Source organism: Polyodon spathula, chromosome 7 (assembly GCF_017654505.1).
Source record: "Polyodon spathula isolate WHYD16114869_AA chromosome 7, ASM1765450v1, whole genome shotgun sequence".
NCBI lineage: Eukaryota > Metazoa > Chordata > Actinopteri > Acipenseriformes > Polyodontidae > Polyodon > Polyodon spathula.
In genome coordinates, this window is record NC_054540.1 from 34,498,054 (window position 1) to 34,988,053 (window position 490,000).

Here is a 490,000-nt window from a genome sequence, read left to right on the forward strand (position 1 = left end):
TGGCTCTACTAAATATCAATGTGTGGGGATTGAATACTTATGCAAGCAAGATATTTCAGTTTTTTATTTTTCTTAAATATTTCCCAACATAAAACCAATGTCACCTTACAATAATTGATTTTGAGTTTACGTGTTTAAAAATAAAATATTGAACAGAACGAAATTTCAATGTGCCGTTTGTAATTCAGTAATATGAAGGAATTGGTCAGGGGTCTGAATACTTTTGCAAGCCACTGTGTATATATATATATATATATATATATATATATATATATATATATATATATATATATATATATATATATATATATATATATATATATTTATTACTGTGACTATTACAAAACATACCCTATGTAACATCAGCTAAAACACATAACACCATTTCGGTGTTTTTTTTTGTTTGTTTGGTTTTTTTTTGTTTTTGTTTTTTTTAACTATTTTGTCGAAAGTACTCGTTTGTTGGTGCAAACATAAAGAAATGTGAAACCTTGAAAGCATGCAGGGTAATTGCTGTTTACTCCCGTGCTAAATGAAAGAATGGTTCCACATCTTGATTTTGACAAAATAAAACCTTTCAAGTTTGTTTTCAAAACGCCCCAATCATGCATCAAAAAGTCTTCTGTACTTCTTGTGTCTGGAATCAGTGTTGACGTATTTTGTTTGCAATAATAGCAAGTTATACTAATATAAAATAAAAACAAACAAGTAATAATAAAATAAACTGTACCAATATAAGTACTGCAAGTGCTCTGTCTTTTGATGTACGTCTTGGAGCTGAAGGGGTTAATATCACTGCAGCGGAATTGAACATGAGCATAGTAGAGAAATAAAACCCTGAAGCCGAAAATTGAGATGTACAAAGAGTAAAATTCCACACTGTACTCTGCGCTAATTCTTGCCTTTTATAATACACCATTATTTAAATCTTCAGTGTAGCATGGAGGAGCAGACAGTGTGACCTGAACTGAAGCTCAGTCAGAAATGAGCTTATCTAACATTCTGTAGGAAGCCAAACATGCATAAATTGTAACTGCTAAAGAGTGGTGTGTGTATGTGTGTGTGTTTTCTTTGTAATGGCTCTTTTCTGGTGGCAGGTGGTATATAGATTTGTGTCATATCTTACCATTAGTTATACCCAAAGACCCCGTATGAGATCTATCAGTCACACAATTCTAAGTAGCATGAACCTCTGGAGGGGGCTGGGGGGGGGGGTTCAGAGAGCATCTTGGCAAATCCTGTTTTAATTGTCTTCAATGTTGGCAAATTCATAAAATATTCCTTTGGTTGTATTTAATCCATTGTTCCATATATTTGCAGTATATTATATTCCTTTTGTTTTTCCTCTCTTCAAAATAGGCTCATTAACATTTAATGGCCCTGCCTCCATCCAGCTTCAGAAGAGTGATGTCAGTACAGAATCTAATGGTGTGAGTCAGTCCAGCTCTGCCTCTAGCTCCACTCAGAATAAAAGCCACAGCAGTCTAGAATATAACAGACAGCTAGCTAGCCTGAACTGCTCTCTGCGGGACTGGGTCACAAAGCACGTCAATGTCAACCCCTTGTGTGACCTCAGCCCTATATTCAGTGATTACAAGAAGCATTTAGCCTCCATTGAGAAGAAACACGGAGGCAGCTCTGACAGTGGTTCCGAGAGCGACGCCAGCAGCAGACAGTCGGAGTCTTTCTCTCTCCCGACGCTCAGCTCTTCAAATCTTCAGCAGGGTGCAGCAACAGCATTGTTCACATTCAGCACCGACCAAAAGGAGAGCACCACTTCAGAGAAGAGGGCAGGCTCTGCTGCTTCAGCAGCCCCCGCCACCAATGTCACTTTTAGTTTTGGGAAGAAAGTGGACAGCTCTGTCTTGGGATCCCAGCCTACCACTAGCACGGCGGCAACACCTACTTTTTCCTTTTCAAGCCAAGGCACAAGTTCTTTATTTGGAAGCCAAGGAAAGCCTCCAGCCAGTTTCTCTTTTGGTTTGTCAGCACCTCAAACTACTGGTGGAAATGGAAATACCCCAACAGGTACTGATTTTGATTTTATTTAATGCTTGGAATTCTGATAAGCTGTCAGTGTAGTTGTTGTTGTTGTTATTATTATTATTATTATTATTATTATTATTATTATTATTATTATTATTTGTGTTAGAATGATTACTTGTTTGTTACTACATTTTATTCTATTTTGTTGTGTGTTTACTGCTAATTTTTGTGGTTTTTGTAAGAAACAAAGGATTAGCTCTCTGTTTAATTTTTTAACTATTGGTTGTGCTGTTTATAGGTCATTTGTTGAAGGGTCAGCAATAGGTTAATTGAAAAGGTAGATGTATGAATTATTTCACTGAGCTACGATTTGCAGTGTCTCTGAGCCCTTTTCCATCCTGTCGCAGGGTAATACCAGATTATTGAATTTCCCCTGCTTTTTATTTTGACCTGTGCAGATTGTATTTATTTTTTCTTTAGGAGAGAAATTGATCTAATAGCCAACACTGCTATATAGGCTACGCCATCCTACAATGACACAGACTTGATCTCTGTTCCTGGGATTCCAAAGCCTTTCTGCAGATTTTATTTCCATTCCTTTTTTCCCACTTCTGAACCTTCCCCCCTACCCCCTCCTTTTTGTTTATATTCCTCTGTGAGCAATTTGGGCTTTAATGCAGATGAAAGTCTTTTAATTCATGTAATGTATAGGCTACGAAGCAGGAGGAACCTAGGTCTGGTAGTGATGCAAGCAGCAGAGGGACAGCAGCAAAAAGAAATCGGAGAATATTGGAAGACAGGAGTGAAGTGCTGGTTTTCCTATTCTAGTGTAACTTATCAACTCCGGAATACAGAGCTGCAGGGCAGGCGGCTGAAGGAGGGACAGTGATAAATTCAAGAGTATTTTGCACTTGGTTACTTTTACATTAATCCTGGGATCTAACTTACCCTGAATGCTTTGTAAGATTACTCAAATTAGACATATCTTTTAATGTTTAAAAAAAAAAAAAAAAGTGGTGGGCACGAAATAAATAGTTCATGTGGTCATCTGATCTTGCCAGCAGCCAATATAAACCCATGAACAGACCTAACCTGTTTGTATGGTGGTGAGCTGCTAAAGATGCAGCAGACTGATTGTTAGGTTTCAATGCAATTGAAAGTGTAGATGTAGTCAGTGGTGCTGTTTGTAACGCTTTAATATTTATAACCTTTTTAGTGGGTGTCCTTAACATTAAAATATCTCAATGCCCATTCAAGTCCCAGAGCCAAGTTCTATGTACAGTATTTAACCTTTCTGCTGCCAAGCTAAATACATAGTGTATCTCCTGCTATGCCAATTGCAGTTTTGCTACATTCTTTAAATCTTAGTTTTACAACCACAGTGTGTTAAGTTATTGGTTTATAATTTGTTGAAAAGACTTATTTTTGGTAACTAAAATACAGATTTTGAATGGGGCGCTAAAACCTTTATTTCTTCAGGGGTGTGCAATTCGTATCGCCCGATGCCCGGGACAAGATTTGTGTGAATAACAAGAAGTTTTGCCGTTATACTTTTTGTCAGTCGGACAAGTAGTTTATATTTATTTACTTATTTATTGCTCCTATGTTTGTTCTGTTGCTAGAAACACACTGCATGTATTTGTAGAGAGCCACACAAGTTTCTGAGACCTGAATTGTGGATGTCTAGCACCAAAGCACAAACATTTTAAGAAGTGTTTGTCCCACCCCCATCACTTCTGATTGGTTAGCGGTGGAAGAAGATATTTTTTTTCTTCCGGTTTTAGTGTTGCTAAGCTAGATTGCTATTTACGATATTTACATTTTTAGATTTAAATGCTGGATTTGAACCAGAAGCGATATTTATTTATTTATTGGACAAGCAGAAACCATTGATTTTGTGAAACTATTAAAATATCATGGTTGAAAAATAAGTTTATAATGATAGAAATGAAAGGCTTAAATGAGATTCTGTACAGTATTTTTTTAATACAGACTATAAATCTCATGGCAATGTGTATATATTAATTTATGTATAATTTTTCAATGAGAGTAGTGCAGGGACAGAATGCTGCCCTCCATGGTATGAAACCAGCCTGCTGCAGCATTGTTCCAATTAGCCATTATGGGACAAGATGTTGTACCTCTTTTCCACTGTACAACTGATCCGCGCCTGGTCCATATGGTGCGGTTAAGGGGAGCCTCGGTTGTTTTTCTACTGCAGAGCTGAACTGTGTTACTGACGTCACACGCAATGAAGACAGTTGTTATTAATTAACTCAGTTTGCCAAAAGATGGGCTAACAAATAATGTTAAAAAAAGACCAGCGGTACAGCTGTATCTTGTATCGCTATATTTTATAAATATATTTAGGAATTTCTTTATAATCCACAAATCTTACTGATTATTTCGACTTGCTGAAGTTCAATTAGTTATGTTGCAAGGGGGGAAAAAGGTTTTAAAAATTATTTGCCAAAGGTAGTCTGTTTAAGTATAGTAGTTGTTTTTTGTTTGGTGCTAAAAAAAAAAGAAGAAAAAAAAGAAAAACTGCACGACGCAGAGAGATCTGGATTTGTATGTATGGTACAGCTGTATAGTTTTTGTTTGACTATTTTTGTAAAAGTTTTTACAATTGTTTTATTCCATTTTTTCTTTATATTAATAAAATAAAGGTATCGAAATGTGTTTTTGAGTGTGAGTAAAGTGTACAGTACCCGCGGTTTTTATCTCCATTTGCTTCAAATCGTCAAATTTGGCCGTAAATGTTCTCGTTTCTGGCGCACTATTGCAGATCTTCCTAAACACTTCCATGGGTGTCAAGTCATGGACGATTCCTGTCCTGGTGAGATTTCTGTACTGAAATATCGGTAGTCATTGTTGCGTTGCTTTCTTCATTGGTCTTGGGCGGTGTAGTCATGTGAAATAGGGAAGGGTATTTTTGCGCACACTAGAATTAAACCCTTGGATGTTTGACACACAAGTGGTTTCATGTCATCTGGTCATCATGAAAACGTTTGTCTGTCCAGGGAAATGTATGAAAAAGATTGACAAGGAAATAAAGAACACATGGAGATGGGAATCGTTAAAAGAAAGATGATTTTAACCAAAAAGATGATTTTTACTGCAACCGAAAATGGTTGCAGTAAACAGACCAACGTGGCCAGGCTTGGTGTGTGCTGTGCGACAAACCATTGAACTATGTTTCAAAGAGCAAAGTGGTCCTTCAAAAACAAGCAGTATGTACTTATCCTGTAGTTGCGGTAAAAATAACAACAAAGACAATCTTGCATTACGGTGCTGTTGTTGACTTCAGCAATATTTAATAAAAATGTCAGGTAAGAAGAGAAACGAATACGAGGAATATAGAGTGTGAAGACTTCAGGAGCTTTTTTGCTGTTCAAAGTAAAAAAAATCCCAAGGGAGTGTAATTGACATCCAACTGAAAAAAACACATATGAAAATCAATCTTGGATTGTAGTTCATTGTTAGGGCTAGGAGTTTGTCACAGAAAATTGTGACATAAATCACAGAGCAGTCACGGTCAGTGCGTTCAAAATCATGGAGAAAGTGACAGAGGGAGAATAGTCACAGGGTGTCGTCAGGTGTAAGTGGTGCAGTTAATAAAAAAAAAAAGGTCCACGCGGTATTTCTCCCAAAAACAGTCTTTGTATTTTAATAATAAATAACAAAAAGAATCCAGCCCTTTACCAGCAATGGTACTGGGGGGTACATGGCGGGCTTGCAGACCCAAAAATAATAATTAAAAAACAATAGTCCGATGGTCGGTCCCGCGTCCTCCGTGCACGAAGTAGTGCATGCTTCGTTCCAGGGACCGTGGTGCAAGTCGTGGTGTTTGTGCAATGAAGTGCTCTGGGGTGATTGCTGGTTTGATAGCGACAGCTCCAGGGCGCTCAATTCACCTCTGCAACACAGAAAACACATGTAACAAGTAAACATCAAACTACAGGCTCTGACCGTCAGGTTGTGTTTTTTCAACGCAAAAAAGGCGTACTAGGTGTACCTAGCTGCTTCCCCTTTGTACCCATGACCTCCTCCCTGCAATCAACTCGTTGCCATGGTTTCTCCAATGGAGGGCCACCCCGCAGCTGATCGCAATGGAGTCGTTCCGGGTACGTGCAACTACACGCTCCCCCTAATATGGTCACCTTCCGGTTTCCACCTATCATCAAGGCAATCCATCTGATCGGGAGGGAGATGTATAACATCGATCCTCACACTGGGATAAAAAAAATAAAATAAAAATAACTAATAAAAGCATATTGCGGCGTTGGTGCGCACAGGTTCAGCAAAGGACGACGAGACAAGCAAATGAAATGTCAATTTGTTGCTTTTTTTATTTTCTGTGCAACGATGACTACGAACTAACAGTAGCGCTGAACTAAGCAGAGAATAAAGATGTAAACAGAGGAAATTAAGTAGACAGCAAGCGTAACACTGGGCGAGAAATGCACACACGAGGATAACACAAAGAGGGTGTGGGGCTGACGGGACATGTACATTAAATTAAGTGCAACCGTACAACAATTATTGTTCCACTTTTGTTTTAATTTCAGTTAAAAAGAGGAAACTGTTCAATGTATGTCCCACAGCAAATGCTGGCAGTTAGTATTTTTTGTAATTGTTAAATATTCTTCCTAGAACTGGCGGTCAAACTTTAATAGGCTCTGACTGTAGACAACGGCAATTTAATAGTGTTGTTGCATTAGTTTAAATACATTTGTTACTGTGTGTGATAGCACGGTTGTGAAAGGGTTTGTGAATTAAAAGGATATGTGTATTTGTGTACTCTATATATTTTTACTTTGAGATTTACTTACATTTTTTTTTTCATTTGTATGAAGTACTTGTCCGACGGGCAAAGCATAATGGTGAAACTTGTTGGACCTTGCACAAAATCTTGCTGTCCTGGGAATTGCACACCCCTGCTGCATTGTACACACTTCTGTACAATGCAAAAATGCTAAAATAAAATGGGGCGGGGGAAAAAAAAAAAAAAACTTTATCAGAGTACATGGCAGAACGTAAGGAGGTTTTTGAGAGTTATACCAAAAAAAACAAATAAATAGTACAGGACAGGGCGATGAGTGTTTGCACTGCAAATGGTGTTGCATCGAAATTGACTCGTGCAGACCGGATTAAAGAACATTTGGAGAGCAAGCGACACTTAAGACTAAACGAAGGCGGCCAGATTAAAAATCAGCATGCATTGGAATCATCATTCATGCGGTCACAGCAGAAAGATCAAAATTAGCATGATGCAGTAAGTGAATTTGTCCGTGCCCTATGTTTTTCAGGGCAGCCACTAGGCCTTGCTGTCAGTCCTTTGGGGGAGTTTATACAAAACGTCTGTCCAGCTGCAAAATCCTTGCCAAAATCAGTCAACCTCACCGAGAAATATTTGGTGGAAAATAATGTTGATCTGACTGGATCTGTTCTTTGATTTTTGACGAATCGCAAGTTGTTCTCGACCGCCCTACAGTGGTGATTTTGTTTTCATTTTTTATGATTTTGTTGTGGAGAAGCCTGCGCTCATTGTGGCTGATTTTGGAGTTTGTAAGGTCAACAAATAGTAAAACAGTTGCAGTGTGTGTCAGTAAGACTTTAAATGAATATTCACTTACCTGGATGTTGCAGTGAATTCTGACTCTGCTTCTTACTGCGTGAAGTTCACACAGGATGTAAAGCTCAATGAAAAACCTGAATTGATTTGTTTGTCTTGCCCAGCTCACCTACTGCACGTTGCTGTCTCTCATGCAACAAGTGTTCCAAAAATGGCTGATTTTAAAAAAGTTTGTAATTGATGTTGTTGCAGTTTAAGCATTCCAGTAAAACAAAAAACCTCTTCTATGATGTCTGTGAAGAGATTCCGTTTGAATGCAGCCTTCAAATTGCCTTTGTTCTGACCTAGGTGGTTTAGTCTGTATTTGGCTGCACAGTGTTCAGAAGGCATGGGTGTTTTAGATAACTAAGAGTTACCAACAGTGGAAAAGCCGAAAAGCTCAAAACTCAAGCAGCTACGCAAGAAACTAGGCAAAGCCTCCGTACAAACCTTGAATTCCTTATTGAAACACTTAGGCCATTGCACAAAGCACAGAAGAAATTTGAATCCTGTTTTTCAAGAGATGCAACATTCTCTAATATGGAGGTGTATAGCATTCTGGTTAACAGTATCTCTGCAGAACTTTCTCGCAAAAGCACATGTGGGGAGTTTCAAGATCAAAATGTCCATGTTGCCAGTCAGTGAGCAGAAGATACTTGCAAATGCTTTCAGAAGTTTTTACGAAGAGGTGTCAAAGAAGTGGGAAACTGTTGTAACTCAGTATGTCCCCTGAAGCTTTTCACAACGAATCCTCATTCTGAAAAGTAATTGTGCTATTTTGATCCTCATTGCAAAAGTGTGGCCTCAACTGATAAATTTATAGAGTTTGCTCGTATAGTCTCATCCTTTTGTGGCTCCTAACGAAGAAAGTGCTGAACTAGAAAGCAAATTTCATGCGTACATGGCAATGCCTTCCCCAGACAACCGTGTATTGTCTCCTCATGAATTCTGGAAAATACACTGCACTGACTTTCCAACTTTGAGCCGTGCTGCTTCTCACATCCTCAGTATTCCACCTGGCTCAGCTGATGTGGAGAGTATTTTCGAAATTTTCTATATCCTAGATTGCAGGAGAACGAGCATTGGAAAAGACACTTTAAAAAAACAGCTGCGAGCCTACACTACATAGGAGTTCTGGAAATTTCACTAAAGCCCCGTCAAAATCAAGCACCTGGCAGGTAAATGTAGTCTAAAATGCAAAAAATTATTGGGGGATAGAGTTTTTTTTTTTTTTTTTTAAACTCAGAAGTGGCATAGTCTCTTGAGTTATTTTGCAGTTCCAGCAAACCACGTAAGTTTCTGTTTGTCAAAGCATGTACTTTATTTTTTGTCCTTCTGTTTGCCAAAATAAACCCAGATATTTACCCAGCAAAATCATCAGTCATTTTATTGCACTGACTTTCATCTGTTTTTTTGTTGTAATAAACACCTATAAATTCCTGGGGAAAAAGAAAATAAAGACCGAAAGTGAAGGGGCTTAAAGACTTGGTACACAATCAACACAAAATAAATCATGGTGCTACATTAACACAGTATGATACTGTACAGCAGTTGTGTTCTGCACCGTCCCCAACCATTGCTAGTCACATGGTCTCTCTCTCTCTCTACACACACATACCGAGAATTCAAAAGAAACTACAACACATTTATTTTTGAAAAAAAGGATATATAAATGATGGACATTGACAGTGTGTGTTATTTATTTTTATTTTTTTTTTAAATCACTTGATCATTCATCCTTGACCATGACACGCTTGAGTGACAAAGACTGAAGCATATGCATTAAACAACAAGGGAGCAGCGTCTTCGTGCATTCGGCATGTTGAGGGCTGGACTAGGGCAGTGCACCTTCACTTTCCTCCTTCGCCAGATAGTTCTTGCACAACTTTTAGGTGTGTTTCGGGTCATTCTCTTGCTGAAGAATGAAGGACTGCCCAACTAGCCGTAATCCTGATGGAATGGTATGCCTCTGAAGTATGCTATGATAGCCATGCTGGTTGAGCTTGCCATAGACTTGGTAAAGATCATCAACTCTGACACCAGCAAAGCAAACCCAGACCATGACACTGCCTCCTCCATGCTTGACAGTGGGAACCATGCAGAACTCATGCGCTCACCCTCTCTGTGTCTTACAAATACTCGGCGGTTGGACCCAAATGTTTCAAATTTTGACTCATCTGTCCAGAAGACCGACTTCCACTCCTCAAACATCCAGTTTCTGTGTTTTTTGGCTCAGGCAAGTCTCTTTCTCTTATGCTGCACTCTTAACAATGGTTTCTTTGCAGCAATTCTTCCAGTTAGGCCAGCTTCATGCAATCTCTGAACAGTTGATGTTGAAACATCTGTACTTCTAGTAGCATTTAGCTGAGCTTGTGTTTCAGGGGAAGTTAATCGCCGGTTTCGCAGACTTGTGACTCGAATGAACTTGTTCTCTGATTCTGAGGTCACCCTTGGCCTGCCTGACCTTGTTCGGTCCTCATGAGTGTCAGTTTTTTCAAATCATTTATGGTCTTAGCCACAGCAGTTGCAGACACCTGCAAAGTTCTTGCAATTTGTCTTAAGGATTGACCTTCATTTCTTAAAGTAATTACAGACACTTTTTTTTTCTTTGCTTAACTGAGCATATTTTGCCATTTTCTGCTCCCTTACGTTCAGGAATGACAAACTTGTGCCTATGCTACCTATATTTATAGTAATCATGGACCCTCACCTGTTAACAATAATTGGTGACAAAAGGTTAATTAGGTAACATGCTAGTTAAAGAGAACATCTAACAAAGACACTTTTATACTTAGGCCAGTCTTCTAACACCGTGTTATACACATTTCAGACTTTTAAACTTTTTATTTTAGACTTTTAACTTCAGACTGAAATCCCCTTGCTCTGGGTGACCATTTCATTGAAATTGACAAGATTTACATTTTCACTTAAAAATTTAATTTTTGAATGCAATTCACTTATGATTATCAGCTTATATAAGTACATGTATCATATAATGAAATATTAAGTGTTTGTGGACAAGTTTATACAGTTAAAAGCATAGATAATCATGAAAAACCTGGTTTGAAGTAGGTGTACTCAAACTTTTGTGACAGGTACTGTGTGTGTATATATATATATATATAATATTATATATATATATATATATATATATATATATACATACACACACACACACACTATATGTGTGTGTGCGCTCTGGTGATTCAGTTACTTAAAGTAAAACCTGAAGAAACCTACAGTAAAAGTAAACCTTGGCAAAGAGATGTTTCAGTAAATTGCTGGTGTTCTCCTTTTGTTGTTCACTTATTTTAAAATACTTTTGACATTTTGGCTGTCTGTCTTCAACCAAATTTCTGTTGTCATCTTTCTGAAATCCAAAATAGTTCCACATCAAGCATTTTTCTCCAGCATTTGCCATAACTGCTGCAGTAATTTAATTTTCCCAGAGCGTGCCGCTAAGCAGGAATGAGCAAGCTTAGTTCATATTGTTTTAAATGATAAAATCGGTATTGGAAAATCGCGATACTTAAATATTTCTTTATCGTATAATTTTGATATCCTGATACACTGTGGGTATCGATACACCGTGGATCACGAATAGGGTGATGCAAAACGTTAGGCCATAGCTGTAGTAGGCCACTTGTATCTCTTACATTTATTTTTATCCTGCCTTTGGTGTTGTCCTTTTTTTTTAAATGTATTTAAACGTACATTATTGTGCTCGCAAGTACTGCTACAGTTCTGTCTTCAAGGTCTAGACATTGGGATTTTAGCTGGACAAACCTATTCTGATCCAACCAGTATAAATAGAAGTGGATCTTGCTGTATTTGTTCTGTAAAAAGATTGGAGCTGGATGTGCTATAATCACAGATGTCAAGCATTTCATCTGTTTGCATTCAAACTCTGAAGCAAGCTGCTTTGTTCAATTGACTGTCTGGATTGGAAAATGCAACATTCTAAAAAAAAAAATGGCATACAGTATGTGCATAATGCATAGTTTGTCCAGTCTGTGCCAGACTTAAGTACAGAATGTACAGTACATTTTCTTGCAGTAATGGTTGAAAGGGCTGCTATGCATCACCAGTGATTGTGTTAGAAAATCATCTGCTGCTGCACTCTGCACCTTATCTCCAGAAACCATAGCAGATGGAAAGGACTTTCCATCTGCTTTGACTTTGACCTCAAATCCTAATACAGCTGTTGTATATTTTCGATTTGTGGATCTTGGAGATGAATTGCATAAGATGTATTGTATAATTGTCCTATGTCAAGTTTGAATATCTGTATCATGGTGGCCAGTGCTTCTTTTTGCATGTAGATAAGGATAATGAATAGACGTTTACAATTATGCTGTGTCATTGGGGATGTTTGTTTTTGTTAATACACACATTGCAGGATGGAAATTAAGCTTGATTAGCCACAGTGTATAGGGCTCAGGTGTGTCTTTTTAAACTTGGTAAAACCAGGAATGGAACTGCTGTGCAACTGGAGTTAAAAGGCTATTTCATTTCACAGCATCTTTAAACCTTCCTTTTATCTTTTTTTTTTGTATTTAACACCTAGTGATTCTTTCAATAGAATGCAAAATTGTGTATATCTTCACTATTCCAATATATTTTATTTTAACATCTACAGTGTTACAGTTGACCATTAACTAAGATTAATAAAATTGGGCCCTTTTGTGATATGATTTCCTGGTTAGATAATCATATTGCTCTGGCACCCTCATTGCAGGAATTCCTAAGAGAATGTGATTTATAGAGTTCATTGCTGGTTTTCCTCGGCCAGTAGTCATTTTGATATATTGGCTTTGCTTCTAAAGGTTAAAGCTGCACTAGGATAGAAACATATTAAATTCACGCAGAGCATAGTAATTCCTCTATAGGCCAACTGCTTTTAATGCACTCTACAAAAAAGTACTCCTTACAATTTTAAAATAATTAATATGTATAAACCGCCTACTGTTAACTGAATGGCAGTGATTAAACAATGGTCCATCATCTGCTGAATGCCAGTAGGATTCCTGTATCAAGATTCAATTTGGGTCAAGATTGAAAATGTCGTTGCATTTGTAGAAAAGCCTTTTAAAAGCATTGTTTTTATTTAACAAACAGAAGAGCTAAGAATTAAGATGACTCATTTTATGTATTTGCTGTAGCCCTATAATTCTAGCTCTCTGTGTCTGTATAAAGTCTGTTTCAATCCTTTTGTATGGGGTTTTTTTTTTTTGTATTAGAAGAAAGAGGTAATGAAGAAGAGACTGAAGAGCCTCCCAAACCTGTTGTCAATGAAGTGAAGGAGGATGATGCCTTTTATTCTACAAAGTAAGTGTGTGCAATGTTCTGCTGTGTAAGTGGAGATTGTTGTTGGGCTAACCATATTTTATTTTAATTCAGAATTGAAACCAAGATTCCTGAGATGATAGCTGTTCAGCATTTGCCAGGCAAAATATAGCCTGCAGTATAGATTTTTTTTTTTTTTTTTTTTTTTTTTACAAAGAAAGCTGAGAATCACTACCAGATCAATAGTTCTTTTAAATAAAAAGCTGTTTTAGCTGTTGATCATCACTTCTCCAAAGCATTTACTTCAATTTGTAACTAAATGTTGTATGTTGCTACTGCCAAAGGTTGGATGAAATTAAAATAATCTTCTCTAAAGCCAGTCCTTATATTTAAATGTGTTGGTCCTGACACTTGTTTTGTTGTGAACTTCACTGCTGTGGTGAAATTAACATACTATCTGTTGGCGCACCATTCCTGTGTACAGAAAAGACAGAGGTGCTGTAATCTGCAGGTCCTTGACGGTGAAACAACAATTAGGTTTTGTGACGCTCGAGATTCTTTGCAGTCTGGGCTTTTTTCCTTCCCACTTGGGTCCTACATTAGTAAATTGACCCTGGGCAGTTTCAATTAACTATTTTAGGACATGCTTGGAATGAAGACCTGGGCCCTTCTTCCTTGTAGCTGGTTTAACTACTTCAGGCTAATCAGAGGTTAGCCAGATTCGATTAACCTGATAATTTAAGTCAGGCTATCTCCGTTCCTCGACGGCAAATACAGGCTAAAAGTGTCTGGTTAACTCGATTCCCACTTAAGAAATCCACTTGAGTAATTGCGCGTGTTCGGGCTACCTCAAAGGGAGAATCGCAGAGCACCGAAACAATGATCTTCACGAACGATGACATTGAAAGAGAGAGCAACTTTTTTTCAGCCTGACTGAGCATGAGCTTATAATGGAAAGTTTTGAGGAATATAAAAACATTAGCACAACTTAATGCAACACTGCTGCCAAGTCCAGAGAGGAAGCATGGAAAAAAATTGCAGATAAGCAAAATGCATACTTTTTTTTTTTTTTTAATTTGTGGAGCACCGCACATGCGACAATGATGTTGCAGAATCTGTCACAGATCATCTTAGAATAATTGAGGACTGCACGGAATGCAGCGGCGTTGCCGATATTTTCAGCATCGCCAACTGAGGTATAGAAATGCGCCACTAGCAAAAAAGCGCAGCCCTATGCATATACTATAGTCTCTGTTACTGTCAACGCACGGCTGCTCAAATACAAAACATCTGAATGATGCAGAGGATCTTGGCGATCTCTCAATACTCTTTCCCAACGAAAAAGCTAATCTAATTAAAATTGCTTCTTTATCTATGGGATCTCTAAGGAAGGGTGTTGCCATTTTAGAGGGGTGTGTCAACTACTTTCATTGGGTAGAGTTACGAGTTTTTATACACAGATCCGGCTAACTTTAAGTTAGCCTGCGCTGGAGCAGCTTTAAGATTAAGGTTGTGTTGCTATAGTAACTTAGTCAGCTAGACTTTAAGCTTGCTTCGAGGAACAGAAAAAGCCAGACTTCTGTCACTTTTTATCCTGAGAGTTATCCAGTTACGAGGAACAGGGCCCTGGACTCCATGAATCTCGAGGGCCAGAGTTGTGTTGTGCACCTCTGCTTTCTGAGATTTGAAGGGATGGCTCAATACATTTAAAATGGAGAATACTGTTAGCTAGTTTTTATTTAGTTTTACTAAAATGCTGGAGTGTTTTGTTTTTATTTAATAGATGTAAGCTGTTCTACAAGAAAGACAATGAATTTAAAGAGAAGGGTGTGGGCACGCTGCATCTGAAACAAGTAGCTGAACAAAAGACCCAACTGTTGGTGAGAGCGGACACCAATTTAGGTACATTTATGTAACTGCATGCAGTTTTTTTGTTTTAATCCCATCACTAGGCAGCTCATGTCACTTTCTTGGGTGTGCTGCTGGTATTCTCGCGCAGAGATTACGCTTCATTGTTCAAAACAGATTTGCAATGTTTGTTCTAAATATGAATTGTCCTAGAGCACTGATTATGCTTTTGTTTTAATGAAAAGGGCTTGAACAGCAGGGGGGTGGGGTTTGTAACGACTGCCGCCAGCCTGTTTGCGTGTGTGTGTGTATAATATACACCCCAATGCCTTAATTCCTATTTACTAACAAACTATTTGTATCCAGATAGCAGCCATTTAACTTTCAAATGGAGTGTTTTAATATGATTTATAAAAACACTAACATTTTATAGTATTTACAATCCAGTTTTGGAGCAAAAACATGATTTCCTTATTTGGTACATGTGTGTAAGGCACTCCAGACCCCTGATTTTTTTTGATCTATTAAAGGCTGTGTCCTGTAAATACATCCAATGGATCATGACAGTCTAGCTCTTCATGACACTGCAAAGGCTTGAAATGTTGCCTGATCTATGAGTTCATGTTAAATAAAACTTAATATCTAAAATGCCTCCTTCCATTTTTGTTATTTAGGGAACATCTTGCTAAACATTCTGGTGCAGTCTTCAATGCCCTGCACAAGGATGGGAAAGAACAACGTCATGGTAGTGTGTGTCCCCAACCCCCCAGTGGATGAGAAGAGCCCGACCACACCCGTCCCGATGTTAATCCGGGTGAAAACTGCACAGGATGCCGACGAGCTGCACAAAATCATAAAGGAAAAGAAGGCTGCATAGCATTCAGTGTGTGTGAAGAAATGTGGTCACTCGTCTGCTTTGAAAATGTTTTTCATCTGGTGGTCCTTTGTGTGGAGCGCAATAAAATGATTGTTGTACTGTGTTTTTTGTTGCTGTTGAGATCATTTTAAGATATTTCAAAGAAATATATAATGTTCACATCCATCATAATGAATGATAAACATTGTAGGACCTCCTTTTTACACTGCGAGTGTATTTTAGTTTAAATAAAACTGATCATCAAAACTGTGAACTACGAATACACTTTTCTCCTTTGATCTGAACCGTTCCAAGGTGCACATTTTCGTTTGATTTTGATGTCTAAGAGCTAGACGGTCAGCGGATATAGGCCGATAGGATAGTGATGCTTAGTTTTACACCTCTCCATTGACAAGGGGGTTCATGGAGGCCTGTTTTAAAAATTACTTACAAACTGTCTGGTAAGGACTTACCTGGATTGAGTAACATTCCAGCGAGTTTGTGCTGCTACCATTTTAATCTTCAGTAAAAATAGATAGGCAAGGAAGAGTAATAGCTTGGAAGATCCCGAGGCTTGTCCTTGGGAGTGATTTAAGTTAGTTTTATCTTTTTGCAAGTGTTGTGCCAGGAGAATATTGAGGTTTGGCTTAACATTAACATAGTTTACAGGTCAATGTATTGTAATGCGACAACATAAAAGTGCATTTTTGAAACTGACAAAGTTGTCTAAAATGACTTTTGCTGAAGTATGCAGAGCTCGACTTTAAAATAATTTAGGGTATAGTTAAATTTGAGATTTTGTCTCAAGTTTGCAAGTCTATAGATATGTATCTCAGCAAATGCTATCAGGGTTTGACTGTTTTTACAAAACTTGAATTGCTGATTTTCAGAACTGTAAAATAAAAGGCATTTTTTACATTGTATATTTAAACAATGACTACATTACAAGTATTTCTTCAATAGATGAAATGCCTCTTACCTGGCAAAAGGGATTTTGACATTTTCAGTCTACTTGCCAATATATTTTATTTGGATTTACTAGTCCTGAAGAGTTCTGCTGTGCTTGTAGAATGACCATGGTGTAAATGTAACCCTTAAATCGTTTTACTTTTCCACAACTTGTCAATTTTACACGTTGTTGCAGATGTAAGTCAGCGTATTCTTCAACTGTACTGTTAAAATGGATTTGATTGAATCTTAATAAAGTGTCCTTTGTATGCCTTTGTAAAAGTGGCCCACTTGTGTATTCATGCAAAGGTGCCCAAACAACTTTTGTAAAAGTTATTTGGGCGATTGGTAAATAAAACTATTATATTTACATGAAAAGTGACCTTGTGATATTTGATTCTTCCTTAACAAACACTGCACTCCTGAAGTTCTCCGGTAGCTGGTTCCACCACAGAGGCGCTAGAGAAGGAGCAGGCACGACAGGCTGGAGAGCGGAGGTAAGGCATGACAGTCGGCTAGTAGAGGAGGGCAAGAGGGGGTGTAGGGGGAGACGGGATTGGAGGCAAGACGGTGCAGTGGGGCAAGAGAATGGTAGGATCTTGACTGTGAACAGAGGTAATATGTGGAAGGTGCAAAATCGGTAGCATGAAAGTAGTGAGGTTGGGAGAATACTCATAAAATTGTTTCATGTGTACACAATCCTTGCTATTGCTGTTTCTTCAACATGCAAGGACAAGATCAAGATTGCTGTGAGTTGTGACAAGAAAGCTCTTATTTAAGACCAGTTTGAGTCATGTAATGTCACTTGGTGAAGTTTGTTTCTTTTCAGGGTATTTTTATGGCTATTTTATTAGCCAGTGCGCTGATCATTGTTTTGTCTTTATGAATATCCTTTCATTCACTTTTTTACCCAGTTTAATGCAGTGTAAAAGCAGAATGGCTTTATAAACTATATGGTTGTGATGAGTGTCTTATTTGTACAGTAAAGTTCAAAAGTAATTGTGTATCCTTTGATCTTCGATTTAATGGGGTGCAAAGTACAGCTACTTCTTTGCTACTGTTAAGCATAAGTTAATGTATTCCTCTTTTTATCACCCAGTGAAGTTACAAAGTACTGGTATATGTGCTTCCTTCCCTCCTAAGGTACTGCTGTTGGGAATCTATCAAACTTATTTTTACTGGAGAGGTCTATTTCAATAAAATGCTTTATTTACTGTAGAGTAGTTTTAGCAACCAAGCCTTGCTTCCTTTATTTATTTTTATTTATTTATTTATTTATTTTTAAGATATTTGGTCTTGGCTGGATTAAAACTGGAAAATGTCTTGTGGAGAGGAAAAACTACATAGGTACCCGTGAGGAAAAAAAGCCTATTACAGAAGCAGGAGGTGGTCTATTAAAAAAAATCACTTTTGTACAGTGTGTTTACTGGTCTTCAGCTGGTCATACTGTTTTTAGAGACCAAAGGAGTTCTCAACATGGTAAATCACATTTATTATAAATATTAATATGATCAGTTTGGTTAGCACTCCTTGTAAAGCTGGTCCAAGAAAATTTAAAATGCCTGTTGTAAATCTCTAAAGTCATTGCTGTCTGCACTCCAAGATTTATTGTAAACCTGTGCACCCATTCTATATATCTGCTGGATATCTATTAGGAAATAAATGAACAATTAACCAGGGAATATTCGTAATATCCCAACTTCTGCTGGTCTCCAAAAGCAAGTAAGAATAACAATTCTGAGAGTCCTTATTGACACCTGCACAAGTAAAATTCAAGTACTGTATACGGTAGGTATATCCAGATGACAAAACTATTTACAGCAAAAGAAATTCAAGTTATAGTAAAAAGGAGAGACTTGTCTTAAGTAAATGTAAGCCATTAGCAGAATAAAATGCGAAATATCCTTACCAAGTTCTAGTGTTTTCTAGATGTGTTGCAGTACTTGTTAGTGACCACTGGAGGGCAGTCTCCTTGTACACGTTACTAGTAGTTCCTGTTAGTGGAGTGTGTCAGGTAGCCTCGTTGCAGCTGTGGCAACACTTTCTTGTACAGAACAGGTGACCAATCTCCGCGCAACGCTAACAGAATGAGCTGTGTGTATTCAGTGGTTTCGGCCTGGTATGACAGGTTATTACTGCAATGGATTACCATTGAATAGTTCATACTATTGAGATACCATTGCCGTGTGAAATATATGGACAATGTTAGCATCCTAGTTCCATTCTACATGTTCACAATTATCTCTAGAAAATAACCACTGAATTCACGCTACATCTTCAAAAAGAGTAGTATCTTCATCTAGTCAGTTACAGCACAGCCAGCCAGAGTAGTACCACTGAACATTTTCACATAAATCTAGAAACAGTTTGTGCAAATGAGCTGTCCTTCTCATAAGTGAATGTCATACTAAAGGCACCCTGGACATGCTTCCTGTATTACATAAAATCTGCATCCCTGTTTGTCATGAGTAAGACAGCTGGCACACTTCTGTATCTAAGACTGTAAACTACTGATGTTTCAAGTGATGGACTTCAGATTTCTAGCTGGTAATCAGAGAGTGGTGCAGTGGATTGAGTGTGGCCTGTACTGCCTCGCACCCTATTGACAGTGCTGTGTGACAAGGGTTTCAAACATGGTAGAGGGACACTGAGAAACTGATCTTGATTTTTTTTTTTTTTTTTTTTCATGTACACACTTTGGGGCCCATTTCAATTTAGGCTTAGCTTGGAAAAATCAATTTATAAATACATACATTAAACAAAGAATGCTGAGATTTTTTTCTTTTGATTCAATTAAATCATTGACAGGACTTCTAAATAAATGTCCTCAAGCCATTTGTTAGTGTGAATTTCTATTTTGCAATTGAATTTAAATTGGTACCTTAATAAGAGTTTTGTACGATGTGACGAAAACAGAAAATACAATAATGCACTTGAATATGACTTAAAAAATAAAAAAAATCACTCAAGTTTTTTTTTTTTTTCTCTTGATGTGTATTTTCATAAACAAGTACAGAAAAAGGCATACAAGGTAGGAAATCATGAATGGACCTAACATGCACTTTGACTTGTGATTTTTTTTTTTTTTAAATGAATGTAAATGCAATACTCATCCCACTCAGTGCGGGATCCTCCTTTTAAAATTTCCTTTTTATTTTGTTCAAAGCAAGCTTTTGCTAAAAAGCTCCAAGAAAAAAAAAAAAAATCTTTAAAGTGAAAATACTTTAAAAGAGCACAAACGTACTGTAGCAGATTCCACAGAGTGAGCTTTGTTGCGTTCTGCGGACAAAAGTGGAAGGTTGTTCCAGAACACAGAAAACACTTTAACAATGGTCCTTTATGCTGCTTGTTTTTAATTTTCTGTTGACTCAAGTCCTTAGGTTACTACTGTCTGTCTTTCATTATCAATGTCAGTTGTTATTTTGTCCATACTATACTCATACTATAATATCACTGTAACAAAGTACCTTTTTTGGCAACTATTCACTTCCTGTGATCCAGGATTTAAGCCCCACATGTAAAGTTCTCTGAAGCACAGATGTGGTCCAAATAACCGCTGCACAGGAAGTGAACCTGCTGCATAGCGTGGTCCAAACAATAGCGTAGAGTGCTTGTTTTCCTAACACGCTTCACATGTACGATTCACACAATCTACAAAATCGAATTGGAAGGCAGACTATAAAAATGGATATCTGTCCTGGAAAGAATTTTACTTCATATTGGAAAATGTTTTGGCACAGCAGACATGGTTCTGTTTGGCTAGTGCTTGCTTTGGGCTGCATGTCCATTTTATCTGATCCTTCCCTGTACACCAGGCTCATTGAAGACATTGAGAAAGACTTCAGAAAGTTTCTAAGTGTTACTAAATTGAACTATAGCATGTCTACCCACGAAATGACTAAATATAACACTGAGGGTTTTAAAAGTAATGGTTGACTTTATACTCCTAAGTGTCAAAAGAATCTGAAATATAGTCAATTTAGAATGTTCAATTATTTTCCCTCACCGCGACAATCCCACAACAGAGTCAGTGTGCGTCCTGTGATCCCACATTGGACACAGCAGCTGCACAGTGGATGTGAGCTACTGACCCCTGGAGGACAAAGGCCAGTCCTGCAGGTGTCCACTTCACCTCACTGGGCATCTGACCAGTAAAGAAAAAAAGAAAAAAAAAAAACAGTCCCTGCTGGTTTTAATACCCAACTTTTAAACCCTGCCTTTTAATTGTAAATTCAGTTTATACATAACAAGAAACAGGAGTCAAGTCATTCTGGAAGTTTCACTTTTTGTGTCAATTCCCTCTCACAGGACAAGCAAAGGATCTGAATACCTTTACATTACTCTTCACACAGGAGAGGATTAGAACTGGCCTCTCCATCCACCACATCTTACAACCATATGAGGAAATTGAAAAAACAAACATGAGATTTTATTAAAAGCCGAGACAAACAGAAGAATCTGCCAAAGCAGCAGAACCCTTGACGAGCTCGGGGCCAGTCTGGGAACCCTCTAATAACATGGAAGGCATTCCAGCTGGCTCTTCTTTAAATCCTCACAATGTTCTCTATCGCCTATTTATATATATATATATAGATATATTATATATTATTATATTATATATATATATATATATATTAAAAAAGATACTGTTCAAGTAAACACGGTTTGATGTTGTTCGTAAAGCCTTTTAGTTTTGATTTCTGAAGCTGCCTCCTCTAGAAGAAGACCTCTTCCGAGCCCAGAGAGAAAGCACGTCTCGTTTGCACACCAGGCGGGACACGGGACTGAAGAAGGAAGAAAGAGGCACTTTTTGATTGGCTGGTTTGTTTTTTGTTCTTTCTGTTTGTAGTTCTCTTTCTGGACACTAGATGGTAGTGTTGTCTGTCTCTGGGAGGCACTTGGCAGTGAGGTTCCAAGACAGGGCCTTCTCTTTTGCTAGATCATCAGGATCGGTTTCTGTCTCACTTCTAGAATGTCTGAGACAAGACAAGGAAAGAAAAATATTTTAAGAGGGCAGTTTCACATTTTGAAGATTTCACTTGTGTTTTTATATACAACTACAATAAATGTAGCTGAAATATCCTGTTGCACAGAAGGTGTTCCACATGGCCCTATAAAAGAAGTGGCTTGCATATCATCAGATATAAATATCTGACACTTGATACAGAGAATTCAAAAACTGCACACAGCTCTGTATCCAAGGAGAATCAGAATCCAACAGGATTCTCATCATCCACTAGAAACACTTGCTGAAGAGAAGCCACTGCTAAACAGAACAGTCACTACTTTTATAATTAGCTGTATATATTAGCTACCCAATGTTTTGGTATGCTTAACATGCCTTTGTCAAGGGGAAGCGTGTTTGAAAACAAACATTGGAGGTAGTTATAGGCTTCTGATGCCATAGTAACCACACATTTATTTCTCTTTGACTTTAATGTCTTTGTAATGTCATTCATAGCTAATGATATAATGATCTACTGTTCCTTTCTATTTAACCCTACAGGCATCATGGTATCTAGTATATTTATCCATTACTTTTATTTTATTCTTCTATACTGTACATTATCAAATTTAATTTTTTCTAAAACCACAAGCTTGAGGTCAACCATGGTGTGTCTGTTCTTTGTAAAGTGCTGAACTATTGGTTCATTTACTTTTTTATTTCTTATATTTGAGAGGTGGTTCTGTTTTCTTTTATATAATGATGTACCACAGTCAATGAAAAATAAAAAAAAAAACTGAAATGTCTTGGTTAGATAAGTATTCACCCCCCTGAGTCAATATTTGGTAGAACCACCTTTGGCAGCAATTACAGCGGTTTGTCTTTTAAGGCAAGTCTCTACCAGGTTTGCACATCTGTATCGTGCAATATTTTCCCACCCTTCTTTAAAAATTGTTTAAGCTCTGTCAAGTTGGACGGGGATCGTTGGTGGACAGCAATCTTCAAGTCTTGCCACAGATTCTCAATCGGATTCAAGTCCAGGCTTTGACTGGGCCACTCTAGGACATTCACTTTCTTGTTTTTAAGCCACTCCAGTGTCGCTTTGGCTGTGTGCTTGGGGTCACTGTCCTGCTGAAAGGTGAATTTCCATCCCAGCTTTAGGTCTTTTGCAGACTGACGTAGGTTTTCCTCAAGGATTTCCCTGTATTTAGCTCCATCTATTTTGCCCTTTACCCTGACAAGCTTCCCACTCCGTGCCGATGAAAAGCATCCCCATAGCATGATACTGCCACCACCACACTTCACAGTAGGGATGGTGTTAGCTGGGTGATGTGCGTGTTGGGTTTTGAGCCAGACATTATGCTTTGCGTTTAGCCCAAATAGTTAAATTTTTGTTTAAAATAGGACAACAGAATCTTTTGCCACATCTTTTCAGAGTCTCCCACATGCCTTTTTGCAAATTCCAAGCGGGATTTTACATTGGCTTTTTTCAGAAATGGCTTCCTTCTTGCCACTCTTCCATACAGGCCAGATTTGTGGAGTACCTCAGCTATTGTTGACACATGGACAGTTTCTCCTATCTCAGCCATGGAATGCTGAGGTCTTTCAGAGCTGTCATTGGCCTCTTGGTGGCTTCTCTGACCAATGCCCTTCTTATCCGACTGCTCAATTTGGGAGGACGGCCTGCTCTAAACAGATTCTAGGTGGTGCCGTATAACTTCCACTTCTTAATGAACGACTTGACTGTGCTCCAAGGGATATTCAATGCCTTTGAAATTGTTTTACACCCCTCCGCTGATCTGTGCCTTTCCACAACTTCATTCCGGAGTTGTTTTAAAAGCTCCTTTGTCTTCATGGTAGTATCTTTGCTTTGAATGCACTAGCCAACTGTGGGACCTTACAGAGACAGAGGTGTATTTAAACTGAAATCATGTGAACCACTTTTATTGCACACAGATGGACTCCATTTAACTTATTGTGTGAATTCTGAAGGCAATTGGTTGCACCTGAGCTTATTTAGGAGTGTCATAGCAAAGGGGGTGAATACTAACCTAATGAAGACTTTTAATTAGTTGATTTAATTAATCTTAATTGATTTGTTTTTTAGACTCAATAACTGGTTACAACTTTAGCAGCAATAACTGCAACCAAACGCTTCCTGTAGTTATTAATCAGTCTCTCAAAGCGCCGTGGAGGAATTTTGGCCCACTCCTTCATGCAGAAATGCTTCAACTCAGTGACATTTGTGGGTTTTCGAGCATTTCAGGTCCTGCCACAACATCTCAATGCGGTTTAGGTCTGGACTTTGACTAGGCCATTCCAAAACTTTAAATTTATTGTTCTTCAACCATTCTGATGTAGACCTGCTTGTGCGTTTCGGATCATTGTCTTGCTGCATGACCCAGCTGTGCTTCAGCTTCAGCTCACGGACGGATGACCTGACATTTTCCTGTAGAATTCTGATACAAAGCAGAATTCATGGTTCCTTCAATAATGGCAAGTCGTCCAGGTCCTGATACAGCAAAGCATCCCTAAATTATGACACTACCACCACCATGCTTGACCGTTGGTTCTTACTGTGAAATGCAGTGTTTGGTTTTCGCCTGACATAACGGGGCCCATGCTGGCCAAAAAGTTCCACTTTTGACTCATCTGTCGATAGAACATTGTTCCAGAACTCTTGAGAATCATCCAGGTGCTTTTTGGCAAACTTGAGACGAGCATTCATGTTCTTCTTAGTGAGCAGTGGTTTCCGCCTTGCTACTCTGCCATAAATCCCATTTTTGCCCAGTGGCTTTGTGATGGTGGAGTCATGAACGCTGACCTTAGCCAAGGCAAGAGAGGCCTGCAGATCCGTGGATGTTGTTCTAGGGTTCTTTGTGACTTCCGGGATGATTTTACGCCTTGCTCTTGGAGAGATTTTGGCAGGATGGTCACTCCTGGGATGATTCACTAGTGTCCCAAACTTTCTCTATTTGGACAACATGGCTCTGACTGTGGTTTGGTGGAGCCCTAGAGCCTTAGAAATGACTTTGTAACCCTTTCCAGACTGATGGGCATCAACAACTTTTTTCCAGAGGTCTTCACGAATTTCTTTTCATCGTGGCCTGATGTGCCTCTAGAACATGTGTGCTGACAACTTCACTTTGATGGTAAGGGCCAAAGTTAGTCAGATTTATATTGGGCAGGGCTGGCCCAAATCAGGCCTGGTTGTTAAACAAGTATTCAAACATCTGATCCTAATTATTCCTTTAATTGGGTTGAGTTAACTAGGGGGGGCAATAACTTTTTCACAGCTGAAGATTGCATGTTTGATTACCCTGCACACCAAACAAATGAAAGAACAACCAAACTTTGGTGTCATTTTTTTTTTTTCTGACTCCCTCTATATACTACTACAACCCACAAAAAGATCTGACCAAATTCAATGCGAAAAATGTGCAAAAATGCAGAAAATCAGACAGGGGGCAAATAGTTTTTCACAGCACTGTGTGTGTGTGTGTATATATATATATATATATATATATATATATATATATATATATATATATATATATATATATATATATATAAAAGTATTTATATATATATAGATAGATAGATAGTAGATAGATATAGATAGATAGTACTGTGCAAAAGTTTTAGGCAGGTGTGAAAAAATGCTATAAAGTAAGAATGCTTTAAAAAATAGACATGTTAATAGGTTATATTTATCAATTAACTAAATGCAAAGTGAGTGAACAGAAGAAAAATCTACATCAAATCAATATTTGGTGTGATCACTTTGCCTTCAAAACAGCATCAATTCTTCTAGGTACACTTGCACAAAGTCAGGGATTTTGTAGGCATATAGTCAGGTGTATGATTAAACAATTATACCAAACAGGTGCTAATGATCATCAGTTCAATATGTTGGTTGAAACACAATCATTAACTGGAACAGAAACAGCTGTGTAGGAGGAATAAAACTGGGTGAGGAACAGCCAAACTCAGCTAACAAGGTGAGGTTGCTGAAGACAGCTCACTGTCAAAAGTCATACACCATGGCAAGACTGAGCACTGCAACAAGACACAAGGTAGTTATACTGCATCCTCGAGGTCTCTCCCAGACAGAAATTTCAAGGCAGACAGGGGTTCCAGATGTGCTGTCCAAGCTCTTTTGAAGAAGCACAAAGAAACGGGCAATGTTGAGGACCGCAGACGCAGTGGTCGGCCAAGGAAACTATACTAACTAAATATTGATTTAATGTAAATTTTATTTGTTCACTCACTTTGCATTTTGTTAATTGATAAATCTACACTATTAACATGTCTATTTTTGAAACCATTCTTACTTTACAGCATTTTTTCACACCTGCCTAAAACTTTTGCACAGTACTGTGTGTGTGTGTGTGTATGTATATATATATATATATATATATATATATATATATATATATATATATATATATATATATATATATATATATATATATATAATTAGTGCCTTGCAAAAGTATTCAGACCCTGGTACTTCAGAAGCTGGTACATACTTACCCCAAAAGACTTAAAGCTGTTATTGCAGCGAAAGGTGGCTCTACCAAATATTAATGTGTGGGTGTTGAATACTTATGCAAGCAAGATATTTCAGTTTTTTATTTGTCTTAAAAATATTTCCCAACATAAAACCAGTGTCACCTTACAATTATTGATTTTGAGTTTCAGTGTTTTAAAATAAAATATCGAACAGAACTAAATTTCAATGTACCACTTGTAATTCAGTAATATGAGAGAATTGGTCAGGGGTCTGAATACTTTTGCAAGGCACTGTATATATATATACACACACACACACACACACTGCCTATAGAAAGTCTACACCCCCCTTGAACTTTTTTCACTGTTTCATGCATTTAAATGAGGATTATTTCCACTTATCTACACACCATACTCCACACTGTTAAGGGGAAACAAGTTTTTATTGAGAAAAATATGATATATTAAAAAAATATAAAACTGAAAGATCATAACTGGATAAGTCTCCACCCCCCTGTGTTAATACTTGGTGGAAGCACCTTTGGCAGCAATTACAGCTGCGAGTCTGTTGGGGTAGGTCTCAACTTTGCACACCTAGATTTGGCCATATTTGACCATTCTTCTTTCTAAAACTGTTCAAGCTCTGTCAAGTTCCTTGGGGAGTGTTGATGGACAGCAATCTTCAAGTCATGCCACAAATTTTTGATCGGATTTAGGTCGTGGCTCTGACTGGGCAACTCAAGGAAATTTACCTTTTTGTTCCTTAGCCACTCCAGTGTAGCTTTGGTTGTGTGCTTTGGATCGTTGTCATGCTGAAAAGTGAACTTCCGTCCCAGTTTCAGCTTTCTTGCAGAGGGCAGCAGGTTTTCCTCAAGGACTTCTCTGTACTTTGCCCCATTCATTTTCCCTTCTATCCTGACAAGTGCTCCAGTCCTGCCGATGAGAAACATCCCCATAACATGATGCTGACACCACCATGCTTCACAGTAGGGATGGTTTTCTTTGGATGATGCGCTGTGTTGGGTTTGCACCAAACATAATGATTTACATTTAGGCCAAAAAGTTCCATTTTAGTTTCGTCAGACCACAAAACTTTTGGCCACATGTCTACAGAATCTCCTGAGTGTTTTTTTGCATACTTCAAACGGGATTCAAGGTGGGCTTTGAGTAATGTCTTCCTTCTTGCCACCCTACCTACAGGCCAGATTTGTGGAGTGCTTGGGATATTGTTGTCACATGCACACTTTGACCAGTCTTGGCCATAAAAGCCTGTAGCTCTTGTAAAGTTGCCACTGGCCTCTTGGTAGCCTGTCTGATCAGTCTCCTTCTTGCTTGGTCATCCAGGAGGGACGGCCTGATCTAAGCAGGGTCTTGGTGGTGCCATACACCTTCCACTTCTTATTAATCATCTTCACCGTGCTCCAGGGGATATTCAAGGCCTTTGATATTTTTTTATACCCATCCCCTTATCTGTGCCTTTCAACAACTTTGTCCCGGAGTTCTTTTGAAAGTGCCTTGGTGCTCATGGTTGTGTCTTTGCTTTGAAATGCACTACCCAGCAGAGAGAACCTACAGAAACTGCTGAATTTATCCTGAAATCATCTGAATCATTACAGTTTAACACAGGGGGAGGCCACTTAACTTGGTGTGTGATTTTGAAGGTGATTGGTTACACCTGAGCTAATTTAGGATGGCTATTACAAGGGGGGTGGACACTTATCCAACCAAGCTATTTCAGTTCTTATTTTTTATTAATTTTTTTCACTTGGAAGTTGTGGGGCAGGATGTGTAGATAAAAAAAGAAAAAAAAAATGCATTTTAATTCCAGGCTATAAGGCAACAAAAGGTGAAAATTTTGAAAGGGGGTATAGACTTTCTATAGGCTATATATATACTATATATATATATATATATATATATATATATATATATATATATATATATATATATATATATATATATATATATATACACATACACACACACACACACACACACACACAATACAGTGTCTTGCAAAAGTATTCAGACCCTCTCACAGTTTTCACATTTTGTTGCTTTAAAGCTTGCAGTCATGACACTTTGAAATAGGAATTAATATGTGTTATATACACAACCTACTCCACATATTCAAAGCAAAACCTAAAAGAAAGAAGTAAATAGATAATTAATATGAAATAAAAATTGAAAAGGCATGATTGCATAAGTATTCAAACCCTTTGCTGTGGCAAACTTAAATTAATTCAGGTGCACAAAATGGCCTTAACGAGCCACACAATTAGTTGAATGGCCTCTGTCTGTGTGCAATATTAGTGGTTCTCGTGATTTCAGAATAAAGACACCTGTCTCTGTGAGGTTCCTTGGTCAGGTAGTAAATTTCAAACAGAGACTGAACCATGAAGACCAAGGAGCTTTCAAAGCAAATCAGGGATAAAGTCACTGAAAAGCACAGATCAGGAGAAGGGTACAGAACATTTTCGAAGTCTCTGAATATTCCTGTGAGCACAGTTTACTCAATCATCAAGAAATGGAAGGTGCATTGTACCACCCAGACACTCCCTAGATCAGGCCATCCCTCCAAATTGAGCAGCCGGGCAAGGAGGAAACTGGCGAGGGATGCCACTGTGAGGCGAACGACAACTTTGAAAGAGCTATGGAGTTCAATGGCTGAGATGGGAGAAAATATGCATCAGTCAACAATATCCAGAACACTTCACAAAAGTAGCCTGTATGGCAGGATGGCAAAAAGGAAGCCAGTACTAAAAATAAGCCATCTCAAAGCCCGCATGGAGTTTGCAACAATGAGTACAAACAGTGATCCTGCAAAAATGTGGCAAAAGGTATTGTGGTCTGACAAGACCAAATTGGAACTTTTTGGTCTAAATGCCAAGCGTTACATTTGGCGCAGTCCCAACAAAGCATACCTCCCAGTCAACACCATCCCTACAGTCAAGTATAGTGGTGGCAGCATCATGCTATGGGGATGCTTCTCCTCAGCAGGGTCTGGAAAGCTTGTTAGGATTGAAGGAAAAATGGATGGTGAAAATTCACCTTTCACCGGGATAATGATCCAAAGCATAAGGCCAAAGCTACACTGGAGTGGCTTAAGAATAAGAAAGTGAATATCCTTGAGTGGCCCAGTAAAATTCCTGACTTGAATCCTATTGAGAATCTGTGGAAAGACTTGAAAACTGCTGTCCACAAGCGATCCCCAAGCAACTTGAGAGAGCTTGAGCAAATCTGCCAAGAAGAATGGGCACAAATTGTACCAAGCCAGTGCACAACGTTGGTAGAGACTTACCCAAAAAGACTTCTGGCTATAATTGCTGCCAAAGGTGTTTCCACCAAATATTGAGTTGACGGGTCTGAATACTTATGCAATCAACATATTTCAGTTTTTTCACTTTAGTTTTTGTTGACATTTACTGCAAATTATCTTACCCTTAGAAGTCTTCAGTTTGAGCTCTCAAGTTTTGAATAAAATATTAAGTTTAAAAAATGAGTATGCATCATTTTGTAATTTCACAAAATGGGACACCATAGGAAGGGTCTGAATACTTTTGCAATGCACTGTATATACACACATAAGGAATACAGCCATTTTGAAGCACAACTTTCAGTAATGACTGATGTGGGGGTCTCTAAGTGGCAGATAATGACCTAAGGGTGTGGTTGGGCCAAAAGCATTGATTTACATGGGCTTGGGATGAATTCCATTGTAATAGTATTAAAAATGGAGCTGTCAAGTCCCTGAAAACTAACTTTCAACACAGCAAATACTCTGGTATATCTTTGTGTTCACTCTTTTAATTAAAGCAAAGATTATATTGCTTGACTAAAACACAGAAATTAGTGTTTACACTAGCGGGTGTTCACTGGTAGGTAATGACCTGAAATGTTGCATCATGACTGGCTGAGGCAGTGTCCAGTGTTTTATTAGGTTTCTAATGTCAGAGATATATTGTAGGTAAAGAAATGTAAGCTGTAGAGACAGGGAAGCACAGAAGGTGATATTTGTCCTGTGTGTAATGATGTTCAGGAGCAGATTGGACTGCAGACTGCATTTCTTATTGGAACTAAATGGAGACATTTAAAGTGGAGAGATAAGCAAGATACTGTGGGAAGTGAATTACAGAACGGTCTATAATGCACATCTTTATGTGAACATGGCCTAACCATAAACTGAATCTTGTTTTATACATTCCATAGAATATATCTGAGTTCCGACGTCTTAACTCCCTAGTTTAGATTCTGGTGATAGTCTCTAAAAGCCTGTTTATGAAACTAGATGTTTCATACCATTCTGCTATAAAATCTGTCCCCATTGTGAGCTTTACAATCAGATTTATTGGCCCTCTCTACATACAAGGCGACTGAAGCACTGCTCTATCTTAATCTAGCAACCCTTCATTGGGAAAACGCCTGCTTGCTTGCGTAGTTTACTGGAGCTCTCCTCTTCATTATACAATTTAAGATCCAGTAAATGCATTAAACTAGTTGTTCCCTTGCAGGGTATCAACAGTTTCCGGTTGTCACTCATTTCAGTTTGCAGCAGCCAATGACTGGAATGAGTTTCAACTAAACTTCAAATTAAAACGGTTCATATCTGAGGTTGCTTTTATCTGTAGGGTCGAATCATTGCTGACTGACATTTGTGCCTGCTAAGGTGCTAGTTTTATGATTGATGTTTTACGATTAATAATTTTATTGAGTTTGATGTTGTTTGTTGTGGTGGTGTGAGCCTCTTGCCAGGTCGTCATTGTAAGTGAGAATTTGTTCTCAATTGACTCATCTAGATAAATAAAAGTTGATATGAAACGGAGGCTGGGGGATTCCGAGGTCTTCTTACCTGCTGTGATGCGATGCAGCGGCAGCGTGACGTAAGTAAGGTGTGCATAGAGCAGGAAGTACTCCTCCGTCCTGTTGAGCTTCAGCCAGGAGCCCACCAGAGAGCGGCCCGTGCCTGACAGAGAGCGCGACCGCAGGTTAGTGGCGTTGTGAAGAGCTGAGAAAGAATAAGGGAAGCGTCTTAGGATACGTGAGAGGGGAATCTGAAAGGGATCAGAATAAGTGAAGAGGGGCAGCGCACTGAGACACATGAGAGGGGAAGCTGGAAGGGATCAGAGGAAGAAAGGGGGGTAGCGCACTGAGGTACATGCGAGAGGGGAAGCTGGAAGGGATCAGAATAAGTGAAGAGGGGCAGAGCACTGAGGTACACGTGAGAGGGGAAGCTGGAAGGGATCAGAGGAAGAAAGGGGGGCAGCGCACTGAGGTACACGCGAGAGGGGAAGCTGGAAGGGATCAGAGGAAGAAAGGGGGGCAGCGCACTGAGGTACACGCGAGAGGGGAAGCTGGAAGGGATCAGAGGAAGAAAGGGGGGCAGCGCACTGAGGTACACATGAGAGGGGAAGCTGGAAGGAATCAGAGGAAGAAAGGGGGGCAGCGCACTGAGGTACACGCGAGAGGGGAAGCTGGAAGGGAAGGCAGATTAAATAGTCTTCAACGACAGGTGTTAATTGAGACCACTGAGATATCCAGTTTTTTTTTTTTAGTTTTTTTTTATTAATAATTATTATTCAAAACACAAGTAGAAAACAAACTGAATTGTTCAAATGAGTAGGGTAACCAACTCTTCTGTGAAGCTGCAAGCTTCTGTGTCAAAAGCAACTTTAGAAGAAAGATACTATCTGTTAAAAGCTGCTGCTGTGTCTCTGAGGAAATGCAGCACGCTGTTTTTAAATGTTACTTCGACCTTCAAACCAACCTCCAAGACAAATGATGCCCTTATCTGCTACCATAGTCTCCTCCCATGTCACACTGCATACTGATGAATATTTGAATATTCTTTCAATTTTACTTAGATGGAAAAACTGCTACACGTTAGTACTGTGTTACAGTAAGAAAATTAAATCTAGAATGCAACCTATACTGAACCTTAAACACAGAACAGAAAGACTCTCTTCCCTGCAGTTCAATGGGAGGTTAATTTATTTGTCTGTTAATTTAACTACCGACATAACCTGGTGGTTTCAGGGTTAGGAACTGATCCAAAATGGCACATCACTAGATGGCGCTGGCACTTCTTTAAAGGCATGGATTAATCAGACTGTGTTACATGTATCTATGACAGGTAACTCGAACAGAAAAGCAGCTCCTGATCTCAAATGAAAGCACCTTGAACACAGCATTTGATTAATTGTGATGAGAAGAAACACCAAAGAAAGGTAAGCTCCCTGTTCACCTGCTCTTGAATATTTTCCCCAGCGCTAATCTTACTCGTATCCATGCCTGGCACTGACCTCCGCTGTCTTCGTTTTCTCTGAAGAACTCCTCGCTGTCATTGGCAGAGTGGGATTTCTTCATCTCGGCAATCCTGTTGCGGGGAATCTTGCGTCTCAGGGACGGAGAGAAGAAGGACGGACGGTTGTTCCTCTCTGGAGTGGGAGGGGTACTGAAGGAAGTCACCTGGAAGTGAACAGGGAATAATACAAGATCGATACAACTTCTATTTTTTTTTACATGACTTTCTCAATCAAGATACCTCATAAAAATATATAATTCAATCCTTTTACCTGTAAATATGTAACATATAGCACTGCGCTAGTCTGTGAATAGCAGAGATTGAGGGCTGAATTGTGCATTTTCTTTGCAATCAGGGTAGAGAAGAACAGCACACAACAAGACTAGTTAACAAGGGGCTATTCACATATAAGAGGTATTTGGATACTGAAAGTTTTACTGTAACGACGGATGCCACTATATATGCAAACTGATGAATATTCTCCAACTAGTGCTGACGAATGGCCTGACTAAGTTGATTTACAATAAAAAATTTAACTCAAACAAAAGAAAACATCTACAGAATTTAGAAAATAAGAAGCCATGCCTTTTGAAAAGCAACAGTACTGTAGCACTCCAATTTCGATGTAGGTCAACGTAAGCTTTAATGCCAATGTGTAGCCTAACAATCGTGGCTTGGTGGCGCAGCACTGACCCGCTCGTGTACAGGAGAGTCCGAGTCCTCCTCAGTGCCATAGGGAGATGTGTCGCCGGTTGGCACTCGACTCACTGCCATCTCCGCGTGGCCCTTCCCCTGGGGCCCCTTCATGCGTACAAACTCCATGTTGTTGTACTTGTAAAACCCGAAGGACATCCGCTGAGCCATTTTCGCTGCTACGCTAACCTGCGCAGGAAACGTAAAGAACACATGCCCAAGAGTAAGTAGCTTTCATTTTCTTTTTTTCCCCTTACCTTTCCATGCTGTCTGCAACCTCTGGGAGTGGTTCCCATTGCAATTACTCAGATACTGTTAGGTTTTGTGTTTATTTGTCTGCATTAAGATGCTTTTGGAACTTCTCTTCAGTTTTAGTTGCCTGGCAGAGATTTGTAACATGCTATAGGCTAGATATGACTAACTGCCCTTAGTGTAGATGAGCCAGCACCATTTAGAAACCTAACATTTTAAATCCAGTTTCCTTTTGTTTTTTTAGCTGGCAACACACAGCTGGCCCTTACAGATAAAAAGACCCTTTGGCTGATCTAGTCTACATGATATATGTCTATGGCTAACAACTAGAGCAGTGGAGCAGATCCAAAAAAATGCATGTAAGATGTATTGGACCTTTCCTATCTTCCCGGATCACTTGTAATAACTCTCAGTACTTTTTCGGTCAGGTAGCAGCAGGGATTCTCAATAAGCCAGTAGATACACATCGCTCCCCCGAGCTGACTTCTACAGACAGTAGCTGCTCAGGTTGCTAGGATATAGGCTATTTATTCCGTTATTCATTATTTACAGTACCTTTTACTGTAATAATAATAAGACAACTATCAACTATTAAACTATCAACCAACTTAAACATCCCTAAAATCTTTCCAAATATTGTGGCAGCAAGAAATAAAACACTTTTCTTTTTAGTTTTTTTTTTATTATTATTATTAAGTACCACAGATTATGTTACTAAAAGTACCACAGATCTTGAAAACACACCGTTTAAAAAATTGTTTGCAAATGTTTATAACAAACATGATACAAAGTAATGATATTGTTACTAGTCATTTAAAAAAAAAAAAGTGGCAGTATGTGCAGTATATGAATGACAGGCTGCTTCTATTGTGGTGAGCAGGTCAATCTTGATTCCTGTAGTCTTTTGAAAGTCGGTTTTACTTTTAAATAAAACTCTCTTGGCAGACATTTTATTTTGAGGACCTAAATTGAAAATACATGAAGAATTCATTCAGCAACCCAGCAGGAGGTGGGTCTCTCTGAAATGGGAAAAGGAGAGAACAGCAAAACACAGCAGGGAAACTATGAACGATTTAAGGATTTGAAATGCAGCAGGAAACATTTGAAGTTTAAGGCCTCATTTACTACTTACAGCAATAGTTTTTTACAAATTCAAAATGTTTAATTGATGAATCCTGCACCACACAAGAGTAAAGAGGAAAACAAACCAGGTATCTCGTCAACAATATAATACAATAGAATACAATACAAATATATTTTTATATAGCACCCTCTCTTCACACCATGGCATCCCAGAGCGCTGTGCAAAATGAAAAACAACACGAGAGCTCACATGTACAATGCACTCCAGCTAAAACCAATTATATAAAGCACATTTTTTTTAAAGTATGTTTTAAATTTAGACTTAAAAAGAATCCAGTATTTGAACCTGCCTCATGTCAACCGGAATCAAATTCCACAAACAAGGAGCACAACAGCATAAAGCTCCGGCTCCAGCTGATTTATGATGATTTTTAGAACAACTAAAACTTCTGCATTGCCTGATTTCAAGGAACGAATAGGAATATACAGTTAGTAGTTTTTGGAGATTGGATGGCCCTAATCCATCAAAGACCTTAAAAGTCTGTACACAAGAGGTATTGAGAATACTTTATTGTGATTGGTTGATTTAGCATACATGACTCAATGACAGTGTTTTATAGGCATTTGAAAAAAGGCAATTTTGTAAACACAGATTTTCACTTCATCACATTTTATAATTTACACAATAGTTCTATCTGATCAAAAATAATTTTTGTTGGTTTTAAACTTTGAACTTTATTTGACTATTCTACAAAATAAAAGCAGTAAAGAATAAAGAAAGGGCAGTGATAATGTTGAAGGCCGCTTGCATGTTCTTTTTAAAAGTCTGTTTCAGAAAACTTACGAACGAGGGGAAGCCATTCGCCCATCTAAGCTTGTCAGGTTCCTAGCAGTTGATTGATCTCAGAACGGTCAAGTTGGGTCTTAAAGGATCCAAGTATTTCTGCCTCAACAACATGACTAGGTAACCCATTCCATACCCTCACCACTCTGTGTAAAGAAGTGTCTCCTTCACTCCGTCCTAAGTCCATTTTCAACTGTGTCCTCTGGTCCTGGTTTCTGTATTGTGTTTAAAGTAATGGTTTAGGTTAATTGTGCCCCTGTATAAACCACCCCAAGGCTGTGAATTCCAGCCACTCACCCGGTTGTCATAGACCTTCTTGAGAGCTTCGTATCGGATGGACCCCTGGAATATGACCCCCTGGAAGGTATTGTTCTTGTCACTGGCCACCAGCTCCACACAGACCATCTCCCCCTCTCCCACAGTCATGTCCCCAAACACCTGCACAGCACAGACACATTATAATTATGTCTCAAACATCACCAAGGGAAACAGGGCTACTGATGAACTAGAATTTACAGGACAGTGTGTTAAATGTTGACATCATCTATTGTTCAATAAATGCTTCATATCTAATGCGGCTGAACTGATATTAGTTTTTACTGGATCTTATTTTGGAATCGATCTTGTGTTCGATCAAATCAAAGGACAAAATGACTGCTCAAAATTACGCCTAATGTTGCCAAGCAATGTGGAGCTTGATCTAAGGAAAGTAATTCTCCCAATTCAGCTGTTTAATTTAGGTTTAAAGCATCTTGTTATAAAAACAGAGTACTCTATAACGTTCATGCTGTGCTGTGATTATTTCACTCAGAAGAATGGCTGTAAACAAGCCTCTCTTTGCTTATTTGGTCATCCTCATTGGTGGAATAATTCAATATGGAATAGTGTGAAACAGCTATGGACAAAAGTTTTGCATCACCCTATAGAATTAACAAATTTTGCTTCATAAAGTCAAACGAAACCTGCTGAATAATGTTACGTTAACATATTGAATTGCATGCCGCTTTGTAGTTTTCCCCATATACTTAATGAAAAACTGAAAACTCTGACATTTCAAAATCAAACATGAAATACTGTACTACTATTATTTTGCAATATCATTTTGTACTTTCTTTTAATTACATGATATAATAAAAGTTAATTAATCCTTCAAACTTCATTGTCTGCAACATTTTGTGTCTACTGTACATACTCAAAAACATAAAAAACACTGTCTGCATGTCCTGATATTAAATTGTTCCTTTGTAACACAAATCAAGGGTGTGTTCCGTGCTTTACCATGACCCCAAACTTACCTCCTCAAAGCTGTCGATCATGAAGAATATGTTTGGGTAGCTCATTTTGGACTCCTCGCCCTTGCTGTCCATGGGGTTCTTACTAGGCGAAGCGAACACTTGCTGTGAACAAGAGACAGAAAAGATCTGGTTCAGACAGCACCTTAATCCTGAATATGACCTGCCTGCCAGGCAGTCCTGGGTCTCTCTCCAGCAGTTTTGTCATATGTTGTTAATGGCCCTTTATCCCCCAAACTGGGTCAAACACGTCCCTGCTTTACCACCTCCCTTATAAAACGTTTCCCATGGTTATACTTTTTATGCACAGCTTACCCTGGTTTGCCATCTTTATTACTATGCTTGTCCATATCTCACTATTCTTTACAATGCTTATCTACATCTTGCCATGCTTTATTACACTTTGCTTTCACTGTGGAAAACCTCTATATAGGGCCAGGACCCAGAGATGTTTTTTTTAATGGCATATTTTCCTATTAAATGAACAAATAATCACTGGGCACCCAGGATTAACAAAGAGCAGTTTATTTTACAAGGTTTACAGAAATGTTTGTGCTGCAACTTGGTAGGTAATTCATCACATGATGTACATAATCCATATTGTGATCAATGAGATTTGAGCTTTAGTTCCTGGCTAGATGTTGTATACTGTTGATCGGAGCATCATCGCTGCGCTGTGAGCAGGTTGATGTGTGATGTACTGGTTGCTGCTCTATCTCTGCTGTATTGAAATGCAAAGCTCTCTCTGGAATCCCCAGTGAAGACAGGCTCCTCTGATGGTATGACTCTGGATTTTGCTTAAATTGCCCTTTAATGTAACCCTTTGTCAATTTGATTTCGAAGAGGGTCTGATTGTAAATGATCGGCTGATGTCTGTCTTTGTGTTCTCTGTAAGAGGATATCATATCTGAAGTTTCCTTCCTGGAATATCATCACATCGCTCTCTCCAGCAGTGCTAGGAGTCTCAGTGCCATGCCATAAACACTGGCTACCCGTGCATAATGGAGGATTGATTTATTGAAGTATCTAGTAAACTGATATTACTGGTAACTGTATAAGGCCCCCTCACCAAAGCACATTTCCATGGTAAAACATAAACATGCTGAAAAGACTGAAAAAGGTTTAGCATGTCATCTAAATAACACAAGCAACTTAGGACCCTGATTATGAAGGTCATTGTCACACAGGTAAACAAGGCCACATGAGAAATCTTTGACCGCAAGGATAAAGGTCATGAAATAGGCAAATCCAATATGGATAAAATGTTTGTTTGTTTTTACTATTGTGTTCACAAGTGAATATGCTGTGTGTAAGGTGTCTCTTACTGTGTAACAGATGTCATCTCAAGCAGTTTGTGTGAGTGAAGCTGAGCAGTTCTGGCTGCACAAATGTTGAGAAAATTACATTTCTTATACAATAAGACACACCTTACACACAACGTATTCATTTATTATAAACCACACAAATGAAGACTGTACTCAGGAATAGTTTTGAAACAAAGAACATTTTATTAAAAAAAACAAAACATAATTTTTATTTTTTTATTTTTACCCACCCCCATTGGAATTAGGAGTGGTGTTCTACGCCCTGGATGACATCTGCACACAGGGTAAGATGTTCTGGAATTTTGGCAAATACTTCACTGTGATTGGTTGATTTATCATATGTATAAGGACTGGTGAAACAGAGAATGGACTGCCATCAAAAATAGAATCTCTTTGGCATGTGACTTCTGTACGAGATGGCAAAACCTTACCCCATGGCCTCAGTACAGCTATAAAACACATGATCTCTCACCTGTGACTTCTTTTTGTGAATATGGATGTCCCCTCCGTCCGACCTCGTGCACACTGCACAAGTGACAACATAGTCAAGCTGGAAAAGAGAAAAAGCCTCTTTAAATAAGCATAAATTCAACATTGTATTGAGCTACAAATCAAGAATAATGAAGAAATGAGTGCTTAAATATCGGAAAAGAGAAAAGGGCACACATTTCTCAAGATTAGAAACATTAGAAACTGCTTCACACTTCACACTTGGAAAGGCACAGTGATGCTGGCAGACTGAACTGCCTTTTAGATACCAGGTCCACTGCTAGCAGCCTTTCAAAAAGATTTCCTGTTTTATATACCGTTCTTAACCTTCTAATATTTCAATTATCTGTCAAATTATTTAAAAAATATTAATCAAATTAACTTTTTAGTTATAAAGTTTTGTAATGAAACATAAATGACATGTTTTGGTCAGTTTTATTTTGAGATCTGAATCATTACCTGATATCTGAAGCAGTAAATTAAACACGACAAAAGGAAGTGTAGGTTTCTTTGTTGGGGTTTTTTGGGCCAGTATAAATGGCCTGTTTGGGGACATTTAAGTGAAAACTTTAAGCTGGTTGATACAAGGAAATAACTTCTGATTGGATAATCAAGGCTATTTCAGGGATTGAAATAAGCCTTCCATTGCATAGCAATTCAGTCAATTCCTGGTTTGACTACGAGTTTAATAAGATACACCTGAGTTTGTTACCTATACACTGTGGCTAATCAAGCTTGTAGTGAGACCTAAAATAGATTAAATTGATATGCAATAGGAGTGTTATTTCCATCCTTGATGTTTATACTAACAAGGGAGACGGTTTCTCTGAATTACACACAACCAGTCTCAGTGTTTTAACATTTACTGGACCCTCAGTGAGTAGCTAAGCTTCCACCATCAGAGTTCTGCCAGCCCACAATTCTAACTGGGGCTGACATAGTCCCAACTGAAATCCATTTAATCTCAATCTGATACTGATCAAGATGAATACATTTAATTTAACCCATTAAGTACCAAGTACAATTTTCTTTGAAAATAATCAGAACTCCAGCTGTATAATTAGATACATTATAAATGTCAACATGTCTCACCGAAAAAAACAAAAAAAACAACAACAAAAAAACATAATCCTTCATTTTGGCTACAAACTGCTGTATCCTGTTTTAAGGACAGTCAGACTAGTAAAATTTCATGCCGGCTATGAAGTTCAATGCATAGAAAATGTAACTTTATCATCACTGTGGGCAGGAAAACACCAATAAATGCATAATTTTTAGGCATCATAAGGGCTGTATTTGCAGAATTAAGTAATTTTTGTCAGTTAACACAATTAGGAGTAAGTTATCATAACAATATAGTTAAACAGAAAATTGAAACAACAGGTAGATGCCAGTTAAAAAAATGCTCAAATGAAGACCTGAATGGGTTAAATCAATTTTAAGTCAATCTTAGTAGCAGGTGGGCATGTCTTTAGACACAATGTTCCTTCAGCTGCAATCCCTCTCCTACCTTCTGCAGAATGAGGTTCAGGTAGACGCTCTCCTCCCAATCGATGTCTGGGTCTCCCAGTCCAGGGAGCTTTTTGGAATCCCTCCGATAAACCTCAACTTCAACCTGCCAGGAAAACAAGCACAGCTTAATGAATGAGGCTGTGGGACGAGGGGGGATCCAAGGTCTCAGGTTCGCTGGCACAGCTTTATGAACGAGGCTGTGGGGTGAGAGGGGGTCCCGGGTCTCAGGTTCACTTGAGTTTGCTGGTTTGACTTCTTTATCTTCGCCAAGACTGAACACTGGAACATAACTGTTTATGAGGCTATCCTTAGCAAAATCCAGACTTATCTTAATAAACCTCTACTTGGTTACCTATTACCTTTGATCTCAGGCTGTTCTAAGTTTCTCAGTTCCTACAGTTTGTACGGAACTTGTGGGGGTGGGCTTCAGAGAGAACTGAAACCTACTGTCTTGATACTTTTAAAGGAGTTTAAACAAAAAATGTATGTCTAAGTAGCCGAGACATGCTTTGTTTTGGCCGATGCTCATAAAGTGTTTTTTTTTGTAATTTGATTAACTTGTTTGTATTGGTTCTGCTTATATGAATGTGTGTTTGGTTTTTTGTATGATATGATACCTTTCTTTTACCAGGTGTCCCTTGAGAAAAAGAGATTTTAATCTCAATGGGATTTTCCTCGTTGAATAAAGGTGTAATATCCAGCGTAGGCTGTTAAGTGAAGAGGGGCAGGAAACCTGGTACTTTTCAACATCTGTCTTTGAAATGCTATATTTATGTAACTTGACACATTAACGTTAGTCTTGTTAGTCTTAACTTTAACTAAATTAAAGTTATCGTAACATAGTTAATAACAGGTAGAATGCTAGTTAAACACACTCTAAGAGGCTCCTGAGTGGCACATCCGGCAGAAGCACTCCGCGTGATGCCCACTAGAGCCTGGTGGTTGCCGGGTCGAGTCCAGGCTATTTCACTGCTGACCATGGATGGGAGTTCACAGGGAGCAGACCACAACTGGACAAGTGCTGCCCGGGTGGGGAGGGCTTAGCCTGCAGGCCTGCCTGTCAGCCGCCCAGAGCTGTGTGGTCCTCTGACACTACCTCTGAGATGGCTGCATGGTGAAAAGAAAGAGAAGCAGAAGCATTTTGGAGGTCACATGTGTCTGGCTTCATCTCTCCCGAGTCAGCACAGGGGTGCAGCGGTGAACTGGGTTGAAATAATAACAAAAAAAATAAAAATAACTGGGCTTTCAAAATTGGGGAGAAATGAGAAAAAAATAATTGGCAATTCCAAATTAAAAAAAAAATTAAAAAAACGCTCTTAAAAAATTAAAAGGTAGCCTGTCCTCAAATGAGGCGAATGGTACTTTTGCGAATTCTGGTAATGAAAAGAGAAAACCTTTTTAAAACCTTGTTTTGTTTTGAAATTTCAATTTCACCTTTCTTTTTATTGAAGCCCCACGAGACTCACTTTGCTTCTACACTTCTTACATCATGCCCCTGGTTTCAGTTCTGTATCACAATAGCCTGCTGAAGTACATCACAGTAGTGGCTTGCTATATATTGTACAGGTGGCAGAACTGAATTTTAAACATATTACTCAATTCAATTTTGACTTGAGAGTGAGTTAGGGTGTTAATCGCACTCCTTCACTGCCCTACTGGCTGTGTTACTTTGTACATATTTTGAGTGGTTTTATGTATTGCAGCCTGTCATTCATGCCAACATAATTCAACAATAACCCAGACGCTTACTCTGCTTTTTATTGTGTTTTTTTTTATTATGTTTTTTTATTGTGTTTTTTTTTTTTTATTGTGTTTTTACAGCGTTCATGTGATGTTTAGGCCAAAATATGAACTCATAGTACATGGTAACTGGTTAGAAACGGCGTACAGACGATTCAGAACAATTCATCCTGACTACATACTTTCTGTACGCATTAACGCAAGACAAAGAATACACCATTTAAAAAAAAAATAATAATAATCCTAAAATAAAAACTAAATGTTCATGTTAGCACGCAACAGATACATAACTTAATTTAGGCGCTCCGACATGCATCTCTCTTGCTAGTTCTGTTATAGTTTATTTTTGCTTTTCACAAATGGACCGGGTGAAAGAAAGGGGGACCAGTGTACAACATCCAAATCTTGTAGTGACCTTTTAGAATTAGAATTTGCAACCCTTGCATTTATTCTGATCTTAACTGATCAGAAGTAGCAATGTTGAAGTGGTTAATGTCCAGAACACTGCTTCTGGCTGCCATTTGCAACAGCTGCTTCACTTGAGTTATTGTAGGGTAGAACAGCAGGGCAATGAACACAATAACAAAGCCTTCAGTGTAGTCCTGTACTGTACATGAATAATACAACAGGATCTCTCTTCACTGGTAGTTACAACACCTTCCAATCGGCTCAGCTCAGCCTCCTCCCTAGAAGTGTTGCCCTGGGGTCAGGTGTAAATGTAATGAATTACTCACTCCAGACTTTCATTCAAGTGTCTCGACTGCTGGACGTGTGGCTGGAAGGGAACTAATACACAGCAACAGCAATCTCGGCTGCCACTAAGCTGGAGGTCTTGCAGACAGGGAGGGTAAGCAATTTTAACTGGTGTACTCATTAAGCCAGCAGATTTACCGAATGGATCTTCATGGGAGAAGAGCAAAAAACTGTTAAAAAGTCAAAGTTTGAGAAACAAAGTGGAAAATGTTTCAGCCAATACCTTCATCAGTCACAGCACTTTTACAGTACCCCACAAATATTTGAGGGTTTGATGCTGGGTTTTGATGCTTCTTTCATTTGAAGCCAATTTAATTGACTAACAGTGAAGTAATATGTTGCCACTGTGAGAAGCTCATTTTAACAGAATACTGCCAACTGCAATTTTGATCAATTATGTGCTGGAATTGATCAAATTGGAACTGGAATTGAAGAACAGGGTTTGACCCCAACCATCGTTAGAGCTGATTTACCTGATTGTTCAAAGTCCTGGCACCTGGTCATTTCAATAATATACCTGAACAAGTTCTGCAACAAAGGACTGCGTGTCAGGCTACTGTAAGTAGTGAAGGGAGCTGAGTGAATTATATTTTAAATAAAGCTGAAGATAATTGTAGGACACTGCGACTCTCTGACACATCCTTGCTTAGCCGCACATTGCAGAGATGATGTCATCTCCCTGTGAGCCTGCTGCACCCTTATAGCAGGTTTAATGAAAGGCAAAATCTTATTCACTGAGCCTGCCTGGAATACAGAATCTTATTCACTGAGCCTACCTGGAATATTCACCGAGCCTGCCTGGAATACAGATCAGAACCTTGTGAGACAGACGCAATTGAAAGTGCTCATCTCCGAGCGCCGCTGTGCTCCAGTCAATTCAAGAGGCTCAATCACTTTGTGCAGAGCTTCAGAAATGCTGTGATTGTTTGTGTTTTAGAAATCAGGCTGCTGCTGCTGCTGCTGCTGTTCAAGGAAACAAAGTTTAAAAAGAACCATTTTTTTGTTTTATTTTATCATTATTATTAGTAGTAGTAGTAGCATTTAACCTTAAAAACAGTTACTGAACCTGAAACCAAAACTGAAAGCTTTTCATGTATTTCTCCCCATTTCTCTTCTAGCTACCCTCTCAAGGGCAGAAGCCACAGGTGGTAGCATGCTGTTTGCACAAACAAAAGCGTATGCACACTTACTACACAAGCTCCTCCAGAATATCTCAGCTGTGAGGGATGTGCATCCCTGACAGGGGAAATGTTCAACTTTACAAAGGTTTCAGTACATCTGTACAGTCCGATCTTAAGAAAAGTGTGCTAGCTACCCTTTCTGAATACTAGCTTTGACAACCTATAAAACGTATGGCTTCAATTACTGTATGCATTGCATTAAAATACATCCATTTAATGCATCTCATGTATTATTTAACATTAGTGGTGTAGTCCTAAATCTGAAGGTACCGGAACACTATTAAAATACAGATTTTATTAAACAAGAATTATTATACAAATTCACATTTTATTTGCATACTGAACTTCTAGTAACATACATAATAATTTATCTAATTGCTACAAATATTTCCACAAAGTGTCTTTCTCCATCTCGTCAGAATGCTTTATTTTATTTACATGTCTGAGGCTTTGTTTGTGTCTGCAGTCATAGTCAATGCGCTCTTTCTGTCGTCTTCGTCAGTATTTTTATCCCTCTTAAAGAAGACGTTCCTAATGCTGTTTTCATTGTGTCAAGGGGACTACTAACAGTTGTGTAGGAGATGCGAGTCCTGTAACTACATCACTGCTGCCTATAGAAAATAGTACCAGAGCGGCGTTCCAACTCGACTACTGCACTGTTTAACATGTGAACACAGCAGATGGGAGGCTGTGCTGAACACAATCTTTCTATTGCGGCCCAGACATGGTGCCAGGCCAGTTAACATGACATCGTCGTAAATCTCAAACAATGCAGCTAACTTGCAAAATACTGCTACTCATGCAAAATCAATCTCATCATGAGCACATGAGATTTAGCATGCTCTGGGGATGTTTACTGTGTTTATGCTACACATTGTGTGACTACTGAAAAGAGAAACTGCTTCACATGCTTTGATCTACGCTGAATTAACCACCTTAACAATTTGACCCTATTGACATCATCACCTACAGTATTGATCTTTTTCTACATGGCTATAAATGTTCCTTGCCTGATGGCGCAACATGATCACTGATCTCTCTTTTTTGTATTGCCCTGAATTGTGTTTGCTGTCTGTTTCATTTGTTCTTTCTTCAATTACTTAGAACCAATTCTTCAAGTACAAATAGGGATTGCCCTAATGATCATTGCTGAAATTAAAAAAAAAAAAAAACACAATGCAAAGATCCACCTTGGGGATACCAAGACTTTCCTGTTTTTCATTTTATTTCAGATTTATATGGTCTTTATAATCAATCTGAGTGGCCCTTCTACACTGAGAAATCTTTGAGCAGCCCGTTTAGATCAGCTCAACAGAACCCATTGTAAATTAAAAGCCTTTAATTTATTTCCCACCTGAGATTTACATTTCTTTTCTAGCTACTGTAAAATCTTGTACTTTTAAATCATTTTAGTATTTAGTATACTTTTAATAATCATTTTGAACTTTCTAGGACTTACTCTGTATTCAAGATACGCTGGCATTCAAGGTAATGTTATGGTACATTGAATGTTATGGGAATGTGAAGAGAGATAATTGCACAACCAGCTGCCGTCTGTTCTTCCCAGCCACTACAGTGTCCAAGGACGATGCAAGTAAGGGAAAGAGCTAACTGAACAAAAAGGTGAATTCGCGGGCGGAACAGTGAAGCTCGGGTATAGAAAGGGAGACTCCAGCTGCCTGACTTCCCAAGAGGAACAGGTAATATCTATTCTCTTTGACTGGCTTAATATAGTGTTGCTACTGTATCAGAAGTTAAGTAACACAACTTGTGTTGTTGACTACTTATTCCTAATACCTGCCGAGCACATTTTTAAATATACAGTGGCAAGGCCTGAAATCTTACAAATCCCTCTCAAGGGCAGAAGCCACAAGTGGTAGAGTGCTGTCTGTACAGACTCCTGGAGCACTGGAAAAGGGCAAGAACTTGAAATGGCTTCACTTGTGTTCTGGGCAGGTGACCTATCGATATTAGAATTAGGAATGTAAATATCGTCTAATTAAAAATCAGTTTAAACTATTTGATTTCTATCGGTTAACCATTTAACCGTAATTACATAGACACACTAAATACCCTTTAAATAAATACCCTTTCCACATATATTTAGTCTGTCATGCGTTGATATTTGTTTACCAAACATACAGGTAGCTTAGAGCACAAACCCTCTTTAATTGCATCATAACTGTGTCACATTGCTGATAGTATCTCCATCATAGTTAATCTTGATACAGGGGACACTGGTTTCACTTAAAGTAAAACACCATTATGAATCCATTTTAAAAGCAAGTATGTAAAAGACAAGCTTTTCAGGGTGTTTTTTTTTTTTTTTTTTTTTTACTGCTGATCGGGTCCTTGTTGTCGGCACTTCTTTTGCTGCAGTGTCACTTGACTCCCCTTCATTACTCCCGTTTCCAACACTTTTTCTCAGAAAACTATCAATATTTATAAAGCAACTTTTTGAACTCCCTTCACAACAAAAATCACAGTGCATCCCACTGACATGGCAAGCTGGTTGCTAGGTAACCAGTTCAGACAAAGGCAGGTAGGGTGAGGGACTCACTGGGAGTACAACTGATAAAAAGTGGCAATAATAATAATAATAATAATAATAATAATAATAATAATAATAATAATAATACATTAACGTACCTGCTTCTTAAACTAAAATGTTTTTATTTTTATTTTGCAGGTACTCGACACATAACTCTGTTTTGACTGCTCCACCTTTGACTTCCTCCCTTTTCTATTTTATAAAAGGCAGAGGAGTTGAGTTCAGTGGCTGTGCATAAACAGCACATGTTTTGTTGGATATTTACATATAAAACACAAAATTCCAAACACATCTGATCAATTTGTATTATACGTTATCTGTTATGTAAAAACGGTATGCATTTATTTACCAGTTAACTGTTCAACTTATTACAATTAGAATGGGTTTTCACCAAGCATTTATTTATAGCATATACTGCAGAGTTGTGTTAATTGAGCCTGTTTACAACAGGACAGCATGCTGGGGTTTGTCAACCTCCTTCTCATTCTTCTAATAAATTATACTTGGATTGTCTTTCAAAGCAAACCATAACTTAAAGAAATTGCAAGAATCTAAAATCAAAATAGGATCAAACTGAAATCTGAAAACACACAGCACAGCCCTGCACGAGTCTAAATCTAATTTTCATATCTATGGTACGTTTTCTTTAGAGCACAGATGTATAAATAATTTAACCAGGGCATAAGCAATATTAACAGTTTCTTCCACAAGCCAATCCCTCCATGAGATCTCCCTGTTGTTTAATTTCTATTTACACCTGCTGTGGCAAACACATCCGAACATATGATATATTCTATCATAATACAAATAATACATGCAATGCAATCCTGTGATTTTCATATAGTCACTGGACAACAATGAACTATCAATCACAAATTAATGAATGACTCCGAGCCTGAGCAATTACATCACATAGAAACCTTTGTCAACTTCTGGGATCTGGGTTAGAGTAGAAAAAAAATGATGTTTGAAAGACATATTTAATTTGTTTGTGAAGAAAATTTTGATCAGGTCTATGCATACTACAATCAGGCAATTCAGTCAATTCTCAATGTGTTCTCATTTCATTACCGGTTCAACACGGAGGGTTAATAAGCTAAGACAGCATTTCTATTGCTGTTTATTTTTCTGACAAGCAAAAAAAATTAAAAGTGCAATGGTTTAGATTCTGTGGAAGCAACAAATACAGATATATGTGTTATTTCATTGTCTATTCTACCCCCCCTCAGAAGTAGCCTTGTGACATTTACAGTGTGGAGGTAGGATCTAAAGATGTTAGTATTTCAGAACCTGCAGCTGGTGCCCCCTGCTTTAAGAATCAGGTGGCCAAGAGCAGCGTTGCCATGGAAATGAAGCAGGCTCTTCCGATGAGGCCTAGCTTTTAATAAGCCACTTGTGTCTCTGCTGTTTAGTAAACATTACCCAGCAATCATACCAGATTACAACAGCATATACATATCATATACAGAATAATAGATGGGGTTGCTCATGAATCAGCAGCAAGTTGAGCTGTCTTGGTCACTGAAGCTCCTGCCAAACTCGCCCCAACAATCACCCCTCTTTCAAAGTCACTGAGGTCTCCTCTTGCAGCCATGCTAGCCATAATTATAAGCAACCAGGCCTGTCCAGCATTTTTATACATGACCCTAAGCATGCTGGGATGTTACTTGCTTAATTAAGGCATAAGCCACACCTGTGTCAAAGCACTTGCTTTCAATATACTTCAATATACTCATTTATCTAGGTGTTTCAATTTTTTTTTGTCTACTACCTCTATAACGCACGTTTCTCTCTCTCTCTCTCTCATATATATATATATATATATATATATATATATATATATATATATATATATATATATATATATATATATACACACACACAGCTCTGGAAAAAATTGAGACCACTACAAAATTATCAGTTTCTCTGGTTTTACTATTTATAGGTATGTGTTTGGGTAAAATGAACATTTTTGTTTTATTCTATAAACTACTGACAACATTTATCCCAAATTCCAAATACAAATATTATCATTTAGAGCATTTATTTGCAGAAAATGACAACTGGTCAAAATAACAAAAAAGACGCAGTGTTGTCAGACCTCGAATAATGCAAAGAAAATAAGTTCAGATTCATGTTTAAACAACACAATACTAATGTTTTAACTTAGGAAGAGTTCAGAAATCAATATTTGGTGGAATAACCCTGATTTACAAGCACAGCTTTCATGCGTCTTGGCATGCTCTCCACTAGTCTTTCACATTGATGTTGGGTGACATTATGCCACTCCTGGCGCAAAAATTCAAGCAGCTCGGCTTTGTTTGACGGCTAGTGACCATCCATCTTCCTCTTGATCACATTCCAGAGGTTTTCAATGGGGTTCAGGTCTGGAGATTGAGCTGGCCATGACAGGGTCTTGATCTGGTGGTCCTCCATCCACACCTTGATCGACCTGGCTGTGTGGCATGGAGCATTGTCCTGCTGGAAAAACCAATCCTCAGAGTTGGGGAACATTGTCAGAGCAGAAGGAAGCAAGTTTTCTTCCAGGACAACCTTGTACTTGGCTTGGCTGAATCTTGGCTTGATTCATGCCAAAGCTGCCCGATTCCAGCCTTGCTGAAGCACCCCCAGATCATCACCGATCCTCCACCACATTTCACAGTGGGTGCGAGACACTTTGGCTTGTAGGCCTCTCCAGGTCTCCGTCTAACCATTAGATGACCAGGTGTTGGGCAAAGCTGAAAACTGGACTCATCTGGGGGTGCTTCAGCAAGACTGGGATTGGGCAGATTTGTCTTTGTGAAGGAAGCATGAATCAAGCCGCTTAATCCTTTACAGGGTCGCGATGAGCTGGAGCCTAACCTGGCAGACACAGGGCGCAAGGCAGGACTACACCCTGGATGGGATGCCAGTCCATTGCAGGGCACCACCACACACACACACTCACACAGAGAGAAATTTAGAATGACCAATCAACCTGAACAGCATGTCTTTGGACTGTGGGAGGAAACCGGAGCACCCGGAGAAAACCCATGCAGACACGGGGAGAACATGCAAGCTCTACACAGACAGACTCCTAGGCCGGAATCGAACCCTGGCACTGTGAAGCAGCAGCGCTAACCACCACACCACCGTGCCACCCGGCGATTGGTTACACCTGAGGAGGGTGAACACTTATCCAACCAAGCTATTTCAGTTTTTATTTTTAATTAATTTTCTACAAATTTCTAGAATATTTTTTCAGGCTATAAGGCAATAAAAGGTGAAAAGGGATGTAGACTTTCTATAGGCACTGTAAATCTATATATATAGATCTATACACATCTATCTATCTATCTATCTATCTATCTATCTATCTATCTATCTATACACATACACAGTGCTCACTCGCTATAAGGCTCTTGGTTATAATTTGCCTCAGATAAAACGCTCCTACAGCATGTCCCCTAATTCTCTATACTAGTGATTTATGCAATATTTCTACAGTAAATACAGTACCAGTGTTACTCAAACTGTAAAGAACTTCTCAGTCTAACAACAGTTTCTGTCTCTCCCTTTTGATACAGTATTTGAACTGAAGAAAAGCTGTGCTGGCACTTTATAACACAGACATCTTACTCAGCATTCGTTTTATAACTAAATAAATATTAGGCCTATTACGTGGTTATCTTTCCTAATGTATTTACTTTTTTTTGCTGCGATAGCATCTGTGGCATTCTCTGGGAGACGAGATGCTTCATCTTCGCTTCAGCCCCTGTCGGGCAGCAGTACCTGGGTCGAGCCCATTCCCTCTTCCCCTCTCCCAACCCACTCTCCTTCTCATACTTGGTTTGCTTGTCTGTCGCTTCAAACTGAACTCCCGACTGCCGTTTAGCCAGGCTATTTATAGTTTAAAAACTGCTAATTAAAATGATCCATGAGTGGGAATGTTACCTTTTGTTAGTATTTTTTTTTTTTGTAAAAAATATAGCGTTGATTAATTACATGGTGCTTTATGCGCGGTTAATTCATGGAAAGTTAAATTTGTGCTTCACTACATGTGCATTAGAGAGAGAGAGTGCCATCTAGTACACAACTGTGTTTTGCCAGTAATACAAAAAAATAATAATACACTGATACTTAATACCTGTTTATTAATCATTTTCACCCTGCCAATTGAGCGCACATGGTTTTAATTGGTAACTTCCAACCCATAAAATGGTCTTGCTCCCTCGTACGTAACTAAACTGTTGACTCCTTTTAGTAAAATAAGTAAAGCGAACAGTCTTTATCCTAAAAAAATACCCTGAAAAAACATCAAAATTGAACAGCATTTGTCTCAGACTGTAATCTCAAAGATAATTTTGCCATTACCCTACATTTCCTAAACGGAAATATGAGCTGGACACATAAACCCCAGGAAACAGAGAAGGAGGAAGTGGCTTCTATCTGGAAATGTTCAGCTTGTCCCATGCTTTGCTCCCCAGCTGTATCTGCTTCCCAGCTGTGTGTGCATGTCTATTAGAAAATGAAGCCCAAGCACACAGTGTCTCTCTGCGTGTCCTGTACAGACACCATGGTCCATCCCCTCTTCAATACATCCTGTAATTATAATGACAATATCCCGCTGCAGGCTAAACCTGTCACATTTCATTTCCCACAGCTCGGCACTTTCAGCAAAAAATAAATGAAGCTGAAAATATTTCCACTTTAATGAATAGCTTTATTTTGTTTCTATATTTACTATAGACAACCCCCTCCAACAGGTATTAATACTGACGGATTCATTTAGATGGGGTTGTGGCACTTACACAAACTTACTTAAATATATTTGTATCCCTGAATAGACCAGCCTCGTCTCTTCAATTCTATACAAAAGGGTTCAGTGGACTCAAGATATTATCTATTAATGACTTGGAGGAACAGCGGTCTTTAAGATAGGAATTTTGCCTACAAAATGACACAAATTAAATATTTACCATGGAAGTTGTTTCACATTTAATTGTACTACCCTAGGGGTGTATTAGCAGAAATGAATGTGTCTACTGACACATTCTTATTTGTTTCCATGTGTATCAAATTCTATGTAGGCACTGTCTTTAAATAACTTCAGTCTTTGTTATTTTTTTTATCATTATGAGATGGGATACATATTAAAAGATGATACTGTCAAAGACGGAGCTCAAATTAAAACAGATGGTTGCACACAGAAGGACAAATTACCTTAAATTAAGCAAAGCCATACAAGAGGGACTATATAGAATTCACTATACATTGAAAAAACAGAATGTGTCAATATACAAGTGGTTGAATTAGATATGCGTTCTTCTAGACATATGCAAAAAAGTAATATGTCTGGACATGGATAACAATCCCAAACTCATTTGCTATAAGTCACACTCAAACCCAGGCTCCCAGATGTGAAAGGCTAGGGAATTAGCTTGCAGCTCCTTTTTAAAGCAACGCATAGTGACCTTTGCAAGCAAACACATTTCCCATGAATAAATGGCACGTCTTGCTGAATAACAAATTGAACCTTTGCTTAATCCCTAGGGAAGACCAGCCAGGGTATGGAGCCCCTTTATTTCCTCATTAATTTTGACACGGTCTACAGATTCATTTTGAGTAAATATTAAACAGGATATTTGCAGAATACATACTTATATCTCCAGAGACTTTTTAAATGCGAAACATGAATGGCTTTCTGTTACTACTTGGGCTATAGAGGCATACAGAACTATTACAAAATACAAATACAAATCCATATTAGGCTGGTTCCAGTTACATTGCTTGCCACTGGACAGGCGGGTAAAATTGCTTCTCTGTAAGTGGTGGTAAGCCACCAGTCTGAGATAAGCCACCTGTAATTTATTCAATTTATGTTTCTAAACATCATGCTAAAATAATCACTTCACAGGAGGATGGAATACACATAAATAACAATGGTGTATTGTTACAATATGGCTGCTTGCCTGCTGGGTTTAGCATGCTGATCAGAGACTCCGAATGTACCAGCCTAGGGGCAGCTGTACAGGCAGGGAAGGGGCAGGTGGAGGTATAGTGATGCGAACTGGAATACGATAAATGTATTCCCTGTGGGATGTGGGGTAGCACTGGGAAAGTGACGTAGAGCTCTCCTCCTCCAAACGAGGCGTCGGGCATCATTTAAAGTAGTTGTACCTAACAAAATGTATGTATGTATTTATTAATAGGTAATGTGTAATATAACAATACATACATAGCGTTAATGAGGAGCCAGCCATTTGATCCAAATGCACTCCCCCTCTGTAGTTATGATTAGCATGTCTATTAGCCAATCATATTCTTCCATTTCTTCAGCTGCCTTGCATGGAATGCTGAGTAAAGCTGTCTAAAAAAAACAGCCAAGGGTGGCATGCTTCTCCTCCCCTTTTGCCTGTTTTAGCCAATCACTGGATGTGTGCCCCTCCACACTGATGACCTCAATGCTAATACTGACAAGAGTGAAAGGAAAAAAGTGCGGTTAAGAAGAACAATGTGAATGCTAATAAACTGATTAATTTAAATTTAAATTCAAATACTATTTCTATTTTTTTCTTTGAATTGTAATGTACCTGGCTCCGGAATTAAAGTTTGGCTGAATTGCTTCCTTTTTCTTAAATATCGTATTCGCTCGAGTGAAAGTCGACCTCGTGTAAAAGTGGAGCCCCCCATTGTGAGGGTGAGATTCAGGTATCACTTTTTTTTTCATTTATTATTGAAACAGATGATAAGTTTAGTGAAACAGAAAACAAAAAGTTACTCCTGAAATCAAAACTGCTGTTAGAGTGCACTTCAGGCGTTAGTTTTCCTAAATAGAGGTATTAGATATCCTGACGGCATTTGAGAGGCAGATTTGCAAAAATAACAATTGTATAAGCATTTGTTTTTTTGTTTTTTTGTATAGCCTACAATGGTACTATTTTAGTATAAAAGCCCCACCCCCAGTTCCTTCTTAGCCCACATGGAAGTATGTATTTCAATGGAATGTGGGAGGTGGTGTGGTCTGGCTGTACAACTGTGTCTGTGTTTTACGTGACAGCTCTGGAGGTAAACAAACCTGGGATTCATTTTTTATATATAGACAAATCAAACCTCATTTACTCGTGTAAATGACAACACACAGTAAATCCACGCCCAGTTTTGAATGGAAACCTGCATTTCATGTGTAAATGTTAATGAGCGTTTTCATTCTTAACTATAAATATTGCAAGTGAGCAGATCAGTTTTTACAGTGGATTCCAAGATGGCAGAAAGTAGTGGCTGATGGGCGATTAATTGGTTAGCAGTGGTGTAGTTCACCTAAATGATAATGCGGTGGCTTTTTTTAAAATTATTTCTTTTTGCTGTGTCTGGTCTGTCATGTTGTATATTTCTTGTGGGTTTACAGTTCTGTATAAAACCACTTACCCTGAACTGCGTTATGCCCTTGTTATAGTATTAAAGCAGCTGTTTGCGAATACCCTTGCTGTACAAACTACGCTAAAGTTAAACACGAAGAGCAAGTGAGCTGCTTACACGTAACTAAATTAATTCCTGTTCTTTTTTTGATCCCAGCTATGTCATAAGACAACGCGTGTCTGCCCTCCACGTTAGTAAATATAGTTGGTGAACTGGATGTTATGAACCAGCTTGATCGCTCCCAAAACATCACAACAACATCCAACAATCTGTTGATTCTCTCTCAGAACTGACCAAATAAAACTGCAAATTAACATTTTGACTGTGTTTTATATGGTAAATCCAACATAACTTAAAAGAAAAGAGAGAATCTCTGACAGCACAAGCCTCCTCAAATCACTCCTGTCAAATTGAAACTGGCGGCTGAGGTAACCTTCACAGTTGCCAAGTCCGCTTACAATAAGCAGAATTGGGCTTGTTTTTGAGAGTCGCCGGTTGGCTTGCATTAACAACCATACTCTAACATGGGTTTGCTTGTTTTGGGCTTGTTTTGAAAGGCAATGTCGCTTTTTTTCTCGTGAAACTTGGCAACACTGGTAACCTTCTCCATCTGTCTCACAGCAGGCAGTGCCAATTCTGGAAACAAACTAATGCTGCACTTCAGTTCATTTCATCAGTATCCACCACCTCCCTTTCAAGTGCCTACTACCCGAATTTGCCCAAGCGTGGTGTTGAATGCTTCCTCAGCAGCTGTCAGCTGTCTGGACAGGTAGGGTTTCTAAGCCAGGGTAGTATATGCAGCATCACCTGATCCCCTGATCCCCTATATGCTGTATTGGGAAAGATATATATATATATATATATATATATATATATATATATATATATATATATATATATATATATATATATATATATATATATATATATATATATATATATATATATATAAACATCTCTGCTGGTTTTTTGCCATGTTGATCTGCAATACCTGTTGGTCAGTTTCATTTTATAGCTCCAAGTTTATTTTTAATTATTGAGTCATAAGATACATTAGTTGAAACAGTATTCACTACTAATGACATCTGAAAAACAATTTGGGCAAGAGTAGTAAAACACATTATTAACCAGCCAGCCACAAGGTCTTTTGCTTTATTACAGCAGCTTAGATTCACTCGTGTACCATTTCTCTGAGCATGGAAACCACATTTTCACAAAAGTTCACTAGTAATCTACAAAAACAGCACAAGTACTTTACGCATTAGTTAATTTACATATAAACCTGCACCTTTCCCATTCATTTGCATGATGTCGGGTGAAAAGCCTGGTTTACTTGAGTAAAATAAACTGAGCGAATGGAAACCCCAAAAAGCATTTTACACAAGACATTTTTCTGCAATGCATGCCTGCCACAGGGCTCCCCTGGGTACTAAACCCTGCTAGGTACAGACGGGAATTCCAGTAACCACGACCACTTTTGCAGACATTAAAGGTTTGCTGACGTAAGAGGGTTTTTGCTCGTGTATTAGTTGACTCCCCCCCCCCCCCCCCCCAACTTCAGGATTGTGTTTTGGGGTTAGATTTCTTGAAGTATACCTCGAGCAAATACGATAGACATGTTTCATATGTACAGAACAGTATATACCAATTTTGTTGGTCATTGAAGTTTAGCAAATTAAGTCAATAAGATGTGCTTCATTTTTCTATGCCTTTTTCCTGCCTTAGCAACTTTGTTTGGAAAAAAAATTATGCAAAGTTTGTTAGTGACGTGGTCTTGAAATCTAAATGTTATATTCATGTTGTATACAGTGCATTTTTATACATACACTGGCAGTGTGTATCACTTGTTTATTAGAATACACTATGGGCCACTGTTTTCTTTTCTCTGCTGGCTAGTGGAGAAAATGTGTCAGATGAATTCGGGTAAAACGTTAAGAAACTATGAAAAGTGTTGTCAGTCACAATACAATAATAAGAGTCTGCTGCTGCTGGAGGCTTAAGTACAAAACTATGATTAAGGGAGCAGCGATACAGCTCGGGCCAAAAGCTTTGCATCACCCTATAGAATTAACTAATGTTGCCTCATAAAGTCGAATGAAACCTGCTGAATAATGTTATCATACTGAATTACATGCGGCTTTGTAGTTTTCCATATACAGTAGAGTCAATTATCCAATTTTTGATCAACCTTATTGTCTAATCAACCGAACGCACCTGTAATCAGGTAATGAATTATGTGTGGTGTATTATATTCACAGCTTCTGCTGTTAGAACGGCTATGAGATTTAGCTGCCAAAAAAAGGACCAGCAGACCGAGGCAAATGAAAGTTACAGAATTATTCAGACCACCCAAACCTTAGATGGAGCATTGTGTGCTTTAAATTGTTGCAGTTAAGCAAATTAAAACAGTCATTTCATTCTTGATTTTTCTATTTTGTCAGTACGGGCTGGAGATCCTGTCTATGTTATTGAGCAGTTAAGACCTTTTATTTTATTTATTTCAATTACACATTACTACAATGCCTAAACAGCAAGAATCAAAGTATAGAAACATTTTACTGAATTGTTGTAGTTTAATGATTCCTAAAGTTTTGTAATGTGTCAAAGTTGTACTGAATTGTATTATTTGATGATTTTCAAAGTCTGGTACTGATATGTTTAATTATAGTATTTCGTTATCTTAACTGTAGGTGTTAAGGTTTTACTGGGTTGCATTCATTTAATGATTTGTAAAGCTTTATAATTTTATATGCTTAATGCGATAGAATAGGCTACTAGCTATATATCATCAGTAGGTACTTGTGTATGTTAATTTTATTCTATACATTATTAAAGGTACACTAATTGTTATTAATATCTGTTTGATTATCCAAACAAATCGATTATGCAAACTAGTATCGGTCCCAATTAGTTTGGATAATTGACTCTCTACTGTACTTAATTAAATCTAACATGAAATACTGTACTACTAATATGGCTTCTGGTATTTTTACGATGATTTTGTAGTTTATTTGATTGCATGATGTTAAATGAAAAGTTCTACATTATATTATAGGTTTACTTTTTTTTTTTTTTTTTTTTAATTATGTCTCAATCCTAAAATTCTAGATGATATGAAACTTTTGGTCATAGCTGTATGTGGGCAGTGTATGCTGCTAGCGTGTTTTATTGCCTGAGAATGGGGCAGTAAAAGCAGCAGAACTGACCTGTGCAACTAACACTTGTATGATCAAGACAATGCTGACACACAGAGATAAGCCAGCAACTAAGCTTCGAATGGACAGGGGTGCAGAGGCTATAAAACAGCAGCACTTAGAGATGTATTGGAGAAGCATCAAGATCCTCCATGAACACACACCAGTGCTGTGTTCAATGCTTTATCATTGCTTAACTTCTGGTAATAACTAGCAGCCTCATTATTGGTGTCTAATGATAATGATTATGCTGTAAAACTGTGACTTTTAATTATTGGAATCAATAATGGAAACCTGTTAAATTCTGTTTAAATCCTTGCTTGTGCGCTCCTTCACACAAAGAAATACATAATTAATTGAGTTTCCTTACAGTGTCACTTGCTTGGGTTTAATGCCTGTTTGACTGAGCACTGATTGTCCTTGTGCATGTTCTGAAAATGCAGCTGGCATCGTTTCAGTAATGTGTCTGAGGAGGTTTCACTAAAGCAGCGCAGTGCAGAAACCATCACTGGAAACGAGAACTCACACCTCACTGGGTTAGCCTATCTGTCAATCTTCATTAATACTTTATTGATGGGGCATCATTTGATGATGTTACATTTGCAGATTTATATTTTTCTCTCGATCCTCAATACAGTCAAATTGAATTCCTCACCACAATTCCCTGCTAAACCAGAAATTAACTAGTAAGTGTTGTAGGGTAGCTACAGTATATTTGAAAAACAAAACTTGCCCTGATGCACTTTGCAAATGTAATTTTAAAATTCATTGGTCTTATATTAAAATAATTGACCAAAGTGATGCAAATATGAAGTCTGTATTTCAAGTGGTGTCTGAGAAAGGTGCATCACTAGAAACTAAAACACACAGATCAAAAATGTTATTTTAATTGGACAATATGCCCATGAGGGAACTTGACAGAGAGAATTATCAAATATATCCAATTTGAAAACAAAAGTGTGTGGTCTTTACCATCTTCAGATGAAAAAGCTGTAAAAGGTCAAAGATCATGCCACCAGTGTATTTTGCTCTTTTAGATTTTTTACAAATATGGAGCCTGTATCTCAAATGGTTGTCAAGATATGTACGGAGGTTTTAACAAATTTGAACACAAAATGATTTAGGCCTATTTCTATTGGATAGATTCTGACACCGGTTGATAACGGGCATTTATTGATTTCTAATATACATTTAAAATACATTTTAAAAAGCTGCAAAAATGTGTACAGGCATACTTGTCTTTTCCTGTTCTCATGATTTATGATTTTATTTTATTTTATTTTTTTCAGCTATTTGTCAGAATTAACGCAGGTCTCAAAATATGAAAAGAACCGGGAAAAAAAACGTGATCCGAAAGTGGATTTCAGTACTGTTGCAATTTGAACAAGATTGCCAGCTCTGCCATTAGAAGTTGAATCCAAGCATCACCAAAACCTGATGTTTAAGGATTGATTTTTTGCTAACAGCTTCTTTCAAGTTTAATCAGAAAGCCACACATTCCTCCCTTTCCTAAACTTTATTTTCCTGTAGGAAACTCCCGTTTAGAACTGGAGCAGGCACATTCCGGACCAAGTCTTTGCTCCAGTCATTATATACAGTAATTATATCTATTAAACCTGTAATGGAATGGTACTAGTTTAGATCATTACAAAAAGCCCGGTCTGGCCACTTTATTAGTGGGGCGTGTGCTTCAAGTAAGAAGCACTTTGAATGCCTATGAAGGGCCAGGCTAGACGAATCCAGCTGGGATCGGCTGCTGTCCTATATTTCCAGCTAAAAAAAGACCTGGCTCCAACATCACACACCTTCAGACTTCTATTCAGAATGTCCTGCACCCAGTCCTGGGTTTTAGAACTACCCTCAATTAGGTATTATTTAAAATCATAGCACCCATATGAGTAATCAATAAGGCTGCATTTCTTTCACAGTTATCTAGTGAAAATTCCCATTTCTGAAAGAATAGTGGGAATATCCATATTTTTTATCACTTAAAAATAAATACAGCAAATGTTTGCCTTACTGACGCACTACCTGTTACACTGCATTTAGGAACCTGGAAGCCAGCTTAATTTGCTTCCAGTAAATGATTGAACACACACATGCATAGAGTGGCACAATTTCTTTAAAACATCTTCAACGAAAAAGCTGCATTAAAGATCGGAAACATTTCTGCTAAAGATCGATCTTTCCAGAACAAGAAGGGGACATTTTGTGTGTCTGTTGTTGTTTTTATATTTATTTATGTTTTTACTGTGTTTGATTATTCACTGATGGTGAAACAAAATGTCTTTAAAAAGGTGGACATAAACACATCTCAGGTAAGCATTTAAAATATTTAGGAACATTTGTTGTCAATAACGCTAGAAAAATGATTAATTTTGAATGTGACAACTCTTAGATAAATATGTTTATTTGTGAAGTACCTTGAAATACTTATTTTTAGACTATGAAATGCTGTGAAGCAAGCCATTGTTTACTGAGAAAAAAACACAGTACAAATAAATCAGCCAATCACCACTGAACTGTAAATCTTATCCTGTGTGTACTGTTGGTGTCATTCCATGCACAGAAAATGCAAAACATTAAAATATTTAAAAAAGCCAACGACACATCTGTTAAATTGTACTTCCTGAATACAATCTTTGTATATTTGATTTATAAAAAGGTTTTACTTTGTGTTTTATTCTAAGCGCTGTCTATTCACACTGTTTTGCAGTCCTCTTGCCCAAACTGCACTAGATGACACCTGTTATACAATGAATGACACCCTGCACACAATGTATTACATTTCTGGTATATGATCCAGAGCCAGGAGTGTGTGCATTCAGCCCCCTGCTCCTAACAGTAAACCAGCACACTCGGGGGTGACTTACCCATCCTGCGACTGGTGGACTGTTCAAACTCCTGGAAACCTGGGATGCGTTCAATAGGCAGAGTGCTCCAGAGCGTTATGTGGTGCTTCCTATTGAATGACCTGCACGCCGAGAGCGCTTCCTAACAGTAGCGATTTTTAGGATTTTTAGAGGTGGAACGGTCATGGCCTGTGTATGGTGCATGACATAAGGGGGGTGGGGGGGTGGAGGGTGACTGAAATGCAATGTTCTGCAGACTGTTGATTTATGCACCTGTATCGAGTCGCCTACCAGGTATTGAAAAAGCCAGTAGTGAAATACCTTAAAGCGAGGCAAACCTGGAGAGATGGAGGAAGTGCTCCATTTCTGGAAGATGAATGTTTTCATGAGTTCATTTCGAATAAGAACTTATGCATAGCTGGTGCAACCCAACCCAGGAACAGAATTCTACTTTCTATCAGAAGACCAAGAAGGGAATCCTGAAGAGGCGGAACGCCATTCCGGAACATTACGTGTCAATTTAACCCATGGAGTCAAGCTCAGAGATACTTTGTTGGAGGTTCAAAATGGCCGACCTGCACTATCAGGGCCGTGGCTGAAAAAGGGATTTTTTCAAATATGGATTTGTATGACTAACACGTGTGATAAGTAATACTTTTGTTGTCATTTTCCTTTTTTAAAACTGATTATGGTATTTTTTTTTTAAAGTGACGATTGCATTAAAGAAGGAAACATGGACTGTTTATACTACACAGCGATGTATTGCCTGCTATTGTGAAACTGCTCGCTCCTAACAGACCTCTCAATAACTGCTGACATACATTACGCAGCACCACAAGAGATAGCTCTGCTAATTGAACACACCCCTGGTCATTTCAATAAACAAGGGGGGAGTTCTAAAACCCAGGATGCGGTGCAGGGTTAGTGCATTTCAAACCTTTAAGTAATGTTTCTATGAAAAGCCTACCTTTTTGTCCTCTGTATCATCTTCGCTGATGTAGGAGAGCTTTCTCCGCACGTAGAAGAGCATGTCGTCCTGTCGGGGGGCCCATCTCTCCATGAAATAGGTGGAGAACATCCAGGTCCAGAACACTATCCGGTCATCCTTAAAACTCCCTAGAAAACAACAGCAGCAACTCTTACTATACTCACTCGCTTACTAGTGGTCTGAACAGGTTCAGAAAGGTGAAAAGGGCAGATTGGCTTGAAAACACTAATGGAGGTTGCCTGTTCTTCAGTCCTCCTGATTGTTAAGTGGGTTCTAATCAGGGGTTAATTTGTAAATACAAAGGCACCGGATCTTCATTAAGGAATGGGGGATAGCATTTTTTGTTTCTAGACCTAATGCAATGACCTTAAATTTCCAGTAGCTCCCATATATACTTCAAGTTCTCATCTGCTTGCGGATCTGGGTTTCATGCCTGATTTTTGAACGGCAGTCGCGGGCCGACTAATCTGAGGATCAGGAGAGACGGAAATGTTGTTGTTTCGAACGCTAGTTTTTTTACATTTTGCCAATGTTTGTAAAAAACTTGTCATTTTCTTACCCATCGCATTATAAAATATTTAATTTTTTCATTCGATTCATGAAATAGAAAAGCGCCATTTTTTTTTAGTTTACATGTTATGTATATAGAATAATTCTGGCAAAAAATAACCCCTGACCCTAATGCAACCCTTCCAATTCGGCCTTTCAAAGTGCACATTAAGACACACACAAAGGCTAGGCCTGCGTGTCTGTTTTCTATTCCAGTTCCATGGCAATAACCCTTTTGTTCTTGGAATGACCTCCATTTGTAATGAACTGATTATCTCAGAACAATCATAAGTGCCTCTGTCTAATACGAGTGCTTGTCCTGCCTGCCCTAATGCAGGACAAGCATGCCAGCTGCTCACACATTCTCTGCCACATATTATGAAATGAGAGCCGTCAGCATAGGAGTCACTCTGACCTTCATCAACCCACTCCAAGGCTCTCAATAACACGAGAATGTTTCAGCACAACTGCACAAGCCATTCTCTAGATATGTAAACAGGATTGATACTGTGACACTGACATACTGCCCTCCGGAGAATGGGCTGGTTTATAAGGATTAGGTACCTCACACCAATAAGCAGGTCCAAAGTTATGGACAGCCTTAGAAATGAGGAGCAGTGATTTTCCGATGCTTCACTGGAAGCCAATGCACTGACCTTAAAACTGGGGAAGTATGATGACACTGTATACAAGGATAAGCTTGATAACCGGTCTAGAGTAAATCACCACAAGAAGCCCTCAGTCGGTGTGGTTTCTTTATATTTGATCTTATAAATCATTAAGTCACTCTCAGCCTATCAAAAATGGAATCAGAGCATTCCAGTATATCTGTTGAAAGCAATGACACATGACAAGGGGTATAAAGATAGTACAAAATCTGTACTCACAGGGGTGTTAAAAATAATGGCATCACCCACCCCACCCCTCCCAAAGGGAATTACATTTAAGAGGGACTCAAGTACCACAAGGAGGAAACTGACTATTTGGATGACCAGATCCAACCTGGCAGTACATTTTAAACCCTGTTTCATGTACCTCATTGCAAAAATAAGAAAAGTTAGCATAATGTTATTTGTGGGACATGTCTCTTGTAACTTAAAGAATTAATTAAAAAAGGTTTTATAATACGTGAATGTGCACAGCTGACCTGTCTCTTACAGTATAACAGGGTCTTCTCGTGAGTCCACTCATATCAAGAGAGACAGGGTCAACTGTACATATTAATAAATAAACCATGAATTACCACAACATGAATTTGTACTAGATCATGTGCACAACATTTTATAGAAAAGGCTTTGAATAAAATATGAAATTGCAATGCACAGTTACTAATGTAAAAACCCAAAAGCACCCGAGATTCACATGAATCTTCCATACAGTAATGAAAATAAATACAATGCTTCTCAATTAAAGGAAACATTGATCACAGTCCCTTGGAAACACATGCATAGTAATGACAATCTTTATGCATGGTATGTCACGCTTGCTGAACAAGAAGCAATTTTACTGGAAGCTTAAATTAAACAGATGAAACTCGGAACGGTTCCAGTAGCTTTGCTGAAATGTTGGATGGCAGCTTGATGGCTTGTCTTGTTTGAAATACTTCTGCTGTCTATGCTGCCAAAAAAAAGACAAAATTAAAAAGAGAAAATTAGAGCACTTCAGTACTAGCTGACACTGTCAGAATATTGTAATAATTGTACTGTGTTTTAAAGAATATAAAACCAGCAAAAATAACATTCCAGCAAATTATGCACAGGTAAAAGGATTTGAACTAAGAAAACTGAACAAATGTTAATGTTAGAAAAAACATGTCTGTATGCCTTTGTTATTAGAGTGCACATGCACTCTTGAAAGCTAGTCAGACTCAAAAACAGGAGGGCCTCCCCTATCTCTAAATTAATAAAGACTATTGCGTGCTGAAGCTTGTAACCTTGGCAAAAGCAGGCATCTGGGGAAACTAAACACAAAGGCTAGGTACTGCAAGTTAACAAAAAGAAAAAGTAACCCTTTCTAGACAGAGCAATGTTTATTAGTATTTTGATCTGATAAGGAGCATAATGAAATAAACTCTCTCAAGAGAAATAATATGTTTGAATAAAATAGAAACATCATATTTGAACTAACAAATGTTTTTGCCTGTTTGGGGCTTTTGTGTAATAAAAATACTAAACAATAAAAACAATATACGTCTTAATAATGCTGCTGTATTTCCCAATAATAACAAGCCTATAGTTTAATGGATTCACAGTCAAGTTTCTTATTTAGAAAAGAAGTAATCTTGATCTGAAAGTAGACTTTAAAAAAAATTCAAAAACTTTAAGAAAAATTCAAACAGTATATAAGTGTAATGTATTTCTATAACAGAGGAAGTGTTGTGTTTGAATTACAGTGTCTATAGAAAGTCTATAGAGCCTTGAACTTTTTTCACATTTTGTTGTGTCAGTGCCTCAGAGTTTCATGCATTTAAATTAAGATTTTTTTCCACTTATCTACACATCGTACTCCACACTGTTAAGGGGAAAAAATATTTTATTGAGAAAAAAAAAAAAAATAATATATATATATATATATATATATATATATATATATATATATATATATATATATATATAAAAATACAAAACTGAAAGATCATAATTGGATAAGTCTCCAGCCCTCGGAGTTAATACTTGGTGGAAGCACCTTTGGAAGCAATTACAGCTGTGAGTCTGTTCGGATAGGTCTCTTGCACACCTAGATTTGGCAATATTAGACCATTCTTATTTACAAATTGATCAAGGTCTGTCAAGTGTAGTCTGTTGAGATATTTTTTATACTCATCCCTTGATCTGTGCCTTTCATCAACTTTGCTCCAGAGTTCTTTTGAATGCACCTTGATGCTCATGGTTGAGTCTTTGCTTTGCAATGCAGCAGAGGAAACCTACAGGAACTGCTGAATTTAGCCTGAAATCATGTGAATCACTACAATTTAACACAGGTGGAGGCCACTTAACTTGGTGTGTGATTTTGAAGGTGATTGGTTGCACCTGAGCTAATTTTAATGCATTTTAATTCCAGGCTATAAGGCAACAAAAGGTGAAAATGAATTAAAAAAAGGTGATCATAATTGGGTAAGTCTCCACCCCCCCTGAGTTAATACGTGGTGGAAGCACATTTGACAGCAATTACATCTGTGACTCTGTTGGGATAGGTCTCTACCAAATTTGCACACCTAGATTTGGCAATATTTGACCATTCTTCTTTACAAAACTGTTCAAGCTCTGTCAAGTTCCTTGGCGAGCACTGATGGACAGCAATCTTCAAATCATCAACATTTTCGATTGGATTTAGGTTGGGGCTCTCAAGGACATTTAACTTTTTGTTCCTTAGCCACTCCAGTGTAGCTTTGGCTGTGTGCTTTGGGTCGTTGTCATGCTGAATGTTGAACTTCTGTCCCAGTTTCAACTTTTTTGCAGAGGGCAGCAGGTTTTACTCAAGGACTTCTCTGTAGTTTGCTCCATTCATTTTCCCTTCTATTCTGACAAGTGCCCCAGTCCCTGCTGATGAGAAACATCCCCATAATATGATGCTGCCACCATCATGCTTCACAGTAGGGATGGTGTTTTTGGGTGATGCGCTGTGCTGGATTTGCACCAAACATAACGCTCTGCATTTAGGCTAAAAAGTACCACTTTAGTTTCATCAGACCACAATACCTTTTGCCAGATGGCTACAGAATCTCCTGAGTGTTTTTTTTTTTTTTTTTTTTGCTTCAAAATGGGATTCAAGGTGGGCTTTCTTGAGTAATGGCTTCTTTCTTGCCACCCTACCATACAGGCCAGATTTGTGGAGTGCTTGGGATATTGTTGTCACATGCACACTTTGACCAGTCTTGGCCATAAAAGCCTGTAGCTCTTGCAAAGTTGCCATTGGCCTCTTGGTAGCCTCTCTGATCAGTCTTGGTGGTGCAATACACCTTCCACTTCTTAATAATCGTCTTGACCGTGCTCCAAGGGATATTCAAGACCTTTTATATATTTTTTATAACCATGCCCTGATCTGTGCCGTTCAACAACTTTGTCCCAGAGTTCTTTTGAAAGTGTCTTGGTGCTCATGGTTGAGTCTTTGCTTTGAAATGCACTACCAGCACAGGGAACCTACAGGAACTGTTGAATTTATCCTGAAATCATATGAATCACTACAATTTAACACAGGTGGAGGCCACTTAACTTGGTGTGTGATTTTGAGCTAATTTAGGATTGCTATTACAAGGGGGTGGACACTTATCCAACCAAGCTATTTCAGTTTTTATTTTTAATTAATTTTCTGCAAATTTCTAGAATACTTTTTTTACTTGGAAGCTTTGGGGTAGGATGTGTAGATAAATTAAAAAAAAAAAAAACTATTTTAATGCATTTTAATTCCAGGCTATAAGGCAAGAAAAGGTGACAATTTTGAAAGGGGGTGTAGACTTTCTATAGGCACTGTAAGACAATAAAAGCGTAAACTGTATTGAATAACTTTAGTACAAAGTGGACCTACTGAAGGAAAATAACTAAATTTTGTGACCTCTTCTTTACCTTCTTGTAGCAGAGTGGTGCTGGGCATGGAAAGTGTTTTTTGGCAGTCAAAGAGAGACTCAGTGGTCATTAGCAGTTTTGAATCCAAGGATTTTCTACAATGAGCAAAATTATCTACCAAAATACCTTTTGGTACCAGAATATGGGAGTACATGGGGTAATGTCCGTTCTCTTCATTATATTACAGAAATTAATGAAAACTTGGCAGCCGAACCAAGCATTTCATTTAAATTAGAAAAGTTGTCTACAGTATCAGTTCTAATCAGAAAGGTAGTGACTTTAATTGGGATGATGTTTGTGAGCCAAAAATACGGAGGCTTTTGTATTACAAAAGAAAAAGCAACTGTTGCAAATAGTTACAATTAAAACTATAAGGCCACAGTGCTGCATTTATTTAAGTTTTACTGCAGTAATTAACATAGTTATTTATTTACAGGGAAACTGTAGAGTTCAAAAGTGAAAGAATTAAAGGTGTGTCTGAGACACACAGTAGAATTCTGGCAGGGCATTAGACCTTCAAAAGATAAGGCTTAGTCTTTGGCACCTCAAAGCAGGGTATTGGTGTTGGCTCTTAAAAACAGGATTTGCCAACCTTGAATGATGACTAACAAAAGGTGCATTAAAAAAGACAGTAGTATGTACCTTATTATATTAAGAAAATAATGAGAGCTTAGTTATTAAAAATTAGGAAGTAAGCTTTTTTATTATGTGAAAAGATACCGGTCTGAGGCGCCTCTTGAATCAGCCAAAAATGACTTAGTGCTGTGAATTTGGAAAAGCGCTTGCATTAGAGATTCATATTAATAAAAAATAAAAAAAAAATAGCCTTGCAGGTAAACGGGGTGTCTCAAACCTGCTTGCGCAAGGGATTTTTAGAAACAGAGAGGTCAGGCTTAGTCCAAGCACGGTACAGTTAACATGAGACTATTATATTTAACATATTCATTATACCCTGAATTTAAATTAAAATAAATGGACTAGCCACTGTATGCTTAGTGGTTTTATTCAAACGCTTATGATAAACCCCCTACAGTCTTTGTCCAATACATTGTTAAAACACATTTGTATATGAAGTTAAACTGACCCATTAACAACACACTGAAAAGTACACATAACATGCTCCTCTAAGATATAATCAAATAGAACTGGTGTTACATATTAAAAACAACTCTTGTGTGTGTATGTGTGTGTGTGTATATATATATATATATATATATATATATATATATATATATATATATATATATATATATATATATATATATATATATATATATACATATATATATATATATATATATACACACACACACACACACACACAAGATGTTTTTAACAAACGCCTAATTTTTGTGAAAAGGAGGGGTGGGAGATGGTGAACCATGAGCTCAAATTCAATTAATTTTGTAAAGGGAGTAACCGGTATTCTTTAGATATATTGTTCACTTAAAGATAAGAGCTGTCAAAACAGAGCAAAGAATTGATTTAATTGGGTCTTCTGACATTAAATGGAGAAAAAAAAAAAACTTGAGAATAAAAGCCAAGGTAAAACCTCAGTCAAGTACAACTCTTACAAGCTGCGTGGTCCATGCTCTGAAGATCTCTGAAAAAGCTGATTTTCGTATTCAGAAGTCTACCTTTATAGACAGCTTTTGTTTTTATGTTGTATTCTACAACTACACTCCCATATAGTGCAAGGTAAGAAGAATTTTGAATTTATACCTAATTTATACTGATGCATTGCTATAAGGTATAGGATTTAAGTTTTCGCTTTGGATTGTGATATATTGGATGTTTTAGAATTGGGCGTTTTAGCGGTTTGCATATCTAGCCTAAGGGCTGAGTATGTAATAAGCACACCTGTATTATTGTGTTGAAGTATTAATGCTTATAAACCTGCAACTACACTGGAAATCACCCAAACTTCAAATTAAACAAGTCTGTGTGATTTTTCTTGATTATTAAAAGCTATCTGATTACGTTGCAAGCCCAGTACACGAACAATCCCCTACAGGAGTCCACAACATCTCTGTCATCCTTAAACATCTCCCAAGTTTAAGAGAGTGCTCAGAGCAATAAAAGAAGTACATGCAAAATCTGACATGGACCACAAGAAGAGCAAATCAGATTTTTGCTACTCTAAAAGGACAAACTTGCAGAGAAGATATTGTATCTGCTGTCACCAAATGCTTGAAAAAAGAAAACAACATAAACAACATTATTTCTATAGGTACAGATGGGGCTGCGAGCATGAGAGAGGCACACAAAGGGTTAATTTCTCTATTTTTCAAAAAGTATGGAGCACGATATAATAATATTTCACTTAAGAAACAATTAAAATGGCTCTTCTTTGTTGGGTAGTCGACTAGGGTTGACACCTGTCCAAGTTTGACCTGCACAGTCCGGGAATTGGCATCTGTGTCAGGATGGCAGGAATTAACAAGCCCGGACGCACGAATGTCCAGTTTTAAATGAAACGCATAAGAAACACCAATGTTCCTTTAATATTTTCTTTGACATACAGCAGTTGCGTAAAGGATTTCCACTATCTTATTAGAAATGTACTGTTTAGCACTGATCTGTACATTTCTACTTTGCCCCCAGCATCTGAACAATGCTGAGGACAATGAAGACATTCATGTAAACAATCCAATTGAGGTGTTGCAGTGACATGACCTCACCAGGCTACCCCGCCATACTGGCGGTCATAATAACCATGGCGGCTAATGCAAAAATTGTATATTCCGCAGCAAAATGTTATGTATTTTATACTATATATATATATATTATGTATAACCACAGAGCTCACTTCTCACCTCCACTCACAGGAATTAGAAAAATATAATGACAAGTGCCAGATACTTGGAATCTGTGATCCCTACTGTGCACCCCGATGAGTGAGCACACTTTGAAGTTATTTGACCAAGTTTCTTTTTTCCTTTTAAGAAATCTTACTTACATGTTACCAATTAAGAAAATACACATTTTCAATAGTTTGTTTCAAAATACAGTACTCACATGAATTACATACAGTATTTCTATGTTATTTGTATATAAACATTTAACATCTTTCATAAAACAGACTCGCAATTAAAAATGTATGACATATCTGGTACAGAAGAGTATCATAAATTTATATGGGGATAATTAAAAAAAAATCAACTTCAGGGAGTGGCAGCTAAATGGCTAAGAGACTGTACTAAAGGACTATGCTGTGCAAAAATGAGCACAGCATTAACAATGTGTTAAGGCATGTCCATAACGAATTCTGTTCAGTTTTCAAGTAGCCTAAAATGACATGTAGATGAATGCAGTTTTTATTATTGTGTATTTAAATAGGTTATAAACTGATGGTTCCATGATTTCATATTGAAGTTCAGTAAAATAATGAATGTAGCATAACGGTTTGTTAACGGTAATGTCATATTTTATGAAAGTACTGGGAATTACCAACCCGCTTAAGTGTGATCTTCGTTTAAGTGTATAAATATTTCTGGAAAATCGGTTATCATTATTATTATTGTTATTATTATTAAATGTAACACGCTTAACTGCATAACTAATTTTTCAGAAATACAGTGCTCACTCGTTATAACATGCCTCGTTATAGTGCGGAATCGGTTATAACATGGTAGGGTCGTGGCTCCCATTTGCTTCATAATGCCATTACAGTAGCCTTTTTGGAATCATTATAAGGTGGAAAACAAATAGCACGGTCTTGTAACTATGGCTCCCTACTATAGCATTATAAAAGGGTGTGCACCTTATTTATATGAAATATATTTAAATGCACAATAATGAAAACTGCATTCATCTACGTGTCATTTTAGGCTACTGAAAACTGAACAGAAATCGTTAGTTTGACTGCTAGAAATATACAATACCGTGTACACCACAAGATTATTGACTTATACTAAGATCTGGTGGTAGTGTGTTAAACTATTACAGTACACTGCAGTTTTGATAGACCAAGGCTGACTAAGAAATATGTCCGGGTTTGGTCTGTGAAAAAGGTGGCAACCCTACCCCTGCTTGAGGACTTTCAAATGTCAAGTCTGCTTAGAGATTGTTTTCCCCTGTATTTGAGACATGTCAAGTTTACCAGTGTTTCAACAGCGGTTAACTGGAGCTTGATTAAGCGGTGACGCTCGCGGTATGGCTCCAGCTGCTATGCAACGGGAGTCTTGTTGTGTTGCTGGAATAGCTTGTTTTAAAGAACAGAGATTTTATTTTTCGCTTTTTGAAGAAGGGACTTACGAACATCACACTTTTTTTTGCATATCCAGAGAATTGCAAGACTATGATTTCTCCTTCCTGTAATTAAGACACTGAACCCCATGTCTAAATTAATACCATAATATATCAATCTAATTTATAGAGCCTCCTTCATGTGCCAGCAGCCCAGGCCACTTTACAGACACACACTGGAATTAAACTAACACAGCTCTAAACTGCTGGATATTAAAAGGACAAATAAAAAAAACTGTTTCCAGATTTGATTTAAAAATATTGATTGACTCCATTACCAAGAGGCAGTTACTGGTAGATCTTGGAAGTCGGGCTGCTTTGAAAGGTATACGTAACTCAAATAGACAGGGCCAGAACCATAGATAGCTTTATAACTGAGGAGAAACTTTTAAAAAATCAATACAAATGCTTCACTGGTAGCCAATATAGCAACCTTTAAACTCTAGATATGTGTACAAGAATAAGCTGTATTCAGTAAATGTAAAAAGGCTACTTAAAAACAGGACAAAAATTGAGATTTTCAAATATAAAAGAAACAGATTTACACTTCTAACAATGAATACATTGAATGTAATCAATCTCCATTAACCATCTTCCACAATCTATCTATGCGCATATATATATATATATATATATATATATATATATATATATATATATATATATATGACAAATCATTTATTAAAATGAGAAAAAAAATACCTTGATTTAAGTGAGACATCTAAACCCTGCTCAATATTTGTTTTGTAACTATAATTATTTCTTTCTGTACCCTAACCAGACACATTGTGTCAGACTATCCATAGTAGACAGCGAGGAGCTGTGGCTGTCATTGATTGAGACTGACAGGGTTCAGCATTTTAATTGTACATTCAGTTCAATACAGGTTTGGAAATAAGGCTCCAATTGCACAGTGGTTTGACCCAATCCTGGTTTTGCTATGAGTTTAATAATACACACCTCACCTTGTCACCTATACAGCTCCTAGTAAAACCTGGAAATTGTGAAACTGCTATGCAATAGGAGTCTTATTTCCATCCCTGCAATAGATCCAAGACAAGTATGCCAGTGACTTAAAATCCCAGCCACCACTGTCAATACAAAATTAGACCCATCAGTGAGGACATGGTTCTCCTTACTGTATTTCCCCAGAGCTTGATACTCATTATTCTTTGTGCTAAAATTGAATTAACCTTCCAGTGAAATATACTGCAATATTAACAGAAACCTTCTTGTTTGACCTTTCTATGGAGGGTTGCAATCATTCAAAGTAGCTCTTTTTGCAATTTATTTTTATGATTCAATGTTCTGTGTTCAGGGACTTTAAATATGAGTTCAAGAGCTGCTCTTCAGTTCAAGTTGCTTGCCATAGACATGTGTTTCGTCAGCTAGATCAGCTAGTGTCTGTCCTGCACTGCCAGCAAAACCAAATGGAAATGGATGATCTAGCCTGTGTTGCACAGATATACAGCACTAGAACTGAAGTGCAGCTCCTGAACATGGGTGAAAGAACCTTAGCACAGGCTTGTCAAATTAAAAGAATACTCGTAGCATAGCCCTTATAAACTCACTCAGCTGTGGAGAGTAATGCATTGGTCTTGATCTGACTCAAGTGCTTGACTGAAACATCATGAAACTGGCTGCTGTGGATCTGGTACTAAGTGGCATAACATTGTGTTTGTTTGAGAGCAGATGCATTAAATGCTAGAATAGTTGTAGTCCAATCTCTTATAATTACAACACTCATTCTGTTATTGTTATTATCAATGATTATCAATACAGCATAGTTAAGACTCCAATGATTCATGATTGAAACTCCACCAGATTACACTCATTTGACTCCAAAGCTCGAACTGACATGAATTAAACCTCTGTTTCATTGAGTTATGTAAGGCGGTCACCACCATCAAGCAGCAGATTTAAGATAATGGCCAAGTTCCCTGTTTCTGCTAGGAGTGGTCTGTATATGACTTGTTCAGGTAGTGGATAGGGGATCTGGAGGTTGGGTGGTGTCTATAACCATCAGTCTGTGTATACTGAAAAAATATCGCTTAAAATAAGATGGGGCCCCTTCACTATCCCCTTTCATCTGTTCCTATGAAATTGGCAATAAACCAGGTCATATGCTCATCACCCATCAGTACATGTGCTCATCAGTACATGTATACTCTCTTGCCAAAGCTTGATATAATACATGTGTGGAAACCATGTCTTTCAACACTCAGGCATTTCCACTTGACATTTTTACCTTCCATACATAGTTCACACTCTCTCCCTCCATTGGTATCCATTATCATCTCATTTCTCTACATGCTGTCCCTGACTAGGTCAGCCAGGGATCTCCAAGGATAGCCAGCCACTTGGATGTGAACCCCAGCGAATCAGAAAGATGAGACGCAATCTGATTTACTGCAGGAGTCAAAATCATTTTCAATTCTAACATAAAATAACGAATCGGAGGGACTCCTACAGTAATAAGGTAGCTACAGGTCTTTCTGATTCAGTAAGTCAGGCAGGGCAGGTGTTGGATAAAGAAATAAACAGGACACTCAATAACTAAAGAAATCTACTTCTACTCTAAAATGAATCTAGAAAAAAAAACTTCTTTATAGAACACTTTTAAAATCCCATTAAGATCCTGTTATCCTCTAACAGTGCTATCGATGATACATTACAGAGCTACATTACATTAACGTCTTCAGTCTTTCCTGTGAGGGTGACCTAATTAATCCTGTCCAATCAGCTTACAAACTGCCTGGATAATGAGTTTTTCTACATGGTTTGCATTTATCAAATCAGCCCTCCCTGGAAAGCACAGTCTGAAAGTGAGAAACTGAGAGTGAATGGAAGTGTACACAACAGTAGTGTGCTGGGCACTCATTTCAATCCTTCAGCTCTAACAACTAGGACACACTGCCTCCTTCCCCCTAGTCTCTCAGCTCTAACAAGTAGGACACACTCCCTCCCTCCCAGTCCCTCAGCTCTAACAACAAGGCCACACTGCCTCCCTCCCTCCCAGTCCCTCAGCTCTAACAATTAGGTCACACTTTCCTCCCTAAGCTAGAACTACTAGGTCACACTCCATCCCTTCTAGTCCTTCAACTTTAACCACTAGACCACACTGCCTCCCTTCCAGTCCCTCCGCTCTAGCCACTATGCTATACTGCCTCCCAGTCCACAGCTATAAAGAACAAAGCTACCCTGCTATAAAAATTAGACCCCCCCCTTTTAAATTTAATTTAAATGTATTTTAATTAAATATATAAATACAATAATTAATAAGCAAACAAATAAATACCAAAGAGCAATCTGCTCTTAATAATTTTATTTAATTTTAAATAATAAAAAAAAAGTTCTTTTCTGGGTATAACTTTGGACATTGTGCCTGCAGGACAATGCACATGTGACGCACACTTTGTGGGATGGATGTGGAAGAAGTGAAATGAGGTCCTAGCATTCCTCCAGTCCTTTGTGCCTGGCTGCTGATCCACAAAATGTGATCCCATAAAAGAAGTGTGACTGAGCCAGGACAACACACTGCAATTCCCTGTCTGCTTCCTCAGGCGCTGAAAGCAAACACTCTTGCAGGACAGCAGACATGCTTGCACTTATCTGGTTTTCTGTGAAGATGCTCAGGAATATTCAACAGGATCGGGGTCCACAATATCCAAACAGAACACACTGCAACTTGGAACACGTACGCTATGCCACTGACAAATGCTTGGATTATTATTTTCAGTTGTTTTCCTTTTCACTGACTTAACCCCAGTTTTCTACCCAATATATAATGCCCAATGAAGGTCGTATCTCGTTTCCATGAGCACTCAACCCAGGTTGAAAACCCTGCTGCCCCTGATTCTGTGTTTCCATGGTAATTTAGCCGATCCGCACTGGCAGCCAATCCGAGCTGGACGTGAATTTTTTTTGGACCCTTTCCCAAAGCTGGATGGGTGGGAGTACAGCACAGCACTGACCACTCAAGTGACTAGTGGGTGTGTACGTCACAACACTGACCAATCAAGTGACGAGTGGGCGTAAACATTGAATCCAAATGCAAGGTGAGCATGTTTCTTTGTGCTTTAATATTCTCGGATTGTTTCTTTTTTTTGGAATAAAAAGCTCCAAAGAATTGTTAGGACTATTAGAAGAAAAGCAATAGAGCCCATCCTTTCAGTTTTGTATATCAGGTCTGAGCAGAAGTCATGTGGAGGGCCAGTATTAACTGTTTAGACATAGTAAAGTGTAGGTATGCGTTTGGTTCAACTTGACCCGAGATGATTCTGCTTTCGTTACTCGTAGCCACACACTATTTTGATGTGCAGCTAATGTTTTAAACCTGTTTCTTCCAGCCAAATCAATACGTCTCTGCTTTAAACTCATCAGGCAGATCACTGATAATGAATTTGGTAAAAACCTCTTTCTTGCCTAAACCCTTTTCGCAAAAGGCCACGGCTCGTCAGCTTCTTCCTCGGCTTCACTTCAGACACGTGGCATTTAAAAAGGGCTTTGTTGCTTGTCACTTGCAACCATACCAAAAAAAATCCATACTGCTGATGAAGCAGGACTTCACACAGTCAAGTTAACTTTTACCTTGTCTACATGAAATAGTGGAGTTACTTGTATGGATGGATGTCCCATCCAGTTAACCAGTCATCCAGTTGTGATGGACCTTAGCACAATTTCATGAGTATGTGCATCTAGGACATGGTCTGTTATGACAGTAAATCTCAGGGACTGAAATAAGAATCCCATTGTATAACAGTTTCACCCATTCCAGGTTTTACTACAAACTTGATTAGCCAGTGAATAGTTAACTGACACAAAGACAGCCGGAGTGGGGGACGTCAGACCAGAAATAGGAAATAAACGACAGAGAGGTGGAGTTGGGTGGAGCTGAGTGCTTGCTTGCGCTCAGCATTTAATGAATTAACAGAACAGTAAATAAAAAGGTTGTAACAAACAAAAACACAGGACACGGCACATTCACCAAAACAAAAGAGACAAACAAAACAGACTACACAGACAAACATGGTGAGCTTCTATTTTACTTTATGTTATTATTACCTCCATCTCCAATCCCGTTCTCCACTCACCAAACACACAACCCCGAGTGGGTGAAAACAGGCTTTTATGCAGCTGTACCTAGACTCGATTGCTAATCAATCATTCAATTGGAGTCGCGGAACAGCACATGAATTAATAAAGTGCAATTCCCCATGCTCACCAATTATTACTTTTTACTTGCACGTGAAGTGTGCAATCCTCGTGCCTAAATACAAATATACATTTTAAACACTCGTGTTACACAGATCCTTTTATATCCCGTGTACCAATTACTATACACCAACATTAACACACAACACAAAATACACACAGGGGCGGGCACTTTGCCACAGTAACAAGCACAAGTGTTTCTTATTAAACTCACAGTGAAATCCAAGTGCTATGCAGTGGGAGCCTAATCAATCCCTGAATCGGCACAGTAATATTGCAGTTTTCCCATATTTTTCCCCATGGTTAAATTATGTATTTGCCACAATTTACAATGCTTTTTTATATGCTTTACCATACCTCTTTTGGCTTAACAATGCTTACCTAATCTTTGCTTTATCGCAAGGAGGTTTTTATAAGGGTTAACCTACTTATACATGATTTCTAGCTAGTGATTGGTTTTGCAAATTAAGGTTTATGCATTGAACCACTGACTGCTCAGATCATATAGACTGCAATGTATTTGGAAACATGATATTTCATGTGCTCCACTAGACCTACAGAACCTGGGTGAGGGTTGTGGGCAACTATTTAGCAACAAGCAAAAACAAAAAGCTCTCTGTGACTTCAGACAGGGGAAGGGAAGCGCCTGTGAACCCAGACTGACCCTCAATTGATCAACGTTTCCATCACAGACAAGCCACAGACATGTGCTAGCGACCCAAATCTCAGAGACCTTTAACACTGGACAGGGCTCACCTGTTCCATTCAAGCAATGAGCTGGGAGCTATTAAGGTCATATAAGATATATATTTTTCGCCCAGTCGCTGCATCATATTTTTACAAACACTACAACAGTGAAAATTTCACTGACTCCATTGATCAATCCAAAGACCTCCAAAGTGATCAGCACAATATCAGTAACAGCCATAGACGTAAAACCTATTAAAAAAATAAAAAATAAAATACAACCTCCTGTAACTTGAATTTTGAAAGAGCAACCGAACACGCAGGAGAAACACATTTATGGTAGGTGCTGCACACAATAGATGTTCCAAGTGGGAGACATGTTTGGTACTTTATTGTACAATGTCTGCTTCAGAACCGCACAAACAAAATCCAGCATTGTGCTGTTACCCACATGGTCTGACAGTAAACATATTTCACAGCCCGAGATATCCAACATGTGCCTGTGCACATGCTCTATCTGAGGATCAGAGACCACCAGCCTGCACTGCCCGCAAGGGCTTTTCCAGGACTGTAAAAACACTGGAAGGGATTCAAGCAGTTTGAGGGGATTGTGGTTATTGATGCGCTAAGGATAAGGGTACAAAACTTTTGTATTTCCAGCTACTTGTTTTTACAGAAAGACAGATAACTTGCTATGACAGGGTGCCCACCCCTTGTGTATATTAATTTATTTATGTATATATTTTCATTGGTATTATTATTATTATTATGTTTAAATGTGGGCAGAAGGGAGCCGTCCATCATTGTTATTTTAAACCGTTGAAAAAGCTGGTCTCATAAAGTGTAGCTGGGGTTAAATCCCTATCCTGAGAAATCTCATGGGAATGTGGCTGGAGCCTTACGGTAATTATTTTATTAATGGGTAATTAAGGCTCCAGCCACAGAATATAAAAGACCCACTCCAGGCTCACTGGGAAGGAGAGAGTTTAGAGGAGTTGAGAACGAGAGCAAATGCTACCAGTGAGAGATCCAAAAGGTACTCGTTTTTGTAAACGTATAATTATAGTTTGTGTTTGTTTTACTTTGGCCAGGGTGCCCTTTATTATGTGTTTTGTTTAAATCTTAATTTTTTTAAATTAATAAAAGCATTGAGCGCTGTAGCTCCTCCGTTTCACCCCGTTCTACCTGTGTTTTGGTTTTATTTCCCTGGTCTGACATCACCCCTGCAGCCATCTCTGCCACACTTGCCTACAGCACATAATGATAAACAGCCACTGGTCTATAAAGGGATCAAGCATTCGTTTTGCACCAAATCAAGCATACATACACAATGTACTAAATGTTATGCAATGGAATATTTCTAACTTGACGTTCTCCAATTTAAAATGCTGGTTAAAGGAGTGCTAAAGCGTTACCAAAACTTCTGTAAAAAGATCCAGTATGAATAAATTTAGTTAAATCATGAACGCCATTTTCAGAAAGAAACATAAGCTCTCCAGATAAGAATGTGTGTGTGTGTTTTTTTTTTCTTTCTTGCCAATAACCTGTCTGCCCACTTTATTAGGAGGTGTACCTAATATCCAGGAGGGTCAAGGATTATACTGATCATAGCCTTGATACAACATGGCATAGACTCCACAAAGTGTTGGAAGGTGCCTCGAGGGATCTTAATCCAGTCATTCATTAATAATTTCATGCAATTGGTGCAGAGAGGTATGTAGAAGACTGTGCTGACGAATGTGTTGTTCAAATTCATCCCAAACATTGATTACCAGAGTGATGCCAAATCCAATCAGACAGACAGGTCCTATTAAGTGTACATTCAGTAACTTTAGTAGAAACACTGACTCAGTTATCTGTTGTCTGCAGTAAAGGGATGATGACATGAAGGTCACAGCTCTTCAAAGAGAACCAGAGCTGTTTGAAATATAGCTCTGGGTACAGGAAACCCTACTCTAAAGGCAGAGGCTGGTATTGGGTCAGCTCCGGAAATGATGGGCCAAGACATTTGCAGTCAGTAAGGTGGCATTTTAGAATCTGAGGGGAGGTCAACATATAGGCTAGTCAGTGACTTACATCCCCTCACCACTGCAGTGAACACACAGCAAAAGAAGAGGATGTTTGCAATCAGAGTGGCTCAAATCTTAGATGGATAGCATATGATGACTCAGTAATCCAATGAAAGAGAGTAGTAGAAAGTTACTGAGGTAGTTATCCATCTGTACAGTAGTAGGTATATGTACAGCTACATGTCACACTGTCACTTCAGTTATAGTCCTACTGTTTAAGCAATAGTAGCCTGATTAAAGAGCGTTACAATCTGGTAGCTGACGCCGTCAGGGACGTACAAGCCTCCATACAGACAAGTGCTGTTACATGAACACATTATTTGATTATTCGGATAAGGCTCTCCACACGGATCGGGTGCTGACAATCAGGGATAGGTCACTGGTGTTGATCTGGCAAATTTGTGATGATTGCTGAGTTTCTTAAGACTGTGGAGAACATCAATTCACACAAATCCACGCAGCTTTCTTCACTTCTTTCACTTTGAATGGTAAATTAGCCCGATCAACACCAACGACCCTCACCTGTGGAGAGCTTGCGCTGAATAACAGAACAATCGGTTTGCGCAGCACTACAAACTTTTAAACTTTTAACGCTATTCTGTGCTCCCCCTTTAACACTCTGGTCTGGGTGCTATTTGTGTTCCACCTTATAACTGTAGTGAAATATAAATGATTATAGTGCAAATGGCAGAAAACCAGTTTGCGAAGATTGACATTGGCATAAATAGAGTTGCTATGGCAACAACCAACTTGGCCTTAGGCTTATACTTTTGAATGAAAGTATGTGCAAGAAAGTAAGAGAAATGAGAACTATGGTAAACAATTAACCAGTTACCTTGTAAAATAGAGTAGTTTGTGGTTGGTTGCACCCTAACAACTGAATAACTAATTCTACTGCTGACAACTATAACTACAACTAGTCCAACTGTAGTCACATATTAACCAATTAGAGTATAAATACCAGGCATAGAGGCAGATACAGAGGAGAGAGGCTCCTAATACCATCAGATCGATGTCTGAGGCTCTCTCCAAGGGAAGGTATCTTGATCAACTGCCTAATCTCTCTTAATACTAGTAGCACATATTGTAGCTAAACAATAGTGTTCACTGTAGAATGTAAAGTTTGGTATTTGGAACTGATAAATGGTAAACGTTGTTAAGATTTGTAACATGGCCTGGTCTCATCCTCATTGAGTAAGAAAGTAGTTATTTAAATGTTTACCTTAATTTTTAAGCCTTACATAACAAGTATTCTCATGCTCGCGTAATGGCATTCAGATCTCAAAGCCTTATAAAAGGGGGAGCACCACAATTTAAAAAATGTATTTACCGTTTAAGCGTTTCACTTGAAACAGTAAATAATTTGTTGTATAGGGACCAGCATGGCATATCGTATATTTCACATGAACTAAAGATCCTCTAATTAATGACAAACAAACACTTATCCATGTGAATTGCCTATTAAAAAGGTAAAGAAAAAAATATGTAAAAACACTGGGACAGCTCTATAAAGGAGATTCTACATGGTTACAATCCTAACAAACCTCGATAATGAAACCTCTTATTAGGGAATGACAGTTTGGCAGCTCTCCAGCACTGGCAATCGAGAAGCCTAGCCACTGACACAAATCACGTCTGGAGCAGAATGCAAGCACATTAACTGCACTGCAGGAGACTCCTGCAAATTGAAACAACCAAACAATCAGGCACCCGCCTCCAATCACTGTACTGCAGTGACCTGCGACCCGCTCGCTGGGGTTTGACCTAACCCAGCACAGTGGGAGTCCTTTATTACTGCCGCCAAAGGCACTGAGGAGAATGCAGGATGGTCTTTTAATGGTTTGGGGCGTTAGGAGGGAGTTGTACTGTTTAAAATCAAAAGCTGCTTGTTCCATTTTTGACAAGGCTTAAAGTGTCACTCTCTATTATGACCTGCAGATGTGTGGAGATTCCGATTGGACTACAGTACTTTGCGGTGGCTCAGCCAATCAGATTTCATCAAAAGTGATCTTTAACATCCATAACCCATCGATTCACTTTCTACAATTAAAACAATTCTGAGACATCACCATTTGATCTTTTGATTGATTAATTCAACTAATCGAAGAGATGGGGAGTGCGGGTCTAATGTACTGTTGATTCATAAATCCACAGTTAATGCTATAAATCCGAGGAAAACTGGATTAGTTAACAAACCCACAGCGAGTCACGACAAATAAAAAAAAAAAAAGAATGGCCTATTACAATCATTTCAACCCTTAGTTTATTACACATTTCAAACGAGACACTTAGAAAAGGGCTTGCAATTTCAATTCAGCATTCCATATTGTTTGCTAAAAGCAGGGTAATACAAATTATACATTAACAATGTAAACATTATGTTGTCATAATTACAAATTGTGTCAAAGCTTCTTTATTTACAATATAACTTTGAACACAGTTCTGGGCTCCTAACACGTCCTTGGTGGATAGAGGCCGATCGGCAACAAAGGATAAGTTTAAACAGTGAGAACACTGCCTCTTTTAAAAAAACAATACAAAACAAAACTAAATCCTAGCTCATGTTTTGGAGCTCCAACTAAACTTAACAGAATCCCTAACTTTAGCCAGGCGCTAATCTGTGATTTGAGTATATTTAGTTTTAACATGCACCGCATTCAGGTCTACACACAAGTCCTTACCTTCCCGGCTGTAATTCTGGAAAGCACCCAACAACATGCTTCAGTCCTGAATTTTGTTATGACTTGGGGTTTATTCCTTTTTTTCTTTAATTCCAATTCATTTACAATTCCTTTGAAGGAATTTAAATCAATTAAAAGGCAATTGGAATTGGAATTAAAAAAAAAAAAAAAAAAAAAGGAACTGACCCCAACCCGCTCTGCAATCCCAGCTGTTATAAAGAGGCCTACATCTGGGCCTTTAATTAAGTGGACGAGGCAGGGTCCAAACAAGACAAGGTCTGCTGAAAGTAGACTCCCAGTCAACCCGAGACAGGATCCTAACTTCACATACTGTATTAAACAGACTGCTACAGTACAAGCCACAGAGATGAGGAGTCAAGCGCTTTCTCTGTGATCTGAATAGAGAAAAACAAACACAAACTCTACACAGATTCCCCATGAAAGCGCTACTTCGGTCAGCCTGTCTGGCAAGATCTGAAAACAAAATCCAGACATAGAGGAACATTAAAACCATTGTTCAAATGAGGAACAGTTCCGTAAAATAAGAAACAGGTCCCTAAAACAAGGAACAGGTTTGTATTTTACATTTATCCTTAACCTCGTCTCTGGTAAACAAACGTGCACATACTGACACTGATCTGATCCATCTAAAACGTGCGGTATCTCGAGTACATCATTTAATATTACATTTTCTTGTTTCTTTTGAGACGTACTAAAAGAAACATTGAAGACATGGAAAACAATTTCTTGTCAAACCATCTGTCATTGATCTATATAGTATTTCCTAGTTTAGCACTGTTGAGAGTTTTGTAGTTAGGGGTGATATTAGTAGGTTCTCTGGTTTTAAAATAAATCTTGCAAGTGAAAATATATATATCAAAATCAACAGGGTTTAATTAAAGTACTAGACTTCTCGCGAAGAGAAAAAAAAACTGGAAAAACAGAAGCTCTGATTATTATATGGAACTATAATGTCTGGTGGATTAAATGCATACCAAAATAAACTAGATAAAGATGGTGCTGTTGTTTACCAATATAAAAAGACACAGTGGCTGATCTAGCCTGTATTACATACAGAAACTGAAGACCAGCTCTAAAACAAAGCAATAAAAAATAAGAACACACTGTATTTGACCAATTGCAATAAAAACCACACAGAATGAAGGATCAATAAAAAAAAAGAGCCACTACTTAATGTGATTTTTCTTTAACTAGGCAAGAAGAATGTCCTAAATGTAAGTGTTTATGTTTCGTCCTAGTTTTAAAGCAAATCTAAAGAAATCCACATTGAATAGGAGTTGATAGAATGCCAGTAAAATTAAAACACCCATTAGGATTTCGAGCAGATGGAAAGAACAGCAGTGTGTTCTGGAATAAGACCGCACAGACAGAAAGAATTGCAATGTGTTCTGGAATAAGACTGCACAGGTGGAAAGAACAGCAGTGTGTTCTGGAATAAGACCGCACAGACAGAAAGAATTGCAATGTGTTCTGGAATAAGACTGCACAGGTGGAAAGAACAGCAGTGTGTTCTGGAATAAGACAGCACAGATGGAAAGAACGGCACAGTGTGTTCTGGAATAAGACCGCAGGGTTCTACGACTGAACCTACAGTGCATTAACATGCTATTCATCACACCTGCAGACAATATTCACTTCTTATCAGCACAACAAAACAAACAATGCTACCTACCTGCATCCAGTAACGATCTACACTACATCTCAGTGACTATTTAATGAAATTCCTAATTGCAAAATGTACCTTCATTTATTACTGTTCTTATATTAATTGTGTTGGTTTTTTTTAAAAACATATTTTTAAACTGGGTATGTGCTAGCACTGCTAGCATAGTCTTATTATTTATACAGGGATACATGAACTGAGGTTAAACTTGTAGCAACATTATTATTTTTTTTTTTTTTTTTTATTTATTTTTTTTTACAGGTCACAGACAAAAGATGGTTTTGAGTTATTTATTTATTTTTGTAACAAATTTAGTCGTCGACAGTGGTTTTAACCCCAGCTTTCAACCCAATCTGGAATGATCAATCCAGGTTCACAGCTGCCCCCTGGCAACTCCGGGAAACGAAGGCTGAAACACGCTTCCTCCAAAACGCATTCCTGCCAATCCATCACTTTTTGCACTGCGGATCCACAGCAAAGCCACCAGATCTATAGTGCTGGAGGACAACACAGATCTGGATGGCTCCACCGCAGACGCGCAGGCGCCCTATCAACCACAGGGGTCGCTGGTTCACGGTGAACCACGGATTGCCCTGTCGACTTAAGCCCTCCTCGGTCAATTGTGTACCACTTCCTAGGAACCACCAGTTGTGGTTGGCAATGACACAGTCTGGATTTGAACCTGTGATCTCCAGCCTAGAAGGCGTATCCTGAACTCCACACGGAGCACCCTTACTGTATGCGCCACTCGGGAGCCGCTGTTCATTGCTAGTTGGTACTTTTGATAAAGGAAAATAAAGCTTCTAATTTTACATGGATGCATTTTCGAATCAAATTAATTTTGAATCCCCCCCAAGCCTAGTAGTACCGACCTTGATAATGCCCATAGTCCTGCAACACTTCAACTGATTTCTGGCGCGATGCTGTCTTTCTGATGGACACATTTGCATAGCATCCTTTTACTAAGACCGCCGAAAACACAAAGCGTCTGTCATGGAGGGTTTGCTAGGTCACTTCCCACCAGACGCATAATTCCAACCCTTTGAGGGACAGCTGCTCGTTGTGATTTCTGGTGGTTCCTTTAATAGCGTTCCCAAGGTGAATGCATTTCAAGCTCTGCTACCCTTTCTTTCAGAGTGGTTTGAAATCAATACCTGCTGATGGAGCTGCAGCTGCTCTCACACAGTGGGGGGGGGGGGGGGGGGGGGGGGAGCTCACAGCACCAGCTACTACACCTTTCATTAACGCAGCTCCACTCAGCCTACAGAGTGAATTATTAAATAGTCAGTGTAGAATTCATAAATTAAAGTTTGTTAGGTCTTCTCTACATCGTACATCCATGAGTAGAAATTATTGCAATTCCAAACTCTGTTGTAGATTTCAACAAATATATTTTATTAGATGATACACTAGAGCGGCTGGATACACTATTTTCCTTAAGCACAAGTTATAATAGAATCAACAAGACAATACAATGTTTGAATGCAACTGTGCAATCACCATTCAAGAGAGACCATCCTATCTCTTTGAGGGCTCCTTTGGGGCTACACATCTGTGGTGACCTACTCTGAAAGCTAATCATTGCCAGATAGGGTAAATACTGAGTTTCAGAGTACAGAAACACATTCCTAATCATCGGTGACTGTAGACAACAGACGCTTAAAGCATATGTGGGATGCCTGTACATCTTTTAATTATCCTGTTAGGCCGAGACTGTCTATTTGATTATGTTGATATTTTTGGGACTTCCCAGTGCTTCAAATTACTATTTTAAAACTGCCAGCTTCTCTGTGTGTGACATGACTGTAGATGGAAGCTTTGTAATCTGTCAATGACTGGAGCAGACACTCCTTGCCAATCTAACACTCCTGTAGATAGAGAGAGAGAGAGAAACACATTTTCAGACTTGTTAGTTTACCCAGCGAGTCTGAGACAATGGATCTCAAGGATGCCAACTTGCTAATCGGATATCCACAATAAAAAAATAAAAACAATTATGCGACACGCATCCCCCGTTACGGCTGTTAATACAAAATTTGTGGCCTCAGCAACACGAGGCAGGAGCCAGGCCCGTGTAAGGGGCTACTAGAATAAAGACAAAGTGCTTGTGACTTGTAAACAGAATAGGGGTTTCCCCTTGCTACTTGGAGAAGCGCCCTCACTGAGGTGCGGCCGATCGACCTCCAATGCGGGGAAGCGAGGACTTCCAAGGAGAAACTAAGGAAGGATAGGAGGACGAACCAAGGTCTCCCTGGCTTACTGAGTATTCTAGTCAAGACAGGAGAGCTGTCACTTCAAGGCCACATGGAGAGCCTCGTGATCTACACAGGGAGAACAAAAGCGCTGGAAAAGAGGATAAGAAATAAACACATAAAGAGGGCCAGGGGTCTACCCCCCAGCTGTAAGAGCCACCTTTGATAAGTGAGACAAATAACTAGCTTGAAAGTTGGGAGCAGCTTGATCTCTGAAGGGGGAGACTGGCACGGGTGCAAATGAATAGATTAGCTGGAGAATGGAAAACAAAATATAATTTTAAAAAGTTATTTGGCTGGGGGTCCCCTCTAGCCAGCAGGATCCTTCCTCTCGGAGGGCGATTCGACGTAGTCGGTCTCTAAGGTCGGGAAGTGAGTTTCACTTGCCCTCCGAGGGGACCGTTGCAAAGGTGATGCAGCAAAGTGGAGGAAGGGAGGATGGAGGAAACTGAAAAGCAAGATGAGAATTAGGAAGCTGGCTACGGTTTAAATAGGGCAACTGACAGGTAATTAAAGGGTGACTGACAGATATTTTAGCGGGATGACTCAGGGGAGGAGTTCTGGCTCCAGCCCCCCGAAATACACTGAGGTTCTACTAAAAAGTAAATCTCCAAGACCTACAGTAGGTCCACTACGTAAAATGTAAAATCCCTCCAGACTCTGACACTCAATAACCAGCGCTAAAGTACATCTTAATCAGGTTTCAGCATAATCTAATAAACACTTCCCCAGATCTACAAACAAAAGTGTGTATGAGTTGACGTGTATTGAACAGAATGATGTCAGCACATTACAGTACAATACAATAGGGATTGATAAAGCGTCTTCTATGAAATACCTCAAAGCGCTGTACACATAATAAATAAGAAAATAAGTGCTTTGTTAAACAAATAGGTTTTTAATCCAGTTTTAATAATTGGCACCGACGCCAAGTCCCCTATATGTTTTGGCAGAGAATTCCATAAACAGGGACTGCGATACCCGAATGCCTACCCTCCTCCCAGTTTTGAGCTATACCGAGGAAGATAAATAGTGGCTCCTGGTTACAGGAAGTTGTATGTAACTTTATTAAATGCCATGGGTAAACTTGGTATTGCCCTGTGCCACACAACGCTCCCAGGGTGTGCAGTAATTTCATAACTGCTGCACACGAGTCGTGCTTACTTACAGACCTTATGAATTTGCGTTAATCTGTCACTTATAAAGTGCCTAAGTTGAAAAAGATCAGTTAGAAACCTTAAAATAACACCCCTTCAAGCAATTACAATACAATTAATGAGATAAACTGGCCAACTATCAATCCTCAATGGAATATACAACTATTACAGAAAGGCTAGATCACTAAAAATACAATACAAAACAATTTACGAAAAAACACAAAATAATTTTTTTAATGAAAACACTCCACACCACCAAGATGATACCGAATACACTCAGAGAACAAGGAGCTGCTTCTGGTGGATCCAGATCTGTGTTGTCCTTCATTGTGATGTCATAATTGCATTCAATGGTATCATGTTATGACACACGTGCTATATTTTCCACGTACACACAAACCCCAGCTGGCCCTCACTCGCTCAGAAGCATTGAGCATTCTTCATTAAATTAAAAGAAGCTGTTTCTCACAATTAGTTCCAGTTTGACACTGAAGTGAAACTCCCCGTATCTGTTTGCTACATTCTCCAGTTCTGTGTTATTCATGGAGGACGTCTTGAAACGTTAGCCCAGTGAGACTGGTTTTCTTCCCCCATAGAACCACTGCCTAGCCAACTTGCAAGTACAGTGTTAGAGAGAGAAGTTGTAGACAAGTATCAACTTATAGATTTCTGTTCAACTGAGGAAAAAATCCATCCATCCATCCATGATCATTAACCGCTTAATCCTTTAACAGTGTCTCAGTGAGTCGGAGCCTAACCCGAAACACACAGGACGCAAGGCAGGACTACAGCCTGGACGGGACACCAGTCCATTGCAGGGCACCACACACGGCAATTTAGAATGACCAATCAACCAGAACAGCATGTCTTTGGACTGTGGGAGGAGACCGGAGTACCAGTCAAAAACCCACGCAGACATGGGAATAACATGCAAATTCCACATAGCAATTGAGGGAAAAATTTTGGCAGAAAGTCAGCTGTGGGCCAGAAAAAAAAAAAGCCTTTTCACCCTCACTCTCTTCAGAGAAGAAAAAAAACATTTTTCAAAACTGAATTGCTGCTTCCTGTTGCAGCCATGTTGTTTCTTGTTAGTTTTATTGCAATTGGTATTCCTCTCAGAACAAAAATGCCTTTGGGGCCCATAGCTTTTAAACTAAAATCATGTTTTGAAAAAAAAAAAAAATTTAAAGCAAATTTAATGAAGTGGTAACCAAATAGCAACATTTGTGTCTCTTGCAATACTGTCATTAGCAACATTATAACCGCCCTCCCTTATTGTGATGAAGCTCCTTCTGTGGGGATGTTAAAGTACCGTGCCACTCTAACCTTAAAGCAGTAGTTCAAACATGTAAAGCCCAGCTTTCTGGTACCTTGTCACTTCCTGTGTTGATGGTCTATATATATACACACACACACACACACACATATATATATATATATATATAATATATATATGTGTGTGTGTGTGTGTGTGTGTGTATGTATATATATATATATATATATATATATACATAATATGTATATATATATATTATATATATATACACATATGTATATATGTATATATATATTATACATAATGTATGTATATATATATATGTACATCACATACATAATATATTGTGTGGTTGTGGTATAATATCTATATATATATTATATAATTATATATACATATTATATATATTTTGTGACACAACATACATATATGTATGTATATACTATATTATACATACATATCACAGTATATACATACATATATATACACATATACATACATATATATACACATATACAAATACATATATATATATATATATATATATATATATATATATATATATATATATATTACACACACACACACACACACACACACACACACACACACACACACACACCAAATCAAAAGATTTTGAGCACAAAATGTCTCCATCTCTAATTCAGACATCCTGTTGTATGAGTTAACAGTGTGTAAATCTGCCACAGTTAATATTTTTGCAGGTCTTCTTTTCCTTGATCTGCAACAAAATTCTTTCAGTTTTGTGAGTAAATGGCTTCTGGCTGTGTGGGGAGTTTTTTTGCGAGCTCTGCAGTACAGTAACCATTTTTTTTTGAAGATGAAAGCAACCAACAATTTTGTGACCCTGTCCTGTGACATTAACCCTGCAATGTGGATGCTTTGATATCTGCAGGGAAAACACACAAAAAAAAGCTGTAGTGGTTAAACTGAACACTGTTATATGAGGAGGAGGTTAAATGTCAGCAAAACCTGCAAAGAAAATGTACAAAATGAAATTTACTGGTTGCATAAGTATTCAGCCCCTTAAGTCAGTACTTGGTAGAAGCACCTTTTGCAGCAATTACTGCTATGAGTCTTTTTGGATAGGTCTCTACTAGCTTTGCACAGTAGGATGGTGACATTTTTGTCTATTCACAGAAAATTGCTTCTGATAAGTTTGTTGGGGATCATCGATGGACTGCAATCTTCAAGTCTCGCCATAAATTTTCGATTGGATTCAAGTCAGGACTTTGATTTGGCCACAACATTAATTCTCTTCTTGTTCAAACACTCCAGTGTGGCTTTGGCTTTGTGCTTCGGGTCATTGTCCTGCTGAAATGTGAATTTCCTCCCATTCAGAGTCTTGGCTGACTCAAACAGGTTTCCCTCAAGGATTCGCCTGTACTTTGCACCATCCATTCTCCCCTCTATCCTGATAAGCTTCCCAGTCTTTGTTGAAGAGAAGCATCCCTATAACATGATGCTGCCACCACCATGCTTGACAGTTGGGATGGTGTTGACTGGGTGATATGCAGTGTTGGGCTTGCTCCAGACGTAACACTTGGAAAAGCTCCTTTGTCTGCATGGTTGCCTTGTTGGATCATATATGAGTTGCAGCTTGAAAGTCTTTATATACCGGAAGGAAATTATTTACAAGTTAAACCACTTGCTGGTGCACACAGGCTGAAAACATTTCACACATTTTGTGACCTTTCAAACAAATAATTTGCACCCAAGTTGATTTAGGGCTGCAGTGGCAATGGGGTTGAAATCTTATGCAACTGAGAAGAATCAGTTTTTCTCTGTAAATCTTACTTATTTATATTGTAGATGCATTTTTTAACTTTATCAATGTGGAGTTGTTTGTGTAGATTCTACATGTAAAGTCTAATTTGAAAGCATTGAGGAATGTGCTCAGGTGCCAACAAAATGTGGAAACTTTGCAGCGGGGTGAATACGTTTACAAAGCACTGTGTGTGTGTGTGTGTGTGTGTGTGTAGAGTGAGAGAATTATCTAAAATTCCCTGGGGTTGCCTCCCATACAGTAACTCGAAGGGAGAAAAGCATGTCAAGGACTGGGGTACTTCTCTCACCAAGAACATTAAATACGGCAGGAGCAAGTCCCAATCTCGGCCTTCCTTATTGGCAACTTTTTGGAGCATAGATTTCAGGGTCTTATTAAATCTTTCGACCAAACCATCAGTTTGAGGGTGGTATACGGAGGTTTGAATGGGCCGGATTTTCAAAGTAGTGTATAAATCCGTAATGATACGGTTTACAAAGGGAGTCCCCTGATCTATCAAGACTTCCTTTGGGATCCCGACCTTGGTGAATACCTGCATTAATTCTCTGACCATCACTTTGGAAGTCATCTTTCACAGGTGAATGGCTTCGGGGTACCGGTGGCATAGTCCATTATAACCAAGATATATTTGTGTCCCCTGGCCGACTTAGCCAATGGGCCTACTAGGTCCATGGCAATGTGTTCAAAGGGAACATCAGTAATTGGGAGGGGTTTGAGAGGAGCCCGTAGGATGGGTCGGGGGCTGGCTAGTTGACACTCTGGACAAGATTTACAGTACCTTTTCACTGTCTTTTTAATTCCTACCCAATAAAACCTTTGCAATATCCGCTGTAGGGTTTTCTCAATCCCTAAGTGGCCCCCAAATAAGTGGGTGTGAACCAAGTATAAGACCCGACGTTGGTAAGCTCGGGGAACTAGCAACTGTTCGACCAGTTGTTGACTGATTTGAGTACACCAGTAAACCAGATCATTTTTGATTATAAAATGCTCCAAGGGATTTATGATGGCATTGTCTACCGGTGTGCCATTTACGGTCACCACCCATTCTCTAATGTGTGCTGTTCCTGTTCCCACACAAAGCCCTCACTGGAAACCTGTAACTCATTCCCCAACTGGTCTTCCTCCCCTGGGTTCCCTGGCATTAATACTGTTTCCCCTGTTTCTTCCAGTATCGCTTCCCTGCGACACTGGGTTGACACTCCCTTTTGTTCTTGTTTCCCTAGTAACACTCTTACCCCCCTTTCTTTATCCACTCATCTCTGCTGCCGGCTTTTCTTTCTCTTTATACACCCTGCCTCCACAAATAAATCAGGAACAATAAAGGGAAATAACCTTTCAAGATTCTTCCCGGACCCTATTTCGGGCTTTGATTTTGGTGGAGGCATAGCCAATGGCCTCTAAATTTGCACCAGGTCCTGAAACCCTGGCAAGTCCCGAACTAGGATTACTTGGTGGGGTAACTTGGATACCACCCCAACACGCAGGGACGAACTACGGGCCCCATATTCTAATTCTATCACTGCAGTCATGTATACAAGTAATCCCAGTCTTGAACCCGTACTCCAGTGGTCCGTAAACCAGGAATTTTGGCGTAACCAAGGTTAATGCACTGCCTGAATCAGCCAGCGCCTTTGCCTTTTTCCCCATTTACCTTCACCTCAGTCAAATAGGGCGAGACCCCTGTAGGCCTCCCCGGAACTAAAATGCTACCACAGAATTCCCCGCCCAGATTACACTCCATTTTGTCCCCGGTAGGGCAATGCTTGGCTATATGCCCGCTCTGGTTATAATTAAAACACCGGTAATTTGTTAAGTTAGGAACAGATACACCCCTTCCCCAGTCAGACCCCAGTCCCTTCACGGGCCCCTGCCACTCTTCACCCCGCTCCGGCATTGCCGGTTGCTTACCCGTCTTCTGTGTTGGTCGGGGTTTCCAGGTGGAGGGTCCCGGGGTCTTTTGGGGCGGGGTTTGTGGCTGGTGGGACAGCTCCTCTGCTGCCAACTGCCACGCCACCAGATCAATAAACTCATTGATATTGCTGGGATCACCCTGTCCCACCCATTTCCTTAAAGGGACGGGCAAAGCGTGTAGATACTGGTCCATGACCAGTATTTCCACTACTTTGTCTGAACTAGTGACCAGTGGATTCAGCCACCGAGTGGATAGGTGTATTAGATCGAAAATCTGAGAACGTGATGGAACTCAATCTCCTGTTGGGCTGCCGTGGCGGAGACCAATGCTTTGACCAATGTCTCAAGGTCAGCCATGGTACTCCGATTCTGGGTCCTGTCCGATTTTCCAGATCAGCTATAAATCCCACTCTAACTCCATGTGTAAAGTACGCTCTAGTTTTTTCACCTCTAAGTGGCGTGGTGGCAGCCGGACATACAGCCAGGAGACAGACAGCGATTTGATGAGTGGATATTTATTTACAATATTTACAAATCATTAGCAGTTCTGGGTCCTGTGCGGAAAAATAACTAGCTCACTTCTTGAACCCTCTCTGTTCTAGTAGTGACACCAGTTCAGCAACTGTCCAGTCGGACAGCTTTCCTTTCCAAGAGAACAAAGGAAACACAGTTAGGTTTGGGGAAGTGGTCGTCCCCTCCAGGAGAACAAAGGAAACACAGGTAGGTTTGGGGAGTGGTCGCCCCCCTCCAGGAGAACAAAGGAAACACAGTTAGGTTTGGGGAGCGGTCACACCCTCCAGGAGAACAAAGGAAGCACAGACACACAGGACAATTGAAAGACTGTCTCCCTCTTCAGGAAAACAAAAGGAACTACTGCCTGTTCCTCAATAAAACCCATTGTTACAACCATCCAGTGTGTCTGTTTGCAATTATTATTATTTGTTTCCCACACTCAACACGCAGCGATTGTACTCACCCACTGCTTACTAAACTGGATGCACATATACGCTTTACATGCCAATATACTTTTTCAGTCGGAAGTTTACCACTCCCATGTTGCACTCTACTACAGCAATCCTCCCTGTGGTGAATTCACCTCCCTCTTCAGGAAAACTCCTCGGTAACAGCCGTGCAGACAGCCAGGTTTGTTTCCCCACCACAACACCCCTGGCTGTTCTGCCTGCTTCCCTAGATTTGCATTGGCCCCGCCCTTTTCCTGATTGCGGCGTGCAGACTTCTGGGAACCGTAGTTTTTGCGACCCCGCGGCCCCTTTTTTTTTCTTTAATAAAGACCCCGCTCCTTTGTCTCACACCTTCCTAATATTGAGTTGCACCCCCTTCTGCCCTCAGAACAGCCTAAATTCGTCAGGACATGGACTCTACAAGGTGTCGAAAGTGTTCCACAAGGATGCTGGCCCATGTTCACTCCAATGCTTCCCACAGTTGTGTCAAGTTGGCTGGTAGCGGATCTCTACTCCGAATAGCTCGTCCCATCTCATCCCACAGATGGCAATTGGACTGAGATCTGGTGACTGGGCAGGCCAATACAATAAGCTGAATTCACCGTTATGTTCGTGGAACCATTCCTGGGCAATCCTAGCCTTGTGGCATGGGGCATTTTGCTGCTGAAAAAATCCATTAGTAGATGGATACACTGCTGCCATGAAGGCATGCATCTGATTGGCAATGATGTTCAGATATTCTGTGACATTCAAATATTGCTCCAATGCAATGTTGACACACGGCATGATGGATGCATGTACTCATGTGGTTTTCTCCATACCCTAGTCCTCCCATCAGCGTGAAACAGCAGGAACCGGGATTCATCAGACCAGTCAATGTTTTTCAATCCTCCAGTGTTTTCATTCCTTAGCCCACTGCAATCGCAGTTTGTTGTGTTTTGCTGAAAGAATTGAAACTTTTTTAGGTCGTCAGTTGCCATACCCCATTCGTGTCAAGGTACGACGAGTTGTCTTTTATGGGTCTTTTGCCACCAATGTTGTACTGGACTGTCAGTTGACTAATTATAGCCCGTCAGTTGCTCTGCACAATTCGTGTCAGCCTTCTTTGGCCTCTTATCAATTAGCCATTTTCTTCCACTGGCTTGCTGTTGGCTGGATGTCCTTTGGGTGGTGCACCATACTTGATACAATTAAGAAACTGATGAGCGTGAAAAACCCAGCGGCTTTGCAGTTCTTGACACACTCAAACCGGTGCGTCTGGCACCCACTATCATACCCCATTCAAAGGCACTTAAATCTTTTGTCTTGCCCATTTACCCTCTGAATGGCACACCTACACAATCCATGTCTCAAGGCTTAAAAATCCTTCTTTAACCTGTCTCCCCTTCATCTACACTGATTGAAGTGGATTTAACAGGTTACATCAATAACGAATCATAGCTTTCACCTGGATTCACATTGGCAGTCTATTTTATGGAAAGAGCAGGTATTCTTAATGTTTTGTACACTCAGTGTGTATATATATATATATATATATATACACACACACACACACACACACAGTGCCGTGAAAAAGTGTTTGCCTTGTCTATGATTTTCTGCATTTTTGCATATCTTTGACATTAAATGTTATCAGATCTTCAACTCAAAACTAATATTAGATAAAAGGGACCCTGAGTGAAGAAATAACACAAAACTAAATTGTGATAGTTATTTAATTTATTTATTAGATAGTTATGCAACAGACTCAATAACTGGTTACGCCACCTTTAGCAGCAATAACTGCACCCAAACGCTTCCTCTAGTTATTGATCAGTCTCTCACAGCACCATGGAGGAATTTTGACTCACTCCTTCATGCAGAACTGCTTCAAATGAGTGACATTTGTGGGTTCTCGAACATAAACTGCTGGTTTCAGGTCCTGCCATAACATCTCAATGGGGTTTAGGTCTGAACTTTGACTAGGCCATTCCAAAACTTTAAATTTCTTGTTCTTCAACCATTTTGATGCAAACTTGCTTGTGTGTTTTGGATCATTGTCTTGCTGCATGACCCAGCTGCGCTTCAGCTTTGGCTCACAGACGGATGGCCTGATATTCTCCTGTAGAATTCTCCGATACAGAGATGGCAAGTCGTCCAGGTCCTGATGCAGCAAAGCATCCCCAAATCATGACACTACCAGTCAACCATATCAAGAGCTCTGCATAACACTGACCTGTATGGGAGGGTGGCAAGAAAGAAGCCGTTACTCAAAAAGTACCATCTGAAAGCATGTCTGGAGTTTGCCAGAAAGCATGAGAGTGACCCAGCTGCAATGTGGGAAAAGGTTTTGTGGTCAGATGAGACCAAGATAGAGCTTTTTGGCCAAAACTCAAAGCGCTATGTGCCCATGCACTGCCCATGCCTCAAGACACACCATCCCTACAGTGAAGTATGGTGGTGGCAGCATTATGCTGTGGGGATGCTTCTTATCAGCAGGGACTGGGTATCTTGTTACAATTGAATGAAAAATGGATGGAGCAAAATACAGGAAAATACTGCAAGAGAATCTGCTTCAGTCCACTAAAAAACTGAACCTTGGGAGGAAATTCACCTTTCAGCAGGACAATGATCCCAAGCACAAGGCCAAAGCAACACTGGAGTAGCTCAAGAACAAAACGGTGAATGTCCTACAGTGGCCCAGTCAAAGTCCTGATCTCAATCCCATTGAGATCTGTGGCACTATTTGAAAATTGCGGTCCACAAGCGTCGTCCAACCAACCTGAACAACCTGGAGCAAATCTGCCAAGAAGAATGGGCCAGAATCACTCCGACACTGTGGCAAAGCTGGTACATACTTACCCCAAAAGACTTAAAGCTGTTATTGCAGCGAAAGGTGGCTCTACCAAATATTAATGTGTGGGGGGTTGAATACTTATGCAAGCAAGATATTTCAGTATTTTATTTTTCTTAAAAATACTTCCCAAATGAAACCAATGTCACCTTACAGTAACTGATTTTGAGTTTAAGTGTTTTAAAAAAAAAAAATATCGAACAGAATGAAATTTCAATGTACCATTTGTAATTCAGTAATATGAGAGAATTGGTCAGGGGTCTGAATACTTTTGTAAGGCATTGTATAAAGTGTTACAACCAAGTGTCAAATCACAGTATGTGTGAAATGTAATACAAACTGTTATACTGTACTTCAGAGTTTAATGTTTTCATTAAGTGGCAAAGCTACTTAACTTTGAGTTGACTTATCCTGAAGAGAGAAACCATGTGGCTGGGCAGGGATATGAAAGAAAGCTTGTCTATCTCTTACACATGCCTTGCTTAACTCAGCAAACCAGCAAGTCATACAGTAACACTGAAAACAGTACCGTCTTTGTAATACTAACATTAGGGACAGTTTTAAGGTTCTACATAAAACATATGATGCTTAGAATGTATGCCAAAAAAAGCCAATACTCAATATCTTATGTTGTATGCATGTTTTATCCCAATTGAACAAGCGATTCTCTATTATGAAAAAACAACTGTGACAGACATACATTATGTGCAGAACGACATACAGGCATATCAACACTCAACCTGTGCTAAAGAGTGTTCCTACCAGGTTTCATCACAATGGGAGGTTCTCAAGCTAGATCTAAATTCAGTAAGCACTGGTGTGTCAGCTGTCTGTATCCAAGTCAGTGGTTAGAGATAATAGATATGCTAAACCTGTTTTGCTTAGGCAAAGGCCCACATATTTGAAGGTAGAGGGTTATATTCATCGCAAATGGCGGTTATGCACGAATGCCATATAAGAAACTTCTTTTTGAGTGCCTGTGACAGGGTCTTCCTCGTGTCATGCGTGTGGGTAGCCGCTGTTCAAGCAAACAGAAAGACAGACGTGGTGTTGATGTTGAAAACACCGGCACAGGCGCACAGGTTTTGTTAACTAACAAACTGAAATCGAAAGTAAAATAAAGGTGGTCATGTGACGTTATCAGCGATGGTAACGCACAGAGGACTAGTACATCAAGCTGTACAAAAAGTGCAAAATAAAACACAGTATAAACAACTGTAAATCAAAAGGTGCCGTGAAAACGGCAGGCCTTGCAGCAGCCCCGATCACAGCAATCACCATGCTTTTATACTGATGCTCCGCTAATACACGCCCACCCACCTGCGGGAACAACTAATTGCTTTCATCTGCTGCTCCATGCAGACGGGTAATCGTCCCCGGCGGAGCGCCACAGCAGCTAAACAATTAATTAAATCAATATGTTAACACAAAAACATACAACAAACTACAGATTTCCCCATGTGCAAGGCTTACGCTTTGCCACAGTGCCACAATCAGTTTTGCGCTGTGCACAAATATAATGTATGCACAGCACAATTAGGCAGGAGTGGCCGACAATTTGCAAAATCCTGCCATGTTCAAAACTATGCGCCACACAAGAAACCAGTTTTGTGAGGCACAAATAAGAACGATTGTGATAGCAGCATCACTAGTGTTCAAAAAAATAAAGAGGGAAGCTATAATCATGATCGTTCTTTCGGGCCGAAAGAAAACTAGTAACTTTCCCAAGCACACATTCTTGATGCTGAAAAAATAGCTCCCAAAACAGAATCAAGAGTACAGCACGGTATCATAGTACATACCTTCGGTACGTAACATAGATCGAGCCGGCAGATTCTAAACAACTACCTGTATAATGCAGGAACACTTTACTTTAAAAGACAAATACAGCAGTATATCAACGCTAGATCAATCCAGCAACAGTTTGCACCTCCTTAACTTGCATTCACATAGATTTAAATATCAAAGACACTGCTTAGCAGTAGGCTAGGCTACTGATTACTGTATTGGTAAATTTTGTCTGCATTTTGAATGTAAAATTACAAAAAGCTGCTCCTTTCTTATTCCACTGCCCCTTCAGCCCGTTAAGTTTAATCACTGTCCCACAGGTTTGTTAAGCAAGTTAATAAAGCGGTTTGATACCACCGCGGGACCACGGCTAATACTGAGAAACAAAAAATAAATAAAAACCTGATGGTACCGTAACAGAAAACAAGAAAGTCAAAACATGTAAATGAATTAGAGTAGGTAACATGTACTCATACTTGTATGACACCTGTCAATTATGAAGACAGAAGTAGAGAAATCATAAACTCACTTCCCAGCAAACAGCGCAGCATAGGCACATCTGTTTGAATTCCATAGAATCTGTGTTGGCCCTTTAAATATGTACCTTATTAGCCATGCTAATGCCTGTCATAATGATACATGCATGTGCGCAAATTTCATATGCTTAAGCACAAAAACATCTGAATTGAATTTGAATGAAAATGGCTACGTTTTGCGATAAGCGTGACAGGTTTGCAATGCGCAGAATGTTTCCATCAAACTACAATGTCGTGTAATATTAGAGTTCTGTGCATTCACACGTAGCTCTTCTGCATTTTTACTATATTGGTATTGAATGTACAGGTTGTTTTGCGAGGCACAACTGTTTCTTGCCATGTTGGAAAATATCAATTTCTGTGCAAAAGCACTCATTTTTGCGAGGCACAAATTTTGCGAGGGGACTGCGCATCGCTTAGAATATCTGGGCCATAGTCCCTTGATCAAACAAATTGCTGTGTTAATTTAAATATGTTTGCAGTGAGATCGGATTACAGCTGGACATGAAGCAGGTCAGAGCTGTCTTAGAGAATGCAATAATGAAACACATTGCTACAAGCCCACAGCACCTCCCTGGAGATGTCACTTACAGCCCAAATAAACAGCTGATTGCTGCAGTAGACTGGGAGCTGAACCAGCACTGTGCAATTTCCTTCTCAGCACTCGAAACAGACCGACAAGGCCAAGGTATCAGCATTAAAGTATTGTATATAAACCCAAGACAGAAATGCTTTCTGGTTTTCTGTTATTGAACATGTTTAATCAGTCTATTTATGGGAAGTGAGAGCTAGCTAGAAAGTGAAACCGAATTCCCAAACACACCGTCTTTTCTAGCGTCTACCTTTTACCTGCAACTGAATCCATTCTGTCCTACTAAGAGCTGAATTTACTGTTTTAGACCCATTATAAAATGTGCACTGATCAGCTTCCATCTTTACAGTTCAATTGTTTCCAGCGGTAAATAGAGGGTTCGATGAAGGTGGGGGCATTACACAGCTACTTGTCCACAAAATGCTTCTGGAATGATGAATGCATATGATTTATACTTACAGTGCTGCCCCATGGATAGGACTGCAGCTGGGACCACACTTAAGATATTATTTGTGTTTCTCCAAGATTGCAAGTGCTAGTAGAAAAGCATTACGAGGCAAATGGGAGCCGTGACCTACACTGTCTTTAGTTCAGCGGTATAAAGGGCTGTGCAGCTTCCCCTTTCATTTTAAGATCTGTCCGTTACCAAGCTACTGAACCCTGGAGGCCAAGGACCAGCCTGTGAAGTCAGTTTGAAGGTGCAGTGTCTAACCAGTTGGGGTTGCTGAAGCATGATCTGGTGAATTATCCACAGCTGAACCAGTGGGTCCCCCAGCCAAGATCAGCACCACACTGGCATAATTCCCCTGGCATGCCAAGCTTTAACTGGAAGAGTCACTGGGTACGATTATGATTTACCTTTAAACAAAATAGCCCAACAGCAGCAATCTTGAAATACATTAACAAACAACCTCTCCCTCAAATATCCATTTTCTACTAATGCAGAATGAATGCGTGTGATATTTTATCCCCCCTCAAAAATGGTGACAGCAAAGAGCAAACTAGGCTACTACTTTGCATTTCAGATACATGCAGAACATTAAGATGATAGTACAGCAAAAACAACCCAGAAAAACCCAAAGAAGGGTGAGGAACTTCATTATTGTGACATCAATCTTGTGGTCTTGTGGATTTAATCACTGTTGGTAGCTTATTTTCAGCCCTATTGCACCAGAGACTGAATAAGAGAGACACAGCACCCTGTGTGACACAAGTGATACGAAGTTACATGTGACTGCGTTGGCCAAGAGCACAGAACAAGAGCACAATCTTCAGTGCCAAGGAAGGTAGCTAACCAGGCCAGCACACATGGGCTGGGTGGTAAGGAGAGACTACATTATTATTATTATTATTATTATTATTATTATTATTATTATTATTATTATTATTATTATTATTATTATGCACATTCCTTATAATACTAACAATAATTAGACACATTTGTGCTTGTTGAAAGACCAACAGCTGATATCACAGACCCTGATTAGCCCTAATCTTAGATTACTGTTAGGCAACAGGGCAAACATTGCAGATACTTGATAAATCTTATATGGACACTGATAACAGGTCAGTGATTGGGCAACCCCTTCGACATCACTATTTTAAGCAAGGGCCCGAGCCAGTGAATTGCACAGTTGGTCAGACTGCGAGTCATCTGCATAATCTGTGAATTCGGCACAAAGCATATCCTTGCACTATAAGGATTTTCCAGTTTTAGTGCCTGTGAACAGTGCGACAGTGGCACGGATACACCACTGAAGAGTGCTGGTTAACAAACACATGACATTACACTACAATACTGATTCGATCAAAAGGAAATTACAATATGCCATGATCTTCAAAAGACTGTCCTTGGAAACACAGAACACAGAATTTCATGCGTGATTTTAATTCAGAATTACAGTAGCCACGCCTGTATGACCCTGTGGTACTTCTGAAGGTCAATGCTGGTGGCAAAAAATGACCATGTTGATATTTAGTCATATTACAGAATTTATAAATGACTGCCAAAAAGATCTTGTGGTCATAAAAAAAAAACACTCTACAGTACAGAAGTGTGATTCTCGCCTTTCTGTAGAGAGATCTTTTTTACAGTAATATGGTTCAAATTATACTTTGTTTTACAACTACTTCCAAATTAAAGAATATTAGAATATAACTAAATACTGAATGTTACAAAAAATTATTCTGACAGCTGATATCTTTTGAGGACATTCTGCTGAACAAAACATAAGGTAGTATAAATGTAATGGTAAACACCTCAGATTAAAAACAAAGAACTATTCAAAATTCCGTAACAAAACGTAGGCAGTTTCACAGTTTATATGATGTGATGCTGTGTTTAATGACGCTATTTTTTAAATCTTTTTGTACTATACTTGCAAAACTGGCCACGGCAAAAGATGTCAGAGTGTAACATATTGAAATCAATGGCGGGAAAATCTGAATACAGTGAAAAAGCTATCTAAAGGATACTAGCCTTAATGCTGATAAGATCAACTAAATAACCCCCAGGAGCAACTTCACACGATATAACAACCGTTACTGAATGCACTGGACTCTGTTGGGCACAATCAAAATAAATGTGTCTGTCTTCGTAGTAAATTGGCTCTTGTACAAAGCTTTACACTATCACAGAGACTTCGAGCTGTTTTTGGAGCTCTTTGAAAAATGAAAGTCTGTTCTTGAAGCTTGGAGAATAAGACCGGCACTTGTCTACCCTTTCTGAAGTTTCCACTTCAGATATCAGACAACTATCTTCCTGACCTGTCTCCCTCTCTCCAAAACCTGTCAAAAAAGAACTGCACACTCAAAACAGACTGCAACACGCTGGCTAGACCATTAATGGAAAGGGGGGAGGATCATGCATCATATTGTCAGAGAGGACCAATACTGCAACATAGCTAATTGTAGTCCACCTTGACTGATACATAAATGTGATTTATAGCTGGTATGAATACAATCTTCCTACCTCATTTAAGTTTTGTCTTTTGACTAAATAGTTCCACATAAACAATCATTTTATCATAACCAGTTTTCTTCATACATATCATAACCTCTATTTTCTTTTACAGTACTGCCTTGTGACCTTGCCTACAATTAATAAACTAAACGATTATTTCTACTGTGCTACATTTTTTATGGAACAAACCATAGCATGTCAACTAAAGACTGCAGAGCATATTATAATTAGAATCTGGAATGAATGTTGAGGGTCATTTTAGTGCTAAAATCACACCCAGAAGAAACGGTGACGGCCACTATGGAGTCACAAACTGCAACACGATGAGGAAGTACTGAAGACGCCATCATACGACTTTCTCATATAAACTGTACGCCACACACCAACAAGTACTGTGACAGGACACAAGAATGCAGAACATTTACAGCCCCGTTTATCTCACTCTGACCCATCTCTCACTAACACAGTATGTTGGTTTTCTTTGAATAGACAGACCGAGCTAATTTCAAAAGCAAGCAAAAGATTATAAATCAGCAATCCATCCCAGATGCGAGTGGTAAATATGTAAGTTTGCTGTATTTACTACCAATGCATAACAGCAAGATGGGATATTTGTACTTATCCAACAAAAGATGACTGGCATGGTGACTGGAAACACTGGTATGAAACTTTCCATCACAGGGATGACAGTAAGACTCCCAGTCTGACCCAGTCCTGGTTTTACTATAAAAGACACACCTCAGCTTTTTACCTACACACACTGTGGCTATTCAAGCTGTAGTAAAACCTGGTATGGATGCAGTCTTACTGTCCAAACTGACATGCAACAGAGAGAGGTACCTTTTATATATCACAACATTAATTACAGGTCACCTGGAAACTATTTGCATAATGATTTAACCCATGTCTAATTTTGTAAAAGATTCTGATGACACGCTGCAGAAAACCAGCAGTTAAAGGTGCTTAGCAGCAGTTCTACCATTTACAGGAATACAGTATGCATTTTCCTCCACTCAGATTTGGTAACCAGACCTTATCAATCAAGATGCCTCTTTGGGAAATTCCTACAGCAGATGGTAAAGCTGTCCTTTATTCTTCATTAAGGTTATGAGATAGACGTATGCCCGCCATGTACACAATATACACACACAAAGAATCACACACACTCACAACGTTAAAACAAAATAAACAGTATTGTCGGAAATACAAAATTCCGTATTAAGCCAGTTTGTCGAAAAATGGTCTGGTAAGTCTTTGTTGGAGATTAGGCAAACGTCCCTGATTAAACTCCATCGCCTAACATATCACTATGACATCTGTTTGGTCTGAAGGATTATAGCACAAATCCAGTAAGAGGCTAGACTGGTGTGTATCTCAGTCACACAAAACAACGTAGCCTCCACTACAGTGTAACTGCGGAACGCTGTCAAAAAAAGCAACATAAAGAAACTGATATTTGCAACCGTGGGTTTTTTTAAAGCGTGGAGAATTGGGTGGCTTATAAAAACACTGCATTGAATAGAACAGTATTGCACAACCACGCTGTTTTACAAAATCTACATGGCAAGTGATACTACAAATTCTAGGGAAACGATATTAATACTAATAATTAGCGCAGAATAATGCTAGATGCAAACCAGATCTATTATATAGCTTGCACTACTAGAGGTTAAAAGTCCAAGCTTAATTTACCTAATGCACTGAACTCACGTCTGATGCTCAGCCTGTGTTTCTCGTCCAGTATAGCTTTGAGCATCTGATGCAAGGATTGGTCCAAATCTCCATTCTCCTCCTCGGGTTCAGCCCCAGCACTCGTCTTGCTCTTAACGGATGCCATCCCCACACTGAGTTCATGTCAGTCCTCCTTTAAAAGAAAATCCACCCGTCTGCGACTGGGAAAGACTGAAGGAGGGGACGGAAAGGGGGGGGGGGGGTAGGAGATTCCCCCGTTGTACTTTCCGTTTGCTTGACAAACGCCTTTTATTTACTCCCTGTCACTCGCTTAAAACGAGATGGCTGTTCTTGCGAGTGTATTTCCAAGGCGATATAACGTGTAACTGAGGTTCTCACTTCCGTCTACTTTGGTCTGAGATCTGCTGGGGAAAAAAAATCGAGAACAGCCCTCGCACTTCCTGCAACAAAGCACGACACGTTAAATTTAAAGAGACAGCGGGAGGCACCTTTGGAATTTACCTTGATCATACAACCACCTGGAAGTTGGTTACTTATTCCCGGGTTCCTTATTCACGGTATAGCTGACAAAGCAGCATGTTTTTTTTTCCAGTGTGTTTTAATTCACTTACACATCTTGCTCTATTGTTATATTGATACCATTTAAAAGACAACCACTCCCTCTTTCAAGAAAAACTAAAATATTAATACAACATCTGTATCAACATAGCGGTACCCCCTATATTACCCCCTTGTTTTTCCCCATTACCACCCTTAGACGCTTTGCTCACTAAATACGTAGGTATACCTAGATAGGTTTTCGCCTCCTACTTGCAAAAATACTAAAGATTTTAACGAGCAAGCTGTAGTGTAGCCCATTATAACCAATACAGAACGCATGGGCTCTTTTGATGCCCCATTTACCCCACCTTAGACGCCTTGTTCATTAAATATTTTGGTGTCTTATGATAGGCTATTGTGTCCATTTTGCAAAAACACTAAATATCTTAATGAGCAAGCCGTACCCCACGAGCAGCAAAACCCCAACGTGTAGCCCATTATAGTTGCCGATTTCAAGTTACTTATAAAATGGTATAGTTAACTGGAAATCTCCAACTGTCTAAAAGCTGAAAACAACTAAAACGCTCTAATTAAGCTAATGGATAGTTAAATTAAGGGTTCAGTTAAGTAATTGAGAACTCAGCTGGAAAGAAAATCAGCAGACACAGGGGTTCCCCAGGACCAGGATTGGGAAACCCTGCTCTAGTGTATCAGTAACAAACGTGATCTCCTCTCCTCTCGACTTCCTAAATCGGAGTGTGTCAAAAATATAAAAACACAACCACATGACAAAATAAACAAATTAAATAAATAATAAATAAAAATAAATAATACATTAAAATAATTATATAAGTCAACTGCTATCTAGTATTTACAAAATGTTTGCCTGTAATAACCCTGTTTACCTAAACACCTACTTAAAACAGTAAAAACTGTATTTTTATTATGAATTCTTTAATTTTATTTATGTATTTATTTTGCATATTGACATACTTCGGTAACTGTAACTAAATCAGAACACTTCAGACCCCATTTATCAACAATTAAGAGCGAAGGGATTCTTACGCGTTTTTATTGGTTACATTTTGGGATGCTGCCGCTCATGAGGTACGGCTTGCTCACTGAAATATTTAGGGGTAGATGTACTAAAGTGTTGCGCCTGTCGCAATAGTCGCACACCAGTTGCAAACGAGTCGGAAGTCTAGGGTGAAATGTACCAAACGTGCACAATACTGTTACAGACTTTAAGGGATGTTTTGCGGCAGCAGTTTTTTCTTTGCGGTTAAACCTTAGATGAATGTGCAATTATGGGTGTTCCTGCATAAATTTGCAAAAAAGGGCAGACATAATACAAATTCTCAAACATTATTATTATTTATTTCTTAGCAGACGCCCTCACCCAGAGTATTACAAAAAAAAAAAAAAAAAACAAAAAAAAAACACACATATCAAGAATTACAGTACAATTAAGAGCAAGATACAAAATACAATGACTTCAGCACTAATAAAAGCAAATACAAAACACAGTACAATTTGTTACTGGGGCAGTTCAAGCGCAGATAACAGAATTGATAGTAACATCAGGATTAGATATGAGTGCAAGTGAAATACAAAATACTACAGCTTGGGTTAAGTGCAGAATTAAATACAGTAAAATAGGGAGCAGATAAGTGCAAGTTAAAGCATTAAAGGCAGAGTGATATATAGTCCAGAAGGGAAGAGTTGAGTTTTCCAGGTGTTGTCTGAAGAGGTGTGTTTTGAGGAGATGCTGGAAGGTGGTCAGGGATTGGGCAGTCCTGACATCCGTAGGAAGGTCGTTCATCCACTACGAGGTGAGGGTGGAGAAGAAACGGGCTCTAGAGGCAGGAGAGCCTAGAGGAGGTAAAGCCAGTCTTCTAGTTCAGGAGGAGAAAAGAGGTCGGGTGGCGGTGTAGGGAGAGATGAGGGTCTGGGGTTAGTTGGGTGCAGTCTGGTCAAAGTATCGGTTGGCAAATACAAGAGTCTTGAACTGGATGCGAGCAGTGAGCGGGAGCCAGTGGAGTGAACAGAGCAGCAGAGTAGTGTGGAAGAAGCGAGACAGAGAGAACACCAGGCGAGCAATGGAGTTCTGGGTGAGCTGAAGCAGATGGGTGGCAGACACAGGGAGGCCAGCCAGGAGGGAGTTGCAGTAGTCTAGGGGGGAGAGTACCAGGGCCTGGACAAGGAGTTGCGTGGAGTAGTTGGTGAAGAAGGGTCAGATTCTTTGTATGTTGCTCAGGAAGAAATGACAGGTGCGTACTAGAATGGAGATGTGCCTGGTCTAGGAGAGGAAGGGGTCCAAGGGTTACTTTGAGGTTCTTGGCTGAAGAGGGAGAGAGCATGGTAGATTCCAGAGGAGGGGGAATATGAGGAGGGGAAGAAAAGGAGGTCAGATTTAGAGAGGTTGAGTTTGAGGTGATGCGAGTGAATTCAGGAGGAGGAGGTAGTAGACAAACAGGTAAAGATACGGAAGGGGATGGTGGGGTCAGAGGAAGGAGAGGAAGATCTGAGCATAGTCAGTATAGAAATGGTATGAGAAACCATAGGATGCGATGAGGGGGCCCAGGGAGCAGGTGTAGAGAGAGAACAGGAGAAGGCCCAAGGCTGATCCTTGGGGGACTCCTGTTGAGAGAGGGTGAAGTACGGCGGTTGAGCCGCATCAAGTTACCTGGTAGGTGCGGTCAGAGAGGTAGGAATGAGAACCAGGCCAGAGCAGTGCCAGAGATTCCCAGGTCAGAGAGAGGGGATAGGAGCATAGAGTGATCGACAGTGTCAAAGGCAGTAGAGAGATCAAGGAGAATTAGGACACAGGAGAGAGAGGCAGCATGGACAGAGTTTAGCGAGTTAGTGACAGACAGCAGAGCAGTTTCAGTGGAGGAGGCAGAGCGGAAACCAGATTGGTTGAGCAGAGAGTGGCTAGACAGGAAAGCAGAGAGGGTTTAAGAGAGGACGGGTAAGAGGGAGACAGGACGGTAGTTCTGGAGGGAGGTGGGGTCGAGGGTTGTTTTTTTGAGGAGGGGGTGATAGAGACTTGTTTGAAGGCAGAGGGAAAGAGGCCAGAGAGGAGAGAGGTTTCCCGAAGAGATGAAGGGAAGTAGAGCAGGAGCAGCAACTTGAAGTAGGTGAGTGGGGAGGGGGTCCAGGGTGCACATGGTGGGCTTTTGGACCTGGAGGAGTGAGGAGAGGTCTGAGTCTGAGAGGGGAGAGAAGGAGAAGGAGTGTGAGTTAATAGGGGAGACAGAGGGTGTTGGGGTTGGAAAGAGAGGGGGTGGGGGAGGGAAAGGTGTTAAAGAGTTTGCAGATATCAGAGATTTTAGAGGATAAGAAAGAGGCAAAGTTGTCAGAGGAGATAGAGGAGGGAGGAGGAGGGAGGACGGTTGAGGAGGGAGAAGGTAGAGAATAGTTTCCGGGGGGTTTTAGTGGAGGATTGTATAATAGTTTGGAAATAGGAGCATTTAGCAGAAGAGAGAGGAAAGGAGAAGAGGAAGCAATAGAGGTCTAGGGGAGCAGGGAGCTTGGTTCTCCATCCATTTCTTTTCAACAAAGCGTAGTTTGGTTCTTGCTGAGTGGAGCACAATTCTTGCTGAGCGGAGCACAAATATTATAATGGGATCTACTAAAGCTGCCAACAATTGCGACAAGAACTTTTGAAAGCATGTTTTAAACAGGCGCAATTGTTGCTGGCATTTCCCAGTCCACTTTTTCTTGTGCATTGCCAGTTGTGCTCTTTAGTGCATTTTTGAGACAAACACCCAGGTACCTAATTTTCACTAAAGTCCTTGCAACCTGTGAAAACAAATTTCTATGCCATATCTGGTTTCCCCAAATTGTCGGGAAAACATGTGCCACTAACCCCTCCAGTTTATTCTAAGCATCGTATAAGACCATGATTTGTTGTTTGTTAATTGTCTAAGCTACTAAGCAGACCAAGCTAAAAATAATCATTAAAATAAAATAAAAAATAGTTTAGTTTCAATTTAATATTCGCATTATACACCAATCTGTACAGTGCAGCAGCATGATTTATTTTGTGTTACCAGTAGCCTTAAGTAAAAAAGAAAGTGTGCTACGTATTCATTAGATTTTAATACTGTACTGTAAAATGTATAAGCCTACTGTATTTTTACATAATATAATGTGTAGCCTACCAAAACACATTTGTTATTTGTTATTTCAATGTAATAATTTATATTTAAAATACATGAAGAACTGTAAATGTATGTGTGTGTGAATTTATTGTATTGTTTTTAAACCCGACACCTCCTTATGTCAGACAAACATGTCCGGCCTAGCGAGGGGCTACTGTATGATTCTGAAAATATATATATATATATATATATATATATATATATATATATATATATATATATATATATATATATATATATATAAAAAGTATTAAAATAGGTCAAATGGAGACGGAACAGAATACATTGTACAGATTTGTTTACATCTAACATTTAACAAAAACAGTGTTATTTTGGTTCTTGTACCCTTGCATGTATAGACGTTAACCTTCAGGCACCCTCTGCTGCAGCAAACCAAAACTCAACTACCAGTATTTTATTTGAAGAAATGGCGCACAACTCTCGCTAGAGATCCCGCTAAGATGATAATAATAAAATTAGAATATTGCGGCTCTCTTCATTAACAGATTTTGTGAAAATGCAAATTGAGGTATGTTTGCGCTGCAACTGGCCTTTCTTAGTACATCTACCCCTTAGGAAGGCAAGTTTAGACTTCAACCCCCCAACCTTTTCCGGCATTCCCAGATTTGCTGGAGGAGGTCAAATCCTCTTGACAATGTCACGGAATTAATCAAAACCCTTGAGCCTGGCACGGTGTGAAGAATACATAAAATAAATACTGGTGGTCAGGTAGGCTCCTTGTCTAATCTATTGTTGCAAATACCCACTGATTGTGGCTACAGCACAGAGGAGTGGAAAGTGGGAAGTCCATAGTATATTAGAGACATTACAATTGCCCATGGTGTGCCTAAATTAGTGTATTTATGTGAGCAGACTGAGATGGACAAGTAAGGACTTTCCATAACTGTCCGGCAGGGGACTCCACACGATTTGGTTTGGGAGTGATAAATTCCAGGTTTCTCCAAGACACCCCGATTGCTGTTGTGACGAGTGCCAGCAAAAACAGGGCCCAATTCTAAAGAGAGTTTGTACATTTTGTTCCCCTGGAAGATATTGTGCTTATACTGAGGTTAGTCCTGGAGAGCCAGTGGTTAATTTAAATAGAAAGGAAATAATAAGAGCAATCTGCCTTAAGTGTAAACAGCCCACAGACTGAGGACCCATGGAAAGCATGGTATGCCTGCAGTGTAGGGAGCTTAAAGAGAGAGTTGCAGTACATTACAGGTGTTAACCAGAGAGAGATCCCCATACCATTTTTTCTCTAGAAAATTAATTATAGTTGTTATTTCTTTTAACACCTTTCATTGAAACAGCAACACCTATACCCAGTAACAGCCATTTAGACAGTGTATTTTTATTGGTCAAAAGGTCGGGCTGTTGTTTGGTCTTGCAGTATCGCTCGCTAGTGGCAGGTTCTTAAGGAAGTAGGCTGAAGTCTATTTTCTGTGAAGGTGTTAAGTCAAGATATATAATTAACATGAATGGTGGGTCGGTAACTGAAAAATTGGACATAAAAACTTTAGTCAAACTATACCAAAGTGTTCTTTTTCTGACCTCCGATCCTCAACTGAGCTTGTGAGAATCTGAACCCAGCCTCTGTAGTGTAATCTTGATTTGAGACTCTGCCTAAAAAGCCTTTACCTACTGATTGACTTCACCAAACCGCTCTGAATCAATTGCAGCTCAAAGAGGAGGGTATGCATATATTCATTGCCTGAGTTGTAGATGTCTTAAGTATGAGTAGAATTAATACATCCATGATGTAAGGTGGTTTAGTTAGATTAGTATGCCTGACTGAAAGCAGTAACTGGTTTGAATTGCTTCTCGTTCGATTGTTCTTTAAATACATGTTTGATATTTTACAAACACGATAAAACATTGTTAGAAACTTAAGTCGTGAAAAATTGTATTTTTGTGGCAGTAATATTTCTAATTAGGAAGAGTTTGGGGTAAAACATTGTTAAAAACGTTATTATAAAAATATTATCACTATTGTGATTCATTAAATATTGTCTCTCAAAAGGCGACTATTATCCTAAATACAAGTATTGTGTCTGTTTGTCTCTCATAATGTTTAGTGGATTCAGTGGATTCAGTGGATTCATTTCACTCGTGCCCAGTGCTTGAAAATTTACCCAATCGGAGTACTGCTCCCTCCTGAATTTTACCTTCATAAGAATCGAACGTGACGGCCTGTCCAAAGATCCTGTATGGCCTAACGGCCAATGCAGGATCACGGAAGCTCACCTGAAAAAAAGGCATATGCCACTAAAGCACAGCTCACGGGCCTGGATAACACAGGAGGCTTTTTCACAGCCAACCTAGACAGCATGCTACACTCAGTTACCCTTCCCGAGCTGCTAGCTTCAGAGCTACGTCCAGTTTAAGGCACCTTGCTGCAGATCTCAGGTTTCCAGGGGCAAGCCCTGGGCATAAGCCTGGTGGGTTTAGTGGTGGCGCATAGACAGCTCTGGCTGTGCCAAGCAACAGAACTGGATGCGGACAAGTCTGCATTACAGATGCGCCTATCTCCCCTGGTCATACATTTGAACCAGAGGTAGAGATCTTGCAACGCTCTCACAAAGAGTGAAAGGCATCCCGTCAGTTACCATGGTAGCCCTAGCACAGTACTTCAAACGATAGCACGGTACTTCAAAAACACAGCATCCGTCTTGTAGAAGAGAGGGATTCTACTCGAGGTATTTCTTGGTGCCAAAAAAGGCCGACGGCCTTCGGCGGCCCATCATAGACCTGAGACACCTCAACCGGTTCTTGAGGGACAGGAGGTTCCAGATGGTCACACATTGCCACATCCACCAATCTGTCTGGCCGGGTGACTGGTTTACAACAGTGGACCTGAAGGACGCGTATTTTCATGTTCCTATCTGTCCAGCGCACAGGAAAATCTCAGCTTCGCCTTTCAGCGGAGCGTCTTCGAGTTCTCTGTGCTGCCATTCGGCCTCTCCCTAGCTACCCGGACATTTTCAAAGTGCATGGATGCCATCCTAGCTCCCTTGCGGCTGCAAGGGATCAGGGTAATGAATTACTTGGACGACTGGATGATTTGTTCCCAGTCCCAGGAAGGAGCAGTGGCCCACACAAGGAATGTGACAGAGCAACTGTGAGGGCTGGGTCTCACTCTCAACAATGAATGCAAAAAGCCAATAAAGACCGTTGCCGAGTACCCAGGGCTTAACCGAGATCAAAGAACACAGTTGGTCTCCATCAGTACTTGGAAGTAATTTATTGGGAAATAAATAAACAGACACAATAAACAAAATATTTGATGCTAGCATAAGTCTTTATTTTTGCATTTTGAGCAGAAGCTTTGGAAAACATTGGCATCCTGCAACAGGCACTTTAACACAAAGAAAGAAAGATTTGTTTTTACAAGATTTAAAACAAAACTCCCTCCTAACTTTTTAGTTGATGCACAAAAGAATGAGTGATGGGTATAACATGTTTGTACTGTTTAGAATTGTATAGCCCTGAATTATTGTAATATATTTGATTGTTATGTAATAAGTGAAGTACTGTAGATAAACGTTTCAGCTAATTATACCAATGAAAGCATAAGCCAAAAAGTTTGTCGACTGATGAGTGATTTTGTTCTGGATGAAGTATTCACATGAACAGATGTATTTGTCAGTCCAGAAACGAAAAAAGATAAAAATTAATACTTGAAATATATATTTTCTATGTGTGGATGGAATATGCATTGATCTACAGATGAGTTGTCAGATGGAGGTCTATTTTAAACAGTATTAAACATTATGCATGGAGGTGCTGTGCGCAGTAGGGTTGCAGAATGTTGCATTCATGCGTGGAAAGCATTGAGGGGGTCACTACCTAGTGATCTCAGGGCCCTCTTACATATTCTTCCACCAGTGATGATACGTGCAATGGCGGCATGACCTGATTTTTCTGTGGTGGTCTGCAAGAATAAGAAGTTGGTAATTAGCATTTATTTTAAAGGAGTGATATCCTAGGCTTCAAAATCCCTCTGTCTTCTTATAAACCCGAGAAACCTTATTGCTGGTCCCATTTGGTCAGCATTAAAGTAACTGTAAATCCATAAATCTTTTGCACTTCCATTAGCTACATAGATCTAGATGTCATAGATGTATAGTGGGTCAAAGCATGTTACTGGCTGAAAGCTTGTCAGTCAACAGAGGAAGCAGCCAATTGGTTAATGACAAGAAAGAAGCTCGTAAAGAGGTGGAAGCAATTTCACTCTCCAGGTGAAATGACCCAGGAAGTGCAGTACTAGATATAATGTTTTAAAATGAAAATGTTTGTTAGAATGTGTGTTTCTTTTAAAACTACACATTTCAGACCTATATAATGAATGGATGTGCACAGCATAGAGCAGCTTGGTTTTTGAATACATATAACCAGGTCCATAAGGCAATTTGTGTCAGACAGATATGTATACTATGACAAAGTGGGATTTCTTAATCGGATTACAAACTTCCCTAATCAAGAAACCTCCTAAAAATGATATAAGGTATTTTAACCCGGTTCAGTTAATCAAGGTTTTACTGTAATTAGAATTCTAAACTCCACAACAGTACAATCTTTGTAAAACGATATGTGATTTCACTTTGAAAAGGTACTGAGCACCCCTACCAGTTTGATCTGTTCCTGGTTTTACTATGAGTTTAAAAGGATAAACCTGAGCTTGTTACCTGTATACTCTGTGGCTCACAGTAAAACCTGAATAGGTGGAACGATGCCATCCTGCTACTGTGTACTACAGGGGTCTCCAATCCTGGTCCTGGGTAAGCTTATGGCCTAATTAATTCATTTAGAGTACAGTTGGAACAAAAACCAGGAGGGACACCCGCTCTCCAGGACCAAGATTGGAGACCCCTGGTGTACTACATTTCTTCAGGATGAGACACTATCAAGCCTAACAAGCTTTACATAAGAACATAAGATAATTTACGAACGAAAGGAGGCCATTCAGGGAGCTGATTGATCTAAAAACTGTCAAGTTGGGTCTTAAAGGATGAAGTGATTCTGTCCCAACAACATGACTAGGTAACCCTTTCCATACCCTCACCACTACCCTCTGTCCTAAGTCTATCTCCACTTATCTTGCAACAGTGTCCTAATCTGGTTTTGGTTTTTGTACTGTGCAAGTATTGGTTATTGTTGATTATTTCATTATTATTATTATTGTTATTAGATTATTTTAATCATGCTCCCCCCCCCCCCCCCCCCCTTTGAGTGTGGAATACTTACAGTAATGGCATCTCCTGTTTCCACACTAAATTGTTAACATAAAAGAAAGAGAATATGTTAGTAAAAAAACATTTCAACAGAGTAAAGTTGTCTCATTTAACTTAATTATATATATATATTATATATATATATATATATATATATATATATATATATATATATATATATATATATATATATATTAAATGTAACTTACCGCAGTGCTTTTTGACTAAGAGAAGAGAAAACAAAGTTAGCTGGTTACTCTGAAGCAATTTGATAGAAACCCTAACCCTAAAGAGAATTACACCACTGTGCCACCTCGTGCCCTTTGAAATTCCTCTCTAGCTCCAAACTGTTACAAGCATATTACAGTAGTATTGCACAACTGTAACAGGCTGTGTTGTGTGATTCCCTGCCATTATGGATTCTGTCCCCTGCTGTTGATGAGATGAGGTTAAAAGCTCTATAACGACAATGCAGACGAGCCCAGCTCTTTTAATGTGTGATTAAGATGGTTCACACCCAGCCTCGGCGTTATGTTAGCTTCAGTGCACAATGCTTCACCAGTGCAATTTATAACACTCTGGGTAATTGGTATTTATCAGATGATTTTATATAATAAAGTCTTGATTAAAGCTGGCATTACTGTATATACAATATCACATCACACCAAACAAAGAAATGAAAAAGACACTTACCTATTAAACAGCGCAAATGCACGTCTGAGGAAAAAAAGAGTATAGACAATTCAAATAAGCTAAAATTGTATATCTGTATGCTTCAGTACAGTGCCTGGGTCATTTGTGTTAGGGTCCCAACTAACGTGCAGCAAAGTTGGTAGAAAACATTTGGGCTCCTAATACCTGCTACACAGGAAGTATTGATGGCAGGTTAAAGGAAGCTTCAACAGGGTTAAAATAAAGGCTGGAAACAAAATCATCTGAAAAAATAAACGACAGTGAGCAGGCAGGATTAAGGTTATGAGGGGCCTACTGCTAATAGGAGGGAATGGCCGAAGTATAGATTACATATTGCAAAAAAAAATTATGAAGTCAAACATATTTATTTATTTACCTATGTAAAATTAACAAATTTATTCGACTCAAATATAAATCACTTACTACACTTACCACACTCATTTCTTCAAAAAACCTAGCTTTAGCTGCGGCAAAGTCATAAATTATGTAATTGTAATTGAAAGACCTGACGATTTCATTCTCAATGCTCAAGAGGGACAAAGCACTGAGATGCTCTTGAGTCATGGCAGATCACAGAACATTTTTGTAAATTGTAAATATCGTAAAATATTAAACTTTACAAGATCTACAACTTTTGTTCATAGCATTTTCCGGCGATTTAGTTGTTAGAAAATCATGTTGATTTTATTTTTTTATATCATTAAAATAAAAACTATTAAATGGTTTATTACAGTAATCGTTAACTTTTAACATAAAGATTCGAAAATCTTAAAATAGACATAATAAAAACATGGACATTGACCTTGCTTTCCAAAGAATCAATTTATCTGGCCACAGGGTTCCAAAATTATGATTAAAATACAGTTAAATAAACTCTTTAGAATGTAAAATGTCTATACAATAAACTATAAATAAATAGCACTATATACAACGAAGCAAGCAAATGCGATCGCTAAAACAAAGGAAATTAAAAAACACAGGCAAACTCAAGTCTGAAACGGCTTGAAAAACGAATCAATGCTGCAGAGACAGAGTGTTCAACTAGTGAAGGCTGAAGACTAAGTGAGTAGTTTGCTAACTGACCACGAGGCTGCTACAATTCGTGTCGCTAATGTCGTCAATTTGTACAAAGCAATAATGAGACAAAAAAAATTCAGATGGCCGCACTACCGTCGCTCAGCTGTTACTTCAATATGGAATCGAGGGCCTACAAAATGTGGGCCTAAGGCTATAGCCTTATTAGCCTATGGGTTAATCCGGCCCTGACCGCAAGAATGTATGTAATAAGAGGTAAGAATAATCTTTAAAGCCTTTATCACTGCCCCTTTAACTACTTTAAGATTTCTTCCAGTTTTTATGACATTTATTGAGTAGCACCCTCAGTCGTGAGAGTTTACCACAGTATTTTTGCAGTCATCCCCTATGCTTTTCCCATGGTTATCCTATTATTTTACCCCAGTTTATCAAGCTTATTAATATGCTTTACCATTTTTTGCTGGACTTTACAATGCTTAACTATGTTTTATAACACTTTGCTACGGTAAACTTTTATAAGGGCAGACACATGAAAAACTAGATCACCATGCCCTAGATCTACAGTATGACATTCAGCATCCACAGATACCCTCCATTTACTCAAATATGTGGGCACACTCACTAACTTGTGCTGAAGAATGTCATCAGAAAGTTTCATGACAAATGACAAGTGTGCAATACTCACGTTTTGAGCAACGAGCTGAAAAAGATAGGGAGGGGAGAAGGGTGAGTTTAGTGACGTCTTATCTTCATACAAGCTGCACTTGGAGGACAGTATACACAGGTGTTAAACTGCGGGCCAGTTTGGTACTCAGTTTTGCTACATATTGGCAGCAATACCCATTCACTGTATACAAATTAACTTTATTGATCAGTTGCTAGTTTAACAAAACAAACTTGACCATACAGGCCAGAACTGATTTCAGGTAACGACATCTTAATTTTACAAGGTTTAGTGGTATTAAATGCTAGAATATTCATATACTTCATTTTAACGGGGTCACTGCGACCAAATATGTGGGGTTCAAAATTGAACCTATACTTACGACTAGGGTGGCGGGTGCAGTGGCGGTAACGATCTAGGGAAGAGACAAAACATTAGTCAGTGTTATAATTCATGTTTATAAAAGGCAGTGTGGCTGGGAAGTGTGGTGTTGTGTTTACAACTGAGGGATTGTGTAGCTTAGTGGTTGCAGCTGAGGAACTGAAAAGCACTGTGGGTCAGAGATTAGAGAAGAGGAACTGGGTGGTTGTGTAGCTTAGAGGTTAGAGCTGAAGGACGCTGGGTTGTACAGCTCAGAGGTTACAGTTGAGAAACAGGGAAGCAGTGTAACTTAGAGATTATAGATGAGTGACAGAGGTTAGAGCTGAGGTTAGAGTCCATCAATCAACGGTACGAAGGTCACTCTTTGAAATGAGGATTAAAGGATGTGTTGCAGTAAGAATACCTCTGTTAAGAAAGGGGAACAAGACTAAAAGGCTAAAATATGCACAAGAACACAGCAATTGAACTATCGAACAACAGTCAAAGGTGCTTTGGACAAATGAGTCAAAGTTTCAGTTATTCAGAGATAATCGAAGACAGTGAGATGATGAAAAACTTATAAAGAGCCTTGCTTATGGCCAACAATTAAGCAAGGAGGAGATTCAATTCAAGTTTGGGGGTGCATCTCCTCAAGTGGTATTGGAAAACTGATGGTATATTGACTGCAGCAAGGTACAAACACATTTTAATCCACCATGCTATCCCCTGACTTATTGGTCCAAACTTCATCTCACAGCAAGATAATGATGCAAAACAGTTGGAATTATTAAAACTTATTTGCAAAAAAAGGGGAAGCTGGAGTCCTTCAATGCATTGAATGGTCCCCTCAAAGCCCAGATCTCAATTGAGATCACTGAATCATTGAAGCTGTATGGGACTATTTGGACAAAGGAAAATTTAAAAAGAACCCCAACAACTTAGATGTTCTCTGGAAAGTCTTGGCAGAAGCGTGGAACACCTTTATTATTTAATTATTTTAAAGTGTCCCTAGAAGAATGTCAGTGGTTTTGAAGGAAAAGGGTGGACATATTCACTATTGGTGTATGTCAAGGTATATTGTGTATAAATTTGGTTATTTGAATAAGATTTTCTTTTTCATGAAGGTGTACTTGCATTGAACACAAAGTTTTCGTTTCCTCATTCATCAATGTAGAAAAATGCAAAATGCATGAGACATTAGCACAGCAGTGTATATTTTAAAATACAATTACATACTTACGATGATAGCAAGAGTGACCTGGGGAAAAATAATTACAGGTAATTTAAAAACAGTAACTTTCTTTTTTTACTATTATATATAATTTCCCTTGCTTTCACAAAACCTCTATGCTATGTGGTGTCAGGTGGGGTCCTAACATGCTGCACTGGAAGTAGACTCACATGTGAGTGTCTATCATCACAGTTATAATGCTGTGGCACTGTTAAAGTCAAAGTAAGTGCATTTTATAAGAGCTATTCTATAAGCTTCCAGGCATAGAAGGAGGTGCCCAGAACTCAATATTGAGTAATCAAACATTCCATAAACTGCTACCATTCAATAAACCCATAACTTACAACACACACAAAACATGGTAGGTGATACATCCCAATACACCACAATATTTGTTGGAGCACAGAGTCTATTAAAATAAACAACAAGACAAATAAAGTAAAATAATAATAATTACCACCTAGATGTGTTCTACTTACTATAGTAGCAGGTGATGGATTTTTTACCTGGAATATATCAAATACAAAAATACCGTAATTTGATTAAAACCAATACACAAACGTTGTTTTTTTATATGGCACGTTAATGTTATAAAGCCAGCAACTAAGACCTTTACATGTCGCTCTAAAGATAGCACGTTCCCTAGGTTTATTATTATTATTATTATTATTATTATTATTATTATTATTATTATTATTATTAGACAACATTTCTCGATAATTTATTCTGTTGGCGAGGTGGCCCTATTTCACTTGATCTTTGGTAATATGTCCACCTTTTATATCTAAGTAATTCGTAGAAGTGCGCTTCAAATGACAGCAACACGGGGTTTACATTTCTACTATAAAACAGCAAAAACGCTAGATGTTAAATTGGCAAAATCAGTTCTGTGTTTGGATGTAACCCACCTAACACAGAACATACTGTTGCGTACACGGAGTGGGTGGCAGGTTACGTAATAAAATATAGCCAGAAGAGTGCTATCCGCTCCTTGCAAAGAAATAGTTTTTTTGCACAGTGGTGTCGGCGCTGTGCTTTAGTGCAAGAGGTCCTGGGTTCGCGCCTGGCCTTCGCCTGTGTGTGGATTGCCTCGCCCTGTGTGATGCGCCCGCCTTGCGGGAACCGAGATCAATTCCAAGCACTTAAAATAGTATGGTTAGGTCTTCTGATTTTCGGATAAAACACCCCTTTCCCGCAAATAAATACAATAACCAATAATAACAATTAAACACACACCATCGTGAGTGGCAGCACATTCGTACGTTTTTATTGGAGTTTTGTAACACGCGTGCAAGATTTAAAAGTGGAAGCCCTGTCTATATAGAACACCTTTGAGTCCAGGGAGTACCTTCATGTTCACTGAATTTAAAAATTGTCCAAATGTAAAGCTGCATATCAAATACATGATCTATTAATAGTCGACCTATTCGACTATTAACTCAACTGTTTGGTTAAATTAGTAGCCGTTCTACCCCCATTACAAACTACCAACATTCAGAGTTTCTACAGTACGGTGCTACAATTTAATCAGGGAATAGAGAATAGAACAATTCTTACCATGTCTGCATCCAACTTGAAAGGGGAAAGAGAGAAACAATTCAGTAAATGCTATTTCTTACACATTTTATCACTGCTCCCATTTTACTTTTGTTGAAGATATTTTGGCTCTTTGTATTTAACAATTGAGTATGCTGCGTCTTCCTGGTACCTATCAGTTTGTAGGTGTCAGATCAGACCATGTAACATACACAAACGTTATCAGGATGCTGCGGTTTATCTATAGCACAGAAAAGTGAATAACTACACGATTCTCAGCACAATGGAAGGGTGTGGGAGCGGGGGAGGCGCATTTTTGTAAATGTTATATATAGTGAGTAGCTTCAGCATACGCTATATTAATACAAATATAATAGTAACTTATGTTTGTTTGTTTTTTAGTGTAGGTGTGTTGGTCTATGCTTCTATACTTACGCCAGCGCTTTCCTTGTAGACCTTTCTTCTCGCTCCCCGCTAACAAGAGAGAGAGAGAGAGAGAGAGAGAGAGAGAGAGAGAGAGAGAGAGAGAGAGAGAGAGAGAGAGAGAGAGAGAGAGAGATGACCTCTTAAAACTACCTGCAAATTATACAACTTCATCCGCCCATTTCTACACCCCTAAACTCCGAATCTGCTACAGCACACAACACCGCACAACACAACATTCCTTCAGGATAATCTACAGAAAAGCTTGTTCTCCAAAATCATTACGATGCATTTCCAGGTATCATGAAATACATGTTTGCCATCACATATATTTCTTTGAACACCTACAGCGTGTTTGCAGTTCTTTCATTAGATACTAACATTTGAATACGTTTCTAGACGCTTTAATTAAAATCGCACTTAGCTCAAAGATATTATTCAAGATATGGGTGGGCATGATTCCATTGTAAAATGGGTGGAGCCCAAACAGAAATGGGCAGGGTCAGCTGAAGGTGGGTGTGGTCACGTGTGAAATGGGCAGCGCAAAGGAATTCGTGTAAAAAGGTACAATTAGTCACGACGATTTCTTTCGATTTCTTAACCCAATTGAGTTTTGGTCCCACCCACTTTAATTGTAACACACTTTCAACTCAGCCACTTTACCACTCCCATTTCGAATCCTAAACCGAGTACAAAGGCGGAAGCTTCATTTTTGCCCCGATGCAAAGGGCTCCAATAAGAGTCAGGTCTCTGCTTGCATCCAGCTACTCACCCAACTCTCTCTTCTCCCCCTGGCTTTCATCAGCATCATCCGCAAAGCCTGTTAAATCACAACAGAACACACAGCTAATGTGAGCGGTGCAGTTTACAACTCTACTGAGCGCTTGCTGTGCCAGCCTGGGCCACTTCAAAGAGTTTAACTCATGAACATTAGAGTTGATTATACTGCAAGTCATGTTCCCAACACAGCCTATTAATAGCAACTACAATAGAATATGCAATATGGATCTATAAAGCGCCTTCCATGAAACACCTCAAAGCATTGTACAGATAACATACTGAAATGCCTTGTCAAACAAATTGCCACATATGCATGGATGCCCACCCTACCTCACACCATTTTGAGCCAAGCTTTCATAGGAATTGCACTCATAAATCTGCCAAAACGTACCATTACCATACTGGTAACATAAATGACCCCTGGGAAAATATAAACAGCTGCTTTTTATCAACTTCACTTAACAGCTGTAGATATTTTGCATATAAAAAAATAGGTTTTCAATCAAATTTCTACTCATTCTTGTGGCTTTTTTAATCTATAAAACTAAAACTGCAGCTTGCATTTAAAATCAAGCCAAGCCAACTTCCCGTTAACAATTTATGATGCCAAATCCGGATTTGTATTTTTTTTTTTAATGAGCATTTAGGATACGCAATCTCACAGCATGCTTGTGCCTGTCTGTGGGCTTGGCTTGGACACTCACCCATTTCACGCTTCTGTTCTAGATCGTCCACCAGTCCGTCCAGTTCACCCGTTTCCCCCAGGAAATCACTTTCATCTGTGGAAAAGAAAACGCTGAATACATGTACGGTTTAAGTGTTTAAATGTTTAAGTGTTAAACAATTACAAAAAATATGCAGGTGTAATGAATCTCCTCCTAGCAGCTGATCAGATAATAATACTGATCAGCATAAGACCTGTACTTACCTCTCGACTACAGAGCTTGCTCTCTGGTTGAATGGCAAGACATTTGTCTGTTTTGCGGTTCGAGTCCAGCCCTTGCCTTACTATTCAATTTACTGGTCTGAGATGCCAATTCATACACAGGCCAAATATAGGTGTAGTAAGTGCACAGTGTATTGTAGGCCAGTTTATTTCGTATTCAATATTTCTTCACAGTCTTTCCATATACAGTGAAATGCTGTAAACAATCTTTAACCACAAATATATGATGCAGTAGGTGATGGAAGGCTTCTCATGGCTTTTCTGATTGGTTACAATCATTCCCACTATAGCAACGTTTAAATGTTTAAATGTGTTCAATTATAAATTATCATCATTTTTTTATTAGTATTTAAATTTAGTGTGCCAATTGTTTTATCCCCGATTTTCTCCCCAGTTTGAAATGTCCAATCATTTTTTCCCTCAACACAGCAATTCCCCACACAGCTCAGGAGCACTGAAGTTTCAGCGAACAACCGTCCTCAAGAGGACAAAGGGCAGCCCTGCAGATGTCTGCTTGGAGCTCACCGAACGCCTGGCCAGTAGGGTTGCCTCCCTAAACCATGGAAGCACCATGGTCAATGTGACACTCTCTTCATACTCCTCAGTGAGGACATGAACCTGTGTTGTATGACTCACCCTGCACACAACCCGGCTGTGCTTTTAACAGGCGAGCCACTTGGAGAACTAATGCTGAAGTTTAAGTGAAAGCTAAAGAGGAAGTGAAAAAAAATCTAACACCCCTAACATGGGACACATTTAGTTCTGTTACCTTGGGGTCGACAGACAGACAGACAACACAAAGATGTGGGACAGCAAATAATAAATGAAAGGATAATTCCAATTTACTTTATTTGAGAAGAGATTGATGAATTGGTGCCTGATTCCTCCGATTTCCCACATGTGTGTGCAAAAATACAGCCTGAGTCATCATGTTTCTTAAAATTAAAGTTGAACTATACACATAACCAAATATAGCGCAGAAGGATATTTTTCTAACAATGCAGCCCAGTAAACAGCTTGCTCTTTAGTTGAATGTTAAGACATTCCTCTTTGAACAGCAAGGTTATCGGTTCGCTTCCAGCCCTTGCCTTTCCATTAATTTCAATGGGCTGAGATGCCTATTCACTACACAGCCACTCACCGATCTCTCTCTTCTGGGATAGGTAGTTCTCGTCAGTCCAATCCAGTGATTCATCCTTAACGTCTTCACCTTCTGTAAGAATGAAGAGAATAGAATCAGTAATAAAACAAATCAATGTAAATCCTCTCTCAAATGTATCGGCTTTCAATCCACTCAGAAGGCTGTTACTGTTTCTTATACTCGATGCAACATACAGTCATCCCCTACTTCTTTGTGAATGAAGCCGGTAGGTTTTTGTCTTTGCAAAAATACAGTTTCCCTGCTCATTATTTGTTTTTGTTTTTTTAATTTCTTGAAGATCATACATTCTCAATATTAATATTAACATTATTTGGGATTGTAAATCCTGTTATCATAAAATAACATCACATGGTACAGTTTCAATAAACAAAGAGCACAAAGGCTCCCATTGATGCACAGCACAGCCTGATTTTGTTCAAGTCAGAGCAGAAGCAGCAATGTGATGGAGTGTCCGCCTGCCCCCTATAATTTCTTATTATCATTTTGTACTGTTTTCATTATGATTCATTATTTGTCATTGCATTATTGTTTGTTTTGGATCAGCAGGGAGTGGGTTAAATTCCTCTCTGCCAAATACATGTGAGAATGTGACTGGAGCCTTAAGTGGCTAACTGTTAATTATTGATTAATTGGGCTCCAGCCACGTACTAGGAGTAATCCATTACTGGGGTGGAGTGGTTTGATTTTGAGAGTGTTTGAAGACTGGAGTAAATGGTTGAGGTGATAGTTTGGGTGCTTTTTGTTTATCCAAAATTGGTGTTTTGTATGGAAACCTTTGTTTTGTGTTTATACCTTTTGTTTGGCCCTTGTGCCTTTTTATTTTGTGTTTTTGTAAATAAAAGTAGTTTGTTTCACTGCATTTTCAGTTTTCCCTCTGCGGCTATCCTGTCACAAGTATACTTTTTTGTTCTACTCTGGGACCTCCAGGGGAGTCGAAAGACAGATAATGACTATAACTAGATGACACCGAGTGCACATGGAGACAAACTTTTCCCTTGATAGTAGAAAAACCTTGACTCTGTCTTGGATTTTGTCCACTTGGAAGACTGCTTTCAAACACTTGACGTGTCTTGGAATCTGAGTAAATGGAGTCACGCCATTGCCAAGGGGACAGTTTTGAGGATTTACATTATTATCAAATGTAATCCAAATGGTAAAGTATTATAATAAGAGCCAAACTCACCCATCTCTCTCTTCTCATTGGTGTCGCTCAGATCCGATGCATCTCGATTGTCATCTCCTTCTGTAGAAATATAAAATCAGTAGAAAATAAAAAAAAACTATTGCAAACTCCCTGCAAAGTGTTAACATTCGTGACAAGAGAAACTGGCTCTGAAGTGAAAAACAAAGTGATCAACTCCAAAACAAAACAGGCACTTGTGCTACATTTGTAATTCTAATTAGAGATGAGAAAACACTGGACTGCAGCCTTGAAAAAGCTCTTTTGGATCTGGCCTCAGGAGGAAGCGGCAATGAAATGGCAGGGGAGCATTTTTGCAAAGGTCATATACAGTGAGTAACTTCAACTTACGTTATATTAATACAAATATAACAGACATTTATCTTTTTTATTTTTTTATATTGAAATATATGTTTGCCATCACATATGTTTCTTTGAACACCTACAGCGTGTTTGTAGTTCTTTCATTAGATACTAACATTTTAATAAGTTTCTTGAAATCGCACTTAACTCAAAGACATTATTTAAGCTGGGGGTTGGCATGATTCCATTGTAAAATGGGTGGAGCCCAAACAGAAATGGGCAAGGTCAGCTGAAGGTGGGTGTGGTCAAGTGTGAAATGGGCAGCACAAAGGAAGTCGTGTAAAAACGTACAATTAGTCAGGATGATTTTCTCGATTTCTTACCCCAATTCATTTTTGGTCCCACCCCCTTTCATTATAACACACTTTCAACTCAACCACTTTACTCCTCTCATTTCGAATCCTAAACCGAGTACAAAGTCGGAAGCTTAATTTCTGCCCCGCTGCTTGCATCCAGCTACTCACCCAACTCTCTCTTCTCCCCCTGGCTTTCATCAGCATCATCCGCAAAGCCTGTTAAATCACAACAGAACACACAGCTAATGTGAGCGGTGCAGTTTACAACTCTACTGAGCGCTTGCTGTGCCAGCCTGGGCCACTTCAAAGAGTTTAACTCATGAATATTAGAGTTGATTATACTGCAAGTCATGTTCCCAACACAGCCTATTAATAGCAACTACAATAGAATATGCAATATGGATCTATAAAGAGCCTTCCATGAAACACCTCAAAGCATTGTACAGATAACATACTGAAATGCCTTGTCAAACCTGTAGGTTTTTAATCTTGATTTAAAAATTGCCACATATGCATGGATGCCCATCCTACCTCACACCGTTTTGAGTCAATCCTTCATAGGAATTGCACTTAAAAATCTGTCAAAAGCGCAATTTTAAATTCTAAATGTAACATTACCATACTGGTAACATAAATGGCCACTGGAAAAATATAAACAGCTGCCTTTTATCAATGTCACTTAGTAACAGCTGTAGATATTCTGCATATAAAAAAAAAAGGTTTTCAATCAAATTTCTATCAATTCTATTGGATTTTTTAAAATCTATAAAACTAAAACCGCAGCTTGGATTGAAAGTAACTCCAGCTAAGCGAACTTCCCATTAACAATTTAGGATGCCAAATCCAGATTTCTTTTTTTTTTCTTAATGAGCCTTTAGGATAAGCAATCTCACAGCATGCTTGTGCCTGTTTGTGGGCTTGGCTTGGACACTCACCCATTTCACGCTTCTGTTCTAGATCGTCCACCAGTCCGTCCAGTTCACCCGTTTCCCCCAGGAAATCACTTTCATCTGTGGAAAAGAAAACGCTGAATACATGTACGGTTTAAGTGTTTAAATGTTTAAGTGTTAAACAATTACAAAAAATATGCAGGTGTAATGAATCTCCTCCTAGCGGGTGATCAGTTCATAATACTGATCAGCATAAGACCCATAGGGTTACCCCCCTAAACCATGGAAGCGCCATAGCCAATGTAACGCTTCCTTCTTAATCTCCAGCAAAGACAGGCTACTTTGCAAAGCCAAGACACAAACCTGTGCTGTATGACTCTACCAGCACACAACCCCACTGTGCTTTTACCAGGTGAGCCACTTGGAGAACTAATGCTCAAGTTTAAGTGAACGTTAAAGAGGAAGTGAAAAACAATTTCGCTAGTAGAAAAACCTTGCTTCTGTCTTAGATTTTATCCACTTGGAAGACTGCTTTCAAACACTTGACGTGTCTTGGAATCTGAGTAAATGGATCCACGCCATTGCCTAGGGTACCGTTTTGAGCATTTACATTATTATCAAATGTAATCCAAATGGTAAAGCATTATAATAAGAGCCAAACCCACCCATCTCTCTCTTCTCATTGGTGTCGCTCAGATCCAGAGATGCATGTTGATTGTCGTCTCCTTCTGCAAAAATATAAAATCAGTAAAAAATAAAAATCTATTGCAAAGCCCCTACAAAGTGCTAACATTTGTGGCAAGAGAAACTGGCTCTGAAGTGAAAAACAAAGCAAACAACTCCAAAACCAAACATGCACTTGTGCTGCATTTGTAATACTAACTAGAGGTAGGAAAACAATTCTTATTATTTTTATTAAGCCTTTATGCCAACAATCTGTTGACCTTCAATGTTTCAGTATATCTTGCGTATTTATAAGTTTACGAGTCATGTTGCAGTTTTCCCATGGTTACACTATGCATTTTCCTTAGTTTACAATGGTTTGCATGTTTTAGTTTTTTTTTTTATATGCTTTGTTATGCATTCACTATACTTTGTTATGCTTTTTCTATAAGAGACTGGAATCATTAAGACATCCAATAGATGTATTTTTGGTAAAGGACCAGCTCAATCACCTTCTTCGCGTTTCTGCTGCCCCCCTGAGGCCAGATCCAAAAGTGCTTTTCCAAGTTCATCATCCAGAGTGAGCTTCACTTCTGCAAGTGAAAGGATGCAAGAAATTTTAAACCTGCAGTGTTTTACAATCAGACAGCAACTCATACTTTCAATGCCAAGCTGGAGGCAAAGCTTAGAAAGTTGAATAACACCATTTAAAAAAAAAAAGTCGAATAACACCGGTTTTCCAAAATGATAACCAATCAACTGTTTCATAATTCAAGCTTTCTACAGCTCTATTAAGCTGTTTGTAACATTAGAAAAATGATTTATTAACTTAACTTCCAAAAACACAGATGCATTAGAAGTATTTGAAGACTTATGAATAATCTACTCATTTTGGTTCTTGCTTTTTAGTTATGGTGTTCTCAATGCATTGATTGTTGAGTAACCTCAAATTCAATTTTTTTGTATTTTTGTATTATTACTGTGTCATTTTCATGATGTTTGCTGTCATTCTGAGTGGTTCTTATTGCAATTATTCAACATGCTTTGTGCTCTTTTTATATGCTTTCACCTGCTCTTCAATTATAATTGTCTGCCGTAGATAGATGTTTATCAGTGTGACTAATAAAGATTGTCTGGTCTGTCTGCTATGTCTTTGTGAAGTTTGAAACACTGGTACATAGCCAAGACATGCGTTTGTTTTTGGTCTTTGCTACTAAATTGTCTCTTGTAATTTGATTAACTTGTTTGTATTGATTGGGCTTATTTGACTGTATTATGTGCCATCTTGTTGACCAGATCTCCCTTGAACAAGAGATTTTAACTCTTTTTTCTGTAGAAGAACCAGCACCATCTAGTGATCGGACACTCTGGAAACAATTTTCCTTTAGGTTTGCTGGCAATACACTGCTCTACAGCAGATGGTGCTGGTGCTTACTAATATAAAGGCATTTTGGGTGATCTAGCCTACATTACATATGTCTATGGCAGCCAAATACAACTGAAGAACTGCTCCTAAACTCCTTGTCCAAGCACCATAGCACAGACTTATCTAAACATTAAAGCAATAGCAACAGTAGTAAAAACCAGAAGTATTGCAAACATCTTAAAAAGAAAAAAAAAAAAAAAAAAAACTTTGAAAATAAAATCTGCAACTACTTACTGTTTGATGTTTCTTAAGCTGTAGACAGTGACTTACCTGCAGCCTGGCTCACCAGCGCCACCACCAGGAAGGAGGTCAGGAGTAGGAAGGTCTTCATGGTGTTCTTCTCAGTCTCTTGCTGTTGGTGCTTGTGCTCAGTCCAGGTCCCCAGGAAGGCTTTATAGTGCCCTACAGGTAGGCAGGGGGGGCCGAGCCCTATCTCCCAGTTCCAAGAACTGCTTTGCAAAACGACACAAGTCACGCCTCCGACTGATAACAACCCAGGTGTGTTGATTTGCTTCTTACTGAAAGGAACCTCTCTTCAACACAATGGTCATAACTCAGGGACTGTGTGTAAAGTGATCATTTGGCACAGTGCTAATAAGATACTAGATATTGTAATATTAGCTTCTAAAGAATTTTTTTTATGAACAATATTCAAATGTGAGACACAGTTACAGTGTAAGATCTCCTTCATAGTTATTGTATCTCGTTATCAATGCTGAAGGTACATTCATTAAAAAGCATGTTTTTAGAGGGCTCCCGAGTGTTGCACCCAGTAAAAGTGCTCCATGTGGAGTGTAGGATGTGCCCTATAGTCTGGGGATCACGGGTTCGAGTCCAGTCTATGTCACAGCAGACATTGATCAGGAGTTCCTAGGGGGTGGCGCACAATTGGCCTAGCACTGCCCGGGTAGGGAAGGCTTAGGTTGGCAGGGGAATCCATGGCTCACTGCGCATCAGCGACCCCTGTGGCCAATAGGGCACCTGTAAATCTGCAGTGGAGCCGCCAGATCTGTGTCGTCCTCCGGCACTATAGGTCTGGTGGCCTTGCTGTGGATCCGGAGTGCGAAAAATGATGGATTGGCAGGAGCACGTTTCGGAGGACGCGCGCTCCAGCCTCCATTCCCTGAGTCAGCGGGGGGGTTGCAAACGGTGAGCTGAGGATACGTATAATAATTGGACACACTAAATTAGGGGGAAAACCGTGGTAAAACATTGGTGACGACTAAATATATATTTAACAAAAGCATGTTTTTAAACTTGCACTATGTTGTTAAGCTTGTTATTATAATAAATTACTTTTTTGTCAGGGTGGAGGGCAGGATTCACTGTTTCTGTGTCAATCAGTTTTGTTCTGATATATTTCCTTTGCCATCTACTGCTTTGGTAACACACCACTGTGATTGTCTCACGAAGCCCCAGACTTCAAATATGTTAAGACCCAGATAAATCCAGGATAATACTGTGTCATTTAAGAGATGTTTAGTGCTAGTCTTGGTCTATCTAATGTTACCTTTGGTTTGATAGTCTAAGATTAGCACAAATCGAAATCAGACGATAATATGGAAATCAACCATTTTTGTTCAATAATAAATATTAGGACCAAATACTTCCAAAATGCATCCCAAAATGAACAATTGCAAGGTGGAGAGCTGCAGTTGAGCTTTCAGGGACAGTCTAAACTCAATGTAGCAAGTAGATTTCATCAGCACTAATTACATCATTGGGAATCAAATCAGTAAAGTTCAGAAGTACTTCAGTGTGAGTGAAACATCATTGAGTCAGTGTAAAACATGCAAAGAAGCAGACTAAAGTGAGTCACTCATCCAAATTAAAGTAAATTATCTCAGACAAACACTGTCTTTATACTGAAACGCTACTGTTTAATTATAAAAGTTTGCCACACTTAATTTGCAAATGATTTAGCAGTTTTCCCATGCATTTCTCATAGTTTAAAATTATTTGCTATGATATTAATGTACTTTGGGCTTTACAATACTTACCTATGCTTTACCATGCTTTCACTGTGCTTTATTACCCTTTGCTATTTTTTTTTACTATGGGGAACTCTTATAAGGGTTAGTTTAATATGGGAACAAAATGGTTTAACACACCACCACAGGAGTTGCTAGTGTACTTCTAAACCATTTTCTACACTTAATTAAATTCCACAGCCTACCCTGTCTGGCATATTGCATTAGTACATATTTTACAATAGCATTATGACATATTAAGCACAAGTGTGTATTTGCTATCCATTTTGAGTTCTGGGGTGCTGAAGGGATGCTATTTCTGGCCTGATGTCTACTTTGGAAGGTCATAACTAGAGGCAGTCGAAATCTGCGGATAACCGAATTCCTCTGAAATCACGGAATTTCTAGGCTCCCACAGAATTGGCAGTCTTCCACAGATTTGATATATTCTATAGTTACATCATCATTATAATTATCATAAACAGACTGCTAAAGCGGCCCAAAATATATCACTTAGGTGTTCGGTTCTGGTTTTGTTAAATTAACAGATGTTTTGTCTCCTTTAAAAAGTAGGAGTTTATTAAAGATTGGAGTTAAGGCTTTTAAAACATGGCTCAATAAGAAGTCTCATGTGAAGTGATGTGATGTTTTTGTTTGACGGTTTCTCAAGATTTTACTGACAAAAATGCTTGCTGCATTAAATTGGACGTACTTAATACATTCATTGTTTGATATGATTATGTTTACTCGATTTACATTTTTATAAGCCATTATTAATTATTAATACAAATACTAAACACATAAGATGTCCACACTTTAAATGTCCAGAGTTTTTGGCATATTTTCCTGCTTATTTGGACTGACTCGACTCATAACTCAGTAAACAGTTACCCTGTGACACTGGCACTGCGTGTGTAGTCTTTGTTGTTACATAGCCTGGAGAAACTACAGAGAAGATGATACAGTTCCTATAGTGGTTCAGGAGTTCTTGCAAGTAAAATATGGCATTTGTATTGGCGTCATTGTACTTTTTTTACGTTTTCCCCCATCACATTAACATCCATGGTCCCCAATAGATATAATATTGACACATTATTAAACAAAGAGCTGTGTGTGCAGCAAGTATCAAGAAATAACTTTATTACTTTGAAAGATCTCTCACACAAGGTCTCTTTTCAGTGCTCATTTTCATCCATCGCTCGTTCATTCAACCTTGACCTTGACACGCTTGAGTGATGATGACTGAAGCATAGGCACTTAATCACCTAATTAGTGAGACAGTTGATTGGATATGGAGTGATTTCAGCTGTTGAATTGCAAGCTTGAATAAAAGCAATAAAGAAAATCACAGAAAAAAAAACAATATGCCACATCTGTCAAGAGAGCAGCGCCTTCATGCAATCGGCATGTTGTAGGGTGGGCTACGGCAGCGTGCTGTGGCTCGCCGTCTTGGGTGCGAGACGGTATAACCAGACACACTCTGTCAATGACAGGCCACGAACTGGGAGACCAAGAGTCACAACACCTGTCAAGATCGACAGATCATTTTGCAGCATCTTCGTGAGTCAATTGTTAATTATTAATCAGCACAATAAAAAGTCACTGCACCTGCTCTAAAACAGAGTTTGTTGGTTTTCGATCACATCTAGTGAATTTTATCCAAATATAAGTGTTAAGTTTATTTTGATGCTCAAATATAAGTGATCTGTTTCTTTTGATGCTCAGTATGTATTCTCACATTTTCCTATGCTTTTTATAAATTGTAATATATATTTCCCTTTCTCCATTTGTTTTTCTCTCCCTTCTACCTTTAAAATATAATTTACTGTTGCTACTTAAATTTCCATATCCCTTAACTTGCTGTTTAATCAGTTTCTTTGCTGTTTATAAGTATTGCATTTTCTGAATATATGTTCCACTGTTTCTTGTCACCACAATTACTACATTACCCACTCCCAAACCTGTAGAAATGATCATGTAATGCTGTAAGTCCTAACTTTAGTCTGTTAATATTAGTTTATTCCTCTGTTTTTCCCTTTCCCACTATTTTTATATTTCCCTATTTTTGAGTGATTTTTCTAATAAAATCTTCCCTTTCGTCTGTTTTCTCATTGCTCTTGCCATACACCCATTATGTTTGCTTTAGCCATAGCATTTACCTTTGCAGGGCTCAAAAGTATTGTAATGTCTATTTGTTTATTTAGAGTTGCTTTTTTGCTTCAAAATCCACACTTTAATTTCCTAAGATAACCCACATGACTTGGAATCCAAGCTGTCAGCATATTTTTGCCATTTTTATAGCTAGAATGTAATTTCTGGATGATTTCATATATAATATCTATCCTATCTCCTATTTTTGATTCTAAAGTCGGTATCAAGCTTAGAAAATTAAAAAATCACAATATCATTTTCTTTAAATTCCTCTATTTTATCTATGGCCATAAGAATTGCCACCAACTCTGCAGTAACTAGTGATACATGATTTGATAGCCCTCCTCTTTTAAATATTTCAAATATTTGTATATATTAAGCATATCCTGTTTTCCTAGATTGAGTGCCTTTTGATCCATCTGTGCATATCGAACATCTCTTCCTTATTTTTAACACTCCTGTCCTTTATCTTTTCTATTCTATTCCTTTCTTGCTCATTATTGTGGTTCACACTTTACAGCTTTTTGGTTTCTCAAACATCCATTTTGGCATCAGTATTGTATCTCTTATTGTCCATTCTTTTTATTTCCTCAATCTTTTGCCCAATTTGTCATATGGAATGCAAATGTTCCACCAGCTTTCTACCATTTTCCCTTTTTATATTCATGACAATTTGTCCCAATATTACCCCTCACCGAATTTTCCTCACTGAAAGATGGAATCTAATTCCAAAACCTTACATTAAGCACTGTTCTCTTTAATCTCAGTGGCATCTCTCCTGTCAGTACTTGCAAAGTCTCAATTGGTAATGATCTCATTGTTCCTGTACACATTCTTAATGCCTGTGTGAATTGCTCCTAAATTCTTTCTAGCATCTTCTTTCCACCACTTGCAGAATTTAAGCTAGTTTTTAAATAGCATACCTATGGCAGGTGTTTCTACGTGTTTTTTTTTTTTTTTTTTTTTTTTAATCCCCTGTTTATTTCAAATGGACAAACAGGGTTGTGGAACACTGCAGCACTGTCACCTGCCAGCTGCTTGCTAACTATTACCTGATTACGCATCAGCTGATCCTAGTTAAGGTTAAGCTCGTCTTGACCGAGCGGCTTTGCGCCTGGGTAATTCCATTCACATTAGTAAAGCAGAGCATGAATGTAACTCCGGGTTTATTTTCCACCGGTAATATCCTACATTTAAAAAAAAAAAAAAAGAAAAGTGTTTTTATACAGTCGTTTGTTTTTAAATGTTTTACATGGTTCCCATTTGTTAGTGTGTGTATGTTTAATGGTTAAAATGAAAAGGTCGTGGGTGTTCACTTTGTGCGTCCTCGTGGAATTATGTTCAGGTAGGTAGGTAGGAAGGAAGGAAGGAAAGCAAGCGGAAACGAAAGCTCCATAAGATTTTTTTTTTTCTCGATATAAACTTTCAATTCTGGTTTAAATTGTGGCTTCCTAAACTGAAACTAAGACTGCGAAGTACCGATAACTGCATATATCGTGTGCGACTCCAACAGGGTAAAATACAGTACAACTACTACGACTAAATTCACCATGGTGACAACCAGTTTAATACGACTGCAATGTGTTGTGTGTGTGTGTGTGTAATATATATATCAATATAATTATATATATATTTTTTTTCTCCTAGTACAAACCCAGACAATTGCTATTAAGCCAGTGGTTGCATCTCCTAAGTTATTTCTGTACAACCCCACGCAGAGCACCGTTTCCCTGGAAAAGCCGTTTTGTGTGTTTGACACGCTGAGCCCGACCAGTACAATGAAAGTAGACGTGTATGTTGTGGTCAGTTCAGCCGGTAAGTAACTTTCACCAGTAAATGCTATGGCTTTTACAATTTATGCAAAAAGCTCCCTTCATTATACAGCATTTGTTTTGCTTAACCTATTTGCTTCTCTACAGTACTATTTTCTCCATTTTTTTACACAGTTAATCCAATAATAAAGGGCTTGAGTGACACCCTTTTCAAACCTGTGTGTTCCCCACTCTTGTTCACTTATTCACGACTTTTTTTTTTTTTTTTTTTTTTTTTTTTTTTTTTTTTAAAGTCGAACAGTTTTCTTTTTAAAATCGACTTTGTTTTATCAGTTTTTACTGGAAACAAACGTAGCGCTGACGTTTTTCATGGAAGTGACAACCTTACTGTTATTTAAATGTATATACTATATGTGGAAGGTGGAATTGTCTTAATTTACCCAGCAGATAGTGGCATTTCACTGTTTTCCCTCATGAGGATTAGTGTACACCACCAAGACCAGATGGGTTTCCCATACCCTAGTCTTGAACTCTTTTAACTAGGGTTACATTCGGTAGCCCGTGATAAGTTCTAATCAGGATCTGTGAAACTGGCCGTTTCAGGGTCCCCTCCCCCCTTTTTAAATGCCTTCTACAAATCAGATAAACAAAACTCAAGTCTTGGAAGTTTTATATAGTTTCATATACGCTGATGTACAGTCCAGGTCAGAATAACTACTATTTTATGTTCTATAGAGAAGAATAATTAAACCACATCTCCAATCATGGTGTGACATCATCTGATAAAAAGAAATGTCAGGTGGCTGTGCTACATCAATACCAGGGTCTCTCACCTATTACTGGGCTAGTTTATTTGCTATGGATATAATGTTTAGTATTGTGACCTTGGTTGGTTGAGGACAGGAGGGGAAGAAAGCAAGCATGTTGTGATTTAAGAGTTGATTTTATGGACAGGGCAAATTGAATTAATTAGCATTTAATTTGCTCGTTGAGCTACTTGTTCACAGATGTATGTGTGGCTGAGTTACTGATGGCTTATGCACAATGCTTAACTTCTTTGGTTATTCTCATTTTTGAAAAGAACAATTGAATCTAGGGAACAGTTGATAAACATTCCTTAAAACAGTCTTGAGCCCTTTGATTTCGAACCCCATTTTAACATTGGCACTTCAGTTAGGACCTTGATTAGCTCTTGGCTGTTTTTGTGCTTGACATTTTTTTTTTCATGGATGCTGCAAAAAATAAACAAATTAAATACATTAATTAAATACAATAATTCAAGGTTCATGCACCTCCTCCCCTCCAATAAAGATGAAACTGAATATACTTGGAAATGACCTTGATGCACAGAGCCAGTATAACTGAGATCATTCCAAACTGCTTCTAAATCCTGGCTCCTGTATCTTCAATTGCTTGGGATCTGAAACTACAGTACACGTGACTGTTTAGAATCGGAGTGAACACACTTGTTTATATGCATTATCCTTTTATTAGAAAAGGAGATGCTCTTATAGCAAGGACTGTAATTAATACAGTACAAGCTGTAGAACAAGATAGTGACTTTTAAATAACTGTGCTGAAATCCACTAGGGGGCAGCGTAGCATAAGCCAGGTCAGATTCTGTCCAGGACTTTGAACTCGGTCATAAGTCTTTTGATGTTTTTTTTTTTTTTGGTCTGGTGGGATAGAGGGAGAGAGATGACATGAGTATGATGTGGACAAATGTGGTTTAAATAAGGTAGTACATGTGAAGGCAGATCTGATTTTGTATGGTAGTTAAGATGTGGGCTGGCAGGTGCTATATACTGAGTTTGCGAGCCTCTCTCTCCCAGTCCACTGTCTCACCCTCTCTCTATTACTGACTCTAGTTTTGGTATCTAAGCTTTCTTTCCATAAGCTTTTTTAGCTTCCTATTTGGCTGTATTACATTGGGTGGAGCTGTAGTCTGTGTCAACGCTATCTGAACCAACTTTGTGTTCCAGCCTCTTCCTCCTTTACCCCTGGAAAGACCTACAGAGAGACAAAGGTGGGTGAGACAGAGCCTTACCAAGCAGTGTCCTTCAGCATCCCCAACTGCTCCTCCCCTCCCAAATTCACAGACCTGCTGATCCTCAGCATGGTGGAGAAAACCTTGAATGATTACCTGGTGCGAATCGGGAGTCACCCCACCTGCGCTGGAGATCCTGGAGCCACAGTGCTCTGCAATGGCCCCCTTGCCATGGGAACGGCTTACAGGTAACACTGGCGTGCTTCCACAATCCCACAGGAGTGATGCAGGCCATCGCAACCCAATTCAGTTTCTTATTCAAACTGAACTGTTTTTTCTCATACAAAACTGTAATTCTCACCTGTGTGCTCTGGCGCAAACTAACCCCTGCTTATTGTGCATTGTTTCATGAATTAAAGCTGACAGCAACCATTGAGACCTCATGCAACCCTGGCTGGGAGACCACGGCAAACACTGCATTTACTGTTCTTCTGCTGTGAAGTTTTGCCTCCTGCCAGACCAGACAGATTGCCCAGGCTGTCCATGTGTTATAGTTCAAATGGACCTGTGGCCCAATTGTACTCTATAGCATTGTACTCTATTTGAAAAATCTGCATGTCCTTGACAAAAGTGTTAAGATGATAAACTTATTGGTTGGCAGTCTTAATGCAAGAGAAGACTGCCTATTAATAAATGTTCTCATATTGTACCATTCATTTTTCATGTTGAGCTACTTTTTCACAGGGCCTGTGTTCCAAGTCACTGAAAGCTTTATTCAACTGTGTAGACCTTGTTTGCAATGCTTGACTTAAGGACTCTACAATTCTTTGAGTCAGAATTTTGAATCCTAAAGGAAATTTGTGGAAAGTTGTAACTGCTGTAACATTGTTACTGGTGTAATACTAGTTTGATCCCTCTTTTTCCTACTTTCGGTACTATTTGGGAAGAGATTCTTGAAGAGCCAGATGGAAATATCATTCCATTCTCCAGTATTTCAAAAGGAAAATAAAATTATTTATATATATATATATATATATATATATATATATATATATATATATATATATATATATATTTTTTTTCTTGCAGGTTTAAGTTTTTGCTGGTGGATGGGACGACAACCAAAGCAGAGACTGCTTGGTCTGAGCCAATTGTAACCAGAAACGGTAATCATGCTTATTTAAGTACTGTATCTGCCAATTCAATAGTGGGTGCTCAAAGACTATGCATACTAAAGTATATTGCTGTACGTACATAGTGCCTTAATTTAAGGCTTCAAGGCACTAGCCAAATCTTTTCTGCTTAAGAATTGCCCTGGGTTGTGTGAGAGACCTGTCTGTTTTGCATTCTCAGAGAATAAGTGGTTGATGCAATCAAGGTTTCCCTGATACTGTGAAGAGAAATAATAATAAAAAACCTAACAAACCCAGCTGTGGATTAAGGGTATGGGTTTATCAACTTTGTAGTGTCTTAAGAGTTTTTCTTTATATAATATGTAACTGGATGTGTGTAACCTAACCTATTAGTGGTGGCTCTAGGAGTGTAACAGTGAATTGTGTATTGATGAAATGTGATGCTTTTTTTTTTTACTTAATGTATCTTATTGTAATAGCGGTGTGTTTCATGTATACAAGAACAAATGCACAACATGGCTCATTACATTTCAAGTGGTTCTTGAAATGAAGAATGTGTGTTTTTGTAATTGGTATGAATTCATGTTATTTGTCTTAAAGTAGTCCACCATTATGATCATTTGATCTTATGCAACAAAGGAGGCCATCGTGTGTATCGTATGGTGACCTGCATATCGCAATACGTATCGTAACACCTCCTAGTCTACTCAGTAATACAATCCTGAGTTGCCCTGATTTGAAGGTGTTCCTTTCAGCCCAGCACCAAGAGGACCTTGACGACTGGATTGGGAAGAGATCTGGGGCTATGGTGGTGATCACCAGCGTGCTGAGCTCGTTAACCTTTATCCTCATCTGCCTGCTCATCGCCATGGGGGTGTATGAACTTGTGTGAGTCCCTCTTCATGCTTGCATTTCAATGTGGTGTTTTTGAAAACCAAGCAACATCTTCTACCTCATTAGCACACTTGATTTTAAACTTGGACACTGGAAGTCTGCTTTATTCTATCGCCACTACACTGTAGAGTCTTTCTAATATTAGGAGCCAGGGACCAGACCATGGGTATCTGTGTCAATTTTAGAGCGTGTATGTGGATATGTGTTAACTGACTAGGCTTTGCTGTATGTGCACCTACAATATGACAGACAGATAAACCAGGATGCTGAACTTTGTGAGGAGTTGGAAACCAATATAATGTTTCTGATTGAATAGGCTGGACTGAAGCAGCCAATGCTGTGAATTCAGAAGACATTGATGGGAACGTAACTGATGTAAAACTTAAATCGCTAGTCAAAACTGATTTATTACCAGATGTGTTTAATATAAAATATCCAAATCGTGATTATGTTGAAAAGTGCAATAGAGCAGAAAGCTAGGGAAAGTAATAATATAGTTTGAAATGCTTATCAATTTCACTTGAACTTGGGTTCATATGGTATGTAGGGAAAATGTCAAACATTTAAATGACTAGATTAAGTGGTGTGTTTTTTTTTTTTTTTTTTGCATGTGTAGTTGCTAGCCAGTAAGTTTTGTTGACTGCTTCCTCTGTGCTCCTTAGGTATCGTGCGACCGGCTCTCAGGACATGACCACCGGAAGGACCCAGACTTTTGAGAGCTCCCACTTGACGGTGAACCAGCATGTCTCTGTAGGGGATGCTGGGGACAGATACTCCAGCAACACCCAGCCCTAGAGAGGGGACAGGCGCTCCCCTGGAGGAGGTACGTTCAGATGTGTCCTGTATTAATAGCTTGGATTCAGTTCACCAAATTGAAACTCGAGTGAAAGAATCCTTTGATCCCATGCAGCATGTCAGGGGGTGGGACTCTTATTGGAAAGCAGTTTCAACTATTCTAGGTTTGAATGCAAGCTTGTTTAGCCACAGTAAGACACAACCACAGATGTTTCTTCTTCAACTTCTAGTAAAATTACGAATGGACAAATTGCTTTGCAGTGGAAAGTCTTATTGGGTGTGTTTTGTTTATGCGTGTGCTCAGTGTCTGTTTCAAAACTCTCAACAGCAGAATTTACCAAACAAAAGAGATCTGTCAGCAGGTGCTCAAATGTGACAGTAAAGCAGTACGTGGGTGTATGGGAACCAGAAGTTTATTGAACATCTTGTGAATTTACTGTATTGATCGAATATACTGCTGCCCTCGGAGGGAACGTGAGGTTTTATGAACCTGCTATATTTTTTTACTGGCTGTTTGCAGAAGGCCTTCAGATTCTATTTTTTTTTTTTTTTTTTTTTTTACCCAACAGTCCTGATTTTGATCAGCTAGTATGAGAGGTATTTTTTTTTTTTTGCTTTTTTGGATGCTTTTATTATACAAAGTGGGTTCTGATCTTCCCATCCAGATTAAAGGCATGAAAGCTGCAGTGCAATTTTGTTTTTGTATCGGCATGTAAATCTAAAGTATTGCTGACATCATGCTGAAATGCATTTAAAACCTTGAAGAGCTTTGCCAAGAACATGTTTTTAGCACATTTCTTGGCATTGGTGTGGGATCTTACGTTTCTACAGCCCACAACACTATTGCCGGGCGTTTTGCCTAAATAATTGGCACTGGCAACTCCTAACTGTATCTTGTCCACTGTCTGACTAAATTGTTTAGCAGATCTCTGGCTGAGTGTAATCTTCAATACACTATAGACAATTCAATTCTACAGATGCAGAACCAATCTCTAAATTGCTTGTGGCACATTAATAGGCTGGACACAATTGCATGTACAGCAGACATATTTTAACCTATCTGTAGTTTTTGGACAACTTTTGTTTCAGCAACTCAAACCTGATGTTTATGATGACAAATGTCACATGACACAATCAAGGTTCAATTTCACTCTCCCGTTGTGTTTTTTGTGGAATTGCCCAGCTTGTATATCCTGCGATTGTTGCCGCTTGCTTCTGATCTTGTATGAATTTGTCTTTTTGCAGTGCATTGTAGCTGAGACAAATTAACTGCATCATTTTCTTCCTTGAAGATCATCAGTTTTGATTGGTGTCTGGGTACGGGACTTGACAACTGCTGCTGAATCATGACTCCCAGAAATTTGCAGCAGTTTATTTAGAGATCTATTTGAAATATTTGTAAATCCTTTAATGAACTTATCCAAGTAATGGATGACACTATTTGGGGGTGGGTGCAGTAATTTATAAAGCTAATTAGGTTGGAAGATTGATTTTAGCACTGTAACTGGTTAACTGATCTTTCACCACTTTGTATGAATTTAATCAGTATTTTTGTATTACATGCACATGTTTTTGTTCATTCTCAGGATCACCTATTGTATAATGTAAACATTCCCTAATAAAATTTTGAATATTTATTTTTGACTTAATGAAATTCTTGTACTTGGCTGCGATGATCTGGCTGCAACTTAGTTGAAAACAAATCCTCTCCCACACAATTTTTAGAATCTCTTATTTTAGAATACCCTGCGTTTGGCATCTAAATAAGAAACTGGGTGACTTTGAAGGCAAATTCAGCATCTTGGGTTATTAAAATATGCATTTTGTTTGGCAGGGTTGGAATTGTTTTGAAGAGGGGATCATGTGTTTTATTGGTCTTCCTCGCTGATATCAACACTTGCAGAATGTCAGATGTACAGTATTAAGGGATGAAGCGGTGCTCAGTTTTTTGATCACTAGCCACCATAAGCAATCCACTGTGGAACCGGGAAATATGTATCTGTTGGTGTGCATAGTTTCATGTTTTTCAATTCCGTAGAAAGTGTGCTGTGTGGAGCTGTAGGAACCAGTAATAGAAAGCAATGGATACCTCTGTGGGTAATTGAAATGTGTTGCAGGTCTGAACAGCCCCTGTGAGGCTCATAGTTTGTTTGCCACAGTTTCTTCCATCAGGAGTATAAAAAACATTTAACTCTGCTTAGTGGTGTTCCCTGAATAAGACAAGCAGAGAAAGTCGACGCTAGGTGCTATATCATTGACAGAAGGAGAACCCTCTTCTAAAAAATAAATACATAGATTATAAAGCAAAGGGAGAACAGTTCCTGCTTTTTATTTCTTTTCTTACTTATCCTCTTTGTGCTCAGTGGCACAAAGCTGCACATGACTTTGCCAGCTTCCTCTGCCTGGGCTTTCTTTGCTGCTGTACCCTATGTGAGCCCGGCAGTCTTCAGTTTTCATGGTCGGTCTCCATTTTGTTCTGGGCCTGCCTTTGGCTTTTTTTTTTTTCCCCCCTTCTCTTCTGGAGTCCATGTCAGTGCTGTTTTTGCTGGTAAGTTGCTGGTTGCTTTCTATTTAGCTAGTAGCTTATTCCTGGTATGTGTTAGCACCATTTAGAGCAGGGCAGTGCCTGGCCAGCAAAATCACAAAGTGGCAGATCATTGGCTGCTGGCTTGCTGTTCTATAAAGGCAACTCGAACAGGAGAGTGGCCCCTGAACTCTCTTATCAAACTGACAGAAACACTATTTGAGTAATGTCTATCAGAACTATAGACCATTGAAAACTGAAGCTACAGTACTTGCTCTTAAATACAGGTGTGGTGTTGGAACAAGTATCCAAGTGGGTTAAAATTGAGAAGTGAGTGTCTATTCTTTGTATGAAATGTTGCATAAGTCCAGTTATGGTTCTGCTTTTGAAATTCTAATAACTTGTCCTTGGACATAATTTAATAATTTTTCAACTTATATTTATGCAGTCTTGGCTCTGTACAAAAAAAGATTTTTTTTTTTAAATGTCCAATTTTTTCCCCCTCACTGCAACAATTCCCCACCCAGCTCAGGAGAACTAAAGGTTCAGTGTTGTGGAGGAGCCCCAACTTTTCTACATTTATTGTTTTAAATTCGGTAACAAGTCTTGGGGTCACTGGTCAAACGGTTGTGGTGGTCGAGTCAGATCGGTGATGAGTCGAGTCTCCCCCCCGCCCCTCGCACGCTATAGATTTCCAACAACAAGCACCTCATCGGCGGGTTGGCGAGAAGAATGTAAGTGTTTAATTAACAAAATGAATGTGCCATCTGCTGTGCAATCTTTGTTGTAAATTGGCTATTACTTTCTCAATACTGATTACACTCTATGCAAATAGCTTGTACTTTATTAAAGATGCTGCTAGTCCACTTATCACAATAGAATGGCAAGTTGGCATCTTTTTGATAAAGGGTTCATAGTACTGTAGGTACTTCTGTTGCCTGTGTGATTCTGTAGTAGTACTGTACCATGTGCTACTACTGTAGGTTCCTATTTAACTTCAGTCCAAGAACAAGGATGTAATGATCTTAAAAATGAAAAAATATACAGACTGTCCTGTATCTCACCTACAGAGGCCAGTCTCTTTGGGAAAGAGCACCCTCTTAGCAAAGTCACTATTACACAGATACATTTCCACATCCCTTGATCATGTTATGGATGTTGTTGCTGTATATTTGTGGTTCTCAATCCTGGTCCTGGGGACCCACTGTCCTGGTTTTTGTTCCAACTGAGCTCTCAATTACTTATTAATTACTTATTTTTTACTTTTTAAATTGATTAGCTTAAATGTTGGAGAATTCAACTTCCTTATATAATTTTATATTTAACTTAATCTCCAACTCTTTAAAATAAGGAAATAGCTCTGATTAGTTCCATTAACGGTTCAGTTAAGTAATTGAGAGCTCGGTTGGAACAAAAAGCAGCAGGACAGTGGGTCCCCAGGACCAGGGTTAAAAACCATTGCTCTATAGGACATTAAGGGCTGGATTCTCATCACTCTTTACTACAAATCATTACTGGCATTTTCTTTTTTTTCTGAAAGTAAAAAAATAAATGTCCATTTAAAGTTTTAAAATGAGCAAGAGCCAACTTGCTGAATCCTTCAATAGATCCATCATATGGCTGACCTGCTTGTTTTTGGTGTGTTCATTTAATCGGGTGTTTTATTCCTTTCCTAAATCGTGCTAATAGCAAATCGGAGTAAATAGCTTTGATAATCTAACCTGGTCCCAATATTCTGCCTGCTTAATAAACTCAACAAAAATGTAATAGTTTTATTTCATTTAAGAATAGTAATTTATTAATTTTTAAATTTTATTAATATGCCATGGTTTCCATTAGCCCCACTCAACATGCCTTGACTTCTGGGCTGCATGAATAGTGCATGAGTAGACGTGGGAAGGGGGTCAGCACTGCCATGCCTCCAACCAGTTTAGCACTGACAGGATTGAGTAGGTGTGCCTTACTGTTAGCTTATACGCCTCCTACAAGCAAATCATTCATTTAACACTTCCTGCCTGAATACCATGCAATCTTTAGCCACACTTGCACAGTGCTGCACTATTTGTATTTTCCAACATACAAACAAACTTGTAATGTTCCAAAACTACAAGTAACCAAGATCAAACTCTGCTACAATTACTTTGTGTCTTGTGTAGAAATATGTCATGTAAAAGTCAGGTGTTGCTTTCAAAACTTCACATGTGAGATATGCACAGCAACTGAAAGTGACCAACTAGTAAAATGTTTTGAATTGTTTCATAAACCTGAGCTGCTTTGAAAGGTTCCCAAGATCCTTTGTGCTTTAGCTCAGGTGAACAAGACTATCACTCGCTACACCCTGGTGTTGGAGAACAAGGACCAGTAACCAGAAAAAAGGGAAGCCCTACTTCATTTAGCAGAGTGTCCGCGCACATAGCAACTTGTTACAATAGATACTAGCCGTGTATTGGGTTTTAATATACCCACCCTTTTGATTTCCATGTCACAGAGATAGAATTGTCTTGTAAATTGGAGGAGAAAAGACAAAGGTCTAAGATAGATAGTAAATACTATGGTTCTTGGTCGTCACTTGCAGGAGCAATTTCCATGTTCTTTTGACTGTGAAGGATTTGCTTGAAGGAACAGGTCTAAAGCAAGTTTCAGTGCCTGGAAGAACTGAAAGACAAAACTGAGGTAGCTCAATAGCCAGCCTTTGTAGATTCTTCTGTTCCATTCCACATGTCTGTGGCGCAGTCACAACAGAATGAATGGGGAGGCCTGGCTTTCTGAGGTTTTGTTAGAAGTGCTAATCAATGCTTACAGTATGTTGAAGGGTAATTTGATTGTCATGAAGCCTGACATGCATGTTGGTTTCATGGCCTAATGCATTCAATTAAATGGATTTTCTTCCAAGCCATGGAAATGGTATTTATTGGAAGGGACGTGCCCACAGCAGCATACCATGTTAAACGCACAGCAAAACATTGTAAAGTATAAGCAAGTACTATACAAGGGGGGGAAAAAAAATAATATTTAACAAATAATGGTAAACAGGGTAATGCGATACTGTGTGTGTATCACCTGCTATCTTTTATAGTTTATTGTGTCCAATTAATTATTTCTTTTTTTTTCTACTCCGAATTTGGAATGCCCAATCACTTTTCCCCTCAATGCAGTAATTTCCCACACATATCAGGAGACCCGAGGGTTCAGTGGGCGCCTGCCGATCCCACGACCAAGCCAGTTTCCTTTTTCACTCAGGAACTCGAGAGCAGATGTCTTCGAGATACCAACCTCTGAAGGACAAAGGCCAGCCCTGCAGGTGTCCGCCTTTGAGCTCACTGGCCATCTGGCCAGCAGGGTTAGCTGTAGTGTGATGAGGAGAAACAGTCCCTTGCTTTCTTAACCCACGGGAGCACCAGAGCCTGTCGCCAGTGAAGACCAGCCTACTTTGCACAGCCAGGAACCGAACCTGCGCTGCATGACTCACCCTGTGCACCATGTGTCTGAACTTCTACCAGGTGAGCCACTGGGGAACTCCACATGATCTATTACTTATAAATTAGAACACTTCTACGAGTGTCGAAGCCAAATGTAGCTAAACTTTTCCTCTTTTTAAATGTAGACAAATGTTCAGTAAGTTGTCTTTCTAACTGCACTAAAACAATAATAGTTATGACAAACGACTACACTGAAATGTAATTGTGCTTTTATGAATATCTGTAAACATGTGTTTAAGCAAAAGGTTAACATGCAATAGTTGGTGTATTAATGATATGCCCACTGGTTCAAAAAACTATAGAGATGGTGGCTGTAATTTTTGAATTCAGTCATGGTGGGGGATTTTATATTGCTGACATGCTCTTTTTATCTAGAGGGGAGCATATTTCAGGTTAGTTTGACGTGGGGCTGTCACTGCATTTAAGGAATTTGTATCTGCTCAAAGCTTTCTGCTACTACCTGCAGCTGCAGAGGTGTAAATGCAAACCAAGGGGAGAGAAAGAGATAAAGGGGAAATAACAGGCTCTCAACACCAAAAACTAGTCAACAGGGCACTACAGCCAATACAATGGAATTTGATCACAGTGTAGAATTGTCCTCTACTGCTCTCCATCTCTTTGCATCACACGACATTGCATCATGCAGACAGACTGGCACTTGATTGATTCAATGTTTTTTTTTGGATGAAACCTTTGTAGTCCATTAAAGAAAGCTGACCGCAACAGTTTCATGAACGTCAAAATGTCTTTAATACACCAAATCGGATATTAGATAACTTGTAGCTTTGCAACTGAAGCGTCTCTGCCATTCACTTGTATTGAGAAAGGAAAATCTGTTTCAGTTTACTGGTTGATATTGTAGCGAGCATGGGAATCAAGGGCACACACACCAAGGCTTTCAGGTACAATGCAGTTATTAGGCATCTAATTGAAGTTAGTGCCATCCACACGCACCGACAGCCCTTCCCCACCCCGGAACACTACCCCGACTCTCGAGGTGATAACAACAAACAAAAGCAACGCAGGAAGGGTTCAGCATTACAGGATTGGATCACTCATCAATAAATGCACTTTATTATAATCAACAACGAAACAATAAACCACATTTCCCCCCACAAATATTCTCACTCCCAGAGTCCTCTGCTGCTAATTAGCATGTGAAGGAGGCTGACACTGGGCATGGTACCCGATCCGCCAACAGGCCTGTTAAAATATTATCATTTTCTAAGATGAGGTCCAGAAAACATCAAACCCTCCGTAGTTCACTGATTTTTGATAAATGGAAATGACAAAATGTGCTTGGGTATCGGTAGCGGTTTTAGACAAATTGCATGGGGCCCCGAAGCAGCAAGGGACTGCCTGTTCTGGCTCAGTTACTATAAAAAAAAGCTCTATTCACCTCAAGTCTGCACCAGAATGAATGACTTATTAGCCATTTCACAGTTATTTTTATATATAAGCCATAAACAGAAAAGTTTAAAGACGTGCACAAGTTTGTCAGTATGACGTAACCCACAATTTAAGCTAAAAACGGTCAGACATTTAACAATTAACTAATTCTGACACACTACAAAGTTTGCCCATTTACCCATTGGTGCTTAAAACTTGATGGTAATACATGTATAACTATGTGTCTCACGCATGCTCTGTGTTTTGAATGAACCTAGAAACAAATCTAAATACTGTAAGTGCGTTTCTAGCCATTGAAATTATTCAAACTATTTACTTTCTACAATTTAGCAGGACTGTTTGACTGGATGAGGGCAGACACTGACCTCGCACCAGAATTGCAGAAAAAGATTAATCAGGTATAATAGCAGACTTTGCCACTGCGAAAGCACAAAAGTTTAATTTCTTTGAGTGTGTTTTGAGGCCACCGCTGGACAAATCCTATCACTGTTGGGGATCCAGTCATCGGAAAGCCAGAATGAACTAGTTAAACATTCAATAAACAAATTAAATTAGAATGGGAAACAGTTTTAATGTGTTTGCACAATTATAATTAAATGCAGGACCTACTGCAAGCTACACTAGAAATATTATCAGTTTGAAATGATTGTCTTGCCTTATAGTAACATACTTTCAAGAAACAGCATAAGGTTAAAAAATAAATAGACCCAGAGTATTTGCAGATGAGACAATGTAATATCTTTGTAATATATTTTGTGTTTCTTTTTTTCTTTGCAATTCCTATTTAAAATGATTGCAAGTTGTGCTAGAATTCAAAACGAGCTCCACATGCATTAGCTAATCCAATTTCTGTAGTTTGACAGAGTGGTGCTGAACAAAGGGAGTCCTGGAGGACAAACATTACTTTTGTAAAGCTAGCCATAAGAGGCAGCCACTTACCTACTGGAATAATCCCTAATGCAATCTTAGTATGAACCTTGAGGTTATGAAATGTACGGGGTCAGTTTTCTTTTCCTCATTAAAATAAACCACAACATTGTTGTGCAGCTTTTTGATACTCCATATATCTATACGTTTATTTTAAAATATGAGGCTATGCAGTGTGGTAGATGAAACATGAATAAATAAATATACAGAGATTCGTAAGCAGAGTTTTATTAAACACCTTGAGCTACATTCGCAAAGATATTTACTTTTTCATCATTAGCACAGTTATTTTCAGAAAGGCGTAACACATCCAATTAAGTTACCAAACCTGAAATAAACATCGAAGATACTGAATTCAGGGGATTGAAAGAAATGGTAAGTTAATGGGTGATTTTTTTCCCCATTCAGAAATGTGTAGCATAGAGAATCTAACCTCTTGTCATGTATACTGTATTTTTGTAGGCTGGCTGTGAATTAGTAGAAAACTTGTTTATGAATAACATAAGACTTGATATTCTTAAACCCTGCAACAGTTTAGAACAGTTGTATTAATATCAAACTTTACTGTGTTCATAAAAAAAAACAATATGACCCAGTGACCTGTCTATTTGTTCCTTCCTGGATCAGTGTCATTGGAACAGCTGTTTGGGAGTCCAAATGCATAGGGCTGCAGGAAAAACCACCAAATACGGCCTCCCGTGATCTTGGACTGCCTGAATACTTCAAATAATCCAGGGGTGGAAATAAGACTTCAACTGCATAGTAGTTTCACCCATTCTAGGTTTTACTACAAGCTTGATTAGCCACAGTGTATAGGTAACAGATGTGTCTTATTAAACATACTAAAACCAGAAATGGATTAAACTATAATCCTCCATTGATTGAAACAAAAAATCAATTAAAAAAAACAATGCATCTTCTTTCTTACAGACTCCATAATTGATATGCCCACTGTTCTATAGGAGAAATCTGACTGTTTGTAATGCAAATTGTATAGACTTTCAGTGACAAGAAATCAATCACTGTTTAATGGTCTTCTGCAATTAGCAAACCCCATTAGACTCTACAAATCAATTTGCCTGCTTGTAAGAAGCAACCGTGTTGTCGCCATAGTAATCTCGATCGTTCCCATTGAGATATTTTGCAGTGTGGTCGGCAACACGCAACTGCCAGATTACAAGATGGAGAGAGTCCTTCGTATACCAGGGCTGGGCCTGAACCCAGATTGTGTTTGGGTTTGTAATTACTGCAGGGAAATTTTAAGGTGCACCAACAACCAGGCATCATAGCCATGATTAATAATAGTGTCTGTCTCTCTATTCCTTGCATGTGTGAAATACTTTTAAGCAAAGAGGAACAGATTCAGATTTGTTTTTATTTCTTTTTTTTATGTGTGGTGCAGATAGTCAGATTCTGCATATTAAATGTTATTGCCATTGATGGCCAACTGATGGGACACCCCCTGTATTGAAAGTACTTCAATTAATCAAAACAGATTTTGAACAGCAAGTGAGATGGTAGACAAAGATTTCAGCCACTGCAATTGTACTGTTGATAGCAGGGTGTGTTTATCCAGTGGATTAGGGTTTGGGATGGTGACCCCCAGTAAGCTGGTGTTTTTAATAAAGAGTTCAATTCCTGTTGTGTTTTGGGCATGCCCAGTGGTAACTAACGCTAGCAGCGACTAGTCGAGCAGTCTGCTTGTTAAATAGGTAAGAAACAGTAGACCTCAGAAACTGACGGTTGACTAATTGCAGTATACGTGATTGTGAAGCGTACGGTTTCAGACGGACGGAACTGCAGCTGTTTGCAGTCCGTTAGCATATAAATTACATTTGCATTTAAAAAAACAATTTCAGATATCATGCACAAACAGCAAAGCGTAAAAAAAACACTGCGTTCACACGTGACTGATAAATAAGTGGCAACAGGTCAACCTGGTCAACTATTTTTTACCTCAGCTATTTGAATCTGTCACATTAGTAGTTGTTCTGTCCCTAGTTGCAACTACCTTAGTTTAGTCCTTACCTTTGCTGCACTCAACATTTGGCTAAATTGCTTGGATTTCAAAGCACAACTGGGCATCTTATTTTTGTCCTCAGTTTAAGGCTTGTTGGGCATTCTGTCTTCAACATTTCAGTAGGGAGAGTTTTTATATATTAAATAGCTTTAGTTTGTATAACAACCCATTTATAACAAACAAGTAATGTTTATATGTGTACTGCAGTTTTGTTTTGCTGAATGTTTCTATCTTCTGTATTTCTTGGTTGTTTTTGTTCTGTTGTGTGTTTTCTTATCCTCAGATTTAAAATGAGCCACACAGATCAATGGTTATTAATTACAATGAACTCCCTCTCTTATTTTCATCGATCTTGAAAGTGCTGGAAGGGATAAGTTCAATATACCAATTATCTTTTGTTTTGCACAAACTAGAAAGCAATGATCTGTTGGTAAAAAGCAAGAAGAAATGACTGACTTAAGGATGCTATTAAAATTCTAATTGAAGTTCATATTGAGCACATGAAATGAGATTAAGTGTCCAAGTGATGTCCAGGCTGTGAGATACCTTAAACCTATCCAGGGGTAATACTAAACACTGCAGTCAGCGTGTGGGTTATTGTGTGTATTAAAAGGGTTATGTTATATTATCTATCTTATTAATATCTGATTTTATATTTTTATCCTTGTACAATATGTTTGCTATCTATCATTGTCTGCTTAGAGCATTATTTAGTGTTCTTGTAAACTACCCCAGAAGTAAATTCCTGTTTTGACCCTTTTAAAAGCTACTGAATGAACTTGTTACACCACCTAGCACGCAGAGGACATGAGATCCCAAAACCACTGTATAATTCAGCACAATTCTGTCAGTGCCATTGCAGAGGCGCAGGACTGATTGGTACATATTGCAAGCTATGACTGCCTCATTCTAATCTTTCTGGTAATGTGCAATGGGCAAGACCTCAACTCATCTGATTGATTTCAAGTGTGCTAACTTTAATAATTCATAATGCTGATTTTGTAGAATTTATGTTGCAGTCTTAATTTAAGTTTGTACTCCTTGATATTGATGTTTCCTTCAGGGAAACCTGTTAAAACTGGCTCATCTTATAAAAGTACAACAAAACAAAAAGGATTGTCTGAATAATTCGGATTTACCACGTCTCCTCTTTTGAATGTATTTTGAGATGTTTCTTATTAAATAAAGCAGGCTTAAAAAAACACTAGCAGTATTATCACTGCTGTCACCCCCATTGAAGATCTATTGATTGTTTGCTTGTATTATAATTTTCAATTTAGAAGATGAAGAAACTCAAGTACAATGCTAAAGATCAAGGCTGTCAAATAGATTGCTTTTGTTGTTTCAAATCATTATTTCAAAGTATCCAATTTAAGTCTTTTTTTATTTAGTAGTCGCCAATTTTTATTATTTTCTCCCCAATTTAGTCGTGTCCAATTATTTTTAGGCTCAGCTCACCACTACCACCCCTGCGCTGACTCGGGAGGGTTGAAGACGAACACACGCTGTCCTCCGAAGCGTGTGCCGTTAAACGTCCGTTTTATTTATTTTATTTTTTTTTTTACACACTGCAGACTCACCATGCAGCCACCCAGAGCTACAGCGTCGGAGGAAAATGCAGCCCATGGCAGCTTACAGGCAGGCGCCGTCAGATCACAGGGGTCGCTGGTGTGCGGTGAGCCGAGGACACCCTGGCTGACCTAGCCCTCCCTCCCCCTGGGCAGCGCTCAGCCAATTGTGTCCCGCCCCTTGGGAGCTCCCATCCTCGGTCGGCATAGGAATAACCTGGACTCGAACAGGCGACATCCAGGCTATAGGGCGCATCCAGTACACGCGGAGCGCCTTTCATGGATGCGTCACTCAGGAGCCTCAATTTAAGGTTTTAAATGTTTTGAAAAGACTGTCAGGACAATCTGTAGTCTTCAGAATTGCAATCAGAATGCAGCATGTTGATGTTGTGTTTTAAACTTGCAATATGTTTAAGTGGGGAAACTGCTTGAGCTGTATCTGAGTGTACTTGTACTTTACGCACTCAAATGGTCTAGCTGCTGTCGAGCAGAAAATCTACCAGAATTCAGTGCTAGTTTATCTGTAGTGTTGTATTTGAAATATTTGGACATCCTGAATTAATGTTTAAAGAGTCTCAGTGCAACATGCAATGTTGTGATACACTGCCGTTATGAATTGTCCCATCAGTTAGATGAGACAAGGTTAAAAGCTCTAGGACCACGAATGCAGGCAAGCCTGGCTCCTTTGCATCGTGTTAAGATGCTCATTTGCAGTGTGTGGGGTTGCCGTTTCCCAGGCCAAGCAGGGAGAATGGATGAGATGGGAAAGTGTGGAACAATGCAAGAACAGCTGGCAAGACCTATGGACAATGGAGCAGAGCAGGATCAGTTTCCTCATCAGATCAGCATATGATGTTCTCCCATCACCACAGAACCTAAACCTCTGGGTGGGTGAGGATCTCTCGTGTCCTTTGTGTTCATCACCTGCAACATTAAGGCACATTTTGACAGGATGTAAGGTGGGTCTTAGCCAAGGACGTTTTACTCGGCGCCATGACCAGGTGCTGCGATGTTTGGCCTTAGCATTGGAAGACAAGCGTAACCTGACCAATAAGTTGCCACCAGTTCCATCAAAGCATTACACACAAAAGACAACATTCCTCTATCTAGGAGAGCAACCACCAAGAAACTGTGTCAAAACAAAGCCTCGCTCAGGACAACTGGAAGCTGCTAGAGACTGGAAGATGCTGGCAGATGTTGGTCAACGGCTTATTTTTCCACCTGAGATTGCCACCACTAACCTTCGACCAGACATTGTCGTGGTCTGGATCAGCACGCCTTGTTCTTCTGGTAGAGTTAACAATGCCATGGGAAGATGCTGTGGATGATGCATAGGAGAGGAAGAAACTTTGGTTGCTCGACTAGCTGCTGAAGCAGAACAATGAGGATGGAGAGTCCGAGTTTATCCAGTGGAGGTGGGTTGTTGAGGATTTGTGGCACACTCTACAACCCGGTTTCTCATAGATGTCGGGTTCAGTGGCCAAGAGTTGCGTCGCACAGTGAAGAACTTATCTGAAGCAGCAGAAAGGAGCAGCAACTGCTGTGGTTGAGATGGAAAGATTCTGGATGGGGATCTCAAGCACAACAGAAAGAAAGCAACACTGATGTACAGGTAAGTAAGCTGGGCTGAGCTGAGGGGGATGGAGGGCGGGTGATGCTGGGACACCAGAATCACTGTTGAGCCCTCTTGAGGTGTCATGGGCTAGACAACATAACACTGAAGATGGAAGGTGCCCACTTGAAGACCCCAGAGATGTACCCTGCTTGGCTCAATCCAGATGGTTGTCAAGCTGATGCGCTGGGGAGACCGCACTGGGTTGATCCCCGGAGCCAGCATCACAGGTGTGTGTGCTGATGCGCTGGGGAGGCAAAATGAGCTGATCCCTGGAGCCAGCATTACACTTCAACAATCAACACCAGACAGAAGAATATCTACATCATCAGATAGAAAACAACGCAAATGGATGGAGATGCAGATGGATCACATTAGTTTACTGCAAAGCTACGTCTTAGTTGGTGCTTATCTTGGTGAGAGCCGAGTTCAAATCAGCATGAAGTTCAATATTTACTCTCATGTAATGGAAATCACAGTATTTATTGAGATTATTCATAACTTCAAGGTAATGTTGCATTTTACCCACAAATACATTTTACTCTCTGTGTTCAAATTAGAGGGCAAGCTTATCTGGAGCGCTGGTCACAGCTCAAAAATAAATACATTGGTTTGAAGTGGTAAAGTTGTTTCAGCAGAATAAATGCATTGTTTTATTCTATCTGAGTCTAATTAAATGTGAGCTTGCTGGACAAAATCAATGCTGAGTAGGTTAAAGAGAGTCACATGGCCTAATGTTAAATGTCTATTTGATTAGTTCTGTCTAAGTTAACAACATTGAGACTGATTAACGGGTCTTAGAAGGCAAGAGATAATGAAGCCTCATGTCATATCTAGAGACATTTATTCAAAATAAATAAATAAATAAATTCTAGTTAAGATGCCATTTTTGGTAATTAAGTAATGGTCTATGTTTTTAACATTGCTAATTTACCTTGGGAATATAAAAGGAAGTTTATTCAAGAAGATTATTTTTATTTGTGTGGAGATTAATGGAGCCTGTCTGTACCAACCCCCCCCCCCCCAAGGATAATCGGATCATCTACTGATTACCATTATTGATCTAAAATATTAATAAAGGAGATTGCTGCTGTGACCCTGCATGTTTAGTATGTGAATGATGCAGTATTTCCATAATGCGCAATATTAAATTCAATAATTTAATGAAAGTGAGGCTGTCCTGAGGTTCTACACTAGATTTTTTTTTATTTATTTATTTTTTAAATCTGTTCTGAAATAACTGTGTCGGAATGGCCAAACCGCTTGTCCTGTATACTAGGGGCTTTCATGTTCTGTTTTGAGGAGCACAGAAAATAATACAGGACTAACTTGCCACGTTCTTGCTTGCAGGTCTGTGTAGTTTATATTATTTTGGGACCTTTTAACTCTGTGTGGCAAATCAGGTAAGGAAGTAAAAAAAAAAAAAAAAAAAAAAATAAAAAAAAAAAAAATAAAAAAAAAAAATAAGCTTAAATGTCATTTGTAGCTATGTACAGTCACAGACAAAAGTATTTGGGCAGTTAAAAAAATGAGAAAAACACAAAGAAAGTGATTTCTATAATCTCTAATTGCTCTATTGAAAGATATACGTTTCAGCAGCTTTATAGTCCCCTGTTGGTAACTTTAGTTCTTCCCTCTGAGGCCATAGTTTCCCAGTATTCGCCCCCTCTTCAGTATGTGTGTGTGTCATATATATATATATATATATATATATATATATATATATATATATATATATATATATATATATATATATATATATATATACTATATATATATCACCTTTTCCTGTACTGTTGAACCATTCTGCGATTGAGGGTCCTCTGTATGTGATTGCACTGGTGAGAGCCTTCTAACACAGTCACTACATTGGAGTTACAGACTGGAGTCCTGGAAAGATTCCAGTTCCAAGGCTCCATTAGTTTTTTTTTTTTTTTTTCTTTTGTGCTGTTGGTTTTGGAATAAACCTGTAATTATATTGGAGCAGCAGCCTCAATGAAGGTTTAATTTATACTCTGCACTTTTTTCCCACAGCTGTAGACTGGAAAGTCAGTCAATTAATAGATTTAATTTAATGTTTTTTCGGGTCTTCTATATTCAATAAATGGGGATCCTTCTAGCCGTCTCTCGCACTACATGGTGAATATAATAACTGTCTTGATTTTGCACCAAGTGATTATCGTACATGTACGCTTCTAGCCTCCTGCAGATGTTTCAGAATTGCATTTGGCTATAATCGAATACACTCTTGATTTGACAGAAATGTTTTAGATATTGTGGGATTATTACACAATGATGAGGATCCTCTGCATGCACTGATTTTTATTGATGCATCACTGGTTAAGATAAAACTTAAAAGAACTAGTATGGAAGTACCTGGTGTCATGTCGGAGGGAGTGTTTTAAGGATCGAACCCAGATCTCCTGATTCAGACCCACACTCTGCATGCTGTGTTACAAGACGGCGCTATTGCAGAGTGGGCAGACACGACTACAGTCCTCCCTAATTATACTGCAACCCCCCCCATGTGGCAATGCCATCCTCAAATTCCGCTACATATTCATTCTGAACCAGTGTGCACCAATATAAACCAATGCTATTTTCACCACTATTCTCGCTGCTTGCAACAAGCCAAGCAAAGGTACAAAGCAATGCACTGCGGTCTCCCTTACTGTACTTTCTCAGAAGCACGACACAGAACCAGCTACAATACAGAGCACGACTACTTATGTCTTTGATGTGGTGTTATGCTGAATAATTAAATGATACTTGCCAACTTTCAATTTTTTTTTTTTAACAATCCCTGCAAGGGTGAAATACACTTCGAAGGGGATATGGTGCAGGCAGTTACATGTCCATCCGTCTGCGCGACACACTTCACATTTTTCAATTCATCTGGAGAAGCACTTATCTAATTGTCATGAAACGTGTGTGTGAGGGGGGGGGGGGTGTTACTGATTTTGTATTGACCCTCGTTATTCTGTCACCCTCTCTATAGCAGTATAATGAGGGAGTACTAACTTCACTCAGACAGCTATGAGTGTTCGTTATATTAACCCATCCACTTAAGCATCTCTTGGCCCAGGTCCAACCACAGACCTATATCTGTTTCATGTACACGGATTTAATCACGGGGGGGGGGGTCAATTCCTCCAGTAATGCGCTCTTCTCAGGATGCTCCAGTCATATTTACAATGAAGGAAAATAGATGTAAGAAATGCACAAGATGCTCCAGGAATACTTTCTGTTTAAATGTCGTCTAATGAATTGTTACTATAACTACATCTTTCCCTTTCTCTAGCCTTAAAATCCATAAGCACTGTATAAAACACACTGTGGTGGTGTTTTATGTAATAATAAAATGTTGGTAATACGCCTAACTTAAAATATAAATATTTCTAATGTTAATCAATGAAAACCCTAGTCAAACTAACAAAAAAACGAATCTTCATGTTTGCTCAGTAAGGAAAGAGATAAGGAAGCAGGGCTGTTAACTAGTTACAGTAATGAGTAAGGATGTGCATCGTTTTGTGATTCACAATTGACATGTTTCTAACGTGTTTGTTTTAGTTACTCATTGCCAACTTAAAATGTGTTAAAGGAAATTACCTGGAAGATCTGAGTATTTGCACAAACCTAGTAATGAGTTACCTTTGAGTTCTCTAGCTTTAGTAAGGTATGACTTTTTAAAAATGTGATATGTAGAAGTAATCAGATTACTTTTCAGGAACAAAAGTAAGAGAGATTGCATTTTGTTACATAAATTACTTTTGGAAATCATGCAACATCTGCAGTTGGCAGAAGCTCCTGTTTGCAAATAATTTCTTTTTTTTTTTTTCTAGCAAGCTTAAGTACTGGCCAGTGGAACAGATTGTAAAAACCCAATTGCAAAATGTTTTATGCTGTTTGCGTTATCTATTGTGTGTGTTTTATTGTAATATAAAGTAGTAATTAATCAGCAATGGAGTATATTACTTCTATAAGAAAGTAGTTATGTAACAGGTTACTTTTTGGAGCCAGTAGTCTGTTTTTTTTTTTTATTCTGGATGGCTAAACAATACAATGTGCGTTCATACCAACATACAGTAGCATTACCACTGTGGTACCATTCTAGCCTCATACAATTAAAGCTGCCTTGGAGCTACCAGTGGTCCTTTGTACAAAGCAACTATATTGCCACTGCTGATCCTCTACTAGCAAGAGTGTGCCCCAGTACATAGGAACTGGACAGCTTGGGGTCTTTGAGACAGAAGCATGCAGGTTCACTGTATTTCTGTCTCTCTGAGGTTCAGCCCCTTTTGATAAATTAGTCATCGCATGAGAAGGATTTTGTACACAGGAGCATGTGGCTTAAAGGCAAACGTCTGCCTTAAAGCTACAGTGCCTGACAATCAGGTTTGGTTTTTACTAAAAACAGGATTTCTGAGTAACTAATTACTCTGTTCTTCCACAGTTAACCCCTCAATGTTTGCAAACAGACCCAATTGGCTTTCCAGTGTTTTACATCCCCTAAAAATATAGGGCCTTACAAACAGAAAACTACTTTAATGAATAAATATACAGGGCTATACTAGTGAACCTGTTATATAACGGCCACTGCATGTGAACAAGATTTACTTTAGACCCATTTCAATATTCAATCAATCAATCAAACCTTTATTTGGTGTAGTTTCACAAATATATATTTTTAAATAAATACAAGAAATTCAGTAAAACAGTAAAAACAATAAAAGCATGGAATATAAAAGACAATTAATCAAAAGTCTATATGATAAATATGCTAAACTGTACATGTGTCTTCAGCCTAGTTTTAAACATTGCTACAGTAGGAGCTTTCCTAACAGGATCCAGCAATTCATTCCATAGCTTAGGGGCCATCTAGCCGAATGCTCTCCCATCTGTGTTTGTTTTTAAAATGTTTGGAATCGTGAGATAACCAGCATCCTGGGATCTGAGCGGCCACCCTAGAACATATGGGACCAGTAAGTCACTAAGATGTAGCCAAGCCTTGTAAGGCTTTATATGTGAGGAGTAGAACTTTAAAATCAATCCTGTATCGAACTGGGAGCCAGTGTACGGACACCCAAACAAGCGTAATATGGTCATTTTTATTTTATTTTTTTTTGAAGATCCTGGCCGCAGCATTCTGCACAAGCTACAATCAGGACAGAACAGTTTGGAATACCAGAAAGAAGAGCATTGCAAGGTCTAATCTGGAATTTATGAAGGTGTAAATCGGTCTCTCGGCATCATGTACTGAGAGAAAGCATCTGAATTTAGCGATGTTTTTAATGTTCTTAATGTGAGCTTCAAATGGAAAGATCAGAGTCAAAAATGACACCCAGATTTCTGGTCTCTGGCTTTGGCTTAGTGGGATTGCTGTCCACTGTACAGGCATGGGTTTATACTCTCACGTTGCTTTTTAGAACCCAAAACTGTGATCTATTTTATCAGAATTTAGTGTAAAAAAAAAAAAAGTGTTGCCATCCATTTAATATCTATGAGACAGATAGTTAGGGTATTTTGAGATTTGGAATCACCTTGTTTGACAGATAGATACATTTGTGTGTCATCAGCATAGCAATGGAAATAAACACAGTGTCTATAGACAACATTACCCAGGGAAGCATATACAAGCAACACAGAACAGGACCAAGGACAGATTCCTCCACAATGTTGGACATCTTGTAGCTTATTTGGTCAATAGGATTTAAACCAGGATAGGACAGAGCCTGACAGTCCTACCAGGTTTTTAAGGTGGTCAATTAAAATTCGATGCTCACTTGTATCAAAAGCTGCACTTAGATCTAGAAGGATTATGGCAGAATCAAGGCCTGAATCAGAGGATAGTAGAGAATAATTTATTACTTTGACAAGGACCTTTTCAATACTGTGACCGAGATGAAAGCCTGCCTGAAATTTCTCATCGATATTATGAGCTGCAAGGAATGAATTGAATTGATTAGCCACCACTCACTCTAAAATGTTTGATACTTGTTAAAAAGAAAACTTGGATTACTTTTATTAGTTTCTATTCAATTTGAGTAGTAGGTGGACTTGGCGGAGGACAGTGCAGCCTTGTAAGTCTTGACTCTTTCCAGGAAAGGTAAGAAACCTGTTGTTTTGTGTCTTTCCATCTACGTTCTAATTTACAGCATTTGTGTTTGAGTATGCGAGTTGCAGCATTGAACCAGGGAGAATGTTTTTTAAATGTTCATTGACAGTGTTGTAATTTTCTACTAAAGCATTGACTGATCCCGAGTCAGCAAGTGCTGATGAGGAAAAAGCACCAGGTTTTAAGGGACCAAGCTTTAATAAAATGTTCCTGGAGGTTTATTGGACTGGATTGTGAAAATTAAAAAATGACGGGGGAGTGGTCGAAGATTACAGGGTAACAGGAAATGAAGTGTGTGATTGTGAATGTTGGTGGGCCCAGATACGTGGTGAGCAAAGCCCATGTTATCAAATAAATTCAGACAGTAATTTCCAAGTGGATCTCCCTCCACATCAACATAAAATATTCCAAAAGCATAATTCTATCAAGCTTGATAGCAAGAGTTGATAGAAGTTCTAAACCTCTGTCAAAAAAAAAAAAAATAAAGGAATAGGGATGCCGATAAATGACTACAAGCTGAACTGGAGTTTGAACAGTAACTTTACAAGGTAGAATTTAGAATGACGGGTATCCATTTAAACTTTCAAAGTGAAGGCTAAACGCCTTACCAAAAATTATGGCACGACCACTATCCCGACCCAAGGGGCATGCCGCCTTCTGAAAAGAGAAACCACAAGGAGAAGCTTCCACTAAGGGTACTGCATCATCTGGTTTTAGCCAAGTCTCAACTAAGGTAATAGAAATAAGGTTGTTAATTAACAGGGATTTGCTGACTAAGGATCTTGTGTTTAATGCTATCCTAAGGAAGGTGCATACAGGGCTCTTAAAGTTACCTCTGGCTAAAGTTTTAATTTTAATTAAATTCCCAGTACATGAGCCCCTGATAGTCAGAATTTTCACAGTGGGGGACAGATACTAGATTAGTAGGATGCACAGTATGTTGAGTTTGAATATATTACTGGGACCTGTGGGGTAGCATTTCAAGTCAGAGATTGTTAAAATAATTCCCATTATTTTCAATTAATCTGAGTAAACCTCTCCTATTTGGGATATATAGCTCTACTGTAAGTAGCTGTAGATGGGATAATCCTTGGATCCACATCAATTTCCACTGTCCCATCCTTTCCCTTGATCTGTTTTAAAGGTTATACAAAAGGGATTTGGGTGTACTACACTGTTCTCTAGTTATTATACAGCGAATCTTCTTAAATATTTAAATGCTTACTTGAAAAACAGTAAACGCTAAATTGTAGAGTGATCTTTAGCAGAAATATTTCCGGTCTTTGATGCAGCTAGTAGCTAGTGTCTTTTGTTGACGACATTTTAAAGAAATCATGCAGCTCTATGCAGTGTGTGTTCAATCATTTACCGGAAGCAAACTAAACCGGCTGTCTGGTTGCTAAATGCAGTGTAACAAGTAGTGCATCAATTAGGGGAACATTTGCAGTATTTATTTTTAAGTGATTAAAATATGTTATACACTATTCTTTCAGAAATGGGAATTTTCACGGGGAACTACATATTACACGACAATGGGTACATTTTACAGAAATCGTAAAAAAAAAATACAGCCTTACCAACAGCATATTGCAGCAACAAGTACAGGACACAGTAAAGTAATTCTACCCTTGTAGACACTACAGGGTGTTCTGTAAACCTTTAAACCAGAGCACATGGTTACAGTGCTACTCTCTCATAATGTGATCAAGCAACAACCTCTGATTTAGTGCACATTAATAGCTAGTTTCACAGATCCAGATTGGCCCTAATGTCATACTACCCTGCCTAAAATAACATGACAAGGAAAATGAAATTAACAGCTGTTTGAGGCACCTTTAGCAATAATAACCTCTTTTAAACATTTAGGATATTTGTCAATGAACTTTTGGCATGATTCTTTAGTGATTTTTGACCATTCTTCAATGCAAAATTGTTCCAGTTCATTCAAATTCCAAGGACTTCTCTTGTGCACAGCCGCCTTCAACTCTTACCAAAGATTCTCTATGTTGGAAAGTCCAGTTTCAGATGATTGGCCAACATCTTTTGGTATGACATGGAATTCATTTTGCCATGTATGGGAACTAAATATCCTGCCCATTAGAGGATATTACCACCCCCAATGCCATTTTGCAAACTTAAAACGACTGTCCTTATAACGTTTTCCTAAGATTGGCTTTTTCCTTGGTCTGCGACCATTGAGACCTTCACCATACAATACTTGACCTATGTTGAAATGGAACCCCAGTCCCTCTTGCAGCCAGTTCACTTTGAATATCATTGGCAGATTGTTATTAACCTTCCTCACGATTCTTCTACTTGCTCTTGGTGAATGAATCGTCTTTCTTCCAGACCGAGGGAGTGTTGTAGCAGTACCATGAGTCCTGTACTTCTTGATAATAGAAACAATAGTTGAAATTGGGATACTCAAATGCTTGTAAGTCTTCTTGTATCATTCTCTGGCTTTATAACAATAAATACTTTTCTGCCTAAGGTCTTCAAATAGCTCTTTACATTTTCCCATCTTTAGTTGTTGGTAATGACAGCAATCATCTTATGCCAAACCCTTTTATACTTTGTAAGAATGGTCACCTACAATCCAGCAATTTCTAGACTTTTCTAGAATTAGGTTCTGCATTATCATATTGAAATATCTAGCACTTTGTAAACAATACTGTCATAGTTTCAAAGGGTATGAATACTTTGAATTAGCATTTTTTGAGTTTTGCAAAAAATTGCTGAAATAAATAATTATAGACATCTATTTATTGTGATTTTTTTTCCTCATCCACAAAAGCAAAAGATTTTTCCTAAAATTCTTTGAGAAATTTCGATAAATTATAAATTTCCATTGGGGTATGTAAACTTTTGATTACAACTGTATGTGTATGTATATGAAAGAAAAGGTTTATAAAAAGATAAACCTTGTGTACATTTACTTTTCAAGACTTTTTGGGCAAAATCCCTTCTTCAGTAGTTTAAAAAGAAAAGTGAACAGTACAGTTCAACTTGTTGTTGAAGATTTGTAATTATACAAACATTCTGTGGATGGTGTCATGATTGTTAGAATAGAATGTTCATTCCCAGAGGTTCCAAAGTTCCCAGTTGTACAGTTTCTTCACACAAATGTCTATCTTTCTGTATGTAGGGTGGTAAGTGAGGACAATAGGGATTCTATCATCTCTGTTGTATGTTGTTTTTATGTAAAGCATGTTTTCTATTTATATTTGATATGCAGGATTTAGCTTTACTGATGATCTTGTCCGGAAAGCCACAATTTGCAAAAAACACACACATTACTCACTTTTGGCAAAGAAATCTTGATCAGCGCTGTAAATACATCTGAGTCTTAATAGTTGTGAATAGGGAATCGAGTCACGACAAGCCTTAGGGTGTGAGGAGTCATATTGCAGATATGAATGCGAATCGGTTGGTTGTTGTAGACAGAGGTATTACTGTAATGGTGGAATTCAAAACAGTGATGGAAATGTCTAAGAAAGATGCACTATTGTCTGTTTCTGATATGTTCCATGTGAAATCCAGGGCTGGGTGGAAGTTTGTTACGGACTGAATGAACTGTTTTAAATCCTCACTAGAGTTGGTGAAAATTCCAAAGATGTCGTCAATGTACCTAAGATAGAATTTAGGTGTTTCCATTGTATTGCTGTAAAAATGTCTTTTCAACTTATCCCACAAAAAGGCGAGGTCCCATTTTAGTTCCCATGCTAACATCGCTTACTTGAGTGTAAAAAATGATCATCAAAGGAAAAACAATTCAATGTGAGCACAAGTTCAGCCAGTCTCAGAAGGATATCTATTGGAGGTTCTTTCACTATCTGTTCATCAAGAAAGTGCTTTATTGCAATTAACCCTTCATTATTTGGTATAACAGAGTATAGGCTTTTAATGTCCATTGTAAAAAGAATAATATTATCACAAGGGTGCTGTTCTTTGAAATTATCCAGTTTTAGAAAATGTGTAGTCTTAACATAGGAGGGCAGTGATTCAACAAGGGGTTTGAAGATTTTGTCAATAATTCAAAGATTATAGAGAACTAAGGCACATATACATGGAATAGACCACAATGTAATACCTGTACATACATTCTCTCTGAAACAAAGACTAGACGAAAGTAATTTGGCCACGGGCATAAATTGATCTTACTTGTCTGTTTGTGGGCAGCCTGATTATTGCATAGGTTTTTACCTTAAACACTGCCTTCCCGTGACATATACTGTGTAAATAATTAATATAAAATACGCAATGCAATTTTTTGTATAGCATTTTTACACAGATAACCACGAATAAACTAAACTGAGGATAGATTCCGTCTCGCTGCACTGCTCTGTTTTAAAGATCGTCATCTCCAGTACAACTATTCAGAGAAAGTGGATTCGGCTTTACTTGTCTGGTGAATTAAATAGAGAGAATTAAATTCTAAATACTGAAATGTATTATTTTTCTCAATAACAGTCGGCGAAATTCAGTGCTTACCCAGCATATTAACACCCAGCTTCTGCTCACGAATGATAGGACAGCTGTCAGATCTTTCCACTGGACTAGAGGCATTAAATCTTCATCCAACATTCATGAACATTTACCTCTAAAGGAACAGTCTACTGCATTATCTGCAAGAAATGCAACACATTGTATACTGGGGAAACTTAAAGGAATTTAGCAGACCGGTTTGTAGAACACTTAAGAAGCACTCGCATTAACACCACTGCATTTCCAGTAGCCCATCACTTCAACAGTGATGATCTAAAAACATTGCTGAAGACATCACAGTCTGTGTGATCAATCAGTGCTATGGAACAAATATTGCTCAGAACGCAAATTTATCTTCAGACTGGGAACTTTGGAACCTCTCGGAATGAACATTCTATTCTAATAATCATGACACCATCCACAGAATGTTTGTATAATTACAAATCTTGAATAATAACAAGTTTACTGAACTGTGTTTACTTTTCTTTTTAAACAGTCAAAGAAGGGCTTTTGCCCGAAACGTCCTGAAAATAACATTTTTTAATCTTTTTAAAACTTTTGTGTACATTTTTTAAAAACTCTTTCACTTTGCACTGTGTCCTGATTCTCTCTACTCAAATGTGAGCTCATTCTCTACTCGACTGTGTCCTGATTCTCTCTACTCGACTGTGTCCTCATCCTCTACTAGACTGTGAGCTCATTCTCTACTCGACTGTGTGCTCATTCTCTACACGACTGTTTCCTGATTCTCTGTTGTCGACTGTGTGCTCATTCTCTAATTGACTGTGTCCTGATTCTCTCTACTCAAATGTGAGCTCATTCTCTACTCGACTGTGTCCTGATTCTCTCTACTCGACTGTGTCCTCATCCTCTACTAGACTGTGAGCTCATTCTCTACTCGACTGTGTGCTCATTCTCTACACGACTGTTTCCTGATTCTCTGTTGTCGACTGTGTGCTCATTCTCTAATTGACTGTTTCCTGCTTCTCTATACTTGTCTGTGTGCCCATTCTCTCTACTCGACTGTGTGCCCATTCTCTACTCAACTGTGTGCTGCTTCTCTCTACTAGACTGTGTTGATTCTCTCTACTCGATTATATGCTCATGCTGTGACAAAGACTGATGTCCACTAGGAGCTGAACTGAGAGCATCACATTCATTTTGACCTGAGCCAGATTTGAACCCAGGCTTCCAGAGGTAAAAGGCACAGCAGCAACCACGTTCCTAATGGAATAGTGGACATATATCATAGATAATAATTGACGCATTGAAATGTGTTCTTCACAAAATACAGCAGAAAACATGTGTGTGCATATTGTCATACATAATTAGATTCTGCCATTTCTCATCCCAAACCCACTTCAAATGGAAGAGCATTAGTTTATTAGTTTAGCAACATGCAATGAAAGTGCTTCTGGATAGCTAGCTATAGCAGACAACTGGAACCAAAGGGCAGCTACTGAACTCAGAAAAAAAAAACACACTTTGACAAAAACACTATTTGAGTAATTGAAAGAACAACTGCAAATGATTGACACGTCATGAAAAGGTCATGTGAAAGCAAACAAGTCAGTTAGCGGGCCTTGTTGACTTACCACATCGTTTACATTAGGCACCTCAAGCAGTTTTAGCGGCAAGCACAAAAGGCTCCTCCCTTCTTGACGCGTTCTGGTTCACTGAACCGCAAACCTGCGACTACCAGCAGCAGCAGCAGCAGCAGCGGGGTATGCATGCCAGATGGAAGCTCTGGTTTAGCTGATGGAAGTTAAACATATAGACAAGGGAGTAAAAAAAAAAGACGTGTTAACATTTTACAAGGAGCAGCTATAAAATATACAATTTTTCAACGTGAAGAGATAAATTAGTTTTAATGTTGGATGAAATGTGTATTAACTAGACCTATGTTATATAAAATGGGGATCAGGTGGATGAGTTTTTGACTTAAACATTTTTTAAAAAGATTGAGACACCATCCAATCCCACTAAACACTTTCTATCGCTGTTCTGTCTCTTTGCCTATATTGCGATTAAAATAGGCATTCCAGTAAATAAGTAAAACCCCCTTTCTCGGAGCTACGTGCGTCAGCTGTATAAAGTGATATTTGAGATTTGGCAGGAGCGGTCCTAGTAAAATATTTATCTTCTGTGAGAAAACTGGTGTAGGCAATAGAAGAGCAGTAATTTAATTTTCAATAACGATAGCATCCAATAGCATGAGGAACGAAAGCAATAGGCGCTATCCCATAATGCTTTGTTAGGCAGCGGAGCAGAGCAGAGTTGATTTGCCTGCAGCGGGTAGAGCACAAGGTAGGGATCACAGTACAGACCGTGCGGCTACAGAACATATTGGAGTAACGGTGTGCTGACAGGTAAGTCAGTTTATTAATACAGACGCGTATACTGAGTGCGGAAAAAAGAAGCCCATAACTAAATGATTTAATAAATGAAGGAACTACATTGTTGTTTGTGGTTTCTGAACCAACACATTGTATTCACACGTATTATGTTGATTTTTAATGCAACAACCAGTCAATATACAAGCATAACTATGACTGGTTTATTACCTGTCACACGTTCCAGTGCATTCACAATGTGCAAACTCCAACAAGTTTAAAGTCGTCAGCTGCGAATGACTGTCTACATCTAGACGTGAAGCACTGAAAAAGGCAGGCAAAGCGAAAGTTAGTAATCGACTCATTTAATAGATGACTATTTATGAGTAACAATGATAAGGACTTTGAAATTGTTATATATATTATATATATATATATATATATATATATATATATATATATATATATATATATTATATATATATGGTGCTCCCACGTCTTTGTTACATTTGTTTCATTAATGCTGCTGTAATTGCACGTAAAATAGCGTCAGTCACAATTTTATTTAAAAAGACTGATTTAGCATCGTAGTGGTAGTTTTGCACAACTTTGAAGACTGAAATGGCTTTCGAATTTATATATATATATATATATATAAAATTCCTCCCACTTGGACTGTCTTGGTCCCTGGTCAGGATATAACCTTAAAAAGCCAACACTGTAACATAGACATGCTTCTCTGAATCATCTTAATTATATACATTAGAGTGATTGAGTTAAATATCAAACGTATATCAAATAGATGTTCTTTATTATGGCTATGTGACTAATGTGAGTAATATTTATTCTGCGTTGTACGTATACAGTATTGCAATATATTTTCATATGAAATAGCTTCTGTATGCACATAAAAAGGGGCTAAAGTCTATATGCAAGGTGAATGCAATGTAAATTGTTTTGTCAACATTAGAATGTGTTTGCATTGTATAGTCTCGCCTGCTAGATCTCGATATAGTTGTTACCAAATTAACATTACATCGGCATTGCTATGTTTTTTCACCACTAGTGTTTGAGTGCATATAGCACGTGAAGTGCAGTGCTGTTGTTTACTTTTCAATGGACTCAAAAAAATATCGTGACAAAGAGCATTTTGCTTTTGATTCATTTGGTAGGAAAGCAACAACGATCCAACATACAGTACTATAGATCTAAATGGACATGCTGTATTTACCTCATATAATATGAGAAAGTATGGCACATACAAATATACATTGCATACGTAGCACATACTTTGGTGTGACCCGGCCATCCCTCACTGAAGAATTTATAGATGTGACTTGTATTCACTTGGTAATATGATATATAAAAACAGCATCTCCCTTTGCAAACCAGTTTGTAACAGTGGGCAAAACAACAGATTACTGATGTTCGACAAGGAATGTTCAAAAGTACTGGCTCTTCCGGAGAACAAATTTTGCAGGAACTGGAGGGTGGTACCCACTCCTGCTTGAGGGCATTATAAACGCTGAAGTCTGTTCACATGGCGTCTTCTGGTTGACTGCGCTGCATACTATTGATGGTGTTATGGCAGGTGTTTTTTTGTACATTGTAATGTTCCTTGACTGGCCAGGTCTGTGGTACAGGATACAGTAGGACTTGTCTGTTGCTTGTCTAAATACTTTGCACTTGTGTCTGCTAGCGGCTCAATCCATCATGAACGTCTTGTGAACGAAATTGTGCTTTATTTCTTAACTATGGTGGTTTTCTGTAAATTGCAATTCCAGAAAGACTAGACTGTTATCATGTGCATCAGCTCTTAACCATTCTCTATTTCAATTGAAAAATGTGTCTCTGAAGTTATGGGTTTGATATTATGATTGAATGCATACTGCCCGGGTGATTCATCAAGTTTTTGTACAAAATCTCTTCAATGCAAAGGTTTAGAGACAAAGATTCTTGAACGACCTGAAACACACACAGGAATGAAGCTATGTGTGCAAGTCAACTAATCTGGTTCACTGTATCGGTGAGTGTTCTTAATGGTCTACGGTGTTGAGCCCCTGGCACACTGTTAGAGTGGAAGGTTTCTGTGAGTTGGTTCTCTGTGCCATTGTCAGTTGCTTGTAACTATATGTTGTACATGTCTGAAAAACTCTCACATTTGGGAGCCTGTCCTGATGGACACATTGGTCACTGAAGTCACTGTTGAGGGGTGAGCCGGTTGCACTGGCACTCGCTAGTATGCCCTCCATTGTGAGGTCACTGAGATCCTTCACATTATTGTTGCTGAATAGTTGCACACAGCTTATCTAGGTCTAGGGCAGGGGGTCAAACTCAGTTCCTGGAAGGCTGCAGTGTCTTCTGGCTTTTGTTCCACCCAAGCTCTCAATTACTTAGTTGGTCTAATTATTTGATTAATTGGACACATTTGACACTTCTCTGCAGGACTCAATGTTTTATAGGCTGTGTACCATGAATCAAGTGCATTAAATCATCAACTGTAAATGACCTTGAAAAATATTAAATATATCCAAATGAACAAATAATTAGATCAGTTATGTTAATTGAGAACTTAAGTTGGAATGAAAACCAGAAGACCCTGCAGCCCTCAAGGACTGCAGCTTGAGGGCTGATGTGTGGCTCACATTAATTGTTATGCATTTGGGAATTTGCTAATTCTACATACATTCTCAAATTCTTTAGCCTGCAACATGCAAACAATACAATTTCATAAAGTTCATGTCACTCAATGTTTAAAAAGTAAGTGTGTGATACAGGAATGAAAACAACACTTCCATTCCATAGCAGTTTGACCCATACCTGGTTTTACTATGAGTTTAATAAGACACACCTGAGCTTTTTACCTTCAGTATACACTGGGGCTAAATCAAGCTTGTACATTAGTAAAACCTGGAGTGAGTGAAATTGCTATGCAATAAGAGTCTTATTTCCATGCCTGGGCATATGACAAAACATGACGTTGCATCGATAAGTGTTTCATATCAAGTGACCCTAGCATTTCTGCATGTCTAGGTTTAGTAGCTGTTTGTTTGCATTAATGAAAATCTATTTCAGCAATACTCAAAGGGCAGACACTGGTGTTTGTTTTCTGTCCAGTGAATTACAAGGTCCACATGTGTAGTCTCCTGAGAGTGACACAGCTTTAAGTGCTGTTTCTCAGAGGCACAGGATTTTAAAAGGTGTTAAAAACTTTCAACTGTGTTGTATTACCAGGATAAAGAGCCATGCCAGCTGAAACTAGCTGTTGTAGCTGGGAAGGAATGCAGTATTAAGCCATGCCTACAATGGTGTCTTTTTATATATATATATATATCAATGTGAGTCATCTCCAATTTTTTACCCTGGTTTTCTCCCCAATTTAGTGTGCCCAATTATTATCTGTATTCTTGGCTCACCACTCGCAACCCCCCCCCCGCCCCGCCGACTCGGGGAACGGAGGCTGGAGCACACATCCTCTGAAACGTGCTCCTGCCAATCCCTCATTTTTTGCACTGTGGATCCACAGCGAGGCCACCAGACATATAGTGCCGGAGGACAACACAGATCTGTGACCAATAGGGTGCCTGATGCGCAGTGAGCCGTGGATTCCCCTGCCGACCTAAGCCCTCCCTACCCGGGCAGTGCTTGGCCAGTTGTGCACCGTCCCCTAGGATCTCCCGGTCACAGTCAACTGTGACATAGCCTGGACTTGAACCTGAGATCCCCAGGCTATAGGTCACATCCACATGGAGTGCCTTTGCTGGATACGCCACTCGGAAGCCCGGTGTCTTTTTCAAGCTGCGCAATAAATTAGCTTTCCGTGGCCATGTAGGTTGCGGATTATTCCTACTGCCAGGTTAAAATGAAGACTGCACTGAGGTAGGCATCCATTAAGTGTTTTTAATATTTTTCACTTTTTAACAATTGTCTTTTATTGAATGTTGTATACATTAAGTTAAGGTTACGCTTTTGGTATTGTAATAACTTCCTTGCTTATGTTGTGCTATATAAAAGTCTTTAATTATATGTGTTGCCAACAGTTTACTGCAGGCTTGCTGTACTTGTACTGTGTCGGAGACTGGGGATAACTGAGAGATTAATGGAAACTATGTTATGTTTCTGAGAGGAGGATCCGCCTCTAATTGCATATGCAATCCAAACATTCCTATAAAGAGCCCTTTGCCTAGGCCTTCTTGTCATTTCTTTGTTTGGTCCTCCTCCCCTGCCTCCACCTTGCAGCTTGCCTTGTCTAGGGTGCTTCCTGCTGCCCCGCTGACTATAGCTGTCAATAATTAATCAATACATCACAGTTCAGCTAGCTCACGGGGGGGGGGGGGACATGCCTGCCGACAATAGCTGTCATCAAACAGTAATTATTTTTTTTCATTTGCCTTCTCGACAGCAAAGCGCTGTATAGCATAAGCTATATTGAAAGAACTGTCTCGAAACCCCTCTGCTGTTTAGGATTTTTTTTTTGTTAGATACCCTAGACGACCAAAAAAATTTGAATGCAAACTGTGCAAGCGACTGTTGATGCGTCATGGAGGTACAACCAATCCCCGGGGTTACTTGACAAACGTAAGTTCATATTGTCAATATTTTTAGTAGTAATAAAATGTAACTGATAACCTGCTTGGTACGGTGACTGTTAAATTAAGTTATTTTTTCCTAAGTCTGCTGCAATTAGTGCTGCTGCAATGCAAGCTTACTGTATAGATCGCAAGCAGCATTGTGTAAATTAAACAACATGTAGGCTATTTAAATCTTGATTTATATTATAAAAACATGATTACTGTTCTATCTAATGTATTTTTAAACTACATGTTAATGTTGTATTATATTTATATGGATTGCCTGTGAAATAGGATTTTCAATCAAATATAAACCAAGAAGTAGCTATGGTGACGTCACTAGTAAATTATGCAAATAAGTACCATCGATGATTCGAACTTTCCTTCGGTAATTTGTTCCGAACCTTCGAAGATCAGAATGTACCCTTGGTTGCAGCCCTAGTTGAGATCTGCTTTACCAGTAACATGCTTGTTTAGGGGCTTGTGGATTAGTTCTGCCAGACTCTGTAATGGGATCTGGGATAAGAATCCCCAGAGAGCAACTGATGAACAGTGAAAGGACAAACCTCTTTTTGCTGTCTGCTGGAGGCTCCTGATGGCACTGTTAACACTGATGCATTTTTAATGTTTCAGAAGGCCAGCAGCTGTGTGGAAACTGTCTTCTCTTGCTGCACAGGATTGTTGCATTGCTGTGGAGCAATACACATTTATTCTTCGACGCACAGAAGCTTGGCTGTATAATCTGCAAGCCGTGAGTTAATAAAATTCAGGAAATATAACTCTGGCATATATCCTACGCTAGCCTGCGGTGTTAAAGAGAACAGCGGGACAGGAACATTAATAATTTAGAGGACTTTTTGTTTAGTCTTAAAGGGGCAGTAAACATTGGGTTCTTAGAATTCCAATTGCCTGGATTCATCAAAGGGGTAAAGTTGTCGTTAAGGCAAAAGTGGGAGAGGGGTGTTGATTCAGACACGACGGACGGGGGGGAGGTTACAGGCATTATTGCAGGAGGGTATTTTTAACATTAGGTAGATAGATTATGTTTACAATTGGACATGCTTAAAATTAAAAGGCAGAGCACATCACACAGCCGCGCTACAAACTGGTGAAATACAATTCAAAGCTGCTGCAGTATGTCCACTGTTTTGTCACAAAACATTGAACTTTAAAGCTGCAGTCTCTAGTGTAAAAGCACATCATGAAAAACCACATTTTTTTGGTGAGAAAATAAGTTGCTACATTTAAATTTGTTAAAGCGTGAAATTTTCGGTCCACTAAAATAAAGGGCTTTACGTAATCTCTGTGAGTAAGAAATTGCAGTGTGCAACACGAAATAATAAATTAACATCCAAAGTTGCACTATACCATTAACATGTTCAATACAACAAATGGTTAGTCAGTTACAAGCTCTTGCAGTGTCTAGAAAAAAAAAAAATATCCAAAATATGGATTGTAGCATAACAGGAAAGTGTAATCAAACAGACTGCGAAGTCTGTAGCATCTGATCCGAAACCGCTATTATCTCAACCTTACTCATCGGTGATGCAAAAAAACTGCCTGAATCATTCAATGCACAGAGCAACTACGTCTAGAGCCCCTTTCACACGGCATGTACTCGGGTCAGGGCACGGTGTCATGCGGGTTGGCTACGCAATTTTGCAATATGATTGAACCGTCGGCCCAAATGTTGATTACAGCAAATGTTTCTACATCCCTACTGCAATCGGGCTTGTGGTGTCTCCCAAGTAGCAAAAATATGGCTAAACAGAATTAACAAAAACATTCCTTGTGGAAGTGAAACCTTCACGCAGGCTTGGCTTTTTGTTATTTCGTTGGCCGTCGTGCATTTTGTCTTGCTCAGCCCGGGTCAAAGCGTGTCAACACACATCCTGAGGTGGGTATCTGGGGCCTGGTTTAACCTGGGTATGAACCAGGTACGTGGATACACTGTACGTGGAATTGTGACCCGGGTAGCCAAAACACGGGTCCGGACCTGGGTAGAAGTGCCAGTGTGAAAGGGGCTTAGGCAGTTTTTTTCTATTCACGTGAGATGCAATATTCAAACATCGAAAATGAATGGAGAAAATTTGACGTTGAGCTAAAAGTTTGTGTGTTGGGGAAGGAGGGGCCCAGAATCTGGTAAAAACTACTGAGAAGATGTGATACCTTTTATTGGACTAACTAAATAATAATTACATCTAAAAGCAAATAAATACTAAGAATGCCAAAAAACAGACACATTTTTAACAGAACATTTGTTGAAACATGGTTGTTTGCATAGTGGTAAGGTCATATCTCATTATACTGTGCCATGGAGTTGAAGGCTGCATAACAGTAGCACAACAATTTAAACCAGTGTGCTTTGTGAACCCTGTAACAGTGCTTATTCAGGAAATTAATGGACAGGTTATATACAGTACTGTGCAAAAGTTTTAGGCAGGTGTGAAAAAATGCTGTAAAGTAAGAATGCTTTTAAAAATAGACATGTTAATAGTTTATATTTATGAATTAACAAAATGCAAAGTGAGTGAACAGAAGAAAAATCTACCTCAAATCAATATTTGGTGTGACCACCATTTGCCTTCAAAACAGCATCAATTCTTCTAGGTACACTTGCACAAAGTCAGGGATTTTGTAGGCATATAGTCAGGTGTATGATTAAACAATTATACCAAACAGGTGCTAATGATCATCAATTCAATATGTAGGTTGAAACACAATCATTAACTGAAACAGAAACAGCTGTGTAGGAGGAATAAAACTGGGTGAGGAACGGCCAAACTCAGCTAACAAGGTGAGGTTGCTGAAGATAGTTTACTGTCAAAAGTCATACACCATGGCAAGACTGAGCACAGCAACAAGACACAAGGTAGTTATACTGCATCAGCAAGGCTTCTCCCAGGCAGAAATTTCAAGGCAGACTGGGGTTTCCAGATGTGCTGTCCAAGCTCTTTTGAAGAGGCAACGCTGAGGACCGTAGACGCAGTGGTCGGCCAAGGAAACTTACTGCAGCAGATGAAAGACACATCATGCTTACTTCCCTTCGCAATCGGAAGATGTCCAGCAATGCCATCAGCTCAGAATTGGCAGAAAACAGTGGGACCCTGGTACACCCATCTACTGTCCAGAGAAGTCTGGTCAGAAGTGGCCTTCATGTAAGACTTGCGGCCAAAAAGCCATACCTCTGACGTGGAAACAAGGCCAAGCGACTCAACTATGCACGAAAACACAGGAACTGGGGTGCAGAAAAATGGCAGCAGGTGCTCTGGACTGATGAGTCAAAATTTGAAATATTTGGCTGCAGCAGAAGGCAGTTTGTTCGCCGAAGGGTTGGAGAGCGGTACACGAATGAATGTCTGCAGGCAACAGTGAAGCATGGTGGAGGTTCCTTGCAAGTTTGGGGCTGCATTTCTGCAAATGGAGTTGGGGATTTGGTCAGAATTAATGGTCTCCTCAATACTGAGAAGTACAGGCAGATACTTATCCATCATGCAATACCATCAGGGAGCCATCTGATTGGCCCCAAATTTATTCTGCAGCATGACAATGACCCCAAACATACAGCGAAAGTCATTAAGAACTATATTCAGCGTAAAGAAGAACAAGGAGTCCTGGAAGTGATGGTATGGCCCCCACAGAGCCATGATCTCAACATCATCGAGTCTGTCTGGGATTACATGAAGAGAGAGACGCAACTGAGGCTGCCTAAATCCACAGAAGAACTGTGGTTAGTTCTCCAAGATGTTTGGGCCAACCTACCTGCCAAGTTCCTTCAAAAACTGTGTGCACTGTGTTTTGAAGGCAAAGGGTGGTCACACCAAATATTGATTTGATGTAGATTTTTCTTCTGTTCACTCACTTTGCATTTTGTTAATTGATAAGTATAAACTATTAACATGTCTATTTCTGAATACTTTACAGCATTTTTTCACACCTGCCTAAAACTTTTGCACAATACTGTATATTAGGGCAAGATTCTCAAAGCTAATGATTCCAAATCGTCATTGGCACAATGTAATCCAAAAGATGTGCTAATGACAATTTGGAGTAAATAGCTTTGAGAATGAAGCTAGGGGGTTCTAGAAGTTTGTCTTTATTTATATGCAGTTCAGGCATTCCGGTACCTCGCTGTATCATTCTGTAGTCTTTGTACGTTTGAGGTTGTACATTGAATAAACTTCTACTACTTGTTAAGCCTATAGTTGGTCCTGTACATTGTAGGGTGTAGAGAACTAATTGCTTGTGTGCTGAAAGAGGCAGCCATAAAAATCAATACAAATTGTGAATGCAAATTTTGGAATTTGGACCCAGATTAATGTTCTCCTCCTTTTTTTTTTTTTTTTTTTTTTTTTTTTTTTGAACAATTATTTTGATTACTTTTTCAATTTATTCCCAATTTTGGAATGTCTAATTATTATTCAACCTGGCTGACCAATGCAACCCCTGAACTGACTTGTGAGATGAGGACGAGCATTCGTATCCTCCAAAATGAGTGCCATCAACCGTCTGCTTTGTTTCTCTCTGCAAGCCCGCTGTGCAGCCATATCCAGAACTTGAAGCATTGGAGGACCATATGGTTCTGAACTGCATACAGACCTGCCTGCAGGTCCCTGGCCAGCTACAGTGGTCACTGGGGTGTGGAGAGCCAAGGACTCCCGTCAACCTAACTCCTACCCCTCCCGGGCAGTGCTTGGCCAATTGTGCGGCACCCCCTGGAAACTCCTTTCCCATGTTGGTAGTGGCATATCTTGGATTCGAACCAGCGATCTCCATGATATAGGGCACATCCAGCACTCCGGGCGGAGTACCTTTTACTGGTGCGCCACTTGGGAGCCCCTATAGTGTTCTCATTTGATGCACACCACTCCTTTTCCTGATTGTACTGCAGTAGTATTAATTTACATCCCATCTGTCTCTCCCATCAAAAACTATTTTCTGGAAAATGTTGAATACAATTTTATTTAGATGGTACTGCTCTATAGGTTAGGTTATCTTGAAGTTAAATTGTGGCTTGTCAAGCTTTTCCAGGATACCACTCTGATACCCTGTTTAATTAAAGTATTCTGGGGTCTCTAAGTGGCTCCACTAGTAGAGACCCTGCTGTGTGGAGTGTGGCGTCAATAAGACAATATACAGGTTCAAATCCCAGTCGCCTGGAAGCAGTGGGACACTACCCTTTGAGATCCACAGGCTAGGATGCTGGGCTGGGCTTTGTTCATCAGTGTGCCACAAAGCCGGGTGCCAGCTGGTCATGCAGAACTCTTTCCTGCCAACATTCAAAGCTTAGGGTCCCTCAGTGAATACAATTCAGTTGGCTTGATAGTGCTGAGATTGGAGGACACCCCCTGATCTTCAGCCCCCTCAGTTGGTATGCAGGTCACAGCAACAGTGAGGAGACATTCGGAGCCCCCTCCCCTTAAAACAGGACACCAGCTTTCCAATGTAAATAGTATGTGCATTGTTTAATTGCTATCTGTTAAAAAGTCTCAGTGTGCATGTATAAGGGTAAAATAAAGAAATCATTATGCATATTGTATGTTTATTGGGGGTGATTTGATTAATCGTTCCCTGGTTAACTGCTCCTGACAGGTAAGTGAGACCTGCAGTGATTTAGAGGACAAATCTCATACCCCAGGGTAGTGCTTCTAATGTGTGAGCATTATTGTGGGTTGTAAAGAGGATATCTTTTGCCTCTTTTCCACTGTACAACCAAGCCTCGCCAGGTCCATACCGAGCCCTCATGGTGCTGTTAAGGGGAGCCTGGGTTGTTTTTTCACTGCAGAGCCGAGCCGTGCTACTGACGTCGCACGCAACGAAAGACGGTTGTTATTAATTAACCAAAAGATGGGCAAACAAATGGTGTTCCACTATTAATATACCAAAAGCTGTATCTTGTATCGCTATATTTTGTAAATATATTTAGGAATTTCTGTATAATCCACATTTTATTTTATATCAACTTAATTCAATTTGTTCAGTTGAAGGGGAAAAAATAAGTTTTTAAAAATATGACTTGCCAAAGATATCCAGTTTTTAAGGATAGTTGTTTTTTCTGGAGTTTTTTGTTTGGGTGCTTTAAAAAAAAAAAAAAAAAAAAAAAAACAAGCTGTGCGAGCCATAGTTGTATGTATAGTACAGCTGTATTTTGTTTTACTATGTATTTTTTCTTTCTATTAATATAGTAAAGGTAAAGGATGAGAAATTTAGTAGAATTGTGTTTTTGAGTGTGTAAGTTAAGTGTACTGTACACACGGTTTATGTCCATTTTAGAGATGGGACGAATCCAGCGGTTCCAAATTTTCCTTAAACAACACATTTCAGTTGAAAGCTGGTTAAACTTTTAAATCACATAATTAGGTTGCGCTGTGTGTATAATCGCTGACGTGTTTTTCAATTAAGAACAAATTGTTGCATTTTAATCTGTAGACGGGAGTTTCATGTGGCCAATGCAGATCCACATTATAAACACAAAAGCATAACAATAGTGTGTAACGTCTTCAGGTAGGGTTTAAAAAAATTCCTCTTGTTGCAATTCTTAATCTATTGATGTTGAGGTTTAAAAGTTTTAAATTGAGATGAGGCAAAACATACATGATGATAATTGGCCTGCTAAAAGCAGGCAATTCCTTTGAAATAGAAAGAATTCTGCAGAACCTAAAGACATTAATTTAAAAGCATCACCAAGTTCAAATTAAATATCAATTCTGTTTAAACCCTACAACAAAATAGAAAAGACTTGTATTGCCACCAACGCTGTGTTACTGCAGTACTGTACTCGCGTGTTGTTTGCAAGCACTTGGCTGGCAGGGTAAGAAACGACATCATGCTTTATGTAGCGTGGGTGCGAACATTCTCCAGCCCTGCTGTAAGCCCCTGCAGTGAACTGCCTTCCTCATGGCATGCACGTCTACAGCATGACAACACAAGCCAGAACCACTTGGAGCCATTCACTATCACAAATAGGGAAGAGAAATGTAAATCCACCTCTGTATTGAATGTAATATTTATATGTGTTTTCTGTTTTAATTCTCTAGGTGCTTTGCGTTTTAGTAAGAGGGCCATCGTGAGCAGACCTTGCAGGAGAGTTGTGTCAGTATTCTGAGTACAATTTGTGCACTTTATTGTGGGTTTTTATATTTTTGTATTGTCTAACTCCATATTATCTCTAATACATTTCAAATTATTTTCAAATTCATCTCTGCTGTGTTGGACTCCTTTTTTGGTATTTATTCTGTGAGCTGGAATTCCAGCAAGTCCAAGGCTTCACGGAGCATGGACTGGCTTTATTCAATCATGCAAGTCTATACAAGAATGCCAAGAGTATACAGCTCCAGACAGATATTATTGTGGCATGAAAGCTGATGATTTTTCGAGGAATTCCCTTTAACGTGTTTATTTTTTTTTTTTGTCAGTGGCTTTTAAATTAAACCCAAACAAGTTTTGAGATCAGTCGGCTGTTAGGCTAAATGGTCTCCTCTTGGTCGTAAATGAGGCCCTGCACACTGAGAAATTGGTGTTTGTGTGGCTGTGCAAAGTCAACTGGGGATTGTTTAATTGATTGAGATTTATGGATTAAAGTGTGGAAGGTGGCCAAAATATGTTTAAAGGGACATCACGTCATCAAGAATGAAACCCCAAAACAGAAGCCCCACATATAACTCAACCTGATATAAGAAATAGGCTGGAGCTCCCTACAGTTGCATACTTCTAAACATGACCCACCAACCACCTATCTGTGATGATCATGGGAATACCCCCACATATACTGGAGCTAGTTCGTGAAGTCCATTGGGATTCCAAGCCCTCTCACATGCAATATACAGCTGTGGGCACATGTTTTGCATCATCTAGAATTTTAGGATTGAGACCTAATTTTAAAAATAAAAAAAAAAAAAAACTATATTAACACAATTTACATATTTTATTTAACATCATGTAATCAAAGAAACTACAAAATGATATCGCCAAAGTCTACAGGAAGCCATGATAATGATAGTACAGTATTTCATGTTAATTTCAAAATGTCACATTTTTCAGTTTGTGTCAGCTTTTCATTAAGTATATGGACTACAAAGCGGTATGTAATTCAATATGTTAATGTAACATTATTCAGCAGGATTTAAAATTAGTTCATTCTATAGGGTGAAGCAAAACTTTTGGCCATAGATGTGTTATTCCCTGCTGGCACAGACACACACAGTTTCTTCTTAGAATGCATTTGAGAGTGACTCAAGTATAATGAGGAAACTGACAATTTGGAGGACCAAATCTGTCGGTAAATGTTAAACCCGTCAAAAATAAGAAGGTTAGCATCATTTTATTCGTCTGACATATGTCCCTTTTACCTTAAACGGTTCATCAGAATACTTAAGGATACATTTCCCTTAACTATGGCATTGACCCTTAAATGTGTTAAACTGCTTTGTGCGACACCGTTAAACTCCAGTAACAATCAAGGGCAAAACTAAGGGGGCATATAAGGAGTTTTAGTAAACTCTTTATAGTTGCACAAACAACTCATTAAACCTCCAGACTCAGGTATGACTTAAATCTTGCTCAGTTCATTCAGATCAGATTTACCAGGGGTCACGTACCAGGCCATTTCAGTAATACCTGATTGGGAGTGAAGGTTTCATACCCTGGAGGTCACTGCAAAGCTGTTTAATGTCTCCAGAGTTCTTGATCTATGAGAATTATCCTGGCAATACTACACAACAGTAAACTAGCAGATTACTTTTATATCATGTGTGAATCAAAGGGTTCAGTTTAACCAAGAGTTATCTATTTTGATCCTTTTATCAAAACTGTCCACTGCATGCCTGTGACAAAGTGGTTAACAGTGTGCAGGTGCAGGTGATTAGAGAACAGACAGACAATTGTAATCCAGGTGAAAAGGGTTTGGTTATTTTTATTTTTATTTTTATTTTTATTATTTTATTTATCCAGTGCCTGACAGTGAAACAAACAGTAAATAATAATAATACTGGTAAGTAATACAGTGGCATATATAACTTACATTTATAATCCCTGTGCTGGTCCCGAAATAGTCCCGTTATTGTATCCCCATAGTAAACACAAAACACGTACACAAGTCTGTTTAGTGCATGAATCAGTAATTGTGGTACAACACAGTTTACAGTGGTACAAGTGAAGTTCTGTCCCAGGTTTGTGCTGGTCGCTGGTGACAGCTCTGGAACATGCTGGCCCTGTAGCGATTACAAACAACAATAGACAGAACGAAACAAACATGATTATTCACCACACAAATACAGGTCCTTCCAAGTCACTTATTAATAACCACAAACGAAGGAAAAGATACATTGCCTCGCCCCCTTTTTATACCATCACTCATGACCCCTTGGTAAACAATGGCAGCTGCTTTTTACGATCAGCAGCTGCAACATCATTTGCCCTCCGGGTCAATGGGGAAAAGCTCCTGATAATATCACTAAGGTTACTGGGACACCCTGGTTAATATCACTCAAATTTAACAATCAATGCAATGATTTTCACTCCACTTAATATCACTCAGGAAAATAAGGCAGTTATGTTCTAATTATCGTGTTTTTAATTATTTTATTATGTGCTTTGTACTGTACTGTATATTCAACAAACAACACAATGCCAAGAACTGTATTTAAGCTCCACAGTAAAACAGGCATCAACACTTCTGTGTTCTAGTGTTCTTTTGTCAGGTTACTGGTGAACTCCTGCTGAAGTCAACTCCCTGTTTAGGCTCAGTGCTGCTGTAACGGTATTAAAAAGGGTTCAGTAAACTGTGCTAGGGTCCAAGCTCCTTTAATATGAAATATATGATATACAATGTGGTTGGATGTTTTATTAAATTGATGTATTTATTTTGCAATGTGAATTAAAGATTATTATTATTATTTTTTTTTTAAATGCAACTAATTATTCAGAAACAAGTGTGTCCACACAATATTCCAAATTCCCAAAGAGGGCTGATCTGTGTAACAATGCACCTCAATATTCCAGGCTCTCCACAGAGCTGGGGCGGGCTGCATATACCCATTATTCCATTATACAGATCGAGCGCTCCACTGAAATCAGATGCTGACAGTCAGGTGAGAGTCACTGGTGTTGATCAGGCTAATTTACCATTCAGTGTGAAACCAGCGAAGAAACAGCTGCTTGGATTTGTGATGATTGCTGCTTTTTTTAGACTGTGGAGAACAGCAATCCACACAAACCCAAGCAGCTGTTTCTTCGCTTGTTTCACACTGAATGGTAAATGAACCCGATCGGCACCAGTGACCCTCACCTGTGGAGAGCTTCATCTAAATAATCGGTTTGTCTAGCACTAGAGAGAGGTGGGGGGGGAACCCTCAAAATCGAATACTCAATAAAGGAAATGTGTTTGTTTTTATCGTGTCAGACCAGCATAGCATGTCTGTTTTAATATTTACTATTAATTCATTGCTTCTAAACAAACACGCTTCTGCTTACCCTAAGCTGTACCTAGAATCATACAGTATAAGATCATAACAAAAAGGCTGGCCAACCTTTTAGGCTAAAAGAACCACACGATGAACAAAGACTACAGTTTAAACAGACTACAAAACGTTTCCACATTTTTTAGCTCTTAAACAGGTTGCTTGGTGTAATGCATCATTTGTTTTTGCATTTTAACAACCACAGCTTTTTCCTCTGACTTGGCAAGGCACATGTACAGGGACTGAAATTAGTGGTCCAAAGGTAAAACACAGACTTAACTTAGATCAGAAAATCGAAACTTGAATCGCCATCAGGAACATGGTGACTTTTTGTTGTTGTGATTTTGAATCACTATCCTGTATCGTGTCCCTTGTTCAATTTTGCAGTGCTGGTGCAAAACGAACACATCTGCATGTTATTGGATCAAAGGTACAGCATGAACTCAATGTGTTTACTTGGTATTGCCACGAGTACCTGTTTTATGTATGTATGGTATTTAACCCATTCAGTGCCATTGCCCTCATTTCAGGACAGGCTACTTTGTCATTTTATGGAGCGTTTTTAACTGGCATCTACCTGTTTTAAGTTTCTCTATTGTTATGATAACTTGAAAGTGTAATTATTGTAATTTATTATTATTTGATCCAGAAAAATGTACTAAGACCATTAATGAATGACACATATACTGATCCCTATTAGTCTTGTATTATGTATTATGAAGCATATACAAATGCGTGGAATAGATGTGATTCCTTAACATTTGAGTGCAGCGTTGCTGTGAAATACTATGTTAATGGGTGTGGTAGTTAAAGATGGTGTGGGTCTCTCAGGCAGCCTTGGTGCCGATTGGGCACAGTTACTGGCACGGCTCATGAGTGTTCTGTCTCAATCACATACTCGAAGACGAGTCTCACAAGATGAACTTGTTTCCACTCTAAATATGCGCCAGGGACTCCACATCGTAGACCCTTAAGAACACTGTGTGAACCAGATTAGTTGACTTGTACACATAGCTTCATTCCTGTGTGTGTTCCAGGTCGTTCAGGACTCTTTGTATCTAAATCTTTGCAGTGAAGAGATTTTGTACAAAAACCTGATGAATCACCCGGGTAGTCTGTATTCAATCATAACATCAAACCTGTAACTTCAGTCACATTTTTCAATTGAAGTGGAGAATATGGTTAAGGGCTGATGCATATGGAAATCCATACAAACTAAAAGCTTGTTTCTTTGGTGGCTCTGTGACGGTACAGTACATCCGCTTTCTGATGCAAGAATATTTACCCACTGGTGCCCCTCATGCTGATTTTAATGTTCCCTTTTCACCTAAACAGCCTTGCTGTAAACCCACTGAAGTGGGATTCGCCTAGTCATTCTGCCACTGGGTACAATGAGTGCATATTTGGAGGCTGCCCTCACTTTTTGTATGCCACAATATTTTTACATAGTACATAGGGTAGATTTTTAGATTTACCTTTGATGCAGTATTGCACATGTTGGTTTAAAGGCAGTGCATTGCCTGATCATGTTTTTCTATCACGGCATGTACTGTACAGTGTTTCTAATTGTCAGCTCATAGGATGTGGCTGGCAGTCATTACAGTATTGTGTTTCAACCCTGCAGTATTACTGTGACAGGGCATTCAATCATGTATATGTTGGGGGTGGGGGTTTAGTCATTTATACATGTACTGTATCCTACACAGCCAGCGATCCCTCAAGCTTTGTGTGTACATTGTGGCACTCCCTAGCCTCCCTATAGCTCATTTACGTTATTTAATCAGCCTAAGCTTTTGGAGGTTCTCGTGCTTGAGAGAGAGCATGATCTTAATGGAGAGCACGATCCGCTGGTGATTTCAGTGGATCAAATGGAACAGGAAACCCGGCTGGCAGTCCTCCCCGATCATCCTAATCAACAGAAACTGGGAGGAGGGACAGAAAGTTGAAATTCACAAACACAATGATGCAAGTTCCACCTGCTGCAGTATATAAAGATGCCTCCTTTTGAGCTCTGTTCTGTCTCTGCAGGATAGGACGCAACTCTGTTCTAGTTCTCCTAAAACATTTGCTGCATTCCTTCTACAGTCAAACCTGTTTCTAGCATATTGTACATACTGTACAGAGTGATATTACACAGTCTAAGTGACTGAAATTGCAATATAATTATTATTATTATTTTTTTTTTAAAGGTTTCGTCATATACAAAAAAACAAACAAACAAGCAAAAAAAGACCCTAGACAAAAATCCTAACTTCAATATGCTGGTACTGTAAGAGAGACCAGTTTTTTTAATTCATTTTTTTATATATATTATATATATATATATATATATATATATATATATATATATATATATATATATATCATATATTATCTATATATAATATATATATATATATATAATAAAACAAAACAAAACTTCCCCTTTAATTGTGTGTGTGTTGGGCTGGCTAAGTGGTCCTGCTGATAATTTTATATATGAGTCACGGAGAGAGCTCCTAGCTTGTAAGAAGATTTTATTTGGAACTAGGAGCAGGAAGAAAGCTGGCTTGGTGCAAAGGACTGCAAAAAGATTAATGGGTACCATTTCAGCGACTGATTAATTATTGCTGCTTTGCGTGTGTGAGGCAGAGCTTTATGATAGTGTGCTGGCGTGTGGTGAGCTTGTCAAATTAGCTCGCCTGTCACAACCGAAGGCATGAGAATACATGTCTCTTGTAACTGTTTGGTCATTCCGGGAAACAGGTTGATTGAAGTGCCAGTTATAAGATGCCATTTGGCATTTGAAAGAATCAGATGACAGCCACTGTTCAGAAGAGTTTTGTAAAGTGAAGATTTTATAGTAGCAGCATGCTGAGAATGTTGGCCTTGTTGCAAAAGTCTTGCATAGATAATATGAATTAGGCTGTTGGTTTGCTGTAACCAGACTCCGGTTTCTAACGGTGGGTAGTAGGTATGGAAGGGATGTTTTTTCTTCTGCCCAGCACTGTTGGTGTGTTAATGTTCTGTTTGAGATTCATGCTTATGTATTGAAAACTGTGCAGAGAGAAACGGGGGCTACAGGTAATAAAGAGTGCATGAAAAAGGTGAGACTTGGGGTTATGCTATGGTAATTGTGCAACTCGTAATTAATTGCAATTACAATGCAATTGAAATTGTACTGGAACCTTTATATAGTATGTGTCTATATTGATACCTGAGATTTATTGCCTGGTTATTTATAATAAATAGAGTAAACGTGTTCATGCGGGTAGTTGTTTTTGTTACTTTTTTTGTATAATTGTAATTATAATTACTGCAGCATCATTGTAACTAATTGAACAAAATAACATTATAAAGAATTGTGCTGTAATGGTAATTGAACCCAGGTCTGCTTGTCTACAGTTCTGTATCCTTATGCTTGAATCGTTGCTATGCAGAGGTCTTATTGACCATGGGCTTGCTAATGTCGCAGTTCACTGTACTTTGCCCATGCTAATAAGATGCGGTTTTGAAGAAATGCTTTGTTTTTCCAGAGCAAGGAATCGAATCTCACACAAGTAGCTGACAATACAGTTTTAATTTCATACTTTGACAAAGCTGAGAAAAGCGCAGACACGTCCTTGTACTGTGTGTGTCGTTTACTTAATGTCATAGATGGGTAAGCGATGCTGCTACAGTTACTGTAATGAAGAACTTAACCCTATACACTTCATATTAAGTGATTTCTTCCCAGTTTCCCCACAGTATCGGTGGAATTTGCTTGGACTCCCTGTAACCGTGTCTTGGACCCGAGTGCGGAAGCCGAAACTACAGACCCTCCTAAAGAGGGTCTATTGATTGAGAGTCTAGAGCCTCCTTGGATATACTGTGTGACTGAAACAAGCCCCTCGCAGCACTGGGGCAGAGCCTGATGGTTATTGCACTCAGGAATCAGGCTCTTACTGTACCACGTTGACAGCAATGCAGAAACACCTTGGGGCATATTTTCAAAGCGTTTCCTCCATTCTTTTAACTCCTATTTTTTTTTTAAAGGAGAAAAAAAAAACTTGTCAATGTTAGAAAATGAGATACAAAGCCCCTTGAGAGTGCCTAAGAGGACTTGAAATATATAACTTGCTAGTGATATTGCCAGCTCCATTGCCAAAGCTATCATGTAGTATCGAAATAATAGGCAGCAATAATAATTGCAAAAGTAAAGCATTCCTTAGAGACAGATAGTGAAAGGGCCAGAGAGGGCCAGGTGGGGGCAGCACAGAGCAGCAGGTGTATTAAACTCCAAATGAAACCAGGAATGGATCAAACTGCTATGCAATGGAAGTCTTATTCCCATGCCTGTACTGGTGTGCAGTTCTGAGTGTAGTCATCTTTCCTGTGCTTCTATAGAGGGTTGCTGTGCAGAAAGAGCCGAGGCCTTTTAAGGGGATTTCTTTTATAACTTCAGATGATGCTAGCTTTTGCATCCAATTCTGTTTGGCGCCCAGTATTAAATAAACGTTATAGACCCATTATATACAGTTAGTTTCTCCTTTTTTTTCATGTTTTATTATTGCTTCAGTTTAAAAATCTGGTTCAGTTTTAGATTTTTTAAAAATAAATCACACATATTTAACCCTAAAATCTGAATACTTTTGAACGCTGTAACATAGGTAAGAAACCGTGCAATTTGTGTTTCGACTAACGAGAATGCAAGTGCTAGAGTAATGGCATTATGGTGCAAATGGGAGTCATGAATATATCACCTTATGACTAGGGGTGTGCTGATATTCGTACTCAGAGTTGCCTTTAAGAAGGCTTTATCGGCAGCTGTGAAATAAATCCATTACTTGTGGTGTTTTCAAAACAAGAAAGGTTGTCCTTCCCTCACCTTTACAATTGAGTGCCAGTCAATGGCAAATAACTTACGCAATATGGCATTAAAAATGTCAGCGCCCCAGATTAGAGGAATATTTTTATTCTGATTTAAACTTTTAAAACCTTCAATGCTGAAGTCAATGGCCATCGATTGGTACTCAGTTAATGAATGGCTGAATTTAATACGTGCTGACCAAATACTTCAGCGCACCCCTGCTTCTAACCAGCTTTAAAAAACATTGTGACAAGGTTGTTAGCAACAGCCTTAGGTTCTGTTCCATGTAAGTTGGAAATGGTTTATCTTTGCGGTAAACTTTTCTCAATGTGCTTTAGCTGCTGGTGATGCATAAAACAATTAAAAAAACTTTGTCCACAGCTACTGAAAGAGTAGGCCGGAGGCAAATGACTCATCAAATTAGAAGATGTTGCTAGATGCCTTTGTAAAAGCAGTGCCTGACCTTTCAAAGCCTCTTCTGTTGTATTCTGTCATTACTTTTATTGTTTGTGAAGAGGATCATAATTGAATTCTGATGATATATATTTAACAGAATACTTTTCAGTCACTATCAGACAGTGATTACAACAGGTAAGGGCAACAGTTAACCCTAAAGTATCTGAACAGCATTACACCCGCCTAGGCCATCATCTCTCATAACAATGGCTCCGTTTGATCTTATCTTGGGCTATACCAATAGAAAGTTTCCTATTGAACTTTCTGGTAGCACGGTTGCAAAATGTACCGGACATACCCTATTTTCAAGCTTGTACAAATCATGTATAAATATCTACTGTAACTCCAAATGCTACGTTAGTAAGTTTCCATTTATTGATTCCAATATTCAAAAGTTGCTTAAACATTTGTCGTTATAACTATGGCACATAGTTATAACAGAAGTCAGACGCTGATCGGTTACCTGATGTTCTGGGAGATAGCTCGGGTACAGAGATGGTCTGTCACCAGGAGAAGTTTCAGGAAGCTTGTTCTGCTTGCACTCTCAAGTGTGCTTGTCTTATATATCTTGCCTAGCTGAACTCTGCTTCCACTCTGTATTTCCTAACAATACCCAAGCACTATTTATTTCTTGGTATATGTTACAATGCTGTTCCAGACACACATCATACCTCTACACAAGGTCAAATGTACCCCACTTTATCAGTTCCTTGTTCCTGGTTGAGTTGGAAAACATCCTCCCACAACTGGTTACTTTGCAGCTGTGCCGAGCCACAGTGTTCTCAAGTGTGCTTACAATATTTGTTTAACCTTTGTTGACCCCTACAGTACAGTGGGCGCTGCTTTATCGAGAGGCCTCGGGAGATGTAAAAATATACTGAATAAACGGCTGTCCCAAATAAACGAGATACATTTGAGAGGATTTTAGTCACACTTACAATTCAGAATTTACAACTTGCACAAGTGAAATGAAAAGAAAAATAATTAATTTGCATTATGAATACATGTTAAATGCGTCTTTTAAAATACGAGTCGATTTGTTTTTTTTTTTTTTTTTTTTTTTATTCCTAAACAGTAACGTGATTGCTTATTTCCTAATCTGCGACCATGCCTGTTGAATGAACTGTATAAAAAAAGATTTCATTTATAATGGGCAGATAATTGCCACGTATTCCCAAGAAACATTTGTAATCAAGGTTGTTTCTAATTGGAGTCATAAAACATGAGTCAAGAGAGTTCTGTTAGCAGCAGCCCAAGAAATTGAAACTCAACAGCCATGATGACAACCCGCAAATGACAGGCGAGGCAAAAAAACAGTGGTTTACGCAAATCACATAGCGTAGTTCGATACGTAAACCTTGCTCTTGCTCTGAAAAGTGATCTCCATTCACTTAAATGGGAACTCCCAGAGTTCTGTCCTATTTAAGTAGAAATCCTGATTATCGGTGTCCCGATTAAGTGGCGCCGACTGTACTTGCTGAAATAGGACATGCTAATAAATTAGCCTTTATAAAAAAAATCATTGCCTACTCCTTATAAAACAAACAGAACTGTTCATTTTAACTGCTAACAAATATCTGTTAGCAGTTAGAATGAGATCAGATTTGCCAACAGCAGTGTCACGAAAGACTTGTGTGTGTGTATAACAAAATATGACCACTAGCCAAATCATACATATGCAATATAAAACATATGTACTCATTCACACACCCTTATACACACAGTAATCAAGCATCTATAGTGAAAGTATGATAAAGCCTAGGTAAGGTTTGTAAAGCACAGAGAGGTATGGTAAAACATGGCAAACTATGGTAACCATGTGAAAAGCATGGGGAAACTGCAAAATGAATGGGCAAATTTACTGTGGTAAACGTTTACGAATATGAAGCTGGAATTCACCACACCGATGTATTTCTTAATTTTCACCCGGTTGTATCAATAGCTCATACACAGAATAAGTATTGAACAGAAAATAAATCAGGAGTCTCTTCAAGCAGTCTACATTCCCTACAGGCAGCCTGGTCTGTGGGGACCCTACTTTTGAAGCGTGCCGCCTCTCCATGTCACTGCTTATGAATCCCATCTTCAAGCTCTTATAGCTCAAGAACATCTACAGTATAGAGCTTCTGCTCTGTTTTCCACCCCCGTTCTGCATGCTGGGTGTCTGACAAGGTGTACAGCAGACTTTCTGCATATCTGCCTTCTCAATGGGAGCCGACTGTGATTGGACGTGGCATTGTTTGTGTGCCTGCTTGTTTCACTGTCCAGCAGAAGGGCTATGTCTGCCATCAATTGATACCACCGTGTAACAAATTTTTTTTTTTTTTTTTTTTTTTTTTTTGGTTCCTGGGTAGTAAGTGTTATTTCCTAATTGCTTATGCCTCAAAAGTATAGAAAATGGCTATTATTCCCCACAAACTTTGCTTTTGTGACCAGGACAGTGATATTTTGAAATTTACCTAGAAATCCACATTCAAGGCTGCTGTTTTACACTTTATTCTCTCTTCCAATTTAGCCTTTGATAGTTCGTAGCGCTTCACCGTCATTAACAGATTCCTCTTAGAAACATGAATTTGACATGAATTTCCACAAAAGAAGGGCAGCATGTTAACATTCCTTGCCAGTGTGCAGGTTGCATAATGGGGCTGTACCCCCCCCCCCCCTTTCTCGTTGAATAGAAATGCTAATGAAGGTAGCTTCATTGAAGCAGGGTTATCTAAACAGGGCTAGCAAGCTGACTGAACTGATGAGAGAAAGCTTCCTTATTACTGGGAGTGAAAACCACTTGAAATAGTCATCAGCAGTTTAAATCTCCTTGAATCGTATGCCTGTATTATACTGTACACTGGAGGGAAGCTGTCAGTTTAACGGTACTTCACTTGACATTGGCGCACAGACAGGTAATCTAAACAGATCAATATACTGTACTGCTCATCTTCAAGAGATTGAAAACCTCGAGTTAGAACATTTGTCATTGAATTGAAATTTCTTTTTATTTATTTTTATTTTTTTATTCAGTTGAGTGTTTAATAGTTATGGCCCTCTGTATCAGGCAAAAGATTTTGAATAAGCACAAAAAATACATTTCTGAAATGTGAACTAGCTTGCTGAACATGTCATTATTATTATTATTATTACACTAACAAAATTAGTATCAAATATTGAGCAGATGGCAGCAAGCAATAAGACTCCCCCATTTCACCCTGGCACTGTAGCACTGCAGCCGCCCACCGAGCATGTATGTTGCAAGATGAGCATCAGCTTCAACAGCAAGCATTCCCTGACTCAAACAGCGTGCAGAGATTTTTTCTTATTAAATTATTTTACCCCTGATATTCTCCTCAATTTAGAGGGCCCAATTACATTCCTTCATTGCAGTAATCCTCACAATAGCAGAAGAACTGAAGGTTCAGTCGGCATTCACCGATCCCACAACCAAGCCAGTTTCCTTTTTTACATCCAGAAACTCGAGAGCAGATGTCAGCGAGCTACCAGCTTCTGGAGGAAAAAAGGCTGGGCCTGCAGGTGTCTGCTTTTCTGCTGTAGTGCGATGAGTCTGACTATTATTATTATTATTATTATTATTATTATTATTATTATTATTATTATTATTAATACTTAATGAAAAAGAAAAGTCATTGTTAAAGTGAAAAAATAATTAGCTCTTATAATATATTAATAATACATAATATTCAAATTAGTGAGGCGGTAACGACTGGAGTTCTGTTGTTTGTGTCCCTGTTACATGTATCTGTGGCATCGATCCAGCTTCGCTAAGGGGAGTGTTGTAACAATTAGCGCTGCTATTTTAATCAGATTCCTTAGCAAAAGGTAACCCATGTGGTGCCGTAGAGATTTGTCTTTCTCTCCTCACCAATAATATGTTAGATTTTTATCTAATATGGCATTACAAACCTTCCCTGAGCTTCTGATTACAAATGCTGGTCTGTAATTAGTTCAACGCTGGTTAACCTGAAACCCTGATACATCGAGTTACACTGTTAATGAATCCTCCCACAGCAATGTACGCCTTCTCAATTGAATAAGATAAGTCTTCTTCGTCCGTTAATTAAATCTGATCCGAGCTCTTCTGCCCTTGGTCAGGTTTCAGGATGAAGCCTGCAGGATCCAAGAGAGGGATCCCTATCCACACTGACACTGTGAAAATGCAGCCCGGCTGATTCCCTGTTACTGAGTGACTCCCTGGAGTTCACTGGTGGTTTGCAGTTATACAGTTGAAGGCAAAGTGGCACATGTTGGCTTAATAACAGACATCGAGAAGCGAGCAGCGCATTCTGAACGACGTGAAGAGTAGAATGTGCTTTGCTTAAAGCCCAAGTTGTTTAGATTGTGGTTGGATAATCTTTTTACTGTGTAGGGCCCTGTACAGTCTGAATTTTCTTTTTGCAAAGTGTCTTGAGAACGCTTTTAAATAAACTGCTTAAAATATGAATCCATGATTATTGTTATTTTTTCATCAGTAAAAAAAAAATGTAGTTAGAAAAATCAATAAGCAGTCCAATCTGCCAGTTATATTGCCTTGATTTAAGAGTATACTTTAAAACAAGATGAAGGGTCCTCGTTAGCAGCCTGGTCTGCACGGTGTTTAAACTGTTCTGGATGGGTTGGTGACCAGTCCACAGCCTTCAATAGAAACCTGTTTTGAAACAATCGCCATTAATCATGTATTAATCCCGGAAGCACCTGCCAACCAAGCACCTCCTCTCAAACCCCCCACAAAATACTGTTGGGTCTGATGCCTTCTCATTAATCAGTAAACAAGAAAAGCTGCCCTTCTCCAAAACCTTTAGAAGTGAGTACCAGTTAATCCCAATTAACATCTGCACTGAGTGTTTTAAAAGCCGATTGGAAGCGAGTTTTCCTCTCATCTGGGGTGTTGAAATTTGTACTGCTGTACAGAGGCTATAAACTGACAACGAAAATATGTTGCGAAACTAGCAAGGGCAGCTGATTCATCACGTAAACGTGAGTTGCATATCAAAAGCGTTAAAGAAAGATAAGACAAACAATCACTTATATAATAAATAAGTTTTAGTTAGTTTGATCACGATTGGATCTATATTAAACAACCCTGCCAGATTGTTATTGGTTGATACTTAATAATTGTGCAAGCCAGGGAAACTGAGGGGCCACATTGTTTTGTGTTGAGTAGTGAACACGTTTTATTCCATTTAATTAATGACTAACTACTTGAAATGTGTATAAGAGAATCGGCACACCTCTACTCCCAGCATATCGTTTCTACATTGCATTGTGGATCCTGTAAAAACAGTGAATGAAATGTCAGATTTTTAGAAGTCAAGTTCCTAGTCACCTGATGATTACACCCAATTACCCAAAATAAATGTAATAGGTAAGTCTCTATACCCTACTCAAGATTACAAGCCAAAACGGTCTGCTTACATTGGTCATGCTTTTACATAGTGCCAAGAAAAATTGTGAACCCCAATGATAAGTATGGAAATTCCGTAGTTTTACCATGATAGCCTTCTTGATTCTTACATATCTAATAGGGGTTTATATTAACCAATACCATGTCTTTTGAGACAAAATAATGTATGAATTAGACAAACAATGAGTAATTAAGATTCAGGGTATGTGACAAAGTAAGTGAACCCCTAGTTTTATCAGCTCAATTAAGGAGATAATTAGAATCAGGTGTTTAAATAATTAGGTAGCTCTTCAAGGGTGAGTTTGGGAGGTCCCACCCTATATAAAGATCAGAAACTTTGTGAGTTTGGTCTTCACCATAGAGGTGTGTGGAAACATGTCATGCCATGATCAAAAGAAATCTCTGAGGACTTCAGAAAAACAGTTGTTGATGCTCATCAGTCTAGAAAGGATTACAAAACCATTTCTGAGGATTTGGGGCTCTACCAATCCACTGTCGGACAGATATTCTACAATGGAGAAAGTTCAAGACCACAGTCACTCTACCCAGGAGCGATCGTCCTTCCAAAATCTCTCCAAGAACAAACCGGAAAATCATCAAGAAATTCACAAAGAACCCCAGAGTAACATCCAAGGATATGCAGGCCACTCTCGCCTTGGCTAATGTGAGTGTTCATGACTCAACTATCAGAAAAAGACTGAACAAGAATGGTGTTCATGGAATGATAGCCAGGAGGAAACCACTGCTCTCTAAAAAGTACATTGCTGTGTCTGAAGTTCGCCAAAGAGCACATAGATGGTCCACAAGACTTCTGGAACAATGTAGAACTATTTGGCCTCTGCATTCGAACAGAAGATCCTCATCCCAACCATCAAGCATGGTGGTGGGAGTGTGATGGTTTGGGGCTGCTTTGCTGCCTCAGAACCTGGATGGCTTGTTGTCTTTCACACAACCATGAATTCTGCATTGTATCACAAGATTCTAGAGGAGAATGTCAGGCCATCCGTCCATGAGCTGAAGCTGAACCGAAAGTGGGTCATGCAGCAAGATAATGATCCTAAACATACAAGCAGATTTACAAAATAATGGCTGCAGAATAGTAAATGCCGCGTTTTAGAATGGCTTAGTCAAAATCCAGACCTAAAACCCATCGAAATGTTGTGGCAGGACCTGAAGCGAGCTGTCCATGCAAGGAAGCCCTCAAATGTCACAGAGTTGAAGCAGTCCTGTAAGGAATGGGCCAAAATTCCTCAAAACTGATGTGAGAGACTGACCAACAGTTATAGGAAATGCTTAGTTGAAGTCATTGCTGCTCAAGGGGGTGCCACCAGTTACTGAATCTAAAGGTTCACATACTTTTTCACACATGGATATTGAATGTTGAATCATTTGTGGATAAATAAATGTTGAAAAAGTATCATGTTTTTGTGTCATTTGTTTAATCAGGTTATCTTTATCTATTTTATTAGGACTTAGGTTAAGATCTACTAACATTTTAGGTTTGAAATATGTGAAAATCCTAAGGGGTTCACAAACTTTCTCAGCACTGTATGTAGCCCTGTACGCATATTACTGTGTGATTGTTTAAATACAGTACACAATGCATTAGGTATAATGAACACTCTGTGACCTTGCAAAACCATCAGACTGAAACTCAGTAAGGGCTCAATAAACAACCAGGCTCGGGATATGCAAACAGAAAACAGGGGGCTGAATATCGGCTCATCATCCTATTGTTTTGTTCTGCTGTACTGCTGGAAATGAGAGTCAGGATCTACAGCTACTGATTGTGCACTATATACATACAGTGCCATGAAAAAGTATTTGCCCCCTGTCTGATTTTCTGCATTTTTGCATATTTTTGACACTGAATGTTATCAGATCTTCAACCAAAGTCTAATATTAGATAAAAGGGACCCTGAGTGAAGAAATAACACAAACTTTTTATACTTATTTCATGTATTTATTAAAGGAAGTTATGCAACACCCAATGCCCCCGTGTGAAAAAGTAATCGCCCCCTTAGACTCAGTAACTGGTTACGCCACCTTTAGCAGCAATAACTGCAACCAAACACTTCCTGTAGTTATTGATCAGTCTCTCACAGCGCTGTGGAGGAATTTTGGCCCACTCCTTCATGCAGAACTGCTTCAACTCGGTGACATTTGTGGGTTTTCGAGCATAAACTACCAGTTTCAGGTCCTGCCACAACATCTCAATGGGGTTTAGGTCTGGACTTTGACTAGGCCATTCCAAAACTTTAAATTTCTTGTTCTTCAATCATTCTAATGTAGACTTGCTTGTGTGTTTCAGATCATTGTCTTGCTGCATGACCCAGCTGTGCTTTAGCTACACCTCCAAATTTATTGGCTCCCTTGATGAGCAAAAAAGTCTGTATGAAATAAATCAACACAGGTAATGAGCTATATTTTATGCTCAAATATGGGAAAACTATATTTTTTTATACTAATACAATTGCTCAGAGAAAACATTTATTTAACTTTATTACTTTAAGTAATATTTTTTTTTTTCTTCTCAGAGATAGGTGTTAATTATTGGCACTCCTAAAGAGTCTTATAAATAAAATCAAACAAAATTAAATCTGCATTAACATTCTACTTTTAAGTACATCTCAGTCTTAAGGAACTGTATTGTGGCCTTCCATGGTTTCCTGTTAAATATGAGGTAACACGCATGTAAAATCCATTTGTCATCCATCACCATGAGGAAAGACAAAAAACTCACAAATGAAAAGACAAATGGTTGTTGTCCTTCATAAATTAGACAATGGGTACAGAAAAAATAGCTAAAAACCTAAATATACTACTTACCACTATTAAGGCAATAATTAAAAGTTCAAAACCAGTGGAACAGTGGTAAATATGCCTTTTAGAGGACGCAAGTGCATCTTGCCTCCATGCACAGTGACGAAGATGGTTCAGGAAGCAAAGAAGAATCCAAGGGTCACAGTTGTAGAATTACAGAACACCAGCAGTGGGTAAAATATGGTGGTGGATCTTTGTGACAGGGTCTTGCTCGTGTCACGTGTGTGGGTAGCCACTGATTAAGTACACAAAGAGACACAATGGACATGGAGTTGAAACGCTGGCACAGGCACGCAGGATTTATTAACAAAAAATAGAAATGAAAGTAAATAAATGTGGTCATGTGATGTTACCAGCGAAATGCAAAATAAAACGCAGTACAAAACACTACAAATAAAAACGGCTAGAGCTACTCCTCTAATCAGGAGGTCCCGCTGGAATACTCTTCTCTCTATACAGTAGGCTGTTGTTGCCTGAAACTAAACTCCGTTCCTACCCCGCCCCGGTATACACACGACCGCCAGCGGCTGCAGTTTCTTCTTGCATGAATGCTGGAACCCTGACCCTGGTTAACCCATGCAGTAGTCAGCAGTCTCCAGTTCTCTCCAGTGGGATTCCAGACCTCCGTAGCGCCTAGTCTCATGGCGTTGCAGCAGCCCCGAGCCATCTCCCATGGATGTTTTTGAACTGACGAACACGCAAGACCTGCCCACCTGCTGATTGAGGACCAGCACAGCCAATCACTTTCTGCCCTTCCCCTCAACCAAGCCTAGCAGGCAGCAAGTCCCAATCGAGCGCCCATCTGTAAACAATAATTTAATTACACAAATCGACTCCAAAAAGACAAAATAAACCCATTCCCACATACATATGACACCAGCACCAATTACCCATTGTGCAGGGCAATCACCCTGCCACAATCTTTGATGTTATGGGGCTGTTTTGCTTCCACTTGTCCTGGGGCCCTTGTTAAGGTCAATGGCATCATGAACTCTACCAAGTACTAGGACATTTTAGCCAAAAACCTGGTTGCCACTACCAGGAGGATGAAACTTGGCTGCAAGTGGATCTTCCAGTAAGACAATGACCTCAAGCACACATCAAAATCCACAAAGAAATGGTTAATTGACTACAAAATCAATATTTTGCAATGGCCATCTCAGTCTCCGGACTTGAATCCTATTGAAAACTTGTGGTTTGAATTGAAGAGGGCAGTCCATAAGCGCAGACCGAAGGATATGAAGGATCTGGAAAGATTCTGTATGGAGGAATGGGCTTAGAACCCTTCCAATGTGTTCTCCAATCTCATAAAAATTATAGAAAAAGGCTCAATGCCATTATCCTTGCAAGGGGAGGGTGCACAAAGTACTGAAAACAAGGGTGCCACTTAATTTATTTGGAAATAAATTTCTAATTTGAGAAATGTGTAAATTTGGTTGATTCCCTTGAATCATTAATAAAGTCCAATGTATTCCCCATGTTGGATAATTACAATATAGCTCATTACCTGTGTTTATTTTATACAGCCTTTTTTCCCCATGTTTATCAAGAGTGCCAATAATTTTGGAGGCATCTGTGTGTGTGTGTATATACAGTGCCTTGCAAAAGTATTCAGACCCCTGGCCAATTCTGTCATATTACTGAATTGCAAGTGGTACATTGAAATTTCGTTCTGTTCGTTATTTTATTTTAAAACACTGAAACTCAAAATCAGTTATTGTAAGGTGACATTGGTTTTATGTTGGGAAATATTTTCATTCAACTGTGATAAAATGTAGTCTGGATATACTTCAGCAGAAACTATTGTGAGCACCAGAATCTGGATGTACATGAAGGCAGCTGTCCATCTGTCTGTTACGTTAGATTTATAGTGATTTGATCATGGGGAACTACTCTCTCCATATTAATGATGGCTCTAGGATATGCAGTACCTGGCATACTTTTTTTTTTTGGTCTTGCTACATCTTGTAGGCAGGGCTTATCACAAACAATTACAAGAATCAAGCTTTCTACTAATGCCAAAGGGAAGCTGGGGGCTTGATGATTATTTTTTCAGTTGTGATGAAACTTGGTAAGGACATTCTTTATCATGGGTATTGACACCATCTACTAATTCCAGTTCAATTAGCAAGGAGTGTCGATGAATGAGGTGTAAGGTTTTTGGTCCATAGCCCAGGCATTTTTTTGATGTATTTTTTGTTGTATTTATTGTTTCTAGTTTCTATTTGTCAAGTGATTTGAGATAGGATGGCATAAATTGAGCTATATCAACTTAAATAATGTAAAATGAAAATCTCCTAACATTTCAAAAGAAATGTAGTATTAAACTGAACCTGCTTATAGTTTAAATTGACCTTGATTTTCAATTCTTACAGGGTGAAGTGAAAGTGCATCAGAGTAGTTTCTGTGTGCCTCTTACACACTACTCATCACACTGTGTTGTCATCATGAATTTCCTAAGAAGACGCCTCTCGGACAGCAGCTTCGTGGCTAACCTGCCCAACGGCTACATGATGGACCTGCAGCGGCCCGAGAGCCCCACTAGCTCCCCCGTTTCCCCGGCGATGGAGCGCAAGCAGCAGCAGCAGCCGCCGCCGGCCTCAGCTCCACCCACTGGGAGCGGCTTCCTCAGCTCCCTGTCCAATGTGGTGAAGCAGAGCACACCGGGCGCTGCCGGACAGGCGGAGCCACCGGCAAACGCCACGCCCGTCGTACGCAAACCCAAGATCCTGCTGGTCATCGACGACGTGCACACTGACTGGTAAGCCCTCGGTGAGCTTTAAGTGGACAGGTCTGTTTTCATCGTGTAGAACTGGTCATTTGTTTGCTTAAGCGGCATTTCAGTACATGTTTCTTTGTAGGCACGTATTGCTAATTATGTAAGCATATAACGCTAATTATGTAAGCATATAATTTAGTATAATACTGTGTAACTTGCTATCTAGATTTTCTGTAAAGGAACAGCCCTTATAAAAGTTTACCACAGTATTTTTGCCCAGTATTTTTTGCAATTTTATCATGCTTTTCCCATAGATGTCCAATGCATTTACCTTCATTACCCTGGTTTGTCGTGTTTATTAATATATTTTACCATACCTCCCTATCCTTTACCATGTTTACCTATGCTGCACCATGCTTGATTACACTTTGCTGTGTTTTTTTCTGTGGGAAACTTTTGTAAGAGATGAAAGTGTTCATTGCTGTTCATCTTAACTTATGAATGAATGCGTCATGTGTGTAAGGTGGCACAGTGAGTGTATGCACTTCATTGTGACACGGGGATACATTGTTTTTATTCACAACTGTCAGAATCAATATTCTTTTCAAAAATCCTCTCCTTTTGACCTTTAATTTCTGCAATTTATGTTTTTTCGTCCTGTAAATGCATGTTGTTTTTGTTGTGAACCCTGCTCACGACAAGTTTCTTTTTATCTTGAGTCTAGAGCTGCACCAATTTGAAAGTTCAGATCATATATATATATATATATATATATATATATATATATATATATATATATATATATATATATATATATATATATTCACACTTTTACACAGAGAGCTGGAGACATATGATGACATCAACATTATTTTAAAATGTCATACAGAGAACCACCACCAGATGTCACTCTAACCCAAGGCAAATAAGTCACTGTATAGTGAACTGCGTTTCCTGAGTTAACATGACGCCAAAGGGACTGAGCATGACTGGGTGCTTGTTGACTGACATTCTGTTGCACTGAAGAAAATGTAACAAACTGTCCGATAAGAGCAGGCTACCATTGATACCCGTTGTAGTACATTCGATTCTGAGACAGAATCTGATACAATAATCAGAATACTATAGAATGATCTCATAACAGAAACATATATCGAGGCATGACTCGGCAACCCGCTTGCGAATTAAACACTGACAAGTTATCATTAGAAAAAAAGAGTTGTTATTAAGTTGGAAAGGTTGACATTGTTGTCAATTGTTATATTAAAATTACTCTTTATTCTTAGTTGTTTTTATTCTCCCTAGTTGCTGTTCCATTTTTGTCTAATTAGCTTTTGGGCACATTTAAAAACTTGCATTTTCAACATCCATAGCATCTATACAGGCAGTATGAAAGGCTAAAGATTAAATATTTTACACTTGAATTTAGACGACAAAACAGTCGTTATGTTGTGCATGACTGCCACCTGCTGTCAGTTCAGTGTAATGCAGTTAAATTTAGGCCAACACGAGCATAAGGACCAAATGAGACCAGTGTATGCAATGCCACACACACACACACACACACACACACACACACACACACACACACACACATATATATATATATATATATATATATATATATATATATATATATATATATATATATATATATATATATGTATGTGTGTGTGTGTGTGTATTTTTTAATTTTTTTTTTTAGGCAGTACACCACAGGAAGTGATTTAGCTACCAGGAAGTAGCAGATATGGTGCATATTTTCAGTGTTTCTGCTTCCTGGTACCTAGTCACTTCACTCTAGTCATCCAGCTCTAGCGATCAAATACATGTAACACAGGCTAGATCAGCCAAGGTATCTTTACAGGGTTAAGAGCTGGCGTCATCTAGAGCCATTCAACAGTGGAAGTGATTGGGCACCTGGAAGCTTATCCCTTATGAAGCAAAGTGTAATAAAGCACAGTGAAAGCATGATAAAGCATTGTAAAGCACAGCGAGGTATGGTAAAGCATATTCATAAACATGGCAAACCTGGGTAAGCTATGATAAATGCATATTATAACCATGGGAAATCTACAAAATAGCGAGATTTCACTTTTATAAGGGCTAAACTGCTACGTCCTGGCACCTGTGCTGCAAGTCAGTCGGGTTCATTAGTGCTGAACTGCTGCAGTGTGAGTTGAAACACATGAAGGGGTTGGGTACCAGGAAGAAGCTGGGTTGTTTTGGACACAAAATACAATCAGAGCCAAAATATCTGCAACAAGAAAAGGGGGGCCGTGGTAATGTTGCTTACTGCTTCATTATTTCACATACTGTTGAAGTCCATCATGATGACATACTTTTGACAGCAGAGAGCCTGTTCTGTTGAAGACTGTATATTCAGGACCACTGTCTTACACCTAATATAATGTGTGTGTTTTTTTTTTTTTTTTTTTCATAACATGCTTTTGCCATTTACAAAAGGAGGATTCCAGTCAATTTAAAAATAGATTAATGTACACCTTACCACATCCTACAAACATACACAGCCATAGTCTCTCTTTCCTTTTGGAAACTGGCAGACATTTAATTAAAATGCCAGCTCTCACATATTTAGCACCTCTTTGTTGAAAGCTGCTGTGGAAATCGTACCCCAGTCCATTTTTCCTTTTTTTTTAAAATAACAGCAGACATAAAACCCACCACACCAGTCCTCTCCTCTCCCTAATTTGTGGAGAACACTGCAAACCGAAAGAAACAACACATCTAACCCACAGGCAGCAACACCCAAGCTATTTCCAGTCTGATCAAAATGAGCGGCGAGAGGGATTTATGGAGCCTTTGCTGCAAAGCGGTTGGGAAAGTCAGGTCTGGTTGCTATTTTATGAGCTGCTGTTAACCTTTCAGCAGCCTGATGCTTTATTTAACTCAACAGTGTGCTTCATTGTGAGTCTCTAGCTCTGCAGACAATGACCATAACTGTTCCGATGGACATGCTTCGCTGCACCTCATTCCTGCAGTAAAGCCTGCAATGCTTCTGCAAGGGCCTCTTTTATAAGCACTAGATCTGTTATCATTCCTTCAGCTGAAGATCTGTTGGTTCTTGGTTTGTATTCTTGGATTTGGAAGATTTCACTAGAGGCTCGTGGAAGTTGTTGCTGCTATCTGGTACCGAATAGCTTCAGTCCAGGGATCCAGCTCAAGCAATCAGACACAGCCTTTGTAACATGTGCTAGACCAGTCATAGTGTCTTGATCGAAGTAATACCCAGCACCATCGAGTGCTCAAGATATAAAGACCTACGGAGAGCAGCTAGAACGAAGAGCAGCTCCAGAACTCCTCTGTAAATCACCTAAAAACAATACATTTCATGAAGAACCGTGTAGAATGATTGCATGGATCATAAGTGGGTTTTTAGACAGTAAGAAGTGTAGCCCATGAATAACTTGTTAACAATAAGGCGTGTAATGATACACACACATCACAATATAAACGTATGGCAATATGCAGGTTTGATACAGTATTCATCACGAGCCATGTGAGGGTCCTGATGGGCTAATTGTAGGATGCATCATATCATCAAATGGTCATTTTAATGACTATCTTGTTAAATAATTGAATTAGCTTAAGGAGAGTATGTATTTATTCACTATAGACCACACCTATTCTTATTCAAGAACCACTTGGTTATCTACAGTGCGCTATGCTATGCTTTTGGTCTTCACAAGACAAATCATACATACCTCTATTAAGATACAGTATCTCATGTGAAGAAAGTATCGCGATTCATCGATTACTCCCCAACTGATGACGTGTAATTTGAAGATAATTTGCCCTTAATAAAGTTAATAAGGCTTTACAGATCTGTCTTAGTGGTGCTGCAAGTTCTGCATAGCTTGGCTTCACACAGTAAACTGACTTGCATCTCTTCTGATTTATTAATTGGTTGGGACATTGACACACTGTATCCTGTCAACTGCTACATTCAGTGACGGGCTTCCTTTGTGTCATGTTAGCAGTAATTCCAATCCATTAACAGCGTGTCCTTTCCAGTTAATGTCCATTCACTTATCATTTTGTGGAAAGGAACTGAGAGAAAGAAGGAAAGGTGAAGAGAAAACAGGAGGGAAAAAAGTTCAAATAGCTCTCGAAGCTACGCTTGAATCTTCTGTGTATCAGCCAATGAGCATCTTCCTAATGTGACAAAATAGACAATAAGAATAACTTAGGAACTTAAGAGCTTCAGATTGTGAATATTGTGTCAGATATGTCCTGTACAGCTTTGTGTCTCTTTTTTTAAAATCAAAACCTAGTTGGTATGCTCTAAGGTTTCTGAATAACGGTAGCTCAGCTCTCCATGGTAACCAAAAAAAAAAAAGCTATTCTCAAAATATCCCTTGATATCATTCTTTAATATGATTATAATTACAGCAAGATAATAGAATTCCTTCAACTTGCGTATCTCCAAAGAGGCACAGCGTGTGTCCCTAGGTTACATGAAACCTATTTACTGTAATTACTGAGGACCATGAGTTCCTGAGCTTGCATTGCCATCCAATCTCCTTCCTGATACTTACCGGCACACCTCCTAATGCGCTTATAATGTAGCCAACAAAATAATTAGGCTGACTAGATTTCCCAAGCTCACAACAGGGACACTGTTCAAATGTTCTTGCTTCTTATTTAAAATATATTGCTTTTTGCACTATTACTGTTTTCACATTAAACTAATATAAAACAACAACCTCTAACTGCTGCTCAACCACTGCACCTACACTTTCTCTTTCCAACGTCTGGCCAGACGTAACTGCTTGCTCTATGTACTGATATTGTTACCCTTCATTTCTATCACTTTGCATTCTTTTCATTTAGTATAGTCACCTAATAGAAAAATGTTGTTCTGGAACTATATTTTAATACGACTGGAGATTGTTCAACACAAGGAGTGCTGTCTGGCTCTGGTAAACCAGGACTTTTTTTTTAAGGGGGTAATGTCGGAACACCGGGCCATTTGATGGGAAAAGGGGGCCATCCTTAAAAATAGTTGGGATATACTAAAAATAAATTGTAAATATGTCTTACCTATGCATTTCTGTTCACTATATATTTTTCACTGTAGAATGAAATATGTTAAAGCAAATGTTTTCATTTTTTAAATCTGATATCTGCTACTACAATCTGTTTACATCTTTCCTGTTGTTAACCAACCAGCTGATTCCCCCGTTGACTGATGTGCTTTGCAGCCAATAACGTTCTTTGACCCTGAAGACTGGGTAAAATGAAATTGGAAATGGAACAGAATGAAAAGCAACCCGACTTAACTAGTATAGTGGCACATCTCATGTTTTTATATATACTATGTTGTTGTTTGCTGTAACATTTGAGATTTGTGGTGTTATTTCATCACTACAATCAAAGAACTATTAATTCTGGTTCTCATTGTCATTTTTAATTAAACTGTGAGTTTGTTTGATCCCCTGCACACACTGATCCAAGGGAAATCTTCTTAATGTTTCTCCTTTTTGATTTCTGTTGATTTCAAGTGGTTGTTGCTCACATAATCATTTCCTAAACCATATCTGTTGTGCAGTTCCATTCATATACAGAAACAGATGTTATAGTAATCGTGGATTTTCAGTTTGAAATATGATATCTACTACTACAGTACACCAGGTTGAAGAACATTCTCAGTTTGCTTGGTTTCATTTCAGAAAGTCTGTTATGGTTTCACTTCCTAGGTCATTTTACCTTTGCCTTCAGGATCAAAGAATGTTATTGGCTACAAAGCATGTCATTCAATAAAGGAAGCGGCTGTTTGGCTAATGACAGGAAAGAAGGGATTTAAGAGGTGGAAACAGTTTCCCTCTTTAGGTGAAATGTCCAAGGATAAGCAAGAGAGATTTATTGAACCATGTGTACTGCAGGAAGTCAAATAAAATAATAATTAAATGAAACATGTGTTCCTTTTAAAAAACTGCACATTTAATATCTGTGAAGCAAGCTGATGAACTGGGATGTGAGGGATTATGTTAGCTGCAACCACTTTAAGGTTTCATTTACAGTCCATCCCCAACTGGATGAATTTCATATCCATAGATTTCCCTGTGGTATTAGGGACAGCATTCTCACCTTGTCGTCTTTCATTTTGCACCAATGCAGTTTCACAACTATTCTAAAATCAACTGAGTGTGATGGTCCATGGTCAAAAAATAGAATCCATTCTTTCAAAACCAAGGCCAGTTTTGGGCGGATGCTCTAGAGGTGTGCCAAACTCAATTCAAGGCCAATTAAGTACAAGAGCGCTGCCTGAAACAAGTAAGTTAACCTCGAAGCTCTTTTCATGCTAGCACTTCGAGGTTTCATAAGAAACTCCAGCAGTGAACTGAACTAAGCTGCACTTAATGCTAATGTACACAAATGTTATGCTAAAGAGTATCGTGTATCCCACAATCCCAGTCAATCATGACAGAGCCCATGGGGGAGCAGCAAGCCAGGGGGCACATTCTTGAAAGTCTTCTTAAGACAAAACTTAAAGTTCTTTAAAAAATAGTTAAGATCTTCCTAAGATTGTTCTTAAGTTCAATTCTTCAATTTTTCTTACAATCGTCCTACATTTCTTTTTAAGAACTTCTTAAATAGTTTTAAAATTATAAAATCCTGAGTAATATGCAAACTGAATTTAAAATACATGTATTGTGATTTAGCTCAACACACATTACATTTTAATTAATGTATGTATGTATGTATGTATGTATGTATGTGTATGTATTTATTTATACCAATGTACGTATTACTAAAATAAATAAACCATGTGAATCAATCCTCGTTTGCATCAATATTAACGTGAACGCAGACTTCTTCTGTTAGTTTCATCTGAGCAATTTATTTTGATCCTCTTATACATTTGGGCAAATCTAAACAGAAATAAAACAACAATACAATGTTATAATTGTCAGTGACAGGCGTTTTTTTTACTAAATGGGGATGCTGTGATTTGTGTTCTTGTAACTCGACTTAATAGAAATGCAGCTATAAAAAATGTATCATAGCCCAACTCCCAGCAGCAGCACAGAGCTTTGTTTTTTAATTAACCGGAAATCGTGCTTCTATCTAGGGAATCTGCTTGCTGATCTGTCCTCGGCACTACAGCTTCCGAAAACAGAGAGCGCCCCGGAGACTAGATTATAGTGCGTCAGGTAGATCTTAAGTGTAAAAACAGTCCCTAAAGGCTGAAAACCTTTTAAATTCAGATTTATTATTATTATTATTATTTTATTATTATTTTTATTTTTTATTTTTTACAATAAAGGAGACTGATGGTTAAATGTTATTCAAACTTGTTTAGCTGTGTATTTGTATTGTATTTGTTTGACACGAGCGAACTGTGCTGTGTAGGCCTACTTTTCTCAAATAACTGAGTTTTTCTTTATAATAACAATATGTCATCATTTGTCTACGATGTAATTTTATTTAAGACACCTTTTGGAATAAGTGTGATACTCTTTCGGTTCGCCAGTATGAAACCAATTGGTTCATCGAATTTAATGAAGTGCGGCTCTAACGCGTACTTAATTTCAATTGAGTTCGTCATGCCTCTTGAGCATCCCTGAAACTTGCCTTAGTGACTCATCGTAGTCTCCAGTGTATTCTGTTTTTAAACGTCAGTTGCCTTATGCTTCATTCAGCAGTTGTGATATACCCAGTGATATCGGAGGACATTGCAGTGCAAAAGCAAATCGGCATAAACCTATTACTCCCTCGTAAGAAAAGACATTTCTTTACCACTAGAGTTTAGTTGCCAGCATTAATAAAACAAAAACAGCAGTAAAAGCGCTCCACATGGAGTGCAGGATGCACCCTATAGCCTGGAGATCACAGGTTCGAATCCAGGCTATGTCATTGCCGACTTTGTTCCTAGAGAGTGACGCACAATTGGCCGAGCGCCGCCTGGGAAGGGAGGGATTAGGTCGACTGGACAATCTACAGTTCACTGCGCACCAGCGACCCCTGTGGTTGATAGGGCGCCTGCGGGACTGCAGTGGAGCCATTCAGATCAGTGTTGTCCCCCGGCACTTTAGGTCTGGTGGCTTCGCTATGGATCCCCAGTGCGAAAAATGATGGATTGACAGAAACACGTTTCGGAGGACGCGTGTTTCAGCCTCTGTTTCCCGAGTCGCCGGGTGTTGCAGTGGTGAACCGGGATAAAAATAATAATTGGGCATTCCAAACTGGGGAGAAAACTGGGGTGAAAACCATTAGCGACAACTAAAAAACAGTAACAGAAGTAACACTGTAACAGAAGCCTTTTATAAACGATAATGATATGTAATGATTTTGCCTTGCACTTAGGCAATTGCTGACCCTCCAAAAACTTTGCACCTCCTCTTACAAAGTGCAAACAAACCATTGTACAAGTAAGTAACTAAGAGGTATTAAAAGCACACACCTTCCAAGACCTGTCATTGGCCTCAGGAGGTTGCTGTGGTGCACTTCCTGATGCAGCGACGCTTGGCTCTTGCGGACAGGCATGAAAACTTTTAGACGAGAAGGGCAAGATGGAGAAGACCCTGCATATTCAAACCCAGGGTGACTTTGTTTGGGATGCCATAGGATGTGGTGTTAAGGCGCGATTGTCTCACGATGCAGGTTATCCTAGACATAATAGCTGAATTTCACCTTTTCATCACCTAGCTGACTGTCCTCCTGTTAACACCAACAGCATTGACTTTCTCCACTATAGGGGACCATGTGGCCTCTTTGGTAGCATAACTGATTTTGGCTGAGGCTTTTCCATATAACTAAATTTCATGCTGAGTGACCTCATCCATAAGGACTCTCAGCTCCCTCTGAGAAAACTTTTATTTTCTGTGTGCCAAGAGTACTTTGCTGCCCTTCCTCTAATATACGTATATTTAGTTTCGGTTTGATTTTCTTGCTCCACAAATCTCATACAGTGTCTACTGCTCCCTATACTCCTAACTCACCTCACCTCGGGGCTGTAAGTGCGGTCGCTAAATACCCCGATGCACAGGCGGCGCTCATTGCGACCCTCTATCATGATTGCAGCTCATTATTTGTGTGTGTTGAGTAATTTGCATTGCTCTTAAGCTTGCATAGGTCGCAGTGCAAATTAATTGTCTGGCCGCTAGGCAGTTTTTGATTTTTTTTTTTCAATCAGCCCCTAATGTATGATATATTTTCTTCCTCCTATATAAGTAAGATAAACCATGCTGCTCCTGTTTTATTTTACAGGCAAGTTTATGTTGCATTTGCAGTCAGATGGTATTGAAATGTTGAGCCAAAGAAGTTTGTGAACACTTGTATTATAGGATATGCTTTGGCTTTTTTAGATCCTGGGTTTTAATAAAAAGGTGGATATTTGACAATGAGTTTATCTGTTTTGGGATACATGCACTGCAGATCAGTACAGTTTTGTATTTTTTATTTCATTTTGTTGGGCCACAGTAGCTTCTCCGGTTATGCCCTTATTTTTGGTAACCTTGCAGTCCAAGAGCTTTAAGAAGAAAAGGTCCCTTAGAAAGGTTTGCCACAGTCTTTTTGCATGGGATTATTGTTATTTTACCATGCTTTTCCCATGGTTGTAGTATGCATTTAACATAGTTTACCCTAGTTTGTCATGTTTAATTATAATATGCTTTACCATAACTTTTAGTCCTTACAGTGTTTAACTATGCTTTGCCATTCTTTCACTGTGCTTTGCTACACTTTGCTATGCTTTTACTGTGGTACACTTTTATAAGGAATGTATTTCATCTTGTTTGTAAATCGAGCAGCCAGTGCAAAAGTAAAAAAAAAAAAAAAAAAAAAAGTTATTTCATTTTACTACCCAACATCTGGTACAAGACAAGGTTAACAAAATCTCTGCTTGCAGGTCAGGCTTTCTGATAAAACAAAAAAAAAAAGTGTTAGAACAAGAAATGCCTGTATTGTGTTTTGAATGGCTTTTCGTAACCATGTGTTACCCTTCCCATTGCCAGCAATTCTTGTGATTTGTGAAGGTGAATGGGTTCAGAGCTTCAGTAATAAGGACTCTCCAGTATAATGCGTGAAAGGCTGAGGACATTCTGCAAGCAGTCCATGGAACAATGCAACAATGCAAGGCAGAGTAGCAGTGATGAGCTAATTAAACAGGAGGGGGCTGCTACTGTTTGAGCCTTTTCATTTCCCTCCACTGAACTAATGATAATGACTATTCCAAAACAGCCAGTGCTGCACTTACTTTCTTCTTTACACTCAATTAAATGGGAATCTAGATATTTTGCAAGTTAAAGGTAAAACAAATAGGCTGTACAAAATAAATGTTATCACCCAGGTATCATTTGTCTTATGAAAGTTTCATATAGTAAAAGCATAGCAGAGTGTAATAAAGCAAAGTGAAAGCAGGGTAAAGCATAGGCTAGGACTGTAAAGACTGGCAAGGTATGGTAAATTTATATTTATAAACAAACCATGGCAAACTAACCCTCATACAAGTTTCCCCATAGTAAAAGCACGGCCAAGTGCAATAAAACAGTGAAATCATAGTAAAGCCTAGGTTCTACTATATTTTTGACCTTAAATCCATTTACTGTCAGCAATCTAACTAGGCAGAGGAACTGCAATCGACTTGAAATAAACTGCTGAAACAAGACAACAAATAATCTACTATCCCACTGTAAGCCATTCTGTAAGCAGCTCTCTGTTTACAGTATAGACATGAAACAGAGAGTGGTCCTGGTGTATTAACTGGGGCCCGGGGAGGGTCAGGGATTCTTCTAGATTGTTCCCGTGTCAAGGGCTGCATCTCTGAGAAGGGTGTCATTGAAATTCCACACTCCTCTGAGAGGCCTCTCCTTTCCTGGGAAACCTCTCCCCGAAGACAGTCCTGTTCTGTCCAGACACACACAGCCTTGTCTTCTCTTATCCTGGCCCTCGGACACCATACATTTTTATTGGCTGTGACCTTTCACTGTGAGGTCTAATTTGTCCAATCAGCATCAGCTGCAGCGAGCTGGGTCACAAAAAACCTCTTTACTTTTTAAAGTGCTTTGCATTAGAATCACCACTGACTGGACACTGTGAAGAGAGATGAGTAACCTAGGGCTTCAATAGGCTAACTTAGTGTGCAACAGATCACCCACGGAACAGAACTGAAAACCATAGCTGAGAAAGAGAACAGAAGCCTCACAGTGTAGAAAGAAAATACATTTTCAATAGATTATATATATATATTATATATATATATATATATATATAATATATATATATATATATACTAGATATATTGTAAAGCTGTACATTTTAAATGTATGAAATATATAGACCATATATTAAATATATTGCATATGGTTAAAAACTATTCTATGCAAGGGAAGGATTGTGCTGCTTATATTAAATGGCATATTAGAAATCAGCCAGTGAGCATTAAGGATTGGTCAGTGCATCCTATCTTGAGTACAGATGTCATGCCACGCTCAGAGCACATGACCGTGCTAAGGGTAAAAAAACAACAATGTACAGTCGGCACTCGGATATCCATTACCCAGATACACGTCAGTCACGTTTTGCCAGCCTTGTGTTAAGAATAAAATTAATTCCCATTATATATATGTAACAAATTAATGCACTTACCAGTCACACGCGATCTACGACTCCTTCACCAGTTTTCTGATACAAACCCCATCTCTTCAGTGTTCAATTCATCTGAATAACCGTCACAGCCTGCGTTTTTTTTTTTTTTTTATTCTCTCTAATGCCAAATCAGTCTGTCTTTTATATTGTGCAGTTACACATCACTTCCTCCAGTTTCACTTTACAAAAATGCAGCTAAAACAAAGCGAACAAGACAAGCTAGGGTAATGTAACAGCTAATCATTAAACAGTTTTAGATACTGTGATATATATATAAATATAATCACAGTATCTAAAACTGTTTAATGATTAGCTGTTACATTATTACCCCCCTTGGACTTTTCCACATTTTATTGTGTTACAACATGGAATCAAAGTGGATTTAATTAGGAGTTTTTGCCACTGATCAACACAAAAAAAGTCCATAATGTCAAAGTGAAAAATAAAATCTATAAATTGTTCTAAATTAATTACAAATATAAAACAGAAAATAATTGATTGCATAAGTATTCGCCCCCTTTGCTATGACACACATAAATAAGCTCTGGTGCAACCAATTGTCTTTAGAAGTCACATAATTAGTTGAATGGAGTCCACCTGTGTGCAATTAAGGTGTTTCACATGATTTCAGGTTAAATACACCTGTCTCTGGGAGGTCCTACAGTTGGTTCTTACTTTTCCTAACAAAAACTGCATCATGAAGAGGAAGGAACATTCAAAGAAAATCCGAAATATGGTTCTTCAAAAGCACCAATCGGGTAGGATATAAGATCATTTCCAAGGCATTGAATATCCCCCGTAGCACAGTAAAGTCTATTATTAAGAAGTGGAGAGAATATGGCACAACTGTGAATCTGTCTAGAACAGGCCATCCTCAAAAACCGAGTGAGAAGGGCACTGGGAGGCCACCAAGAGGCCTATGGCAACTCTAAAGGAGTTACAGTCTTCCACGGCTGAGCTGGGAAACACTGTGCATACAGCAACAATAGCCCGGGTGCTTCACAAAACTGGCCTTTATGGGAGTGTGGCAAAAAGAAAAACATTGTTGAAAAAAACTCACATCAGAGCTCAGCTAGAATTTACCAGAATGCATATGGGAGACTCTGAGACCAAGTGGAAGAAGATTCTATGGTCTGATGGGACCAAAACAGAGCTTTATTGCCTCAACGCTAAGCGTTATGTTTGGCGCAAGCCTAACACCGCACATCATCCTGAGAACACCATCCCTACTGTGAAACATGGTGGTGGCAGCATCATGTTATGGGGATGTTTCTCTGCATCAGGGCCTGGAAAGTTTGTGAAGATAGAGGGCAAAATGGATGCAGCAAAGTACAGAGAAATCCTGGAGGAAAACCTGTTGAAGTCTACAAAAGACCTGAGACTTGGGAGAGGATTTATCTTCCAGCAGGACAATGATCCCAAACATACAGCCAAAGTCACACTGGAGTGGTGTAAAAACAAAAAGGTCAATGTCCTGGAGTGGCCCAGTCAAAGCCCGGACCTCAATCCAATTGAGAATATGTAGAAAGAGTTGAAAATTGCTGTTCACCAAAGGCCCCCATCCAACTTGACGGAGCTTGAGCAATTTTGCAAAGAAGAATGGGCAAAAATATATATATATATATATATTTTATCTGTGATCTTTTGTTGCTTTTGTGCATTTTCATTTGCAAGTGAACTGTGACATTAGGACCGTATGGAACACTATATTCTCCACATTTTGAATACCAACTTGGGATACTGTTTTAGTTCTGGAAACTGTTTTTTTTTTTAATCTTTTGGTTTTGCTAAATTGCCTTTTAGTTTTACTACAAGTTTTTGCAAGTGATATTTTCAGAATCATATCGTTCTTATTAAAATACGACTTCTGTTGAAAATATAGTACTGACCAACAAAACCAACCACAGTACATCTATGTGGAAGTCTACTTATTTTAAAACACCGTCCTTTCAGATGTGTATTTTTGATATTGTATCTTTTTTGTGTTCCCTGAAAGACAGATAAGGGTTGGAACTGGCCAAAATGAAACGATCAGATATGCGTCACACGTGTTCAACCATTACTGAAGTCAAAATTTTATTGGATCAGATATGCTGACTGTATATAAAACATGTACCCCATTATTGATTGTTTGTTTGTTGTATTTATTTATCAAGGACACGTACAATTATAACATAAGTGCCTCTTACATGACACAAGCTGCATTGCATTTTCAGTTTAGCCAGTAGGCTAAATTCCACTGACAGTCCTTGGCAGATATTGATGACAACTGTAATAAATCTCCATATTGCTTCTACTCTAAAATATAGAAATTATCTCCTTTTGAATATTTGATTAAATAAAATACATTCAACATTAGTCATACATTACCTATTAAAAGTGCATGACATATCAGCAGCTTACATAACCAAGTTACAGTACAATTTATATAATATAAATATCCAATATACACAGTTAAAATTCAAATACATCCTGAATAAATTAATGATTGCATAATTGATTGTTTCAACCAAGCCTTAAGTTTATTACAAAATATTTAAAAATCCCTTAAAACGTTAGGTTACTTACCGTAACCATGGTTCCCTGAAAGAGAAGACGACCACCACTACATTCGGTATGGGATATTTCTGCCCTTCAGGTAGATATTGCTGAGCTCTCTATACCAGAGCTGCCAAAAGGCCCCTTCCTGGGATGACGCACTCGGTCCCGCCTACCGAGGGAATAAAACCGTCACTCGTAGGAAGATTCTTTTCTTTTTTCCATTGAACCTGTGAGGGCGACCGAAGCGATCTCGCGGGTGGTGGTTGTCTTCTCTTTCAGGGAAGCAGGGTTACGTTAAGTAGCCTAATGTTCCCTGTCAATTCAAAGACAACCACCACTACATTGGGTATGGGATAATTTATACCAAAGCATCTGCGAGGGAGAAGGAACGGCAGCATATGAGGGACGCACAACACTGTCTGACCCAGAGGTTAGGACCCTTGTGCCTACAGAGCAGGGTCTACCACATTATTACGGTAGAACCTGGAGAAAGTATGCGGCATATCCCAGCTAGTCGCAGTACAAATGTCAGACATCGAGGCACCTTTGAAAAGGCCCCAAGATGTAGTTGAACAGGCAGCCAATACCCAGGTTGGCACTTGCAGGGTTAAGGAGGATCACATGATGTTTCCAAGGCAAGACGGTCTAGTGCAAGATGACTGTTTTGATTCTCATATATTGTTTTGTTTTGCTACTATTTTGTTTTTGCTACTGTTATGCTTTTCACACAAAATGTTCTAGTGCAGTGACTGTTTTGCTTTTGATGCAGTTGCGCTTGCAAAAAATTAGGGAAAGAATGTGTTCAAGGTTGCTGTATTCGTGTGAGAGTGTAGTGATGTGTTAGTCTGCTCAGTGTTGCTCTGCTAAACATCTAGAAGTATTGAGCCACCTCGTCTTAAAACTAAGAGTGAGTGTGTTTGTGTTACTGCTGCGGTGTGTTCATGTAACTGCTTCTCTTCCCTTGCGCGCATTGTAATAAACTTCTTGAGCTGCTACCGATCAGAGTCATCAGTCATTTCATACAACAGGAGATTTTCCCCCTACTACAGAACTTGGTGGCGAGCATGGGATTCACCGAAGTGTATATTCTTTCCTGTCTGGTACTGGTTTGCCAAGGAAGGTGAGTATATTAAAGGAAAACACCTCCCATATTTAGTGGTTAAGCCGTGTGCGGCTACCCTACCTGATGGGGCAAGCCAGCACCTTTATATGCAGTCTAGACTGTGTCCACAATCCAGTGTGACAGACGCTGCTTAGAGAGGGGCTGTCCTAGGGTCAGTGTCCTGTCACAGACAAAGAGTTGGTCAGATTGACACAAAGCTCTTGTCTTATGCACGAAGCATCTCAATGCCCCCACTGGGCAGAGGAAATTCAATCTCTCATCCTCTGTTGAAGTAAACGGACTTGAAAGGAAGGACTCCAATTCCACAGAATGATTAATGTGGAAGGCTGTGATCACCTTGGGGAGGAAAGCAGGGTTGGTGCGCAGAAACACGCATGCAGGAGCTGTGCACAGACAGCACCAGCAGCTCACTGACCCGCTTAGCGGAGGTGACAGCCAAGAGAAAAGCTGTCTTCAGACATGTACTTCAGCTCTATGGAGTATATGGGCTCCAACGGGGCCTTCGTGAGAGCCCCCAGTGTAATATTAAGGCTCCATTCGGGGAGAACAGTCCTCCTAGGAGGTCGTAATCTCAGAGCGCCTTTAAGAAAACGGATAGCCACAATATGCGCACCTGGAGACATTGAATCTACGAGGCATGGCAAGCATAGATAGCCATTAAATGCTAAATACACCTTCAAGGTGGAAGGTCACCTTCCAGCATCAAGCAGTTCATGCAGAAACTGCAAGATGACTGACATAGGGCAAGAAATGGAGTCATGGCTTCTAGTCAGACACCAAGCCTGAAAACACTTCCACTTACATGTATTCAAAGACCTATTGGAGTCTGCCCTATCACTCTGCAGAGTACCCACAGCTGCATCTGATAGCCCTAGGGCTAGCTAGCGGTCCCTTTCAGGGGCCAGACCCATAGCCGGAACCTGCCCGGTTTCCGGGTGCCAAAAAGAGCCTTTCGTCTGACTGAGGAGCTCCAACAAAGTGGAATCTCCCAGGGCTGGCCATGCAACAGCTGGCACAGGGTCGAAAACCATACTCTCCTGGTCCACTTGGGGGCTACTAGGAGAACTGACGCTTTTTCTAACCAGACTTTTTCGAGAAAAGCTGGGAGCAGCGGTATAGGCGGGAAAGCATACAAAAATTTTTAGGCCCTGGGTTGCTCTCAGCTCCACGCATTTATGTGCAGGGATGTACTGTGATCCGACCAGGGACCACGAACTCCTCTACCTGCCCAGACCACCCCCGCCCCCCCCCCAACCACAGTTGGGTGCGTCTGTCATCACCAATTGACGGTTGTGTATCACTCCTATTCTTGCGCCTTCGCTCAGGTGAGAAGTTTGCCTCCACCAGCGTAGAGCTTACCAGCATAGACGAGACACGGTCAGCCCAAGGTGTCTGTTGCGCTTGGGGTGCAGCCGAAGGCACTGAGCCACACTTGGATCGGACGCTTGTGGATTAACTCTAGTTGGGTTGGTGATGAAGCCGTGGCCATCAGACCCAATAGTTTTTAACCAACACCAATTGTACTGTGATACTTCCTGTGTGCTGGACCTATAGGAACGTGGAATCTGCGTTCTTTCGGTCCAGTGTGATAAACCATTCGCCCGGCCGGACAGCCTGGCGAGTACAGCATACGGCAGAGCCAAGGTCCGGTGGAGGATCACACGTCTCTTTTTCTTTTTAAACTGCAATAGCAGAGGAAAACACAAAACTATGAGTGCTGTAAGGTTTTAAGCAGACTGCAATCGCAAAGCGATGTAGGCTGTGTGGCAATGTTGCCCTGCCCGTGTGTATTTCTGTGTTGTATGTTGCGTGTTGTGTGTTAATGTTGGTGTATGGTCATTGGTACATGGAATATAATATGGGGTATGCGCATGAGTGTTTAAAATGTATATTTGTATTTAGGCACGAGGATTGCACAGCACTTCACATGCAGGTAAAATGTAATAATATGTGAGCACCGGGAATTGCACCTATTAATTCAAGTGCAGTTGTACCAAGACACCAATTGAGTGATTGATCGGTACAGCTGCATAGAAAGCAGCATGTTTTCACTTGTGGTTGTGTGTTCGGTGAGTGGAGAAGGGGATTGGAGACGGAGGGAATAGTAATAGATATAATAATTTCAGCACACCGTGTTTGTCTGTGTAGTCCATTTTGTTTGTCTCTTTATTTTGGCTAAAGTGCCATGTCCTGTGTTTTGTTTGTCTTTTACAACCTTTTATTTTCTGTCTGTCAGAAAATATTTCAGCATGAATGCAAGGGAAATATAACCGACTCGAATCGACCTCGAGAAGCTCTTTTCTATCAACACGCTCAGCTTAACACAGAGGTCTTACCTTACCATCTTGACAGGGAAAAAGAAGAGGATCTTCCTGTGAGTGACAGTTTTATTCCCTCGGGACCAAGTGCATCATCCCAGGAAGGGGCCTTTCGGCAGCTTTCGTGTAAAGAGCTCAGCAAAACCTACCCGAATGGCAGGAATATCCCATACCTAATATAGTGGTGGTCGTCTTCGAATTGAAATGGAACCTTTCTAATTTCTGAAGGAAATGAGTTCCAAAATAAAATATCTCGTATAGAGTGAGCTGTTTTGGCAAATGCTGTTCTGCGCCTTTCCACTTTACAATTCCCACATACAGCTTCCCTTGTGAGCCCATTAGTAACTACAGAGAGCTTTTTCATGAATTCCTTTAAGGGTGGCGTACATAATTCATGCAAAGTTTTAAATACCCTTTGCACTGATCATCAATCTACACCCAACATGGGCTAACACAATTCACAGTACATTGTTTATATCTGTCAAAAGTCAGATTGGCCAAAATCTGCCCAGACATGGACCCCACCTGTGACAGGTACAAACAAGAACCTGCCTCACTCGTACATATGTACTGGACCTGTCCTGGGCTGGCTGGCTCCATTCTGGTCACCTGTTTTTGAGACACTCTAAAGTTCTTAAAGTACCCATCAATCCTTCCACGCTTACAGCTGTCTTTGGTGTTGTGCCCAATGATACTTTCTGAACAAAGTTACAATTTGACACCGTGGCATTTGCCACCTTGTTGGCAAGGCACTTGATTTTTACTATTATATTTTTTTTTTTTTTTTTTTTTTTTTTAATTAGTAGTAGTTGCCAATTAATTTTACCCCATTTTTTTCTCCCAGTTTAAAATGTGTAATTGTATTTAGGCTCAGCTCACCACTACCACCCCTGTGCTGACTCAGGAGCGGCGAAGACGAACACATGCTGACCTCCAAAGCATGTGTCGTCAGCTGATCGCTACTTTAAACTCTTCAGGTTCGCCATGCAGCCAATCCAGAGCTACAGCATCAGAGGAAAGTGCAGCTCTAGGCAGCTTACAGGCAAGCCCGCAGGCACCCTGGCCAATGTTTTTGCTTTTTTTAAAGAAAAATACATGTGATGGGATAAATATGTGCAGGCTAATAGGCGCATGCGTGATCATGCGGGGCGGGGGTAGGGTGGTCAACAGCCTTGTTTGACCTGCCTGCCAATCACGCCGATGCCACAAAGAGGTTGAGCAGGGGGTGTGTTTCTCCGGTCTCTTTGATTGGTTGGGGGGGGCGGTCGATGCCATAGGAATGATGCTTTCCTATTCCTGTGTTAGCCCTTGCAGGAAACAATACAGTAGAAGAACTACAGTAAAGAGAACAAAAGAATACGGAGAAGGAAGGAAGGAGACAACAGAGACGGTGGACAAAGACAGCCACTATAGTAAATTGTCCAGTACCCATACAGTGACGTTCTATAGTTTATATTGGGGAGTCTGGGCAACCCTTTAAGTGATAGTGAGGGAATTTTTTTTGTAGTTTTGTTACCAGTGCTTATTTTCTCTTTTGCTTTCACGCTCTTGTTTTGAACCAGTGAGTGCTATACATGAACTGTACAAGCAAACACAGTATTACCATTGTTGGTATTTAATTCCACAGCACAAGGGTGCCCCCTTGTGATTGTAATGAATATTGTCCGTCTGTGTGGCATTATCAACTACATCTTTCTGACTCCTGTGACCTTCAGTGAATCACCCACGCATCCTACCACAACATATCATACACACCAACATTCCACTGCATAAGAAACATCACTTTGCCTCTCATTTGAGTGCTTAATGAGCCCCTCAGTAAAGAGACTTCCTCCAGGCATCACTTTCGAGGTGATCTTAATACCTGAGAACACAAAAGTCACTCGCTGACCACAGTCTGCTGCTTGCACCAAATACAAAACACAGCATGAAAAATGACTTTTTGTCACTTGCCCATGCAATGAAAATGCATTGGAGGCATTTCAGGAGATTTACATAGACATTCACTAGTGCTTCATAACATTGCTTCATAATGATATTATCAGTCACATCCCCACTGGAACCAATTAGCAGCAACTCCACTTTATAATTTCACTGGGTGTGGCTCTCACACTCAAAATATCAGTGACACAGCATGCAAAACAAATAGATTTTTTGTTAGAATTTAATGACTTTTGATATGTTTCTAAGTGTTTCGTGGCTACCTCTCTGTTCAAGTTGAGAGTGTGCTCTCTTGCACTCTTTCCATTTCTTACCCTATATGCTTTGTCAGATTACAACTCCCAATGAGTCATGGAGTTTCAGCACAGATGAGGAAGCCCAGGGCTGCTGTGTTACGCACTAGACCACAGTAGATTGTGTAGTGCAGCAATATGTGAAACATTGTGCCCCTATTGAGTAGAGTGAGCCGGTGTCCATAACGCTTTGTGTCTTTCATCTTCTCTTCCAGGGCCAAGTACTTTCGAGGGAAGAAACTGAACGGGGAGTACGAGATAAGAGTGGAACAGGTAAGTGCCCTGGTACCCAGTGACAGTTAGCCCTTTCCCACCTGCAAAAGGTTAGTGACTAATATGTGCTTAGTACAGTCTACTGCAGTTTGTGGACACATTTACAGTTATTTAAAAACTTGGTTCCTTAAGACAACTTTGTACTTCAATCACTTGACCAATGCTCAATGTAATCTCTAGTCTCTCTAGTCGTATAAAGGACTGGGGATCACATGGAGACATGGAGACATTTTTCTCAGCTGTAGCTGAACACGTCACACAACAGCTGTACCGATGTGTCACTGTGGTACTGAATCCTCACAGCTTGATAGCATGAACCCAATTCAAATAGGCTGACAATGACTGTGCTTTGTTGTGATATTATAACCCATGAAAAACATGCAGATTTTAAAACAAACTTCGTACTCTTTAAAATCTCACTAGAATTTGAAACACATAGTAAAAATATAATACTGCATTCCTGCTTGCAGCTCTAATTTTTTATTGTGTAGTTTTTATAGTTTAAAAACTACCCTAAATAATAATAATAATAATAATAATAATAATAATAATAATAATAATAATAACAACAACAACAACAACAACAACAACAACAACAACAACAACAACAACAACAACAACAACAACAACAACAACAACAATAATAATAATAATAATAATAGTGTAACTTTTTTCATTTCAGCAGTTACGCAACAGTCATCAGGTTGGCTATTTTTATAGAGTAGTGCCAATCTGGATCCTGCTGCCGTACACAGTCCTGTTTTTTCTATTAACCTACACCAGTCTTTGTATCTAACATACATCTGTTATATTTTTCATCTGTGACAAACCTGCATCACATCATGTAGAAGCTGGTTGGACGAACTACACCTTTTTTTGTATTTCTTTGCCTTTGTGCTACGCCCTGCTGCATGCTAAAGTAGTTTCATTGTACCACATTTTTACTTTCTTTTTTTTTCATAAATGTAGTTCTCTACTATCACAGCTTGTACAGCCAGCTGCCTCGGGTTTTGCCGTGGGGGTAAGATGTTTAATGTAAGTGCAGGGCTGTTGGGTAGCACAACAAAGGCACTTGAGTTGGCTCTTGAATGATCTGCAAACTTTGCAAGTGGAGTGGAAATACCTACCGTGTATAGAGTATATCCATCAATTGTAACCACTGAAAACCTCCTGCTAAACAGTATGTAAATCACCACCTTTTATGGTACACTACGTTTCTCCAGTAATTCATGTCAATGGCAAGCTTACCCTGGACCCAGTCCCAAACCTTTGTGTTTAAAAACTAACTTGCTGAAATGAGTCTCTAAAATGATCAAGTGCCAGCATTCAGGCCAATGCTAAATCTGCTTAACATGTTAATAAGTGAACTGTGTCCTCTCTCTGGACGCTGTCTGGAAAAGATGGTTTACAGGCAACTGCTTTTTATTAAAACATAGCTTGTTAAGGGCAAGTGAATTCCCACCAGTGAATTCAGACATTGCATAAAATAAAAGGTATGCTTATAGGGGTGTAGTGATTCATAGCATATTGAAGAATCAGGATACTTTCTGAACATGATGTATCGTAATAGAGGTGCTGGAAGCATTGTTTGGATCCTGGCACCAGACCAAAGGCACAAAGCAGCTCATTGCATTTCACCAAGTGCTTCTTGAATGAAGAGTAAGTGTGTTTTATAGTTGGTAAGAATGCATGCTCTCTCTATCTCCATCATTAAAAGATAGTTTGATCTTCTCATGCATCATACAAGTAACCGGTCAAGACCATCCCGTGTATCGAGATCACTGTGCTGCAAGTTTTCCCAGTTTATATGGAGGCTGTGGGCTGGTGCTGTAGACCCTGTTGGAGGTTCAAGTGATTCTTGCATTATAAAAGTAGAGCATCCTTGCTTTAGAAATTACAAACCTGTTCTTACCAGAGCCCCGATAGCTTTTTCTGTAATCAGCACTTTAATTGAATTACCAGATATGGTTTTTGGTTCTCCAGAAAACACTACTTAAAATACTGGGAAGTCTCTTTTCTGTTAAAGAAAAGGAACCAATCCAGGCTTTGTATGTATTAGAACTGAGCTGTAAGCCTTCAAAGGATAACATAGGATGAAACAAAAGCTGTCAGTTTCCGTTCAGAAGAAAGTGTTGCTCCCTGCTGCACGAATAGGAGATGGAAGCAGTCTGGTCCCTTATACAAGTTTACTACGGTATTTTTGCAAGGTATTTTTTGCAGTTTTACCATGTTTTTTCCTGTGGTTATACTATGCTTATTACCATGGTTTGCCATGTTTATTAATATGCTTTACCATACCTCGCTATTTTTTATGCTTTACCAAGCTTTCGCTGAGATTTATTACACTTTGCTGTGCTTTTACTATGGTACACTTGCATAAGGGGTTAGCTGATTTTCTGATTAATGAACCCCATACATGAAATATACAAGGATGCAATGCAAGACTGAAAGCTACTGCAAGCTCCTGGTTTTGTCTGCTTTAAAAGCCCTACGATTCAGATTGTGAAACTCTCTAGCCTGCAAAACCCTAAGGAACGTCTAGCGCATGTTAAAAATGAAATCCAGATGCTTTGTTGGACTCAGTAGTGATCCAGTTAATAGATTTCAGATGCACTGTGAATATACTCTCTGAAGGAGTAGGTGTGGGTCGTCTCATTCTGCATAAAGAACAGCTGCTGTTTGCTCAAGGTAACTTTATTGTTAAATACACGGTAGCAGTGTGTTTCTTTTGAAGTTTGTTTTCTTCTTAATACCTTAAGGGAAGGAATTTTCTCAAAAAAACTGTCTGCTTCCTTTGAGTCTAAGTTAAGCTCTTTCTGAATTCCTGCGGTGAAATAAAACCGTACTTCCAAAAGGAGCCTGACCCACCTTCATCACACAGGAACATGTTTGGGTTGGATCGGCTTGATCCAGAATTATTATAATTTTTTTTTTAAGAAAAGCATTAATTTAGTTTTACACAAACATATTTTTTTGGTGGACTCACCATATTATTCCAGTCTTGATCTTTCTATACACTCTCAGAAGTTTGTTATACAGTACATTTAAAAGGTTGGTTAAAATGGCTGGTTTCGCAAACCCTGATTAGCACCAGTCTTGAACTACTTCAATGTTACTTGATGTAACATAGTTCCAGAGTAGTACTCATCAGCTCTGTTAAACCAGACACAAATGCTTTTTTTTAAACAAATGGGATTACAATGTATATAATTTAAAGGGAGTGGGTATTTAGATCATTCAAATTTTGATACCCTTCTTTTATAAATCCCTTACCAGGAGTGGAAATAAGAGTCCCATTACATAGCAGTTTGATCCATTCATGGTTTTACAAGGAGTTTAATAAGACACACCTGAGCTTGTTACCTATACACTGTAGCTAATCAAGCTCATAGTAAAAGCTGGAATGGGTGAGGCTACTCTGCAGTAGGAGTCTTATTTCTATCCCTGCTCTTACATTTTTTGACGTTTGCAATAATTTCCAAGTGGTTCTGGGTTTAGCTACTCAAGCACCCTCCCATTTTTCCATCTCAGAGGCGACACTAGGACAGCTGTCTAATGCTTGTGTGAGCCCTTCGCAGCTCTGTGTTTATCACAGCTGCATTGCTCTATTCCCCTATTCTACTGCCTCCAGTCAAACAGTCCATCCAGCAGGGCAAACAAACCCTTGCAAATTCCATCTAGCCTCAAAGCACCTTAAATTTAGAAAAATGAATTATATAACAGATGGTCAATAACTAAAAGCAGCACTAAAACCTTGATTCACTGCCTTTTTAATCGCTCAGGAATGCGTAGCGCACGCGTGCCAGAGTGATTCTGAAATCAGGTAAGAAACTGAATTGCTTTGGCAGGAGCAATAGTAACCTAAAGAGGGTTTTGAAAAAGAGACATCTTGTCTGTTTCTTTGGAGATTCGCTTGAGAGGTAGTCGCGTGAACCGGTCACTTTGTTCAATTCTCCCCTTACAGGAGTAATTATTGAATTTGAGATTACTTATAAGAGACTTTCCAGAATTTACTTTGACGCTCTCTTTTATAGTGGTGCTGCCAATTTTCAAGTAAAAATGTTTTGGGTTTCTTAGTTAGTACACAAGCTTCTAGACCACATGTGTATGTTCATCAGGTGAAAACATTAAGGGCTAGATTCTGTAACACTCATTTTGCAGCCCCTTCCACAAGGTAACATACGCTAGTGCAGGATTAGAGCTAATCAGGGTCTGTCAAACCAACCATTAATGTTTAGTGAACTTTCACTTTGCATACCGTTGTGTACAGTAAACCGTATTGTGATAAAAAAAAAAACAGCTTGGGTGAATAGGGTGGTACTTTGTAAAATTCTGCTTTAAGTCAAGGCACTACATTGGATCATATAAGAAGTGCAGTTGTACATGGTTATCTGTTACAAGACAAGACTGTCATCAGTCGCTGAGCTGATTTTGTGGGTGCATATGGCAGCAGGGTCACTGCAGATCTGCACTAAACAGGTCTGTGCATAGCTTTAACCCACTGGAACATTTCTAACAGCCGTTAGCTCCTCTTAATGTGACAGCAATGCAGAGCGACTAGCAAGAGAACCGAAGCTTGGTGCAGCAGTGCTGCTCTGACACGAATAATGTTCTCAGACCTTGCCAAGAACATTGCACAACATGCACACACTCGTAAGAGTGTCGGATCTGCACTGTCGCAGCTCCAATAATTAATAGAGCCAAAAAACTTAGCAGATAAAGGAATGATTAACCCCCCCTCCCAAGTACAATGTGTTATTGTGCTTGATAATTCAATGTTATATATATATATATATGCTACATATAGAGTGTGTCATTGTAGCAGGGCAAAAGCTCTGTAATGAGTTTCAGAGGACAGTGTAATAAATGTGTTGGCCAGGGGGGTGGGGGAGCATTAAAGAACAAAAGGGTTCCAGCCTCTGATCAACGCTGGAAACGAGGGAACAGGTAGCGTCAATGTGGGTATCCTATTAGGAGACTGGTAGCTGAGTTGATTGTTTAATTGATGTGCAATTAAACCGGCCACATGATATAAAATCTCCTGGCTCGGGCTTCTCAGTATGTGCACTCCAGCAGGAGAGGGTGCGTCTGCTGGGAGCTGATACCAAGCTCCTGTTATTCTTGCCTGTAACAGAAAGATGTTTCTTTGTTAATGCTCCAGTGGGAGCTAGGCTTGTGTTTTCTCCTTTACTTTTGTTTTCTTTATTCTTTTAAATAAAAGTGCTCACCAAAGCTTTAGTTACATATAGTTGTGTTGTGCTTCCTGATCACTAGGGCCGCACCTCCACAGTTATATACAGCGTGTGCATTAGATTGTATACATTACGCTAGCATGTGAGAGAATGCAAGGCCCCTTAACCCATGGAAAGAGGGGGTAGCCGGTTCCCATCACAGAATTATTTCCACCCCAGCCTCTGCACAGCTCCCTTCTCCACAGGCCACACTCCCTTGCCCTCAACTCAGACTGCCTTATAAGGTGCCAGTTTGAGCTGCCAGCTGTTTCAATAACAAAGCAAAGCTGCACTCCAGAATTCAGATCACAGCTCTCAGTGCAGAGACAGCAGTGAGTGACAGACAGGCTAACATCCCTCTAGGCTATTGTTCTCCTCAAGCTAAAGCACCCCACAGAGCCAGAGAGTGAAGATATCACTGCGGCTCCAGTAGGCGGACATGCCTTCCCCACAGCACTCCTTGAGGTTATCGTGTGCTTCTGTTGTTGGGTAATGTTGTGCAATGATAGAGTTTGGATACATTTATAAATGTGTATATGTGTTTTTCAGACTACTTCCCAGTTCAACACCACAGCACTGCCAGGACCTTACATAAGTTAACATGGTAGATGTGCATAAGCAGTTTACCCCCCATCCCTTCTGTGCAAAAAAAAAACCCTACAATATAAATGGTTGTAAATGAACAGCATTTCACCCTCCCTTCCCCATTGATTATACTGTATAGTGGATGGGTCAAGATCCTCTGTTAAGAGGATAACAGAAGTTTAAAACCATGTAATTTAATTTGTCACCTGTTATAACCCAAGCCATCAGTTACAGTGTGCTACCCTTTTTTTATAGAATTATGGGTCACAGCCCATAAATGGCTCTAATAACTGACTGATAAGACATCAAAGAGAGTTTTGAATGCATCGAGCTTGCACATTGAGAACAATAAACAGAGTGTTTTTGCTGAACTCTCTTGCTCTCTAAGGGACATGTATTTAAAGTCGTGATCCATGCAAACTGCTGGGAAGTGTGGGATTGTGGGAAGAGGCTGACTGGAATGTAAATGTGCCCAGCAAGTTTCAGGGAATAACAGCGACCAAGGAGCTATTTTTAGAGGGGAGGGTAACAGAGTGGAAAAAAGGAGGGATCTTTTTAGTTCTTTTAAGTTGTGCTTTCCCCATTGTGCAGCTTCCATTTCAACAAATATTTCCAGAGAGAAACTCAAATATTTATTGTACTGGAATGGAATGGGAGACTGCCAGCACCGGCAAAAATACTGAGCTTTGACAGAGGATCAAACTAAGTGCCAAAAACAACGGGGCAGTGACGGAATGGCTCTTGGGCCTGTGAGGAATCGATTCACATTTTAATAATACAGTACCCAAGAGAGGGAGGGCAGTATTAAAAAAATACTAAACAGAAATTATCTTGTTAGGGAAAAACCATTAACCTGTCCCCTTACAACACTCTGTCCTTAGTGGATGTAAGAATATACAATCACATACAAAGTGGATGTTAAGAAGAATAGTACTACATTAATTAATGCAGCTGGAATATTTTACAGCCATCCCAAATTGCCTTTTAACCAGTCAAAGGTGCTTAAATGAGGGTGTCATTAAAGCCAGTAGGATGTGCTCTATTCTAGCAAAAATTGCCTCTGAAGTGACTGTTCAGTGATTGCTGTGCAACACTGATATGTCTCCCTGCCTCCCGCTTCAGTGTCTGCTCAAAACTGCTGATTCTTCCTCACAAAAAGTGGAGTTATTCTCCATGTCATCAGTCTAAATCCGGACTTGCGTACCGACCTAAAAAAACTGAGTGCTCATTTTACACATATAGGTTTCAAACCTGATCACGTCTGGGTTCGCCAAACACCTTCGCAGTTAGAGGATGAAAATATTTAGTTCTGATTTGATTCTAGATGACTTCAAAGTGTTGTGGCGGGATAAGAGTGCCTTTCATTGAATCAGAGCCTTATTTGGAAGCTGCAGAATGAGGAGTGCACACAGATACCAAGGTTTGTATCTGGCTATGGCTGACAAATATTGCTGTGTATCTAATTCAAACTGGCAGGTAATGGAATCCCTTGGTTCTTCCTGATCCCTTGCATATATTGAGAGGCAAGGTCGGGGGACTGTTCCTTATAAATATTATTTAGGAATGGTTCTGTGTTTAGTTGAACCCTGATGGAATAATTTAAGACTCCCATTGCATAGCAGTTTGAGCCTTTCCAGTTTTCCTATATGTGGCAGAGCAAAGCTCTGCCCTAAATTGGCAGGGATGGGGTTAATTTCCCCTACCTGCCTGGGTTTATTATGTTCAGGTGGCTGGGGTTGATTAGTTGATTAGGTTGATTAACGATCAATCAGCGCCCAGCCACCTGACATAAAAGGAGGCCTCTGCTTCTCATTTGGAAAGAGGGAGCTGAGGAAGCAGGTTGGTGTTTTGTTTGTATGTTTGAAAGTTTCCAATGAAGGCATTGCCCAGCCTGGAAATTGTTATTTTTGCTTTTTGTCTTGCTTTATTTGTGTTTAAATCCCTTTATTTTGGCCCTTGTGCCCTTTCATTTTTGTGTTTATTTATAATAAATTAGTTATTTTTTTTAACTACAGACTGTCTCTGGGCCTCTATCCACTCGCCAGCCTGCCACGTTTGGTGTCAGAAGTGGGATAGCACCACCTAGAGGCTCAGAGCAGTATTTATTTATTTATTTTCATTTTTGGAATTTTTGGGATTGTTATTTTTTTTTTGAAAAAAAAATAACAATTTCCAGGCTGGGCAATGCCTTCATTGGAAACTTTCAAACATACAAACAAAACACCAACCTGCTTCCTCAGCTCCCTCTTTCCAAATGAGAAGCAGAGGCCTCCTTTTATGTCAGGTGGCTGGGCGCTGATTGATCGTTAATCAACCTAATCAACTAATCAACCCCAGCCACCTGAACATAATAAACCCAGGCAGGTAGGGGAAATTAACCCCATCCCTGCCAATTTAAAGGGCAGAGCTTTGCTCTGCCACACAATACTTGAATTATTAAAATGTTACTAATATTTAACCACATTCTGCAATCTCCTCAAGGTAAAAGTTTCATTGTTTCTTGAATGCACATAATAATTGGAATAAATCTTCACAGTGGTTGCTGATAGTGGTCTGCTTTACTATCCCGTCGTGGGTACCACTGGTCTACCATGTTTTTGTTTAGTTTTGTGAAAGATTGCTCTCTTTGTACAGTTTAGCTTGAAACTTTAACAAACTTAGACACATTTTTCAACAATAAATTTTGAAAACAAGACATTGTGGTTTTAAGATTATATATCTTTATTTACTTCAGACTTGGGGCGGGGGCTTTGCTTGATATAAATCAGTGATGATTGTATTTTATATAAAGTAAAACTATTGCAACAATAGCTTGGTTTTTAATTTTAAAAAAATGGATTTGTTAATTGACACTTTTTTTATCAATAATACAGACATTGTTATTCAGAAAACAGTACAGAGTACAAAAAACAATAACAGAATGATGCTGACTTCAGAGCTTAGATGCTGTATTTATTTTAATTTCTTCAAAATCAATATAAAATGTCAAGATTTTTATTTATTTTTTAATGGATCAACTTTTTACGATCACAATCAAAGAAAATACCTTAAAGAGAGAATATAACATGCGAGATTTGCGTCTCTTCAAGGTTGAGTGATGAATAAGCAGAGAAAAAACTGTAGTGGGAAGTCTTAACCCAGTAAATGACATTGTTCTCATTTAATAACACGCTACTTTGTCATTTTTGGAAGCATTTTTAACTGGCTAATTCCTGTTATTTTATTTTCTCTTTAACTATATTGTTATGACAATTTGCTCTAATTCTGTTAACTGGAAAAGTTAAGTCTAAGTGTAACTGATCATTCTGCAAATATAGCCCTTGATATAGCCCAGATGCTTATAAAATTAAAACTGAAGCCTAAAAAATATACATTTCTTTGTTTAAATTAAATTTGCTGAGCTTCATAGATGGCATGAAATGTCACTGGTCTGATTACAGGCACATATTAAGTACTGTCCACAAAATAGGAAGGAGCAGTTTGCAGCAAAGATGAAGGATTTTTTTTTTTCTTTCTGTGAAACAATATTGATTTAGAATGTATCAAATGACAAAGATTTTGTTCAAAGAAAAATGTATTTGGTACTTAATGGGTTAAACTCTCTGAATCTCCAACAAGCTTTTAGAAGTGATTCAGACCAAGCAGCCGAGACTGTTAACCCCTGTCTGTGTTTCCACATTGCTCAACTGCAAAAGTACAGGGAGGGAATGTCTAGCTGGTTCAAGCATGCTCCTGTACCTCAGTCTTCATGTACACTGCATTCGTTGCATTAAGAATACCATACTACTGTGGGCAAAGGTTTTGCATCACCTACAATTGTAGGATTGAGACATAATTACAAAATTAAAAAAAAAAAAAAAAAAAAAAAAACTATCTGATTATAATTTAGATATTTTATTTAACATAATTCAGTCAAATTAACTGCAAAATGATATCACAAAAGTCTACTGGAAGCCATAATAGTAGTACAGTATTTCATGTTAGGTTACAAAAAGGTCAAATTTTTCAATTTGTCAGTTTTTCTGAAGTGTAGAAAACTACCAAAAGTTATGTAATTCAATATTTGGTCATAGCTGTATGCTACTTTTTTATACCTTCTGTCCCTCATTGCGAATCTTGAAAATAAATTGAGCAGTATTCTGTAAAATAAGCGTGGTTGTTCCAAGAATCAGCTGAATACATTGTCATTGTGCACCATGGAATTCCAAACAGACACGTGACTCTGTGTCTCGGGTTCCCATAGAGCAGAGCATTCCTCTGACTGTGGTCAAACCATAGCCAGAATCTGAGATACAAACACTGAGCAACTGAGACAAACAAAAGACGTGCTTGGCATTGCATTTCATACAGCCCTGCTGTGTATCTAGACACAACAGGGCTGATTGTGCGCTTGGGCTGTGTTTGTTGGTTAGGGCGCTTGCATCTGTACTCTCCAGCTCGTTCTGAGCGGTCAAGGATGTGAAGACACAGGTATGTGTTTTAGTGGCTCATTTTTGTGGAGAAACAAAACTATAGGAATGACCTGGCCAGAAGCAGAGCAACCAAATGGTTTCTGTAGCTCTCAGACGGGCATTGCCCTGTGTGCAGTACAGCGGAGCGCTAGGCATATCAGGGCTTTATTTGGAGTAAACTGGGAATAAATATGGGACTAGAGATTTAAGTGTGAGGTTGTATAAAGTCACTTTGCAGTGCAGTTCTCCCGTGACCAAAGAGCAGCACTCTGTTGAGTTGCTGTTGTACTAAAAGCCAGCAGAATGTAGATCTCACATCATCTTGCTGTAATACTGCCCTGAGGGATTTGATACCCAGACTGTACCCCCGTTCATATCCCCAAACGTCTGCTGAGTTTATCTAACTAATAATCGTGCTCCACTGTCTGAATAATGCTCAGTTCATCTAATAAAGTTTGTTTTGAGATGATCCACAGTCCTGGGGCTCTATGGGCCCTCCCCCATTGTTTACTGTTCTTTCCTTCACATTGTGAAAGTTTGATTTAACAAACCAAGAAGTTCCAGAAATAGCTGCGCAGGAACAAGTAGCTGTATGGGAACCACATTCCTTGTAAAACCTTTCTGCAATTACAAGGGTAGGCAGGCAAGGCCAGACATCACAAGGGCTTCTTAACTCTCACAGCACAGCCTCAGTCAGCTAGAAAGGACTGGCCTTTCTTATTTGTTTACCAAACGGTGAAGTAAAAGAGTTGAGTCCACAAGCCAGTTTACCTCTAGGCCCTGACATCAGCTTTTTAAATCTAGCAGCTTCTAGGTAAATTCCTCATTAAACGAGGCATTTAAATAGAGTAGGAATCCAGGATTTTATAGTACGCAGCCTTGAACGCCGTCAGAGTGGCTGCTCAGAATCATTGTGCTGTGCACGTCCTGGGTTAGTGTAATTAGGCATTCTCCACTCCGAGTATCTTTCCAGAGCTTGTGTGCATGTCAAAAATTCCCTGCTCATTTCCCTGCCATAATCCGACCCCTGCCCAGTTACATTTTTGAGTCTTGAAAGCATGTGGTTTTAGTTTGTGACCACCTAATTGCTAAATCCCTCTAATTTTGTGATTTATTTTGTGTTGAATAACAATTTCACTGAGCTGACAAGCTGCACAAAATCCAACGTTCACCAATCTGCTGCTTAGTTGTTCTAGGGTGAAAGGGATAGGGGGGGTGGGGGGGTGTTTGCAGATCGGGATGCTGAAGCATGGGCTGTATTGATGATTTCATTCCTGTGTTTATCCCAGTTATGTTGAACCATAAGGGGGCAGTATGAGCCACCTCACAGAGAAAGGCCAGAAGTAGACTAATTCATTTTGAAATGAACAAGTGCAGAACTTCAGCACAATGTAAATGGTTCAATATTACACACAACAACTACTAAATATTATAACCTAAAGTAACTTCTGAAGATCCTATTAAATCTGTGTAGGGAGAATTGGTGTTTTATATAATTATTTAATTAATGTGTGTAATCGTTTAACTCAGTTAGTTACACATTTCTCCCAAACGAGTTAAAGATCGCAAAGAAACCAATTGCACAGTAAAACATGCAACACTGTCATATCTTTCATACACTTTATCAAAAGCTTGTAAAATAAAGTATGGTACAAAAGTAGAAAAGGATAAATTATCATAAATGAACACATTAATCTCAGTAAGCAACAACAGCACTAACATCTCTGCTTCATTGTAGATATCAATTAAAAGCCTGCATACATTAATTGTCTGTAATGTGTCTTTCTGTAAGAACTAATAGTACTCTTAAGGCAGCAGATGTAATGATATGTACGCAAACAGGATAACTGTTTGAGGAAATATGGGTCGGTAAATAAATTAATATAAATTCAGTGAATTCTAATTAATGGGATATTGCAAAATCAAAATCAATTCTTTATGAATCTGTTGTTAAAATAATGTATCCTAATTAGAACCACAGCACAAAAGATATTTTAACACCCATTCATTTAATTCTTTAAGAAGCATCCAGCACCTATTACTCAATTCAATAGCTCACTATGTTATTCTCTTTAAGTTGAGCTGTTAAATTCCTCTCATCAAATGTTAAACTAGCCCCTTTTGTTAGAAAAGCACTCCATTTGGAATACTTCATTTGTTTCTCAGTTGATTCAGTAGCAGGGTCGGGGTGCAGTCCGGTCAGGCTTATTCCATGAGAAGAATCCCCTTGTGGAGCTGTCCATTCCGGTCAGACAAGCCAGTCTCTCGCTGTAGAACTATCCTTTCCCAGTCAGATAGCCCACTTATTTAATTTGTTTTCCCCAATGGCAATCCAGTTAATGGAGCTCTTTTTAAATCCTTTAAACAATATTTGAATTTTCTTCGCAGTTTATTGAGTCATTCATGGTGCTTTCTCGAGGTTATTTGCAGCTGGAGTTCCAGTTATTATTCGCTACTGTTCATTTTTCTGACTGACGAACCAAACCCAGTGAAACAAAGAAACACGCTTTCCTGACGAGAAGTTACATACAACTTGCTTACGTATATCTCATTGCTTACAGTAGCTCGGCTGAATTAGGGGCACAGCACCTGAGATTCATAAGGAGTCACACTTAGTTGAGCAGTGGGCCTCACTTTATCAGTGTTGCTATAGTTACAGAGCTAGTCCTACTCCCTTTCTCATCTTCTTGTTACTATTTGGAGGTCCAGTGCAATTATAAATACGTTTAACCCAAAAGAACAGGGGTCTTACCTTATCTCTCTCGTTGCCATAGAGACGAGATTAGCTGGTCTTCAATTCCCTTCTTTGTAATTTCTAGGTGCTGGACTCTAGAAAGATGCTGGGCTCTTTTTACCTGTTTGTGGTCCTACATATATATGATAGGAGTGTCAGCACAGTGAGTTTAAGGATTTAACCATTAGCCTTGAGTCAGACATTTAAAATGGTGCATAAACATAGTGATAAACAATTGTAAAAGCCATGTGTAACGGGCAGTGTTGTGATACAGTGCCATTACGGATTCTGTCTTGTCCCCTGTTGGTGAGATGAGGTTGCAGCTCCAAAGCCATGAATGCAGATAGGCCCAGCTCTTTAGCATTGTGGTTAAGACCCTCCATTGTGGTGCGTAAGGTTGCTGGTTCGTGCCCAGCCTCCACCCTGTTAAGGATACATGTGAAATATAAAGGGCTGGCATGAAGTTGCTTGGCTTTAGGTGTGTCAATACATGCTGTGGCTTATCTAGCTGGGGGAGAGTGCTGCATTGTGGTACCACGACTGAACGAGAATGCAATTCATACCTTCTCAAAAGGGTTTCTTTTACAAGCATGGTAACTTTGAGTTGAGTAAATCTCTGCTGATAAAGCTCTGGGTCTAAAAGAGCAAACCACATTTCACACAGATTTCCTTCAGCAACGACATCACTTATCAGAGCCAAACAAAACATACATTTAAGATGAGGTACAAAAACAAAGCAGATGTATACTTTTTCTAAATTGGTAACTGTAAAAGGTCTAATCAAGTTACTGTATATCCAGGAGACACAAGAATACACGTTAGCTGGATTGGTTTCACAAATATCTGTCTGGTAGTGATTTTCTTTCAACGATCAACTGGATATAATAGCAATATATTAATACTTTATATAACCTGTAATTGACTTTGAATACAATTTCATATCACTAGCAAACAGGTGCACATTAAAATAAACTTACCGCATTTTGGAAACAACCCCAAAAGTGTCTGATTCCATGAGTAGCTAAAATGAGTTCTCCCACTTTGGAGGCTATTGAGACTGAAAAGGAGCTCTGATTAAAATCTAGATCCTTTCTCACATCCCAGTATCTATAAAAGCTGAGTATCATTTTTAAACCACAAGAACTTTGGTTTAGCATTGGCGAGGATCAATTTCTGTTCTCTCAAGTGGTGCCTTGTCTTTGTTTCTGGAAGCCAATGTGGATGTTTCAAAGCTTTTTAACCTGCCGGTTTGAACAATCTGTGCTTTTGTTTGTACTATTGAAATAACTTCAATAGTTAAAAAAGACCCATGCAATTATTACACCTAAACAGCATTCAAAAATCAAAAGACAAGATTAAAATAACAGCAGCATCACCATGGTGTGCTGGAAGCCAGCAGTCAGCAGCAACAGCAGCAGTACAGTTTGGGTGTGTATTACAGTGCTACCCCATTATAATGCAACCTGTTATAGTGAGGAATCAGTTATAACATGGTAAGGTTGTTGCTCTCATTTCCCCCATAATGCAATTTGACTCACAATTGTTGGCTGAACGTTCCAGATATACAGTACAGCAGACAGCAAAAAACTAAACTCTTTCTCTATTAAAATGAAATTCGATTTGGACAGTAAGTAAGGGTGAAACTCAAGCAGCAGTTTCAAAAGATATAAATGTTGTAAAATCTACATTGTATGGATGGCTAAAAGATGAAGAAAAACAGTTTTTTTTGATAAGATTGACTCCAAAGAGGGCTGCTCTAGGAAAAAAAAAATGCAGTGCACTAAAGAGCGAGACACTCTTCTGTGTGAGCGTGTTGCAGTGTGAGCGTGCTGCTGTGAGAGCGTGCTGCTGTGAGAGCATGCTGCAGTGTGAGCGTGCTGCTGTGAGAGCGTGCTGCTGTGTGTGAGCGTGCTGCTGTGAGAGCGTGCTGCTGTGTGAGCGTGCTGCTGTGAGAGCGTGCTGCTGTGTGAGCGTGCTGCTGTGAGAGCGTGCTGCAGTGTGAGCGTGCTGCTGTGTGAGCGTGCTGCTGTGTGAGCGTGCTGCTGTGAGAGCGTGCTGCTGTGTGAGCGTGCTGCTGTGTGAGCGTGCTGCTGTGTGAGCGTGCTGCTGTGTGAGCGTGTGCTGCTGTGAGAGCGTGCTGCTGTGTGAGCGTGCTGCTGTGAGAGCGTGCTGCTGTGAGAGTGTGCTGCTGCTGTGTGAGAGCGTGCTGCTGTGTGAGCGTGCTGCTGTGAGAGCGTGCTGCTGTGTGAGCGTGCTGCTGTGAGAGCGTGCTGCTGTGTGAGCGTGCTGCTGTGAGAGCGTGCTGCTGTGTGTGAGCGTGCTGCTGTGAGAGCGTGCTGCTGTGTGAGCGTGCTGCTGTGAGAGCGTGCTGCTGCTGTGTGAGCGTGCTGCTGTGTGAGCGTGCTGCTGTGTGAGCGTGCTGCTGTGTGAGCGTGCTGCTGTGAGAGCGTGCTGCTGTGAGAGCGTGCTGCTGTGTGAGCGTGCTGCTGTGTGAGCGTGCTGCTGTGTGAGCGTGCTGCTGTGAGAGCGTGCTGCTGTGTGAGCGTGCTGCTGTGTGAGCGTGCTGCTGTGAGAGCGTGCTGCTGTGTGTGAGCGTGCTGCTGTGAGAGCGTGCTGCTGTGAGAGCGTGCTGCTGTGTGAGTGTGCTGCTGTGAGAGCGTGCTGCTGTGAGTGTGAGTGTGCTGCTGTGTGAGCGTGCTGCAGTGTGAGCGTGCTGCTGTGAGAGCGTGCTGCTGTGTGAGCGTGCTGAGTGTGCGTGCTGCTGTGAGCGTGCTGCTGTGTGAGCGTGCTGCTGTGTGAGCGTGCTGCTGTGAGAGCGTGCTGCTGTGTGTGAGCTGTGCTGCTGTGAGAGCGTGCTGCTGTGTGAGCGTGCTGCTGTGAGAGCGTGCTGCTGTGTGAGCGTGCTGCTGTGTGAGCGTGCTGCTGTGAGAGCGTGCTGCTGTGAGAGCGTGCTGCTGTGCTGCTGTGTGAGCGTGCTGCTGTGTGAGCGTGCTGCTGTGAGAGCGTGCTGCTGTGAGAGCGTGCTGCTGTGAGAGCGTGCTGCTGTGAGAGCGTGCTGCTGTGTGAGCGTGCTGCTGTGTGAGCGTGCTGCTGTGAGAGCGTGCTGCTGTGAGAGCGTGCTGCTGTGTGAGCGTGCTGCAGTGTGAGAGCTGTGCTGCTGTGTGACTGTGCTGCTGTGTGAGCGTGCTGCTGTGTGAGCGTGCTGCTGTGAGAGCGTGCTGCTGTGAGAGCGTGCTGCTGTGAGAGCGTGCTGCTGTGAGAGCGTGCTGCTGTGTGAGCGTGCGTGCTGCTGTGTGAGCGTGCTGCTGCTGTGTGAGCGTGCTGCTGTGTGAGCGTGCTGCTGTGAGAGCGTGCTGCTGTGTGAGCTGTGCTGCTGCTGTGTGAGCGTGCTGCTGTGAGAGCGTGCTGCTGTGTGAGCGTGCTGCGTGCTGTGTGAGCGTGCTGCTGTGTGAGCGTGCTGCTGTGAGAGCGTGCTGCTGAGCGTGCTGCTGTGTGAGCGTGCTGCTGTGTGAGCGTGCTGCTGTGAGAGCGTGCTGCTGTGTGAGCGTGCTGCTGTGAGAGCGTGCTGCTGTGAGAGCGTGCTGCTGTGTGAGCGTGCTGCTGTGAGAGCGTGCTGCTGTGAGAGCGTGCTGCTGTGAGAGCGTGCTGCTGTGTGCTGCTGTGAGAGCGTGCTGCTGTGTGCTGAGTGTGCTGCTGTGTGAGAGCGTGCTGCTGTGAGAGCGTGCTGCTGCTGTGTGAGCGTGCTGCTGTGAGAGCGTGCTGCTGTGTGTGAGCGTGCTGCTGTGAGAGCGTGCTGCTGTGCTGCTGTGAGAGCGTGCGTGCTGCTGTGAGAGCGTGCTGCTGTGAGAGCATGCTGCTGTGAGAGCGTGCTGCTGTGAGAGCGTGCTGCTGTGAGAGCGTGCTGCTGTGAGAGCGTGCTGCTGTGTGAGCGTGCTGCTGTGAGAGCGTGCTGCTGTGTGAGCGTGCTGCTGTGAGAGCGTGCTGCTGTGTGAGCGTGCTGCTGTGTGAGCGTGCTGCTGTGTGAGCGTGCTGCTGTGAGAGCGTGCTGCTGTGTGAGCGTGCTGCTGTGAGAGCGTGCTGCTGTGTGAGCGTGCTGCTGTGTGAGCGTGCTGCTGTGAGAGCGTGCTGCTGTGTGAGCGTGCTGCTGTGTGAGCGTGCTGCTGTGAGAGCGTGCTGCTGTGAGAGCGTGCTGCTGTGTGAGCGTGCTGCTGTGTGAGAGCGTGCTGCTGTGAGAGCGTGCTGCTGTGAGAGCGTGCTGCTGTGAGAGCGTGCTGCTGTGAGAGCGTGCTGCTGTGAGAGCGTGCTGCTGTGAGAGCATGCTGCTGTGTGCTGCTGTGTGAGCGTGCTGCTGTGAGAGCGTGCTGCTGTGAGAGCGTGCTGCTGTGTGAGCGTGCTGCTGTGTGAGCGTGCTGCTGTGAGAGCGTGCTGCTGTGAGAGCGTGCTGCTGCTGCTGCTGTGAGAGCGTGCTGCTGTGAGAGCGTGCTGCTGTGTGAGCGTGCTGCTGTGTGTGAGCGTGCTGCTGTGTGAGCGTGCTGCTGTGTGAGCGTGCTGCTGTGAGAGCGTGCTGCTGTGTGAGCGTGCTGCTGTGAGAGCGTGCTGCTGTGTGAGCGTGCTGCTGTGAGAGCGTGCTGCGTGTGCAGTGTGAGCGTGCTGCTGTGAGAGCGTGCTGCTGTGTGAGCGTGCTGCTGTGAGAGCGTGCTGCTGTGAGAGCTGTGAGAGCGTGCTGCTGTGTGAGCGTGCTGCTGTGAGAGCGTGCTGCTGCTGTGAGAGCGTGCTGCTGTGTGAGCGTGCTGTGTGTGAGCGTGCTGCTGTGAGAGCGTGCTGCTGTGTGAGCGTGCTGCTGCGTGCTGTGAGAGTGAGAGCGTGCTGCTGTGTGAGCGTGAGTGAGCGTGCTGCTGTGAGCGTGTGAGCTGCTGTGTGCTGTGTGAGAGCGTGCTGCTGTGTGTGAGCGTGCTGCTGTGAGAGCGTGCTGCAGTGTGAGCGTGCTGCTGTGTGAGCGTGCTGCTGTGTGAGCGTGCTGCTGTGAGAGCTGTGCTGCTGCTGTGTGAGCGTGCTGTGTGAGCTGTGTGAGCGTGCTGCTGTGAGAGCGTGCTGCTGTGTGAGCGTGCTGCTGTGTGAGCGTGCTGCTGTGTGAGCGTGCTGCTGTGTGAGCGTGCTGCTGTGAGAGCGTGCTGCTGTGTGTGAGCGTGCTGCTGTGAGAGCGTGCTGCTGTGTGAGCGTGCTGCTGTGAGAGCGTGCTGCTGTGTGAGCGTGCTGCTGTGTGAGCGTGCTGCTGTGAGAGCGTGCTGCTGTGTGAGCGTGCTGCTGTGTGAGCGTGCTGCTGTGAGAGCGTGCTGCTGTGTGTGAGCGTGCTGCTGTGTGAGCGTGCTGCTGTGAGAGCGTGCTGCTGTGTGAGCGTGCTGCTGTGAGAGCGTGCTGCTGTGTGAGCGTGCTGCTGTGTGAGCGTGCTGCTGTGAGAGCGTGCTGCTGTGTGAGCGTGCTGCTGTGAGAGCGTGCTGCTGTGTGAGCGTGCTGCTGTGAGAGCGTGCTGCTGTGAGAGCGTGCTGCTGTGTGAGCGTGCTGCTGTGAGAGCGTGCTGCTGTGTGTGAGCGTGCTCCTGTGTGAGCGTGCTGCTGTGAGAGCGTGCTGCTGTGTGAGCGTGCTGCTGTGCTGCTGTGTGAGCGTGCTGCTGTGTGAGCAGTGTGCTGCTGTGTGAGCGTGCTGCTGTGAGAGCGTGCTGCAGTGTGTGTGAGCGTGCTGCTGTGAGAGCGTGCTGCTGTGCTGCTGTGAGAGCGTGCTGCTGTGAGAGCTGTGCTGCTGTGTGTGAGAGCGTGCTGCTGTGAGAGCGTGCTGCTGTGAGAGCGTGCTGCTGTGTGAGCGTGCTGCTGTGAGAGCTGCTGTGCTGCTGTGTGAGCGTGCTGCTGTGAGAGCGTGCTGCTGTGAGAGCGTGCTGCTGTGTGAGAGCGTGCTGCTGTGAGAGCGTGCTGCTGCTGCTGTGAGAGCGTGCTGCTGTGAGAGCGTGCTGCTGTGTGAGCGTGCTGCTGTGAGAGCGTGCTGCTGTGAGAGCGTGCTGCTGTGTGAGCGTGCTGCTGTGTGAGCGTGCTGCGTGCTGCTGTGAGAGCGTGTGTGTGAGCGTGCTGCTGTGTGAGCGTGCTGCTGTGAGAGCGTGCTGCTGTGTGAGCGTGCTGCTGTGAGAGCGTGCTGCTGTGTGAGCGTGCTGCTGTGAGAGCGTGCTGCTGTGTGAGCGTGCTGCTGTGTGAGCGTGCTGCTGTGAGAGCGTGCTGCTGTGAGAGCGTGCTGCTGTGAGAGCGTGCTGCTGTGAGAGCGTGCTGCTGTGAGAGCGTGCTGCTGTGAGAGCGTGCTGCTGTGTGAGCGTGCTGCTGTGAGAGCTGTGCTGCTGCTGTGTGTGAGCGTGCTGCTGTGTGAGCGTGCTGCTGTGAGAGCAGTGTGCTGCTGCTGTGAGAGCGTGCTGCTGTGTGAGAGTGTGCTGCTGCTGTGAGAGCGTGCTGCTGTGTGAGCATGCTCCTGTGAGAGCGTGCTGCTGTGAGAGCGTGCTGCTGTGTGAGCGTGCTGCTGTGAGAGCGTGCTGCTGTGTGAGCGTGCTGCTGTGAGAGCGTGCTGCTGTGTGAGCGTGCTGCTGTGAGAGCGTGCTGCTGTGAGAGCGTGCTGCAGTGTGAGCGTGCTGCTGTGTGAGCGTGCTGCTGTGTGAGCGTGCTGCTGTGAGAGCGTGCTGCTGTGTGAGCGTGCTGCTGTGAGAGCGTGCTGCTGTGTGAGCAGTGTGAGCGTGCTGTGTGAGAGCGTGCTGCTGTGAGAGCGTGCTGCTGTGTGAGCGTGCTGCTGTGAGAGCGTGTTGCTGTGTGAGCGTGCTGCTGTGTGAGCGTGCTGCTGTGAGAGGGTGCTGCAGTGTGAGCGTGCTGCTGTGAGAGCGTGCTGCTGTTTGAGCGTGCTGCTGTGTGAGCGTGCTGCTGTGCAAACGCAAGACTGTTTGTTGTTTTTGGCGTGGCCCAGGCTAACGGGAGCCAGGAATAATCACCCCCAAAAAACGTGTTTGAGTACCTGCAAATTGTGTGTGTCTCCTTCCTTCATTTTCCACCATGTCCAGTGTTTATTTTTAACAGTTGAATATGTGTTGAGAGTAATATTGGATAACAGAATTTAAACAATTTGTTAAACTAGTTTATTTATTAATCAATTTTAAACTTCATTATTTTTTTTATTTTTTTTACTGTGTTCACATTTTTTTTTTTTGGCGGGAGGAGGGATATGTGGAAAAATTACATGTATTACTAAGAATCAGAGCCGAAAATTCACTTGCTTTTTTAGAGTGGGATATTTTCCCAGTCACTCAAAAGCCTGTTTTCTGAGGGTCTACACTGCCTAATATCCCACTTTTTGCAAAACTGATGTTGTTTATTATTTTTCTAAGAATGAAACTTTAAATCTGCAGGCCATTGTTTGTTTTGGTATTTACAGTGTTTTCTTGTGTTCATGTACTGGTGGTTTGTTTTTAGTACTTTGCATTTTATCATCACTTATTATACACGGGCAATCTTATTATGCACAGTCAATTTTATTATAAATGGGTCTCATGCCACCACTATATAACATGACTGTAAAACGATGAAGTTCATTGGGAAATACAGTTGCTGCTGGAACATTCGGCACCGCCTGCCCTGCCTGTCCCCATAAAGTCCAAGGGGACTACTGGTGCAGATTGGCAGCAGGAGGCCGCGCTCTCCATCGCCGCCTCTGAGGAGGTGGGTGAATAAAAGCTGGGGTTTCTTTCTGAGGACGAGGAGCCAGATAACGCATCCCTTGGGATTAAGCTCCCCCTGTAACAGGAGAGCTTGTGCCATTAATCAAGAGGTCTACAGAGCATCCGTCCTGTTGCATTACTGTACTGCAGCGTTGCTGCTTGAACAGACGCCCCCTTTGAGGGCATGAACAGTACTGTACCGACCCAGTGCTACAGACACCAAACTGATACCAAACAATCCCGGTTCCGACATTCTACCAATCGGTGTTACATCCCCGTCTGGTACCAAACAGGCCTTGTTGACAGTTCTGTTTGCTGTCTTTAGCAGCTGAGCCAGCAACTGTACATTCTGACTCCTCATTGCTTGCTGTTTGCATAATGCCTGGGTTTTCTCCCTGTGCCTTTTGCAGTGGAGGCTTTAATCAGTTTAATTGCTCAGCATAGAGGTAAGAGCCTCAGGTCCAGGGCCCCATTTTGGGGAGTCATCTGGAGTGCTTACTACTGTCAGACCGGCTACTCATTGCAGTTCATGGTCCCCCTCCCTTTCAGGGGGTTACTGCAGCATCAGTCACAGATCCACAGGACACCACTCTCAGTAGGTAGCACCTTTGCTGCAAAAACGGGCTATTCATATGGTACACCCCCTACAATTAGAGGACTGGTTCTACTCCTTGCCCAAGCGAGATGGTGTTCTCAGACCAATCATCAACCTCAGGCAGGTCAACTTGTATCTGAGCTGAAGGAGGTTGTCAAATAAGGTCAGGTGACTGGTTCACTACGGTGGACCTCAAAGACTCCTATTTCCATATCCCCAAGTGCCGCACATGAAGTACCTGCGGTTCGCCTTTTCAGGTAACACCGGAAGTAACAAACTAGGTGGGTAGCATCTCCTTATGTGAGCCAATCATAGCGATCATATCATTCAAACATATTAACATTGTCTGATTGGCTGACCTCCACCATGTGACTGTGACGGAACTGCTTCAATCTCATTGCTGGAGGACAAAACAAGCTCATAGCTACAAAAAATATTATATTTTCGTGTAAGTATTTCAATTTAGTTTGTGATCATGCTTGTAGTTATTACGCCCAGCAATTGCCACAATAATCAGACTCTGATAGGCCAACATAATCAGATGATAATGTGTTTATGAAGTGACAGAGAACCACGTTTTTAACGTTATTTGATTCTCTGATCTAAACTTACCTGTTGTATCCTAGGATACAGTTTAAGGCTGCTTATTACAATGTGGGAGTCAAAATAAAACAGCATTTTAATCAACAAATTGTGTATTTCCTAGAAAATAGTACCAGGAAAATATTGAATAGTAGATAAAAATCAGGTATAAATCAGTAAAAACCAACGTTCAGTTAAAAAAAAAAAAATCTTGTAATTTTTCGGTCAAGTTCAGAATAAACCGGAAATGTGGAACACTAACCATTCTGTATTTAAATATACATTTTGCATTGTAACACCTAGAATCTGCCAAGTAAATAAATAAAATAAATAACATTATACTAAGAATCCCATCAGAACAATAACATGAAACATTAAACATATTGTATCAGGATCATCACCAGTTTTGTGATATTTATCTTGTGGTGACCTTCGTGTATCTTTATACCAGTTTTGCTCATCCACATCTAAACGGAACACTGTGATTCCTCCACTCTGCTCAGTCTCTGCAGAGATTTCAGACTCTAGTGAGAAAGGCACAGGGCTGAATGTCAGGGGGTATGCGGGTCACAGTCTGCGGGGTAAAGAAATACCAAACAGCAAATTAATATTGCAATTTGTGCTTAACACACTGCATGTAGTCAGACCAATGACAATTTAAACTCGAAAATGCTGGGTGACGGAGAGAGACCTTGATTAATGAAAAGGCTGATGTGAGGAGGTGGAATTAATGAGAGGAGATTGGAGCATCTATCATGTATGAAGTACTTGGGCCTCATTTTTTATCTGGATGCACATTGCAAGGCGTGCCTGTGATGAGGCCAGTTAAAAATGACCTCTAGGGGTGCACTAGAGGCATTCACAGGTTATAATCGGGAGCATCTTTCATTCCTTCTTGTGCGCCGCCAAGACCATAAGTGTATAACTCGGGTTGGACCGTCTTACATGTGACACAGGAAGCAAATTTATAGTGTTGTGACAGGAAAGAATGAAAAAAGAACAAAAGAACATGGCGTAGATATACTGCGTGCCACACTTTCTGCTTCATTGTCCGGTTTTGTAAGTGGTATTGGATGTTTATCATCTCTTTCATGTGATTCCCAGTCCAAGCTGCTAATCTCATTGTCTGGCACCAATTAATCCAGAGAGCAACTCCAAACAAGTACAGCTGGTCTGCATCTATTTGGCTTGGCTGAACTCTGTTGCGTTTAGTTTGAACGAGGATAACTGCTCGATGAGTCATGGACCTCTTTTGAACCAGGGCCCTAGCGGAGGATACATGTTCCTCTGTAGGGGGGGAGGGTCTAGGTCGGCCAGAGTGTCCTCGGCTCACCGCACACCAGCGACCTCTGTTGTCTTGTAGGTGTGCTTGTTAGCTGCCTGGGAGCTGCGTTGTCCTCTGGCGCTGTAGCTCCTGGGTGGTTCAATGGTGAATCCATTGTGTGTGAAAAAGAGGTAGGCTGACGGCACACGCTTCGGAGGACAGCGTGTGTTCATCTTCACCGCTCCAGAGTCAGCACAGGGGTGGTAGTGGTGAGCTGAGCCTAAATAATAATTGGCCATTTCAAATTGGGAGAAAATAAAAATAATTGGCAATGACTAAATTTATATAAAAAAAAACAAAAACAAAACATAGGCAAGCATTGTGAAACACAATGGCAAACCTGGGTAAACTGTGGTAAATGCATTGTACAGTACAACCATGGGAAAGCATGGGAAACCTACAAAAATACCCCTAGACTTGTGTTATAAGGGGAGGCTCACATGCTGTAAGTTTTGTCAAAGTCCCTTTATTTTAATGACATAAACCATTTAGATCAACTGAACAGACCCTGTGAACTCAGTAATAAAAGCTGCAGCCGCCACAGTGTTGAAGCGTCACGTCTCAGACACCATTTGAAATAGCGACCGGTTTATTTACTGGTTATATAAACCAGCCATTCCATCCAATATGCCATTCCCTTTGCAACATTTCTGCTCAGACATTCCGTTGAAGACTTTTTGGTTTTAATCAAAAATACAACACAGTGATAGAGTTGACCTTCAAAGTCCCCAAACTGTGTCACGGTGTGTTCTGCTCGCTGCACTCTTCTGAGCTCTTTACAGCTATGTCATGGTAGATATGTTATAATGGATAATACCTGGTGCCATTATAAGATCCTGGCTGTAGCTCTGATGAATTATGTTCTGCGGGACAGCAGAAGGCATTCATTGCTGGCAGTGTGATATAACAGGTGTGAAAGCTAAAAGCACTATAAAGTCCCACTGGTCAGCCATGCTGTGACACAGTAGTAGAGGATCATAACGATACATGAGATTTAAAGTTATTGCATTGTAGCTCACACAATAATTGCATACATCTTACAGCACAGCATACATTGTGTCCACTTCATTTCATTATGTAGGTATGCAGATTTTGAAAGAGAATCTTGATATAGTAAACATGTAATTTTTTTTTACATTTTAAAACATGGTATCTAGTACTATACTTGCTTTCAGTTAGTGTTGCACTTGCTAGGTTATTTCACCTGTAGTGTGTAAAATTGCCCCCACCACATCAATGGCTTCTTTCCTGCCATTAACCAATCCATTGCTTCCCTGATCGACTGACATGCTTTAGACCTGCTTTGACCCAGAAGAGATTTTTACATCTTTTAAAAGGCATTTCTTCTCTTAAAGTTGTGAATAGATTTTTAAATAGCTGACCAACAACTAAAATGTTTCTTAATAATAATTCATAAAGGTATATAGGATATTTAATTGACATTTTTTGCAGCATCATAATGATAATAATAATAACACTATCTATTGTGCAGTTGGCTGCCTGATCTTCTGCTACAGGACATAAAGATTTCTATTTAAATGTATAGTTGAATGCACAGCGCGCCATGCAGGTTACATTGCATAATTTTTTTAAAACAGCAATTTGATTAACCTTCTGTAACAATAAGCTTGTACAGGACTCGATCCGTTAATTTTTACTTGACGTTTCCGTTCTGTGAGATAAATAGTGTATGCGACAGGTCTTATAGGAATAAATGCCCAGTAAAGTAATACAGAGTGGTATTAAGGTAATGCGCATCTGTGATGGATTATGTCTGGGTGCAGTGGTACAGGGTTGCATTTAGGTAATAGGACTCAATCCTGGAAAGCTTGTCAAATCCTTCCTTCTGTGTTGCAAATCTTGTGGAATTAAATAGAACCAAACAGGCTTTCTGTTACAGCTGGTCTGTATTGCAGCGTGACCATCCCCTCAAACTAGAGGTATGTGGATATCATTTTTAAATAGATCAAGTTAAAAAGCAACTTGTAGTTTAGATTCACTTAGCATCATTTTCATTCTCAGAGATCCTAGTGAGTTTTTAAACTTCCCCTGTGGGTTGAACAGAGCCCTCAGAAATCATGACTAAATAAGTACATCAGGTACACTAGAGTGTAACCACTAACCTGCCGCCCAGCAACACACTGCCCCCAGTGGATGTGAGAAATGTCACATTTTATCTTAGCTGGTTAGGGTTAAGTCATTTAACTAAAAAAAAATGATTTAGAGGGTGTGATGGGGTGCCAGTCTATAATTTGTGTTCATCTTATCATTTTTATTGTTTTCATTATGATTTTCATTGTTTCTTGTTTATTTTGGATCGGCAGGGATAGGGTTAAATTCCTCCCTGCCAATACATGTGAGAATGTGGCTGGAAACTTAATGGGCTAATTGTTAATTATTGTTTAATGGGTCTCCAGAACTAAATAGTAAACCAAACTAGTAGTGAACAGGCAGCATGAGCTGTGCTCTCGCATTCCCGGTGCTGCCAGCATTCATAGCACAGCTAATAGAAGTTCAATCCAGAGGACTCAGCCTGAGCACTATCACGTCAGTTATGAGATGAGAATAACCAGCTGTGGAACAACCTTCTTCACATAATATCAACTGTCTGAACTAGATCTGTATGGACTTGGGCAGGGCTGGACTGACCACAGTGACTCGTCTGACTAAATGATCCACTGTTAGCCCCTGATTAGTCAACATAGAGAGCTCATGCTAGGAGGCTGTGGGGCTGTTTGCTTTGGTCCACTCCCTACATCACGCCTTTACTAACCTTCACTTAAACTTATAATAAACTACACTAGTGACATGGCTAGCAAGGGGTATCTCTCCAGTCACCTCTTTCACCCGTGATATTTCTGCCCTTTCACTGAATTGTCCTTGATTAGACCACTACACTGATGAAGACACTTTTGCCTACTTGATGTAGTTTTACCAGGGCACATAATTCAATTAAGCAGTTTCCTCTATTGTGCAGTACTGACAATGAATAAATGTCATTGAAAGAAGAACCCAAGTGCTGTCTTGTTAAAGACTGATGTCCTGGTTTTAATTTATTCCTGATGCACTTTTTAACCCTATAAGGTACCAGGAACATGTGTGTCAAGTAAAAATTATGCTAACATTCTTATTCTTGCAATGAGGTGCAAGAAACAGGGTTTAAAATGTACTGCCAGATTGGATCTGGTCATCCAAGTTGTCAGTTTCCTCCTCGTGATACTTGAGTCGTTCTGAAATGTATTTTAAGAAGTAAACGTTGGAACAACCGCTCAATTTGTTGCATACCTGTTGCAAAGTGGCTGCTGATAATGAACAGGTGCAGAGGTGATGCAGTGCAGGAATAATCACAGACAGACAATTTGTAATCCGGCTTGAAAATAAAGGACACTTTATTTGTAATCCTGGTCTGGTGACCAAATAATAAACTCTGATAATACATAGCAATGGGTAAAACACGGAGAAAAGTAAAAGGGATCGCAGCCCTAAATAATAAAGACAAGTTATCTGCCCCACAATAATACTTGCCACGGTCACCCGTCCTGGTACGTGCAGTAGTGCTCGTGGTGGGTGATAACAGTTTATTATTTCTCGTGACAGTTTTAGTGCAGTGATGATCCGATTTTGTGCTGGCCCAAGGCAACAGCTCCAGATTCGTAATTAGCCGTCTAGTGATAACAAACACAGACGGTTACTAAACAGACACAAATAAACAAACAAAACAATTTCAGTACGCTTTCTGGGCATCTCTCACGGTACTTCCAGTCTTAATACAAAAACCAAGCAAAGGAAAAGATGTACGACTCTCCGACCCCTTTATACTATCATGCATTAACCCTTGGTAAACGATTAAACAGCTGTCTCTATTGCCTGCAGCTGCTACATTGTTTACCTTCCAGGTCAATATGTTCCTGCAGCGGAGTCTCACCTTCTTCCAGGCTAACTGACTTCCCGACCCCGGAAATGAACTGTCAGGCCAGCCCGTCCAAAGACATCCCCTTCTGCTACTTAGCGCCCTCACAGGTCGGGAGGGAGATTTACAACCAGAACTCATTATATTTCTGTCACAGTACCTTAGGGAGTTAAAAATCCTTTTGTAAAACATTAATCTATTCACACTTCATTGTGGTTATAGACCATGTCCAGATCAGTGATCAGAGTCCGTACCATACCAGAAGTACCTTTCCTTTGTCTTTTTGATAATTACATTTGTCCATAGAGTTAGGATATTGAGGTTTGTTTTGTGCACCTGCTGTCACCCTATGTCACTGTGGTAGCATGGCCTGGATTAGACATCCACTCGGACTAGCGCCATTCTGATTAGCAAGAGAGTACTGTAGTGAGAGCTGGAGGAAAATAAAATACCATATTATTCTTAAAAATGAATGTAACCAGCTGTAGATCGTTTAGAAATGAGCATGGATGCTTCACTCTTTTACAGAAATTTATTGGTCAACTTTTTACATTCTAGTTGAAAATAAGCACAGATCAGTCTATTACAGTATAACACACTGTTATAAAATGTGCTCCTAAAACTACTTTTGTAATGAATCAGAAGCCACACAGATATTTTCTGTAAATTAATGTAAAGGAATCCTGTAATGCAGGGGCAATCAAATCTCAATGCAAGAGGGAATGTACTATATAGGCTAATGTCTATAAAACAAATTGCCATGTTTTTTTTTTAACGTAAAGCACCCTTACCCAGTACCCCAAATATCTCTGTCAAGACCGCTCTTAAATATAAATACCATTTTACAATGCAGTTTTCTATATAAATACCTGTCACTGTATTTCCAAGACAGTACGGTTTTGCTATACATGCTCACTGACTCCATAAACAACACCCTTACATTTTAATTCAATAAGTTGTGCTCTTTTGATGGTATCTCTGTGTGTTTACACTAGGTTGCTAAGTAACGTTTTGAAGAGAGGGACTCGCACACATGTAAAAGCCACTTCTTTGTTGACTGGCTGAGATGCCTGTTTTGATACTGTGCGTTCACTCGTAGAATAGAATGAATGCTTCAATGTTAGATGCAATTAGGAGCATCTATATTTAGTTTGTTCATGTTACATGTTGTTTTCTGAAAAGTGTTGTTTGTTGTATCTCTTGACATTGCAGGCAGAGTTCTCTGAGATTAACCTGTCTGCCTATGTGAACGGGGGATGTGTGATAGACATGCAGCTCGTCAGGAATGGCACTAAAGTGGTCAGGTAAGATCAATGCACTTCTCAACAGCACAGACACAATGCAATGTCAGGTGAGATCAATGTACTTCAACAGCACAGACACAAAGAGCAGTGTCAGGTGAGATCAATGCACTTCTCAACAGCACAGACACTATGAGCAGTGTCAGGTGAGATCATTGCACTTCTCAACAGCACAGACACAATGCAATGTCAGGTGAGATCAATGTACTTCAACAGCACAGACACAAAGAGCAGTGTCAGATGAGATCAATGCACTTCAACAGCACAGACACAAAGAGCAGTGTCAGGTGAGATCAATGCACTTCTCAACAGCACAGACACTATGAGCAGTGTCAGGTGAGATCATTGCACTTCTCAACAGCACAGACACAATGCAGTGTCAGGTGAGATCAGTGCACTTCTCAACAGCACAGAAACAATGCAATGTCAGGTGAGATCAATGCACTTCTCAACAGCACAGAAACAATGCAATGTCAGGTGAGATCAATGCACTTCTCAACAGCACAGAAACAATGCAATGTCAGGTGAGATCAACGCACTTCCCAACAGCACAGACACAATGCAATGTCAGGTGAGATCAATGCACTTCTCAACAGCACAGAAGCAATGCAGTGTCAGGTGAGATCAACGCACTTCTCAACAGCACAGACACAATGCAATGTCAGGTGAGATCAATGCACTTCTCAACAGAATAGACACAAAGAGCTTTAAAATCTTTTGAAAAACACTTAGGCACTGTAGTGTCCTAGATATTGCTTAAGGTTGTGTTATAACACCTTGTAACAATTTTTTTTTTTTTGGTTCCTGGGTAGTAAGTGTTATTTCCTAATTGCTTATGCCTCAAAAGTATAGCAAATGGCTATTATTCCCCACAAACTTTGCTTTTGTGACCAGGACAGTGATATTTTTAAATTTACGTATTTTCCAGAACATTCCAGATAGATTCAGTGCTGAGTAAACTTGAAGTAACTTCTAGAACTTTCCAGTAATATAAATAGTAGTATAAATACAGGGCCTTAAGCCCACCAGTTCAGTTTAGTTCCAGCTGCCTAAGTGGATACATATCTGCATTTTTCTGAGATGGCATCAAGAGGCTGCAAGCATCCGGCAGACGCATTTTGCTATGTCTGCGGCCAATTTATCAAGACAAGAGCGAAAAAGTACTCCGTGGAAGCATCTGCTAAGATGTGTGAGACCTACAAGGCATATTTCGGGGCATGCCTGTCTGGGATCAAGACAAACCCTGGGCACCTCATTTCACCTGCGAGCGCTGCAAAAAAATCTCTGGAAGGTAAGATTGTCAATTGTTGCTCGGAATTTTATGTTATAAAATTTGTTAAAATTTTTAAAATTGTAAAAGTTTTTAATTTTAAAATGTTTTACAATTTTCAATGTTATTGAAAAAATATATCATATATGAAAAATGTTGCGAGAATCTCTTACACATTAGTCATGGGTGAAATAAATGTATTTTTGTAGGATGGTACAGAGGGGAAAAGAGAGCCATGAAGTTCGCTATCCCAAGAATTTGACGGGAACCCACTGACCACTCAAGCAACTGCTACTTCTGCATGGTGGACCCTTCCAAACATCGGACTGGCAAGAATGCACCTGCTATCACGTATCTGGACCTTCCTTTATCCATCGCCCCGGTGCCACACTGCCATGAGCTCCCCGTACCCAATCCTCTGGAGAGAGAGCAGCCGTCTTTAAAAGAGAGCAGCAGGTCAGACTGCGAGGAAGACGTTGTAGATCCAGATGACAATTTTAGAGGTGGAGCTGAGGAGAGAAACCCATACTAGCCCAACCAAAAAGACCTCAACGACTTGATTAGAGATCTTGGTCTCACCAAGTCCAATGCCGAGCTTTTGATGTCTAGGCTCAAGCAGTGGAACTTGTCCAACCTTTTTCCAGCTCCTTCACCCGTCAAGATGGGCTCTGCTTCTGCCACAATGTGACCAGTCTGTTCGAGGCAATCGGAATCGCCCGTAACCAGAATGAGTGGCGCCTCTTCATTGACAGCTCATCCAGGAGCCTCAAAGCCGTGCTGTTCCATAATGGTAACAAGTACCCGTCTCTTCCCCTGGCTCACTCGGTGCACCTCAAAGAGGATTACAACAGCCTCAAGACCTTGCTGGACGCCTTGAAGTATGATGAGTACGGCTGGGAGGTCATAGGAGACTTCAAAATGGTGGCATTCCTGATGGGTCTCCAAGGCGGTTTTACCAAGTTTCCCTGCTATCTTTGCCTTTGGGACAGCAGGGATACCAAGGCGCACTACCACAGGCGGGACTGGCCACAGCGGACCGAGTTCTCTGTGGGGAGGAACAACGTCAAGTGGGAGCCACTGGTGGACCCCCGGAAGGTGCTGATGCCACCACTGCACATCAAATTGGGCCTTATGAAACAATTTGTCAGAGCTCTAGATAAGGAGTCAGCAGCCTTCAAGTACCTTCAAGACTTCTCCCCTAAGCTGTCTGAGGCAAAGGTCAAAACCGGTGTCTTCGTCGGACCACAGATAAAGAAGATCCTGGAGTGCAATGAATTCCCCAAGAAGCTCACTAGTAAGGAGAAATTGGCTTGGAACAGCTTTGTCGCAATGGTTCGGGGCTTCCTGGGCAATCACAAGGCCGAAAACTATGTGGAGCTGGTTGAGACTCTGGTGAAGAACTACGGCACAATGGGCTGTAGGATGTCCCTCAAAGTCCATATCCTTGATGCTCATCTTGATAAATTCAAGGAGAAAATGGGAGCATACTCGGAGGAACAAGGCAAGCGCTTCCACCAGGATATACTGGACTTTGAACGCCGCTACCAAGGACAATATAACGAGAACATGATGGGAGACTACATTTGGGGGCTGATTCGTGAAAGTGATTTACAGTATAATCGTAAATCTCGAAAAACTACTCACTTCTAAATTTTTTGTAGTCATTTTTGTATTACTTTAGTATAAATACATGTTAATTTGGATTCATATGTTGTTTTTTTCTGACTTTATGTGAATGAAAAGACACAAATTTTTGTTCACATTTTCTCATTGGAAATAGGTACATTTAAAAATATCACTGTCCTGGTCACAAAAGCAAAGTTTGTGGGGAATAATAGCCATTTTCTATACTTTTGAGGCATAAGCAATTAGGAAATAACACTTACTACCCAGGAACAAAAATCGTGTTACATATTGTAATTATCTAGTAATACATCAACTGATTCTGAATGGACACATGCTGAGGTGGACAACGCATCCAAGAATTCAGCAGTGGCTGAGAAATATAGTGAATATAGTTTTAATAAAATATTTCTGAGGGTTTATCGGACTGGGGAGTATTAATTAAAAAATAATAGGAGAGTGGTCTGAGATTACAGGGTAACAGGAGTAGTTTTAGATGTCAAGACCACAGGTAATAACGAGATCAAGTGTGTGATTGTGGGTGTGAGTGGAACGAGTTACATGCTGAGTAAAGCCCACAGACGCAATCATTTCCAAGGGGATCGCCCTCTACATCAACATGTACATTAAAATCACCCAAAACAACAATTCTATCATGCTTGATAGCAAGGCTTGGTAAAAGTTCGCTAAACTCTGTCAAAAACAGAGAATAGGGACCAGGAGGCCGATAAATAATTACAAGCTGAAATGGAGTTGGACCACTAACCTCAAAAATGTGTGTAAGTATACCGCTGGCCTATTTATATGGTGCAGTTAAATATAGTTTGTTCTACACTGCTAACGTACACGCCTAATTAGAGAACCAGATTACTGTAAATGGCCTGGTTAGAAAAATCCTGGATTTAGAGAGCAGGAAAGCACCAGTTTCAGTTCATTAGGTACCAAACAGATTGCTGGCGGTGAGTGCTGTATTTATATAAGGAAAAAGCACCCTTTACTGGTTTTAAAATCAGCAGCAGACACATGTGCCCGGCAAGGAGTATAAACTGTGGGAATAGCAAGCACCCGAAACCTCATGATAAAGCTGCCTTGCGTTTTGTAGTAATTAGAGGCTGTGCTTATAAACAAAAGAAAATATCTGTATTAAATAGTTAATGACTTTTTGGGATCAAAAACAAACGTCCGTCTAGATGTGGAGTTTAATGAATAAAATCCAGTAAACGTACAACAGCAAGCCTGCTATGGAATGGCTTTGTTTTTGAGTGGCCTGCCTATGCTGATCTCACAGTCCTGCAAACATGCACTTGACACTTGTTTTTTGCTCTTTGTTGTTCATAGCGATCGTTAAAAAATATATAACGTTATACGTCCCCACGTGTTGCTACATCTGTTTAAATAGCGTACCTGTCCGTGTTCTTTTCCTTGTTAACATGACAACGTTTTACATTTAACTCTGTTTCAAAGCATTTTTCAAAATATGCACTGATAGTGAACGGATTATTGCCCACATTGCCCAATAACGATCCATGATGTGGTGTGGAACAGAAAATCCCAGTGCACTAGAGTGGCCATTTTGAAAAGGGCTTTGAAACAAGACTTCAGAAGTTATATGTGTGAAAAGTTGTCATGGTAACAAGGAAAAGAAAACGTACAGGTTTGTTATTTAAACAGCTGTAGCAGCACATGAGGACATGCAAACCTGTATTTTTCTGAACCCCTGCTACTTATTCTTTAAGCTTGTCAGAGAGCTTTTTTTATTGTTTAGTATTCTCCAGTCGCTCTTTAATTACGGTCTGGCAGCTCCTGTTATTTAGGAAACAATTAACAGATAGTGCTTAAAAGTTGATGCATACAACTGAAAGTGAAGTATAAAATCCTGCTCATATTTAAAGTTATTATGTACAGTTGATCCTGTATAAGAATGTCTTCTCATAAGCTCCTTGGTTGGGTAAGAGGACCGCCAAGCAAGGCTGTGCGAAACAAAAAGATACTGGTATATCACTAGAGACGGGATCATTGCACATACTCATCTATTAGAAACCGTGTCTTCATTAATAACAAAACAAAGAGCATGGGAATAGATGCAGTTACCCTTATCTTTAGTCAGTGGGGTGTTTACACAAGATAACACTTATGGAAAAATAAGTAGAACTGCAATATTCTGGAATCTGCCATTTTTGATTGGCTGAGAGTGGTACATTATCATGATTTATAATTAACATATGATGCACATAAATCCATGTCAACACTAATTGTTAGTATTCTTAATCATTCTACAGATGGATTGAAAGTAGCTTGCTGAAAAATTTGAAAAATACCATTCGGATCCCAGTATAATACCTTTGTAATAACCAGGTATATTAGAACCATTAGCAGACCACAGCATAACCAGCAATGGTACTAATGGACTTAGTTCCAATTTGAAACACATGGTCGTGGTATAAGGCACATGTGTAGTTCTGTACTAGGTGTGTTAGATTCTATTTAATTTACTAATTGTTTATATTTTAACATTTTGGAAATATTTGTGACCAATCAGAAAAGCAATCATAACAGGGCCATCATCACTATTTTAGAAATGACTGCAACATGCATTTGTTTATAAAACTGTGTATGTATCGCATTGAATTGTATATGGGAAACACCTTGAAGGAAGATTGACTATGAAAGAAATTGACTTACAGTTTACATTTACTGCTGTGCAAACACTAAGGCTAACATCTAGATACAATGGTGTACAATGGATAAAGAATTTAGGCAACATTCTATATGCTTTACACCTGGCTGACGTTTAAACTCTACTCGTGTGCATTGCTTTATATCATTGATACCCACAATATGAGACGTTTCCACTGTGGTAGCATTCTACCAGTGGCTGCCTCATCACATTGTAGCTGTTATGCTACCAGTGCCCATCTGTGTAGAACTGTTGCATTACCATTGTAGTGTAACTGCTGCATTACCATTGTAGTGCAACAGCTGCATGGCCACTGAATACCATTTGGGAAGGGTTAACAGAGGTTGTTTCTAATAACTCGAGCAGCTGTTATAATACCTATGGTTTTCTATTATGAAAATACTTTTTAAATAGTCGTTTTAATATGAGAATCAGACTTCGATGTCTAAGGTTAGGCGTGGATAATTGCTTTCCGTTTTGGTTCAGAATTAGAATTTCATTACATTTCTGTTTTTCATAAGCTTTTATTTTTTTCCAGCACATACCACATGGTTGGGGAGAGGGTGGAGAGTGCGGGATGGGGTATATTGGCTGAAAATAAAATAGATGGCAACAATGTTTGAGGCTGCAAACAAAGGGGAGAGATTGAAGAAATGGACGGCCATGCTACATTTGTTCTTGAGTGACTGGGCTTGACAACCCTGCTGATCTGTTTCTGTTAAGGGTGCATTCTTTCCATTGACCACACAGGGGACTTTGTGGCTTACCAACCACTACAAAGGTACAACACAATACAATTGAAAATGAATATCACACTTCAGTTCTCAGACTTAACAGTATCTCAGATAAATGATGCCTTCATTGGTGTTGTGCGTTCATCAGTTGTGGGGGTGTTAGGGTCTCCAGCTAAGAGAACATCCTTCGGGAAGAAAGCAAAGTGTTCTTTTAGCAGAAGTCAGTTGACTAAAGTTGTGTTTGTGTTATTATTTCAATGTATGTATGTATTGGTGCACGGGGTAGGGTGTTCAAAGGCAGAACGTAAGGTAAAGAGAATTAAAGAATATATAAATAATTGCTACTCATGCTGGCTTTAAAACCAGCAGAATACTTGTTTGCTTTGGTGTTTGTTTATTGTCTGTAATTTAATAAGCACAAGCTCAAGCGCTGCATACCTCGCAGTTTTGTTGTCATTCTCTTCCTGGTCTGACGTCACCACCAAGCTTATCCGTGACATATGGTGTCAGTGTGGGATGCATCACCTCCAAATACGCACAGGGACAGGGTGTACCCCGCCACCATTGTCATGGCGCACGTGTATCAACACATGAAATGAACAGATTAACTTAGAGAAAAGCAATAGGCAAGTGTGTGTTAAAAATTACAGCAGCAGCTCAAGATTAATTATGAATATATGTACAGGAACAGTATTCAAGACATGCACAACATTATTTAGCAGAATGGTGAAGCAACTTGCCAGACCGGGAAACACCAAATTGCTTGACAACTTCTGTCTGTTTTGTGTTTCACCATTTGTTTACATGCCATTCTGTAGTGATGAGGTGCACTCGTGGAAATCAGTATACAAAACAAAGCAATAATAAATGCCACCAGTTCTTTTTACATCCACCTGGGGCAGAGTGTTGGGGGGTGGGGGATCGTGAAGATTCAGGGTTATTAAAATTATTTAAGACTAACATCACCTAGGTTTGACCAAAGGAATCCGGTAATTTCAGATTAGCTGGGAATCTCAATGCTTCTAAAGTTCAAATATGTGACGTTGGTGTATCAATAACGATATATAACAGCTGTGGTAAAGTTTAGCAATTTGTTGAATACAGAATAGCTAGATGAATACAGATGTGATTTAGTTCTGCAGTTCACATAGTTACAGAATGGCATCAATCAGAGGAAATAATCAAAGAGTTTAATCAATCAATCAGTTTAAAGACTTAGAGTGCCCCAGTCTGTGGTAATGTCATGTGAGCTTGTTTATACTCATCAAACCAGGGCATTAGATGTTGATTGAGTTTTAGGTCTTTTAACAGTGGAGTGAGGAAGAGTGGTGAGTTTGTCTGGGCACCTCTGTATCTTTGCTTTTTCCAACTCCAGTCACCAGCAGGAGTTTGTAATATTGTTAATGTATCCAAGGTCACAGGCTCGCAGCTTGAACATAAAGCCACAGGGCATCTGTGGAGAAGGTTTTGTTGATTTCAAACCTGTTTCATTGGTCCACTTGTCAAACTCATGCTTTCTTGGGGAAATAATCCTAATTAACCGCACTTTAATTAAGCTTAACATCAGCGTTTTCCACTTTGTTAATGGAGAGCCTTTACTTTTATACCCTAGGGAGGGTGTCTCAAAGGTAACTTCATTGTCTAATAAAATTAGAGTTTTCTTTATGATGTTTCACACAGTCACTAGTCATAGTTGAAAAGAATGTTCAGGAAGGTTCTTCGAAATCTATTGTTTGTCAGTACATGTTCCCATGCTTTAGACACAACGGCTCTAGTTTTCAACAGCACTTAAGACAACCAATCAGCAAGAAGTAATTTGTCCTCGGACCTCAAATTTAGATTTGTTTACAAAACATATGTGATATAGTGTTCCAGAAACATTCGCAAACTTAGCATGTTTTAAGATTTCCAGCAACTTTTCCAAAATATTCTGAAGCCCAGTTACTTTTTTATTAAGATGCAGGCAAATTCCTGATTTTTGGGGACCAATATACATTACAGGAGGCAGATGGTTACACTGTGGTGTTCTTGATGTACTTAAGAGTTTAGACGTGATTTTCAAAGCTCTGTTTAGTTCAATGGGTAGGCTGTAAACTTGTGATGTGATTCTTAAATGATTAGTAAAAGAGAAAAGGATACAAACTAAATCTAAATAACACGAAGAATGCATTAGTAAAGATAATTCTGATATTTCCTGCCTGTTTAATATTTATGACACTGAACAAAAATATAAACGCAACATATAAAGTGTTGGTCCCATGTTTCATGAGCTGAAATAAAAGATCCCCTCTTATTTCTCTCAATTTTTGTGCACAAATTTGTTTCCATCCCTGTTAGTGAGCATTACTTCTTTGCCTAGATAATCCATCCACCTGACAGGTGTGGCATATCAAGAAGCTGATTAAACAGCATAATCATTACACAGGTGCACCTTGTGTTGGGGACAATAAAAGGCCCCTCTAAAATGTGCAGTTTTGTCACACAACACAGTGCCACAGATGTCTCAAGTTTTGAGGGAGCGTGCAATTGGCATGCTGACTGCAGGAATGTCCACCAGAGCTGTTGCCAAAGAATTGAATGTTTATTTCTCTACTATAAGCCACCTCCAACGTCGTTTAAGAGAATTTGGCAGTACGTCCAACCGGCCTCACAACCGCAGACCACGTGTAACCACGCCAGCCCAGGACCTCCACATCCAGCTTCTTAACCTGCAGGATTGTCTGAGACCAGCCACCTGGACAGCTGATGAAACTGTGGTTTTGCACAACCGAAGAATTTTTGTACAAACTGTCAGAAACCGTCTCAGGGAAGCTCATCTGCGTGCTTGTCGTCCTCACCGGGGTCTTGACGTGACTGCAGTTCAGTGTTGTAACCGACTTCAGTGGGCAAATGCTCGCCTTCGATGGCCACTGGCATGCTGGAGAAGTGTGCACTTCACGGATGAATCCCGGTTTCAACTGTACCGGGCAGATGGCAGACAACGTGTATGGCGTCGTGTGGGCGAGCGGTTTGCTGATGTCAACGAGTGCCCCGTGGTGGCAGTGGGGTTATGGTATGGGCAGGCATAAGCTACGGACAACGACCACAATTGCATTTTATTGATGGCAATTTGAATGCACAGAGATACCGTGACGAGATCCTGAGGCCCATTGTCGTGCCATTCATCCACCACCATCACCTCATGTTTCAGCATGATGATGCACGGCCCCATGTCGCAAGGATCTATACACAATTCCTGGAAGCTGAAAATGTCCCAGTTCTTTCATGGCCTGCATACTCACCAGACATGTCATCCATTGAGCATGTTTGGGATGCTCTGGATCGACGTGTACGACAGCGTATTCCAGTTCCTGCCAATATCCAGCAACTTCTCACAGCCATAAAGAGGAGTGGGACAACATTTCACAGGACACAATCAACAGCCTGATCATCTCTATACGAAGGAGACGTGTCGCGCTGCATGAGGCAAATGGTGGTCACATCAGATACTGACTGGTTTTCTGATCTATGCCCCACCTTTTATTTTTTAAGGTATCTGTGAGGAACAGATGCATATCTGTATTCCCAGTCATGTGAAATCCATAGATTAGGGCCTAATGAATTTATTTCAATTGACTGATTTCCTTATATGAACTGTAACTCAGTAAAATCTTTGAAATTGTTGCATGTTGCGTTTATATTTTTGTTCAGTGTATATGTCACGTCCCCACTGGAACCTGTTATCAGCAACTACAATGAGAGCGAATAGTGTAGCTCTCAGAATATCAATGACAAAGCATGCAGCAGAAAGGAGGTCTGTGAAGTGCCCCACACTGCCTGGCCACTGTATTAGGTCTACCTGAATTGGATTTGGCATCACAGTAACAATAATGCACAAGTCCACCATGCCAGAATCATGGGTAAGTGCTTTGAGGAGCAGCATCTTCCAGCCTGGTAATGGCAATGCCCAGATCTCAATCCATTCGAGTGTGTATGGGATGAACTTGAACAACACATTCATCATCCTGTGACTACATCTCTGCACCAAATGTGTGAAATAGTAATGACTAAGGCTGTATTGTTATCACGTTTCCCATGAAAAGTCTCACTTTTGAAAGAATAGTGTAAATATCTTTTTAAGTAAATACAGCAAACACTTGCCTTATTGATGCACGACCTGTTACACTGCCATTAGTTTAGTTTCCTTCTGGCAAGTGATTGAACACACTGCAAAGAGCTGCACAATTTCTTTAAAATGTTTTCAAGCACAGACACCAGCTGCATCAAAGATAGGAAATATTTGTACTAAAGAGCACTCTGTCAAGGTATGTTTTTTTGTTTGATAATTCTCTGGTGAAAAAAAAATGTCTGGACATAAAAAACTAAATATTCTACACTCTAGAATTTTGGGTAAGCATTAACATGTTTAGGGAACATTTGTTGTAAAAGGATCAATTTTGAATGTGACAATGCATTTTTTTCTGCTTTATTAAATATTATGTTTAATTGTGAAATATCTTGAAATACTCTGAAATGCAGTGAAATAAGCCATTTTTTACCCTGAAAAAAAATGCAGCCCGATTTAATGACTGAACATCCTTCGAGACACTTTAAGGCACCTTGTGAATTCTATGGCGCGTCAAGGCTGCAATCAGAGTAGCACAACCCAGTACAGTGATCGCTCGATAAAACACATTAAAGGGTGACATGAAAAATAAACGATATTTAAAAAGCTTGTACAGCTGAGCTGTGTTTTTACTCTTCTTTTGTAAGTAAGCACAATAGTTTACATGATTGCTAAATAGTTCATCACACCATTAGATACGTAAGCTCTCGGTTTGCTATTTGCTTACTGTGTCAAACCAGGAAAAGGAAGGTGCAGCAAGTCAAATAAGAGAAGCTGTGTGCACCTGCCTATATAGTCATTAGAGCAAAAAAAATGTGACTAGCAAATACATTACAGTAGAACACAATACACAGAAAGTAACTGTGTAAGATTGTAAAACTGTAAAAATATGAGACATGAATTCTATGAGTTATAGGCGAGGGAGCATTTAATCTGAGAGCACTACTGAGGGATTACTGTATTAGGTACAGGTCCTCATAAAGCACCAGGCAGCCCATCTCCTTTCTCTCCCTGCAGTTCCATGTCCTTTTTCTTGTCTTTTTCTCATCTGTGCTCCCTCCGTTTATTCTGGCAGCTGCCTCTGGCTGCTGCCTGCTTTCTGTCAAGGTTAACATTGGAAGGGTAGATTTAGTACCTTCAGTGTTGCAGATCAGATAAAAGCTACCTTTGTTGCTGCCAGTGGGAGAGTACTGAGCCTGATAAATCACAAATATACTCTCTAAAACAGAACCATGAACCAGATGTACAGAGGCACTGAAAATCGTGTAGCTTCAATAGAAATGCTTTTAGATTCAGGGGTGTTGGTGTGGGATAGCCTTGAAAAAAACAGAGGACACCAGTGCACATTTAAAAAGATTTATACAATTGAAGGACAAACGATAATGTAACAGAGTAATGTCACAGTGGCTTTTGGCCGCGTGGTGTTTGCATTTTTCTGAAGGCATGTTTGACCATTCCTCTAAACCATCTATAATTCCTTCAGAGAAGTTGCGTTTTGGAGTCTGCAACACAGTCTGTTCTCTTGGTGTCATCACATTTGAGACAGTCCTGGATAGGAAGCACCTGCCAAGGAAGCACCTACTGTCAGACCGAGTCTGTCAGATCTGTCGTCTTGACCACATTAGAAGAGCGATATTCAGCTTTTATATTTTGCAGAACAAGTGTCAGTGATTATTGCGTAACAAATTACTGCCACCAATTTTTTTTAGGTGATGTTGCAAATTTTGTTTATTCTTAAATGGATGCTAATTGTGTCAGGTACTGCATAGTATACTAAACTGATATTGAGTTTCTTGATAAAATATGAAAGTGGATATGAAGTGTTTACAGTATTCTATCTGTGCATGGGACAGCCAAGTCCCACAAAAGTGTGTGTTGCACATTGGAGGTGTTTCGGAATGTGTTTACTGTAGGTCATATAAAAACCTCTACATGTGGCAGGGCAGAAGCCCTGCATGTGTAAATAATGTATAGTTTATAAATATGTGTAAATATAAAATGTAAATTTGAATAAAAAGTGTGTGTTAAGATTCCAGCCCTGGTTGTTTTGGGTGTGTTTGTGGTGGTGGTTAATTCCTATCCTTACCAAATATCTGTGTAGAATGTGGCCAGATGTTGATTGAATTATTAATTGTCAATCAACCCTGGCCACGTTTTATTTAAGAGAGGCAGGAGCACCATTGTTGGGAACTGCCTGGGAGAGACGCTTTCTCATGAATGTTTGTTTGCAACCTCACCGTGGTAGCACTGCTTGGGTGGGGGTTCTTTTTGTTCATTTTGTGGTACGTGATTGTTTTGTTCCAACCTTCATTTTGCTCTGTGGGTCGTGTTTTTTATTTTATTATTTTTTTATTTAATAAACATGTGCGCTAGTGCTTGAACCCTGCAGTTACTGTCTCCGAGACTCTATCCACCCAGCCATCCTGTCACAATGAATAAAACAAATACTTCAAGAACTTTGTTTTCTTTCTCTTTGTCATATTACAAAACCTGTGAAAACCAAACTAATGTTTTTTATGGCAGTGCTTTGGCCTTTTGATTTCAGTTCCATTATGGTTTGGAGCATATTGTTTCCAACACTGCCTGAAAGCTTTCCAGTGCTCTTTGCAAGCCAACATGGCCAATTAAGCTCATATAAGTTTGTCAGCCCACTGCTGCACCTACCACTGCTAACTAAGCGATCATGCCCTCTCGATGAAGGGTATATTGTGCGTTGGTTGACTGAAACTGGAGTTATGCATCCTAAGCCCATGGCAAGGGCACTAACGGAAGTCAAGGTCAACTTGCACACGGTCTTCATCGAGAGGGCACTATTGCTATTAGAAAATAATCTTTCTCATTATTTTCATTCAAACTTAAACCTGCATGTAGATTTACCTTGAACCAGCAAGGATTTGGCAGGTAGCTTTCTGCCGAGAAGTTTTAAGAAAACAGTCCCGAAAATGCTTATAATGGATCACATATATAACTAGAGAAAAAACTTTATTAAACAAATAGCTTTGTACTTGTTGGGGCTGCTTATGGTTTATCTGGAGAACACCAGATATCTGAATGGAGTAATATTACTGAACAGTCCGTGTCTCGGTTTGTTGTTGAAAGACGCTGAGCTTCAGTCGAGCTGACAGGCTGCAGTTGGCTGATATGACAGCGGCAGGTACAGGACTGGTGGCTGTCATAGTTGCAAAGTATTGTTTGGCTGTGTGGAAGGGGTGTGGGTAATTCACTGACTAGGAGACAGACAGGTGTAATTGAAAACACCACCCAAGTGCCCAGTTTTATTTGCGAACAGTTCTTGCTTTTTCCGGCAGAGGGCACTGTTGACCGTGGGCTGCCTATCAACGATGATAGACAGCACCACGGAAATACCACAGCTGGTACGTGAACAGCAGGTGCACTCGCAGGTGCTCAAAGAAATAATAATGAAAACAGAAGGCGAAAAGAACAATGGAAAATAAAACAGTAATAAAACTACAAATAAAAGGTGCTGCACTCGGCAGCGTTATCCCGGTCGCCGCTACCCGCACGACCCGGATCACCGTCCTACTCTGTAGGCTAACTAGCCTGCTCTTTTACAATATGCCGGGGTCTGCCCAAGGGTTCCCCGCTCTCTCTGTCTCGCTGTGAAACTCTCTTTGTTTCGCCTGATTCCCGGTCCTGGATCAGAGCTTCCGCACTCTCGGCGCGTCTAAGTGGGCAGAGCTGAGGAAACAACAGAGCATTACTTTATAGGGCTAACAATCTCCCAAGACGCGCCTCTCAGCCATTCAGAGAGGGAGAAAGTCCACACACCCACTTTCCCACCTCCCCGTGTCACTGCCATGACTCACAGGCGGTTGTTGGACGACTGCCGCCCTCTTCCTGCAGCCCGTGAACACGCCAGCAGAGTCAGCACAGATCTCTCCCTGTTACAGGCTGGTTTTGATGGATAATCAAAATAAACTTGGACAAATTGGCTTTCATTACAGCAAGTCATAATGAAAAGCTATGTACTTGCATGGATTGATTTGAAATTGGATTTGCAGTTGATTGAAGCCTACTAGAACTGGAAGCTGCTTGGCCAATGGTACTGAATCGTTTTCTAATATTTCAGAAACCATTTAAGATGGCAACTTCAAATTTCCAGTATTCTAGAAAATCTGTGGGCAAAATCTAACGGCACCCTTTGACCTGTGACTTAAGATGGCTGCAGTATTGGGGTCCAGTGAAAATGTGTACAGCAATCCACCGCATACCCACTCTAACCGCTTCTCCACCATCAGTCTCTTCAGCAACATTATTATTGAACAGAGATTAGTTCAGATTTTGTAGATCCTACCAAAGTTTTCGTACACTGTGTTGTATGTGAGCTGTTCAATGTGTTGATATGTAAATAAATCCTGTTTGCCTGCGGGGTGTTTCAACTTCAACCTCCACCTCGAAGCACTGCAGACGGTTACCCCGTCACAAGCATTAATACCCTGTATCTTTCTAAACAAGGGATTTATCTGAGCTCCCTAATAAAAGCTGACTCTCAAAACAATAATTGTGTGAATATAGTAATTGTTACAGCTGTGTATAATGGTATTTAAAACAGGATTCATTTATCCGCCTTTTTACATATCCACCCTTACTCTGGTCCCACTGTAGATACCATTTTAACATTTCCATTTACTTCATGTTAACAAACCTTTCAAATTGATATGACACACCCCTTAGTGGGGGTGTGCTTTTGGTACATTTTTATGAACATTTAAATGCTTTGCGCGCACACACACACACACACACACTCTTTATATTACATTCTGATAGTGACAGCCCTGGGTAGTACTTTCTGAGCAAAGAACCCCTGAATAAGTAAATAAGGTTTTAAACTAAGTAAAAAAAAAAATAAAAAAAAACACCCACATCAAAGTATATATTGCAATGTTTCTATTTATGGTTGTAGTTAAAGTTAAAAGTGGATATATAACTATATAGTAATATTGAACACATTTTCAGATAGTATAATGTTTTTAGTATAATAGTGTGTTTCTTAAAGACACAAACAGTAACTTTGCCAAAAATTATATGAAATGTTTATATAAAAATTACATGTGTTTAAAAGAAAAAAAAAAAAAAAATTAGACACAAACGTCACCCACTGTACAGTGCTAATGCAAAAATGGTTACAGGAAAGCAAAAGGGAGTTGTGTTTACAATTGAAAAAAAAAGTTGGAAATGCTTTCACTTCTGGAAAAGGTAATTACCAGGTTTAAAATAGCACAATATTTTGGAATTGTAAAGAGCACTGTGACTGATATTAAAAAGTCTGCCTCAGTGATTTAACAGTTTGCAGCCTTTGATAGTAGGGGTGGGACTTTCAAGATATATTACTTGAGCTTTACAATTTCCGAGTACTCGAGAAAGTACTAACATAACTTGAACTAGCATGTGCTGTAAGAGCAGCTTTATGTTTAGTGGTACCTTTGTGTTCTTTTATAGATGTCCTGCCTCCAGCTGAAATGCAAAATGCAGACTGGCATATTGAACATAGTGTAGCGTGCATGGGGGAAGGCAGCGGCAGGGCTGGTAGGTGACGTAATCACATACAAAGACATAAGCCTGATATATGCTACTTGCAAAGGAGCTGGCTCTTTTGTACAGTAGTATTGGTGCTATGCTTCAGTGCAAGAGGTCCCAGGTTCACACCCACCCTCCGTCTGTGTGTGGATTGCCTCGCCCTGTGTGATGAGCCTGCCTGCGGGAACCGAGATCGGTACAATATAATACAGGTGTTTCTTTTCCAGTTGGTCGTAAATTTGGAAAATCCTTTTGAAACTGGTTGTTAAAGTACTATTTTCTCATTTTTGACGCCATTTTCACTTTACACGAAATCTCGTAGTGCGTGGCACAACCGCTTTCAAAAAATGGAACACATGTGTGCTACATCATACGTCCTTCAGCCAGCGTCGTATCTATGGCAATTGCAATAGTACCATATCACCTAGAAGATTGTATATAACTAATTATAATAACAATACTAGAAGTGGTCTGGATATTTCTCTCTAACGCACATATTAACCAAAACGAGAAATGAAAAGTAAGGGTATTCAGGGACGAGTTTTGTGAACCGGGGACACTTTTTGGGGACATTGTTTGACTGAAAGACACAGTACCTCATCCAGGGACTGTCCATGGAAATCGGGGACGTGTGGTCACCCTACTCTACATACTGTACTTGTTTACATAAATGGCCACAAGTCCTATTTTAAATGCCAAACTAACACAAAGTAATTAATATAATGTTTGCCTTCTTGTGCAGTTGATTGTATATGGTCAGGTGTTACTAAAGAACGTAATGTATTCAAATTCATGTATCCACACAACTTTACATTAAATTGTAAAGAGATGCCTGGCCTACCTGTTTGAACTGTGTCTCAGGGGTCCTTTACTTCAGTGCAGTAGTTCCAACATACAAATAAAAGCTCTACTAAACATAAACGACCGTTCAGTCCAAAAGTTTACAGAACAATTTCAAGTGAAAAAAGCCTCCCACCTATGGGAAGATTGGGGAATGGGGTCCACGAGTTTGTGGTAATTGCAACTTTTTCTCCCTTTGAAAGTTTTGTATGAACAGCTGCAGCACGGTTTTGTAAAGTTTTTCCAGCGTTGTTGTTATTGTTTTATGGGTCAGCACAATATTGGGATAATCTTATATCAATTTCAAAACTACAGCATTCACGATTCACAGGCACTGTCCTCATAGTCCTCATAACAAATGTTGTTATGGATGTTTGCTTTTAATTGCCATCAGTAGCTCCGTCGACCGTAATTCTGAATGTTTTTATTTCAAACTGTGAAGTATTGAACTTGTGTTTTTGTGGTATGGCAATTTTGTTTGGCATAAGTATTTACATACTATGGTTTTCTCGTCTGGTTCCTCAAAATGCTTCCAAACGTGGCTTTGCCTTGTTCCTTTATTTAGCGAATCCATTTTAAAAGTATATAACAAACTCAGAAAAAAACACTTGTCATTAACTTTCTTAACCCGTCGTGGATTTGATACCATTGAGTGGTGGTTCTGTAATGAGGTTACAAGATACAGTGACAACAGGAAAATCCATAATACTTTAAATACAGAGAAATGCATAATACACGCTAAAAAAATTAAAAAAAAAAAAAGAAAAAGCACAATGCATAATACATTAAATACAGTGGAAAGTAGCAGAATTGAAGTTTATAGCAGAATTCAAGTTGCAAATTATACCATTTTAAATGAACCAATTTTCTTTTTCTTTTGTTGATTTGAAATGTAATTTAGGTCAGATTAATCACTTCGACACCCCCCCCGCTCATCTGCAGCAATTAGTCTGGACCAGCATTCCTGTTGATGAAGCTTGGGACCCGTGCCTTGTTCAATCTGGCTATGGTTGGATCTGGTTTGGCTGGGGTTTGTTCTGTTTATCTGGAATTGTTACTTGTTGGCACCTCACATAACTGCCACATTTTTAAGCAATCAGTGTGGCAACGGCCCAGTTTTCAGATTGCACAGTACCACCTTGTTTACAGGAGTTACTTTTACCCTCATTTTTTAGTACTTAGAAGGAGAATATAAACACTACAGGCCCTCCTTTACACAAGAGAACAGGCTTTCAAGCAGAGTTTAACAGTGGTGGCTTGGGGATATACTGTGTTAACAAAATAACAGGGTGTTGCTGGAAAATGAAAGAGGACGGTTCAAGCTTGCTGTAGCAAACACCTGGCTTTTTACATGAAAACCAATCATTTCAATTCAGCCCAGGCCTTGTAGCATCTGTTTGATTTGAAAGGTCATAAATTACAAGGGTTTTAAGGGCTCACTTCACTTTTCAAGCATGCAGTTGTACTTCAGGTAACAGAACAGAAAAGCTGTACTTTGTCTCTGGTTATAGAAATCTCTAGGTTGAACATATATACCACTTGTTCAAAGGTGGCGGGTATAAGAGGCTTGGGGAGGCTAAGCCTCCCCGAAATAAATTGCCCAAACCATCACAAATTGTTCTGACCAACACAAAAAATATTTGTGAGAGAAGATTGATCTAATAAACACATTTCTTCTTTTCTTACTGTGCAACCACCAGACCGCTAGGGCAGCTAGGATATCAAGTCAATACTGTAGTACAGGATTTAGTTGCATTTCAATGTCATTCGAGGAGACAATGCTTGGCTGGTTTAACGTCAATTCTTTCCGCCGCTGAGCCGCCATACCTGCAGGAGGCAGCCAGCGAAAACTCTGAATACTTTTTGCTCATTCCCTTGCTTGGACCATCTTCTTCACAATTTCTGCATCTATTCGAATTGCTGTTATCTCTACAAACAGCTTGATCCAAATCTGATTTTACAGAACTTATTTTCGTCACATGTTGTCTATTTTCACACACCACTATTTTGTGAGAATTTGATAACTGTGACGAAACAGTCAGAACCTACTTCCTTCGACTGTTTTTTTGTGGTGCCAGATTATGAATGTTTCTGACTTTTTTCTTTAGATTTTTCCAGTCCTTCAGTCCATTTTCAATGAAAGCAGGGCCTTTTGAACATCTGAAAAAGTGTCTGCAATGAAAGCAGTAAACCGCATCTGCCTGCTTACTGTACTCTAAATATGAAAATGTATTTTAATATTCTGATGAAAATAAATGATGTTGCTTACCAAAGACAGTTTTGGGATACACAGGTAAACTATGATGATCCTGTTGCAGTACCACCAAGGTCCAGAATACAGGATTTAGTTGCATTTCAGTATCATTCGAGGAGACAATGCTTGGCAGGTTTAACGTCCTTTCTTCCCGCCGATCTGAGCTCCATATGGATATTTGAAAGTTTACACTAGTGCAGTTATTTATTTTGCAAATATCCCTTATACCACTTGATTATAAGTATGATAGTAAATATGTGTTTAGAAGCTTAATAGTCAGTATTAATAATTGATTTAAGTGTGAAGTGATAGAAATGGTGTTCGAAATTGATGTAGGTACTGTTTTTCTAATTTGCTTAAATAGGCATAATATGTTTTAAAGTACAAGCTAGTGCAATGCCAAACAAAAAAAAACAATGTCAAATATATACAGTGCCTATAGAAAGTCTACACCCCTTGAACTTTTTTCACATTTTGTTGTGTCAGTGCCTCATGCATTTAAATGAGGATTGTTTCAACTTATCTACACACCATACTCCACACTGTTAAGAGGAAAAAAGTTTTTATTGAGAAAAAAATTATACATAAAAAATGCAAAACTGAAAGATCATAATTGGATACGTCTCCACCCCCCTGAGTTAATACTTGGTGGAAGCACCTTTGGCAGCAATTATAGCTGTGACTGTTGGGATAGGTCTCTACCAACTTTGCACACCTAGATTTGACAATATTTGACCATTCTTCTTTATAAAACTGTTCAAGCTCTGTCAAGTTCCTTGGGGAGCGTTGATGGACAGCAATCTTCAAGTCATGCCACACATTTTTGATTGGATTTAGGTTGGGGCTCTGACTGGGCCACTCAAGGACATTTACCTTTTTGTTCCTTAGCCACTCCAGTGTAGCTTTGGCTGTGTGCTTTGGGTCGTTGTCATGCTGAAAGGTGAACTTCCGTCCCAGTTTCAGCTTTCTTGCACAGGGCAGCAGGTTTTCCTCAAGGACTTCTCTGACTTTGCTCCATTCATTTTCCCTTCTATCCTGACAAGTGCCCCAGTCTCTGCCGATGAGAAACATCCCCATAACATGCTGTCACCACAGTGCTTCACAGTAGGGATAGTGTTCTTTGGGTGATGCTCTGTATTGGGTTTGCGCCAAACATAACACTTTGCATTTAGGCCAAAAAGTTCCATTTTAGTTTTGTCAGACCACAAAACTTTTTTCCACATGGCTACAGAATCTCCTTAATGTTTTTTGGCATACTTCAAACGGGATTCAAGGTGGGCTTTCTTGAGTAATGGCTTCCTTCTTGCCACCCTACCATACAGGCCAGATTTGTGGAGTGCTTGGGATATTGTTGTCACATGCACATTTTGACCAGTCTTGGCCATAAAATCCTATAACTCTTGCAAAGTTGCCATTGGCCTCTTTGTAGCCTCTCAGATCAGTCTCCTTCTTGCTCAGGCATCCAGTTTGGAGGGACAGCCTGATCTAGTCAGGGTCTTGGTGGTGCCATACACCTTCCACTTTTTAATAATCGTCTTGACCGTGCTCCAAGGCATATTCAAGAATTTTGATTTTTTTTATACCCATCCTGTGATCTGTGCCTTTCAATAACTTTGTCTCAGAGTTGTTTTGAAAGCTACAGAAACTGCTGAATTTATCCTGAAATCATGTGAATCACTACAATTTAAGACAGGGGGAGGCCACTTAACTTGGTGTGTGATTTTTGAATGATTGGTTACACCTGAGCTAATGTAGGATTGCTATTATAAGGGGGTGGACACTTATCCAACCAAGCTATTTCAGTTTTTATTTTTAATTAATTTTCTACAAATTCCTAGAATATTTTTTCACTTGGAAGTTGTGGGGTAGGATGTGTAGATAAATGAAACCAAAAACTATTTTAATGCATTTTAATTCCAGACTATAAGGTAACAAAAGGTGAGTGATTTTGAGGTCTGTTTGTGCTATAAATTATTATACAGTACAAGTTCTCAAAAAGATGCAGGAGAATTAATCCGGTTTACAGCTTTTATTTGTGTCTGTCAGTCCGAATATTTTTCAGACTCAACACAATGAATGAAACTTAGTATTCAGACTCACTAATATATAAATATGTGTGTGTATCTTACTGTACATGGTTGGGTTCAATAAATGCAGGGGTGAAAGTATGGAATAGCCTCCCCAAACGAAAGACTCATGCGCCGTCTATGCACTTGTTTGAAGAGGTTACAGCTAGTGAATTGATCCCATAAATCCTACCTGTCATGCAGTATCCATTTGCAATGAAGAGCTGAAGTGCTCTAATCTGAAAGAAGACATTAAACATGGAACATAGACATGGAACCCTTCTGGGTTAAGTATGCCTCTCTGTTTGAGTCTTACTTCAGAGTCCGATAGAAAATCAGGTTCAAACATGCCACTGGCTGCAAGGCTCCTATCAGTCAATAGGAGAAGCAACTGATTGGTTGATGAAAGGGGTGGAGATTTTGAAGAAGGATTGGAGGTGTTGAACAAGTGGGGGACAAGGTCCCTCTCCAGGAGAAAAGACCACAAAAAAGCAAGGCTTGCAAACAGCGATTTATTTTACCTAGTGTGGTACCAGATATCATTTCTTAAAATGGAAATACACATTTCTTATAACGTATGTTTTTCAGGATTTGCACTTGTGAGATCTACACAGACAGGTGATGTCATTCTTACAAACAATAGAGGAGCAGGGACAGGTTCATCAAAACATTCTTGATTACCTGAGGTTAGATGTGATTCTGAGCTCTATTGAGGCCACGGGGCTGATATTTCAAACCCTCTTTATCCATGCTTAACCATGCTCCCCTATTCTTTACCTCACTACCCTGTGCTTAACCATGCTCCCTGTGCTTTATTATATCTTACCATGCTATGCTATTGTATTTTTTCACAATACAAGTGCAGCACTCTAAATGCAGTTAGTTTTAATATTCTGATTTAGCTTTACATAGTCAATCTGTTTATCAGCTCAACAAATCATTTGTGAGCATTCAAAGATGGGTGCTTTCAAAACATTCAGCCACCACGCTAATGTTGGGAAGCAACAAAATAAACTGAGACAATAACCTCTATAACCAGATGACAACCTTTTGTATTGCATGACCTGTCTCGGGGTGGAATTGGAACCAGAGATGTCGGGTCGAGGGCAGCTGAGAGAGCATTCCCATAATCCCCGTGGTCCACGTTGTGACTCAATTGGCCACTTTCCCAGAATACTTTGTAACGAGCCAAATTAAGCTCTTTTTAATTAGATAGATCATCCAAAAGATTAGTTCTTTCAAATAGCTTTTTTTTCTCCTCGTGCCTCCGAATAATCACCCTTTTCTTCTTTGAAAGCACGCAGCTGACATTTATCGTGTTAATGCGCTGAGAAATAAAATTTAAATGGTTTGAATAGCAGCAGCTGCTTGAATAATTTGTCAAAGGAGACTTAAAAGGATAAACTTGTGAGGGTACAGAGAAAGTGAAGAAAAATATTAAAACAGAGCCAAGATGCTGCTGAAGTGTTGACTGTTCATCTTTCATTTAAACCTTTCACTCCGGGGAAACAAAAAAGAAAATAAGAAAAAAGATTTACTTAAAGAATTTCCAAGCCGTGTTATGACATCCTTTTAATTCTGAGATATCCCTACAATGTGTTTGTGTTCGGGTTCAGAGATTAACCGGTTTCTAAAATTAAATGAGCTGGAACCGGATGTTTTGGATTTAGCTACAATGATAAATAATGGTGTTTGACAGTAGAGGTTGGACTTCTGCAAAATACTGGAGATCGTTGGTCATCATTGTGTAGCCAAGGCTGAATTCAAACACATGCCAGAGTTCCTTAATCTACTTCCCTGCTATGAACCAGCATTTAGACTAAATGCTAAAGGCTGGTACAGCACATACCAGACCTGGGTCAATTACAATTACAGCAGAATCGTTGGCTGAAATGACAATCACAATTGTCATTGCACGACTGTCGCTCAGTGTGATTTCTAGGCCCACCTTATCCTGTGGTTGCAAACCAGCCTTAAATCTTGGAAAACTTTTGCCTGAATTTAATCAAACATTGCATGGGCTTGTGATAATGAATATTCCATACATGTAGATCAGACCACAGGTGTTCAAGGTTAATCATTTCCTTCACAAGGCATGTGTATGTGATTAAGAAAATAAATCGGGTTCATTTTTAAGTCTGCATTGCTTTCTCGTGCACAGTTGGAGACGTTGGGGTAAAGTAATAAGAGGTTGGAAAAGTGATGTTTGGCAACTCGTTGATTTCGTGTAGATGACAAAAGCTTTTAACATAAAATGGTAACAGTAATGTTAATTAACAAGCATATTTCAGATCAAAATGACTTCCGTTAAAAACATTATTATTTTATTATTATTGTCTTGAAGGGATGAGGATGCATGCATGTTGTTTTCAGTTGTTAATTAAACTGAAACTTTGTGTTCTTATTTTAATGTAAGTCTTGCCTTGCTGTTTAACTATTATGCACAGCAGAGTTTTAAAAAATCCTAATGTTTGTTCTTGATTTTGAAAAACAAAATGTTGTCAATTAAATGCATATGGGATAATCAATTCATAAATTAGGTTCCCAATTGCACCACTAACAATCACTTTTTTTCAGAAATGTTGGTTTTCAGGCCAGTTTTGTTATAAAATGCCTTACTGACTGTGCAAGGGTATAGTCGCGGACAAGGCTGGATCCCTCCAGGAAGGAGACTGAGAGGCAGGAAGCTGCAGTTTAAAGCACAGATGCACACTTTTATGTACAAATACAAACTAAACAGGAACAAAAACACAGGAACAAAATAAAGGTTTAAACAAAACAATGCCAAACAAACTATAAATCAAAACACGCAGCTTTGGCTGTGACGGTGTGTTTACTCACTTTGTTCAGGCTGGGCATTATCCTTCACCGAACTTTCCTTCCAACTACCTCCTCCTTAAAAAAAGCATGTTGATCCCTTTTATATACCATGTGGCTGTGGCTTGATTGATCATCAATTAGTCCCATGTGGATTTTGGCAGGGATGGAATTAACCCCATCCCTGCTAAAGCTAAAATCAAAATAATTAATTTGTATTTGCAAAAAAATCCATCCTTTCATCTGGTGGAATATTCCCACAGTTGTTTTCTCTGCCCCTGCAGGTCTTTCAAGCCTGACCTGGTCCTGGTTCGACAGCATGCTTATAGCATGGCCCAGGGAGAAGACTTCCGCAGCCTCATCATCGGGCTGCAGTATGGGGGGGTTCCGGGGCTCAACTCCCTGCACTCCATCTACAACTTCTGCAGCAAACCCTGGGTGGTAAGTGCTGTCCAAGCAAGGCACTCTCTGGGCAGGAATCAATAAGCTTTTCCAGAGCCAAGTTTAGGGATTTCAGAGCCATCATAGGAGGTTTGGTGGTCCAGTGGTTAAAAAAGGGGCTTGTTGCAGGAGGTTCCAGGTTCAAATCCCAGCTCAGCCAGACTCACTGTGTGTAACACTGAGCAAATCATTCAACCTCCTTGTGCTCCATCCTTCGGATGAGACATAAAACCAAGGTCCTACTGTAAGTAACTGCAGCAGCCGTTGTTGATGCATAGTTCACCCCTTAGTCTCTGTAAGTCACTTTGGATAAAAGTGTTTGCTAAGTTACATAATAATAATAGTAATAATAAACTGCTTGTGGTCCCCAATGTCTCACCCACTAATAGCAGTGCAGTTTCAAGTGCAGGACAGGGGTAGCATCAAATAGTCGTCTGGTCAACTAGTATAACAGCAAACTGCCAGTCACCTCAGAAACGGGTAGTCGACTAGTCACACGTCACTTCAGGTATTGTGAAACGTGCACTTTCAGATGCAAGGAAGTGCAGTTGTGTTTGCAATCCATAAAATGACACATTAATAAATCATTAGCAGATCAATAGCAGGTGTAGCTAATGCACTTGAGCCACGCACCCAGAGGGGTTCAAAAGTTTTGATTTTTTTTGTTTTTAACAGTGATACTGTCCTTCACAGTTTATATTTGCAGATGTTACACATTTGTATCTCTGTAGCTGCCAGTGTGCAGTGCCAGTAATTGAGATTTCTATCCTCCCTTATTTCAACAGGTATCGCTATTGTCTTAGTTATATTCTGTGTGCACGATGCATCCTGTAGTTTAGACAGAAGCTGTTGGGTGCTGCTGCGGGCACCAAAATAAACTACAGCAAATCAACATGCCTGCATTTCTGATTTAAAAATAATAATAATAATAATAAAAACGTTTCCTATATGAGACAATTTCTGCAAATCATGTAATCATTTCTGTGATCGCAGAATTGGGGAATACTGGTAGGGTTAGTGATTAAACCTGTTCGTTTGTGATAATAGTGTAGTGTTGGATGTAAAGATGTACGCAAAATAAAATAAAGTAGGCGAGTAGAAAAGGTTCTTATTACATACTGTTTCATACATGCTAACATTCTGACAATTATATATAGTTAAATATTGGACACTTGATTTGGTGTGCTTGATGTTTATAAATAAGGGTTAAATTAAGTTTGGGGAGGGGGGTCACAATAAGGTCCTGCACCGGGGCCCATCTTCCTCTTCATCAGCACAAAACAAGCCAGGTTTATTCGCCTTGAAATCATGAAAATAAAATTGACAGAAATGGGTGGTGCAAGCCATCGGAGACACGTCATAAATCACACTGGATATTTCCATTAATGTATGCCATGACAGTTTACTAACTAAAGCATCACCATTTTCTGTCAGATATTTATGATTGACAGCGTTAGGCAGTGTTTTAGCTGATGGACAGTACTGTCACACAAAGTCATCAACATACATACCTCTGCAGTAAACAGTGGTCCAGCAAAGCACAGCACAAACTTATTAACACAGTCATTCTGCACTCTCTTTATTAAATCGTGTGTAAAAGCAGCATACATGGATTGCTTGTCTTGTTTTAGTTTAATGTGTCGCTTATTTTCCTTTATTGTCAGTGCAAACATGTACCTCAATGTCGCAGTATTTGCAGCGCTTTGCAAACTGCGCTAAACTGATTTACGTTTTTCTCCCCATTCCTCATCCACTAAAAATATTATATTTTGTGTAAGTATTTCAGTTTAGTTTTTGATCAAGCTAGTAGTTACTATGCCCAGCAATTGCCACAATAATCAGACTTTGATTGGCCAACATAATCAGGTGGTAGTGTGTTTGAAGTGACAGAACCACAGTTGAACGTTATTTGATCCTCTGACGTCTAAATATCTGTTGTATCCTAGGATAGTGTAGGGCTGCTTATTACAATGTCTGCATCAAAATTCGGAATTAAACCGGAACCGCAGAACAATTAATTATACAGTACACCCCGTTTTTTTTTTTCTCTATCTGACTCAGGCATTAAGAATATGTGAAGGGGCTGTATATGTACGATTTCCCATCAACATATTCTAACTGAATTAAACCCAAAGTTACAGTATGTACTGTACAGTGCCATCAGTGCCCTTCTTACATGAACATGCTCAGCAGATGTCTGCATGATAAGATATCTGTCAACAACAATCCTGAGATCTTAACAAAAAAGCCATCCCCACATTCACGCTTTCACCTGTGTCTGGTATGCACTGTGTCTTGTTTTTGAGGGCTTTGTATATAGATAGATATAGATAGATAGCAGCAGAAGTATGCTTGTTTGAGGTTTTTGCCTCTTATTAGTGACTCAGCTAAGCATTCTGCACAGATCAGGAGCACATCCAAAATGTTCAAACACAACTTTTTTTTTTATTCTTGATTTTAGCAAAAAAATATGGATTGTTGAAGTAGGGGACCATTACACTTTTGAGACTGCTTGCTCAACCATGTCAAGTAGCACTCAAAAGTTAAGAATAGGCTTTAATTAAAAATTAATCCGTTTTATAATGCACTGATGAGACCACAGTGTCAAGTTGTGGTCACCTCAGCACCAAAGGGAATTTGTGACCCTGGAGAGAGTTCAAACAAGAGCAATCAGACTAATTCCAGGGCTTAAGTATAGGCTGAAAGACCTGAATCCATTTAGCCTAGAAGAAAGATGAATTAGAAGGGCCATGACTGAAGTCTTTAAAACCTTAAAATGAGTTGACATTGTTAAACCAGTACAAAAACCAGCAGAGAAGACAGTGGAAATTACGTGCAGGGCTTGAAATTAACTTCTCCATGCACTAGCCACCAGGGCTAGTGGATGGGAAAATTCACCAGCCTCACAGACATTTTACTGGCCCAGTATAACGTTTATTGATAATTCACTAAAAATGCATTTTTAACATGTGTAGCAATGTGAGTTTAATATATTAAATATGGGAACAAAAGAAACTGCAAAAACAATATTTTTTCTATTGCAGCTGCCTTCTTTTTACCACAGCAATGTAGTGCATACATACTCTTGCTTGTGTGTCATTCCTGTAAGTACAGTACTTCCTAGATTTAGCCCTTTCTGTTCATCAACCCTACAGATTGAATCAAATTCATTTCAAAATAACGAAAATCATTGAAAAAAGATCTGCTATTTTATATTGTCACACTCTCTGAGTGAGGATCTGCTGACCATTAACTTTTGTTTTTCAAGCATTAAAACGAGTGTCAGTTCAAGACAAATTTGACTCCAATCATAGTAAATTCCAACATTGTACAAAATTAACCATGAATACCAAATAAGACTTTAATTTATCTAATGTGTTTGCATTATGGTTTACTATTAATAATTTGAACCCCCTTTTCAGAGGTTGTAGCAATAATGACAAAAACACAACGCGTTGGACTGGCGCACTTCGAAATACAATGCGTTTAAAATAGCAGTCGCTGTATTAAAATTAGGGATGGTCAATGATATGAAAATTGTATATCGATATCGATAATATCTAAGTTTTCCAAAATACAGAAAAGCAATAACTTACTTTAACTTAGTATCTTACTATCCATGGAGAAAAACAAGGTCTTATAATATTGTTTTACTATTCCATGCATTTATATACTGTACTTCACTGCGCAAACTAGCCCATCTGGAAGTAATTTAATCTTCTCTAATGCACGACACATCTAAATGTATTAGTAGCCAACAGTGTCATGCTGAATGTTGCATTCTTTTGTGATGTGTTTTGATGTTTTAAAAGACATCTCATTTATAATACCAAAAGCGCTCATTTTAAAAATGCATTACTAATAGTGTAAGTAATCACATGGAAAATATGCAATGAACCACTGACTCATGCACATGTGTCAAAATAATCCCAATCGTGCTTAATGCAGCATGCAAATAGCGTTTGGTATCTTGTGCACGTTTCGAATAGAAGAATATGTATGTGTGTGTGTGTGTGTGTATATATATATATAAAACCTATTTTCCTGTTTATTATATTTTATTATATTTTTTGCCGCAAGGGAGAGTTAATCAATCGCAAAAACTGTGTTTATACTACATTTATTCACTAGAGTGGCTGGTTTTATTTTTTGCAAAAGAAGCAACGCTATTGGAAACAAGTACAATGTTTTAACACTATTGAATGTATAACACTGTCGTGGCAAAATATATAATTAACAAGAGGAAACAGGTGAAGAAAGGGAAGTGAAGCACACGAGAGAGGGTACACAGGTTGTGGATTTGTTGTTTTTCTTGATTTATAGCTATTGCATGTTTTAAAATCATTTGTTAAGCAGCTTCTTAGAAAAAGAAAAACATCAATCAATGGAATAAAATGGTTAAATAATACTAGTGCTGTTTGCCTAGGACTATCCGAGACTGACAGTAATTGGTGTGTATAGGGTTTGTGGTATCTTAATATAAATTAAACTTGATTTGTACTGCATTTGTATTTTTAGCAGTATTACCAATAAAAAGTATGTCTCTGTAAGCGTAAGTGATTTTTTTAAAATCCCACGATATCGTGCTATGGAAATTATTATCGATATCGAATATCAAACAATATCTCTATCATATCAAAATATCAATATTGGTCCCCACCCCTAATTACAATGAAAACTCCACTGGTTATAATAAAATGATAATAGGACCTAAATACTGAATCCCCCTTTCCAACACATAATACAAAGTATTACACACTAAAGACAATATTCCTCTGTCTAGGAGAGCAACCACCAAGAATAGGTGTTAAAACCAAGACTTGCCCAGGACAACTGGAAGCTGCTAGAGACTAGAAAATGCTGGCAGATGTTGGTCTACAGATTATTTTTCCACCTGAGATAGCGACCAGACATTGTTCATCTCGTAGAGTTAACAGTGCCATGGGAGGATACTATGGATGAGGCATATGAGAGAAAGAAACTTTGGTATGCTCAACTAGCTGTTGAAGCGGAACAGCGAGGATGGAGAGTCTGGGTTTACCCAGTGGAAGTGGGTTGTCAAGGATTTGAGGCACACTCTACAACCGGGTTTCTCAGAGATGTCGTGTTCAGTGGCCAAGAGTTACGTCGCACAGTGAAGAACTTATTTGAAGCAGCAGAGAGGAGCAGCAACTGGCTGTGGTTGAGATGGAAAGATTCTGGCTGGGGATCTCAAGCACAATAGAAAGAAAGCAATGCTGATGTACGGGCAAGTAAGCTGGGTTGAGTTGAATGGGGGACAGAGGGGGCGGATGCTGGGACGCCAGAATCGCTGTTGAGCCCTCTTGAGGTGTTGTGGGCTAATCAACGAAACACAGAGGACTGAAGGTGCCCTCTTGAAGACCCCAGAGATGTACTCTACTTAGCTCAATACAGGGGGTTATCATGCTGATGCGCTGGGGAGACCGCACTGTGGTAGATCTCCAGAGCCAGCATCACAGCCGTTGTGCTGACATGCTGGGGAGGCAAAATAAGCTAATCCCTGGAGCCAGCACTACACTTCAGCCATCATCAACAGGCAGAAGGATATCTACATCAACAGATGGAAAGAAACACAAATTGATGGAGATGCAGATGGATCACATTAGTTTACTGTAAAGCTACATCTTAGTTGGTGCTTATCTTGGCGAGAGCTGAGTTCAAATCAGCATGAAGTTTTTTAAACTACTCTCATGTAATGGAAATCATATTTCTTTTTTTGTAGAAGAGACGCTATTTTATTTTACATTTTAGTGGGACGAACTCAATGTTGATTGGCATAGTATAATTGCTTTTAATGTATCACATTATAATTTAAAAACTATTTACACAACAGCATTGTACACAACACACATGTTATAAAAATCCAATACTTACACATGCAGACAAAATCTGAGAAAGGCCTCCTATTCTTTCGAATTGCATTGACAGGGCTAAACATTATTTGCAGCTTTTCAAAATTAGCCGCTTTGACTTGAGCAAAGCTGAAGCCTTCACTGCTTGTGTCCTAATAGAGGATAGGGGGCTGCTTTCGCTGTAGAAATCAGTGTTGATGCACTTTGACAATGCATGCTCTTTGACACTTTCCAACTTCCAGTTATTTGTTCCTACCACAAATTGTTTATTTTGTTGTTGTTGTTTTCTCTTGTGAATACAAGCGGCATTCCCAGCAGTAGATGTTCTGGTTGGTACTATTCGAAAACGAGCCATTGCCGGGTTTGTCCGTTGTCATGAGTTCATCACTTTTTGTTGAACTTCTGAACCCTTTGTGTGTGATTACATCACCTACAAGCCCTGATGCAGCCTACCCCTGTGCACACTACAATACAAAAGAGGAAAAAAGAAAAGTCAATAAAAAAACCTAGGGTTGTAAATTAAAAATCTTAGAATATTTTATTGTAATCAGACTTTCACATTGTTGTGTTTGTTTTAAGTTATTCTAAGAAAACTCTGCATTTGGGAATAGCATTTGAAATCTTGTAAAACTTGGCAAGCATTAAAAAGAGATTTACAATGAATTTAAGACCCTTGTTAGAATTATTTTCATAAAAGCAAATGATCAATCCATTCCCAACATAAGATGCTTGTTGCTAGGGAGCTGATGTCATTGCCTTGTGACTTTTGCTAGTGCATTGCTGCCACAGGTGAACATCTCATTGGCTAAAATAAAAACCTCTTCAACAAGTAGATGTTTAATTTGCTTTGTGTAATTGTGCAATACGTATGTATATGATAACAGTATGATATTAGTGCTTTGTTTTTAATTGTTTTGTATGTTTTTGTTTGCAATGTGCAGTACGAAATAAAACAAACAGTAATTCAAATATTGCACCTAAGGTCATATGCAGTTAGACAGTAAAAATGGGGATCCAACTCCAGGACCATGATATATCCGAGTCTGCAGTATAGCGAGGGACGATATAATGAGGGGGGTGGTGTATTTGTATATAAGATTAATGTTAGAGGGTGCAAAATCATTTAAACTCAAGCCAAGCCAAGCAAGCAAGCAAATAAATAAATAAATAAAACAGATCCGCCACTGTATCTGTATGCTAATTTCGAACCCTGTAGTGGAGATAGGACCAAGGAAAGGAGACACGTCTTCACACAGAGAGTCGTGAGGGTATGGAATGGGTTCCTAGTCATGCTGTTGAGGCAGGATCACCAGGATTCTTTAAGACCCAACTTGGCAGTTCTGAGATCAGTCAGCTGCTATGAACCTGACAAGCTTAGATTGGTCGAATGGCCTCCCCTCGTATGTAAACGTTCTAAAGTGTTCAATTTCATTTGGTATTTCTTATGTGAACTAGAATTCCAACAAGTCCAAGACTTCACAGAGCCCTGACTGGCTTCTTCATTGCAGAATGCAAGTCTATACAAGAATTCAAAGCGCATACTGCTACAGACAGATATTATTGTGGAATGAATGCCTTTAAAAAAAAAAAAGGTAAATTCACTAAAATAAAATTTTGTTTGCCCTCAATTCATTACCAATCAATGGCAATGCATTTCATGATTTAAAAGGTGTTTGGGGGCAGATTTTACTTTCATTCCATTTTTACTGCTGTACCAAGGCTGTAAAGAGACACGAAACATGTTTCTGAAGCAGCAAATGTAATTCATTCGTCACGTACAGGTGACCTTTCCTTAGCCCTCCCCAAAGAGCATCGCACTGATTGAAATATCTACCACTGTGCATACTGGGAGATGTTTCAGGGTTAATCAGAGGTTAAAATTTGCCCAGCACTACATCCCCACGGTACACTGCAGAGAAGAGGCATTTCAAGTTCTGACAAGTTCTGTAGTAAATCTGATTGTTATTGAGCGAAAAACAAGGCAGGGTTTTGTCTGTGTTTGAAATCTTCTGCATGCAAGTAAAGGGGGATGGTTATCTATTCAGGGACACCAAGATAGTGAACAAGGGCCTGAGTTAGGTAAAATGAGCAACAATGTAATAATGTACTTATTGGATGGCAGTGTGTATAACATATTGAGCCTTCTAGTAAACACACTAGGTGTGACTGTCCAGTTTATGAAATCTTTTCCTTTTCTGCTGTTGACAGTGAGTATTACCACTTTCCACTGTATTTTATGTACTATTTCATGTATTATGCTATTATCATGTATTATGCACTTTCCACTGTATTTAATATATTATGCATTGGTTTTTTTGTTGTTGTTGTTTTTTATTTTTTATTTTTTTACTGTATATCATGTATTATGCATTTCTCTGTATTTAAAGTATTATGGATTTTCTTGCTGTTATTGCATCTTGTAAAGCACAATGTGATGGGGGTCCACTATGAAAGACACTATATAAAATAAAAATTGATTGATTGATTGAAATCTCTTTTTTAATGAAAAGAATTGCATGCCATGAAAAAAAACAAGTTCATTGAGTTTGAATGCTGTCTTCCTGTTTTCTTTCAGTTTTCCCAGCTGATAAAGATCTTCCAATCCCAGGGGCCAGAAAAATTTCCTCTCACTGAGCAAACATTCTACCCCAATCACAAGGAGATGGTGAGTGCTCTTCAGAAACATCTTTTTTTGTCCTCAGCCATTTCGCAATCTGGTTTTACTCCTGCCCACAATGATAACATTTTTATGATTGCTTCAATTTGATTTCATTCCATAGTAAACAGGACTTATGAAGCTGTACACTGCTAGCATGCCTGCTAAACCATAGAACACATATGTGCATATATGTAATATATATTTCTCTCTGTAGTTAATTATATTTTGTGTGTACTGTGGGGAGTCAATTATGGAGCTCTGTAAATATTTTAAGAAAACAGCCTTTTTCCCAAGTGCTTTAAATAGCATCACACGAGCAACAGTACAGAGTGTACACAGACGTAAGTGCTGGCCAAGCAACAACACAGTGATTAACAATGTTGGGGGTGAGTTATCCTGATTACCCCCAAGTGGATAGTTGTCTATTGTAAATACCACTTCAAACAAACTTGTAGTCCACTAAATAGTTTATTTTATGATGATGAATACATGCTATTTATAGTTATGACTACAATCTCCCATGTACTGTTTAAGTCCTGCTTTTTAACAGAATAGTCCATTATTATTGGCCATTCAGTGTAGCCCACCACCTCTCTTTCAATACTTATAGTAATGACAGCAGTAAGTATGTACAGTCAAATGAGTTTTACTTCTGTATCTAGGGAACTGCTTTTCCGATTGTCATGAAACTTGGATACTTTTGGAAAAGTTTGTAGTAGTATTATAATCTGGGGGGCATGTGAAGGTGTCTGTCTGCATGTCATACATCTGGGGAAGTGCTTATCCAATTGGGATGAAACTTGCTCAGGACTTTCTCTTGCTGCTGTTGATAGTATCACAACTGCCGAGTCCACACTGTGTGGGTAGTTGTTCAAGGATACTGCAGTTACCTTGGCGAGGCTGGTTACCCAGATTTGAGATCAAGGAATGGTTATTTAATTTTAGTTTTTCTCACAAGCAATGTGGATCTGCACAGAAACAAGCATTGTTTAATTAAAGCTTGCGTTGGTGAATTACATTTGGAACCCAAATCAGCTTATACTTTATACAGACACCTGCTGTCCAATCAGCAGCCAGCTAGGCAAGCTATTAACGAACAGAATACAGAATATAATATAAAGGAATAGGAGTGCCCAAATATTACCCAGGTCTTGCCATACACTGCACTCATCTCTAAGTATTCTGCTTTCCCATATCTGATAAGCTGTTTGAACGGTGTTCTGAGGGCAGGGAATTAGTGAAGAGGATTTACTTGTACAATTTGAAGTCCTAACTGTGGACTAAACCAAACGTTACAGTATATGCTGTACAACAGTACTCTACTTCTTCCTAAAAAGATATGTTTCGTGAGCAATGTTGCTACATTTGCAGTACACAGTATGGGGTAACCAGAACTAGATAGTATTTTCATAACTGATTAAAGTGGCGAGATGATCGTTTTGGCACTCTGTCTAATACAGACAGGGAAAACAAGTGGAGATTAACTAGGAGGATTACACATATATTAGGACTATGAGAATAAAGGAATGTTATTGGGTGTGCTTAATCAGAAGCCATATAATACACTATACGTTTTTGAGAAACCTGTATTTTGGGCTGTGAAAATATTCTGGTTAGAGGGAACATAGTTGAGCAAGCGTTGCAACTAAATAAATGCTTGCAGTCCTATAAGAGTAAATATCCAGTCTGAAAGATTGCACTTAATCAAGTCAGTTAAGGGTTGCAGATCACAACTGCACCAGGATTCACTGCAGCCAGTCCAGTCTTGTCATTCCCCTGCAAAAAGGGTTGAATAAGTTTAGGATGTATCTTGGTGCAAAACACCTTATCCATGCGCATCAGACCTCATCCTGGAGCATAGAAGTTATCTCCCTGAGTGATCGCTATTCAAAGTCATCCATGAGGGAGTGCCTTTGTAACTGCTGTTGCTGTGTGCTGCTCTGCACAGGTTCAGGGAGGCATGTCTTTATCAATGGAGGCATTGTTTTGATATAAAACTACAAACAACCCACATTGTTCTTGATTTACTTGATGGCAGAGTATCGGATGAAACATTCCTGGACTACATCACAGCATACAGGTAGGGGTGCCCTGAAGGACTAGCAAATCCAAAAGTATAAGCATACCACCAGTGATGGAACTAATTCAGTGTTCTGAGTTCTGGCATTGATACTCAGAGCTTCAGAGTATGGAATCTTTCTTGCATTCATTCAAATCCAGCGAGAGAATGACAGATAAGGACTTCAGGCTGCTGAGAAAAGAATCATTTTTTGTAGTCAAACACAAACAGAAATTATATAGACTCATATAAAATTCAAATGATAATCAAATTTCTTTGGATTTCTTTTCTTTGGAATCTTAAAATATCGATCTCTTCGGCTACGGTGATAGTGCCTTTAAAGGCAGCGCAGGATCTGAAATCGGGGTGGGTATCTTCACAACAAAGGAGCTATGTGTGAAAGTGCACACAGGCATGTGGTAAGATATGTCCTACCGCACACCCTGTTGTGGGTCAGTGCTTACATCCATGGCTATCTGCAGGGCTCATGGGTTATTTAGCCATCCTCACTCATGGAATAACTGCAGTACCCCTACATCACCCTGCTCAAGAAAGTTAGAACTTCTTGGTTTGCTTTGTAAGGTTTATGAATTAAGGTAAACATAGAATTAACTATCTTGTTACGCTATAAGGATGAGACCAGACCAGACTTTAACAAATCTTTACAATGTTTGCCGTTTATTAGTTCCAAATTCCCACATTACATACTACATTGAACGTTATTGTTTAGCTACAATACGTGGCACAAGCATTAACAGAACTAGGCAATTGATCGGATTACCTGGACAGAGCACTGACACACCAATCGTTCACAGTGATCCTGGAGGTATTAGAGGTTTCTCTGTCTGTGTCACCTCTATGCCTGGTATTTATACTATACCGTGCTCAGGACATACATGACTACAGTCTGTTTGTGTTATCTTACTACTGTAAAAATCAATAGAAATTCAGCCATTCAGTTGTTACTCCATTCAAGTGCAACCAACCACTATCTACTCTCTTTTTCAAGGTTACTGTGGTTAATTGTTTACCATATTTTCCATTCCCCTGCACATGCTTTCCAATCTCCAATCATATTATACCTAAGTTACCTTAGCAACTCTACTTATGCCAAAGTCACCTTCAGCAAACTGGTTTAACATTACCAACACAGTTTCTCTCGTATGACATTAACATCCTAGACCTTCACCTGTCCAAGTACAAAAAGGAAGCTAGATGTACTACACACCCCGATGGACCAGTCCAAAGGATTTAGACCTGAGGAGCTCAGGCTGCAAGCGTCTCAATGTCTCCATTGTGTGTTGGAGCTGCATGTACTGGTGTTTATAGTATTGAGTTCTTGAAGAGAAAGATAGCTCATCACTCCTGTTGGAGGTACAGTCAGACAGCACTGAGCATCAGAAAAGAACTGATCCCTTCATTGTTACGCCTGTCTCTTGGCAATCAGCTGTAGACGCTGATTCTCTTCTCACACCGCACACTGCTGTGATCATCTTCCCCTGCTTTATTGCAAAACTGTACCAAAATTAAGTCCACTATGAAAGATGTGATGTATCGTCAATCACTGCCCCCAGGTAGACAGAACTGGAAGGTGGTTCAATGGTCAATCTTTCAACATGTAAGGTAAGCTGTGGCTGGGTGATTAGACAGTAATTAGACAATCACCATGAAGTTTCTAATGTTGTCCTGCAACAGTAACGGATATACTGGGATGGGGTGCTGTGCTTGCCACAGTGTTTTAAGTGTAGTGGCAATGGATGGCATGTAGACTGAGTTACTGTGCATCACACTGAATACTCTTCTGCTCTTGAACGGGCAACGGCGTTGATACTGGAACACGGCCACCACACAGATTACCCATCGTGTGCTCAGTGGTACGACAAAATATACAATTGTAATGACTTGCCATCTCAGCCAATTGAATGAAATGGAAAGGCAAAGGCTGGACCTGAACCGCAAACCATACAGTTCAAAGACCAACAACATACCATTCAACTAAAGAGCGAGTTCTATAGTCAAGAGGTAAGTACGGGTCTTGTGCTGATTTCAGTGTTATTACCTGATCAGCTGCTAGGAGGAGATTCAATTCACACTGCAGACACATAGTGACTGGATGAAACATTTGAAAGACCTGTCATAACACTGAACCACCGATTCAACAGAACACGTCTGCAAGGTGTTTACACTCTTCTGGGAGGGATGCGTGAGCATTCCTCACTCATTACAGACTCCATCACCTTTCTCATCCACCTTTTTCAATCCAGCTTTTATTTTAGGGGTAGAAAAGGGTTTTTGTTTTCAGATGTAAAGATAATTCAGGAAAGAATCAATTTTGTGATGAGAAATAAAAACACTTTACTGTTCAGAATAAAGGACACTGTAAAAAGTGACATGCAGAAATTGTTACCTCAAAGACAGAATACATTTACATAATAAAAATTCATAAATAACATGGAAGAAACTTTAAACACTGTTGCCAGTTTAGCATCGGATACATTCCCTCAGTACATGGTCTGTGCTGGTAGTTCTCTCGTTTCCTCTGTCCAACTTCCCACAGCATTCCAATGAAAAGGATAGTCCAATAGAAACTAGTAAGAGCCACAGGGAGTAGTGGGAAGTAGCCATTTACAAGTAAACCAAATGACTCTCACTGGGTGTCTTCACTTTAATTAGTGATAATAACCTCTACTCAGCCTAATCTTGATTAAATCAAAATGACGGAATCGCCATAGCAGTTATTAGGCATAGCTATGACATATGTCATACACTTTGATTGAAGTCATGACTCCTGTCATAACCGCGTACTACTTTATTGAAACAAGGCTCAAATCAGATCGTTGTTCTGTTTGTAGCAAAATATCTTGTAAAACACTTTTCGATTTTGTTGGAGTCCTTTTAGGAACTTTATCAGTCGACTGCAATCAATCTGTAGACATTTCGGATTATTCTTCTATACATGAACAGTGCAGGATGCAGTGAGACTGCAGCTGATTTTCAGATGATAGATACAACTGTGTGGACTTTCTATTGCCTCTGCACGTTACTTTGGGACAAGAAAAAAATGTTACATGGAATCTGTTTGTGCAACACTGTTGGATTTAAGTATATACCAAGCATAGATACGCTTGTGACTATGACTTGAAGCATATGCACATAATCACCTAATTAGTGAGACAGTTGATTGGAAACTGGATATGGAGTGATTTCAGTTGTTGAAATGCAAGCTTGAATAAAAGCAATAAAGAACATCACAGAAAAAAACCAATATGCCACGTCTGTCAAGAGAGCAGCGCCTTCGTGCAATCGGCATGTTGGAGGCTGGACTAGGGCAGCGTACTGTGGCTCCTCGTCTTGGGTACTCAAGGCCGACAATTTCAAACCTGTCAAGACGGTATAACCAGACCCACTCTGTCAATGACAGGCCACAAACTGGGAAACCAAGAGTCGCAACACCTGATTAAGATCGACAGAACATTTTGCAGCATCTTCGTGGTGTCAGTTGTTAATCAGCAATAAAAAGTAATTGCACCTTCTCTAAAACAGAGTTTGTCATTTTTCGATCACATCTAGTGAATTATATCCAAGTATAAATTTTAAGTTTCTTTTGATGCTCAAATATAAGTGATATGTTTCTTTTGATGCTCAAATGTAAGTGATAGGTTTCTTTTGGTGCTCAAATATAAGTGATATGTTTCTTTTGATGCTCAAATGTAAATGATAAGTTTCTTTTGGTGCTCAAATATAAGTGATGTGTTTCTTTTGATGCTCGGTATATAATGGGATGCTTTCCACACATGCATACAGTCCTATGCTGCTGATAATTCAGTTCATTGGTTCTTAAAATGATGTGTAAAAGCAGCACTATTTTTGCCAGCCTGATTTCTACAAAGCTTATAAACAATCGTATTGTACAACAGCTGTACACACTTTGTTAAGTTCTAGGATTTTTTTTTAATTGTATCTTTATTATAAAAATATAAAACAAAGAGATTAAAAGACAATCACATATTTCTTTTTTTTTACCCCAGTAAATTTGCACGATAATTTTGCGGTTTTCCATTGGTTATAACATGCACTTATCATACTTTACCTTGGTTTGCAATGTTTTGTTAATATGCTTTACCATACCTCTCTATGCTTTAGACTGCTTACCTATTGTCCTGGCAGGCCAATGCCAGAGCTCATTTCCAACATGTCCTGTAACATTGCTTTGTTAATGCAGAGCGCTGTTTGTGATTCTTCATCACAAAATGTTTCAAAGACTATAGGAAAGATCAGTGATGCAAATGTATGCAAGTGCACTCATTAGAAAAGTCGCTCTCTCTAGTTTTGTCAAATACAAAACAGACTAGTTCTCTTCTAATTTGAAAGCCAGTCATCCTGGCCTGTGGGATTGGAATGGTCACATTGTTTCAATGATCTAAACCAAGACAGGTCTATGCCTCATCTGCACTTACATTCTGAAATGCTAATAAAGGTTTAGATCATGACAATAGACCCTGTGATCAAGGCTGCCTGTTGCTTTTTCCTGTACTGTGACAACTCTGATTCAAAAGAGGAATGAAGGAACTAAAGATAACATTAGATGCCCCCAAAAAATATACAGAGGCAAAACAAATACAAATAAAAAAAGTATAAAGTGACAATATATTATTTGCACCCATTTTGTCAGAATCTTTTAACGCTAAAAACTATTTTGAGTTTTATTTTATCAAAATCCTCCAGTTGACAGTCTCATTCAAAATGAAATGTTTATAGTACCCAAGGCATGAAGTAAAATCAATTACCATATATAATGAGTAAAAAGGAAAAGGATAAATCTGTTTGGGCTTAGCTTTTTGGACGTTCACAAATGTGTAACTCGCGTGTCAATCATGTTACTTTTTTTTTCTTAATTAAAAAAAAAATTGTGAATATGGTCATGAATTTTGTTACAGCTTTCTAATAAGCTGTCATATTGTGATATGTATTTAACATCATTTTTAAAAAGGTCAATTTATTTCATGCCCTGTTGTACTCAGCTTATGTCACGTGTGTGTGTGTATGTGTGTGTGTGTATATATATATATATATATATATATATATATATATATATATATATATACACACACACACACACACACACACACACACACACACAACCAGGCAGGCTTGATATCTATTTATAATCTATGTAGAACATGCTTTGTTGGGGTGTTACATTGAAGGCTAGTTTTTGCTCGTCAGTTCAGTTCAGTTCAGTTCAGAATACATTTCGTTTTAACAACTATTCGTAAAAAGGAGCCATCCAGCAAACGTTGTGTGCATGGTACATGTCTTTTAAGGGGAACCTTGCGTTAATTAATACGTAAATGCATTATCAAATATTTTAAAATATATATATATATATATATGTGTAACAAAAAAAAAACTCTCTATAAACTGCAGATAACAGCATTGTTCAATAACTTCTTTGTTAAATACCTTCTTTGTTAAATACCTTTTTTTCTGACACAAATGGGTGATGTGAAACAGTGGACTTCAACCTTTGTAAAAACAGGTTCTAGGCATTGTCTAGACCCTTATAAAGGTTTACCACAGTATTTTGCCGTGGTATTTTTGCAGTTTAACCATGCATTTATCTTATCAGAGTATTAAGCCAAAATGTTTCATTCTTTTTTTTTTTTTTTAATAAACTTTTTGAATATTGCTTTTGATTGTTTTAGAATAAAATGTTCTCATGTGAATTAAATTAAACAAAAAGGAGGTTGAAGACCACTGTTGTAGAGCAAATATAAAATCTGATGAAAATAAAAGAATTACATCCTATTAACTTCAATATGTCAACCGTTCAATTATTAACTTGATTAAGACGCTCAATTGTTCTGCCGTGATTACACAGTGACGTAACAGTGTAACTTAGTTTCTCAGGGTCAGAGTCCCATCAACCAGCCCACCCCCCACCCCCCCCCCCCCCCCCCCCCCCCCCCCCTCTCTCTGTCTGTGTGTGCAGTGGGAGTCGCTCAGGGGTCAGTGGTGTTGATGATGGTTTTGTCGGGGGGTGCCCATCCTCTGTACCAGCTGCAGTACCCCTCTTTCTGCTGGATACAAGCATAGTGCCTGGACTGGTGCCCAGGGTAACCAATGTATGACAGCATATCCGTCCATAAGCACTCATTCTTGGAGGTCACAAAGCAGGGCAGGTAATGGCAGGGCTTAATCTACAAATAAACAAGCAGGCTGCAGTTGAAGCGGGAAGCAGTGTTAAAGCAGAGCCCAGATAAATAAAACATTTGTTATAGTCGAAAGGCCCTATCCCAAATGAGTTATTTAGTGCTTTAAAGTCTGTTTTGGTTAATTGCATACACTTTATTTTTTCCAGTCTGTTGCTGACATCTTTCTAAAGCGTTTTAAAGGAAAATACAATTCCTAAACAGAATAGTATTTTACAAAACGTTTAACTGTGCTGTTTTAATTGGGGTCTTGGATTGTTTTATTATTATTATTATTATTTTTTTATCTTATAGTGTATTGAATGGATTAAACACATTTTATTGAATACTGGTTCAAAAATAGTAAATCAATACTGTGTGTGAAGACAATTTAACATTTTAAATATATAGAGATGTAAAATATAAATACTACAGAGGCACATTTGTCATTAAAAATTGTAAATGTTTTAATGATTATGGCTGGTTTCACAGGCCCCGATTATCACTAATCTTGAACTATCTAATGTTACCTTAGGTAAGGTAGTGCAGAGAAATAAGATGATCATGTACACCAAGTGGACCAGCAACTGGAGGGAGAGACTTTTCTAGCTCAAAGTGGAGAATAAGTGGGAGTTGTGAAGCTGAATTATGTGCTCGGTGAACAACGTATACAAGGAAAAAAATGACTGAATGAACGAAAAGTTTAAAGACATGCTTTTGACAGATGTATTATATCAAGATTTAATATATATATATATATATATATATATATATATATATATATATATATATATATATATATATATATATATATATATATATACACACACACACTGATTTATATTTAACCTACAGTATATATCATTGTGGGTGTTTTTGATGGAAATTGGTTTACAGACAACTTCAAAAGAACAGATAACAGGGAATAGTTATGGTAAGAGGCCCCATCCTATTTTAAACAATATGTTTTTAGTATACAAAGACTGGTGGTTATAGACACAGCCCCACCTTCAGATCCCCTATCCACCACCTGAAGGAGTCATATACCGACCACTCCCAGCAGAAACAGCGAACTTGGCCATTATCTTAAATCTCCTGTTTGATGCTGGTGACCACCTTACAAAACTAAATGTAAAAGTATGTTTGTGCTTTGAAATCAAATAAATGTAATCTGGTTAAGTTTCAATTATGAGTCATTCAGGTCTTAATTATACTGTGTTGGTAATCATGGATAATGTCAATAACAAAATGAATGTTGTACTTATAAGAAAGTGAACCCTACTGTAGTGCTAATTTGGGTCTGTGCAGCCAGCAGCATGTCTATTAAATGCAGATTTACAGCTTCCTTCACAACTAGAAAGTGTTTCATTTATCAAAGCAGACTTTAAACATTTAAATTATTCATTGTTGTAATGTTCTGGATAGGGCCTACCCACGGATTCAATTTTAACAACGGCACCGCTACCATTGTAAAAATCATCAGTTATCTTTGTAACACAGCTGTGGTTGGTTTTGTTTAGTTTTCTTGGTCCTTTTTGGAGTAGCAGCATCATAACTGAAATTCAATCTTAAGGCCAGCATTGGTGTAAAACAAAACTAAAACTTTGTTTTACAATTAGGACACGCATTTCAACAGGAATCATTTCATGTTGAAGTGGTTGTCTTGTTTTAAAACTACGTTTCTTTCTTGCACTTCTGATTTCTTTTATAATTGGAGCATTTTGCAGGTATGGAAGAGTTTATTGGGTCTGATTTTGAGACACTTCCCGAGGAAAGGAGTAAAACATATTCATTGATTAGTCTTGTGGGGTTTTTTTTTAATTATTTGTTTTTAAAAATAACCTTTCTTTGGTGAATTCTTAAAACCATGACCAATAGACCACTTTAATACCAGAACCTCTAGACAGCATGAAATGCTTTTCTCTGGTTTTTATTCTGTGCAAAGCTTAGTTTTGCTGTTTGAATTTTAAGCTAAACTCCAAGCCATTTAAAAAGAATTGTGCCAAAATGTAGCCCCCCCCCCCCACCCCCCAATAAACTGCCAAATACAGCATATATTTGTCAATGACTTGCCTCAGTAAAAATCTTCAAGATTCGTGAGCTGCAACTATAACATCAGCTGCTGTACAGGTAATTAAATCCTGTACAATAAAGCTTCAGAACTCAGAGGAAGTGTGTAAAGTATTCAGATGTTAGTCCTCTGGTATTCAGTTGGAATTAATTATGAATCTGTAGCCATTATTTTAAAGTATTACCATTGTTTTATACGAGACATGTAAGTAAGCAAAGGATTAAAAAGGGTCTAAAAAGAGGCTAGACAAGTAGCTTTGTGTTTCCGCTTGTTTAAGGCTTTGGCATTAGCTTATAAGTGTCTGCTCTTGAATGTTTGTTTTACAGACTGTCTGCACTGCAAACATCTAAAACTAAAAGGAAATGGTTGCATTGCCACACTACGGTCCATTTCGAATTGCACAAGATGCCTGCGACTATGCAATCACAAATCTTTGTCGAGGTACTGAAGTATAAAAACACAGAGATGTTTATCACTAGGCAGAAACAGAAAGCTGATTGTATTCTATACTTATAGGTCATAACCTTTCTCCTCAATGTTCAGGCACCTATTCATCCAAAAACACCTTCTAAAAATCAGCAGCCTAGAAGTCTCAAAATGATTCCATTATTAAATTGTGAAAGTTAGGCAATCCGTCTGCACCAAATTAGAATCCTGTTTTTTTTTTTTTTTATTGTACAAGGATAACATATTCTTTTTGCAGACTTGTTGAGGCAATCTAAAATCAAGAGACAATTTTGCATAAAGCGTCCATTTAGCAGAACAAGTTTTGATTCAAAATATAAGCCAGACAGTTACGTTACATTTCTATTATTATAATTGTTTGTTCCCCAGGCATGCTTTTGGAATGTCAAAAGAATCATTTTGGCTACCAATTCAATTCCATTTTGAATACAAAAAAATGAAAGCTTTTTGTATCTGAAGAATTTTATCAGGGCAGTATTTCAAAGAATTGGGGGTGCTGTGTGCAAAACCCTTCCTGACTGTCAATCTGCTTCTTTTTCGAAACCGCTGATGAACTCAGCACATGTGCAGCCAGAATGTAAAAGGAACATTTTCTAATCGAGTCTGCAAGAGGAGCGGGTAGCTTGTGACGAGAAATGGGTTCATAACCTTTCTGACGTGACACAGAAGATAAATACAAAAAAAAAAAAGCAGCATGCTAATAAAACCCCTGCAGACTTCACAGATTGATGCTGTGTTTGAGCACACCGTCTTGACTTGCAGACCTTTGTCTCATGCTCTGGTTGGCGCTGCCAGTCCATTTAGAGGCACAGCCAGGTGGACTCACCCTGCAGTTGCAGCCTAGCTGGTAGCGGTGGTTCAGGCCTTTCCTCTGAGACAGTGTCAGCCTCTCCCACTTCTCATTGAAGTTGCACAGCCCGGTGTACACCTTCCCATCAAACACTCTACCTGCGGGGGACACGAGATACAAGGAGTCAGCCTGGGCAACCTCGCACAGGCTGATTTTTTGTTGCCGTCATTTTTAATGGAACTTGTGCCATGTTTCCATCTGCAGTCTACAATGTGCAATCCAATCTGCAACCGGGCATTAGGCAAAAGTCACCTGTGTGTATCATGTTGTATAATTGCTATTTATAACTCCAGTAATTCCCTAACAATATCATATATTCACACCTCTGTGTTCTGTCTACATATTATTTTCTGCCAAAGAGAGATTTAAAACCCATACTGGACACTCATTAGGTAACTTCCACCGTCAGATTGAGTTCTGCCAGCCCGCAAGCCTAACCAGACAGACAGACAATCGATTTAATATCGATCTACTGCTGACATTGGGGTCAATTCCTGTTTTTCAATTCCTTTTTAAAATCAATTCCCAATTCCAATTCCCTTTTAATCAATTCCAACACACCACTGATCAAAATTGCAATTACAGTGTAGCAGTATTTTGTTAAAATGAGTTTCTTACAGTGGCAACAAATGACTTAAATTGAAGTCACTATTGGTCAATAAATTGGTTTCAATTTGAAGCAGTTGAGCAATCACAGCCATTATTTCTAAAAGGAATAGAATTGGGAATTGATTTTAAAAATAAATTAGAAGTGTGGCGGGTTGAACCATGGCTTTACGAACATGCTCATAATTCGACCATGTAAATAGATACATAATAAAGAACATTATGATCCAAAATGATGGTGAGATTCCAGAACCTTGGTATACAAAAGGTAAAGACCTAAATGCTCTTCAGGCCTGCCCCAGTATTGATCTGTTGAACAGACCCCTGCTGTTTAAACTGTTGGACTTGTCAATCTTTTTCAGCTTGCATGATTGTGTGTTTAAAGTTATGGACAAAAGCATTCATTACACCGAACAGCTTAGCAGTCCCAGTTATTAAAGGTTGATTGCATCTCTTGGTACCATGCGTAGAGGTTTGCTGCTTGTTTCTCTACACCCTCATAGCCCTTCAGTGACTGGTCCATCAAATGAATAACTGGCCAGCCCTGTAATTACTGCATTACCCCTCCTTCGCACAGGAATGTGTGGAATGGCCCTGATACTGCAGCAGTGGGCCAGGAGAGAGAGTGGTGTCTGTGGTTCATTCTTTAATTATACTCAGAATGTCCCTTGATGGATGCTATTTCCAGTAAATTGTCTTTAGAGCATTTTTTTTTTTTTTTGTCTAAATTGAAAAAAAAACTTTTTCAATTCTAAAAAGAATAAGAAACAAATAGCTTTAGAAGCCCCTGGGTTAAGCCCCTGTTTTTGGTTATTTTTAGTTTGGTAGTTTTGTTGTGTACTATCTGCTAATGACAATTTGGAGTAAATACCTTTAAGAATCCAGCCCATGATGAACAATCATGTTCATTTCTTTTCATTATTCTGTTCATGGAAAATCTTGTCCCACTGGGTCCTTCATTCAGCATGCTGCTCCAGTCATGCAGTGGATACAGGAGACTCTCCCGTGACCGTGCTTATGTGGGCCAGTGTTATTAAGCTGTCTGTTATTAATCAACTTTTACTGCCAGTCATGTGCCCTGTTCATAGCTCGAAATGAACTCTCGCTTTGCAGTGTAAGGTTTGTAGCCTTGATCACAGTGCAGAATATTTTATATGCTGATTGGCTTTTAACAGCACCTATAAAACTGACATCCAAGTCCTGCAGCTTTCAAAGGTCGTTTGTGTTCTATTAACGGAGACGCTTTTAATGGTTTATCATACAAGGCAGGGGCCCAACCATGCAACAGGTGCTCCGTTCTCTTTTTAAAAATAGTTTGCTGTGCTGTCCCTCATGCTTTCCTTGAAGTGCTCATTCATGTCTGAGACTACAGTGCTGTGAAATCTCTAAAGCATTCTGCACTGCTGCTGTGGAAAAGGTGCCTGGCTTTATTAGTCCCTGTGAAGTGCTGAATTCTGTTGTTTTTGTGGGTATCTCGGGAAGGCAAAGCTGTTAACTTACACTGCTGTAGTATCTCAAATGTTTATAGCGTTGATGTCGTTTTAAGCGCACCGAGCCCACACTCTGAACAGAGCTCACCTGTAATGAGGTACTGGTACTTATTCACCTCGAACTTCACGCCACACAGGCTCTCAGAGGCATCAGTGTAGATGTGCTGAACATGCTGCATCTTATTAAACCCCTTGTACATCTGAAAAACACAGAGACACCATTGACAGGAAACCAAGACATTGAAGACATGGACATTTCCAGTACTGCGCTGGTCTCCAGATTCTTACTAGCTGAAATATTAACAATTTAGCAAACAAATTGGGACTGATGTCACACATCTAATTCCACTTGTAATCTGAGCTGGATTCAGACCCAATGGGTTAGACATGAAAGGCCAGTGTTTTCATCCGCTGTGTTACCTAGCGATAGGTATATTGGCCAGGCTTTGTTTCATCACATTGTCATGCAGCAAACGTGCCTTTTCATTTTCTGTTCTTGTATCAGACGCTGGCACCATTCGTCCGTTTTGAGAAAATAGAAAAGCTTGGGTAAACTGTACAAAGAAGTTTTCAGACTCCGATGCTTACTTTCATCTGTTTGACAGTGTAGCGCATTGTTCCAAATGGGCCGTCCTTCAGCAGCTTCTTCCCAACCACCTTGGCTCTGATCACTGAAGCGACAAAGAAAAAACACAAATCTGTACTCAGACATTTTATCCAAATAAAAAAAACAAATAAAACACATGAAAATCAGATGTCATCTGTTTAGAACCCACTGTGGTCAAATGCTTTGTGAGTGTGAGAGCTATACTCTCAGTGATATTATAAGTGTAGCTGCTGCGAATGAGTTCCAATGTGGACATGACTTCCAATAATGATTATAACAGGTATTTTTGGAGAAATATCTTTAGAAATCATGCCCTGTGAGTGTTACAGATGAACCGTATCTTTTACACAATGTCATCTACTGTTGTACAAAAACCTCTCATTCATGATGTATTTCAGATCTAATGCTGGATCACAGAAACTCTTTATCCCATGATATGCCAGACAGCTTTAGGGTCACTTTTTATGGGAATTTATGAGTCAACTTGTTGAGGTTGACATTTTTTAGCAGTTTTCACAATGTGAAGCCACAGTATCTACTGTAAATAAGCTTCATTTCAGCTGCTGGCTAAGATAAAATTCTTGAAAATGTCCCCTGAAAAGAGTTCTTGATAGTCTGCTTGGTGTCACATGGGCTTTTGTTTATTGTCTTCTGGCAGCTGCTAAAGCAGCTAGTTGTTGGTGGCATTTACCAGCAACATTTTACTCATGTAATATTTACATGTACTGTAGGTTATTATTGTTCTGTCTTGTGTGAGATAACTGTTTCCATTTAGTTGAACTTAACTAGGCCTCTTAAACACCAGAATCAAAGTGTTACTGTGAGGGCCCACACACATTATCTATGCGTTGAAGCTTTAAACAGCCCCGCGAGACGCATCATCTTGTTTTCATTGGGGTCCTGGGAGACGTACTTGTTTTCATAGCCTCTGTGGGCAAGGCATGTGAGGTGGCCAGCGTCATGCCCAATTGTCTTTACACCCCCTCCTGTTTTTCACACAAGACACCTGTTGTCTCTCTGGTGTTCAGGGCAAGAGGTTTACATTAAGACCTTCTGTATTGCAGCTTAGATTGCAAAGGATACAGATTTTGCCCTATTACATAACTATTAATCGTGGTAATAGCATAGCCGGTGTACTAGTGCAGTGGAAGTATGACAAGGTATAGGCAAGTGTTTAAAGCAGAGAGCACAAAGACTTTTTATAGTATACTCTAAGCTTGGGGAAAAAACATAGAAAACATTACCATGAGAATATTTCGCATTGGATTGTTCATTGGCTTACCTTGATCAATCACTTAATACTAGAATTTCACAAATGAATCTGTTGGTGTGGATCTGGGACCATGTAAAACATAAAAGCGCTTTTCAAATTGGTTCTTGTTGCAATATATGTTGCTTTTCACTCAGCATTTCAATGGAAAATTTGCTCAGAATTTACCAAATAAGTCTAGACCTCGCCCCCCGTCCGCCATGCCCCCAAAACTCTACAATGTGCGCTGACCCTCCTGTGCAGCGCTCAGCAATCTAAGCAGAGCCCTTTTTTTTTTTTTTTTTTTTTACAAGTGAAACCTTATCTTCCCTGTGCGGTCTCATAACAATCTGCACAGCCCTCGCTCCCATAGTCCCCTCCACGGACAGGCTTGACAAAGTCATTTGTTTCATCTTCTTGTGGATTGCAGTTCAAGCCCTTTTGAGGTCTAACTGGTTATAGTAAATGGGGTAAAGTCAAAATATAATATATACGGTACTGATAGGCTGTTTTGTAAGATGTGCAATAAGATCAAGTAATGGACTTTTAAGAACATAAGAACATAAGAAAGTTTACAAACGAGAGGAGGCCATTCGGCCCATCTTGCTCGTTTGGTTTTTAGTAGCTTGTAAATTACTTCTTTCATTTCTTTGAGTACTACTGGGAGGATCTCATTCGGCCCAGGGGATTTGTTTATTTTAAGAGCTCCTAGTCCCTTTAACACTTCTGCCTCAGTTAGGCTAAAGTTATTTAAAACTGGATAGGAACTGGATGACATGTGGGGCATGTTGTCAGTATCTTTCTTTGTAAAAACTTGTGAAAAGTAATCATTTAATATATTTGCTATTTTTTTTCTTCATCTACAATTTTGCCATTTGTATCTCTTAAACATTTAACCTCCTCTTTGAATGTTCGCTTGCTGTTGTAATATTGGAAAAACATTTTGGAATTGGTTTTAGCCCCCTTAGCAATGTTCATTTCTATTTCTCTCTTGGCCTTTCTAACTTCCTTTTTGACTTGCGTTTGCAGTTCTGTGTACTCTTTCTGCGTACTTTCTTTTTGGTCCTTTTTTAATGCTGTGTGAAGTGCCTTTTTTCGCTGAATATTTTTTTTAATTGATCTATTAAACCATTTTGGCAATTTAGTTTTACATTTAGATTTGTCTACTTTAGGGATGTAATTGTTTTGCGCCTCTAGTACTCCATTTTTGAAGAACAACCATCCTTCTTTTGTGGGTGTTTTCTCTATTTTACTCCAATCTACTTCTGTTAGTCTCTGTTTCATACCTTCTGTTAAATGAGATTGGGGGAGTGTGTATTCATACCATCTGGTGGACTATATATAGTCTTGGTCCTCCATCAAAATACACACATTAAGCACCTCTATTACAGGATGATACATATCATGTGCTGGAAGTATTACAAATCATTAAATGGTTCAAATGACAAAAACTTTATGGCCCCTTTCTTTGCTGAAATACCCCCCACACCCCCCAAGCTCTTTTGACATAGCACTATAGTAAGCAGCCCATGCAACTATGATATGCCACTGTGAAAATCTTAAAGCACAGAATAGCATGTTAAGTGCACAGGATACGTATAGTAAACCGCTATGGCATTAATGTAATCTGTAGCAGGCTGATTTTCAACAAAATGTGAGACTGTCACAAAGACGGCCGGAGTGGGGGATGTCAGACCAGAAACAGGAACCAGGAAATAAACAAAGAGAGAGGTGGAGTTTGGTGGAGCTGAGCGATTGGTACCGCTCAGCATTTAATGAATTAACAGAACAGAAAATAAACGGTTGCAAGACAAACAAAAACACAGGACACGGCCCTGGTAGCCAAAATAAACAGACAAACAAAACGGACTAACGCTTAAACAAACAGTGGACACTAACAAACAAACACGGTGAATGAAGACAACGGGATATATATATATATATATATATATATATATATATATATATATATATATATATATATATATATATTATATATTACTTTGTTTACTTTTCTCGTTTTTAATTCTCTCCTCTCCACTCACCAAACACACAACCCCGAGTGGGTGAAAACATGCAGCTTTTATGCAGCTGTACCGAGACTCGATTGCTAATCAATCATTCAATTGGAGTCGCGGTACAACTGCACGTGAATTAATAAAGTGCAATTACCCTTGCTCACATATTATTACTTGTTACTTGCACGTGAAGTGCTGTGCAATCCTCGTGCCTAAATACAAATATACATTTTAAACACTCGTGTTACACAGACCCGTTTATATCCTGTGTACCAATGACTATACACCAACATTAACATACATCATATAACACAAAATAGACACAGGTGTGGGCACTTTGCCACAGGGACATTGCTTATTCTTTTCATTTTATTTTCTTTTTTTATGAGGGGACACATAATTCCTAAGCTCACGCTGGCAGCTGTTTCTGAGCAGACGTTTCCGAGCGCTTCAGAGCCCTCTACATCAGAACTGTGTCCTCTAACAGACAGACCTCCTGCTGCCAAGCTAGTAACCAGAACAAAGTGCTGTTGGCTGCCTGCAGAAGGAATGCCTGCTATTTAGCAGATCATTAATCTCGCTTTGCCTGCACCCTCTCTGCAAGCAGGCAAGCTGCGGTGGGCAGCGAGTCCCACAGACTAACGGTACTGAATTGAAGGCAGACTGGGTGGCACTGATAATGCTGTGCTAGTGTGGGTGCTAAGATCTGCAGCAACCCACATGAAAAAAAAAATGTTGCGTGGTATATAAAGAGCATTATGTCACATATTTTATGGGAATCTAATGTGTGAACCTGGATTTCATATACAGCGCTACAACCGTGCTAGCTGACCTTAAAAATAGTGAAATGCTGAAAACAAATAAGTTGAGAGTCCTTATGCAGTCTAAATGTGAATTAACCAATTATCCTGAAATAACAGGGATGGACATATGATCACCATTGCATAGCAGGTTGATCCATTCCTGGTTTTCCTATGAGTTTTTAATAAGACACACCAGAGCTTGCTACCTGTACTCTGTGGCTTATCAAGCTTGTAGTAAAACTTTGAATGGGTGAAACTGCTATTTGATAGGAGTCTTTTTTTCCATCCCTGAATAACAAGGGAGCACTGTACTGTATGTATTTATATGAAACATTCAAATACATAAGCTGGAACAACTGCAATAAGCAGCAGCCATGCTTTTGTCCCTGACACGACTAGTCTGTAATATATAAAAGCTGCATCTCCCAGTTGCAAGGACCAGACAGCAGTTCCAGCTGACTTCGACTACTGTGTTATATCACCTTAATTGAACAGTGTAGCTGGAGCAGGCTTTGATCACAACATGAATTGAGGAGTAATGTTAAGAGCATATTGCACTAGTTCAGATTGAGTAATGCTGCAGTGAAGCAAGGGGCTGTTATCTAGGAATCTGTTTTTTTATTTTTTTATTCTCCAAGTACTACACTTATAGACACAGATGTTAAAAATAATAACTGCATATAACCTGCAGCTCTGTGTTACTTGTAATGTATAATGCACACCTCTCATATACCACCTGTAATATATGTAAACACATGCCAGGGATACGGTTATGGATGACGGTGATACTCTCCGGTGCATTATGTATATACCATAAACCTTGTATATAATATGCAGCCTGTGTATAACACGCACCCATTATCCATTATAACCATCAATTATAGCTACTCTATGGAACACATCACAATGGGAGGTCGAGTCTAGCACACTAGATGCAGCCTGTAGTTGCAGCTATTATATGACAAGTGTTTTGGCCATTTTTTTTTTTTTTTTTTTTTTTTTTTTTTTTAAAGTTCCTGGATTTTACTGAAATAAATAAAAAGTTTTGTTCTGCTTCTGACTTTTACAGAATCAGACATTCAGTTTGGCTACTGGCTGTCACCGTGGAAGCGTTCTCTTGTAAAAGTTTATCACTATTTCTGCACTTTTCCCAGGCTGTTCCTGTGGTTATAATATGTTGTACCATACCTTGCTATTCTTTACAATGCTTACCTATGCCTTACTATGCTTCTACTGGACTTTATTAAATGTTGCTATGCTTTTACTATGGGAAGTATTTATAAGGTTTGTGACATGTGTTTATCCAAGTTGTACCTTGTCATGTGACCACAATGGAAAAAAGATTCTGATTTAATTGTTGACTGTTCTAGTAATATTTGAAATGTAACACAGAAGCAGGAGCTCAGAAAATAGTGCAGCCTTACAGAATAACAAGACGTCAAATGATATGATGATGATTGATAACCTGTGTTGTCAATCATCAGTCCAGATGAGCTGTCTCCTGAGTGCCACTGTCCTCATGTTGCATTAGAAGAACTGTATTGTACTCCACCTGTACGCCAAGAGATACTAGTAACCCTTACTACAGCTACATTACTGCTCTACTACTAAAGCCTTTTGTCACGGTTACAGAAGTGTGTTTTAGTATTTAATACTTGAGCGCTACGCTATTTATTAGCAGTAGCTAACCATTCATTAAAATCCAAGTTATTAAAATAGAGTACTTCTAATACTACTGATCACTACGCTCAATGAAAAAGCACAGCGCCTGCGTTTGTCTCCCTGTTTTATGGTGCTATTCTATCAAATTTCCAACCCAGTGCATTACACAACACTGCCTGTTAACCCAACACTATAAATTCCTTATTGTACTGCGGTCTCGTGATGTGCAATACATAGAAAAGCAGTACAGGCTGTAGCCCCCAGAAGCACTGCAGTGGGGAACCATACCCACACACTGCCTCTGTCTCCCAAAGCAGCTGGATTTACTCCACCCTGCCAGATGCCAGTTTCCTGCCAGACACCTGTACTGCAGGCTGGACTGGGTTCCACACTTATGAAGCATGGTGTAGGGGGATGTGACAGAGACGGCCGAAGTGGGCAGCGTCAGAACCAGGAAATGAATACACAAAACAGGACGGATGAAATGAAATGATGATGGCGCTTGCTTGTGCCGGTTTATTTCAAAATAAAAGGGTTTAACAAACAAACAGAAACAGGACACGGCACTTTACGCCAAAATAAATAGACAAACAAAAACGGACTATACTTAACAAAACACGATGCACGGACAGACACACTAACAAACACGGTGAGCAGATAAATATAAGTATTGTAGTGGTGCCACCAGCACGCAATAGCGATTGCTATTTTAACTCTCCTCTCTCTCCCGTTCTTCACTCACCGAACACCCAACCCCGCGTATGTGAAAACGTGCATCTATATATACTGTTGTGCTGGGATTCAATTACTAATTAATTATTCACTTGAATCCCAGCACGTGAATTAATTATGTGCAACCTCGTGCTCACATTTTAACTACTTTAAATGTACGTGAAGTGATGTACAATTCCGTGCCTAAATACAAATATACATTTTAAAGACTCGTGTTACAGACCCGTTTATATCCCGTGTACCAATGACTTTACACCAACTTTTAACAAACCACACGCAACATAACAGATAATATACACAGGGGCGGGCACTTTGTCACAGCGGGTCATGATTTTTTCTCCAAGAAACAATAATCCCTACTATGTTTATATTTGAATTGAATCTCTCTTGGTCTGCAGGGGAATTGTATACAGTACAGTGTGGATCTGTAGGTGTTTCATTTGCAGCCCCACCTGTCTCTAATTGCCGTTGTTATCAAAGCTTTTTGATAAATGTCAATCTTCTCATTTTTCTCTGCAATGAGAAAATCGCGTAAATGAAAAAAAAAAACATGACTTAAAAGCACTGAAATGAAATTGCAGACTACTTCTACTCAATTTTTATTTTCTCAGTAATAACTGCAAAGTTTCTTTCCTTTCTTACCTCATACTGCGATACATATCCCTGGTGACAGGAGGTAGTGGAGGTGCTGTTACAGACGGTACTCTGTATGTGTCACTCTCACACATTTGCTTGTATCTAGAGAAACGATTACCTGTGAAACTTGTTTAGCACTTTTTTGGCACAAGTTACTGTATAGAGAATCTTGTTGATCTGTCCCTTTTAAACTGTGATAAATATATAGTGTATGGAAGCAAATGCGCAGTGAAATAAAGCAACATTCTAAACATTGCTCAGAAACGTGTGCATTCATTGAAGTAAATGTTTCACTATTAGGCTTCTACTGCAGTAAATCGAAAGAGAAAATGCTCATACTCATAACCAAGGACCTTGACGGACTTTTCGGTTCTATGAATGAACCTTCCTGCTTACTCCACTAATTCTGTAAAGGTTTGGTTTTCGATTGTGTGTCAAGCCAGCCAGTTGACGAAGGCATTAGTCGAGTCGTGTAAAGGTAGATATTCTGACTGTGTTTTCTTTTACAGGTCAAGAGCTTGATGAATCTGTTTTAGTGCTCGGTATGGATGTGAGACTGGCAGTGTGATTTGGAATTTGGGGGGGGGGGGGGGGGGGGGGACAAGAGGTGTGGGGGCAGGCACTGTTTCATTATATAACTGCAGGACACCCCACTGAGTCCACGTGTGGTCAGTGCTCAGGAAAAACTTTGGGCTAGATTCTCGAAGCATATATTCCAAATTGTCTTTAGCATGAGTTAGTCTCAGAAGGTAGTCAATTAGAGAATAATTGAAACTATACCTGTGAACTGTGTTCCATGCATGTTAAAGCTGACCCAAGACAATACTTCGATGATTTTTTTCTCAATGACAGTGACGGCCTGCGGAACGAGTGCAGATATCATAAAACATTCGCTGTCAAAATGTAATTTGATGCAAATGGCTTTTCAATGTCCACAGAGTAGACAGGGACTTGATCAGCCTACAAGGTGTACTGTGGGCTAGGTATACCATGAACTGAAAAAGTTTAAAAAAGCTTTAAAGAAAGCCCTCATTCCTTATATGCACCATAATAGCTGGAAAACAAACACAGCAGCCAAACTGGCCCGGCAGAAGAGGGTGCATTTCTGACGCCTGACTGGCCTCTAAGCCTCACTGAATCTCCTGAATACCCCCTGTTTCCACAGTACCTGCAGCAGCGTTAGCTTCCAGACAGGCAGTGGGGCATGACTTTCACCTGCTCGGCTCGAAGCTGTGGCGCAAGGTTGTGGGACCAGGGCTGAGCTGGGGTGATTAATGTGGAATTTCCTTCTGAGTGGGTATTTTTCAGGCTTTGACGGCTCTCGAGACTTGAAAGGACAGTGCATGCATTTTAGGCGTTCCTTCTCCTCTATAACAGGGGACTGGGAACGCAGTAATCAGAAAGGTAACCACGTGAGTATTCTAGTGTATTTATGGAACACTCATCAAAATAAGGAGCCCTGTTGGTCAAGAAAGCAGAGGCCCCTTAATGCGATATCCAGACTCGCAATTATTTTGGAGCAGTTTCCTTCTCTGTTCCGTACTCTCCATATACTCAGCGGATCCCAACTGCAGTCCATGCCCTCCTTGTGGCTCTGCTTACAGACCAGCTCACAGTGAAGACCCCAAGACTTCATTCATTCATATTGATTTGATGTAGATTTTTCTACGGTTCACTCACTTTGCATTTTGTTAATTGATAAATATAAACTATTAACATGTCTATTTTTGAAAGCATTCTTACTTTACAGCATTTTTTCACACCTGCCTAAAACTTTTGCACAGTACTGTGTGTGTGTGTATATATATATATATATATATATATATATATATATATATATATAAAAACAAAGTGACGTGTGTGTAAATATGTTTGACCCCCCCCCATCTGAACTCATGGGGTTCTTTTTAAAAGCTTTTTTTTTTTTTCCAATTTACGAAATTTTCCAAAATGAGTTTCCTACTAAAATGAGTGCTCGTCCTCGTCACACGTTCTCCTGGAGGTTGCACTGGTGAGCCAGGTTGAATAATAATTGGACATTCCAATATTGGGGGGAAATTGGAAAATGAATAAAACTAATGTGATTATGTTTGTGTATTTGATCATAGGAAGGCAGGTTTTGTGTTGGTTGATGATGAGCAAAGCTAAATTCAATTAACCACTATATTGTACTCTTGCACATACAGCAGACAGGCATTGGTTTTGTGCACCACTTATACAATGACAGCCAGTGCTGTGCTAAATAATGTCGATTCAGTCAAGTAAGGAAGCAGTTATGGTGTAAAGAACATCTGACTTTTGTAACCAACTCACAGGGTTTCCATTTGTGTGATTTGAACCTGAAGGGAAATATTGTAATTGGGATCCAGTGGGTGAAATTGCAATAGGATTAAGAGTCCCAGTGAGGCATCATCTGTCTGTGGATGGCTGTTAATGTATGGAGCACTGCGGCTTGTCATCTCTGCAGGGCTCGTGTGTGTGTTTGTGTGTTTGAGTAATCCTGTTCACTGTCTGTGGAAATACATCTGGATGAAGTCCAGAACCTCATTGTGCTTCAGAGTTGCCAGATTGCTTAGCTGAGTATATTACACTGTACGGTCAGGTGTAAGCAGGAGTTCATTTGTAAAAATCATTTTATAATTAAGGAGCGACGACACTGTTGTTATTAAGAACATTAGTTTCGCTGTTCAGGGTGTAAAAAAAAAAAAATGTATCCTAGCTGTCACGTCATTCAATTAATGGAACAGGAAAGCGTTGATTTTTTATTGTGGATGTTATATGAATTCTCTTTATTCTTGCCTGTCAGACAAACAGGTACCAGATCTGGCATCCGCTGCGATCCCGCACAAAAGAAACCCAGAGTGTAAGAATGAAATAACTGCATCAGATTTAATTTATTTGTTTGTTTATTTGTTTGTTTTGTTTTGTGTTGTTTATCTATTTTTGAGCAGAAACCGATGAAGTATGCAAAACTCAACGACTGAAAACCCAAAACCTACAAATGTGTTTGTCAGACAGTAGTAGTTAAAGCTAAAACGCACTGAATAGATGAAATGTGACCTCAAAATAAAAAAGTGCATTCAACATAGCCAAAGCTCCTTTGAAATGATTACTGAATGATTAACACCATTTTCTTCCCTCCTTACTCGTGTTTATTATTATAGTAAGGTTTAGTAGAGTGCTTCTTCGAAATCATTAAAAAGGTATATTCATCTATCAGGTTACTGAAGGATTAACCACATTTCTTTCCTTCCTTACTAGTGTGTATTATTATCATAAGATAGACTGGGACATGAGGGTTGAAGGTGTGAGTAGGGCACAGGTGTGCATTGAAAACGATTCAGACTCCACTGCGTTCCCTTTAGTTGCGTCTCGCAGATAGGCTCCAGAATATTGCATGGATAATGTGTGGGTTTGGGCAGTGCCAAGTCTGGTGTGTTTAAAGTATTAGGGTTGTGCCTGAAAGCAGCAGGGGTAATGAGAGAAGTTCAGCACTGAGAGAGTGCAAGGCTGTGGCAGGGGGGCAGGGGAGCAGGAGAGCAGGAACACTTTGACCCCTTCATGCCAGCAGCTTCCTCTCGTCAACTGCAGTGCGCTTTGTCAGTGACCTGTGAGGGATGCTGCTTTTCTCCCAACAAGGGCAAATTATCTACAAAACTATACAAGGTAAGAGGTTCACACAATCCCAGGACCTGGCAGTCACCACTTGAGAGCACTAATGGGTGACATGATAAGAACACCAGAATTTATGAGCGGGATGGACTGACCCACGTTGTTCCCCTATTCTGTGGTAGTGTTAAATCAAACTACCAGACATTATAAATCATATGCAAGAAATATACCAGTTGTGACAGTTACAGATTTAGCATAATGCTGTATACTGTTGACAGATCCCATCTAGTGAATGGAATTTGAAACACTGGACCCAATTCTTATTCTTATTATCTTTTTTTTTTTTCTGAAGGAAACAATTCTAAAACAAATTAACAACTTGGACTACTTGCAAGCCCCACAAATCAAATACATGTGCTGTTTATTTCTGGGCTGGTAACTTTATTGTGTACATATTCCCTTTCTGAAGAAATGTGTGCTGTTGACAATTTGGAGTGACAAGCTTTAAGAATCGATGCGCAACATCTATACACAGTATCTGCTCACTAGATGGTGCTGTCTAGAGACACTTTGCTGATCTAGCCTGCATTATATATGTCTGTGGTAAATCTGGCAAGTAGGGTAGGAGAACTGATCCTGAATTAAGGTCAAAGCAAAAAAACAAAACAAACCTAGGTATAGCATAAAATAACCAGATGGCTTGTGCCTGTTTGAACACTAAGATAAAACCATGTCTTGCATTGTAATTAGGCTTCAGACAGAGCAGAAGCCAACTTCTCTGTTTGACTAGGTGCCTCTTGTTGATAAGGATGTTTATATGCCTGATTAAAAGCGCAAAACTGCGACACTGGCAGAACAAGCAAGGGAAATATTGGAAGATTCTGGGCACAGATATAGTATAGTATAAATAAGGGGCTACTCTCTGGAGAGAGAGGGGGAATAAATATAGTTAATACAAAGACTTTTGCTCTTTTGCCATTTCAAACTGCTTTCTTCTGCTTTGGTTTGTTATGTCTCCTGGCTTCAACTGGATTGGACTGGGTGAGGACATTAGAGTCATGACCCAAAAAGGGCTTGTGCAATCCATGTAACAACATGAATAATGTCCCCATACTGTTATTGTGGATAGTAGTAAGATTGCCTAAATATATAGTCAAGTCTGTATGAGAGACCAGCTGTATAGAAGGACTAACCTTTAACCCACAGATTCTCTATCTGTAAAAATACAGTACAGACCCCTCCATATATCTCCAGATTGTCATTCATATATTCAATAACCGAGTAACTGGAGCTAAAGAAATTCATTAGAAAGTTTCCTGACAATTGGAAAAGCTGTTCTCTAGATGCATTCAACTGTGGTATTTGGCAGATGCCTCCAATGTATTCCTGGTAATGTACTGTGCTAACAAATGAAACTTCTGCCTGTCTCCCAAGAACCAATTACCTTCAGGACAGGTTCAGCCAGTTGTGTTCATTTCACTTGCTGTAATAATGGGAAATCTTCTTCCATCTAGAACCATACAGTCAAGTAAGTACAGTACTGATCAGTCTTAACAGTAGGTTCCATTCTACAATGGCTCCTACTGCTCCATGCCATGCTGATGTCATTGCCCTTTACTGCAGCATGGAATCTGCATTGAAGGTCATTAAGTTAAGGGGAAATGGTACTTGGTTTCTATTGGTACGTGTGTGCGTGCGTGTGCCCTGCTTACACCCCAAACAGCAACACAACAGAATTTTCTCTGGACCAGTAATCTGAACTCTTTCCCAGTACCGGGTTCAGCCAAAGAGTGATTGCAATCCCCCTTATACATGCAAGTGCTGAGATGTTCTCCCTTGGTACAATGGAAGGAGGGGGGTGGAGTGTGAATTAGAAACCACTGCCAGGGGCTCTGTGAGCCTGAGAAGTGCTCCTGGTTTGTACTGGGCTGTTACTTGTCATTTTAATAGTGGGTTATTATATTAACCCAGAGTCACTCTGAAGCTGCTAGCAAAGAATTTGGAGCATGCGAGGATTCTGAAAAACAAACCCCACTTTGTTCTGCATGTGCTGAAGCTGGAAATGTTTTTTTCCAGCAACTGCCTCGGGGTTCAACATGCCCCCAATGTAATTCAGCTATTTCAAATATTAATTACACTCCTGTTGCCAAGATCAGTGCTTCTACCTCATGGCACTGAAATGAGAAGCATGCGCAAACCATGCTCGTTATCAGGCTTAAAGATTGTGGAGGTGTCCACACAAATCTCACACTTACATTGTTAACTATGTTATAAGAACACCCAATTCAGATGGAACTTGGTACGGACATTCCTAAGCATACACTCTTAAGTCTTTTGTAATCCAAGTCTGATTGGATTGGCTAATGAAGGCTTCAGAAACTTAGCAATGAGAATTCAGCGTCCCGTATTAAAGGTACTGAGCTATGGCTATATCTTGGGAACCCCTTTTCTGGATTTAATGAAACTTCATGTCTGCAGTTTGAGAAATGTAGAGTCTTGGAGAAACAAAATTCCTCAAGTTGTTTCTCCAGTATGCTTGGGACAGATTCAGCACTAGAGTCTTAAAGTGACTGTGCGTTTAACATGTGGAGCTCTAGTTAGGTCCGATATTTAATTAGAACATTTGTGTGCGATATACACAAACACCCTGAAAGCCACTGCGCTGTCTCACTAATAAACACACACACACACACACACACACACACACATCCACAACAAAACACCCCAGCTTGGGGAACAAGTTCTTCACAAGTCGTCTGTGTTTTCACAGGACAGGACGACCTTGAACAAAGTTCCCTCTGTCTGTGGGGCTGCGTAGCTTTAGATTTTATGTAACTTACTGAGTAGACGGGCATTCTGCAGCAATTAGAAGTACTGGATCAAAATGTATTAAAGCGATCATGTGATTTTTGTTTTTGGGAAAACAAGCCCAGTTTATTTAGGAGAGAAACGCTGAAGGATTTAGAATTGGCAGCGTACACATTAACGCATCTTCTATTTTTACTCCACTTACCGTGCTATAGTGCTCAGGGATGAAAGATATACATCCCCAGGATAGGATCTGGTATGAAAAGTAAAGCTGTCCTCCCTCTGTTTCTCTAATATCATCCGGGCCAGCTATCTCAGCACTGCCAAGTCTACTGTGTAACCTGGTTCTCACATTGGCCACTTCAAAAGCATGCCCATTAACTTCAATGGGTCCGTTCGCATTCCTCCTCACTCCACTAAAGTGGCATGCTGACCTTGAAGGACAGCTATCCATGTACAGAGCTCTCCAAGAAAGCCAGGGCTGTCATCCCCATATACTGTGGGGAGCCTGTGTGATGTAATTTCAAATTAAAACCACTTACAGCACTAAAAGTTGCAGGATCTTCATTCTAAGAAAATACATTGCTGAGTATTTACTGTATCTACTGTACCTAGGAAAGAATAAACAAATGTGTCCACAGGAGCTAAAACCTCAATCCCTACACCATGTATTTCTTTGATTAACCCTTTAGCTGCAGGCACAGAGCATAGCAGCTGTGTGTTGCGTTTTGAGGGAGTTGTTATGTCTTGGCTGCCGTAAGTTTGCTGTGGTCTTTTTGTATTGTCTTGTTTTTGTTCAGCAGTCTAGACAGAAATCTATTAAGGATTTTGTTAAAGGCAGAATGCCATAGAAAGTCCCAGAATGTTTCAGGATGATGATATATTGATATGTTTTAAAAACATACATTTGTAAGTAAATCTCCAGCTGCTTGATTGTCGGCTGGTTTCACAAGCCCTAATTAGCACTGGTGCTAGAGTACCGTCTGTAAAACCAACCTCTTATTGTATGGTCTTTCTTTAAATGTTAATTTTGTATATAGGGCAAAATAGGATTTTCCTGTCTATGGCTATTGTAGACCACAATTTGAGTCTAATCCCCACAGAACTCCTTGTTACTAGTTTTGAAACATTAAATGTATTTTTTTCTTCTCACAAACAAAAATAATAATTGGTACAATTGCAGAGAAATCATGCCCACTTTAACAGGTGTTACATCTATGAAATGAATTCAACAGTTACTTGGTTGCTTTGCCTCATTTTTTAGAATACAGCTGTGCTGCACTGCACTGTGCCACTGCTGAAAGTTGCTAAATGGCCCTACAAGTAGGCACTACTACAAATGGGCATTACTATAGGCCTATTCCTGTAACCTCTGTAGAGCTGTTACCACACATGGTTGTGATACTCCTGCAAGTTAAACAGCAATAAAATACCTTGCCAGCCCCTGCTCCTGCCTGCACTGTTTTACAGCTTAACAAGAGGCCATTTCTCCTCCAAAACACTACTGTACATTGAGGCTGGTTTCCATGGACACCAGTTAATGATGTTGCTGCATGATAACTAAGTCCACTCTTGCACCAGCTTACCATGTAAAGATCAATGTACAGCAGTCTGACAGATCATTTGACACTTTTAAAATGAAATAAATGTTTTATTTAGTTAGAAACATTTATCTAAAATGCAATTGCTATTTTTTTTTAATCAAACATCTCAGTCATTGTAAAAAGGAGCACCCTTATAAAGTGGTACAGTATATAATGTTAAAAGCATAAAGAAGTGTGGTAAAAGCAGATTTAAAATGTAATTCAAGCCTGGTAAATTTCATATTTGGAGAAAGCAGAAACCATGGTAAAGTTTATAGTACACTTTTGTATGGTTAACTACATAGACACTTGCCCAAAAATCATTGAACTCTTATCAAATGCATTTAGTATCTAAAGAGACCTACAATAGGATAAGGTGAGTGATGTGCAACCAAACTCAAAATAATGTTTTCAGGGTAGATTCGGTTGGCCCTATTCCATATTGCCCCTCAAATTAACTTTTAATAATATTGTTATAGAAAGCTCTCTGGTTTTAAAACTCAAATATCTTGTGTAAATATAGAACAAACGCTGATTGCAGCATATTAGGAGAAGCTGTTTACCTTCTGACTAACTACGGCAAAAAAAAAAAAAATACAGTTTACTTAACACATTCTCTGTATAGTATAAATTCTCTGTTCGATTCCTGAGGAGGACTTCTACATAACGCAACAGAAAGGCTCAACAGATCTGAACCATTAATAATAAGGTCACACTTTATTTTAAGGGGCACTGTGTTAGTTGACTGTTACTAACACATTAAAAATGTTTTTGTTAATGGTAAGTTAGTATACTCTATAGTAACCTATTTATAAAGTAATAAAAAAAAATTAAAAAAAACTATAAAGCAAGCATCAGGGACTGACCACCTCCAAGTCAATAATACCACTGGGCTTATTAAAACAGAGTTAAATCTGTTTAAAGACAGTAAATGAGATCAGGTTGTATGAATTTATAAATAGGCTACAATATTTACCTATTAACACTAAATGAACAGTATTTGTTATTTGTTAAGCTAGTTAACAGTTAATAAGTTCCCCTTAAGTGTTACCATGACAAGTGCAAACAAAACTAAAGAAAATGGGGTCTAGTACCCAAATGTTTCAACCAGGTGTCACACTGACGAAGGCATTAGCCAAAATATCTGTTTTCTAGACTTCTACTGCTTTTACCTCATTCATTTAGTTTAGACACCTTGTCAAAACTGGAGGGTTCTTTACATTTATGCAAAATGCTGCTTGAAGAATCTACGACAACTCCAGCTTTTACAGTGCACTGGCCCACAGGAACAGACCTGCATGTTAAAACAGAAGAATTAAAAAGTGCTTCTTACCTATGTCAGAATTGCAGTAGGCATCCTGAGGATGTGACAAGGCACAGGAGCAAGCCTCAGCAACATCATTGAGTCTGAAGCTGCACAGCACCACAAGCAAGCTGAACAGCGTGTGCACAAACACCGACATTCTCCTTTGCGAGAAGAAAAAGTTTTTTAAAGAGAAGTTTCAATGGAGAGGTAAAGTGACTCTGTCTCTGTCTCTGACTGCTCTCTGCACTCTCTTCTGTCTCACTGCTTCACTCCCCAACAATTACAAATTAGATATACTCTCCCTACTGTGACATAAAAAGACAGACACACCCCTTCACATAGAGTGAGCGGCCAATCGGGGAGAGCCATGATGTCATTTAAATGACAGCAGTGCTGAATTTGAGAACTCAGTTTAGTTAACACACCCTCATCATCCCTTAAGACTGAACTATTTAGACAAATTGATTAGCATGATATAATGTGAAGGCTAATGGGTTTAGTTGTAAGTGTTATGGTATGTTGGAAAATTCTGGGAAGTAGGGTGACTGGTTTAGCCTTAAACAACATATTAAACAAACACAAAAAATAAACCTGTGTGAAAGCAAAAAGGCAGGCTAAAGATAGCAAATGAAAAAAAAGAATTGCAAGTAAATGCTAGAGAGTAATGGGAAAGGAGTCCCAGTGCTTAGCATTCTTTTTATTAAACTTAATTATTTTTTAATTTTCTTTATGATTATAGCCCTCTGACCCCTCTGTTAACACATTTAAAAAAAAATCATATTTATTTATTTATATTTTTAGCCAAAACATTGTAGCTAATTATTCAAATAGTGAGTTTTAATTTTATCATTTACTTTTCTGAGAGAGAGAGAGAGCGAGCTACGGCCAAGTTCAAAACGCAGTGGATCCTAAAATAATATTATGTATTATATATAATAAAATATATATATATATATATATATATATATATATATATATATATATATATATATATATATATAATATATATGTATTATTGTTTACATCATGTGTTGTAATCAAAACAACTACAAAATGATGCAAAAGTCTACCAGAAGCCATAGTAGTATTACAGTACTAGATTTTGAAATGTCACATTTTTCCATTTTTGTCACTTTTTCATTAAGTACATGGAAAACTACAAAGCTGTATGTAATTCCATATTTTTTAGTGTACCATTATTGATCTGTTTTCATTTGTCTTTATGAAGCAAAATTATTTAATTCTATAGGGTGATGCAAAACTTTTGGCCATAGATGTATACAGTTTATTTAGTTTTTAAAACACGGGCTAAAATATTAAATTAAATTTGAAAAATGCTTTAGCATTCTTTAATTCCAGTAATTACACGTACGTTTTATTCCTGTTGAAATTTGGTAGTGCCATTTCCATACTTTATCATGCTGGTCTGGGGGACTCTAAACAGTCTATAGTTCAAAGTGCAGCCCATTGATTCTTATTACAATTATTCAAATACCATGTTCAAGTGCTTTCAGGAGCTGCTCTTCAGTTTTAATTGCCTGCCATAGATATAAGTAACTAAGACTAGGTAACAACCAGCACCATCAAGTGATCTGCCCCTTTAGATGGAGATTCCTTTTGTTTTGTGCTTTAGGTACTAATATGAGCAAACTTTGCTCGATCAAGCCCACATTAAAAATGTCTATAGCAGGCAACTGGAACTGAAGAGCAGCTCCTGAACCCCTGAAAGCACCTTAACACAGATAAAAAAAAATAACAATATCGGAGTAATTACTAAAAGAAGTACTACTGTGATTGCAAATATACATAACAAAGTAAGGGGGCAGTAAAAGATCAAAGCTAAATGTAACTTGAAGTCATGTGTTCTAAAAGTCACATGTGAGTACCCTGACTCCTAGTGTGATTAGGTGGGTTGTAGCCCCATTTAGAAAACGAATAGCACTGTACAGTAATGGTGGTATGTTAATGATGTAACACTAGTGCTCTCAGGTAATAACGACAGAGTGCACCGAGTGTAGGAGGAGAGAAGTCTTCAGAGTCAATGGACTCTATATGATGTTTGTTTAGCCAAACTGTACAGTGTCGTTTCATCACAGGATAACACCCCTTGGAATCCCACTGAAAGTGAATTGCAAAGAGATTCCACTTGTCTTTCACTACCCTTGGATCTCTCTCGATGGCTGCATCAAGCGCCTATGTTTCCTTCAAATCTAGTGGACTGGAACCAGGGACTATGTAAGCCTCTCTACCTGTCAAAAAAGCTGCTGTAACTGGAGTTTGTTTTCAGTGGGACTGGATCATAGACCACATTCAAACATGTAACAAGGTGCTAAATCCTATTATAAAAACTTGTAATATGCAGTATGTGTATATATATATATATATATATATATATATATATATATATATATATATATATATATATATATGATACTTTTACTCACACTAGTAAAGGAATAGTATATTGCATTGGCTGCATCAAATGTAACAAGCTGTATACTGGTGAAACAAGATGGCGCTGATCGCTTCGTGGAACATCTGAGAAGTATATGAATTAACACCTCTACCTCTCCTTTCACCAGACACTTTAACAGAGATGACCACACTATAGAGGACATCAGTTTGTGGGATAGTTCATTGTTATGGAACCAATGCCGTCAGAAAGCAAAAAGAATGTGAACTTATTTTCAAACTGGGCACTTTGGAGCCATTTGGAATGAACATTCTATTCTGAGATCATTAACATCATCACCATTCTGGAATTTTGTTTAAAAGACTACTTGTTTGTTTATCAACTTCGTGAAGTACTGTTTTTTGTATTGAGCAGATGAAGGACTTATAGTCCGAAACGTCCTGATAGTTGATTTGTAATCAATTATTCTACCTTTAAGTGCCTAAAATATCCTTTTCTTCTTTTGTTTTTCTTATTGATCATGATTATATATATATATATATATATATATATATATATATATATATATATATATATATATATATATATATTGTGAAAGATTGCGCAACTCTCACGGTTCGTTAGCCCTTTTAAAATAGACCCAGGAAACAGAAATGGAATTGATTTAAGCGCTGACGCACACTTTTAATAAACACCAATCAAAAATTAAACAAAACAAACACCTAGCTCCTTCTTGGAGCACTAACTATACAGTCTGGAACCTAACTGAACCAGGACAGCTAAGCTGTTTACCTGTAGCACAAACACAAAACTCACACGGTTTAACACAGCACTTTACCTTGACTGCTTGGAAGCAGACCACAACTTCCACCTCCCTACACACAACAGCCCTGAACAAACTGCCTGTCTCTCTTAAATACCCTGCACCTGGCTCTAATTGCCAACTAACACCAGGTGCAGAGGATTACTAACCAATAAAACAATTAAGACAGTTGCATTTTCACATGCTTTGGCAGGGAAGAATTTTAACCCCCTCCCTGCTACCTTACAATATATATATATATATATATATATATATATATATATATATATATATATATATATATATATATATATATATATATTTGCTGTTTTCGGTGCTTTTCCTGTGTTTATGCTATGCATTTATCATAGTTTACTCTGGTTTGCCATGTTTATTAATATTCCTTACCATATCTCGTTATTCTTTACCATGCTTACCTATGCTTTACCTTACTTTTACTATACATTATTACACATTGCTATGGTTTTACTATGGGAAACTTGTATGAAGGATTTAGCAGGCTGGTAACATATTTCCCAGAATTAAAAGTGTATTAGGATTTCATTAACCTGATTGCCAGTGTAGTCTGTACATCAAAGATATTAAGGTCAGTTTCTTGTGCTCAGTTTAATTAAAGAACGTTGGCTGCACTTCTCAGGAAGGTAGGGCACTGTAGTTCTCAGCCCGACTCTGTGTCTTAAGATTGCTTAATTCCCACACCTGCAAAATGGCTAACAGTTTTTATAGTACATAGTAAAATGTATTCTGGTGCGCTTTCACAGCTTCATAAAATCACATACCTAAAAGCAAGGTTTCTTGCATGCAGTGCGAGACCACCTGCTGGGTTATTGCTGCTCTTAATTTAAAATGTATAAGTTTGCAGTGGCTCGGAAAGCCTGTCTGTCATGCACATGGCATATGAAGACTGCCTGATGAAAAGGACATTTTCATGGTATTTCATTTCTTACCCTTTGTATGACTTCTGTTATTCTGTGGTGTTGTTTCTGTATAGATCATGAATTGCTAGTGTAAGAATTGTTATGGGAAATATTTGGGGTATTGGTTCAGCAATGTTTGATTTGCCATGCCTGTGTGATTGACGCAGGGAATGTTTAGTTAAATCTGAGGGAGCGGGAGAGAGACAGAATATGGTGACTCTTCCTGTTGTTCAGCTATGTCTATGGATCTGATTTAAATAAACCAGAGAAGTATAGTTCTCTATTAAACACCACCTATAACGCTACACTAGTTTACTAGAGTCCAACAGCAAATGTTGAAGGCGGTGTCTGATTGGGACGAAAAAAGAAAGTCTGTGTTTTTGTATTTTATTTTATTTTTGCAAGTTTCAGAAAGTACTTTGATACTTTGACTCTCAATACCTTAAAACACATTTCAAACAACTATTCAATCAAATGTGCCACTCCCATTTCATTTCTATTCAGTTCTAAGAGGCTTGTAGTCTAACAGAGCTAGACACAGGGACACTTCGTTCTTTCAGCCTGTCACAGCTCCTGATTGTGCTGATGGGATATAGTGTGTTTTGGAGAGCTTGGTGCTTTAGATATGTGCGGATTTTGGGGGTGGTATTTTACAGTGTTGCTATTCATGCTTGTATGCAGCTGTACCAAGATTCGATTGCTAATCAATCATTCAATTGGAGTCTCGGTGCAACTGCACGTGAATTAATAAAGTGCAATTCCCCGTGCTCGCATATTATTACATTTTACCTACATGTGAAGTGTTGTGCAATCCTCGTGCCTATATACAAATATACATTTTAAACCACTCATGTTACACAGACCCATTTATATCCCATGTACCAATGACTAAACACCAACATTAACACGCTACACGTAACATACAACACAAATAAATAGCTCAGGGGCGGGGCACTTTGCCACATACACCCCCCCTTGTGCAAAGCACACCTGGCCTCAACAGCCATCTCTCCCCTTAAAAACCCAGCAGTCCAGGTCTAAGTCTTGGGCCGGGAAGGGAGACTTCACTGGGCCTATGGCTGAAAATGCTGTCAGCTCCCCTGCCAGTAGTGGCATGGCTGACAGCATGGTGGTCCACTCCCGCAGCGGAAAGGCTGCTGAGGAAGGTGGTCTCCTGACCTCTCCCCCCTTCTTCATAGCCGGCAGCTCCCTCTGGTGGGGCTCCGGCAACACTGACCCCTGTGGCCGAGCAGAGCTGACGGCAACCCCTGGCAAAGCAGTTCCGGTGACCCCAGGCGAAGGCAGCAGCGGACCCTCGGGAACGAACTCAGGAGGGGAGCCCCTGGCCATGCGGAGCGGCAGGCAACCCCAGGCGATGCGGAGTGGCAGGCAACCCCAGGAGATGCGGAGTGGCAGGCAACCCCAGGCGATGACAGGCAGGCATCCTTGGGCGAAGCGAGGCAGGCATCCTTGGGCGATACGAGGCAAGCATCCCTGAGCGATGATATGCGGGGAGTCAGGACAAGCTGGGGTGTGGGTTTTGGCCCTCTTCTCGGCCACTGCAGTCGGGCAGTTCTATGCAAGGGCTGCTGATGACTGCCAGCATCTAGTCCTCGTCTTTCTGGTGAAGGGAGAAGCAGCTCCTGCTCCTCTCCCCCTGATGGTGATGGAGGCAGAGGCAGCTCCAGCTCCTCTCCTCGTGATGGTGGGGGAAGTGATACCAGCAGGCATTCATCCTATGCTGGTGGGTGGAGACCCAGCAGGTATTCACCCTCTGCTGGTGGACAGGGACCCAACAGGTATTCACCCTCTGCTGGTGGACGGGGACCCAGCAGGCATTCGCCCTCTGCTGGTGGAGGTGGCGGAGGCAGAGGCACTTCCTGCTGCTCTGCTTCTGCCGATGGAGGTGTCGGAGATAGAGGCAGCTCCTGCTGCTCTGCTCCTGGCGGAGGAGGTGGCCGAGGCAGAGGCAGCTTCTGCTGCTCTGCTCCTGGCGGTGGAGGTGGCAGAGGCGTGTAGTCTCCTGGTAACGGAGGTGGGAGCAGTGTGTAGTCTCCTGGCGACAGAGGTGGGAGCATCGTGTAGTCTACCCTTGTTACAGGGGACTGGTGCGGCTCTCCCTCTCACTTGCAGGGGACTGGTGTGACTCTCCCTCACTTGCAGGGGACTGGTGCAGCTGTCGCTCACTTGCAGGGGGTGAAACCAGCGGGCATTCTTCCTCTGTTGGTGGAGATGGGGACAGCAGGCATTCTTCCTCTGCTGGCAGAGGTGGAAACAGCAGGAGTTCTTCCTCTGTTGGTGGAGGTGGAAACAGCAGTCCCTCAGGCTTTGGATTCCCACAGTCCCCCTGTCTGGGCGCTGGATGCTCACAGTCCCCCCGTCCCCCCCCGTCCCCCCCCCCCGTCTGGGCGCTGGACTCACGGGCTCCTCCCACTCAGGTATTACTTCCGCCTCTGCATATTGCATGGGGCAGATGGCCAACATGTGTCCATACACCCCACAGCCAGAGCACATCACCGCCACGAGGTTCTTTAATAACAACCTCCCAACTGTCATCCCCGACCTCCTCCTGCTGTTGCTCTGGTTGCTGCTGCAGCTTTCTTCTCCCATTCCTTCTCCTCGCCTTCCTCTCCTGGGCCAGTTCCTCCTCCTCCTCCTCATAGTGGCATATGGAACAGTTGGCAAACAGATGGTCCTGGTCGCAGAGGGGGCATCCCGGAGATGGCTTGTTATATCGCCATGGATGTCTGGCCATTAGGCGACACTCCTCCTCCCTGTCCTTCACCTGTTTATCCTCCTCCTTCCATCCCATTTTATTTATTTATTTTGTAATCCAAAAACTTTTTTTTTCTCCCAAAAAAAAATACGGTTCCTGCTCTGGTCTGCGTCTATGAGGCGCTGGTAATCCCGCAATGACACCACATAACACTAAGACGGCTATAGTGGGTGACGTCAGACCAGAACCAGAGAGGTGGAGTTTGGTGAAGCTGAGCACTTGGTTGTGCTCAGCATTTAATAAATGAACAAACAGAAAATAAAAGGTTGTAAGACAAACAAAACACAGGACACAGCACTTTAGCCAAAATAAAGAGACAAACAAAAAGGACTACACTGATAAACACGGTGAGCTGATATTATTTTAACTTTAACTATTCTTATTACCTCCATTCCCTATCCCGTTCTCCACTCATCAAACACACAACCCCGAGTGAGTGAAAACATGCTGCTTTTATGCAGCTGTACCGAGACTCGATTGCTAGAGTCTCGGTAGAACTGCACGTGAAGTAATAAAGTGCAATTCCCCGTCCTCGCATATTGTTACATTTTACCTGCATATGAAGTGCTGTGCAATCCTTGTGCCTAAATACAAATATACATTTTAAACCACTCATGTTACACAGACCGATATATATCCCGTGTACCAATCACTATACACCAACATTAACACACTACACGTGACATACAATACAAATAAATAGCCCAGGGGCGGGGCACTTTGCCACAGCAATATACAGAGCAGTGTAGTCACAGGATATATTGCAGCGCCATAAGGGAGAAGATCGTAGGTTGAAATCCCAGTGCCCTGCATGACTCAATGTGTGAACTCGGGGGTGGTAGTCTCCCTCACTCCTCCTCCTGGTGTCCCACTGCAGCTGTAAGAGCAGAGCAAGAACCCCAGTGGAAATACAGCATTCAAACACAGCTACTCTGGATCACTGAACCACAGATTAGTGACATCCCTACACAGTGAGTCAGTTGTTGTGCTGGGAATCTCGCTTTCTATATATACCATGGTAACCAATCCCTATAAAAAAAAAAACATTGGAACATGTTGTCTTCGGCTTTTTATTTTTCTTCTAGGTTTAGAGTAACAGACCCTCCCTTATGTGGTGCTGTGCTGGACAATTTGAATTTGAGTGCAGTTCAAAAATTAAGAAGGGAAAGGCACTAAGGAGAGTATGAATAATATTATGCCACAAATATATCTGTTTCAGTGTACAGAAGGAATGCTCTTAGATCAGGTTATGCTTCATTTAGAGACTGCTGCTGTTTAATTCCTCCCCACTAATATGAACCACTTGTGTTTTTCATGTATTTATGTGTATACCATGACTGAGATGGGCGTCTGAGCTTTAGTTATTACTTACCGCCCCCGACCCCACTCGGGAAGTACATACAGTACCATAAAAAGTGCATGTGGGCATAATACAGTCAACTGAACGCCCCTTGAATTCTGCCCTTATAAAAGCTTACAGCAGTATTTTACAATGCTTTTCCCATTATTTTGCTATGCATAACCCTGTTTTACCATGCTTTTAGTGCTTTACCATACCTCTCTGGGCTTTACAATGCTTACCTATGCTTTGCTTTGTTTTCACTTTATAAAATCTTGCTGCGCTTTTACTACAGGGAACTTTTATGAGCATGTTGCTGCAATCCAGTGTGCTATGTATTGTTGCAGATTTCTTTCTAAGCTTATTTTTATCAACATATCCTGGGTTAATCAACAGCACTCCAATATTTTAAAAGTCCAATCAGCAACAACATTTCCAAGTTGAATATCAACACTTTATTTCTCAAAAGCAAGAGCAAAATAAGGCTTCAAATACAAGTGAAACATGTTTCACTTATTTTTTTCCAGGCTGAAGGGATGTAATTATTTGAACCTGTCCTCATAGCTCATGTCATTGTCCTGGGATCAGCCTCATTGCCCATCTCTGTACCTCTCAAAAGGCTCTATTTGAAGAGCACATGGTATTCGGAGGGGTGCAGAGCAAAAGGGGCAGTGTGCTGCTTACAAGTCTCTTTTGCATTTCTCTCTCATTATCTCTTCCTGTATCTCCTACATAAAGGTATGAGTCTGGGACTGCACTGCCATACCTACTGCAGCAGAGACCCAGCAAACAATAAATGGCTGAAATCAAACTTGTAACTTGGACTGTGGAGAGTCGCATAGCTTTTTAAATACATTGAGCAACCAAAAAACAGGAGGAGAGAGCTGTCCACCGAGCTATGTGTAATCCATAACCCCTGCCCTGTCTCCTGGGCCCAGTGGATTGTTGTGAGACCGACTGAAACCGCATAGCTCCGACATGACAAAGAGAGACACAGGAAATTCCTTCAGTTCACTTCAAAAGAACAACCTGCTGAATTACAATGATTGCGAAAACCAATGCATTTTTTGGACATTCTCCAGGGAGTGTGGATGGGGTCAGATTAGGAGGCTTTCCTGAAACTGATTTAGGATCTGATTCATAAAGCTTTGGTCACAGCACTGGACAGCTTCTGTGAATCAGATGAGTCTCTGGGTGAAACAATAGAGGTGTAGATTTAAACAATGCCTGAGAGTACATTTTTAATTAGATAAACCACGGTTTGTTTGTTATTTTAACATCTGGAATACATTATTTTGGAATGGAGAAAATCATTAGGACAGACAGTTTGGGTTTTCTGGCTCTATATAGAAGGGTCCAAATTCTTAACACTTAACCCTTTGTAGCCCATTTATTCAGTGCCTATCAGGCGCGTCAAGTCTTATTTATTTTCACACAAACTCTTTAAAAGTACAGGGTCCAACATCGGTCCGCAAAGGAAACATTTTTATGTCGGACCTGGGTTAAGATGAGGTAAATCCGAAGTAACATAAAGCCACTTTTTCCAGAACAGCGGCTTGAAACCTGGTTTCAGGAAACCTGAAGACATAGTTTGAGGTAACTTTGCTGTCTCAAAGCCCGTCCCCCTGATGTGTCATGCAGTGGCCTGAAACCAAGTCTTCTGAAACCTAGTCCTCTGCAACTAAGTTCCAAGTCACAAAGTGGATTCATGTTCCCTCAGCTTTACAGACGAGCACATCCGATCCAGCACTGAAGCAGACTTTCTTTATCTCACCATTGGCCATGGATACACACACACACACACACACACACACACACACACACACACACACACACACACACACACACACACACACATATATGCTTGTTTATAGTGTTCATGAGCACTTTGCTTCACTCCAGTAGAGTGTAAGTGTACTATTCTAAACTCCAAAGGGGCCTGGGGATCAACACTATAATGGAAGCTACAGGGGCTAAGGTAAATACTCCGCCATTGAAAGTTTACTTTGTTTACTTTGTTTAAACTTTGTCCTCATAAGGTAGGTTTTGTAGGGTTTTTTAACCCATTGAGCACTGTAAACGAGGCCACACACACACACACACACACACACACGCACACGCACACACACACACACACACACACACACACACACACATACACACAGAGTTAGGGTCTGACTGGTTTATTTACCCCCAGGGGGTGTTTTATTAACCCAATTGTTAATCTCATTAAATACAGATATGTCCACAAGTTTTGCAATATCCTATAGAATTAACTAACTTTGAATCATAGTGTTGAATGAAACCAGTTGCATAATGTTACATTAACATATTAAATTGCATTCCTATTTGTAGTTTTCCATATACTTAATGAAAAACTGACACAAATTTAAAAATATGACATTTCAAAATCTAACATGAAATACTATACTACTATTATGGCTTCTGGTAGACTTTAGCAATATTATTTTGTAGTTTCTTTGATTACATGATGTTAAAGAAGAGATCTAAATTCTGTTCATATCATTTTGTCTTATTATATCTGAATCCTAAATTCTAGGTGATGCAGTACTTTTGGCCATAGCTGTAAAATCCAGTGAAAAAAAGGTTTGGCAAAAGATTACATCCATACCAGCTGCTTGTGCATCTTTGGAGTACGTCCCTTATAAATGTTTACCACTCATTTTACAGTTTTCCCATGCTTTTCTCATGATTATAATATGCATTTACCACTATGGTTTGCCATGTTTGGTTTTTTTTTTTTTTTTTTTTTTTTTTTAAATATATATTCTTTATCATATTACTCTGCGTTATACAATGCTTACCTACGCTTCACCATGCTTCCACTATGCTCCATTACCCTTTGCTATGCTTTTACTGTATTGATTTCCCCCAGTCCTGCAACACAGTATGTGCTGCATATGAAACATTTTGTTTTGTGAGGCTGGATTTAAAAAATAATAATATAGAGGGGTGGCTAAGCATTGGATCACATGTGATACAGAAATGAGCACTACTGAGTTAAACAGTTTGATAAACCAAAGTGAATCTAAACCACAATAAGACTACATTAGTCGAGATATTCTGAGATTAATATACTCAGGCCAAGGCGCTATCAGGTGTATTTACCTTTTTTTCATGAGTACTCTGGTTCTTATCCCTCATCATACCCACAATGAAAATTGACACCTGTCCAGTTTAAAGTGCACAGACCCATGAAGACTGGCTGCAGGCTGACAGCTCTTTGGTGCAGATAATTCCCACACAGTTTCCTGCTCTGTCGGCAGTGGGCTTTGTTTAAATGCTTTCTAGAATGCTGTGAGGTCATAGAGGAGAGGAATTCTTCTGTGAGTGGGTGGCAGACTGTCCCTGGAGTGAGTTCTGTGTACAGGAGGGCGAAGGGAGTATTGATAAACTATAGGGGGTCGTTGAAGGGAGACATACTGGCTGTGATTCAGTTTGCACAGGACTGTGAAATGAGCTCATTCAGTCAAGTGATAGCATTGCTGCATCCTCCATATCTGGAAAGTCATGTCTCAATCATGTCAAGGGTTAGCCTCCCATGTGAAACACATCTATATGAATCATACTGGCATCTGTTTTTTTGGCTCAGTTGTTTCAAATATGAAGCTGTTCTGTTTGTATATGTGTATGTATTTTTTTTTAAAGAGAAAAATACCCCTAGAGTCTACGAGAGCGGAGGCGGAAGATGACTCAACGTTGGATAACAGGTTAACGACTTAGGAACGGAAGCGGATATGAGAATGGAGAGTACTTCACAAAAGACTAGTTCAAGATCTGCAGTTAGCAAAGACATGGAACTCCAGGTTTGTGTCTGCAGCTGGAGCAAGGCAACAACAGTCAGGGGTTTGAAGATTCATCAAGGGAGAATGAAATGCTTGAGGGAGAAGGGACAAGGGCCTCACATTGATCAGTACTTCTTACAAAGTCAGTCAAGTCAGTCGAATGAAATCCAGCGACAGGAAGCAAACCACAGTTCGCAGAATATCAGCACCCCTGTCGTAGACATGAGGAGGACTTGCATGGATACAACCAGTGATGAATTTCTGTTTTACTTTGGAAAGGTTAAATGGAACAGTTGAAAAGAGGATGGATAAATTTGGGGACATCGTCTACGCATATGGAAGTAAGAGGTTTGGAATTGTAAAAAGGAAGGAAAAAGTACAAACTATTCCTGGAAAGTCTAGACGGCAGCAGGAGATTGAACGCTTAATTAGAGAAAGGAGGCAGTTGAGGAAGCAATGGACAAAAGCAGAACAAAGTCAGAAGGAGGGACGCCAACTGTTACAAAGGGTCATAAAAGATAAGCTTGCAACATTGCGCAGAGCTGAGTGCCTACGGAAATGCTACAAAAAGAAAGCATGCGAGAACTAACTTTTATAAAGATTCATTCAAATTTGTAAAGAAGATATTCACCAGTGAGAAAAATGGCACACTAAAATCATCTAAGTTTGAGCTGGAGAGATAACTGAGGAAACACATACAGATTCAAAAAGGCAGGAGCCTATGTCAGTTCCTTCAGATATCCGACCCAGTTCAGATATAAGAGTTCTATGAATCCTGTGGAAATTGATGAAAGTGGCATGGGAAGAACAGGTTGTACCAAGAGCATGGCGCGAGCAGGTGGAGTCTTAATACCAAAAGAAAAGGATTCTACAAGTTTCATCCTATTTCCCTATTAAATGTAGAAGGCAAGACTTTCTTCAGCATTATTGCTCAGAGATTGTCAACCTACCTATTAAAGAACTGCTTCATTGACACTTCAGTACAAAAAGCAGGCAATCCAGGTTTCCAAGGATGCTTAGAACCCTTCAGCGTAATCTGGCAACAATTCAACAATTCAATCAGCAAAAAAGGAGAGGAAGGAGCTCCATGTGACATTCCTGGATTTGGTTAATCCAGATGGTTCAGTGCCACATTAACTTCTTTGGGCAGCATTTGATTTTTTTCAGCATACTGATGACAATAACAAATTTAATGAAAGTCTACTTTGGAGATTTGCAATTTAGTTTTTCAACTTCAGAATTCAGCACTACATGGCAAAGCCTAGAAGTTGGAATAATGGCAGGATGTACCATTTCTCCACTGGCTTTTACCATGGCAATGGAAGTAATTATTAGGGCATCAAAATGGGTAGTGGGAGGAGAGCACTTGGCTTCTGGAATGCGACTACCACCAATTCGAGCATACATGGATGACATGACAACAATGACTACAACAGTAGCCTGCACTAATCGGTTATTGGGCAAATTAACCAGTAACATTGAATCGGCACGAATACAATTCAAGCCCACTAAATCAAGGAGCATCTCTATAATTAAAGGTAAAGTAGTAGAATAAAGGTTCTACATTAATGGTGAGGCAATACCAACAGAGTCCAAGAAGCCAGTGAAAAGTCTAGGGAGATGGTACAACGAGGATCTAAAGGACACAGTTCGTGTAGGAGAAGTTAGACAACAAGCAGTGGAAGGGTTGAAGAGCATAGACAGCAACGCTTTACCAGGCTAACTGAAACTCTGGTGCTTTCAGTTTGGTCTACTGCCAAGACTGCTGTGGCCATTGACTGTGTACGAGGTTTCCTTGACAACAGTTGAGAAGCTGGAAGCTTTAATCAGTTCACACGTCAGGATTGTTGGGAGTTCCACGCTGCCTCAGCAGAGTGGGACTTTATGGTAAAGGAATACTGCAGTTGCCAATCTCTGTTCTAACCGAGGAGTTTAAGTGCGCCAGTCCAACTGGAAATGACGTTAGTAGAGTCACGCGACAAATGCATAAGGGAGGCAGCACCTGTGTTGAAAACTGGAAGAAAATGGGCATCAAAGAAAGTTGTGGAAGATGCTAAGGCTGCCCTTTGAATTGGAGATATTATGGGGCAAGTTCAGCATGGAAAAGGAGGTTTTGGTCTCAGTTCAGCTCCTCCTACATGGCACAAGGCAACCCCAGCTCAACGGAGGAAGCTGGTAGTCAATGAGTTGCAAAAGCAGGAGGAGAGGATCAGGTGTGTAAAGGCCATTTCCCAGGCCAAGCAGGGAGAATGGATGAGATGGAACCGTGTGAAACAACACAAGATTGTCTGGCAAGACCTATGGACAATGCAATAGAGCAGGATCAGTTTCCTCATCAGATCAACATATGATGTTCTCCCATCACCACAGAACCTAAACCTCTGGGTGGGTGAGGATCCCTCATGTCCTTTGTGTTCATCACCTGCAACATTAAGGCACATTTTGACAGGATATAAGGTGGGTCTTAACCAAGGACGGTTTACTTGCCGCCATGACCAGGTGCTGCGATGTTTGGCCTTAGCATTAGTAGACAAGCATAACCTGACCAATAAGTTGCCACCAGTTCCTTCAAAGCATTACACACAAAAGACAACATTCCTCCATCCAGGAGAACAACCACCAAGAAAATGTGTTAAAACCAAGCCTCACCCAAGACAACTGGAAGCTGCTAGAGACTGGAAGATGCTGGCAGATGTTGGTCGATGGCTTATTTTTACACCAGAGATTGCCACCACTAACCTTTGACAAGACATTGTCTTGTGGTCTGGATCAGCACGTCTTGTTCATCTGGTAGAGTTAACAATGCCATGGGAAGATGCTGTGGATGAGGCGTATGAGAGGAAGAAACTTTGGTTGCTCGACTAGCTGCTGAAGCGGAACAATGAGGATGGAGAGTCCGAGTTTATCCAGTGGAGGTGGGTTGTTGAGGATTTGTGGCACACTCTACAGCTCGGTTTCTCATAGACATCAGGTTCAGTGGCCAAGAGTTGCGTCGCACAGTGAAGAACTTATCTGAAGCAGCAGAAAGGAGCAGCAACTGCTGTGGTTGAGACGGAAAGATTCTGGATGGGGATCTCAAGCACAATAGAAAGAAAGCAACACTGATGTACAGGTAAGTAATCTGGGCTGAGCTGAGAGGGGGATGGAGGGCGGGTGATGCTGGGACACCAGAATCACTGTTGAGCCCTCTTGAGGTGTCATGGGCTAGTCGACGAAACACCGAGGATGGATGGTGCCCACTTGAAGACCCCAGAGATGTACCCTACTTAGCTCAATCCAGACGGTTGTCATGCTGATGCACTGGGGAGACTGCACTGGAGCCAGCTTCACAGCCGTTGTGTGTGCTGATGCGCTGGGGAGGCAAAATGAGCTGATCCCTAGAGCCAGCTTTACACTTCAGCAATCAACACCAGACAGAATGATATCTACATCATCAGATGCAAATGGATGGAGATGCAGATGGATCACATAAGTTTACTGCAAAGCTACGCCTTAGTTGGTGCTTATCTTGACAAGAGCCGTGTTCAAATCAGCATGAAATTCAACATCTACTCTCATGTAATGGAAATCTGCTGTGTTAGAAATGTACATACTTTTGTCCATCTGAGTTTATCTGGGCTGATGTGTTGAAGGATTCTGAGAACTGCTCAATCAAATAACAGCCCAGATGGGAATCACAGTGTGTGCTGTGCCTGTGTACTAACAAAATGCAGTTAGTTGCACAGGTTATGTAAACACAAAAAAAAGTTGTAGTCTTTGATTTCTTTTTTTTTATCTTTGTTTTTCATTTAAACCTTAAAATCAGAAACCCAGCTGTGGCAAAGTGGTTAATAGTGTGCAGGTGTAGATGACTAAAGAACAGACAGACAATTGTAATCAAGGTGGAAAGGTTTGTTTTATTTGTTTTGTCCAGTGCCTGATGGCGAAACAAACAGTAAATAATAACACTATGTAACACAATTTGTGTTCCTGGGTAGCAAGTGTTATTTCCTAATTGCTTATGCCTCAAAAGCATAGAAAATGGCTGTTATTCCCCACAAACTTTGCTTTTGTGACCAGGACAGTGATATTTCAAAATATCACTATTTCCAATGGGAAAACAGGCAAATGTGTGTCTTTTCGTTCACATAAAGTCAGAAAAAAAACAACATATGAATCCAAATTAACATGTATTTATTTAAAGTAATACAAAAATGACTACAAAAGATTTAGAAGTGAGTAGTTTTTCGAGATTTACGATTATACTGTATTTTTGAGGCATAAGCAATTAGGAAATAACACTTACTACCCAGGAACAAAAAAAAAAAAAAAAATTGTTACACAGTGTAATTGTTATTTGCCCAGCCTGACCTGTTATATTTTGTGTTCGTGATTTGTTTTATTTTAGCAAGTGTTTTCTGTTTGAACTTTTTCTTTTATTTTTGTATTTAAATAAAAACAATGCACGACGTGTCTTTTTTACTGCAGTACTGCCTATGTGTGTTTTGGTTCCTGTCCTGTCACATGTGGTATCAAACGGGATCACCAGTGCCTCCTGGACACAGGCCAGAAAGGGTACTGCAGTTTTTTTTTTTTTTTTATTACTTGTGAAGTGAGGAAGAGGAGGATGGGAAGGAAGAATTGCAAGAAGCAGCACGAGAGGCAGCAGCCAGAACAGCAGAGCAAGAACTGGTGGTTCTGGGTGCCAACTCAATTTGGACCCACAGACCGGGCAGCAAATACTTTCTGAAGATGTTAAGCTTATTGATGAAAATGAAAACCCACCTTCACCATGTCTGTGCTTCAAAGTAGAGGCTTTACAGTATCCCTTGTTCCGCGTCTGGGCCTGTGTCAAGATGTGCTGGTTTCCATGGCTACCAATTGAGATAATCTAATTTCTAAGGCTTCAATGTAGGCCAAGTATCAGCAGAAGCTGAAGTAGAAGCCCGTTGGGGGAGCATTGTGTGATTATATTTGTTTGGGAGTCAGAGGCCTGGGAACCAGTGCTTTGCAGAATATGAATTCAATAACAATTACCCTTCCAAGGAATTCACTCAAACTACATAAACAGTCTACACTGCCTCTAGTTTGTTACCCTGTGTATCAGTGAGATTACATTGTGGCTGGAATTCGAGGTGTAATAGTGTTTTTCATTGTGGTCTTCAAATGAGCAATATATAATGTAAATAAACAAATAAGTTGCCAAGTGTCGTACTGTAATGCCCACATGGTCATTTTTCAACCTTTAAATTACAAAAATGATAGGGAAGGTGCAAAACATCAACTCAAAATACAACCTGTCGGTGGACCTTTGGGAAACATAAGACAGTTGTGACTCCTCTCATCATTCCAAGCCTGCCCAAGATTAGCTGGGACAGTGCTCTCACAAGTTCACCACCAAGGGTAGCCTTGCAATGGCCAGGATGTTGAGAGATAATTGTACAAACCACTTTTCCATGCCACTCCCATACCTCATTTGTGGAACTCTATTCAGGTTGACATTAGGCAGGTTGAAACAGGTTCAAACATTGGATTCTTTTGAAAAAATTGAAAACATACACTGGGGTGTATTGTACATGTGAGCTCTCTTGTGCTATTTTTCATTTTGCACAGCGCTCTGGGATGCCATGGCATGAAGGGTGCTATATAAAAATACATGTGTATTGTATTATATTGTGCTACATGGCATTGGTGACTGTGCAGCTGTAGTTTGATTTCTTAAATGAGTATTCTACACAAATAAAACAGGCATTTATTGATTCTGCTGGCAGACAGGCATGGGAGAACTGTGAAGCACTGTAATGATGCCTCCTTTAACCGTGTGCACATCTCTGCTTAGTTAACTATTAATTTAGAAAATCAAGGAACTATAGATGAACTCTGATAAGCTGGCAAGTGTGTTTGACAGCCAGTTTTATTGTTAGTTTGCTTGTGTGCGTTTCCTGTTCATTCCCACACTGATAAACAGCATCATTCTGTCGCGTGGAAGTATTGATGAAAATAAAAGCAACTGTTCTTAATAGGGGTGTGCTGATACTGATACTGAGTAATTACCTGTAAGAAGTATTTTTCAACAGGTATTAAATACATCAAAACACATCTCTTTATTAATGTATTAATTTCAAAACAATAAAAGCTGACCTTCCCTCACTTTTGCAATTGAGTACCAACCAATGGCAATTGAAGAGTAAGTAGCGTGGTTCTAAAAAATATAGTGTTATACGTCCCCACGTGTTGCTACAGCTGATTAAATAACACACCTCTAATTTTTAATTAATTGTTAACATCCTGACAAGCTTTTACAGTTGAAAAAAATCACTTTTTACAGTTAATGAAGCAAATAGCCTTTGTTACATTCCTCAAACAGCCTCCATTGGCACTGTTTGTGTTTGCGCTTTTCCTGAACTGTCAGTGTACATTTTATAGCCCGTTCTTCACTGTTATTTTCTTTTCACAAGCTAATAATACCAGATCTTTCTCCCTGATGTATTATTGTAGCTAATTAAATATTGCTTTCCTTTGCGCATCTCCAGAGTTTGTGTTGGCTGACGGGGAGCTTTCCTTCCAAAAGCTCCCTCAGCGAGTGGACTTCTCAGAAAGTGTATTCAGCATGAATCCGTTTCAAAGTATTTGACTTGTGTAGGCCGGGCTATCCTCAGGCACCATTCTCTCTGTAGGAGACGCCACAGGAGTGGAATCCTAGCACGGTAACGACAGGCATTCTCCATCAACATGAGGAAAAGAACGACGAGGATTGTTTTTTTGTGTATGTACTTATTTTTACCTCACGACCTGGTATTCTATTTAGAATACATGTTGCTCACCAAATAATTCCACTAAAGGTTCCCTTATATGTCTTGTCATCATTTCGTAGGCCTCACATTTTCCAGTATGAAAAATACACACACTGTGTACAGTGCAAACTAATACATATTAGATAAGAATTACTGGAATTATTTTATCTCTGTGTATCTTAAAGGTACCTTACGACAGGTCAAGTTTTCTATAGACATTATAATCTGAAAGTAAAAATAAACATAATCTAAATGTAAAAAAATACTTTTACCTTCAAAATGATTCCATATTTTATACTTTTTAAACTGGTGATAATCAAGGCTAACAAAGGGCTCTCATTAGCTGAACAACATTCTCTCAAAGGCCTTGTTTTGCTTTTTGTGTTTTAGATTTTCACTGTGACTCAGATGTTTATTTTTTCTTCCACTTCCAAAAACAATTCATTCTACTTCCTGTGTGTTGCATTTAATATCATCCCACCCAACTCCCTTATTGTCAAGTGTCAATCTCAGGTGGGGTCCTTTAATGTGTTATATAATATTGTGACAGAAACATCTGGGTTGAAAAACAGAAAAGACAAAGATCAAAAACATTTTGAAAATGCTTGAAATGGGCCAGTACTGACAAGTATTCAGTACCACCACTTCTCATTTTCAGAGATTTAAGTGCCATGTTTTAATAGCTTTGCTTAATTATCTCATGTTCTGTGTGGCTGTGCATAGCTTTCAGGAGTTGAATTCTAAACAGTCCATTTCTTAGTCATTGGTGTACAGTAGATTACACTACAACCCCCAGAGTGCATTGCAAACACCGAAGACAGTGTTGTTGTGTTTCCTTGGACACGTCTTCATTTCAGTTTTTGATACAGAAGTGCCCCAGCATGTGTACATTTCTCATACAGCAGCTTCCCAAAGTTAGTTAATTGTTTTAGATAAATCGATAGACAAGTACCAGAAGAAGACCTTTGTCTGGCAAGTCAAATTAAAACATTGCATCATGCTATGATCAAATAGCTTGGGTGTAACCACAATATCTATGAAAAAGGATACATTTAAAAAAAAAACAAGGGTAATGGTTTTCCTTCATTAATGATGCTTCTATTTATCCCCACTTATTGGATTTTGATAAGTCATGTAACTTTAAGAATTGCAGTGTGGTCTGTTTTGCTGGGACTCCTGAAAGGATCATTGTTTTCAGTTTTGTTTTTTTTGCATTTTGTTTGTATGGGAGCAGACTGCAAAGTACTGTACATTCAGTTAAACAAACCACACACATGCTAACGTGATTTTTTTTTTTTCTTAACTGAAAGGGTATAGAAAACAGAAGTCTTCTGAATTTCAAGCACTGAATGAGATGTATGAAAAGTTTGGAAGTCTTAATAAATGCAACTTTAAAAGCCAGTACTGAAGGGCTGTAAGATTTGACATCACAAGTATGGCTTAATGTAAACAAACAGCTTGAAAAATGTTTTTAAAGAGCATGCTTTTGACTTTGTTAGCATGGCCATTATTCATTCTCCATTCCAGTCTTTTTAAGCACCCTTTGATAGTATTTGAAATTTTTTTAAAATAACAGGGAGAATATTTTTTGTTCTCAAATTGCCACAAACTGTGTTTACCCCGGGTATCCGTTTCGTTCTTTTCTGTTTGCGCGCCATTGATGTCAACAAAGGGATGGAAATAAGACTCCTATTGCATAGCAGCTCCATCCATTCCAGGTTAAGTTTGTTTAGCTACAGTGTATAGGTAACACGCTCATGTGTGTCTTATTAAACTCATAGTAAAACCAGGAATGGATCAAACTGCTACGCAATGGGAGTCTTGTTGCCATCCCTGCAACACAGTAGAATCACAGTAGCAGCAACAATCTTGGTGCCATATTGAATTTGTATGACACTGCTGATAATATTGCCAGCACCATTGCCATTCGAAGCTATCATGTTGTTGCATAGACATAATAGCTGTGGGATTGCTTCGCACTGCAGATTCTACCAGCACACGGTCTATTAAAAGAATCCCATTAGAAAGCTGACCTTTTCCACCACAATCCAGTTGCGGTCTCCTTGGCTTCTGCAGGCCCAGCTGGCTCTTTATTATTGTTGTCCTGATTGCTTAAAATGAAAAGTACATCAAATAAAGACCAGATGGTTTGGCAGGTCCTGCGATAATACTTTGTGTGGATATAAATCATCTATGTTGTCAAGCGGCATTGTTTTGATGGTATTAACAATCCTGTTTCAGTTTGAGTGTCTGTCCCGGGGAAGCTCAGATGCTATTGAACTCTGCAGTGTTACATCACTGCTATACCCACCAGCTCCATAAAGATCCACTGTATTCCAAATCCCAATGCAGCCACATTTATTACAGTTCGGTGTGGTATGCTGTACGAGGAGGGGTCGAAGGGAGTCTTTCTCTTGCCCTTTTAAGGTGTGATTAAAAAGTAACAGAGTTCCCACGTGACTCCCCTGATCCAATTGCCTGGTGTGCAGGGTGAGTCAAGCATTCAGGTATCCTCACGTGACTCCCCCGATCCAATTGCCAGGTGTGCAGAGTGAGTCATGCATTCAGGTATCCTCACATGACTCCCCTGATCCAATTGCCTGGTGTGCAGGTTGAGTCATGTATTCAGGTAGCGCGGGTTTGCATCCTGGCTCTGCCCTGTTGAAACTTGTGAGAAATCCCGCTTTCTGACAAACTGGTTTATTAAGAGGTGACCTCTCAACTTTGAATGGGGAGTTGAAAGTTTATATCGTCACATGATTTTAATGGACCGAAAAAGGCTTTTTAGTCCCGTGGGATTCGTCAAACAAGACAGTAAAGCCAGATTTAGAGAAACAATTATAATAACTTAATATTGGAGCAACAGAATCTAAAAACAATCCAGAATGGTTGCCAACATCACAAAATAGTAAGGGGAATGTTAATATACTGCCAGCAGAGAGACAGAGACAGTCAGATAGTTAATGGAATGCACTGCACATCTCAGGACCTCTGAATGCCTTGGCAGAGCCAGCACAGGGGGCAATGCTATCTGTCCTCAAAAAACCTTGAACTGTAATGTATGTGCAGTCTAGTCTAAACCAACCACAGCAGCACAGCAGACATTGATAGTGTTGCCAGTGCTAATAGAAGGTAAAGAAATTTGATTTTAAAGCCTTGGTTATAGCACCACTGTAAAAACAGGCAGCTACAATGTTGCTAATATGTGGTGAGGGAGTGGATTAGCAATAACTTAATCACTTAATTAATTCGGGAGATGGCCACCTTCAGCACTGGTTTTAATTATTAGCACGGATGGGCTTCATCGGCGGTTCGCCGTCATTTATAAACACAAATATTTTTAAAACAATAGCACAGAAATGCCCGGCTGCGCCGTCATACAAAATAATAAACAAATACAAAACACACGGCGGTTCGTCGTCATCTATAAACACAAATATAAAATAACGCAGGGGCGGAAGGGGAGATCCCGTTCTAAAATAACCACTGTACAGGGCTGCTTGCCCTGCTACAGTAAGGTTGGCAGGGATGGGGTTAAATCTGTCCCTGCCAGCCATCACAGACGTGGCCATTCCCCAATTAGGTAATTGGTGTTAATTGGAGAGTGGCTACATGTATAAAAGGAAGGAGAAATACTTTTGTCTGGTAGAGGAGTTTGTGCTGTGATTTTTGTATTGTTTTTCAACATAGCAGTTATTATTTTGTTTAAATCTTTGTTTTGGCCCTCGGGCCAGTTTATTTTGTTCCTGTGTTTTGTTTAACAAAACATGTGCACCGGCGCTTAAACTGCAGCTTTCTGTCTCTGGGTCTAATTCCTGCCAGCAGCCAGCCTGGGCCATGGTGCTACCCTGTCACACTTGGTTTGTATTCCTTCTAAAGGGGAGTAGTGTTAATATTGATAGTGCTGAGATGTAAGATGCTTGTAGGGTTGACCATGCCATGCACAGCAGTACATGCTATTAATGATTTTAGAGGGAGTTATAAAATCCATTACTAACTACTAATCTGTCCCAAGTTGTAGTTGAGGAATTTATGAAGATTGATTTTCCCACTGCAGAACACTTGGAAACATGCATTTGCAAGATTGTACAGCAGGTTTTGTTTACTAGTGCACTCCTCTCCTGTATAAAGACACTCAAAGTAAAAGAATATCTCCATGCAATGAATCTAGGTATTCACGATGTAGTGACGGTTTTCTTCTCAAAGCAATGTTAGAGTCATTAGGATCGTGTGAATTTTTGGTTTCCGGATGATAGCACCTGAAATCTTTGGGATATTGTCTTCATACTCAAGTCAGTCAAATACACAGCTGTATTCTCTGCTGTATTAGCTGAGTTCCACTCTGGGTATCGTACAAGAAGGTTTTCGTGTCAGTAGGTTTACAAAGTTTGTTGATTCCCATTTTGTAGGGTTGCAGGCACCACAGTGGCAGTGTGACAAAGTGGCTGAGTGGGAATAGGTGCAGGAGTGATGTTTGTTTGGAGATTCCAGGTCAAAACAATAATTCCCCAGCAGTACACACCAATGTGTACAGCACGGGGTAATTAACAAGAACAGACAATCCTAAATAATAAACGATATCCGCCTCACAATGATACAAACACGATCACCAGTCCTGGTTGCATGCACTAGTGCTTTGGTGGGTGCTACAAGTTTATATTTGTGACAAAGGTGCAGTGTTGTCTTGTTTAGTGCTGGCCCTTGGCGACAGCTCCAGAACTGTTAGCTGTCTAGTAACGTAAAAGACACAAGAGAATTATAAACAAACAAAACACAACACTCGTGACTTTAGTTTCTGTTTTTACTTTCACTGTCCTTCTCGTTTCTACTCACATTATACCAAAGCGAAGGAACAGATTATAATTCTCCGGCCGCTTTGATGTTGTCACACATGACCCCTTGGTAAACGAGTGCAACAGACTCTTCAATTTGCGGCTGCCACATCGTTTCCCTTCTGGGTCAATGCATAATTGCAATAGAGTCTCGCCCCCTTCCTGGCTGACCGACTTCCCTTGAACCCTGGGAAAGAACTGTCAGGCCAGCCCTTCCAAGGAACTCTGTCCTCGCTTGTTAGCGCCCTCACAGGTCGGGAGGGTGATTTACAACCAAGAATCATTGTATTTCTATCATACAATTGCTGCCGTTTGTAGAAACATTTTCATATTTTGACACCCCAATGGAATCACAAAATGGTGAAACCAGTACACATTGCTTGTATATTTAAATACGCCAAGGATATGATCTGAAGATGTGTCTGGTTGGAGTTGAGTTTCTGTACTTTGGCACAAGGGAATCCGTTTGGTCTCAATAATGACACATGGTAGGTGAATAATATAACTTAAAATGTACAGTTGACCCTGTCTCTTATGGTATAAGGGTGTGTTCTTATGAGCACTGGGTGGCCAAGCAGACTGTGAAGCGAAGCTGAGTGGTTCTGTTACCAAATGTGTGAGATGAGATGACACTGTTATACCATGTGATGGGTTAAAGGGTATTCTATATAAAAACAATAGCCAGATTATTAGAATGGCGTGTAGTTATAATGTTCCAAATAGAATGGATTTGTGTACCCAACAAGTAAATATTGTACTCATCCAAACAGGATGTGAGGCTCCAAAGAACAGCATTGGGCATGAGGACATGTTTGCGTGTGCTGGTTTTGTGAAGCCGTTAAAACAATCCCAGCAATCAGAAACCCAGCTTTGACTTCCTGCTCACCACTGAGCTGGTCATCTTTCCGCGGTAACAGGAAAGGGAAATATCAATCAAACTGCCTTTCCAAATGAGAGGCCTTTCCTTTGCATGCTGGTTTAACCGTCGCAGTGCCTAATGATAAAAAAAAATGAATCCCAGACAACCCAAGTTTGTCAGCTAATAAAAAATTGCTATTATAGTTTCACAAGTTTCAGTGGGAAAATCTCAGAGGAAATGGCAGATTTAATTGGGGGAGACACCGCAGGGCGCATACTGATTGAGCTGGGGAGGAGGGGGGTTAAAGGTCTGAAATCACAGGGCCTCAAAAAGGGAAGTATTGTTTAAGCAACAAGGACACCAGAAACACCTGAACTCAAGAGAACACTGAACAACAAAATCAAGGACTGAGCACTGAGCTCAAAACGGGGCAAGAAAAGAGTGGACTTTGTTCATCAGTATCGCGCACTAGCTCTATGGCTCTCTCCAGCAATATGCAGAATACAGTTCTAGCTAATGAAATACATACATAAATGTTACCTGGCATGCCCATCCATTCACCACGTAGGACTGTAATGTACAATTTTTAATTTTTAAAATTATATTTAATAACATAATAGACATGTTTTCAAAGTTTTTACTCCAGTCTTTGATTAACTAAAACCAAGCAAGTTCTGTATTTCAAGTTCTCTTAAGCACTCTCAGGGTGTTTTGTGTGACATTTTGAAACATTTAATATGATGTTTTTCTCCTTTCAAAATATATTTGTTAATTAAACAATGGAGGAATGCTTTGAAAATAAGACCCTTAGTTTCAGAAACCATGCCTTACTTACAGGCAGTCTGCCAGTTCTCCTTCACAGGTCAATCCATGTCTTCAGGATCAAAGCATGTCATTAGCAGCTAAGCAGGAAAATGCATGTTTGCTGTAGCATATGCTTCTTTCAAAACTGCACACATGAGACCTGCTTAACAAATGGACGTGCAGGACAGGTAAGATCGATGCAGTGATTAGCTACAGCTCCGGCAGCCATGAACCATGATTTTTTCTTGCAGAGCAGTGCAAACCAGCTTAACTATTTGGAATCCCCAAACTAATGTATGTTACTTTCCTATCTGAATTTGATATGATCTCAGATGTATAGCATTTATTGTTATTTTCACAAACGTAAAACAGGTATTTGACATAATCACTTTTGTAAGAACTGAAACCAGGGGTGGCCCAGGTTAGCCCTTCCTCTCCTGGTCTTAGTTCCTGCCCTGTTCTAAACCTCCATCCAGACTCATTTTAATGATCTATGTTAAACCTGGAGCGGAATGGCCCTCCAGGACAGTGACTGGATACCACTAAAGCATAAAAACATAAGAAAAATTACCAATGAGAAAGCCACTGGATCTAACAGGATTCCATACTTCTTTGTCTCCTCTTAATTTCCAGCTGTGTCCTCTGGTCCTTGTTTCTGTACTGGAATTAAAGTAATGGTCTGGGTTAACTATGTCAACTGAAAACATATAAATGCGGTTCATTAGAAATAACAACCTTAATGTTTAACTATTGATAGTGCAGCCAGTGGATTTCTGCAACTCATAGTGCAACTTGGAAACTAAAGAGTGCATTCATTTAGAGATGTTCTGAGCAGATTCTGCAGCCCATCTCTGGTGCTCTAATTGGCTGTGTCTTGGTAACTGAAAAGTAAAGTGGCTTGAGGGAACTGAAGTTTAACTCATCTACCGAAAACCTGAATGGAGATTTTATATACGAAAGAAAAGTTTGATAAAAACCATGATTTTACAGAAGTAATACATGTCTACTCAATTGGATTTGGCATTGCTCTGAATTAGAGTTGCAAATTAGATTGTTCATGTGAACCCTGTAGCTCTATAAAGCTGTGGGAGCAGCACAATTGCAAACAGATTACCAGAAATGGGGAAAGGCAAATATGTAAGGGAAGGATAGCGGGTGCATGTCAAGCAGGTGCAAGGACAGTCTTGCTGGTTAGGCTGAATGTATCAGCCAAGGCAAAACCAATGGAAAGTGGTCCCCAAGAGAGCCCGCTGTGGCTCAAACAGTTTGTGACGAGCAGTTATATATACCTACCTGTTTTATATATGTTTGAAATCACTGTTTCCCTAGTACAATAATCATGCTCTGCACATTTACTCTACAGCTGACAGCGTGACAGCATGTAAAAGGTTCATTGTAATAGAACCGATGCCTTCTGTTCAGTCATCAGAAGAGTCAGCTCACAGGTGGTCACGCTGCAGCTGTCTCTTATATTGTGCAGCGGGACCAAGTGGAGCGAGATCGGGTTTTATCTGCTGACTGATTCAATATCTGTCCCCAGCTCGTCGGACTTCTTTCACTTCTGTTGGTATTGGAGGGAGGAAAGGGAAAGCATTAAATTTGCAAGTGGCTAATTAGCCCGCATGTTCATTCTCTCAGCCTGTACAAGTAGCCCAGTTCCTTTGTGAGTGGGTGCTGTCTTCTTGTTCAAGTAAACGTTGGGTGCACTTCAGAGCCAAACTCGACTCTTATCAATTGATATTGCTTGCCTGTGGAATGCATTCCTTTGTGTTTCAGTGCTGGAACAGGGCAAAATGCAAGCAGCGCATTATGTTTATGCAGTCACTGGGATTCCCTTGAAATGGGACTCATTTCCACCAGCTGCAGATCGAGATCCAAATCGAATTCAACTGGGACTCAGTGTCACCATAACCTTAGCCCCCCAAAAGTTTTCTAGGTTATGGAAGTTATAGTGAACTTCTTGTTACAATACTGACACTTGCCAATGATTCTGTTTACAATGATTATTTTGCCATTCTGTTCCCGATACTTCCCGTGAGTTATCTTGCTTTAGCTATGTTTTACTACACTATGCTTTTACAGTGGTGTACAACAGTTGACTATTTTTTTCGTCAGTAATACAAAACAATGTTTTCTCATATCCAACGGCAGCACAGCCTGCTAGGTTAGTAAGCTCCAAATACATTTGCTGGCTTAATATGCAACAGATGTTTTTGCTCAGTTTATTCAATTTCAATCATCTGTAAATGTATTTGTAATTTTTACAGGCTCATCTGGGAATCATTGTGCCTGGTTCGGTATCGATCACAGGAAATGTTGTGGTGTAAGCAAGCTACGATGCCGACTTGATTCCCAGCAAACAAGGGACTGGCCATCTGCTCGTGGCTTGAGGATGACAAATTGATTAATGAAAAGTTATAATTATAAACCTCTGCATTAGCATGAAAAGTACATTAGAGATCGGCAGTGAAAAGCACCCGACAATCTGTTTGTATTTTTTTTTTCTCATCCTAAAGCAGCATTTACCAGCTTGAAACAGGATAGGTTCACAGTACGGCTGCCACAGCTCCATAATCACTTGATTAGCCTGTGTGTTGGTAACAAGCTCAGGTGTATCTTATTATACTCTTAAGTAAAACCAGGAGTGAATCAAAATTCTATGCAATGCAAGTCTTATTTGCATCTCTGTGTTTTTCTCAAAGTCCCCTGCTTCGAAACATGGACAGATCTAAATGCCACTACTGTGGTAAAGACACTTGGGGCTCTATGGCAGGGAAGAAGTCCTGCTGCTGTAACTAGAATTTGTGGGTGGGAATCACAGGTGTGGCCATTCCCCAATTAGGTAATTGGTGTTAATTGAGGAGTGGCCACATGTATAAAAGGAGCCAGAAATCCTTTGTTTTTTGGAGAGTGAGTGAGTGAGTGAGTGAGTGAGTGAGTGAGTGAGTGAGTGAGTGAGTGAGTGAGTGAGTGAGTGAGTATCTTGAGGGGACACTACACATATTATGGCGAATGGTGTTATTGGCATATTGGTTAATCCGACCCTGCATTGGGGACAAAGAGTGCGAGTGGAGCGGAGCGAGCCAATTGTATATGGAGTGGAGCAGAGGAGAGGAGCGGGTGAGTGGAGCAGGGTAGTTGCTGGTGGGGAGTGGACATTTCCAGCCCGCTCTTTCACAGCACTGAAAAGAACTGAGCACGGTTTTATTTTTCTTAAGTACATCTTCGGCCATGGAGCTTGCACAGAAGATTAAAAAAAGAAGGTAATAAACACAGATGCAGTCACTTTACAATATTTTCCATCATGCCTGTACATGGTAACCATTCATTTTCCAGTTTCAAACCAAAATTAGGTTCTTTTATGTTTTGCAGACTTGAGAATTTCATTAAAAAAAAAAAAAAAAGCTTTTATATTCAATGTGTTTGGCGTTACAGTTTATAATTTATTATGGAGGGAAATATATATATTCTCTTGATTGTGGAGCTGCCATATAAAAATGTGAGAAACATCATTAGTGTGTCTATCTCTGTCTATGGTTGTTACATAGCCTATATTGTTCTTATACAGTTCTATGGTTATGCCCCAATACAGCGCTATGAACATGGTTCAGTCCTAGGCAGTAAAGTACAACAGCATTAGCAGGTGCATAATATAGCATTCACTGAGGTTAATGGGTAAGTGGTTTTGTTAGTTTACCAGATAGTCCAGCAGCTAATATATACAATAGCAGGAGAATTATATATATATATATATACACACACACACACACTGAGTGTACAAAACATTAGGAACACCTGCTTTTTCCATGAAATAGACTGACGAGGTGAATCCAGGTGAAACCTATGATCCCTTATTGATGAAACCTGTTAAATCAACTTTAGTCAGTGTAGATGAAGGGGAGACAGGTTAAAGAAGGATTTTTAAGCCTTGACGCAATTGAGACATAGATTGTGTATGTGTGCCATTCGGAGGGTAAATGGGCAAGACAAAAGAGTGCCTTTGAACGGGGTATGGTGCGTCAGTTTGAGTGTGTCAAGAACTGCAGCGCTGCTGGGTTTTTCACGCTCAGCAGTTTCCCGTGTATTTCAAGGATGGTCCACCACCCAAAGGACATCCAGCCAATGGCAGGCCAGTGGTCGAAAATGGCAAATTGATGAAAGAGGCCAAAGGAGGCTGACACGAACTGTGCAGAACAACAGACGGGCTACAGTTAGTCAACTGACAGTCCAGTACAACATTGGTGCCGAAAGACCCATAAAAGAATGCACAACTTGTCGTACCTCGACACAAATAGGGTATGGCAGCCAACGACCTAACAGAGTTCCACTTCTTTCAGCAAAACACAAGAAACTGCGGTTGCAATGGGCTAAGGAACGAAAACACTGGACACTGGAGGATCGGAAAAACATTGCCTGGTCTGATGAATCCCAGTTCCTGCTGTTTCACGCTGATGGGGGGACTAGGGTATGGAGAAAATTACATGAGTACATGCATCCATCATGCCGCCTATCAACATTGCAGGCTGGTGGTGATGGTGTGATGGTGTGGGGTGTGTTTTCATGGCACACATTGGGACCCTTGATAAAAGTGGAACAATGTTTGAATGCCACAGGATATCTGAACATCATTGCCAATCAGGTGCATCCCTTCATGGCAGCAGTGTATCCATCTGCTAATGGATTTTTTCAGCAGGATAATGCCCCATGCCACAAGGCTAGGATTGTCCAGGAATGGTTCCAAGAACATGACGGTGAATTCAGCTTAATGCAGTGGCCTGCCCAGTCACCAGATCTCAATCCAATTGAGCATCTGTGGGATGAGATGGAACAAGCTATTTGGAGTAGAGATCCACTCCACGCTTTCAACACCTTGTAGAGTCCATGCCCCGACGAATTGAGGCTGTTCTGAGGGTAAAAGGGGGTGCAACTCAATATTAGGAAGGTGTTCCTAATGTTTTGTACACTCAGTATATATATATATACACACACACACACACACACACACACACAGGTGATCCTCGACTTACGACGCTTCGACTTAAGACTTACAGCACTTAAGACTCTTTTGCATTATAACCCTGCTTCAACTTTACGATATCGATACAGCATTTAGGACACGGCAAGACACGAGCCATGCATCATGTGTGCATGCTCAGTGTCCGAACTACAGTACTTGTCGTGGTCACCTTGACTCGGTCTAGAGGTTTTTTTATTTTATTGTTTTTTCTGCATGTAACAGATTTTTTTGTTTGTTTTTTTTAGTGTATTTGCCCTTAACAATGTCTGACAAGAGCAATGGACTCAAAACAAAACCTAAGCTGTGAACTCTGTCACAAAATGAGGGGCTTAACTTCAGACAATCGTAGTTCCGGCTAGGAGTACAGCATACATACAGTGAATATGTCATTGGAAAACCCCTAGTCTGTACTTTTAAACAAGCCATATAGATGCCTGAGTAATGTGCTCCTTCCCACCGGGCTAAGTGTAAAGAGTTAAATAAATATTTGCATGAGTACAATATAATGGGTCATTTTTGTATTGTTTACCCTGAAACGCATATATATATATATATATATATATATATATATATATATATATATATATATATATCGAAACAACTTCGGGCCAGTTTAGCGCTGCGTCAGTCGATCTTGATAAATGTCCTATGGGTTGTGTATCACACAGCTTAATAATTTGCTTAAAAATATCATTAGTACTTTAAAACTATTCAAAATACATCCAAATGTAATACTCGCACAAATGCCCAAAACTAGCCCAACAATTAGGCACACGCCCAAAGCCATTTTTTTACGCACAATACAAAAAAATACAAGCCCAATTGCACGTGAACCCCTCCAATCTGACAACACTGCTCCCCCCCCTGTGGAAAATCTGTCAATAGTCCTACCATATCAGAGGTATCAGTCTGTAGGATACAATGTACAAATCTGGCTCAATTTACTTATACAATTATTTCAGTTTTAGGGCTATATTAAAAACCTGTCCTGTCTCAAATGTGGACAGTATGCCTACTTAAATTTTAGAAACTTTCCTTTATTCATTTATGTAAACTTGTGCTGAAAGGCCTGTTTAATAATACCTAGTCTAGTTTCATACTAGCAAAAGAATGAGTCGTCCTCTGTTTCCTAGGTAATGAATTATAGTGATGGTGGCAATAGGTATGTATCCTAGGTCTATATAAGTTATTACTTTTATTATGAAAATCCTGGATTCTGCGAATGGCTGCCATTTGGACCTCTGTTTTCTGAGCTTCTTTAAAACTTTCGAAGTTTGTCCTTTGGAAAACGGTGAAATGAAGGCTTGTTTACCTTCATCAAATTATGGTTGGTACATAACTGCTTTAGATTGTTTTGGCATTTTATTGTACAAATACACTGAACACAGAACAGTTTCCCTTTGTAAACATAGCAGTAATATGGCATTATTTCACCCCAACCTCGGTTTGGAGTGCAAAGGTTCCAGATGTCTGACCATGCGAATAAAAAAAAAAAAAAAAACACAAAAGCTTTGGTTTTGTCATTTCAGGTTTGCAGTTCACGTTTTTACCGTGTTTAATATTTTGGGATTAGAGGCAACAAAATAGGCTGTAAATTACACAATCATTTTAATTGATGTGTCAGCACACGTTTTAAAGGAAAGCTTGCTGAATTTGTCATCCAAGGTTGTTTTTTAAAAATCTATTTTGTCTGCTTATTACTTTTTTTTGCAGCCAACACAGACCATTTTAACCATCTTGTTTCCAGCACTATTTTGTTACATTTTTAAAGAGTGTTTCAATAGTGAATCAAGTTACAGTGTACATTTTTAAAGAGTTGACTCATTAGCTAGGCTAAGTGTTAAAATGTTTCAGCCTTGGTTTTTGGGTGATGTTTTTGAACTCTCAATCATGGGGTTTCCATGCAGGTCAATTTACACATGAATGGCGATGCGTGTGCACGTTTGGGAGAATTACTTGTGTAAATCAGGTTTGTGGCCGAAAAAAATGGCCAAAGAGGGATAGGGTAAATCTCATTTACTTGTGTAAATGACAAAACACACAGGAAAATCCATTGACAGTTTTGCATGGAAACCCACATTTCATGTGTAAATGTTAATGAGCGTGTTTATCCTTAACTATAAATATTGCAAGGGAGCAGGTTAGTTGTTGCTGTGGATTCCAAGATGGCAGAAAGTAGTGGCTGAAGGGTGATTTTATGGTTAATAGTGGTGTATTCCACCTTAATGATAATGCAGCTTTTTTTTTTTTTTTTTTTTTTTTTTTTTTTTTTTTTTGCTGTGTCTGGTCTGTTCTGTTATATATCTCTTGTGGGTTTACAGTTCTGTATAAAACTACTTACCCTGAACTGTGTTATGCCCTTGTTATAGTATTAAAGCAGCTGTTTGAGAATACCTTTGCTGTAAAAACTATGCTAAAGGTAAATACAAAGAGCAAGTGAGCTGCTTACAGTGGCTCTCAAAAGTATTCACCCCCTTGGACTTTTCCACATTTTATTGTGTTACATCATGGAATCATAATAGATTTAATTAGGAGTTTCTCCCACTGATCAACACAAAAAAAGTCCATAATGTCAAAGTGAAAAATAAAATCTACAAATTGTTCTAAATTAATTACAAACTCAAGTAAAATAAACTGAGCGAACGGAAACCCAAAAAAGCATTTTACATGCATTATATATATATATATATATATATATATATATATATATATATTATATATATATATATATATATATTATATATATATAGATATGCACGCAGTGCCTTGCAAAAGTATTCAGACCCCTGACCAATTCTCTCATATTACTGAATTACAAATGGTACATTGAAATTTCATTCTGTTCGATATTTTATTTTAAAACACTTAAACTCAAAATCAATTATTGTAAGGTGACATTGGTTTAAAGATTTTAAAGAAAAATAAAAAACTGAACTATCTTGCTTGCATAAGTATTCAACCTCCACACATTAATATTTGGTAGCGCCACCTTTCGCTGCAATAACAGCTTTAAGTCTTTCGGGGTAAGTATGTACCAGCTTTGCACACAGTGTCGGAGTGATTTTGGCCCATTCTTCTTGGCAGATTTGCTCCAGGTTGTTCAGGTTGGTTGGACAACGCTTGTGGACCGCAATTTTCAAATAGTGCCACAGATTTTCAATGGGATTGAGATCAGGACTTTGACTGGGCCACTGTAGGACATTCACCTTTTTGTTCTCGAGTCACTACAATGTTGCTTTGGCCTTGTGCTTGGGATCATTGTCCTGCTGAAAGGTGAATTTCCTCCCAAGCTTCAGTTTTTTAGTGGACTGAAGCAGATTCTCTTGCAGTATTTTCTTATATTTTGCTCCACCCATTCTTCCTTCAATTATAACAAGATGCCCAGTCCCTGCTGATGAGAAGCATCCCCACAGCATGATTCTGCCACCACCATACTTCACTGTAGGGATGGTGTGTCTTGAGGCATGGGCAAAAAGCTCTATCTTGGTCTCATCTGACCACATCTGGCAAACTCCAGACGTGCTTTCAGATGGTACTTTTTGAGTAACAGCTTCTTTCTTGCCACCCTCCCATTCAGGCCAGTGTTATGCAGAGCTCTTGATATGGTTGACTGGTGCACTCCACTCCCAGCCACTGAACTCTGTAGATCCTTCAAACTGATTGTTGGCCTCTCTGTGGCTTCTCTCACAAGTCTCCTTCTTGTTTGAGCGCTGAGTTTTGAGGGACAGCCTTTTCTTGGCAGTGCCTGGGTGGTGTGATGCAGCTTCCACTTCTTGATTATTGATCCAACTGTGCTCACTGGGATATCCAAACACTTGGATATTATTTTGTACCCTTTCCCTATGCATTTGTATTACTTTATCTCTAACTTCTGTAGCATGCTCTTTGGTCTTCATTTTCACAGCCTTACCAATGATCCTTCAACAGTGGGGTTTTTATCCAGAAAATGTGACAGCAACTTTAATGGTTCACAGGTGGAGGCCAATGGTAAGGTAATTGTGTCCTCGTTAGGGCAATTTCTTTCATCGGTGCAAACAGGGAGCTTCCACAGCACAGGGGTTGAATACTTATGCAAGCAAGATATTTCAGTTTTTTATTGTTCTTAAAAATATTTCCCAACATAAAACCAATGTCACCTTACAATAATTGATTCTGAGTTTCAGTGTTTAAAAATAAAATATCAAACGGAGCAAAATTTAAATGTACCATTTGTAATTCGGTAATATGAGAAAATTGGTCAGGGGTCTGAATACTTTTGCAAGGCACTGTGTGTGTGTGTGTGTGTGTGTGTGTGTGTGTGTGTATATATATATATATATATATATATATATATATATATATATATATATATATATATATATATATATATAAAAAATAACAGTTTTCATGACATTCCGTGAAATTTGTTGGTTTTTTAATTTTATTTTTATTGTCATTCATGGATTTCTTTTAAAAATACTGTGAATTTTCTGTCCCCCTGTGGCTGCTGGTATAATGCTGTTTCCTGTCAACTGCTTTCTCACTTTTTCTTTGCACCCAAATAAGACCAATTTAAAATTTGGACCCTTTTAGGGCCGGTTCTGCTGTTCTGCCACTTCATAAATCTCATTTTAATATCACCTACTTCATTTCCAAATGAGCCCCACCTACAATTTGCCCATGCATACAATTAAGGCTCGACACGCCTTAAAATGCGTGGCTATTGAGAGGAGGAGCGCATTGTACGACTGAGTGCATTTTGGCAGTGCTAACGTGGCCTTAACTTGCCAAAAGTGTCATACATGTGAACTCGGCACTGTGGCCTTAATGCTATCGTAAATGCTTGATACTTGTCCCCATTAGTGTTTACATGACTATTGCTAAACACTGTAACAATTACATGCATCAATATCTGTGTATATGATGGTGTTTAGTCTTTTTTTGTTTGTTTGTTTAATAAACTTGCACGCCTGCTCTTTAACTGCACTTTCCTGGGTCTCTTTCCTGGCTCTCTTTCCTGCCAGTAACAGTGTATTTACAACTGCCCCTATACTTATTGGAGGATGGTGTATTTATAAGTACTTTACAAACCAATTACTGGGACTGAGCTCTCCCCAGAAATCAGGGGCTGACAATCAGGTGAGGGTCACTGCTGCTGATTGGGCTGATTTACCATTCCAAGTAGAGAACAGCTGCTTGGATGTGTGATGAGTGCTGCTTTTCTCAGACTGTGAGAACAGCAACCCACACAAACTCAGGCAGCTGTTTCTTCACTTGTTACTCTTTGACTGGTAAATTAGCCTGATCAGCACCAACGACCCTCGCCTGTGGAGAGCTTGATCCGGATAATCGGTTCGTGCTGCTCTAGTATTTATGTGGCTTTTCCTAATATAAATGGTTCTGCTGTTCAAAACTGCTTCTTAGTGTGCAAACGGAATAGAATCATCATTTCACTCTTGTCTTCTCCATAAAAAGGGTGACATTGTAATGATTTAAACAGTGGCGACTATCCAGATATCACTGCTCTTTAACTCTGCTGCATTAGTCCAGCATGCTAACATTTACAGTGCAGTACAATAAAAATAGAGTGGAATGAGGTTTGAAACAATGTTGTATACATATGAGGATGGAGATAGTGCATAAACAAAGGGCTCACTATGGTGATATAGCCCTCTCCTCACTAAGGTTTATAGTACTGGAGTATAGAACTGATGTCCAGCTGGTTTCACAGAGCATGATCAAGGTCTACCTGACCGAAGGTAATATACGGTTTTCGAACACTGGTGCTGATCATGGTCTGGGCGTGCAGCTGGTAATGTTATAGCCCTGATGTGTAAGACATGGTGGGTGTTTTAACTGAGAACCTGGCCTGATTCCCATAATCCCCTCTGTGTCATCCTGTAATCTATTTCAATCTCACACTTCAGCTTGGAAAATCATCATCCCCACGTCTACCATCATTGGTAGATCTAGCATTGAATAACTATTTTGTATGCAGTGCTCCTGACTGAATATTTTGGGGGAGTTCACAGTACCTTGGATTCAAATCCAATGATCATAATGGCACTGTTCCAAAATCTACCACAAACACTTAAATATATCCAGAGAGGCACTTCATCAATTATGATGACACTCGGTTTGGCCATTCCCCTGTTATTGAGAGTATCAGCATGTAGGATATATGGAGGCATGTCTGTTTGTAAAACATGTTCATACAGTTAATAGATGGTCTACTTTTCATGTTACCTTTATACAAGTTTACCATAGCAAAAGCATAGCAAAGTGTAATAAACCACAGTGAAACCACGCTAAAGCACAGGCTAGGATTGTAAACAATAGGGAGGTATGATAAACATATTAATAAACATGACAAACAGAGTAAACTGTGGTAAATGTATAGTATAATCATGGGGAAAAAAGCATGGGAAAACTGCACAACTATCATGCAAAAGTACCGTGATAAACTTTTACAAGGGTAAATGCAGAGTCTGATCTGAGTTCAGCTATATTATTTATATTTAAACATACTCTCTTTTTGATGTAATTGTTACATTAAAAATATGGCTGTTCATGGAGTGCTTTGTTTAGTATGCATCCATCCTCAGTCTTGAAATTAGTCATGCAGAGTCCTTTCTTTGTTTCCATCAGATGTCTGTTAAAAGTAAAAAACCAAGCAGGACTGTCAAGGGAGTGCTATTGAAAAACACTGTTTGTTGATTTATTAGTTTTCAGAAAAACAGAATATAGCAAGACCATTAATACATCTATATATACATTTACAAAACTGTTGATATATCGAATACAAAAGGAAATAATTCTGGTGCATTTTATTGAAAACGGAGTCTGTTTTTAACAGCTACTTAAATAATTCTATAAGGGGTGGTTTTTGGGGGGGGATTAAAGGTTCTATACATGTGCTGGAGTTTAATAATGACACTGAAGCTGGGGCAACCTTTAGACCTGCCTTCGAGCAAGTGAGCAAGTTCTCATTAAGCTTGATGTAAAGATGCATTGGTAATTCCCAGAAGAGAGGATGCTGAGAAGGTGTTCGACAGCCCCTGGCATGCGTTGCCCATGTGGCTGTAGTAACACAGTATCCCTGGAGAACACAGCCGCGGTGCAGTGTAACTGCAACACTGGCTGAGAATCGGTGCACTTTCCTGGAAGAGCTTCTGAAGTGGGTTGCTGTGGATGGTATATAATTGCTCTTTTCCATGGCGTGTTTAACAGAGTCAGCCAAGGTAATTGGTGTTTACAGCTTCTAGCACCCAGCTCCAGATGTTGGATATACCTAACATTCCTTTCCTAATAGTTCAGACATCACTCTGAATGTTTTAAAGTATACTTTTTCACATAAATAACTTGGCTTTTTGGAGCTGCTGTTTGTATAGTCTGATTCGAGTCTGTGTAGTCTGACTTCTACTGTCTTGAAACCACCTTTGTTTTCCTCCCGTAATGAAAACTGTGGCAGCACCGTTTGGTCTGGAGAGTGAAACTAGGAGCATCTCACTTGGGCTAGACTGCTATTGCATAGCAGTTTCACCCATTCCAGGTTTTACTACGAGCTTGATTAGCACCAGTGTATAGGCAACAAGCTCAGGTGTCCTGTGCAATGGGAGTCTTATTTCCATCCCTGGACTCTCTACTATTTGCATTCATTCTAGGTACAATTGAGGAGTGAGTTCACTTAACTACTAAATGAACTCCCCAGTGTCCAATCATTTACTAATAAAAGTATGAATAATTATGAATAATTCCAAAGTAGTGATTGAAAAGGTAACTGTAGTATGTGAAAGTGCTGTGACCAGTGTCAGTATTGCATATGCTTGTTCCTAACTTCCAGTATAGATCTGGGGAAGGCTGTTTGCTTTAACATAATTGTTTTTTGCAGGGGCGGAACTAGCTTTTCATGCCGGGGGGGAGAGTCTTACTCTAGGGGCCTGTTGTTAAAATAGTTGTGTTATAATTTACTTGTGGCGTGATCGTATTTTGAAGCGGATGTAGCAGAAGTGCTGGATTACTCTACAGTGGAATGCTGATGTGCAGAAAGTTGACTTTCAAGACCATAACAATGTTAAAATAATAACTGCTACATTTTCAAAAACTGTAGAGACTCTATTGTGGTACAAAGAATTCAACGGATTGTTTAGGAATATCATTTATGTAAACATTGATGGGTTTATTGATGAAAAATACAAGGATATTGAAAATAAATGGTTTTCCTCAGATTTCAGATAGACTTTAGACTGAACCCGCCTACCGGGACAAGTTAAAAAACAATAGGTCTCCTGGGGTCCACGGTATTCAAACTCTCTTTGACTTGATGTCAGACACCCTGCAATGCAGACATTTTCATGAACATCAGGGTAGTAGGAACACATTAATGGTAATATTATATCAGAAGGCTTCATATAATTAAAAAAAAAAAAGATTCACTATTAAATTTGATTGGCAAACAAATAATAAAATGTGAGTTGTTAACTAAAAATGTACAAATGTATTTTTTTTTTATTTTAGTGAGAAAAAAAATAGAAGAAAATAATAATGAAATGCTGTTATATATACACTAATACCAGGGTTTATGTAGTTGCATTTTACTACTAATATTTATGTTTTGTTTTGAGGGTGGAGTAGCTGCAGTGCGATTTATTTTATTTCTGATACATAATAAAATTACACTATTTTTTTTAAAAGCTAGCCAAAGAGAAGTGGATGATTTTACAACGATTTCCTCTGAACTTGACTTTATTTCATTTTTACTTTTGACTTTTCTGTATATACAACTCCAAAATTATTTCACACAGTAGAACTTTCACAAAACAGCTAGTTTCCTTTCAATTCGAATGACAACTATTACCAAATGAGAAGAGCCTCTCTGACTGTCAATCACTGAGCATATATAAAAAAAAAAGCTGCCCTATCAGGGCCCTGCTGTGAGGAGGAAGTACCTCTCAAGGGGATGCTCACCAGGGGACAGGCGGTCACTGCACAGGCACCACTCCCCTTCCCCATGGGACAGGTGGTCGCCGCTCAGGCACCGCTCCCCTTCTCCATGCAGGTGCAGACGTTCACCGTCACAGTCGCCTTGAAGGTGCCCAAGCTTGGCCGAGAGGTGCTTCGTGGAGCTGGCAGAGACTGTAAGACCCTATTGAAATCTCAGGGCAGGCTGCCCTCTACCACCGGGCAGCCCCAGCCCTCTCATTCCCCATCCTCTCTACCTAGACCCCCTAGCCCAGACGAGCTGTCCTTGTTGGCGTCCAGATTGGACGTCTCAGACCCAGCCACCTCCATCAGGCAGGCCAAAGTGTGAGGTTCCTTAACGCCCATGCCAGTTATAGAGTTAAGCATGTGACGGCTACAGTATTCAAGCATGTGTGTGTGGAGGTGTATTTTTCTAAGTGTGTGTTCGGGCAGTCAAGAGGGGCCCACCAACCTTCATTTTCAGAGCTAGGGGGTGCAGCCGCACACCCTGCCCGCCTGTTGGCTCTGCTGCTGTTTTTTTGTATTTGTTTGGAATGTAATGGACTGTCAATTTAGTAGTCATGTGTTTTAGCAAAAGTTTTTTTTTACTGCCACCAAGATAAACCATATTTTGTCGGTCTTCACTGGGGATTCTGGAGGGAGTGTTGCATTTGCTGTGAATTAAGGAGGCAAAACTCCTCGCGCTACAGCAGACCCTACCGGCCAGGCTCCTGGTCAGCTCAAGTGGACGCCTGCAGGGATGGCCTTTGTCCTCCAGGGGCCAGTAACTTATTGACATCTGCTCTCAAGTTCAAGATTTACTGGAACTATTTTGAATGTACTTTTGTCAGATCAAATACCACATAGTGAAGCACACGTTTCCAAAAAATAAATCTTGCTGTGTAATAATATGAAGGAGGGCAGTACAAATACCCAGCATGAGGGTATGAAGGAAGCCCATACATGTAATACCCAGCATGAGGGTATGAAGGAGGGCAGTACCCACTGTTCTCAGTCTGTGCCCAGCTTTTGATGAGTAGGAAGCTGAGCTGTTCTACGAAAGAGGCTTTCTTGCACGGAGGGGGAGGAGTGGAGGCAGTGCCAACAGCTTTTGGCTAGAATTGTATTTACTTCCTCCTCGTTTTGTTTTTTGTTTCTCAGTACATTCTCCGCCGCTTGGAGCATCCGATATGAAATGTTTGTTTGGGAGTGCTGATTGGAATCGTGGTCTGGAAGATCAAAAGAGGAGGAAGTCTTGGTGGGTTATTCCTGTGTCTGCAGTCCACTTTCCTGTCTTGGGAACTTCAATAGGTGGGGTGGTGATGTAGCACAGAAAAGCATTTCATATCGTTGAGCAATAGATCCTTTCTTTTGTTTTCTGGGCCATTCCTTTTGCCACATACAACCAGTCTGGAAAGATCCCACCTCCGATATTAGACAGAAGACAATGGAAAATGTCCCGAATCCCTTGGTTACCATCTCCTCCCTATTGCTGAAGATAAACAAACTCAAACAAGACATTGTCTGTGTTATTAAAAACCATTTATTTATTTTAGTTTTTTTTTTTTTGTGTGTGTGTTATGGTGGCCTGCAGTAAGCTTGCTGTCTTCGTGAGAGATAATTAGATTCTCACTTCAGTACCCTATGAAATCTCCAGCGCAGTCAATTGAAATGCTTTTGTTTAAGAAAGCAGAAAATCTTAACTTTTATATGCAAATGTCTCAAAGTGAGTCATGGGCATTCATTGACCAGTTGTACACTGAAACCATAATTTTATATTGAAGTGTCAACAAACATGTCCTTAGTCTCTAGGGCCTGTTTGAGTTATTATTAGCATTAAGTTGTCTGCTGGCTTTGTCTTTTTACCTAAACTGTAGCCAATGCATTTCCTCAACGCCATCTGTCTGTGTTTATCTTCATAATTGGTGCCAGTTTGTGCATCCTAACAGCTTGTGTTGTGCTCTGCTGCCTCAGTTTGGCAAATCTTTTAAAACAAACAAACAGACGAACGGACAAACAAATACTGGCAGTGTGAGCAAAGTGTTTGAGCAGGGAGAGGACAGGGTTGGTCCATTTAGATCTGGAAGCAGATCCTGTCCTTCCTCTTGTATGTTGGTTTCAGATGTGTTTTTCGATTCTTCCAGGGTTTTTTGGCTAGGTTTGAAAAGTTTCCAGAATTCACAGTGCTCCTTATGTTATTGCGTCTAGTTTTGTGTTGGAACCCAAGTTCAGCTAGATAGACCATGGCTTGTGTGGATATACCACAAATGACTTTATGCCAGTCTTGTATGTCACATATACTTTTACACCAGTAAGGTACAGTACAGGGATGGAAATAAAACTCATATTGCATAACAGTTTCACCCATTCCAGGTTTTAGTATAAACTTTTTATAGGTAAAAAACTCAGGTGTGTCTTATTAAACTTACAATAAAACCAGGAATGGATCAAACTGCTATGCAACGGGAGCCTTAGTGCCATTGCTGATAGTATGTTGTGTGCCTGTGTATGTATGTATGTGTTTGTATGTGCGTGTATATGTGTGTATATATGTGTGTGGGTGAATGTGTGTACATTGGGTATATGGATGGGTACCTGGGTCAAAAACATGTTATTTAAAACGCGTATTGATTTCGACCAATTAGAATGCATAAAATTCTACGTGTTCTAAATTAATATAAATGAACTACACATTTTCTACATAGGGGCTAGTCATTTTACAGTCATGCAGCGTAGTTATAAGAATAGCCAATCACCTTCAAGGTAACATCTTTTTGATTGTAAATCATGGCGGTGAGAGATTTTCTTCTACTTTTCAAATACGCTACTAACAACCAAACGAGCAAGATGGGCCGAATGGCCTCCTCTCGTTTGTAAACTTTCTTATGTTCTTATGTTCTTAATATAGATCTTGAGACAGACAATGTTGACTGTGACACGGTCCGGGTCTATCCATCTTTCATTAGACTTTACCCAATGCCAAGTCCATATACCCCCATGAATTGGGTGGGAATGGCAGATATAAGGTGACTTTTAATTGACTAATTTATTACACTTTCTATTTTCTTTAAAATGGTTCTCATTTCATTTTCAGTGATCTGATTAGCCAAATTAGTACGTGCAATAATTAGAATTACAACACACAAATTAGAATGTCTACTAAATAACAAGTTTTTCACCTGGATGGCCTTCCATATACATGTATATGGGTGCAATTGTGTAGGGGTATGTGTGTGTATATGTGTGTGTCTGTGTAGGTATGTGTGCGCATACATATGTATGTGTGTGTGTGTGTGTGTGTGTGTGTGTGTAAGTCTCTAGGTGTGTTTGGAAATGTCCAGACCTGCCTGTGAACCCCTGTGTTACCAGGGTAGTGACCTCTGTGTCTGCCGCCACGCTGTCTAAGACTGTCTGTCACAACCAGCCTGCTGAACAGCTGGCACCCAGGCCAATGGCACTCTGCCACCCAGCCCCTGCTGCTCCAATTATTAACATCTCACCTCATTTCCTACCTGATATGGAAGTTTCAGCCAATTGCCCTACTTTATTGCAGAGCTGTGAAACCCAGAGCCAGGTTTATGAAGTGATCTGGAAACTGGAATCTCATGAGGCACAAAGAGAATATTCATGGGGTCTGTTTGATCAGTCATCAGGTCTGTGCCGGGGACCTTGAATCCAACAGGGCTTGTCACCCTTGAACCTGCTAGAGACAGTGTGATATTTCAGTAATGTGGGAGAGAAATGGACAGTAATCTCGAGCTGTACCGAGCCAGATTCTTCAAGGTCAGAGTTCAATGTTAAAGACCAGCTTAGAGACGCCCTTGAGTCCTTGAATTACATTCCTTGCTTGCTTGTTTCCAGTTTAACATTAGTTTCATTACCCTCCCTCGCTCGCGGCGACTGAGATACTACAGTGGTGACTGTAATGAAAATGGCTGATGACCCTCAGCAGCACAAATTATTGAGTTACATAATCTGGGAGTAGATGTAGACTGTCTGTTTGTCTGGCTGTCTAGCTGTCATATCTAGAGATGTGTAATTATGATTAAACATAAAAAGGACATTCCTTAGCAGTGAGGGTTTATGCAGACAGTCTGCTTGTCTGTCTGTACATTATGTCGTATCTATTTTTATTTGTTTATTTATTTTATTTTTTATTGCATTTATATAGCAGGGTTTTTTTTTTTTTTTTTTTTTTACAAAAGTTTCACAAAGCACTGTACAGTACGTAGCAGAAAAAAAGAACAAACCACAATACATTTTGTATAGCATGTCATACATACAACCGTTTAAATATCAGATTAAAATAAGAGTATACACATAATAATTTTACAAAAGCAGCAATTTTAAAGTTACATTAAAACCCACTAAGACAAGAAAGCCATTTATAAAAGTGCGTTTGATATGCAGTTATGATCAGACTTAGAGAGTACATTCTATTATGAGCATCAGAATCTGTGGGTATATGTCTGGCTGTTTGTTTATATGTCACACTTATGCTTTGATATATTTTCAGAAAAGCACTTCATCAATTATGATTACACTTGGTTTGGCCAATCCCCTGTTATTGAGAGTATCATCATGTAGGATATATGGAGGCATGTCTGGTAAGACATGTTCATACAGTTAATATAAGTTGTGACATTGTAAGCATATTAATAAACATGACAAACCAGAGTATGATAAATGCGTAATATAACCATGAGAAAAGCATAGGAAAAGTGTGAAAGTACTGTGATAAACTTTTATAGTAGACTATTACTAATTTACATTTTATGGCTCTGTCAGGTGGAGTACGCTATCTTTTTTTTATAAACTTAATTTTAATTTACTGTTACCACACCACGCTATGCTATTGAAAAATACAAAGGGGGATATTTTCAAAGCATTTACGATAGTTTTTAATTAAGTCCTATTTTAAAAAAAAGTAAAACCTCCTGTAAATATTACAAAACAAGAACCAAACAATAGAGTATTATAATTGAAGCACACTTGTTTGTTTCTCATTGTTACCATGTTCTTTTTAAAAGACTGGATTAAACTTTTTGAAAATAAAGTGTCTCCTGAAAATATATATGACAGCCGTGTATAGTGACTTGTAAAAGATCTACCAGAGTCTGGAGGAAAACATTTCTAAAGCTAATATGGATTTCACTGTTTTTAATAAGTGGCTCTAGATGTCATTCTTATTATTATTATTATTATTATTATTATTATTATTATTATTATTATTATTATTATTATTATTATTATTATTATTATTATTATTTATTTGTTTATCCAAGACGACTTGCAGATGTTACAGAGCAGTTACAATGAGTTACAAGGGTTACAATGAAGGCTTAATATTTAAATACAGTGTAGTTTACAGTAAGTGCAAATAATACTACTAAAACACAATATGAACTAGGATGCAACAAGTTAGGATTACAACAAGTCTTATCTAAAATTACATATTAGTACTGCAATAGTGCAAGGATAGTGCATTAGCTGAAGATATAGTAACATGGTGCTTAGGTCAGGCAAGTCCAGTACATAGTAGCAGGGGTAGATCAAGAGATCTACAAGTGCTGTCTAAACAGGTGGGTCTTGAGGAGGCGGCTGAAGGCAGTGAGAGATGGAATGTTCCGGAAGTTCTCTGCTAGCTGGTTCAACCACAGAGGGGCTAGAGGGGTAGAAGGAGTGGGCAGAGGAGGTGGAGAGTGGAGGGAAGGCATGACCAGTCGGCCACTAGAGGAAGAACATAGAATGGTAGGCAAGAACAAGGGTCTTGTAGCCAGTGGAGGGTAAGAAGCAGAGGGGTAGCATGAGAGTAGCGAGGTTGGGAGAATCCAAGACAAGCAGCAGAATTTTTAATTCATTGGGAAATAACTTGAAAGCTTGTATCTGGATTGCACAGTTTTTTTCAACACTAACTTGTGGTTCCAATGTGTGACTGTAAATTGTCAAACACCCTATTAACCCCTTCAGGTACACAAGGAATTGAGCGCTTGTACAAACTGACAGTTTGGATGACCAGCGCTAACCTGTCAGTAAATTTTAAACCCTGTTTGGTGCACCTCATTGTAAAAATAAGAAAGTTGTCATTGTTTTATGTGTGTCCCTTGTACCTTAAACCTGTTCTCTTTCATTTCAGCTCACAACAGCGACCTTTCCTGTAGTGGTTAAGCTTGGGCACGCTCACGCCGGTATGGGCAAGGTAAGCCAGGTTTCATTATTGTAAATGACTAACTAGAATAAAGTGTACTTATGTGTCACAGCAGGCTAATTCATTAGCTTCTCATGCTCTTCACCTCTGGAGACGTGGGTTCAAATCCAGCTATGGGGAGTTTAGTACTCCGAACTTGGCTCCAATGTGCGTTACATTTTTCTAAGCTTTTGACCAAGATATTGTATCAAGTTTGCTCCAGTCCTTTGGAATGGAATTTAAAAAGTCTACTGTTTGAAAACTAGCTATAAACAATTTAGCTGCAGTTACCGGCACTCCAGTAAACAGATTACACTGTTTATACCTAGTTTGGAAACATTAGAAGTCTGTAATTCCTTTTGGTAAAAATTGCTCCTGGTCCAAAAACTTAGCAAACCCAAACTTTTATTTTTTTTCTTTATGACAAATTCCCTTTAAAAAAGATTATGATACATAAATAAAAGTATGGACATGATGCTTTTTAGGACCCTCTTTGCAAACTCCTGGGATAAAAACAAGACCCCCATTGCAAAGCTGTTTGATTCATTCCTGGTTTTATTATGAGATTATTAAGACATTCTTCAGCTTGTTACCTACCTACTATATATACACTGTAGCTAATTACTTTTCTAGTAAAACCTGGAGTGGATGAGACTGCTATGCAATAGGAGTCTTGTTTCCATCCCTGAACTCATTAGTTATTTAATATAAAGACTATTTTATTTTATCAGTGAAGTCCAGTTTGTTACACACAAAACTGTTCTAAAGTAGATTGTTGTTTATTATGATAATGATGGAGACTTATCTCCTATATTTATGTTTTTACATACATCTAGAAAAGCACTTATTCAATACACAGATTTAGCTATCAACCATGAAATTGTTCACTTTCTGTACAATTAAATAAGTCAAACAAGGTAAATTGAAACACTCTTACAGCTGCCGATAAAACACTTGTAACTTTACTGTGCTATTATAATTGCTTATGCACACAAAATTCCTCCCAAGTTTATGGTTTGCTGTCCTGCTGTATCCCAAAAGGTGGTTTCAGTACCTGGGGGTATATGAAGGCATCAGTCCATGTGTTAAACTTTTACGTGTGTATATAGTGGAAATAGGTCATGGCAATAGTTTCTCATGTTACTGATGGAGTTTGAATTTATAGCTATGGAGGGGGAGGAATGAATGTCACCAAATCTGTAGCTGGGGAAGAGGGCCCAGTGCCTAACCTATAGGGGGTTCCTTCTTTCAGAATTGCAGTTCATTTTTAATTTCTAGAAAATAGGCATATAGATCAGAGAAGGGAGCAAATATGAGGTTTCTTTCATAAAAAGAGAGGATACCTCTGTGAGGTTAAGTTCTCTCTTAAGAACCGGTTAAAATATCAATTCCTTGAATTGTATGAATAGCTTCAAGTCAATATATAGACAAAGAGCCTGTATTTTATTCTATTTTGTATTGTAAAATGTTGTGGAAGTCTTGCTCTTACTAATGTGTTATTAAGTGTGTCTCCCCTCATGTAGATGCTTCTCAGTTCATCTGGGATAACCTGTTGTTTTTCTGAAAGTTTATATAAGACTATAAGTATATATTTGTGGAGTAATCTAGGAATCTGTCATTTTTTATTTTTTTTTTATATAAGGTAAGGAGAAGAAAATAGTTTGAAAGGTTTTGGTGGTGGTCTGTTACCCCCCCCCCCCCCCCCCCCCCCCCCTTTTTTTATTTAAATAATAGGTGTTATTCCACACAATGACAATGTAACTGTACAGTTTCTGCATTTAGGCCTAATCATAGACTACTCATTGAAGTTCCGCTACAAACTTTCAATTATCCTATACTATTGTTTCATCTTTCTTCCATATAGCTAGGGAGGCTCTCCTTAGCTGGTTCTGCTCCCGCCCCTCCTCCCCCCCACACACACACACCTTAACCACAGAAGGTCATTGTGGAAGGGTGGTGAGTAATTCACTGACACAGGAGACAGACAGGTGGATTTGGCAACACCGCACAGGTGCCCAGTTTTATTTTCGGGGTGCTGTTTTTAAGTTTATCCCGCAGATGGCGCTGTGGGTCCGTGGTCTGATTTACCAACGATGGTAAACAGAACCACGGGCATACTAAGCGATGGTACACAATACCGGCGCCTTGCAGGTGCTCCAAGAAATAATAATGAAAACAGAAGGCAAAAATAACAAGGGAAAAATAACACAATAATAAAACTACAAACAAAAGGTGCTGCACTCTGCAGCAATATCCCAGTCGCCGATGCCCATGCGACCCAGATCTCCGTCCTACGCTGCCAGCTACCTAGCCTGCTCTATTATACTTTTAAGGGGTCTGCCCAAGGGTTCCCCTCCCTCACTGTGTCACTTTGACACTTTCGCGTCTTTTTCTCTCCCGGCTGGTTCTCTGTCCGTGACCAGCGTTTCCGCACTCTCAGCGCGTCTATAAGGGCAGACCTGAGGAAACAGCAGAGCGTTACTTTATAGGACCAACAATCTCCCAAGACTCGCCTCTCAGCCATTCAGAGAGGGGGAAAGTCCACACACCCACTTTCCCACCTCCCCGTGTCACTACCATGACTCACAGGCGGTTGTTGGACGACAGCCCTGTGAACGCGCCAGCAGAGTCAGCACAGATCTCTCCCTGCTACAGTCATTGACTTGATTGTTCTGTTAGTTGCACATTGCCAGCACTCTCTTAATGCACTTCATTCTTGAGTCCTATATTCCAAGGGACATACTCCGCACACCACACTCACCTGCCTGTGTCTTCCTCTTTTATATGGATGATTTTATATTGCTGTGCCGGTACAAAGTATGCATTTACTACTAGAATATTTCCAAGAAAAAAAAAGATGTTATTTTAAACAAGAAGTTAAAATAAATCACTCCTCTGTATTTATCCATAAACACATGCTTGCTTTAAGACGGTTCACTGGTGCTCTGCATTCCTTAAAAACTGGACAAATATGAAGTTGTGTCAGACCCCCGAACTGAAGTAAATAAAACCATATCTCAGTCAAAATGATTTTTGAGGGGTAATATTAAGCTGCTGTAGAATTATCTGGCTTCTAAACTGAAAGGCCACAAAAATAGGGACATGCTGTAAAGTGCACTGTTCAGCAGACCTGCATTGTTTGTCCAGTGTTGCAGATTTGTGTGATTTGGAACACTGTAGCACTTGTCTGTCGCATGTCACAATATGATGCACAACTCTGCAGGCTTGATCCATCACAACTTGCTTCATGGTTTTCTGCAAACGTTGCCATTCAAGGCACATCCGGTGGTCACTGCGTTGAGGGACAAGCCAGTTGCACCCCCTATCATACCCCTTGTGAAGTTATAGATATTCTTAATGATTGTTGCTGAATAGTTGCACATAGCTCATATGAGAGAGAGAGAGAGAGAGAGAGAGAGAGAGAGAGAGAGAGAGAGAGAGAGAGAAAGAAAGTACTATATTGGCCATAATATATTATCACACAATAATATGTCTCAAGTTGGTTTTGCATTGCTAGGTCAAAACTAACGTTTTTCTGTGAGGTAATATATTCTGACCCTTATTATTATTTTATATATTCTATGTTTCTTACCGTCTTTCTTAAGCAATTTTTGTTTGGCTGAGAGTTTGGTTTTGTTTGTGTAAACTGCGGTATGCTGCTGTGGAAAATTGATTATATCTAGAGTCCCTTGATACAAGCGCTGTTCATGGCTCATTCTGCACTACTGCATTGGAATATGAGCAAGTCACGATTCTTTCTGGAAGCCTGCTGTGGAGGCTGCTGTGAGAGGGTGTGGGAGATGACTGAAGGGAGATGCAGACAGACACAGCCCCTGAATACATCCCTCACTGCTCGCAGCTCATAGAAATGTCAGGAATTCCTGTCAGATTTTATTGCTAGCTTATCTGCTCGGATGTTTTTGCATAGCCTGAAAGGCAATTTGACGAGCTGTCATCACTGGGTAGTCTGACCCAATGGGGAAAACAATATTTAAAAAAAAAAAAACTGCTGCGGGAGAATGTAACTTGTGGACTGTACAGATGTAACAGAATGGAACCTGGAACGTGGAGCAATGATCACGCAAGCCATAAACAAGCATCTTAACCACTATGCAAAACAGCCAAGCTCACCTGCAGGCGGGGTTATAGAGCTGCTTTCAGTCCTAACTTAACGACAGGTGAGAATCTGTAATGGCATTGCAAAACACTGTACAAAACAAAAGGGCACAATGGCCAAAACAAACAGACAATAGAGCAAACACAACGAACAAGTATCATGCTGGTGTAAAGCCAGCACGAGTAGCAATTGTTTCTCTTATTTTTACACTCACATCTCTCTTGTTCTTACTCTCTGAACACCCAATCTAGACTGATGGTTTCTGTCTCTTTTATGCAGCTGTGCCTGAGCTCGATTGCTTGTTAATCATCCAATCGGGTTTAGGCACAGTCTACATGTGAACTGATTTGGCAAGTAACCCTTCCCTGCCGGCCTAAAACAACAGTGTTATAAACCTACATTCAAATAATAATACAACAATACAAATACAAAATGATGCAAAATACATACAGGGGCGGGGTGTACCCATCACAGGGGTGCATACACATGTTATAAATAATCAATGGCCAGATTTAGTCATCCTGACAGACCATGCTAAATACTCCTTCTTTGGTGTGCAGGGAACCCAGATATTGATTTACAGTTACAAAATCAGAACGTTGAATAGAACCCTGAGTGTTCTTGCAGGTTTAATTGTATTGCACCTCACATTCATTGAGTACACTTCATTGAGATTGCAGGGAGGATCGGACTGCCTGTTTCACCCCAATGCTGCCCTCCACAATGTTAATACTATTACACAACAGCAGCATGAAGATTCTGGAATGATGTTAGTACAGAATGTGCCAAACATTCTGTCTGGTGTCTACAGGGAGGGATGTGGGAGAGATGGAAAGTCCTAAACAATGTTCCAGAACAAATCCAAGTTCATATTTGTGGTTTTTAATTGTAGTCATTTTGAGGAATTTTTCATGAGAAAAGTAAATAAAAACAAAAGCATGGTGGCAGGATATTTTGGGATTGTATTTAGTTTGTGTCTGCACCGGTTAGGTTTCAGTGTACACTGGCCTTTTTTCATACTAAATACAATTTAAAAAATAGCTGTTCTCAAGATCTAATTAAAGACATGCAGAAGGTACAGTTTTGGTGTATTTTGTTGTTCTAAACCTTGTTGACATATCCCAAGTGACAAGCTCGTCTAACTGAATTTCATCTACTGTATATGTCGTGTTTCATCGATTTCTCTCAGGTAATCTTTTTACTTCTTGTTCATGTGTTGGCAGTGACAGGATTAGTATTGTGAAAAGCTGACTTCAGACAATTGGGCGTCCACAGTGTTATTATCCACAGGGGACACTTGCAGTCTTATTATCAGCAAGTAGTGATGTAACTACTGATCAATAAAGACTGTAAAACTCAGCAGGCCATAGGAACATTGTAGCTTACCACATATAATGCTACTAATAATAATGCAATCACTCTGTGCTGCTGAAAGTAGATGTGTGTTGTCCACATGTGTTTTTGTTTTTCTTGTTATTTGTTTTTGCATAGCAACACTACAGTATACAGTATATAACTTCATTATTAATTCCGATTTTGGTGTTTTGGACCAGCATGTCGAGCAACACTCCCATCTTACTGTTCTTGGGGCCTGTTCGTTTTCTTCAGTAGATCAGTGTTAAACAAGAACACCATTTGGAAACCAAATAGATTTGAAATCCATTCAATGTTCTGCTTGCTTAAGAAACAGCAAACCTTGCAAGCAATGTGTATTCCCTCCTGCTGCAGAAAGAAGTGCTGGCTGTCCCATATAAAAGTTTATTACAGTAATTTTGCAGTTTTCACTGTGCGTTTACCATAGTTTACACTGAATTGCCATGTTTTTTTAAATGCTTTACAATATCTCTCTGGGCTTTAAAATACTTACCGGTACCTACACTTTAACATGCTTTCACTATTATGTATTATATGTTATTTTTAGTCTAGAAAATTTGAGTAAAGGGGTAAAGTGTTAGTTTACTTGAATTTAAAAGGGATTTCAGCTGAAAGCTTAGAAATGGTTATATAAAATAAACACAAAGGTATTTGATATCTATCTCGTTTGATTTGGAACATTATTGCAAGAAGCAATGTAAAAAATGTGTAAGCAAGCCACAATCATTTTGTTTTACTTCATTTTTTATAAAATAGAAAAACAATACATAAGTGGACCTAGAAACTGAATGAATTAAAAATGATATGGCTATCGAAAAACCTAGAATAGAGAAAGGCAAAAATAGAATGCAAATAAATGCTAAAACAGCACACTGAACAAACACACATCTATTAACCTACCCACTACTATTACCTACCCCTTAGATAAATGGCCAACAGTAAAAGCTCAGCAAAGTGTGGTAAAGCATAGTAAAAGCATGGTGAAGCACAGGAAAGCACTGTAAAAGAGAGGTATGGTAAAAGATATTCATGACATGACAAACTATGCAAAACTATGATAAATGCATAGTTAAATCATTAGGGAAAAATGTAAATTGACTGTGGTAAACTTTTATAAGCGACAGCATATGTGCAATTGAATATATGGTTATGATTGGATGTGTAATGGGGCATTATCAGCACCACATGCAGTAATAGCTCAATTAAAGTTAATAAAGGAAGAGAAAAAGTATACACAGTGCCAACAAAGAATATTTAGACAGGTGCCCTTAAAACAAATTGTTCTTACAGTTTGGGCAGCATATAAAAACTATTGCACTAATTAAACTAATTAAACGCCTGGTTGATGGAGTTGGAAAAAGCTGTCTTAGGCATCATTCCAGAATAATTGCTTGATTGGGTTCAGATCTGGTGACTGAGAAGGCTATGACATACGGATAACATCAGCATCATGCTCATCAAACTATTGGGCAACCACACGTGCCCTGTGGATGGGGGCATTGTCATCCTGGAAGACACCCCTCCTGGCAGGAAAGAAATGCTGCAACATGGGGTGAAGATTGTCAAGGAAATGCATGGTTAAATTCATTTTATTATTAGAATTACCCACATATTTAATTCAGACTATTGTCTGTGTGACATGCTGTAGTGATTGGGTTGTTAACACCGATTCCAGAACATTCTTAACCAGATCTACTTCAAAGCTTGTTGATTAAAGTTAAGGCACAGGCCAATATCGTAGTGTTAACTCTTTGAAGCTCGCCTTCCAAAATGCTATTTGATTGTCTGATCTCCTAAGGTGTCATAAAACTTACCAAGCCAAGCTATAGTGACTATGCAGTTGTACCATTATTGTGTTAAAAGTTAGTTAAAGTGCTTTAAGAATCATTTTTAATTACATAACTTGTAGAAACAAGTTTAATAGTTATTTTAAGTAAGTTTCCCAATAAACCTGAAGGGTTTATTGTGTTTTAAATGAATATTATAAAGAAACTTTCACCTTTTGTTGCCTTGAATAGCTAAAGTGGAATTAAAATGCATTAAAAAACTATTTTTTAAAAATAAAAACTGAAATAGCTTGATTTAATATTATACTTTGTATTATGATGTGTTTTATGTGCTTGTAGTCGTAATTTAGAGAACATAACTGACATTTTATATGCTTCAAAATCTAATGCCTCCAATGTAACTAAAGTTATATTGAATAGGAGTTTTAAAGTGCATTTAAAGACTCAACCATGAGCACCAAGGCGCTTTCAAAAGAACTCCAGGACAAAGTTGTTGAAAGGCACAGATCAGGGGATGGGCATAAAAAATATATCAAAGGCCTTGAATATCCCTTGCAGCATGGTCAGGACGATTATTAAGAAGTGGAAGGTGTATGGCACCACCAAGACCTTGCCTAGATCAGGCAGTCACTCCAAACTGGATGACCGAGCAAGAAGGAGACTGATCAGAGAGGCTACCAAGGGGCCAACGGCAACTGTGCAAGAGCTATAGGCTTTTATGGCGAAGACTGGTCAAAGTGTGCATGTGACAACAATATCCCAAGCACTCCACAAATCTAGTCTGTATGGTAGGGTGGCAAGAAGGAAGCCATTACTCAAGAAAGCCCACCTTGAATCCCGTTTGAAGTATGCAAAAAAAAACACTCAGGAGATTCTGTATCCATATGGCAAACAGTTTTGTGGTCCGACGAAACTAAAATTGGCCTAAATACAAAGCGTTGTTTGGCGCAAACCCAACACAGTGCATCAACCAAAGAACACCATCCCTACTGTGAAGCATGGTGGTGGCAGCATCATGTTATGGGGATGTTTCTCATCGGCAGGGACTGGGACACTTGTCAGGATAGAAGGGAAAATTAATGGAGCAAAGTACAGAGAAATCCTTGAGGAAAACCTGCTACCCTCTGCAAGAAAGCTGAAACTGGAATGGAAGTTCACCTTTCAGCATGACAACAACCCAAGGAACACAGCCAAAGCTACACTGGAGTGGCTAAGGAACAAAAAGGTAAATTGTTGAGGTCCTTGAGTGGCCCAGTTACAGCCCCGACCTTAATCCAGTTGAAAATTTGTGGCATGACTTGAAGACTGCTGTCCATCAATGCTCCCCAAGGAAATTGACAGAGCTTGAACAGTTTTGTAAAGAAGAATTGTCAAATATTGTCAAATCTAGGTGTGCAAAGTTGGTAGAGACCTATCTCAACAGAATCACAGCTGTAACTGCTGCCAAAGGTGCTTCCACCAAGTATTAACTCAGTGGGCTGGAGACTTACCCAATTATGCTCTTTCAGTTTTGTATTTTTAAAATATAATTTTTTTCTCAATACAAATTTTTTTCCCCTTAACAGTGTGGAGTATGGTTTGAGGATAAGTGGAAAAAAATCATCATTTAAATGCAGGAAACTCTGAGGCACTGACACAACAAAATGTGAAAAAAGTTCAAGGGGTTGTAGACTTTCTATAGGCACTGTATATTGTGTGTTTACAAGTAACTGAACTGTAGCCATGCTATTGATATCGTCACAATACGTAATGTGCATCTATTCAACTAGATGCTGGAACATTGTACATGCGTACTTAGCCACTTAAAAGCTAGAGTATGTATATGTAAGGCATGACTGAACCGAACAATGCATGATGAACTACTAAAAACTGCTTCACTAATGCAGAACTCTATGACCAGAGAGCACGTCAAGTATTAAATTATGAACATTTAACAATGCATTACTTTTCCTTGAATGTTTTATTTTGTTTCTTCTTTATACTTATGTTTTTAACTATGAAGCCTAACCTTTATTCTTCTTCCTTTGAGAATATGAATAAATGTAATAATAGTTTGGATTGTTAGGTTTCTTTCTGTCTTATAACAAATACACATTTTTTATTTGATTTGAAATTTGTAAACATACATAATAATAATTGTTAATCTCTTTTCATCATGAATCTAGGAATAATTAAGCCAGAATCGTTCGTTTGTATTGAGGTATTGTGTTTATTATGGTTAATAATGACATTATGAGCTAGAATGGGTATTTTCTTTAATAGTAATTGGCAAGGACACAGTTGTGACATAAATCCTAGATATACAATGTAAATATGCATGACAAGATGGTCACTCAGTACCTTTAAATAGTGAATAGCATTGACCTTGCCTTCTAAGGGAATGAGTGCACCCAAACCATGGCACTCAGGGCTGTAGAGTTCTTTAGGTTGGCACCACACGTGCACTCATCCATTTGTCGAGAACATGGTAAAGGATGATTCGTCTGACCATATCACATTTCTCCACTGCTCGGTAGTCCATTGCCTGTGCTCTTTGCATGACTGGACTCGCAAATGTGCATTGCCAGGTGTGATGAGCTGTTTGTGCACTGCAGCCCAACTATGGTACCCCGCTCTTTGGAGTTCTTGGCGGACCATTTTTGATGAAACTGGCTGCTCGTGCCCCAGGTTGAAATTTGCAGTCAATTGATCTGCCGTTGCTCGCCTGTTTTAACTTGCACTTTGAATTAATGCACAGATATCACGGTCCTGGAGTGTGCGCTTCCGCCCACTGTTGCCCTTTGCTGATGATGTCTTTGGACAGTTGATGGATAGACAACACCGATGCCTTCTGCCAGTTCTGTTGTCAAGTCAATGCTTGTTCTATTCCTTAAGAACATTATCTTCAAGTATTACTCATCCTTGTTAGACAGCTTTTCGGGTCTTCCAGTCCTGGGTTTGTCAATTACAGACGATGTTTCTATGTAGTTGTTGGGTGTGCTTCGGATACCACACCTTGATAATAAAGTGATGCAAGCTATTTCACTCAATGTTTTTCCTTCTTTTTGCAAGTCAAGGTTGTTATAATAGTAAAAACACTAGTGGAGGCTTTCAGTAAATTGTTGATGCTCATAATGCGTCAGAGTAGAAAAATGCAACATGTGTAAGACTTTTACACAGCAGTGTATATGTATGCAATAAGGCCCGGCTGGGTGTCGAATATACATCAAATATACTGATGCCTCGGGGCGTAAATGGATGTTCTGAAGGGCTTTATTGCATTTATAATCCAGGTAAAACAGTGGATTTGAAGAAAAAAAAGCATAAATCATGTTTAAGGCAAGAAATCGTTCATATTTTTTATTAAATATACTTACGCCAAATAAAGAGTCCCACTTTGAACTGCACACTAAGATGAGTAAATGAATTCAATTAAAACATGCAGAACAAAGTAAATCATTTTTTTGATAGTTTGGGCCCTGGGTTTTTTTTTTTTTTTTCCTGTCAGTGCAGACACACTGAGCAGAGCAGACGTGAGGAATAAAAATAAATTCAACAATGTCTTGAATTTCAGTGATTTGTTCGAGATGTGTCAGAGAGGGCTGGATAATGTGCACAAATGTCTTTTTGTGTTTTTCTTTAACGTTTACAAATCACTAAAAATGCATTATTTCAAGTGACAAAGTTGGGGCGATTTTATAATTTTTTTTTATTGGTATTTTTTTCTGTTTTGCGATCTTCCAGTTCTTTAATTGTTCTTCATTCAAACCGGCTTGTCTTCTTACTGCTTTGGTATTTTTTGCAGGTAATTCGTCACATCTGTAAGTGAGTGTAAGCAAGATGGATACTGATACTTAGTTTACATTCTGTGAGGCAGCTCAATGATTTAGAATATGTGACAAAGCTTCAGCTGTCCATATCCATCCAATTATACAAACAGCTGGAACCTTGCTCGACCAATCACATTGCTTGTTTCACGTTCCATTATGAGCCCTGGATTTTATATATACAGTGATTCATAATTTTGCTCTCATGTTTACGTTATTGAACAGTCATCTGGTTGCCACACGGTGCATCACAGACATTTTTCCTTTGCATGTCATCCTCCACATACCCTCCAGTTCTCGCCATGTTCCTACAATGATACATAAATTATGACTCACCCTGTGTAGTACACTGCAGCTCAAATGCAACAGGGAGCATTACCATTCATTGTTGCTCCTTGGATGGCTGCACCTTTGACCATGGTGACACTATTGTGTTCTGAGGGAATTATAATTCATTCATTAAGAAAAGGGTTAAGATTAAAATAAAGCCTGACACCTGGGCTCAGCGGATTCTGTGGGTTTCAAATTCATATTTTTCAGCAATAAAACAAACTACGTGTACTTTCTTTTAATGGAATTTCATTCATTAGGGTTAAGGGTGCATAGCATATTTTTCCAAATGAATTCTCTGCTGCCTGAATTATTTAGAAATGTTCTTTGTTTTAGTCCGCAATGCTGTCCGGTAATCCACGACAAGACGGAGAAAGACACGATGTGGAAATACTTGGAGAAATTACATAAATGCATTGCCTATTACTTGTGTTACTAGAAGTTCGATATACAAATAAAAAGGTTTAAAAGTCTGTATTTTAGTGGCCCTCTGGTCCCTTCAATTCAGGGCCACACCTCTGCCCCTTACCTGTTAATGATGTTTGCAGTCTTTCTGAGTGGTTCTGATTGCAATTACTCAAACACTGTGCTTTTATATGTATTTGTAAAGTCTGTGTGGAGGTGCTTTCTCCTGAGTTCAGGAGCTGCTCTATAGTCCAGTTGCTGCCATTGATACAGTCTACATTGATCACTGTCTTTCTACAAGTAAGAGCAAGTACCATGTAACATTTTTGTCTCGAATTTCCTTTATTTTTCTTAGCAATACACAGCTGTGCTCTAGATGATTTTGGTGCTGAATATAAAGACACGTGTGTACATTACATGTGTCCATGGCGGGCAACTAGAAATGAAGAGTAGCTGTTGAACTTTACGCAGACTTATCAAAAAATAACAAAACACATTACTTGAATAATTGCAATAAGAATTTCAAACGTCATAAAAGTGTAAAGTGGCAGTTAAAATGAACTAAGGAGATTTAATCGGAAGCCTTACTTAATTTTTAATGAACGATGAAACTTTGTTATTACACAATTGAACTTATACAGCACAGTGGAAAAACTCTGTATATAAACATTTTATGAATCAAGTCAGTCATTTACACATTCCTCTTTTATATTAACCTTTTTCCACCACCAAGCTAAACGGACCGCCATCACAGTAAAAATGGCAACTTGACATTATAGTAAAGTCATTGCATTTCACCAGCAATAACATTACATTATTGATAAACGGTAAAACCTGTCTAATCCAGCATTGCTTGGGACAGTGTGCTAGATTACAGAGGTGCTGTAAAATCTAATAATATACCAGGGCATCCTCGACTCACCACGCACCAGCGACCCCTGTGGTCTGGCCGGGCACCTGCGGGCTTGCCTGTAAGCTGCCAGAGCTCCGTTGTCCTCTGCATGGTGAGTCTGCAGAGAGTAAAGATGCAGGCGGCTGATGGCACATGCTTCGGGGGACAGCGTGTGTTGGTCTTCGCCCCTCCCGAGTCAGCGCAGGGGTGGTAGCAGTGAGAAAATAATAAAAAATAATAATTGGCAATGACTCAATTTATATATATATATATATATATATATATATATATATATATATATACACACACACACACACACACACACACAGTGGCTTGCAAAAGTATTCAGACCCCAGACCAATTCTCTCATTATTCTCATTATTTGTATTCTCTCCCGAATTACAAATGGTGCATTGAAATTTTGTTCTGTTTGATATTCTATTTTTAAACACTGAAACTAAGAATCAGTTATTGTAAGGTGACATTGGTTTTATGTTGGGAAATATTTTTAAGAAAAATAAAAAACTGAAATATCTTGCTTGCATAAGTATTCAACCCCTGTGCTGTGGAAGCTCCCAGTTTGCACCGATGAAAGAAATTGCCCTAACGAGGACACAATTACCTTACCATTGGCCTCCACCTGTGAACCATTAAAGTTGCTGTCACATTTTCTGGATAAAAACCCCATTGTTGAAGGATCATTGGTTAGGCTGTGAATCTGAAGGAAAATGAAGACCAAAGAGCATTCTACAGAAGTTAGAGATAAAGTAATACAAATGCATAGATTAGGGAAAGGGTACAAAATAATATCCAAGTGTTTGGATATCCCAGTGAGCACAGTTGGATCAATAATCAGGCACTGCCAAGAAAAGGTCGTCCCTCAAAACTCAGCACTCAAACAAGAAGGAGGAGACTTGTGAGAGAAGCCACAGAGAGGCCAACAATCACTTTGAAGGAGCTACAGAGTTCAGTGGCTGGGAGTGGAGTAATGGTGCACCAGTCAACCATATCAAGAGCTCTGCATAACACTGGCCTGTATGGGAGGGTGGCAAGAAAGAAGCCATTACTCAAAAAGTACCATCTGAAAGCACATCTGGAGTTTGCCAGAAAGCATGAGAGTGACCCAGCTGCGATGTGGGAAAAGGTTTTGTGGTCAGATGAGACCAAGATAGAGCTTTTTGGCCAAAACTCAAAGCGCTATGTGTGGCGCAAACCTAACACTGCCCACGCCTCAAGACACACCATCCCTACAGTGAAGTATGGTGGTGGCAGCATCATGCTGTGGGGATGCTTCTCATCAGCAGGGACTGGGCATCTTGTTACAATTGAAGGAAGAATGGATGGAGCAAAATACAGGAAAATACTGCAAGAGAATCTGCTTCAGTCCGCTAAAAAACTGAAGCTTGGGAGGAAATTCACCTTTCAGCAGGACAATGATCCCAAGCACAAGGCCAAAGCAACATTGGAGTGGCTCAAGAACAAAAAGGTGAATGTCCTACAGTGGCCCAGTCAAAGTCCTGATCTCAATCCCATTGAGAATCTGTGGCACTATTTGAAAATTGCATTCCTCAAACGTCGTCCAACCAACCTGAACAACTTGGAGCAAATCTGCCAAGAAGAATGGGCCAAAATCACTCCGACACTGTGTGCAAAGCTGGTAGATACTTACCCCAAAAGACTACCAAATATTAATGTGTGGGGGTTGAATACTTATGCAAGCATGATATTTCAGTTTTTTTAATTTTTCTTAAAAATATTTCCCAACATAAAACCAATGTCACCTTACAATAATTGATTTTGAGTTTAAGTGTTTTAAAATAAAATATCTAACAGAATGAAATTTCAATGTACCATTTGTAATTAGTAATATGAAATAATTGGTCAGGGGTCTGAATACTTTTGCAAGGCACTGTATGTGTGTGTGTATATATATATATATATATATATATATATATATATATATATATATATATATATATATATATATATATATATATATATATATATATATCGTAGTGGCAAAGTTTAGAACGATATCTTCTTGTTAATACTGTACCTACATACAGGATTAGACCATAAGAACATAAGAAAGTTTACAAACGAGAGGAAGCCACTTGGCCCATCTTGTTCGTTTGGTTGTTAGTAGCTTATTGATCCCAGAATCTCATCAAGCAGCTTCTTGAAGGATCCCAGGGTGTCAGCTTCAACAACATTACTGGAGAGTTGATTCCAGACCCTCACAATTCTCTGTGTAAAAAAGTGCCTCCTATTTTCTGTTCTGAATGCCCCTTTGTCTAATTTCCATTTGTGACCCCTGGTCCTTGTTTCTTTTTTCAGGTCAAAAAAGTCCCTTGGGTCAACATTGTCAATACCTTTTAGAATTTTGAATGCTTGAATTAGGTCGCCGCGTAGTCTTCTTTGTTCAGGACTAAACAGATTCAATTCTTTTAGCCTGTCTGCATATGACATGCCTTTTAAGCCCGGAATAATTCTGGTCGCTCTTCTTTGCACTCTTTCTAGAGCAGCAATATCTTTTTTATAGCAAGGTGACCAGAACTGAACACAATATTCAAGATGAGGTCTTACTAGTGCATTGTACAGTTTTAACATTACTTCCCTTGATTTAAATTCAACACTTTTCACAATGTATCCAAGCATCTTGTTAGCCTTTTTTATAGCTTCCCCACATTGTCTAGATGAAGACATTTCTGAGTCAACAAAAACTCTTAGGTCTTTTTCATAGATTCCTTCTCCAATTTCAGTATCTCCCATATGATATTGATAATGTACATTTTTATTTCCTGCGTGCAGTACCTTACACTTTTCTCTATTAAATGTCATTTGCCATGTGTCTGCCCAGTTCTGAATCTTGTCTAGATCATTTTGAATGACCTTTGCTGCTGCAACAGTGTTTGCCACTCCTCCTACTTTTGTGTCATCTGCAAATTTAACAAGTTTGCTTACTATACCAGAATCTAAATCATTAATGTAGATTAGGAATAGCAGAGGACCTAATACTGATCCCTGTGGTACACCCCTGGTTACCACACTCCATTCTGAGGTTTTTCCTCTAATCAGTACTTTCTGTTTTCTACATGTTAACCACTCCCTAATCCATGTACATGTGTTTCCTTGAATCCCAACTGCGTTCAGTTTGAGAATTAATCTTTTGTGCGGGACTTTGTCAAAAGCTTTCTGGAAATCTAAATAAACCATGTCATATGCTTTGCAATTATCCATTATCGATGTTGCATCCTCAAAAAAATCAAGCAAGTTAGTTAGACACGATCTCCCTTTCCTAAAACCATGTTGACTGTCTCCCAGGACCCTGTTACCATATAGGTAATTTTCCATTTTTGATTTTATTATAAGTTTGCATATAATAGAAGTCAGGCTTACTGGTCTGTAGTTACCTGGTTCAGTTTTGTTTCCCTTTTTGTGGATCGGTATTACGTTTGCAATTTTCCAGTCTGTCGGTACCACCCCTGTGTCAAGAGACTGCTGCATGATCTTGGTTAGCGGTTTGTAAATAACTTCTTTCATTTCTTTGAGTACTATTGGGAGGATCTCATCTGGCCCAGGGGATTTGTTTATTTTAAGAGCTCCTAGTCCCTTTAACACTTCTGCCTCAGTTATGCTAAAGTTATTTAAAACTGGATAGGAACTGGATGACATGTGGGGCATGTTGTCAGTATCTTCCTTTGTAAAAACTTGTGAAAAGTAATCATTTAATATATTTGCTATTTTTTTTTCTTCATCTACAATTTTGCCATTTGTATCTCTTAAACATTTAACCTCCTCTTTGAATGTTCTCTTGCTGTTGTAATATTGGAAAAACATTTTGGAATTGGTTTTAGCCCCCTTAGCAATGTTCATTTCTATTTCTCTCTTGGCCTTTCTAACTTCCTTTTTGACTTGCGTTTGCAGTTCTGTGTACTCTTTCTGTGTACTTTCTTTTTGGTCCTTTTTTAATGCTCTGTAAAGTGCCTTTTTTCGCTGAATATTTTTTTTAATTGATCTATTAAACCATTTTGGCAATTTAGTTTTACATTTAGATTTGTCTACTTTAGGGATGTAATTGTTTTGCGCCTCTAGTACTACATTTTTGAAGAACAACCATTATTTTTCTGTGGGTGTTTTCTCTATTTTACTCCAATCTACTTCTGTTAGTCTCTGTTTCATACCTTCATAGTTTGCTTTTCTAAAATTGTAAACCTTAGCTTTAGTCTTTACTTTTGGGGTTTTAAAAATCACTTCAAATGAGACCATGTTGTGGTCTGAGTTTGCCAGTGGTTCTCTGACCTCTGTTTTAGTTATTCTGTCTTCGTTATTTGAAAAGACTAAATCAAGGCATGCCTCCCCTCTAGTCGGTGCCTTGACAAATTGTGTTAGGAAGCAGTCATTTGTCATTTCCACCATTTCTATTTCATCCTTCGTGCTACCCACCGGGTTTTCCCATTTTATATGGGGGAAGTTGAAATCCCCCATTAGTATGGCTTCTCCTTTGCTACACGCATTTCTAATGTCATTGTATAACAGATTATTTTGCTCACCGTCTGAATCTGGTGGTCTATAGCATGCTCCTATTATTATGCCCTTTGAATTTTTGTCCGTTATTCTGACCCATATTGATTCGGCTTTATTTTCTTTGTCCAGGTTTAACACCTGGGCTTCAAGACTGTTTCTTATGTATAGTGCTACCCCTCCTCCTCTTCTGTCCTGCCTGTCTTTCCTATACAGTGTATACCCACAAATATTATATTCGTCCCCATCACTCTCAGACAACCAAGTTTCAGTAACACCTATCACATCATAGTTACTTGTTAGTGCAGTAGCTTCAAGTTCTAGAATTTTGTTTCTGATACTTCTAGCATTTAGATAAATACATTTAATGGTTGTCTTACCTGAGTTGTTGTCCTTGTTTTGATGCGGTCTCCCTTCTGTTTTTTTGTTGATTTCTCCCCCCTTCCTTTCTAGTTTAAATGCTTCTGAACCTGCTCGAGGATCTTTTCTCCAAGTAGACTGGTTCCCTTGTTATTTAAGTGCAGTCCGTCCCGTCTATACAGATAGTCCTCGTTGTAGAATGTGGTCCAATGATCAAGATAGGTGAAGCCTTCCCGTGTGCACCACGTCTTCAGCCATGCGTTTTGATTAATTATTTCCAGCTGTCCATATGGTCCTTTGCAAGGTGCCGGTAGTATACCAGAAAATACCACAGTTTTGGTTTTCTCTTTTAATTTCCTTCCTAGCTCTCTGAATTTGTTTTGCAGGGATTTTGGTCTGTCTCTTCCAATGTTGTTTGTACCGATGTGGACGACTACTACCGGGTCGTCTCCTGTTTGTTCTAGGAGCCTGTCCACGTTCTCAGTGATGTGCTTGACCGAGGCTCCCGGAAGGCAGCACACTGTTGTAGTAAGGGGGTCCAAACTGCGAATTGAACTTGCTGTGTTTCTCAATATGGAGTCCCCAACAATCATGACCTCTCTTCTTTTTGATGTCTGGTCACCACTGTCAATAGGGTCCTGGATGTTGTTCCTTTCATTCTCTTGTTGTTGGTTCTGCTCATCAAAATTCTGAAGTGACTCAAATTTGTTGGTTGTTTTGATTTCTGGTGGTTGTGTTTGACGAAGTTTCTTTTTTTCCCTGCTTCTGCCTACCTGAACCCAGCTGTTCTGACCTTCTATCTCCCTGGTGGCTTTCAGTCTGTTAAGGGTGATGCAGACTTCCATGAATTGTGGGTGTGCCAGTTCCTCAAGATCCTGTTGCTGTCGCACTTCTTCCAGCTCCATTTCTAGCATACTTACTTGTTTATGCAAGTCCTGGATCGCGCAGCACTTTACACACACTTGGTTTAGCTCCGTTGGGTTTTCTCGGATTTCCCACATCAAGCAGGTGTCACAGATTACTGGCTTGAAGACCATGTTGAGTTTTTTTTTTTGAAGTTTAGTTTCTTCTGCAGCTGTCAACCTGCTTCTAAACTGCTCTGCACTTTTCCACGCCTGTACTTCTCCCACAAGCATTTTCTGCTGGCATTCTACTGGTGTTGCTTTTAAGTGGGCATCTTTTCTTTTCAAAATGTCTGAAACGGGTTGTCTTGCCATTCTGAATTTGTCACCTAGCGCGTTTTGCATTTGTTTTGGTAAACATTCATCTTCTCTCCAGCATCTGTATTTCAAACCTGCCCCTGTAGACTTTCCAAAAAACTGCATCACAACTTCAATAGAAGATCACATTGCAACCCCACATCACCATAAAGAGCCGTTGTCTTTATTGAAGAGACCCCACTTTTCTGGAAAGTTACACACTATAAAAGACCCATCATTTTAACAATATATCGAGGCCTCTCTTTGTTGGGTACATAGGAGAGATAACACTATGTAACACAATTTTTGTTCCTGGGTAGTAAGTGTTATTTCCTAATTGCTTATGCCTCAAAAGTATAGAAAATGGCTATTATTCCCCACAGACTTTGCTTTTGTGACCAGGACAGTGATATTTTGAAATTTACCTATTTCCAATGAGAAAACGGGCGAATTTGTGTCTTTTTGTTCATATAAAGTCCGAAAAAAACAACATATGAATCCAAATTAACATGTATTTATACTAAAGTAATACAAAAATGACTACAAAAGATTTAGATTTACAAAGACTACATTTACGATTATACTGTAAATCACTTTCATGAATCAGCCCCAAATGTAGTCTCCATCATGTTCTCGTTATATTGTCCTTGGTAGCGGCGTTCAAAGTCCAGTATATCATGGTCATCCTCTGAGTACGCTCCCATGTTCTCCTTGAATTTATCAAGATGAGCATGAAGGATATGGACTTTGAGGGACATCCTACAGCCTATTGTGCCGTAGTTCTTCACCAGAGTCTCAACCAGCTCCACATAGTTTTCGGCCTTGTGATTGCCCAGGAAGCCCCAAACCACTGCGACAAAGCTGTTCCAAGCCGCTTTCTCCTTACTAGTGAGCTTCTTGGGGAATTCATTGCACTCCAGGATCTTCTTTATCTATGGTCTGACGAAGACACCGGCTTTGACCTTTGCCTCAGACAGCTTAGGGAAGAAGTCTTGAAGGTACTTGAAGGCTGCCGACTCCTTATTAGAGCTCTGACAAATTGTTTCATAAGGCCCAATTTGATGTGCAGTGGTGGCATGAGCACCTTCCGGGGGTCCACCAGTGGCTCCCACTTGACGTTGTTCCTCCCCACAGAGAACTCGGTCCGCTGTGGCCAGTCCCACCTGTGGTAGTGCGCCTTGGTATCCCTGCTGTCCCAAAGGCAAAGATAGCAGGGAAACTTGGTAAAACCGCCTTGGAGACCCATCAGGAATGCTACCATTTTGAAGTCTCCTATGACCTCCCAGCCATACTCATCATACTTCAAGGCGTCCAGCAAGGTCTTGAGGCTGTTGTAATCCTCTTTGAGGTGCACCGAGTGAACCAGGGGAAGAGACGGGTACTTGTTACCATTATGGAGCAGCACGGCTTTGAGGCTCCTGGATGAGCTGTCAATGAAGAGGCGCCACTCATTCTGGTTACAGGCGATTCCGATTGCCTCGAACAGACTGGTCACATTGTGGCAGAAGCAGAGCCCATCTTGACGGGTGAAGAAGCTGGAAAAAGGTTGGACAAGTTCCATTGCTTGAGCCTAGACATCAAAAGCTCGGCATTGGACTTGGTGAGACCAAGATCTCTAATCAAGTCTTTGAGGTCTTTTTGGTTGGATTAGTATGGGTTTCTCTCCTCAGCTCCACCTCTAAAATTGTCATCTGGATCTACAACGTCTTCCTCGCTCTCTGACTTGCTGCTCTCTTCTAAAGACGGCTGCTCTCTCTCCGGAGGAGTGGGTACGGGGAGCTCATGGCAGTGTGGCACCGGGGCGATGGATGAAGGAAGGTCCGGATACGTGATAGCAGGTGCATTCTTGCCAGTCCGACGTTTGGAAGGGTCCACCATGCAGAAGCAGCAGTTGCTTGAGTGGTCAGTGGGTCCTGCCAAATTCTTGGGATAGCGAACTTCATGGCTCTCTTTTCCCCTCTGTACCATCCTACAAAAATACATTTATTTCACCCATGACTAATGTGTAAGAGATTCTCACAACATTTTTCATATATGATATATTTTTTCAATAACATTGAAAATTGTAAAACATTTTAAAATTAAAAACTTTTACAATTTTAAAAATGTTAACAAATTTTATAACATAAAATTCCGAGCAACAATTGTCCATCTTACCTTCCAGAGGTTTTTTTGCAGCGCTCGCAGGTGAAATGAGATGCCCAGGGTTTGTCTTGATCCCCGACAGGCATGCCTGAAATATGCCTTGTAGGCCTCACACATCTTAGCAGATGCTTCCACGGAGTACTTTTTCGCTCTTGTCTTGATAAATTGGCCACAGACATAGCAAAATGCGTCTGCCGGATGCTTGCAGCCTCTTGATGCCATCTCAGACAAATGCAGATATGTATCCATTTAGGCAGCTGGAACTAAACTGAACTGGTGGGCTTAAGGCCCCTGTATTTATACTACTATTTATATTACTGGAAAGTTCTAGAAAGTTCTAGAAGTTACTCCAAGTTTACTCAGCACTGAATCTATCTGGAATGTTCTGGAAAATAGGTAAATTTAAAAATATCACTGTCCTGGTCACAAAAGCAAAGTTTGTGGGGAATAATAGCCATTTTCTATACTTTTGAGGCATAAGCAATTAGGAAATAACACTTACTACCCAGGAACCAAAAAAAAAAAAATTGTTACACGGTGTAATGAAATGTCCAGACCTCTCGTCCAAGGCACTAAACAGGTTAAACAGTGGATGCATTCCTGACTGATTCTCTGTTGGCTCTTGCAGGTGAAGGTGGAGAGTCATTCCGATTTCCAAGATATAGCCAGCGTGGTGGCTCTGGCAAAAACCTACGCTACCACCGAGCCTTACATTGACTCCAAGTATGACGTCCGGATCCAGAAGATAGGCAGTAATTACAAGGCCTACATGTAAGTGCTTCACAGTTTCTCTAGACTAGTATGAGAAAACTAATTAACCTGGTGTTATCAGTACCCTGAGCATTTCATTTTTCATCCCTTGTATCTTTCCTTAATAATAAACCACAAAGAGTGTGGAAGAAATGCTGGGTGTGCAGTTGTCCAGTGATACAAGGCTTCACAAACTGTCTTGGCTCAAGCCATCCGTCCCCGCCCCCCACCCATGAAATTAGGCAGCCTGACTGGCCCACACCCGAAATTCAGATTTTGATTCCTTTAGTGAGCGACGTTGTGAGTTTGTATCGGTAAAAGTACTACTGCTTTCAATACTGTCTGACTGCAAATGCAACATAAACCTGCCTGGAAAGGTAAGTGGGAGCATATGGTTTATTTTCTATTTATGTCGGGGGAAGATACATTGGCAGAAATCCTGTATTTATTTATTTTTATTTTTAATAAAAAAAAAGATGTTATAAATATAAAGTGTGTTTGTATAATTACTTTGTTCTCCTTACAATCCCCCCCCCCTTGCTGTATAATGGTACATACTGTTAGTGCGGACACAAGCCAATGTCAGTGTTACACTTAACCTCAGCATTCATGTAAATAAATTACTCCCCTGGTCTGGGGAACATCGCTCTGTCAGGGTCATAAGGGTTGTATGTGCTTCAGCCCCCCTGAAACTATCCCCCAGCCTGGTTTGGGAACCCTTGCTCTAATTTCAACAAATGTTAAAACAAATCCACACTAATAAACCACCCCTGCACCCAGTCATTTGCAAAACCAAGAACAACAACAACGCAGTATAGCCAAAGATAAACAGGGGGACACAAAGCCAGCCTCAGACCCCTCACTTTACTTGACAGGGATTGCAGAGCAGCTCACAGGAAAGGGACACTCGGAGATCTGAGAGGGGATTTGAAACACAATCCGGTGTGGAAAGAGAGGAGCAATCATGTTTCTGTGAGGAGTGAAAGAGCAAGCTAATCCACAAGCTTACAGTGATGTACAGGGAGCCGTCGTGTCCACAGGAACACAATTGAGAATTCAGAGAGCAGCCCATGGTCCCACTTTAGCAGTTTGGAGGTCAGCGGGGATTTAGCCAGTGGTCGTCTTCAAAGCATCAGCCAGGGTTTAGAAATTTGCCTTGATATCAGGTAAGCTCCTAAGCTTAGCCAGGGGAGATGTGTGGCATTGCAGAAACATAAAAACAGTTGCAGTGGAAAAGATTACAAGCGGACAGCTGTTCTAAAACCACGGACCGTGAAGATGCTATAGGAGGTGTTTTGTACAAAATCAGATTAGTAAGGTGTAATGCTGATAAGAAACTAAACAGGATACATTTTCTAAATATTTACTCCCATCTAATCGTATTTTTAGCATGATACAAAATGAGTAATAAACATGATACTGATTGAGATGCCTTATATTTAGGGCTTTTGATTTTATGGTTTTAACCAATAAAAAACAATAAACCACCCCCAAACCCCCCCCCCCCACCCCAACCCCCCCCCCCCCCCATACAAAATCGATGCAGAGCCAATAGACACCAGAGAAACACTGGAAATTGTTATTCAGTTCACATTGATTTCACTCCTTTCCCATTAAAAATACAAAAATAAACCTACTACAAAAAGCAAACTACCTTTCCCAGTGCAGTTGGACAATGTCCCGCCTTCCTGACTATCATTGATTCAATCTCAATAATTTGAACCCATCCCTACTTCATGAACTACTGAACTACTAAGTGGCAGCAAATTCCTGCATTTCAATTGGAGACTCCACTTGCGAGATTTAAAATGAGATTACAATTAGGAACATAGATTTATTTGTGGTGTTTAAAGCTACATTACAGTTAGATAGGGAGGATTTAAAGCAAAACTGCAAATTGTGGCGAAATGTAAAAAATGCCTAGACACAAAAACCCCAGAAGAATGTGCCTGTGACCAAGGATTTTGTTGAGGAAGACAGAAAAGGAAAGAAAGTACAACTTTAAGTGTTTAAGTACTGTCAAGTTACTATGCATATTGTGACAATAATCTCCTACAGTATATAAAAAGGGAAAGCCCTGAAAAAAAAAACAATTTCGGGGTATCTCGAAAATAGCTAGAAATAAGCACAGAAAAATGAAATTAATAAAAACCAAAGAATAGAAGCCCTATTTATATTATATTATATTGTATTTATATTATACTACTTAGTTGTTTGGTTAAACATTTTTTCCTGTTTTAAAACAAATGCCCGTCCATTAAAGAGGGACTTGGTACAGGTCTGAGATATCTCAGCACAGATATCGTTCATGTGTTCTTCTTTAGATTTGTAGATCATTTTCTGTCTCCGTTGTCTCATCCTGGTGACTTTTTAAAACTCACAAGTTTGAAGCACCCCTGTGACCTCTAGAGCTCTCTAGAATGTCTACTCTCTAAGTACAGCTGGTACACCAGAGTGTAACCGTTAACCTGTCCCCCTGCAACACTGTGCCCCCAGTGGATGTAAGAAACACCTAATTTGTTCTATTATTATTATTATTATTATTATTATTATTATTATTATTATTATTATTATTATTATTATTATTATTGTTGTTGTTGTACCATAATTTCTCTCGCTTTAATATTATGCCTTTATTATACTGAGTACTATTATAATCAGACACAAAAGTGCAACTTAAAAGATCACCACTCCATTAAGTCACTAACACATGGCGTGCACTCTCTATCCTCTAGTTTAAGTTTATGACTGTCACACGGATGATTTAGCATGCCTACAGTCTGTTTCAGTTTATTTATTTTGCTGTTTAACTGCTCTCTGTAATTTAGGTTAGCGAGCACGTGCTCGACACTCGACATTAAAACTGACAACTTAAAATGAATGGACAGAATTGTGCTTTGCCTGGGTAGCAGGGGAGACAACTGCAGTATAATCAGTGACAGGGCTTACCTTGTAATTTACACGTCAAGCTCAACACTGTAGGTTGGAACATGACCTAGGGTGCCCTTTTATGCACCAGCCTCCAAGGCACCCTGAATCTGTAGTGACCCCAGTGGGAGTTTACATTACATACAGAGTTTTCAACAGCTTTTGTGGAGCCGCACTGAAAACGATGCAGTAGTATCACAGGCTACACGTTTTAAACAGATTATTATAAATCTAGTGAGGCAGACTTGTTTATTAGAATACCTTTGCAGTCAGCTTTACTAAAGCTTTACTAGCTAAGGGCTTGTAAATTCTAAACCTTGGAAACTTTGGTCAAAGACAAACCCTGACATGAACACCCCCTGCCTGCCTGCCTGCCATTCAGTCCTGGGCCTCTCTCAAGAAGAGGCTGCCTTTCGTGTTGAATTGTGTGGAAGTTGCTTTTGTGGTGTGGATTACACTTATGACTACTGAGATCTAAACCCAAGTCTCCAGAGTTAAAAGGCTATTAAATTAGCTCACTGTGCCACCTAGCCCCCACAAAATAACCAACTGTTGCATTTTTTATAACTGTATGCCTACCTAAAACATACTCACAGTCTTCCCTTTAACTCAGTCAGTATCATTGCAGTTTGTGTTTTTATTTCTTTCACTTGACGTAAGGGAATAGCAAGGCGTGTAGCTCTGTGCATTGCACGCGAAAGAAAAATGAGCTCCCTGTGTTTTTTTCGCTGTGGAAATGCTGTGTCGGTTCCCCAGTTGGGTCTGTCTGCTCTCACTGTGCCGTTGCATTGCTGTGCCCCATGATAGCAAGTGCAAACAAACACCATGACGTTTCCACCGCAGCCTAGGCCCCTGGGAGTGGAAGCCATGCTTCCAGTTTGTTTCAATTGTATGCAATTCTGTGTGTAATGTTTTTAGACCAGTGTGAGTAAATTACCTCATGCTTCCTTTATTTCAACAGCTCAGCCCATGATGTATATCCTTATTTTCACCTCAAACCTTTGTGCTCAGCCAGACAGCACAAAACTTTTTTAACATGACGAGTCTGCAAGGTGTTTAAATTACTGCCTCTTTCGAGACTTTCCCTGCTGAAACATCAGTAAAATTATTAAATGCAGTCCTGGGTACCAGACCAACTACTATCAGCTATCTGTGAAAGTCAAACCTGCTTTCTTACCGATTGTGATGGAATTTAAGTGGGTGCTTTAATATAAAATAATCATACCAGGGACAGCTCATATACACAAAGTGTGTTCTACGTATAGCAGGCATTTCTGGTTGTTTTGTCCGGCCCTGGTAGGTCTCCATTTTAACCCCAAAGACCTTGCTACAGACATTTCCCTGTGACTGTGGTTGAAATTTTACTTTCTTTTAGTATTTCTCAATGTTCCAGAACACTAAAGTACACTTAACAGCAAAAAACAGCCCCCCTGACATTTAATAACACTGTAATGTCTTAGTTTTGCAAATGTTGCATGATCTGTTCTAGCTACAAGAAGAACACTGTTCTTGCATGGTTATTTACGGCCGTGTTTGTCTTGTAAGGTTCCTGTTACACATCAGTGCAATACCCCAACGCTGGATTCAGTCACACCATCAACCCGTGAAAGTATCAGTCTGCTTCCAGGTTTTTCCACAGTTGTAAGAAAAAAATCCAAATTTACTACATCATCAGTTTGAAAGGCAGCTGGAATCTGCAATGGAGAGTTTCATTGGGTTCTCTTTCCATCCCTCCCTAGAGATAACAAGCTGCATTTTTGTTCTGTATGCACTAGTGCAAGGTTTGCCACACTATAATGAAGAAGAAGAAAAGTGAAAGGATTGTTAAAGATGAGATGTGATTAATCATCTGTTTGCTGGTGATATTAAATTGTAATGAAAGATAATTACAGGTAATCAATTTTAGTGATGTGATCTGACTTCTTTTGAGCTGTGCCGACCGTTTCCTTGAGCCAATTTCCATGTCTAAAATGAAAATACACCAGGAGTGTATATATTACTGTAAATTACCAGTTGCTCTACAACCTAGAATACTGTATTTAACAGATCTGTTTTTGGTATCCCACAAGTTTGCAAGTTTCAGACTAACAAAGGTAACTTACTCAGTGCTATTTTATTTAGGTTAGCTGAAGAGAAATGTAATTTATTGAGTGCTACTTTATTTTAGTTAGCCAAAAAAATATATATGATATAATTGTTAAACACGTTGAATGAAATAAAAAATCAGCTTGCAGCTGAGATAAGAAGCTTGGAATTGTGCCATGAAAGGAAAGTACCGATGAAAAAATGTTTTTTTTTCATTCTGAGATATTGTCAAATATTTGGTGTGCCATACAGCCCCCTTTTTGCCAGGGTCTTTGAAGAGCCCTCTGCCATTTTTCAAGATTTCTGTTTCGTGCACTGTTTTTTGATATCGCACTCGAGTAGACAAGATTAATCCATCAATTATTTTTTAATTGATCAAAGCCCACTGGTGTGAATAATCACTTCATCATCAATTGATTAAAACCCCTTGCAACAGGGGTGCTCTGTTACTGCGTGGGTATTTGCTGGTTGGCAAGAGAGACACAGAGGTTGAAGTTGGAAACGCCGCTCAGGCATCCAGGTTTTACTGACATAAATTATAGTGGTTGCAGTGGTAGGTGGCTGCCACTAGGGTAGCAGCAGTGGTAGCCCAAGTACGAGAGGACATACACACCAGTGTACATGAAAATAATGTATACAAAAATGCAAAGCAAAACACAGTTCAAAACAACTAGAGAATAAAAGGTGACCCAACAGTGGTCGAGTGCTACTCCCCTAGAAAGGAGATCCTGCTCCAGGAAAAGTCCTCTCTAAATTTGGGAGGGGAGTCAAATCCCCTAAGCTGTTCCTCTATTCTTTCTAGTACTTGCAATCCTGGTATGCACACAGTGATCCTAGATATCAATACATTTTTCTTTTTTTATTTTTCTCACCCTGTTTGACACACGCAGTCGTGAGGATCCTACAGCCAAACTCACCTGTATCCCTGCTTTTAGAACAAACTCGCCTTCCCAAAATGTCTGTATCCCTGTTTTTAGAACAAACTCACCTTTCCAGACAGTCTGTATCCCTGCTTTAGAACAAACTCACCTTCCCAAAATGTCTGTATCCCTACTTTAGAACAAACTCACCTTCCCAGACAGTCTGTATCCCTGCTTTTAGAACAAACTCGCCTTCCCAGACAGTCTGTATCCCTGCTTTAGAACAAACTCACCTTCCCAGACAGATGCATGTCATTTCTACAAATATTTCCACAGTGTCTTTTTCCATCTTTAGGTGTCTGTCCGTGATGGCTGAGCTGATTATAGAACTGTGTTTCAGCACGTTCCAGCTCCACTATATCACTTTGTACAATGAAACAACATAAACAAAAAGAAAATGAACAGCATGCATACTTTTTTTTTAAGGAGAACCTCCATTTCCGGCAACTGGAAAGCGAACACTGGATCTGCAATGCTGGAGCAGATCGCCATGTCTGATCGGTACGTCTCTTACATTCTTACTGCCACTGAACCTCAGAGATTTTTCTACTATATATTTAATTACCATTCATTTCAAAGCAAGCCCATTCCTTGCTTTCATTTCATGGATACACTTCAAAATACAGGTACCTTAACTGGACTGAAACTTCACTGGATTTATACAGTCATAAAGGCATTCGTGCACATCACAACTCTTTATAAAAAAAAAATGGTGATGAGCATTATAAGGCACTTTGTATGTTAAATAATGTCTGTACAAAGTCATAAAACAGTTCTTGGCAATGGTAAACTATCCATGCATGCCTCGCTTAATTGTTGATATTTGTGGAGACAGGACTGGTCCCACACTCAAATAAACACATGTTCTATACTCTTTAAGACATCACCTGCTTACATTTTATTTATTTTAAAACATTTTGATTGAAACAAAACAAAGCAAAAACTCTACTTGTTTTGACACATCTATGTATGTTGTCACCCCCAAGCAATCATTCTAATCGCTGTTCAAAAGTTGTTTTAACTTGGATGAATGGTTTTTGAGATTATGCAGTATTTCGACTGTACCTAACAGTAGTGCCATCTCTGTTTTAAAATGACATATTCCTGCTGTCTTGCTGCTGTGATAAGCAGAGTGCAGGAGCTTGCCTTCAACTTCCAAATAGTTTTGTGATGAGCCTTTGTCTAAATAGAAGAACATAGCCTTGTGTGCTAGTATTGTGGACCAGCACGCTTCTGCCAGGCTTGTTAAGAAAGAACTGTAAAATAGAGACAAAAAGGCAACTACTCTCATTCCAAAACACAACGTGCTCCCCTGCAGCTGTTTCTGCCAAAGGGAGGCAAGTTTAGCAAAACTAATAGCGACATTGCATCCCATTGTATCTCTCGACCATTACAAACACAGAAAACAAAACACAGATGACACTAAAACTGTCTGGAAGATGCAAATATTAAACTCCCTGTTGAATAAAAATCAAATGTTTTGGTTCACAGACTCCTGAATACAGTACAGTTAGCCTAGGCTGATAGGAGAGGTAGTGTCAGCAGTCTGGTTAGCTGATATCCTGAATAACTGATTTTTGCAAGCTTAAATGTCAGAAATTCAAAGTTCTTTTAATGGGAACTCCTATTATAGTAGTTACTGTAAATGTTACAGGTTGACTGTTCACATTTTTTATAAGATGCACTGTAGTGAATAAACAGTAGAGATGCAGTCTATTATTTCAATGCAATCCGCTTGTCTTATTGTGTAATCGATTAAAATAAGATGCACCACTGGCACTGAAGGGGATATAGAGGAGGCAGTCCTACACTGTACATTCATCCATCTGTATGACACGCCTACATTTTTGCATGTATCTTGAGAACAGCATATTCAATTTTCATGAAACTTGGTATTAACATTTTTAGTTTAAATTGGTGAGATTATCAGATTATGGAGATTTATGGGGGTGTCTGTCTGTGCATGCAGCCATCCATCTGTATGTTACAATTATATATTTTTTGCATATAATTGCTTAATTAATTGTGATTTAAAATGTCCTTTGCATGCTGCTGATATATGTCATGACCTTTTTATTTAATTTATTAAAAATAAAAAATACATAAACAAAAAAAGTATCTTGAAATTTGAAGATCATTTGAGGGGTCCTGCAAATAAATGAGATTCACTTCAGGTTGCAATTTGATTTCCTACAAAATCATCCAGGAAAATGTTATAAAATGTGGTGGAAAAACTTGATAACCCCACAAATATTTAGTATATATTTGTATTCGGTTGGTAATGGGTCACACAGATAGTTTATCTACAGAAAATATAATCATCGGTTAAAACACCTCTTCATAAGACCTCACTGAACCATGCTCATGGCTCCCATTTTCCCCATAATGCCATTTCACTAGCAGTCACATTATGAAGGCTTCATAGCCCTGACTCCCAATTGCAGCTTTACAAAGGGGAGCACTTTGAGGCATTTTCTGAGGTGCTGCTTTATTTGAAGACAGGAGCTGTGTGTCGAATTGCTTCTCGCCTATAATAACCACTGGTGTATTGCAGATACCGCATGTGGGCGGATTCCTGCGCTGAGATGTTTGGGGGTCTGGACATCTGTGCAGTGAAGGCAGTCCATGGCAAAGACGGGAAAGACTACATCATTGAGGTAGGGGTTTGCAGCAACCCTCCATGTATTCTGTCAATTTGAAGAGCCAGAAAGAGTCTCAGACTGATTGCAAAGCACCTTGGAGGTAATGCAGCGTGTATTAGTGGTGTAAAGATTAAAGGGGAAGTCTCATTCGCTTCCCTGCTTGCCCTGTAATCCTGCCTTCCCATATGTAATATAAGGAATAATGTACACCCAACTGGGCATAATAAGGCTATAATTCTATTAAGGGTTTCTGGTGACATATAAACCACAAGAGTTTAAACTTGAGGGTCTCAAAGTGGCTGCATGCAAAATCCAGAATGCAGAAGCATTGCTCATCCATTCATGAATTGTGATAGGTAGAAGCTCATTTAAGTGGTATTTGTATTTATTTCTCTTTGCAGGGATTACTGGGAGTTTTGCAATATTCCAATTCCAATTCTGTGTATTTCAATCTGAGCTCAAAACTGGTGTCTCAGACGGTCAGCGGTTTGTCAGATGGTCATTAGCTTTCTTCCAATCATTTTCTGTTGTGTTTACATGTTGTCTATTTTGGGGGAGACTATATCAGGCATAGGGAATTCTGGTGCTGGGAGATAAGCAAGACATAATGACTCATATGCTTTTTTAGGCCTTGAGTAAGCTTTACGAATGATAGCTGTCTGATCACGGCAGCCCCTTCAACTCTGCTCTCCCCTGAATGTTTCACTGCCCTGCCTGCTTCCTACACACAATGCCATTGTCCGGAGGGTCTGAACTTGGGCTGGGTGGACTTTAATTATAGACAGGCTATTATTAGGAATAAGGGGAGGACTTGGGAGAAGTTGCAAAGCAAATATCACATGAGAAGTCATCGTGTGGGATGCTGCCTGCACACATACCATACTGGACAATAGAAGAGCATTCAGAGAAGCAGTAGGAGGATGGAGAATGCAATCTGTCCAGACCCTGGATGAAAGACAGGCTGGACGAGAGACGTCATTACCATTGTGATGTTGATTAACCCATTAAGTACCAATTTATTTTTCTTTGAACAAATCATAACACAGGCTGTATTTCTGTAATTTGATACATTCTAATTCAGTATTTCTTCACAGAAAATAATGTAACTCCTTTGTTTTGGCTACAAACTGCTGTGTTCTTGTGACAAAGTGCCCGCCCCTGTGTATATTATCTGTTATGTGTTGCATGTGGTCTGTTTAAATGTTGGTGTATAGACATTGGTACATGGGATATAAACGGGTCTGTGTAACACGAGTGTTTAAAATGTATATGTGTATTTAGGCACGAGGATTGCACAGCACTTCACGTGCAAGTAAAATGGAATACTATGTGAGCACGGGGAATTGCACTTTATTAATTCACGTGCTGGGATTCAAGTGAACAATTAATTAGTAATTGAATCCCAGCACAACAGTATATATAGATGCACGTTTTCACATACGCGGGGTTGGGTGTTTGGTGAGTGGAGAACGGGAGAGAGAGTAGGAGAGTGATAATTTCAATTATAATTGCTATTGCGTGCTGGTGGGACCAGCACGATACTTGTGTGTTCAAAACTCACCGTGTTTGTCAGTGTCTGTCCGTGCACCGTTTTGTTAAGTTTAGTCCGTTTTTGTTTCTGTTTATTTTGGCTACCAGTGCCGTGTCCTGTTTTTGTAATTGTTCCAACCGTTTATTTTCTGTCTGTCTGTTAATTCATTAAATGCTGAGCGAGACCGTTCGCTCAGCTCTACCAAACTCCACTTCTGTCTTTGTTTATTTTCCTGCTTCTGGTCTGACGCCACCCACTCCGGCCGTCTTTGTGACAGTTCTGTTTTGAGGACAGTCAAGTAACACATGCCCGTAATCAGATCAGTGAAATTTCACACCAGCTATGAAGCGCAATATAAAAAATTAAGCTTTATCATCACTGTGGGCAGGAAAACACCAGGAAATGTATTATTTTTAGGCTTCAGTTTCTTGTTTTATATTGAGGTGTCATAAAAGCTTCTGAAGGGCTATAGTTGTATTAACAGTTACATTTAGACGTAACTTTTGTGACTAACAAAATTAGAGTAAAGTATCTAGCAATATAGTTAAAGAGAAAGATTAAAACAACACATAGATGCCAGTTAAAAATGCTGATTCATCTGGTATTATCTAATAAACTCTTTGAGATTGCAACTTCATATTTTCAATGTGGCACCCGTCACACTGACCTGTGACCCAAGATGACTGCTATATTGTGATCTTTTGAGGGTTTGGTTTCCGGATAAAGGCCTAACGTTTTGACACACAGCATTGGCTTCATATTGGGTACACAGCTGTATTTTATGATTCTCCTGTTCGATGGGAGGTATTTTACAATGAAAATGAAGCCTTTTTGAAGGAGAAGCAACATCGTGCACGAGAAAGGCAGCTGGAGGAATTCCACAGAAATGCCACTGTTAGGTTTGCTTTGTCCCCAGTAATAACTTGTTGGGTTTCTTATCTTCTGTAGACATATTAATCAAAGTGCAGCTTTTCTTGTTTAGTAATTAGGGGTAAGCTAATATGGGCTGAATAAATTGCTAGACTGCTTTTTGTAGGTGTTGGAGTGGGGAGAGGGGTGTCTGTGTTGGTTTTCTCCAGCTTGTATGGGGGCTAAATGTGAAATAGATTAGTCTGTGTTCCAGGGTTTTTACTGTGGAGTCTGCATGATATACAGCTTGTTTCCATTTATGAACCAGACGTGGTTGCTTAAACTGGAAGCCAGTATACCTAGAAATATGACTTCTGTCACCTCAATAAAAGGAGCACCCTGCCACGATTGTTTCCTCTTGGCCGCTAGTTGTTTTTTTTTTGTTGTTTGTTTTTTTAAGCCAAGCTTGTGATAGGCCAATCTATTTCTTTTACAGACATGCCTTAAGCAGAAAAGGTAAATCAAAATATTGAAACACTAAAAAATATGGATGAAACTACAGTCTAGACCTGTCAGTTAAACACAACACAAACATATACACACACACACACACACACACACACACACACACACACACACACACATGTTTCATTCCTATATTTGTGGAGAGTTCGCATTGACTGTCACTATATTTTTATTTACTATTTCTATCCCCAGTCAGACAAAACTCCACACAGGGTGAAAATAGACAAAAAACTAAATATTTCAAATTTTGTCCACACTTTGACACATCCACACACACACACACACACACACACACACACACACACACACACACACACACACACACACACACACACACAGGTCAATTTTAATTATCTAAACTGTAAAGAATCTTAAAACCTACAACCCTAGAACTAGTATCTTTTTTTTTTTTTTTTTTTTTTTATAACCGCTGTTATAAAATGTTATGGAAACATTGAAACAATGGCAGGGGCCTTCTCAAGCAAAAAAAAAAAAGAAAAACATAGTACATTTAAAAAATAATCACATTTTCTGAAGAAACTTCTGTCTAATTTAAATACAATGTTAAACACGCTACTCGTCAGAACTTGATGATGCTAATCATCAAATAGCATGAAGTGCAAATAGTGTTAGGAAGTATTTATGTGGACAAATTGGCTCTATAGCAGAGAGGCCTACCTGCAGAGCCAAGTCCTGTGGTGGGGATGTGATGCAACCAGATGAACTCAGCGTCCCACAGTGAGTGAGTGGTTGAGTTGGCTCCTGAACCCGGCATCTCCTTGCTGTTTTCACCGTTACCATGGCTGCGTTTGTAATGTTACTGACTGGGGTTTCCATTTAAAGTATCCAAACTCCCCAGTCATGTTGAGCACAATAGCAACACTATCTCTGTTGCTGCTGACCCCACCCACACACTAAACAAAAGCCCTGTTTTCTGCATTGACACATTCGTAGTGAAGTCACGCATATAAAGGTCCATCTGGACTGACAGTTCTGTTTGTGTTTTTGTATGTGTAATAGGGTTGCCACCTGTCCTGGTTTGACCCCGGACAGTCCGGGAATTGGCATCTGTCTCCAGGTAGCAGGAATTAACAAACCCAGACATCCTAATGTCTGATTTTAGGTGACACGCATAAGAAACACCAACCTTCCTTTAATATGTTCTTTGACATTTTGGAGTTGAATTTATTTTGGCTTTATTGGACTGGATTGCCAATAGTACTTCCACCAATCAGAGTGTGGTATACAGTGTGTGATTCCCGCCCTCTGACAGACTAGTGTGGTATGCAGCAAAGGTTAAAGAAGTGCACGTTAAACAAGGGATAGAATGTGTCGGATGTCAACGTTGATATGAGAATGGCAGTGTGGCATAAAGCCAATTTGCTTTAAAAAATTGAAAGCAGACCGGACATTTCCATCAATGGATTTAGAGAATCTGGAATTTATGATGCAATCAGAAACTGAGGCAGCGTAAACTGCACCTGCTACTGTGGTACCTGTAGGACTGTTTTTTTTTTTTTTAGGTTAAGTAGTTTTGTGTTATTTTTGTTATTTTATTTTATTTTATTTTTTTACAAGGGGTTAAATAAGTAGCAGCCAAAATTGTGTACGCCAGACGATGCGTGTAGATGCTACTATCCACCGTGCAGGCATCGCAAAGTCCCTAAACAAAATAGATTAGTTCTGCACCATATAAAAATGAGTTGATTTTGCCAGTGCTTGCTAGTTTATTAACCAGTTTTAAATTTAAAGCATTTTAGTTTCTGCTTTATTGTTAAAGTTTTCACACGTGCAATACTGTCCTACAATTATTACATGAGCTGAGTGGGGGAGGAGGGGGTTGATGCTGAGATGCCAGAATCACTGTTGAGCCCTTTTGAGGTGTCATGGACTAGTCAATGAAACACAGAGGATGGAAGGTGCCCACTTGAAGACCCCAGAGATGTACTCTACTTAGCTCAATCCAAACGGTTGTCATGCTGATGTGCTGGGGAGACCGCACTGGGTTGATCCCCGTAGCCAGCATCGCAGCCGTTGTGTGAGGCAAAATGAGCTGATCCCTGGAGCCAGCATTATACTTCAGCAATCAACACCTGACAGAAGGATATCTACATCATAAAATGGAAAACAACACAAATGGATGGCGATGCAGATGGATCACATTAGTTTACTGCAAAGCTACGTCTTAATTGGTGCTTGGCGAGAGCAGAGTTCAAATTAGCATGAAGTTCAGCATCTATTCTCATGTAATGGGAATCATGAAGATCTGGATACATCCAGTGACTGCTGTGAATAGTGCAGCTGGCAACAAGGAAAAGACTTTGTGACAGCATGGAGAGACAGCTGACAGGAGGAAAGAGACCCCATTGGGGCTCTTTGTTTTCAAAGGTAAACAGGATGCTGGAGACACCTGCCCAAGGCTTCTAAGAAATTAAAGAGAAAAATACCCCTAGAACAGTTGAAAAGAAGCTGGATAAATTTGGGGACATCATCTACGCATATGGAAGCGAGAGGTTTGGAATTGAAAAAAGGAGAGAAACAGTACAAACTATTCCTGGAAAGTCTAGACGGCAGCAGGAGATTGAATGCTTAGTTAAAGAATGGAGGCAGTTGAGGAAGCAATGGAGAAAAGCAGAACAAAGTCAGAAGGAGGGACTCAGTCTGTTACAAAGGGTCATAAAAGATAAGCTTGCAACATTGCGCAGAGCTGAGCGCCTATGGAAACGCTACAAAAAGAAAGAGAGTGCGAGAACTAACTTTTATTAAGAGCTATTCAAATTTGTAAAGAAGATATTCACCAGTGAGAAAAATGGCACACTAAAATCATCTAAGTTTGAGCTGGAGAGATATTTGGAGGAAATACATACAGATTCAAAAAGGCAGGAGCCTATGTCAGTTCCTTCAGATATCCCACCTATCAATCCATCCGAATGCCAAATGGAGGACTGTGCATCTAAGTGACTTTATGGTAAGTTAATACTGCAGCTACCAATCTCTGCTCTAACCGAGGAGTTTAAGTGCGCCAAAGTCCGACTGGAAGTGACATTAGTAGATTCACGCGACAAATGTGTAAGGGAGGCAGCACCTGTGTTGAAAACTGGAAGAAAATGGACTGCAAAGAAAGCTATGGAAGATGCTAAGGCTGCCCTTCAAATCGGAGATATTATGGGGCAAGTTCAGCATGGAAAAGGAGGTTTTGGTCTCAGTTCAGCTCCTCCTACACGGCACAAGGCAATCCCAGCTCAACGGAGGATGCTGGTAGTCAATCAGGAGCAAAAGCAGGAGGAGAGGATCAGGTGTGTAAAGGCCATTTCCTAGGTCAAGCAGAGAGAATAGATGAGATGGGAGAGCGTGGAATAACGTAAGATCGGCTGGCAAGACCTATGGACAATAGAACAGAGCAGGATCAGTTTCCTCATCAGATCAACATGTGATGTTCTCCCATCACCACAGAACCTAAACCACTGGGTGGGTGAGGATCCCTCTTGTCCTTTGTGTTTATCACCTGCAACATTAAGGCACATGTTGACAGGATGTAAGGTGGGTCTTAGCCAAGGATGGCGCCATGACCAGGTGCTACGATGTTTGGCCTTAGCATTGGAAAACAAGTGTAACCTGACCAATAATTTGCCACCAGTTCTATCAAAGCATTACACACAAAAGACAATATTTCTCCGTCCAGGGTTGATCCCCGGAGCCAGCATCGCAGCTGTTGTGTGTGCTAATGCCCTGGACAGGCAAAATGAGCTGATCCCTGGAGCCAACATTACACTTCAGCAATCAACACCTGACAGAAGGATATCTACATCACCAAATGGAAACAACGCAAATGGATGGAGTTGCAGATGGATCACATTAGTTTACTGCAAAGCTACATCTTAATTGGTGCTTATCTTTGCGAGAGCCGAGTTCAAATTAGCATGAAGCAACATCTACTCTCAAGTAATGGAAATCATGATACTGTAATCATTCCACTGTGTTATGTTAGTGAACCAGAGCTACGTTTTAAAACTGAGAGTTAGCAAATGCCTATCATTAAAGTGTACTGCAGTTAGTAATCCTTTCCAATTACTGATGTCTTAAAATTGGAGGACCACATAAGAACGATAAATATTGTAACTCATTTTTAGAAGGCCTTCTTTGTTGTTCTCCAAGTTGCTGCAGTGACATTGTAGATGCTATAACGAGATACTGTAAATTAGATACTGTTTTCATTAAGTAAACAGTAGAAATACAAAGTTGACATTTTTTGAATGTGCTAAGTGATCAATGCCAATTCAAAAACCGTCAAAATCTACCAAAGTAGCAAATCTAAAAATTTAATACCAGCTAAAACTTCCTGTTATACGGTACATTGATGCGATTAAATACATAGCCTTTACAGTAAAATGTTGGCTACTTACAATATATAGTGGTAATTAAACCACATATATGTGTGCGTGTATGTATAAACATTGCATATTTAGCGGTAGCCGTTACTAACATTGAAAAACCCAAACCAAATCCATTTTGACAAATGTTGTCTCTTTTTATTGAACATAGAACCAATAGTCCCATAGTTTTATAACATTTTATAAGTCTATTAATACGTTTGTTAATATTTGTGAGGACGACGACGACGACGACATATTTACCATGACACAATGGCTGTAAAATAATTCTGACCCCCACAAACAGTCTTTTTAGGCTCAGAAACCAATTGTAAAAAAAAAAAAAAAAAAAAGCACTTAGACAGGATCATCGCCTCAGAAATTACATTGATTTACTACAGCGTTACTCATCAACACAGCTACTTGTCTCAGGTAAGATTAGCCTTTAACCTACCGTGATATAGCTACTATTTTTCTGGCTTGCAAGTTTGATTGCTAGAAATATCAAGAGCACAATACTGTGTATAGGCTACTACATGATTATTGATTTGTACTGAGATCTGGTGGTATTGTGTTAAACTGTATTACAGTATACTGCAGTTTTGATAGAGCTAGGATGACTGAGATATATGTCTGGGTTTGGTCTGTGGAAAAGGTGACAACCCTAGTGTGTAATCTACTCCACCTCTGGATGTGTTTGTGGTATTTGAAACTATGTAATGGGCAATGTTATGTGATACACTGCCATTATGGATTCTGTCTCCTGTCGTGAGCGGAGAGGTCGAGTGGGGGTGTAGGGAGAGATGAGGGTCTGGAGGGAGCTGGGTGCAGTCTGGTCAAGACATTGGTAGGCGTGCCAAGCCCGGCTCTTTTGCATAGCGCTTAAGATGCTCACTTGCGGTGGGTAGGGTCGCCAGTTTGCACTCAGCCTCCACCCTGTTAAAACTAAGTTTAGTTACGTTTTTGAGTACAAAAATCAAAGCAGTCTAGAATGTGTATCTCAATAGTTGTGACTTGTAGAGCTGATATGACTCTGGGAAGGTAGGTCATGCTCTGTGGTATAACTAGCTGAGTTTCGTGTTGTGTAAACACAGTTCCCCGCAACACTCCTCTGGGTTTCGGTGTTCCCAGCAGATATTTATTTATCCAAAGAGAACACAGTCTGCTCCCTTTCCAGCTGAACAGTCCACTGGTCTGTGAATCACTCCTCCATGCCGGGTACACAGACAGACAGACAGACAGGCAGGCAGGCTGGGATAGTGCTGACAAGAAGGGCCAAGCATTTTTATGGAGGCTGTAATATAGAGAGCTGTGCACATTTTACAGGGTAAATATCACGAAGTGAGGAAAGTAGACACAGTCAAAAAAAAAAAGTAGGCGGAGCAATTCAATAAAAAAATTAAAATAAATAGTGAATAGAGCTGTCCTTGTCCGGTGGAAATACAGTGCAAAAATAAGTAACTCGGAGCTCCCAAGAGAGCACCTTAACCACTGTACAAAACCTCCCTAGAGTTATTGTTTGAGCTTGTATCCCATTCCAGGGGCAGGGTTCATTAGGATCGCTAGCAACATTGTGTCAGAATAGCTGCATTAATATCTATTTGTAATAACGTCAATGTAGGCTTCCCTTCATATTTGAATGGGTTCATGCGTTTTTGTGTTTAGTGCTACTACCCAAGGCCACTGGAAGCTGTTGACAGCCTATACAAAGTGTATGAGCTATTTTGTGTGCAGCACTATAAAGGAGTGGTTTGGATGAATGGGTTTCTGCTCTTGAAGTTATATTTAAATATGTGTTTACAGTCTTTGTTGTTACGTTGTCTTTTGACAGCTGGTGCAATTGACACCTGGACAATGAGCCAATTAATGGATGATGTCATACTGTAGAAATAGGGTGATGTTGCTGAATGTCACACAGAATAGTTGAAACATGCAGTCTGAGACATATTGTAACAAGCAATGCTTCAAATTCAAGTTCCACAGTTGTTCTGGTGGCTGGGCACAGTGTGAATGATGATACAGTCATCAGGATTCTGTCTGCACTGTGTCTGCCGTTATCAGACAAACCGACCGTTGAGATTGCACAGATTGACCATTTCAAACAGCTAATTGTCACGTCCGCATGCTGTACAGGGTGAGTCATGCTGTCATCCTGCAGATTTGGGAGGCAAAACTGGCAGGGATTGTTTCTCCTCATCACGTTACAGCGGCCCCTACTGGCCACATGCACCCTACTGACCAGGGCCTGGTGAGCTCAGGTGGACACCTGCTGCTTAACTGCTGTGGTAAGGGAGTGTCATTGGATATTCTAAATTCAAATCGAGAACTGAAATAATTGGGCACAATAAAAAAAAACATTCAAAAACAGCTGTTATACATTGGCTTGTTCTAAAGACCTTCTGTAACAGGCAGGTACAGGGTTATGAACCAGGAGAGAGAGACTGGCATGTGAGAGAAAGTCTTACTGTCTCCCTCATCTAAAGACCAATCAGATGTAGCTTCAAATCCAGCTGACTAGCTACCTGGGTTCTACTCCAGGAACCACGGAAGCAGTGAATGGCAATAACTTTTTTAGCAGCAGAGTAGCTGGAGTGAGTTGCCTTGCTTTCCTTATTTAGCTTGACGTGAAACAGCACATCTCCCTGCGAGTGTAGGAGCAGGGGTCGGGGCTAATGTTTCACGACCCAGATGCGCATTGAGATACTACGAGTATCTCTGGAAATGAAGGCATGCCTGGAGATAATGAGCATGACAAATCAGGAAACTTCATCCTTTTTTAAAATACAAATGAGGGGGTGGGAGAGCAGGAGTCATCATCCTCAGGCTATAGCAATGGAATTAATGTAAAACTATTTACTGAACAGGTGTGGTATTCTTACTTTAGATACAGCTGCTGCTTCCACGACATGGTGATGTCATACTGTTAAACAATGTGTTGAGTATACATTATGCTAGATAATGTTATTTTTAGATTTCCAGGCAATACAAACTAAACGGGTGTATAAACTGAAAGCATAGCAGGTTTTCAGGAATACATACACCCATTCAACAGGGGATAATAGAATTAAATATTAAAACATTTGGCAATATGAAATTGAGAAGTCAGTTGAACTTTGCAAGCAGTTTCACTTTTGTTACATCCAGGTGCTTTCCAGTGGTTACGTCCATCATGCTATTTGTAACGGTTATCATTTTCTGTGTTTGCTAAAATTTTTTCCTGTTTAAAATGACAGCACGTGATCTGATAAGTGGGTAAAAGATAGAGATCTCTCTGGGAATACGCAGTGCCGTAAACTTGGAAGGGGTTTTCCACTTGCTCAGTTAATGACTGCTAATTGCACTGTACTTCATGTTACGCAATACAAAGTGTGTCTTTCATTGCTAAAGTTTACAGCATCTAATTTGACATTTCAATAAGTCAATGTCAAATTAATAATATATTAATAATAATAAGTCAATGTCAAGTCAATAAGCGAGTTCCTGGTATATTTTTTTCCACTGACATAAATAATATCAACCACACCGCTCTCACTTACCTTTCCAGGCAGGTTTACGTTGTGTTTGCAGTCAGACACAGCGTGTACAATGGAGTGCAATGTAGTGCAGTGATTATGAGTGGTTTCTCAAAGTTTGAGAAATGACACTGAGCACAGTGAAAGCAGCGGCACTTCTACCAGTACAAACTGACAACCTCTCTCACTAAAGGGATCCCAATCTAAATTTCAGGTGTGGGTCTTCAGTCATGATGCCTAATGTCATAGATGACCTTGAGCCAAAGAGGTTTCTGAAGCCCTGTATTACTGGACAACTACACACCCCGGCATGTGCTAGTTCATACTATTTGCATTTTGTATTCTACCAGACCATGGTGGTACTTTGGTATACGCTGTGCAGTTTGACAGGAGCTGTTTGAAGGGTGTGGGAAGGAGATGGGGTCTGGTTCTTATCACCCGCAATGGCACTAACTAGGAGTGATGATTCAGGCTTTGAAATAAATGGTCTTACTGTACTACTTACTCCTGCAAAAAGGCTTGTACTTTCTGAGAAAGTGCAGTTATTCCTTTGGTTTCATATATCCAGTATGTTACTGCAAATGCAAGACCAGGGCAATGATATTAAAAAATATACATTACTATATACAGGCGTGGTAAGTTAGGACTGTAACATTAATGAAAAACAGGGGTGTGCCGATACTTATACTCGGAATTGCATTTAAGAAGGATTTGTCGGCAGGTATTAAATAAATCCATTCATTCAAGTGTGTTTTTCAAAACAAGAAAAGCTGTCCTTCCCTCACCTTTACAATTGTTTATCAGTCAATGACAATTAACTCCCGTTTTAAAAGCCAATTCCTCTCATCTTTTTTTGCTTCCACACCAAGGCCATAAACTGACAATGAATTTGTAAATGTGGGGGAAGGACCGCTTTTCTTGTTTTGAAATCAACATACTAATGAATGGATTTATTTAATACTTGCTGATAAATATAATACTTCTTAAAGGCAGCTACGAGTACAAGTATCAGCACACCCCTAATGGATAACATGTTTTAAAGCCTTGCAATTCGATTCCTGATACAACACTTTGAAAGAAAAATGTATTTAAAACATCATTATGTTGAGTGTCATTTCTTGGAACGTTTGTACTCTGTCTGACTACAAATGCAACACATTTTTCTATCAAAGAACTGCCTTTATTTATTTTATTATTTATTTTTGTTACAGTTATAAAGTGCATTAATATAATTGCCTATTTTGTTCTCTGTACAAATAACCCTAAGCACCTAACAGTTGAATATTGAAATATTTGTTTTTCTTCTAGTTTGTTTGCAAAGCCTAAATGCCTAATGTTTTAAAATTAGGACGACTGGTCCCATATAGGAGCAGGGTGTACCCCTGAGCTGCACAGACCATATTGTTCCATGCCTATCCCGTCCGTTCCATGAACTAAGTGTAGCACCCAGGAGGGGCACTTGTTCTTTCTGATCCGGGTGGGATCAGCCAGGTAGAATGCCAGAAGGAAAATAAATTAGACCACACTTATGTCGGGCAGTGAACATGGATTTATTAAAAACAAGTGGTAAACTATACTTAACAAACAGGACAGATCTGGAATACACAGTCATGGCAAGAGGTTTTCACTCTGTTCATTAAAGCAATAACTAAGTACAGAATTACAATTTCAGCTCCCTAGTGGTGCATTCGTTATAGGTGCTCCGCGTGTAGTGCAGGATGCGCACTGCAGCCGGAGGTCGCAATTGGCCGAGCATCGCCTGGGTGGGGAGGGCTTAGGTCAGCCACGGTGTCCTCGGCTCACCGCGCACTAGCGACCCTTGCAGACTGGCCGGGCGCATGCAGGCTTGCCTGTAAGCTGCCTAGAGCTGATTGTCCTCAGATGCTGTAGCTCTGAGGTGGCTGCATGGCGGGCCTGCAGAGTGAAAAGAAACGGTCGGCTGACGGCACACATTTCGGAGGACAGCATGTGTTCATCTTCGCCACTCCCGAGTCAGCACGGGGGTGGTAGCGATGAGCTAAGCCTAAGATAATACACTTGGCTATTTTAAATTGGGAGAAAAAGTGGGTAAAAATCAGTTGCCGACTATTAAATTAAAAAAAAAAAAATGTTAAAAATTACAATTTAAAACTAAAGGGCAGTGCGGCTCAATACCTGCATGGAGACGGGGCTCACAAAAAAAACAACAACAAAAAACACAATAAAACCAATACACCCCGCCTCCAGCACTCCTAAAACCCCAATGCCTTTTAAAATACTAGTTTAGAAACACATACACGACAGAATGGAGGCCAAAAGCACAGGCAGAGAGATATGCCCTTAAATTTGGCGTCTCTTTCTTTTATCTTTGTCTTCCTAGCCCCCGCCGAATCAAACGCCAATTCCTTTACTCCTGCTGGCTGTGAGTTCAGCCTCCACTCCAAAAAAACCCGGGTTCACCCGGGGATGAAATCAAGAGCATTTATACCAGGTGCTCAGCTTCTCCAAATCAATCAATTTACACTTATGGGAGCTGAGAACAGGGGAGCATTAACGTGTTAGTGTAATCAGTGCAAATCTACACAAAGTAATGTGCCAAAATAAACATGCTTTATACAAAGTGATAAAATCAAAAAGACAACATCAAATAAAAAGTGTGACTCCACGTCTTAGAGCTGTTTGTGTGCAAGGGAGGGCGTCTTCGTTTGAGGTTGACTAAAACAGCTGCAGCCACATCTTAATATAAAAAAAAAAAAATCAAGTAAACTTTGTCCAAGCTTGGCTCCTTGGATTGTTTTACTTCTATTTTAAAAAACAAACAAACAAACCTCAATGTATTTTCCAAGTTCAGCATTTTTGCTCAGGAATATTAAAGTGCTCAGTGTCTGTGGAGGCTTGTCCTGTAATGGTATGGGATAGCTGGATCCCTTCCTGCTAGTAAACAGGTAGGCGATTTATTGCACTGCAGACAGGCCATTTAAGACAAGCAGCCAGAGCACCAGGGGGTGACACTGAAATATAAATACGTTCTGAAATAAAGCAGCCTTGTTAGCATCATTGACTGAATTCCCACTCATTTAAACTACTGGAGGGTAAACTTGAGGTTTTGCAGTCTACTTGGAAAAAGGTTAAAATGTTACCAATAGCGTTTTCATGTTTCCGACCAGGAATTTTATAGTATTTGTTTTTGCCAGAGAGTCAGCGGTCTGAAAGCTGTGTCCTATTGTAATAGCATTCTGCAAAGAAGTTAGTCAGTATAAAAATAAAAATGACAATGAGTTATTAGAATTTTTTAATAAATCTGCCTTTACCTGCTTTGAGGTTGTCTGGAGAATCCTAGTCCTAAGAGTGACAGTCTTCCTCATTTCATTCAAATCACGTAACAATGTGACCTTTCAACTCTGACAGCCCACTCCTACCACTAACATAATTCAAATTAAGTTACTTACTCGGTATTCCAATACTCATATTTTCCTTTTAAGACATTTGAATTATTAGGTATTAATAAAATGGAATAAAATGTGTTCATTACTCAACAAAAAACAATGTGGCCCCTCAGTTTCCATTGTTTACATACACAATTACCTGGGCCAGATGTAATCTCTGATTAAACGCCGCACAAAAATGTGTACCCCAGTCTCCACACTGGTATCTAGTGAGTTAGGTTTAAGGAAATGTCCCATTTACGTGACAAATCAGTTCCCTTTACTAGTTTTGCAACAGATTTTCATTTTGAGTTTATGGCCTCTGTAAAAATGTGAGTGCCCCGGATGAGAGAAATTCTCTTCCACTCGGCATTTAAAACAGAAGTTAATCACCATTGTGTGGTACTCAATTGTAAAGGTGATGGAAGGTCAGCTTTTCATGTTTTGAAATCAACACAGGGAATGGATGTATTTAATATCTGCCGAGAAATACTGCTTAAAGGTAGTTACTCTGAAAATAAGAGTATTGGAACAACCCTAATACCTATTTTGAATAAAGGTTGATTCCTTGAAAGATTTCGTTTGCATGCATTATATGGAAAATGGTGATGGTTCCTGCACCCTTCAGAAGTAACTGCACAAACCTGGTACTAAAAGTCTCTGCCAAATTATTCTGCCAGAGTGCTTGTTCTTCAATTTTATCACTGGCTTTTTCTGTTGGACGTTGTTGGTTCTTTGCTTTCATGCTTATCTGGTACCGAGGTTTATCAATAGCGGTGTTGGCAACACATTAAAATAATGACCACAGTTCATATGAATTTCAATATAATTTTATAGGCTTGCATTGGAGTAACATCTGAATAACACAAGTTTTCGTGTTATTTTGTAAAGGTTTTTTCTAGTCCTGAAGATACTTTAAAAAAAAAAAGTCAATTCATAATGAATTCAATAAAACAGGAATAACACCTAATGCCTTCAGCATATGCGTGAAGAATGGGTGTAGTTGAACCTCAATAATGTAATTTGTCCAGTCCACCAGAGTAATCAAGAACCCTAAGGTATACTGGGAGAACATGCCCCACACCAGTGCTATGCCAAACTGAATGGGGAAGACAGGTCCCAATAAAATGTCCATGTACAATGTGTATACTTAAACGACGCAGCACTGTGTGTTCAAATCAAAAGACTCATGGTTAACGTCTTGAGGAAAGCATGGCACCAGCTAATGTACATTATGGTTTCCCCTAATTACCTGTGATCACAATTTTCCAGCTGGAATCCGGGGCTGTTGCATAACCTTTAATGAGAGGCAGCCAGATGCAAAAACCAGAAGCTTAAAAACCACTTGAGAAGGGATGTGAAAGTGACCACAGAGATATGTGTGTGTGGTGTAATAGAGGAGCAGCAGTGGAGACCGAGAGGGTGCGAATAAATTTTCATTAAAGGAGAGGTACTCCCCAAGGGTTCAAAATCCTTCCATCCTGCCCTTCAGGGCCATTTTCACTCCTCCCCTCGTATTGTGTAGTTGAACAGAGCATGTTGGTCTTTTCTCTCCACTTACCATCTCGTCTTGCTTTACTGACGTTGTGGGGCAGCACAGGGAGGAGCTGGGGACTGTAATTCATTAGGACCAACATGGAGGAGGTTTTGCACATCAGAGGTGTTTCAAAGCTAACTTATAAGTAATTATGAAGTTGTGGGGAAAAAAATGGGAAGCTGTAAGAAACCAAGTGAGGTAAACAAACGTTTTGGCCAATACCAGTGTTATAGTGTAAGTTGTGGCCCGTGTGTAATTCTGTAGATACCAGCCATCATGCTGTAGGTATCTCCCTGCAGCCCATCTCTAATTCTAAAATCTGTGTATCATTTTCTCTCGAGTTATTATACAACAAATGCTCAGAAATATTTAAATTCAGAAATCATGATAACCGTGAAAAAAAATACAGCCCTAATCATGATGTATGTACTCAATCAGCGGCTCCCATATGTGACTGCATTCCAATCCAGGACCTTGTTGGAAACATGTGCCTAATTACTTGCTCATCAGTTAAATTAAACAATGCAAGACCTGGCTGGAACATTGCTCTGTCAACGGTCCAACTCAGTAATGAAGAGCATGGCTATGACAAGGTTCTGCAATGGAATACATCGAAATGGCTACATGTTAGTACCACTATTCTTAACTATTAATATGAATCAGGAATAGTCCCAGATGCATTTTATGTGTGTGTGTGTGTGTGTGTGTGTGTGTGTTTTATTGACATGTTGATACAAGGCTAAATATCCAGGACCTAAATTGTGGAGGTTTTAAGCTCAATATACTATATATCATATATGGGTAAACTAAAAGTGCTGACAACCAGACAAAATTAGTTTGTAAAATAGACATATAGTTTTACCTCTATGGTCCCAATTCACTCAGCTTTAACTTTGAGTATTTAAAGATTTGTTATGCGTGTTACATATCGCAGTTATCGCCAGTGGTTATATTTGTTGCATCCAGACGGGGGGGACAGGTTACCCTTATAAAAGGTTCCCATAGTAAAAGCAAAGTCAAGTGTATTAAAGCACAGTGAAAGCATAGGAAAGCATGGTAAAGCAGAGTGGTACAGTAAAACATGATAAATAAAACATGGTAACCCTTAGTAAACTATGGGAAAAGCATGGGGGAAATCTGTAAATGTACAGTGGTAAACTTTTATAAGGGCACTTTGAGAGGGGTTTGAGAGCTCTACTGAGGCCACAGAGGTGCTTTTGAATTCTGCATTTTAAAAAGTAGCAGGATGTGGTGACTGAAACAGAAAATGATAAACAAACTGAATCTGAATACCAAGATGCATTAGTTAAGGTAACAAAGTTTGGCAGGTATGAAATGTGTCTCGACTTCTTGTGAAATAACCCAACAGCCTCAAACCATTTCAGGAAGCTGCACTGAACTGGCTGTAATCTGAGTTTTAAAACAGTCTTTAAATGACTTGCAGGTTATAGTTTTCTGAATAGGGCCCGGTTACAGTGATCAGTCAAAGCGTTTTAAAGTGGATCAGACTCGTGCAGAGAAACAGTGCACAAAGTTAACTGAAGGACTGAAGTCCAGCAAGTTATTTTCTAACAAGAATGTGAACAGCACCCAGGCAGGGGTAAACTGATTTGTATTGATTTGATCTATTTATTTAACCAGGAGATTTACCCATCTCGTTTACAAGGGGGTCCTGGAAACATTGCAATGTATAAAAACAATTACAATGTACAAACAACACAATAAACCATGTGCAGTTCAAACTTAAACAGCAGTATACAGAGATCTGAGAATAGTACAAATAGTCATATCTATGACTGTGGACTGAAGGAGAAGCATTGGCAGGTTCTAAGCAATTCCCAAATACGAATGATAATCAAATTCCATCTTCAGGCTATGATGGAAACAATTCCACATCTTCAGGAGTTGGTACATAAAACATAATTCAAAGCCTTGGAACAGCCAAATGAACAGAATCCTAAGAGTGTGTAAACTATAGCCAATGCTGGTCCTTTCTACCAGAGCACACAAATAACGAGGTACCAAACTTTTAAAAACCTTAAACACAAAACAATACCAATGTAAAACCTCCTCTTCTGAGGTGTCAGCCTAATTTTATAAACATATGACAAGGTTGTGTCAAAGGGGAACACTGTAGAACACATCTGCAACATTTAATTGATGTAAAGACTGCTTACAAGCAAACTGATCAATGTAATCACTATAATCAAAAGCAGGGAAGATAGTAGCAGTGTGGAAAGGTGCCCGCCCCGTTGTATATAAATGTGTGCTTGATTATTATTATTATTATTATTATTATTATTATTATTATTATTATTATTATTATTATTATTATTATTATTGCTGTTATTATTTGTGCGTATTTCTATTATTTACAGGGAGGATGGAAATTATTTATTTGAAATACGTTGTGAGGATGCATGACTGATCAGCTACTGAGTATTTAACTAGCTGATAGTCACGCATCCTTATTAAACCTGTGCAAATGTGACAGAGGAATAATCAGATAATTGATAGCTGGTTAATCCCTCAGTCACGGATATAAAAGACATATAGCTGTATGGTGAAGTGTTGGAGGAGAGACAGAGACGTGAGTCTGTGAAGAAGCTATATAACAATTGCTATAGTATTACTGTATATACTTGTTTATACTTTTGTTCCGTGTTTGTTTATTTTGTTTTGGCCCTTGAGCAGTTTGTTTTGTGCTGTGTCTGTTTATATACAGACTTTATTATTTAATAAATGCTGGACGCCACCATTGCGCTCAGCTTCAACCGTAATCCAGTCTCACTGTGGCCATTACTTCCTGGTTCTGACATCACTACTCAAACCGTCCTTGTGACAAGCAGTCACTAACTTTAACCTGCTAGACGGGGACAAAGCTTTCTTGTTCTTAACAAGAAATGCTAATTTAGGCCTGTGACAGAAATACATTGAATCTTGGTTGTAAATCTCCCTTCTGACCTGTGAGGGTGCTAAGCAGCAGGAACAGAGTTCTTTGTACGGGCTGGCCTGACAGTTCTTTCCCCGGAAGTTCTTTCACTGAAGTCGGTCAGTCTGGAAGAAGGCGATACTCCATTGCAAGAACATATTGACCCTGAAGGGAAACAACGTAACAGCTGCAGATTGAAAAGGCAGCTGCACTGGTTTACAATGAGGTCATGCATGACAGCATATAAGGGGACCGTGAATCGTAATCTGTTCCTTTGCATTGGTTTGTAGTTAGTAAGAATGAGAAGAACAGTAAAAGTGTATTTAAAGTTAAAATTGTGAGTGTTGTGTTTTGTTTGTTTGTAATTGTCTTGTCTTGTACGTTACCAGACAGTTAACACAGTTCCGGAGCTGTCACCAAGGGCCTGCACTAAACCGGACAACACTGCACCTTTGTTACAAATATGAACCTGTATCACCCACCACGAGCACTACTGCACACACCCAGGACTGGTGACCGTGTTGGTATTATTGTGGGACGGATATTGTTTATTATTTGGGACTGTCTGTTCTTGTTATATACTCAGTGCTGTACACATTGGTGTGGACTGCCAGGGAACTATTGTTTGGTCGCCAGACCTGGGAATACAAATCCATGCAGTGTAGCAATAGTCCAAGTCAGATTTTTAATCTTCTATCTATTGGAACAGAACAGCAATGTTTTTGTCTTGGATAAATTAAGTAATAATTTGCGCTGTAATAGTCTGTGCTGTACAATATCAAATGCTGTCTGCAAATCCCCCTGCTGTATGGAGAATCCTGTCAATAGTGTCAACTGCATATAAATGGTCATTCATTTTACCCATATCAGATCCCAGGTCATTTACATAGAGTGTAAAGAGAACTGGTCCAAGGACTGATCCCTGAGGTACCCCTTTACATAGAGGTTCAATGACCCTGAGGTACCCCTTTACATAGAGGCTCAAAGACCCTGAGGTATCCCTTACATAGAGGCTCAAACACCCTGAGGTACCCCCTTACACAGAGGCTCAAAGACCCTACGGTACCCCCTTACATAGAGGCTCAAAGACCCAGCGGTACCCCCTTACATAGAGGCTGAAAGACCCTGAGGTATCCCTTACATAGAGGCTGAAAGACCCTGAGGTATCCCTTACATAGAGGCTGAAAGACCCTGTGGTACCCCTTTACACAGAGGCTCAAAGACCCTGAGGTATCCCTTACATAGAGGCTCAAACACCCTGAGGTACCCCTACACAGAGGCTCAAAGACCCTGCGGTACCCCCTTACATAGAAGCTCAAAAACCGTGAGGTATCCCTCACATAGAGGCTCAAACACCCTAAGGTACCCCTTTACACAGAGGCTCAAAGACCCTGAGGTATCCCTTACATAGAGGCTCAAAGACCCTGTGTTACCCCTTTACATAGAGGCTCAAAGGTGGGAATAATCCCACCAACTCTTATTGCTTGTGTTCAGTCTTTTAGGTAATCCTTGAACTAATCCGCAGCCCTCTCCTTAAATCTGAAGGGACATGTTTTTTTACAAAGAATAGCATGTTCAACAGAATCAAAGGCTTTAGATAAACCAGTACTAAAGCACACTACAAATACCCCAGAATCCAAAGCAAGTGATATATTATGAATCCCCTTGAGGTCCTCCATCTGTGTTACTGTAGGTTTCAAATGAAATCCAGGCTGATGATCTGCTTGGATATTATTCTGTTCTAAGAAACGTGTTAGTTGTTTGTTTACTAAATTCAAATACTTTGGCATAGGCTGGAAGTGTAGATATAGGTATGTAGTTTAGATTTGAGTGGTCACCTCCTTTAAAAACAGGGACAACACATGCAGATTTCCAAATTGATGGAATTGAATTTCAAATGAGAGAGAGATTATATAGAACGACTAATGGTTGAGCAATAACCTGTGCTGCTACCTTTAAGAAATATGCCTCCAGTCCACCCGGCCCAGGTGATTGTTTATGATCGAGACACAGGCATAGTTTAAGTACCTTGTATGCTTTAATAGTAAGAAAAATAAAATGTAAACTTTGGCTGTCTTTGTTCAGCTAAATCAGAATCAATGTCTGATTGATCTTTGGTTGACGGCCTCTGTGTAATAGATTCATCAAATGCCAAGCTTCAGGTAATATTGAGATTTAGTTTTTTTTTTAATTAAATGTGTACATTTATTCAATCGTGCTCTGTCTTTGTTTTACATGCTCTAGCCCAGCATTGGTTCCTAGCCTCTAAAGAACTTGTTATTTCACTAGTAAACCCTGGCAAATTGTATGTTTTTACAGAACGTTTTTTGATAAATGAAGTAAATTCAGCCCGAAAAAGTTCAAAGCAATGTTGATGTCTGTAATAGCTGAAATTATTGTGTATGCAGTAGGTATAAGTGTAATCCAATGACTTAATAGCCCTAGCTTCAGCTCATTGGAAATATAGTGCTACTCCCCCACCCTTGGATGCCCCGGGGGCCAACGTTGTCCACTGAATTGAATGTCAGGGCGCAAATCAAGAAATTATATCTGTCAGCAGAACTATTCACTGTCTGCTGATTTCACCTTAAAGTGGTCATACCATGTCAAAAGTCAATTAGCTACACAGCTAGCAAGGACAATGCATAGTGAACTACTGCCCCCTAGTGGAAGAACTTACTGCAGATCCTATCATTTCAATGGGTCCATATTGTACATGCAGTAAATAATATACAGGTATGGTCTGAAGCTGTTTATGATAAGGTCCTGTTAATGTCACATTAATCTTTTCTGTATCTGTTCAGCTCTTTATTTCTTCAGCCCGTAATAATGATCTGACATACAGTTTTGTGTTGACTAAAGAGATCTTGGTAGCTTTTAATATAAAAACAGCATGTTGAATAATGTTCATTGAACTGTGAGAATAATGTTTCTGTTGGTGACTGTGGCAAAGTGGTTGGCAAGGGGAACAGATGTCGCGGTGATGCGGTGCAGGAGTGATGAACAGACAACAGTGATTCAGTGAATAAGTGTGGTTTATTGCTCTTTTCCAGGTCTGGCGACCGTCAAAAATAATAAATCCCCGGCAATACACAACAATGTGTAAAGCACGGGGATAATGAAAACAAGGGCACAGTCCCGAACAAAAAACAACGGTACGGTCACCAGTCCTGGGTGATCGAAAACGTGCAGGTGCTCAGTGCAGTGGTGCTCCGGAAAGGGCTCTCCTTTCGAAATCTCCGGAGATGTGCGTTAATTGTCTATTGGTGCGACAAAGACAGACAATTACAGACAGACAGAAAATAACACACAACACGTACGACACTCTTCACAATACTCTGAGAGCTCCTCTCTCAGTCCTTCTCTCCTAATGTTAACCCAAACGAAGGAGAAGATCAGCGTTACCCTGGCCCCTATATGTAATCCCGCATGATATCGAGATAAACGGTTGCAGCTGCCTTATTACTGGCAGCTGCCTCTCGTTTACCTTTCAAATCAATACGGTCTTACAACAGAGTCGCGCTTCCCTCCAGGCTGACCCACTTTCCTGACCCGGAAACGAACTGTCAGGCCAGCCCTTCCAGATACTTCTCCTCCCGTTCTTTAGCGCCCTCACAGGTCGGGAGGAAGATTCATCACCAGAACTCATCTTTCCGTCACAGTGACCTATTAAGAAAAGAAGAATAAAAATAGCTTTACTCTGCCAGCTGTGGAACTCAGGCGGCATAGGAGGGGTTGTGACTGATATACACACACACTATCTTTCCTTGTCATTTTTAAACAGACTGAAAAGCTCTTGAATTGTATTTTCCTTGCAGAGTACACAGTCCTTATGTACTTACAGCACATGTTTACATTTACAGTCGTTACCTCTGTTAATTCATCAGCTCATTGGAATGTCATGGAAAGAATACAGTGGGAGTCGGTGTTACTCAGATCCAGTCATTATCACCCCAGGGATGGAAATAAGACTCCTAGTGCATAGCAGTTTGATCACTTCCTGGTTTTACTATGAGTTTAATAATAGCAGTCTTATTGCCAGCTCTGCATTTTGGGAAATACAAGTGTAACATAAGAATGGTTACATGTTGCTGTACATTATTGAAATGTTATAAATATAAAGTATGGCAGCACAGTATAATACAGATAAACACATGTGTCTACAGCTGTCTTTTGTGTTTGTATTGCAGTGTGATGTGCATCAACAGTAGACAGCATTTACATGTTGTAAATGAACACGATTGTAATCCATTTAATACATAGTACTGTTTGTCAATTTCCTTTGCAAACAGTTTTAATGAATGTTTCTAAGTATTTGGTGGCTTTTCAGAGTGTATTTCTTGTGCTCTTTGCTGTGTCAGGTCTGTCAGGTCTTTCTCTTCCACAAACAGTGCAAGAGAAAGACAACTGTGAACACAATTAGAGCTAATCTTAACATATTGAATCAGTTTATGTAGATTCTCTTGTGGTTTAAACATTTAGAGATCTCTCCGTGGAATGGTAAGTGTAGCTGCTGCTAATAGGTTGCAATGGGGATGTGGTTTATGTATAATGAGTATTGTGCCTGGTTGAATTCTGCTATTGTCACTATGATCACAGTGATATTAAAAGAGCTTGCTGGTATCTAGATTTTGATAGACAAGGATAAGGTTTAAAACCGGTGAACCACGCACTTCTCTTTCCCCTGATAGTTAATTTCGGTTTTACAACACATGAAGAAAACAATAATCTCCACAGGATTGGGATTTCGACCTCTCAAACGAAATAGACCTTTGTAATTACTACAGGGCTACTTCAGAGCAGAATACTATGGGCAACTGGGTCTGTGTCTTTGTAAGTCCCCCTGGCTGGGTGTGTCTGTGGTTCTCACAATCTCTGTTTCATTGCTGTGCCCCTGGCTGGGTGTGTGTGAGTTGTTCTCACAGTCTGTGGTTCATTGCAGTGCCCCTGGCTGGGTGTGTCTGTGTGGTTCTCACAGTCTCTGTTTCATTGCTGTGCCCCTGGCTGGGTGTGTCTGAGTTGTTCTCACAGTCTCTGGTTCATTGCTGTGCCCCTGGCTGGGTGTGTCTGAGTTGTTCGCACAGTCTCTGGTTCATTACAGTGCCCCTGGCTGGGTGTGTCTGTGTGGTTCTGAGTCTCTGGTTCATTGCAGTGCCCCTGGCTGGGTGTGTCTGTGTGGTTCTCACTGTCTCTGGTTCATTGCAGTGCCCCTGGCTGGGTGTGTCTGTGTGGTTCTCAGAGTCTCTGGTTCATTGCAGTGCTGCTGGCTCGGTGTGTCTGAGTTGTTCTCACAGTCTCTGGTTAATTGCTGTGCCCCTGGCTGGGTGTGTCTGAGTTGTTCTCACAGTCTCTGGTTCATTGCTGTGCCCCTGGCTGGGTGTGTCTGAGTTGTTCTCACAGTCTCTGGTTCATTGCAGTGCCCCTGGCTGGGTGTGTCTGTGTGGTTCTCACTGTCTCTGGTTCATTGCAGTGCCCTGGCTCGGTGTGTCTGTGTGGTTCTCAGAGTCTCTGGTTCATTGCAGTGCCGCTGGCTCGGTGTATCTGTGTTTCTCTCAGTCTCTGGTGTTGCTTGGTGCAGGTGATGGACAGCTCCATGCCGCTGATTGGAGAGCATGTGGAGGAGGATCGACTGCTCATAACGGACCTGGTTATAACTAAAATGACTCAGCTGGTCACAGGCACCCACCCGCCTCAGCCACCTCATGCATCTTCACAGGTCTGGGTCTTTTATTTGAATGTTTTAATGATTCTTGGCATAACCATTGCTAGCAATTCTACTAATAGAGTTGTTTTATTGGAAATATAATGGGATCCCAGATTTAAGATTTTTAAAACTTTTCTTTTAAAAAAAAAACTAACAAACTGTAAATTTTGCCCCACATGGCCTCCTTTGAGACAGTGCATGTTCTGAAAAATGCACAAGTATCTCATTTCAAAGTCTGGTAGCAGTAAAAGCGAACCCCTGGAGAACTGCCATACTTTTGTAGCTTTTGCAGGCCTCTGCTATATTTCAGCCAGCACTCCAGCGGGAGGGATGGAATTAAGACTCCTGAATAGCAGTTTTATCCATTCCAGGTTTTACAAGCTTGGTCAGCCCCAGTGTGTAGGAAACAATATCAGGTGTGTCTGATTAAACTTATAGTAAAACCAGGAATGGATCAAACTGCCATGCAACGGGAATCATTTCCATTCCTGTAGCAGTATAAAAGAAGACAATTCAGACACAATTGTTAAAACTATTTCGGGCTTCCCTCTAGTATAAAAATGTGTTGTTGTCGCCATGGTAACTCTGACATGTTGGTGTGTGTTCAGCCCCAGCAGATTCAACCTCAGCCAATGAAGGCCCAAACCCAGCTTCAGCCTGTCCCTGGAGCCCAGCCCAAGCCAACTTCACAAGGTGGGTACAGTACAGTACATCTAGCCAGGACATTGATGACCCGTGGGATTACTGCTCACTGCTGTTTACCTGCAGTGGTACTTGATTAATTTGTTATCACTGATGTTATGGGCAACAGTTATAAAATAATTACAGGGTTGTCTTCACAAAGAGGGACGTATTTTCAAAGCGTTTACTCCAGTTTTAATTAACTCCTATTTTTTCAATAAAATATCGAATTATGAAACAAATAATCATGTAAAATAGTTTATTTTATTTCTGATTGGCACTAACACACTATAATATAAATTGATCGACAGTTAACTTGCAGAGCACACTGCTACAGTTTTTTGTATTTAAAAAACTTTTGACTACAGTAGCAAAACTGGGACTATTTAATAATTTTACTAATTCCAACCACGACACAAAATTAAGGCCGAAAACTGAAACAATTCCAGTTTACTCGGATGTCTGGTAACCCTATTTATAAGGCATCCCTTCTATCGCATAACCACTTATATGGTGGTATGGTAACGGGTCCTATTTGCCCCATAATGCTACTCAAATTTGCCACATAATGCCACTTGTTATTAGGCATAAGCAGACTCCTACCTATGAATCCCTACTATACTGAAATTGTGTATGTGTGTGTGTGTGTGTGTGTGTGTGTGTGTGTGTGTGTGTGTGTGTGTGTGTGTGTGTGTGTGTGTGTGTGTGACAGGTGGCCCTGGTCCAGCGACGGGGCCCCAGGGGTCTCAGCTCCAGAACACCCAGCAGCAGAGTGCCTCTCAGCCACAGAAATCACCCGGCCCCCCCCAGCAAGCCAGGTCTGCCGGCACCTCCCCCAACCAGGCCTTCAAGCTGAGCACTTTCCCACCGCAGCAGCCCAGGACAGCTGCACAGGGGCAGCCAGGACCCAGCACTGCTCAGAGACAGACTCCACAGTTGAAGTAAGGATTGATCTGATTTATTTTGCATTAAATATAGGGCATGCAGATATAGTTTATATTATATATATATATATATATATATATATATATATATACACACACACACACACACACACACACACACACACACACACACACACACACACACACTGAGTGTACAAAACATTAGGAACACCTGCTCTTTCCATAAAATAGACTGACAAGGTGAATCCAGGTGAAAGCTATGATCCCTTATTGATGTAACCTGTTAAATCCACTTCAATCAGAGTAGATGAAGGGGAGACAGGTTAAAGAAGGATTTTTAAGCCTTGACACAATTGAGACAGGGATTGTGTATGTGTGCCATTCAGAGGGTAAATGGGCAAGACAAAAGCTTTAAGTGCCTTTGAACGGGGTATGGTAGTAGGTGCCAGGCGCATCGGTTTGAGTGTGTCAAGAACTGCAATGCTGCTGGGTTTTTCACGTTCAGCAGTTTCCCGTGTGTATCAAGGATGGTCCACCACCCAAAGGACATCCAGTCAACGGCGGGCCAGTGGTCGAAAACTGCTCTTTCATGAAAGACTGGTCATGGTAGTGGTGTGATGGTGTGGGGTGTGTTTTCATGGCACACATTGGGACCCTTGATAAAAGTGGAGCAACGTTTGAATGTTACAGGATATCCGAACATCATTGCCAATCAGGTGCATCCCTTCATGGCAACAGTGTATCCATCTGCTAATGGATTTTTTCAGCAGGATAATGCCCCATGCCACAAGGCTAGGATTGTCCAGGAATGGTTCCACAAACATGACAGTGAATTCAGCTTACTGCAGTGGCCTGCCCAGTCACCAGATCTCAATCCAATTGAGCTTCTGCGGGATGAGATGGAACGAGCTATTTGGAGTTGAGATCCACTACCAGCCAACTTGACATAACTGTGGGAAGCATTGGAGTCAACATGGGCCAGCATCCCTGTGAGGGCAAAAGGGGGTGCAACTCAATATTAGGAAGGTGTTCCTAACGTTTTGTACACTCAGTGTACACAACATATATATATATATATATATATATATATATATATATATATATATATATATATAATAGAACCCCTAATTATAAGTCTAAAACTTATGAAAAACATCTTAAGATTAATTACCAACTCAATCAATAAGTTGTTTATGTTTGGCTTTGTTACTTTCATCTCAAACTGCTGTTTCTTCACTCGTTTCACTCTGAATGGTGAATCAGTCCAATCAACACCAGTGACCCTCGCCTGATTGTCAGCCCCTGATTTCTGCAGAGACCTCAACCCCAATAATCGATAATCGGTTTGTGCAGCACTATTCTAGAATGTTTAAAAACAAACCCTTGGCAATTAAATACCAGGCATTAAACTGTTTACAGTTCATTTAAACTGTTCAGTAAAAAAGTACACTATTGACTTGCATTTATATTTACATTCATATATTATACATTATTACAAAATGTACAGTGGTTTACAAAATATAAAATGATTTGAACTTTTCCTTCTAATAAATATTGTGAATCTTTTGTTCCTAGTAGACGATCCGGGGTGCTATTCAGAAAACATGTAACCTTCAAGTGTTAAGCTAGTCAACTACAGTGTTGTACTCATAAAAAACAAGTGTGTAAAATGAACCTTTCTGGTGTTCACAATCAGCACTAAGGCTGAGCAGAGATGCCCAGTAGATTACCTGCATATCAGTTGTGGTGGTTGTGCAGAATTGTGGGTTAATAAGAAGAGATTCTGCACATCAATGTATTCACCAAGTCGCTTTATATAATAAACTGGAATATTCCTTAGATTTAACCCTTGGTGTAGCCAGGATTTGCTCATCACAGGAGAGTAGGGGCGAGTAAACGCTTTATTCCTTTAAGTGGGTAAACTCTGTATTCCCCAAGTGAAAAGTGACGAGACTTGACTACACTACTGGTCAGCTAAGATTAACATTAACATGGTCAACTAAAGCTGAGGGAACTTGATTTCTGGAGACTAGCTTTCAGGCCACTGTGTATTACCCCAGTGGAGACTTGGTGTTTGATACTGCAAAGTTGCCTCAAACAAGGTCTCCCAGCCCTCTGTCTTTGTGTTCCCTCAGCTTTAGTTTAAAAACCAAGATCATACTTGGTTTCAAACTGTTTTCAACTAATACACAATTCCCCTGGTCTGACAACTGTTGTACAAGTGACTCTGCAGCAGCAGTTGTTGATGTATAATTCACCGCCTAGTCTTGTAATTCTTTGGATAAAAGAGTCTGCTAAATGACTAATTAATTAATAATCACCAGTAATTTGAAGCCTGTCCTCTCCTCGTCTCTCTTGTTTTAGTAAGTCTCAGTCTCTGACGAATTCCTTCAGTGTCTCCGAAACGACCCAGCGTGGGAACGGGAACGAGGATGAGGCCAAGGCAGAGACCATCCGCAGCTTGAGGCAGTCCTTCGCCAGCCTCTTCTCCGATTAACTCACCCCCTCCCCAAGGAACCCTTGAGAGATCCGCAGAGCTGGGAACCTCCCATCACCCAACAGGGGGCAGTGATTCACTGCGTCCCTCGATTTGAAGCTGCTTCTCAATGCAAACTGGGGTCCACACCCAGCAGAATCTTTAGGAGCTCTGGAAGGGAGCTGAATTCACTAAAACATTTGCTCTGAGGGAAACTTTGCTGCACCTGTTTGTTAATAAAGAAATAAAACTTGATAATGTTACAAAACCGAGAGATATATACTTGAATTACAGGAGATTTAACCCTTTAAGGTACATGAGAAATTGAGCGGTTGCTCAAACGGTTTCTTGAAATACGTTTGAGAGGGACTCAAGTATCACGAGGAGGAAGCTGAAATTTGGAGGACCAGATCCAACCTGGCAATTCATTTTAAACCGTTTCGTGCACCTCGTGCAAAAATAATAACGTTAGTATCATTTTATTTGTGGGACACATACAGTATGTCCCTTGTACCTTAAAGGGATAACCCTGCTACAACCCATTTGATCCCTGTGTCTATAATTGCACCATGTCAACTTTACTATCTGTGCTAAACTTTATGCACTCTGTATGTGTTGGCAAGGCAATATCATTCTAAAAATTCAGTAACAAAATTGTGTGAGAAGGGAAAATAATAATAATAAAAATACAGTCCAAGTTTACTAGTTTTTGCCTGGCGGCGTTAAGATTTGCCTCTGTTTTAGATCATTACAATAGACCCCTGCCTGTTAATTTAACCTCATTTGTTGTTTTGTAACATTAGTGGGTTTTTGTTGCTGCTGAAACACTGGTGGATATGATTCCTGGTCCTGGTCCCTGATTTTAACATTCACTTCTTTCATGAAGGAGCTGTTTTATTTCTATGTATTTTTTTGTTTGTTGTGCACCTTGCTAAACTATTTGAATGTTACACTGATGACTTCTTTATGAAACTCCTGCTAGGTTTCTTTAGCAACAGTCTGGATTGTATATATATTAAATGACTCCTGATTTGAGGGCTGAGTAGGACCCAGGACAGTTTTAAAGAATGATTTGTTAAGAACTGTTTTTTTTTTTTTTTTCGTGTGGTTCATTTTCAACTGTCTGTGAGTGGGTTAGAAGTCTACTTCTGTTTAATCATTTAAAGTCACTCAGAAAAAAATAAATAAATAAATCCTTAGATTGTAAATATGGCCCAGTGTTACAAAATTTTACTGACACAACTGATCCTATTTTCTTCTTGCCAGCTGGTGGGAAAGGGTCACTATGAATTCCACTATTAGAATTCCACTATTAGAATGGGAAACATTCTTGAGGTAAAGCTTACAATAATGCAGATTTATATATACAATTTATAGATTAAACAACTGCTCCTGGTGACCAGCTTCCTGTAGACCATGTGACCTACAGCACAGGGTTTGTATTATCTCAAGGTCTGTATCAGTGCTGCAGCTAATAACATTTGAACAGAATGGATTCCAAACCCTTGGTTAGCACTCATTTAATAGAATTAATTTCTTTTAAACTTTTAAGTGTTTTTACTGTTACTTTTCTGAGCTGTATGTTCATGTTTTTTTCTTCACCAGTACATTTAGTGTAACTGGTCACATTGGTCTTCACAGTTGGTGTTTGTTATTTAAACTTTTTCTCCTCACTTGCACTGACACAGTTAAACTAAGTGTTTAAACAAATATGTAGCTGGTGAATTTATGAGCACAAAAAATCTGAAAACGTACAGTAGAAGTATAAAGTTATTATAAGTAATTTTGCTACACAACAATGGCGTCTGTAAAGAAAACATTTAAAAAGCCAGTAAACCAGTACACTTTTCATCTATTTGGAAACCGATTGCCTGTGCTGTTCTTGTCTGTGGAAGAATCAGGATCATTACCTATTTTTTTTTTTTTACTTTCTAATCTTATGCTTTTATTCGCCTAAGTGCTAGTAAGTGGCTGGCAAACAGTTGTATTGTTGAAGTGTAGTGAATATTCAAGAGTCAAAAATTACGTTGTCAAAAAAAGTCTGTTAAAAATGTGTCAGCCAGGAGAGTTTTTAGATTGCAAAGCCCAACAGAACAATTCATGAAATTAGGAGACTGCACAAAGACATTACAGCAACTGTAGGACACATACCAGCAATAAACGCAACAAGACTGTCCTCTAAAATAATAATGGGTCTTCACTTGGTTAAATGAAGGGAATATCATTGTGTTTATCACCTATGAGATTGTGTACTTCTGCCACCCTGACTAAAGTTGACAACTAGTAATTGTTCAATACAAATATCAGGGCTACAAAAATACTGCAGTCTTTTTAATCATTAGTTGCAGTGGACCAAATTACAAATCTGCAGTGTTGTTTCAATATAAATTAAAAAATAAATAAATAAATAAAAACGTGTTGTGTTATTAGTGTGGCATGTTTAGAGTCCTGTTGTGTACCCAATGAAGACTGCCTGCTGAATGTTTCATCTCTGATTCAGTAAATGTTGATTTGTGTCACTGTTACTGACAGATCTTAATTTTGAGTACAAAATAAATCTGTGATTGTACAGGATGGCAATGGGTTCGGTTTTCTGTTCACTGTGACCACTTCATTATAAACAGGTAATATTGGGAATATATGAAGAGAAACACACTTTTTTTTTTTTTAATTTCCGGAGCAGCAGGTATTACGACCCCACCAGACACCAACCATATGTGCAGAGTAGAAAGAATGCAAAACTCAAGTTAATTTTTCTTGTTTTATTTTTTTTTTTTTTACTGTAAATGTTCTGGTTCTTTACCCTGTAATGCCTCTTTAATGTTTGACTATTATGTTGATGCACAATACTGTGTCCTCATTGAGACCTACTGTGATAGCACTATAGCACCAACTGCTGGTAGCATAGTAAAAATGTTATGTCTCCCTAGCTCAAGTGAGGACTGCTTTAGTGATTAACCTTTTGGGATCACACTTTTAAGTGCACATATTAACTGTAAAATTGCAGGTGAACGGAGATGACAGATAATTAAGAACAGCTCTCGCTGTCAACACAGTAAGGGGCCATCCCGAACAGCACTAATCCAGCGTAAATAGTTTAGGAACGAAAGTCATTTATCAATAATCACTGCCTGAAATTTCTTGGGGGAAGTCCTTCAGTAATGTGTGCAGTCTTGTATACAGAAGAACTTGCCAACTAAGTGCCTACTGTCAGTCCTGCCTGTTTTGACTGAAACCGCAGCAATCACATGCACCTTTTAGAGATTATGACATGTAGTGTGTCATGTGCATGACAAATCAATGGGAGGGCCAGCCCGTTTAGACAAAAGCATATGGTGTTTTTATTTTCTTTTTATTATGGCAGCATTGTATTACACCACAATTCAAGCAGATTACCTTTATTGTCACAAAGCTGTAAATGTCAGTAAATCTGATGGGTTTTCACTGTGCTTTCCACTCAGACTGCTATCACATGTCCAGACCTCTTAACAGGGAAAGTAAATGCCTTGGACCCTATTAACAGCATGTGCCACTGTGCTGTCTGCACCAATGTTTATTTAGTTTTACTTTCCAGTGCCTATTTAGCCAGGACACAAACCTGCACTCCCCTGACTGTATGACTCACCCCACACACCCCCACATGCTTTTACTAGGTGAGTGCACCGCTATTTTTTTCATTAAAAAAACAAGTGCTTACGTTACAGAACTGGAAAGAAGCCACTTAGGTATATGTCGAATAAAGCACTTTTATTCTTGTTAAACTGAAACCATCCAAACATTTCAGATAATGATTCTGAAGAAGGGTACTGGCCTTGAACTAAATGCAGCCATTTTTTCACATGTAAAAGCGGACCCAGCTCTTAGCTTTCGTGGGCAGGTCTAGACCCACATCACATGGAAACTAACCCTGAGTGAACTGGAGCAGTGCCTGAATCCAGTGATACCCTAATGAAGCCTGGGCAAGTCCAGGTCTCTGCACTGGTGGCTCACAATCTAACCCAGTGGGGAAAACTGTTCTCGCACACCCAGAACAGATCATGCCACCAAACTTTAACTACAATAATACCACATTCTTCCACGAGCCTGCATGCTCAACCCTTATCAACATCACTCAGTACTATAGTGATATGCTGGAGGGGTGACAGACAGTTTCAGATGTGCTGCTCTAGACCATTAAAATAAGCCAGGCATCATAGTGCTTAATTTGTTAATGATGGTCATCTCTGTTGCTTTCAGGTGTGAAATGTCTTTTAGTACATTGGAACAAATTCAGATAATTTTGATGTGTGATGCAGATACTCAACAGGGTGTTACTGCATGATTTTCACAGTGCTTCCTCATATATGATTCTGACTACGACGCCTGACTAATGGGACACCTTGTAGCCCATAGCTGCTGGGCAGAAGCGGAATATTGCCGATACAATCTTTCTGATCGCTAATTGTCCCTTCTTTTAATGTGGTTGATTTATTATCAGTTGCAGTCCAAAAGACTTGGAGCTAACATACAGTAGCATGGCACCTACTCTTTTTGTCAAATACCTAATATTTCACAGGAGTGTAATCTGGAATGAACTACAGTAGTCAAGAAAATGATTTTTTTTTTTTTACATGTTTAGATGTTAATTTGCAGACTAGACAGGTTCACAGCTGGCAGCATTGTGCTTTTAAACACAGAGATCTTAGCTTGCAGTAGATTTCAGTTTTGCATTGTGTCCTTGATACTTTCATGGGGTGGGTCAATTATCCAGATAATCAGCTAACCAGACCTATTACACACACACCTATAGGTTCGAGTATTTTTTTTTCACTGTGGAGGGAGGTCATGAAGATTCAACAGCAAGAGTGGAGAAACATTTCGTCAAAAGTCTGAGTACTAAAATATGGGGGTAGGTAGAGCTGGTGCCAAGAACTCGCACCTTTCTCAGTAGCCATAAGCAAGGCTGTACTTTTTTCACGGTTATCACATAGTTTAAGATCTACATAAAAATACTGCAAGCGTTTGCCTTATTTACTTACTATCTGTTATGCTGCATTTACCGGACAGCCGGTTTAGCTTGCCTCCGGTAAATGACTGAACACACACTGCATAGAGCTGCACGATTTCTTTAAAATGTCTTCAACCAAAAAGACACCAGCTGCATCAAAGATAGGAAATATTTCTGCTAGATTGCTGTGTCCAGTACAAGTAGGGGAGGTATGTTTTTCGTTTGTTTGATAATTTACTTATGGTGAAAATAGAATGTCTTTATATGGAGGACATAAACTAAATATCCTACAATGCAGTAATTACTGTATTTCAGGTAAGCATTTAAATATTGAGGGGCATCTGTTGTATAACTCCTCCAAAGAAAATTATTTATTTTGAACGTGACATTGCTATTTTTTCTGCTTTAATAAATATTATGTTTAAATCGTGAAATATCTATTTTAAGATCATGAAACACCGTGAAATAATTCTTTTTTTTTTTTTTTAACAGTAAAAAAAAAAAAAAAAAAAACACTGCCCTAGCCATAACGAGCATTGATTCTAATCCTGATCATTGTGGTTTCCATTTGCTCTAATTACAGCATCCATCATTGGCCTCATCACTGCAAGGGCCTGGTACAATTCTGCATTGGAGTCCGCAGGCAGGGTGCAGTGTTCCGGACTCAGGATGAACAACATGTTGGTGCCCAAAGAGCTGGACCCTAGTGAATGCTAATCGGGAAAGCACAGCTCCCCTAATATGCTGCAGGCAAACTGATGGTCTCTGACTGCAAACGCTACCTTTAACAATTTTATACTTTAGTATGTTGTTTGTATGGATGAGAAGCATATGGTAAAGATGACTACTTGTTAATCTAAAAGGCACTTAATACTCCATACATTAAAAAAAAAAAAAAAAAAGTTTCACCTTTGTTGGGGGGGAAAAAAAACAAAAAATGAAACCACTCTCCTGACACAATATTCCAATCTGGCATTACATTTTTGCAAAACCGTAAGTAGAGCTGAAATAACAAACACAAATGCTGCTCTGTTGGAGCTGTGACAGGCAAACTTGCAAGGAATGAAAAGAAAGAGTTCAAAGTCAAACCAAAGAAACAGCAGTCCTTTATTCCCAAGCTCAAATGAAGCCTCGGCGGATATCTGCAGACCGGGTGCTGGTGGGTCTCAGTAAACGACGAGTGATCGCACCTCTCCCGGGAGCAGCCGGCTCGTGCCCTGGTAAGGGACCAATGGGATCAAAGCGTGGAACGGGGGGGTGCAGGATTCCTGGGAGAAGAGGGGCACCGGGCCCCCCCACGTAGGGAAGCACAGCCCTCTGGTCGTACTCTCCGCCGATGATTCCCGGGGGGTAGAAGGGGTAGGGAGGGTTGTGTTGGGTGGAGAACAGGTCGAACGGATTGGGCTGAAAGCGGATTGGGTAACATTGCTTGTCTCTCTTCTGCTTGTATGTCCTCTGGTAGAGCTTTGGAAAAGAAGAGACAGGCGAGTCCCAGTACTGAAGCAGATTGAGTTTTCACTGCACGACATACTGTTGGACTATGCAAACATACCATGGTAAAGAAATCAGAATCAAAAACTAAGGGAGAGCATCTGAAATATGTGAGCATGACATTTGTAACTTTTTCCAACACTGCAGACCAGTATAAAGGTTCAGAAAATGATGACCCAGGAAAATTGTTTCAGGTATGACATACACAAGACACTAGTATTTATTAGTGTACTAGAGTTATCCTTCAGGACAGCTGATCTGTGTTGCTACGGGATGGGCCACAGCTGGACTTTAGTATTTTACAGCACCGGGGACTCACCCTGGATTACATGCACCCTATCCATGGTTATCCTGGAATTAACCCTACAAATAATTGATGCAATCCAGATGGATTCTCTGTTGCTGTAAAATGTTCCCCAAAAAAATGCAGTTGTGGAGGCTTCCCTTATAAAAGTTCATCACAGTATGTTTGCAGTCTTTCAGTGCTTCTCATATGGCAACCTTTTCCCCTGGTTTGCCATGTTTATTAATAAGCTTCACCATACTTCCCTATTCTTTACAGTGCTTCCCTATGCTTTACCATGCTGTTACAGGTGGGTCAAATCAGCCATCTAGCTCTGCTGAAATCCTCTGCACATTTCCATGTTATTGAGAGGCTGGATTAAGTCGCTTTATAAAAGGTGATACTCACAGCTTTCCAATCCGTCCCTCTGTCTCTGCTTGTTGAATCTGAAAATAGATATCAGGAAGACTCATAAATTTCTCTTTTTAAAGTGCAGTAATTTGTTGTGTATCTGCCCTAACCGTTTATCAGCCGTGATCGACAGCTGAGTGAGTGGCTGGAGTTTGTTTATTATTGAACAGAGAAGATTAGTTCATTAGATTAGATTGTAGATCCCACCAAAGTTTTCATAAGCTGTGTTGTATGTACTCCTGTTAGCCTGCGGGACATATCAACTTCAACCTGTGCGCTCTGCCTTGCCAGAATCCGAGCTGCTACGTGTGTGCTGAGTTTCCAGAATCCAAGCTGCTACATCAGAGATGCCAAAATAGTAGCACTTGCCATAAAAATAATAGTCTGGCATAAAAAATAGTAGCACCTGACCAGTAAAAATAATTACCTGGTGAGCGCAGCGAGGCGGTATTTATTTATTTTCTTTCCATGATCAGGAAGAATCAAATCTGGACTGAAATATTCAACCTCCAAATATTGACAACTGAACATTTACAAAAAAAGGCAAATTCAATCAGGGATCAAATTACAGGTGTCACCTGTGAACCTGAATGGAAATGGCAGACAGTGGAAGGTTTTGTCCTTGATCAGGTACTTTTCTACAATTTAGCGAACAGTCCTTAAAATATGCATATTTACTACAGAATGTAAAATGCAATTTTTCAAATTGTCAGAACTGACTGGAATGTTATACTTGGATAAATAAATAACTAACTACAAAGAAAATAGAATTTTTTTAAAAAGCAGGACATTGACAATCATTCAAATAATACATATTTAATAATTTGGTTAAGGCTTACATTTCAAAATACACAATGTACTAATAAATTATATAAGCAACACAACAAATTCAGCCACACAATAATAATAATAATAATAATAATAATAATAATAATAATAATAATAATAATTTTAAAAATTGATTGATTGCTATGGTAGTATTATCAAGAATGACTGATTCTAATTAATAAAAAGTGGTTCATGGCAGTTATTTTTGTCCGGCCTGATCCGTACGTGCTGGCAATGTTTCAGTTCGGAAATGCTGCTTTGCAAAGTGGATCGATATGATCCAAAACAGCAAATGGAAGATTGTGCTCAACAATAAAGTTTGCAAAAAGTGGCTCTGTCTTTATCACTGCATTATCTTCGCCTGTATTCAGCACAAATTCACGCGTAGATTTTTTGTACCTACATGAACGATGCAATCGTGACGTCCACCATGTTTCACCGAGAGGTCAATCTGGCAATATTCACAGTAGGCATGCGAGTCAGAGATTTTACTTGTTTTAATAAAAAGGCCATTCTGTAGTGTATTCCTGTCTATATTTCTGGCAGGATAGTCGACTTTTTAGACAGATGAGAGTAGGACATTTTTTATATCTGCCTGGTGATGAAACCTGAACTGTATAAGGCAACTGCACGGTAGTTTCTCTATGACCCCCTACACCAGTTGCTAAGCAACCCGGTTCACCGCTTTTAGTACATTAAGTAAAATGCCAGTGAAATATATTAAGAATAATATATATATATAAAAAAAACAGACAGTAAAACACACATGGTAGCCTGTTGGAACAGTTTTTTTTATGTATATTTATAGGCTATACGTATATTTTTTTAATATATAACGTGTTATACTATATATATATTTTTTTATACATATATTTTTTCGTAGTATCAAACCCTTCATCGTAGCACCGTATTTTACACTCCAAAATAGTAGCTGCTACAGCAAAATCGTAGCACTTGGCATCTCTGCTACATGCTCTGCCTATCCAGACAGAGCTGCTACATGAGTGTGCTCTGCCTTTCCAGACTCTGAGCTGCTACATGTGTGTGCTATGCCTTGCCAGAATCCGAGCTACTACATGTTGCAGGAAGATGCCTGGTGTGTCACATGTTAAGCTGAAGGAACACAAAGCCACTTTTTCAGGAACAATGGCTTGAAACCTGGTTCCAGGAGATCGGGAGACCTAGTTTGAGGCAACTTTGCTGTATCAAACCCCAAGTCTCCCCCTGGTGTGCCATGCAGTGGCCTGAAACCAAGTTATAAGCCACAAAGTGTCTTCATGCTCCCTCAGCTTTATAGTGCAGAGACAAAGACAAGGGTACAAAAGACACAACAATTAATCGATTAATTAATAATAGATGGCTATGGCTTTCATTTTCAGGTTGATTATCAACTCATCACTTTGGTGCCCTATTTCCACACTACACAGCTAGATACCATGTAACACAGCTGGCTACACAGTGATTAAAGCTCTTCTGTATGTATTTGTTTTGTGATGACAGGAACTAATAAAAAAAATAATCAGATGTCTTCTCGTTCAAGTTTTCCAGTTGTTTTTTGTTGATAATTGTCAATTACTAACTGTCTGGTGTTCGACATTACTTGCTGATTGCAGCTCTAACCTGTGGTGTTGTGAGGTGTGGTATAGTAAAGTTAGACGAGGTAAAGGTGTGATGAGGTAAGGCTCAGCTTACCTCTGAAGTCGCGCAGGTACAGGAACCTCCAGAGCGAGGGGTCGTTGGTTGCTGTGTTGAGGTCTTGGCTCACAGCGGAGAGGGAGACCACAGAGTGGACGTCCAACAACCTCAGAACACGCAGCTTCAGCTCCGGGGGAAGGACAGTCAGCCCAAACACATCAGGCAGGTCCAGAGCTGGAGCACGCAAAGGAAGAGAGGAGTTCTTCTAGTGGTTGTGGCTCACAGAACTGTCAAATACCTGTTGTGCACCTACATTCACAAATAAATTCCTGGATGGGACAAATAACATGACAACGAACGTGCTGTATATATGGACTTTATTAAAGAATGCCAGATATCTTCAGGTAACCGAGTTCTGGGACTGTTTCTAATTGATGTCCACATCTGTATAACTTGGCAAAGCTCTGCTTTACACTTCCAACCAATTCAGTGGATGCAGACGAGTAGTATCAATGTATGGGCAAATCCACACCAGACAGAGAATGTCGGCAGCAACTGTTGGGAGATGTTGTATGCTTGCCTTTTTATCAAATGACAGTTTTAGTAAGGAAGCAAGTATCACTATTTTTAGGCTTTTATAGTGCTCTGAAATATTAGGTGTATTTTATGTTTAAAAAGGTCTGCGAAATGTCTGTGAAATCCTAATTAGAATCCTAATCTTAATTGGATGAATTTATAACCTGCTTACAAAGTGCAAGCCGGGGTTTATGAGTCTTACCCTGTCTGGCTGCCGCCAACAGAGGATACACAAGCTGGTCTTTAAAGACACGGGATAACTTCTGGAGATCCTTGTAGGTGTCTGGAGCACTCTCCCCTAAAGCCAAACAATGAAGAGGAAGAGGGTATACACTTAGTAAAACTCTCTACTTACTACAGGTTCTGTGTTGTACAGCAACTGAATATCTGATGTCTGTATACGGCTTCATTCTTAAGTGAGGTTTACATGCAGTGACTTTTAAAAACAGCATTTTAGGTTTTGTGACTATAAAACTTTTAGTCCATTGTGAATAGGGCAGTGAGTTACTGTTTTATGTATTATGGCTTTTCAATAGAAAGTGACAAACACTGTATGCTGCAGGTACTGCAAACTTACCCCAGCCACTGTCTGACACATAGGAAGATGGGTTGAGTTGCACTTTCCTCACACTGCACACCTCACTGTTAATCTTCAAGGTGGCTGAAAGAGAAAGGAGCAAACCCGAATCCAGTACTAATTACACCCAGAGTCAGCAGTCCATGTTTTACACACTCAGCACACTGAGTTCTGCCTGTATATCCAAGGAGCTGATTGTGGTTTGACTTAAAATTACATTACTTTCTGCTACATTTTTAAGATATGTTCAGAAGCTCCAAGTAGTTGCTTAAATATTGATTTATCTTTTAACGTCCTGGGTTCTGTTAAAATGTCTCAATTCCGGTTTGGTGGGTTTCCACGGCTACCTGTACCTACTGCTTTCTCTGATCTAACAGGTACCACACAAACTTCAGGGCTATGAGAACACCACTTTAAAAAACAAAGCAGATTCAGGTGGGGAGTCAAACTAAAGGAACTGGTAGCTGTGGAAATTCACGAACCAGAAAAAGGAAGGGCAAGAGAAATCAGGGGTTTTTACATAGCACTGTCCCAGGACATATGAAAAAAGCATTGAAACAAATGATGAAGCTATAAAACTCAATATTCAAGCGACTGCACTCCAAGCCTCTCAGAACTATTGCAAATACCACAATAAAAAGGTAAGGGAACAGAAAAAAATGGAAGTTACGTTCTCCTTAATCTTTATATATCCTGGCAATCAGATCACGGTGGGACTAAACACAGTCCTTGTCTCTTTACTACAAGCCTGTTGTAATGATGAAAGCTGAAATGTACCATTAATAACAAGGACGTTGCCCATGGGTACAGCGAGCAGCACAGCGGCCCCTCCCTCACACAGTGGGTGTGTGTACTGCAGTCTGTAAAGCCCTCCAGCCCTCCAACCAGCAGGCATGTCCGCTGCCCCCACTCCGGAGCCCTTCAGAGAAACGGGACACATTAGCAGCTACTCTGATTCTCCAAGCCAGTTCCCTTGACAGGCTTTAAGCCGGCAAGTATCAGTTAAAACAGAAAGAACCCTGTTAAAAACATGCTTATTGTACTCAAGACTTTCTTAGTAAATCTCTACTTGCTAAACAAATTTAGATGCACGTCCTTGTAAGCGTGGTTTGAGTGATCAACATTTGAACCCCAGAATGTGGAAGTTCACTGGACACAAGCAGTAAATATGAGACAGCAGGGGTGTCTAATCACAGTCCTGGAGGGACACTCCATTCCAGGTTTAACAGCTTAAATAACTACTTCAGGGTCTGGATAGAGGTTTAATTGGTTAAATTAAACAACTTAGAACAGGGTTGCAACAAAGACTAGAAGTGGAAGGGCCAACTTTGGATAACAAAATAAAATTTTAAAAAGTTAAGACAAGTAATTGCAGATAAAAGCGGGTTTCATAGATCTGGTTAGATATTAACTATTAGATAATTGAATATTAATTCACACTGCCAGAATACATGGTCTTATTATCATTGATCAGCACTTGATAACGTGTTGATTGCAAATTATGGGAAAAGCATCATTTCATTTTAGCCATTTTTTCTATTTTAATTAATACATGTTAAAAGGGAATTGTTTGGAATGATAGAGTATCTGCAGAGACCAACAACAAAATGTGCCGAATTGTACCGCAGCCTTTGATGTAGACTTTCCTTTGGATGTTTGCATTACTGTGGCATTTTATTTTCTTGATAAGCCTGTGTTTGAGAGCCGAGTTCAAATCAGCGTGAAGTTTTAACATCTACTCTCATGTAATAGAAATCATGTTTAAGTGCTTTAAATTTCAGTTCAGAAGCTGTTCTTCAGTTGTAGTTGCTTGCCATTGAAATACATAACATAAGCAAGTTCACGCAGTGTCTTTATAATGAGTAGGGCCCTACAAAATTCACGGTACATTTTTATAAATTTCACGGTCATAACATTTTAAAAATCTTAAATGAAACGGTTTCAGCTATTTGAATCTTACATTTCATGGTGGTGTAACAAAGTATGAACATGCAGTTAAAAATGGAAAATACAAATATTTAAAGCCCTGAAGTTAACAAAAGCATGCGACTAACAAAATAGAAACGCGAAGAGAAAATAAAACTGAAATCCAGAGGATCGCTCTATGATTGTTGCATTTCTGTTATTGTTATTATTTAAAAAAATGTTTTAAAAAAAAACTGTTCTGGTTTTAAACATCATTGTATGCAACAGTAACTCAAACTATTCTGAAATGCTGTTTTTCTTCAGTCCCTGATTCTGCGGTGTAAATACCTGTCTATTTAGACACAGCTCTCTTTGCATCCACAGAGTTTGTTGGAATTGACAGACAGCGCTGAGCTAGGGATGGGTGTGTATTTTTCTGCTCATGTTACTACTTGGTATATGTTTGGCTTACAAAATATTTTACATGATTGCTGCACTTTTTGATTTATTTTGGACACATTTTAAAATGAAGGTCTAATTTGACTTGCCTGACGGTACTACCAGTTCAGATCTGTAGGTCATACTAAACCCACCGGGGATGCCTGTGTCTACCAATCAGTGAGTAGAGCCCAGTTACTGGCTGTTGTCAAGTGTCAATCAAGAAATCCTGTCCTGTTCATGATGAGCTTTCTTTTTTAAATTGAAACAAGCTAACAATCGCATCAGGAACCTGTAACGGGGGAGACCAGATTTCATGGTCTGTAAGACGTTTTTTATGGCCGCGAATTTGGTAGGGCCCTAATAATGAGTAAAAGCCAGAACCACCTGTGTATTGCCAGCAGATCAATCTAAGTAGCTGTTGATGGCTGATCTAGCCTGGGTTACATGACAGAACTGAAGAGCTGCTCCTGAACTCAGTAAAAGGAGCTTAATAGAAACTTATCAAAAACTAAAAAAACTTGCAAAAAGAACCTCTAATAATTGAAAACCTCATAACAAAAGTTACAGGGAGAGTAAAAAAAATAAGAAATTGTGATTTGAAGTTCAGAATGCATTAGTTAGAAATGGCCCAATACATATCCAATTTTCAAATTGTGCAAATTTACCCACATTTTATTCTGAAATAAATAAAAAAAAAAATTAAAAATCATCATTAACAATAACCTGTGTGTAAGGGGTAGTAAAGGCAAACCGTTTGATATAACCCGACTTTTCGATATCCCCGCTGGGTGTGTCAGTGAGTGTTGCTGCAATCCTCCATGTGCTCTCACTCGCTCGCCTGCTTCTTACCTGCGGCAGGTAGCCCGTCTCCAGCATCAGAAGATGCACAGCCACCACCAGTGCATCACAGGGGCTGCTGCTCTGAGCCAGGTGATAGAGGGTCTCTAAAGAGTGGGGCACCTTCCCGTTCACTGCCTCGCTGCACAGCATGGGCTCAGGAGTGAAGCCACCCACCCCATCATCATGATCACTGCATCCTGTGACTGTCTCCATCGCACAGCCCCTGAACCCTGCCTGCAGAGCACACAGCACAGCTCAGCTCAAACACAGGGGTGAATATGATTCAAACAAAATGACATTCAAAAGAACAAGGGTCTATACAGTATCTTATAAAAGTATCCCATAGTAAAAGCATAGCAAAGTGTAATAAAGCATTGGCAAACATTTTAAAGGACAGAGCGGTATAGCATATTTATAAACATGGCAAAGCAGGGTAAATTACAGTAAATGCACAATATAACAATGGGAAAAGCATGGGAAAACTGCAAAAATACTGTGGTAAACTTTTATAAGGGACCTCCATAAAATAAAAATGATTTCCTGCAGATGTATTTGAATGTATAAGCAAATCAATAAATGAACCCTGAGCGGAATATACCAGCAGGGTTAATACAGGTTAGATCCACTGGTAATTATTCAAACAGACCCCAGTATGCTTAATCTATTAAGTGGGATCCTATTATTATGCAGGTTTTTGCACTGTAGCAGGCGAAGACAAATACACTGCGTCCTCCGAAGCGTCACCATCAGAGGACATTGCAGCTCTGGGCAGCTTACAGCAAAGCCTGTAGGTGCCCAGCCAGACTACAGGGGTTGCTGGTGCGAGGTGAGCCGAGGACACCCTAGACAACCTAAGCCCTCCCCCCCCGCTTGGCCAATTGTGTGCCGCCCCCTGGGAGCTCCCATCCATGGTCGGCAGCGGAATCTCGAACAGACGACATCCAGGCTATAAGGCGCATCCTGCACTGCACACGGAGCGCCTTTACCAGATGCGCCACTCGGGAGCCCTTTTCTATTATAATTAAGGCTTCTAGTTTTTGGGTTTTATTTTTGATCAAGATAGTGTAGTGGGAAACATCAGTAACAATAGTAGCCTTTCTGTACATCATAAAAGTGCCAATTTTACAGCTGACCTTTGAAGAGAGATCACCTCTTACAAACACCAACTTTTACTAATGAGTGGTCACTCTTGGCAGGTTTTAGAATATATACAAAAATAAATGTTTAAATTGAAATGGGTCCCCGAGTGGCTCCACTGGTACAGGTGCAGCCACACGGTGTGCAATACAGCGCAGGTTCATGTCCTGGACGATTTCCAACCAATCGCATCAATTTCACACATGGCTCAGGAGACCCAAAGGTTAAATGGCCGTCCTCCGATCCCACGACCAAGGCAGCTTCCTTTTTTTACACAGGAACTCGAGAATGGATGTCAGGAAGCTATCGGCCTCTGAGCTTACTGGACGCCTGGCTCGCAGGCTTTGCTGTAGCGGGATGTGGGAAACAGTCCCTGACAGTTTTGCCTCCCTAACCCATGGGACCGCCAGAGCCAACTTCTCACAGCCAGGTCACGAACCTGTGGTGTACGACTCCCCTTGCACTGCAATACCACGCGGTTGCGCTTCTACCAGGTGAGCCACTTGGGAACCCCTATACAAATATTTTGTAATCTTTCAGATACCATTTCAGGCTTGATTACTATGTGAATATGAGGACCAGCAGTATGTGCAGGCACTGGTTCTCTTCTCCATTTGACTTACCTCTGGCCGGTGGCCCGCTGTGTCCCTGCTGTTCTGATGCAATGCTCTTCTGCTCTCCTCACTGTGTGAAGGTCGAGACTGTGTCTGTGTCTGTAGCTCCCTGGGCTCTGGAGGGAGAGGGTGGTTCTGGGCTGGAGAAGGCATGGGAGCTGGGAAGGCCTCTGGCAGGACCACACAGATGAGATCCCCAGATACAATACCGCAGGCCGTCAGGGTCTGCCCAGTGTCTGTGAGAGCTTCCTTGCCATTCAGGGAGAGGGTGAATTCTGAGCCAGAACTGCAAATGAAGATAATATACAATAAAAGAGAAATAACTCCTTCACCCATTCCAGGTTTACTACGAGCAGTATCTAGAGAAGTAACAAGCTCAGGTATGTCTTATTAAACAACTAGCTAACCAGGATTGGATCAAACTGCTATTCAATCAGAGTCTTCTTTCAATTATTTCATTTGTAATGCAAGTATCATCTTTAAAACAGTATCAACTCATAATGCTAAACATGCTAAAGAATGAGATTAAGACTCAACACAGCACAGGAGAACAAGTCTGAAGTCAGCCACCAACCTGTAGCCCAGACCAGGCAATATGGACTCCCTGAGGGTGCTGCTCAGCTCTGCTAGTGTCGGATCCTCTCCGCTCAGCTCCACTCGAGTGGTCTGTTTATTGACCCGGACCCGCAGCTTCATCATTCACCAGTTTATTCAGGGAATGGCTGTGGAAAACAGAGCCAAGTGGGGTTAAAGGATAGGGTTGTACAACAGGTATAGAGCTAGCACAGATAGGGCTGTCAACAGGTATAGAGCTAGCACAGATAGGGCTGTCAACAGGTAGAGCTAGCACTGGGACAGATATTCAAACACTACCTGAAATGTATTTACTAGAAAAAAATGACCATGTTTGTATTGGTTCATATAACAGAATTTACAAATGTATTAAAAAGAAGCAAAAAGAAACCAATGCGTACACCAGATCTAAAATAAATAGCACACATTCTACTGGGTTTAATTTTCCTTTCTTAACCCATTAGGTACCAAATTATATATATATATATATATATATATATATATATATATATATATATATATATATATATATATATATATATATAGACACACACACACACACACACACACACAAGCTGTATTTATTAATTTGATACATTTCAATGTAGACAGAACTAACAAAATTAGGACTAAGTACATAACAATATAATTAAATTTTTAAAAAGGTTGATCCCAGTTAAAAACGCACCATACAATTAGAAAGTAGCTATAATGGGTTACTAATTAATTTGATGAGGTGCCACGGTTTTGTTTTATTTTTTTTCTAAACCCCACACATATTTTGTTGTTTTTACTAGAATATATAGCATAAACTTTATTTTCAACAAAATCAATATCTGTTTTCATTTTATAAACATTAGAAAAATGAAATCCTTTGTTTTGGCTATAAACTGCTGCTGCATCCTATTTTGAGGACATAAAAACACCTATATATTTGCAGAATTGACAGTTACATTTAAATAACAGGTAGATGGCAGTTAAAAACGCTACAAAAAAATTAAAAAGTAGCCGTTCGCAGAGGAATGTCAGGGCTTGGTCGTGAGATGCATGTATGGTGATGCTGTTTCGTTTTGCCGAGTCGGTTGTTTTGGTTTCGTTTCTGTTTCTAGAAGATACGTCTGGGCAATGACGCATTTTTTAATTAAAAATGACTGTTAATTAATCCGAGAGTGCTTCTGCTGTATTTTAAATAAAAACACCCTTTCTATTTGTATTGACGCGATACATTATTATATTTCAGAGGTTTCATTATCTCGGAACTTTGTCTGAAAAAGATTGAGAGCCTGTAACAAAACAAAAACACATTGTTTCTTTTTAAATTTGCATTACCTAAGTAATTCCACTGTCATAACGGTTAACATTAAACACATGCCATTATAAAACCTGAATGCATGATTTGCAAAAAAAAAAAATACACAGATGCTTCATGAAAAAACTCGGTCACATAAAGATAATTTACACAAACATTACAAAGTTCAAAGCCCTTATATAACTTAAAAAGTTTGTACTTACTTACTAATACTAATGAACGTGTGAATCAGCCAGGAGATGGTGGTTCATGTTTCATACAAATGTCTGTTTACTTTTTGGTGTGTCACTCCAACAACAAGCTTCAGGACCCTCCTCCACATTGAAAATCATTGAAAGCAATGGCAGATTCTCAAGTTTAATGAAAACCACAGAGACAGCAGAGGGCCAAACAAACCAAGAACCAAAAGCGAAGCGGTAATTCGGTGTACCGCATAAACGGAATAATATTTCATGCTGTAAAAATATCTATGTTTTAACACTAAATAAATATTGTAATCATGCATGAATTGGTGATTGGTATATAATCTCATATTTTATTACGGTAAAAGTACACTTGAATTATGTTACGCTTACATGTTTTGGTCGCTGTAAGGGCCAGTATTTAAGTTGCTTGAGATAAGAAACATGCGCAGTAACCAAAGTGTGTTCCACTAGTGGTTATTGCGTGGCTTTAAATTTTATTGGAATAATTTGGAACTTAGAAATATTATTAAAAATGAGCCGAACCTACAATGACGAGTTGCAATATCTTGATAAAATCAGTAAAAACTGCTGGCGCATCAAAAAGGGGTTTGTCCCTAACATGCAGGTAAATCGAGAAGCGAGTGCGCTGTCAAAACAAAATGATGGAAACTTTGACTCGGAATTATTCAAAGTCACATACGAGCTGTGTAACCTAAATTCTGCGTGGGCATGGACAGTCTGCGGGTGTTAAAACATTGTAAAAATGCGTTTATTTTCGGGTAGTGTTACCACAATACCGTGCGTGTGTTTTTAATAGTTATGTCGTCTACTGTAAAAAAAAAAAAAAAAATGAGGAGGAAGCCAAACCTAGTAATATATATCCATGGTATTTTTGTACACATCTGCCTCTAGATTTGAATGTAGATAGTGAGTGATTTATATAGTTATCTTATTTACATTTTTTTTAACAGTTCCAATAAATGTAAACCCTTTTTCACTTTTGATGTTGATCACACGGTGAAAGCAAGGTTAAGCCCATAGAGGCATGGTAAAGTATACTTAAAAAAAACTAAAAACTAGCAAACCACGGTAACGCATAGTATAACTATGGTAAAAGCATAGTAAAAGTGCAGAAATAGTGTGATAAATGTATCTCATGGCATGCTACTACAGACAAAGCAGCAGTGTGAGTGTCAGCTAAGCTTGGTGTCTGGTCCCTGCAGGTGGAAGGGGTTTTCTATGTGAACGACCCGCTGGAGAAGCTGATGTTTGAGGAGCTCAGGAATGCCTGTCGAGGGGGAGGTAAGAGCAGAGCGTTACCTGAGATTAAGAACCACCTTGCCTCTCTGTGCAGGACAAAACTGTACTACTAGTATGGTGCCATTCTGCATATGCTTAGATACTGATATGGAGATTAGAAAAAAAGAAGGAAAGGGGGATTTGATTTAAGTCTTTAAAATCATAAATTATATTGATAAAATTAACCCAAGACCCAACTTCAAACACAGCACAGAGAGAAGAACAAGAGGGCATGAATGGAAACGGAGTAGCGATTAGAACAGAAGAAGCACTTTTCTACACAAAGAGTTATGCATGGAATAGCCTAAAAGGTGACGGAGTGGGATCTAAAACACTAGGAACATTAAAAAAAAAAAATGTAGCAGGTGAGAAGGATATGCTAACAAGGAATGAGACTGGATGGGCCAAATGGCCTTTTCTGGTAACATCATATGCATATAAATGTATTCTTGCTATACCTATTGATATTTTAGGAGAATTCAGCACTCATAATCTCCTTTTTGCTTTATATATGTGCCACTTGGGAGCCCCTTCTTAAAATACATTTGAGAGTGACTCAAGTTTAATGGAGTATGGATGACCAGATTCAACCTGGCAGTACATTTTATACCCTTTTTCGTGGCACCTCTTTGCAAAAATAAGAAAGTTAGCTTTTTAACTTGTGGGACACATACACATGTCCCTTGTACTTTAAATGGTTAAATAATAAAGGTTGGATATTCATGAAACTCTTGTAACAGTATGGATTGACATGAACTAGGGAATCCAGTTTTGTTTGATGTGTCGCACATATATCGCATATATATAATTTGAAGTTTCTGTTACCACCATAACCACTTACAAAGTGGCAACATCCAAAATAGTCACTCAAGCCATGCTCAAAATCGAACAGGAGACTGGGAAGTCAGTATGGCCTAGGTGCCTAACGGAAGCATAGTTTTCTTTGCCTTTATCAGTCTAGTATGTATTATCATAAGTTTACACATTTCTTTGCTTCATTTTCAGGTTTTGGTGGCTTTCTTCCTGCTATGAAACAGATTGGCAATGTGGCTGCATTACCTGGAATTGTTCACGTGAGTGCAGTATCTGGAGCTTTGTTTCAAATCACCACTTTGAGGTCTGTCCTAATGATCGAAATCGCCAAAATTTTACTCTGTATTAAAGTAATTGTAGCTACAATGATTAATCTTACCTGCTTCACACTTCCATTGGCTACATAAGTGTAAAATGTGCAGTTTTGAAAGAAACACGTTATATAGCCAACATTCATTTTCATTTTACATAATCTGGTACTACACCAGTCTTTAATTGTTACTGCTTTGCTTCCTTGGTCATTTCACCCCAGCAGTGTCTTCTGGGTCAAGCATGTTACTGACTGAATGTATGCCAGTAATAGGAGAAGCAGCTGATTGGTTAATGACAGGAAATGTGCCAGTGAATGGGATGGGGTCAGTTTGCACAGGAAGTGCAAGACAATTTTAAAAGCAAACCTTGTAAACAGATTTGTCTTTAACCTAGTGTAGTACAGGACATATCTTGTTTAAAAATGAAAATACAGGTTTGCTATAGCATTTGTTTCTTCCAAAACTGCACATTGGATACCTATATAATGAATGGATGGTCATGACAGACAACATGTATATGACTATTTAGTTAGCTACAATACTTCAATCCTGCAGGAATTTCCCTCCAGATATTACATATTCACCCCTTTATTAACATTTAAACACAATTTAATATATATATATATATATATATATATATATATATATATATATATATATATATATATATAATATAATATATATTATATATTATATATATATATATCTAGATATATATATATATATATATATATATAGATATCGCTCATATTAGTGTATATCTGCTGTGCCATTTCTCATTATGTAGATGCAATACAATGTAGCCACCAAGGCGACCTTTGTAAGTTTTTCATTTTTCTCCTTATTAGAGCTACCCTCCAACACTGCATCTATTGCGTTAAGGCTATTAACAGCAGTTTACATTTTTAATGCAATTCATTATTTGAATCTGGTTTCAAATGTGTCCAATAAAACACTTTTCTGTATTGCTTGTGTACTGTGTTGTCTTTCATTCAACTGGCAGGTTCAATTAAGAAATGTGTATCATGTTAAAACTGACATTCTAGACTAAAGACATTTTGGAGCAAATATATAAGCAAGAAAACAAAACATCATTTTACAGTAACAGTAATCAAACAGTATTACTGTTTACATCAAACAGTAACATAATTTTATTCAGGAATATTCAGTTTCTTTTTCATTCCAATGTCTAATAACCAACCAACCATTGCAGTCTCCCTGGAAATGCAAGGAGACATTGCAAGTTTTCTGAAGCTTAGTGACCCATATTGCAACTTAAAAATGCAGTGTATCAAACAGTGAAGAACTATTGAGTGGTATTGAGCTTGCCTAGTATGTTATGCATGTGTATACAGGCACTCTGATACGCTCAATGCCAGTGTGCAGAGTCGATGCAACCCCTGTGCTAGAGTCCATTGCCAGATACCTGATCTCCAGGGTTTCAGGTATTATTTCAGTGCAGGGTTAGGGGATTGGTAATGCTTAGAATATATAGAATGCCTTATAGGGTGCGGTCCGATATAAGCAGATATCCACTTCAAAAAGCTCCTAGCTTACTGGCCACTCTGACCTTCAGGGGATGAAAATCAGGTTGGGTCCTATATTTATAATATATAGTTAAATGAGATTATAGCAAATCTTAATGTGACATCCTTTCCATCTGATGTAAGCCCAGTTCCAAGTTTTACTAGAAATTTGATTAGCCACAGCGTATAGGTGACAAGCTTAGATATGTCTTATTAAGCTCCTAGTAAAACCAGGAATAGATCAAACTGCTACGCAATGGTAGTCTTACTTCCATCCCTGCAATCCATCTGAAACAAGTTACCTGATACAAAGACAGTTCCGATGGCTGTATCTTCTCAATATCAGGCTCTGTTGGGTATAACGTACATCCCTTGGTCCCTGCACTAACACAGTTAGTGTCCTGATTTACTGTGCAGCAATAAGAGTTGGAGCGAAGGCCACAGTAAAACTAATCTCCTGCTTTCACTCCCAGAGGTCCATTGGTCTGCCGGATGTGCACTCTGGTTACGGGTTTGCCATTGGAAACATGGCGGCCTTTGACATGGACAACCCTGATGCTGTGGTCTCACCAGGTAAGAGCCTCCAACCACATGCACTTCTGAAATGTCTACATTAAAGTCCAACTTGGTATGGGTATGAAGTGTCTTGCATGTCCTTGTTGTTTTGGATTAATTTTATATCTGTTTTAGTCCTTCCATTTAGGTAACTTTAAAAAATGTTTAAAGCCCCCTTACACCTCCTGTTTTAAGTTGCGTCCCATTGGAATGTATTGGCAGCAGCTCCACTTGTTTCACGGAGAATGTAGATCTCACACTCAGAATGTCAATGACAAAGTATTCTAAACGTTTAAACCACAACAGAATCGACATAATCACTCTACATAAATATATTCATATCAGCTTTTGTCTGATTTATTTATTTATTTATTTATTTGTTATTTAATGACTTGTAATATGTTTTTAAGTGTTGGGTGGCACCTCCGATCAAGCTGAGTGTTATTTTCTCTTGCACTCTTTGTATGACAAAGCAGTGTGTGTGAGAAATACCCTCTCAACTTGATTAGAGGCGCCAACGAACACTTCGAAACATACAGTACACCAGAGTGTAACGATTAACCTGTCCCCCTGCAACATTAGTGTGCATTATTACTAGGGCTGTCACTTTGATTACAAATTTTGATGGGTTAATTTATGGACATTAGTTGATTAATCCCTGTACATTTTTAATAAAGGTATCGGTCTTCTACAGCTAACTTGCATAATACTGAGAAAAAGAATAAGCACAATGGGAATTCGATCTTTTTAAAAGCATTTTATTATTATTTTTATTTTAGTAAATGTAAAACATTTTAACAGAACAACCGTTCTTTCAGGCCACTGTCAGTCACCAACCTGCAAACACAAGACAGCTGAGCTGCATTTCCATCGCTGGTTGTTTAATCTACCATTAGAGCTACATACTCAGCTTCCTTCTTGTACTTCTGCTTTCATTCATTCTGAATCTTGTTAGAGGTACCCGATAGTACTGTGGCTGTTGACAAGTGACATGCTGTCGTAAAAAGTAATTCCACATAATTCCCTCTATTTGAGGAACTTGTGCCTGCATCGTGCCCTCTGAAAGCCAGTTCTTACTTGCCAACAACAGAATCAATCAAGCATTTAAGAGCCTCACGGTTTTTTCTTACTTGCTCATTGTGATGTATTGTATCCCTATGCTCATCCAATTGAACATCAGTACGGGTTTGTCCAAAAGTTCTGAGTGTTACAGTGGCTCACAAGTGACTTTTGGAATGCTCATATTTTTGTGCTGACTTCGATAGACATCCTAAATTGCTGTAGCCGGTTGTGTTCTATGTCGCCTTTTCTGTACTGAACAAAAGACAGTTCTAGCAGTATACTTTTTTTAATTGACAGCTACCGGTAAGCCACAGGTACCTTTCATAATTTGAATGTTGGAAGTGGCGAGTATATCCCTTGCCTTCCTGTGTCAGTTCGGGTATTTGTGGTGTATACCTCCCTTTTTCAAAAAATGATTTGTAAACAAATTATTAGCAATATCATGCAAAATTCAGCTATTCTTACACTAATAGCATATTTTTGTCCCACCTCTTCTCACTAATGATTGGAACGCTGCAAAACTAGGGTATATCGTTGACAATCCTGTTGGTTAAACTCACAAGACCTTCAGCTGAAATGGAGAATACCTTCAACGGTGTATGTCCTGACTTCGCTCACTTATGATTGGACTGCCGCAGAGAAAATGCTGATCTTCTATTGGTTGATTTTATTTTATATAAAAAAAAAACTAATTCTGTAAAATGATTTCAATTACATGAGAGTAGAGAGTTGATTTGAACTCGGCCCTCGCCAAGATAAGCACCAACTAAGAAGTAGCTTTGCAGTAAACTAATGTGATCCATCTGCATCTCCATCCATTTGCGTTGTTTTCCATCTGATGATGTAGATATCCTTCTGTCTGGTTTTGATTGTGTAATGCTGGCTTCTGGGATCAGCTCATTTTACCTCCCCAGCGCATCAGCACACACAACGGCTGCAATGCAGGCTCCGGGGATCAACCCAGTGCGATCTCCCCAGCGCATCAGCATGACAACCGTCTGAATTGAGCTAAGTAGGGTACATCTCTGGGGTCTTCAAGTGGGCACCTTCCATCCTCTGTGTTTCATTTACTAGCCCACGACACCTCAAGAGGACTCAACAGTGATTCTGGCATCCCAGCATCACCCCCCTCCATCCCCCACTCAGCTCAGCCCAGCTTACTTACCTGTACATCAGCGTTGCTTTCTTTCTATTGTGCTTGAGATCCTCATCCAGAATCTTTCTGTCTCAACTACATCCAGTTGCTGCTCCTTTCTGCTGCTTCAGATAAGTTCTTCACTGTGCGACGCAACTCTTGGCCACTGAACCCGACGTCTCTGAGAAACCAGGTTGTAGAGTGTGCCACAATTCCCGACAACCCACCTCCACTGGGTAAACTCGGACTCTCCATCCTTGCTGTTCCGCTTCAGCAGCTAGTTGAACATACTGAAGTTTCTTCCTCTCATACACCCATCCACAGAATCTTCCCATGGCACTGTTAACTCTACCAGATGAGCAATTCGTGCTGATCTAGACCACAAGACAATGTCTGGTCAAAAGTTAGTGGTGGCAATCTCAGGTGGAAAAATAAGCCGTTCACCAACATTTGCCAGCATCTTCCAGTCGTCCTGGGCGAGGCTTGGTTTGAACACCTTTTCTTGGTGTTTCCTCTCCTGGATGGAGGAATATTGTCTTTTGTGTGTAATGCTTTGATGGAACTGGTGGCAACTTATTGGTCAGGTTACGCTTGTCTTCCAATGCTAAGGCCAAACATCGCAGCACCTGGTCATGGCGCCAAGTAAACTGTCCTTGGCTAAGACCCACCTTACATCCTGTCAAAATGTGCCTTAATTTTGCAGGTGATGAACACAAAGGACATGAGGGATCCTCACCCACCCAGAGGTTTAGGTTCTATGGTGATGGGAGAACATCATATGCTGATCTGATGAGGAAACTGATCCTGCTCTGTTCCATTGTCCATAGGTCTTGCCAGCCGATCTTGCGTTGTTCCACACTCTCCCGTCTCATCCATTCTCTCTGCTTGGCCTGGGAAATGGCCTTTACACACCTGATCCTTTCCTCCTACTTTTGCACCTCATTGACTACCAGCTTCCTCCGTTGAGCTGGGGTTGCCTTGTGCCATGTAGGAGGAGCTGATTAAATTGTAAAAAAAAAACTAAACATACTGTATCTGCGATAAACTATTTAGTTGATTAATCGATCCAATTTAATTTGTTAATCGAAGCAGCCCTAGTTTTACAGATATATTTCTTACATCCACAGGGACAGTGTTGCAGGGAACATGTTAATGATTGCACCCTGGTGTGCCTGAGATGTGCTTAGAGAGTTCTTTTTACAATTTTTTTTTTAAATCCCAGGATGTGGTGAAGATGATGATTATTTTAACCAGGATGATGAATATGTTTTAGAAAACTGATATTTTCTGTTCCAAATGGCTCTTTAGGTGTACCAATAGGTTTTAGAGAAGCTGGAAAGAAGGCATTCTCTCACTAGGCAACAAAGATGTGATATTTCATTTCATCAGCAAGCTGCAGAAAAGTACACAGCCCCCAGATTACCCATGTAAGTGCCGATGTGCTTTACGTGAGCACTAACACGATGAGTGCTGTTTCTGAGTATGGCAATAAGATACATGACATCTCTTAGCTGTTTGCTTGCAGCTTTGTATCGTTAGCAGGTGGTTATTTGAGACTGCAGTAAACTCTTTGGGTACACATGGCCAGTGTTCTTCCTGTGCTGTGTCTGACAGGTGGTGTGGGGTTCGATATTAACTGCGGAGTCCGACTGCTGCGCACAAACCTGGACGAAGGCGATGTCCAGCCGGTCAAGGAACAGCTCGCTCAGTCCATGTTCGACCACATTCCTGTGGGAGTGGGATCCAAGGGCGTCATCCCCATGGGCGTCAAGTAATATTATTATTATTATTATTATTATTATTATTATTTATTATTATTGATGTTGTTATTGATATTTACAAAAAGGCACAAAAATCTAACTTTAAAAAAACAAAAAATGAACTGATACAAAGAAATGTATATTTTTTCCTCCTCACATGGCCGATTTTTCTGGACAATAATAGTTTTATAATAATAATATAAAAAATATATATTTTTTACATTTGAAATGTACAGTGCTATTCCTATTATATAAATGAGCTGGAATCACATGTTAGAAGTATACAGTTGAGTTATAAAGTAGCCGTGTGCCTGATGTCTGCCTGTGTGTGTGTGTGATGCAGAGATCTGGAGGAAGCTCTGGAGATGGGGGTGGACTGGTCCCTGCGGGAAGGCTATGCCTGGGCGGAGGATAAGGAGCACTGCGAGGAGTATGGCAGGATGCTGCAGGCTGACCCCAGCAAGGTCTCCTCCAAAGCCAAGAAGAGGGGGCTCCCGCAGGTACGTCTCCTCAGCCTTTCACCAGGGAGGGGTTACAGGTCAGAGAGGAGAGGGCTGCTTCTCTCTCCAACCTTTCATGGGGTGGGGGGGTGCAGGGAAGAGGGGACAGCCGTAGGTAGATATCTTCATAAATATATTGTTAAATATCTGTATCCTACAAAAACACACACTGACTGGCCACATGTTGTCATGTTTGGTTTTCGGTATAAATTTGTAATCTTCTAAATTGTTGGAGCAAATTGAGTTAAATGAAAGCTGATTTTAAAATACAGATGCAGAAAAGCATGCAGTACTGCTTATGTTTTAATTTCTTCCTGCCCAACAGTGTGTTTTGTGAAAATTAATAACATTATAACCCTTAGAAATGTATGCAACACATTTTAAAAAATCCTTGCAATATTATTTGTAAGCGATGGAGATTTGAAAGTGCTGTTTCTGAAACATTTTCCAGAGATCGATAGATTTTCGGTGCACCATCGTGTTTTCGCATTTATCCATAAAGCTCATTGGAGCGGTGCAGCATTGCCTCATTAACCATGGCAGTTTAAAGTCTGGTCTGAGTAGATTCAGGACAGTGATCCGGGTGTTTTGTGCTGCAGCTGGGAACCCTTGGCGCTGGGAATCACTACGCTGAGATCCAGGTGGTGGATGAGATTTACAACGACTATGCTGCCAAGAAGATGGGCATCGATCACAAGGGCCAGGTGTGCGTCATGATCCACAGCGGCAGCAGGGGGCTGGGGCACCAGGTGGCCACAGGTAACCCAGATCACCTCCAATCATTGAGACAAGAATGAAAGCCATACCACTATTAGTATTGTTTATTCTAAATGCATAGGAGCAGAAATTATATTGGACGACAAGTCACACTCTGTCAATTGCGACAAAGTGTATATATAGTTGTACAGTACAAGCTGCACAACCTTTTTACCTAGCTAGACATTCTTAATTGTATTTTGTGCAAGTCTGGGATGTCCTCAAATGCAGCCTATTTACCAAGGGAGTCTCAGCTGTGGGGAGAGCTTTCCACACTGGTGCAGTCGTTTATAGAATGTGACCAAACAGTCAATTATTTTTCATGTGGGTTCTGTAGCAGAGCTGTCATTTTCTCCATATTGGTTAGTTCCCTACAAAGTCTCAAGCACTGCTGGGAAAGTTTGTTCAATTCTCCAACATGTTGTTACTTTCTCGTTGTAGCAAGCAGCAGCTATATAGGATCCAGAGGAGCCTTTGATACTGGTATAGGTCAGGGATGGGCACCCAGACACCAGACCACTGTAAATAGATTCTTTTTTGGTTTTGTTTTGTTGCTATGACAAGCATAACCTTGAGATTAAAGTGCCTTTTTCAGTGTGAAAGACCGATCGTTAGGGGGGTGGGTGTGCATTTGCTTGGGCAGCGTGTATTCTGAACACAAGGGAATTCAATCTGGAAACCTGAGCTGTACTGTTACAGTGATGGGAGTGAGGTGGAAAGCACAGCATTGACAAATCAGTCATCAATTCTTCTGACTTTTTAAAGTCTTCCACCACACCGCGAGACCGTGAATTTAAGGCATCATTTGTATTTTTTTTTTTTTTCATTTAAAGGTTATTTACTATAAGGGGCACTGTTAAAGTACACTGTTAATAAACCTGGTTATTTGTATGGTCTAGGTCATCTCCCTCCTGAATAAATGATCACCCCAAGTCGGCTGTAGAACAGGTTTATGAGTTTTAGGATGGAGGTGTTAAGATCCGTCCCCTTGTTAATATAAACTGTGGGGGTTAGGGGGTAGTGGTATGTACCAAACTGCGTTTTTCTGAATACAGGCTGCTGTTGATGTTAAATGTTTGTGTTGTCTAGACGCCCTGGTTGCGATGGAGAAGGCGATGAAGAGAGACAAGATCATAGTGAACGATCGACAACTGGCCTGTGCACGGATCACCTCCCAGGAGGGGCAGGACTACCTGAAGGGCATGGCTGCAGCCGGGAACTATGCCTGGGTCAACCGCACCTCCATGACCTTCCTAGCCAGACAGGTAGGGGGAGACTCAGAGTCAACCACACCTCCATGACCTTCCTAATCAGACAGGTAGGGGGAGACTGAATCAATAGCACCTCCAGTTGGGCTTGGGTTTCTGATGATTTTCTTAGAGACTGGAGAACAGCAATCCACACAAACCCAAGCAGCTGTTTCTTCACTCATTTCACTTGGAGTGTTAAATTAGCCCAGTCAATACCAGCGACCCTCGCCTGATTTACCAGCAGCTGCTTTCAGTGGAGAGCTCAATCTGAATAATCTGATTATCGGTTTGTGCAGTCCTACTGCAAGTTTTGAATGCATGTGAACAAAAGGAAAGATAGGCGATTTGTTTTCAGTCTCATTTATAGTTCACTCTTTATAAACTCATGCATCAGACATTTATTTCATATCTTGAAAACTATTTTTCTGCTTTCAATGAATATTTATTAAAATCACTTTTGTTACAAGAAGCTTTTGAAGTCTGCATGAAGATCACACAAAAGGAGAATGGTTAAAACATTTTTATTAGGATGACTGTGGTCATTCTGTGGTTCTTATTACAATTGCACAAATATTGTGTTTTTTTTTCCTTTATGATATAATTTTTGTTAACAGATATGGAAATAAGACTCCCAAATGCATAGCAGTTTAATAACACACACACACACCTGAGCTTGTTACCTGTACACACTGGTAGTAAAACCTGGAATGGGTGAAACTACTATGCAAGAGGAGTCTTATTACCATCCCTGGTTAAGGTGCTTTGGTTAAATTCAGGAGCTTCTCTGCACTTGCCTGTCAGGCATATTGTAAGAAGGCTGGATGGGCCCAAACGATTTTGTTGGTACGCACCAGTGCCAGCTAGAGTGCATGTTGCCAACAAAACAAAAGGAAACTTAAACATAATTGGCAGATCACAAAATGGCTCTGGCTCTTCCTTCTATAAAGACTGGATTATCTCGCCTATGTTATATATGTCAGGCTATTGAAACTGTAGAGCAACTCCTGAACTCTGGAAGGTAATAAAATGAATCTGTGTAATTTGAAGCTACTTGTTCTGTAGGTTTCCAATCCCAGTTTGTGTTGAGACCTCCAGGAAGGCAGCTGATTTGAATAATAATGTGCAGCTATAAGGGAAGGAACACTATGTTTAACAGGGGTTGCTTAAATTCCTGTCTTCTGAATCATTTAAGTAATATACTTGATTGATGGTATTTCAGAAACCCAGGACTGAATGAGTGCACTGCATAACGGTGGTGTAATGATTTCTTAACCAATTGCACAACTAACAAAAGAATGAAAAAAATGAAGAAAAAAAAATACATAACTTCTAAAAATTCAAATTGTTAATTTGATAACACTGTGTAACAATTTTTTTTTTTTTTTTTTGTTCCTGGATAGTGAGTAGTTTTTTGAGATTTACAATTATACTGTAAATACAGTATAATTGTAAATCTCGAAAAACTACTCACTTCTAAATATTTTGTAGTCATCTTTGTATTACTTTAGTATAAATACATGTTAATTTGGATTCATATGTTGTTTTTTTCTGACTTTATTTGAACGAAAAGACACGCATTTGCCCATTTCCCATTGGAAATAGTGCTATTTTGAAATATCACTGTCCTGGTCACAAAAGCAGTTTGTGGGGAATAATAGCCATGTTCTATACTTTTGAGGCATAAGCAATTAGGAAATAACACTTACTACCCAGGAACAAAAATTGTGTTACATAGTGTAATAAACAAGTATGCCTGTAACATACAACCCACACCACAGCTGTAAATTCAAGACCAAAGCTATTGGTTTGGAAATCCAGGACTGGGTGCAGGGCTGTTGTGAGTTTTAACCCTGTAACGTGTCCCTTGTGTGTCTCAGGCCTTTGCCAAAGTGTTTACCACGACCCCTGATGACCTGGACATGCACGTGATCTACGACGTGTCCCACAACATCGCCAAGGTGGAGGAGCACGTGGTCGACGGGAAGCAGCGGACTCTGCTGATCCACAGGAAGGGATCCACGAGGGCCTTTCCCCCCCACCACCCCCTCATCGCCGTCGACTACCAGGTACCTGTGCCCAGGGGCACAAAACACTTCAGGTTAAAGACCCCTTAGTTTTCCCTTTAATTCTGAATGTGTAAATCAAATAAAGTACATTGATATTAAGTTGAAGTTGTGCCTGCTGATATATTTTTTAAAAAGTCTGCTGGCTTTCACTGACTAGTACTAAAAAGAAACGTAGTTATTAAACAGAAGCTAGTACTTGCATTTGTACAGAAGTAAGGACTAAGAGGGTCATTTTCATAGAGGGCTAGTTTTATTCCAGGCGCTGAAGCAACGCAGCCCAATGCAAATGTGAAGCCGTAAGTCTGCGACTTGTGACTTGCGCGGGTCACACAGCGAGTCAGTCAATGTGCCGGGATTTGAACCGGGGACCTCCTGGTTACAAACCCTTTTCTTTAACCACTGGACCACACAGCCTCCTATAAATGCAATTAACCATTGCTGAAGAATTGGGTGTCTGTAATTATTAATCCACATCTGATCGGGGGAGTCGGTGGCTATGATATTCTAGCACTCAATGAAGTGGACTCTAATGTTCCACAGTCAGGAACATCTGCAGGTTCCATTGGCACTTCAGCCGAACACCAGCTGGCAGTGTTGCTTGCAGGGGGGCATGGAAAAAACTGTATTTATTTGCCCTTTAAACAAAGCAGCTGTTACCTGGCTGTTCCATTTAGACACTGAAATACCAGAAACACCCCCAGCTGGTATTTGAGCCGGTTGCTTAAAAGGTTAAGGCAGCAGCAACCTTGATATGGACCGGTATGACAAAGCTCCTGGCAGTAGCACTCTGTAGATCAACCTTTAACTCTGAACACAGATCTGCTATAGCCTGTTTATTATTATTATTATTATTATTATTATTATTATTATTATTATTAATTAGCAGAAGCTTTTATCCAAACCGACTTAGAGACTGGGGGGTGAACTATGCATCAACAGCTGTTACAGAGTCACATACAATAGGACCTTAGTTTTACGTCTCATCCAAAGGATGGGTTTAGCAAGCTGGTATCTGTCCTCAAGCATTCTAAACTGTAGAACTGTTTCACAATTCCAGATAGCTCTAGCCATGCTTAAGTTTGTGTGTAAGTACAGATTTTGTCAAAATTACATATGCTGTCATTAATTACAAACTGAACACAATCATGCTACCCTCATTAACACATTTCACACAAACTTGGCTATTCTTAATAAAAATTAAAAATAAACCTTTTACAGCTCATTGTAACAACTGCAACTCATTTAGAACAACTCAAAGCACACCTGCGTCAAAGAGATGCAACACGACGAGATGTGATCATTCTACTGCTTGAACATTGCAAATAAAAAAAGCAGGGAACACCCTGAAACGCCCTCAAATTCCGACAAAACCTTGCACCTTCGCAAGGCAAATTTTTCAGTGCAACTCCTGATATTGAAAATCGGATGCAGCTGCAACTCTGTCCTTGCACCCAAAACTGCAAGCCCTGCTGTGCCATCGCATCTCTTTTGAAAATGGGCTCCTTAATTCTCAAGTCTGTGCAATTGACAAAAGATGTTTATTGCAACCGATCTTCTCAATCTATTTGAATACATCTGACTTTTCAATGAAGTCTTGAGAGTAAAACCATGTGTTTGATGGGACTAGGTGTCAGGCTTATTAACTACCCTTTCCCCTCTGGAGGTCTGGGTTGAATTCTGACAAGTGAAAAGAGTTGGATGGTTTTAGGTTAGGGTTGACATTTATTCCTATCACACCACCACTAGTAGTTTAGTATAACTGGCAGTCTCTCTGCATTAGTGAGCACCAGGTATGGGTGACAGTAGGGGTGTTCCTGTATAATTTTTTAAACCTAAGATAATTTACGAACGAGAGGAGGCCATTCGGCCCTTCTAAGCTTGTCTGGTCCCAAGTAGCTGATTGATCTAGAAACTTTCCATACCCTCACCACTCTCCATGTGAAGAAGTGTCTCCTACCTTCTGTCCTGTCTGTCTCCACTTACTTTCCAATTGTGTCCTCTGGTCCTGGTTTCTGTACTGTGCTTAAAGTATTGGTTTGAGTTAACTTTTTCAAGTCCTTTTAAGATTTGTCCAAGACTGAAGATAATTCAGAGCTCATTCGTTTAAGCCCAGTGATTAGTCTGGTTGCTGTTCTTTGGGCCATCTCCAGGACCAATTAAACATTGTTTAAACATTGAAACGTCCTCATGTTAGTAATTTTGTAAACAATCAGAAAAGCCAATAAGATCCTCTCCATCACCTTTTTATATATAACTGCAACATGCATTTGTGTAGAAACAGTACTGTATGGAGGCAGCATTTAATTGAATATGAGAAACGGTGTGAAGAAATATTGAATATGAAAACTTGTCTGCAGTGTACATTAACAAGAACGCCTTTATTTTTAACAACGCATAGGAAAATGTTTAAACATTTAACACTTGGCTAACATTTAAAATCTATTAAATGATAGCACTATGTAACACAATTTTTGTTCCTGGGTAGTAAGTGTTATTTCCTAATTGCTTATGCCTCAAAAGTATAGAAAATGGCTATTATTCCCCACAAACTTTGCTTTTGTGACCAGGACAGAGATATTTTGAAATTTACCTATTTCCAATGAGAAAACGGGTGAATTTGTGCCTTTTCGTTCACATAAGTCAGAAAAAAACAACATATGAATCCAAATTAACATGTATTTATACTAAAGTAATACAAAAATGACTACAAAAGATTTAGAAGTGAGTAGTTTTTCGAGATTTACGATTATACTGTAAATCACTTTCACGAATCAGCCCCCAAATGTAATTTCCCATCATGTTCTCGTTATGCTGTCCTTGGTAGCGGCGTTCAAAGTCCAGTATATCCTGGTGGAAGCACTCGCCTTGCTCCTCCCATGTTCTCCTTGAATTTATCAAGATGAGCATCAAAGATATGGACTTTGAGGGACATCCTACAGCCCATTGTGCCGTAGTTCTTCACCAGAGTCTCAACCAGCTCCACATAGTTTTTGGCCTTGTGATTGCCCAGGAAGCCCCGAACCACTGCGACAAAGCTGTTCCAAGCCAATTTCTCCTTACTAGTGAGCTTCTTGGGGAATTCATTGCACTCCAGGATCTTCTTTATCTGTGGTCCGACGAAGACCTTTGCCTCAGACAGCTTAGGGAAGAAGTCCTGAAGGTACTTGAAGGCTGCCGACTCCTTATCTAGAGCTCTGACAAATTGTTTCATAAGGCCCAATTTGATGTGCAGTGGTGGCATCAGCACCTTCCAGGGGTCCACCAGTGGCTCCCACTTGACGTTGTTCCTCCCCACAGAGAACTCGGTCCGCTGTGGCCAGTCCCGCCTGTGGTAGTGCGCCTTGGTGTCCCTGCTGTCCCAAAGGCAAAGATAGCAGGGAAACTTGGTAAAACTGCCTTGGAGACCCATCAGGAATGCCACCATTTTGAAGTCTCCTATGACCTCCCAGCCATACTCATCATACTTCAAGGCGTCCAGCAAGGTCTTGATGCTGTTGTAATCCTCTTTGAGGTGCACCGAGTGAGCCAGGGGAAGAGACGGGTACTTGTTACCATTATGGAGCAGCACGGCTTTGAGGCTCCTGGATGAGCTGTCAATGAAGAGGCGCCACTCATTCTGGTTACAGGCGATTCCGATTGCCTCGAACAGACTGGTCACATTGTGGCAGAAGCAGAGCCCATCTTGACGGGTGAAGAAGCTGGAAAAAGATTGTTGACGCTTCCTCTGATCTGCGACTTGCACACTTTCATCCAACAAGTTCCACTGCTTGAGCCTAGACATCAAAAGCTCGGCATTGGACTTGGTGAGACCAAGATCTCTAATCAAGTCTTTGAGGTCTTTTTGGTTGGGGTAGTATGGGTTTCTCTCCTCAGCTCCACCTCTAAAATTGTCGTCTGGATCTACAACGTCTTCCTCGCTCTCTGACTTGCTGCTCTCTTCTAAAGACGGCTGCTCTCTCTCCGGAGGAGTGGGTACAGGGAGCTCATGGCAGTGTGGCACCGGGGCGATGGATGGAGGAAGGTCCGGATACGTGATAGCAGGTGCATTCTTGCCAGTCCGACGTTTGGAAGGGTCCACCATGCAGAAGTAGCAGTTGCTTGAGTGGTCAGTGGGTTCCCGCCAAATTCTTGGGATAGCGAACTTCATGGCTCTCTTTTCCCCTCTGTACCATCCTACAAAAATACATTTATTTCACCCATGACTAATGTGTAAGAGATTCTCGCAACATTTTTCATATATGATATATTTTTTCAATTACATTGAAAATTGTAAAACATTTTAAAATTAAAAACTTTTACAATTTAAAAAATTTTAACAAATTTTATAACATAAAATTCCGAGCAACAATTGTCCATCTTACCTTCCAGAGTTTTTTTGCAGTGCTCGCAGGTGATATGAGGTGCCCAGGGTTTGTCTTGATCCCCGACAGGCATGCCGAAATATGCCTTGTAGGCCTCATACTTCTTAGCAGATGCTTCCACGGAGTACTTTTTCACTCTTGTCTTGATAAATTGGCCGCAGACATAGCAAAATGCGTCTGCCGGATGCTTGCAGCTTCTTGATGCCAACTCAGAAAAATGCAGATATGTATCCACTTAGGCAGCTGGAACTAAACTGAACTGGTGGGCTTAAGGCCCCTGTATTTATACTACTATTTATATTACTGGAAAGTTCTAGAAGTTACTCCAAGTTTACTCAGCACTGAATCTATCTGGAATGTTCTGGAAAATAGGTACATTTCAAAATATCACTGTCCTGGTCACAAAAGCAAAGTTTGTGGGGAATAATAGCCATTTTCTATACTTTTGAGGCATAAGCAATTAGGACACTTACTACCCAGGAACCAAAAAAAAAAAAAATTGTTACATGGTGTAGTCAGTGTGTTATGATATAGGTGCAGAAGTGCAAGGAGACGCTGTCATTGTAAAATGATTGATAGTCATTGTTAGTGATTGTTATGCTATCCCCAGTTTTGCCCCGTGCCCTGTGTCTGATCTCTTGTGTGTTGTTCCCTCAGCTGACCGGGCAGCCTGTCCTGATTGGAGGCACCATGGGGACGTGCAGCTACGTTCTGACCGGTACTGAGCAGGGCATGACCGAGACCTTTGGAACCACCTGCCACGGAGCTGTACGTGTTTATTATCCTGTTCGAAAATGAGAAGCTGCTTGGGATGTAAAACTACAAGAAACTATGGGGTTACCCAGGATTACCCCTAAAAATAAGTGGATGGTGCAACCCAGGGGGCTTCCCCAGTGCTGTAAAATGTTTTTATATTTATATATATTTATATATATATATATATATATATATATATATATATATATATATATATATATATATATATAATATATATGCATATATTATATAGTATAGTTTTTTTTATCAAAACTAGTTGGGGTTTGATCAGTTCCACACTATCCTCAACAGTGTTTAGAAAAAAGTAGGATTGATCAGGATTCTCAACAACTAACGAAGTTGATCAAATCAACCCCTAACCTACCTAAGAGTTGTTGAATGTAAAAAGCCTAAAAACTCCAGTACAATATCATTCTTTATCAGTTAAAAATATATATTTAAAAATCAGGAAATATATACATTATTCAGTTTTATAAATATTTTCCTCTCAGTAAAAAAAAAAAAAAAAAAAAACTTTATCATGAAGAAATTAGTTTTATTTCAGCTGCTCTGGGCACTTTATTCTTAGTTTTACAAAATACTTTCAGATAAAACAATAACTCTTTTGGTTCTACTGCGTATTATTTCTTTTATTTACAATATTTAGTACATTGTTATATGCTATAATTCAGGACTTGCCTTAATCTATTTGCATTCAAATTAGTGAAATTACAAATGAAAACAGAAAATATAAAAGAGTATGTGAATGATTTCCCTGTGGTGACACCTTGTGGAGGCGACTGCAAAGTGTGGAAAGTGGATCAGATCAGAAGACAGTATAACAACTGTATTGCCAACATGCTGCAGTCTGTAAACTACAGTAGAAATGTAGCCTGCACATGGTACATACTGTGTCAACCTATGAGAGATAAATCCTGGGAAAGACAATGTCAAACATGAACAGGAGAAAGAAACAACTGATCATTTTGAAACCATTTACGTGAAACTGCAGAACTGCGCTTAGTAAACAACACTATACTGTATAAGAAATTACAGAGACAGGTTCATCTGAATTCCAGTGCATCTTCTCCTGTGTAGATTCAGTGTAGTTCCTGGATCCCGTTGTGATGTTACCGTATGTAATGTTTGTGTGTGTCAGTGAGTGTGAAGGTGAGTGGTCTCTGGGACTGTGTGACATGTTTCTGTTGTAATGTTATAGTATGTAATGTATGAGTGTGAAGGTGAGTGGTCTCTGGGACTGTGTGACGTGTTTCTGTTGTGATGTTATAGTATGTAGTGTGTGAGTGTGAAGATGACTGGTCTCTGGGAGTGTGTGACATGTTTCTGTTGTGTTTTCAGGGTCGAGCAATGTCCCGTTCAAAATCGCGACGCAACCTGGATTTCCAGGATGTTTTGGACAGTCTTGCAGACAAGGGTATTGCGATCCGTGTCGCCTCCCCCAAACTGGTTATGGAAGAGGTAACGTCCTGAACTGAACTGAGGAATCCACTCAGTCTGTTGGGGGAGCACGAGATGAACTGTGCCCACAAAACTGTATCCCCAAACATACTGATGGAGCATTCCAATGTGACATGACATGTCTGTATGCAGCAGAGATCCATTTGCCAAACTACTGCCATTTTCTTATTAATTATTTTGTAGTTTTTCCATCATTTTTACAATTTCCTTTTATTAGAGAAATGTAATATGACGTTTGAGAATGCCTGTAGTTAGTAGACTGTTCGTATTTCTATTGAGGTGGGGTGCTTTTTTGTATGCACCCTTATAAAAGTTTACACTATTTTTGCATGGTATTTATGCAGTTTTCTCATGGTTACACTATGAATTTACCATAGTTTACCCTGGTTTGCCATACCTCACTATTCCTTACAATACTTACCTATGCTTTGTTATAGTTTGCTATGCTTTTGCTGTGGGGAACCTTGATAAGGTATAGGGGTTGTTTGGTTTGATCAATATAAAGTGCCCTATACATGTTAGTATACAGGCTTAATATTCACAGTGTTATGCAGGATTTGACAGTGACCTTGAGCTCACATGTCTTCTGTCTTGTGTGCTTTCATGGGTTCACACTAAAACACTTTGATACTGGCTTCAGATTCAGGAACCTGCTGTGCAAGGTTTAAACTTTTGACACTATTTTTCTCACAGGCTCCCGAATCCTACAAAAATGTAACAGATGTTGTGAACACTTGCCATGATGCAGGGATCAGCAAAAAAGCAATAAAACTGCGGCCTATTGCAGTCATCAAGGGTTAAGAGAGCCGTGGACAGAATGTCACCAGTGGCCTTTTGGAACAGCCCAAGAAGACGTTCTGGTTCTAAATGCTTCAGTTTGGAAGTTACTCAAAGCTTGTGAGGATCTGATGAATTGAATTCAGCTACAGCAGTAAGTTGAGTTTCGCTACAAGGAGTATATTCAGACAGCCTCAACCAGCATTGACGACTTCAAAAATGTATGAAAATTATTAAGGCTGAAGGAATGTAAATTTGATTCCACTTTTTTTTTTCTCTCTTTTTAGTCTGATAATTAGTGTTGGATTATTATTATTTCTCTTGAAAATTGAATTCAGTGAAGTAGGCTAATTTCTGTAACTTTTTTGTTTACTTTGTTTAGGAATATTATTGAAATCAACAGGTGCCAGGAGTTTGAACAATCAGGCCTCTGCTAAATCTGCTCTGAACCGAGTCTTTAGGTTGACTGCTAGGAGTTGTGCATGCAGCTATAAGGGAAGGAACAATATGTTTAAAGCATTGCTGTATCTCCTGGCTGCTGAATTATTTCAATATACTTAACTGACAGTAGTTCGGAAACTCAGGACTGTGTAGGGCTGGTGTCAGTTTCTAACCCTGGTATACTTTTATTTTCAAAGCAGCATTGTCTGATACTTACCTACTGGTTTTGTTTTATTAAGGCTACTTTGTGATGAATAAAGCCCTGAATGAATGAACTGCAAAACTGTGTTAATGATTCCTTAAGCTACTGTACAACTAACAAAATAATGAAAAAATACATAACTTCTGAAAATTCAAATTTGAACACACAGCCCACACCACAGCTATCAGCATGATGAAAACATTGATGACCATAGCAGATGCCAACAGTATGTACAGAATAATATCACAAGAGAAATGGTGATGAATATCTTCATGAAAACTGGATAAACCTGGTATTTAGGTCCTACTGTTGACATCCAGGCACATGTTATAACAATGATTGCTTAAAGCATGTGGAATAACTTAGTATGTTCAAGATGTATGTAAGTTCACAATTTACTAAGACGTTTTCCAGATATGGAAGTGGGACATACAGACAGAGAAGTGTATGTACACACATATATCCCAGAATCTCATATTCTCAATTACTGTTTAATATTAGTAAATCATTTTATACCAAGATCACAATTGGATAAATGCATCACGTGTACACTCGTCTCAACTACAGACCATCGGCTGGGATTTCCCGCTATGTCGAGATAATATTAGAAGTCATGTCCCCATTGAAACCTGTTAGCAGCAGCTGCTCTTATAATGTCACTGAGAGTGTAGATCTCACACTCAGAATATCAATGCCAAATCAATCGAAACATTTCAACCACAACAGAATCTACATAAACAGATTACATTAATATCAGCTTTGTCTGTTTTTATTTTGATTTAATGACTTGTAGAATATTTGTAAGTGTTCGTGGCCACCTCAAATCAAATTGATTGTGTACTTTCTCTTGCACTCTGCCTGAAATACACAACTTGATTTGAGGTGGCCACTGAACACATTACAAGTCATTATATAATGCTGCTTTACAAAAAGTGTTCAAACAGCTGACCAACTCCTGTCTCTCTAAAAAAAAAAACATTAGCAATCTTGATTTAAGAAATACACAGTCTGAGAAACTGAAAGCCTTGTCACCAAGCCTCGTTCACAAGAACAGCAGGGTATTCAGCCAAACTTAGCTTTACCCTTGGCAGGTTCAGCCAATGGGATTGTGGCGACCAATCGGAATGCAATATAATTCCAGACTCATATAAGGTTGAGACTCCAAGCCTGCCTTGAGGCCCAGTACTGGTCTTGAGGACCCCAAGCAGCCAATTTAGAGGAACAAGAGGTACAAGGTTGTCAGTCGGGGACTACATTTCCCACAGTACAACAGGGGTGGAGGTAAGCAAGATCCTGTGATGAATCTCTTGCAGGGTCAGGTCGTGCTCCTTGTCCTGGTCAAAATGAAACTACTGCTAGACTACTGTGTCAAGTAAGTCAAGGTTATGACAATGCCTGTTGTTGAAACGTATTCAATTGATCATGGTGTAAGAGTCAGGGATTGGCTGTTTACAAAATACCATTGGGGTTCTAGCCTTAGATTTCCCAAAATAATCACCAGCAGATCGCTGCATTAACAGTAAACACAAGGAACAAATATTGCTCAGTGGTTCTGATATACAGTCTAGTGCTGCATGTGTACCATGGAACCACGACCAAGTAGCACAAGTGTGAATCGGTCCTTACTATTGAGATAGCAATGGTAAAGAAAACATAGTCAAGCCAGGACCTTCTATGTAATGGGAGTCTTACTGGTTGTTATTGGTTTTACAAAGTTGGGGTACTGCCTACAGCAGTATCATTTTGTATGGGCCAGAATGAGGAGTCCAAACAGAAACAGGGCATGCTGTTGCATTTCAGTAATTGAGTTACCCAAGGTTAGAGTGCAGGGAAGCAGTCCGGTCTCCAATGCTTCGTTTCACAAGTTCCCCAATACAGTGAACTTATAGCGATTTTCAAGGGGTCACTGAAGTTTAACTGAGGTGCAGGGTGGCTGGATGATGCTGTGGCGAGGTCCTGGGTTCAATGGGCAGATGACACGGTAATTAATGTAAGACACTGCAGTGGTTCAGGTAAAGCAGTTTGTTCCAATTGCATCTGTCGGTATATCATCTTAATACAACTGATCCCTTTATACCAGCTTGTTTTTGTACATGTGAACCACTCAGCTCAGTTTAATGCATGTGACCTATTGAATGGGAAGTTTCTCACTGTGTCTCTCTAGATCCACATTGTACATGTGTTTTAAAAGACAGGATGCAAAACATAGGAGTGCTGGTCAAGTTAGCCCTTGTTTACAACTTTTAATTTCATTTTCTTTTTTTTTCAGTATCAGTATTTTTTAATAAACAAACACCACAACCTCATAGACGGAAAGGCTGTCCTGCATAAGATTTGTGGAAGAGGTTTTCGTATTTGCATGTTTAAATTCAAATAACGTGCAGCAACGAGCATGAACAGGGGCTGAATTGGCGTGCGACAGAGTGGTGGCTGGAGGTCCAGTAAGAAAGGTAGATGCTAGAACACACACAACACTACTACTAATTTAACTCAGCAAAGTTAAATGCCCTCGCTTTATTTTTAAGGAGGTAGTAACAATGTTATTTTCTAGAATCAGGGATTCCAATTCCTGTTGCACAGGAAGTGAATCTAAACTACTGGACTTACAATTCAGTGTGGAAATTAAAGTTGGGAGAATTAAGCAACCTGCAGTCACAATAACAAGGGACTAACGTTTTGCTGTTGATCTAAGTAAATCTAAAAGAACGCCTCCCTGTTACCCCTTTAAGGGAACTGTCCAGAAAAAGAAAAAAAAACACTGTCAAGTTGGAGAAAGATTTCATTCAGCAAGCTGCAAAGTTAACTGTGGTTTGATCTTAATCTGATCAGGACCCATTTCAGATCACTGTACCCCGTTAAGTGCCATTGTCCTTGTAACATTGATATTTGACAATTTTAATATTTGTAATATACTTTTCATAATCATTTAATTGACTAACTATTTCTTACTGATAACTAAATTAATTCAATACATGTAATGGTTGCTAGGAATGGGTGATAGTGCTATGCAATAGGAGTCTTATTTCCACACTTGTGTTTGTGGGCATGAGTTTTTGTGTGTGTTTGGGTTTCTACCTCTCTCCCCCCTCCTCACTCTTTTCTCTCTCTCATCTTATGACAGATAGATAGATATAGATAGATAGATAGATAGATAGATAGATCGATAGCTAGAGATAGATAAAGCAGCTCCAAATGATTTTTTTGTAGTTTTGTTACTGTCATTGTACCTTTCTATGGTGTTTGTAATCATTTTCATTAGTTCTTAGTACTGAAATGCTTTATTTTTTGTGTTAAGTGGATTCACACCAGTTTGGGTGCCGTCATAGATGCATGTACACTACATTGATGAGATCAGCCAAAGAACCTTTATATAAAATCAAGTTTCCTTTTGTTTGTCTAGCAATGCACTGCCATCCACTAGATGGTGCTGGCGCTTACTAATATAAACTTTGGCTGATCTAGCCTACATTACATATGTTTATGGCAGGTAAGTAGAACTGAAGCGCCTGAACTCAGTCAAAGCCCCCGAACAAAAAACTAACAATATCTGAACTGTAATAGAAACCACTCAGGAAAAATAAGGGAACATTTGCTTTGAAGCTACTTAATAATTATGCGTCTCCCATACACCCTTCCTTTAAACACTGTACTTGTACACATACCATTGTGAACTAATTCAGAAAAAAAACAAAACTCTATTGGAGGCCTTACAAAGACTCCAAATATGTTAATGTGTTTAAACGTGTTTATTTGCAGATTTTAAACAATAAAAGAAACTAAAAAACAGAACATAAAACCCATAGTACTATTCATGAGTCTTTTTCCTAGACTGTTTCTCAAACTCAGGGAAAGTTTACAAACATTAAAAAAAAATATATATCACTAACCTCTTGAGGTCATACATTCTAAATTAAATAGAAATCACTTCACTTTATGCTTTAATCTGGACAGTCCCCTCATAACTGATCTCTGTTCCGTTTGTGGCATCGATAATGAACAGATCCAGATCTTTATACCCCAGAGCCAGTATACCTGGAGCTTAAAGGCATGCATGTTACCTAAAGGGCAGAATACCAGCTTCCTCCTGTACACAAGCAAGGCAGAATACAGCCGTGCATGCTTACAATTCACCTGCAACATCAGCTGTTGAGACAATGATTTTGAAAATCTTCACTACGTAAAATACATTTTTTGTTAAAGTGTTGCAAAACCTGAATGTCTACCCTTATATTACAGAAATTCTGCAACAATATGCATTTTTTCTTTAACAGCAATGTTCAGCTGTGCGGCAGTTCAAATCTACACCTATCAAACGATCGCTCCTTTGAAATTACAACGATGGTGCATTTTTAAAAAGATGTACACGTTTTTGGCCGAGTTTAGTCACCCCCCCCCCCCCATTTTTTATTTTTTATTTAACATTTAGTCATTCTCTGCTTGCATTAAGATGAATCCTCTGTTCCTTACAGCTGCAATTTAGAATGAATATACAAGTCAATGAGAGGCAGGGGTTGCTCAGCTGCAGCTGGCCAGGTTCGACTCTCCCAGGAACGGGGGACTACAGAAAGCAGTCTGTGTTTATCTGCACCATACTGACGTTTAAACAGAAACTATGGGCTTGATTATCCGTAAGCACTAAGCATCTCCACTAATAAACCTCCGAGCCAGCAAGGTCTCTGCAGTCTTCGTTCACAGGGTCCAGATCCTAACACAGTCCAGTTTAGGGTTTCGCTCGTTGAAAGAATATCTGGGAAAATAAAAAAAACAGGTCATGAAAAAGATGATCACCACAACCTACACCAGTCACATGTCACACTTCTATTTTTACATATGTACACCTCCTTATATCACCGGATTCTGATAGCACAGATTATGTCGTAAATAATGTTGTAAACAAGTTGTAATCACGTGTGGACATGAATTAAAGCATACATCAATCCCATACATTATGCCAAAGAATATGCTATATCAATACACAGACATATAGGTACACAGATGGAGCTATAGATACCTCGATCTATCTACTGTACGGGCCAGAATATATTGTGTATTACCAGCCCAAAACCAACAAGAGACATTATTATGTGATAATATATTCTGAACCATATGTTATTTTAAATCTTCTAAGTTCCTGAAATCACACAAAAGTGAATAACACTTAAAAACAAAAATATAGCTTTGTGAGGTTTATATCATCGTTTTTCTTTTTTCTTTCTTTAATGTCTCCTTAAACTGTCGTGTTACTGGTCGGAACCTCACGGTTTCAGAGTTCTCGTTATCGTTTGGGTTAATTTACATTTTGATTGTTTCTTCTCTGTTGTTCTGTGGTTCTTGTAGCGAGAGTGATAATGGCAGTGGTTTGCTTTTAAATGAACCTGCTGACCAGGGAGCATCATATATAATTTTTTCAGAATATCTATCTAGTTTAAAAGGCAGACATTCCATTTACTGCGTAGTTTACTTTTATTTTCTTAGAAAAGGAAGTTCAATCTGTTACTGTAGCACAGCCCTGCACAAAGAGTGGGTTTTGTGTATATATTGTAAATAGTATTGTGTAAATGTGTGTAAATGTTGTAATTGAATAATGAAGTACCTGACGCTCCTGGGAGAGCCTGCCTGCTGTGTGTGATTGCCAGCTGTGGATAAATCAGCAGGTAGGTGTGTTTCAGCGGAGCGTCAGGTATAAAGAGGTCCTGTTTGTTCACTGTGGGGCTGCTGCAAAGCCAAGGACAATGGGCTGAACACTGTCCACGCTACCCGAACATAGAGACCTGGCTGTGTAATCCTGATCGCCGTGAGAGTGATCCGGGATCAGAAGCGAAACCGCTGACGGCCCTGCTAGTAGTCGGATTTGGTTATAATTGAACAGAGAAGATTAGTTCAGGGATTGTAAATCCCTCTAACATATAGTGAGTGAGGTGTATAAAGTGGGACCTCCATGCTTTAGGGAGTAGCGCACGCTGTTTTTACAGCACCTTTATTTTGATAGTTTTTTGTACTGTTTTTATTTTGCCTTTGTGCAGCTTGCTGTACGTGTCCTCTGTGTGTTACCATGGCTGGCAAAGTCACATGAACCCTTTTGTTTATTTACTTTATTTTGTGTGAATAAATCCTCCGCACCTGTGGGGCGTGTCAACTTTGTCTCGATCTCCTGCCAGTCACTCAGCAGCGATTACATGCACCCACAATCAAGATCCTGTCACACTTACCTTTAGGTAATTCTTAAAAACTTTTAAATCCGGCTGCTGAAGTGCTTGACAAAATTCCTGCATGAGTGGAAAAAAAATAAAATAATTCAGCACAGCAAGCTAATAACGAACACCTTGAAAGAACAGCTGGAAGGCAGTAGAGCAAAAACCTTGAATATGATTTCTTTTTTTTTTTTTGGTGGCTTGCTTTGTGAAAGGTTGCTTTTAAAGAAAGAGGTAAAGGTCTTCCTGGGTTGAACACAGGGTGTGCCATCAAAAACAGGACATGCCGATCACAGTAAGAGGTCTGTACTGATTCAATAAAGCAGAGGGCTTTGAATTGCAATTCTGCAGTCTGAAAGGATTAGGTTCACATGTAGATGCTCTTGGAGCCAACACAGATTTCTTTACAAAGCTGCTGAAATGTGCAATTACCAGCTGTAAACAGAGCTTGGCTGTATTGTACTAAACATGTTACAACACTGTAAACCCTGATACAGCTACAGCAATCAAACACACTATTTATTTACTTCTATCTATCTATCTATAAAACAATTACCAGCTGTAAAACATAAGTCTATGTATTGTACCCCTTTATAAACGGATACAGACTGTAAACCCCTGATTTTTACAAGCAATCACAACATTCACTATATTTACTATTCTATAATTTTCTATTATAAAACGTAAATATAAATAAAAAAATAGTGCTTATTTAAAACAATACATACAGTGCCTATAGAAAGTCTGCACCCCCTTTCAAAATGTTCACCTTTTGTTGCCTTATAGCCTGGAATTAAGATGCATTAATTTTTCCCCCATCACAACTTCCAAGTGGAATAAAATATTCTAGAAATTTGTAAAAAATTAATTAAATAAAAACTAAAATAGCTTGGTTGGATAAGTGTCCACCCCACTTAGCAATCCTAAATGAGCTCAGGTGTAACCAATCGCCTTCAAAATCACACGGCATGTTAAGTGGCCTCCACCTGTGTTAAACTGTAGTGATTCATATGATTTCAGGATATATTCAGCAGTTCCTGTAAGTTCCCTCTGCTGGGTAGTGCATTTCAAAGCAAAGACTCAACCATGAGCACCAAGGCGCTTTCAAAACAACTCAAAGTTGTTGAAAGGCACAGATCAGGGGATGGGTATAAAACAATATCAAAGGCCTTGAATATCCCTTGGGGCACGGTCAAGACGATTATTAAGAAGTGGAACCACCAAGACCCTGCCTAGATCAGGCCGCCCCTCCAAACTGGATGACTGATCAGAGAGGCTACCAAGAGGCCAATGGCAACTTTGCAAGAGCTACAGGCTTTTATGGCCAAGACTGGTCAAAGTGTGCAGTGACAATATCCCAAACACTCCACAAATCTGGCCTAAATGCAAAGAGTTATGTTTGGCGCAAACCCAACACAGTGCATCACCCAAAGAACACCATCCCTTCTGTGAAGCATGGTGTTGGCAGCATCATGTTATGGGGATGTTTCTCATTGGCAGTGACTGAGGCATTTATCAGGATAGAAGGGAAAATGAATGGAGCAAAGTACAGTGAAGTCCTCGAGGAAAACCTGCTGCCCTCTGCAAGAAAGCTGAAACTAGGACGGAAGTTCACCTTTCAACATGACAACGACCCGAAGCACCGAGCCAAAGCTACACTGGACCTAAATCCAATCGAAAATTTGTGGCATGACTTGAAGATTGCTGTCCATCAATGCTCCCCAAGGAACTTGACAGAGCTTGAACAGTTTTGTAAAGAAGAATGGTCAAATATTGCCAAATCTTGGTGTGCAAAGTTGGTAGAGACCTATCCCAACAGAGTCACAGATGTAATTGCTCCCAAAGGTGCTTCCACCAAGTATTAACTAAGGGGGTTGGAGACTTATCCAATTATGATCTTTCGGTTTTGTATTTTATTATGTCATTTTTTTCTCAATAAAAACTTTTTTCCCCTTAACAGCGTGGAGTATGGTGTGTAGGTAAGTGAAAAAAAATCCTCATTTAAATGTATGAAACTCTGAGGCACTGACACAACAAAATGTGGAAAAAGTTCAAAGGGGTGTAGACTTTCTATAGGCACTGCTGAATATATCCTGAAATCATGTGAATCACTACAATTTAACACAGGTGGATGCCACTTAACTTGGTGTGTGATAGGAAAAAAATGGGGAGAGTAACAAACCAGTGTCACCAATGTGTATTTACTGCAGAAGGCTTATAAATTAGATTTAAACCGAGCATGAAAACAAACAGGATAGTTGCAGTCTAATTATATATATATATATATATATATATATATATATATATATATTATATATATATATATATATATAAATCTCAACTGTCATTTTAGGCTTACCTGGATAATGTCAGGAGCTACTTGCAGTGAAGGCAGGTATTCTTGCTGAAGGTACTGAATACATTCTGGTCCCTGAAAAAGAAGTGCGTTCTTATAAACTGTAGTTGACCCTGACGTTCATGTTATAGAAATTCCTCAGATGGATGACATTAAGATTGGCTGTACTGTTTAACCATGTCATGCCCATTTCTGTAATCACATGTGATCCAATGCTTAGCCACCCCTCTATTATTCTTTTTTAAATCCAGCCTCACAAGACAGAATGTTTCATATGTAGCACATTATGTGTTGCCAGACAGGGGCAAAATAAATTAACTTTGTGCAAGAAACAGAATCTAGTTACATAAACAAAGTAGCTTCTCTCATTTAAAAAATGAGGGGGCAATACAGGGTTAATACACAAAGATAAAGACAGAGGAAGAAAGAGAGAGAGAGAAATAAACATACTGTATACAGTAGGGGCGTAACGATTCATCATGTATCAATGAATCACAAACAAAACAGTCATCATACAAAGCAGCTAATCTGGCCCACCACCTGTATTGTGAAACATATCTAGGTCTCGAAGTTTTCTGCTTTTATTTTTGATCACAGAACATCCCTTTAAACTTACTTTAAGCCAAATCTGTTTCCTAATTTAAAAAGCTGTGTCACTTCCTTTTACCTTCATACCCTAATTGAGCCCGATTCTGTTTTGCTTCATTTTTATTTCAAACAGATGTGACAAATTACATTAATTGCTCATCACTGATCCCAATTGCATTCATCCTAAATCCATCATTTAAAACCTCCTTGATTTGTAGCAAAGAAAAATAATCTTAAACCTAATCTTTTAATTAGTAGTTTTCTCTTTCTTGGATGCAGACAGCTTAACAACTACATATCGCATCACAACCTGCATGTCGCGCTGTGTACCGTATTAGCATATCGCTACACCCCCAGTATGTGGTATAGAATCCTATGTAAGATACAAGCGGATTTTCACCCACTCAAGGTCAGAGCAGTGATATAGCCCACTTGATGAAATTACACTGAACCTTGTTGGCCAACACAAGGAAACTGTACTGCATTGTGGGCTGTAATGAAACTTCCACATTGATACTGGAGGAACACCCCCAGTACATACTGTAGCAGGTCTGTGATGACATCGCATCTCTCTCACATGACAAGTCATACTTGGTTATTGGTAACTCGAATTTACCTGAGGACTGTGGAATGAATTCAAAGCGATTTTTTTCATAAAAACAGTTAGTAGGTAATTTAGGGATTTTACCCTTTTGAGATGAATAGTTTTCAAAGTCACTGCACACTCCGACAAAGCCTGTTTAAAAAACATAAAAACAGAACAAATCTGTTTTAACATTGCAACTGAACGAGTACATTATGCTTACACAATGCTGAGTATATTATATATGCACAATGTACCTCCAACTACTCTAAATACAGAGAAGGTGGGTCATCATTTAGAGAAAAAGAGACTGCAGTTGAAGTATTAGGAGAAGAAACAACAAAACATTTACCAGGACAGTCTGAGCATCAGCCAAATCAAACGTGGGCTTTAGCGGCGCCAGGAAGCAAGCCGGCACCATGTGTTTGTAGATGAAATCGGCAAAACCGACCAGTCCATTCTTCCCACCTGTTAGGAAATAAATGCATGTCTATAGGAAACTTCAGCAAAAACAGCAGGATCTTGTATATCTTAGCCGTGACAGAGTAACACAGAGGCGACTTTGTCCACACAGCAACAGGAAGGGTTCCCTGTGTGTAGCAAGCACAGCAGCAAGATTTACTGCATTTGGTTCTTTTCCCTCTCAATACACTGCTTCAAAACGTACAGGGATACAGAATTTCATTGACGTAACCAGCTTTCCTTGATTGAGGGTTGTGCAGTTAACCAATTCATTAAAGCTCCACAGTTAACTGTTTAACAGGTACAGTATGACAGCAAACTTCTACTGCTGTGCCTGCGAGGATATCCAGTGGCAAGATGATAGGAAGCTCAATAGAGGCGGAACAGACATCATTTTTTTCCCGGTTAGAAAAAAAGACTACCCACCCCAAAGCTCAACCAGTTTGGAAAGGATGATGAAGCAGGTTTTCTGAGCAATAGGATCGGGGAAGTCAACGGCTCCTTGGATGATGGTGAACAAAACCTGTTCCACGTTCTCTACCCCTGCAAAACATAGCAGAGTCGCTTCAAAACCCATTCCACGTTCTCTATCCCTGCAAAACATAGTGGAGTAGCTCCTGCTGGGTCACAGACAGACACACACACATTATTCCTGATACACTTGAGAGGTTTATGCTTTTTTTTTAGGTTTTTGCTTGTAGGATGAGTAATAAGATTAAAATAATCATTTAATGAGGGACTAATTTTGTTAAAGATAACAATTAAATGAGTTAGGGACAGCATGTATCCATATGAACTGACACACACTTGCTCGTCACCCCTATACAAAGCAGTCAATTAAAAAATGTTACCTAAACTTTTCTAAAAGGTAATTCCCCACCCCCCCGATACATTTAACAGTGTTGGCTTAATGTTTGTGTGTTAAATAGATATGTTAGTTACATTCAACTCCCACAACTGCTGTATAAAATTAAAGTTATTGGTGTGGCAAAAAAGAAATCCCCACGACGCACCCAGAAATATATCCACACATTCTAGCACTTAATGGACTACACGACTAATGAAAAACTATTTGTCTTCAGTAATGCAATGGTGCTTTCAGCTCTTCAGCAATTACAAAACAGAGAACAACATTTCTCATAATGGAGTGAAAGTTTTAAACTAAGACAAGAGACGATCATACCTGAGACAAAGACATTCACCCCCCCACCCCCCACCCCCCTTTAGTTGAAACTTTTCAAAAAGTAATGACAGATATCAAGTCAGCCAGCACACACTGTAAGGCTGAACAAAGTCATTGCAATGGCCCCGAAGCTCCTGGCATCAAATACAGCAGCATCTTTCAGTCTCACCCTGGTTGCCAATGATCTCACTCATGCCACTGCTTGCGACCGTCTGCAGGAAGGCGAAGTAGCTCCTCCGCAGCATCTGCTTCTCCAGAGCGGCGTTCTGATCGTTCTCCTCAGCGTGCCGGGCTAGCACCTCGAAGATCGCCTGAACCAGAGGCATGAAGACCTGCTGCAGGAAGGGGGACACCTGGGCCTGCAGACATAGACGCAATGCAATACAACAGAATTTACAATATACAGTTGACAGGGTACTAGATAAAAGGAGCAGAATGCCCTGGACTAAAAGGCGTGACACTTTATTCCCGTGGGTAGGTGGAAGTCGGCCGGCTAGAAAAGGGACTGAGCTACAGTACCCAAACTCTATGACCTGAACAGGAAACCGCGGATTGGAGAAGCGGATGAGCTCATTAACCAAGGAGTCATGAGCAAGGGTATAAAACAGGGGCGTACCAAAGTAATCTGTTCCTTGGTAAATGGCTAGTGTTTCAAACCTACAAGGAGTCTGTGTTGCCGTATTGTGAACCGTGAGTTTTGTCTTGTGTTTGTTCGTGTTTGTTAACTGTTGTCTGTTTTTTAACAGACTACCAGTAGCATGATCCGGAGTTGTAGCGAAAGCCAGCATAAACCCAGACATCACTTTCACCCCTGCATTTTCACAGAGAACTGTAATAGACCACTAGCACTTAATCACTGTCATTAAGAACTGTGTTTGTTTTGTGTTTAGTGTTGGTGTGTTAAACTGGACTTTTGGTTGTGGGTCAAACCCATGGGATTTTTACAAACAAAGTGATACAAGCCGCTGTATTCACTTCCACCATTATTTACAGGTGTTTGCCATAAGGCTCTGGACATTGTTAATAAACACCCTTGCACCTGGAAATCATTGTCCGTCAGTTTTGTATACACTCTGCACTGCACGCATCTGTAATCACTTACCACTTTGCCACAACAATACAATGCCATTCAATACAATACAATACAATGGGGATTTATGAAGTGCCTTTTGTGAAACCTCAAAGCGCTGTACATATAATAATAAAATTATAATAATAAAATGCCTGGTCAAACAAATAGGTTTTTAATCTTGAATTAAAATATTGCTGTGATAGCTTCTACAATCCGGCACAATTTTTATGTCTGGTCTGCTAAAAATCAATGTAAATATATCTGTGAAGTCTGGCACAGAGTTATGTGGTTAAGTTCATAAGTATAATTAGGTATGTCCTGCAGGTATGGTACATCTACTGTACAACTCTTGTTCACATAATGGAAAAAGTAAAATTACAATGAATACAATCCTTGAATTACTGGGTACACCTGGACTCTACGTCTACTGTATGTACTGCAATAGAGGATGCGTTAAGTAACTGAGTGGCTCAGCGCAAGAATTTATCCACTGTAGTGATCTGAGCTGCTCAGTAGGAGCTGCACTGAGCATGCCATTAAGTGGGTTCTTTCACTGAGCAACTCACACACTTAACGCACCCACTGATTCTGAAATAGTTTATCATTGATACTTCTTTTTTTGGGTACAGCGTTAGATTTGACAGTACCCCTGTAACCCAGCACGTTGTATATTTTTTTGGTGCCAGGAAGGGTTTGACTGTACCTTGAACTTGGCTGTGATCTGGTTGAGGAGTGGTATGAACTCCTGCAGGTCTTTGGCCTCACAGTCCTTGAGCATGTGCTCGGAGGCGGAGGGGATGAAGGGCAGCACCTCCTCCTCCAGGCAGATGATCATCCTGTGCAGGAAGGTGCGCACCCCACTACGCAGGACCTCCTTTTGCACGGGGCAGCTGAGAGCCGGCAGGAAGGTCTGCAGGCAGTCGCGGTACACCTCCGAGCAGCCGCATTGCTTTACTGTCTGCTTGTTGCTGAACGCCTTGCTGGTTCGACTGCAAAAGATACACCTTTCATTTATTAACCCTTTCAGCTTACCTTAGCTCTGTATATTAACATATGCTGTCAGAAATCACTGCACTCCAAGGTCTCACTCTGAGGAAGTGTTTAAATGTTAAAAAAAACAAAAATAAAATGCTTTGTCCTGTTCATGTACAGCTATGGCCAAAAGTTTTGATCACCCTATAGAACAGTTTAATGAAACCTACTCAATAATGTTATGTTAACATATTGAATTACATAACTAAATTATGTTCACACACACATATATATATCTCTCTATATATATATATATATATATATATATATATATATATATATATATATATATATATATATATATATATATATATATACACACACACACACACACACACACACACACACTAGACACACACACCAACTTACTGTCAGAGTCCTAGGATTGTAAGATCCCCTACGTTTTGCCAAACCGGTATATTGACATTATAACAATAAAGGAGCTCCTTCAGCTCAACAAAAATAATTCAGGACTGAAAGGGTTAAAGTGCTTGCGGTTAACAGAGCAACTACAGAAATCGTACCTGTCATGCCACATAGGTCTCAAATGAAAGCTTTATAAGAAACGCGTCTTGTAGCAAACATGGATTTTTTTTTTTTTCTCCCTCTCATGAAGACTAACTGTTTCATTTTTAAAAAGTACCATAATTTCACCTTTGGCCAAGAGCTTGTCTGTCAACAAAGGCTTGTTTTATGACAGGGAAGAAGGCACCCAAGGGCTTGGGAGTCAATTTCACCCTCCAGGTAAAGTCTCCAAGGAAGTTGAATTGTCCATTCAATGGCTCCATTCCTGCCATTAACCAACCAACTGCTTCCCCAATTGACTGACATGCTTTCAGCTAGTTACATGAGCCAGAAGGCGCTGCTGGAATGAAATTACCGAAAAAGTGTAACAGACTCCCTGAGAATAAGGCATGGAAACTCAGAACTTTTTTTAACCTTGTGTAGCAATAGATGTTTTAAAATGAAAATGCAAATTTGCTTCAGCTTGTGTTTCTTTCAAAACTACACCCTGGAGAACTATGTAGATAATGGAACTGCAAAACTGGCAAGATTCCTGGAATTATTCTGTTAGGTCCAATCACTAGTAACAGTTCATCCAGAGAGCTAATTAGTGGCTTGAGATTCCTAGAATACAGGGTATCAACATTTCTGGACACTGCTCTCCTCCATGGAGGGCTGTGCTATTGACCGCTGCACACCGACCTGGCAAAGCCCACCGCATGGTTCAGACAGTCTGCCAGTGCGGCCTGCCTCCCCTCATCCTGCTCCATGGGCAGCTTGTCCAATAAGATTGTGAACTTCTCCATCAGAGGAGTGAGCAGGTTCTTCAACAGGGCCTGCTTCCGCTCCGCCGTGTACTCACTGTTGACGATCAGCACCCCGGCCGCTTCAAAAATAAACAGCTGGTCGTCGTTCGACAGCAAGGCCTGGAAACCGTTCTCCTGGAACAACAACAGGAAACTCACAGGAGCTGATACAGGAAAATGGTCTGGAACAACAGGAAACTCTCACGGGAGCAGACCCTGGAAACCAGTCTGGAACAGGAAACTCATATAGGAGCAGACCCTGGAAACCAGTCTGGAACAACAGGAAACTCATATAGGAGCAGACCCTAGAAACCAGTCTGGAACAGGAAACTCACAAAGGAGCAGACCCTAGAAACCAGTCTGGAACAGGAAACTCACAAAGGAGCAGACCCTAGAAACCAGTCTGGAACAACAGGAAACTCTCATAGGAGCTGACCCTGGAAACCAGTCTGGAACAACAGGAAACTCATATAGGAGCAGACCCTAGAAACCAGTCTGGAACAGGAAACTCACAAAGGAGCAGACCCTAGAAACCAGTCTGGAACAGGAAACTCACAAAGGAGCAGACCCTAGAAACCAGTCTGGAACAACAGGAAACTCTCATAGGAGCTGACCCTGGAAACCAGTCTGGAACAACAGGAAACTCTCATAGGAGCTGACCCTGGAAACCAGTCTGGAACAACAGGAAACTCTCATAGGAGCAGACCCTGGAAACCAGTCTGGAACAACAGGAAACTCTCATAGGAGCAGACCCGGGCAGGACTGCAACCCCCTTGCAGTTTTACAAGGCTGTAAATTCATCATTTGATCCACTACTGCCAAACCCTTCTGTCTAAAAGAGGCAACCAGTTCTTAAAGCCAGAAAAATGCAAACACAAATTAAATACAATTTCAGACTAATCTATAGCAAAGACTAAACAATAGCAAAAGCATTTTAAAAGATATGGTTTTTCCAGATTAAAGCACTTCTTTAGTTTTACGGTGGTCAGTAAGTTAGTTTTACTGTACCCACCAAAGGCAACCATTTGTCCTTGTATTCTATTTACGTCCATTAAAACAGCTTTAAAACAGGATACTTCAATTAAATGGCAAGAGCCATCTGTAGGATGAAAATGTACTGGAAATATCATGACAGTAAAATGCATGGGTAATGTTAAAGCAGTTTAATGGAGTTGACTTTTGGCATAAGTAGAGTAACTACAGTTTAAAATGATTGGAGAAATGTACGGATGAAACAGGGTAAACAATTAACCACAGTAACCTTGTAAAAGAGATTGGTCAGTGGTCAACTGCACTTGAATGGAGTAACAGCTAAAGTGATAATTACAGTAATCCGTCGCATAAAGTGTATAAATGAATCCTGTTTTAAATACCATTATACACAGCTGTAACAATCAGTAGGGTTACATGACAAAGCGTTTCCCGAAAAAAGTAATGTTTTCGGAAAACTGAATCAGAAAACTCATTTTCTTAAAAAACGTCACTTTTTTGTGTTTACATGATTAACGATAGAAAATCTAATTAGAATTCAACTGTATACATGGATTGAAGTTTTGGGAAAACGCAGGATATTTTCGCATGCAAAGTACTGTAGTAGCCCAAGTACGATTTAAAGACTGGACATTTCTGAGATAGAAAGGAGACCAATCCAATATAGTGCTTTATCGAAGTGTCAGGTCTTAAATTCAAAGATTACTATCCTACACCTCTATTCAAATTCCCCACAATGTGCAATCAGCCTTTCCAACAGCTCATCCTCATGTCATTTTAAAGCTGGAAAACATTTGCTGCTTCAGTATGGGCTATTAACATATACATACAGACTTTAACAAATGTATTACTTTATCCATAACTAGACAAATAGATGCATGCAGACTCACTACAGATTATTATTGTTTTCTCTTTTCTAAAATCACGTGCAGGAATGAAGGTCAAAGTTTGCACATGTGCAGTATGCTATCTGAAATTTCTAGTGCTGTTTTCCCGAAAACTGACTTTCGGTATATTCCGATACGTGTGTTTACATGACTTTTGATATAAGGAATTTGTTTTCCAAAAATTACGAAAAATATCGTAATTGTAAACGCACTGAGTGACTATATTCACACAATTATTGTTTTGAAATTCGTCTTTTAAATTAGGGAGCTCCCCTAAATGCCTTGTTTAGAAAGATACTGGGTATTAATGCTTGTAACAGAGTAGCCGTCTGCTGTGTGGGTGCAGTGGTTGAAGCTGATATGCCCCGCAGGCAAACAGGACTTATTTACATATCAAGTCAACTCAGTGAACAGCTCAATTACACGGTTCAGTGCATCAAGACACTATAAAAAATTAAACTTTTAGAAAGGAACATCAGTGCAAGATGATTATGAAACAGTACATTTTCAATCTGATCAAGTGGTTTTATTTTATATCTCCCTGTGTATGAAAGCTGCTCCCTGCTGACTGTCAGTACTTACAGGAGGAGACAGCTCCAGCAGGTCCTGGATTCTGCTCAGAATATCCTCAATGAAGGCACTCATGTGTTTGCTAAAGGGAGGGACAAAAAAAAAAGAAAGAAAGAAATACTTAAGGGTTAGTCTGTCGTTTGCTGTTCTTTCCAGTAGCACTGAATGACTTCAGGCATTTTTTTTAAATGTACTATTGCTAATTGTGGACAGCAACAACATTTGACAAAAGCAAGTCTGTCAGTAACTGAGACGGTTATGAATAGGAATTCTGTGCCACCTTTACTTTTCTCCTAATGTTTAACAGGACTATATTATACATTTTCCAGCTAAAATGAAACATTAAAACATTAAGCCAAATTCTGAAATATTCAAAAAGACCAAGTTCGTCTAAGCAGTAGTTTCAGAAAAGCAGCTTCATTACTGGTTAAGAATAATTTGGCAAGTAATACGTTTCTCCTGGCTCTCGCCCGGATGTGTCGCTGGTCTCAGTCACACAGCTCACTTACTGCAATGTCTTGACAAATCTGGAAAATAGATACGACGTCCGGCTTCGTACTTTGGGGCTGCTGTGTCGCAAGCCTCGGTGATCAAGAAATGCCATCTGTGAGAAAGAAAAAAACGTTTCACATTGAAAGAATTAGTGGTAAAAGTTTACACCTGAATAAACTACAGGAGTGATATTTATAGTGGTTTAAGACTGTGTGCCATCTGTAAATTATAAACACAAAATATCTTCACTGATTTAGTCTCTAATTATAACAAATAAAGTACACTGAGTTGTACATTATAACACCATTTATACGTAATGATTTCATTGAGGGAATCATAGAACACAACTGTGTACCAACTAAGTCAAAGCAAATTATATTGATATTGGTAGAGTCTGAAGTGCTGCGGCAGTGAACAGGTTAATTTTTACTGGACAACAATGGTAATGGAACTTAAATAGATCAAAGAATACAGCTGTGAACCAAAGATTAAGACAATAACTCAAAGTGTACTCTGCTATATAAAAGTCACTTGACCACAATACGGTGCCCATTTTAAGTCAAAGTGAAGGGGGGCAATTGATTTTGCTCGCAGTTTCCACAAGGCTGAAAAGGTGAATTTCAGTTGTACTGGTTTATGAGATATTAACAGTAGTAGGTACAGCGCCAGCGAGCAGACGCACTCATACAAGTGTCTCTTACAGGGATGTTGAATTACGGTTGGGTGTGCATTTTTTCTTTTATAAATCATCATTGCCCCTTGAAATCCCTCCACTGAATTTAAAATGTTATTTAAAAGGTGTGCTAATCAAAATTATAAAGTGCTTTAATACTAGCAATATTATTGTTTATTAGATGTTTTACTTCAATTTGGAAAAGGCAGATATTTCAAAAGACAACATAATAGATGAAAGGTCGCTTCTGATTCCTGTTACCCAGGGAAACTATCTACCTGGAACTTATTCACAAAAACTAAAATAACAAATACATTTTTTACAAGGGTAGGTAAGGTAGGGTAGAGTGATGCTGCATCTACAAACAACAGACAAGGATTAAAGTTACTCACCAAAACATGTGGAATGTGCTGGGGCTCCACAATGAAAAACTTGTCGTATCGCACAACTGTTTCGAAGAATTCCAGCACCACAGACGTGTGCCGGTACTCGCTGACACCCGAGGTAACCAGCTGGTAGAGAGAAGAAATCAGTAGGGGAAAGGGTTAGTGTGTCCACTACAGTATTTAGCATTGTATACAAAGCACTGCTACAAGAGTGGGTTCTATCAAAATGTGCAAATGAGTTACATTATTTTCAAAGGATTTGGTAGTTTTACAGCACGTAAGTCTTACTAGAGGTGGTTTAACATTGTCTTGATCAGGAACTGCTGATTATGGCCTTAATATTGGCTTTACATTGACGGCAAAATCTGGACTGCAAAGTGCTTTAATTGTGAAATGTCCTTTTTACAGAGATGGTCTTTAATCAGGTTTTTTGTAGTTATGTGTTAAGTATTAAGCAAGCCTTGTAAATATACTGAATACCATATAGGGTGCAGGAGAGTGAAAATCAGCTTGCATCTTACAGCACACCTTACACTACAATTATTAACTACAATGTGTAGTTATACAATACAGCCAATTTGTAATGCAATGTCATTTCCATCCGATACAATTACATTTCGGAAGGCTGTACCACCTTAATATCAGGTTCTAATACAGTATATATTCTAAAGAAATTTCAAATAGCTGTATTGCACCAATATCAGTGTCTACTAGAAGGCTGTATCACATCAATAGAGCATACTATATATTCTAAAGCCATCTCAGATGGCTGGTTCAGATGAATATCAGGCTGCAGTGTATATATGTTAATACTGAAGGTCCCGGTGCGAGTGCCTACCGTTCTCATCATGTCCTGCAGGGCGCTGGCCTTGGCGATGTCCCCACAGAAGTGAGCCCCATGCGAGGCAGGGAGAGCCTCTCCCAGCATGTAGAGCAGCCGGATTGCTACCTCCACCTCCATGAATGCAGCGCACTGCCAGCTCCTGCACAGGCATTAACAAACACTGACATTCCAAACCAGCTCTCTGAACGCAGCGCACTGCCAGCTCCTGCACAGGCATTAACAAACACTGACATTCCAAACCAGCTCTCTGAACACGGTGCACTGCCAGCTCCTGCACAGGCATCAAGCACTGACATTCCAAACCAGCTCTCTGAACGCAGCACACTGCCAGCTCCTGCACAGGCATCAACAAACACTGACATTCCAAAAGATCTTGCTTTTTTGTTTACCACTTAAAACTAAGTGGGCTAGTAACATACACAGCAGAAAATACAACACTACGACAGCTGGTAAGGTTCCATTATAAAAAAAATCACAATTGGATATACTGTTTTATAGGTATATGTAAAAACATTTTTGGAATTTACATTAATTTTCTGGTTTTCATGAAATATTATGAATTTGAAGATGTGTACGTTATCTCAGGGGTTCCCAAACTTTGAGAAACCGCTCAATACACTGTACTCAGGTGAACACTGTCTGACTGCAAATGCAACATAAACCAGCCTGTAAAGGTTAAGGTATTTTACTTATATAGTGGGAAGAAAATATATCAAGAACTTCTACTGAGAAACCACACATTGGCAGAAATCCTGCACATTTATTTTTTTCAAATTTGATGTTACAATTATAATGTGCATTAATATAATGTATTATTTTGTTCTCCTTACAACCCCCCTCTTTTGTTGTATAATGGTACATACTGTTAGTGCAGACACAAGCCAATACCAGAGTTACATTTGAAATAACCACAAGCACTCAACAGCGGCATTCACATAAATGAATTGCTTCCCCAGTCTGGGAAACATCGCTGACTGTACTCACTGTATTGCTCTGGAACCCCTGCGGTAGCCGACTATGCTCACTGTATTGCTCTGGAACCCCTGCAGTAGCCGACTATACTTGCTGTATTGCTCTGGAACACATGCGGTAGCTGACTGTACTCGCTATATTGCTCTGGAACCCCTGCAGTAGCCGACTGTACTTGCTGTATTGCTCTGGAACCCCTGAATGTACTCACTGTATTGCCGTGTTGAACACTCTGCGGACAGCCTCTAATAAAAGCTCTGGAGAGACCTGAGCCAGTCGATCCAGCAGCAATTTTAGCTGCTTCCTGTACTCCACAAACATCGCCTCATCTTCCCCCTGGTAGAAACAGCAAACATCATTCACTGCTGTAAAGCAATGCCACTGGGGCAGGAGGAGAGCACTTAACACAGGTTAATGAAAAATCTTTTATTGACAAATATATTTAATGTGTAGCCTTCAGTAAGTTTGATATTTAACAATGTCAGGACCTGCTGTTAAGCTATGGTCCTATTCAAATAAAATCAAAGGCCATTGAAAAGCAATTCAGGTTTCTTGAGTATTTAAATGCATATGCTTTCTTTTTAAATGTTGCAATAAGAAATTCACCCCCTTAAGTTTTAAAATGTTGCTGTGAAACTTTACAATTAGACAAAGCAAATTCAACTGTACATGGATGATGTGCTGTACCTCAAACATTCAGAATATTTCTGATGTTGTACATTACTTATAGATTTTCAAAATGCAGTAATATGCAGTATATTAAATTTGACTTGTAACTCTACTGCTTCTAGCAAAGCTCTTGAAGAAGGGGGTTACTGTGCTGTGTGACAGTTTTGTTTGTTAAAGCCCCATGGCAACTGACCAGGTCACACGGAATGGAGCACCAGAAATAATTCTGTAAAACAATCCATCACTCTGATGCACTTCATTCAAATCTATAGAGCAAAGGGTCAGAAGTCTATTTTTTTCCCACTAAACAAAACGTATTCACAGAACAGAAATTACAGTTTTTCAGGGAGTTTTCCAGGAACAAATTTACAAAGAAATCTTGTAAATGGAAGATACAAGAAATTTCAACAACGATAGAAAAGCACATGCATTTGAAAAGTATTTCTCATGTCCACTCCTTTTGTCAGGTGTCCAGTTTCTTACCTCGCTTTCAAAATTGTATTCATCGTCGTAAGTCAGTTTTTTCATGACGGCCAACATGATTGCCTGTTAAAAAAATAATCAATACGATTAGCAGCAGAACAATAATCAATGATATTTATCACAGCAGCAGGAGAATTAGAAGCCACTGGCCTGCCCTGTTCTAACTGACACTTCTACACAATAACAAATAAACCGTTTCATTCATCAAGGGCATCTTGGGTTGAAACTCAAGTTGTTTTTGGACAAATGCAGATCTGCCACTGTTTAAACTCATATATAAGCCAGACCCCATCATCTCAATACAGATTTTAATTCCTTAGTTTACCAGAAGTTAAAATTGAGTTAGATTTTCAGCTAGAATTTGTCAGAAATATATATTATACTGTATAAATATACTTATTTGGTTGTACACACTTCCAGCACCAACTAATTTTACAGACAGACTACCCTAGCATAATTAAATAGTTTGAGTGTCAAATACTGATAATAAGAAACAATGGGCTAAAATAAATATATCATATTTGCTTATTTTACTGCAGTTGTTTATTCATCTACAGTAAATCAGTGGTTAACACTATTGTATCAGCATATTGTTAACACTATTGTAAAACAATGAATACCAGATGTCTTACCTCAACATTGCTTTTCTGTTGATCTGTCAGTATTGCAAGCTAAATAAAGTAAAAAAAATTAAATTTTAAAAAAAGCATTAGTCATCCTCAAAGGGTTAGGGTTTGGTTCATTCGCTGTTAATATGTTTACATGCACTGGAAGTCAACACTTTTGTAACTGATTGCTTTAAATCTGAAAACACATGTAATCCTCAAATGGGGTTTGAAGGAATCAATGCTTCTGAAGCTGGAAGCACTTCTGAACCCTGAATATCCCCTTCAGTCACTGTGTGTATACCTGTACCATGTTAACTGCCCTATCTATGTATCTATTTTATAATGCATAATGTTCAGGGTTTTTTGTTGTTTTTTATCCAAAGTTCTGGCAGGGCAATTTCTTGAACTCCATAGAGTTCAAACAAACCGTTTTCAAATTTCTAAAATTTTTTATTTAAAAAGCTGTGGCCGAAAGAGGTGCATAGAGGACTTAGGAAGGGTTTCTCACAATTAGAACTTAGAAAATTAGAACTGCTTGAATCAGACTGGACTGTACATGTTAACAGAGCTCTGAGGGGTGAGCAGCCCCAGTAGAACTGCTTGAATCAGACTGGACTGTACATGTTAACAGAGCTCTGAGGGGTGAGCAGCCCCAGTAGAACTGCTTGAATCAGACTGGACTGTACATGTTAACAGAGCTCTGAGGGGTGAGCAGCCCCAGTAGAACTGCTTGAATCAGACTGGACTGTGCATGTTAACAGAGCTCACTGCTCAGAGAGCAGCCCCAGTAGAACCTGCCTGTTTCAAGATGTGCAGGTAGTCGTAACAGAAGCCGATGATGTTGGAGGAGATGTCATCATCCTCATGCGCCAGCAGCTGCAGCATCAGCGGCGCCTTGGACTCGATGGCCTGCAGGGTGTCCTGCGCGCCCTTCATATCTGACACCTTCACCAGCCTGCTCCAGCTGATTATGAGAGATTGGCCCATCCCGTTCACCAGCTTGGAAAACCGGGACAGAAAATCCACGTCTTCCTCCTAGGTTTGGGGAGAGAATCAGAAGCACAGAGTCACCGAGCTGGAGTTCAACCATGATCAGTGTTTTTAAAAAAAAACTAAAAAAAACAAAACAAAACACACTTGAAAACTGGCACAGACACAAGTTTGAATATTCTTTCAAAATTGAAATAAATATTCAAATATTCAAATCTTGTTTAATTTTGAATTAGCTGCCTGGAAAACAAATAGTACCCAGCACCCCATGACATCACCCAATAAACACTGTTTCAGTATCTTTATACGGCTGATCTTTTTGTTTCTAGGCCCTTTTTTGCAAATCGCAAAATTAAGGTTGGAACAGTCAGTCATCTGTTATCCCTATATAACTGTTAATACATTTTGTTACTGAAAAAGTCTGGCAGACATTCAGCTAAAGCTACATATGTATCATTCCACAAACTCTTGAAGACACTGGTGAACGAACCACAATACCCTCAACAACTTGATGTGAAGAACTTCCTTAACAAGCAACATCAGCTGTACAAGCGGCTTGCTAGTAATACATACAGCTATAGCCAAAAGTTTTGTATCACCCTGTAGTATTAACTAATTTTGCATTAGTCAAATGAAATCTGCTGAATAATGTTAACATACTGAATTGCATACCGCTTTGTAGTTTTCCATATACTTAATGAAAAACTGACAAAAATAGAAAAAATGTGACATTTCAAAATCCAACATTAAATACTTTTACTACTTTTATGACTTCCGTTACACTTTTGCAATATAATTTGGTAGTTCTTTTATTACCTGATGTTAAATAAAATTACAATTTTTATTTATTTATTTATTTTTAATTACCAGTATGTCTCAATCTTAAAATTATAGGTGCTGCAAAACTTTTGGCCATAGCTGTAGTTGGGTACAAACAAGAACATCCTTATCACACAGACTGTCAGGCTAAAACGTCTTACACGGAATAACAAACTAATTTTATATTTTCACTTTCTGAAATCTAGAAAGACACATTTTTTACAAATACCTGTTGAATACTGAAGAGGCCAGCTGCTTCCAGCACCTGACACAGCGACTCTACCAGCTTGGTTTTGTCGACGGGATCCATCCCTTTGTTGACGATCTCAAACAGGCAGTCACAGGCCTCCTCCCGCAGCACCTCCACAGACATGTGACTCAGCAGCATGTTTACAAACCTGCAGCACAAGGACCAGTCAGACCCTAACCAGCAAGCACTAGTACGTACTCTACTAAACTTAAGATCAGGAAGTGTACTGTAAAATACAAGCTCACTTATCGTCTGCGTTCAAGGAGGGGTATAAAAAGATTTAAAAGCCACTGAATATCCCTTGGAACACAGCCAAGTCGATCATTAAGAAGCAGAAAGTATACGGCGCCACCCAGAATCTGCTTAGAGCAGGCCGTCCTCCCAAACTGAGCAGCCGGGTAAAAAGGGCATTGGTCAGAGAAGCCACCCAAGAGGCCAATGACAACTCTGAAATGCCTACAGCATTCCATGGCTGAGATGGGAGAAACTGTCCAAGCTTGTCAGGGTAGAGGGCAAAATGGACGGAGCTAAATATAAGCAAATCCTTGAGGAAAACCTGCTTCAGTCTGCAAAAAACCTAAGACTGGGACAGACATTCACCTTTCAGCAGGACAATGACCCCAAGCTCACAAACAAAGCGATACTGGAGTGGCTTAAAAACAAGAAAGCGAATGTCCTAGAGTGTCCCAGTCAAAGCCCGGACTTGAATCTGATTGAGAATCTGTGGCAAGACTTGAAGATTGCGGTCCACCAATGATCCCCATCCAACTTGACAGAGCTTGAACAATTTTGCCAAGAAGAATGGACAAATATTGCACGATCCAGATGTGCAAACCTGGTAGAGACTTACCCCAAAAGACTCATAGCTGTAATTGCTGCCAAAGGTGGTTCCACCAAATATTGACTCAGGGGGTTGAATACTTATTTAACCAAGACATTTTTTTTTTTTTTTTTTAATTTTTCATTAACTGTTTCACATTAAAAATTCTTTTGCCTCTTCAAAGTGTTGAGTAGGTTGTGTAAATCAAAAGGAAAAAAAAATCCCATTTAAACGCATCAAGATTTCAGGTTCTAACACAACAAACTGTGAAAACGTCCAAGGGGGGTGAACACTTCCTATAGGCACTGTACATTTCAAAGAGTGAAAATGTTATTCTTAATAATCTTCAGATTCTCAGCTGTTTAGGAAGGTATAATACAGTGTACTTTCAGTGGATATTTGTCCTGATACACAAGCCAAAAGTCACGTTCTGTCAGTCAGACAGACTTCAAACAGATAGAATGTTCTCCTGAGCGGAAGGGTTAAAGGATGGGTTTCTAAACTACATTACCCAGAGGAACAACGAAAACGCTTGTTTAATACTTTTTGGTTTCCTATATGACCATTGGATAAAGAGAAATATATTTTTTGTGGGCGTTGAGCAAAGTTGTATTAAAAATAATTAAGTCAATCTATAGCTTTACAAACCTACTGCAACCACTCTATTAAAGTAGCTTTTTAAAAAATAAACACACTGCTAAACTGTAACATGTATGTTGTAACACGGAAAACAGAAATAATAGCAAATATTATGCCGCTTTGTTTGGGTGCTCTGTTTTACAGTGTAAGTGGCTTGCACTTGGAGTGGCTAAATTCACAATTTCCTACACTCTTAGTTCAGAAAGATTAGCAGAAGAGGTGGGAGAGAGTGAGGAAAGCTATCTACATCTGTATAGTCTTGAGAAAAACAGGGAGGTCAACAAGGCTACAAGTCTGGGCGTCGAGCCAACAGAGACTTGTCCAACGAACAATGGCTGATAGCTGGGGGAAAACTGAAAACACCAAGATAACACAACAGTAGCTAACTACATCCAAAATATGACACGTTAGAATCAGTAATTTTTAATGACAAGCAATTCTCAAGGCTACTTCAGCACCTGATAGTCGCATCTTTTGCACACAAAGCATTATCCCTTTACCATTGGTTAAATGTCAGGGGCAAGGGAGGAGAAAAGCCTTAGTGTGGGGTTTATTTAATGTCATGTGAGCTGTGAATACCCTGCATATTAAAACTGCAGTTGATTGAAGACAAGACTACTTTTTTTTCAAAACACTTAACCTCACTTATTAAATAAACATCAATATAAATTATTATAGTATTTTTTTTTTATGTTAAACATTCTTCTTAGAGCTGGTGGTCAAACTTTACTGGGCTCCTACTGTAGACAAAAGGCAATGTAATAGTATTGTTGCATTAATTTAAATAAGTTTGTTACTGTGTGTGACTGAGGGTTTGTGAATTAAAAGAATGTGTATTTCTGCATACTCTATATTTTTTTGCTTTGCAGTTCAGTTACGCATTTTTTTATTTTATTTTTTTATTTGTATGTACAAGACTGTTGCAGTTTACAGTTTCCAGGACCTGGCAGGGCAATGACCCCAAGCACACTGCCAAAGTGACAGAAATCTAGAATCTGCTTGAGTTTTTCTAGCAACAGAACTTTGTGACAAAAGAAGGAAAAAAGTAGACTACTTGTCTCACAGACAAAGTATAACGGTAAAACTCGCACAACTCTTGTTGTCCCGGTTGTCGGTTGTCGGGCGATATGAATTGCACACTCAGTGTATGGTATGTATAATTTTTCTCATGATTAAGACCGGAGCACAGTATTGCTCACTCTAATTCAGCAAAATGTTCTTGAATGAAGACTGTGTTTCACAATTGGTATGAGGAATACATGCTCCTCCTAACTCATTTATTTTTGTCTTTTATTAAAATAGTCTGTCATTAAAAGATAATGCAATTTTATTATACATCACAGCAAGGATCAGAATAAGCACATGTATTGTGATGGACATCATATCGCGACGGGAGTGCAGTTTGAAGACAAAAATCAAGCCAATATCTTTTGTGGAAACTTTGATTATTAAATAATCATAGATTTTTATTGCAGGATTATACATTTTGATCAATTATATATCTATAGATAGATAGATAGATAGATAGATAGATAGATAGGATAGATTAGCACATGCATGTTTTCAGTTTTTTTGGTCCTTGTTTTTTAATATTGTAAATGCGTATTCACCCCCGAGTCAATATATATTAACATTTTATATTAATAAGTAAAACAGCAAGAGTGCTACCCTAGCGTGAGCTAACAAACAGCACAACACGGCTCCACAGTTCAAACAGCACAACACGGCCCCACAGTTCAAACAGCACAACACGGCCCCACAGTTCAAACAGCACAACACGGCCCCACAGTTCAAACAGCACAACACGGCTCCACAATTCAAACAGCAACACGGCTCCACAATTCAAACAGCAACACGGCTCCACAATTCTCTAGTATGTACTTGATAAACAAACCCCTTCAGCCCTCCATGTCCAGTGAAAATCAGGTAAATTCAAGAGAAACGCATGTTTCCAACATCATAACTACCTCCACATCTGACTCTCTGCGCTCAATCTTCAGGCCAAACTGCATTTTCCATGAGGGAGTCACTGTAAACATCTATAAAAATCAGCCACTCAAAAAATCTCCCATCCCCAGACGAAGATGCTTTGTAATACACTCTTATTCTGACTAAAGGTAAGCCACATGTCACAAAAAGGTAAACAGAAATGTTAGCAAATACAAACACCCTCGGAACAAACTGGTGAACATAAAAACGGTAACCTTTTTTTCAGCCTTCTTCAAAAACAAGTTGCCACGGAAACCTGACAGCAAAAAAACATCATAACTGGCATTCTGTACTGTCTCACATAATGCAAACCTTATTTTAAATTTTGTTCAAACTATCAAAGTTGCTACTATTTTAAATAAAATTATTTATCCAGTTCACACTCTAACAACTCACTGACATAAACTAAGAGAAGCCCCCTACAACAAGCAACACAGAACCTTAAAACTCTAGTATGAAGAAAAATGTTCAAAAAATACAGCATGGGGTAGTGTGTGATAAATGATAATATTCTGACATCACACACTACCCGTGCAGTACCATCTACATACTCCCTTTTGAATTCATATCAACTAAGCAGCAATTCATCATACATTAACTAATATTCAAGAAAAAAAATATTCATGAGTAAGGTGAAGTACAAATGTATCCGTAACTTTAATAAAAAATATAAAGTGTAATTTATACAATACTAAAATAGGCGAATGTTTCTTCAAGTGCCTTCATAAGTAAGTTTAACTGTTTACGTCATTTGAATATAATAGACAAATTACAGACACAAAAGAGAATAAGGGGGAACAGGATTGAAGTCTTATAAAATATTACAATGAGTTGATACATTTAACACAAACCAATACTTTAAGCTCAGTACAGAAACCAGGACCAGAGGACAGTTAATTAAGAGAGACAAGGATACACTTCTTCACACAGAGTGGTGGCGGTATGGAATAGGCAGCCAAGTCATGTTGTTGAGGCAGAATCGCTGGGATCATTTAAAGATCAGTCAGCTACTGGGAACAGGACAAGCTTAGATGGGAATAATGGCCTCCCATGTTCTTATTATGCGGACCCCCTTACTCCTTTCATGAGGCAAGCTGGATTGGAACCCAGGTCTCAAGGAGAACTGACTGGAGCTGTACCTGTCATTGGCGATGAGACTGAGGTCGATCCAGGAGACGAAGGCACCCACTACCTCCAGGCACTGACAGGTGAGCTCCGAGTTGCTGTGCTGATAGGTGTGCAGGATCTCATACCAGGACTCCACCAGGCTGGGAATGCACTGCACCCTCATAGTGTCTTTGATTAAAGTGTTTCTACGAGTCTCCTGAAGGTAAAGAGAACACGTCTGAAAGTAATAATCAATGTGCGTGTCAAGAGCAACCTTGGAAAAACAAGAAGCAGGTTAAAATAAATAAATAAATAAAATAAAATATAAAACGTTATGTTTTACTGTTAAAAATCCCACACAACCTTTCACCTTTGATTCAAATTTAAAAAAGTCAGTCAAATTGTAATATTTTTAAATGGAAAAAAACTTTTGAAGAATAGGAAGATGATTAACTTCCTGATCCAGACAAAAAACGGCACAGTGAAATAACAGAACCAATAACTTAATCAACTCGAACTTGACCGAAACGAGCAAAACACAATAAAAAGGCTTCTAAATAAGCTGTGAATATCCTACAAAACTGTATCAATCGCTTTTTTTATGGCCCACCATACAGCAGAAAAGTGAATGTAGCAATAGAGAACATAACAATGCTAGAGTTGTATTAGAAGGTTCGAAGGTTCATTTGCTAGCCTGGAATTAGAAGATTGTTTTAAACCTTCGAAAGGTTTGTCAGACGCCATTCACGCACTATGTTTTTTTTTTTTGTTTGTTTGTTTTTTTCTGTTGACACAAATCGTTTGACAATGTGTGAATACTATAACTCACACATTAAATGTTACTCACATGCAAAATTCGATCTTTTGATTTGCATAATGCATACTACTTAAACAAGAGTTGTATTAAAATCCACTACCAAATTGTTATACGTAGCAACTCTACAGGGTAGGGGTAGCTATAGCGGTTGTAGTGCTTCAGTAAAATATGTACTGAATATCTAGTGTACAAGACAGTGCAAGGGAAGTTCTATGGTGAGATATGTTAGCAACATACAAAATATACACTAACACTAATCATTTTAATTTAAAAAAAAAAAAAAAAAAAAAACTGAGCACCATCCGTGCCTCCCCCCTCCAGCTTGTGTTAACCAGAGGCAAATTTCTTCATCTGCCGTCTCGACAGCAAAGCGTCGTATTGAAAGAAATGTCTTGAAACCCCTATGCTGTTTGGGATTTGGAAAAAGGTTGAATGCAAACTATGCAAGCATTTGTTGTTGTATAATGGAGGCACAGGCAACAATAATAATATGAACTTAAGATTGTAATTATTATTATTAGTAGTAGTAGTAGTAAAATGTGACTGACAACCTGCTTGGTACGGTGACTGTTAAATTAAGTTATTTTTGCCTAAGTCCGCTGCAATTAGTGCTGCTGCGATGCAAGCTTACTGTATAGATCGCAAGCAGCATCAATGACGTGTAAATAAACAATGTGCATGTTTATCAAAATTCTATATTCACCAGCAAGAAAAAAGGCACACTAAAATCATCTAAGTTTGAGCTGGAGAGATATCTGGAGGAAACACATAGATTCAAAAAGACAGGAGCCTATGTCAATTCCTTCAGATATTCCACCTATCAATCCACTCGAATACCAAATGGAGGACTGTGCTCCTAAGTGGAAAGAAGTAGAGCAAGCTGTGAAAAAAGCAAGGGCATCATCATCTCCAGGGCCTAATGGAATTCCATACAGAGTGTACAGGAGTGCTTCTGGAGTTCTACGAATCCTGTGGAAATTGATGAAAGTGGCATGGGAAAAACAGGTTGTACCAAGAGCATGGCGCCGAGCAGGTGGAGTCTTTATACCAAAAGAAAAGGATTCTACAAGCATCGGTCAATTTCGTCCTATTTCCCTATTAAACGTAGAAGGCAAGATTTTCTTCAGCATTATTGCTCAGAGATTGTCAACCCACCCATTAAAGAACTGCTTAATTAATACTTCAGTACAAAAAGCAGGCATTTCAGGTTTCCAAGGATGCTTAGAACACATCGGTGTAATCTGGCAACAAATTCAATCAGCAAAAAAGGAGAGGAAGGAGCTCCATGTGACATTGAATTTGGCTAATGCATATGGTTCAGTGCCACATGAACTTCTTTGGGCAGCATTTGATTTTTTCAGCATACCGACGACAATAACAAATTTAGTGAAAGCCTACTTTGGAGATTTGTAATTTAGTTTTTCAACTTCAGAATTCAGCACTACATGGCAAAGCCTAGAAGTTGGAATAATGGCAGGATGTACCATTTCTCCACTGGCTTTTACCATGGCAGTGGAAGTAATTATTAGGGCATCAAAATGGGTAGTGGGAGGAGAGCGCTTGGCTTCTGGAATGCGACTACCACCAATTCGAGCATACATGGATGACATGACAACCATGACTACAACAGTAGCCTGCACTAATCGGTTATTGGGCAAATTAACCAGTAACATTGAATGGGCACAAATACAATTCAAGCCCACTAAATCAAGGAGCATCTCTATAATTAAAGGCAAAGTAGCAGATAAAAGGTTCTACATTAATGGCGAGGCAATACCAACAGTGTCCGAGAAGCCAGTGAAAAGTCTAGGAAGATGGTACGACGGAGATCTAAAGGACACAGTTTGTGTGGGAGAAGTTAGACAACAAGCAGTGGAAGGGTTGAACAGCATAGACAGCAGCGCTTTACCAGGCAAAATAAAACTCTGGTGCTTTCAGTTTGGTCTACCGCCAAGACTGCTGTGGTCACTGACTGTGTACGACGTTTCCTTGACAACAGTTGAGAAGCTGGAAGCTTTAATCAGTTCATACGTCAGGAAATGGTTGGGAGTTCCACGCTGCCTCAGCAGAGTAGGACTTTATGGTAAAGGAATACTGCAGTTACCAATCTCTGTTCTAACCAAGGAATTTAAGCGCGCCAGTCCAACCGGAAATGACATTAGCAGATTCACGTGACAAATGAGGGAGGCAGCACCTGTGTTGAAAACTGGAAGAAAATGGACTGCAAAGAAAGCTGTGGAAGATGCTAAGGCTGCCCTTCGAATCTGAGATATTATGGGGCAAGCTCAGCATGGAAGAGGGGGTTTTGGTCTCAGTGCAGCTCCTCCTACATGGCACAAGACAACCCCAGCTCAACAGAGGAAGCTGGTAGTCAATGAGGTGCAAAAGCAGGAAGAGAGGATCAGGTGTGTAAAGGCCGTTTCCCAGGCCAAGCAGGGAGAAGGGATGAGATGGGAGAGTGTGGAACAACGCAAGATCGGCTGGCAAGACCTATGGACAATTGAACAGAGCAGGATCAGTTTCCTCATCAGATCAGCATATGATGTTCTCCCATCACCACAGAACCTAAACCTCTGGGTGGGTGAGGATCCCTCTTGTCCTTTGTGTTCATCACCTGCAACATTAAGGCATATTTTGACAGGATGTAAGGTGGGTCTTAGCCAAGGACGGTTTACTTGGCGCCAAGACCAGGTGCTGCGATGTTTGGCCTTAGCATTGGAAGACAAGCGTAACCTGACCAATAAGTTGCCACCAGTTCCATTAAAGCATTACACATAAAAGACAATATTCCTCCATCCAGGAGAGCAACCACCAGGAAAAGGTGTTAAAATCAAGCCTCGCTCAGGACAACTGGAAGTTGCTGGCAGATATTGGTCAACAGCTTATTTTTCCAACTGAGATTGCCACTAGTAACCTTCGACCAGACATTGTCTTGTGGTCTGGATCAGCACGCCTTGTTCATCTGGTAGAGTTAACAGTGCCATGGGAAGATGCTGTGGATGAGGAGTATGAGAGGAAGAAACTTTGGTATGCTCAACTAGCTGCTGAAGCGGAACAGCGAGGATGGAGAGTCCAAGTTTACCCAGTGGAGGTGGGTTGTCGAGGATTTGTGGCACACTCTACAACCCGGTTTCTCAGAGACGTCGGGTTCAGTGGCCAAGAGTTGCGTCACACAGTGAAGAACTTACCTGAAGCAGCTGAAAGGAGCAGCAACTGGCTGTGATTGAGACAGAAAGATTCTGGATGGGGATCTCAAGCACAACAGAAAGAAAGCAACGCTGATGTAGAGGTAAGTAAGCCGGGCTGAGCTGAGTCGGGGGTGGAGGGGTTTGGTGCTGGGATGCCAGAATCACTGTTGAGCCCTCTTGAGGTATCATGGGCTAGTAAATGAAACACCGAGGATGGAAGGTGCCCACTTGAAGACCCCAGAGATGAACCCTACTTAGCTCAATCCAGACGGTTGTCATGCTTATGCCCCGGAGAGACTGTACTGGGTTGATCCCTGGAGACAGCATCGCAGCCGTTGTGTGCTGATGCGCTGGGGAGGCAAAATGAGCTGATCCCTGGAGCCAGCATTACACTTCAGCAATCAACACCAGACAGAAGGATAGCTACATCATCAGATGGAAAACAACACAAATGGATGGAGATGCAGATGGATCACATTAGTTTACTGCAAAGCTACGTCTTAGTTATCTTGGCGAGATCCGAGTTCAAATCAGCATGAAATTCAACATCTACTCTCATGTAATGGAAATCATTATAACGTATTTTTAAACTACATGTGAATGTTATTTCCAGTTATATGGATTACCCGTAAAATAGGATTTAATCTAATTAGCTAATCTAATTTAACAAGTAGCTATGGTGAAAGCCATTAAATTATGCAAAATCAGTACCATCGAAGATTCGAACATTCCTTCAGTAATGTGTTTCGAACCTTCAAAGGTCAAAACGTACCCTTTGTTGCAGCCCTGAACAATGCTAATAAAATATTCTTAACAGTAATTAAAAATACAAGACAAAGTGGAAAAGACAAAACAGTTTCCCAGTAACACCAGCAGAGCTGGAGAAGCTAAAAAAACACAAAAAAAGGTTCCCACAAGGCACAAAGTGAGTATTATCATACAGGCTCCACTGCTTTCCCCTGCAGCTCCTCTTCTGGCAGCTTTTCAAATTGCCTAACATCTGGCAATTTTCCAGTTAACATTTATTCAAAAAAATCACTGCTCTACAATTAAAGTATCATATTTGTTTTATGTAATTTACAATGTTTAAATATATATGTCCACGAATGAAATAGTAAATTAGCAAGTAATATGTTAATTTACACAAATTATTTTACTTAACTATGATGCCTGACTTACAGGACACGCTGTAGAATACACTATATCAATCTAGGGACATAGGTTTTTGGTACTGCATAATTTTCTGTTCATTCTACTTGGGTAATGGTCAGTCCAGTTTGTTTTTACTTCCCCAAAATATTTTAAGACCTAAGGACACTGCGCCTTTAAAGCAAGTTCCGGAATTCAAAACCGTTGTAATAAATGGTCTTCGTAGCTATGATAACAGTAAGAACAGCACAGGCACTTGCTGTACCTCTGCTGTATGAATGATGTCTCGATCCACAACTTCAGCATCAATAGCCATTAGCGTTCTCAGGTAGAGGTCCACTCCGCGCGGGTTCAGACCGACCACCGTCAGGATATCGAAGAAGAACTTGGGCCATTTGGTGAGATACTCCGTCACAAACATCAAGGCGAAGACCTGGGCGGCTTTGTTGCGAATGAAAGTTTTTTCAGGTTGGGCGTTCATGAGCTGAAAGACCACAGAGCAGAGAGGTATCAGTATAAGAGACATTCTTACTGATAGTAAACAGATACACGAAACATTTCTCCACCTAACCCCAGATTCTCATCCTCTCAATATTAAGAACGTCTTTTGCAAGTTTCATCACCGTTAGATAAGTGTACTCTTGATATAAAAATGTAAGAGTGACACACACACATATGGACAGTCATACATGCACTGCCACTTTATCCAGGTCTCTAGGATAATAAAAACCCTAATATCTAGGTGTGAGTCACCCACTGTTTTTGCTCTTGGCTCTTGATAATACATATTAGTATGCATAGTTAATACAATGTGTAAGGTGTCTTATTGTATAAGCAATGTCATCTGGTGGAGTGCGCCACCTACAATTTTGAGGCATTAGGTAAACAGGTTGGTTTAAATTGACTTATACTTTGAACCACAGCAACAGAGCTGCACAAACCGATTATTCAATCAGTATTCAGATTGAGCTCTCCACAGAAATCAGGTGAGGGTCATTGGTGTTGATTGGGTTGATTCACCATTGAGAGTGAAACAAGTAAAGAAACAGCTGCTTGGGTTTGTGTGAATTGTTGTTCTCCATAGTCTAAGAAAAGCAGCAGTCAACACAAATCCAAGCAGCTGTTTCTTCACTTGTTTTAGTCCGAATGTAAATTAGCCCGATCAGCACCAATGACCCTCATCTGTGGAGAGCTTGAGACGAATAATCTGTTTCTGCAGCTCAACCCACCATGATCACAATGAAATGCAAACTGAAAGGAACTATAGAAACCAAACTTCAGGTTTCGAATCCTGGCTAAACCAGATTGACAGCTTTGCTACAGCTGTTGTTTTTTGGTATTGAGGACTTTTTAAAAGCCACTAAAAGGATAGTGCAGCAATGAATGCATCTCACAGTAACCCAGCTTTGCCTCACCCACCTGAGACTGAAGCCAAGTCATCAGAGTCTCTCTGACCAGCTGCTGTTGGACTGCTGTCAGCATGGCATACCTGTCAAACCACAATCAAAAACTACTCAGTCCCACAAAAAAAACAAACATACAGCCGTTTTCACAGATAGTAATATTAGACAGTCCATATCTAGTGCCATTTGGGGTTTGTTCAAAAGAAAACTGTTTAAGATACAGATACAGTACAACGTCACATATCCGACCTCCTGTGGACTGGGGTATAGGTGGGTGAAAAAGTCAGATTTGCGAACATCTATAGAAAAAGCATTTACACATTATAAATAGGTTAGTGAATAAAAACAACACAAAAACTGCTTTGAACATGGGGACATGTTTTGTTTTAAAAGTAAAAGCAAACGTAAACAAGATTAATTAGGCTACAAATACAGTGTTGCTATGCGGTTTGCTATAAACCATCTCCACGCAAAGCTTTTAAAGAAAGAAATAATATAAACCAAACAGTAAATGTACATGAATGTATTTGACGGATTTTAGGTGACATATTCTACTGTTACCCTCCACCCCTGCACAGGAGGGATTAGAATGGGTAAATCCTGTCTGTTAATTTAGCTATGGACTAGCTATAAAAGGCACTAGTCACGGCTCCCATCGGCCACACAATGTAATTCCAGTAAAACTTGCATTCTCGTTAGTAGGTGGAACACAAATAGCCCAGTCTCTCAACTACGGTTCCCAGGTGCAGCGTTTAAAAAGGGGACCAATGTAACACAGCAACGATTATATAACAAATACCCACTTACCCCGGTCAATATAACAAGAGAGGAAGTGGAAAACTGAAGCGCTGCAGTGCTTACCTGAATTTAACCTGATGTTCCAGAACCTGGAAGCAGAAAAACTTGACATGGTCATCGCTGAAAAAAACAAAACGCAAACTATTTTACAACTACTCGCAAGATATGACAAAAGAAACAGGCAGAGTGCGACAGTCGATTCACTTACACCTGAAGATACTTGTGATGTGTTGAAAGCTAGTGCTGTAATTCTTTTTTTTTTAATACAGGGCCAGCACAGGTACATCTCAATAGTGCAGTACAAACACAAAGCGAGAGATTTACAAAGATAAAAAAAAGAATACAAATGCTTTAAAAAGACCAAATTCCTAACGGGCAAATTTTTTATTTATTTATTTATTTTGGTGTCTTTGCCATGTTAAAATGTTATTTGCTTATTCGGGGGTTCTTTGCTTGGAAAATACTAACAAGGGTTGTCAGTATACATCAGAATGTAATATAAAGAGTGTGTGTATGTAGATATGGTCCATTTTGAATGTGACAAAGTATATTTTTCTGCTTGAATACATATATTTAAATCGTGAAATATCTTGAAATACCTATTTTTAGGTCATGAAATAAGCCAATTTTCCAGTGAAAAAATTGACAGCCTTAATGAAGACATTATAATGTTAAGAGACACTCTAAAACCTATACATATTAACGTATAGTAACAGATCAGAAACACAGGTGAAGACATGGCATTTACAGTACCACACACTGTAGTAAGCAATCACATACCTGTATATGCCCTTAGCCAAGGCTTCTGCACACAGGTGCCAGGCATCTTGAGAAACTTTCAACTGTTCAAAGTAAGCCAAAGCCTGAAAGAAACAATACAGTTCATCACAAAGCTGCCTACAGGATTAATTTCTATATGGATATAATACATGGAATCAATTCAACTTGCTGTTACAACGAATCATCGTGAACGGCTCAGAATAAGATTGCTACCCACCAGACATGATGCGGTAAGCCTATGTGTGCAGCGATGCATCAGAATGAATAGAACCTACACTTTTGAGAAGTATCTTTCACACCACAGGCGACGCGGGAGCAGCACCAAAGCAGCTCTGGAGTGACGTGAAATAAATAGGATTGAATCCTATTTTTTGCAATTTAACGCACGTCAACTAGGGCATTCAGCAATCGGAGAACACCTTTAATGCACATGGACCAGCAGGGTGAAGCAGTATCCAAAATGATGGAGGCAACAATAATAATTGCAGTTGAAAAAAAATAGAAAGGGCAACACAATTATGGGAGTCCATTTCGAAGGAGCTGGATAAGCCTGGTGTGTGTGATTTATTGCCATATGTGTTGAAATACAGTCAGAGAAGATACTCGTAATTTCCACATCATGTTGACGAATATGTACCAGTCTTGATCACAGTTTTGTCAATAGCAATCTGGCAGTTTTCAAACCTGTTTCATCGCCTCTGTGTCGCTTCTGGTGTGTATGGTGATATCACTGCGAAAGTGTCAAGCCCTGATTTATTTATGTGCATAGGTCATATGAGGGATTGTCCCTACAGAAAAGCATGTGCTACATAGTGCAGGGCACTGATTGGTATAAGACTCCCATTGCACAGCACTTCGATCCATTCTTGGTTTTACTATGAGGTTAATAAGACCCGGTATAGGCGACACTTATGCAATAAGTCATAATTCCATCTCTGCAGGGCCTAGCACAATAGTGGGTATGTGCTGTGCCAAAGATTTACAGTAACACACTAATGTACTTGAGACACTATGTATAAAAACAAACATTTGGATAAAGAACAGGTGATATTTGCAACTCACCCTCTGCCTGAAGTTGGCATCTGCATTGGGGTTCAACCCCAAAAGTGCCTGTTGATCCATGTTGGCGGCAGACCAACTGGTTACCGATTTTTCAGATAGGATAGCTCCCTTCTACCCTTGTGTGGGCTACAAACATCTGCCAACAAAACAGCAAAAGTGCTCATGAGCTTGAACAATGGCAGAGCTTACCTCAGCACAAACACACAATGCCTTGACTGTGGCACCTCAAACAGGCCTAGGGTGGTTTATTGTGTTTCATTCACTAAATGTTTAAATGGTGAAACACTGCCCTCAAATCGAGTTACTGTTTTATTAATTACAACACTTCATACAATACCATCCAAGGGAAGGTGGACAGAGTTATATCATTCGGAATATCTTGTGGATAGATAATCCTTCCACCAGCTGGCTTTCCCTCACAAGTCAAAATAAATGGGTTTTTTTTTTTATGTTTGTTTGTTTGTTGTGAACCTCTAAAAAAGTATAATTCTGCTTGGCCTAATAATTATCATAATAAATACCTCATTAAAATCAACAGTGCCCCTAATTAAGCGCTCACGAAGTATTTAACAAAATATACACTATTGATACGCACTTATTGCTAGTTTTAAGTCATTTGGTTATCCTATTTATACAAAAATATATATATAACAGTAAGTTACTAGAAATGAACTTATTACAAAAATATAACCCTTTTCGTCAAATGTATCATGTATATCAATACAGGTTTGTCTTCGGTTTCCACTACGCGACTTGAGTTTTTGGGGGTCTCCAATGCTAGTGAACGTATATATTGTATAACATACTTTAGTTCATCCTACTATAACACTGCTACCAACAACAACAAAAACAGTGTTACTGCATCAAACATTAAGCATATCATGGCATTTACCAATGTGTAGAAAACAAATCACTTGGCAGTAAGTTACGTGTACACTGACGGTGTGTTTGTTTGTGCGTGACTTACACAGCACACACCACTATTTACAGCAGTCTCTTGATCCAGAAAACTACCAACAGCGGCAACAGCAAAACAGTTGTATTTTTAAACGTTAGACGAATAAAAAAAACTTAAATAAAAAAGCAACACCATATTGTTTGTTGTACAGTTAACTAGTAATAATCCTAAAGTACTATCGTACTATCTATTTAAACTAAAACGATGTTTTGTGGGATGGTACAAATCCACCATCATACCATTCAACTAGTAAATATAAAAAAAAATAAAACATACGGTGTAGTTCTACTTCATGAGGAAATGAACTGACCTTTTAAACAAAACAGTTCAATTGCGTTTGCACAAGAAATGGGCTGACACGATGCTCTAGGAAGCGTAACTATTTTCACTTGGCATACAGTCCTAGCAATGCCACTCCTATAACTTTTCTGTTACCACTAAGAAAAAAATCACAAAACGTTCCTAGCCAACATCTTTTTCGGGCCTATTCACGTTATTTGCTGAGTTAAGGGGCGCGATAACGCTACCTCATTCTTACGAGAGCATCTGGCAGCCGTTTTGCCCACGTTGTGAATACAGAAGCGCTGCAATGAGGCACAGTACAGCCCCATTCCGGTTCACAGGGCAGCCAGCACATCAGCATGCTTAAATCCCCGTGTCACAGAGCGATTTAAAAAAAGCAACGAAAACAAAGTTACTAGCGGCACTTTTAATAATCGCTACGAGTAATCCTAAGTGAAACTTTACTTTGTTCGTCGATTACCTTCTTACGATGTTTAGCTCATATTCCCCAGTTCCTTCAGTCTGGGTAAAATGTCTGGTTTCCCGGCGGCCGGAACGAAGTGTAAGCTGCGCTCGGGGTTTCTGACTTCGAATATTCTAGGGCTCAGTACGGACGGAAATCAGCTGCGCAGACTCTGAGGGCACGTCACGACCACAAGAAGCGGGCACGCGGAAGTGTGCGTTTCATTTGATTGCATCAACAAGTAATGCGGGTGTAGTGTGATGACAGATACATTATTTAGTTATATAAGGTATTCACTGTGTGTTTATGAATATGTTATGTAATCGAGTATAAACATTTCTATTGTGCTTGTAAATTAAGATTGTATCGCTGTGGTTATGCATTATTTACATACTTAGTTTCCTAGCCATCGCGAGTTGACATGTTTTAGAACCACCCACTACTTTGTGCTTTGTTAAGACCTACGTGTTATTTATAAAGAATGCATAATTTGCACAGACAAGTTTGGTATCTGAAATCTATTCTGCTGTATGCAGTACTTCTCTAGTGTTAGAAGCTACTAACTTTGTATTATTATTATTATTATTATTATTATTATTATTATTATTATTATTATTACTGGAGTGCACATTCTGCTGGTTGGTTTGCCCTATCAGTATTGAATTCCCAGTTTCCGGCTAGTACCAAAGTGCACAGTATCAGATAGGTAGACGATCCCGGGATTGTTCAAGTTTTCAGCCTTCATTTTTTGTCCGCCAGAAACAGTTAATTGTCTTGGTTGTGCTATTTTATATTCATTGTTGCAGTGTGCTCAGCAAGTTGACAGCACAGTCATTTATTATAGAAAATCTAAAAAAAACTTAAGGATTGCTTGTTAATTCCGATTGTGTTTAATAATTAATATTCTTAAATGTTATCTTGGAAGAGCCTTTTACGTTAGTTCCTATTGTATTTTGATTAATACAGCCATTTTTATAACATATAT

General features: G+C 39.6%; 9 protein-coding genes and 1 long non-coding RNA gene across 23 annotated transcripts in view; 4 read left to right on the forward strand and 6 right to left on the reverse strand.

Annotated features, from left to right (window-relative positions):
- The window catches only part of LOC121318574 (nuclear pore complex protein Nup50-like), a 37,394-nt gene extending 20,571 nt beyond the window's left edge, over positions 1-16,823 (forward strand). For 2 of the 5 annotated variants that reach the window (XM_041255393.1, XM_041255395.1), the window contains exons 5-8: positions 1,360-2,028; positions 12,844-12,931; positions 14,673-14,791; positions 15,412-16,823. In XM_041255393.1, the coding sequence (XP_041111327.1) occupies positions 1,360-2,028; positions 12,844-12,931; positions 14,673-14,791; positions 15,412-15,614 (1,079 nt within the window). In that variant the 3' untranslated portion in view covers positions 15,615-16,823. The remainder of the gene's footprint in view (positions 1-1,359; positions 2,029-12,843; positions 12,932-14,672; positions 14,792-15,411) is intronic. The other 3 variants (XM_041255394.1, XM_041255397.1, XM_041255396.1) reach the window with 3 other exon arrangements.
- Positions 4,303-102,319, reverse strand: LOC121318576 (uncharacterized protein KIAA0930 homolog). Of its 4 annotated transcripts, none has more exons than XM_041255401.1 (10): positions 101,912-102,319; positions 60,429-60,577; positions 39,791-39,895; positions 38,264-38,341; positions 36,470-36,571; positions 35,472-35,612; positions 32,996-33,184; positions 32,301-32,466; positions 30,851-31,006; positions 4,303-5,905 (listed from the first exon to the last, which is right to left on the reverse strand). In XM_041255401.1, exons 1-10 carry the CDS (start codon positions 102,054-102,056, stop codon positions 5,895-5,897), a joined length of 1,242 nt encoding a protein of 413 aa, XP_041111335.1. In that variant the 5' UTR covers positions 102,057-102,319; the 3' UTR covers positions 4,303-5,894. The 4 variants fall into 4 exon arrangements, with proteins under 4 accessions (XP_041111335.1, XP_041111334.1, XP_041111333.1 ...); XM_041255400.1 differs by lacking the exon at positions 4,303-5,905 and adding an exon at positions 21,184-21,517 and having other exon boundaries at positions 101,930-102,318; XM_041255399.1 differs by lacking the exon at positions 4,303-5,905 and adding an exon at positions 21,184-21,517 and having other exon boundaries at positions 101,912-102,318.
- A 7,580-nt stretch (positions 102,320-109,899) lies between these two features.
- On the reverse strand, positions 109,900-111,909 carry LOC121317891. Its single transcript, XR_005950547.1, has 2 exons — positions 111,865-111,909; positions 109,900-110,551 (listed from the first exon to the last, which is right to left on the reverse strand). It is a non-coding gene; the product is annotated as an uncharacterized LOC121317891 (long non-coding RNA).
- Positions 111,910-111,956: 47 nt separating this feature from the next.
- Positions 111,957-125,920, reverse strand: LOC121317839 (probable methyltransferase PMT26). The gene is made up of 18 exons (XM_041253941.1): positions 125,770-125,920; positions 124,586-124,666; positions 124,076-124,138; positions 123,456-123,530; positions 122,689-122,736; positions 121,865-121,924; positions 120,661-120,732; positions 119,278-119,352; positions 118,566-118,613; positions 117,806-117,844; positions 117,392-117,406; positions 116,314-116,340; positions 115,844-115,861; positions 114,626-114,658; positions 114,265-114,279; positions 112,545-112,568; positions 112,061-112,075; positions 111,957-111,964 (listed from the first exon to the last, which is right to left on the reverse strand). The coding sequence occupies exons 1-18, from the start codon at positions 125,828-125,830 to the stop codon at positions 111,957-111,959; spliced, it is 777 nt and encodes a 258-aa protein (XP_041109875.1). The 5' UTR covers positions 125,831-125,920.
- Positions 124,148-137,805, forward strand: LOC121318577 (uroplakin-3a-like). 3 transcript variants are annotated; one of them, XM_041255405.1, is made up of 7 exons: positions 124,148-124,298; positions 131,268-131,435; positions 133,375-133,627; positions 134,469-134,545; positions 135,268-135,400; positions 136,069-136,229; positions 137,447-137,805. In XM_041255405.1, exons 2-6 carry the CDS (start codon positions 131,399-131,401, stop codon positions 136,199-136,201), a joined length of 633 nt encoding a protein of 210 aa, XP_041111339.1. In that variant the 5' UTR covers positions 124,148-124,298; positions 131,268-131,398; the 3' UTR covers positions 136,202-136,229; positions 137,447-137,805. The 3 variants fall into 3 exon arrangements, with proteins under 3 accessions (XP_041111339.1, XP_041111337.1, XP_041111338.1); XM_041255403.1 differs by lacking the exon at positions 124,148-124,298 and adding an exon at positions 125,819-125,907; XM_041255404.1 differs by lacking the exon at positions 124,148-124,298 and adding an exon at positions 125,914-125,997.
- A 24,385-nt stretch (positions 137,806-162,190) lies between these two features.
- Positions 162,191-412,981, forward strand: LOC121318578 (synapsin-3-like). 2 transcript variants are annotated; one of them, XM_041255406.1, is made up of 14 exons: positions 162,191-162,710; positions 193,598-193,983; positions 213,986-214,043; positions 242,403-242,494; positions 266,700-266,856; positions 275,305-275,394; positions 351,572-351,634; positions 373,190-373,332; positions 379,671-379,745; positions 381,799-381,901; positions 406,125-406,262; positions 406,859-406,943; positions 407,644-407,872; positions 410,201-412,981. In XM_041255406.1, the coding sequence occupies exons 2-14, from the start codon at positions 193,670-193,672 to the stop codon at positions 410,331-410,333; spliced, it is 1,680 nt and encodes a 559-aa protein (XP_041111340.1). In that variant the 5' UTR covers positions 162,191-162,710; positions 193,598-193,669; the 3' UTR covers positions 410,334-412,981. The 2 variants fall into 2 exon arrangements, with proteins under 2 accessions (XP_041111340.1, XP_041111341.1); XM_041255407.1 differs by lacking the exon at positions 162,191-162,710 and adding an exon at positions 180,212-180,282.
- On the reverse strand, positions 283,425-306,404 carry LOC121318581 (metalloproteinase inhibitor 3-like). The gene is made up of 5 exons (XM_041255410.1): positions 306,164-306,404; positions 289,709-289,791; positions 289,209-289,320; positions 287,001-287,122; positions 283,425-283,647 (listed from the first exon to the last, which is right to left on the reverse strand). Exons 1-5 carry the CDS (start codon positions 306,291-306,293, stop codon positions 283,450-283,452), a joined length of 645 nt encoding a protein of 214 aa, XP_041111344.1. The 5' UTR covers positions 306,294-306,404; the 3' UTR covers positions 283,425-283,449.
- Positions 412,982-416,392: 3,411 nt separating the features above from the next.
- Positions 416,393-428,266, reverse strand: fbxo7 (F-box protein 7). Of its 2 annotated transcripts, none has more exons than XM_041255409.1 (10): positions 428,127-428,266; positions 426,612-426,759; positions 426,047-426,323; positions 424,296-424,520; positions 421,878-422,019; positions 421,101-421,184; positions 420,726-420,821; positions 420,005-420,181; positions 417,482-417,519; positions 416,393-416,763 (listed from the first exon to the last, which is right to left on the reverse strand). In XM_041255409.1, exons 2-10 carry the CDS (start codon positions 426,734-426,736, stop codon positions 416,419-416,421), a joined length of 1,509 nt encoding a protein of 502 aa, XP_041111343.1. In that variant the 5' UTR covers positions 426,737-426,759; positions 428,127-428,266; the 3' UTR covers positions 416,393-416,418. The 2 variants fall into 2 exon arrangements, with proteins under 2 accessions (XP_041111343.1, XP_041111342.1); XM_041255408.1 differs by having other exon boundaries at positions 428,123-428,266.
- Positions 428,267-428,544: 278 nt separating this feature from the next.
- On the forward strand, positions 428,545-449,227 carry rtcb (RNA 2',3'-cyclic phosphate and 5'-OH ligase). Its single transcript, XM_041255412.1, has 12 exons — positions 428,545-428,729; positions 429,328-429,406; positions 430,409-430,476; positions 432,527-432,626; positions 436,420-436,576; positions 436,909-437,065; positions 437,665-437,824; positions 438,911-439,086; positions 440,949-441,137; positions 446,156-446,266; positions 447,614-447,733; positions 448,427-449,227. Exons 1-12 carry the CDS (start codon positions 428,637-428,639, stop codon positions 448,532-448,534), a joined length of 1,518 nt encoding a protein of 505 aa, XP_041111346.1. The 5' UTR covers positions 428,545-428,636; the 3' UTR covers positions 448,535-449,227.
- Positions 449,228-452,880: 3,653 nt separating this feature from the next.
- xpot (exportin, tRNA (nuclear export receptor for tRNAs)) lies at positions 452,881-489,158 on the reverse strand. Of its 3 annotated transcripts, none has more exons than XM_041255413.1 (25): positions 489,034-489,158; positions 487,313-487,448; positions 486,251-486,333; positions 485,534-485,590; positions 484,689-484,758; positions 483,535-483,753; positions 478,148-478,353; positions 473,540-473,708; positions 472,300-472,536; positions 471,526-471,564; positions 470,894-470,956; positions 469,953-470,077; positions 468,767-468,911; positions 467,935-468,054; positions 466,887-466,981; positions 466,390-466,459; positions 463,827-464,065; positions 462,292-462,577; positions 460,686-460,875; positions 459,760-459,876; positions 459,224-459,339; positions 458,977-459,024; positions 457,704-457,775; positions 455,363-455,419; positions 452,881-453,900 (listed from the first exon to the last, which is right to left on the reverse strand). In XM_041255413.1, the coding sequence occupies exons 2-25, from the start codon at positions 487,370-487,372 to the stop codon at positions 453,874-453,876; spliced, it is 2,910 nt and encodes a 969-aa protein (XP_041111347.1). In that variant the 5' UTR covers positions 487,373-487,448; positions 489,034-489,158; the 3' UTR covers positions 452,881-453,873. The 3 variants fall into 3 exon arrangements, with proteins under 3 accessions (XP_041111347.1, XP_041111349.1, XP_041111348.1); XM_041255415.1 differs by having other exon boundaries at positions 478,148-478,332; positions 489,034-489,157; XM_041255414.1 differs by lacking the exon at positions 489,034-489,158 and adding an exon at positions 488,581-488,808.
- Between the last annotated feature and the right edge of the window lie 842 nt (positions 489,159-490,000).

What these genes read in the sequence shown, in the direction of transcription:
- LOC121318576 (XM_041255399.1), bottom strand. Translation starts at nt 102,056, where the DNA reads ATGGCATCCGTTAAGAGCAAGACGAGTGCTGGGGCTGAACCCGAGGAG. An exon ending in ATGATACAGAGGACAAAAAG is followed by an intron (nt 39,896 to 60,428) that starts GTAGGCTTTTCA and finishes TTTTCCTGGCAG; the next exon opens with GTTGAAGTTGAGGTTTATCG. An exon ending in TGAACCTCATTCTGCAGAAG is followed by an intron (nt 38,342 to 39,790) that starts GTAGGAGAGGGA and finishes TCTCTTTTCCAG; the next exon opens with CTTGACTATGTTGTCACTTG.
- LOC121317839 (XM_041253941.1), bottom strand. Translation starts at nt 125,830, where the DNA reads ATGAAGACCTTCCTACTCCTGACCTCCTTCCTGGTGGTGGCGCTGGTG. An exon ending in GCAGCAGAAACGCGAAGAAG is followed by an intron (nt 124,139 to 124,585) that starts GTGATTGAGCTG and finishes ATATTTTTGCAG; the next exon opens with AAGGAGACGACAATCAACAT. An exon ending in GGGGGAGAAGAGAGAGTTGG is followed by an intron (nt 121,925 to 122,688) that starts GTGAGTAGCTGG and finishes ATATTTCTACAG; the next exon opens with AAGGAGATGACAATCGAGAT.
- LOC121318577 (XM_041255405.1), top strand. Translation starts at nt 131,399, where the DNA reads ATGAAAGTAGACGTGTATGTTGTGGTCAGTTCAGCCG. An exon ending in GCCATGGGAACGGCTTACAG is followed by an intron (nt 133,628 to 134,468) that starts GTAACACTGGCG and finishes TTTTTCTTGCAG; the next exon opens with GTTTAAGTTTTTGCTGGTGG. An exon ending in GCCAATTGTAACCAGAAACG is followed by an intron (nt 134,546 to 135,267) that starts GTAATCATGCTT and finishes TGTTCCTTTCAG; the next exon opens with CCCAGCACCAAGAGGACCTT.
- LOC121318578 (XM_041255406.1), top strand. Translation starts at nt 193,670, where the DNA reads ATGAATTTCCTAAGAAGACGCCTCTCGGACAGCAGCTTCGTGGCTAAC. An exon ending in ACGAGATAAGAGTGGAACAG is followed by an intron (nt 214,044 to 242,402) that starts GTAAGTGCCCTG and finishes TTGACATTGCAG; the next exon opens with GCAGAGTTCTCTGAGATTAA. An exon ending in GCCCAAGCCAACTTCACAAG is followed by an intron (nt 406,944 to 407,643) that starts GTGGGTACAGTA and finishes TGTGTGTGACAG; the next exon opens with GTGGCCCTGGTCCAGCGACG.
- LOC121318581 (XM_041255410.1), bottom strand. Translation starts at nt 306,293, where the DNA reads ATGTCGGTGTTTGTGCACACGCTGTTCAGCTTGCTTGTGGTGCTGTGC. An exon ending in ACACTGTCAAACAGATGAAA is followed by an intron (nt 289,321 to 289,708) that starts GTAAGCATCGGA and finishes TGTGTTTTTCAG; the next exon opens with ATGTACAAGGGGTTTAATAA. An exon ending in GTACCAGTACCTCATTACAG is followed by an intron (nt 287,123 to 289,208) that starts GTGAGCTCTGTT and finishes TGTCCCCCGCAG; the next exon opens with GTAGAGTGTTTGATGGGAAG.
- fbxo7 (XM_041255409.1), bottom strand. Translation starts at nt 426,736, where the DNA reads ATGATGAAGCTGCGGGTCCGGGTCAATAAACAGACCACTCGAGTGGAG. An exon ending in CAACGTCCTTGTTATTAATG is followed by an intron (nt 421,185 to 421,877) that starts GTACATTTCAGC and finishes TTTCTCTTTCAG; the next exon opens with CCACCTTGAAGATTAACAGT. An exon ending in GAGGGACGGATTGGAAAGCT is followed by an intron (nt 416,764 to 417,481) that starts GTGAGTATCACC and finishes TCTTTTCCAAAG; the next exon opens with CTCTACCAGAGGACATACAA.
- rtcb (XM_041255412.1), top strand. Translation starts at nt 428,637, where the DNA reads ATGAGCCGAACCTACAATGACGAGTTGCAATATCTTGATAAAATCAGT. An exon ending in AGAAGAGGGGGCTCCCGCAG is followed by an intron (nt 437,066 to 437,664) that starts GTACGTCTCCTC and finishes TTTGTGCTGCAG; the next exon opens with CTGGGAACCCTTGGCGCTGG. An exon ending in TGACCTTCCTAGCCAGACAG is followed by an intron (nt 439,087 to 440,948) that starts GTAGGGGGAGAC and finishes TGTGTGTCTCAG; the next exon opens with GCCTTTGCCAAAGTGTTTAC.
- xpot (XM_041255413.1), bottom strand. Translation starts at nt 487,372, where the DNA reads ATGGATCAACAGGCACTTTTGGGGTTGAACCCCAATGCAGATGCCAAC. An exon ending in CTGATGCTCAGACTGTCCTG is followed by an intron (nt 459,025 to 459,223) that starts GTAAATGTTTTG and finishes TTTTTTAAACAG; the next exon opens with GCTTTGTCGGAGTGTGCAGT. An exon ending in TTTTTAAGAATTACCTAAAG is followed by an intron (nt 453,901 to 455,362) that starts GTAAGTGTGACA and finishes TTATTTTCCCAG; the next exon opens with ATATTCTTTCAACGAGCGAA.